Source organism: Dendrobates tinctorius, unplaced genomic scaffold (assembly GCF_039654945.1).
Source record: "Dendrobates tinctorius isolate UK_male_01 unplaced genomic scaffold, ASM3965494v1 ptg000130l, whole genome shotgun sequence".
Taxonomy (NCBI): Eukaryota; Metazoa; Chordata; class Amphibia; order Anura; family Dendrobatidae; genus Dendrobates; species Dendrobates tinctorius.
Window position 1 is genome coordinate 556,531 of NW_027361798.1, and position 576,716 is coordinate 1,133,246.

A 576,716-nucleotide genomic window follows, 5' to 3' on the forward strand; every position below is an offset into this window, starting at 1 on the left:
TCTTGGCGGGTGCGCCGCTCTTTGCAGTACTCCACTGGAAGGGATATGGACCAGAGGAGCGCTCATGGGTCCCTGCTCGCTCTGTACATGCAGATCGCCTCGTTTGGGCTTTCCATGCCAAGTACCCAGGGAAGCCATGGGGGTCCAGAAGCCCCCTGTTGAGAGGGGGTACTGTCATGATACCAGTGCAGGTTTTTGAGCTGCATGTCAGGGGTTAATGTCTGGAGCTCAGTGCAGGTTTTGACCTGCACACCTGGGGTTAATGATTGTGGCCTCTTTCTGGTTCTGGGAGAGCTTCTTAAACCCCTGGGAATCTCCAATCCCTGACAGTTATACTTTTGCCTTTGGCCAAGTGTGCTGACCTCTGTGTGCCTGTGCCTGTTCATTGTTATAGCTTGTTTATATGGTTCTGACCCGGTTCTGTTTCCCGTTGTGAGTTTGCCTGTTGATTCTGTACTGTGATATCCTCTGTGTATAACTCATTACCTGTGATCTGATTACTCTCTGCTCGCCCCTCTTGTACCTTGCAGCTATCTCTGTGTATGACTCATTGGCTACGTCCTGACTATCCTCCCTGTCTATGCCCCTTGGTAACTTTGTCTCGCAGTTACTCTGCTAGGAGTTCTCTTGCAGCTCCTAGCTCTGTGGAGTTTAGGTCACGCCTCTAGCAGTCACGTGCTTCAGGTACTGCGGCTCTGAAGTACGCATCTACTCGGTTGCTGCCCGCTCCACAGGTATCTTTGAGCACAGTTCGCTTTACTCAGGACACGCGCACTGGCTCATTGAGCAAGTTCAGTGCGGTGTTTCTGACATCAATGAGTGGAACAGGCTGCCATGAGAAGTGGTGAGTTCTCCTTCAATGGAAGTCTTCAAACAGAGGCTGGACAGACATCTGACTGGGATGATTTAGTGAATCCTGCTTTGAGCAGGGGGTTGGACCAGATGGCCCAGGAGGTCCCTTCCAACTCTACGATTCTATGATTCTATGAATGCGGGGACCTGGTTGGTCCAGTGTGGAAGGTCCTGTCTGATTGAGATGGGAAAATAGGGGGGGAAGCCAGCACTGCTTAAGGTTAGAACGCATAAATTGGAGTGCATATGCACATAATGTCTAGCTGTATTCAAAAATGAGATTTTTAGCAAAAAAATTGATCAATTCAATTGAGCCACCCCGCCGCGCCAAGGCAATCTCATATGGGGGGTCCTACTCTATATATTTTTAATAAATGCTGTGCCATTACGGCCTCCTAAATACATTTAGAGCATGACCACATCAAGTGCAATCTGTACCTGAACATTACTGGATCGCTCCCATGAAGCCAGATGAAGCAAGTGCAGATGAAGGCCAACCAGGTCTGGACACAGACATATCAGGACTGGCCTCCACACATTGCCTGACCAGCAAACATAGATGAAGGGCGATGTTGGTCCAGACACAGGTGCACAATTAAATAAAGCTTGGGGCAGGGTGGGGCTGCCGTGTGTGTGCACAGCAGCCTAATCCATCACAATGAACACAGAAAAATTATGGCGGACATAACCAAGCGTGCACGGCAACAGTGGTGGTTTCTTTTTCTGATTGAGATGGGGCTGCCTTCTGACAGCAAGTGAACGCTGTGTTAATGGCTACACGTGCCTGGTAATTCCCTGGAGGGAATGGACATCTGCAGTATGCTAAAGGAACCATGAATGACCCTGACGTGGGTGAGATAACTGAGGCTAGAAAGCCTGTGTATGTTTAACCTTTGTGATCACAGGGAATACAGAGCTGAACTCTGTCATGGACGCTATGCTGTTATAAGAACTTTATGTTGATTCTATGGGTTTATGCTGCTGAATAAACCGCATGGACTATGCTTGTTTTATGGAAAATCTGTGCCGGATCTGATTTTGTGGCTGCTGAGCGAGTATCCCCAACCCGAAGTACAGCGCTACCTCACAAAATATATATATATATATATATATATATCAGCGCTAGCAGGCAGGCATTGTATGTGGCATACTTCATTGCATTCAGTAAAAGGGTCCATTCCATTACTGTCTGAAATTGCTGCCTATTACAGATATTTACCTTATGTACATAGCCCTAGGTATCAGTGGCCAGGAAAAATTTTTTTTGCATCTTAATCCTGATTATTTTCTTAAGCAATCCACAGCACATGGTTTATTTTCTCCATTTGCTTGTTGGCACTGCAGAATACAGCCAAATGCTTTCCATAGTAAAACGTGAAAATCCAGCTATTTTAAACGGGTTTGGCCGTCACAGTGATCACATCTGAGTTTGCAGAAAATTCTGCCTTTTCTGTGCTACTGTAAAATTTTGTTCGATTGTGTGACACAATTTATTGACACCAGTTTGCTGAAAAAAAAATAGTTATCTACAGGCCAGCTATTTTTACACTGGGTTTTGTCCGCCACACGGGTCGCATATCAGTGCGCTCAAAATTGTGCCATTTCAGGCCTCCATTGCATTTTTTTTGCTGTGTCTTATCCTAGTTATTGACACCCATTTGCTGCAAAAAAAAAATACAGGCCAGATATTTGAAAGTTGGGTATCTCCATCACAGGTCTCACATATTAGTGCGCTCAAAAGTGTGCCATTTCAGGCCTCCATTGCATTTTTTTGCTGTGTCCTAGCCTAGTTATTGACACCTGTTTGCTGCAAAAAAAATATAGGCCAGATATTTGAAAGTTGGGTATCTCTGTCACAGGCATCACATATCAGTGCGCTCAAAATTGTGCCATTTCAGGCCTCCATTGCATTCTTTTTTCTTTGTCTTAGCCTAGTTATTAGCACCAGTTTGCTGGAAATAAAGCAAAACTACAGGACAGATATTAGAAAGTGGGGCATCTCCGTCACAGGAATCACATATCAGTGTGCTAAAAATTGTGCCATTTCAAGGTCTCCATTGATTTTTTTTTTTGCTGTGGCTTACCCTAATTATTGACACCAGTTTGCTGCAAAAAACTTGTTACTTACAGGCCAGATATTTTAAACTGTGGTTTTCTGTTAGCGTGGGTGGTCTGGAGCAGGAAACCCCGGGAGTGGACCCTCTGGACCGTGGCACCGAGGGGCCCCGGGCGAGCTGCCAGGTGGAACCAACCCCTATACAGGGACCGTTAGGAGCAGACCCAGGGATTCGAGTACCACGGTAGCCGGTTCCGAGAGGGGCGGCTCAGGGTGGACCGGAGTAAGACTGTGAGACTGGAGTAAAGAATGACAGAACAAGACTGGAACCAGGAGGCCGGAAAGAAGTGGGATAGAAGACTGGAACGAGAAGGAATGACAGGAGTAGGAACACTCGAGACAGGACTGGAGTAGGATGGCAGGAACACTGGAGACAGGACTGGAGTAGGACGGCATGAACACTGGAGACTGGACTGGGGTAGGACGGCAGGAACATTGGAGACAAGACTGGAGTAGGACGGCAGGAACACTGGAGACAGGACTGGAGTAGGACGGCAGGAACGCTGAAGGCAGGACTGGAGTAGGATGGCAGGAACGCTGAAGGCAGGACTGGAGTAGGATGGCAGGAACACTGGAGACAGGACCGGAGTAGGACGACAGGAACCCTGGAGATAGGACTGGAGTAGGATGGCAGGAATGCTGAAGGCAGGACTGGAGTAGGTCGGCAGGAACACTGGAGACAGGACTGCGGAAGAGAACAAGGAACACGGGTAGCAGGACTGAGAGATATCTCCATCAGTGCAGATCTTCTCCGTCATCTCCATCAGTGCAGATCATCTCCATCAATGCAGATCAACATCTCCATCAGTGCAGATCATCTCCATCAGTGCAGATCATCATCATCTCCATCAGTGCAGATCATCTCCATTAGTGCAGATCATCTCCATCATCTCCATCAGTGCAGATCATCTTCATCATCTCCATCAGTGCAGATCATCTTCATCAGTGCAGATCAACTCCACCATCTCCATCATCTCCATCAGTGCAGACCATCTCCATCAGTGCAGATCATCTCCATTATCTCCATCAGTGCAGATCATCTCCATAATCTCCATCAGTGCAGATCATCTCCATCAGTGCAGATCATCATCTCCATCAGTGCAGATCATCTCCATCATTTCCATCAGTGCAGATCATCATCATCTCCATCAGTGCAGATCATCTCCATCAGTGCAGACCATCTCCATAATCTCCATCAGTGCAGATCATCTTCATGATTTCCATCAGTGCAGATCATCTGCATCAGTGCAGACCATCTTCATCATCTCCATCAGTGCAGATCATCTCCATCAGTACAGATCATCTCCATCAGTGCACATCATCTCCATCAGTGCACATCATCTCCATCAGTGCACATCATCTCCATCAATGCAGATCATCTCCATCATCTCCATCAGTACAGATTATCTCCATCAGTGCAGATGATCTCCATCAGTGCAGAATTTCTCCATCAGAGCAGATCATCTCCATCAGTGCAGATCATCTCAATCATCTCCATCAGTGCAGATCATCTCCATCAGTGCAGATCATCTTCATCATCTCCATCAGTGCAAATCATCTTCATCAGTGCAGATCAACTCCACCATCTACATCATCTCCATCAGTGCAGACCATCTCCATCAGTGCAGATCATCTCCATTATCTCCATCAGTGGAGATCATCTCCATCATCTCCATCAGTGCAGATCATCTCCATCAGTGCAGATCATGTCCATCTCCATCAGTGCAGATCATCTCCATTAGTGCAGATCATCTCCACCATCTCCATCAGTGCAGATCATCTTCATCACTGCCGATCAACTCCACCATCTCCATCAGTGCAGACTATCTCCATCACTGCAGATCATCTCCATCATCTCCATCAGTGCAGATCATTTCCATCAGTGCATATCATCTCCATCAGTGCAGATCATCTCCATCAATGCAGATCATCTCCATCAGTGCAGACCTTCTCCATCATCTCCATCAGTGCAGATCATCTCCATCAATGCAGATCATCTCAATCATCTCCATCAGTGCAGATCATCTCCATCATCCCCATAAGTGCAGATCATGTCCATCAGTGCACATCATCTCCATCATCTCCATCAGTGCAGATCATCTCCATCAGTACAGATCATCTTCATCAGTGCAGATCATCTCCATCAGTGCAGATCATCGCCATCATCTCCATCAGCTTCATCAGTGCAGATCATCTCCATCAGTGCAGATCATCGCCATCATCTCCATCAGTGCAGATCATCTTCATCAGTGCATATCATCTCCATCAATGAAGATCATCTCCATCAGTGCAGACCTTCTCCATCATCTCCATCAGTGCAGATCATCGCCATCATCTCCATCAGTGCAGATCATCTCCATCAGTGCAGATCATCTCCATCAGTGCAGATCATCTCCATCAATGCAGATCATCTCCATCAGTGCAGACCATCTCCATCATCTCCATCAGTGCAGATCATCTCCATCAATGCAGATCATCTCAATCATCTCCATCAGTGCAGATCATCTCCATCATCTCCATAAGTGCAGATCATGTCCATCAGTGCACATCATCTCCATCAGTGCAGATCATCTCCATCAGTACAGATCATCTTCATCAGTGCAGATCATCTCCATCAGTGCAGATCATCGCCATCATCTCCATCAGCTTCATCAGTGCAGATCATCTCAATCAGTGCAGATCAACTCCACCATCTCCATCAGTGCAGACTATCTCCATCATCTCCATCAGTGCAGATCATCTCTATCAGTGCAGATCGTCTCCATTAGTGCAGACCATCTTCATCAGTGCAGATCAACTCCACCATCTCCATCAGTGCAGACCATCTCCATAATCTCCATCAGTGCAGACCATCTCCATCAGTGCAGACCATCTCCATCAGTGCAGACCATCTCCATCAGTGCAGATCATCTCCATCAGTGCAGATTATCTCCATCAACTCCATCAGTTCAGATCATCTCCATCAGTTCAGATCATCTCCATCTGTGCAGATCATCTCCATCAGTGCAGATCATCATCTCCATCAGTGCAGATGATCTTCATCAGTGCAGATCAACTCCCCCGTGTCCATCAGTGCAGACCATCGCCATCAGTGCAGATCATCTACATCAGTGCAGACCATCTCCATAATCTCCATCAGTGCAGACTATCTCCATCATCTCCATCAGTGCAGATCATCTCTATCAGTGCAGATCATCTCCATTAGTGCAGACCATCTTCATCAGTGCAGATCAACTCCACCATCTCCATCAGTGCAGACCATCTCCATAATCTCCATCAGTGCAGACAATCTCCATCAGTGCAGATCATCTCCATCAGTGCAGATCATCTTCATCATCTCCATCAGTGCAAATCATCTTCATCAGTGCAGATCAACTCCACCATCTACATCATCTCCATCAGTGCAGACCATCTCCATCAGTGCAGATCATCTCCATTATCTCCATCAGTGGAGATCATCTCCATCATCTCCATCAGTGCAGATCATCTCCATCAGTGCAGATCATCTCCATCTCCATCAGTGCAGATCATCTCCATTAGTGCAGATCATCTCCATTAGTGCAGATCATCTCCACCATCTCCATCAGTGCAGATCATCTTCATCACTGCCGATCAACTCCACCATCTCCATCAGTGCAGACTATCTCCATCACTGCAGATCATCTCCATCATCTCCATCAGTGCAGATCATTTCCATCAGTGCATATCATCTCCATCAGTGCAGATCATCTCCATCAATGCAGATCATCTCCATCAGTGCAGACCTTCTCCATCATCTCCATCAGTGCAGATCATCTCCATCAATGCAGATCATCTCAATCATCTCCATCAGTGCAGATCATCTCCATCATCCCCATAAGTGCAGATCATGTCCATCAGTGCACATCATCTCCATCATCTCCATCAGTGCAGATCATCTCCATCAGTACAGATCATCTTCATCAGTGCAGATCATCTCCATCAGTGCAGATCATCGCCATCATCTCCATCAGCTTCATCAGTGCAGATCATCTCCATCAGTGCAGATCATCGCCATCATCTCCATCAGTGCAGATCATCTTCATCAGTGCATATCATCTCCATCAATGAAGATCATCTCCATCAGTGCAGACCTTCTCCATCATCTCCATCAGTGCAGATCATTTCCATCAGTGCAGATCATCTCCATCAGTGCAGATCATCTCCATCAGTGCAGATCATCTCCATCAGTGCAGACCTTCTCCATCATCTCCATCAGCGCAGATCATCTCCATCAGTGCAGATCATTTCCATCAGTGCAGATCATCTCCATCAGTGCAGATCATCTCCATCAGTGCAGATCATCTCCATCAGTGCAGATCATCGCCATCATCTCCATCAGTGCAGATCATCTCCATCAGTGCAGATCATCTCCATCAGTGCAGACCATCTCCATCAGTGCAGATCATCTCCATCAATGCAGATCATCTCCATCAGTGCAGACCATCTCCATCATCTCCATCAGTGCAGATCATCTCCATCAATGCAGATCATCTCAATCATCTCCATCAGTGCAGATCATCTCCATCATCTCCATACGTGCAGATCATGTCCATCAGTGCACATCATCTCCATCAGTGCAGATCATCTCCATCAGTACAGATCATCTTCATCAGTGCAGATCATCTCCATCAGTGCAGATCATCGCCATCATCTCCATCAGCTTCATCAGTGCAGATCATCTCCATCAGTGCAGATCAACTCCACCATCTCCATCAGTGCAGACTATCTCCATCATCTCCATCAGTGCAGATCATCTCTATCAGTGCAGATCATCTCCATTAGTGCAGACCATCTTCATCAGTGCAGATCAACTCCACCATCTCCATCAGTGCAGACCATCTCCATAATCTCCATCAGTGCAGACCATCTCCATCAGTGCAGACCATCTCCATCAGTGCAGACCATCTCCATCAGTGCAGATCATCTCCATCAGTGCAGATTATCTCCATCAACTCCATCAGTTCAGATCATCTCCATCAGTGCAGATCATCTCCATCAGTGCAGATCATCTCCATCAGTGCAGATCATCATCTCCATCAGTGCAGATGATCTTCATCAGTGCAGATCAACTCCCCCGTGTCCATCAGTGCAGACCATCGCCATCAGTGCAGATAATCTACATCAGTGCAGACCATCTCCATAATCTCCATCAGTGCAGATCATCTTCATGATTTCCATCAGTGCAGATCATCTCCATCAGTGCAGACCATCTTCATCATCTCCATCAGTGCAGATCATCTCCATCAGTACAGATCATCTCCATCAGTGCACATCATCTCCATCATCTCCATAAGGGCAGATGATCTTCATCAGTGCAGCCCATCTCCATCACTTCCATCAGTGCAGATCATCTCCATCAGTACAGATTATCTCCATCATCTCCATCAGTGCAGATGATCTTCATCAGTGCAGCCCATCTCCATCACTTCCATCAGTGCAGATCATCTCCATCATCTCCATCAGTGCAGATCATCTCCATCAGTGCAGATCATCTCCATCATTGCAGATTTTCTCCATCATCTCCATCAGTGGAGATTATCTCCATCATCTCCATCAGTGCAGATCATCTCCATCAGTGCAGATCTTTTTCATCAGTGCAGATCAACTCCAAGATCTCCATCAGTGCAGACCTTCTCCATCATCTCCATCAGTGCAGATCATCTCCATCATCTCCATCAGTGCAGATCATCTTCATCGTCTCCATCAGTGCAGATCATCTTCATCAGTGCAGATCAACTCCACCATCTCCATCAGTGCAGACCATCTCCATCATCTCCATCAGTGCAGATCATCTCTATCAGTGCAGATCATCTCCATCAGTGCAGATTATCTCCATCATCTCCTTCAGTGCAGATCATCTCCATCAGTGCAGATCATCTTTATCAGTGCAGATCAACTCCATCAGTGCAGATTACCTTCATCAGTGCAGATCATCTCCATCAGTGCAGATTATCTCCATCATCTCCATCAGTGCAGATCATCTCCATCATCTCCATCAGTGCAGATCAACTCCACTATCTCCATCAGTGCAGACCATCTCCGTCATCTCCATCAGCGCAGATCATCTCCATCAGTGCAGATCATTTCCATCAGTGCAGATCATCTCCATCAGTGCAGATCATCTCCATCAGTGCAGATCATCTCGATCATCTCCATCAGTGCAGATCATCTCCATCATCTCCATCAGTGCAGATCATCTCCATCAACTCCATCAGTGCAGATCATCTCCATCATCTTCATCAGTGCAGATCAACTCCACCATCTCCATCAGTGCAGATCATCTCCGTAAGTGCAGATCATCTCCATTAGTGCAGATCATCTCCTTCAGTGCAAACCATCTCCATCAGTGCAGATCATCTCCATCAGTGCAGATCATCTCCATCAGTGCAGATCATCTCAATCATCTCCATCAGTACAGATTATCTCCATCATCTCCATCAGTGCAGATCATCTCCATCAGTGCAGACCTTCTCTATCATCTCCATCAGTGCTAATCATCTCCATCATCTCCATCAGTGCAGATCATCTCCATCAGTGCAGATAATCTCCATCATCTCCATCAGTGCAGATCATCTCCATCATCTCCATCAGTGCAGATCATCTCCTTCAGTGCAGATCATCTCCATCAGTGCAGATCATCTCCATCTCCATCAGTGCAGATCATCTCCATCATCTCCATCAGTACAGATTATCTCCATCAGTGCAGATCATCTCCATCAGTGCAGACCTTCTCCGTCATCTCCATCAGTGCTAATCATCTCCATCAGTGCAGATCATCTCCATCAGTGCAGATAATCTCCATCATCTCCATCAGTGCAGATCATCTCTATCATCTCCATCAGTGCAGATCATCTCCTTCAGTGCAGACCATCTCCATCAGTGCAGATCATCTCCATCAGTGCAGATCATCTCCATCTCCATCAGTGCAGATCATCTCCATCAGTACAGATTATCTCCATCATCTCCATCAGTGCAGATCATCTCCATCAGTGCAGACCTTCTCCATCATCTCCATCAGTGCTAATCATCTCCATCAGTGCAGATCATCTCCATCAGTGCAGATAATCTCCATCATCTCCATCAGTGCAGATCATCTCCATCATCTCCATCAGTGCAGATCATCTCCTTCAGTGAAGATCATCTCCATCATCTCTGTCAATACAGATCATCTCCATCAGTGCAGATCATCTCCATCAGTGCTGAACCAGACTTACCTGACTAAACTGCTCTAATTTGACATAACTGAGCAACCTCCCTCTAAACCTTTGCTTTTATTGATAGGATAGATTCCATGGCATAACATTAGTGCCAGCACCTGGGACAAGGCAGGTAGTTTGTATCCCCAACCTTTGAACCCTTAGTTACAACATTTAAAAAAAATAAAGTTATACTGTAGATTGTTTTCACTTTTTTAATATTTATGATTTTTTTATGTAACTATTTTATTACCTAACCGTAGCCCTAGTGCTCCCACTTTCCCTGACCCTAGCTCTAGTCCTAGTCATGACCTTAACCCCTTTCTGCCATGTGACGTACTATCCCGTCCATGTGCCCTGGGACTTAATTCCCAAGGACGGGATAGTACGTCTAATGCGATCAGCGGCGCCCACGTGGTGAGCGCCCCTGATCGCGGCTGGGTGTCAGCTGATTATCACAGCTGACACCCGGCACAATGTGTCAGGGGCGGTCACGGACCGCCCCCGACACGTTAACCCCTTGTACACCGCGATCAAACACGATCGCGGTGTACCGGGGGTTAAAGGGAAGCATCGGCAGGGAGGGGCTCCCTCCGTGCTTCCCTAAGCCCCCCACGGCAGCGCAATGTGCAGCGCTGCTGCGGGGGACTCTTTCCCTACAGGCCCCCGGATCCAAGATGGCGACAGGGGCCTGTAGGGAGCTGACTTCCTCACTGCCTGCAAAGCGCAGGCATGAGGAAGCCTTCAGCAGTGCCTGTGTCAGATCGCTGATCTGTCACAGTGATCTGTGATGTGACAGATCAGCGATCTGTCACAGGACAGTGATGTCCCACCTGGGACTATGTAATAAAGTAAAAAAAAAAAAAAAAAAAAGTGTAAAAATAATTTAAAAAAAATCGCTAAATAAATTAGTAAAAAAAAAAAAATATTCCCCAATAAATTCATTTTTTGAAAATAAAAAAAAAACAATAAAAGTACACATGTTTGGTATCGCCGCGTCCGTAGTGACCCGCCCTATAAACTGTCCCATTAGTTAACCCCTTTAGCGAACCCCTTAAAAAATAAAAATAAAAAACGAAGCAAAAAATAATGATTTATTATCATACCACCGAACAAAAAGTGTAATAACGCGCGATCAAAAAGACACATATAAATATCCATGGTACCGCTGAAAACATCATCTTGTCCCGCAAAAAACGAGCCGCCATACAGCATCATCCACCAAAAAACAAAAAAGTTATAGCTCGCAGAATAAAGCGATGCAAAAATAATTATTTTTTATATAAAATTGTTTTCATTGCAAAAAACCGACAAAACATAAAAAAACGACCTAAATGAGGTATCGCTGTAACCGTACTGACCCGAAGAATAAAACCGCTTTATCAATTTTACCGCATGCGGAACGGTGTAAACGCACCACCCCCCCAAAAGAAATTCATGAAACGCTGGTTTTTGTTCATTCTGCGTCCCAAAAATCGGAATAAAAAGCGATCAAAAAATGTCACATGCCCAAAAATGGTACCAATAAAAACATCAACTCGTCCCGCAAAGAATAAGACCTCACATGACTCGGTGGGTCAAAATACGGAAAAATTATAGCTCTCAATATGTGGTGATGCAAAAACTATTTTTACAATAAAAAAGCGTCTTTTAGCGTGTGACAGCTGCCAAACATAAAAACCGCCATAAATAGTAAATCAAACCCCCCGTTATCACCCCCTTAGTTAGGGAAAAATAATAAAATTACAAAAAAATGTATTTATTTCCATTTTCCCATTAGGGTTAGGGCTAGGGTTAGGGCTAGGGTTAGGGCTAGGGTTAGGGCTGAGATTAGGGTTAGGGGTGTGTTGGGGTTCGGGTTGGAGTTAGAATTGGGGGTTTCCACTGTTTGGGCACATCAGGGGCTCTCCAAATGCAACATGGCGTCTGATCTCAATTGCAGCCAATTCTGCGTTGAAAAAGTCAAATGGTGCTCCTTCCCTTCCAAGCTCTGCCATGCGCCCAAACAGTGTTTTACCCCCACATATAGGGTATCAGCATACTCAGGACAAATTGCAAAACAACTTTTGGGGTCCAATTTCTCCTGTCACCCTTAGGAAAATAAAAAATTGGGGCAAAAATATCATTTTTGTGGAAAAAAATGATTTTTTTATTTTCACGCCCAGGCGTTATAAACTTCTGTGAAGCACTTGGGGGTTCAAAGTGCTCACCACACATCTAGATAAGTTCCTTAGGGGGTCTAGTTTCCAAAATGGTGTCATTTGTGCTGGGTTTCCACTGTTTAGGTACATTAGGGGCTCTCCAAAGGCAACATGACACCCACAGACCATTCCATCAAAGTCTGCATTCCAAAACGTCAATACTTCCCTTCCGAGCCCCGACGTGTGCCCATACAGTAGTTTTCTCCCACATATGGGGTGTCAGCGTACTCAGGACAAATTGGACAACAACTTTTGGGGTCCAATTTCTCCTTGTACCCTTGGGAAAATGAAAAAAATTGGTGACTAAAAGCAGGGCTGTGGAGTCGGTAAGCCAAACCTGCGACTCCGACTCCGACTCCTCAATTTCCCTTACACCGACTCCGACTCCACGACTCCGACTCCGACTCCCACATATATTGCTTATATTTAAGTGAAAAATGTATTGTAGTACAATGTGAACATCAGACATTTAATCATTTCTATGATACAATAATCAAGATATTTAGATAGAACATAATATCTATTTATCTATTTGGAATCTATTGACAGATTTGCAGTGCAGTGTTTCTTTATTCAACCATTAAAGGTCACACAATAAAGGACGGGCAGATAACATGAGGCATGCGGGGAAAAAAGACGGACCACAGCCTGGACCTGTTGAAGCGTCTGTGTACGCGAAACGGCTGTCGTCCATCTTTTTCCCTGCATGCCTCATGTTATCTGCCCGTCCTTTATTGTGTGACCTTTAATGGTTGAATAAAGAAACACTGCACTGCAAATCTGGGTGCGTGCCGCATCTTTTTCCTTCTTTTACAAATATATATATCTATTATACAGTATATATAGTGTGTGTGTGTGTGTGTGTGTGTATATATATATATATATATATATATATATATACATATATATATATATACACACACACTCACACTATGACTTATCTCGGCTAAGATAAAGCCTAGATCCTCAGGCTACAGTCACACTATGGGCGTAGCCAGGATCAAACCTGGGGGGGGGCAGAACCTCATACTGTTCTGCAGAATTTCATACTGTACACCAGCTGCTGCAGAACCTCATACTGCACACCCCTACACTTGAAATAAAAAGCCTGCACCTTAACATGTGAATGTAGTCTATTTATTCCAACTATCAATTGATGTTGATGTGTTACTGAAGACGAGCAATGCCTGTCCTGGGCGTCCTTTTGGGCAGCTATGAGGTGTACCTGACTGGTGCTAAAAAAAAAGGAGTGTTAGTCTGTGTGCTACCCGGCTTTCATTCTTTTTGGTACAGATATGATATGGATAGACAGATATGGATAAATGGATATATACAGTAGATAGAGCCGATTTCTAATCTGCTTTTGCTATTGAAAACATTATCTATGAGCTCAAAAACCTTTCAGGTGATGCGGTTTTTTAAACAGCTGATCTGCTTTTGCAACTGAAAAACGTATCCTCAAAAAACGCAGGAAAAACGCTGTGTGTGAATGTGGCCTTAGATCAGGAATAGAACAGCCATTTATAGGACATTTCATAACTTTCCCAAATTCCTATGAAAAAATATTCAGCACATTCTGCATTGAACTACTGTACCCAATTTATTATATATTTTAGGAGTCGGAGTCGCTCCATTTTATACTGACTCCAACTCCGACTCCGACTCCACCAAAATGAGCACCGACTCCGACTCCACGACTCCGACTCCACAGCCCTGACTAAAAGATCATGTTTGTGGAAAAAATACGATTTTTGTATTTTCACGCACGGGCGTTATAAACTTCTGTGAAGCACTGGGGGGTTCAAAGTGCTCAATAAGTTCCTTGGGGGGTCTAGTTTCCAAAATGGTGTCACTTGTGGGGGGTTTCTACTGTTTTGGTACATCAGGGGCTTTCCAAACGCGACATGGTGTCTGATCTCAATTCCAGCCAAAAACGTCAAATGGCGCTGCTTCCCTTCCGAGCTCTGCCATGCGCCCAAATAGTCATTTACACCCAATATGGGGTATCAGTGTACTCAGGACAAATTGCACAATAACTTTTAGGGACCTATTACCCTTGGAAAAATAAAAATTGGGGGTGAAAAGATCATTTTTGTGGAAAAAATATGATTTTTTTAATTGTGCCGCTGTACGTTATAAACTTCTGTGAAGCCCTTGTGGGTTCAAAGTTCTCACCACATATCTAGATAAGTTCCTTGGGGGGTCTAGTTTCCAAAATGGGGTCACTTGGGGGGGTTTCCACTGTTTAGGTACATCAGGGGCTCTCCAAACACGACATGGCGTCCGATCTGAATTCCAGCCAATTTTGCATTGAAAAAGTCAAATGGCGCTCTTTCCCTGCTGAGGTCTGCCATGCGCCGAAACAGTGGTTCCCCCCCACATATCAGGTATCGGCGTACTCAGGACAAATTGTACAATAACTTTTGCAGTCCAATTTCTCTTGTTATCCTTGGTAAATTAAAAAAAATTGAACCTGAAGTATTTTTTTAGTGAAAAAAAGTTAAATGTTCATTTTTTTTTAAATATTCAAAAAATTCCTGTGACGCACCTAAAGGGTTAATAAACTTCTTGAATGTGGTTTTCAGCCCCTTGAGGGTTGCAGTTTTTAGAATGGTGTCACTTTTGGGTATTTCTTATCCCCTTAACCCCTCAAAGTGGCTTCAAATGTGATGTGGTCCGTAAAAATAAAATGGTGTTGCAAAAATGAAAAATCGCTGGTCAAATTTTAACCCTTATAACTTCCTAACAAAAAAAAAATTTTGGTTTCAAAATTGTGCTGATGTAAAGTAAACATGTGGGAAATGTTACTTAAGTTTTTTGTGTGCCGTATCTCTGTGATTTAAGGGCATAAAAATTCAAAGTTGGAAAATTGCGAAATTTTCAAAATTTTCGCCAAATTTCCATTTTTTTCACAAATAAACGCAAGTTATATGAATGAAATTTTACCACTAACATGAAGGACAATATGTCACGAGAAAACAATGTCAGAATCACCGGGATCCATGGAAGCGTTTCAGAGTTATGACCTCATAAAAGGACAGTGGTCAGAATTGTAAAAATCGGCCTGGTCATTAACGTGCAAACCACCCTTGGGGCTTAAGGGGTTAAGGCTATGTGCACACGCTGTGGATTGGGCTGCGGATTTTTCCGTGCGGATTTTGCAAAATACACAGGTAAATCCGCAGGTCTTAATACCTGCGGTTTATCTGTGGATTAGTCTGCGGTTTTGCCCTGCGGTTTTTCATCTCTACAATGGAGGAGATGGCAAACCGCAGCGGAATCCACAGAAAAGAATGACATGTCAATTCTTTCTGCGGATTGGAAACCGCAGCAAAAACTGTGCTGAAAATTCTGCACCGTCTGCACTGCGGTTTCCATGTTCCATATGATATAATTGTACTGTACACAGCAGCAGAATCCGCAGCGTATGCACATACCCTAAGACTAGTCCTAACCCTAAACTTAGTTAAAAGGGACCAATCGCCGGGTAAAACGTGGCCCGATTTTCCTCTCATCAGAGTTCAGGTGCAGCATCAGCCATGAAGTGAAAACAGCCGCCGGTTGCTTGAGATGGAACCCGAGGATAGATGCAAGCTGCTTGGACCATGCATCATAGTCCGGTTGCATGAATGCAGCCAGGTTTGTTTTACTCTTATATGTCGCTGCATTTCAGACTAAAAGTACTGGACGGGGATTATAGGAAGAGAACTGTGTGGTCCCTGGCTGGTCTCTCCCTGCACAGATCCAGTTGATTGACAGTTCTATCCCATACTTGTACACTAAGAGAAGCCCATGAATCATCTTGCAAGGTACATGGAGAGAAGCAGGACAGGAACCACTCCGGACTAGTCAGGTCTCTTCCTATAGTCCCTGGCCGTTATTTTCAATATATATTTGCCCCAAAATGCAGCAGCATTTCAGAGTAAGAATTACCTGTGTGGACTCGCATGGCCAGGCTCGGAGTCATGCCGCTAATGGGTTGGAGCAGCATGCCTCTGCCTCCTCTTAATAAGAAACAGCCTAGGTGCATATGTGAATTCTTGCACCCCCCCATATAGACTTGCCCCTGCTTCCCCCACTACCCTACTGTATAGATTTCACACTACTGGTGAGGGATTCTACTGGAATTGTCGTGTGGGCCTGGATCCATGATGACTTCTCATGATTATCATCAGATCAAACATCACACAGTCATCACATGCTCAGTAAGTATACAGAATCACACAGTCTGTCATCACTGATCCCATGCCCCCAGTCACCGGGCTCATTACTGCCGATATCATTAGGAGAAATGTGTCGCACATCACCCCATAAATGTGTACGGACTCTGGCTGCAGCAGTGGTGACCATACCTCCTAACTATGCCGAATCCAACGAGACAGGCCTGAATTTGGGGAATTGTCCTGGAAAGGAATTATAGTTCTGTGTCTTCTAGAACCAATTGTGGAGCAGGGAGCCGTCAGATAGGCCCTGAGGGGCCAGCATTGTTCCTCTTGTCGTGGCTGTCTCCTTGTAGTCATGACAAAGGGATATTCAAGACTCTTCAGAGCTTCTAGTTCTCTTTACCCCCCTTCAAAACAAAAGGCCCCTCTTTTTCCAGCCCTTATTCCACCATAGATCAAATAATGACAAATACACATATAAACAAACATTTTAAAGTAAGTAACAACCCGAAGGGACAGTCCTCGAAGCCCCGAAACCAAAATGCAAGATGTTAATAAACCAACATGGCCCCAGGTCGAGTCTTGCCTCCAGCCATAAAGCACGAGCTCAGAGGCACCAAAAACAACCTGCCTGGCCAGAAACCATTACCATATATCCGAGTCCCATTTATCTCTTTTTCTCTTTTTATCTCTTTTTCGGGATACCAAAAATAACCGTCCACTTGATTCCACACTTGAGGGAGTCCAGGACCTCTTCCGATCTCGCACCGGAGCCACCAGCCTCACCAACTTCGAGGACCACCCCCTTGCCCTACTGCCGTGACAAAGAACAATACAAATGTAGGAGGAGGAGTCCCCACTGTGTGACGGAACCAAGGGGACTGTCACCAAGGTTCCTAGGGGAAGTGTTTCCGGGGGACATAATTAAGGGATGGACCACAGAGAGTTGCAGAAAGGTTGGGGGAGGAGCTAGTATAAAAGGGGCTGAGGACACCAGCAGAGGGCAGTCGACGGAGCAGTAGAGAAGGAGCAAGGAAGCTATAGCGCGCCAGAGAGCCAGAGCCAAGACAGGAGAGCAGCGACTGGAGAGACTGAAAGGTGACTCACTGCGGACAAAAGGGAGATCGCACTGAGCCATCCAGCAGAGAAACACCGTCTGTCCATGCTTCTCGCAGACGCCACCGCCTGACTCCAGCCTGCAGCTGCGGCCTGTCCGCTGCCGCCTGCGGCCGTCGCCGCTCCACTCCAGCCCGTGGCTGCCGACTACGGCCGCTCCACTCCAGCCTGCGGCTGCGGCCTGTCCGCTGCCGCCCGCAGCCCCCGCAGGCCCGTTCGCCACTACCTGTGGCCGCCGCTGCTCATCCCCATCTTGTGGCTGCGGCCTCCATTGTCCGATCGCCGGGCAACGATGTACCGCCTCCGCTGGGAGGCGCAGCGCAGAGGACCTCTCCAGGGGTCTGTTGTGCCCCCACTTCGCCTGATCCTCTTCAGATGGGCCCAGCGGCTGAAACGCTGAAGCATTGCTGATCAGGACTCTGCCGGACGTCAGAGAGGATAAGTGACACGTTGTAGTTAACATTCAGGACCCGTAGTCGGCCATACCACGGCCCTACAGTGACCGGTCTTTGCCGGGTTAGTCGTGTTTGTGTCACCAGTATATTCTTGTTTTGATCTCTGCGAGGACAACTGCTGTTAGCTTGTTTGGTTGCTCGAGATAGCCCTTATAGGCATCTACATGTATATATATAAAAGTTACATTTTAAAGTTCATCCCGACTCCCGTCTCATCACTGCATCCCGCGTACCTGTGATTACTACACAAATAAATAGCATTGTACCATAAATTTTATGTTTTATATACCCACATCACTCGAACAGTTCTACAAAAACAAATGAATTAAAAAACACCCATATGCCCACAGCCCAAATATATAAGGGAGAGGTGGGTGGGAGATTCCTACAGCTACTAAGGGGTACCAAAAATGGTTGTCACTCTAAGATGGCTCCCCCTATTTATACAACAGCCCCTCACCCCCCTTTTTTGACCCTCCTACCAAACCCAACCCACTCAACTCTGCACAACTAATTAACCCCTTACAATCCCTCACCCTAACCACCGTGCACAGCTTCTTCTATCCCTCTCAACCCTGTTATGACGGACTCCCTTTTATGGCTTGCGGCCTAGTACGGCCTCGCTGCCCTGGTGTAGTCAGCCCTGTCCTCCCTTTTCCTAGCTTCAATCTTGTCCAATTCTCATTTTTTCAGTCATCTCTTTTTGATTGTGGGTGTTATTTTATTAGCTATGTTGTGAACATTTATTAGTATTTCTGTCTGATGTCGGCCTCACATTTGCCATCACCGTGTCATTATTGAGTCAGAATAATGAAAAGATGATGATGCCCTATACAGCTGTAAAGCCGGTGTGCAGCCTCAGCGTGGATGTTATCCCGTATAATAGTGAGATTTATTAGTGTCAAAAGATACAGAGTTAAAGGGAATCTGTCAGCCCTTTTTTGAGATATCATATAATGATATCATTCAATTATGTGTCACATGAGGATTCTCTTAGTACTTTTGCTTCCCCCTGACCCGGCACCTTTCATGCATAAATACGTTTTTTATATCGGTTCAGATGTATGAAAACCGCCGCTGTCCGGTCCGATGGGCGGGGCTTGTTCACCTGCTCCCCCTCCCTGTCTTGCGCTACGCATTTCTTATTGTGTAGAGCATGACAGGGAGGGGGGGAGAGCAGATGAATAAGCCCCGCCCAGCGGACCGTAGAGCGGTCATGCTTCCCCATCCAATACATGGTCTCGCTTCTGACGGCAACGGGCGGTCACCGGTTTTGCCCGTTGACTCCCTAGTCCATTAAACTGCAGAGCCGAAGTGTGAAGCTCTGCACAAGTCTCTACTCGGCGTGTGCTATTGACTCACCCCCAGAGGCCGTGGGGTACTTGGTGCCGGGCCTGTTGATTTCAATGGGAGATGTCACAGTGGCAGTGACCTGGTCCGTGGCCTCAGGCGGTCAATGTAAAAGGGGGTAGAGTGATGGGGATAAAGTTGTTGAGATGAGTCGTGACGCCACCTGTGGTTTCTGGTCAGTTTGACCAGCGCTGCAGGGTTGCTTCTGTGGGACAGATGGTGTGGTGCAGCAATGATGGTGAAGCTCCCCACAGGTGGAGCTGTTGTTCCAGGGCAGTGTAGAAGAGGTTGGCAAGTGAGGAGATAGTGTAAAGAAGTAGACGTAGCAGAGCCGGGTGTAAGGCGCAAGAATAAGTGGAGGACACAAGGGCATGTAGTTCCAAGGCTTTACTCACAGTCTGGTGCACACAGATGCCCACTTCGCTGCCATGTCTTCCAGGTCAGGGGCTCAGCCAACTCCCAGGCAAGGTAAAGTACACCTTTCCAGCACTCCTCCAACATGTGCCTTCTCTGAACGTCTCCACACTAGTGCCTAATCTGAAGTACTTGTAGTTGCGTATTAAACTCAAGTTCCTCCTTCTTGATTTTTGTCATGCCGCCTCCGCATACTCACCCGGCCTCCGCTCCCACGCCGCAGCCCCCCGCCGCCCGACAGCCACGGCGGTCCGTTCTGACAGGCTCGTGGCCGACGGGGTCTCTGCGCCTCCCTCCTTTTACTTGTGCTCCAGCAATGCCCTGACCCGGAAGCACCAACGGACCAATGGCAGACCTGACGGCCATATCAGGCCACTCCCCCCTGAGGAGGCGCCTGATCGCTGTGTTTGCTAGCACACTGGGCCCTGTTTCCTCGTGTGCTCTCTGCAGTCTCGCAGTCCTGCCTTCCGTGGTCCCTGAAGTAGCCCCGCAGTCCGGTGCTCCATTCGTCCAGCTATCTACACTCCAGTCCTGCCTCCGGTGTTCCTGCTCCACCCTGCTATCCTCACACCAGTCCTTCAGTCCTACTCCAGTCCTGCCTCTGGTGTTCCTGCTCCATCCTGCTATCCACACTCCAGTCCTTCAGTCCTACTCCAGTCCTGCCTCCGGTGTTCCTGCTCCATCCTGCTATCCACACTCCAGTCCTACAGTCCTCCAGTCCTGCCTCCCGTGTTCCTGCTCCATACTGTTGTCTATGCTCCAGTCCTGCAGTCCTACTCCGGTCTAGTCTCCAGTGATCCCGCTCTGTTGTCTACGCTACAGTCCCGCACTCCTACTCCAGGCCGTCCTGAGCCGCCCCTCTCGGTACCGGCTATGGTGGTACCCGAACCCCTGGGCCTGCTTTTAACGATCCCTGTATAGGGGCCGGCTACACCTGGCAGCTCGCCCGGGGGCCCCTCAGTGCCACAGTCCAGAGGGTCCACTCCTGGAGATTTGTCTCCTGACCAGCCGTGGTAACAGTACGATCAGGCCATGAACTCCGCCGGTACTACTGCTGCTACCCAGAAGGAGTTGCTCTTTTTGCGGGAGAATCAGGGATGCATCATGTCCGTCATGAAGTCTATGGACACCCGTTTGTCAGCCCTGCAGGTGGCTGATCCTGGAAATGCCACTCAACTTGCCAGTCTTCAACAGGAGCTGGGTCAGCAACGAGATACTCAAGCCCATATTCTGAGTTACATGGCCTCCTTTGATAGCCACTTGTCGGTCCTCCAGTCTGCCGACTCCTCCCCCCGTGTCTACAGCTCTCCCGATGCCCCGCCTCGCCAAGCCGCCGCGGTTTACTGGTAATCCCAAACTCTGCATGGGGTTCTTAAATCAGTGTAGCCTCCATTTTGAATGGTTGCCTCAGCAAAATCCCTCTGACCGGGCCAAAGTGACCTTTATTATGTCCCATCTGGAGGGAGAGGCCCTGTCTTGGCTGAATCCTCTCTGGGAACGTGATGATCCTGTTGTCTCGAGTCTTCCGGTCTTCTTGGATACTTTTCGCAGGATTTTCGACGGGCCGGGTCGGTTAGCCTCTCTCACCGAGTCTCTTTTTAACCTACATCAGGGTTCTCTCATGGTCGGGCATTACGCGATCCGCTTTCACACTCTCGCCTCTGAGCTCGGCTGGAACAACACGGCTTTGGTAGGGGCATTCTGGCGTGGCCTTTCAAGCAGAATAAAGGATGAACTCGCGGGTCAGGATACCCCGACCACCTTGGAGAACCTTATCTCGCTGGCCACCTGCATTGACCTACGCTTCCAGGAGCGTGCCCGGGAGTCAGCGAGAGACAGGAGGTCCACCAGGCCAGCGTCCTTTTCCATCCGGTCTGTCAGTCCCCGTCCTGCCGGGTCCTCGTTTCCCTCCTCGGTTGAATCCATGCAGGTAGATCGCCTCAACTTGGCCGAGTTGCGTCGGAGAGAGAGAGGCGGGCACAAGGTCTATGCCTCTATTGCGGAGGCTCATCACAAATTGTCCGTACCTGTCCTGAAAAACAGGGAAACTCCTCCACCTAGGTCAGGTACGACAGGCCTCCCTAGGTGCTAATGATTCCTTTCAACCTCTTGCTATATCTGTTATTTTGGTTTCAGGGGAGAGATGTGGGTCCGAGGTGGCCTATGTAGATTTCTGGCTTGGCAGGTAACTTCATCCGGCGTGAAGAGGTGGACAAATACCAGATTCCCGTGGTTACCCTATGTAATCCTCGCCTGATTGCCACAGTGGATGGCAAACCACTACAGGAGACCGTCACCTTGGTCACTGAGGAAGTGGCGTTGCAAGTCGGAGCCTTACATTGAGAGAAGATAGCCTTTTACGTTCTGTCCAAGCTCTCCCATGCGATTCTACTCGGTCTTCCATTTTTAAGGACTCAGGCTGTACTCGACTGGTCTTCAGGGGAGATACTCCGCTGGGGGCACCTGTGCCAAGCTCGCTGTCTCACTCCTGTCCATCTAGCGGACACTCCTCAGCCACCCACAGACCTTCCGGGCCTTCCTTCAGCTTACAGTTCCTATGCTGATGTCTTTGATTAGAAGGAAGCAGAGGTTCTTCCTCCACACCGGCCTTTTGTCTGCCCAATTGAACTAGTCCCCGGTTCAACCCCCCAAGAGGCAGAATCTACCCCCTGTCTCCCGCAGAGACCGTAGCCATGTCCGAGTACGTCCGGGAGAACCTCGCCAAAGGCTTTATACGGAAGTCCTCCTCGCTCACGGGAGTCGGGTTTTTCTTTGTCAAGAAAAAGGATGGATCTCTACAGCCGTGCATTGACTATAGGGGCTTGAACTAGATTACCATCAAGAACAGGTACCCTCTTCCACTCATTCAAGAGCTGTTTGACCGCCTCAGAGGGGCTCAGGTCTTCTCCAAGCTAGACCTCAGGGGAGCCTATAATCTGGTCCGTATCCGCGCAGGTGACAAGTGGAAGACTGCTTTCAACACTCGAGACGGCCATTACGAGTTCCTGGTCATGCCCTTTGGTCTCTGCAATGCTCCTGCGGTGTTTCAAGAGTTCGTCAATGAGATCTTCCGGGACCTCTTGTACTCCTGTGTGGTCGTGTACTTGGACGACATCCTCATGTTTTCTCCGGATCTCTCGTCCCACAGAAAGAGTGTCCGTCTGGTGTTACAGCGTCTTCGGGAGAATCGCCTGTATGCTAAGATAGAGAAATGTCTCTTTGAACAGACCTCTCTGCCGTTTCTGGGATAGATTATCTCTGACGCTGGATTAAGGATGGATCTCGAGAAGCTGACTGCTATTCTCAAATGGCCTCGCCCCATCGGAGTAAGGGCGATACAACGGTTTCTCGGATTCGCCAATTATTGCCGGCAATTCATCTCTCACTTTTCCGTAATAACCAGACCTATTTCTGCTCTCACCCGTAAAGGGACTACTCCCAACGATTGGTCTCCTGAGGAGGAGGAGGCCTTTCAGACCCTAAAATGGGCTTTCTCCATGGCCCCGATGCTGCATCGTCCCGAGAGCAATCGACCCTTTGTACTCGAAATGGATGCTTCCTCGACAGGTGTCGGGGCAGTATTGTCCCAGAGATCCGCCTCCGATCGTCTGCACCCCTGTGGCTTCTTCTCTAAGGCCTTCTCTCCTTCCGAGTGTAACTACTCGATCGGCGACCAGGAACTCCTGGCCTTAAAGTTGGCCTTAGAAGAATGGCATCATCTCCTGGAGGGGGCTGTCCATCCCTTTGTAATCTCGGATCACAAGAATCTGGCCTATCTTCAGTCTGCCCAGAGACTCAACCCTCGTCAGGCCAGATGGTCCTTATTTTTTGCCCGATTTGACTTCGAGCTCTGTTTTTGCCCCGGCAACAAGAATACCAAAGCCGACGCTCTGTCCAGGGTCTTCCAGCCACACGAAACAGTGGAGGAACCTTCACATATCATTGACCCCACTAGAATCATCACAGTGGCTCCAGTGAACTTGCTTCCTCCACCTCCTGGCAAGACTCTTGTGCCCGAAAACCTCAAGCTAAAGGTCCTTCTACGGGGGTACTCCTCCAGACTGGCCGGCTATGCTGGAACTAAGAAGACCCTTGCCCTTATCACGCGTCACTACTGGTGGCCCACGCTTCGCCAAGATGTGCTCGATTTCGTGGCCTCTTGTCCCTCTTGTGCAAAAAACAAAGTGCCACGACAACCTCCGTCCGGCTTGTTGCTTCCGTTGCCCGTCCCTTCGGTTCCTTGGGAAAACATTGCCATGGATTTCATCACCGACCTACCCCGTTCTTCTGGCTGTACAGTCATCTTGGTGGTGGTGGATCGTTTCTCCAAGATGGCCCACTTCGTCCCTCTGCCCGGTCTCCCCTCGGCTCCTGAGTTGGCCAAAGTTTTCATTCATCAGATCTTCAGACTCCATGGACTACCCCAACGCATTGCGTCTGACCGAGGGGTTCAGTTCACCTCCAAGTTCTGGCAGGCACTTTGCAAGCTCATGAACATTTCCCTCGACTTCTTCTCTGCCTACCATCCACAGTCCAACGGGCAGGTGGAGCGTACCAACCAGACGTTGACTGGGTACCTACGTCATTTCTCCAACGCCCACCAGAACGACTGGGTGGACTTACTCCCCTGAGCAGAATTTGCCTATAACAACCATGCTGGCGAGTCCTCGGCCAAGTCTCCGTTTTTCATTGTGTTTGGCAGACATCCTTGTGTTCCCCTTCCGATAACCCCTGCCTCCGAGGTACCCGTAGCCAACGCCTTGTCCTCTGAATTCTACAAGATCCGGGCTGAGACCAACACGTCACTCAAGAGGGCCGCTGATCGGATGAAGAATTATGCCGACAAGAAGAGATTGGATTTCCCACCGTATCGTGTCGGGGACAAAGTCTGGCTCTTGTCCAAATTTATCCGGTTGAAACTGCCTTAGTTGGGTCCACGCTACATCGGTCCATTTGAAATTCTTGGACGTATCAATGAAGTCACCTACAAATTGAGGTTGCATGCTTCGCTCTGGGTCCCGAACACCTTCCACGTTTCTCTCCTGAAACCTGTGGTACTGAATTGCTTCCATTCCGTGTCTGATCCTGGTTCTCAGCCGGTTGGTGCCGATGATGTCTTTGAGGTGGAGTACATCATCGCCATGAAGAAGGTTAGAGGTAGGACTCTTTTTCTTATTGACTGGAAGGGCTTTGGTCCTGAGGAGAGATCCTGGGAACCTTGGGAGAATATCAATGCTCCCCGTTTCCTCAAGAGATTTTTTGCTAATCTCACGGGAAGGCGGCTTAGGGGAGGGGGTACTGTCACACCGCCTCCGCATACTCACCCGGCCTCCGCTCCCACGCCGCAGCCGCCCGACAGCCACGGCGGTCCCTTCTGACAGGCTCGCAAACTTTTCCTAATATTCTCCCACTCTCTTGTGCAGTCTAAGCGCCACCCACCTCCCAGCACTCTTCGTGTTCCAAGCAGGGAGCCACAAAGGTTGCTCTGCTACACTATTGGTGTGCGTGTGGGATGTGAGTGTTGGAGTGTGGTCAGGTATCTCCACCTTACCTGGATAGTGGGGTACCACACCTCAGGAGCTGGTGGAGTACCTCTGTGGCAACTGAGTCCTCAGGGGCGCCACATACCCCCTGTTAAACACAGCACGTCCGCGGGCTGCAAGTGAAACAAAGGTTACATAAGGAACATACATTTTTAAAATGCATTTTAACAGTTGAACAATTTTTAAGCTAAACTTCCCAATATAGGAGGCACTGATTCTTAAACGTTGCAGAACAAGTTAACAGACTACCTATAATTTAACATTTTACCTAATTTAAAGTGCTATTGGCAGTAACCGTTGCTAAGAAGTTCACTACCAGATCAGGGCCTACTATCCCTGCTGCAACATATTTTCCTTTATCGTTCACATTTCCACATTCTGCTGTTTCTTCTAGACCCATAGGTGACAACTGCTGACTCCTGGTTCGTCACCTGGATTCAAAATTTTTATTCAAAGCTTCACATTTTTATTAAAGATTACTTCTAAACTATTTTCTGTAAAACATCCATTTCTATTACTGCAGCTAAACATTGTTACCAACTTTTTCAAAAGGCACATTGTATAATACTTCACAGTAAGACAGCAATAATTCTTGCAAGGCTGGGCACCGCTCCCAGCCGGGATTTCTTGCAGTGTCTCTGTAGCTGAAGTAGAACTTGGGTCTGAGGTAGTCCTTGTTGAAGACTGTTCATGTAAAACCAAGAGAGAGCACCTTAAGAGGCGCAAACTATTTACAATGACAGTTTTTGGATCACTCCAAGTTCATGATCGCTCGGTTCTGATTTTAGTGCAACAAATGCCAAACTGAGGCAAAATGGGGAAAACACAGAAAATGAGGGCACAACGGTGCTCATACCCTCCTGGGTAACAGTTCAGTTAGAAATGTACTTACTGTAGTGGTTTTGTCGCTTACATGATGAAATGCGAGGATACCGAATCTCTGGTAGGGGAAATCCGTGATGCATGGTACCACACATCAGCTGCTCAGGCTCCTCCGCCGAGATCAGAAGATGCCGGATGGGACGCGTCTGCTCCAGCTTTGCTCTTTTCAGCAGGGACTTCTTCCACTTCTCCATCGCAGTCAGCTTAGCTTCTTGGAATTGAGAATACAACTCCTCTATTTGCTCCATGCGGAATACCGGCCTGTCGCACGCGGGTGATGGGAACTCAGGGGTCAACCCGATTGCAGGGGCGGTGGTCATACCTGATGCTTCCTGATGGTGTTCCGGCTCCGGTGCAGGCACTGGACGGCAGTCGGTGGCAGCGGTGGTTGCTGGAGCTGCCTGGTCAGCGGGCGGCGACTGGAGTGGAGCAGATGCTGCTTCAGGGTCTGCTGAGGCCTCCGGTGGGACCTGCGTGGCCGCGCCAGGTCCAGGCAAGATCACAGTCTCTGCCTCACATTCAACTCCCGAGTCCTCAGGTTACTCCTCCTGGCAGGCAGCGTCCAGAGGCAGCAGCAGCGGGGAGGTGGTGACAGATGCTGCCGATGGCATAGCAGTGGCCGCGGCCTACAAAGGTGCTGCCTGGGGGAGAACTGGTGCAGCGGCGGTAAGTACCGGTGGTGGAGGTACCGTTTCTGCAGGCCCCTCCTGAGTGCACTGCTGATCCAAGGCCTGCAGAGCCTCCTGCTTCAGCCGCAGACTGCGGTTCAGCATAGAGATTTCTTCCTCCAGCTGCTGACGGTCCATCACAGAAGCAGGGCCAGAGCCTTTGACTACTGCGCCGGGGAATGCAAGCTCCTCTTCCTCGCGCTCTTCAGGCCTCCGTCCTTCTTCCATTATGGTGTCCTGGCATTCTTGCTTCTCTCTGGGCTCCCTTCCCGCTACAGGGCTTTGCTCCTCCTTCCTTGGGCTGCGTCTTCTTCCTCTGCCTCCATACTAAGACAGTATACGAACCCCTCTGGGGGTGGGCCATGTTGCTGTTGCATAGAAGTTCAGGCAGGGGAGGCCCAGCACAGTTCGCACTCTTTTCTTAGGGCCACCCATGTTGTCACGCCCTTCTTCACCGTTCCGGCGGCCATTTTGAGAGTCCATTTTAAAGTCTATCATTTTGGTTGTTTTGCACATTTTCAGCAATTTTAAGTCCAATAAATTTTGAGCACACAGGACCCGGTGGTACCGGGCTTCGTCATTCTGTTCGTGACGCCAAAATTGACTCTCCCCAGAGGCCGTGGGGTACTCGGTGCCGGGCCCGTTGATTTCAATGGGAGATGTCACAGTGGCAGTGACCCAGACCGTGGCCTCAGGCGGTCAATATAAAAGGGGGTAGAGTGATGGGGATAAAGTTGTTGAGATGATTCGTGACACCACCTGTGGTTTCTGGTCAGTTTGACCAGCGCTGCAGGGTTGCTTCTCTGGGACAGATGGTGTGGTGCAGCAATGATGTTGAAGCTCCCCACAGGTGGAGCTGTAGTCCCAGGGCAGTGTAGATGAGGTTGGCAAGCGGGGAGATGATGTAAATAAGTAGATGTAGCAGAGCCGGGTGTAAGGTGCAAGAATAAGTGGAGGACACAAGGGCATGTAGTTCCAAGGCTTTACTCACAGTCTGGTGCACACAGATGCCCGCTTCGGTGCCATGTCCTCCAGGCCAGGGGCTCAGCCAACTCCCAGGCAAGGTAAAGTACAACTTTCCAGCACTCCTCCAACATGTGCCTTCTCTGAACGTCTCCACACTAGTGCCTAATCTGAAATACTTGTAGTTGCGTATTAAATTCAAGTTCCTCCTTCTTGATGTTACTTAGAACTCTACTTGTATGGCATACATCTGTAGCCTGCTTCGAGGACTTCTTGCTATCATGTCCTGGCTCACCCACATTGCTGTTGTGCCCCCAAGTCTTAGATGGGAATAAAGTGGTGACAACTTCTATTCCTCCGGTTTCTGCTGCAGGAACATCAGTATCCATACAACCTCGGGGACCGGACCCCGGCCATGCGCTTCAAACTTGAGGAAGGACTCTGCTCTGACCCTAGTCCTTAGTTCTCTTCTTCTCCTTACGTTCCATACTAAACTATCTTCCTTCTGAAGAATCAGGCTTTCTATGGCTCTTTCCTGTGCCTGCAGCTCCAGGTCACAGGAGTCTGCTGCAGCACTTCCTTCACTCCATCCCTCTCAGGGGATCTTCTCTCACAGACTGACCTTTTCCTAATATTCTCCCGCTCTCTTGTGCAGTCTAAGCTCCACCCACCTCCCAGCACTCTTCGTGTTCCAAGCAGGGAGCCACAAAGGTTGCTCTGCTACACTACTGGTGTGCGTGTGGGATGTGAGTGTTGGAGTGTGGTGAGGTGTCTCCACCTTACCTGGATAGTCGGGTACCATGCCTCAGGAGGAGGTGCAGTGCCTCTGTGGCGACTGAACCCTCAGAGGCGCCACACTATAGCTAGATACAAACCCCACGATATTGCTCGTGATCGCTTCTCAGTGCATCCAGGCCACGCTGATTTGCTCAGCGCCCGTCTCTCTGCACGCTCACTGCAGCTCGGGAGCCCTCACTTGGTCTCTGCTCCATGCTTCACCTTATTTTGCGGAGTGCAGTCGACCCCTGCCTTCTCCTTTCTCTGGCGGGAACTCTCTGGCTTTTCCCTCACTACACTCTCTCTCATTCCCCTGCTTACCACGCCCCTTCTCTTCAGATCATGGGTCCTGTCCGGTTCCCATTTCCTTCACCCCTTCAATACTGGGCGCAGCCTCGGCAGTGCCGGACCCGCTATTGCACAGGTACCAACAGCCTGGTCTTCCTCCTTACAAGAAGACTAGGCTACAGAGCAGATACAAGTGTCATTGTGTGGTATCTCGCTACCCCTTCTACTGCTTAGTGAAACAGTTGTTGTGTGACAGTAGATCTGTTCCTGTGTGCCAGAATCACTTTGGGCCCTGTGAGTTAGGAAATGTGTAATGCATGGTATGTGCATCCACTGAGGACTGATAAATGTGCATTGTGCTTGGTACTTGTGTGCGTTAAAGAAGTCCTCCTCCTCCCCATACAGTGTTTATCCTCTTAATGTATTGCACTTATCATATTATCACATTTAAAAGCCTCCCCAGGCTGGTGTCCTTTGGTTGGGACCTGGTTCTTTTGTCTGCCATTATTCACACATAGAGGTCGACTTTGACACATGGTAAGGTTTTAATATTAGACAGTGTAGTAGCGTCTTGATCAGGGTTACCTTGGCGATTGTGAGATGGCTTTCATGCAATTTTTGATCAAAAACCGTATTACTAAAAACCCTGTGTTATTTAAACTTACTTTTTGTTTTTACTTATTAGTTATAGCAGAGTTTTTGTTTATTTCGTTTCTTGTAGATTTTTTTCAATGTTATATAGCCGGGGTGAGCCTGTGTTTATATACCTATCATATTATATAGTATTGTGCACTTACATTTGCTCATTTTGACTTTCTACTCAGGTAATTCTTCTCTCTTCTCTGCTCTATGTATAAACAGGAATTCTCTTGTTCATGCATTTATCTTTCCCCTCTTCACCTCCTTACGCAGGTGCTCGCCCCTCCCACTGACAGGGACTTTTACAGTGACTGATGACTCATACAGGGAAAATTGACCTCCTGTTTCTACATGGAGCTTAGAAGGATTCAGCTTGTTCGTTATTAATCACGTGATGTCATAGACATAATGGAAAAGAGAAGAATTAGCGGGGTAGAAAAGTAAAATGAGCAATTGTAAGTGTACAGGGCTGTATAATATAATGGGTGCAATATACTTAAAGGATAAATGCTGTGATGGGAGGAGGATGATGATGAGGATGAGTGTGAGGAGCGCTGCTTTGAGTATTCAATCTCCTCACCACCAGCTGGGAGGATGCTCAGCGCTGAGACTTCCGGTAAGCTGGAGCAAACCAGTCCTTTCCAGTCTAGTCTAGTGAGAGGATGGAAGCACTACATATTCAGTCCACGCTGAGGGGACATCATTCTATCTCCACAAGCAAGTGAAGCTTCATGAGAGAAAGCTGAACAAGTGCTGTCCTTCATACTGGTCTCTGTATGGTCATACAACAAGGTGCTACATGACTTCCACACCTCCAATTTTGTCTGCCCTACCCCTCTACAATAGGTCACGGTAGCACAACAAAATGTGCCTAATGCCACACTTCTGTTGCGTCGCCACGGGGATCCATCCCATGAAGGTTCCTCAGGAAAGCATGGCCTGGGGTGTGCATTCTTATAACAATTCCTCCATAGCCAGTGCACTGAACTGTGCTCCTGCCACCCAGAGAGGCTCTAAACCTGCTGCTTCACAAGGAGACAAAACCTCCTCTCATGTGCAAATACTGAGTGTATTCTAATCTGTGAACTACCGGCACTGTGCCTTTAATAATCCTCTTATCCTTCGTCAGGGGGATAGGCAAGGATTATTCCTAAACGCGCGTCGGAGCGTGTTCCTGCAGTCTCCCATCTGACCCTGCACAGGTAATTCACTTTCCTTCTATGACGGTATCACTGATTGGGTGGATCAAGGAAATGCTGTAGATATAGTATATCTTGACTTCAGCAAAGCATTTGACAAAGTCTCTCATACAATCCTTATTGAAAAAATGATGGAATGGACAAGGCAACTGTTAGGTGGATTCATAACTGGCTTAGTGATCGGACCCAAAGAGTGGTCGTAAATGGCTGCACATCCAGTTGGAAGAATGTCTCAAGTGGGGTACCACAGTGCTCTGTCCTGGGCCCTGTATTGTTCAACATCTTTATCAACGATTTAGATGAAGGAATTGAGGGTAAACTGATTAAATTTGCTGATGACACAAAGCTAGGAGGGATAGATAATACTAGAGAAGAGAGAGAGAGGATTCAAAAAGATTTAAATAAACTGGAGGAGTGGGCAGCAACTAACAGAATGGTTTTTAACAGGGAGAAATGCAAAGTACTACATCTGGGCAATAAAAATGAAAAAAGCAAATACAGAATGGGAGGAATAGGGCTAAGTGACAGCACATGTGAAAAAGACTTGGGTATACTAATAGATCACAGACTGAATATGAGTCAACAGTGTGATGCAGCAGCAAAAAAGGCAGATGCAATTCTAGGATGTATTAACAGAAGCATACAGTCTAGATCACGTGAAGTCATTATTTCCCTCTACTCCTCTTTGGTCAGACCTCATCTGGAATATTGTGTCCAGTTTTGGGCACCACATTTTAAAAAAGACATCAACAAACTGGAGCAAGTTCAGAAAAGAGCGACCAGAATGGTGACCGGTCTGCAAACCCTGTCTTATGAGGAAAGGTTGCAGGATTTGGGAATGTTTAGTTTGCAAAAGAGAAGACTGAGAGGAGACTTAATAGCTGTCTACAAATATCTAAAGGGCTGTCACATTGTAGAAGGATCAACTTTATTCTCATTTGCGCAAGGAAAGACTAGAAGCAATGGGATGAAACTGAATGGGAGGAGACACAGATTAGATATTAGAAAAAACTTTTTGACAGTTAGAGTGATCAATGAGTGGAACAGGTTGCCACGAGAAGTGGTGAGTTCTCCTTCAATGGAAGTCTTCAAACAGAGGCTGGACAGACATCTGACTGGGATGATTTAGCGAATCCTGCTTTGAGCAGGGGGTTGGACCAGATGGCCCAGGAGGTCCCTTCCAACTCTACGATTCTATGATTCTATGATTCTATGACTTACTGGCCATATTGGGTTTATGTCTCTTTCACCTGCACTACCTCTCCACACATGTGGATATTTTTAGCCATAAAGAGCAATGTGTGTTTTTACACTTTCTTTCAGCACAGTTTAACTACACTGTCTATTTTGGCATTTTATATTTTGTGTTTTTTTATACCACATACTGCTGGCATTTCTTTTAATTCACTTGCCACATCACTATTTACATTGTGTTTCTTGGGGCATTTATTTATATGTCTTTACTTTTTTGTGGCTATTCCTGTGACTGTGGATACAGTATACCCATATATACACTCCAACACATACCTTTTAATTTTCTACACAACAATGATTATCTGCAGTTCTAATATCTGAAATTATTTTTGATTTTGAGTACTATTGTAATTATATAACTGAGTACATTATCATTTTTTATGTTGTTTTTTATTTTGTGCTCATTACATTGTTCGTCTTAGCTATTTTTTATGTGTTTTCTCTGCATGTTTTTATGTGGCTGCAGGTATTGGTCATATGCCACCAGTGCCATTCCTTTTTAATTTTATGAATATTTGTATAGTCTCAATAAACATTACCTTTTGTACTTTCCCAATTTTTTTGTCCCCATATTTTAAATATTTTTATTATTGTTTTTATTATTTTCTTATGACCTTTACGCTTGGTGTTCTCCTCTTTTATAATCAGCTATAATTTAGCTGAGTGGTCTGCCATTCAAATTTTTAAGCTTATACAATACACCTACATGGTAAACGATCCTGACATTGTTTTGTGTGTTGTGTATACGTTTGCTTTCTCCCAGTGTGCTTTCTCAATACCACTGTATAGATGTCAAAATACCCCTGAGAGATCTTATTGGAATCATCGTGTGAGTCTGGATCCTTGTTGGCTTCTCATAATTCTCATCACATGTGGAGGAACAATCAGCTGTGGTAAAGGTACAAACAAACATCACACAGTCAACACATGCTCGGTAAGCACAACACATACATACAAGCTGTCAGCATTGTTCCCATGCCCTCATTCACTGGGGTCATCACTGCTGATGTCACTGGAAACAATTTGCCGTACATCACCCCATAATAAATGTGTGCAGACACTGGCTGCAGCAGTGGTGACCATACCTTGTAACCATGCTGCAGCCAGCAGGACATGCTTGAATTTGGGGAGTTTTCCCATGAGGATGGGGTTATGTCTGAAGTGCACCCCATCAGGCAGGAAGAATCGGTGTGGGGTCTGTAGGCAGAAGGCGGACAACTGTTCCCCGTAACACCAACACGCCGGAAGTTGCCAGTCCAACTCTTAGGTCTTCCCGAGTCTGGTTGTTTTTTAAAGACTCTGCCGATAACCCCAAAAAGATCATTTGCTCCACCTGCCTGGCCAGCATCAGCAGGGGTAGCAAAACTACCAGCCTGACCACCACCAACATGATCAGGCACATGGCAGCAAAGCACCCGACTTTGTGGACAGAACCCTAGGGTCCATGAACAGTGTCTGCGGGTGACACCACTGCTTCTTCCACTGTTGTGGGTGAAAGCTAATCCCTTGTCCATGGTGCATGTGAAGATGTCTCCTGTCCTGCATCTGTTGTTGCACACACTCAACTAGCACTATCATCAAGCACGTCCACGTCCTTGTCCCAGCACAGCGTTCAGTTGTTCATACCCTAGTCCTTGCTACGCAAGTGCAAATACACAGCCAACGCCCCACATGCCACACTACTAAATTCACACATTTCACAATGTTGTCTTTTAGGCTCGTGGAGACGGAAGCTTTCCACAACCTGATGGCGGTGGCCGTCCCTCGGTACTCGGTCCCCAGCCGCAACTATTTCTGCCGGTGTGCTGTTCCCGCATTACACAAGCACGTGTCCCACAACATTAGCCGTGCCCTCAACAATCCAGTAACTGGGAAAGTCCACCTATCCACGTACACGTGGACAAGTGCTTGTGGGCAAGAATGGTCCATCTCGCTGACAGCACACTAGGTTAACATAGTGGAAGCCAGGACCCAGTCAGGCCTTGGGATGGAACACTTCCTCCTGACGCTGAGGATTGCGGGCCCTGCATCAATCAGGGTTGCCCCCACAGTCTACAGCTCCTGCACCTCCTCCTCCTCCTCTTCAGCCTCTATCTCTAAAATGATCACATCAGTCACAAGCTGGAAGCACTGCAGCACTGCTTCAACCAAGCGGCAACAGACTGTGCTGAAGCTTATATGCTTAGGTGACAAACCGCACAATGCTGAAGAGTTGTGGACAGCTCTGAAAGAGCAGGCAGATCTGTGGCTGACATCGTTGAACCTACAGCCAGGCATGGTTGTGTGTGACAATGGCCCGAACCTGGTGGTGCTCTGAGGTGAGGCGAGCTCACACACATACCATGCCTGGCTCATGTGCTTAACCTCGTGGTTCAGCAATTTCTCAAAATCTACCATTTCAGAAAGTCAGCTACAGCTTCCGCCGCCCTTGCCTTGCTTCAGCAGCGTTTGCAGCTTCTGGCTCACTGACTGGTGTGTGATGTCCCCATGCATTGGACCTCTACACTGCAGATGTTGGAAAGGATTTGTGAGCAGAAGAGAGCAGTTGTTGACTACCAGCATCAACAAGGCCGTCGGCATTCAGTTCAGACTCCACGCATAAGACCTCAGGAGTGGACATGGATGTCAGACATATGTACCATCCTTCAAAACTTTGAGGACTCCACCAAGATGTTGAGCAGTGATGACGTCATAATTAGTGTCACCATCCCACTTCTATAGGTTCTGAAACGCTCTCTGCTCACAATCAAAGAGGATGCATTGCAGGCGTAGCATGATGAGATGGAGCAAGGAACCATACAGGGTAATTAATATGCAAAAAAGAAGAAAGAAGCCAGCACTGCTTGTGGTTAGAACGCATAACATGAGATGCATATGCACATATTAACATCTATCTGTATTCAAAATGAGACATTTGGCAAAATATTGATCAATAAATTGAGCCACCCCGCCGCGCCAATGCAACCTCATGTGGGGGGTCCTACTCTACATTATTATTCACTGTGCCATTACGGCCTCCTAAATATTTTAAAAGCGTTCTAACCACAAGCAGCGCTGGCTTCTCTCTTTTTTTGTTGCATATTGGTTTGTGGTTGACCACCACTGTTGCCATGCGCGCTGGGTTATGTTCGCCATTTTTGCTGTGTTCATTGTGTTGGATCTAGGCTGCTGTGCACACACACAGGAGCCCAGCCCTGCCCCAGGCTTTATTTAATTTGTGCACCTGTGTCTGAGCCTGCATCGCCCTTCATCTGTGTTTGCTGGTCAGGCAATGTGTGGAGGTCAAACCTGAGATGTCTATGTTCAGACCTGGTTGGCCTTTTTCTGCTCTTGCTTCATCTGGCTGCATGGGAGTGATGCAGATATGCTTCAGGTACGGATTGCATTTGATATGGTCTTGCTTTTAAAATATCTAGGAGGCCGTAATGACACAGTGAATAATAAAAATGTAGAGAAGGACCCCCCACATGAGATTGCCTTGGCGCGGCGGGGTGGCTCAATTTATTGATCAATATTTTGCCAAATGTCTCATCTTGAATACAGTTAGATGTTAATATGTGCATATGCACCTCATGTTATGCGTTCTAACCACAAGCAGCGCTGGCTTCTCTCTTTTTTTGATACAGGGTAATTACACATAGCCTAGCCTCATCTCATCCCAACGTGACTTGGGTGACTATAAGGAAGAGGAGGAGGAAGAACAGGAGCTAGTTTTATGCGCTATAGCTGGTACTACCTGCACAACTATCATACCAATTTAATACAGCCGACATAATGGGTAATAGAAAACCTCCATATTCCACCAAGGGAATGGGCAACTCCCAACATAATCAGAACCTACACAGTTTCAGAGCTTCCAGCCCTACTATGGCTACTTTCACACATCAGTTTTTTGCCGTCAGGCAGGATCCGGCTATTTTTAGAAAAAACGGATCCGGCATAAATTTTGAAGAACTGTAGAAACGGATCCGTTTTTTTGCTGGATCCGTCTAGCAGGTTATATCTGTTCCTGGGGGCTGGCCAATTGGATCTGAGCATGCGCAGACTTAAAAAAACGGATCCGGTGGCTGGATCCGTCTTTTTCTGGATCCGGCGCATTCCGGCGCCCATAGACTTTCATTGTAGCAAAAAGCTGGAAGCGCCGGATCCGGCGCTTCCGGCTTTTTCGCCGGAGACAAAAAACGTTACAGTAGCCGTTTTTTCCAGATGCCGGAATGAGACAAGTTGCCGGATCCGGCAAAAAACGGATGAAACGCAATGCCATCCGGCACGATCCGGCGCTAATGCAAGTCAATGGGGAAAAACTGGATCCGGCATTGCATTTTGCCGGATCCGGTTTTACAAAAAAAAGCCGGATCGCGCCTGAAGGCAAAAAACTGATGTGTGAAAGAGGCCTTAATCCAAAATCCACAAAAGTATAATATAAAATATATCTTTTATTGGTAATCATATAAAAAACACAATAATCGCAGTAATTACAGATGCAATGGTTGGTAAAAGGAGACAAAAAATGACACCCGGAACCAGTCAAAATGGACACTAGAAAATACACAGCATTAATCCTAAAAACACAGTCCAGGGGAAAATAAGTAAACTGCAAGGTGAACCTCACTCAATAAGTGTACCATTTCCACAAGGGAAATAATTCAACATGAAATCCAACTAATTATTTCTAGTGCCAATAAATTGATATCAAAACCCGTCTGTCCCACCGGTAGTATAAATTACCAGAAACAGCACTATGCACATGCCAAATAAAACATATATTTTATTGAAACATATTAAAACAGAAAACTGATGAAAACCTCTGTTGTAAGACACGAGATGCTAAATACATCCAAGAGCATAGACAAGTATGAAAAAATGGAGAGACAAGATAATACTTGACAATAAACATGTAATATCAACCATTAAATTACTATGAGAGAGCTCTGGAGAGCGAGTGAGCCGGAGCTTTTCATGCCATTAGTTCTATGGGGAGCCTTTCTTCATTTTGCATTTTGCTATGATATTTTTTCGGGCTAAATGCAATAAATTTGTTAGTCTGTCTTACCTCATGGTAATTTAATTTTTACATATCATGTAGCACTTGCTACGTGATTTATTTAGCCACATGTCTGTGTGGACTTAGCTATGTAGGTTTGACTTCACGCGAATTCCGTATTCGCGTTAGAGAACACATTCGAGACGTAAGTGCCGCTGAGGAGGCTACGGATTTCGCTGCTTTGAAGACAATCCCTCGACATTTTAGGCTGCGCCACAAGTGCAATTCTACAGGATTGAAATTTATTGGCATTGACCGTGTGCGTGGGGGCATCAGAGGTGGTGATGTCAAACGTACACTTGTGCAGCTGGAATGTCGCTGGATCGTCACTTTGGGTACTATGGTACCCAATGGCTTAAATGAAAAACTATCCTTTGCCTGTTTCTTGTAATATGGTACTCTGGTACTCCTCCCTTTTTCCTTCATTTTATGGTGTGCTGTTTTTAATTTTTTTCTTTTTTGCATTTATTGTAGTAATTATGAATGGGTGACGTGATCTATCCAGATAGGTGATTGACAGCAGTGATGGGCATCAGCTCCTGTGTTATGGACTTTGTATACTTCCATGTAGATGACCCATTGGATTGAACCAACCTTGGGACCAATTGGATCTGGACTTACCATTAATATTATGTTTTGGGAATTACTATGGACTGATATTGTATGAAATGTCTAATATTCAAACTCTGCTCCTTTTCCAATTATTGCTAATGGATGATTTTCTTATCATCAACACCAGTCTTCATAACGGGTCACATGTCCCAATTACAAGAGGGAATTACGATTTCTTTACAATGCTGTCACGATCCATGCTGGATTGTGACAGATAAAAGCACATGTAACCTTTTATTCCTTTAAGCTGTTTGCTTAAAGTTAGTTTTGCCCCCAGTGGCCATTAGGGTCATTACACAGTGGTGTCTTTAGTTCTAGTTTTGTCCCCGGTGGTGGCTAGTATTATTACACGGGAATCACTAGCAGGTGTGATGGCTCTGGATCTTGCCTATAAAGGAGAGTCAGGTGGTCTCACTTGCTGTTGGTGATATTGGTCATTTCCAAACATCCTTGGTGGAGGAAGGAGCTAGAGAAGAGTTTCTTGCAGCTCAGTCAGAGCTTTGGTGAAGTAGCAGCTATTCAGGAGGAAAGCTGCACTCAGGAGCAGTACTCTGTTGCTGGGAGCAATAGCACCAGAGCAAAGCTAAGTGTTTTTTCCCTGTTTGTAACTTTCCTTATGTGTGTTTTAGTGCAGTGGTGGGATTAGTTTCTACACCGTCCAATTCATTAGAAAGGGATAGGTGCAGGGTGAGCTAGGGTTTTTAGGTATCCTGCTCATCGCCAGGTGCGGAACCTGCCTAGGGACCGTCAGGAGTGTAGAGAGACACTGACTCAGGGGAGTGCAGGAGGTCTCCACATCCCCGTTCCCTATTGCAGGGCCCTCCATTGTATCGGTTTCCCTGGTGTTTCCCTTATCTCTGTAAATTTGCCCTGCTGGAGGCGGTGTATCCAGATACACGTGTAACTATTGAAATTCGCCTGCTAGAGGCGGTGTATCCGGCTGCTCGTTTCATTGCTTAAATTCGCCCTGCTGGAGGCGGTGTATCCAGGGTCACGGGTGTCATAGAAATTTGCCCTGCTGGAGGCGGAGTATCCAGTCACTCTTGACATCACAACTGCCATGCATTGGGACTTTTGCCCATTCCCCTGCCAGTTATAGACATGGCTGTTGCAAAGGGATGATTTTCTTATTATCAATACCAGTCTTCATATTTGTGCAACACAATGGGTCACATGCCCCTATTATAAGAGGGAATTACGATTTCTTTACACTGCCATGCATTGGGACTTTTGCCCACTCCTCTGCCAGTTATAGACATGGCCGCCGCGGGTGTGCGCATGCCGAAGGCCTACTTGTAATGGCGGCGCGAGTCACTGACGTCACAGGTGTCGGAGAAGGGATTTCTATGTCTCCTCGGGTATAGCTCAGGAGGAGCTTTTGTCTAGGTACCTAGGATTGGCAGAAATAAAACGAGAGACACAGGTTGCTTGTCTATCAAGTAAATCTCATCCTTTATTAAGGTGGGGGCTTGATCTTTTATAGCAAACCAGAAGAGGAAATGAACAAATATGGACAATTTCGTAACATTGTGTAACAATTGACAAAAATGGAGGAGAGCTTACACAATAATTGGCAAGAATGATAGTTATATAACGATATGTCAACTATATCATGAGTTATGAGATATTATTTAATTGGAGGTGACGAGAACATATGTGGGGTTTTGGCATTTCCCTCATGTCAATTTAACAATTCGTGGAACCATATCCTGTTAGCACATTTTGGCCAGAAAGATATTTGGCCTTGACATATTTAGACATTATTCAAGGGAAGAAGAGGGGAATTTGGAACTGACCACTGGCAGAATTATCCAACCACGTAGACAGATGATAACAAATAAAATGGTGTCATGGGTTACAAGTTGTTTTTCAGTTATTTTTCTAGACTTTAGAGAACTAAGATTAACCATTTCTTTGACAACTCCCCTCTTTTTATTATCGTCTACCTACCTCTATCTATCTCTATCTGCCCTTGCCTTTATCCGAGGCCTGCAACATAACCCTACTTCACAAAATACACGGCTTGTCCTATGTTTATCATGGGATACCTGTCCTGCTGTGTATCCATTCAGATTATACCTGTAAATCAGACCTCCTTTCCCTACTTCTCTCTTTTACTTATTGCCCTATCTTAGAGGAATACAGATTTTATTTAGGGGAGTTATGTCTGTTTTGTGTGTAATGTGTTAATAAGATATAGTAAATTCATAATTACTGTAATACATTGTAACATATATTTTGATATATTAGTATATATGTATTTTTATATCTTTATTCATTAGTAAGTGTTAATCATTTAAAGTCCATAATGCATGTAAATCTTCATTGTTGTAGTTCTTTGTAAAGTTCTTGTCTTTGGCTTTGTTCAAACCAGTGGTTTTCCACAATGCATACAATCAGCCAGGTCCACTGAAGTTTGCTTGTTGCAGAATATACATTCACGCTGAACAGTGGTTATGAAGGTAGTCATTACTTGAGTTTGTTCGATCTCTGAATCAGTATCAATTTTAGCACTACGTTTATCTGGAAAACATTTACAATTAGAGCCAAGAATTTTCTTGATGAGTAAAACAAATATTCTTTTCATTACTGCAATAACCAATATCACAAAAACTGCTTGAATTAGAAAATGAATTATTCCTGATATCCATCCGCCTATCCCTTTAAATAGATTCAAAGGATTTAACCATGCGAGCCATTCAGGGAGGGGCAGGTCCTCCAGGGAATTAACCTTCCGTATTCCTTCCTTTATCAGCCTAGCTTGTTCTATGTCATGAGTGACTCTCATCAGTCCGGATGGATCTCTATAGTGGCAGCAGGCAGGTCCCACTACTTGACAGAATCCCCCTTGAGATGCTGTGAGATAGTCAAGTACCATAGAGTGCTGGATAGGACTAGAGTTGAGCGAAACGGGTCAAAAAAATACAAAAGTCGCCGACTTTCGCCAAAGTCGGGTTTCATGAAACGAAACCTGACCTTAGCGTGAGGTCGGCCACGAGGTCGGCGACCATCGCGCCAAAGTCGCGTTTCAAAAGATGCTTTAGCGCCCTTTTTCAGCCAATCAGGAAGAACGGACACTGTGGGCAATGTGATGACATAGGCAGGGGTCACCACCATCTTTGAGAAGGGCATGCAAGTGATTGGCTTGCTTTGTGTGGCGTCAAAGGGGGTATAAAAGGGTGTGCACGCCGACCGCCATGTTACTTATGCTGATCTCACAATAGGGAGAGCTGCTGCTGCTGCTGATTCTGTAGGGAGAGTGTTAGGAAGGCCAAAAGAAAAAAAAAATGCTTCTGCTGATAGCGCTTTTCACTGTAGTTAGTGTGCAGTGAAAGGTGAAGATTTTTGCTTTTGTGCAGCAGCGCAGGTGGTGATTAGGCTGCCTTTTAAGGCTACCTGCATTGCTGTGTGCACACTGGTGTTAAAACTGCTTTTTAAAAGCAATCCAAATTTTATTGTTTTGTCCTGGTGAGGTACTGAGCGTTCATTTTTTCACACACCGTACAGCGGTGTACGCTCCTCACACAGTACCGTGTACCGGCTGTTATCACGGCCAAATTGAAGCTATCTGTGTGTGACTCTGTAAGGAAAAGCCGAGGAGTTTGTCCATTCTTACAGACCTACACCTTAGAGTTTTGTCCGTTTTCAAACAGTTTAGTATATTTGCTGTTTGATTACATTCAAAACTAGAGAGAGCGTGTGTCAGTCCGTATACAAAAACACGAAGCTTGACAATTTTACATACACACACCGTACAGCGGTGTACGTGTACGCTCCTCACACAGTACCGTGTACCGGCTGGTATCACGGCCAAATTGACGCAATCTGGGTGTGACTCTGTAAGAAAAAGCCTACACTCTAGGGAGATTCCAATTCTGCCCAATTCTATATACACCTTGTAGTTTGTCTTACACTAGGCAATTTCTGCCTGTTACATTGCGGTGTAATATACACAGGGCCTGACAGAATCCAACTGTGTCCTGAAGTCTGTAGAGAGATTCCATTTCTCCCCAGTCCTCTATACACCTCTTTTACACCATCCAGAATCAGCCTGTTACTTTGAGGTGTAATATACCCATTGCCTGACAGAATCCAACTGTGTCCTGAAGTCTGTAGAGATTCCATTTCTCCCCAGTCCTCTATACACCTTTTTTACACCATTCAGAATCAGCCTGTTAATTTGAGGTGTAATATACCCAGGGCCTGACAGAATCCAACTGTGTCCAGAAGTGTGTAAGGAGATTCAAATTCTCCCCAGTCCTCTATACATATTTTTTACACCATCCAAAATCAGCCTGTTACATTGAAGTGTAATATACACAGGGCCTGAGAGAATCCTTCAGTATCCAGAAGTGTGTAAGGAGATTCAAATTCTCCCAAGTCCTCTATACACATTTTTTACACCATCCAAAATCAGCCTGTTACATTGAGGTGTAACATACACAGGGCCTGAGAGAATACTTGAGTATCCAGAAATGTGTAAGGAGATTCCAATTCGCCCCAGTCCTCTATACACATTTTTTACACCATCCAAAATCAGCCTGTTACATTGAGGTGTAATATACACTGGGCCTGAGAGAATCCTTCAGTGTCCTCAAGTCTGTAGAGAGATTCAAATTCTCCCCAGTCCTCTATACACATTTTTTACACCATCCAAAATCAGCCTGTTACATTGAGGTGTAACATACACAGGGCCTGAGAGAATGCTTCAGTATCCAGAAGTGTGTAAGGAGATTCCAATTCTCCCCAGTCCTCTATACACATTTTTTACACCATCCAAAATCAGCCTGTTACACTGCGGTGTAATATACACTGGGCCTGAGAGAATCCTTCAGTGTCCTCAAATCTGTAGAGAGATTCAAATTCTCCCCAGTCCTCTATACACATTTTTTACACCATCCAAAATCAGCCTGTTACATTGAGGTGTAACATACACAGGGTCTGAGCGAATACTTCAGTATCCAGAAGTGTGTAAGGAGATTCAAATTCTCCCCACTACTATATACATCTTGTACCTCGTTTTACAGTACTATATAGTTGGTGGAATTTTGGGTACATTTTCCCCAAAAATGAGGAAGTGTGGTGGAAGAGGCCGTGGAAGTGGCCGGGGGTTGCCAGCTGGTAATGATGGTGTTGGTGGTGGTGGATCTGCTGGTAGTGGCAAAAGCAAAATAGCACCTAATGCTGGAGGTGTTGAGCCTGCATCATTGTCTGGCTCCACAAGGCCTCGAAGGCTCCCTTTTCTAGGAGTAGGTAAACCGCTTTTAAAGCCGGTTCAGGAATAAGTTTTGGCTTACATTGCTGACTCAGCCTCCAGCTCTATCGCCTCCTCTTCTGAAGTTTGAAAAAATAAAAGCACTGAGTCGTCATTGGCGGCTCATGGTCATGAACCACACCTTTCCTTGTGTCCTTCACCCGTACCAAAATTGAAGGATGCGGCAGGCCGCACTACAGATTACTCAATGGAGCTGTTTTCACATACCATGCATGGGCTATCAAGTCAAATCTGGAATTACCCAGGCCAAGATGAATCTGACATGGAGTGCACTGATGCACAGCCACTGCTAGATGATTCTGCTGGTACATTCACTCAGAGCACTACATTGTCCTCGCAGTGTACTGAGCCAGAATCTGACCCAGATGAAACTCAGGTGCCCCTTCCTGCATTCTATACCACCATACACGGTGACACAGAGGAAGGTGCACATGACATTGAAGAGGAGGTGATGGATGACCCAGTTGTTGACCCAGATTGGCATCCATTGGGGGAAATGGGTGCCGCTGCCAATAGCTCAGAAGAGGAGGAGGAGCATCCGCAGCAGGCATCGACATCGCAAGAGCTGTTATCTGGCAGGCCCGGAGCAGTCCAAAAACAGGTTACAAAAACCAAAAGAGTTGCAGTACAGCTTGGCCAAATGGTCAAATCAGCACAGCGTGCAAGGCCTCAAAATGTCTTCCCTAGTAGTAAGGGTGCAGTGTGGCACTTTTTTGAACAAAATCCTAATGATCAGGCAAAGGTTATCAGTAAGAAGTGCGCAAAGACCTTTAGCCGAGGGGAAAACTGAGAAATTTGAATACCAATTGCATGCTTAGACATTTAACCACCATGCACTTGCAAGCATGGACGGACTACCAAACCTCACGTACCACATGTGCAACTGCTCCCAATGAAGGTAGTCAGCAACGCTACATTGTTTCCCCCACTGTAAGCCCACCAGTTAGCACACCACCAGCAGCAATGTTGAGGTGTCATCGCAAGGCCAAAGCAGTCAGGGTATCACAATGTTATTGCTACGAAAGACTGAATCTAGGCCATCAGAAAGAACACCAACTCCATCACCATCATCAACCCTCTCTCAGTCCGCCATGTCCACCACTAGCTCCACCATATGCAGCTCTCAAGTCCAGCTCACCCTACCAGAGACTATGAGTAGGACAAGAAAGTACTCATCCGCGTACACTGGGTTTGAACGCCCACATTGCCAAACTAATCTCGTTAGAGATGATGCCCTACCGGTTGGTTGAAAGCGCAGCTTTCCGCGAACTCATGGCCTACGCAATACCACACTATGACCTACCCAGTCGGCACTTCTTTTCTCGCAAAGCCATCCCAGCCTTCCACCTTCATGTGAAAGATTGCATTGTCGATGCACTCAAGCAATCAGTGAGTGGAAAGGTACACCTCACCACAGATGCATGGTCCAGTAGGCATGGCCAGGGCCGTTACGTGTCCATCACTGCGCACTGGGTTAATGTGGTGGATGCAGGGTCCACAGGAGACAGCGGTGGTGGGACAGTGCTGCCTAGCCCACGGTATAGGAAACAGTTGGCTGTAGGCGTTCGACCCTCCTCCTCCTCCAGAAGCAAAAGGTCGTCCACAGAGCGCAGTCGCACGAGCACTCCATCCGCAGCTGCCAGTGTTGCACAAGAGGTGTCCCACTATCGATAAACTAGTGGAAAGCGTCAGCAGGCTGTGTTGAAGATGATGTGTTTGGGTGACAGACACACCGCGGAGGTACTGGCCGACTACTTTCAGCGACAAACTGAGTCATGGCTGGGCAGTCTACATCTTGAGGCAGGCAAGGTAGTTAGTGATAACGGCCGGAATTTTGTGGCAGCCATAGCCCTTTCAAAACTCAGACACATACCTTGCTTGGCTCACACCTTGAATCTGGTGGTGCAGTGCTTCCTCAATAGTTATCCGGAGTTAACAGGGCTGCTCCAGAAGGTTCGAAGACTGCTCGCACATCCGCCGGTCGCCCGTACACTCCAGTCGTATGCAGAAGCTGCAGCGATTGCTCCACCTTCCCAAGCACCGCCTAATTATCGATGTTGCAACAAGGTGGAACTCCACCCTGCACATGGTTGAGCGGCTGTGCGAACAGAGGCAGGCTGTAATGCATTTGTGGGAGGATACACGGGCAGCCACTTTGAGGGCAGACATGGAGTTGCCAAGTCCTTCAGTGTTTTGAGGAATGCACATGGCTGGTAAGCGCAGACGACGCCATCCTAAGCATGAGCATCCCACTTATGCGTCTGCTCATGCAAACTTTGACGCACCTTAAGGAGCAGGCGTCTGCAGCCGAGGATGATGAGGAAGAGGAGGGGGGAAGCCTTGATGACAGTCAGCCATTTTCTGCTCCGGGACCTCTCCTGGATGAGGTGGAGGAAGAAGAGGAGGAGGATGATGATGGGGATGATTATTTAGGGGATGAGGATGCTTCTCGTGGGGCAAGAGAAAATGTTGGCGTGGCAAGGTCTGGTAAAGGCTTTGTGCGTGACTGGAGGGATGTGGATTTTCCAGAAAGTGCTCCTGCACCCAGCACTCGCAGTGCAGCATTGACACCGTGAACATTGGCCCACATGTCAGATTATGCCTTGCAGATCCTAAAAAGGGACCCCCGCATTGCCAAAATGATGAACGATGACGACTACTGGTTGGCCAGCATCCTGAATCCACGCTATAAAGGCATATTCCAAAACATCATGCCACAGGAGAACCTTGACCTAATATTGGCTAAGAAACAAGCAACTCTGGTAAACCGGTTGGTTGAGGCATTCCCAGCACACAGTTGCGGTGATGGTTGTCACACGAGCCGTAGGGTCCGGGAGCAGCTTGGAAGAGGTGTTCGTGGTGCACACATCAGAAGTGGAGTTGGAGACAGGGGTTTCATGACCATGTTGTGGACTGATTTTTCAAGTCCCGCTCACACGACTGGTAATACTACATCGATTGAAAGTGACAGGAGACAGCAGTTGTCAACTATGGTTGCAAACTACTTTTCCTCCCATATCGATGTTCTCCCTCACAGGCCATTCCCCTTTGACTATTGGGCCGCTAAACTGGACACCTGGCCTGAATTGGCACAATATGCCTTACAGGAGCTCGCTTGCCCAGCTGCAAGTGTGCTATCGGAAAGAGTCTTCAGTGCTGCTGGATCAATCCTGACAGAAAAAAGGACCCGTCTGTCGACCTAAAATGTGGATGATCTAACCTTCATTAAAATGAACCATGCATGGGTTTCCAAGGATTTTGTCCCACCTTCCCCTGATGACACCTAGGTTGCCAGAAAAATGACTTGCATTGGTCCTCCTCTTCCTCGCACTTGCCCAATTTCACCTTTTGCAGCAGCTGAATGTCCAACATCAACATATGCCATTTTGTAAACATCCCTAACTGGGCTGCCTCCACCCCCATGGCCGGGGTCACCACGTAGCGCACCCAACCGTGCGAGTGCCGTTGCCCTGGACAGGTGGGTGGGCCGACTCTTGGGCGCGGGCACTGGCACAGGGTCCCTCATAGTGCAATCAAGTGTCTCTGACGGTGGGGGTGCACACCCGCCGTCAGACACACCGCCATACTATGAGGGGCCCAGTGCCAGTACCGATGCCCACAAGTGGGCCCCCCTTGCTTGGGCAGGGCCCCAGCATTTGCAATGTTTACTTCTCCCTGCTCCTCCGCTGTGTAGTCTGGCCTGTCAAATCCTTCACTGGGACTGCCACTACATATTTGTTGAACTGATACATGATGGTTAAGACGTAGCTATGCCTTGTCCTGCTGGCCGGGCTCTAGCTTCAGATGATCAATGGCTTCCATTTCTTATGGACGTCGACTCACAATGAGATGCAGTGGTGGTTTATCATCAGCTTTCACAGTTTTCCTACTCACAGACGTGTGACATTCCTGTGCACATTTTTAAATGTGCCCTCTCATGCCAATCCACTAGAATCGCCTACGGCCTGTGGCTTCTGTCTTTTGCACTCCAAAGTTATGTGACAGATCATGATAGGCAGTGAGCACCATGTCTACATCTCTCCCTGTGATCAAAATTTGATGGAGATGAGTAACGGTGATGGGATCAACGGTACTGCGATACAGCAACCCTTTCTTCACAAATAATAAAACAATTCTCCAAATCATAATTTAATCAGTGATAGGCGGCATAATTACCGCATTCCTAATAAAAAGGATGAATAGCAACAACGACTCATAAATAGATCATGAGAAACCGGAGAAACTGGAGTCAAAGCTAATTAGCAAAAGAATTATCAAAATTTTTTATTGATCATAAAAAATGACATAATATGTCAATATAGGCAAAAAACACATTGAACACAGTATACACTCACTGGCCACTTTATTAGGTACACCTGTCCAACTGTGTGTTAAGACTTAATTTCTAATCAGCCAATCACATGGCGGCAACTCAGTGCATTTAGGCATGTAGACATGGTCAAGACAATCTCCTGCAGTTCAAACCGAGCATCAGTATGGGGAAGAAAGGTGATTTGAGTGCCTTTGAACGTGGCATGATTGTTGGTGCCAGAAGGGCTGGTCTGAGTATTTCAGAAACTGCTGATCTACTGGGATTTTCACGCACAACCATCTCTAGGGTTTACAGAGAATGGTCCGAAAAAGAAAAAAAATCCAGTGAGCGGCAGTTCTGTGGCCGGAAATGCCTTGTTGATGCCAGAGGTCAGAGGAGAATGGGCAGACTGGTTCGAGCTGATAGAAAGGCAACAGTGACTCAAATTGCCACCCGTTACAACCAAGGTAGGCAGAAGAGCATCTCTGAACGCACAGTGCGTCGAACTTTGAGGCAGATGGGCTACAGCAGCAGAAGACCACACCAGGTACCACTCCTCTCAGCTAAGAACAGGAAACTGAGGCTACAATTTGCACAAACTCATCGAAATTGGACAGTAGAAGATTGGAAAAACGTTGCCTGGTCTGATGAGTCTTGATCCATGGATCCATCCTGCCTTGTATCAACGGTTCAAGCTGGTGGTGGTGGTGTCATGGTGTGGGGAATTTTTTCTTGGCACTCTTTGGGCCCCTTGGTACCAATTGAGCATCGTTGCAACGCCACAGCCTACCTGAGTATTGTTGCTGACCATGTCCATCCCTTTATGACCACAATGTACCCAACATCTGATGGCTACTTTCAGCAGGATAATGCGCCATGTCATAAAGCTCGAATCATCTCAGATTGGTTTCTTGAACATGACAATGAGTTTACTGTACTCAAATGGCCTCCTCAGTCACCAGGTCTCAATCCAATAGAGCATCTTTGGGATGTGGTGGAACGGGAGATTCGCATCAGGGATGTGCAGCCGACAAATCTGCGCCAACTGTGTGATGCCATCATGTCAATATGGTCCAAAATCTCTGAGGAATGCTTCCAGCACCTTGTTGAATCTCTGCCACGAAGAATTGAGGCAGTTCTGAAGGCAAAAGGGGGTCCAACCCCTTACTAGCATGGTGTACCTAATAAAGTGGCCAGTGAGTGTATAAGCGAGCAGACAATATGGGAAAGAGGAAGATTCATACATCGAAACGTGCATTGGGGTTTTTTCTCCTGCCTTCACGCCTGGAAGCATGATGGGTAACTACACGCTAGCAATGTAATTTGTCTGGTCTAATTGTTCCATCTGTTCTGCCTCATATACTTTCCATCTGTTATGGACTTGTAGTCCCTGCAAATACCGCAGTGCTCGGTGCCCTCCTTTATTACACTAGTATATTGGATTTGTCTATTTAAGACAATGTCTATAATTTTTAGGAATTCCGGCACCTAGGATGCAGCATTTTGTCTCTTATATTTGGGGCTATTTTGTCCATTAAGACTACTGTGATTAGTGGCAGCACATATATACCTGTGTTATCCCATATGCACTAAGCGTGACTCCAGGATATCTTTGCCACGCTCTAGGGTTTTGAAGTCACTCTCTACTATATAATTACTCTCTTTCCCATATTGTCTGCTCGCTTATATACTGTGTTCAATGTGTTTTTTGCCTATATTGACATATTATGTCATTTTTTATGATCAATAAAAAATTTTGATAATTCTTTTGCTAATTAGCTTTGACTCCAGTTTCTCATCATCCTTTCTTCACAAAGAACTGTTTTCGCTGTCTCCACACACAAAAAGAAATTGAGGGTCAGCATCGCCTCTGAGAATTCTCCCTGAAGTTTTTCCCGTGATTAGTAATTCCTACATTTCTGCAATCACTAGACTTTATGTCTGTACTTTTATGCATCTCATTTTCCTATTGCGGAGAGTCTGGACTGTCTTACTGAGACAGAAATATATATGAAGATTTAAAAATACCACTAAAAGTGTATACTGGTGTACGCTTCAAATACATTTCCTTTTTCCTACTGTTTAGATTGTTGTCTAATCCATACTGAGAACATGGAGATTTTAAATGTTTAAACTATGCTACATATATATGTTATCCAGTGATAATGTACCCTTTCTCAACTTTGTACTATCTGGTCAAATCCATACTGGGCCTGAGAACATCTGAGTCTGCCTCCTGATCTATAGACATATATTTGTAATGTGTAAACTATGCTATATATACCTGTAATCCGGTGATACTGTACCCTTTTTCTACTTTCTGCAATCTTGTCGAATCCATACTGTGCCTGAGCCATCTGAGTCTACCTCCTGATTACAGCTGACTGGTGTTTGAGTGGAACTGTTAGCCAAGTTCAAATTCTAGCTGTTTTGGGCGGTGTTAGATCCGTTTGTCAAACAACAAAACTTTGGTTACGATTCCGCTATTTGAGTTTCCGTTCCAGAAAGTTTCATCAATCAAACGCGTAACTATATTTTCACATTAATAATGGTTTTCAAAGATAATAGACAGTTTCAGGCCATAGTAGCGGTGTCTGGTAGCCAGCGGTGTAGTACACCTGTGAAGGAGCTACACCGTGTGTGTTCCTAATAATTTTATAGCGCATATTGTCATGAAAATCCTTTTTGGCCTAGTAACTGTGTCTGCTACTCAGCAGAAGAGCCCACCCATGAACCGTGCTATGCCACCTGTTTATAAAAGAACCAGTTTTTGACTGCATTTACACCACTTAATACTTTGGGCCTAGTAACTGTGTATGCTACTCAGCAGAGTTGGCCACAAAGCTATGCCGCCTGTTTAGGTAAGAACTGTGTGCTACCCAGCAAAAGAGCCAAGCTGTTAAGCAAGCTACAGCACCTCTGGTTTGGACACTTAATTTTTTCCTTTTATCTGGAATTCCGGTTGACTTGCACTTACTGGGAAATCCTCGTTCGCGGGGAAGAATTGTAATCACAGATCCCCATCACTAACGGTGTTCAGCGGGTTATCTGCACCTGTAAGCGACACACACTGGTCCTTTCAGTGTAGCGCGCATGCAGCCACGGACAGGTAAGGGCATGACAGACCTGTTATTGGCCGATCTCGCGTGCCAGAGCCTCGCGTGTCCCTCTAGTAAACTGTACGCGGACCGCGGGGGCATGACGGAGTCTCGTTCGTTAATGGAATTAAGCTTCCAATGTGGGCATCTTTTCTGTGGTTGGATGGTTGAGGTTGCCCGTGTTGAGTCAAGTTAAGCCGCAGGATCCACTCCTGATGGTGCCCTTCTGGACATTCCTTTAAAGTTCAGCTTTGCAACCATACTGCCCCCGGGAAAACAAACACTTTGCCTTCATGGACGCTGTTTGGAGGTTCGTGACTCGTGGGAATAACGCCGCCCTATCGTTTACCTGCTAGAGAGATCCTTCGTTGCTCACAAGCATGACATCACACTCCCTAGGGGAAAGCTAATGCCACTGTGGCGAACGTACTCCTTGGGGCGCCACAAGTGCACAGATGCCCAGCCAATGCTAGATGATTCTGCTGGAACATTGACCCAGACCACTACATTCCCCTCGCACGCTACACGGCCTGAATCTGACCCTGATGAAACTCAGGTTACCCTTCCCATATACAGTTCCATCTTACACGGTGACAAAGAGGAAGGTGCAGATGAAAGTGCAGGTTCGGCCCACCTGCCATCAGACACACCACCGTACTATTAGGGGCCCTGTGCCAGTGCCGTTGCCAAAGAGTGGGCCCCCCCTGCTTGGTAAGGATCACAGCACTTACAAAGTTGAAATACCTCTCCATGCTCCTCCGCCGTGATGTCTTGCGCATTTCCTGACAGTGACATTCTGGTCAAAGAGCGCGATGACATCACATCTGTACACCCTCTGCCTAAACAGTCCAAGTGCAGAGAGAGGGAAGATGTCATGCCCTCAGCCGCAGGCACGGTCTCTGCTGCGCAGGGAGACCGGCGCCTGTCTCGCAGCTCCACTGCTACTACCCACCCTGTCCATGGCTCCAGACAATCAGCGGCTCCTTTCTCTGCTAAGAACCTGCATCCTCTTGGCAGGTCTCCTGGTTATGCTCTTAGGAGGCGCGCCCTGCTTCCTGCACATACTTAAAACAGCAGGGCACCTGTTGTCTATTAGGGCTGTCTGTGCTGTGATGCTCTGTGCATAAAAGGCATCCTCCCTCAAGAGGGAGTTGCCTGAACAATGTGTTCATTCTGTGGGATCGCTGCCTCCCACTCAGGCCACACGCTGCTTTGCTCTGCGTTCTAAAGGCTATTGCAATATTCTAATATCTCTGTCTCCTCAGAATCCTTTGCTGGCAGTTCCCGCTCCTGGATCCCTCTGGACACTCTGGTTCCTACCCCAGACTGACCAAGGCTCTCCTCTTGGAATCATCCTGTGACCATCGCAGGCTAGATCAGCCTTTCTGTGTTTACTCAGACCTTCCAGGACTCTCACCACCTCCTCTATACGGTCTGTATGGGTCGTCCCTCTGGTCCGGGCATCGCGGCATTAAGGTCATCTGGTGTTGCGACGGGGGAGCCCCTGTATAGGGGTACACCTTGCCCAGTGCTCAACTACGTGGTTCTGTGTCGTGGTCCAGAGGGTTCTTACCTCAGGCACCTTGTCCATTTGTTTGCTATATTTAATAAACATCTTTAGTTGATTTGAAGCTCTTCTCCTGTCTCTTGTGTATCGGGTATACAGCTACCACTGCACCATCAGTGGTCTAGTGGGTCCACTATACATCTTCACTCCCTGTGGGCGTAACAGAAGATGGGGACGGCGAGGAGTCCAGACTAGTACAGGGATTCCCTAGCGAGGAGACTTATTTTATTGTTTTAAAGGTTGGGAGCAATTTTTGGGGAGAATGATACTCTGGAGAATGATATCTGGGGCCCAACATACACTGGAGCATTCCAAAGGTGGACATCAGACACTGGAGCAGCATTTACAGGGCCCATTATACACTGGAGCATTAGAAATGGGGCCCATTATATATGGAGCATTATTTGGGCCCATAAGACAGTGGAGCTTCATCCATGGTGACCAACATATACTGTAGCATTATGTGGAGCTCATCATATACTGTATCAAACATAATATGAGACCAATGATTCTGTATGGAGAAATATATGGGCCTCATTACTCTGTATGGCGCACTATGCGGTGCCCATAATACTGTATGGAGGAATATACTGTCTGTTTTTGGAGCTAATCGAGAATTTAAAATGGATATCAGTCATGAGATGTAAGAAGTGAAGTATTTTTCATTTTACTATACCGCTAATTCTATGCCGTATCAGAGGGTCATGAATTGTGGCATGTGTTAAAGGAGCCCATTGACACTCTTTGGCCCAGGGCCCATGAAAATCTGGAGCCAGCCCTACCCCCCCACAACTTTAGCCAAATAACCCCCCAGTTTTCAATGCCTAACTATTATTAGGAAGTAAATTAAGGTTGCCAAGCTTAAGTAATAAGAATTGATGTTTTTGGCATTAAAATGGGCTCTGTAGGTGTGTTTCCTGTCCTCCTCTCACTGCCGACTTTTATTCCCAATTGACTTGCATTGGGTATTGTGTTTCAGTCGGCCTTCGACTTTTCACGATAATCGGCCGATTTCGTTCGACCCGACTTTTGTGAAATTCTGGTTTCACGAAACCCGACTCGACCCGAAAAAAGGCAAAGTCGCTCATCTCTAGTTAGGACTATGAGCTGTCTCATATATGCAGATTCTACATTGATACTCAGTCACATTATCGAAAATATCACCCAATTCTTCTATCATCTGAGCTTTTCTTAGAGTTCCGAACATAACTCCCAGAGGTCCAGTGAGGACCATCCCAGTTTTAAGATACCATGGAGTGTGCATTAAATGTTTGGGTGGCTGTGGAGAGGGTGCACTATGTTTTGCTGTCGTGTGGCTATGGAAATTTTTATAAGGAAAGTTATTCTCATTCCATACCCAGGTGGCCGGCTCTAATCTAGCTAGTGTACATGCACCTTCAGCTCCTTTAGGAATCCACCTATATGCTTTGCTCCCACATACTATGTTTATAAACTGAAATTCATTAAGAACAGCTATTGTCATTGAAACTAACCGGGTAGTGGCAGTGTAAAGACACCAAGAGTCGTCTAAATCTGTAGTGACTGCCCTATAATATCGTAATGACTGACATTCTGGGTCAGTATTTATACTTATAGACATCTCAGCAGCTCCATCTCCATACTGACCATCTCTGGTTTCTTCATCTATATGAACTGGCTCTCTCTCTGTCAATGGAGTTACAAAATATTGCATAGTTTTTGTGGAATGTGAACAAATCCAACAATTGGATAGATTTCGGGCCTGGGCAATACAGTTATGGTACGGGACAAATTTATTAGCCCATTGTTTAGACAAGTCACTATCCCATGGCCCAAAGACATCATTATCATTTTTTACATTGAATAGATACAATCACAGTGAGAAGCAAGAATGGATAGTACTTCCCAAATTCCATTCTCCTTTAGTTCTTGTAAAATCTCTTGCAGTGAGATCCGTGAATCCAGGCAGACTTTCCTTCCAGCTTAACAGATGTGGGCGTGATCAGCTGGACTTGGTAGGGTCCTTCTAAGTGAGGATCTAGACTTTTCCTCAGGTGTTTTTGCGTTACCACCCAGTCTCCAGGCTTAAGGTCATGCGAGCCTGATAAGGAGGTCGGATCTGGATGGGAACTGAAAACACGCGTATGAATTTGCTGCAACACCTGTTGCAATGCACCCACATAGGCCGTCATATTTGAATGAGAGGCCTGCATCTGCTGAGGAAAGTACAATCCTGTCCTGGGAGGGCTCCCAAACAAAACTTCATATGGATTCAAACTTGTCTTTTTGTTGGGAGTTACCCTAACAGTGTATAATGCAATGGGAAGACACTCAGTCCATGGTTTACCTGTTTCTGCCATTGCTTTTTAAATTTTCAATTTCAGTGTACCATTTAACCTTTCCACCCTGCCACTGCTCTGAGGATGATAGGGAGTGTGAAATGATTGCTCCATCCCTAAGGCTCGGGTGATTCCTTGGCACACCTGTGACATGAAATGACTACCTCGGTCACTTTCAATTACCTCTGGCACTCCAAATCTGCAAACAACTTCTGACATTAGCTTTTTAACCACAATGCGTGCATTTGCATGAGCGCAGGGCCATGCCTCTGGCCAATTGGAGAAAAGATCCACACATACCAGCGCACATTCATAGTTGCCTACTCTTGGAAGCTGAATGAAATCAATCTGCAGTCGCTGAAAAGGGTACAATGGCCTGGGGGTGCACTTTGGTGGCACCTTCACTGTTTTTCCCACATTATGGCATGCGCAGATTACACATCCCTGTACAAATTTTGCAGCAGCATAATGGAACCCTGGTGCGACCCAACTTGCTTTTACCTGGCTTACCATTCCATCCTTGGATTGGTGTGTTAGTCCGTGGGAGAGGGAGCACACCATAGGGAACAATGCCCTGGGCAAGCAGTACCTACCGTCCGCTCTCCACAATCCATCTTCTTCCTTCGCACCTGCGTGCCTTTGCCACTCTTCCTTTTCTGGTGCAGAGGCCTGTTCTTGCACGCTCTGGAGTAATTGAAAATCCATCTCCCCCGACACTTGTACAGTGTATGTTCCTGCGGGAAGAGGGAACAAAGCAGCAACCTTGGCTGCAATATCAGCTCGGTTATTACCTTCGGCATCCTTTGTGCGCTCTTTAGTGTGAGCCTGCACTTTCACTATAGCAACCTTTTTTAAAGACAGCTCCAAAGCTTTGAGAATCTGAGCCACCAAATCTGCACTTTTAATGGGCTTACCAGAGGAACCAACAAACTTTCTGCTCTTCCATAAGGGACTGCAATCATGGAAAATGCCGAATTCGTGGCGCTATCAGTAAATGCTCCTCCATTATACATGCCTCAGCGAGTGCTTTCAATTCAGCTTCCCCGAGCAGACATCCCAGAAGGTAAAGCTTTAATTTGTACCACCTTATGTTGATCAACCACTGAATAACCTGTATAAGGTACTTCATCTTGGTAAATCCTGTGACACATCTACATAAAACTCTGGATCTACATTAGGGATTGGTGTCTCTTGCACATCGGCAAGTAGCCATGTTAAAAATACAGTATACCCTTAGGCCTCTTTCACACATCAGGTTTTCGCCTTCAGGCGCGATCCGGCGCTTTTGACAGAAACCGGATCCGGCGAAATGCAATGCCGGATCCAGTTTCCCCCCCATTGACTTGCATTTGCGCCGGATCGCGCCGGATGGCCATGCGTTTCATCCGGTTTTCGCCGGATCCGGCAATGTGTCCGGATCCGGCGTCTGGAAAAAACGTCTACTGTAACGTTTTTTGTCTCCGGCGAAAAAGCCGGACACGCCGGATCCGGCGCGTCCGGCTTTTTCACACAATGGAAGCCTATGAGCGCCGCAATGCGCCGGTAACTTTCATGAAACGAAACCCGACCCTAGGATGAGGTCGGCCATGAGGTCGGCGACTTACGCGCCAAAATCGCATTTCAAAAGTTTGTTTTGCGCTCTTTTTCAGCCAATCAGGATCCACGGACACTGTGGGCAACGTGATGACATAGGCACGGGTCACCACCATCTTTCAGAAGGGCATGCAAGTGATTGGCTTGCTTTGGTGGGCGTCACAGGGGGTATAAAAGGGCGTGCATGCCGACCGCCATCTTACTTCTGCCGATCTTAGCATAGGGAGAGGTTGCTGTTGATTCTGTAGGGAGAGTGTTAGGCAGGGAATAAGAAAAAAAAACTGCTTCTGCTGCTAGCGATTTTGCCTGTACAACACACCAGTCACTGTGTGTGCAGTGCAAGGGGAGGCTATATTGTGGTGTATCAGTGGTGTTGGTTGTTAGGCTGCCTTCTAAGGCTTCCTGACAGCTGCATTGCTGTTTACCCACTGCTCTGCAAACTGCTTTTTTAAAAGCAATCCCAATTTTTTTTTTGTCCTGCTGAGGTACTGAGCATGCATTTTTTCACACCATACAGCGGTGTACGCTCCTCACACAGTACCGTGTAACGGCTGTTATCACAGCCACAGTGAAGCTATCTGTGTGTCACTCTGTGAGAATAAGTCGAGGACATGTTCCGTTCTTACAGACCTGCACCTACTAGTTTTGTCTAGCTTTCAAACAGGTAAATATATTTGCTGTTTGATCGCATTCAAAACTATAGAGAGACAGCGTGTGTCAGTCCGTATACTTAAAAAACACAGAGCTTGACAATTTAACGTACACCGGACAGCCGTGTACGTGCACGCTCCTCTCAGTACTGTGTAACGGCTGTTATCACGGCCACAGTGAAGCTATCTGTGTGTCACTCTGTGAGAATAAGTCGAGGACATGTTCCGTTCTTACAGACCTGCACCTACTAGTTTTGTCTAGCTTTCAAACAGTTAAATATATTTGCTGTTTGATCGCATTCAAAACTATAGAGAGACAGCGTGTCAGTCCATATACTTAAAAAACACGGAGCTTGACAATTTAACGTACACCGGACAGCCGTGTACGTGCACGCTCCTCTCAGTACCGTGTAACGGCTGTTATCACGGCCACAGTGAAGCTATCTGTGTGTCACTGTGGAAGAATAAGTGGAGGACTTGTTCCGTTCTTACATACCTACACTCTAGGGAGATTCCTATTCTGCCCAATTCTACATACACCTTGTAGTTTGTGATACACTAGCCAATTTCTGCCTGTGACATAGCGCTGTAATATTCAGTGGGCCTCACACAATCCAAAAGTGTCCAGTGTCCACAAGTGTGTGCAGAAATTCAAAATCTCCCTTATCCTCTAGTCACTTTTTCACACCTGTGCCATCGAGCCTGTGACAGAGCGCTCAGATATTCAGTGGGCCTCACACAATCCAAAAGTGTCCAGTGTCCACAAGTGTGTGCAGAAATTCAAAATCTCCCTTATCCTCTAGTCACTTTTTTCACACCTGTGCCATCGAGCCTGTGACAGAGCGCTCAGATATTCAGTGGGCCTCACACAATCCAAAAGTGTCCAGTGTCCACAAGTGTGTGCAGAAAATCATAATCTCCCCTGTCCTATAGACACCTTGTACCTTGTTTTACATTACTATATAGTTTGTTGGATTTTGTCTACATTTCTACCAAAAATGAGGAAGGCTGGTGGAAGAGGCCGTGGAATTGGGCGGGGGTTGTCAGCTGGTAATGATGGTGTTGGTGGTGGATCTGATAGTAGTGGCAAGAGTAAAATAGGACAGAATGCAGGAGGTGTTGAGCCTGCGTCATCGTCTGGCTCCATAAGGCTTCGAAGGCTTAGTTTTCTAGGAGTTGGCAAACCGCTTTTAAAGCCAGAGCATCAGGAAAAAGTTTTGTCTTACATTGCTGACTCAGCCTCCAGCTCTATCGCCTCCTCTTCTGAAGTTGTAAAAAGTAAAAGCACTGAGTCGTCATTGGAGGCTCATGTTCATGAACCACACCTTTCCTTGTGTCCTTCACCCCAACCAAGATTGAAGGATGACACAGGCCATACTACTGATTACTCCATGGAGCTGTTTTCACATACCATGCCTGGATTATCAAGTGAAATGGTGAATTACCCAGGCCAAGATGAATCTGACATGGAGTGCACTGATGCACAGCCGCTGATAGATGATTCTGCTGGTACATTCACTCAGAGCACTACATTGTCCTCGCAGTATACAGAGCCAGATTCTGACCCTGATGAGACTCAGGTGCTTCTTCCCGCACACTATACCACCATACACGGTGACACAGAGGAAGGTGCACATGACATTGAAGAGGAGGTGATGGATGACCCAGTTGTTGACCCAGATTGGCATCCATTGGGGGAAGAGGGTGCTGCTCCCAATAGCTCAGATGAGGAGCATCCACAGCAGACATCAACATCGCAACAGCTGTTATCTGGCAGGCCCGGAGCACTCCAAAGACAGGTTCCAAAAATCAAAAGAGTTGCTGGACAGCTTGTCCAGAGGGTCAAAAGATCACAGCGTGCTAGACCGCAAAATGTCTGCCAAAGTAGGAAGAGTGCAGTGTGGCACTTTTTTGAACAAAATCCTCATGATCAGGCCAAGGTTATCTGTAAGAAGTGCGCAAAGACCTTTAGCTGAGGGAAAAATCTGAAAAATTTGAATACCAGTTGCATGCTTAGACATTTAACCACCATGCACTTGCAAGCGTGGACACAACACCAAACCTCAAGTGCCACATGTGCAACTGATCACAACGAAAGTAGTCAGCAACGCTACATTGTTTCCCCCACTGTAAGCCCACCGGTTAGCACAGCAGCAAATGTTGAGGTGTCGTTGCAAGGCCACAGCAGTCAGGGAATTCCACTGTTATATCAACGAAAGACTGATTCTAGGCCATCAGAAAGGACAACAACTCCATCACCATCATCAACCCTCTCTCAGTCCGCCCTGTCCACCGCTACTTCCACCATATGCAGCTCTCAAGTCCAGCTCACCCTCCCAGACACTATGAGTAGGTCAAGAAAGTACTCAGTCTCTCATCTGCGTACACTGGGTTTGAACACCCACATTGCCAAACTAATCTAGTTTGAGATGATGCCCTTTCGGTTGGTGGAAAGCGCAGCTTTCCGCGAACTCATGGCCTATGCAGTACCACGCTATGACCTACCCAGTCGCCACTTCTTCTCTCGCAAAGCCATCCCAGCCCTCCACCATCATGTGAAAGACCGCATTGTCCATGCACTCAAGCAGTCAGTGAGTGGAAAGGTGCACCTCACAACTGATGCATGGTCCAGTCGGCATGGCCAGGGCCGTTACGTGTCCATCACTGCGCACTGGGTTAATGTGGTGGATGCAGGGTCCACAGGGGACAGCGGTGGTGGGACAGTGCTGCCTAGCCCACGGTATAGGAAACAGTTGGCTGTAGGCGTTCGACCCTCCTCCTCCTCCTCCAGAAGCGAAAGCTCGTCCACAGAGCGCAGTCGTACGAGCACTCCATCTGCAGCTGCCACTGTTGCACACGAGGTGTCCCCCTATCGAGCAGCTAGAGGAAAGCGTCAGCAGGCTGTGTTGCAGATGATGTGTTTGGGCGACAGACACACCGCCGAGGTGCTGGCCGAGTACTTGAAGCGACAAACTGAGTCATGGCTGGGCAGTGTACATCTTGAGGCAGGCAAGGTAGTTAGTGATAACGGCCGTAATTTTGTGGCAGCCATAGCCCTTTCAAAACTCAGCCACATACCTTGCTTGGCTCACACCTTGAACCTGGTGGTGCAGTGCTTCCTCAATAATTATCCGGAGTTAACAGCCCTGCTCCAGAAGGTGCGAAGACTGTGCGTGCACATCCGCCAGTCGCCTGTACACTCCATTCGTATGCAGAAGCTGCAGATATTGCTCCACCTTCACAACCACCGCCTCATTATCGACATTGCAACAAGGTGGAACTCCACCCTGCACATGGTTGAGCGGCTGTGCGAGCAGAGGCAGGCCATAATGCATTTGTGGGAGGATACACGGCCAGGCACTTTGAGAGCAGACATGGAGTTGACAGGTGTGCAGTGGTCGAAGCTGAAAGACCTCTGTAAAGTCCTTCAGTGTTTTGAGGAATGCACACGGCTGGTAAGCGCAGACGACGCCATCCTAAGCATGAGCATCCCACTTATGCGTCTGCTCATGCAAACTTTGACGCACCTTAAGGAGCAGGCGTCTGCAGCCAATGTTGATGAGGAGGAAGAGGAGGAGGGAATCCTTGATGACATTCAGCCATTGTCTGCTCAGGGACCTCTCCTGGACGAGGTGGAGGAAGAAGAGGAGGAGGAGGATGATGGGGATGATTACTTAGGGGAGGAGGATGCATCTCGTGGGGCAAGTGAAAATGTTGGCGTGGCAAGGTCTGGTACAGGGTTTGTGCGTGACTGGAGGGATGTGGATTTTCCAGAAAGTGCTCCTCCAACCAGCACTCGCAGTGCATCATTGACACCGGGAACATTGGCCCACATGTCAGATTATGCCTTGCAGATCCTAAAAAGGGACCCACGCATTGCCAAAATGATGAACGATGACGACTACTGGTTGGCCAGCATCCTGGATCCACGCTATAAAGGCAAATTACAAAACATCATGCCACAGGAGAACCTTGACCTGATATTGGCTAATAAACAAGCAACTCTGGTAAATCGGTTGCTTGAGGTATTCCCAGCACACAGCAGCGGTGATGGTTCTCACACGAGCCGTGCGGGCCGGGGGCAGCTTGGCAGAGGTGTTCGTGGTGCACACAGCAGAAGTGGCGTTGGAGACAGGGGTTTCATGACAATGTTGTGGACTGATTTTTCAAGTACCGCTCACACAACTGGTAATACTGCATCGATGGAAAGTGACAGCAGTTGTCAACTATGGTTACAAACTACTTTTCCTCCCATATCGATGTTCTCCCACACAGGTCATTCCCCTTTGACTATTGGGCCGCTAAACTGGACACCTGGCCTGAATTGGCACAATATGCCTTACAGGAGCTTGCTTGCCCAGCTGCAAGTGTGCTATCGGAAAGAGTCTTCAGTGCAGCTGGATCAATCCTGACAGAAAAAAGGACCCGTCTGTCAACCCAAAATGTGGATGATCTAACCTTCATTAAAATGAACCATGCATGGGTTTCCAAGGATTTTGTCCCACCTTCCCCTGATGACACATAGGGTGACAGAAAAATGGCTTGCTTTGGTCCACCTCTTCCTGGGACTTGACCTATTTCGCCTTTTTGCATCAGCTGAATGTCCAACATCAACATATACCACTTTCAAAAACTCCCTAACTGTGCTGCCTCCCCCCCAATGCCGTGGTCACCACCTAGCGCACGACAACGTGCGAGTGCCGTTGCCCTGGACAGGTGGGTAGGCCGACTCTTGGGCGCGGGCACTGGCACAGTGTCCCTCATAGTGCAATCAAGTGTCTCTGACGGTGGTGGTGCACACCCGCCGTCAGACACACCGCCGTACTATGAGGGGCCCAGTGCCAGTACCGACGCCCACGAGTGGGCCCCCCTTGCTTGGGCAGGGCCCCAGCATTTGCAATCTTTACCTCTCCCTGCTCCTCCGCTGTGTAGTCTGGGCCGTCAAATCCATACTGTGCCTGACACCGTCTGAGCCTGTGAGCATGTGTTGTGCAGTCTAGCCTGCTAGCGCCCAGGCTTAGGTGTAGGTAGGTCAGAGTCTGAGTCAGACTTTAGGCATCATCAGTGACTTGGCACCCCTCAGTGCAGTGCTCCACACTCCATTGCCAGCGTCTATAGCGGCGTTCGTGGCAGCAACGGCGCGCGTTCAGAGTGCCTAGAGGGACTCTAACCCCGTGTCCTTGGGGTAGAGTTCTGTGGCCACTTTCTGTGCGCGCTTTAGCCGGGCTCTGTGAGCTAAACAGGCCCCGGCATTTATGTTCAGCGGTAGTGCGGCTCTGTGAGTTAACAGAGTTCGCTCCTGTTCACACGGGGTGACGTAACCCACGTGTGACCTTTCCACACCGCTTTATACTTCCGCCATTACCTAGCAGCAGTATACCATCTCTGCACGGTGGACCCCGGGCTACGAATGCAGCACCTACTATTATTTTATAATTTGGTGCGTTCCACCAGCCTTAACATTATCCTAGCGCCAGAGTCTGGCTAGTAATGGCGGACGAACAGCGACTGCTGCAGTACATCCGGCAGCTGCAGGGCAGGTTGGCGGCTCTCGAGCGTTCAGCCTCAGCTGCAGATGTTACTGCGGTCGCTGTTCAGGCAACCACAGAGGCTGTCTCCTGTGTGACCACTGCCATCCCTTCCCCGACTTTGTCCCGCATTCCGCTGCCCAAGAAGTTCTCGGGTGATAGTGCCTCTTGTTGGGGTTTCGTGAGCCAGTGCTCGATATAGCTGGAGCTGCTGGTAGCACGATTCCCCTCCAAGCAGGCCAAAGTGGGATTTATTATTTCCCTCTTGTCAGGCAGGGCTTTGGAGAGGGCCACACCGCTGTGGGAGCATTGGTGATCATTTGGTGCGGATTGCCTCTGAAGCATGTCTTCCTGGGACCGCGAGTCACCCATGACACCACGCTCCGGCTGCTGGCATTGTCATAGGGCTCGTCCATGGTCAGTCACTTTGCCATCCAGTTCCGGACGCTGGCCTCAGAGTTAGAGTGGCCAGATAAGGTCCTCATTCCGGCATTCTGGAGAGGTTTGGCTGGCCATGTGAAGGACGCTCTGGCCACCAGGGAGATTCCTGCTACACTGGTGGAGCTTATCACCGTCTCCACCCGTATAGACCTTCGCTTTGCCGAGCGAAGGTTGGAGCGGTCCCAGTGTAGGCAGAGGTTTAGGTTGGCACCCAGTTTTGCTAAACCTCTAGAATCTCCCGATCGGGCGTCCGAGCGTCGGGGGGCTTCCCGCGAGGGATCCAGGCCCCGGCCCGCTCGAGCCCCTGTGATCTGTCGTGGTTGCCGGCAGTCCGGTCACTTTGCCAACCAGTGCCCACAGCGGCTGGGAAGACGCTCCGCTCGCCCCTAGTGGCCGTAGGAGGCGGCTCACTAGAATCCGCGGCGTTTTCCTCCAAGTTGTCCTTTAAGGTGACACTTGGGTTTGGTTCTTCCACTCTGGCGGTGGAGGTTTGCGTGGATTCCGGAGCAGAAGGCAATTTTATGTCATCTGCCTTCGCTCAACGACACACGATACCACTGCTTATGATGTCCAAGCCAGTCACCGTCAGAGTAGTGGATGGCGCGACTCTGCCCTCACAGATTACCCACTAAACCACTTCACTGTCACTCTCGGTGTCTCCATCTCATCAGGAGACGATATCCCTCCTCGTCATGCCCGAGGGTATCGACCAAGTCCTTCTAGGGGTCCCCTGGTTGCGGTATCACTCTCCCCATATAGAGTGGTCCTCGGGGAGAATTCTTGGTTGGAGCAAGTCATGTGAGGGTAGATGTCTGAGGGAATGTGTCCAGGTTGCCTCCACTGAGGTCCCCGCAGATCTTTCCTCGCTTCCCAAACACTATCGACAGTATGCGGACGTGTTCTCCAAAAAGGCGGCGGAGACACTTCCACCGCATCGCCCCTATGACTGTCCTATTGACCTCTTGCCTGGTGCTGAGCCTAACCGGGGTCGAGTCTATCACCTATCTCTCCCGGAGACAGAGGCCATGTCTCAATACATCAGGGAGAATCTGGAAAGAGGATTCATTAGGAAGTCAGTGTCACCAGCGGGGGCGGGATTCTTCTTTGTCCAGAAGACGAGTGGGGAACTACGTCCTTGCATCGGTTACAGGGGTCTTAACGCCATCACCGTTAAGAATAAGTATCCTCTACCCCTGATATCGGAGCTGTTTGATAGGCTATGGGGAGTGAGAGTGTTTACCAAACTTGATCTGCGGGGGGCTTACAACCTGATTCGCATCCGTGATGGGGACGAATGGAAGACGGCATTTAACACCAGAGACGGGCACTATGAATATCTGGTGATGCCCTTCGGGCTCTGTAATGCCCCAGCCGTCTTCCAAGATTTTGTGAACGATATCTTCCGGGATATGCTTACCACCTCGGTAGTATATCTGGATGATATTCTCATCTACTCTCCAGATATTGACTCCCACTGGAGAGATGTTTGCAAAGTTTTCGACCTCCTGCGGGCAAACTCCCTCTATGCCAAGTTGGAGAAGTGTGTGTTTGAGCAGGAGTCCTTGCCTTTCTTGGGCTATATCATCTCTGCCCAGGGTTTGGCCATGGATCCTGCCAAGCTACAGGCGGTGATGGATTGGCTGGAACCCCATTCTCTCAAAGCGGTGCAGCGCTTTATGGGGTTCATAAAATACTATCGCCAATTCACTCCCCACTTCTCAACTTTGGTAGCGCCCTTGGTAGCCCTCACCAAGAAGGGTGCAAACCCCAAGTTGTGGTCAGAACCTGTCTCCAAGGCCTTCTCTATTAAATCCCATTTCGCTAGTGCTCACATTGTACATCGCCCCGATGTGGATAAACCCTTCATTCTGGCTGGAGGTGGATTCCTCTTCCGTCGGTGCTGGAGCGGTCCTGTTCTTGAAGGACTCGCAAGGTTGGAAGCACCCATACTTCTTCTCCAAGACCTTCACTTCAGCGGAGAGGAATTATTCCATAGGGGACAGGGAGTTGCTAGCAATGAAGTTGGCCTTTTCAGAGTGGAGACACCTCCTGGAGAGGGCCCGCCACCCTTTCCAGGTGTTCACAGACCACAAGAATTTGGTCTATTTACAAACAGCCCAGCGGCTGAATTCTTGCCAGGCCAGATGGTCCTTGTTCTTCTCCCGATTCCATTTCACCCTGCATTTTCTTTCCAGGGAGAACGTCCGGGTCGATGCTCTCTCCCGCTTCGTGGTGTCATCGGAGGAGGAGCCTCGGCTGATAGTCCCATCTGAGAGCCTGAGGACCGTGGCTCCGGTCGCCCTCGAGTCTGTACCTCCGGGCAAGACTTTTGTCCTTGCTCATCTGCAACCGGAGGTCCTCTCTTGGGCTCATTCGTCCAGGGTGGATGGACATTTTGGGACCAAACGGACCTCTGAGCTTCTGGCGAGGACGTACTGGTGGCCGCATATGGCCTGTGATGTCAGGGACTATATTCAGGCGTGTGTCTCTTGCGCCTCGAATTGGTCCCCTCGGCAGCGGCCGCTGGGTTACTCTATCCCCTGCCGGTAGCGGACAGGCCCTGGGAGATGGTCGGTATGGACTTTGTGGTGAGTCTGCCCAAGTCCAGTGGCAGCACCGTCATTTGCGTGGTCACCGATCATTTCTCCAAGATGGTGCATCTGGTGCCACTCTTGCGGCTACCTTCTGCACGGGGCCTGGCAACGTTGTTTATTAAACATGTCTTCCGCCTGCACAGCATGCCGGATAAGATTGTCAGCGACCGGGGTCCTCAGTTTGCGTCTCGGTTCTGGAGAGAGCTCTGTTCTCTGCTCAGTATCGAGCTAAATCTCTCCTCGGCCTATCATCCCGAGACGAACGGGTTGGTTGAGAGAGCCAACCAGACCCTGGTGACATATCTGCGACGTTTTGTCTCGGCCGGGCAGGATCACTGGGCATCTTTGCTGCCGTGGGCGGAGTTCGCTTTGAACAACGCTGTGGCCGACTCCACCGGTCAGACCCCATTCCTCTTAAATTACGGCAAGCATCCGCGCATCCCCGTGCCCGTGTCATCCACCGACTCTAGGGTGGCAGACAGGGCGGTGGAGGCACGTGACATTTGGGATCGCACGCATGATGCTATCCGGGCCTCCAAGGAGAGAATGAGGGCCTCCGCTGACGCACACAGGTGTCCTGCTCTGATCTTCGCCCCTGGCGACTTAGTGTGGCTTTCTGCCCGAAACATCAGGCTGCGGGCTGAATCCGCTAAGTTCGCACCGTGCTATATTGGCCCTTTCAAGGTCCTCGAGCAGATCAATCCTGTGGTCTACCGCCTGGCCCTTCCGCCACACTTGGCTATTTCTGACACGTTTCATGTGTCCCTCCTTAAGCCGGTTCACATGTCCCGGTTTTCTGAGCCATCTGCCGGGACATCAGACCTGTCATCTGATGAGTTTGAGGTCAATGCCATTGTGGGATGCAAGATGATGCGGGGCAAAAAGTTTTATTTGGTGGAATGGAAGGGTCATGGTCCAGAGGCTCGGTCCTGGGAGCCGGTGGAGAACATCCATGCTCCACTTCTCTTTGTGGAATTTGAGCGGAGCGAGGCGGCCCTAGGAGGGGGGGTAATGTTAGGCGTCGGGTTCCTGTTGCTGCACAGCGGGAATCCCGAGCCCTGCTCCCAGCGGTCTCCCATTCCTCCCCAGCCGCAGAGGAGGTTGCTCAGCAAACTCGTCGGTCCCGGCACTCTGCCCAGACCAGCTCTGTGGGTTTGCTTGCTGCTGCCACCTCTGGCACAGCTATGGCAATGCATGCTGCTCAGCAGTGAGATTCTCCAGGGACTAAGTCCTCATATTGGGCCACTGAGCATGCCCGTGGAGTGATCTCCCATTGGAGATCGAAGGTCACGTGCTCAGGTCCTGCGCGTGTTCGGATTGGCCCATCCGAGAAGCCAGGAGGGTCCCGGACGCGTGCGGCTATAAAAGGTTTGCATGGCCGCTCGGCCATGCGCTAGGATAGACTGTAATTTCAGACTATGAGGAGTGAGTGGTGTATGCACGTATAAATGTCTCTGGTGACTGACTCATTATGAAACCCCTACCCTTGGTACGCATGTGTTGTGCAGCCTAGCCTGCTAGAGCCCAGGCTTAGGTGTAGGCAGGTCAGAGTCTGAGTCAGACTTTAGGCATCATCAGTGACTTGGCACACCTCAGTGCACGTGCTCCACACTCCATTGCCAGCATCTAGCGGCGTTCGTGGCAGCGATGGCGCGCGCTCAGAGTGCCTAGAGGGACTCTAACCCCGTGTCCTTGGGGTAGAGTTCTGTGGCCGCTTTCTGTGTGCACTTTAGCCAGGCTCTGTGAGCTAAACAGGCCCCAGTATTTATGTTCAGCGGTAATGCGGCTCTGTGAGTTAACAGAGTTCGCTCCTGTTCACACGGGGTGACGTAACCCACGTGTGACCTTTCCACACTGCTTTATACTTCCGCCATTACCTAGCTGCAGTATAGCACCTCTGCACCGTGGACCCCGGGCTGCGAACGCACCTACTATTATTTTATAATTTGGTGCGTTCTGCCAGCCTTAACATATATCTATAGATATTTCCATAGATATATCCATAGATATTTCGATAGATATATTTATAGATATTTGCATAGATATATATGTAGAAATTTTCATAGATTTATCCATATACATATTGTAAGGTAGCACTGTCATTTGGGTAGGGGATACTCGCTTGGCAGCCAATAAATCACATCCGGCACAGGTTTCTTAACATAATTCCAACAGTCCATGTGGTTTATTAGGCATCATAAACCAAAGCAACATCAGCAGAAAGTTCATATAAACAGTATAGCGTCCATGACAGAGCTTCACTCTGCTTATCCTGTGGTCACACAGGTTGTGCAATGTCCAGTACACAGGCTCTCTAGCCTCAGAGTTATGTCCCCTGTCCGGGTTTACCTCATGGCTGCTTCTCAGTGCAGACATTCATTCCCTCCAGGGAACTCTCACACACACGTCTCATGTGTACAGGAAGGCAGACACATCTTCCTCATTCGGTCTCACGTCAGCCCAGAGACCTTCCATACGGACCAACCGGGTCCAAGGGTTCCCTCATGTGACCTACCCTGGCCACCTTATATGGTCCGTAGCCACGCCCACCGGGTCACATGGCTATGACCTCATCACAGGTCCTTCAATCATTCACACACATATACTTTACTATGGGCATTTTTAAACACACACCCCTGGGTGGATCTGTAGATGATTAATCCCGCCCGTCTCATCAATCATCTGAAGGCTTCTCGCTGACACATTGGAACGAAAGATCAGCTCTGCTGATCAGCACATAATCAAGCCTCCATCCTAAGGCCACTCACCTTGAGATACATAATGATCTTTTAGCACCCTGCTCCTGTTAACACTCTGGACAAGGCTATCCATCCTGGGAAACCCACACAGCACCCCCTAGCGGACACAGTGGTCACTACACCACAATGTTTTTAACCCCTTCACTACCAAGGGTGGTTTGCACGTTAACTCCCGGGCCAATTTTTACAATTCTGACCACTGTCCTTTTATGAGGCCATAACTCTGGAACGCTTCCATGGATACCGGTGATTCTGACATTGTTTTCTCGTGACATATTGTCCTTCATGTTAGTGGTAAAATTTCATTCATATAACTTGCGTTTATTTGTGAAAAAACAGAAATTTGGTGAAAATTTTGAAAATTTCGCAATTTTCCAACTTTGAATTTTTATGCCCTAAAATCACAGAGATATGGCACACAAAAAACGTAATAAGTAACATTTCCCACATGTTTACTTTACATCAGCACAATTTTGGAACCAAAATTTTTTTTGTTAGGAAGTTATAAGGGTTAAAATTTGACCAGCGATTTCTCATTTTTGCAACACCATTTTATTTTTACGGACCACATCACATTTGAAGTCACTTTGAAGGGTCTATATGATAGAAAATACCCAAAAGTGACACCATTCTAAAAACTGCACCCTTTAAGGTGCTCAAAACCACATTCAAGGAGTTTATTAACCCTTCAGGTGCTTCACAGAAATTTTTTGAATATTTAAAAAAAAATGAACATTTAACTTTTTTTCACAAAAAAAAATTTCAGGTTCAATTTTTTTTATTTTACCAAGGGTAACAGGAGAAATTGGACTGCAAATTTTATTGTGCAATTTGTCCTGAGTACGCTGATACCTGATATGTGGGGGGAACCACTGTTTGGACGCATGGCAGAGCTCAGATGGGAATGAGCGCCGTTTGACTTTTACAATGCAAAATTGGCTGGAATTCAGATCGGACGCAATGTCACGTTTGGAGAGCCCCTGATGTACCTAAACAGTGGAAACCCCCCCAAGTGACCCCATTTTGGAAACTAGACCCCGCAAGGAACTTATCTAGATATGTGGTGAGAACTTTGAACCCACAAGGGCTTCACAGAAGTTTATAACGTACAGCGGTACAATTAAAAAATCATATTTTTTCCACAAAATGATCTTTTCACCCCCAATTTTTATTTTCCCAGGGGTAACAGGACCCTAAAAGGTTATTGTGCAATTTGTCCTGAGTACGCTGATACCCCATGTGTGAGTGTAAACGACTATTTGGGCCCATGGCAGAGCTCGGAAGGGAAGCAGCGCCATTTGACTTTTTTGGCTGGAATTGAGATCGGACACCATGTCGCGTTTGGAAAGCCCCTGATGTACCAAAACAGTGGAATCCCCCCACAAATGACACCATTTTGGAAAATAGACCCCCCAAGGAACTTATCTAGATGTGTGGTGAGAACTTTGAACCCACAAGTGCTTCACAGAAGTTTATAACGCCTAGGCGTGAAAATAAAAAAATAATTTTTTTTCCACAAAAATGATATTTTAGCCCCCAATTTTTTATTTTCCTAAGGGCAACAGGAGAAATAGGACCCCAAAAGTTGTTTTGCAAATTGTCCTGATTATGCTGATACCCCATATGAGGGGGTAAAACACTGTTTGGGTGCATGGCAGAGCTTGGAAGGGAAGGAGCACCATTTGACATTTCAACGCAGAATTGGCTGGAATTGAGATCAGACGCCATGTTGCGTTTGGAGAGCACCTGATGTGCGCAAATAGTGGAAACCCCCAATTCTAACTCCAACCCTAACCCCAACACACCCCTAACCCTAATCTCAGCCCTAACCCTAGCCCTAACCCTAATGGGAAAATGGAAATAAATACATTTTCTTTTAAGTTTATTATTTTTCCCTAACTAAGGGGGTGATAATGGGGGGTTTGATTTACTATTTATGGCGGTTTTTATGTTTGGCGGCTGTCACACGCTAAAAGACACATTTTATTGTAAAAATAATTTTTGTATCACCACATATTGAGAGCTATAATTTTTCCAAATTTTGACCCACCGAGTCATGTGAGGTCTTATTTTTTGCGGGACGAGTTGACGTTTTTATTGGTTCCATGTTCGGGCATGTGACATCTTTTGATCGCTTTTTATTCCGATTTTTGGGACGCAGAATGAACAAAAACCAGCGTTTCATGAATTTCTTTTGGGGGGTGCGTTTACGCCGTTCCGCGTGCAGTAAAATTGATAAAGTGGTTTTCTTCTTTGGGTCAGTATGGTTACAGCGATACATAATTTGTCTTTTTTTATGTTTTGGCGCTTTTATGCAATGAAAACTATTTTATATAAAAAATAATTATTTTTGCATCGCTTTATTCTGCGAGCTATAACTTTTTTATTTTTTCGCTGATGACGCTGTTTGATGGCTCGTTTTTTGCGGGACAAGATGACGTTTTCAGTGGTTCCATGATTTTTTATATGCGTCTTTTTGATTGCGCGTTATTGCACTTTTTGTTCGGCGGTATGATAATAAATAATTATTTTTTGCTTCGTTTTTTATTTTTAGTTTTTAAGGGGTTCGCTTAAGGGGTTAACTAATGGGACAGTTTTATAGGGCGGGTCGTTACGGACGCGGCGATACCAAATATGTGTACTTTTATTGTTTTTGGTTTTTTTTATTTTATTTTTTTTATTTCTAAAAAATGAATTTTTTTAAAATTATTTTTACACTTTTTTTTTTACACTTTTTTTTTTACATTATTACAATGTCCCAGGGGGGACATAACTGTCATGTGACAGATCGCTGATATGTCACATCACAGATCGCTGTGACAGATCAGCGATCTGTCACAGGCACTGCTGCAGGCTTCCTCATGCCTGCGCTCTGCGGGCAGTGAGGAAGCCAGCTTCCTGCAGGCCCCCGGAGGTCCCCGCCGCCATATTGGATCCGGGGACCTGCAGGAAAGGAGCCCCCCGCAGCAGCGCTGCACATTGCACTGCCGTGGGGGGCTCAGGGAAGCACGGAGGGAGCCCCCTCCCTGCTGATGCTTCCCTTTAACCCCCGGTACACCGCGATCGTGTTTGATCGCGGTGTACAAGGGGTTAACGTGTCGGGGGCAGTCCGTGACCGCCCCTGACACATTGTGCCAGGTGTCAGCTATGATAATCAGCTGACACCCGGCCGCGATAAGCGGCGCTCACCACGTGGGCTCCGCTTATCGCTATGACGTAATATTCCGTCCATGGTAATTAGGGCCCAGGGCACATGGACGGAATATTACGTCCAATGAAGGAAAGGGGTTAATGAACAATGTTTCAATTAAAAAAAATGAAAAAAATGGCGTGGGCTCCTGCTCAATTTTATGCGCCAGAGGGGGAAAGCCGACGACAGGGGGCCAATATTTGTAGCCTGGGAAGGGGGTAATACCCATGGCCCCTTCCCAGGTTATGAATATCAACCTGTAGCTGTCTGCATAGCCTTTACTGGCTATTAAAATAGGGGGACTCAAAAAAAACAATGACGTGTGGTCCCCCTCTATTTTATAGCCAGAAAGGCTATGCAGACAGCTGCGGGCTGATATTCACAGCCTAGGAAAGGGCCAAGGATATTGCCCCCCCCCGGCTACAAATAACAGCCTGCAGCTGCCCCAGAAATGGCGCATCTATATGATGCGCCAATTCTGGCACTTAGCCCCTCTTTTCCCACTCCCGTGTAGCGGTGGGATATGGGGTAATAAAGGGGTTAATGTCACCTTGCTATTGGAAGGTGACATTAAACCCAGTTAATAATGGAGAGGCGTCATTAAGACACTGATCCATTATTAATCTTATATTAATAAAGGGTTAAAAAAACACACACATAAGAATAAAGTATTTTAATGAAATAAAACACGGACGGTTTTTCATCATTTTTATTGTATGCCCAGATCCAAGCGACGCCATCGATCGTCTGCAAAAAGTTTAAAAAAGCAAACCAACCTATATTTACCTTCCGACGCAGTCCCTCTTTAATAACGAGTGTCCCACGATGATCTCTCCTATAGAGCAGTCACATCAGCGGATGTGACTGCTCTATATATATATAATAAAGTAACTTGGCACTCAACTGAATGATCCTTTTTGAAAATAAGTTTTTATTGTGGCAGTCACAAAGACGTTTCGGCCTACAATTGGCCTTCGTCAGTCTGCTGTAATTCATACAAAACAACATACAGAAGACAAAATAAAAATTATATCCTCAAATTGGTACCATAGAGTAACATATGTGTTTACAATTCATATATACAGACTTAAAAAATAGTGAAACACAATAACCTGTGGAGGCATACACAGAAAACCAGGTGGGGGGAGAAAGAAAAAATAGAAAATGGCGGCCTACCCGACTGCTGCAGATGATGAAGTTAAAAGTGGAGAATTATATAAGATCCTATAGTGAAAGAAAGTGCTTTGAGATTGTGTAATTGAGTGAGCATGGCAATAGAGTGCAGTACTGGAGAAGTCATACCTATTACAAGGCAGTGATTTTGGAGGTTACTGCAATGACCAACTGTCTATAACACGTGTAGTGCTCTATCAAATATAAAGAGATGAGTGAATAATTAGTAGTAGCTCATTATGGAAAGAGAGAAAGATAAAGAGATGAAAAAAAAATAAAAAAAAGTTTTTTGAATATACACCTGGTGAATCCGGAAGCAATTGGAACAGGCAATGGAGCTTAAGTCTCTAGGGGCTTTATGCCTGTAAGAGTTTATGCCTAAAAATGGAAATGTACTGAGGTAAAGTATAAGTATTAAAAATAAAAAAATAAATAAATTGTCATGATCTGAAGTGGATCTGACAGTTTTAAAAGCACAGAGTGAACTTTTTTTCCTTTTGGCAAGTTGCCAAAGTGACTTGACTGGTTAGTGGTATCGCACTTTAGGTTTAATGTGCACGTAATTATGAATCAGGTGTGGGGCTCTATAAGTGAGTCTCAGGGTGTGCAATCACTGCTGGTGATATTCATTCATTGATTGATTCTGAGTTTGTGAGAGCCTGGTGGAAGGATGGAGCTGAAGAGGAGTCCTGCGCAGTCAGCCAGAGGGGACGAGTGGCAGCTAATGGTGTCTGCAGGAATTGCTGGCATGGCATGGAGGAGTCGCAGTTTGTGGTGTTGGCGGGAAGTGCGTGCATGGCTTGGTGGAGTGGTAACTATGGAGAGGGTTGCACTCGGCATGCTCGACTTGGTTGCCGAGAGCTGGACTCAAGCATGCTTAGATTCTTGGCAGAGGCTGACTCATCCTTGGGACTCTGTGACTGGACTGTTGCAACTGGTGATGGACTCTGCTACAAGGCTGCACTATGGTGAAGGATCCGGTTATGGTGATGGATCCGGGTGGAGGAGAAGACGCACACAGGTGGTGGGCTCTGTTGCTAGGAGCGTACGCAACAGAGCAAAGCTTAGTGGTGTTTCCCCTGTATTGTCTTCTTTCCTTATGTGCTGTTAGTGCAGTGGTGGGATTAGTCTCCGCACTGACCTACTCCCTAGTGAGGGTTTAGGGTCAGGACGAGCAAGGGTTTAAGGTTCGCGTGCGGCGACAGGTGCGGAGCCTGTATAGCGAATGTGAGGAGTGCAGGGACACTGGCTCAGGGGAGTTCAGGAGGTCTCCACCTCCCCATTCCCTATTGCAGGGCCCCCGTTGTTAATGTTACCCAGGTTCCCCCTTATTATTTAAATTCGCCACTGGAGGTGCTGTATCCAGGGTCACGTGTGTTATGGGTTCGCCTTGCGGTAACATCTGCGTCCAGACACACGTTGACCGTGACATAAATAAATACATAAGAGAGTGTCATATGAAAATTAGTACTTGGTGGGTATGGGTTAATATCTTTTGATACTTGAACCAATTAATGTTAGAGAAAAATAAATTTCTTATAATCCTGTAAACGAGAATGTGACACATATAAAAACTAAGCAGAAAAAAAAAAAAAAAAGGTTGCTGACTAAATAGAGTAAATACAAGCACAGAGGGTTGTGAATATGTGAAGTCACCTAAGAGGTTAATGCCTGAGAAGCTTTAACAGTCTTGTATCCAGGGGTGGATTAAGGGTAGCCAGGGCCCGGGGCAGTTCAGACTCTGTGGGCCCCCCTCGTCACGTGACGGGGTCACGAATCGTAGAGCCACACTCTACATAGAGAATAATGGGGCCTCCAGCACCGACCTCCACCCGCAGAGCCGCACTCCACATAGAGAATAATGGGGCCTCCAGCACCGACCTCCACCCGCAGAGCCGCACTCTACATAGAGAATAATGGGGCCTCCAGCACCGACCTCCACCCGCAGAGCCGCACTCCACATACAGAATAATGGAGCCTCCAGCACCGACCTCCACCCGCAGAGCCGCACTCCACATACAGAATAATGGAGCCTCCAGCACCGACCTCCACCCGCAGAGCCACACTCCACATAGAGAATAATGGGGCCTCCAGCACCGACCTCCACCCGCAGAGCCCCACTCTACATAGAGAAGAATGGGGCCTCCAGCACCGACCTCCACCTGCAGAGCCCCACTCTACATAGAGAATAATGGGGCCTCCAGCACCGACCTCCACCCGCAGAGCCACACTCTACATAGAGAATAATGGGGCCTCCAGCACCGACCTCCACCCGCAGAGCCACACTCCACATAGAGAATAATGGAGCCTCCAGCACCGACCTCCACCCGCAGAGCCACACTCCACATAGAGAATAATGGAGCCTCCAGCACCGACCTCCACCCGCAGAGCCACACTCCACATAGAGAATAATGGGGCCTCCAGCACCGACCTCCACCCGCAGAGCCGCACTCCACATAGAGAATAATGGAGCCTCCAGCACCGACCTCCACCTTCAGAGCCACACTCCACAGAGAATAATGGAGCCTCCGGCACCGACCTCCACCCGCAGAGCCACACTCCACATAGAGAATAATGGGGCCTCCAGCACCGACCTCCACCCGCAGAGCCACACTCCACATAGAGAATAATGGAGCCTCCGGCACCGACCTCCACCCGCAGAGCCACACTCCACATAGAGAATAATGGAGCCTCCAGCACTGACCTCCACCCGCAGAGCCGCACTCCACATAGAGAATAATGGAGCCTCCAGCACCGACCTCCACCCGCAGAGCCGCACTCCACATAGAGAATAATGGAGCCTCCAGCACCGACCTCCACCTGCAGAGCCACACTCCACATAGAGAATAATGGAGCCTCCAGCACCAACCTCCACCCACAGAGCCCCACTCCACATAGAGAATAATGGAGCCTCCAGCACCGACCTCCACCTGCAGAGCCGCACTCCACATAGAGAATAATGGAGCCTCCAGCACCGACCTCCACCCACAGAGCCGCACTCCACATAGAGAATAATGGAGCCTCCAGCACCGACCTCCACCCGCAGAGCCGCACTCCACATAGAGAATAATGGAGCCTCCAGCACCAACCTCCACCCACAGAGCCCCACTCCACATAGAGAATAATGGAGCCTCCAGCACCGACCTCCACCTGCAGAGCCACACTCCACATAGAGAATAATGGAGCCTCCAGCACCAACCTCCACCCACAGAGCCCCACTCCACATAGAGAATAATGGAGCCTCCAGCACCGACATCCACCTGCAGAGCCACACTCCACATAGAGAATAATGGAGCCTCCAGCACCAACCTCCACCCGCAGAGCCACACTCCACATAGAGAATAATGGAGCCTCCAGCACCGACCTCCACCTGCAGAGCCACACTCCACATAGAGAATAATGGAGCCTCCAGCACCGACCTCCACCCGCAGAGCCACACTCCACATAGAGAATAATGGAGCCTCCAGCACCGACCTCCACCCGCAGAGCCACACTCCACATAGAGAATAATGGGGCCTCCAGCACCGACCTCCACCCGCAGAGCCGCACTCCACATAGAGAATAATGGAGCCTCCAGCACCGACCTCCACCTTCAGAGCCACACTCCACAGAGAATAATGGAGCCTCCGGCACCGACCTCCACCCTCAGAGCCACACTCCACATAGAGAATAATGGGGCCTCCAGCACCGACCTCCACCCGCAGAGCCACACTCCACATAGAGAATAATGGAGCCTCCGGCACCGACCTCCACCCGCAGAGCCACACTCCACATAGAGAATAATGGAGCCTCCAGCACTGACCTCCACCCGCAGAGCCGCACTCCACATAGAGAATAATGGAGCCTCCAGCACCGACCTCCACCCGCAGAGCCGCACTCCACATAGAGAATAATGGAGCCTCCAGCACCAACCTCCACCCACAGAGCCCCACTCCACATAGAGAATAATGGAGCCTCCAGCACCGACCTCCACCTGCAGAGCCGCACTCCACATAGAGAATAATGGAGCCTCCAGCACCGACCTCCACCCACAGAGCCGCACTCCACATAGAGAATAATGGAGCCTCCAGCACCGACCTCCACCCGCAGAGCCGCACTCCACATAGAGAATAATGGAGCCTCCAGCACCAACCTCCACCCGCAGAGCCACACTCCACATAGAGAATAATGGAGCCTCCAGCACCGACCTCCACCTGCAGAGCCGCACTCCACATAGAGAATAATGGGGCCTCTAGCACCGACCTCCACCTGCAGAGCCACACTCCACATAGAGAATAATGGAGCCTCCAGCACCAACCTCCACCCGCAGAGCCCCACTCCACATAGAGAATATTGGAGCCTCCAGCACCGACCTCCACCTGCAGAGCCGCACTCCACATAGAGAATAATGGAGCCTCCAGCACCGACCTCCACCTGCAGAGCCACACTCCACATAGAGAATAATGGAGCCTCCAGCACCAACCTCCACCCACAGAGCCCCACTCCACATAGAGAATAATGGAGCCTCCAGCACCGACCTCCACCTGCAGAGCCGCACTCCACATAGAGAATAATGGGGCCTCTAGCACCGACCTCCACCTGCAGAGCCACACTCCACATAGAGAATAATGGAGCCTCCAGCACCAACCTCCACCCGCAGAGCCCCACTCCACATAGAGAATATTGGAGCCTCCAGCACCGACCTCCACCTGCAGAGCCGCACTCCACATAGAGAATAATGGAGCCTCCAGCACCAACCTCCACCCGCAGAGCCGCACTCCACATAGAGAATAATGGAGCCTCCAGCACCGACCTCCACCCGCAGAGCCGCACTCCACATAGAGAATAATTGAGCCTCCAGCACCGACCTCCACCCGCAGAGCAGCACTCCACATAGAGAATAATGGAGCCTCCAGCACCGACCTCCACCCGCAGAGCCGCACTCCACATAGAGAATAATGGAGCCTCCAGCACCGACCTCCACCCGCAGAGCCGCACTCCACATAGAGAATAATGGAGCCTCCAGCACCGACCTCCACCCGCAGAGCCTCACTCCACATAGAGAATAATGGGGCCTCCAGCACCGACCTCCACCCGCACTCCACATAGAGAATAATGGAGCCTCCGGCACCGACCTCCACCCGCAGAGCCGCACTCCACATAGAGAATAATGGAGCCTCCAGCACCGACCTCCACCCGCAGAGCCGCACTCCACATAGAGAATAATGGGGCCTCCAGCACCGACCTCCACCTGCAGAGCCGCACTCCACATAGAGAATAATGGGGCCTCCAGTACTGACCTCCACCCGCAGAGCCGCACTCCACATAGAGAATAATGGAGCCTCCAGCACCGACCTCCACCCGCAGAGCCCCACTCCACATAGAGAATAATGGAGCCTCCAGCACCGACCTCCACCCGCAGAGCCGCACTCCACATAGAGAATAATGGAGCCTCCAGCACCGACCTCCACCCGCAGAGCCCCACTCCACATAGAGAATAATGGAGCCTCCAGCACTGACCTCCACCCGCAGAGCCGCACTCCACATGGAGAATAATGGAGCCTCCAGCACCGACCTCCACCCGCAGAGCCGCACTCCACATAGAGAATAATGGGGCCTCCAGTACTGACCTCCACCCGCAGAGCCCCACTCCACATAGAGAATAATGAGGCCTCCAGCACCGACCTCCACCCGCAGAGCCGCACTCCACATAGAGAATAATGGAGCCTCCAGCACCGACCTCCACCCGCAGAGCCCCACTCCACATAGAGAATAATGGAGCTTCCAGCACTGACCTCCACCCGCAGAGCCGCACTCCACATAGAGAATAATGGAGCCTCCAGCACCGACCTCCACCCGCAGAGCCGCACTCCACATGGAGAATAATGGAGCCTCCAGCACCGACCTCCACCCGCAGAGCCCCACTCCACATAGAGAATAATGGAGCCTCCAGCACTGACCTCCACCCGCAGAGCCGCACTCCACATGGAGAATAATGGGGCCTCCAGCACCGACCTCCACCCGCAGAGCCGCACTCCACATAGAGAATAATGGGGCCTCCAGTACTGACCTCCACCCGCAGAGCCGCACTCCACATAGAGAATAATGGAGCCTCCAGCACCGACCTCCACCCGCAGAGCCGCACTCCACATAGAGAATAATGGAGCCTCCAGCACCGACCTCCACCCGCAGAGCCGCACTCCACATAGAGAATAATGGGGCCTCCAGCACCGACCTCCACCCGCAGAGCCCCACTCCACATAGAGAATAATGGGGCCTCCAGCACCGACCTCCACCCGCAGAGCCGCACTCCACATAGAGAATAATGGAGCCTCCGGCACCGACCTCCACCCGCAGAGCCTCACTCCACATAGAGAATAATGGAGCCTCCGGCACCGACCTCCACCCGCAGAGCCGCACTCCACATAGAGAATAATGGAGCCTCCAGCACCGACCTCCACCCGCAGAGCCTCACTCCACATAGAGAATAATGGAGCCTCCGGCACCGACCTCCACCCGCAGAGCCGCACTCCACATAGAGAATAATGGGGCCTCCAGCACCGACCTCCACCCGCAGAGCCGCACTCCACATAGAGAATAATGGAGGCTCCAGCACCGACCTCCACCCGCAGAGCCACACTCCACATAGAGAATAATGGAGCCTCCAGCACCGACCTCCACCCGCAGAGCCTCACTCCACATAGAGAATAATGGAGCCTCCAGCACCGACCTCCACCCGCAGAGCCTCACTCCACATAGAGAATAATGGAGCCTCCAGCACCGACCTCCACCCGCAGAGCCGCACTCCACATAGAGAATAATGGAGCCTCCGGCACCGACCTCCACCCGCACTCCACATAGAGAATAATGGAGCCTCCAGCACCGACCTCCACCCGCAGAGCCGCACTCCACATAGAGAATAATGGAGCCTCCAGCACCGACCTCCACCCGCAGAGCCTCACTCCACATAGAGAATAATGGAGCCTCCGGCACCGACCTCCACCCGCAGAGCCGCACTCCACATAGAGAATAATGGGGCCTCCAGCACCGACCTCCACCCGCAGAGCCGCACTCCACATAGAGAATAATGGAGGCTCCAGCACCGACCTCCACCCGCAGAGCCGCACTCCACATAGAGAATAATGGAGCCTCCAGCACCGACCTCCACCCGCACTCCACATAGAGAATAATGGAGCCTCCAGCACCGACCTCCACCCGCAGAGCCGCACTCCACATAGAGAATAATGGAGCCTCCAGCACCGACCTCCACCCGCAGAGCCCCACTCCACATAGAGAATAATGGGGCCTCCAGCACCGACCTCCACCCGCAGAGCCGCACTCCACATAGAGAATAATGGGGCCTCCAGCACCGACCTCCACCCGCAGAGCCGCACTCCACATAGAGAATAATGGAGCCTCCAGCACCGACCTCCACCCGCAGAGCCGCACTCCACATAGAGAATAATGGAGCCTCCAGCACCGACCTCCACCCGCAGAGCCACACTCCACATAGAGAATAATGGAGCCTCCAGCACCGACCTCCACCCGCAGAGCCGCACTCCACATAGAGAATATTGGAGCCTCCAGCACCGACCTCCACCTGCAGAGCCGCACTCCACATAGAGAATAATGGGGCCTCCAGCACCGACCTCCACCCGCAGAGCCGCACTGCACATACATGGCTGCTCTCAGTGCTGTGCGCACAGGACCTGTGATGAGATCACAGGAGGGGAGGAGACAGGGGTCACATGATCGGGGGCCCTGACACCTTCCCTCCTGTGATCTCATCACAAGCCTTTGCACGCTACTTGTAGATGCTGCTGGTAGCAGAGCACATAATGCCGCCCCCACGGTCACTCACTTTTAGGTGGGGAGAAGATGGAGTGCCATTGCAGCAGCCAGCAGGAATGTGGTGGGGGCCCCGGGGCTGAAGCCCCGCCTGCCCTGCCTATAATCCGGCCCTGCCTATAATCTGGCGGATTATAATGGGGCAATTTACTGGCCTGGGCTGTGGGCCCCTTAACCCCACTGGGCCCGGGGCAACTGCCCAAATTGACCTCATTATAATCCGCCACTGCTTGTATCAGTAGATCAGGTTACATGAACACTGTGAAAAAAATGCCAGATAATGAGCCAGCGATTCAAAGTGTACATGGGACTGCATAGTCAGAAGCTTACCGTGCAGGTGTAGTGCCTAGGCGTATGGACCTGGACACAGTATCCGCTGCTCGCCCCGGACGCCTAATGTGCTGTAACCAGACAAACTAAATAGGGGAGGGGCGGGACTTGGTCCGTGCATACCGGTAATTAAGGACCAGAAGTCACTGGCTGTGTCTGTCTGAATGTAAAACAGATGGGAGCCATGACGCTCCTGAATGTAAATGAACAGTGCCATGTGCTGCCTGTGTCCATAGGAGCTATTGTGCTCCAACAAAGCGGAGAGAAATAGATTATATATAGGTCAAAGTTATCGCGTCTTTCGATAATTATGATGCTTGTATGCATGAGAGAAGATAAAAATGGATATCAAATACTAAGATTCCTCAGGGCTAAAGGTGCATTCCATTCATGTATTATAATATAGCAGTATAGCAATTAACCACATTGTGATGCAGTAAATGAAGGTATACAGATGTATAATGTTATCACGAAAAGATTATAACTGTATCATGTCTATGACAAAAATGACTCACCAGGGTATTAAGGGTAATAAAAGAGGGAGACAAATTCACACAATGCGTGTCATAGAGGTGGTGGAAATAAAAGTGCAAAATGTGGAATATATTTCCCGAAGGAAAGAAATGATGATTAATATCATCCTGGAAAATTGCAGTCGAGTGGGAGTGATAGTGAGGTCCAGATGGACGTGATACGTGAGGGCAGCCAATCAAAATCAATAGAGACGACTCTGGAATAAAGAGAAACAATATATTAATATCTTATGGCCATATTATCATTAATATTTAACTGTACCTACATATTGATATATCCTCTTTTGTAATAACACAAAATTACCAATATTATTATTATGTCTATGATGGCGATATCACAGACATTAATTATTGTGTAATATTTCACATAATGGACAATAAATCGCAGTCCCTGTTAAGTCCCTTGGGAGCCAGAGTTTGTAGCTCATGGATCCAATAGGATTCTCGTCGTTTCAATATCCTGATACGGTCTCCACCACGTCTGGGGACTGGGACATGTTCAATGACTTGGAATTTTAATTGGGAGATGCTATGTCCTTTACTGTGAAAATGGTGAGGTAACGGAAGGAGTAGGTTCTTACATCTAATGGTAGATTTATGTTTACTTATTCTGTCACGGATGGCCTGGGTCGTTTCACCTACATAAAAGGAGCCCGCAGGGACATTTAATGAGATAAACGACATAACTGGTGTCGCATGTGGAATAATCTTTGATAGCGTATTTTCTACCTGAATGTGGGTGAAAGAATGCATCGCCTTTCTGTATATTATTGCATTGATGACAATGCAGGCAAGGGTACGTGCCCATACGGGGATTTTGTAGGAATCTGTGTGGAAATCCTCTGTCTAGGGCCAATGTCAGCTCTAATAAGAGAGTCTCGTATATTATTGGGTCTTTTGTAGCAGGGAAGAAATGGATTACGAAATTCTGGAATATCCGGGTGAGCAGTGGACAATAAATTCCAGTGTCTCCTTATGGTTTTGTGTAATATGTTAACATATGGGTGGTAAGTGTGGACGAATGGTACCCGTGAGACGACATTAGTACGAGTGATACCCCGTGGATTCAGTGCCTCTGTCAGTATGGTTTGAGGATAGCCACGCTCCTTGAATTTAGACTCCATTCATTGTAAACATAGTTGGCATTTCCCAGGGTCAGAGACAATCCTCTGGACCCTTTTAAATTGAGATCTTGGAATAGCTCGCTTAATGGCCGGTGGATGTAAGCTAGAGAAATGGAGGAGGCTGTTGCGGTCAGTGGCCTTAGTATAAAGATCAGAGCTGAGATTGCCCTCATCATCTTTCATGATCATCGTATCTAGAAAACTGACCTGTTGCTAACTACTAGTAATGGTGAAAGTGAGGCCTGTCCAAGATGTGTTAAGACTATTGAAAAATTCGTCCAAGGTGTCATGGGAACCCGTCCAAATGCAAAATATGTCATCAATATAACGTTTCCATAAGAGGCAATGTGTTTGAAAAAGTATGTTCGTGTAAACTACTTCTTCCTCAAATTTAGCCATATAACCATTGGCGTAGGGAGGCGCCATGTTGGATCCCATGGCCGTACCCCTTGTCTGTAGATAAAAATTTTCCTCAAACATAAAGTAATTACGTGTCAGGACAATTCTAAGGAGGCGTAAAATTAAATCTGTTATCCCTCTGTGTGTTAGCATCAGTTAGTAAGCTATGGACACACTCTATGCCTTTATCGTGTGGAATGGTGGTGTAAAGGTCCTTCACATCAAAAGAAACCAATATTGCCTCAGTTGGTATAGGACCCAATTCACGAATTATCCGGAGAAAATCTCCTGTATCAAGGATAAAGGAGGGCGTATCTTTAATAAGAGGAGTCAGGACTTTTTCAATGAAAATTGATAAAGGGGACAAAATGGAATCCATGGACGCGACTATTGGGCGTCCTGGGGGGTTCTCTAAACTCTTGTGGACCTTTGGTAAAATGTAAAAAAACAGGGATGGTAGGGTGTACATTCGTTAGAAAATCTACTGTTTGGGCATCGATTATTTTGCGGTAGCAAAATTCAGTTAGAACTCCCTTGATCATTTCCCTTGTTTCTTGTAAGGGGTCTTTCTCTAACTTAGTGTAGACCGTGGTGTCGTTAAGTTGGCGGTAAACCTCTTTCATGTAGTCAGACCTATTCATAACTATTGTGGCTCCACCCTTATTGGCAGGTTTAATTATAATATTCTGATCACATTGTAAAGTTTGTAGGGCCTGGAAATCAGTAGAGTCTAAATTGGAAGGGTAATGGAGTTTGTTATTACTCATATCCTGTCTCAGTTTGTCAAAAGATTTGTTCACGAAATCTATAAACGTCTCCAGTGCATGTGAACCGTGTGGAGGAACATATGAACTTTTGCAACGTAAACCCAAACTGTTGGCAGACAAGAGACAATGATCTACGTTGGATGGTGAACATACAGGTTTCAATGCATCACTTTTAGAAAAGTGTACCTTCAATCTTAACGAACGATAAAACCTCTGTAATTTCATGTCCATTTTGAACGTATCCAGTTTGTATGACGGACAAAAGGACAAACTAAACGTAATGTCCTCGAATACATTTTTATATAACAATGATGAAACATCTAATATTTTGTCCAAGTTGAATCTCCCCAGCGACTTCCTAAAGCTACCACCTAAGGAGACCAGAGGGAGGGATCTCGAACGTGAGCTACGCCGTCAAATTGACTATGAACTACATTACGCTACCCTGAGTGAATACCTACGCGTACAAAGGATCACGAGGGGACTAAGAGTTCCTCTTCGCCCAACCTTATTCCGGGAGTCTACAGAATTTTGCCAGAAATTCAAGTATATACTAAACAAATCCTCGTTTGATCTAATGACATTGACTATTGAACATTTGCAGCAGGCTATAACCACATCAAAAGAATCCATAAGTAATATCGAATCGCAATTAAGTACAATAGGGACTGTGGAAGAGCTCTCTGAGTTAAAAACCCGCATAAAGACAGTAACTGATCAACATAGAAGGGATACAGAGAGCAGGAAAAGGGCTACATTTCAGAGAAATATGGATGACTACGAACAAGGTTGTGTTTACCGGTGGCAGTTTAACCCTAATCCCCGTCCTTTTTACAATAGGTCTGAATTTAGGTCCTCAACTGAGTTATCATCATCTGGATCGGAGGTCGAACAACGTGAATATTTCGGTAACCAGAACCGTTTTTTAGGACAAAGGCGGAGAAAGCCACGGGGAAGAGGATTCGCAGGGGCAGAGGAAAGAAGAAATCCCGACTCGAACAGAGTGACTCGTTCTCAGGTACGAGTCAATTGGTGATAAACATTTCTTCCAGGGTGTTAAGTATAGCTGAACTTCGTTTGTTACAGAAGGGTTTGTCCTTTTGTCCGTCATACAAACTGGATACATTCAAAATGGACATGGAATTACAGAGGTTTTATCGTTCGTTAAGATTGAAGGTACGCTGTTGTGAGTTCATTTTTTCCCTTCACCATTGAGGTCTGATGAACTTCCTCCTCTAGTGAAGGAAGGTAGTGAGACTGATTACCAAACACCTGGGCAGCTAGATCATGACTGGGTGGCTGGAATTGAGGACTGGATATAAGGCTGCCGATGCCCGTCTTCCTGGCTGGTGATTTTTCCTGCTGGATTCTTGGAGACCAGTCTGATTCCTGCATCTTAAAGCTAAGTTTTTCTGCTCTGCTTTGTACTCTTCAGTTTTGTTCTTGTTTTGCCTTGTTTTTTGGGAGTTCTGCCATCCCCGGCCGGGGGTGAGCTGAATTCCATTTTTGTCTCTGATCTTTTGATATTTTGCTCTGTCTTCAGAATATACCTGAGTGCTGATATAGTCTTTTTGAAGCCTAGCAACTTCAGGGCCTGTTTTTCCTATCAGTCGGTTGGCTCATTTTGATATGGTTTTTGCTGATGGCAGACAGCAGCTTTCCTATCCTGTCCTAGTAGTTAGCTTGAGCCCCATCATTTGCTCAACCTATCTTTCTATCTGTGTTAGTGTTTTCATCTTGCTTCACCGTCATTATATGTTGGGGGCTGCCTATTGCTTTGGGGTCTGCTCTGGGGCAGTTTAGTTTTTCCCCTTTCTGTCTTTAGGCTATATAGTTCTCCGGCTGTGATCGAGGGGTCTAGGGCACCGTAGGAACCCCCCATGGCTACTGCTAGTTGTTGTGGATAGGTTCAGGGGTCTGCAATCCGATAGCTGCCAACTTCTCTGGTTTTTCTGGACTTAGCTGGTATTTTGTTTTTTCCTCCTGTGGTGACTCATCATAACAGTACACTTTTCTAAAAGTGATGCATTGAAACCTGTATGTTCACCATCCAACGTAGATCATTGTCTCTTGTCTGCCAACAGTTTGGGTTTACGTTGCAAAAGTTCATATGTTCCTCCACACGGTTCACATGCACTGGAGACATTTATAGATTTCGTGAACAAATCTTTTGACAAACTGAGACAGGATATGAGTAATAACAAACTCCATTACCCTTCCAATTTAGACTCTACTGATTTCCAGGCCCTACAAACTTTACAATGTGATCAGAATATTATAATTAAACCTGCCAATAAGGGTGGAGCCACAGTAGTTATGAATAGGTCTGACTACATGAAAGAGGTTTACCGCCAACTTAACGACACCACGGTCTACACTAAGTTAGAGAAAGACCCCTTACAAGAAACAAGGGAAATGATCTATGGAGTTCTAACTGAATTTTGCTACCGCAAAATAATCGATGCCCAAACAGTAGATTTTCTAACGAATGTACACCCTACCATCCCTGCTTTTTTACATTTTACCAAAGGTCCACAAGAGTTTAGAGAACCCCCCCAGGACGCCCAATAGTCGCATCCACGGATTCCATTTTGTCCCCTTTATCAATTTTCATTGAGAAAGTCCTGACTCCTCTTATTAAAGATACGCCCTCCTTTATCCTTGATACAGGAGATTTTCTCCGGATAATTCGTGAATTGGGTCCTATACCAACTGAGGCAATATTGGTTTCTTTTGATGTGAAGGACCTTTACACCACCATTCCACACGATAAAGGCATAGAGTGTGTCCATAGCTTACTAACTGATGCTAACACACATAGAGGGATAACGGATTTAATTTTACGCCTCCTTAGAATTGTCCTGACACGTAATTACTTTATGTTTGAGGAAAATTTTTATCTACAGACAAGGGGTACGGCCATGGGATCCAACATGGCGCCTCCCTACGCCAATGGTTATATGGCTAAATTTGAGGAAGAAGTAGTTTACACGAACATACTTTTTCAAACACATTGCCTCTTATGGAAACGTTATATTGATGACGTATTTTGCATTTGGACGGGTTCCCATGACACCTTGGAAGAATTTTTCAATAGCCTTAACACATCTTGGACAGGCCTCACTTTCACCATTACTAGTAGTCAGCAACAGGTCAGTTTTCTAGATACGATGATCATGAAAGATGATGAGGGCAATCTCAGCTCTGATCTTTATACTAAGGCCACTGACCGCAACAGCCTCCTCCATTTCTCTAGCTTACATCCACCGGCCATTAAGCAAGCTATTCCAAGATCTCAATTTAAAAGGGTCCAGAGGATTGTCTCTGACCCTGGGAAACGCCATTTATGTTTACAACGAATGGAGTCTAAATTCAAGGAGCGTGGCTATCCTCAAACCATAGTGACAGAGGCACTGAATCCACGGGGTATCACTCGTACTAATGTCGTCTCACGGGTACCATTCGTCCACACTTACCATCCATATGTTAACATATTACACAAAACCATAAGGCTGAGTTCACACGTGACGTTTTTTTCGCGTTTCCGCGGCGGTTATAACTGCACGATTTTGCCGCGAAAACACGAAAAATAAGCATCCCGTGCATTCCTATGGGATTCCGCAATGCTGTGCTAATGCTGCGGTTTTTACCGCGGCGGAATCGCTTCGCAGTAAAAACCGCAGCATGCTCATTAATTTGCGGAATCGCGGCGATCCCGCACCCATAGGAATGCATTGTTCCGCTTATTTCCCGCATGTGGCTGTGCACACCATGCGGAAAGTAAGCAGAACAATTGCGGATGGTACCCACGGTCCGGAGGAGAGGAGACTGTCCTCCGGGGTTTGGGCACCATATCCCTGTAAAAAATAGAATTTAAAATAAAAAATATTGTTATTCTTACCTTCCGACGTCCCGCGCAGCCTTCCCGCTTCTCTTCACGCTCTCGTTCCCAGTAGTCCTTTGCGAAAATGCTCGCGATGACGTCCCTTCTCGCGGGATCGCGAAGTCTCGCGGTCATTCGCGCGACGTCATCGCGAATGACCGCGAGACGTCGCGATCCCGCGAGAACTGACGTAATCGCGGGCATTTTCGCAAAGGATTACTGGGAACGGATGCGCGGGACGTCGGAGGGTGAGAATAACACCGTTTTTTATTTTTTTTTTTTACATTTTATCTTTTACTATTGATGCTGCATAGGCGGTCTCAGTAGTAAAAAGTTGGTCACACTCGTCAAACACTATGTTTGACGAGTGTGACCAACCTGTCAGTCAGTTTTCCAAGCGATGCTACAGATCGCTTGGAGAACGCTAGCATTTTGCAAGCTAATTACGCTTGCAAAATGCTAGTTTTTCCGCGGGAAAATCGCGGGAATTTAAAATGCGATTTTCCCGCGGACTGGAATTCCGGAATTCTCGCGGTAATTTCCGCGAGAGTTCCGGTACGTGTGCACTTAGCCTAAGGAGACACTGGAATTTATTGTCCACTGCTCACCCGGATATTCCAGAATTTCGTAATCCATTTCTTCCCTGCTACAAAAGACCCAATAATATACGAGACTCTCTTATTAGAGCTGACATTGGCCCTAGACAGAGGATTTCCACACAGATTCCTACAAAATCCCCGTATGGGCACGTACCCTTGCCTGCATTGTCATCAATGCAATAATATACAGAAAGGCGATGCATTCTTTCACCCACATTCAGGTAGAAAATACGCTATCAAAGATTATTCCACATGCGACACCAGTTATGTCGTTTATCTCATTAAATGTCCCTGCGGGCTCCTTTTATGTAGGTGAAACGACCCAGGCCATCCGTGACAGAATAAGTAAACATAAATCTACCATTAGATGTAAGAACCTACTCCTTCCGTTACCTCACCATTTTCACAGTAAAGGACATAGCATCTCCCAATTAAAATTCCAAGTCATTGAACATGTCCCAGTCCCCAGACGTGGTGGAGACCGTATCAGGATATTGAAACGACGAGAATCCTATTGGATCCATGAGCTACAAACTCTGGCTCCCAAGGGACTTAACAGGGACTGCGATTTATTGTCCATTATGTGAAATATTACACAATAATTAATGTCTGTGATATCGCCATCATAGACATAATAATAATATTGGTAATTTTGTGTTATTACAAAAGAGGATATATCAATATGTAGGTACAGTTAAATATTAATGATAATATGGCCATAAGATATTAATATATTGTTTCTCTTTATTCCAGAGTCGTCTCTATTGATTTTGATTGGCTGCCCTCACGTATCACGTCCATCTGGACCTCACTATCACTCCCACTCGACTGCAATTTTCCAGGATGATATTAATCATCATTTCTTTCCTTCGGGAAATATATTCCACATTTTGCACTTTTATTTCCACCACCTCTATGACACGCATTGTGTGAATTTGTCTCCCTCTTTTATTACCCTTAATACCCTGGTGAGTCATTTTTGTCATAGACATGATACAGTTATAATCTTTTCGTGATAACATTATACATCTGTATACCTTCATTTACTGCATCACAATGTGGTTAATTGCTATACTGCTATATTATAATACATGAATGGAATGCACCTTTAGCCCTGAGGAATCTTAGTATTTGATATCCATTTTTATCTTCTCTCATGCATACAAGCATCATAATTATCGAAAGACGCGATAACTTTGACCTATATATAATCTATTTCTCTCCGCTTTGTTGGAGCACAATAGCTCCTATGGACACAGGCAGCACATGGCACTGTTCATTTACATTCAGGAGCGTCATGGCTCCCATCTGTGTTACATTCAGACAGACACAGCCAGTGACTTCTGGTCCTTAATTACCGGTATGCACGGACCAAGTCCCGCCCCTCCCCTATTTAGTTTGTCTGGTTACAGCACATTAGGCGTCCGGGGCGAGCAGCGGATACTGTGTCCAGGTCCATACGCCTAGGCACTACACCTGCACGGTAAGCTTCTGACTATGCAGTCCCATGTACACTTTGAATCGCTGGCTCATTATCTGGCATTTTTTTCACAGTGTTCATGTAACCTGATCTACTGATACATACAAGACTGTTAAAGCGTCTCAGGCATTAACCTCTTAGGTGACTTCACATATTCACAACCCTCTGTGCTTGTATTTACTCTATTTAGTCAGCAACCTTTTTTTTTTTTTTTCTGCTTAGTTTTTATATGTGTCACATTCTCGTTTACAGGATTATAAGAAATTTATTTTTCTCTAACATTAATTGGTTCAAGTATCAAAAGATATTGACCCATACCCACCAAGTACTAATTTTCATATGACACTCTCTTATGTATTTATTTATGTCACGGTCAACGTGTGTCTGGACGCAGATGTTACCGCAAGGCGAACCCATAACACACGTGACCCTGGATACAGCACCTCCAGTGGCGAATTTAAATAATAAGGGGGAACCTGGGTAACATTAACAACGGGGGCCCTGCAATAGGGAATGGGGACGTGGAGACCTCCTGAACTCCCCTGAGCCAGTGTCCCTGCACTCCTCACATTCCCTATACAGGCTCCGCACCTGTCGCCGCACGCGAACCTTAAACCCTTGCTCGCCCTGACCCTAAACCCTCACTAGGGAGTAGGTCAGTGCGGAGACTAATCCCACCACTGCACTAACAGCACATAAGGAAAGAAGACAATACAGGGGAAACACCACTAAGCTTTGCTCTGTTGCGTACGCTCCTAGCAACAGAGCCCACCACCTGTGTGCGTCTTCTCCTCCACCCGGATCCATCACCATAACCGGATCCTTCACCATAGTGCAGCCTTGGAGCAGAGTCCATCACCAGTTGCAACAGTCCAGTCACAGAGTCCCAAGGATGAGTCAGCCTCTGCCAAGAATCTAAGCATGCTTGAGTCCAGCTCTCGGCAACCAAGTCGAGCATGCCGAGTGCAACTCTCTCCATAGTCACCACTCCACCAAGCCATGCACGCACTTCCCGCCAACACCACAAACTGCGACTCCTCCATGCCATGCCAGCAATTCCTGCAGACACCATTAGCTGCCACTCGTCCCCTCTGGCTGACTGCGCAGGACTCCTCTTCAGCTCCATCCTTCCACCAGGCTCTCACAAACTCAGAATCAATCAATGAATGAATATCACCAGCAGTGATTGCACACCCTGAGACTCACTTATAGAGCCCCACACCTGATTCATAATTACGTGCACATTAAACCTAAAGTGCGATACCACTAACCAGTCAAGTCACTTTGGCAACTTACCAAAAGGAAAAAAAGTTCACTCTGTGCTTTTAAAACTGTCAGATCCACTTCAGATCATGACAATTTATTTATTTTTTTATTTTTAATACTTATACTTTATATCAGTACATTTCCATTTTTAGGCATAAACTCTTACAGGCATAAAGCCCCTAGAGACTTAAGCTCCATTGCCTGTTCCAATTGCTTCCGGATTCACCAGGTGTATATTCAAAAAACTTTTTTTTATTTTTTTTTCATCTCTTTATCTTTCTCTCTTTCCATAATGAGCTACTACTAATTATTCACTCATCTCTTTATATTTGATAGAGCACTACACGTGTTATAGACAGTTGGTCATTGCAGTAACCTCCAAAATCACTGCCTTGTAATAGGTATGACTTCTCCAGTACTGCACTCTATTGCCATGCTCACTCAATTACACAATCTCAAAGCACTTTCTTTCACTATAGGATCTTATATAATTCTCCACTTTTAACTTCATCATCTGCAGCAGTCGGGTAGGCCGCCATTTTCTATTTTTTCTTTCTCCCCCCACCTGGTTTTCTGTGTATGCCTCCACAGGTTATTGTGTTTCACTATTTTTTAAGTCTGTATATATGAATTGTAAACACATATGTTACTCTATGGTACCAATTTGAGGATATAATTTTTATTTTGTCTTCTGTATGTTGTTTTGTATGAATTACAGCAGACTGACGAAGGCCAATTGTAGGCCGAAACGTCTTTGTGACTGCCACAATAAAAACTTATTTTCAAAAAGGATCATTCAGTTGAGTGCCAAGTTACTTTATTATTCACTTGGGTCTGGGTAACCTACTTGTGCACCTTGTAGTAGTGCCACACTATACTTTACACGTGACTGCTCTATAGACCTCCAATGACACACTGACCAGAGATAACCCTCCATCTGTGTGTCATTGGAGTTGCTTTATGGCAGCACTGCTGCGTGAGAAAATTCTCACGCTGTAGTGCTGCCGTAAGTCACAGGTGAACGCCTGTGACCTCCGGTGGAGTGATACAGCACGGAGGGTTTTCTCCATCACTATCGCTGGAGCCCCTGGAGAGCGGTCGCACCAGCTAATGTGGCTGTTCTCCAAGGTAAATCAACGTGGGACACTCGTTATTAATGGTCTACGGCGGAGAGGTGAGTAGAGGTTGCTTTATTATTTTATGTTTATTACAGGTGATCGATGGATTCAGGGAATTAGGTGTGTGCGGTGAGTGTGTACTCTGATGTGTTGTATGTCATGTGTATGTACTGTATGTTATATGTTGTATGTTCTGTTTGTGTTTGTTTGTTTTTTTTTACATTCTCCACATTAGCCGGATGATGGGAATACTACTTTCCCATCATTCATTAATGCTGCCACTGTAGCAGGCATAGCCGTATGGGACAAGTAGTCCCATCGGACCATGCCGGTAAAGAGCCGCACAGAGCCCCACAGAGCCCGCACAAAGCCCCACAGAGCCCGCACAGGCCCCACAGAGCCTGCAAAGGCCCCGCAGAGCCCCACAAAGCTCGCACAGAGCCCGCACAGGTTCCACAGGCCCAGCACAGAGCCCGCACAGGCCCCACAGAGCCCTGATCGGCCTGGCAGAGCCCGCACAGAGCCCCACAGAACCCGCACAGGCTCCACAGAGCCCGCACAGACCCCCGATTGGCCCGGCAGAGCCCGCACAGACCCCCGATTGGCCCGGCAGAGCCCGCACAGACCCCCGTTCGGCCCGGCAGAGCCCGCACAGACCCTCGATCGGCCAGGCAGAGCCCGCACAGACCCCCGTACACACATATGATGCTGCGCGGCCAGCCAATCACAGTAATGCCACAGCAAAGAAGGCGGTGGCTTTAATGTGATTGGCTGACACATGCCAGCGGGAGATCTGAATATTGCGAGGCGAGTAGTGAAATTTACTCGCTAGGATTCGAGTACCGCATTACTCGCTGAGTACCGAATCCTAACGAGTAAGTATACTCGCTAATCCCTTAGTTTCATCTCTACGCCGATGACATGCAGATCTTCCTATCTGGGCCTGACATCACCTCCTTGCTGAAGAAAATCCCACAATATCTGTCTGCTACTTCATCTTTCTTTTCTGTTCACTTTCTAAAACGTAACTTAGAAAAAACAGAATTCATCATCTTTCCCCCATCTTACTCCACCCCACCACCGGACCTAACCATCAATGTCAATGGCTGCTCACTTTCCCCAGTCCCGTATGCTCGGAGCCTCGGGGTGATCCTCGACTCTGCCCCCTCTTTCAAGCCATATATCCAAGCCCTTGCCTCCTTCTGCCGACTCCAACTCAAAAATATTTCCCAGATCCGTACATTCCTTGACCAAGAAACTGCAAAAACGCTCATGCATTCCCCCATCATCTCCGGCCTCGACTATTGCAACCTCCTACTCTCTGGCCTCCCCTCTAGCACTCTTGCACCACTCCAATCTATCCTAAACTCTGCTGCCTGACTAATTCACCTGTCTCCTAAGTATTCCCCAGCCTCTCCTTTCTGCCAAGCCCTTCACTAGCTTCCTATTGTCCAGAGGCTCCAGTTCAAAACCCTAACTATGACATACAAAGCCATCCACAACCTGTCTCCTCCATACATCTGTGATATGATCTCGTTATCCACTCCCCTCTTAGCTCTTCTTTCCACAACCACATACAAGACTTCTCCTGTGCTTCCCCTATACTCTGGAGCGCTCTACCCCAACACATCAGATTTTCACCTACCATGTAAACTTTCAATGGGAACCTGAAGACCCACCCCTTCTGACAAGCCTACAATCTTCAGTCTAATGAACTGCCGCTCAACCAGCTTTACCCTCTCCTAGTGTATCCTCACCCTTCCCCTGTAGACTGTGAGCCCTCGCGGGCAGGGTTCTCTCTCCCTCTGTACTTGTGTGTGTCTTGTATTGCTCATGTTTATTGAACTTGTCTATGTATGCCCCTTTTTCACATGTAAAGCACAATGAAATAAATGGCGCTATAAAAATGAAAAATAATAATAATTTGCCGGTGGCTATCACTATATAGTGCATGGTAAAACAATTGGAGAAATAGATGTACTTCCCTTAATAGGTGTACATATTCATGGTCCTGACCCATTTCCCCTCCAAGTTAAGAATCATCAGGAGGCAGGGAAAGATAGTCCAGCAGAACCCCCTAACATACTTGTGGTAGAATCTGTGCTCTCAAGGTAAAACACCTATCTGGGGCAAAATAAAAATTGAGGGTGAAAAGATCATTTTTGTGGAAAAAATATGATTTTTTTTTTAATTTTACTGCTCTATGTTATAACCTTCTGTGAAGCCCTTGGGGGTTCAAAGTGCTCACTACACATTTAGATAAGTTCCTTGGGGGGTCTAGTTTCCAAAATGGGGTCACTTATTGGGGGGTTTCCACTGTTTAGGCACATCAGGGGCTCTCCAAACGTGACATGGCATCCGCTCTCGATTCCAGCCAATTTGGCATTCAAAATCTCAAATTATGCTCCTTCCCTTCTGAGCACTGCCGTGCGCCTAAAGATTGGTCTTCCTCCACACATTGGGTATCGGTGTACTCAGGAGAAATTGCACAGCAAATATTGTGGTTCAAAATAAAAAAATTGTGTCCAAAGAAAAATTTTAGGGAAAAAAAGTTAAATGTTCATTTTTTCCTTCCACATTGCTTCAATTCTTGTGACGTACCTAAAGGGTTAATAATCTTCTTGAATGTAGTTTTGAGCACCTTGAGGGGTGCAGTTTTTAGAATGTTGTCACTTTTGGGTATTTTCAGTCATATTGACCCCTCAAAGTGACTTCAGATGTGATGTGGTCCCTAAAAAAAAAAATGGTTTTGTAAATTTTTTGGGAAAAATGAGAAATCACTGGTCAACTTTTAACCCTTATAACTTCCTAACAAAAAAAAAAATTTGGTTCCAAAATTGTGCTGATGTAAAGTAAACATGTGGGAAATGTTATTTAGTAACTATTTTTTGTGACATATCTCTCTGATTTAAGGGCATAAAAATGAAAAGTTTGAAAATTGCAAAATTTTAAAAATTTTCATCATATCGAAGAAATTTTACAACTAACATGAAGTACAATATGTCATGAAAAAACAATGTCAAAATCAGCGGGATCCGTTGAAGCATTCCAGAGTTATAACCTCATAAAGTGACAGTGGTCTGATTTCAAAATTAAGGCCTGGTCATTAACCTACATAGTGGCTTGGTCCTTAAGGGGTTAACAGTTATTGTAATAACAGCAATAATAGATACAGAAGGAGAGATAGCTGGAGCATGTCATACAGTATAAACAAGTTTCACAAACTACTGTCTTCTGGCTTCCGACAATCCGGCCACGCAGCTACAGTGTCCTAGCTAAGGAATCCTGCTCTACGCCTTAACACAGTTCTACACCGGTGTCACACAGTTCTTCAGATTAGAAGGAAGTCTGATAGCTGCTGCTTGAGTTTGTTGTGTTGAGCTCTTCCTTCAGGTTAACTGATCTCCTTTCTTCCAGATCTGGGCAAGTCTTGTTCCCACTTTCAATGTTGAGAGATGACTGGTACCACAACGTTCTTTTCTCTCTCAGGTTATAGGTTTTCGAAGAGAACTACCTGGCTGTGCAATGCAAATTTTTCCTTTGGTACACAGTCCTGGTGATCAATCCTGCAGTAGCCGGGCACTATCTTCTTCATTGAAGCAATTCGTTCATTTGTCAGTCACTCTTTGTTAGGACACAGAAAACAGTCCAACCAGCCTCCCTCAGAAGAGCCTTCTCTCATTGCCTGCTTCTTGTCCAAAAGCAACACACAGCAAACTGCAGGGGAGAAAGGACTAGTCCAAGCACAGTGCACACAAATCAGAGGGGAGCATGGTTTCTTAAAGTCACAGTGTCATTCAGTGCCTAGCAAGGGCTGACCCTCAACATAAACACAGGCACAAGTGGTGTATATGAACTCTACATTTTAAACTTTTTATTTTAGGAATTTGTTTGTGTGTGGTTTCTATTTATTTATTTATTTTTTTGCTTGAATCACATGTTCAGCCACACATTTTACTTTTCATTAGCTTTTTTAAATAAAAATTATGCTTTTATGGCCCAAATAACACAGTTAAATATTGAAATTACTCCCAATTTAGCACTTTTATCTCTAGACATGGAAATGATTCTACCAAAACATAAATCACTAATTTTAAACATTTTTTTGTGGGTAATTAAAAACTTAATTCTTCCTGACAAACTCTGATATAAATGAAAAACTGATAATTTTATCTGAACATATTCATTCAGGAATTAATAGGTCAGTACCTAATGACCGTAATAAATGGTTTTGTTGTAATGAACAATTCCCCCTCCAAACAGAATTAATATAAAATAAACACATGTCCACTTTTTCTTTTGTATGAATAAAACACAAGAAACTTAAGCTATGATTCGTCTTTAATGAATATCCATTATACTTTGCTAGGGTATGGACATGCTACTCAGTTTGACCTTATTCTCTTCATGTAAAATAGACTTCCCTCTAGTTCCCATTTTTCTTATTACCTTTATAAGTTATATATTATTAATATTTCAAAAATTTCAATAAAAATAATTCAAAGAAAAAGAAAAGAAAATTAGACTTTTCAGCTGCTTGTAAAAAGGACATGGGACATTTTGGACAATTTGCCAGGAGTCATTTTTCAAAAAATGTATAGGTGTGGGGTTAGGTATGATTTTTTTTTTTAAATTTAGGATCAAAAGTGTGAAAAAAGCGTGTAGCCACCAAAACGATGGCATTTTACTGTGTTTCCCAGCTTTATCCGCCCTGTCCCCATGATAGATTCTGCACACATTTACACTCAATTCAGCTCCGTATATTCTGACACATAACATCCCAGAAGTCGTCACAAAGGGAGAACTCATATTTTACCCAATTTTCTTACTTTCGACTCTATAAACAGTTCAACATTTTTTTATCAGTGTCTTTTATGTTACATTTTCTAGGATATTAACATTTCTCATTATCTCCTCCATGTGGGGGGACTGGACGGTGATCACTTGGATGAGGAACGAGGCACAGCACATATCTGGGAAGATCCTAAGATTTCCTCCTTGTGCAGGGTCAGATATCTCGAGTCCTGACGCTCTGTCCCTGGTGGGAGGGTGAGGGTGAATTTCTGAAGTAGGGCAGTGAGGAACAGGAAGAATTGACTTCGTACTAAGCTTTCCCCAAGGCAAACTCGCTTCCCTAGAAAGAAATCACAAATATATGTTACAATTCGGTCCAACCGGGTCACTTTATGCTTTTTTTACCACTGCATTAAAACTTTGGCTTGCTGTCAATGAATTTAACCCTCCTTGCTAGATGTACGAAATAGGTCTGCTACAATATTGATAAATTGTATTTCCAGTTCACCAATCCTGACAGCACCATGGAGGACGTTCTTCTTATCCTCATTGGGACAGGAAACAACGAGAGCTTTAAAAGGATCCTCCCATCTCCACCCTTCAGTGTTTTTCCTGTCCCACTGAGGATAGGAACGACGAGAGGAAGCTTCGATACCCGGCCGTACTGGGCAGATTGGCATGGATTGGGGGCACAGCCTTTCCCTTCCTGCCACCAACAAATCTGTGGCCGACACCCTCTGATGGGGGGTCCATCAGCCTACCTCTGCAGCGCTGTTCCGGAGTTGAGAGCCGCTTCCCCTATCTGGGGGATCTCGGCTCGGACATCTGCCTCCGGCATGCTGCAAGCCCTGCGGGCGCGCTACTTGCCGCGTCATCTCTGCATGCTGGCCGGGCCACTTCAGGGTCGCAGCTGGCATGCATTCCAGCGTGCGTTCCACGGCAGCGTTATCTCTGCAGGCCGGGCAGGGAACTTCCGGGTCACGGCTGGGGGGTGCGTTCCAGCATGCGTTCCACTGTGGAATGCAGGAAGAGGACCTACACCAAGCAGGGGTGTCATATAAATAGGTCCCTGTGTATGTGTGGGCTGCCCTACTGTAAGCTGGGACTGCATACCAGTAATCTGACATGGAGGATCCCATTAAAACAGATATTGGCATGGCGCAAAGCCAGGGGCATGTGAGTAAGCTACAAAAGCAACAACCACTTTAACCCTTACCCTACACTTAGAGACTCATGGCATGTACTCTGTGTATTCTAGGGGGGACACCTGTCTCCGCAACCACAAAGAAGGATAACAAGAAGTCATGGAAAATTAAAAAGTGTGCTATGTGTAACGCTAAACTATCAGAGACCTGGCAAAGCACCTATGTGAACCTTGCACCTCAAAAATCCTTAGATAAGAACAGACTTCTTTGCTGTCTGACATGAGGTCCATTATAAGAGAGGAGGTCCAGGCATCCATCTCCGGGATAGTGTACTCTCATACCTCACAGTCCGAATCCCAGGGAGCATCCAAGAGACCAAGGGAGACTGAAGAGTCCTCTGAAGCCGAGATGTTGGATGATTCTGACCAGGAGGAAGGGGAAGTCTTTACTGACCCCCCAGAAGAAGGGAAGAGGTACCTTTGTTCCTCTGAGGATACTGATGAACTTCTCTGTGCGGTACGAGATACCATACAGGTGGAGGAAACTCCAAAACCCCTCTCTGTACAGGACGAGATGTTTGGGGGTTGCCATCCCAGAGAAGTAGGGTTTTTCCAGTTATACCCACATTCGTTCCATGATCTTTCTGCCATTGGACGGAATAGAACGTCCGATGGCAGCACCCCCGCTTTGATGTGGGCTCCAGCGGTGAGCCTGCATCAAAGCTGGAACATGTCAGCTGTTTTAAACAGCTGACATGTGCCTGCAATAGCTGCGGGCAGAATCGTGATTTACTAGTTAAATGCCGCAGTCAAACGCTGACAGCGGCATTTAACAAGTGCTCCCGGTCATTCTGCCAGAAATGTGCTCATCGGTTACCCCCGTCATGTGATCAGGGGTCATCGGTTCATCGGCATGACTACCAGAGGTCTCCTTGAGACTTCTACAGTTGTTGATGCTGGATTGCTGTGATCACCACCCTGTGGTCGGCGCTCATAGCAATGCAGTTAATCTGCTACATAGAGGTGTGGTAGCTTCTAGTCTCCCATGGAGACTATTGAAACATGCCAAAAGTAAAGAAAAATGTTTTTAAAAATATAAAAAAATTAAAAAAGCATAAAAGTTTAAATCACCCCCCTTTCGCCCCATTTAAAATAAAACCACAAAAAAAATCAAACATAGACATATTTGCTACCGCCACGATCAGAATCGCCCGATCTATAAAAAAAAAGGATTAACCTGATCGCTAAAAGGGTGTAGCGAGAAAAAAATCAAAATACCAGAATTATGTTTTTTAGTTGCCACGACATTGCATTAAAATGTCTGCACAAAAATAGTATCATTAAAAACATCAGCTTGGCACGCAAAAACTAAGCCCTCACAAGACCCAAGATCACGAAAAATGGAGACGCTACTGGTCTCGGAAAATGGCGCAATTTATTTATTTTTATTTTTTTATGCAAATGTTGGAATTTTTTTTCACCACTTAGATAAAAAGGAACCTAGACATGTTTGCTGTCTATGAACTCGTAATGACCTTGAGAACCATAATGGCAGGTCAGTTTTAGCACTTAGTGAATCTAGCAAAAAAAGCCAAACAAAAAAACAGTGTGGGATTGCACTTTTCTTTGCAATTTCGCAGCACTTGGAATTTTTTTTCCTGTTTTCTAGTGCGCGACATGGTAAAACCAATGGTGTCTTTCAAAAATACAACTCGTCCCACAAAAAATAAGCCCTCACATGGCCATATTGATGGAAAAATAAAAAAGTTATGGCTCTAGGAAGAAGAAAAAAGCTCCGGTCTTTAAGGGGTTAAGCTTCGCCTGCCCTACGAGCCAGAGGACGTAAAAGCCTGGGAAGACATCCCCAAGATAGATGTTCCAGCGCCAAATTGGCAAAGATAACTTCTATCCCCTGTGAAGATTCCTCCAGCCTGAAAGAACCCATGGACCGGAAGGCGGACGGTCTCCTAAAGAGGACCTGGGAAGCCTCCGCAGCAATAATTCATGCCAACGTTGCGGCAACCTCGGTGTCTCGGTCCATGCATGAACATTTAAGATCTAAGACCCCCAGGGACACCATCCTAAAATCCCTTCCCGACCTAAAACTGACGACCGGCTTCATGGCAGATGCATCCGCAGAATCAGTACAATTCGCAGCCAGGAATGGGTCTTTGTCCAATGCTGCCTAAAGGGCTATCTCTTTAAAGACTTGGTCGGATGACACTCAGTGAAAAAATAAACTCTGTTCCATTCCCTTCTCGGGTAATAAGGTGTTTGGGCCTGTTTTTGATGATATTCTGGAAAAGGCTTCTGACAAACTGAAAGGGTTCCAAAGAAATACCAGCCCTTTTATAGGCCCCAACCTAGCCAGAAGTCAGGCTATAAGGGGAAAGGGAAAACGGGCAGATGGAGTTGCCCCAAGGGATGGAGGAGTAAGAACTGCATTTTTGGTACAGACTCAGGCAGAAAATGATGCCTTGAGAGTACGGGGACGGCTAGAACGGTTCCTGGGGATCTGGCAGGAGATCTCACAGAATCTATGGATCTTACAGATAGTCTCTGAGGGCTACAAGATAGAGTTCTCCCCATCTACCCTCAGAGAGGTTCATAATAACGAACTCCTGCCTTTACTCAGCCACTTCCCCCATGTGAACAGACATCCAGAACTTACTAAAGATTGGAGCAATAGTCCAGATCCATGAGCAAGAAAAGTGCAGAGGCCATTATTCCAACCTCTTCTCAGTAAAGAAACCCTCAGGAGAAAGCAGGACAATAATAAACCTCAAGCCCTTGAACAAATGGATAATGTACAAGAAATTCAAGATGGAATTTATCAAATCTACGATTCCTATTTTAGAGAGAAATACGGTAATGTGTACCCTAAATTTGGAAAATGCGTACTATCACACTCTGGTCCAAGCTTATTACCAGGGATTCCTAAGATTTGCTCTGAGAGTGCAGGGGAGGGTCCGTCATTATCAGTTCCGGTATCATCCCTTTGGTCTAGCCTCAGCACCCAGGGTATTCACCAAACTGGTGGCAGAAGTAGTCGCCTACCTAAGGAAATGTGACATCATCATAGTACCCTGTCTAGACAACTGCCTGATAATGGCTGGCTCCGAGGAACAGCTCAGGGACCATTGCCAGATCTTGATCTCCACACTTCAAAAGCTAGAATGGATCATAAATTGGGGAAAGTCAGACCTGGTCCCAGAGACCACGAAAAAATTATTAGGGGTCCTACTAGACTACCGATTGAGAACATCTTTCTTGCCAGAAGAAAAACAACATGCCATGGTAGAAAGAATTCACCAGTTTACATTAAGCTGCTGCTCCATCAGGGAAGCAATGAGGATCTTGGGAATAATGACATCTTGTATCCCCTGTGATATAGAAGGGGTTTTTTGTTGTGGGTGAGAGGCAAGGGCAAGTAGCCTTCTGGATACACCTTGGCAGGCTCACTCTGGCTTGCTATGTGTGGGCTGTAAGACAAAGGTCCAGACACACACAAGGGCATTTCAGAAGAAAGATGAGCTGTCTAAGTTGAAGCAGCCTTCACACAATCCATGGAGCTGGGCTGGAAGGAAAAAGGCCTATTCCTATTCTAGCCAGCTGATCTAACGGGTGAGAGGCAGAGAGCCTTCTCGTTACATCCTGTAGGTCTACCGGGTGAGAGGCAAGGAGCCTTCCCGCTACACCTTGTCAGGCTCTCTCTGACTTGTTAAGTGTGGCCTGTGAGACAAAGTCAGGCACACTGAGAGGGCATTTCATAGGAAAGGTGAGCTGTCGGCAGAAAAAGGTTGAAGCCATGGGCAACTTTTTCTGTGTACGGTCGGTGCCCCCAATGGGATCCAAGACAGCTATGCAGATTGTAAAAGACAGAGAAGGAAAGGAAGCAGTGAAAGATGTGGGACCAATATTGAAAAAGGCAAAAATGCCAGAGTGTGAATGTTTGGATGTACAGAAATGGCACAGTTTCAGAGAGGAGAATAGGGGGTGGATAAAAGACAAAAAGAAAGAGAAACAAGTGAATAAATGGTGTCATGTGGCAGAGGAAATACAACAGTATGGATGTAAAGAGACTATAGTGGGAAGTAAGGTATATTATGACTGTTTTGATACACAAAGATCTATGACTGCTAGCGCCCCACCTCTGCATAATCAGAGACCAAGACAAGACAGTTGGACTTGTAAACACTGTGGTCAACCAAACTTATGCTGGAGAAACACTTGTATGACCTGTACTGCAACCCGACCTAAGCAAATTGCGCTAAATCCTGTCCGGACAACATCACATGTAGTGACAGAGGAAGCTGACTCACTAGAGAGAGAATTAACTTTTGGGGAAGAAGCTAGCAGTGGTCCTGAGGAAGAGGAAGCTGGGGAACAGCATGTCACCCCCATCGATCATCCAGTCACCTCCACAACCAGACCCATGGCCAGAGAAGCATCCACATAGAGACCGAAAAGGGTGACTAGAATAAGACAGATACATGAGTATTATCCCTGGAGCCCCTCTGATCAGCTGGCTATGTTAAAGCAGTTGCCTAACCCTGAAAACCAACCATTCCCATTTTATAGACAAATAAAGGAAATACAGAGGGCATATAAGTGTCCCTGGGCAGACCTAGAGAGCCTGGTGAGTTCAAAGGCAGGTGACGTACTAGGACACATAATTAAGACACATACAGATGTGGCAAAGGATCAAGCTCGGGGCATAGATGATAAATCTGCACGGTCTGGGGAGACATACTGTGAATCACTAAAACAATGGGCTATAGTGAAACAATCAGAGCAGTCCGTACTCCTGACTGACGTGACACAGCAAAAAGGAGAGAGTGTAGAGATGTACTTTGGACGGTTACAGCTGAAATGGGCAGACATGGTACAGTCCCATAAGCCCACTCGACATTAAAATACTGGTGAATGCATTCATTGACGGTATGAGCAAAGGCTTGCGAGACGCAGTACAGACAGCCAGACCTGAATGGAGAAATGTAGATCCAACAGATCTCCTGAAGGTGGCTAAAGGAGTTGAACAAACAAGAACAATAAGACGACCTGTCATGTATGCTGGAACACAAGGAAAACAGTGGAGACGTAGCAAGGGATCTAGGGACATAGAAACAGTGAGGTGCTGGAATTGTGGTGAGAATGGGCACTACACCAACCTTTGCAAAAACCCCATAAAGGAGAGTAAGCAGACCAATCTTCTACCTCCTCCACATACAGACTAGGAAACTGGCAACCAAGTGACAAATGTGTGCCCTGTTCTTGTCCCCTCCGGACCTGGTCCTGCCTTGATGACTACCATAACAATGCCGGGAGGGAAAGAGGCAGAATTTTTGATTGACACTGGGGCAGCCGGGACTGTGGTACACAAAGATTTGATAATGCCAGACATGATTACTAATGAGATTGTGGAATGTGGGGGTAGAGGGGCAAGTGACAGAAGCCCTTATGACTAAACAAATAAAACTAAAATTACGAGATAGCCAAGAGGTGCTTACAAAACTTATTGTTAGTGACAATATCCCTATGAATTTACTGGGAGAAGATGTGCTGAGTGCGATCCCGGCCACCATACAGTACTCTCCTGAGGGTATTACAGTCACAAGTCCCCTCTCAGATAAACATTTGAGTAAGATGGCAGCAATGATGTATATGACAAAAGCGGTGAAACTAACACCTGACACCAAAATGCCTGAGGATGAGGAAATGGGACAGGTGCCAGACACTGTTTGGGCAAGGGGAAAAACTGATGTGGGTCGGCTGCCCATTCCCCCTGTCATGATTAAATTGAAAAAAGCAACCACTCCTCCTTGTTTAAAGCAATACCCCTTGAGCCTAGCCAAATCAATGGCCCTGAGCAGAGATATTGAAGAGTATGTTAAGGCAGGGGTTCTGGTGCAAAGATCTTCCCCCTGCAACACCCCTTTGTATCCCATTAAGAAAAAAGGATCAAAGGGTTCCCCTGACACTTACAGAATGGTTCATGACTTGAGGGCTATTAATGATGTTACAGAAAGTGTGACCTCCATTGTCCCTGACCCACACACAATACTGTCACAGATCCCAGCAACGGTAACATGTTTCACAGTCATTGATTTGGCAAATGCATTTTTCTCTGTACCCCTGCACCCTGACTGTCAGTATCTTTTTTCCTTTACTCATGAAGTTAAACAATATTGTTGGACAGTCCTCCCACAAGGAGGAAAGAACTCCCCTACCATCTATTCAACAGCAATGGCAGGGGTCCTTGAGCAATGGCAACCACCTCATCCACAGGTAGTACTTTTGCAGTACGTGGATGACTTTTTGCTCTGCTGCCCGGACCAGAGGTCCTGCAAGGAAGCTACAGTTTCCTTGCTATGTTTTTTAGCAGAAAAGGGCTGCAAGGTCTCACGTGACAAATTACAGTATTACAAACAAAAGGTGACATTTTTGGGACATTGTATTGCCGAAGGTACGAGACACCTGACTGAAGACAGGAAACAGGCAATTCAAAATCTCCCTCTACCCAGGTCACATCAGCATCTACGCACCTTCCTAGGTTTAGTGACCTACTGCAGGCCTTGGATAAGGTCCGCTTCACAAATGATGCAACCACTTTATGACGGGCTTGTCATCAGACCCATATGATCTCACTCAAGAAGCAATTGATTCCTTCCATTCTCTCAAACTGCTCATTGTGTCAGCCCCAGCCTTAGGCATTCCAAATTATGACCAGCCATTTTTCTTGTTTTGCACAGAGCAGGGAGGACATGCTACCGCAATACTGACACAGCAACATGGGGGGAAACAGAGACCAATAGCTTACTACTCAGCACAATTAGACCCAGTGATCAGAGGGTCACCTACGTGTGTCCGTGCAGTAGGAGCAGCTGCACTACTACTAGGAAAGGCATGTAAGATCACACTGACGTTTCCTTTGACAATTTATTCCCCACATGACATCCATTCCATACTCGTACAAGTTCAACCAAAACATCTGTCTATGGCCAGACAGCTCCGACTTGAGTGTGCTCTACTAATTCCTGAGTATGTCACCCTCAAAAGGTGTAACGTTCTGAATCCAGCCACCCTCCTGCCTGTGGATTCAGAAAAGGGGGCATTGGTGACCGTATTAGCGAGTGAGGAAGAATACTTTGACATGACGCATGAACATGTCTGCATAGAACTAATGAGTCAGGAGACAGTCGGGTTTGCACACGTTCATGAAAAACCTGTTCCTAATGCAGATTTTGAGTTTTTTGTAGATGGCTGCAGATACCACCAGGATGGGTGATTCTACACTGGATATGCAGTAGTATCCTCACATGAGGTAATCCGAGCGGAACCACTCTCTCCTCACATGTCGGCACAGGAGGCAGAGTTGAAGGCACTCATTGAGGCGTGTAGAGCCGCTGCAGGTAAAGTCGCTAATATTTACACTGATTCGAACTATGCATGGGGAATACCCCATGATTATGGCCCTATCTGGAGAAGCAGAGCGTTCCTTACATCAGCCGGTAAGCCCATTAAAAATGCAGAGCTGGTGAAACAATTGATGGAGGCATTGATGTTACCAGTCCAGGTTGGCATTGTCAAGGTAAAAGCACACACAAAAGGTGACTCCGTGGAGGTAGAGGGCAACAGAAGGGCGGATGAGGCTGCTAAAGTAGCAGCAAGGCGGCCTAGGGAGCAGTGGACGGTGGCGGGGAGTCAGTGTATACCAGCCACACTGAGCCTAGATGTCCTGAAATCTCTCCAGCAACAGGCTGCCCAAACAGAGAAGGAACACTGGGGGGAGACTGGGAGCTGAGCCGAACTCGGAGTATGGGAGAATAAGGATAAGTTGTGCCTACTGAAGTCCCTATTCCCGATCATGGCGCAAGCAACACATGGCCCCACTCACGCCTCAAAAAGTCACATGTGTGCCATGGTAGATGCCTTCTGGATTGCTCCTGGTTTCAGTTACGCAGCCGCGAAACTTTTACAATCATGCCTCATCTGTGCACAGCACAACCCAGGTAACACAGTAAAAGTCCGTAAGAAAGCGACATCTAGGCCTCTCTACCCATTTCAGAAGCTGCAGATTGACTACATACAGCTACCTAAGGTAGGAGTGTATGAATATGTCCTAGTATAAAAAAAAAGAAAAAACCCTCAAAATACATTTTTATTCATGCTGTGCAAGTGCACGAAAAGACCCCAAGTAACAAAGAGAGACGTAGGAATGACTCACAGAACTGAAAGAAAAAAGGAGAAAAAGAGTCCAAAGCTACATTGAAGTAACAATTTTTATTGTAAAGACAAAATGAGAGCAAGACACAAACAGGCATTAAAAAGTCAGATGAAAAAATAATCTCAGAGTCACCGGATACAAGAAGCACCCTAGGCAGTGGGCTTAGTGGTAAATGAGGGTAGGAATAATAATGGAATCCATCATAATGAGCAAGGAGAGTTAGTATACACAAAACATAATGGACCTTCTACATCCCCCTTCATTAACCATAACCTGGGAATACAATCCTCAAAAGTAATGGAATGGGGTGAAGGAAACTAAATAAATCTATTTCACTTAGCCCATTCAAGTAATGAGAAGGTTAAAACATACCCATCATTGTGACCACCAAAGACCCGCGGACCAGGAGAGCCCCGACGCATGTTTCATGGTATAACCGCTTCCTCGGGGGGCGTCCTAGTATGTGTAGCTCTCTTGTCTGGTTGGCCGGAAGCCTATCCGGTAAAATGTGCAAATGCTAAAACAACTGCAGACAAACTAATGAAAGAACTGATCTGCAGGTATGGTGTCCCAGAAGCCACAGAAACAGATAGGGGTACACACTTCACGGGAGAAATAATGAGGGAAGTCATGCAGGCCCCGGGTGTACAGCAAACATTTCATACACCATATAGGCCACAAAGTAGTTGGAAAGTGGAAAGACTAAATGGGACACTTAAACTGAAAATTCATAAGGCCATGGCAGACACAGGAAAGAGCTGGGTAGAGTGCTTGCCTCTTGCACTCTTTTCAGTCAGACACACTCCAAATAGAAAGACAGGCTTGTCTCCCTTTGAAGTCCTGTTTGGTAGTGCACCAAAGACTGGTCTGTACTTCCCACAGGTGCTCCAAATGCAACACGGTTGTATGTCCAGGCCTAGCAGGAAAGACTTAATGTGGTGCATAAACATGTGTTCTCATCCATTCCAGATCCTAATGCCAGTGCAGATGTGCATCAGCTGAATCCAGGTGATTGGGTGGTTATACGCAGACACGTAAGAAGGAGCCTGGACCCACGATTTGACAGCCTCTTCCAAGTCCAGCTGACCACATCCACCTCAGTAAAACTTGAGGGAAAGCCCACCTGGATCCACGCCAGTCACTGCAAGAAGGTCCTTTCACCAGTAGAATGACTGTTCTCCTCATCACCTTGCTGGCAGTGACAGGGTTACTGCACTCTACAGAGACACAGGATAAACTCTTAAATGCTGACTGGGACAACAAACTTATTTGGCATCATGCTCTACTTATAAAGGACATGGAAGGACAGAAACCGAAGGACTGTTGGATCTGTAAACACAGCCCAGTATCTGCGAGGACTATGCCGTACTTAGCCTTACCTCTGGAGCCATGGGAGGTATTAACCCCACACTGCATACATAATAAGACTTGGACTCAATCTAGGTTTTGGGGAAAAGATGTGCCCCGTGATATATCTGCCTCATTGGCTATAATCGGATGGGCCGCTAATCCCTGGTTTCAGTTTAATATAACGCGGCCTAAGGTACAAATGTGGTGGCGGGAATATGATTCAGATGTCGGAAATATGGTCGCCAGGAGGAGGACTGAGATCCCTCACTCAGACCCCATTCCCAATGATGGACTGTGGTTCAGTCTTCAACACACTGGAGCAAATACCTGTGGTGAGGACAATAATTGCTTCCACATATACATTCATGATCAAACAATTGGTGCAGAATCCAACCAGAGGAGCAGCACTTTTAGACCTAATACTATCTAACAGACCTGACAGAATAACAGATCTGCAGGTTGTTGGGCATCTAGGAAATAGTGACCACAATATTGTACAGTGTCACTTGTCTTTCGCTAGGGGGACATGTCAGGGAGTCACAAAAACACTGAACTTTAGGAAGGCAAAGTGTGACCAGCTTAGAGATGCCCTCAATCTGGTTGACTGGGACAATGTCCTCAGAAATAAGAATACAGAAAATAAATGGGAAATGTTTAAGAACATCCTAAATAGGCGCTGTAAGCGGTTTATACCTTGTGGGAATAAAAGGACAAGAAATAGGAAAAACCCAATGTGGCTAAACAAAAAAGTAAGAGGGGCGATTACAGTAAAAAGAAAGCATTTAAACTACTAAAGAAGGATGGCCCCGCTGAAGATCTAAAAAGCTATAAGGAGAAAAATTCTTTATCTAAAAAAATAATTAAAGCTGCCAAAAAGGAAACAGAGAAGCACATTGCTAAGGAGAGTAACACTAATCCCAAGCTGTTCTTCAACTATATCAATAGTAAAAGAATCAAAAGTGAAAGTGTAGGCCCATTAAAAAATTGTGAGGAAAGTATGGTTGTAGATGATGAGGAAAAAGCTAATATATTAAACACCTTCTTCTCCACAGTATTCACAGTGGAAAATGAAATGCCGAGAGACAAAGAAAACCCTATATTAAGGGTCACCAATCTAACCCAAGAAGAGGTGCAAAACCGGCTAAATAAGATTAAAATAGATAAATCTCCGGGTCCGGATGGCATACACCCACGAGTATTAAGAGAACTAAGTAATGTAATAGACAAACCATTATTTCTTATATTTAGAGACTCTATATCGACGGGGTCTGTTCCACAGGACTGGCGCATAGCAAATGTGGTACCAATATTCAAAAAAGGGCTCTAAAAGTGACCTGGAAATTATAGGCCAGTAAGTCTAACCTCTATTGTTGGTGAGATATGTGAAGGGTTTCTGAGGGATGTTATTCTGGATTATCTCAATGAGAGTAACTGTGTAACTCCATATCAGCATGGGTTTATGAGGAATCGCTCCTGTCACACCAATCTAATCAGTTTTTATGAAGAGGTAAGCTATAGACTGGACCAAGGTGAGTCATTGGATGTGGTATATCTTGATTTTTCCAAAGTGTTCGATACCGAGCAACACAAGAGGTTGGTACACAAAATGAGAATGCCGGGACTGAGGAAAAATGTGTGTAAATGGGTAAATAACTGGCTTAGTGATAGAAAGCAGAGGGTGGTTATAAATGGTATATTCTCTAACTGGGCCGCTGTGACCAGCAGGGGTCGGTGTTGGGACCTATTCTCTTCAACATATTTATTAACGATCTGGTAGAAGGTTTACACAGTAAAATATCGATATTTGCAGATGATACAAAACTGTAAAGCAGTCAATACAAGAGAAGATAGTATTCTGCTACAGATGGATCTGGATAAGTTGGGAACTTGGGCCAAAAGGTGGCAGATGCAGTTTAACAATAAATGTAAGGTTATACAGATGGGAAGAAGGAATCAATATCCCCATTACACACTGAACGGGAAACCACTGGGTAAATCTGACATGGAGAAGGACTTGGGGATCCTAGTTAATGATAAACTTACCTGGAGCAGCCAGTGCCAGGCAGCGGCTGCCAAGGCAAACAGGATCATGGGGTGCATTAAAAGAGGTCTGGACACACATGATGAGAGCATTATACTGCCTCTGTACAAATCTCTGGTTAGACCGCACATGGAGTACTGTGTACAGTTTTGGGCACCGGTGCTCAGGAAGGATATAATAGAACTAGAGCGGGTACAAAGCAGGGCAACAAAAATAATAAAGGGGATGGGGGGAACTACAATACCCAGAGAGATTAGCAAAATTAGGATTATTTAGTCTAGAAAAAAGACGACTGAGGGGCGATCTAATAACCATGTATAAGTATATAAGGGGACAATACAAATATCTTTCCGAGCATCTGTTTATACCAAGGAAGGTGTCGGTCACAAGGGGGCATTCTCTGCGTCTGGAGGAGAAAAGGTTTCTCCACCAACATAGAAGAGGATTCTTTACTGTTAGGGCAGTGAGAATCTGGAATTACCTGCCTGAGGAGGTGGTGATGGCGAACTCAGTCGAAGGGTTCAGGAGAGGCCTGGATGTTTTCCTGGAGCGTAACAATATTGTATCTTACAGTTATTGTTAGGTTCTTTAGAAGGACATAGATCTGGGGATTTATTCTGACGGAATTTTATAGGCTGAACTGGATGGACTAATGTCTTTTTTCGGCCTTACTAACTATGTTACTATGTAAACACAGGTTAATGAGACGGTGTACCAGGATGGTGTTGAAGGCTGTAAAGCATCTACAGGTAAAATAATAAGGAAAGAAAGTGGTAAGTGTACATCTGGTATAATGAATAATACTCGGTGCGCCCATAAGCCTATGTCAGGACTTTTGAGTTTATACCAATGTATACAGACTCCTAGTCATGTTTGTGTTCTCCCTGAAGGAGTATTCTTAGTGTGCGGACATCGTGCCTACAGGTGGGTGAGCCCAGACATAAGAGGGGTTTGCACTCTTGCCAAACTGACACCAGCCACTTTCATAGTTCCTCATAGTAAAATAGACACAGCAGCAGTCCCAATTCATGCTCTGTATAGAAGGGCTGCAGACAATAAGCCCTGGCCAAATGGTAGGCTGCATCTAGTAGAAATGGGGATAACAAATAAAATATTCAGTAGTATGCTAATATACCCCTTCATAACACAAATGTTAGATAAATTAGTGGAAGCTTCCGACTACCTGGACGATCAGATTTTCCAGATTCTTGAAGTTCTTAATTAAACTGAGACAATTAATCATAGTTACTAACCAACATGCTATAGTACTAGATTACCTGACAGCAAAAAAAGGAGGAATGTGTCAGATAATTGGTCCCACCTGTTGTAATTATATCGACCCTGCTGGCAATCTCCAGATCAGGGCCAGTATAGACAAAATAGGTGAACTTAGAGACCAATGGTTAAAACAACACAATGCAAACAGAGACCCCTGGTGGGGTAACACATTCTCTTTCCTAAATCCAGCAAATTGGTTTAATGGCCTTGCAGGATGGATTTTTGGCATTGTACAGACTTGTATGCAAATTTTGTTGCTTCGCTTATTGTTTTATGCAGCCGTAAAAGTGCTAATATATGTATTACTTAAGCTACTGAATAATGTATGCATAAAAAAGAATATATGGCTGAACCTTCTGTAGTGTATCATAGACCCCAGGTAGCCATTGCTGATGGGGAAAGTGAGTATCCACACTGAGGGTGGATGGGCGAAGCCGGTAGGAAGCCCCCTTATGCGTACTAGTCCCATGAGACAGTAGCTCCTTTGTGGACATCAGCTGACCCTGTGGAAAAGGTTATACCATTTACAAAAGGGGGAAATTGATATAGAAGAGTTAATGGTTTGCTTTTATATCCCTTTAATTGCCTTTAAGACTTCAATTGCCTTTTGCCTATTATTGCTAGAATTATTCTTATGTAGACTATTAGTCTCTGTTTTCAAGGAGACTATACTTGTTATCATATTTGTTCTCAATAGTCAGTAAAAACATGTTCTGGGTACATTGTAAACATGGTATAACCCTGAAGGTGATAGTGAGGGCTACATGAGCTCCATAAAATTACATATTGTTGTAAATGGTATAAAAGATTGCCTTGTATTTCATTACGTCAGATAAAGTGATTTGACCATGGCTCATGTGTGTTGAGTCTCTTGTCTCCAAGCGCTTGTGAACAGAAGGGCGAAAACTCCTAATCCGGCCTCACTGGTGATCTTTCATATCTGACTCTTGGTCAGAACAAAAAGCAGCTACAACACCTGCATACGGTGGAGTCACTTCCACTCTCGGGAACTACAAGGTGTGGTTCTGTCTACCTGAGACAAAATTCAACGGTCGCTGGACAAAGTGATGCCCCTAACTCTCCTGGTAAGTAGATCCTTACGTTGGTGGACCATTCCAAAAAACCTCCGAGCAGGGGTTCCGTGGATTTTCTCCCCGTGTGTCGTGGTCCCCACTGACGCAAGTCAGATAGGCTGGGGCAGCCAAGTAGAAGGGAACTATCTCCAAGGAGAATGGAGTCCAAAGAGGTGGGGGGGTCCCCATGCCAGGTAACACAGAGTACATGTCAATTCCTGCTCCAGGCCAGAAAGAGGAGCTTCCAGCAGGTGGGATTAGTGAGTCAGAAAGAAGTTAGCTGACAGAGTTGTCATGGAAACGGGAGCCAGTTGGAGCTTGTGACAGTACAGTGAGAGAGGAAAGTTGGCAGTTGGTCTGTGGAGAAGGAACGGACAGGAGCAGAGACAAGGGGCTCTGGGGAACTAAAATTGTGTATAGCTGACCCCAGAGCGGAGAGCTGATAAAAAGAGATGCTAGGCCCTGACAGCCGAATCTGGAGGGCAGGGGACTGCAAGCTCCCTGGCCATACTGAACACCTGAAGGCACGGCAGCAGACCAAGAGCCCGGGACTGACAGTGAAAAGGACAGTATCCGTGATATAGGCTCACGCTGTCGCCATACAGGTTAGAAACCATCACGCAGGAGAGGGCCGCAGATTAGCTACAAGCAGCAGGGACCCGAAAAGAGAGCGCAGAAGGAAGGTCCCCAACTCCACCTGGCAGGGTGGATCCCCTGAATGCCTCCTGGCAAGCCAGACTCAATCCGTCATCTGTAATTGATACCCCAGATTGCATCTATTATTATTATTATTATTACACAGGTCTGCGACTAAAAAGCTGTTTGATTATTTTCATCTAATTTCCATGTATTTTGGTGTGCTGAAAACGAAAAAGATATTGAAAAAAATCCTGGATGTCAGGATTTGCCACAAAATGCAAAATTCTCTTCAAATTTAGTAAATTTATCTCAATTTTTGTTTTTTTTTCTATCTTAGGGTTTTGAAAGTCAAAATTACTATTAATTAATTCACATCAATGCATTGAAGATATACAATGCCAAAAAAATATAACTTTCAAAGAAAAGAACTTGCAGAGGGAGCTAATGAAACCAGCATCAACATATTGCAAGCTGAACGAGCGGGCTCTGACATGCCCGGGCTTGTTTCAACTGTTTTATCTTGGTTCTCGCCTGTTCACACTTTTTAATCTCAGTTCTTGTTAGCTCGTCATATTCAACGGTGTTTCCCAAAATTAGCATTATGGCTCAGCGGAAGTGTATTAATTCGCCTGATAGTTTCTGTTACATTTGTGGTGAATATACAGTGTTGAAGCAACAGCTGAATATTACAGACTTTGTGAAAAAAGTATACTTCGCATATTTCGGACTAAAGCTTGGAGATCAAGATAAAGCTTGGGCGCCTCATAAAGTGTGCAAACGGTGTGTTGAGGACCTCCAAAATTGGTTCAAGGGTAAGAAAAAAGCTTTCCGTTATGGGATTCCTATGGTATGGCGAGAGCAAAAGAATCATAGTGACGATTGTTACTTTTGTTCATGCGATGTGAACGGGTATAATTCAAAATGGAAGCATTCCATTTGATACCCCAATATTCACTCAGCAATTCGTCCCATCCCCCATGGCACAGATATACCAGTACCCAAGGTCCCTGCTACCTTGGAAGAGATAACTAGCTTCGATGAAGGTGGAGTCATACCTGAACCAGATGATGAATCAAGTTCTGACTTTGAAGATGATACAAGACCAAAATTGTTTTCCCAGGAGGAGATGAATGATTTGGTAAGAGACTTGAATCTTCCCAAAGATGCCGCTGAGTTACTCGGATCAAGGCTCAAAAGTAAGAATTTATTGTTGCCAGGAGTGTCTTTTTGATGGTTCAGACATCGTGAAGACGAGTTCGTTCCTTACTTTGCCCAGGAAGATAAGTTGGTTAATTGCATCGATGTCAAAGGTTTGATGGGTCAATTCAAAATCCAATATGATACAGCGCAATGGCGTCTTTTTATAGATTCTTCAAAAAGAAGTCTCAAAGCAGTTTTACTCCACAACATCGGTTTTTATGCTTCCATCCCTGTACACCTCAAGGAAACCTACGAGAACTTGGAATTGGTTCTTCGTAAACTTAAATATGAAGACCACGGTTGGCAAGTGTGCGGGGTTTTTAAAGTCTTGTGCATGCTGCTCGGGAAACAAGCTGGGTATACCAAATACCCTTGTTTTCTGTGTCTATGGGACAGTTGAGACCGACAAAATCACTGGACCAAGAAGAATTGGCAGCCGAGGGTGCTCACAATTGGTGAAAAAAATGTCCTCCGAGAAACTTTGATTCCTCCCCATAAAGTTCTTCTACCTCCTCTCCACATCAAATTGGGATTGATGAAGCAATTCGTAAAATCACTTCCAAAAGATGGAGAATGCTTCAAATACTTGGTCACCAAGTTTCCTGGCCTCTCGGAGGCAAAATTGAAGGAAGGTGTGTTCGTCCAACCAGACATTAGAAGGCTTATAGCTGATCAAGAGTTTATCAATACCATGACGCATCCTCAAAAAGAAGGGTGGATTGCATTTAAAGAGGTCGTAGATAAATTTTTAGGCAATAACAAAGACCCTGACTACAAAAAAATCGTCGGGCGAATGCTGAAAGCATTTTAAGCTTTTGGTTGCCTGATGAGTTTGAAAGTGTATTTCCTCCATTCCCACCTTGACAACTTTCCTGAAAAGTTTGGGAGCTGTGAGTGAAGAGCAAGGTGAATGATTCCACCAGGACATTAAAGAGATGGAAAGAAGATGCCAGGGAAGATGGAGCATTACAATGATGGCAGACTACTGTTGGACGCTTCAGAGAGACATTACAGATGCTAGTTACAAGCGTAAATGTACCAAGAAAAGCCTCACAGGGAAGGAGAATCGATTTTATTGTGTGTTAGTGAGCTCATTGCAGTTAAAAAAATGGTAATCATGAAACATTTGTAATAAAAAATTAATTTTATGAGTCTATTTTCATTTATTTTGAGGTATTGTCTTATTTAACATAGTTACTTAAATTGTCAAAATACGTGATGTCCTATGACAAAACGGAGGTCATTTTCGGATTCAGCGCACTCAAAAACATAAAGATTACGTGGAATAACCAAAACAGCTCTTGAAAAAATTTTTTTTGCAGACCTGTGTTATTTATTAATATAGCGCCATAAATTCCATGGTGCTGTACATGAGAAGGGGGGGTTACATACAAAGTTATAGATATCGTTAACAGTAAACAAGTTTACAATGACAGACTGGTACAGAGGGGAGAGGACCCTGTCCTTGCGGACTTACATTCTATGGGATAGTGGGGAAGAGACAGAAGGTCGGGGGTGCAGCAGCTCTGGTGGTTTTGAGGCAGCAGCTCAGGCGGTGGTGAGGCGGCAGAATGGTTATTGCAGGCTGTAAGCTTTCCTGAAAAGATAGGTTTTCAGGTTCCGTTTGAAGGATCTGAGGGTGGTGGATAATCGGACGTGTTGAGGCATGGCATTCCAGAGGATAGGGGATATTCGGGAGAAATCTTGGAGGCGGTTGTGTGAGGAACAAATAAGTGTGGAGGAGAGTAGGAGGTCTTGAGAAGATCGAAGATTACGTGAGGAAAGATATTGGGAGATTAGTTCAGAGATATAGGCAGGGGATAGGTTGTGGATTGCTTTGTAGGACAATGTTAGTAGTTTGAACTGGATGCGTTGGTGAATTGGGAGCCAGTGGAGGGATTTGCAGAGGGGACAGACAGGGAGTATCGAGGAGAGAGGTGGATTAGTCGGGCAGCAGAGTAGAGGACAGACTTGAATGGTGCAAGAGAGTTAGCAGGGAGGCTTCAGAGGAGAGTGTTGCAGTAGTCAAGGGGGGAGATAATGAGGGCATGTACAAGGGTTTTAGTAGATTGAGGGGTGAGGAAGGGACGGATTCTGGAAAAAATTTTGAGTTGGAGGCGACAGGAGGTGGCAATAGTTTGGACGTGTGGTTTGAAGGACAGGGCAGAGTCGAGAGTTACTCCGAAACAGCAGATTTTAGGTGCGGGAGAGAGCGTTATGCCGTTTACCATAATAGATAGATTGGGTAGGGAAGATACGTGAGATGGAGGAAAGATAATGAGTTCAGTTTTGTCTACATTGAGTTTTAGGAAGCGAGAGGTGAAAAAGGAGGATATGGCTGATAGACACTCCGGGATTCTGGACAGCAGAGAGGTGACATCTGGGCCAGAGAGGTAGATCTGAGTGTCGCCTGCATACAGGTGGTACTGGAAGTAAAACTGCACCTCTCTGTGTCCTACACTTATTCTCTGCACTCCAATGTTCACCACCATCTGAACAATCAACTATATTTGCCCTGGGGCCCCGCTCTACCTGTGGGGAGCTGAACCATCTTTGCTGTGTCACCATCAGCCCCAGTGGAATTAAACAGCAACCTATTGCCGAACACCACGATTAAACACTACATACTGTAACTATCCTCTATTTTATGACACAGCCAGGGCCACAGAAATGGATCACGGCCCCGTGACCTCCCCCATAGGACTGTCCGGTCCGATTCCGGGTACCCCACGGCCCTGGTGATCGCGTCACATGCACATTAGATAGATGGTGGCTGGAGGAGTTTACATCTGAGCAGGAGCTGGCTTTCAAATTTTGGCCTGGGGGGGCAATTGACAGCAGTGGCCCATCTTTATGCTTATATGAAAATCACCATTGAGCGGGCTATATAGAAGCAGTGAAAGACCCAAACCTACTACACAGATATGGTATCAACACCAAACTTAGGGTCGATGCAGAATATCTTTTTAGGTGGATTCCACCTAGACACCACAAACAAAATGTACATAATGCAGAGTAATGCACAAATGACATTGCTCTGCACATTTCAGGGTTTTGTTACCTCTTTTAACCCCTTCACTCCGCAGCCAATTTCCATTTTTGCATTTCCCTTTTTTTCTCCCCTTCTTCCCAGAGCCATAATTCATTTGTTTTTCTGTCCACATAGACATTTGAGGACTTGCTTTTTGTGGGACGAGTTGTAATTTTGAATGACACCATTCATTTTACCACATAGTGTAAAGGAAGATGGGGAAAAAAATTCCAAGTGCGGTAAAATTGTGAAAAAAAAAACCCAATTCTGACATTTTTTGGGGGGGGAATTGTGCTCACTGTGTACATTTTATGGTACAAATGACCATGCAATATGATTCTCCTTATTAGCATGAATATGGTGATTCCCACCCGCGATCATGTCACGGACGCGCCGATGGGCGGAAGCATTGACATGCTGCGTTTGTTAAATGCTGTTGTCAGATATTGATAGCGGCATTTACCAGGTTAAGAGTGGCGGCAGAGCTCTGCTCCACCTGCGATTGTTAGCGGCAGGTCCTGGCTGTAATACGCAGTCATCGCCTACCCGGTATGGGGCGGGTTCGCTGTGTGACCCCGCTACATACACCCTCTTCTGACATACACCGTACATATATGGCAGATGTTGTGTAGGGATTAACCACTTAACAAAGAAGCGACATGTCCATTCTTTGCCGAAGCCACTGTCCATTATTGCTTAATATGAAGAGAAAAGACTCCGCAGAGGACAACGGCAAAGCCACCCTTCTGGAAAAAGAGTGTTGGTGTTCTCCTCAAGCGTCTTTGACTAGAAAAACTTTGATGACCAGATGTTGTGTGCACATACCCATAAAGGGGTTAACGGAAACACTGGCAATGATTCATACACTGTCAGGATTCCCCTCTATTCCCAGCATAAGCGGACAGCTTCTCTCAATGTTCTCCTGAGAGCAGCAGCTGAGACTCCAGTCGGCACATGATGGCAACTATGAGGGTTGTACATTTGCGTTCACTACGCTTGGTAATAGACAGCAATGACAATGTGTGCACAGCGCACTATCACGATACAGCAATTAGCAGGGACAGAGCGACTACCAAGTTTACTACCAGTACTTTCTCTACTACATATAGATACTGAAAAAAATGAGTCGAAGTATAAGTTGTTAAGCATGAAACGTTTACACATGTTCACATTGTCCATTAAATAGACAAAACCTAAGCAACAACCTAACCAAATTGGGATGGTCCTATATGGTCTCTAATATTGTAACTGAACCAACAATACTACAAAGTAATTTGCAAAGTGTTGGATAAAAAGTTTGTGCCTTGGACATTGCATGTTGTCATTATAGAATTCATTCCTATGTAACATTTCATTATCCATTGATGTAAAATAGACAAAACGATCCACCTTAAGAAGCCGCACATTAACTTTTATTTTCCATTATCTGTGTATATAGTGTAGTGTCAGTATATTAATATCCTCACCAACTGCTGCTCTCGCCAATATCACCCACTCTAGGGAAGATACCAATGCCCTAGGATACAGCATACCCCCATGATAAAGGCGGGGGGCAGCACCGCTGCAAAATATTGATGGAGCAATCACAAACCTACTAACTCATGGAGGGGGAGGCTGCCTAGTATTAAACATGCACCCAGATGAGGCTGGTATTGGACACCAGTCACACAGGTACGAGCACTGTACACTGTCTGACAGAGCCTATTGATGACTCCCATACTATTAGATCTGGTGGGCTGCCCAGCATTATATAAGTGCACCCCACAAGGACAGACACCTCAAATCACCCAACCAACACTAAAGGGTCTGGCTGCATCCTGCAAAAAAAAATTGAAAAATGTGCAATAAAAGGATGAAGAATGATGTATAAAATTAATGAGGTGTTAGTCAATATATTGGCCCATACACAAGGTCACAACCCATGTCAGGGGTTCTCATACTTGCGAGTACCTATACTAAATTAAAAAACGGCTCACATAGGACATAGATTCAACAAAAATCATGGAAAGAAACAGCCTTACCAACTCCATGGCAGATTACCAATGCACTAGCAGGATGCAGCACATTTTTCCATTTTTTGCAGAATGCAGCCAGGCCCTTTAGTATCAGTTGGGTGTACTGGGGTCTCTGTCTTGTGGGGTGCACTTATATAATACTGGGCAGCCCCCTGATCTAATAGTATAATAATAATAATAAATTTTATTTCTATAGCGCCGACATATTCCGCAGCACTTTACATTTTGGAGGGGATTTGTACAGTCAATAGACATTACAGCATTACAATAATCACATAGGTCATAACAGATAACAAGAGGAGTGAGGGCCCTGCTCGCAAGCTTACAGTCTACGAGGAAAGAGGGAGACACGAAAGGTGGGTGGTAACAGTTGCCCTGATTGTATGGACCAGCCATAATGTTAAGTGTGTAACAGTACAGACACAGAGGGTTAATGGATGTATAAAGCATGTGGGAACATGATGCGGGGAACCTGGTTATGGTAAAACTTTTGGCTGTGCCACACAGGGATAGATTAGGTTAATATGTTGAGGCGATAGGCCAGTCTGAATAAATGCATTTTCAGGGCACACTTAAAATTGTGGGGATTGGGGACTAATCGTATTGACCTGGGAAGTGCATTCCAAAGAATTGGCGCAGCACGTATAAAGTCTTGGAGACGGGATTGGGAGGTTCTGATTATTGAGGATGCTAACCTCAGGTCATCAGCAGAACGGAGGGCACGGGTAGGGTGGTATACTGAAACAAGGGAGGAGATGTAGGGTGGTGCTGAGCCATGGAGGGCTTTGTGGGTGAGGGCAATAAGTTTATACTGAATTCTGGAGTGGATGGGTAGTCAGTGTAATGACTGACACAAGGTAGAGGCATCGGTGTAACGATTGGTGAGGAATATGATCCTGGCTTCAGCATTCAAGACAGATTGGAGTTTGGTAAGTATAGGTGTCATCAGTAACCTGTAAGCCAGACACTGTACATCACATGTATCTGTGTGCATTATTAATACTGGGCAGCCATCCTTTCTATCATTTGGTAGGTGAGTTAGTGGCTATTTTCTTCAGTATTTTACACCTGTGCTACCCCCGCCTTTATCATGGGGGTCTGCTGCATCCGTCCGGTGCATTGGTATCTGACCTTGCTGTGAAATTTTCTCTCCAGTACCCAGCGCTGTTCTGCTGCTCTTCTGAGTGACATCACCGCTCTGCAGACATCTGTGATTCAGGTCATCATCCACAGGTCAAAGGGGGAAGGTGGGACGAGAATAACTCTCATTATTTGAATATTTAATCAATCTGCATAGTTCGTCGTTCATTGTTTTGAACATCAACAAGCTATTGTCTTATACAATGAGTAATTACCATATTAGCAAACATTGATTGTTCAATGACCCTGCCTCCTGTCCTCCAAAGATAGTAGACAATGATCTGTAGGAGCTGATATAAGAGGTAAATGGCGGACATTCAACAATTCAAAAACATCAATTCAAGAGTCAACGTTCAGACTATTGTTCATATACCGTATGTCTATTGGCCGACTGAAAACATACATCTGGCATAATTAGAATAAAATGCTATGTTGTCACATTGCGCCCCATCTTTTATTAGCCAGACTTGATAGGATGCCGATCATCCTTCTGGTCCTCGGCTTGACCTGGATAATTCCTCAGAATGAGGACCAACTCATCCATTATGTCCACAGATGGCGTCTTCCACATCCTGTGATTCCTGGATCAAATCCCCTCAAGTGTCAGTGGCCTGGTATTCATTCTGTCAAAGCTGGCACAGACCTTGCAGTTGCCCTTTCTTATTGCGGCTGTACCTCCACTCCATTTCTCTTCCCCAGGCCAAGCTGATGGGGTTGGCCATATTGGCATCCAAAACCTGCTGTGTATGCCACACCAATGATCTTCTGGGTCTGTCTATATGCCTTCCTGGTTGTGGAGCCCTTGGACGGTGTCTGCAAACTCCAATCCCCTGCAGCTCCCACTGATCTGTTGGGCTGAATAGTATCCCACTGGTGACCGACCGATTGTTGGGTCGCATCACACAGGGCCAGTCACTTTGTGACACTGTCTCTTCTGTAATAAAGAATGCCAGCAAGAGAGGTTGGGGAGAAGCTACATTTCGAGTGGTCTTTCCAGGGCTCTGGCTAAACAGGTCGTCTGTCTTTGAATTTCAATGAATTGAGAGCAGCAGATGAAGCCCTGAGAGCAACAAAGTCTATACTTCAAGGAACCCATATTTGAATTTACTCAGACAATATGACCACTGTGGCTCACTTAATCATCAGGGCAGCACAAGATTTGAGAGACTACAACAAGTCTCGGCAAGTATTTTCTTTTGGGCAGATCTTCATCTCCTATCCTTGTCGGCCCTTCACCTAAATGAATCAGACAATATCAAAGCAGACTTCCTGAGCAAGATGGATCTAAATCCGAGGGAATGGAGCCTCACTACAAAAATGTTCCAGATAATAACCAAGAAATTGGGTCGCCCAGATGTGGACTTGTTTGCGAATCGGCAAAACGCAAAAGTAGATTGTTATTTTTCCATAGGTCCAAATGAAACCCAATCAAGGGTGGATGCCTTCTCTCACCTGTAGAACTTCAGATTGGCCTATGCGTTCTCTCTATTGCTGTTTTTGCCAAGGACTTTGCAGAAGGTCAGAACGAACAGGGTCAAAACCATTCTCATCACTTCTCTCTTTTCAAAAAGGAGCTGCTTGGGGGCTATGAAACTTCTGAACTCAGGAACCTCTTACCCTCCCGCAAGACCACGACCTTCTTTATCAAGGTCCGCTTTGTCATCTGGCCCCACACAGCTTGCGCTTGGCAGCCTGGCTTCTGAAGCCTCAGTCCTGAAAGCCAGAGGTCTCTCAGATACTGTCATAAGTACCCTGCAAAAAAGCTGGAAACAGGTCACTAATGCCATCTATTCTAAGATATGGAAGACCATCTTTGTGTGGTATGGATCCACTCACATTGGTCCATTTCATCATGATATGGCCAGAATATTAGACTTAATGCAGGACGGCTTATCAAAAGGACTAAAACCTAGTTTTCTGAAAGTCGAGGTGATGGCCCTGAGCGCCTTCTTTGACCAAAGCTTGGCAGACCACCGATGTATATAGAGGTTCCTGACAGCTGCCTCTAGAATCTGTCCAGGGAGGTCCAAAGTAGTTCTATCTTGGGATCTGAATATAGTATTGAGGGGTCTGACTATCCTACCCTTTGAACCTATGGACCAAGTTCAAATGGACAAACTATCAAGGAGGGTGGGCGAGATACAGGCCATATCCATTAGGGAACTGTATTTTAAAATCCTGGACGACAGAATAATCTTTTGCCTAGACCCTTCCTTCCTTCCAAAGGTAACATCTGACTTTCACATGTCCCAGGAAATAATTCTTCATATTGTGAAAACCCAAAGGATGATGGAGAAAGAGAATTTCATTATCTAGATGTTCGGAGAACCATCCTCTTTAACTTATGTCAAACAGGACGTTGGAGAAAAGATCAAAACCTTTTTGTCCAATACTGTGGACCAAATAAAGGTAAGAAAGCCTCCAAGAGCTCCCTGGCTAACTGGATTCAAAAAGCGATCACAAGAACATATAAAAAATCAAGATTTATCTCTAGAATCGCTAAGGGCTCAATAGGGCTAAGGGCTCTTAACCGCCAAGAGCAAGCGACACTACTCTGTCCTCCTCCTCCTGGACCTGTCGGCTGCCTTTGACACAGTGGACCATTCCCTATTATTACAGACCCTCTCATCCCTTGGCATCACAGACTTGGCCCTATCCTGGATCTCATCATACCTAACAGCCTGGACATTCCGCGTCTCCCACTCACACACCACCTCCTCACCTCACCCCCTATCTGTCGGAGTCCCACAAGGTTCAGATCTAGGACCCCTGCTCTTCTCCATTTACACCTTTGACCTGGGACAGCTCATAGAATCTCATGGCTTTCAGTATCATCTCTATGCTGATGACACACAGATCTACATCTCTGGACCAGATATCACCTCCCTACTAACCAGAATCCCTCAATGTCTGTCCACTATTTCATCCTTCTCCGCTAGATTTCTGAAACTTAACATGGACAAAACAGAATTCATCATCTTTCCCCCATCTCACGTGACCCCCCCAACAAACCTATCCATTACAGTAAATGGCTGCCCACTCTCCCCAGTCCCACAAGCTCGCTGCCTCGGGGTAATCCTTGACGCTGAACTCTCCTTCAAACCACATATCCAAGCCCTTTCCACTTCCTGCCGAGTTCAACTCAAAAATATTTCACGAATCCATTCATTCCTCAACCAAAAATCTGCAAAAACCCTAGTCCATGCCCTTATCATCTCTCGCCTTGACTACTGCAACCTCCTGCTCAGTGGTCTCCCCTCGAACACTCTCGCACCCCTCCAATCTATTCTAAACTCTGCTGCCCGACTAATCCACCTGTCCCCCTGCTATTCCCCAACTTCTCCCCTCTGTCAATCCCTTCACTGGCTCCCCATTGCCCAGAGACTCCAGTACAAAACCCTAACCATGACATACAAAGCCATCCACAACCTGGCTCCTCCATACATCTGTGACCTCGTCTCCTGGTACTTTCCTGCACGCAACCTCCGATCCTCACAAGATCTCCTTCTCTACTCCCCTCTTATCTCCTCTTCCCACAATCGCATACAAGATTTCTCTCGCGCATCACCCTACTCTGGAACTCTCTACCACAACATATCAGACTCTCACCTACCATCGAAACCTTCAAAAAGAGCCTGAAGACCCACCTCTTCCGACAAGCCTATAACCTGCAGTAACCACCGATCGACCAAACCGCTGCATGACCAGCTCTACCCTCGCCTACTGTATTCTCACCCATCCCTTGTAGATTGTGAGCCTTCGCGGGCAGGGTCCTCTCTCCTCCTGTACCAGTTATGACTTGCATTGTTTAACATTATTGTACTTGTTTTTATTATGTGTACCCCTCCTTACATGTAAAGCGCCATGGAATAAATGGCGCTATAACAAATAATAATAATAATAATCCACTAGAGCTGTCTTGGTCTCCTGGGATGAAAGGCCAGTGCTTCCATCGAGTACATCTGCAGAGATGCTACCTGGTCCTCAGTCTATACCTTTACTAAGCATTACAGATTTGATCTAATGTCTATAAGAGATCTAGACTTTGGCTAGAAATTCCTCCAGGCGATTGTCCCTCCCTAACCATTATTCTTTGGCATTTCTCCCATGGTGCTGTCGTGGAGGGGATTAGAGAAAATAAAATTACACATACTGGTATTCTATTGCGTGACATATAGAAGAGGCCTCCATCCCATGTCATATAGAAGAAACCTCTATCCCATGTAATATTGGAGAGGCCTCCGTCCCGTGTAATATAGGAGAAGTCTCCATCCCATGTAATGGGGGCGTCTCTACATTACATGCAAGCAAGGGATGTTAACATATAGATTAACCACAAAATCTAGGGTCTCTATCAATGTCCACAAAAAACTGCCTGCACCATTATCAGCTAATTCTAAATAAGAGAAAAGTATTAATAATTGCTCTTACCCATCATTCCTCATTACGACACCCCGAACACGCAGCCCCAACGCGCATTTCGTGTTGGCTTCTTCGGGGGGGCCGTCCCTTGCTTGCACTGAGGCACATGCACTTAATGATGGGAAGGATTTTTTATATTGATTGCTCCCCCAACTCTGGATATTATATTAAGACCCAGACTATATACCTGTTTTGTTTATCCGTCCCCTTTGTTGGTTCATTAAATTTCTTGGTGTTTTTGTGATATATTTACTTGTATCTTTACATGCCTTTTTTGATATAATAAAATATTTGTTTTTATATGGAATTTTGGACGTGTACGCTATGTTTCTCCGTCCCATGTCATGTAGGAGAGGCCTCTGTCCCGTATCATGTAGGAGAGGCCTCCAGCCCATGTAATGTAGAGAGGCCTCTGTCCTGTGTAATATAGATGAGGACTCAGTCCCATGTAATATAGGAGAGGTCTCCATCCCGTGTAATGTAGAGAGGCCTCATTCCCTTGTAATGTAGGACAGGCCTCCATCCCATGCAGAAAAGAAACAGCCAACAGCACACGAATTGAATAGGATGCACGTTCAGAGGGTCCCAGGACCCAAAGGGACCAACATGTGGCCAAAAATCAAAAAGGGGAACAGCATCCACTCCAGGTGAAGAGGTTAATGTATTTTTATTCTGCCAAAAAATAGATACTATCTATTTTTTGTCAGAATAAAAAGACATTAACCTCTTCACCTGGAGTGGATGCTGTTCCCCTTTTTGATTTTAGGACTCCATCCCATGTCATGTAGGAGATGCCTCTGTCCCATATCATATAAGAGAGGCCTCCATCCCATGTAATGTAGAGAGGCCTCCGTTCCGTGTCATATAGGAGAGGCTGCCATCCCATGTAATGTAGGTGAGGCCCCATCCCGTGTAATGTAGGAGAGGCATCCATCCCTTTTTATAATTGAGTTGCCGCCTTTGATCTGACACTAACTTCTGAATATCCTTTTTTAATTGTGGGGCTCAAAACTGGATCCCATATTCTAGATGTGGCCTCACCAGAGATTTATAAAGGGGTAACAATTCATTGGGATCAAAGGATTTTAGCTCTCTTTTTATATACCCTAAAATATTTTTTGCTTTTGCGGCTGCTGCCTGACATTGAGTACTGCTGCTCAGCTTACTTGTAACCAGAATCCCTGTCTTTCTCCTGTTCTGTAGTCTCGAGTACACTCCCCTCTAATGTACAGTATATGCAGCTATAGGATTACTCCGTCCTCGCTGCCTCACTCTACATTTATCTAGATTAAACCTCATTTGCCAAGTGTTTGCCCATCAGTCATCTTATCCAGCCTACACCCCTTTGATAAAACAGGTACATGAAATGCACATCAGAGAACTGTGTGGTAGGGGCCCGGGATTGGGGGGTGGACCACTGCTTACCCTGTCCGGATGACACAGACACCAGGCGATGCAAGGACGAGGCGGAGACAGATTTCAGTTGTAACAGTTCCGGATTTATTCGTCGTCCTCCTGACGACCACAACCACGCACCGCAGCCTCTTTACAGTTCTCTGTCTCCAGGCCCGGGTACCTGCACCTTTGCTCCAGTCGAAGTAACGTCCCTCGTGGATCTTTCACTGGGGCTGTCCTAGACCAATCTACCACCAGTGCTTCACCTGCCCAAGGTCGTCATCCAAGCGGTACCCCCGGGCCTCGTCTGTCCTGCGGTCCGTCGGGTCAGGGCCACCCCCTGTCTCTTCTCTGTCAGTCACGTCTGTCCGTCAAGTCACCTTCCCCACACTCTCCCTCCCTTTGTCCATTGTCATCCTGACAATCATTCTCCCTACCTACGTCGTTCTGAAGCTTGTACACAGTCTGTTGTCGGACCGGTCGTTGGGCCAAAACCCGCTGCCTACAGGGCCGTACTAAACCGGGAGCACCATGCTCCGAGCAGCCTACTGCTACTCGCCAGTGCGCATGCCACGTGACAACTTCTTTCAGGTTGGCGAGGTCCACCCGGACTACTCAACGGCGTGAACCTCCGACTACTCTCCCCTTCCACTACCTTCAGCTGTCCGGAACGCCAGGACCGAGGCCTGTTGCCTACCAGGTCATCACTGGCGCCCGCCCGTCCTTTTGGGGTGTCCGTGGTGTCGGGGACCTGACTGACGGACCACTGTCTGGTTCAATGTTCTTCGTCTCTCCGTCTTTCACCTACAAGATTCATGGTTGGTGTATTCGTCACTTCTACCTCGTACCCGGAACCTGTTACACACATTTTTCCTTTTAACATATTACTCACCAAATCAACTCTTAGCATACTGTTACTCTTACTTTAATAACATGAGGAGTTACTCGACTGGAGTAACCCCTTTTCCTCTTTTTTTTTTCTTTTTTTTTTTTTCCTTTTTTCCAAAACACGTTAACATTCTTTTTCACAATATTTTCCGTACAGCATCTTTAAAATAAAGACTCCCCCTCCCTTTAACACTAATACTCCCTTTTCGCATCCCCACTATGTCAGGAAAACAAATCAAACAACATAAAAACATTCTTTGTAACCTGGATGGAAAACTGTCCTTGTGGCCTGCACAACAGTGCAGCGAAATCCTGACAGTCTGGGCCATCTCCTGATAGCCGGCAGCAAGGGGCCCCACAGCCGTGGAGCTCCCGGGATGCAGAGAATGTCTCTAGGGGTCCTTTCTACGGGGGCTCGTGACCTTCTGGTTCAGCAATTACGGCTACTGCGTAGTAGCCGCGGGGACAGTACTCTTTGTAGTACGATACCAAATCCCCCTCTCGCAAGGCCCGGCCGTGACGGATGGAGGTCATGTTGATGTACACTTTCTGGCCGGTTGCGAGGTCCCGGATGAACCCATATCCTTTCTCCAAGTTAGTATACACAAGCCGCCCCATAGATCGTGCAGCCACCATGCCAGCCTCCCCTTTCATGAAGCAGGTTCCAGACCTCTTGCTCCCTGGCCTTTTTCTTCCGGATGACCTCCGCGACCCAGACGGAGGGTCCGGTGTAGACCCCGGAGTCCGGTGGGCGGGACACAGCCAGGGTTGAGAGCGGGGCAGAGGCGGCCATAGATGTCGGTGGCCCAGCAGCTGCTGGGGCTGGGCGGCGGGTAGGGGCAGCCATAGTTCCTGAACGATAGGCCGCAGAGCCCGACAAGCAGGCCGCGGCCGACTCCGGTGGTGGCGCAGATGTGGCCGCGGGGCAGGCCGCAACCAGAGTTGCAGACGGGGATGGAGTGGCGGCCGGCTTCGAAGAAGGGGCCGCTGCTGGCAGGTGGAATGCAGCAGCGACGGCAGCAGGCTGGCTCCGCACCGGCGACACCGGACGTGGCGCCGCTGGGCGGGGTGGCTCAGGGACGGGAGCGGGGGCATCACACAGCCCGGCAGAGGCCGCAGAGCTCTCCACAGCCGGGCTTACAGGGGCGCAGGAGGCCGCACGGTGCGGCCGGGTGGTGAGGGCCGCTTGCGGAGCCGCCGGCAGAGCCGAGGGAACTCTCACCTTCCCTGGTGCCGCGGCCTCCGACACGTCATCCCGCGGCTCCTCCCGCAGCCTCTGCTCTTCACCCCGCCGTCCGGCAGGGCTAGCCTCCAGGCTTGGGGATCCTGTGGGGAGGCTCCCCGATGCCGTCTTCGGTGGCCGCTCCCGCAGGGCCCGCAGTCGCTCCTCTTCTCCGCCCGAAGTCTGGAGGACTGTCCGTGACTCCAAGAAGCAGGTCTCCCAGCGAGACTCGATCTCCTGATGCCATTGCCACTCCAAGCATCCGAGGCCACGGCATCTGCAGCGTCGCATCCCGTCCGGTGGGCAGCAGTCGAATGGTGCCAAGCAGCCACAGCCGGCCTTCTCTCCCGGGCCACTCCCGCTCCTGGGTGGGCCGATGGCCGACTTCTCCACCCAGCTGCCCGGGTCCAGTATGAGGGGGCGGCGGTCTCCATACAAACACCGCTTCCCCCAGGGGTATGTTGGAGGGGGCCCCAGTCGGTCCAGGACGACTGCAGACGCCCGGACCTCTTCCCGGCGTTGGAGTACCACCGCCATATTAGACAGAATATGGTGCCGCCCGGATCCTCTGATGGTAGCGATGATCCGGAACAACGTCCCCAATTTATAATCCACAGGTGTTTGTAATTCACAGGTATTTGTAATCCACAGGTACTTGCAATCCACAGGGGAACAGTCCAAGTCCTTCTAGCTTCTCCAGATGCAGGCCTGCCGTGGAAGGTGTTGTATTAGTGCCGGAGATCCTGCCGACTACGCCAAATGTGGTAGGGGCCGAGATTGGGGGGTGGACCACTGCTTACCCTGTCCGGATGACACAGACACCAGGCGATGCAAGGCGATGCAAGGATGAGGCGGAGACAGATTTCAGTTGTAACAGTTCCGAATTTATTCGTTGTCCTCCTGACGACCACAACCACGCACCGCAGCCTCTTTACAATTCTCTGCCTCCAGGCCCGGGTACCTGCACCTTTGCTCTAGTCGAAGTAACGTCCCTCGCGGATCTTTCGCTGGGGCTGTCCTAGACCAATCTACCGCCAGCGCTTCACCTGCCCAAGGTCGTCGTCCAATCGGTACCCCCGGGGCCTCGTCTGTCCTGCGGTCTGTCGGGTCAGGGCCACCCCCCTTACTGTCTCTTCTCTGTCAGTCCCCTGGTTGAGCTCTTTCACTGTCTCCGGTCTTCTGTCTTGAGTCTTCCTTTCCTGAGCTCCTCCCGGGACTAGACCCAGTCTGGAACGCCAGCCAGTTCTATTTATCCCCTCTCACTGGGGAATTCCCCTCCTGGGTTCCTATCTCCCCGCCCCCCATGACTAAGCGTTTCTTGAGCCATAAGCTGATGTTCAGTCCTCAATTACTCTCTCCTGCCATCTTGTGGTCATTTCTCGGTACTACACCCTCCTATCTACCCTTCCCAGCTGTCACCCTTCTATCCTGTCAATCTCCGTCTCTTGGTGCACAAACCGTCCCCTCCTACTACCAGTCACGTCTATCCGTCAAGTCACCTTCCCCACCCCTGTGCAAGGAGGGCAGTAGCGGTCTAGACTCACTATGGATAAGCAGGCTTTATTTTTTATGGCAGCATACATTATTGGTATACAGGTTATACACTCTGTTTAATTGCATTGTCTACCATTTTGATGAGGTCTATATTAATGCTGTAGTGATCTTTTTGGTCCTGCCCCCCCAAGTCTTAATTTGACTTCTACCCTCTCATTTGCCTACCTTCATGTCTCCTCCACAGTTATCTAATTGTTATCATGTACTTTTTGTCTGACACGGTTTTAATGTGATGACCTAATAAAATTTATCTGATTTATATTATCTTTTGGTGGATCTCGGTTTACTCCGTTTTCCTTCTAGTTTGCTATATTTATAGTACCCCACTACAGTAAGTATATCCTTGCCATATTCTGGGACAGCTGCACTTTAATATGCTCTCGGCCCAATACAAAAATTGTGTCTCTGACATCTTGCAGAGATGTCTGGTCGGCGCCTCAGCCGCAGGGTCCAGCCAAAGACCAGTTGTCACAGGCTTCGGGCTTTCCTACGCCCTGGTGCTGGGGGATTGATACAGGCCCCTGGCTGGTTCCCCTCCGCCAGGGTTGCCTTGTTGGGAGGCGAGGCAGAGGCGACCGCGGGTCTCACTGTACAAGCCACAGCCACGGTATGGAGCGGGGCAGTTGTGGCCGCGGGTCTCGGTGTACAGGCCGCAGCCGCGGTATGGAGCGGGGCAGTGGCGGCCGTGGGTCTCGCTGGATCTCCTCGTGCTGCTCAGCACCGTCCTCTCCCCTGGTCAGGTGAGCCCTTGCCTCTCTTGTGTCGAATGCGCTGACTCACTCTCGCTCTGGGACACCACTTAGACTCGTCCCTCCTGGCTCTCGTCTCCCACGTCTCTCTCCCTGCCGAGTGTCCTCTGCTGGTCTCCACCGCTCGTTTTATAGTCGCCCTGCCCCCTTTCTTTGTCCCGCCCCCACGTTTCCTGATCGACTGTCGGTCCTGGCCTGCAACCCTTTCCCCTGGGAATGTACCCCCTGGGAACCCCGGTGTCAGCCCCCTTAGTTCCGGCCTGGATACACAGCGGGCCCTTTTTCTGGGGCTCTCTCTCCTACAATGTCAGGGACAGATTTTATTCTCCTACTTAGTTTGGTGTCATCAGCAAAGAATAAGACTGATACTTTACTCTCAATCCATCCACAAGGTCATTAAAAAAGATTTTTAAAAGAATTGATCCTAACACAGAACCATGAGGTCCCTACTGCTCCCAGTACAGATCCTTGAAGTCCCCACTGCTCCCAGAGAAGATCCCTGCGGTCTACACTGCTCCCAATACAGATCCATGCGGACCCCACTGCTGACTATATCTCATCACATGAGTTTGTCTGCAGACAAATGGAACAATTATAGCTCTCATACTATGGCACTACAAAAAATATTTGGTAAAAAAAGGATTGTAGTTGTACTGACCTGATGAACAACGTCATTTTATCACTTATACCTCATGAGCAATGGTGGAAAAAAATTTTCACCTTCTGTTGATTTGTTCATTCTGCCTCCCAAAGATCACGGCAAGGCTCGGCTCACATTTATCCTGCGCGCCATGCTGAGCACTTACACCTGGGTTTCCATGTATATCTCTGAAATAGATGATTTAGATGGAACCTCTGGCAGAAAATTCAGGATAATGAGACAGATGGAGGCACTATGGACGCAGTCTAGATTATGATCCAGTGGTGTCCGTCTTTTTGGAGGAGTACAAATGTGCAATTGGCCACAGTTTTGTGCACCTCAGAAAAGAGGGACCCCGAATATAAGGGTCAGCAATAAGTGCAGGATAAATATTAACCAAGCTTTAAAAGTGATCTAAGATGTTCTGTACCCCAAAATGGTACCAATAAAAACTTCAACTCAATCCACAAAAAACAAGTCACCACTCAAGGCCGTCATCTGTTAATGGAAGTATAGGATTTTTCCACATAACTGGTAGCACAAAGGCTCTGGAAAAGCAATAAGGCTCCTCTCCCCCAAAAGAAATCCATAAAAATCTCTAAATTGCCACTAACTTCTGAGCCCCACAGTAGCCTAAACCACAGTTAGCATCCACATATTTGCCATTAATGTAGCGAGGAGAGCCACATAATTAGTGGGTGTGTGTCTCCAGAAGCACAGGATGTGCACAGTGTACTGGACACTACAATGTACTGGACACCACAATGTACTAGGCTCCACAATGTACTATCCACCACAATGTACTGGACACTACAATTTACTGGACATCACAATGTAATGTACTGGGCACTACAATGTACTGGGCAAAACAATGCACTGGGCACTGCAATGTACTGGGTGCCACAATGTACTGAGCACTACAATGTATGGGCACCACAATGTACTGGGAACCACAATGCACTGGGCACTACAATGTATGGGTACTACAATGTATTGGCACTACAATGGAAAATTTGCAATTTTTCACTCTGCAATGTCCACCGCGTGCTTATTTCTGAAAAACATCCATGGAGTCAAAATTACCACAATACTCATAGATTAAATCTCAGAGGGCTGTAATTTCCAAAATGGGTTCACATGAGGGCGTTCCTGCTGTTCTGGCACTTAGGCTGGTTTCACACTTGCGTTTTTTTGCGCTGTTTTTTAGCGCAAAAAAAGCATGTGTTTTTTTCCCCATACTTTAACATGGGTGCACATACACGCATTTGTACGCGTTTGTATGCGCATGCGTTTTTTGTAGTGTGCGCTCGAGCGCACAAAATGCATCCTGTTGCATTTTTTGTGCGTCCGACTTGCCCCCAAAAAACGCATGCGCACGCAATGCGGTTTTTTTTTACAGCAAAACACCCATTATAGTCTATGGGTGCGCATAGGTGCACATTGTAATGCGCATGTATGCGCAAAAAAAGCATGCGTTCTTTTAAAAAAATGCACCAAAACCCGCAAAAAATGCACACAATCGCATGATGCATTTTTTCATGTGTTTGTGTGCGCAAAAAACGCGCAGCAAAAAAACGCAAGTGTGAAAGTAGCCTTAGAGGTTCTTCAAATGAAATCCGCAAACTACTCTAGGAAAATCTGTGCTCCAAAAGTCAAGTAGAATGTTTGAGGCTCAGAGATAAACTTGCAGGATATTGCAGGCTCTGCCAGTGGATGACGGATGTCCAAAGTCAGGTAGATGAAGATTTTTTAATTGTATTACTCATTTCAGAGTTTATCCAACTCCTTCCTCAGATACATAAAAACAATCATGTTTGGTCGCAGTGTGCCAGGGGTTAAAGTGCCGGGAGCGGTCCGAGACTGCTCCTGGCACTTAGTACCGGGTGTCAGCTGTGATAATCAGCTGACACCCAGTCGCAATCAGCCATGCTCCCCCCGTGAGCGCGGCTGATCGCGTATGACGTACTATTCCGTTCATGGGAATTAAGTCCCAGGTCACATGGACGGAATAGTATGTCATATGTCAGAAAGGGGTTAAAGTCAATATCGGGTCAGGAGCCAACCCACACAGTAGCGTAATTATTAGTGCAGAGGTCGTGGCGGTAAGTTATAGAGCAAGAAAATCGAAACTTGCAAATTTATAGATTTACTCCAGAAAGGATAGGCAGTGTTTACAAAAATATAAAAGATGTTACAAAAAGAGACAAAATACAGTATATATAGAAAATTTCAAAATAAAGGGGATTAAAATAAGAACTTATACTTATGAGTCCATGGCATGCCGTGTGGAGGAGGGGTGCCTTCATCACGAGAAAATGGTCTATCAGCACAGCTTCATAGCTGGCACTGCGGGCAAATGCCCCACTGAGTCAGCATCTGAGCTTTATAGCTTTCCTTCGCTGACCTCACTGGGGGAGGCTGAGCTGTAGGATATACACCCCCTTTTGAACAGTTATCAAAACTACTATTTGCTAAAACTCTGGATAGAAGCCTTGCAATGAGACAACAGGGGTATCATTTTTATTATTAAAAAATTACCTTTCTTTTGATACCAAACATCATATATCTATGTGGTACTGGTAAGCATAAACCCTTTACTCGATTTGCAGTGGGCGCCGAAGCTTCAAAACCCACCTATGGATAGCTCTAACCAGGGCTGCCACTAGGAATTTCGGGGCCCCATACTGGCAAAATTTTCAGGGCCCCATTGAGACTCCGCCCAGGCTCCACCCAGCCCCGCCTCCACCCCTCAAACTGTCCACAGTCTCACTGCTCTCTGTTGGAAAAACTCCACTTCTCACCAATCACACATTAACAGTTCCCATCACCAGATCACACATATAGCCGGCAGCTTTTGCTTTGGACAAAAGATTTTTTTAAGCCGCCACCATAACAGAATACACACTTTTGACCGAGCTCTACTCTACTGTAACTTATTAAATATTTGTTAAAATATGCAATACAATTTAGGTATATTTTTTTATTTTTCAATTTTTAAAATGACCAATAATATCACCTACAAGGAACAAATACTGCTACACCATGTCCAGACCACATATTACCACCACATAGTGGCCTATAATACCACATACAAGGAGCAAATACAACCACACCATGATCAGACCACATATTAATACCATAGTGACCGAATAATATCACATACAAGGAACAAATACCACCACACCATAACCAGACCACATATTACCACCACAAAGTGACCAATTAATAGCACATACAAGGGACAAATACGACCGCACCATAATAATAATCTTTATTTATATAGTGCCAACATATTCCGCAGCACTTTACAGTTTAACAGTTTCAAAACACAAGTCATAAATAACAACGTTAACAATACAATAATTAAAGCAAAATAAGACGAAATAAACCGCCCCTGCTGGTGAGAGCTTACAATCTACAATGAGGTGGGGGAGATACAAAGTACAGGTGTGTATTTACAGCACCATGCCCAGACCACATATTACCACCACATGGTGACTGAATACTACAATACTGATCATTAATGAAAAAACATAATACTATCAACATAAGTGGCATTATACACAGGAGATCTGTACTTAGTATGCAATGTCTGTGTACAGGTAATATAGTGATCAATGACAGTATACACAAGAGCTCTGTATATAATGTACAGGTAACACAGTGATCATTGGTGACTAGAGTTGAGCGATACCAGCCGATACTTGAAAATATCGGATCGGAATGGATCGGCCGATCTTTAAAAAAAGTATCGGTATCGCCGATTCCGATACCGGGAACCAATGCAAGTCAATGGGGCCAAAATATCGGAATTAAAAAAAACCCTTTCTTTCCTTGTAGGTTAATTCTACATGAAGAAAAACAACTAAGAATAATGTAGAATGTATTGTGGGAGGTGGAGGAGACATTAAAGCCATAGAGGTTTAGCCCAATCAAATGGAATAGCAGGAATTAAACTTTTTTTTTTAAAGATGTTAGGAGTTACAAAGATATTGACTATGTTAGCCTCATTTATATTTTGCCAGACATGTATGTCTTCTTCTTCTACTTCCTTTTTTTACATTCTTCTTCTTCTTCTTCTTCTATTTCCTTTTTTTACATTCTTCTTCTTCTTCTTCTACTTCCTTTTTTTACATTCTTCTTCTTCTTCTTCTACTTCCTTTTTTTACATTCTTCTTCTTATTCCTTTTTTTACATTCTTCTTCTTCTTCTTCTACTTCCTTTTTTTACATTCTTCTTCTTCTTCTTCTTCTACTTCCTTTTTTTACATTCTTCTTCTTCTTCTTCTACTTCCTTTTTTTACATTCTTCTTCTTCTTCTTCTACTTCCTTTTTTTACATTCTTCTTCTTATTCCTTTTTTTACATTCTTCTTCTTCTTCTTCTACTTCCTTTTTTTACATTCTTCTTCTTCTTCTTCTTCTTCTTCCTTTTCTTACATTCTTCATATTCTTCTTATTCAACAATTATTATTCTACATATTCAGCTTCTTCATCTTCTTCCTATTCTTCTTCATCATATTCTTGTTTGTGTCAGGCATTCCTGTAGTTGTTATCTAGAAAAGTTAGAAGTTTACACCTTCCGTTCTGCCTGTCACAAAAGATTTACAACAGGATTTGTCCGCGTTCAGTTTGGCCTGCAGAATCAGGCCTTTTCCAGGGGCACCACGAGGAGGAACGGACTCACCCCCATACACTGCTTAGTCTTCTTCTGCTTATAAATAAGATAATATCATTTGCTCAGAGTATTAGTCTTATGCTTAATGTTCTTCTGCTTTGTTTTTTTTATGCTTCTTTGTCTTCTCTCTCTTGTTGTTCTGCATCTTGGTGGTTGTCTTCCTGTTCTTTGTCCTCTTGAACCAGCTGACGGTACTGGCACCCGGAGGGGCAGCAGAAGGAACAAGAGCCAATGGCACTACCGAGGACCAGCTGACGGTGCTGGAACCCGGTTACTAAGCAGGAGGTACCTGTGCTACAAAGCACTACCAAGGACCAGCAGACGTTGCCGGAACTCGGATACCGAGATGGAGGCACCTAGGCCAAAGGCTCTGACGAGAACCAGCTGACGGTGCTGGAACCCGGAGGGGTAGCATAAGCTGCAAGAGCAAATGGAAATAGCGAGGACCAGCTGACAGTGCTGGCACCCGGAGGGGCAGCAGAAGGAATAAGAGCCAATGGCACAACCGAGGACCAGCTGACGGTGCTGGAACCCGGTTACTAAGCAGGAGGTACCTGTGCTACAAAGCACTACCAAGGACCAGCAGACGTTGCCGGAACTCGGATACCGAGATGGAGGCACCTAGGCCAAAGGCTCTGACGAGAACCAGCTGACGGTGCTGGAACCCGGAGGGGTAGCATAAGCTGCAAGAGCAAATGGAAATAGCGAGGACCAGCTGACAGTGCTGGCACCCGGAGGGGCAGCAGAAGGAATAAGAGCCAATGGCACAACCGAGGACCAGCTGACGGTGCTGGAACCCGGTTACTAAGCAGGAGGTACCTGTGCTACAAAGCACTACCAAGGACCAGCAGACGTTGCCGGAACTCGGATACCGAGATGGAGGCACCTAGGCCAAAGGCTCTGATGAGAACCAGCTGACGGTGCTGGAACCCGGAGGGGTATCAGAAGTTACCCCTGAAAAGCAAAGTTGGCATGCCGCAAGCTGGCCGCAGTTACCGAATCACACAGTCCTACAGGGGGTGCTTGTCCTACTGGCACTATGGAACAAACCTTTCTTACCAGAACCCGCAGTCCACATAGGAAGCACCTAAACTGCTGGCACCCTAGCCTCGGCTAACCCAACCGCAACACGACATGGCAACTTGGGGTGGCAAACTGACATTGACACTTCCCGGAAACAGCAGGCAGGGCTGGAACCAAGCTGGGCAGGAGGGAGTACCCGTGCCAAAGTCAGTTATGAGCAGCAACTGGCGATGTTGGAGCCCAGGACAAGCACTTAGCAGGCTGAGGCCTGATGTGCTGTCAATTGGGAGGCAGCAGGACAGATTGCCATCAAAACAGCAGGGGAACAGCTGACGTTACTGAACCCCACAAACACAGGAGCTAGTGTTTTACTCTGTGAAGACGGCACTTCCGAGCAACAACTGGCTGTGTTGAAGCCCAGGGACAAGCACGGAGCAGGCTTAGGCTGCATTGAAGAAATTTTAAGATCGGTTGTAGACTACTAATTTGAACCAAGCTCCACTTAGGCCTGTGGCTTCACTGATTTTCGTATTTCCCCTGTCCTCCAACCCCGCCAGTTACAGCTCCGAAGTGGCGTCTGCACAATCCACACTTGTTCCTGTGTTACAGGTGTTCAGTCCGGTCAGTTAATCCCCTGATGTGTGTCCGGCAATGTCGCCTGCTCTGTCCACATTCCGATAATGGGAATGTGGACAGAGCAGGCGACATTGCCGGACACACATCAGGGGATTAACTGACCGGACTGAACACCTGTAACACAGGAACAAGTGTGGATTGTGCAGACGCCACTTCGGAGCTGTAACTGGCGGGGTTAGAGGACAGGGGAAATACGAGAGACAGTGTAGCCACAGGCCTAATTGGAGCACGGTTAAAAATCAGTAGTGGTACGACTGTGTAGGCAGCAGGAGACTTTGCCATCCACACAGCAGGGGATCAGCTGACATTACTGAACCCCACTGAGACACGGGAGCAAGTGTCTCTTTCCGTGTGGACGGCACTTCCGAACTACAACTGGCTGTGTTGAAGCCCAGGAAATAGGAGGGTGTAGGCAGAGGCCTACTGTATTTTTAATGAGTTTACAGCAGGAGAGACTGCCATCCACACAGCAGGGGATCAGCTGACGTTACTGAACCCCACTGAGACACGGGAGCAAGTATCTCTTTCCGTGTGGACGGCACTTCCGAACTACAACTGGCTGTGTTGAAGCCCAGGAAATAGGAGGGTGTAGGCAGAGGCCTACTGTATTTTGAATGAGTTTACAGCAGGAGAGACTGCCATCCACACAGCAGGGGATCAGCTGACGTTACTGAACCCCACTGAGACACGGGAGCAAGTGTCTCTTTCCGTGTGGACGGCACTTCCGAACTACAACTGGCTGTGTTGAAGCCCAGGAAATAGGAGGGTGTAGGCAGAGGCCTACTGTATTTTGAATGAGGTGATAGCAGGAGAGACTGCCATCCACACAGCAGGGGATCAGCTGACATTACTGAACCCCACTGAGACACGGGAGCAAGTATCTCTTTCCGTGTGGACGGCACTTCCGAACTACAACTGGCTGTGTTGAAGCCCAGGAAATAGGAGGGTGTAGGCAGAGGCCTACTGAATTTTGAATGAGTTTACAGCAGGAGAGACTGCCATCCACACAGCAGGGGATCAGCTGACGTTACTGAACCCCACTGAGACACGGGAGCAAGTGTCTCTTTCCGTGTGGACGGCACTTCCGAACTACAACTGGCTGTGTTGAAGCCCAGGAAATAGGAGGGTGTAGGCAGAGGCCTACTGTATTTTGAATGAGTTTACAGCAGGAGAGACTGCCATCCACACAGCAGGGGATCAGCTGACGTTACTGAACCCCACTGAGACACGGGAGCAAGTATCTCTTTCCGTGTGGACGGCACTTCCGAACTACAACTGGCTGTGTTGAAGCCCAGGAAATAGGAGGGTGTAGGCAGAGGCCTACTGTATTTTGAATGAGTTTACAGCAGGAGAGACTGCCATCCACACAGCAGGGGATCAGCTGACGTTACTGAACCCCACTGAGACACGGGAGCAAGTGTCTCTTTCCGTGTGGACGGCACTTCCGAACTACAACTGGCTGTGTTGAAGCCCAGGAAATAGGAGGGTGTAGGCAGAGGCCTACTGTATTTTGAATGAGGTGACAGCAGGAGAGACTGCCATCCACACAGCAGGGGATCAGCTGACATTACTGAACCCCACTGAGACACGGGAGCAAGTATCTCTTTCCGTGTGGACGGCACTTCCGAACTACAACTGGCTGTGTTGAAGCCCAGGAAATAGGAGGGTGTAGGCAGAGGCCTACTGAATTTTGAATGAGTTTACAGCAGGAGAGACTGCCATCCACACAGCAGGGGATCAGCTGACGTTACTGAACCCCACTGAGACACGGGAGCAAGTGTCTCTTTCCGTGTGGACGGCACTTCCGAACTACAACTGGCTGTGTTGAAGCCCAGGAAATAGGAGGGTGTAGGCAGAGGCCTACTGAATTTTGAATGAGGTGACAGCAGGAGAGACTGCCATCCACACAGCAGGGGATCAGCTGACGTTACTGAACCCCACTGAGACACGGGAGCAAGTATCTCTTTCCGTGTGGACGGCACTTCCGAACTACAACTGGCTGTGTTGAAGCCCAGGAAATAGGAGGGTGTAGGCAGAGGCCTACTGAATTTTGAATGAGGTGACAGCAGGAGAGACTGCCATCCACACAGCAGGGGATCAGCTGACGTTACTGAACCCCACTGAGACACGGGAGCAAGTATCTCTTTCCGTGTGGACGGCACTTCCGAACTACAACTGGCTGTGTTGAAGCCCAGGAAATAGGAGGGTGTAGGCAGAGGCCTACTGTATTTTGAATGAGTTTACAGCAGGAGAGACTGCCATCCACACAGCAGGGGATCAGCTGACGTTACTGAACCCCACTGAGACACGGGAGCAAGTATCTCTTTCCGTGTGGACGGCACTTCCGAACTACAACTGGCTGTGTTGAAGCCCAGGAAATAGGAGGGTGTAGGCAGAGGCCTACTGTATTTTGAATGAGTTTACAGCAGGAGAGACTGCCATCCACACAGCAGGGGATCAGCTGACGTTACTGAACCCCACTGAGACACGGGAGCAAGTGTCTCTTTCCGTGTGGACGGCACTTCCGAACTACAACTGGCTGTGTTGAAGCCCAGGAAATAGGAGGGTGTAGGCAGAGGCCTACTGTATTTTGAATGAGGTGACAGCAGGAGAGACTGCCATCCACACAGCAGGGGATCAGCTGACGTTACTGAACCCCACTGAGACACGGGAGCAAGTGTCTCTTTCCGTGTGGACGGCACTTCCGAACTACAACTGGCTGTGTTGAAGCCCAGGAAATAGGAGGGTGTAGGCAGAGGCCTACTGTATTTTGAATGAGTTTACAGCAGGAGAGACTGCCATCCACACAGCAGGGGATCAGCTGACGTTACTGAACCCCACTGAGACACGGGAGCAAGTGTCTCTTTCCGTGTGGACGGCACTTCCGAACTACAACTGGCTGTGTTGAAGCCCAGGAAATAGGAGGGTGTAGGCAGAGGCCTACTGTATTTTGAATGAGTTTACAGCAGGAGAGACTGCCATCCACACAGCAGGGGATCAGCTGACGTTACTGAACCCCACTGAGACACGGGAGCAAGTATCTCTTTCCGTGTGGACGGCACTTCCGAACTACAACTGGCTGTGTTGAAGCCCAGGAAATAGGAGGGTGTAGGCAGAGGCCTACTGTATTTTGAATGAGTTTACAGCAGGAGAGACTGCCATCCACACAGCAGGGGATCAGCTGACGTTACTGAACCCCACTGAGACACGGGAGCAAGTGTCTCTTTCCGTGTGGACGGCACTTCCGAACTACAACTGGCTGTGTTGAAGCCCAGGAAATAGGAGGGTGTAGGCAGAGGCCTACTGTATTTTGAATGAGTTTACAGCAGGAGAGACTGCCATCCACACAGCAGGGGATCAGCTGACGTTACTGAACCCCACTGAGACACGGGAGCAAGTATCTCTTTCCGTGTGGACGGCACTTCCGAACTACAACTGGCTGTGTTGAAGCCCAGGAAATAGGAGGGTGTAGGCAGAGGCCTACTGTCTTTGTAATGCGGAGACAGCAGGAGAGACTGCCATCTCCACAGCAGGGGAACAGCTGGCAGTGCTGAACCCCACTAACACTTGAACGAATGTGTTTGGCTCTGTGGAGACGACACTTCTGAACACCAACTGACGTTGTTGGAGCCCAGGATTAGGCGAGGAGCAGGCTGGGGCCTACTGGATTTTGGCAGGTGAATGCAGCAGGAGACTTGCCATCTCCACAGCAGGGGAACAGCTGGCAGTGCTGAACCCCACTAACACTTGAACGAATGTGTTTGGCTCTGTGGAGACGACACTTCTGAACACCAACTGACGTTGTTGGAGCCCAGGATTAGGCGAGGAGCAGGCTGGGGCCTACTGGATTTTGGCAGGTGAATGCAGCAGGAGACTTGCCATCTCCACAGCAGGGGAACAGCTGGCAGTGCTGAACCCCACTAACACTTGAACGAATGTGTTTGGCTCTGTGGAGACGACACTTCTGAACACCAACTGACGCTGTTGGAGCCCAGGATTAGACGAGGAGCAGGCTGGGGCCTACTGGATTTTGGCAGGTGAATGCAGCAGGAGACTTGCCATCTCCACAGCAGGGGAACAGCTGGCAGTGCTGAACCCCACTAACACTTGAACGAATGTGTTTGGCTCTGTGGAGACGACACTTCTGAACACCAACTGACGCTGTTGGAGCCCAGGATTAGGCGAGGAGCAGGCTGGGGCCTACTGGATTTTGGCAGGTGAATGCAGCAGTAGACTTGCCATCTCCACAGCAGGGGAACAGCTGGCAGTGCTGAACCCCACTAACACTTGAACGAATGTGTTTGGCTCTGTGGAGACGACACTTCTGAACACCAACTGACGCTGTTGGAGCCCAGGATTAGGCGAGGAGCAGGCTGGGGCCTACTGGATTTTGGCAGGTGAATGCAGCAGGAGACTTGCCATCTCCACAGCAGGGGAACAGCTGGCAGTGCTGAACCCCACTAACACTTGAACGAATGTGTTTGGCTCTGTGGAGACGACACTTCTGAACACCAACTGACGCTGTTGGAGCCCAGGATTAGGCGAGGAGCAGGCTGGGGCCTACTGGATTTTGGCAGGTGAATGCAGCAGGAGACTTGCCATCTCCACAGCAGGGGAACAGCTGGCAGTGCTGAACCCCACTAACACTTGAACGAAGGTGTTTGGCTCTGTGGAGACGACACTTCTGAACACCAACTGACGCTGTTGGAGCCCAGGATTAGGCGAGGAGCAGGCTGGGGCCTACTGGATTTTGGCAGGTGAATGCAGCAGGAGACTTGCCATCTCCACAGCAGGGGAACAGCTGGCAGTGCTGAACCCCACTAACACTTGAACGAATGTGTTTGGCTCTGTGGAGACGACACTTCTGAACACCAACTGACGCTGTTGGAGCCCAGGATTAGGCGAGGAGCAGGCTGGGGCCTACTGGATTTTGGCAGGTGAATGCAGCAGGAGACTTGCCATCTCCACAGCAGGGGAACAGCTGGCAGTGCTGAACCCCACTAACACTTGAACGAATGTGTTTGGCTCTGTGGAGACGACACTTCTGAACACCAACTGACGCTGTTGGAGCCCAGGATTACGCATGCCGCATGCAGAGGCCAATGGGCATCGGTTTTTATGGAGGTTGTGGACTACTACTGATTCTAACCATGCTCCACTTAGGTCTCTGGCTCCACTGTCTCTACTATTTACCCTGGCCTCCAACCCCGCCAGCTACGTCTCTGAAGTGGCGTCAGCACAATCTACACTTGTTCCTGTGTTACTGGTGCTCAGTCCCATCAGTTGATCCCCTGATGTTTGTCCGGCAAGTTCGCCAGCTCTGTCCTCATTCCCACTACTGGTTATGGGAATGTGGACAGAGCAGGAGACCTTGCCGGACACACATCAGGGGATAAACTGATGGGACTGAGCCACAGGAACAAGTGTAGATTGTGCTGACGCCACTTCAGAGATGTAGATGGCGGGGTTGGAGGTCAGGGGAAATAGTAGAGACAGTGGAGCCAGAGACCTAAGTTGGGCACGGTTAAAAATCAGTAGTGGTTTGAATGTTGATGGAGCTGGTGACTCTGCCGTCCACACAGCAGGGGATCAGCTGGCATTACTGAACCCCAGTAACACAGGAGCTAGTGTGTTTCTCTGTGCAGACGACACATCTGAGCGACAACTGGCTGTGTTGAAGCACAGGGATTATAGTTCAGGTGGTAGAAAAATGAACACACCAGCAGACCTGGATACAGTTGCCAACCACTAAATTAGTCTGTAAGAGGAATGGCAAAGTCTTTGGAGATCCAGGCCTTGTTCATTTTCAGAAAAGTCAGCCGGTCAACATTATCGGAAGATAGTCGCGTGCGACGGTCTGTTAGTACACCACCTGCGGCACTAAAGACACGTTCCGATAATACACTGGCAGCAGGGCAAGCCAGCACCTCCAATGCATACTGGCTAAGCTCTGGCCATGTATCCAGCTTAGAGACCCAAAACTTGAAGGGGGAAGAGCCATCTGGGAGTACAGCGACAGGGCAAGACATGTAGTCTGACACCATCTGACGGAAGCGTTGCCTCCTGCTGACTCGAGGCGTCGCTGATGGTGTAGACAATTGTGGTGGACACACAAAACTTTGCCACATTTGGGCCATAGTGGTCTTGCCTTGTGCTGCGGCACTGCCTCTGCTCCCTCTTTGTGCAGAGTTTCCTCCACTGCCTCGACGCACAGAGCTGCTTTGTAAAGCACTAGCAACAATGCTGTCGGGTGGAATGGAAAACATTATGGACTGCACCAGTGACTCTTCGTACTCCCGCATTTTACGCTCCCGGTTCAACGTTGGTATATGCCTTTGTACGCTGTCCCGGTAGCGAGGATCTAGGAGGGTGTACACCCAATAATCAGCCGAGACGAGAATGTGGGCGATGCGGCGGTCGTTTCTCAGGCACTGCAGCATGAAATCAACCATGTGCTGCAGACTCCCAACTGCCAAAGAACCGCTGTCCCCTGTTTGAGGCGTGACCTCGACCTGCTCTGCATCACCCCACCCTCGCTGTACATACTGAGTAGAGGTTTGTGTACCTCCCTCCTCTGGAGAGATGTCTTCCTCCTCCATCGACTCCTCCTCATCCTCCTCACAAAGTGTCCCCTGCCTAGGCCTTTGTGAGGAAACACGTAGCGCAGACTGTCCAGAAGCAGATGGCATTTGGGACTCCTCATCCTCCACCTCTTCTGAAACCTCATCCCTTAGTGCTTGCAGTGTTTGTTGAAGCAGGCAGATAAGGGGGACAGTCATGCTGACTAGTGCATCGTCTGCACTCGCCATCCGCGTGGATTCATCGAAGGCACGCAAAACGAGGCAGATGTCCTTCGTAGAGGCCCACTCAATGGTGCTGAAGTGTGAACGGCGCACAGTGCGACTTGTTTGCGCCTGATGCAGCTGGTACTCCATGACTGCTGCCTGCTGCTCACACAACCGCTCCAACATATGTAACGTTGAATTCCACCGGGTGGGTAGGTCACATATGATGCGATGTTCCGGAAGGCCAAATCGTCGCTGCAGAGCAGCGAGGCGCGATCTTGCCGTGCTGGAACGTCGCAAGTGAGCGCACTCTATGCGGACCTTGTGCAACAGTGCAGCAAGATCCGGATAGTCCCTCAGAAAGCTCTGCACGACCAAGTTAAGAACATGTGCCAGACATGGGATGTGTGTGAGGTTGCCTAGGCCAAGAGCTGCCACCAGATTTCGGCCATTGTCACACACTACCAAGCCCGGCTGGAGATTCGCTGGCCCAAACCACACATCGCTCTCCAGCTTGATAGCATTCCAGAGCTCCTGCGCTGTGTGGCTTCGATTCCCCAAAGAAATTAATTTGAGTACAGCCTGTTGACGTTTGGCCACGGCTGTGCTCATATCGGTCGTAACAGGCTCCTGCTCTGCTGTTTCTGAGGAACTTGAGTAGGAGGAGGAGTCTATGTGTACAGACTGGAGTCCTGCAATCCGTGGCGTTGGAAGAACACGTACAGCGCCACTCTCCAGATCCGTACCCGGCTCCACAACATTGACCCAGTGGGCAGTGAGGGAAAGGTATCGTCCCTGTCCATGGTTACTGGTCCACGCATCGGTGGTCAGGTGGACCTTGCTACTAACGGCGTTTAGTAGCGCATGTTTTATTTTGCCCTCAACATGTTTCTGCAGGGCAGGGACGGCTCGCCTGCTGAAATAAAAGCGGCTGGGCACGTTGTATTGGGGGACTGCCAATGCCATTAAGTCCCGGAAGGTGTCAGTGTCCACCAGCCTGAATGACAGCATTTCAACTGCCAGAAGTTTGGCAATGCCAGCATTCAGAGACTGTGCTCGGGGATGGTTTGCCGAGTAAGGGCGCCTTTTATCCCATGCCTGTGCTACCGATGGCTGTGATGGATGGGAACGTGCTGTTATGGGTGGAATCTGATAGGGTCTCCGGACAACAGTGGCAGAGGTTCTTCCTTGGCGATCCTGTGAGGAAGCCGAACCAGCAGTGTGTGAGCTGGAGGAAGAGGGCCCAACACGAACTGAAGAGGTGGTAGGTGGTGCTGTACGTTGGCCTACGTCTTCAGGGTGTCTCTGCAACTCCAACTCGTGCTTGGTGCGCACATGTTTCCACATATTTGTGGTATTGAGGTTGCTGACATTTCTCCCTCTTTTGACTCTCTGATGACACAGCTTGCATTTGACAAAGCAAATGTCATCTGCAACTGTGTCAAAAAAGGACCACGCACTGCAACTCTTGTGAGCGCCCGGTTTGCCTTTGGAAGGAGGAATGCTCCTAACGGGTGCCGAAGTGGAGGGTACAGGCAACCAAGTCTTCCCCCTCCCTCTGCCTCCTGTTTTGGCCGGAAGGGGAATCTCTTCCTCCGAGCTGCTCCCACCACCTTCCTGTTGCTCACGCCATGATGGGTCAAGGACCTCATCATCTTCCCTCCCCTCTTCAAACAGCTGCTTCTCCGGGGTTGTCTCGCCAGCACCGTACGCACCAGAAAGTGGCAACTGAGTCTCGTCATCATCTGATGCGTACTGAGGTGTGCTGACCATAGGCACTGGCCCACTCGCCTCTTCAGATTCAGAGGGACAAAGAAGTTGCGCATCACTGCATACTCCCTCTTCTTCACATTCAGGAATGCTGCTTGGCTGGCCCCCTCTTTCCAAGCCAACAGATTCCGAGAACAGAAGTAGAGACTGTGATGGCTCCTGTCCATGTCTCTCTGACTGCCTGGGCACTTTGGCAGGTGGTGAAGAGACAGATGGTTGCTCTTCGGTGCTCTGACCCTGAGAGGATGCGGAAGTAATTGAAGTCGATGCGTTAGCTGCCATCCATCCGACAACGGCTTCAATTTGTTCCTCCCGCAGCAGTGGGGTACGTTGAGGTCCTACAAAGCTGCGCATAAAGGACTGTTGCCTGCTAAAACTGGGGGATGCTGATCCACTGGTGCCCGCAGCAGGCCCAGAATCCCCACGTCCTCTACCTGTAGAATCCCCACGTCCTCTCCCTGCAGAATCCCCACGTCCTCTCCCTGCTGAAACTCCACGCCCACGCCCACGCCCCCGCGCCTTACTCCCTGCCTTCTTCATCTTGCAAGACTGCTTAAGATAGGCAAAAAAGTACAAAGGGGGGCCTTAGTGTGCTTATTCCTGAACAGCTGGTTACAGGTACAAGAAACACTAATTTTATGAAGTGTGTGTGTGTGGACTAGACTTTAATAGGAGCTGATGTGGCCTACACAAGTTCAAAATGTAGTGTTTGGTGAACTTTTTATGTGGTTTCTTTGTTTGAAACAAACTCAAAGTATGAGAACAAAGAATTGAAACTGATAGTATCACCAACTTTTTGGAGCTATTACAATGCAGGCAGGTAACCTACAATGCAAAAGATGAGGCTCCAAAAAAATTGGGTAATACTAATCTGGCTGCGCCGGCAGGGCACAAGCCAGAAAAAAAGGCTCCTCTATCTACTCCTATATAGTGTTTGCAACCAACCAATGTTGATGGATACGGATGGATGCACACTAATAGGAGAAGAAAAAATGAGCTGCACTCAGAGACAAATATGTGTGAGGCAGTGACGCACGTTGAGCGTCCTACAACCAGACGTAGCTGCAGGACACTCTACTCAGCGTGAGCTGCACTCACACACAGTCAGAGACCTCTCAGACAGCCGTCAACAGTGCAGCTAAGTGGGCACTGGCACTGACAGGCTGCAGAAAGGCTCCGCTGTGTACTCCTATATAGTGTTTGCAACCACCGTAGATGGAGACGGATGGATGCACACTAATAGAAGAAAAAATGAGCTGCACTCAAATAAAAATATGTGTGAGGCAGTGACGCACGCTGAGCGTCCTACAGCCAGACGTAGCTGCAGGACACACTACTCAGCGTGAGCTGCACTCACACACAGTCAGAGACCTCTCAGACAGCCGTGAACAGTGCAGCAAAGTGGACACTAGCACTGAAAGGCTGCAGAAAGGCTCCGCTGTCTACTACTAGTGTTTGCAACCAACGTATATGGATACGGATGGAAGCACACTAGATTGAAATTATTTAAAAAATGCAGCTCAAAAAATAAAAGATGTATGAGGCAGCAGTGATCACACTGGGTGGCCTACAGCCTGACGTGGCTGCAGGACCCACTCCACAGCGTGAGCTGCACTCACACAGCCCTTGCAGACAGCTGTGAACACTGCTGCTAGGGCAAAGAAGGCTACAGTGGTGGTTTATGTAGCCTGGGTAAAGCACTAGATGTTTGGTGGAATCGCTATTTCTAACTGTCCCTCACAGTCTTCTACAGCAGCCTGTCCCTAACTGAATTCACAGCAGAGTGACCAGAAATGGCGGCTGCGGTGGCTTTTATAGTGCATCATGACATCATTTCGGCAGCCAATCACAGCCATGCCAATAGTTAACATGCCTACATGCCTAACAGGATGTGCCCACACTTCGGAGGATTCCCATTGGCTTAATCAAAGCAAGCAGGCTCATAGCATGATGGGAACTTCCTATTCCGATTCCGATCCCGGAATCCGATATGAAAAAAGTATCGGAATTAAGTATTGGAATTCCGATACCGCTAATATCGGCCGATACCCGATACTTGCGGTATCGGAATGCTCAACACTATTGGTGACATTATACACAGGACCTCTGTATATAGTATACAATGTATAGTGTCAATGTATAGGCAACACAATAACTCACCAGTGATGTCTCTACGTGAAGTCCTTCATCCTTGCTTTTCATTCATCCAGCACAGACCGCCATCACGTCTTCCAGCCAGGACTCATCTCTGCAGGAAATAACAGTTATCTAGAGCTCTGCTTGCAGAACACATTACTTATTTTTTTCCAACTTCTACATTACACCACATGAAGAAAAAAAGGCGACATAATGTCGCTCTGCACAGTAACAGGACCGCCCCCCATTTAAAACAGTATCCTCAAAAAATTAAATACATCACAGCAGTAATAATATCCCTTAATTAGGCCCTATGGTAATAATATCCCCCATCCTCCATCCTGACCCCCGTGTGTCTCATTCCTGGCTTCAGCCATATGTTCTCCCATCCCACCCTCATGAGTATCCATTCTTCCCCATATGATCTCCCCATCCTGCCCCATCTGTCTCCATCGTATCCATCCTGCCCCATGATCCTTTGCGATCTGTCTCCAGCCCTACCCCATCTGTCTCCAATCATGCCCCGTATCTCCATTCTGCCCAGTGTCTCGCATTCTGCCCCATGTCCAGCATTCTGCCCCCATGTCCAGCATTCTGCCCCAGTCTCCAGCATTCTGCCCCATGTCCAGCATTCTGCCCCAGTCGCCAGCATTATGCCCCAGTCTCCAGCATTCTGCCACATGTCCAGCATTCTGCCCCATGTCCAGCATTCTGCCCCAGTTTCTAGCATTATGCCCCAATCTCCAGCATTCTGCCACATGTCCAGCATTCTGCCCCATGTCCAGCATTATGCCCCAGTCTCCAGGATTCTGCCCCATGTCCAGCCTTCTGCCCCAGTCTCCAGCATTCTGACCCATGTCCAGCATTCTGCCCCAGTCTCCAGCATTCTGCCCCATGTCCAGCATTCTGCCCCAGTCTGCAGCATTCTGCCCCCATGTCCAGGATTCTGCCCCAGTCTCCAGCATTTTGCCCCATGTCCAGCATTTTGCCCCAGTCTCCAGCATTATGCCCCAGTCGCCAACATTCTGCCCCAGTCTCCAACATTCTGCCCCAGTCTCCAGCATTCTGCCCCAGTCTCCAGCATTCTGCCCCATGCCCAGCATTCTGACCCAGTCCAGCATTCTGCCCCATGTCCAGCATTCTGCCCCAGTCTCCAGCATTATGCCCCAGTCTCCAGCATTCTGCCACATGTCCAGCATTCTGCCCCATGTCCAGCATTATGCCCCAGTCTCCAGCATTCTGCCCCATGTCCAGCCTTCTGCCCCTGTCTCCAGCATTCTGACCCATGTCCAGCATTCTGCCCCAGTCTCCAGCATTCTGCCCCATGTCCAGCATTTTGCCCCAGTCTCCAGCATTATGCCCCAGTCTCCAACATTCTGCCCCAGTCTCCAGCATTCTGCCCCAGTCTCCAGCATTCTGCCCCATGTCCAGCTTTCTGCCCCAGTCCAGCATTCTGCCCCAGTCCAGCATTCTGCCCCCGGCCCCCCGGATCGCCGCTGTCAAAAAGAAGCAAAGAAACAAAAAAAAAAAAACAAGTTCTTCTTACCTGGCCGCGTTCCAGCGGCGGGCGAGGCTCAGGCTCCGTCCCTCCACGCTGCAGTGCTGAAGCGCGCTCTAGCCCGCGACTGACAGTGACGTCAAACGCCGGCGATGTGTGTGCTGCGGCTGACGTCAGCTGCCAGCTTCCAATTGGCTGGCGGCTGTTAACTATTGACATCCGGGCCCGCATTTAGCTGCCGCCCGCAGCACTGCGCTAAGGGCCTGGTTTACCTGCCGGTAGGGGCCCGGTGAGGAGACCGGGCCCGATGCGGACCCCCTCTGCCCACCGGGCCCCATATGACAGTCAGGGCAGTAATGCCTTGATGGCGGCCCTGGCTCTAACCATGCAGTTTCCAAAAATATAAGTTTCCTGCCTCTGTGAATATTCTGTGTTATTATATTCGTTGCTGAATGAGCAAATGAACTTTCAAATCCATGTGCTACAAAACTGCCCTTAACCAGTTAGGTTCATAAACGGATCCTGTGTTGCCGGGCATACCATGGTCTCACATTACACCAGCGACGAGCCTGCACATGAGCTCAGTGTGACACTGCACAATCTAATGGGGAAGGGGCAGTGTGTCATTCAAAAACCAAGGGGCTACAGCCGATAGCTCTGAATGTCTAATTGAAATAATGGAAAATGTACATATTTTCCTGACAGTGGTGATTACTGTTTGTCATTTTTTAGATATATTTTAAATGAACTAATTGCTGTTAAATTTATTTATTGTTGTTAATCATGTGTGATGCTGACTTTAATGTCATCACTGACCCTTTTAAAGTATTTTAAAGTGATATCCTGTTTTAATGTATCTGACAAAGGAGTTCCATAAACTCCGAAACGAGTAATACAATAAATGAAATCTTCATCTTCCTGACTTTGGACATCCGTCATCCACTGACAGTGTCTGGAATATCCCACAGGATTTATCTGATTCTTAAACGTTCATTCCAGTTCCAGCATTATACGCCCAGGAACCAGCGGTCGGAGCTGCAGCCCTCTATTGTGGACTCACACGCCCTCTCTAGTGTTGAGCCTGCCACGCACAGCCTCCCCAGGTGAACATTCACAGATCTCTAATAGAACACTTGGTCCTCATCTGCATGTGTAACAAAAACCTTAATTTGATTTCCTTGGCCTGTCTATAGCTAGCATCATCTCATGTCCTGTTGTAATTCCTATTTAAATGTTGCCATCTTTTCTCAGTAATTCACTTGTAATCCAGCCTGATGAAGGGGCCTTTTGAGCCCTGAAAGCTTGCTTGCAAATATAATTTTTCTGGTTAGCCAATAAAGGTATCACACCTTGAATACTTTTCTCAATTTTTTGGGGGGACATAAGTATTTACAACGATCTGGAATTGAAACTAGATCCACAGATTTACATAAGGGGCGCTTTTCCTATTTTTATATTCAAAAAGTCAAATAAGGCATTTTCCCTTCTGAGCCCTCCTGTGTGTCGCATGCAGTACTGTACAACCAAATATGGGGTATTGCCACATTCATTAGAAATTATGTCACAAATTATGGGGCCAGTCTTACCTATTTCAACTTGTGTATATGTAAAACTTGGGCCTAAAACAACATGATTGTGGTAAGAATGTAATACTTTTTTCTTCATCTCCCAATGGTATATAATTCAGCAAAATCTGTGCTGTAATCTGGCCCCTTCCCTTCAGAGTTGTGCACTGTGGTGGAAAGGTATTGGTAAATGCAGGAGAAAAGTGACACGCTTTCGAAATTTGTCAAATATTCTATATTTCCATCAATAAACACAAATGTCAATCTAACGATACCACTATAATGAAGTGCAATGTGTCACGAAAAAACAGTCTCAGAATCACCTCGATATGTTGAAGCTGCAGAGTCACTACCACATAAAGTGACACTGGTCAGAATGTAAGATTGTGGCCTGGTCAGGAAGATGAAAACAGACTTTGGCAGGGACAGTATCCATATTTTTTTTGATGGTGGAATAGATTGAACAGTCTGAAAAGCTGCTTCTTCTGTTATCTCCTACCGATAACTACAATTCTTCCCTTTCTGCACAATATAAGATTCCTCGTTTCACTTTTCCTTATCCTCGGTTTCACCTTTTTATCTTTGGTTCTTACCTGCTGAGAACGCCATGAACGCCAACCTGTTGCGGAACTGCCCTTCTTCATCCAGGAAATGATCGGGGTTGAAATCTTCAGGAGTTTCCCACTGAGACGGGTCTTGTAGGACTGATGTGAGGAAGGGGATCACGGTTGTTCCCTGATAACAGGAAGGATAAGAAGTTGTGTAAGGAGGTGGCAGAGACCCTCATTTGCCCCTCCCCCACACAATACCTATGCGACCCTTGTTGACGGTATTATACTGTATGTGTTTTTTTTACTGTATATGACAAAGTCTGTAATAAATGTTACCTATTCCTGTTATTGTATTAATGTGTTATTAATGTCATGTTCCTATATGGTGTATACTGTATTCTAGAGTCAAGGATAGCAAGAGTTTACCTGGTGGGTGGGCTTAACAGCCCCAAGAAGGAGCAGGAAGTTCCTGCTCCTCGGTAAATAGATGAACAGTCGCACTCAAGTGTGGATTAATCTTGCCAAACAATCTTCAAGATTTTCAAAATTTTTGAATTTTTATTTTATTTTCAATAAATCAAATAGTGTAACACCACAGACAAAGGAAGTATCCAAAATGTGGGTATAATATGGTTATCCAGGATGTGAGTATAATATGGTTACGTTTCAACCTACTAAGAGGCCTTTCTCAAACCATACTCAAGAAGTGTCAAGGTGAAAGGTTAATGAGAATATTTTCAGAAGTCCCAAACAGGGGCTGGTGACATGGGAGCAGCCTGGACCTGCGGTGTTGTGTGTTCCTGCTCCTCAGACAGTAGCCCGGGCACGTTTGCCGCGGGCAGGTGTGCGACAACAGCCGGGACATTGCCAGACCCCAGGAGGGGACAGAATCTGTTGCCCCAGACTAAAATATCGCAAAACTGGCAGTGCCAGACCCCAGGAGGGGATAAAATCTCTTGCCTGGGACTTAAGGACAGCAACGCGGGCACCACACCAGGACCTTGTGGGGGTGCCTCCGAAGGGACTTCAAGCGTCCAGATTCCGGCGTGGGGACTGCCGACTCTTTCGGCGGTCGTGGATGTTGTGGGTACCCCACGGTACACTCCCTCACACTCAATGTATCATGTCCTTTTGGTACACTCCCCCACACACAGTATGATGTCCACACAGTACATTCCTCCACACACAGTATGTTGTACACACAGTACATTCCCCCACACACAGCATGATGTCCCCACAGTACATTCCCTCCACACACAGTATGATGTCCCCACAGTACATTCCCCCACACACAGTATGATGTCCGCATAGTATATTCCCCCACACACAGTATGATGTTCACACAGTACATTCCCCCCACACCCTGTATGATGCCCCCACAGTACATTCCCCCACACAGAGTATGATGTCCCCACAGTACATTCCCCCACACACAGTATGAAGAATATAATGCTGTCTGCTGAACCTGCAGGGCATGAATCAGATTACTAAAGCAGACAATGAATTGAGGCTTGCAAGAGGCATCAAAAGCAATAATAAAGGATTTTGGGGTTATGTCAAAAGTAAAAGAAAAGTCAAAAATGCTATAGGATTTTTGCAGGATGAAAATGATGACATGGTAAGACAGGATGTTGAGAAGGCTGAACTTTTAAATTCCTATTTTGCTTCTGTTTTCTCTCAGAAAGGAAATGTAACATCAACTATTCTTCACTGTCCTATTAAGGGAAAAGAAGAATCCAGGATAACTATAAACAGAAAGATAGTGCAGAAACACTTACCTAACATAAATGAAGCAGAAGAAATTTTTGAACCCCTCTCCATAATCTTTGAAAATTTGTGGAGAACAGGAGAAGTTCCAGAAGACTGGAGAAGAGCAAATGATGTTCCTATCTTCAAAAAGGGGAAGAAGGTGGACCCAGGCAACTATAGGCTGGTGAGTCTGACTTCTATACCAGGAAAGATCTTTGAACAAATTTTTAAGCAACATGAATGTCAGTACCTGGATAAGAATGCAGTGATTAAACAGAGTCAGCATGGGTTTGTAACTAATAAGTCATGTCAGACTAATTTAATTTCCTTCCATGACAGAATCACTGACTGGGTGGAGCAGGGAAAAGCTGTAGATATAGTATATCTTGACTTCAGCAAAGCATTTGACAAAGTATCTGTTAGGTGTCGGGTTTCTGTGGCTGCACAGCAGGAATCCCGAGCCTTGCATTCGTCAGTCTCCCATTCCTCTCCGGCCCGCAGAGGAGGCTGCTCAGCAGACTTGTCGATCCAGGCGCTCTGCTTAGACCAGCTCTGTAGGTTTGGGTGCTGCTGCCACCTCTGGTCCAGCTATAGCAACGCATGCTGGTCAGTAGAGCTGAGCGACTTTGCCTTTTTTCGGGTCAAGTCGGGTTTCATGAAACCCGACTTTCTCAAAAGTCGGGTCGAACGAAATCGGCCGATTATCGTGAAAAGTCGAAGGCCGACTGAAACACTAAACCCAATGCAAGTCAATGGGGAAGCAAAGTCGGCAGGGAGTGGAGGACAGTAAACACTCCTACAGTGCCCATTTGAATGCCAAAAACATCAATTTTTATTACTGAAGCTTGTTCACCTTAATTTACTTCATAATAATAGTTACGCACTGAAAACTGGGGGTTATTTGGCTAAAGTTGTGGGGGGGTAGGGCTGGCTCCAGGTTTTCATGTGCGCTGGGCCAAAGAGCGCCCCTTTAACACATACCACAACTCATGATGCTCCGATACGGCAGAGAAATAGCGGTATAGTTCAATGAAAAATACTTCACTTTTTACATCTCTTGACTGATATTGATTTTAAATTCTCCAATAGCTCCAAAAAAGGACAGTATATAACTCCATACAGTATTAAGGGCACTGCATAGTGCGCTATACAGAGTAATGAGGCCCATATATTTCTCCATACAGAATCATTGGTATATATAATGTTTGAAACAGTATATGATGAGCTCCACATAATGCTACAGTATATGTTGGTCCCCATGGATGAAGCTCCACTGTCTTATGGGACCAAATAATGCTCCATATATAATGGGCCCCATTTCTAATGCTCTAGTGTATGATGGGCCCTGTAAATGCTGCTCCAGTGTCTGATGTCCACCTTTGGAATGCTCCAGTGTATGGTGGGCCTCATATATCATTCACCAGAGTATAGTGCTCCCCAAAAATTGCTGTCCCAACATTGAAAACAATTAAATAAGTCTCCTCGCTAGGGAATCCCTGTACTAGTCTGGACTCCTCGCTGTCCCCATCTTCCATCTCACTACACTTGGCTGTTTAGGCAGAGGGCGTACAGACATGATGTCATTGCGCTGTCTGATCAGAATATCACTGTCAGGACACGCGGAAGACGTCATGGCGGTGGAGCAGGGAGAGGTAAGTATTTCAACTTTGCAAGTGCTGTGATCCAGAGAAAGCAGTGGGGGCCCACTCGTTGGGGATGGCACTGGCACAGGGCCCCTCATAGTACGGCGGTGTGTGGCGGTGTGTCTGATGGCGGGTGGGCCCTCCCCATCGGCAGAGACACTTTTCCGTACTATGAGGGGCCCTGTGCCAGTGCCGTCGCCCATGAGTATGCCCCCCACCTGCTCAAGGAACCTGCACTTTCATCTGCACCTTCCTCTTTGTCACCGTGTAAGATGGTACACTATACGTGATGGGGAGCCTGAGTTTCCTCAGCGTCAGATTCTGGCTGTGTAGAGTGTGAGGGGAATGTAGTGGTCTGGGTCAATGTACCAGCAGAATCATCTAGCAGTGGCTGGGCATCAGTGCACTTGTGGCGTCCCCAGGAGTACGGTCGCCACAGTGGCATTACCTTCCTCCTAGGGAGTGTGATGTCATGCTTGGGAGCAACAAAGGATCTCTCTAGCAGTTCAACCAACACACAACACATTTCCCACTCCAGGCCAGCAGGGAGACCTCTGAACCTGACTGCTGAGGAGCTGCTCTCTGTGGTCGGAAGGAGGTAAGTTAGGGCACTCTGTGCAGGGAAGGGGAAGTGTGTGGACGTGAGAAGGGAGCTGGAGGATGAGCAGAGTTAAGGCTCACTCCTAGCTGGAGCGCATGGTCCGGATTCCGGTCTCCGAGTTTGTAGGGACACTGACGTTCCTGCAGCAGAAACCGGAGGAAGTAGCAGCTGTAAATGCTCTGTACCCAACTAAGGCTCGGAGGCCCCAGCATCGACGTGTGGGAGCCAGAAGGAAAAGGCTATGGCTGCCTGACATACGAGAAAGTTCCAAAAGAGAGTCAACAGGGGGAACTTCATTGAACTCAGCACTGTGAGTACCTCAGATAAGCGCTAGAACGGAGACCACACTACCTATCTGCAGAGAGAGAATTCGAAATTGGCTTCCAGGCTGACCAACTCCTTCTCCATCTGTACTCTGGGTCCTGGACGGCACTTACCAAGTACAGGTAAAGGAACTGCACGACTGTGTCTGTCATCTTTCTCCTGCGCCTGGCGCACGGCTCTGCTACTGTCATGATCCAGGACGGGGTTTCGCTTTGGCCCGTCCTGGTCTGATTGGGGTATAATTATTCCGCCTCTCCCTGGCAGAGGGCAGCTATTTAATGCTCACTGGACCTAGGTCCGGTGTCAGTTATACTCCTGCCCTCGGCTGAGTTAGTTGACTTTGTGCTTACGTGTGTCTTGTGCCTGATATCTTGCTTGCTTGTTTGGTTTTGATTCGGTTCTGTCCCTGTTACGAGTTCTGCCTGTCCCTCTTGTACTGCGCTACCTCTCGTGTCTGACTCTCTGCTTGTGACCTGACTTCTCTCTGCTCGTCCCCTTGGTACCGCGTCGCCCTCTTGTGTATGACCATTGGCTTTGTCTGACCTCCCGTCTGTTTACCCCTTCTGTACCTCGCTGTCCGTACTGTGAATGACCTCCGTTTTGCCTGACTCTGAGTTTGCTGTCTTCTGTGAAAGCAGGACACTAAGCCCCGCCCCCTTGCAATCACATGACCGTAGGTCCCGTGCTTGCTAAACTTCATCACTAAGGTCCTGTGCACCTATACTTTCTGGCTATTCTGGTCCCCAGGGGTCCCTACAGTGCGGGTGAGTCCCTGCTCAGTGGAGGCTGTACGTCGGCGCTGTCAGGATCCTGATAACTACATCCTGCACTGCACACCATCTACCAACTCTTTCATCTGCCCTGCGACTGTGGCCCTACCTGTGCAGGGCTTCTACATCTTAGCTGCACCACAACATCTGTCCCAGAGAAGCGACACTAGCGCTGGTCAATCTAATCAGAAGCCACAGGTTGCGTCACGTATCATTCATCTATAAACGTAATTCACCCCTTTGCATGGACGCCCAGGGCCACAGAACGGGTCACCACCACCGTGACACATCCCTCTGAGACATCAGCCTGGTACCGATTAACCCCACTGCCCTGGCTGGCCACCCACACTCCATGTCAGATTCATCTTGGACTGGGGAATTCACGATTTGACTTGATAAACCAGGCATGGTATGATAGAAAGAGCTACATGAACTAATGTGAAGTGTAGCCTGCTGCATCATTCACTTTTGGTGGGGGTGAAGGACACAAGGAAAGGGGTTCCTCCTGACCAGGAGCCAGCACTTGACGACTCAGTGCTTGCATTTTTTGAAACTTCAGAAGAGGAGGGCATATTTGCTGGAGTCTGTTTCGGCAATGTAAGCCAAAACCAGTTCCTCATGCTCCGCCTTTAAAAGCGGTTAACCTACTCCCAGAAAAGGTAGCCTTCCAGGCGTTCCGGAGCCAGACCATGACGCAGGCTCAACACCTCCTGCCTTAGCTGCTATTGTGCTTTTGCCACTACCAGCAGATGCACCACCACCATCAGCACCAGCTGGTCCCTCCTCGCTCACGTCGGCGGCCTCTTCCACCAAACTTCAAAATTTTGCCGAAAATAGACCCAAAATAACATCAGATATATGGCACTGTATCAGAAGCGTATATTACATCAGTCACACAGAGACGCTCACAGGCTCAGTATGGATTAGACAAGAATATAAAAATTAGACAAAGTGTACAGTATCATCAGATAGCAGGTATATACAGTATAGTTTAAACATTCTAAATCTCCATAGATATTTGAGGAGGCACACACAGACACTCTCAGGCTCAGTATTGGATTACAACACAATCTAAAAAGCTGTAAAATGGTAATGGATCTCAAGAATACAGCTGTACACAGTGTAGGTGTCATTGTTGTCAATCTCAGTATTTATTTCCACAGTCAGAAAATAACTCTCACTTGGTCAGTTTGGATTAGACCAGAATATAACAAGCAGTAAATGGGAAATGTATCACAAGCGTAGAGCTGTATACAGTGTTGGGGTAATTTTTAAATCTACATCTAAATTGCAGGAGGTTCCCATAGACACTCACACGCTCAGGATGGATCACACCACAATATAACAAGAAGATCCGCAAGAAATAATCACACATGTGGGACAATGTTACAGGTGTCAATGAAACACTTAGAGTGTTGGTTGGAGGAGGACTTCCTGGCAGAAAGGGTACAGTATCACCAGATACCAGGTATATATGGCATACTTTAAACATTAACAATGTACGTCTATATATCAGGAGTAGTGTTGAGCCACCCCGCTAGTGTTTTGGTTCGTCGCACAGGAGGCAAGTTTGTCGAATGTTCGTCGAACGTTCGAAGAACACCGTCGAACCCCATTGAAAACAATGGCAGGCAAACACAAACACATAGAAAACAATGACAAAACACCTTTAAAGGTGTCCCAAAGCAGACAAAATGCTCCGAAGACAAAAATATCATAAGGAAAAGGGCAACTACATTTAGAAAAGAGGTGGAGGAGTAAAAGCAGGAGGTGGAGGAGACACAGATATAGGCGTGTCATGCCCTTATGAAGTCAAGAAAGGCTGGAATAAAAATGTAAAATACAAACCAAAACAAAAAATTCTGAAATCGAGCACGATCATATACCGTCGGACTTCCCACCAATAAATTATGCCAACTGCCGATGGGGCGGTGTTATTCCCACGAACCTCCAAACTGCGTCCATGAAGGCAAAGTGTTTGGTTTCCGGTGGCTGTATGATTGCAAAGCTGAACCTTAAAGGAATGTCCAAAAGGGCACCACCAGGAGTGGAGCCTGTGGCTTAATTGGACTCCACCCGGGAAACCACAACCATACAAGCTACAGAAAAGATGGACAGAATGCAAGCTTTGTCGATTCTGTGTGTGGTGTGGTATGTCCATTTGTAGTTGTGCTAGCGATTTCTCAGCTTTATTCCGTTAACGACCGAGACTCCGGCATGCCCCCGCGGTAAGCGTCAAGCTTCCTAGAGGGATACGCGAGGCTCTGGTACACGAGATCGAGCAATAACAGGTCTATCATGCCCTTACATGTCCGGGGCTGCATGCGCGCTACACTGAAAGGACCAGCTTTTCTCACTAACAGGGGCTGATAACCCGCTGAACACTGTTAGTGATGGGGATCTGGGATTGCAATTATTCCCCGCGAACGATGATTTCCCAGTAAGTGCAGGTCAACCGCAATTACGGAATTTGGCCTAACCGGCATTCCTGACAAAATTAAAAAATTACGTGTCCAAACCATAGGTGCTGTAGCTTGCTTAACAGCTCTGTAGCCGTTCTCAGGCCCAGTATGGATTCTACAAGATTCGAGAAAGTTGATAAAGGGTAACGTATCACTGGATTACAGGTATGTATAGCATAGTTTACACATTAAAAACCTATGTCTATAGATCAGGAGGCAGGCTCAGACGGTCTCAGGCCCAGTATGGATTAGACGTGATTGGACAAAGGTGAGAAAGGGTAACGTATCACCGGATTACAGGTATGTATAGCATAGTTTACACATTAAAAACCTATGTCTATAGATAAGGAGGCAGGCTCAGATGGTCTCAGGCCCAGTATGGATTAGACCAGATTGTACAAAGTTGAGAAAGGGTACATTATCACTGGATAGCAGGTATATATAGCATAGTTTAAACATTTAAAATCTCCGTGTTCTCAGTATGGATTAGACAAAAATCTAAAAAGTAGGAAAAAGGAAATGTATTTGAAGTGTACACCAGTATACACTTTTGGTGGTATTTTTAAATCTTCATATATATTTCTGTCTCAGTAAGACAGTCCAGCCTCTCCGCAATAGGAAATGAGATGCATTCAATTACTGACATAAAGTCTAGTGATTGAAGAAATCTAGGAATTAATAATCACGGGAAAAACTTCCATCACAATTCTCAGTGGCGATGCTGACCCTCAATTAATTTGTGTGTGGAGACAGCGAAAACAGTTCTTTGTGAAGAAAGTGTTGCTGTATCGCAGTACCGTTGATCCCATCAGCGTTACTCATCTCCATCAAATTTTTATCACAGGGAGAGATGTAAACATGTTGCTCACTGCCTATCATGATCTGTCAAGTAACTTTGGAGTGAAAAAGACAGAAGCCACAGGCCGTAGGCGATTCTATGGGATTGGCATGAGAGGGCACATTTAAAAATGGGCACCGGAATGTCACATGTCTGTGAGTAATAATAATAATAATAATATAATAAATTTTATTTCTATAGCGCCGACATATTCCGCAGCACTTTACATTTCAGAGGGGATTTGCACAGACAATAGACATTACAGCATAACAATAATCACATACAGTAGATTATAACAAAATACCAAGAGGAATGAGGGCCCTGCTCGCAAGCTTACAGTCTATGAGGGAAAAAGGGAGACACGAAAGGTGGGTGGTAACAGTTGCCCTCATTGCTTGGACCAGCCATAATGTTAAGTGTGTAACAGTACAGACACAGAGGGCTGATGGATGCATAAAGCATGTGGGAACATGATGCGGGGAACCTGGTTATGGTAAAACTTTTGGCTGTGCCACACAGGGATAGATTAGGTTAATGTGTTGAGGCGATAGGCCAGTCTGAATAAATGCGTTTTCAGGGCACGCTTAAAATTGTGGGGATTGGGGACTAATCGTATTGACCTGGGAAGTGCATTCCAAAGAATTGGCGCAGCACGTGTAAAGTCTTGGAGACGGGAGTGGGAGGTTCTGACTATTGAGGATGCTAACCTCAGGTCATCAGCAGAACGGAGGGTGCGGGTAGGGTGGTATACTGAAACAAGGGAGGAGATGTAAGGTGGTGCTGAGCTATGGAGGGCTTTGTGGGTGAGGGCAATAAGTTTGTACTGGATTCTGGAGTGGATGGGTAGCCAGTGTAATGACTGGCACAAGGTAGAGGCATCGGTGTAACGATTGGTGAGGAATATGATCCTGGCTGCAGCATTCAAGACAGATTGGAGAGGGGAGAGTTTGGTAAGAGGGAGACCGATTAGAAGAGAGTTACAATAGTCGAGACGAGAGTGAATAAGAGAAACAGTAAGAGTTTTTGCAGAGTCAAAGGTAAGAAAAGGTCGGATTCTAGAAATGTTTTTGAGGTGCAGATGACATGAGCGAGCCAGTGATCGAATGTGGGGGGCAAAGGAAAGCTCGGAATCAAGTATGACCCCAAGACAGCGGGCCTGTTGCTGGGGAGTAATAGTAGAACCACACACAGAAATGGCAATGTCGGGTATAGGTACATTAGTAGAGGGAGGAAACACCAGGAGTTCAGTCTTTGACAGGTTCAGTTTCAGATATAGTGAGGACATGATATTAGACACAGCGTTTAGACAATCGCCGGTGTTTTCTAGAAAGGCTGGCGTGATGTCAGGAGAAGGAACCCCAACAGTAAGGGGAAGGTTAGAGGAGGAGGAACCGGCAAAAGATACCGTAAAGGAGCGGTCGGAGAGATAGGAGGAGAACCATGAGAGAACGGTGTCCTTGAGGCCAATGGAACGGAGCATAGTGAGGAGGAGTTGATGATCCACAGTGTCGAATGCTGCAGAGAGATCCAAGAGAATTAGCATGGAGTAATGACTAGTGTTGAGCATTCCGATACCGCAAGTATCGGGTATCGGCCGATATTAGCTGTATCGGAATTCCGATACTTAGTTCCGATACTTTTTTCATATCGAATACCGGAATCGGAAGTTCCCATAATGCTAGGAGCCCGCTCGATTTGATTCAGCCAATGGGGATCCTCAGAAGTGTGGGCATATCCTGTTAGGCATGTAGACATGTTAACTACTGGCATGGCTGTGATTGGCTGCTGAAATGATGTCATGATGCACTATAAAAAGCGCTGCAGCCGCCATTTCTGGTCACTCTGCTGTGAATTCAGTTAGGGACAGGCTGCTGTTGAAGACTGTGAGGGACAGTTAGAAATAGCGATTCCACAAAACATATAGTGCTTAACCCAGGCTACATAAACCACCACTGTAGCTTGCTTTTCCCTAGCAGCGCTGTTTTCACAGCTGTCTGCAAGGGCTGTGTGAGTGCAGACCCACGCTGTGTAGTGTGTCCTGCAGGCACGTCTGCTTGTAGGCCGGCCAGCATGTGTCTCTGCCTCATACACATTTTTCTTTTATTGCTGCTTTTTTTTTCTCCTGTATAGTGTGCTTCCATACGTATCCATATACGTTGGTTGCAAACACTAAAGGAGTGGACAGCGGAGCCTTTCAGCAGCCTTTCAGTGCTATAGCCCATTTTTCTGCACTGTTTTTGGCTGTCTGATAGGTCTCTCTGTGTGTGAGTGCAGCTCACGTTGCAGTGTGTTCTACAGCCACCGCTGGTTGTAGTCCGCTCAGCGTGCGTCACTGCCTCATACATAGTCCTTTTTTTGCAGCAAATTTAGCCAGATTTTTGCTCCTATATTAGTGTGCTTCCAACCGCATCCATTGTCATTGATTGGTTGCAAACACTATATAGGATTAGATAGAGGAGCCTTTTTGCTGGCTTGTGCCCTTCAGGGCCAGCCAGGCTAGTATCACCCTATTTTTTGGAGCCTCATCAATTGCATTGTAGGTTAGCTTCCTGCATTGTAATCGCTCCAAAAAGTTTGTGATACTATAGCTTTCAAACTTTGGTCACATCCTTTCCTTTCCCCCCACCCAAAAAAAAAAAAGGAAATAAAGTTCACCAAACACTCCACTTTACAGTTGTCTAGGCCACATTAGATCATATTAAAGTGTAGTACACACACTCTTAGCCAAATTAGTGTTTCTTATACTGGTTAGCAGGTGTTCAGGAATAAGAACACTAAGCCCCCCCTTTTTTACTTTTCTGCCTATCTTTATCAGTCTACCAAGATGAAGAAGGCAGGGAGTAAGGCACGTGGTCGTGGCCGTGGAGTTTCAGCAGGGAGAGGACGGGGGGATTCAGCAGGGAGAGGACGTGGGGATTCGGTATCTGCTGCGGCCACCAGTGACCCGGCATCCCCAACTTTTACCAGGCAACAGTCCTTCATGCGCAGCTTTGTAGGACCTCGCCGTACCCCACTGCTGCGTGACGAACAAATTGAAGCCGTTGTCGGATGGATGGCAGCTAACGCATCCACTTCAATGACTTCCGCATCCTCCCAAGGCCAGAGCACTGAAGAGCAACCATCTGTCTCTTCACCACCTGCCAAATTGCCCAGGCAGTCTGAGAGCCCTGGACAGGAGCCATCTCAATCTTTACTTCTGTTCTCAGAATCTGTTGGCTTGGAAAGAGGTGGCCAGCCAAGCAGCATTCTAGAGCGTGAAGAAGAGGGAGTATGCAGTGATGCGCAACTGCTTTGTCCCTCTGAATCTGAAGAGGCGGGTGGGCCAGTGCCTATGGTCAGCACACCTCAGTATGCATCAGATGATGATGAGACTCAGTTGCCAATTTCTGGTGCGTACGGTGCTGGCGAGACAACCCAGGACCAGCCGGTGCTTGAAGAGGGGAGTGGAGATGATGAGGTCCTTGACCCATCATGGCGTCAGCCACAGGAAGGTGGTGGGAGCAGCTCTGAGGAAGAGATTCCCCGAACGGCCAAAAGAGGAGGGAGAGGGCGGGGGCAGACTTGGTTGCCTGTAGCCTCCACTTTGGCACCCGTGAGGAGCAATCCTCTTCCAAAACACAAAACGGGCGCTCCCAGGACTTGCAGTGCGTGGTCTTTTTTTTACACAGTTGCAGATGACATTTGCTTTGTCAAATGCAAGCTGTGTCATCAGAAAGTGAAACGAGGGAAAAATGTGAGCAACCTCAATACCACAAATATGTGGAAACATGTGCGTACCAAGCACGAGGTGGAGTTACACAGACACACTGAAGATGTAGGCCAACCTTCAGCAGCACCTACCACCTCTTCAGCTCGTGTTGGGGCCTCTTCCTCCAGCTCACACACAGCTGGTTCGGCTTCCTCACTGGAACGCCATGGAAGAACCACTGCCACTGTTGTCCACAGACCCAGTGAAATTCCACCCACTGAACCACGTTCGCAGTCATCAGCACCCTCCCAGGCCACTCACCAGCAATCGGTAGCACAGGCATGGGAGAAAAAGCGGCCATACTCGGCAAACCATCCCCGAGCACTGTCTCTGAATGCCGGCATTGCCAAACTACTGGCCCTTGAGATGCTGTCATTCAGGCTGGTGGAGACTGACACCTTCCGGAACTTTATGTCATTGGCAGTTCCACAATACAATGTGCCCAGCCGCTTTTATTTCAGCAGGCAAGCTGTCCCTGCCCTGCAAAAGCATGTGGAGGGAAAAATTAAAAATGCGCTACTAAATGCCGTCAGTTGCAAGGTCCACCTGACCACCGATGCGTGGACCAGTAGCCATGGACAGGGACGATACCTTTCCCTCACTGCCCATTGGGTCAATGTTGTGGAGCCGGGTACAGATCTGGAGAGTGGCTCTGTACATATTCTGCCAACTCCAAGCATTGCAGGAATGCAGTCTGTACATATTGAGTCCTCCTCCTACTCTAGTTCCTCGGAATCAGCACTGCGTGAGCCTGTTAGGCCAGATATGAGCACAGGTGTGGCCAAACGTCAACAGGCCGTCCTTAAATTAATTTCTTTGGGGAATCGGAGCCACACAGCACAGGAGCTCTGGAATGCCATCAAGCAGGAGAGCGATGTGTGGTTTGTGCCAGCGAATCTCCAGCCAGGTTTGGTAGTGAGTGACAATGGCCGAAATCTAGTGGCAGCTCTGGGCCTAGGCAACCTCACTCACATACCATGTCTGGCACACGTGCTCAATTTGGTCGTGCAGAGCTTTCTGAGGGACTATCCGGATCTTGATGCACTGCTGCACAAGGTTCGCCTAGAGTGTGCTCACTTGCGGCGTTCCAGCATGGCAAGATCGCGCATTGCATCTCTGCAACGCCGATTCCGCCTGCCAGAACATCGCATCATATGTGACCTCCCCACCAGGTGGAATTCAACGTTACATATGTTGGAGCTGTTGTGTGAGCAGCAGGCAGCAGTAATGGAGTACCAGCTGCATCAGGCGCAAACAAGTCGCACTGTGCGCCGGACACACTTCACCACCACTGAGTGGGCCACTATGAGGGACATCTGCCAAGTTTTGCGTGCCTTCGATGACTCCAGGCGGATGGCCAGTGCAGATGATGCACTAATCAGCATGACTGTCCCCCTCATCTGTCTGCTTCAAAAAACCTTACAAGCACTAAGTGAGGAGGTTTTTGAAGAGGTTGAGGATGAGCAGTCAGAAATGCCATCTGCTTCTGGCAAGTCTGCGCAACGTGCTTCCACACAAAGGCCCAGGCAGGGGACACTTAGTGAGGAGGATGACGAGGAGTCAATGGAGGAGGAGGAACACATCTCTCCAGAGGAGGGAGGTACACAAGGCTCTAGTAGTCAGTGTGTACAGCGAGGGTGGGGTGATGCTGAGCAGGCAGAGATGCTGCCTCAAGCTGGGGACAGCGTTTCCGGTCCAGTTGGCAGTCTGCAGCACATGGTTGATTTCATGCTGCAGTGCTTGTTAAATGACCGCCGCATCGCCAACATTCTCCACACGGCTGATTATTGGGTGTACACCCTCCTAGATCCTCGCTACCGGGACAACTTACAAAGCCTCATACCACAGTTGAACCGGGAGCGAAAAATGCGGGAGTACCAAGAAACACTTGTGCAGGCCATCATGTTCTCCATTCCCCCCACAAGTGTTGCTGGTAGTGCTTTTCAAAGCAGCCATGTGGGTAGAGGCAGTGGAGGAAGCTCTGCACAAAAAGGTAGCAGAGGCAGTGCCGCAGGACAAGGCAAGGCCAGTATGGCCTAAATGTGGAAAAGTTTTGTGGGACCGCCACAAACGGCTACACCATCACAGACGGCTCCAGTCAGCAGGAGGCAACGTTTCCGTCAGATGTTGACAGACTACTTGTCGTGCCCTGTTAGTGTTCTCCCAGACGGCTCTTCCCCGTTCAAGTATTGGGTCTCTAAGCTGGATACATGGCCAGAGCTTAGCCAGTATGCATTGGAGGTGCTGGCTTGCCCTGCTGCCAGTGTATTATCGGAACGTGTCTTTAGTGCTGCAGGTGGTGTGGTAACAGACCGTCGCACGCGACTATCCGCCGATAATGTTGACCGGCTTACTTTTGTGAAAATGAACAAGGCCTGGATCTCACCTGAATTTGCCAGTCCTCTTCCAGAATAAATAATTGGCTGGCAACAGGATCCAGGTCTCCTGTTGTGTTCATGTTTCTATGACCTGAACTTTATTTCCTGGGCTACAGCAACGCCCGTTGTTGCTCAGAAGTGCTGTCCGCACAGACAAAACACTCGCTCATGTGTAAGTGGGGTTCGGTAACGTCAGCTGATCCCCTGCTGTGTGTATGGCAAACTCTCCTGCTGCCTACAACTTCTGACTACCTCTGATTTAATATGTTCTCTGATTTGCCCTCTGTCTCCACTCTGTTTTGAGTATTTCCTCCGGCCTACAACACCGCCTGTTTCTGCTCTCAAGTGCTGGCTGCACAATCCACACTTGTTCCTGTGGTACCTGGGTCCTGTAACATCTGCTCATCTCCAGAGTTGAGCACGGCAATGTCTCCTGCTTTGTCTACATTCCCACTACTTGTAGTGGAAATGTGGACAGAGCAGGAGACATTGCCTGACTCACCTCTAGGGAGAAGCTGCTGTTACAGAACCCCAGTAACACAGGAACAAGTGTGGGTTGTGCAGATGGCATTTCAGAGCAGCAACTGGCGTGGTTGGAAACCAGCGGAAATACTCGAAACAGAGTGAAGACAGAGGCCTAATTGGAGTACGTTGACAGTTAGTAGTAGTCTAGAAACAATCGCAAACTGCCACCAAGTAGGCCTCGGCCTACTACCTGATTTTCCCTGGGCTCCGACACCGCCAGTTGGTGCTCAGAAGTGCTGTCCGCACAGACAAAACACTCGCTCATGTGTAAGTGGGGTTCGGTAACGTCAGCTGATCCCCTGCTGTGTGTATGGCAAAGTGTCCTGCTCCCTCCACAGTCAAACAACCTCAGATTTACACCTGGCTCCAAGTTGGCCTCGGCCTACTACCTCATTTTCCCTGGGCTCCGACAACGCCAGTTGGTGCTCGGAAGTGCTGTCCGCACAGACAAAACACTCGCTCATGTGTAAGTGGGGTTCGGTAACGTCAGCTGATCCCCTGCTGTGTGTACGGCAAACTCTCCTGCTTCTTACAACTTCTGACTATCTCTGATTTAATATGTTCTCTGATTTGCCCTCTGTCTCCACTCTGTTTTGAGTATTTCCTCCGGCCTACAACACCGCCTGTTTCTGCTCTCAAGTGCCGTCTGCACAATCCACACTTGATCCTGTGGTACCTGGGTCCTGTAACATCTGCTCATCTCCAGAGTTGAGCACGGCAATGTCTCCTGCTTTGTCTACATTCCCACTACTTGTAGTGGAAATGTGGACAGAGCAGGAGACATTGCCTGACTCACCTCTAGGGAGAAGCTGCTGTTACAGAACCCCAATAACACAGGAACAAGTGTGGGTTGTGCAGACGGCATTTCAGAGCAGCAACTGGCGTGGTTGGAAGCCAGCGGAAATACTCGTAACAGAGTGAAGACAGAGGCCTAATTGGAGTACGTTGACAGTTAGTAGTAGTCTAGAAACAATAACAAACTGCCACCAAGTAGGCCTCGGCCTACTACCTGATTTTCCCTGGGCTCCGACACCGCCAGTTGGTGCTCAGAAGTGCTGTCCGCACAGACAAAACACTCGCTCATGTGTAAGTGGGGTTCGGTAACGTCAGCTGATCCCCTGCTGTATGTATGGCAAAGTGTCCTGCTCCCTCCACAGTCAAACAACCTCAGATTTACACCTGGCTCCAAGTAGGCCTCGGCCTACTACCTGATTTTCCCTGGGCTCCGACAACGCCAGTTGGTGCTCGGAAGTGCTGTCCACACAGAAAAACACACTCGTTCATGTGAAAGTGGGGTTCGGTAGCGTCAGTTGTCCCCTGCTGTGTGGCGGGCAAACTGCTGCTGCCTCCAAATTTTAGCTACTTCAGATTTAAACATTCTCTGATTTGGCCTCTGTCTCCACTCTGTCTCTAGTATTTCCCCTGACCTCCAACACCGCCAGTTCCTGCTCACAGTTGCCGTCCACGCATTCCACACGTGTTCCTGTGTTACTGGGGTTCTGTTACGTCAGCAGATCCCCCAATGTGTGTCCGCCACTGTCTCCTGCGCTGTCCACCTTCCCACTGCAAGTGGTGGGAATGTGGACAGAGCAGGAGACATTGGCAGACAAACATCAGGGGATCTGCTGACATTACAGAACACCAGTAACACAGGAACACGTGTGGATTGGGCAGACGGCTACTGTACGCATAAACTGGCGGTGTTGGTAGTCACGTGAAATCCTGGAAACAGAGTGGAGACAGATGCCTAATTGGAGCACGTTGACAGCCTGTTGTAGCCTACAAACAATGTAAAACTGCCACCAAGTAGGCCTCGGCCTGCACCCTGGTTCTCCCTGGGCTCCAACAATGCTAGTTGGTGCTCAGAAGTGCTGTCCACACAGAAAAACACACTCGTTCATGTGAAAGTGGGGGTCAGTAACGTCAGCTGATCCCCTGCTGTGTGGAGGGCAAAGTGTCCTGCTCTCTCCAAAGTCAAAATACCTCAGCTTTACACCTGGCTCCTAGTAGGCCTCGGCCTGCACCATGATTGTCCCTGGGTTCCAACAACGCTAGTTGGTGCTCGGAAGTGCTGTCCACACAGAAAAACACACTCGTTCATGTGAAAGTGGGGTTCGGTAACGTCAGCTGATCCCCTGCTGTGTGGAGGGCAAAGTGTCCTGCTCCCTCCAAAGTCAAAATACCTCACCTTTACACCTGGCTCCTAGTAGGCCTCGGCCTGCACCATGATTGTCCCTGGGCTCCAACACCGCCAGTTGGTGCTCGGAAGTGCTGTCCACACAGAAAAACACACTCGTTCATGTGAAAGTGGGGTTCAGTAACGTCAGCTGATCCCCTGCTGTGTGGAGGGCAAACTGCTGCTGCCTCCAAATTGTAACTACTTCAGATTTAAACATTCTCTGATTTGGCCTCTGTCTCCACTCTGTCTCTAGTATTTCCCCTGACCTCCAACACCGCCAGTTCCTGCTCACAGTTGCCGTCCACGCATTCCACACGTGTTCCTGTGTTACTGGGGTTCTGTAACGTCAGCAGATCCCCCAATATGTGTCCGCCACTGTCTCCTGCGCTGTCCACCTTCCCACTGCAAGCGGTGGGAAGGTGGACAGAGCAGGAGACAGTGGCAGACACACATCAGGGGATCTGCTGACATTACAGAATCCCAGTAACACAGGAACACGTGTGGATTGGGCTAACGGCTACTGTACGCATAAACTGGCGGTGTTGGTGGTCACGTGAAATCCTGGAAACAGAGTGGAGACAGATGCCTAATTGGAGCACGTTAACAGTCTGTTGTAGCCTACAAACAATCTAAAACTACCACCAAGTAGGCCTCGGCCTACACCATGATTGTCCCTGGGCTCCAACAACGCCAGTTGGTGCTCGGCAGTGTCTTTGGCACGGGTACTCCCTGTTGCCCAGCCTGGTTCCAGCACACCTGCTGTTTCCGGGTAGTGTCAAGGTCACTATGCCACCAGTCCGTTGTCCTGTCGTCTTGCGGCCGGGTTAGCCGACTCTACAGTGCCTGCAGTTTAGGTGACTCCTATGTGGGCTGCGTGAACTGGCACTGAAGGCTGGATCCGTAGTGCCAATGGGACATGGACCCCCTGTAGGACTGTGGGTTTCGGTAACTGCGGCCGGCTTGCGGCCTGGCTACTTTGCTTTGAATGGGTACCTTCTGCTACCCACCCGGGTTCCAGCACTGTCTGCTGGTTCTCGCCAGAGCCTTTGGCCTAGGTGCCTCCATCTCGGTATCCGAGGTCCAGCACCGTCAGCTGTTCCTTGGTAGTGCTTTCTAGCACAGGTACCTCCTGCCTAGTAACCGTGGTCCAGCACCGTCAGCTGTTCCTCGGTAGTGCCATTGGCTCTTGTAGCTTTTGCTACCCATCTGGGTTCCAGCACCGTCAGCTGGTTCTCGGCAGTGTCTTTGGCACGGGTACTCCCTGTTGCCCAGCCTGTTTTCAGCACGCCTGCTGTTTCCGGGTAGTGTCAAGGTCACTATGCCACCAATCCGTTGTCCTGTCGTCTTGCGGCCGGGTTAGCCGACTCTACGGTGCCTGCAGTTTAGGTGACTCCTATGTGGGCTGCGTGAACTGGCACTGAAGGCTGGATCCGTAGTGCCAATGGGACATGGACCCCCTGTAGGACTGTGGGTTTCGGTAACTGCGGCCGGCTTGCGGCCTGGCTATTTTGCTTTGAATGGGTACCTTCTGCTACCCACCCGGGTTCCAGCACTGTCTGCTGGTTCTCGCCAGAGCCTTTGGCCTAGGTGCCTCCATCTCGGTATCCGAGATCCAGCACCGTCAGCTGTTCCTTGGTAGTGCTTTCTAGCACAGGTACCTCCTGCCTAGTAACCGTGGTCCAGCACCATCAGCTGTTCCTCGGTAGTGCCATTGGCTCTTGTAGCTTTTGCTACCCATCTGGGTTCTAGCACCGTCAGCTGGTTCTCGGCAGTGTCTTTGGCACGGGTACTCCCTGTTGCCCAGCCTGTTTTCAGCACGCCTGCTGTTTCCGGGTAGTGTCAAGGTCACTATGCCACCAATCCGTTGTCCTGTCGTCTTGCGGCCGGGTTAGCCGACTCTACGGTGCCTGCAGTTTAGGTGACTCCTATGTGGGCTGCGTGAACTGGCACTGAAGGCTGGATCCGTAGTGCCAATGGGACATGGACCCCCTGTAGGACTGTGGGTTTCGGTATCTGCGGCCGGCTTGCGGCCTGGCTACTTTGCTTTGAATGGGTACCTTCTGCTACCCACCCGGGTTCCAGCACTGTCTGCTGGTTCTCGCCAGAGCCTTTGGCCTAGGTGCCTCCATCTCGGTATCCGAGGTCCAGCACCGTCAGCTGGTCCTTGGTAGTGCTTTCTAGCACAGGTACCTCCTGCCTAGTAACCGTGGTCCAGCACCGTCAGCTGTTCCTCGGTAGTGCCATTGGCTCTTGTAGCTTTTGCTACCCATCTGGGTTCCAGCACCGTCAGCTGGTTCTCGGCAGTGTCTTTGGCACGGGTACTCCCTGTTGCCCAGCCTGGTTCCAGCACGCCTGCTGTTTCCGGGTAGTGTCAAGGTCACTATGCCACCAATCCGTTGTCCTGTCGTCTTGCGGCCGGGTTAGCCGACTCTACGGTGCCTGCAGTTTAGGTGACTCCTATGTGGGCTGCGTGAACTGGCACTGAAGGCTGGATCCGTAGTGCCAATGGGACATGGACCCCCTGTAGGACTGTGGGTTTCGGTAACTGCGGCCGGCTTGCGGCCTGGCTACTTTGCTTTGAATGGGTACCTTCTGCTACCCACCCGGGTTCCAGCACTGTCTGCTGGTTCTCGCCAGAGCCTTTGGCCTAGGTGCCTCCATCTCGGTATCCGAGGTCCAGCTCCGTCAGCTGGTCCTTGGTAGTGCTTTTTAGCACAGGTACCTTCTGCTTAGTAACCGTGGTCCAGCACCGTCAGTTGGTCCTCAGAAGTGCCATTGGCTCTTGTTCCTTCTGCTACCCATCCGGGTGCCAGCACTGTCTGCTGGTTCTCGCCACAGCCTTTGGCCTAGGTGCCTCCATCTCGGTATCCGAGGTCCAGCTCCGTCAGCTGGTCCTTGGTAGTGCTTTTTAGCACAGGTACCTACTGCTTAGTAACCGTGGTCCAGCACCGTCAGTTGGTCCTCGGTAGTGCCATTGGCTCTTGTTCCTTCTGCTACCCATCCGGGTGCCAGCACTGTCTGCTGGTTCTCGCCAGTTTCTCAGCCTTCTTGTACCTTCTGCTACATTTCCAAGATCAAGCTTTTTGAAATTGTCTTTGGTAATCCTTATTGATCTCCATGACGACGACCCTGATGACGACGACCCTGAAGACCACACCAAAGAAGACCAGAAATATGACCCTAAATAATAAGACCAAGAGGACAAAGAACATGAAGACAACCACCAAGATACAGAACAAAAGACAGAAGAACAAGAAGCAGAAGAAGCAAAAGCAGAAGAACAGAAAGCAGAAGAACATTAAGCATAAGACTAAAAATCAGCATAGAAGAAATCAAAATTATAAGCAGAAGAAGACTAAGCAGTAAATGGGGGTGAGTCCGTTCCTCCTCGTGGTGCCCCTGGAAAATGCCTGCTGCTGCAGGCCAAACTGAACGCGGACAAATCCTGTTGTAAATCTTTTGTGACAGGCAGAACGTAAGGTGTAATCTTATAACTTTTATAGATAAGTACTACAGGAATGCCTGTCACCATAAGAAAATGAAGAAAAAGAAGAATAGGAAGAAGATGAAGAAATATCATATGAAAATTAATAATAGCTGAATAAGAAGAATATGAAGAATGGAAAAAAAAAATTAATGGGAAGAAGATGAAGAAGAAGAAGATGAATAAGGTGAAGAAAAAGTTGATGAAAAAAATGCTACTGCTGCGGATCATGAAGGAGAAAGAGTGGGAGAAGTACAAAAGAACGTGAAGAGCATGGAAGTTGTGAAACATACATATCTGACAAAATATAACAAAGGTTAACATAGTCAATATCTTTTTAACTCCGAACGTACTGAAAAAAAAAATTGGAATTAATGCTATGCCATGTGATTTGAATAAACCACTATGCTTTTAATGTCTCCTCCACCTCCCACAATACATTCTACATGATTCTTTTTTGTTTTCAATTATGTAGAATTAGCCAACAAGGAAATAAAGGGCTTTTTTTAATTCTGATACCGGAAGTCCCATTGACTTGAATGGGACTTCCGGTATCGGAATCGGCGATACCCGATATTTTTTTCGTATCGGGCGATACCATCCGATACGATATTTTGGGGTATCGAACGGTATCGCTCAACACTAGTAATGACCAATTGATTTAACTGTTAGTAGATCATTAGAGACTTTAGTGAGGGCAGTTTCAGTAGAGTGTAAAGAGCGGAAACCAGATTGGAGAGGGTCGAGAAGAGAGTTATCAGAGAGATAGCGGATCAGACGGGAGTGGACCAGGCGTTCCAGGAGTTTAGAGATGAAGGGAAGATTAGAGACAGGTCTATAGTTAGCGGCACAGTTTTGGTCGAGAGATGGTTTTTTAAGTAGTGGATGTATGATAGCATGCTTAAATGATGAGGGAAAAATACCAGAAGAGAGAGAGAGGTTAAATATTTTAGTTAGGTGAGGGGTGACAGCAGGGGAAAGGGACTGGAGCAGATGTGATGGAAATGGGTCACTGGTGCAAGTGGTTGGGCGAGAAGATGCAAGGAGCCTGCTTACTTCTTCTTCTGTGACTGGTTCAAAATCAGAGAGTGAGTTAGATGCAGTGGGGGAGGGAGGACAGTGCATGGTATGAGGTGATTGGGAGATAATTTCCTGTCGAATCTGGTCAATTTTTTCTTTGAAGTAATTGGCCAGATCGTCAGCTCGGAGCTCCGTGGTTGGGGCCTGCACTCTTGGATTGAGTAGAGAATGAAAAGTGTCAAAGAGACGTTTCGGGTTATTGGACAGTGAGGTGATGAGGGTGTTGAAATAGGCTTGTTTGGAGAGGTGAAGGGCAGTGTTGTATGTTCTAAGCATAAACTTAAAATGGATGAAATCTTCGTTTAGATTGGATTTTCTCCACAGACGTTCAGCGCACCTGGAGCAGCGCTGCAGGAAACGTGCTTGCACCGTGTGCCAGGGTTGTCGCCGTCTGCATTGTGGTGTTCTATTTATAGGGGGTGCAAATTCATCCAGGGCACTTTGAAGTGTTTCATTGTAATGCTTCAATGCAGAATCAGGACATGAGAGGGAGGAGATAGGGGCCAATGAAGACTGCAAGTTCTTCATAAGTTTCTGGGTGTTAATGGCCTGTATGTTTCTATAAGTCTGGACAGTGGGGGTGACCTGAGCAGCCTGGCAGTTCTTGATAGAGAATGAAAGAAGGTTGTGGTCAGAGAGCGGGAGCGGGGAGTTTGCAAAATCATCCACTGCACAAAGCCGAGAGAAGACCAAATCAAGGGAATTTCCGTCTTCATGCGTTGGAGAATTAGTAAGCTGCGAAAGGCCAAATGAGGAGGTTAGAGATAAAAGGTGAGTAGCAGATGATGAGAGGGGAAGATCAATGGGGATGTTGAAATCGCCCATGATGAGGGTAGGGATGTCACAGGAGAGAAAATGTGGAAGCCAAGTGGCAAAATGATCCAGGAACTGATGGGAGGGGCCGGGAGGACGATACACCACCGCCACTCGCATGTAGAAGGGGGTGTAGAGTCTGACGGCATGGACCTCAAAAGAAGGGAAGACTAGTGAGGGTAGTTGAGGGATAACTTGAAATGTACATTTTGGTGATAGGAGCAGACCAACGCCTCCACCTGCTCTATTGTCTGATCTTGGGGTATGAGAGAAGTGTAGTCCCCCGTATGAAAGAGCAGCAGCAGCAGTAGTGTCTGACTGCTGGATCCAGGTTTCAGTAAGAGCCAGGAGGTTAAGAGAATTAGAAAGGAAAAAGTCATGAGTGAAGGAGTTTGTTACACACTGAGCGAGAATTCCAAAGTGCACAATTAAGAGAGACAGATGGCAGGCAGGGAATATTGATAAGATTAGAGGGGTTTCTGAGTGTAGCAGATGGGGGGTTTGACTTTCTATAACATGGGGGGCCAGGGTTGGGAGCAATGTCTCCTGCGACTAGGAGAAGGAGGATAGAAAGAGTGAGCAGATGGTTAAGTGATTTGTGAGAGCGTCTCTGATGTTGAATGGTGGGACTGACTGGATCTGTGCTGTGTAGCAATGTGAACAGAGCGTGAGTGCTATACATAGGAGAGGAAAGGAGCGAGGGGCTGATCTGGATGGAGTGTAGAGAGTTAATGGCAGGACGGTGGATGTGTGTGAATGCAGCAGCCAGGATATAAATTACACAAATGCATATGGTATATATTTGTTGTACTCCAAATGTACAGGGAGTAGATGTATATAAATGTCTTACCTGTCTCCTGCCCTGTCTAACTGCCATGTTATAACTGCCATGTTATAACTGCCATGTTATAACTGCCAGTAATACTTTGATACATGTACTTAGATTACATGTGCATAAATGCCCCCTGCATAAATGCCCTCCCCAAGCTATGTCTGAATATATAGGAGGTTAAGGCTAAGATTTTGTTTTTTTGTTTTTTTTTTTGCTCTCTCCCTTCTCGTTAAACAATCACACTAAATTGAGACACCAGGACCCAATAAAATGTTGTGGTCAAATAAACACATGTCCAGCACTACATGGATCATAAAGCACTTTGAAAAGTTTCTTGACCTCACAACATAAGGGGACAAGCAGAGTAAGTTGAAAAAAACTATATACCAGATATAAGCTTGCATAGTTGAAAACACATAGATAGCATTCAGGATTAACTGCTTGCTGACATTGAATGGAGAAACACAGGAGTGGATTCAGAGCAGAGATTGAAAAAGCTGATTACCTCTGGGGTATCCTAGTCCTTAGTAGCAGGACACAGACAGTGGTACAGAAGTGACCAGACCAGAGTCTGCACAGTCTTGCACAGTAGGAAAACTGTGAAAGTTGATGATAAACCACCACTGCATGTCACTGTGAGTCGACGTCCATAAGAAATGGAAGCCATTGATCATCTGAAGCTAGAGCCCGGCCAGCGGGACAGGGCATAGCTACGTCTTAACCAACATCTATCAGTTCAACAAATTTGTAGTTGCAGTCCCAGTGAAGGATTTGACAGCCCAGACTACACAGCGGAGGAGCAGGGAGAGGTAAACATTGCAAATGCTGTGGCCCTGCCCAAGCAAGGGGGGCACACGAGTGTGCGTCGGTACTGGCATTGGGCCCCTCATAGTACGGAGGTGTGTCTGACAGCGGGTGTGCACCCCCACCGTCAGAGACACTTGATTGCACTATGAGGGACCCTGTGCCAGTGCCCACGCCCAAGAGTCGGCCTACCCACCTGTCCAGGGCAACGGCACTCGCACGGTTGCGTACGCCAGCTGGTGACCACGGCCCTGGGGGAGGAGGCAGCCCAGTTAGGGAGGTTTACAAAATGGCATATGCTGATGTGGGACATTCAGCTGCTGCTAAAGGCGAAATTGGTCAAGTCCGGGGAAGAGGAGGACCAAAGCAAGCCATTTTTCTGACAACCTATGTGTCATCAGGGTAAGGTGGGACAAAATCCTTGGAAACCCATGCATGGTTCATTTTAATGAAGGTTAGATCATCCACATTTTTGGCTGACAGGCGGGTCCTTTTTTCTGTCAGGATTGATCCAGCTGCACTGAAGACTCTTTCCGATAGCACACTTGCAGCTGGGCAAGCGAGCTCCTGTAAGGCATATTGTGCCAATTCAAGCCAGGTGTCCAGTTTAGCGGCCCAATAGTCAAATGGGAATGACCTGTGAGGGAGAACATTGATATGGGACGAGAAGTAGTTTGTAACCATAGTTGACAACTGATGTCTCCTGTCACTTTCAATCGATGCAGTATTACCAGTCGTGTGAGCGGGACTTGAAAAATCAGTCCACAACATGGTCATGAAACCCCTGTCTCCATCGCCACTTCTGATGTGTGCACCATGAACACCTCTTCCAAGCTGCCCCCCGGCCCCTATGGCTCGTGTGAGAACCATCACCGCTGCTGTGTGCTGGGAATGCCTCAACCAACCGGTTTACCAGAGTTGCTTGTCTGTTAGCCAATATTAGGTCAAGGTTCTCCTGTGGCATTATGTTTTGGAATTTGCCTTTATACCGTGGATCCAGGATGCTGGCCGACCAGTAGTCATCATCGTTCATCATTTTGGCAATGCGGGGGTCCCTTTTTAGGATCTGAAAGGCATAATCTGACATGTGGGCCAATGTTCCCGGTGTCAATGATGCACTGCGAGTGCTGGGTGGGGGAGCACTTTCTGGCAAATCCACATCCCTCCAGTCACGCACAAAGCCTGTACCAGACCTTGCCACGCCAGCATTTTCTCTTGCCCCACGAGAAGCATCCTCCTCCCCTAAATAATCATATCCATCATCATCCTCCTCCTCTTCCTCCTCCACCTCGTCCAGGAGAGGTCCCGGAGCAGACAATGGCTGACTGTCATCAAGGCTTCCCTCCTCCTCTTCCTCCTCATCAACCTTAGCTGCAGACGCCTGCTCCTTAATGTGCGTCAAAGTTTGCATGAGCAGACGCATAAGTGGGATGCTCATGCTTAGGATGGCGTCGTCTGCGCTTACCAGCCGTGTGCATTCCTCAAAACACTGAAGGACTTTACAGAGGTCTTTCAGCTTCGACCACTGTACACCTGTCAACTCCATGTCTGCCCTCAAAGTGCCTGCCCGTGTATCCTCCCACAAATGCATTACGGCCTGCCTCTGTTCGCACAGCCGCTCAACCATTTGCAGGGTGGAGTTCCACCTTGTTGCAACGTCGATAGTTAGGCGATGCTTGGGAAGGTGGAGCAATCGCTGCAGCTTCTGCATACGACTGGAGTGTACGGGCGATCGGCGGATGTGCGAGCACAGTCTTCGAACCTTATGGAGCAGGCCTGATAACTCTGGATAATTATTGAGGAAGCACTGCACCACCAGGTTCAAGGTGTGAGCCAAGCAAGGTATGTGTCCGAGTTTTGAAAGGGCTATGGCTGCCACAAAATTCCGGCCGTTATCACTAACTACCTTGCCTGCCTCAAGATGTAGACTGCCCAGCCATGACTCAGTTTGTCGCTGACCGTAGTCGGCCAGTACCTCCGCGGTGTGTCTGTCGCCCAAACACATCATCTTCAACACAGCCTGCTGACGCTTTGCACTAGCTGATCGATAGGGGAACACCTCATGTGCAACACTGGCAGCTGCGGATGGAGTGCTCGTGCGACTGCGCTCTGTGGATGAGCTTTCGCTTCTGGAGGAGGAGGAGGAGGAAGGTCGAACGCCTACAGCCAACTGTTTCCTATACCATGGGCTAGGCAGCACTGTCCCACCACTGCTGTCCCCTGTGGACCCTGTATCCACCACATTAACCCAGTGTGCAGTGATGGACACATAACGGCCCTGGCCATGCCTACTGGACCATGCATCAGTTGTGAGGTGCACCTTTCTACTCACTGATTGCTTGAGTGCATGGACAATGTGGTCTTTCACATGAAGGTGGAGGGCTGGGATGGCTTTGTGAGAAAAGAAGTGGTGACTGGGTAAGTCATAGCGTGGTACTGCGTAGGCCCTGAGTTCGCGGAAAGCTGCGCTTTCAACCAAGCGATAGGGCATCATCTCTAACGAGATTAGTTTGGGAATGTGGGCGTTCAAACCAAGTGTACGCGGATGAGAGGATGAGTACTTTCTTGTCCTACTCATAGTCTCTGGTAGGGTGAGCTGGACTTGAGAGCTGCATATGGTGGAACTAGCGGTGGACATGGCGGACTGAGAGAGGGTTGATGATGGTGATGGAGTTGGTGTTCTTTCTGATGGCCTAGATTCAGTCTTTCGTTGATATAACATTGCAATTCCCTGACTGCTTTGGCCTTGTGACGACACCTCAACATTTGCTGCTGGTGGTGTGCTAACCGGTGGGCTTACAGTGGGGGAAACAATGTAGCGTTGCTGACTAACTTCTTTGGGAGCAGTTGCACATGTGGTACGTGAGGTTTGGTAGTCCGTCCACGCTTGCAAGTGCATGGTGGTTAAATGTCTAAGCATGCAACTGGTATTCAAATTTCTCTTTTGGTTTTTGTAACCCGTTTTTGGACTGCTCCGGGCCTGCCAGTAACAGCTGTTGCGATGTCGATGCCTGCTGCGGATGCTCCTCCTCCTCTTCTGAGCTATTGACAGCGGCACCCTCTTCCCCTAATGGATGCCAATCTGGGTCAACAACTGGGTCATCCATCACCTCCTCTTCAATGTCATGTGCACCTTCCTCTGTGTCACCGTGTCTGGTGGTATAGTATGCGGGAAGGGGCACCTGAGTTTCATCAGGGTCAGATTCTTGCTCAGTACACTGCGAGGTCAATGTAGTGCTCTGAGCGAATGTACCAGCAGATAAATCTAGCAGTGGCTGTGCATCAGTGCACTCCATGTCAGATTCATCTTGGCCTGGGTAATTCATGATTTGACTTGATAACCCAGGCATGGTATGTGAAAACAGCTCCATTGAGTAATCTGTAGTGTGGCCTGCCGCATCCTTTAATTTTTGTTGGGGTGAAGGACACAAGGAAAGGTGTTGTTCATGACCATGAGCCTCCAATGACGATTCAGTGCTTTTATTTTTTAAAACTACAGAAGAGGAGGCGATAGAGCTGGAGGCTGAGTCAGCAATGTAAGCCAAAATTTGTTCCTGAAGCCCCGACTTTAAAAGCGGTTTACCAACTCCCAGAAAAGGGAGCCTTCGAGGCCTTGTGGAGCCAGACGATGACGCAGGCTCAACACCTCCTGCATTTGGTGCTATTTTGCTTTTGCCACTACCAGCAGATCCACCACCAACACCATCATTACCAGCTGCCAACCCCCGCCCACTTCCACGGACTCTTCCACCACACTTCCTCATTTTTGGGGAAAATGTACCCAAAATACCACCAACTATATGGTACTGTAAAACAAGGTGCAAGGTGTATAGAGGACTGGGGAGAAATGGAATCTCTCTACAGACTTCAGGACACAGTTGGATTCTGTCAGGCCCTGGGTATATTACACCTCAAAGTAACAGGCTGATTCTGGATGGTGTAAAAAAGGTGTATAGAGGACTGGGGAGAAATGGAATCTCTCTATAGACTTCAGGACACAGTTGGATTCTGTCAGGCCCTGTGTATTTTACACCTCAAAGTAACAGGCTGATTCTTGATGGTGTAAAAAAGGAGTATAGAGGACTGGGAAGAAATGGAATCTCTCTACAGACTTCAGGACACAGTTGGATTCTGTCAGGCCCCGGGTATATTACACCTCAAATTAACAGGCTGATTCTGGATGGTGTAAAAAAGGTATATAGAGGACTGGGGAGAAATGGAATCTCTCTACAGACTTCAGGACACAGTTGTATTGTGTCAGGCCCTGTGCATTTTACACCTCAAAGTAACAGGCTGATTCTGGATGGTGTAAAAAAGGTGTATAGAGGACTGGGGAGAAATGGAATCTCTCTACAGACTTCAGGACACAGTTGGATTCTGTCAGGCCCTGGGTATATTACACCTCAAAGTAACAGGCTGATTCTGGATGGTGTAAAAAAGGTACATAGAGGACTGGGGAGAAATAGAATCTCTCTACAGACTTCAGGACACAGTTGGATTCTGTCAGGCCCTGGGTATATTACACCTCAAAGTAACAGGATGATTCTGGATGGTGTAAAAAAAGGTGTATAGAGGACTGGGGAGAAATGGAATCTCTCTATAGACTTCAGGACACAGTTGGATTCTGTCAGGCCCTGTGTATTTTACACCTCAAAGTAACAGGCTGATTCTGGATGGTGTAAAAAAATGGTGTATAGGGGACTGGGGAGAAATGGAATCTCTCTACAGACTTCAGGACACAGTTGGATTCTGTCAGGCCCTGTGTATTTTATACCTCAAAGTAACAGGCTGATTCTGGATGGTGTAAAAAAGGTGTATAGAGGACTGGGGAGAAATGGAATCTCTCTACAGACTTCAGGACACAGTTGGATTCTGTCAGGCCCTGTGTATTTTACACCGTAACAGGCTGATTCTGGATGGTGTAAAAAGGTGTATAGAGGACTGGGGAGAAATGGAATCTCTCTACAGACTTCAGGACACAGTTGGATTCTGTCAGGCCCTGTGTATATTACACCGCAATGTAACAGGCAGAAATTGCCTAGTGTATGACAAACTACAAGTTGTATATAGAACTGGGCAGAATTGGAATCTCCCTAGAGTGTAGGTCTGTAAGAACGGACAAACTCCTCGGCTTTTTCTTACAGAGTCACACCCAGATAGCTCCAATTTGGCTGTGATACCAGCCGGTACACGGTACTGTGTGAGGAGCGTACACATACACCTCTGTACGGTATGTGTATGTAAAATTGTCAAGCTCTGTGTTTTTGTATACGGACTGACACACGCTCTCTCTAGTTTTGAATGTAATCAAACAGCAAATATGCAAAACTGTTTGAAAAATGGACAAAACTCTAAGGTGTAGGTCTGTGAGAACGGACAAACTCCTCGGCTTTTCCTTACAGAGTCACACACAGATTGTCAAGCTCCGTGTTTTTGTATACGGACTGACACACACTGTCTCTCTCTAGTTTTGAATGTAATCAAACAGCAGATATACGAAACTGTTTGAAAAACGGACAAAACTCTAAGGTGTAGGTCTGTAAGAACGGACAAACTCCTCGGCTTTTCCTTACAGAGTCACACACAGATAACTTCAATTTGGCCGTGATAACAGCCGGTACACGGTACTGTGTGAGGAGCGTACACCGCTGTACGGTGTGTGAAAAAATGAACGCTCAGTACCTCACCAGGACAAAACAATAAAATTTGGATTGCTTTTAAAAAAGCAGTTTGAACACCAGTGTGCACACAGCAATGCAGGTAGCCTTAAAAGGCAGCCTAATGACCACCAGCGCTGCTGCACAAAAGCAAAAATCTTCACCTTTCACTGCACACTAACTACAGTGAAAAGCGCTATCAGCAGAAGCAGTTTTTTTTTCTTTTGGCCTTCCTAACGCTCTCCCTACAGAATTAGCAGCAGCAGCTCTCCCTATTCTGAGATCAGCATAAGTAAGATGGCGGTCGGCGCGCACGCCCTTTTATACCCCCTGTGACGCCACACAAAGCAAGCCAATCACTTGCATGCCCTTCTCAAAGATGGTGGTGACCGCTGCCTATGTCATCACGTTGCCCACAGAGTCCGTTCTTCCTGATTGGATGAAAAAGGGTGCTAAAGCATCTTTTGAAATGCGACTTTGGCGCTAAAGTCGCCGACTTTGGCGAAAGTCGGGGACTTTTGAATTTTTTCGACCCGTTTCGCTCAACTCTACTGGTCAGCAGAGAGCTACTCCAGGGACCAGGAAAGTCCTCCTTCCGGTCCACTGAGCATGCCCGTGGGATGATCTCTCATTGGAGATCAGAGGTCACATGCTCAGGTCCTTCTCCAGCTCGGACTGGACCATCAGGAAGGTCAGGAAGGTCCCGGAAGGACGCTGCTATAAAAGAGTCCATTGGCCACACGGCCATGCGCTAGTATAGACTCTAATGTTCATGTGTGTATGATGATGGATGCATGTATCTGGTGACTGACTCATTTGAAACCCCTACCCTTGGTTGCATCTGTGGTTATAGGGATTCAGAGTTAGAGTCAGCACCACGGGGTGGCTGTCCTCACGCCACTGTGCTCCAGCTACGCTGCACACACTAGCGTCCAATGGTGTCACTCAATGCAGGGCACTATCGTACCACGTCCATTTATAGCCACCGCCTGTGCGGCACCATGCGCAAGGTTAGCGCTTTCCTCCCTAGTCCGGGTGGCTAGTGGCGTTCGCCAGAGCGGTGCTGTGTGCATAGAGTGCGCTTTATCTATTTATTTTCTTCCTCCTGGCACCGCAGCTCCAGTGCCGAGCACTAGTGTGTCTAGAAGGACTCTCACCCAATGTCTCAGGGGTAGAGTCCTGTGACTATACACTAGTGTTCACACTGCCGTGCTCGGAAAGCATCAACAGGCAACGGCATTTATATTTGGCGGCCGTGCGACTCTGTGAGGTAACAGAGTCCACCTCGTTACACACAGGGCGGAGTTAACCCTGTGTGTTCCTCTATTGTACCACCATATAACGTCTGCCATTACCGAGCAGCAGTTACCATCTCTGCACGGTGGAACCCGGGCTGCGAACGCACCTAAACCCCTTCTTTATTATTTGGTGCGTTCCGCCAGCCCGTAACAGTATCTCACAAATCCTTATTGAAAAAATGACTAAGTATGGAATGCATAAGGCAACCGTTAGATGGATTCATAACTGGCTTAGTAATCGGACCCAAAGAGTGGTTGTAAATAGCTGCACATCCAGTTGGAAGAATGTCTCAAGTGGGGTACCACAGAGCTCTGTCCTGGGCCCTGTATTGTTCAACATCTTTATCAGCGATTTAGATGAAGGAATTGAGGGTAAACTGATTAAATTTCCTGATGACACAAAGCTAGGAGGGATAGCTAATACTAGAGAAGAGGGAGAGAGGATTCAAAAAGGTATAAATAAACTGGAGCAGTGGGCAGCAACTAACAGAATGGTTTTTAACAGGGAAAAATGCAAAGTATTACATCTGGGCAATAAAAATGAAAAAAGCATATACAGAATGGGAGGAAAAGGGCTAAGCAACAGCACATGTGAAAAAGACTTGGGTATACTAATAGATCACAGACTGAATATGAGTCAACAGTGTGATGCAGCAGCAAAAAAGGCAAATGCAATTCTAGGCTGCATTAACAGAAGCATACAGTCTAGATCACGTGAAGTCATTATTGCCCTCTACTCCTCTTTGGTCAGACCTCATCTGGAATACTGTGTCCAGTTTTGGGCACCACATTTTAAAAAAGAAATCATCAAATTGGAGCAAGTTCAGAAAAGAGCGACCAGAATGGTGACCTGTCTGCAAACAGTACATTCCCTCCACACACAGTATGATGTCTCCAAAGTACATTCTCCCACACACAGTATGATGTCTCCATAGCACATTCCCCCCACACACAGTATGATGCCCCCACAGTACATTCCCCCACACACAGTATGATGTCACCACAGTACATTCCCCCCACACAGTATGATGTCCCCACAGTACATTCCTGCCCACACAGTATGATGTCCTCACAGTACATTCCTCCACACACAGTATGATGTCCTCAGAGTACATTCTCCCCACATATAGTATGATGTCCCTACAGTATATTCCCCCACACACAGAATGATGTCCCCAAAGTACATTCCCCCACACACAGTATGATGTCCTCACAGTACATTCCGCAACACACAGTATGACGTCCTCACAGTACATTCCCTACACACAGTGCGATGTCCTCACAGTACATTCCCCCCACACACAGTATGATTTCCCCACAGTACATTCCCCCACACACAGAATGATGTCTCCATGGTACATTCCCCCCACACACAGTATGGTGTCCCCACAGTACATTCCCCACACACAGTGCGATGTCCCCACAGTACGTTTCCCCCACACACAGTATGATGTCCCCACAGTACGTTTCCCCCACACACAGTATGATATCCCCACAGTACATTCCCCCAGACGCATTATGACGAGCCCACAGTACATTCCTCCACACACAGTATGATGTCTCCACTATACATTCCCCCACACACAGTATAATGTCCCCACAGTACATTCCCTCCACACACAGTATATTCCCCCAGACGCATTATGATGAGCCCACAGCACATTCCCCACACACAGTATGATGTCCACACAGTACATTTCCCCACACACAGTATGATGTCTCCACGGTACATTCCCCCAGATGCATTACGATGAGCCCACAGTACATTCCCCACACACAGTATGATGTTCCCACAGTACATTCCCCCCACAGTATGATGTCCCCATGGTACATTCCCCCCTCACGCAGTACGATGTCCCCACAGTACATTCCCCCACACACAGTATGATGTCCCCACAGTACATTACCCCACACACAGTATGATGTCGCCACAGTACATTCCCCCACACACAGTATGATGTCCTCACAGTACATTCCCCCACACACAGTACGATCTCCTCACAGTACAATCCCCCACACACAATATGATGTCCCCACAGTATATTCCCCCACACACAGTATGATGTCCTCACAGTACATTTCCCCACACACAGTACAATCTCCTCACAGTACAATCCCCCACACACACAGTATGATGTCTCCACAGTACATTCCCACCACACACAGTATGATGTCCTCACAGTACATTCCCCCCCACACACAGTATGGTGTCCCCACAGTACATTCCCCCACATACAGTATGATGTCCCCACAGTATATTCCCCCACACACAGTATGATGTCCCCACAGTACATTCCCCCACACACAGTATGATGTCCTCACAGTACATTCCCACACACAGTATGATGTCTCCACAGTACATTCCCCCACACACAGTATGATGTCCTCACAGTACATTCCCCCACATACAATATGATGTCCCCACAGTATATTCCCCCACACACAGTATGATGTCCTCACAGTACAATCCCCACGCACAGTGCGATGTCCCCACAGTACATTCCCTCCACACACAGTATGATGTCCTCACAGTACATTCCCACACACAGTATGAAGAGCCCACAGTACATTCCCCCACATACAATATGATGTCCCCACAGTATATTCCCCCACACACAGTGCGATGTCCCCACAGTACATTCCCTCCACACACAGTATGATGTCCCCACAGTACAATACCCCACACACAGTATGTTGTCCTCACAGTACATTGCCCCCACACACAGTATGATGTCTCCACGGTACATTCCCCCACACACAGTACGATGTCCCCACAGTACATTCCCCCACACACAGTATGATGTCTCCAAGGTACATTCCCCCACACACAGTATGATGTCCTCACAGTACATTCCCCCCACACACTGTATGATGTCCTCACAGTACATCCCCCCCAACAGTATGATGTCTCCACGGTACATTCCCCCACACATAGTATGATGTCCTCCCAGTACATTCACCGACACACAGTATGATGTCCTCCCAGTACATTCCCCCACACACAGTATGATGTCCTCCCAGTACATGCCCCCACACACAGTATGATGTCTCCATGGTACATTCCCCCACACACAGTATGATGTCTCCACAGTACATTCCCCCACACACAGTATGATGTCCCCATAGTACATTCTCCCCACACACAGTATGATGTCTCCACGGTACATTCCCCCACACACAGTATGATGTCCTCACAGTACATTCCCCCCACACACAGTATGAAGTATCCATGGTACATTCCACCACACACATTATGATGTCCTCACAGTACATTCCCCCACACACACAATCATGTCTTCACAGTACATTCCCCCCACACACGGTATGATGTCTCCACGGTCTATTCCCCCACACACAGTATGTGTCACGACGGCGGCTGTGACCGCCGCCATCCCAGCAGCGGCGGGTCCCGCCGCCGTCCGCACTCACCAGCCCTCAGCTCACCGTCCTGTGCCCACCTCCTTCTCTTCCCCATCCTCCCGGCGCGTGGTGGTCACGTGCGCTCGCTCTGCAGGTTCCTTAACCCTGCAGTGCCTGCCCACAGGTCTGGCTGCCCAATCAATCTGCGGCGCATGCTATATCAGGCGTCTCCAAGATGATGGAGACGCCTGATTATCGTGTGTTGTTCCTTGCGGTACTCTGGCCAAGTTGTAGGGGTTCTTCCCTGCAACCCTCTCTGTATTTCTGCCTTGCCTCAGTCCTGTTCTATTGTTCAGTTCTATACACCGTCTTGTACTCCTTGTTCAGTCCTGTACTCCGTCCGGTACTCCGTCCTCCACTGCCTACTCAGTCCTGCACTCCACACTCAGTCCTGTACTCCTGTACTCCGTCCTGTACTCCGTTCTCGGTCCAGCACCCCATGTTCAGTCCTGTACTCCGTCCTCCATCCTGCACTGCCTACTCAGTCATGCACTTCGCACTCAGTCCCATATTCCTGTACTCCGTCCTGTACTCCGTTCTCTTGTGCCTGGCCAGTCCTGTATCTCTGATTCGTCTTGCGCTCTGGATCCCCCATTTCCTCTCTGGTCCTTTGAGCCGCCCCTCTTGGTTCTAGCTGTCGCGGTATCTGTGTTCCGAGGGTCTGCCCCTAACGGTCACTGTATAGGGGTCGGCTCCACCTGGCGCGCTCGCCCCTGGGAGCTCCAGGTCCACGACCCAGAGGGTCCACTCTTGGACGTCACCTGTCTGGTCGTCACAGCATAATCAAGCCATGGACCCTGCTAGCGCCTCGGCAGCCACGCAGAAAGAATTGCTCTTTTTGCGTGAGAACCAGACCAGAATAATGTCCTTTATGAAATCTATGGACACCCGCCTCTCTGCCTTACAAACTGCTGATCCAGGGAGCGCCCCGTTGCTAGCCGGACTCCAGCAGGAGCTCGCGCAGCAGTATGACGCCCAGTCCCACATTCTGAGCTACATGGCGTCCGTGAACGACCGACTTCTGTCCCTACAGTCCTCTGCTGAAGCTTCAGCTCTACCTCGGGATCCTGTATCCCGCCACCACGCTTTGGGAAACCTCCCAGGTTTATCGGCGACCCCAAGTTGTGTCGAGGGTTTCTAAACCAGTGCCGGTTGCACTTTGAGCTCCTGCCTCAACAATACCCCTCTGATCGAGCCAAAGTAGCCTTTATTGTTTCCCATCTTGAGGGGGAGGCCTTAGCCTGGGTAAATCCCCTGTGGGAGAGAGATGACCCGGTGGTATCTAGCATACAGAACTTCCTAGATACTTTCCTCAGGGTCTTTGACGAGCCTGGACGTGTGGCCTCCACCACTGAGGCTCTTTTCAATCTTCGCCAGGGTTCTCTCACCGAAGGACAGTATGCCATCCGCTTCCGGACACTGTCCTCTGAAGTAGGGTGGAATAATGAGGCCTTGGTCGGGGCCTTTTGGAGGGGACTCTCCGGCAAAATAAAAGTTGAGCTTGCCGGCCGAGACACTCCAACCACCCTGGAGGATCTGATATCTCTAGCCACCCGTATAGATTTACGGTTTCAGGAACGCTCCCGGGAGTCACTTAGGGAGAAGAGATCTTTTAGGCTATATCAAGCGCCTATTCCCCGAACCCCAGCATCTTCTAGTAGTTCCACTCCCGAGCCCATGCAAGTGGACCGAGTAAAGTTGTCCGAGCAGGAACACAGGGAGAGAAGATCGCAGGGGCTATGCCTTTATTGTGGCAGGGCCATTCATTTTGTGCGCACTTGCCCAGTGAGGCCGGGAAACGCCTTCACCTAGGCCAGGTAAGAGAGGCCTTCCTAAGTGACACTGAATCCTCTCTGCCCCTTACCATTTTGGCTGTAATTGTTTTAGGTCGGGAGCGTAGATCTGTGGAGGTGTATGTGGACTCAGGTGCGGCTGGTAACTTCATCCAGCTCAAGGAAGTGGACCAGTTCCGGATTCCAGTGGTTACTCTAGAGAATCCACGCATCATTGCATCTATGGATGGCAAACCGCTACCTGAACCCATCACCATGGTCACTGTCGAGGTGGAGATACAAGTTGGAGCTCTTCACCAAGAAAAGATCGCCTTTTATGTTCTTCCTAATCTGTCCCACGCCGTGCTCTTCAGCCTACCATGGCTACGCCTACATGAGCCCGTTCTGGACTGGCGTTCTGGGGAGATCCTCCGCTGGGGACACTCGTGCCATGAACATTGTCTGTTGTCAGTATCTCGCCCTGGTCCGCAGCACACTCCTACCGATCTTCCTGGGCTTCCTACGGCTTATCACTTGTACGCCGATTGTCTTCAGCAAAAAAGAGGCTGAGACCCTGCCGCCACATCGATCCTATGATTGAGCTGAGTCCAGGAGCTATTCCCCCCAGGGGAAGAACTTATCCGCTGTCTCCGGCAGAGACCATGGCTATGTCTGAATACATCCGGGAAAACTTGGCTCGGGGCTTTATTCGGAAGTCATCCTCCCCTGCTGGAGCAGTGTTCTTTTTCGTCCTGAAGAAAGACAGTATCACTGTCAAAAACAGATATCCTCTCCCTCTAATCCCGGAACTCTTTGACCGCATGAGAGGGGCTCGGAACTTTACCAAATTGGATCTGCGGGGAGCCTATAACTTGATCCGAATCCGTGCCGGGTTTGAGTGGAAGACAGCCTTCAATACTCGGGACGGCCATTACGAGTATTTGGTTATGCCATTTGGCCTCTGCAAAGCCCGGTGGTTTTCCAGAAGTTTGTTAATAAGATCTTTCAAGACCTGCTGTACTCATGTGTCGTCGTATTTCTAGATGACATTATCGTCTTTTCGCCTGCCTTATCCACCCACAGGAGGAGTGTTCGGCTGGTTCTGCAACGCCTACGGGAAAAAACGACTCTATGCTAAACTAGAGAAATGCCTGTTCGAGCAAACCTCATTGCCCTTCCTTGGGTATATTATCACAGACTCCGGGGTGAAGATGGACCCCGAAAAGTTGTCTGCTGTACTCAAATGGCCACGCCCGGTTGGAGTAAAAGCCATCCAACGGTTCCTGGATTTCGCAAACTATTACAGGCAGTTCGTTCCCCACTTCTCTTCTGTGACTAAGCTCATCTCTGCTCTGACCCGAAAAGGGACCAAAGCAAATGTCTGGACTCCAGAGGCTGAAGAGGCCTTTCTTGCCTTGAAACGGTCCTTTGCTACCGCCCCGATTTTACACCGGCCGTTAGTCAAAAGGCCCTTCATCCTGGAGGTGGATGCGTCCTCTACTGGAGCGGGAGCAGTCCTTTCCCAGCGGACATCTTCTGGCCATTTGGTGCCTTGTGGGTTCTTCTCTAAATCATTCTCCCCCGCAGAATGCTACTATTCAATTGGAGATCGGGAATTACTGGCCATTAAGATGGCTCTGGAGGAGTGGCGGTATCTTCTGGAGGGGGCGGTCCATCCATTCATAATCTTCACGGACCACAAGAATTTGGCGTACCTTCAGTCTGCACAGAGGCTCAACTCCAGGCAGGCTAGGTGGTCGCTATATTTCTCCCATTTCTACTTCAAACTCCATTTTCGACCTGGGGACAGAAACATCAAGGCGGATGCCCTATCCAGGTCTTTGCAGTCACCTGAGACTGAAGAGGTTTCTTCTTATATCATTGAGCCTGCCAAAGTTGTCACCGTGGCACCCGTGATGCTCTCCCCCATTCCGCCGGGCAAGACATTCGTCCCACAGAATAAGAGGTCGGAAGTCCTAGACTGGGGGCATTCCTCCAAGATTGCGGGCCACGTTGGGGTCAAGAAAACCCTCTGCCTCCTCTCACGTTACTATTTGTGGCCTTCTCTTCGCCAAGATGTGACAGATTTTGTAGCTTCCTGCACAACCTGTGCTCTGAACAAAGTACCAAGAAGTCTACCGTCCGGCCTGCTTCACCCTCTGCCTCCTCCTGAGGCCCCTTGGCGACAGATCGGTATGGACTTCATTACCGATCTACCTCGCTCTTCCGGGTGTACTACTATCCTAGTAGTGGTCGATCGCTTCTCCAAAATGGCCCATTTTATCCCGCTGCCCGGATTACCCACGGCCACTGAATTGGCCAAGGTCTTCATCCACCAGATCTTCAGGCTTCATGGACTCCCTCAACGAATTGTCTCTGATCGAGGGGTCCAGTTCACCTCCCGATTCTGGAGGGCTCTCAGCAAACTCATGGGTATATCTCTGGACTACTCCTCTGCCTATCACCCTCAGTCCAATGGGCAAGTGGAACGGGTTAACCAGGTATTGGCAGCCTACCTGCGTCACTTTTCTAACGCCCATCAAGACAACTGGGTGTCTCTCCTGCCATGGGTGGAGTTCGCCCTTAACAACCACCCTAATGAGTCCACCACTAAAACGCCGTTCTTCGTGGTTTCTGGCCAGAATCCTGGTGTTCCGCTGCCTCTCTCTACGCCTTCTGGTGTTCCCGCAGCAGATGCGATTTCTTCCGAGTTTTCTCAAGTCTGGAGGGAGACCAGAGAGGCACTCGAAAAATCCAGTATCTGGATTAAGAGACATGCTGACAAGAGACGCAAGGATCTTCCGCCATACCAACCTGGCGACAAAGTTTGTCTGTCAACTAAGCATATCCATCTAAAGATGCCCTCTTACAAACTGGGTCCACGGTACATCGGTCCGTTTGAGGTTCTTGGACGGATTAACAACGTGGCTTATAAATTGAGGTTGCTGGCTTCACTCCAGGTCCCTAACACCTTCCATGTCTCGCTCCTTAAACCTGTTGTTCTTAATCGGTATCGCCCGGTACCACCTCCTTTGAAAGGTTTTGGTCCTGAGGAGAGGTCTTGGGAACCTAGAGAAAATGTTAATGCTCCTCTTCTTTTAAGAAAGTTTTTGTCCAACCTCAGGAGGGGGAGACGTAAAGGGCGGGGGGGGTACTGTCACGACGGCTGTACATTCCCCCCACACACAGTATGATGTCTCCACGGTACATTTCACCACACACAGTATGATGTCCTCCCAGTACATTCCCCCCACACACAGTATGATGGATCCATGGTACATTCCCCCACATACAGTATGATGTCCTCACAGTACATTCCCCCCACACACAGTATGATGTCTCCACGGTACATTCCCCCACACACAGTATGTGTCATGACGCCGGCTGTGACCGCCGCCGTCCCAGCAGCGGTGGCTCCCGCCGCCGTCCGTACTCATCGGCCCTCAGCTCGTTGTCCTGTGCCCGCCTCCTCCTCTTCCCCGTCCTCCCGGTGCGCGGTGGTCACGTGCGCTCGCTCTAGGTCGCGGGTGCGCGCTCTGCAGGTTCCTTAACCCTGCAGCAACTGCCCACAGGTCTGGCCGCCCAATCAGTCTGCAGCGCATGCTATATCAGGCATCTCCAAGATGGTGGAGACGCCTGATTATCATGTGTTGTACCTTGCGGTACTCTGGCCAAGTTGTAGGGTTTCTTCCCTGCGACTCTCTCTGTATTTCTGCCTTGCCTCAGTCCTGTACTCTTGTTCAGTTCTATACTCCGTCTTGTACTCCTTGTTCAGTTCTGTACTCTGTCCGGTACTCTGTCCTGCACTGCCTATTCAGTCCTGCACTTCACACTCAGTCCTGTACTCCTGTACTCCGTCCTGTACTCCGTTCTCGGTCCAGCACCCCATCCTCAGTCCTGTACTCCCTCCTCCGTCCTGCACTTCGCACTCAGTCCTGTATTCCTGTACTCCGTCCTGTACTCCGATCTCATGTGCCTGACCCGTCCTGTATCTCTGATTCGTCTTGTGCTCTGGATCCGCCATTTCCTCTCTGGTCCTTTGAGCCGCCCCTCTTGGTTCTAGCTGTCGCGGTATTTGTGTTCTGAGGGTCTGCCCCTAACGGTCCCTGTATAGGGGTCGGCTCCACCTGGCGCGCTCGCCCCCGGGAGCTCCAGGTCCGCGACCCAGAGGGTCCACTCTTGGACGTCACCTGTCTGGTTGTCACAGTATGATGTCTCCACAGTACATTCCCCTACACACAGTACAATGTCCCCACAGTACATTCCCTCCACACACAGTATGATGTCCCCACAGTACATTCCCCCACACACAGTATGATGTCCCCACAGTACATTCCCCCACACACAATATGATGTCCCCACAGTACATTCCTCCACACACAGTATAATGTCCCCACAGTACATTCCACACACAGTATGATGTCCTCACAGTACATTCTTCCACACACAGTATGATGTCCTCACAGTACATTCCTCCACACACAGTATGATGTCCTCACAGTACATTCCTCCACACACAGTATGATGTCTCCATGGTGCATTCCCCCACACACAGTATGATGTCCACACAGTATATTTCCCTCCACATACAGTATGAAGTCCCCACAGTACATTCCCCCACACACAGTATGATGTCTCCACAGTACATTCCCCCACACACAGTATGATGTCTCCACAGTACATTCCCCACACACAGTATGATGGCCTCACAGTACATTCCTCCACACACAGAAAGATGTCTCCACAGTACATTCCCCCCACACACAGTATGATGTCGTCACAGTACATTCCCCCCACACACAGTATGATGTCCTCACAGTACATTCCCCCACACACAGTATGATGTCCCTACAGTACATTCCCCCACACACAGTATGATTTCCCCACAGTACATTCCCCCACACACAGTATGATGTCCCCACAGTACATTCCCCCACACACAGTATGATGTCCCCACAGTACATTCCCCCACACACAGTATGATGTCCCCACAGTACATTCCTCCACACACAGTATGATGTCCACACAGTATATTCCCCCACACACAGTATGATGTCCTCACAGTACATTCCCTCCACACACAGTATGATGTCCTCACAGTACATTCCCCCACACACAGTATGATGTCCCCACAGTACATTCCTCCACACATAGTATGATGTCCTCACAGTAAATTCCCTCACACACAGTATGATGTCCCCACAGTACATTCCCCCCACGCACAGTATGATGTCTCCACAGTACATTCCCCCCATGTTGATGTGGGGTTTTACAGGGGGACTGCACATGATGATGTGGGGGGTTAAAGGGGGACTTCACTTGATGATGTGAGGAGGGGGGTTAAAGGGGGACTGCACATGATGTGGGGAGGGGGAGTTAAAGGGGAACTGCACATGATATGGGGAGGGGGTTAAAGGGGACTGCACATGATGGTGTGGAGGGGGTTAGAGGGGGACTGCACATGGTAATATGGGGAGGGGGAGTTAAAGGGGGACTGCACATGATGATGTGGGGTAGTTAAAGTGGGACTTCAAATGATGATATGCGGAGGGGGGTTAAAGGGGGACTGCACATGATGATGGGGAAGGAGTAAAGGGGACTGCACATGATGAAGTGGGGGAGGGGATGGGAGACTGCAAATGATGAATTGAGAGTGAGGGATAGCAATTGAAATGAAGGTGGGGGTGGGGAGAGGGTAAACTGATTAAATTTGCTGATGACACAAAGCTAGGATGGATAGCTAATACTAGAGAAGAGACAGAGAGGATTCAAAAAGATATAAATAAACTGGAGCAGCGGGCAGCAAGTAACGGAATGGTTTTTAACAGGGAAAAATGCAAAGTGTACATCAGGGTAATAAAAATGAAAAAAGCATATACAGAATGGGAGGAATAGGGTATACTAATAGATCACAGACTGAATATGAGTCACCAGTATGATGCAGCAGCAAAAAAGGCAAATGCAATTCTAGGATGTATTAACAGAAGCATACAGTCTAGATCACGTGAAGTCATTATTTCCCTCTACTCCTCTTTGGTCAGACCTCATCTGGAATATTGTGTTCAGTTTTGAACGCCACATTTTAAAAAAGACATCAACAAACTGGAGCAAGATCAGAAAAGAGTGACCAGAATGGTGACCTGTCTGCAAACCCTGTTTTATGAGGAAAGGATGCAGGATTTGGGAATGTTTAGCTTGCAGAAGAGAAGACTGCGAGGAGACTTAATAGCTGTCTACAAATATCTCAAGGGCTGTCACATTGTAGAAGGATCATCTTTATTCTCATTTGCACAAGGAAAGACTAGAAGCAATGGGACGAAACTGAATGGGAGGAGACACAGATTAGATATTAGAAAAAACTTTTTGACAGAGTGATCAATGAGTGGAACAGGCTGCTACGAGAGGTGGTGAGTTCTCCTTCAATAGAAGTCTTCAAACAGAGGCTGGACAGACATCTGTCTGGGATGATTTAGCGAATCCTGCTTTGAGCAGGGGGTTGGACCAGATGGAACAGGAGGTCCCTTCCAACTCTACGATTCTATGATTCTATGAGAGGAAATGATGATCTGGGGAGATAGCAAATAATGAATTTTGAGGGTGGAGGAGTAAATGATGTATTGAATGTGGGGGTAGAGCTGTTGATAATGAATAGAGAGTGGGAGAGAGAAAACATGACAATGAATTGGGGCGGAAGGGGCATGTAAATATAATGAGTCAGGGGAGCAGGAGGTACATAGTGGGGGGCATTGAGTATGCAGTGACTGGTAATAAATTGGGGGAAAGAGTACAGGTGCTAATTAATTAATATATTTATTAGATAGGGAAAGTGGCTATGTATAGCTAGAAGGGGTTCAGTGGCATATTATAATTTATATTTGATATGGTGGGTGCATGTCTGTATTCAGATGTGTAGTGTAGAAAAAAGGGAAAAAGAAGGGAATGTGCTCTGGAAGCCGTGCTCTAGGTAACTGTTATCTTATGCAGAGTTGAGTCCTGACTGGAAGAAGTGACGGTGGTCTGTGCTGCATGAAAAAGAAAAGCAAAGATGAAGGACCTCAGCTAGAGAAGTCACTGGTGAGTCAGTGTGTTACCTGTACACTGACACTATACACTATATACTCTGTATAAAGCTCCTGTGTATAATGTCACCTGTGATCACTATATTACCTGTACACTGACACTATATACAGAGCTCCTGTGTATAATGTCACTGGTGATCCCTGTATTACCTGTACACTGACACTGTATACAGAGCTCTTGTGTACAATGTCAACTGTGATCACTGTATTACCTGTACACTGACACTATATACAGAGTTCCTGTGTATAATGTCACTTAGTATTGTGTTTTTTTTTTATTAATGATCAGTTTTGTAGTATTCAGTCACTTTGTGGTGGTAATATGTGGTCTGGTCATGGTGTGGTGGTATTTGTTCCTTGTATGTGGTATTATTTGATCACTATGTGGTGGTAATATGTGGTCTAATCATGGTGTGATGGCATTTGTCCCTTGTATGTGGTATTATAGGTCACTATGTGGTGGTAATATGTGGTCTGGTCATAGTGTGACAGTATTTGTCCCTTGTGTGTTGTGTTAATGGTCATTTAACTGCCTCATTCCCTTAAAGAAAAATGTATAAAAATATATTTATATTTAATAGGTTAGAGTAGAGTAGGGTCCGGCCAAAAGAGTCTATCGTGTCATGGTGGCGGCTTAAAAATTCTTTTGGCTGAATAAAAGCTGCTGGGTATGTATGTGATCTGGTGTTTGATGGGATCTGTTAATATCTGATAATAATAATAATTTTATTTCTATAGCGCCAACATATTCCGCAGCACTTTACATTATAGAGGGGACTTGTACAGACAATAGACATTACAGCATGACAATATACACAGATCAAAGTAGATACCAAGAGGAATGAGGCCCTGCTCACAAGCTTACAATCTATGAATGATGAGGATCTGGTGGTGAAGTTGAGTTTTTCCAAGATTGAGTGGTGGGACTGTGGAAGGATCAAAGAGTGGAGGCGGAGCTGGGGTAGAGCCTGGGTGGAGTCTCAAAGGGGCCTGTGTTACACCAAAGGCGGCGAGTACTAAGAGTGGACCCTCTGGGCCGTGGTACTGAACCTCACCTGAGTGAGCGAACCAGATGGGACCAACTCCTATACAGGGATCATTAGGGGCAGGCTCAGGGACCTCAGGTACCATGACAACTGGAGCCAGGGGTCGGCTCAATAGAAAGGTACACCAATGTAGATGAGACAGAAGGAGCTGGGAGAAGGGACGGGTAAGGCAGGAGCGGGTGTAGGAGGATTGAGAGGAAGGAGACACGGAGAGGAGTGGGCCCGGAAGCTGAAGGTACTTGGAGATGGAGGAAGGACATTACAGCATAACAATAAACACAGATCAAAGTAGATTGTACCAAGAGGAATGAGGCCCTGCTCACAAGCTTACAATCTATGAATGATGAGGATATGGTGGTGAAGTTGAGTTTTTCCAAGATTGAGTGGTGGGACTGTGGAAGGTTCAAAGAGTAGAGGCGGAGCTGGGGTAGAGCCTGGGTGGAGTCTCAAAGGGGCCTGTGTTACGCCAAAGGTTGCGAGTACTAAGAGTGGACCCTCTGGGCCGTGGTTCTGAACCTCACCTGAGTGAGCGAACCAGATGGGACCAACTCCTATACAGGGATCATTAGGGGCAGGCTCAGGGACATCAGGTACCACAGCAACCGGAGCCAGGGGTCGGCTCAATAGAAAGGTACACCAATGTAGACGAGACAGAAGGAGCTGGGAGAAGGGACGGGTAAGGCAGGAGCGGGTGTAGGAGGATTGAGAGGAAGGAGACACGGAGAGGAGTGGGCCCGGAAGCTGAAGGTACTTGGAGATGGAGGAAGGACGGAGGACCAACAGGACTGAGGGTAGGAGCAGGCACTGCAAAGACAAGGAGAGACACAGAGTCAGAGAAGGGACACAGCAAAAGTAAACCAGAAGAGTAGCAAAAGGAGCCCGAGTACAGGTACATAGCAAACACAATAATCAGGCGCCTCCACTAAGGGAGGGTGGCCTGAAATACCTTGTGCCTGTCCCCCATTGGACATTCAGTGCATCCGGTTCAGGTCACCCTGCCGGCTAAAGTACCCAGAAATTCGCGCAGCCAGCGCATGTGTGAGGAGACCGTGCACGCTGCCGACGGCACATGAGCGTGCCGAGATGCTCGCGCAGCGGACCGCCGGAGGGAGAAGGCGAGGAGAAGGAGGCCAAACAAGAGTAGCGGTGGACGCGACCCCAGCAGCGGAAGACAGAGTAAGTATAGAGTCAACAGCCTGAAAATTTTGCCAGTATGGGGCCCTGAAATTCCTAATGCAGCCCTGCTGCTCAGTACCTCTTTTTCTCTCCTGTATATATACACTGCTCAGTACCCCTTTCCTGCCCTGTATATATACACTGCACAGTACCATTCCTGTCCTGTTGGTGGAGAGGCAACATTGGTCTTTGAGAGGGTTAATATTGGTTTATTATTTTCAGGAATACTATGGGAAAATCAAAATACTATATTTTTCGGACTCACTTTTTTAAATCCAAAATGTGGAGGAAAATGGGGGTGCATCTTATAGTCCGGATGAACCGGCACTGGCTGTGGTGGTGAGGTGGGGGAGCGGCATCAGCGGAGCAGTGGGTCACTGAGGCAGGAGTCGGCGGCTGTGGCTAACTCCCGTGCCCTCTCATAAAGAGAAATGAATTTTCACTGCATTCCACCCCCATGGGTGTGGAAGGCAATGAATATAAATTTCTTTTTAGCATCCTGGTATGATTGGTCCCATCCTTATTCTGGTCTGATTGGCCCCCATCCTCATACTGGTATGCATGGCCCCATCCTTATCCTGATATGATTGGTCCCATCCTTTTCTTATCCTGATATGCATGGCACCAGTATTCATTGCTCTTCAGTAGCGCGCAGTGTCAGTCAGAGCCTTCCTGCTGCAGCCGGCGGTCATGTGTGCCGATACTTAAGAGAAATGAATATTCACTGCTCTCTGCGATGAACAGTCCCGGCGTGCAGAGAGCACTGAGTATTCCGGCAGCTGCCCTTTGGCTTGAAAGCAGCGCATGACATCCCTGCTATGTGCCGCTTACAAGCATAAAGTAGATGCTGGCATCGGAACAAGATGCTGCGAGGGAGTGGCGGGAAGGTAAGTGTAATGGTTTGTTTTTTTTATTCTTTTCTGATCGGGCCATGCATACCAGTACTGGGATGGGGGCCAATCATAACAGGTAAAGGATGGAGCCCTGCATACCAGGATAGGGATGAGGGTGATCATTCCTGCCAGGATAGGGATGAGGAGGCCATGCATACTGGGACAGGGTTGAGGAGGCATGCATACCAAGATGAGGATGAGGAAGCCATGCATACAAGGATAGGGATGAGGGGACCATATTTACCAGGATAGGGGATATTAAGTACAGAATTGACCACATTTTTTGCTTCAGTTTTTTCCCCTAATTTCCTCCTCTAAAACCTAGGTGCATCTTATAGTCTGAAAAATACGGTGTATATGTTGGAAAACCCATTTAAATGGATTATGCCATGGCATCCCCTATCCCGAGACCTATGTATTCGCTGAGGTCCGACCGCTGGGACCCCCATGATCCCGAGAACTGGCGCTCTAAAGAAGAGGTCGATCATGCGCACTACAGCGGCATTCACATATGGCTCTTCAAATAACGCCTTTAAGAGGAGTGTTGAAGGGCACAACAAAATATAGCAAAATCCACTGATCGGGTGTGGGGGGGAGTGTTATAGTATGTGGGATGCTGGGGTTTGTGTGGCAGGGCTGCTTTTTTGTCCCAGTCCGGCCCTGGTATGGACTGAGGGAAGTGGACCAGCAAGAGGGACGGGTGCAAAGGATTCGGATGGAATCAATTACATAAAGCACAGAATCAAAGGACTCAGTCATCTTTAGTAGATTCTTTACCCATATATGCCCTCTGCTGGATGGCGCCAGCCTCAACGCGCATGTCTGCTCAAGCCTTTATCACCAGAAACACTTAGATACAGCGCCCAACTCTGGAGAAATGATTGTTTGCTTGAGATTTCTGAAATCTCATAGTATTGTAAAATGCATACAAAACCAGCAAATAAAACAAAAATGCTGCGTGTGAACATAGCCATTCATCATTCTTCCAGAAAGGACGAAATGTTGGTGTGTGATTGGGGCTTAATAATTATGTAGTGAGGAAAATTTCCGGTACCTTTGGGATGGTGTAACCTCGGAACATGATGTCTTCAGTAACGGCATGGAGAAAAGAGGTGGGCGCCAAGTCAAAAACTCTCTGGATTTCATGGATGACGGCATTTGTATACGGCATATGGGCTTTGTCCATGAACTCGGGAAGACGCAGGGACTTGGTTGTCTTCTCTATCTCCTGCTGAATCCTAGCTGTGAGACAGAGCACATTCACTCAGCACATTTCTATAAAACACATTTTGGCTCATTAAGTTGGTTGGGAAATTAATGCTGCGATTGTGAACACATCACTAGAGAGACTCTCGATGTCAACTGGTGAACATCCTTTACGTAGCAGTGTGTGCCCACCTGGAGGCCAAAAACTGGTTTGTTGAAGCAGCTAGGGGTCCCTTTGACATCTGGGTTGGTGCCACAGGTTCCTATGCAGAGCTCAGTAGTCGAGATGAGTTTGTCATCATCTGCTGGGATCTGCATAGGCATCAATCGAGATAGCAACGCTCTCAGTGAGTTCTATCATCTCATCTGCTGTCTACACAGAGTATAAAAGACATTAACAAACTCATCTACGCAACTTATAGGCTGAGGCTGCACTGTGCTCTTCCAGAGCTCCCAATTCTCCTCTCCCCCCTGATATTTTGTGATAGCAGAGACGGAGACCTGGTGGGGATCTGCAACATTTCCACACTCCCTCCGCGGGTACAACGCATGCGAATTCGCATACATTTTTCCCGCAAAAAACAAGCGTTTTGCAAGCATTTTGCATCGCTTGGAAATGTGATAGATAGGATGTTAAAATAATAAAAAAATAAAAAGTATTGTTATTCTCACCTTCCGACAGCCCCCTTCTGATAGCCCCTGAGCAAGTGGCTCTCCCGTCAGATTCTGGCCCTTCAAAGGGCAGCAGGAGTGAGAGGGAGGATGAGGATGGTGGTAGTAGTAGCAGTGAGGGGGGCTGCCTCGTCATGCAGCAGATCGAGTCCCCAATCCGTTTTAACCAGCTGAGGTTCGGGGATGAGATCTGCAAAGATGAGGCAACCAGGAGGGGGACGAAGAGAAAAGCTAAGAAGAAGGTAAAGAAGAAAACATCTGTTGTGCAAAAATTTGTGTATGTCCCCCTCTCTGGGGCCCCCTGGTCCCACTGTGCAGCACCCGCTACCCACCCCGGCTCGGGCTCTGTTGTGGGTCCGCAGCAAGGGAGCGGGGAGATTACAGGAAATGACACGCAGGGCGCTGCCTCTGTTTGTGGTAACGGAGGGGGTAGTGGTGTGTCTGATATGGAGCATGGTGCGGAGCAGGGCCGGCATCAGCACCCGGCGTACCCGGGCAAGTGTCGGGGCCCTGGTGAGATGGGGGGGGCCCACTAGGCACCTGAACAAGTTTTTTCTATTTATGAGTCCGGGGTCAGTCCCCCGCCCTCCGCAAAACATCATACTCACTACTATCTTTTTTCCTGTTTTAGTGCCTACGGTCCACATGTTACCGCTCATTAAGGTCATGAATATGGACGCCACTCCCATAGGCTTGGCACCCATATTCATGACCTTAATGAGCGGTACCATGTGACCGCGTGCTTTCACAGGAAAAAGTTACCGGCGCCTGGACTGAGGTGAGCGGCGTTGAGAATGAGCGGGGGGGCCCAGGGGGAATGAGCCCAGCCCCCGGGGGAGATGAGAGTGAGCCGGGGGGAATGAGCCCAGCCCCCGAGGGAGATGACAGTGAGCCAGGGGGAAATGAGCCCAGCCCGCAGGGGAGATGAGAGTGAGCTGGGGGGGTAAATGAGCACAGCGGGGGGGAATGAGCCCAGCGGGGGAGATGAGAGTGGGTGGGGGGAGGGAAATGAGCCCAGGGGGAATGAGAATGAGCCCAGCGGAGATGAGAATGAGCCCAGCAGGGGAGATGAGCCCATTATTCTCTATGGGGCATTACATGGGGCCCATTCTATATGTATGGAGCATTATATGAGGCCCATTATCCTGTTTGGAGCATTATATGGTGCCCATTATCCTGTTTGGAGCATTATATGGGGCCCATTATCCTGTATGGGGCATTAAATGGGGCCCATTATCCTGTATGGAGCATTATATGGGACCCATTATCCTGTTTGGAGCATTATATGGGACTCGTTATCCTGTTTGGAGCATTATATGGGGCCCATTATCCTGTTTGGAGCATTATATGGTTTCCATTATTCTGTATGAAGCATTGTATGAGGCCCAGTAATTGTGGTACATGTTAAAGGGGCCCACTGAGACACTTTCGCCCGGGGCCCACAAAAACCTGGAGCCGGCCCTGGTGCGGAGGGTGGCCCAGTGGGCAAGAGAGTGACAGCCAGGACCGCATCTCCGGCGGTGAGCGCTGGGGTGTCTGGATCCATTAAAGCAAAGGGGCCTGCGGCTCCGGCAGAGCAGACTCAGAAAAAGAAAATGGTGGAGTCGGCTCCCCTGGGGGGGTCTGTGGTAAAGTCAGGGCTGGGGGCTCCGCCGCCAGTGGACGCTGAGGCGGAGTGGCCGCTGGAGTTGCTGTGGCCAGGCGTGGCTTTCCAAGCAAAAGAAAAAAAATGGCTTTGGTTAGCAATGGAGCAGAGACTGCAGCTGCAGCAGACAGCAGCAACGGCGCTTGCCTGGCGGGGTCCCCTGAGTCTGGGGGCTTACCTGAGGTAGGGGCGCTGGCAACGACGCAGGACGGAGCTAGAGGCGGGACTACTCCTGGCTTCCTCCCTACCAGTGATGGAGGAAGTTCTGTGCATGCTGTGGGTGCAGAGCCTCTAGCAAGTCAGACAGTGCTGCTAAAACCATAAGGCAGCATGACTGGGACAGCAGCACTGTGTGTGCAGAACCCCCCCAGCAGGGAAGATGCCACCAGTAGGTGGCGGTAGCAGTGGAGAAACGGCAAAACCTGGAAATACCCAAAAAGTGAGGCAAAATGATAGTGACCCCAGTGTGCATGTGAGTGAGAGTGGGGTGACTGATGAGTGGATGAGGAGGGTGTGGGTATGGAAGTGTCTGTGGTTGACGATGCGAGTGGCAGTGTGACTAAGGGGCAGTGTGTCTAAGGTGGCAAGTGTGAATGGGGTGGCAAGTGTGAGTGCGGTGTATGATGTTAGTGAGAGGAGGGGGGAGGGGGCTGGTCCATCTGCCCCCCTCAACCACCGGTCCTCTGAGATATTCGTGGGTGGTGGCTGGAGCCTCAGGGTCTAGTCAGGGGGTTTCCTCGCCTCTGGACCTCAGGGATAGCATCTTGCGGCGCCGTTTCCTGGAGGCCCTCAAAAAGGGAGAATGGACGATCGAAGTAGAGGGTAGAGAGGTGGACTTGGCCTTTTGGCTGGATACGTATGGCCTGGCTGCCTTCCAAGATAAAAGGGAGGGGGAAACGGTATGGTCCCTCCCGACAGCCGGACAGAGGGTGGCCAGGTGGAATGTGGTCCGTCTTCGGTGGAGGGGCAGTGAACGTGCCCGCCAAGCGCGAGGGTTGTGGAGCTCCTTCTGAAGATGGACTTCAGGGCGACGGACATCTTTGCCCTGATTCATCCGTTTGGCACCTCCTTCTTCGATGTCACTTTTGTTCGGCCAGAGGGCTTAGAGCTTTTCTGGTCGAATTTTGAACTGGCAAAGGGGAAGCCCGGCTGGCGAGACTTTGCCGTACTGGCGGTGTCTCGCCAAAATAGTGTAAAGAGGGTGACCGTTCTGACAAGTAACGAGTCACTCTCTGGGGTCGACATCATGACGTGGCTTTCCCGTTATGGGGAAGTCACGGACGTCCCTAAGACAAAGAGGGACGAGTTTGGCATTTGGTCAGGGGGCTGGACCTTCATAGTAAAGTTGAAGGTTTCAGGAGGTACGGTCCAGGGCCGGACTGGGACTAAAATTCAGCCCTGGCATTTGAAGTTACACAGGCCCACTAGTCACATGGTGACTATATAATATATTTGTACACTTGTAGGTTACAAGAAGTGAGAGGAGATTAACACGATTATATAACATGTAGTCACAGCTGTGCCCAGTATTTCAGCTCAGTCCTATTTATTGCTTTTAGGTACAGTACTCCTCCCAAAGCTCTGTCCCCTTTCGTACGCACGGTGACAGAATTCCTGGCAGAACTGCTATGCATTGGGCAACCAGACCCCCTGGTCATAGCTGCCCTATCATACCTCCCAACTTTTAAAGAAGGGAAAGAGGGACAAAGACTGCGGCGCATGCAGCGCGCCACTTCAAATTTTAGGCCACATCCATTTTGCAACTAGTCACACCCATGTCCACGCCCAACCGCACCCATTTAGCACTGCTGATCACACTGACTGGTATTGAGGGCACAGTGGCTGGCATTAGGGGCACATTAGCTGGTACTGTGAGCACACTGACTGGTACTAAGGAAGAGAGAAAACAGAGAGAGAAAAAAAAGAAAACAGAGAGAGAGAAGGAAAGAAAGGAGAGCGAGAGAGAAAGAAAGAACAGAGAGAGAAAGAAAGAAGTAAAGAAAAGAAAGAACAGAGAGAAAGAAAGAGAGGAAAGAAAAAGAAAGAAAGGGGAAAGAAAGAACAGAGAGAGAGAAAGAAAATGAGGGAAAGACAGAACAGAGAATGAGAAAGAAAGATTCTATAAAGATACTATAGCAGCCCGGCTCCCATTGTAGTGCCCACCTGAGCCTCCCGATGCAGGTCATATCATGATCCGCTCACATGGCCGGCATCCCCGATTCCAAGGCGATCCCGCTGTCCGCGCTGTCGGAGGAGGACATGGTGATGGATCAGAAGCAATCCTAGTTCCGTTACAATTTCCTCATGAAATTATCTAATTTCCGGTCAGCTTCCAGCACATCACTTCCAGTGGAACGTCATGTGTGAGTTTTAAAATGCTCCTCGGGGCTCCGCCGTGTACTCCTGTGTCCGTGGGAAAAGCCCGCTTTGTATGCTTCGTACACACTTGGCTCCGCTCCGTACATCCCGTACACATATGGCTCCACTCCGTACACACACGGCTCTGCTCCATATACCTAGTACACACGCGGCTCCTCTCCGTACACCTCGTACACACACGGCTCCGTTCCGTACACCTCGTGCACACACGGCTCCGCTCCGTACACCTCGTACACACACGGCTCCTCTCCGTACACCTCGTACACATCCGGCTCCGCTCCGTACACCTCGTACAGGCGGCTCCGCTCCGTACACCTCATACACACACGGCTCCTCTCCGTAAACCTCGCACACATCCGGCTTCGCTCCGTACACCTCGTACACACACGGCTCCATTCCGTACACCTCGTACACACACGGCTCCGCTCCGTACACCTCGTACACGTAGCTCCGCTCCGTACACCTCGTACACACACGGCTCCGCTCCGTACACCTCGTACACGCAGCTCCACTCCGTACACCTCGTACACATCCGGCTCCGCTCCATACACCTCGTACACACACGGCTCCGCTCCGTACACCTCGTACATGCGCGGCACCGCTCCGTACACCTCGTACACGCGGCACCGCTCCGTACACCTCGTACACACACGGCTCCTCTCCATACACCTCGTACACTCACGGCTCCGCTCCGTACACCTCATACACACACGGCTCCGCTCCGTACACCTCGCACACGCAGCTCCACTCCGTACACCTTGTACACATCCGGCTCCGCTCCATACACCTCGTACACACACGGCTCCGCTCCGTACACCTCGTACACGCGCGGCACCGCTCTGTACACCTCGTGCACGCGGCACCGCTCCGTACACCTCGTACACACACGGCTCTGCTCCGTACACCTCGTACACACACGGCTCCTCTCCGTACACCTCGTACACACACGGCTCCTCTCCGTACACCTCGTACACACACGGCTCCTCTCCGTACACCTCGTACACGCAGCTCCCCTCCGTACACCTCGTACACATCCGGCTCCGCTCCATACATCTCGTACACACACAGCTCCTCTCCGTACACCTCGTACACATCCGGCACCACTCCGTACACCTCGTACACACACGGCTCCGCTCCGTACACCTCATACACACACAGCTCTGCTACATCTACCCTGTAAACCCCTCCTGACCCCACACATACTTACCTCATCCAGCACCATGACAACCAGCACAGCAGAGTCTTGCAGACACCAAGATCCAGGGCTGTGCGCACAGGACCTGTGATGAGGTCACAGGAGGGGTAGAGTCAGGGGTCTGGACAAAGACTCCTGATCATGTGACCCCTGACTCCTCCCCTCCTGTGACCTCATCACAGGTCCTATGTACAGAGAAGAGAGCAGGCAAGTGACGCTGTGAGTGGCTGAGGGGGGTCTCATGCTAGGGCAAGGATGGGGTGTGTTGGAGGGGGGCGTGGTGGCTTATCTCCCTGCAGTGAGGGATAGAAAAATCCCAGGGGTGTTGGAAGCTATAACTGCCGTGCCCGCAGAGAGGGCCGGCAGCAGGAACAACAGCCAGGCCAGTGGCCGCATCAGCTGGCAAGCGGCCAGGGCGGCGGCCCACATGACAGCGGCCCAGCGGGAAAATGCCCGGTTGGGCATATTACCAATCCGGGCCTGGTACGGTCACTCACATCCCCTCCTCAGCATTTCTGGGGAGGGAAAGAATCCAGATCTACCAGTGGCAACCGAAGGCCTGCCACAGGTGTGCGGATCCCCGCCACTTCAGTGCAGGCTGCAAGGTGCAGAAGTGTGCCTTGTGTGGTGGGGTAGGTCATCTTGCCTCGGCCTGTGGTGACATTAGGTGTCACCTGTGTGGTGACCTAGGTCACCCGTATGGCCACTGCCCCTGTTCCTTTTCCAGCACCATCTCTGGCCCGGCAGGGGGGAGCAAAGGGTGGGACCCCGGTGATGCAACTTCTGCTGGGGCTGCGGGTGGAGGCGTGAGGGGAACTGAGGGGTCGGTGAGGAAAGGTGAGGCTAGTACATCTGCCCACCAGTGGCAACAGGTGAGGCGCTGTAAGGACAGGGGGCAGGATAAGACTCAGGCAACTGGGGTGATGACTGCCCCCACCGTGGAGGCGGCAGCCGAAGCCTCTGAGGTCCTGGGGGAGAAGGCGGTGAGCAAGAAGATCTGGAGGATGGAGAGGGAGGAGTTGGCTGCTTCTGATAACTCTTCCCAGTATGAAAGTCTGGATGAAGAAGTGGTGGAGCAGCCTAAAAAAACGGGTGACAATCGTATCGGTAAGAGTTGGAAGAAAAGGAAGAACAAGGCAAAAAAATCTAAGGCCCCCTCCAATCGGTTCCAAGCCCTCGATGACTCTGCTATGTCGGAGTTCGGGGGTGAGGGACCGGACGCAACATCTGGGGTGCCTTCAGGGAGTGGCGAGGTCCATCCTCTGGGGGATTCACACTCTTCTGGAGGGGGGACTACTTCGGGGTTCAGGGGCGAGGAAACTAGTTCTAGGAAGGAGGTGTCCAGTGTTGTGATGGAGTATATGGACACCTCGGTGTCTTTAAAGAGGAGGGGTGAGTCGGGATCCTCCTCAGAGGGGGAGAGGAAATTGGGGGGTACGGTTAAAAAACAGGCCATCTAAATCACCCTCGATGGTGGAACCTACCCGTTGACTCTTGCGTTGATTAATGTCGCCAGCATAAAGTCGGATACGGCTAGATTTATGGCCTTTGATTTTTTCACCCAGGTTGAGGCTGATATTTTATTTTTACAGGAGACCAGACTAATGGAACTAGGGTCCATCCACAATGCAAAGAGGGAGAGGAGGAGTCGGCCCTCATACTGGTCTTTTGCGGCCGAGCCGTATAGCGGGGTAGCGGTCCTTTTTAAGACCGCGGAGGTGGAATGCAGACGGGTGATCGAGGTAGTAATGGGGAGATGTTTGGTCCTTGACGTCTTCATGAGGGGACAGGAGCTTCGGCTCATCAATATCTATGGCCCGCAATCTACGTGGGAACGTAAATGTCTCTTCCTGAGTATCAAGCCCTATCTTTTTATGGGCCGGCAGGTGGTCTTCGGTGGGGATTTTAATACTATAATCAGACTCCGTGATAGGGGAGGCCCCGGAGACCGGCTGGCTTATGATAGCATAGCCCTGAATAGCATAGTAAGCGAAGCTCGCCTGGTGGATGTCCACATCCAGCACACCCCAGGTAATGGGGGTTTCACCTTGTATAGGGGAAGCAGCAGGTCTAGGATAGATAGTTTTTTTTAAAGGAGGAAGCCATCTCTTCTGCAGTGTCCGCTGTTGAGGTAGAGTTCTCCGATCACTGTTTTATTTTCTTTACTTTGAATGTTACAGAGACTCCCCACATGGGGAGAAGCCTATGGAAGCTGAATTCGTCCCTTCTGGAAGAAGTGGAAGTAAGACAGTCCTTTGAGGAATTTCTTCAGAGCCAGGCACCTCTCTTGGGTCCTTGTAGCAGTAAATCTGAGTGGTGGGAGATCTTCAAAAGAAGGGTGGCAAGGTTCTTCCATCAGCTCTCGAGCCTCAGGGGCCTGAACAGGTACCACCTGTATCGGCAGCTGGGGAGGAAACTCGAGCAGCTCGTCTCGACTGGAGGGAACCGAGAGGAAATCTCCAGGGTGAAGACCTTGCTCAAGGGGTGCCAGTATGATAGGCACACATCCTTGGTTTTTGAGAGGGATTTCAGGAGGTACCGCTCGCCCGACCCTTACAGAAACTGCAGGTTGTCAGTGAATTGTAAGATGGTGACAGGACTGATCGACAGTACAGGATCCCTGAACAGATCCAAATCAGGGATCCTGGAGGTGGTCAGATCCTTCTACTCGCACCTCTTGAGGAGGAGGGATCCTGATCGGGATGAGATGTCGGCTTTCCTGGCTGTAACGATCCCTGAGCCGGGGGATGACCCCTCTCTTCATGATTTGGCAGAAGCAATCAGGGAAGAGGAAGTGAGACAGGTGATTGATGGGGTCCGGCCCAAAAAGTTGCCCGGTCCGGATGGCTTAACATCCGAGTTCTATAAGACTGTTAGGGACTCTTTGGTCCCCCTCTTGACTGAGGTGTTTAATGAGTGCCTCTCCTTGGACATTCTGCCCAGTTCAATGAGGAAGTCAGCCCTGATTATCCTGTCAAAGGGTAAAGACTCGTCCCGTATTGAGAATTGGCATCCCATAGCGCTTCTCAATACGGACCGAAAGGTTCTGGCAAAGGTGCTATTTAATCGGTTGATGAAGTTTGCGCCCCGGCTTCTTTCGGGGGCCCAGCACTGCTCGGTTCCAGGCCGCAGTACATTTAGTGCTGTGCTCGGTGTCCGAGAGACAGTGGAGCATGGCAGGTCACTGGAAGGGGTACTTGCTGTCCTTAGACCAGGCGAAGGCCTTTGACTGGGCTAACCATGAGTACCTCTGGTCCGTCCTTCTGAGGTATGGTCTGCCTGGGAGGTTTGTTGATTGGTTGAGAGCTTTATACAATGGGGCAGAGATTTTTCCGCTCGTGAACGGTTGGGTCGGACACCCTTTTGAGGTGAGGTCTGGTGTCCGCCAGGGCTGTCCTCTAAGCCCACTGTTATACGTGTTTGCGATCGACCCCCTTTTAAGGAGGGTGGAGCGCGGACCGTTGGTGGGAGTCGGGATGGACCTGGCGGAGCCAGAGGCCACCTTGAGGGTAGCGGTGTACGCTGACGACATTTCCCTTTTTGTATCCTCGAGAGAGGAGGCAGATTGGATGATGCCTGAGGTTGAACGCTACTCGGTGGCATCCGGGTCCATGATCAACCGGGACAAGTGTGAGAGTCTCTGACTGGGAGGGGGAGATCCAAGTTTTGATCTCCCGGACACCCTTCCAGGGCCTCAGGCCACAGCAAAAATATTAGGCATCAGTTTCGGCCCGGGGGAAAATCCCCAGCAAAACTGGGAGGGCAGACTTAAGATTGCCGCCCAGAAGGTGGATCAGTGGAAGGGTTGGTCTTTGACCCTAAGGGAAAGGGATAGTCTTCCCAAGGGCTATTTGCTTCCTTTGCTAATATATCTGGCCAGCACCTGCATCTTGCCAGAGCCTCTTTGGACACGGGTCTACAGCCTGCTTTTCCAATTATTATGGGGAAATAGGCTGAATCTAATCAAGAGGGAGGTCGCGTACCGCACTAGGAGACTAGGAGGGTTGGGTATGGTCAATCCAGTGGTGTTTCTAGTAAACACCTTTCTTAAGGCAAACATTGCCAACCTCTGGTTACAGTGGGCTCCTCCGTGGATATTCTCCTGTAGGGGGTGGTTTCGGCCTTTCTTCCAGGAATGGGAGACAGGATTGCAGGTGAAGGACCTTCGTACACCTCATGGGCATCTTCCGGCTTATGTTACCCCGGTTCTGAAGGTGATCTGTCGGTGGGGTCTGGGAGTGTGGGAGATCAGGATCATGTCAAGAAGGTTTCTTAGCAATAGGGTCCTGTTGACCCACTTTCAGAAGCCCCTGGCGCTCAGGGATTGACCAATCCGGGATCTGGAGGTGGGGCTCGGGTTATTGAACTCTAACTAGATACCCTTGAAGTTTTGGGACTTGGCTTGGCGCTGCTTCCATGGGAAGCTGTATGTGAGGGACAACCTGAAGTGCAGGAGCTCTGATGACCGGGATTGTCCCCGCGAGGAGTGTGGCGGTATGCTTGAAAGCATGGAGCACTTCCTGCTTCGGTGTCCCTTTAATACAGAGGTCTACAGCAGGGTGGGTGCTTCCAATGGCTGGCCCAGGCTGGCAGGCCTCTCCTATGCGGAGTAGGCCTATGGGGCATTCAGGTCCCTTGGTGGCCGAAATCGGGGGACTGTTTTCTTAGTTAGTTTAGTAACTAGATTCTACACGTGGAACGCACTGTGTCTAGTGTCTACTCAGCAGAAAGTCCTCCCCAGGGAAGAGGTGATTAGGAACATCCTGGGTGACCTAGCAAAAGTGTGCTCGCTGGAGTTTGAGAGGCTGGGTGCAGGGAGGGCCTCTCTTCTATGGAGGGGTTTCTCCTTTAATGTGCCCTAGGGAGAGTTAGGTTCTGTGTGCCTGTGATAGGGTTGAGTTAAGCCCCGTCACACACAGCGATCTCGCTAGCGAGATCGCTGCTGAGTCACAAGTTTCGTGACGCAACTGCGATCTCACCAGCAAGATCGCTGTGTGTGACACCAGCGACCGGCCCCTCTGCTGGGTATCGCTGATCGTCCTGGAATGGCCAGGACATTTTTTTGAACGCTGGTCTCCCGCTGGCCAGCACGCATCGCTGTGTGTGGCAGGCGGGAGACCAGCGATCAGCGAGTGGGAGCTGGTAACCAAGGTAAACATCGGGTTTCTAAGTGCCGCGCAGCGCTTAGAAACCCGATGTGTACCTTGGTTACCAGCTCCCTGCACCAGCGCTCTGGTAACTAAGGTACACAGTGGGTAACTAAGCGACATGCGTCGCTTGTTACCCTGGTGTCGCTGTCCTTATCGCTAGTGAAGCAGCTCACCAGCGATCATGTAGCGACACACCAGTGATCCTGACACGTTCACATCGTTGTCGGGATCGCTGGTGAGTCGCTATGTGTGACGGGGCCCTTAGTCTTTTTTATCATTTTATCTTTATTTTGTAGGGTCAGATAGATGTGTAGGGACAGGGAGGGACAGCTAGGGACAGTCTATAGGGACAGGTAGTTAGTATTAGGTTGGTAGTGAGGGACAGGTAGGGAGAGACTGGTAGGGCTATAGGGACAGGTTTTTCTCTTTTTTTTTGTTAGGGAGGGTCAGGGTGATGTGCGGTAGATTAGGGTGAGAGCCTCTATGGTCTCCAGTTCCTGGTGGTGGGCTGTAACCCTCACGTATAGATTTTTGTTCTGTAATTGGTAACCTGGGTATAGGGCTTGCAAGCATTGAACTTGGGCCTGTTTTTTGGTCATGGTTAAGGTGTGTAGTGGTTATTATTGATATGTGTTATTATTGATATATGTTATTATTAGGCTGTATATATATATATGTTGTAGGTGTACTATGATGCATGTAGGGGAGATTTAGTTTAGGTGGGGTGGGGGGTTTCTTGGGTGGGAGGGGGGATGGGTTTTGGAGAATGGACGTCCGGGGGGATGCCAAGAAGATGGGAAAAAAGGCCATAAATTTGTATGGACCTTGCTGTGTGATAGGCCACAAACTTTCGTGGGACCTTTGGGGGAATGGTGGTGGTTTAGTTTAGGAGGGAAAAAAAAAAAATATATATATATATATAAAAATATTTAAATAAATAAGTTTTGGCAAGGTGGCCTATTTACTTTCTTTAGGGCAGTTGGCCGAATTTTGTTTTTTTTTTGTGTGGGGGTGAATGCGTGGGTATGAGTGTGAGGGGAAAAAAAGGTACATAGGAAGGGAAAAATGGATATAGGTTGAGGTCTCTTCCCTTGCTGGGGGGTATTAATGAAATGGAGGAACATTTTTTCTGCTGGATATTGGACATTTGGGGTTTATGAATAATGGGTTTTTATTGAGTTTGTCTGTAAGTTTTGTCTATAAGTCAGCCTGTGTTTTGTTTTGTACTTTTATAATAAAAAAGAGATACAGGATGTAATGTAAGAGGGTTTCTCCCTTGTTTTAAAGGAAACTGCTTATAAACTGTGCTTAAGGCTAGTTTCACACTTGCGTTTTTTTGCACTGTTTTAGCGCAAAAAAAGCATGCGTTTTTTCCCTATACTTTAACATGGCTGCGCATACACATGCGTTTGTACGCGCATGCGTTTTTTTGTAGTGTGTGCTCGGGCGCACAAAATGCATCCAGTTGCATTTTTTGTGCGTCCGACTTGCCCCCCAAAAACGCATGCGCGCGCAATGCGTTTTTTTTTACAGCAAAACACCCATTAAAGTCTATGGGTGCGCATTTTTAAAAAAATGCATCAAAACCCGCAAAAACGCGCACTCAAACGCATGATGCGTTTTTTCATGCGTTTGTATGCGCAAATAACGAGCAGCAAAAAAACGCAAGTCTGAAAGTAGCCTAACTGATGTAAATGTTATAATTAATGTAAATGTGTAATCTTGATGAATCTGGCATAGGGAAATGCAGGAACAGCATTTGGTATGATTAGGTGTTTGGGCAGTCCAGTGGGGGCTTTCACAGTTGGGAGGGAGAGCAGTGAGTTTGTCAGTGGGAGCAGTGTACAGAAGTGTATCATAGTTATAACGTGAAGAAAGTGCTGGAGAGAGATTCAGGAGAAGGCAGAACAGGCCAGAGGGCCACACAGTACGGAAAGGCACAGAACGCTTGGGAAAAGCAGAATGCGGTCGGCCGCCACTTGGTACAGCGGTATTCCTTAGAGAATCTAGGGCCTACGACTCAAATCAGGTTTGGACACGGGAACCTTTATAATCTTGCAGCAAATGGAGCTGTAGGGGAAACCAGTCCAGGAAAGTGGGCGCAGGAATATGGGGACAGGGTTTATCTGAAACTGAAAATTCCCTTTCATTTTGATGAATCTCCTCACTCTGTATTATTGATCTGCAAAGTCAAAGTTCTGATTGCTTTCGCCTTTGCCTATTAGTTTACATTTCTTTATTTAATACATACTCTAAAAAGCGGACTGTTATTCATACCTTGGACTTCTGGATAATGGGCTACTAGTACCATGCTGAACTTTATGGTAGAAGCCATAGCCACAGGTCCTGTTCCTAAAACTGCATTAATCATCTCGATGAGACTCATGTAGCAGAAATCTGGATCCACCTCATTTTCCACCTAAGAATGAGCAGAACATCAGTCACATATTCTATTTGATGTTAGCAACAGATTGGGTAGATTTTACACAAGGTGGCTGATAACCTCCAGAATAGTGAGGGCAGCTCTGGAGTATAATACAGACAGTTTGATGGAACAGTGTATGATGTAAAGATGATACTTCCTACTGTTAGGCTCAACTGGAGAGGTGGATTCTCTAAGCCTCTTGCCCAGCTCAGCACATGGACCCCAGGCATTGATGCAACAAGCAGGAAGGCACATGGGCAGCGAGAACTTGGCACACGGAGCATTGAATGAATGCAGCAGGAATGGATGTAAGCACATACAAAAAGCACAGATGCTGGAGCACACCAAACAGGACTAGAGTCTCAATTCCAAGACACATGTATACTGTATGTCTAAAGCTGGCTTCACATTTGCGGATGTCAGAGCTGCAGTGGGCTGCGTAGTTCCTCCGTGAAGCTTTTCAACAATTTCAATTCTCTACTTCGTCCCCCAGCACCTCCTCCCTCTCATCTCATTAACACTGAAGACTTGGCCTCCTTTAAGCAGAAGATTGATGCGATCAGAGAAAGCGTTGTCCCACAGCCCCCAATGCCCCTATTAGCTGCTCAGCCCTGATCCTCAAAAAACAACTTCTTCACCATGACAGAAGATCAGCTCTCCACCCTCATTTCAAGATCACACCTCACCACTTGCACGCTTGACCCGCTCCCGTCACACCTCATCCCTAACCTTGCCACAGTCTTCATCCCCACTCTAACACACTTCTTCAACCTCTCACTTACAAATGGTGTGTTCCCCTCATCCTTCAAACATGCCTCGATCACACCCATCCTCAAAAAGACCTCTCTTGACCCATCCTCTTTGTCTAGCTATCGCCCGATAATTCTTCTCCCTTATGCCTCAAAACTACTGGAACAGCATGTCCATCTTGAACTGTCCTCCTCCCACCTCTCCTCATGCCCTCTCTTTGACCGTTGACAATCAGGCGTCTGACTGCATCACTCAACTGAAACTGCCCTAACTAAAGTCACCAACGACCTACTAACCGCCAAGAGCAAGCGACACTACTCTGGCCTCCTTCTCCTGGACCTGTCTTCTGCCTTTGACAGTGTGGACTATTCCCTCCTGCTCAGATTCTCTCATCTCTGGACTTCACAGGCTTGGCCCTATCCTGTATCTCATCATATCTAACAGACCGAACATTCAGTGTCTCCCTCTCCCACACCACCTAATCACCTCGCCCCCTTTCTGTCGGTGTTCCCCAAGGCTCTGTCCTAGGACCCCTACTCTTTTCCATCTATACCTTCGGCCTGGGACAGCTCATAGAATCCCACGGTTTCCAGTATCATCTCTATGCCGATGACACGCAGATCTACCTATCTGGACCTGACCTCACCTGCTTACTGACCAAAATCCCACAATGTCTGTCCGCTATTTCAGCTTTCTTCTCAAACTTAAAAACCATTCCCGGATCTGCGCATTCCTTGACCATGAAACCACAAAAACACTAGTGCATGCCCTTATCTCCCGCCTTCACTACTGCAACCTCCTACTCTCTGGCCTCCCCTCTAGCACTCTGGCACCACTCCAATCCATCCTACATTCTGCTGTCCAACTAATCCTCTTGTCTCCCCTTTATTCCCCAGCCTCTCCCCTATGCTAAGCCCTTCATTGGCTTCCTATCATCCAGAGGCTCCAGTTCAAAACCCTAACTATTACATACAAAGCCATCCACAAACTGTCTCCTGCATACATCTGTGACATGGTCTCCTGCTACTTACCCACACGCAACCTTCGATCCTCCCAAGATCTCCTCTACTCTCCAATTATCTCTTCTTCCCACAACCGCATACAAGACTTCTCCCGTGCTTCCCCCCATACTCTGGAATTCTCTACCCCAACACATCAGACTCTCGTCTACCATGGAAACCTTCAAAAATAACCACCTCTTCCGACAAGCCTATAACCTGCAGTGATCCTCAGTCTACTGAACCGCCGCACGACCAACTCTACCCACTCCTAGTGTATCCTCATCCATCCCCTGTAGACTGTGAGCCCTTGCGGGCAGGGACCTCTCTCCTCCTGTACTTGTGTGTGTATTGTATTGCTCATGTTTATTGTACTTGTCCATATTTGCCCCTTTTCACATGTAAAGCACCATGGAATAAATGGCGCTATAAAAATGCATAATAATAATAGTTGGGTAGATTTTACACAAGGTGGCTGACAACCTACAGAATAATGAGGGCAGCTTTGATTGCACAGTGCATGATGTAAATATGATACCTTCTACCGTTAGGCTCAACTGGAGAGGTGGATTCTCTAAGCCTCTTGCCCAGCTGAGTACATGGACCCCAGGTATGGATGCAACAAGCAGGAAGGCAGATGGGCAGCGAGAACTTAGCACACGGAGCATTGAATGAATGCAGCAGGAATAAATATAAGCACATACAAAGAGCACAGATGCTGGAGCACACGCACCAAACAGGAGTAGAGTCTCAATCCCAAGACACATGTATATGTCTTAATGGGCCTGAAATAATGTCAATGATCCACGCTGGACAACTTTCAAAACCAAATATGGAACACAACACATGGCAGTGGACTCAAGGGAAAGAAGATGAGACCTGGATATCTGAGACAGAGGAGTAACAGGAACTCTCTCTAAGGCTGTGTTCACACACAGCCCTATTTTAGCGGTATTTTTAGCGGTTTTGCCAATAAAACCGCTATAAAACCGCTAAAAATAGGCTTCCCGTTCATTTCTATGCATTTTGCACTTTTTGTGCATATTGATGCGTTTTTTACCGCGAAAAAACCGCATCGCGGTAAAAAACGCAGCATGCTCATTAATTTCGCGGATTTTTCCGTGTTTCTGGCTAGTTCTAAGCATTTTGAAAACGCGCGGGAAAAAAAGCATAAAACCCGCGCGTTTTCTGCGCAAAAACCGTGCAGAAAACGCGCAGAAAAAAAACACGCGGTTTCTGGGAAGGGAGTCAGGTTTTTAAGCAGAAATTTTCTGCTACGTGTGCACTTAGCCTTAGAGCTCTCCCAGATAAGAGTCTAGCTCAGGCGAGACAAAAACAGAAGACCTATAATCAACATGCACCTGCAGTTCCCTTGTCACCAGGAGAACAAGTCCTAAAAAGGAAGAGAAGGATGCATAAATTAGATGACCAATGGGAAGCTGAACCCTACACCATCTTACCCTCAAACTTCGATAACACCAAGGTGTGCCTTATCAGTAAGGATGGGGGAGAAACCTCAGCAGCAGTATCAAGGGATCATTTGAAATTGTGCCCTGACCAGTTAAAAGAAAGAATGGAAGAGCAAAACAACATCCAACCCATAGAGGAAGAAGAAGGAAAGGTCAGCACTGTACTTCCCTGCACATTGGACTCGAGCAAATAATGCCATAGCGGTGCAAGTTTTGACCTTTCCCCAGCTGGTAGTACAAGAAGAAGTGACTCAAGAGAACTCTGAAAATCAGGAAGTTCAGGTAGCAGATGCCACACCAGCAGTGGAGCCAGAGAATCCTCGCCTTGCCAGTGGTGAATCTGTCATTCCCATGGTGAGTCTAAGAGTCCGTAGACGGCTACTACCCAGTTTACCCAGTTTACCCACACCAGAGCTACGTAGGTCTGTCCGTAGTACCCTAGGTATTCCACCCCTCAGATATTGTGTATAAATTAGTTCATGGTCCGTGGTTTGGGCCAAATTTGATGGGTTGAGCAGTGGGTTGCCTGGTGGACACTGGCTGACAGGTGACTACGTTGCCAGAAGCTTATTTCCAATGACATTTCCCTGAGGCCAGGCGGCCTGAGTGGGGCCCAGTGATAAAGTTGACAGCTGCCAATCAACTGCCCATCCCAGTTGCAGGTGTGGTGTGGATGCAAATATCTATTTGTGGAAAGGATATGGAATGGAAAGGTGTGGTGTTAACCCTGGGAGAAGTGAACAGCGGACACAGTCACTCTGGGAATGAACATATTAACGTAGTTTGAGAGTCTCCTCATCAATGAACCCTCTAGTGAGACTCTGAAGCAGTGGAGCCCACATACACCCCAGAGGAGTGTATTCCAACAGTTAATTCATGTAGCTCAAGCTCCAGAGCCCTTCAGTGACGGAAGGGCTCTAGGAAAAAAGTGTTAGTCCCTTCCTCTTCCAAACTCACGCTGCCATCCGGGCAGACGGTACTCACTCTGTCCGTCCGAGCTCGCACCCCAATAGAAGGGGTAGAGGTCCAAATTGAGCCTTCTGTTTCAGAGCGGCTTCTTCTGGGACTCCTGGTGGCGCGTACGTTAGCCGTTGTGCGTGATGGAACAGTTCTTGTGCGTTGTGTCAGCTTAGAAGATCAGGCATCATGATTTCTCCCAAAAGTGAAATAGCTCGGGTTATGGGCATGCTTGAGGAAGTAATACCACCTCAGGCTCTGCAGCTGAGAGTACAGCAAGGAGACCCCTGGACCGTAATGGCAAACTCCTCTTCAACGCTGGAGTCCCAGCATATCCAGGAAGGACGGTATATTTTGGAGCAGATGCGGGCCAAGATGACCAAACTCACTCAGGCGCAGGTGCTGCAGGTAGAAACTCTGTTGGGACGCTATGCCGACATATTTGCCCGTCATGAGGACAATTTCGGCTGTACTATGGCATCACACACAAAATACCGACTAGAAATACCGCACCCATAAGAAAACATTATTGGCAAATTCCCCCACAGTTGTACCAAGAAGTGAAGAGTATGCTAAGTCACAGTCAGATGTTACAGAAAGGCGTAATTAGAGAGAGTCAGAGTCCATTGGCAGCCCCTATAGTCCTAGTGCAAAAGAAGGACGGCTCTCTGCGTTTTTGTGTGGACTGTTGTAAACTCAATGCCTGTACCTTGAGAGATTCATACCCATTGCCCAGAATTGAAGAATCCTTGTCTGCATTAGGAAACGCTAAATTTTTCTCCACTTTAGACCTCGCTAGTGGCTATTGGCAAGTACCAATGTCGGAACAGGACCAAGCAAATACTGCCCATGGGCTTGTTTGAATTCAATCGAATGCTGTTTGGTCTAGCCAATGCTTCTGGAACTTTTCAGCGTCTTATGGAAAAATGTTTAGGTGATTTGAACTTTGAAGCTACGCTCATTTATTTAGATGATATCATAGTCTATGCTGCTTCATTTGAGGATCATCGCCACACCCAGATTGAGTACTTGGGTCATGTGGTCTCTGCTGAGGGAGTGTAACCATCACGAGAGAAAATTTCTGCGATACAGGATTGGCCCACTCCAGAAACAATGAAAGATGTCTGAGCTTTTCTAGGCCTGACCGGGTATTACTGCCGTTTTGTGAAGAATTTTGCACGGATAGTGAAGCTGCTGCTAGACCTGCTGAAGGGAGTGCCCTCGGGTGCAAAGAACTGGACTCGGTGGAAGGAATATCAGGAAAAAGCTTTTCGGGACCTGAAGAAGGCCTTGACAGAAGCTCCGGTGTTGGCTTATGCAGACTTTTCTCCACTGTTTATTCTCCACACTGATGGTAGTTTGCATAGACTTGGGGCTGTGTTGTCGCAGATACAGGACGGGAGTGAGAAGGTGATCACTTATGCAAGTCAGTCTCTTCATGATTCCGAACATAATCTGGACAATTACAGTTCATTCAAGTTAGAGCTGCTGGCATTAGTGTGGGCTATGACGGAGAGGTTCGCTGAATATTTATCTGGGTCCGAAGTATTAGTACGCACTGACAACAATCCGTTGGCTCACCTGGAGAATGCGAAGCTAGGAGCTTTGGAACAACGATGGGTAGCCAGAATGGCAAAGTTTTGGTATAAGATTGCTTACAAAAGACGGGCGGAAAACACTCATGCTGATGCTTTCTCCAGGGTGAAACATGCTAAACCTGGAAGAAATAGAGATGAAGAATTGGAAGATGAGGAGATCCCCAGATTCCTAGACCCGCGCCAGGATGGTTGTCGCTACACAGGACCAGGTGCAAACTTTTACTTGGGAAGGCATCTTGGGGCGATCCCGGGATGAGTGGGTCTGGGTGCAACAAGAAGATAGTGAGGCAGTGGGTGACTTCGAAGAGACTACCTAGTTCGAGAGAGAGAAACTCTAACTCTGGAGACTGTGCGGATTCTTTAACACTAGGAACGCCTTCAGATGAAGAATGGACTACTGTACCAGAATGTGCAGCTTCAGAAAGAACTGGGTGCCTCCTGGCAGATGTTAGTTCCAGAATCGCTATTGCTCGAAATAGCCACTGAGGCGCACAAAAAAGAGCTCACTTTGTTCAGGAAAAGACTTTTCAGTGGTTATAGCGGTTTGTCTTTCACCCCCGCCTGAAGGCTGTGGTGGAGGAGGCTTGTAGGCTATGCCGGACATTCAAATTAACTAAACCACAGGAGGAGAGAGCCCCTACACAAACTATTGTGACGTCTGCCCCCCTAGAACTGTTAATGAAAGATTATATGTCCATTGGGCCGGCCCATCGGGGGTATGAATATTGTTTAGTAATGGTGGATCACTTCACGAAGTTTACCGTCGTGACTCCAACCCGAAATCAAACCGCGGAGTCGGCTGCACATGCCATCTGTAAAATTTTTATTCAAGTCTATGGCTTTCCTAAGCGAATCCATTCTGACCAGGGGGTCTGTCTTTTAGGAAAAGTGATGGAGGAGATGCATCGTATGTACCAAAATGAGAAGTTCCGCACCACACCGTATCACCCTCAGGTTAACGTTGTCTGTGAATGATTCAAGCGGACACTAATTCAAATGCTGAGGACCCTGGAGGAAGACCGGAAAGCCCGCTGGCCTGAGTATGTCTCAGAACTAGTATGGGTATACAACAATCAAGTGCACCAAACCATTGGCTATACTCCCTATACTCTTTGATTCGGCCAAGCAGAAAATGGTATCACAGAGCTGGAGTTGGATTCATAAGAGGACAACCCATGGACGGGGGTGTCCTCCTGGGTTCGAGAACATCGCTATCGTCTAACTGGCTTAGTGATCGGACCCAAAGAGTGGTCGTAAATGGCTGCACATCCAGTTGGAAGAATGTCTCAAGTGGTGTACCACAGGGCTCTGTCCTGGGCCCTGTATTGTTCAACATCTTTATCAACGATTTAGATGAAGGAATTGAGGGTAAACTGATTAAATTTGCTGATGACACAAAGCTAGGAGGGATAGCTAATACTAGAGAAGAGAGAGAGAGGATTCAAAAAGATTTAAATAAACTGGAGAAGTGGGCAGCAACTAACAGAATGGTTTTTAACAGGGAGAAATGCAAAGTACTACATCTGGGCAATAAAAATGGAAAAAGCATATATAGAATGGGAGGAATAGGGCTAAGTGACAGCACATGTGAAAAAGACTTGGGTATACTAATAGATCACAGACTGAATATGAGTCAACAGTGTGATGCAGCAGCAAAAAAGGCAAATGCAATTCTAGGATGTATTAACAGAAGCATACAGTCTAGATCACGTGAAGTCATTATTTCCCTCTACTCCTCTTTGGTCAGACCTCATCTGGAATATTGTGTCCAGTTTTGGGCACCACATTTTAAAAAAGACATCAACAAACTGGAGCAAGTTCAGAAAAGAGCGACCAGAATGGTGACCGGTCTGCAAACCCTGTCTTATGAGGAAAGGTTGCAGGATTTGGGAATGTTTAGTTTGCAAAAGAGAAGACTGAGAGGAGACTTAATAGCTGTCTACAAATATCTAAAGGGCTGTCACATTGTAGAAGGATCAACTTTATTCTCATTTGCACAAGGAAAGACTAGAAGCAATGGGATGAAACTGAATGGGAGGAGACACAGATTAGATATTAGAAAAAACTTTTTGACAGTTAGAGTGATCAATGAGTGGAACAGGCTGCCACGAGAAGTGGTGAGTTCTCCTTCAATGGAAGTCTTCAAACAGAGGCTGGACAGACATCTGACTGGGATGATTTAGCGAATCCTGCTTTGAGCAGGGGGTTGGACCAGATGGCCCAGGAGGTCCCTTCCGACTCTACGATTCTATGATTCTATGATTCTATGATTCTATGATTCTATGATTCTATGATTCAGACTTTACATCGCCTAGTACAGACCAGAATTCGGGAGTTGGAGCACGCAGAGAAAACTCCGATGTGGGGGACAGATCTCCAGGATGGGGATCACATCTTAGTTTGGGAAATGCGTCCTTGGGACAAATTGGAAAACCGATGGGAATAAAACCCGTATCGAGTAAAGCGATGAGTCAGCTCTGAAGGGCCTGTGTATGAGATTCAACCAGAAGAGGGAGGAAGCTCTCCTATTTGGATAGTTCACCAGAATATGCTTTGGCCTTGTCTGTCACAGGATCCCGTTCAAGTGAGAGAGACACCAGAAACTCTTGAGAAAACTCCCACAGTAGTAGTAGAGGAAAAGGACGAAGAAGAAGATTCTGAATGACCACCCGAGGATGCTGTCATGATTTGTAGTCTTGCCCTGTCCTGTATTTTGTATAATAGGTCATTTAACTTTCCTCTGATTCATTTGCTGTAAATTAACCATGTCTCCTTCCCCCAATACTTTGCAATGTCTTGTGATGTACCTGGACCATAATCTAATTTAGGCTTGTGTCAACAGCTAGTGGAACTTTGGCTATTGTTTTCCTAAGCAGAAGATAACCTACAATACACATCCTGTAGACTAAGTGGAGCCCTTACATTTCTAGAATCTTCTGATGGACCAAACCATTGAATAGTAGGTGTGACCCCTACCCCCCTTCAGATGGACTGATCCCAGGAGCCCTGACAATACATTCTTGCTTTAAGATCAGATGTGAGTTGGATGCTAAAAGAGAAGGATGAGGCTGTCTGAGGAAGCTTCGGCCTCTGTGTGATCGTGGTGGATTTCTGGGACTCTTAAAGGACTATGGTTTTGTGATCTGGCACAAGGATTGTCGGGAGGTGCCCCCGAATCAGTTTCCTGTGGACTTATTTTGGGACTCTGCAAATTACCTTCGTGTTGTTCCTGTTTTTTGGTCAATAAATCTGTTGGATTATTCCCAGGCCTGTTGTCCCTCCTTGCTCTGGAGAATACTCCCGTCACAAACTGGTTGGCAGCGGTGGGATCAGAGCAGAAGAAATGGAGGACAACGGCCCATCAACTTCTGGAACCAGAGCCTCAGAGTACAAGAACTGGACTGCAAAGAACCTACAAACAAAGGCCCGTGAACTGGGAGTCAGCTGCAAGGGACTCTCCAAGGAGCAGCTGATTGAAGCTTTGGAAGCAGTTCGCCTGCAAGATGATGCTGAGGAAGGATCCTCACAGCAAAGAGAGGAAAGGCGGCAGTCGGAGGTAAATACCCAAAAAAGTCAGTGGGTTGTGTGGTACGAGGAGGAGATGGCCTTACTGGGAGAAGAGGCTACCATAGAAGATAAGAGGGAGGTCATGCGCACAGCCAAGGAGAGGCAGCGCAGGATGGAGGAGAGGGCAATGCTGGAGAGGGAGATCGCTTTGGAGGCAGCGAGAAGCTCCAGACAGACTGTACCCACAGCATCCCCCATGAGGGAACTCCCCAGAGTGTCCCGCAAAGACTTCAAGCCGTTTAATGAGGCTTCCGGTGACATTGAGGGCTTCTTCCTGGACTTTGAGCATCAGTGTCGATTAATGGAAGTCCCGGAAAGGGAGCGCGTCCGACATCTTGTGGGGCTCTTAGAGGGTGGAGCTGCCGCAGCCTATAGAGCTATGGACCCTCGGTGGAACTGTGAGTATGCAGAGATTAAACGGACTGTTCTAGAACATTATGCTGTGACCCCAGACACTTACAGGACCCAGTTTCGTACTTTAGCCTGTAATGAGGAAGTGTCTTTCAAGATGTATGCCCACAGACTCAAACAAATATGTAATCGCTGGCTGGAGGCAGAGGAGGCCTTAACCTGGAACACCTGTCTCCAGGTTATCCTAAAAGAACAATTTTTTGCCCAGTGCCCCGCTGAGATCAGGGAATGGGTGCGTGAGAGGAAACCTGCTACAGTGGAAGAAGCTGCATCTCTCGCTGATGAGGCTCTCACCATCAAGCCTCGGTGGAGAGTTCTGTTGGAGGATGGAGAGAGGCCTACCAGCTCCACAACACCGGTGGCCCCCAGTTCTTCTGTCCCCATTGTTCCCCGTTCCTCTGAGCCACCACCTCGTGTTGATACCTGTGTTAATGTGCCTCCTGTTGCTTCCACTGCGTTTTCTGGAATACGACGAGGAGAGGAAGTAGCAGAGCGCAGGTGTTATGGTTGTGGGCATCCGGGGCATCTGCAGGCCTCATGTCCAGCCAGCTCATGGAGGAATCGTCCTCAAACCCCTACAGCACCTTCAGGTGGGAGCCGACCGGCAGGTTCCCTTACTCCTCGCCCAAGAGGACGCATTGGATGGAGTGAGACACAGCACAGATGCTATCGATGTGGGCAGCCTGGGCATCTGCAAGCCTCCTGCCCAGCTGTTCAAATGAGGATTGATCCTGTACCCAATCATATTATTAATTATGTACAGCCAAGTGCCATGGAGGAAGACGTGTCACCACTAAGTGAGGACTGGCCTAGTGCCTCACCCACCCATGTTGCACCACTAGGAGTTTATGGTGTGCGACCCGCAGCTATGACGACTTCAGCTCATCGAGGTAAGCACTTGCAGGAGGTCGTGCTGGATGGACAAAGACTTGTTGGATTTTGTGACTCAGGGGCTTTCCTCACGCTGGCTGATCCCCGAGTGGTTCGGCCTGAGGCAATCCATAGAGGACCTGGAATTGTCATTGAACTGGCTGGTGGACAATGGAGGACTATTCCCACAGCCACTGTGGATCTGAACTTTGGTTTTGGGGTCAGGCGATGTTTGGTTGGGGTGATGGGTGGTCTGCCTGCAGCTGTTCTCCTGGGCAATGATGTGGGAAAGCTACGATGCCAATTCGTGGCTGCATGAAGCCACATGTAAGTTACGCCATGCCTGTGTGTACTTAACCAGTGACCTGTAGAGGTCCCTAGTACGTACACAAATTAGGAGGGGAAGGGATTGTCATGATTTGTAGTCTTGCCCTGTCCTGTATTTTGTATAATAGGTCATTTAACTTTCCTCTGATTCATTTGCTGTAAATTAACCATGTCTCCTTCCCCCAATACTTTGCAATGTCTTGTGATGTACCTGGACCATAATCTAATTTAGGCTTGTGTCAACAGCTAGTGGAACTTTGGCTATTGTTTTCCTAAGCAGAAGATAACCTACAATACACATCCTGTAGACTAAGTGGAGCCCTTACATTTCTAGAATCTTCTGATGGACCAAACCATTGAATAGTAGGTGTGACCCCTACCCCCCTTCAGATGGACTGATCCCAGGAGCCCTGACAATACATTCTTGCTTTAAGATCAGATGTGAGTTGGATGCTAAAAGAGAAGGATGAGGCTGTCTGAGGAAGCTTCGGCCTCTGTGTGATCGTGGTGGATTTCTGGGACTCTTAAAGGACTATGGTTTTGTGATCTGGCACAAGGATTGTCGGGAGGTGCCCCCGAATCAGTTTCCTGTGGACTTATTTTGGGACTCTGCAAATTACCTTCGTGTTGTTCCTGTTTTTTGGTCAATAAATCTGTTGGATTATTCCCAGGCCTGTTGTCCCTCCTTGCTCTGGAGAATACTCCCGTCACAGATGCACAAATAGAACAAAGACCCGAGGTCCCTGAAGAGTCTGCCCCAGAAGGAAATGATACATCGTCGCTCTCCCCCATGCAACCTGACTCGACCACTCAAGGGGACGTCACTACTCCTTCCAATTTAAGACGCTCCGAAAGAACAACAGCTTGCAAGCGCCCCAATCAATATAACCAGGTCCAGTACATTTTGCAGCAAACTGTCCAAGAAAATGGAAGACGGCCGTATGTTTTACAAAAATCCTCGATCATGGAATGGCATGCAAAACGGGTGAGGGAATGTAGGGGGAGATGTACCAAGCTGGTGGTGTTCCTCTTGTATCAGGGCCGGAACTGTCGGGATTGTCACCATTGTTGCTGGGGAAAGGACTTTGTGACTGGAAGAAAACTTTGAACCTGACTTCAGGGGGCAGGTCTGAGATAAAAGGGACGGGGCACGGGAGTACAAGGCTTTTAGCGGGAAGACAGCATGTGTGACAGGAGGAGGTTGACTCCCTCTCAGCAGACCTACACCAGCATTCAAGCCTGCTTTCCATTTTGCATTCCGCTGTGCATACAGACTGTGTAGTTCCAGAGACCACTTCTCCTGTCGTCCCTGACGTGTGACGTGACTAATCCAAACCATTCCTCACCGCTGACCTTTTTGGACTCAACAGACAGTGCATGCTGAAGGCGTTAGCGTGACCATGACCTCCATTCCGGGACTGAGCTAACCAACCGCGGGGCCGCAGATTACCACTCGGGCAGCACCTTGTTTCAGGACCACAAGACTATGCGTGAGGAGACCGGAATTCGTTGCTACTGTTGTGGATGGTAACAATTGCTTTTATTGTTTGGACCAGCCATAGTGTAAGAATCGGGTGTTCCTGTTGCTGCATGAACCAGTTAACAGTCTAAATATGTAACAGTACAGACACAGAGGGCTATTAAATGCATAAAGCATGTGAGAACATGATGCGAGTGTGGTAATCGCAGGTGCACAGGATGCAGTGACGAGCCAGAGATGGAGCAAATGTGGCGCCCCCAGGAGTACGGTCGCCACACTGGCTTTGCCTTCCTCCAGGGGAGGGTAATGGAGGAAGGCAATGGAGGCAATGATGGGACTCTCTCACAGTCAATCCATGCATACAACACAGTTCCCCTCCTGACCAGCAGGGGGAGCTCTGACCCAGGATTGAGGGGAGGAGTGATCCCTGAGGGCCAGGAGGAAGAAAGTTCAGTTAGTCTGCGGAGGGTGAAGTGTGCAGACGGGGAATGCGAAGCTGGAGGTTGAGCTGCAGCAGGCGAGCTCCCTCAGCTTGAGAGCGCACAGAACTGGAGTCGGGTCTCCACGGTGGTACGGGTACTAACGGCCCTGCCACAGATACCCGAGGAGTAGGAGGCTGTAGATGCCCTGCTCCCCTAGAAGACTTGAGGCACAACAGCAAAACGGATAGAGAGCCGGGGATTCGGAGAGTGAGAGGAGTCCCAGAGAGAGAGGCTACAGCTGTCTGCCGTACAAGTGGAAGTCTAGGAACATTTGACAGGAGGAACTTCAGAGTAGCTAAGGACTGGAGTGCTTCACACACACAGCGCTATTAGGGAGACTGCACAGCCCATCTGAGAGAGAATCCCTGAGTTTCTTCCAGGCTAGCCTGCTCCAATACCATCTGGGATCAGGACCCTGGACTGCAGTTATCAAGTAAAGGTTCAGAAATTGCACCCCGCTGTGTTGTGTCTGCTTCCTAACCTGTCGGCACTGCTATATCCCTGTGCCCATCACTTATACACTGCCCTGGGGTTACAGCTTCACCTGTGGGGAGCTACACCATCTAAGCTGTGACACACCATCAGCCCCAGAGGATCTGCACGCAGCGTTGGCTAACACCTCACTTGCCAAATACCACAGGTGGCGTCACAAACTTTATATTACAACCAAACACCGCCGCCATTGATATTGGGGCCCAGGGCCACGGACCGGGTCACCGCTGCTGTGACACATCATCCCCCTGGGTGAAGCCAGCGGGGGCGACCCACAAGCTCAGACTCAAACTTTATATATGGATAACCGGTAAAGCTGACAATCGTTTTCCACGCAGGGAAGCTAGACACTATTACACCAATAACACGAAATTAGACAACTCGGCATATGCCGGCAACTATATGGCCGCGATATGGCCAATTACGGGTCCTTAGACTATAATTAACGATCAATGAAGTGTCACTTATCCATCTATGACGTCCTGCAGAGTTGTTGTCCAGGAGATGTCTGTTCAGAGTCTCAGCCGCTGGGCCCAGCCGACAGGGAGTTGTCGCAGGCTTCGGGCGTTCTTACGCCCAGGGGCAGAAGGGGCGCAGCAGGCCCCAGAAGGGTCCGGCACCGTTGGGGCCGCCCCTGTAGGAGGTGAGGTAGGGGCAGCCGCGGGTCTAGATGTACAGGCCGCAGCCGTGATCTGGTGTGAGGCAGTGGCAGCCGCAAGTCTCGGCGTACAGGCCACAGCCGCAGAATGGAGCGGGGCAGTGGCGGCTGCGGGACTCAGCGTACAGGTCGCAGCCGCGGTATGGATCTGAGCAGTGGCGGCCGCAGGTCTCAGTGTGCAGGCCGCAGCCGCGGTATGGAGTGGGGCAGTGGTGGCCGCGGGTCTCGCTGTATCTCTTCCTCGCATTGCTCAGTACCATCCTCTCCCCGGGTTAGGTGAGCCCCCGTCCTTTCTCTCTGGAAGACGCTGGCTCCCTCCTGCACTCCAGCGCCACCTAGGCTTCTCCTTCCTGCCTCTCGTCTCTCCTCGTCGAGTGCCCCCTACTGGTCTCCTGTGCTCCTTTTATAGTCGCCCCGCCCCCACACTTTCTAGAAGAGTCTCCGTCCCGGCCTGTAATTCCTTCCCCCGGGAACATACCCTCTGGGAACCTAGGTGACAGCCCCCATAGTTCCGGCCCATTTATACATCGGGTCCTTATTCCCGGGCTCTCTCTCCTACACGAGGAACCTGGTAAAAAAAAAGTTCCAGTCATTCTGATACCCGAACCAAACTTTGGACTATAGATAGGGTGAACTTGACAAACCTGAACATCCATGGGTCCACTCATCCCCCACTGCGGGTGTTGAATGCCGTTTTCTATTCATTGTCCTCTTTGATGCAGATGAGCTTATAAGAGCCATACAGGTCAAAGTTAGTGATGACGGCAGCACCTTTAATACTGTAAAATAACTATGAGGTGTGGAGCAATGGATGATGGTCCTTAGAGTGATTTTATTCAGACCCCATAGTCTATACACAATGTCAGACATCCATTTTTCTTTTCAACGAAGAAGAAACCTGCTATGGCTGGGAAGATATTTGAATGAATCCCTTCTCTAGGTTATCTTTAATGTAGGCAGACATTGCCTCTGTCTCTGGGACAGACAGAGGATAAACCCTCCCTCTGTGTGGTTCTGTTCTTGGAAGAAGGGGAATGATGCAGTCATACATCTGATGAGGAGGTAGTGTCTCAGTCAGCTACTTGGAGAAAACATCAGCAGACTCAGACTCCTTGTTAGGCGTCGGGTTCCTGCCGCTGCACAGGAGGAATCCCGAGCCTTGCCTTCTGCGATATCCCATTCCTCTCCGGCTGCAGAGGAGGCTGCTCGGTAGGACCATCGATCCCGGCGCCCTGCTTAAACTAGCACTGTGGGTTTGGTTGCTGCTGCCACCTCTGGTCCAGCTATAGCAACGCATGCTGGTCAGCAGTGAGCAACTCCAGGGACGAAGTCCTTCTTTTGGTCTGCTGAGCATGCCCGTGGGACGATCTCTCATTGGAGATTGGAGGTCACATGCTCAGGTCCTGCTCCTGCTCTGATTGGATCATCAGGAAGGTCCCAGAAGGTCATGGCTATAAAAGCCTCGCATGGCCGCCCCGCCATGCGCTATGATAGAGATTAATGCTTATTGTTATAGTGGTGTGTGTGATGATGGTGGATGTATGAGACTGAGGAATGACTCATTATGACTGCCCTCCCTCGGTTGTGTACGAGTTAGGGTCGCAGATTCAGCACCTAGTACTTGTACTGCTTAGCGCCGCAGTGCAGTCAGCTCTCTCATCCGTTAGCACCAGTGGGCGCCAGTCAGCACAGGCATCACAGTACCGCATGTGTCGCAGCATCCGTCTGTACGGCGCCGTGAACAGATTGTGTGCTTTCCAACACTAAGCTCAGGCTGGTTAGTGGCGACCGCAAGTGCAGACGCAGTACATGCTCAGAGCGGTAGATTAATGTTTGCTGGCCGTGTGATGGTTAACAGGGCACAGCGTTCCAGAAGGAACTTTCCTTGGCTCCGCAGTAGTGGTTCCGGACGCCAGTGGGTCTAGAAGGGCACTGTTCTCGTGTCTAGGCAGCAGAGTCCTGTGATCTCACGCTAGCACTCCTCTAGCAGCAGCCTGTGAGGTTTAACAGGCTCCGGCATCGGTTCTGCGGACTCTGTGCAGTAACAGAGCCCGCTTCCTATCACACCGGTTCAGTGGTTACCCGCCAGTGTCCAGCGAGCATCTTACTATACGCTGTCCATTGTTGTATAGCAGCGGTATACCATCTCTGCACAGTGGACCCCGGGATGCGTTCACACTTGCCTATATTTTATATTCAGTGCGATCCGCATCCCTAACATCTAACATTATCATAGCACCAGGGTCTGGCTAGCAATGATGGGCTATCAGCGTCTCCAGAGAAATATATAGAGGCTGGAGGGCAGGTTGGCAGCTCTCAATCGGTCAATCTCAGCGGCGGATGTCACTGCAATCGCTGTTCAGGCAGCTGCAGAGGCAGTCTCCCGCGCCTCAACGTCCATTCCTGCCCCAACGTTGTCCCGTCTCCCGCTGCCCGAAAAGTTCTCGGGTGATAGCGCTTCCTGCAGGGGTTTCGTGAGCCAGTGCTCTATTCAGCTTGAGCTGCTGGCTACGCAATTCCCCTCAGAGCGGGCTAAGGTGGGATTTATTATTTCCCTTCTGTCGGTCAGAGCTCTGGAGTGGGCCACTCCACTGTGGGAGCGTGGTGACCCCGTGATACAGAGTGCCTCCCCTTTCCTGGTCTCCCTGAAACAGGTCTTTCTGGGGCCACGGGTCAAACACGATACCACGCTCCTGTTGTTGGCACTGGCGCAGGGACCTTCCACAGTCAGCCATTATGACGTATGGTTCCGGACACTGGCTTCTGAGCCTCTTCTCCCCAGATATGGACTCCCACCGGAGAGAGGTTTGCAAGGTCTTCGACCGCTTATGGGCGAACTCCCTCTACGCCAAGTTGGAGAAGTGCCTGTTTGAGCAGGAGTCCTTGTCTTTCCTGGGCTATATCATCTCGGCCCAGGGTTTGGCTATGGATCCTTACAGACGGTAATGGATTGGCAGGAACCCCATTTTCTAAAAGCGGTGCATCGCTTTTTGGGGTTCGTTTACTATCGCTAGTTCACGCCCCACTTCTCCACCTTGATGGCTGCCTTGATCGCCCTCACCAAGAAGGGAGCCAACCCCAGGGTGTGGTCGGAGCAGGTCTCCAAGGCCTTCTCCATCAAGACTCATTTTGCTGGCGCTCCTATCCCTCACCGTCACAATGTGGATAAACCCTTTATCCTGGAAGTGGATGCCTCTTCCGTCAGTGCCGGAGCGGTCCTTTTTCAGAAGGACGCTCAAGGTCGGAAGCATCCATGTTTTTTCTTCTCTAAGACCTTCTCACCGGCGGAGAGGAACTATTCCATCGGGGACAGGGAGTTGCTGGCAATGAAGTTGGCCTTCTCGGAGTGGAGACATCTCCTGGAGGGGACCCGGTTTCCCTTCCAGGTGTTCACCGACCATAAAAACCTGGTATACCTGCAAACGGCCCAGCTGTTAAATTTTAGCCAGGCCAGATGGTCGCTATTTTTCTCCTGATTCCATTTCACCCTTCATTATCTGTCCGGTGAGAGGAACGTCCGGGCCGATGCTCTCTCTCGCTCCGTGGTGTCGTTGGACGAGGAGGAGACTGAGCCTCGGCTGATTGTCCCATCCGAGAGCTTGAGAACCGTGGCTCCTGCGACCGGAGTTCCTCTCTTGGGCTCACCCATCCAGGGTGGGCAGTCATTTTGGGACGAAGCGGACAACTGAATTCCTGGCGAGAACATATTGGTGGCGGCATATGGCCCGCGACGTTGGAGACTACATTCGGGCATGCGTCTCCTGCGCCCATAACAGGCCGTCTCGACAAAGGATGGCTGGGCTACTTTACCCCCTGCCAGTGGCGGACAGGCCCTGGGAAATGGTTGGCATGGACTTTGTGGTGGGTCTGCCCAAGTCAAGTAGCAGCATGGTTATCTGGGTTGTCACTGACCATTTCTCCAAGATGGTGCACCTGGTGCCACTCTCTCGGCTACCTTCTGCATGGGACCTGGCTGCGTTGTTCGTTAAGCATGTCTTTCGCCTGCATGGCAAACTAGACAAGATAGTCAGTGACCGGGGTCCCCAATTTGAGTCTCGGTTCTAGAGAGAGCTTTGTAGTCTGCTCAGTATTGAGCTGAATCTCTCCTCGGCCTATCATCATGAGACGAATGGGTTGGTAGAGAGAGCCAACCAGACTCTGGTCACATACCTACGGCATTTTGTCTCGGCCAGGCAGGATGACGGGGCATCCTTTCTACTGTGGGCGGAGTTTGCTTTGAACAACGCTGTGGCCGACTCCACCGGCCAGACCTCATTCCTCAATTACGGCCAGCATCCGTGTGTCCCTGTCCCTATGCCTGTGTCGTCCACCGAATCCAGGGTGGCAGACTGGGCGGTGGAGGCTCGTGACATTTGGGACCGCACTCAGGATGCCATCCTGGCCTCCAAGGAGAGAATGAGGGTCTCCACCGGCATGCACCGGCGCCTCGCTCCGACCTTTGCTCCTGGCGACTTAGTGTGGCTCTCCGCCCGTAACATCAGGTTGCAGGTCGGGTCCACTAAGTTCACACCTCGCTACATTGGCCCCTTCAAGGTCCTTGAGCAGATCAATCCTGTTGTCTACCGCCTGGCCCTTCCGCCACACTTGGCTATCGCTGACACTTTCCACGTGTCCCTCCTTAAGCCCGTCCAGATGTCCCGGTTCTCCGATTCATCTTCCGGGACACCAAGTTTGTCCTTGGACGAGTTTGAGGTAAATGTCATCATGGCATGCAAGGTGGTATGTGGAAAAAAGTTTTATCTGGTGGACTGGAAGGGTCATGGCCCAGAGGATCGGACCTGTGGCCAGTAGAGAAGATCCGCACTCTACTTCTTATTGCGGCATTTGAGCGTAGCGAGGCTCAGGGAGGAGGGGGTCCTAGGAAGGGGGGTAATGTTAGGCTTCGGGTTCCTGCCACTGCACAGGAGTAATCCCGAGCCTTGCCTTCTGCGGTCTCCCATTCCTCTCCGGCCGCAGAGGAGGCTGCTCAGCAGGGCCATCGATCTCGGCGCCCTGCTCAGACTAGCACTGTGGGTTTGATTGCTGCTGTCACCTCTGGTCCAGCTATAGCAGAGCATGCTGGTCAGCAGCGAGCAACTCCAGGGACTGTCCTTCTTTCGGTCCACTCAGCATGCCCGTGGGACGATCTCTCATTGGAGATTGGAGGTCACATGCTCAGGTCCTGCTCTAATTGGATCATCAGGAAGGTCCCACAACCCTAACACTCCTAACAGGAAGCAGGCACATTGGATGCAGCATATGCAGAACAGAGTTTCAGTGGAGGTGCTGGGGTACAGCTTTGAGGCAATTATGAAAACAATATTGACTCAAGCGGGTAATCTGGTCAGTTGACCAGTCACTAACCAGATCATGAAGGTGTAGCCATGGAAGTCTCAAAAGCACTAGTGCAGCAGAAAATGGCAAAATTAAAAAATAAATGTCCTCAGTGTGTAGTGCACCTATTGGAAGAGTTACCTGTCTGGAAATGGTTACAACTACTAGGAATTGCAGAGCCATTTGTGGAGATGAGCTTTAGAGGCATCCTCAAGGAAATAAAAGCAATTTTCAGCTTTTTGGCTAAAGAGTAGTCCAAAAAATTCTTCTACTCCAGAATCAATGTCCTGTGAACACTAAGGGTCCAAAGGAAATAGAGATAGACACAAGTAATTTATCTTTCGTTGAGGGCAGAGTTGCTGCCAGGTTGATACCTGCCTCCTCGCCTAAAAGCTGGAATTTCCCTGTTTGGGTTTCAGTTTGGAGCAATTTGTGTAGAAGAGAGCCCGTTCACAAGAACAGAGTCCTTGTGAGACTTTACAGGATTTTTTGACCAGTGATAACATCTTCTGACCTACTTATATAAGTTCCAGTGCAGCTGGTCTGGGAGGTGATTTGGAAGATGCTCTTGGAGGTGAGACATGAGAATCTCAAGTTTTTTCCCCTGGATAGTTCTTTAAGCGCAAGTCCACACGAGTAGGAAGGGAAATGAAATCATCATGCAAAGAAGGAAAATTTCTACCTGCAAGTCTATCTTTGACACAACTGGACTGGCCAGAGTAGAAGACAGCTGGGACATTGTTCCAGGCAAGTCAGCAGACAGGGTACTGAACTGGATGGCATAATGTCCCACTGACTTACTCCTGTCTTTTAGCCATAGTATGGGTTCAGCAGCTGAGTGAACAAGACCTGGTTCATCAAACACTCGATGGAATACAATCAGGAAGGATGGTAGAGAATGCATAACAGGGTCATCCCATTACCACAATGGCGCAGCCCACGCCAAGACATCCCTGGACAATAAAGGAAAAAAATTATACTACTTTGGACTGGTCAGAAAAAAACTAACTTCTGATGACACAACTCAAAGTGTAGGGTGCATTAGTTCACAAAACCCAGTCAGGCCTTTGGATTACCTTTGGATTTGCCAGGACTGGGTAAATGTGGAGATGTTTCCCAAGCTGAGTGTTTTTGGCAAGTATTGGCCTTTGGCAGGTATGGAGGAGCTGGTGGTGAAACTGTAGGAGTTTGAGGTACAGCATCCATGCAAGCTGAGAGGTTTTGCACAGCTTGGACATGTTGATGTTGGTTGTTAGCAAGTTGCACCATCAGTCCAGGGAAATCATCTGTATCCCATGGCAAGAGTTATGTGCCTGCTGCAGCTTTGGAATTCATGGTCTTAGAATTCTGTTAGGATAACCGGGTGTTGTGGATTCTCTAAGCCTCTGGTCCGGGTAGGAACATGGACTGTGGGAGATGATGCAGCCGCAGGAAGGCATGTAGGCAGCGAAAACTTGGCACACACAGCAATCTCAGGAGCAGCAGGACAGATGAAGTGAAACATAGCAGGAATGCATTCAAGCACAAAAGGACAGATGGCGGAGCAAACCAAACATAGGACTAGAGTCTTAATCCCAAGAAGAATATTCAGAATTGAGAGTCCTCAGTGATTGATACCTTTTAATGGCTAACTGAAAAGATGGTAACAAATTGCAAGCTTTCGAGACTACTCAGATCTCTTCATCAGGCATTGACTAATACAAAATCTGAAGAATCACATATTTATGCAATATACACTGCGTTCCAAATTATTATGCAAATTGGATTTAAGTGTCATAAAGATGTAATTTTTTGTTTTTCAAATAAACTCATAGATGGTATTGTGTATCAGGGCTCTTTGCATCACTGAAATCAATCTCTAATTCCTGTGATAATTAGTTTACCAGGTGAGCCCAATTAAAGGAAAACTACTTAAGAATGATGTTCCACATTATTAAGCAGGGCACAGGTTTCAAGGAATTTAGGAAAGAAAAAGGACCTCTCTGCTGCTGAAAAGCATCAAATAGTGCAATGCCTTGGTCAAGAGATGAAAACATTAGATATTTCCCAAAAATGTAAACGTGACCATCGTACTGTTAAGAGATTTGTGGTTGATTCGGAGCACAGACATGTTTGTGCTGATAAAGGCAGAATGAGGAAGGTTTCTGCCAGGCAAGTTCATCGGATTAAGAGAGCAGCTGCTAAAAAGCCATTACAAACCAACAAACAGATATTTAAAGCTGCTGGTGCCTCTGGAGTCCCTCGAACCTCATGGTGTAGGATCCTTCAAAGGCTGCAGTGGTGCATAAACCTACTATTCGCCCACCCCTAAAAAGTGTTCACAAGCAGAAATTGTAGCAGTGGGTCCAGACATACATGAAGACTATTTTTCATACAGTCTTGTTTACTGATGAGTGTCGAGCAACCCTGGATGGTCCAGATGGATGGTTGGTGGATGGCCACTATGTCCCAACAAGGCTGCGACTTCAGCAAGGAGGAGGAGGAGTCATGTTTTGGGCCGGAATCATGGGGAAACAGCTGGTAGTGCTCTTTAAGGTTCCAGAAGGAGTGAAAATGACCTCTGCAAAGTACTGTATATAGAGTTTCTGACTGACAGCTGTCTTCCATGGTATAAAAAGCAGAAATGTGCCTTCAGGAGCAAAATCCTCTTCATGCATGACAATGCACCATCTCATGCTGCAAAGAATACCTCTGAGTCATTGACTGCTATAGGCATAAAAGGAGATAAACTGATGGTGTGGCCACCATCTTCCCCTGACCTCAACCCTGTAGAGAACCTTTGGAGTATCATCAAGCAAAAGATCTATGAGGGAGGCAGTTCACATCAAAACAGCAACTCTGGGAGGCTATTCTGACTTCATGCAAAGAAATCCAAGCAGAAACTCTCCGAAAACTCCCAAGTTCAATGGATGCGAGAATTGTGAAGGTGATGTCACAGAAGGGTTCCTATGATAACATGTAACTTGGCCTGTTAGGATGTTTTGGAGTTAAATAGCTTTTTTGTTCAGTGAATGTGACCTCCTAATGCTGCAAATTCCACAAATGAACATTTTCAGTTCTTTAAAGCAGATCAAATGTTTAGAAATTCTACTGTGCCTAATAATTTGGAACAGTGCAATTTGAGTTTTTATTCATTTTGGAGATTATACTGTTATCATTGGGAGGTTTCTTCAATAAAATTTGATGTATACTCTAACCGGTGATGACTTTTATTAGACTGACTGTCATTTGTACTGACTATTTAGGAAAATCAGAGAAAAATATCATTTGCATAATAATTTGGAACACAGTGTATATTAAACCCAAGACACACTTGTGTGCCTTAAATAGGCCTAGGGAATGATGTCACTGATCCAAGCCAGGCATCTTGCAAAACCCAATGTGAAAGCCAGTGGGGAAGGAAGCAGAACCTGGGATACCAGGGACAGGTATGTAACACCTACACTATAAAAGCAGGGAATGCTTAAATATAGGTTATGTCTATATCAATCTTGTTACCTCCTTTATCTTCAGCAGAAAATAGTCTAGAAAATCCCGCGGTGACTCCGGATTAAGGGTCTCTTTGTGGTGATCTATGTAATTGGTATAAATATTCTTGAGAAAGAAACGTGTTTTGCAGACTTTCTGCTGTATGATTTCAAACTTCAGAAGAACCGGGAACATATTGCAGAGCTGTAAAGGATAGAACATAAGAATGAAGAGTCCAAGGATGCAAGAAGAAGACATAAAACATTGCAGAAGGGTTAAGTCATAGAGTGCAGTAAAGGTCTCATGTGGGGGCAGAATTAATGGTCATTCTGATATATAAAAACTGAGCTTTTAAAATCATCCACCTGATGAAGAAGGATCCTCCGTCGAAACGCGTTGTGGTTTAACCACATATCTCGTCTGAGTCTCTTTCCTGCGCCTCCTAAGACCGTTTTCAATTTTCTCATCTATTTTCACAGAAGCTCAGACTGGTCCTTTGTGTTTCCATGTTCTGGACTCTTGTCTAATAGCTACAGTTATCTACAACCCCTGGCAAAAATTATGGAATCACCGGCCTTGGAGGATGTTCATTCAGTTGTTTAATTTTGTAGAAAAAAAGCAGATCACAGACATGGCACAAAACTAACATCAATTCAAATGGCAACTTTCTGGCTTTAAGAAACACTAGAAGAAATCAAGAACAAAAAATGTAGTCAGTAATGGTTACTTTTTTAAACCAAGCATAGGGGAAAATTATGAAATCACTCAATTCTAGGGGAAAAAATTATGGAATCATGAAAAAACAAACCAAAAAAAAAACCACTAGTATTTTGTTGCACCACCTCGGGTTTTTCTAACAGCTTGCAGTCTCTGAGACATGGACTTAATGAGTGTCACACAGCGCTCTTCATCAATCTGGCTCCAACTTTCTCTGATTGCTGTTGCCAGATCAGCTTTTCAGGTTGGAGCCTTGTCATGGACCATTTTCCTCAACTTCCACCAAAGATTTTCAATTGGATTGAGATCCGGACTATTTGCAGGCCATGACATTGATCTTATGTGTCTTTTTTCAAGGAATGTTTTCATAGTTTTTGCTCTATGGCAGGATGCATTATCATCTTGAAAAATTATTTCATCATCCCCAAACATCCTTTCAATTGATGGAATAAGAAAAGTGTCCAAAATGTCAACATAAACTTGTGCATTTATTGAAGATGTAATGACAGCCATCTCCCCAGTGCCTTTACTGACATGCAGCCCCATATCATCAATTACTGTGGAAATTTGCATGTTCTCTTCAGGCAGTCATCTTTATAAATCTCATTGGAATGGCACCAAACAAAAGTTCCTGCATCATCACCTTGCCCAATGCAGATTTGTGATTCATTACTGAATATGACTTTCATCCAGTCATCCACAGTCCACGATTGCTTTTCCTTAGCCCATTGTAACCTTGTTTTTTTTCTGATTAGGTGTTAATGATGGCTTTCGTTTAGCTTTTCTGTATGTAAATCCCATTTCCTTTAGGCGGTTTCTTACAGTTTGTTGACTCCAGTTTCCTCCCATTCGTTCCTCATTTGTTTTGTTGTGCATTTCCTGTTTTGGAGACATATTGCTTTAAGTTTCTGGTCTTGACGCTTTGATGTCTTCCTTGGTCTACCAGTATGTTTGCCTATAATGCTGTCTGCAGAACTTGCAGGACACAAATCAGATTACTAAAGCTGACAATGAATTGAGGCTTGCAAGAGATGTCAAAAGCAATAATAAAGGATTTTGGGGATATGTCAAAAGTAAAAGAAAAGTCAAAGATGCTATAGGATTTTTACAGGATGAAAATGATGAAATGGTAAGACAGGATGTTGAGTAGGCTGAACGTTTAAATTCCTATTTTGCATCTGTTTTCTCTGAGAAAGGAAATGTAACATCAACTGTTCTTCACTGCCCTATTAAGGGAATAGAAGAATCCAGGATATCTATAAACAGAAAGATAGTGAGGAAACACTTAGCTAACCTAAATGAATTCAAGTCTCCAGGTCTAGATGAATTACACCCCAGAGTACTGAAGGAGATAGCAGAAGAAATTTTTGAACCTCTCTCCATAATCTTTGAAAATTCTTGGAGAACAGGAGAAGTCCCAGAAGACTGGAGAAGAGCAAATGTTGTTCCTATCTTCAAAAAGGGGAAGAAGGTGGACCCAGGCAACTAGAGGCCGGTGAGTCTGACTTCTATACCAGGAAAGATCTTTGAACAAATTATTAAACAACATGTATGTCAGTACTTGGATAAGAATGAAGTGATTAATCAGAGTCAGCATGGGTTTGTAACTGATAAGTCATGTCAGACTAACTTAATTTCCTTCTATGACAGAATTACGGATTGGGTGGATCTGGGAAATGCTGAAGATATAGTATATCTTGACTTCAGCAAAGCATGTGACAAAGTATCTCACACAATCCTTATTGAAAAAATGACTAGGTATGGAATGGACAAGTCAACTGTTAGGTGGATTCATAACTGGCTAAGTGATCGGACCCAAAGAGTGGTCGTAAATGACTGCACATCTAGTTGGAAGAATGTCTCAAGTTGGTTACCACAGGGCTCTGTCCTGGGCCCTGTATTGTTCAACATCTTTATCAACGATTTAGATGAGGGAATTGAGGGTAAACTGATTAAATTTGCTGATGACACAAAGCTAGGAGGGATAGCTAATACTAGAGAAGAGAGAGAGAGGATTTAAAAAGATATAAATAAACTGGAGCAGTGGGCAGCAACTAACAGAATTGTTTTTAACAGGGAAAAATGCAAAGTACTACATCTGGGCAATAAAAATGAAAAAAGCATATACGGAATGGGAGGAATAGGGCTAAGCAACAGCACATGTGAAAAAGACTTGGGTATACTAATAGATCACAGACTGAATATGAGTCAACAGTGTGATGCAGCAGCAAAAAAGGCAAATGCATTTCTAGGATGTATTAACAGAAGCATACAGTCTAGATCACATGAATACAAAAAGGGTGGGGGAACAAGAGGCGCAATAGTGCCCTATCACTAGTGACACTACGATGTGAGTGGTGTAATGCAGTTCCACTCACCTATTCCAGTTGTGTGACCCACAACTGGCTTGAAGACATAACACAGTATCAGCTGCTGCACGACCTCCACCGACCACTCCAAAGTGGAAAAACTGCCAGAGAATATGGGAAGCAAGATGTGCCACAGTCCGCGCTGCTGAATCCACAAAATCACCTGGGATGCAAGATGTAGTAACAAAGTACTTCTTTATTCCTTCCTACGCGTTTCGGCGCCCTTCCTGAGGAAGGTGCCAGGAAGGGCGCCGAAACGCGTAGGAAGGAATAAAGAAGTACTTTGTTACTACATCTTGCATCCCAGGTGATTTTGTGGATTCAGCAGCGCGGACTGTGGCACATCTTGCTTCCCATATTCTCTGGTAGATCACATGAAGTCATTATTGCCCTCTACTCCTCTTTGGTCAGACCTCATCTGGAATACTGTGTCCAGTTTTGGGTGCCACATTTTAAAAAAGACATCAACAAACTGGAGCAAGTTCAGAAAAGAGCGACCAGAATGGTGACCGGTCTGCAAACCCTGTCTTATGAGGAAAGGTTGCAGGATTTGGGAATGTTTAGCTTGCAGAAGAGAAGACTTAATAGCTGTCTACAAATATCTCAAGGGCTGTCACATTGTAGAAGGATCATCTTTATTCTCATTTGCACAAGGAAACACTAGAAGCAATGGGATGAAACTGAATGGGAGGAGACACAGATTAGATATTAGAAAAAACTTTTTGAGAGTTAGCGTGATCAATGAGTGGAACAGGCTGCCACAAGAGTTGGTGAGTTCTCCTTCAATAGAAGTCTTCAAACAGTGGCTGGACAGACATCTGTCTGGGATGATTTAGCGAATCCTGCTTTGAGCAGGGGGTTGGACCAGATGGCACAGGAGGTCCCTTCCAACGCTACGATTGTATGATTCTTCCCATGTTGTTTGTATTTGGTCCAGAGTTTAGACACAGCTGACTCTGAACAACCAACATTTTTGCAACATTGCGTGATGATTTACCCTCTTTTAAGAGTTTGATATGTTGTGCCCCTGAGGCTCAGTCGCCACAGAGGTACTGCACCTTCTCCTAAGGTGTAGTGCCCCACCATCCAGGTAAGGTGGGAACTCCTTTCCACGTTCCAACACTCGCACCCCACACACCAGGGTAGTTCTGCACAACCACATTGCGGCTCAGTGCTTAGAGAGTAGCAGAGCACCTTTGGTGGTTCCCTGCTTGGAACACTGGATGTGCTGGGAGGTGGGTGGAGTTAGAATACATAAAAGACTGGGAAGGTTTAGAATTAGAGGTCAGTCAGTCAGTCGGGGAGACTAAGGGAGGAAGCCACTCGGAGAGGAGTGGGGATCCCTGGAAGAAGGGATGGAGGAAGGAGTGCTGCAGCTGCCTCAGTGACCTGAGCAAGCTGGCAAGGGAAAGGAAGGAAGGAAGAAGGACACTGATCTGTAACCTAAGCATCCATAAGAAAGAGAGAGAATAGTACGGAACGAAGGAGAATAGAACAGAGAGGACATGGGTTGGAAGGAAGCACCCTGCATATAGGTTCTAAGCGCAAGGCTGGGGTCTGGTCCCCGAGGTTGTATGGACACTTATGGTTCTGCAGCAGACACCGGTGGAGTAGTTGGCTGTAAATGCACTACTCCCATCTAAGGCTAGTTTCACACTTTTCCCGCAAAAAAACGCATTGAAAAAACGCATACAAAAGCATACAACTGCTGCGTTTTTTCAAGCATTTTTATGAGCATGCATGAAAAAAACGCAGCGTTTTTATGCGTTTGTATGCGTTTTTAGTGCGTTTTTACCGCGTTTGCGTTTTTTTCCAACATTAGGTGGCCCCTCACACTAACCCAAACCATGACTTTACTAACCCTAACCCTAACCCTGACCCTAACCCTGACCCTAACCCTTAACCAAACCATACTTAACCCTAACCCAAACCCTAACTAACCCTAACCCTGACCCTAACCCTAACCCTGACCCTAACCCTAACCCTGACCCTAACCCTTAACCAAACCATACTTAACCCTAACCCAAACCCTAAACCCTAACTAACCCTAACCCTGACCCTAACCCTAACCCTGACCCTGACCCTAACCCTTAACCAAACCATACTTAACCCTAACCCAAACCCTAAACCCTAACTAACCCTGACCCTGACCCTAACCCCAACCCTAACCCTGACCCTAACCCTAACCCTAAACCCCCTTAACTAACCCTAACTCTAACCCAAACCCCTAAATTCCATGGTTAACAAAAAAAAACGCATGTGCAAAAAAACGCATACATAAGCATGCCAATGCGCACCCATAGACTTATATTGGGTGTCTTGCTGTAAAAAAACGCATTGCGCACGCATGCGTTTTTTTGAGGCAAGTTGGACGCACAAAAAATGCAACAGGTTGCATTTTGTGCGCCCGAGCGCATACCGCAAAAAAACGCATGCGCGGAAAAACGCGTACAAACGCATGTGTATGCGCACATAAGCGCATCCCATGCAAAGTATAGGAAAAAAAACGCATGCGCTATTTAGCGCTAAAATACCGTGAAAAAAAACGCAAGTGTGAAACCAGCCTAAGACTTGGGGCACAACAGCATTTGGATAGAGAGCCGGGACTCAGGAGAAGGGAGGCTACAGCTGTCTGCCGTAAAAGGAGAGTTTTGGGAACATCTGATGAGAGGAACTCCAGTGTAACTCAGTACTAGGAGATCTTCATACTTAAGGCGCTATAGAGGAGACGTTCAGGAAGGTACATGTTGGCGGAGTGTTGGAGAGGAGCCTACCATCTTGCCTGGAGGTTGACTGAGTCTCTGACCCGGAGGACATGGCCCGGAGGCAGGCACCTGTGTGCACTACAGACTGTGAGTAAAGCTTTGGAACTACAAGCCCTGGTGTCCTCCATTCATTATCGCGCCTACACCCTCAGCACTACTACATCTGAGGACCAGCTCCAACACTGCCTGCGTTTCTCCTCATCCATTACATCTACATTGCCCTGGGGCTACTGCTCCACCTGTGGGGAGCTTCACCATCTTGGCTGCCACACACCACCAGCCCCAGAGGATCTGCATGCAGCGTCGGCTTAACACCTCGCTTGCCGGACACCACAGGTGGAGTCACGAACTATTCATTCAAACTAACTACAATACGAATTTTCCCCATTACTTGGGCGCCCAGGGCCACGGACCGGGTCACCGCCACTGTGACACATCCCGCTGACCCCGGCCCGGTACCGAGTACCCCACAGCCCTGGGAGGGTGACCCAGATAATCCTCTCCTTTGTTTTAATTGACATCTCTCGTGTTGGAGCTATGATTCATGTCAGTCCACTTGGTGCAACAACTCTCCAAGGTGTGATCACTCCTTTTCAGATGCAGAATAACGAGCAGATCTAATTTGATGCAGGTGTTAGTTTTGGGAATGAAAATTTACAGGGTGATTCCATAATTTTTTTCCCTCAGAATTGAGTGATTCCATAATTTTTCCTCTCTGCTTGGTTTAAAAAAGTAACCATTACTAACTACCACATTTTTTGTTCTTGATTTCTTTTAGTGTTTCATAAAGCCAGAAAGTTGCCGTTTGAATTGACGTTAGGTTTGTGCCATGTCTGTTATCTGCTTTTTTTCTACAAAATTAAACAACTGAATGAACATCCTCCAAGGACGATGATTCCATAATTTTTGCCAGGGGTTGTACAAGCATAAAGAAGTTTTATGATAAGATTACATGGCATAAACACTTGCAGCTACAGGGTCTAGGACTATGGAGTAGCCCGATATTCTGTTGGAAATGAAAACAAAAGCCCATGAGATAATGATGATTTACAACCATGTGTAATGTAGACGATATCTCTTTAAATGTTTCAAACATCGCCAGAAGAAGTTTCTGCAGATTCTCATCCTGGTAATCAAAGCGCTCCCGAAAAAGCAAAGAACTGATGATGTTTACTGTAGCATAGCCCAGGAGCATAATCGGGTTGAACGGTTTGCCTGCGGAAAGAACGTAAGAACATCATGATATGTCCTGTAGCAGTGCCAATTCTAGCTTCCCTGCTTCCTGAGGCAAAATTTGAAATGGTGCCCCCACCCCTCAAAAAAATCATTACTAAGAAATAAAAAAAAAATTAAATTAGAAACACATACATATATACATACTAGAACATACATAAATACATACCAACAGCGAATGAGACATATATAGTAGATGTAATATGTCTACACGCACCTGGTAAAATGCCAAGTTTTTGTCATGTAAAAAAAAAAAAATTCTATCAAGTATAATACTTTTAGAAGTTTTTGTACCTTTTAATGTCACCTGTAATCTGTACAAATCAAATGGGAAAAAACTGAAATCATTTTCAGGGAGAAAAAAAATGACTAATCTAAACTATTGCTGGATAAACATTAACACCCTCTAATAATTGGAGATAATAATAATAATGTGGTGGTGTTCAGAATCAGCCAATCACAGTTACTTTCATGTTACATAGTAGCTTATGCATGGTGCCATAACATGCTGTACAGCGATTCTGATTAACCCCAGAGAAAGTGTTGCTGTTCTAAGAGGATTTTCCTGACATTTTCTGGTCTGTAAACAGCTGACAACACAGCAAATGATCTCATTTTGCAGACATTAGATCTGTCATGGAGCTCTGTGAAGACTCCATCAAGAAGTGGTTGAAATTTGGCACAACCGTGACATTACCTAATACTGGAAGCCCCTCAAAAACATATGAAAAGAATAAAATATTGGAGGCTATCAATAGGTCGAAAGCAATTGTAAAGGAGCTGCAGGAATTTCAGGCCAGTACTGGTTATGTCCTACATGTAATAACAATTTCCTATATTCTTCATATATGCAGCCTGTGGGTAGGGGACAATACAGAAGCCATTTCTTACAATGAAAAACATCCAAGTCTGGCTGTGGTGCAACATTTATCAAATCTGCCAAAAGCATGTGGGAAGAAGTGTTGTGTCTGATGAGACCAAGGTGGAACTTTTTGGCCATAATTCCAAAAGTTATGTTTGGCGCAAATCCCACACTGTGCATTACCTGAAGATCAACATACCCACAACCATGGTGGAGGCAGATTTAAAGGCGATCTGTCACCCCATTTTTGGACTATCAGCTGCGGCCATCGCCATCAGGGGCTTATCTACAGCATTCTGTAATGCTGTAGATAAGCCCCCAATGAAATCTTAAAGATAAGAAAAAAGAGTTACTCACCCCGGCGTTCGGTCCAGTCCGATGGGTATTGCCGTCCAGTCCGGCGCCTACCATCTTCGTACGATGATGTGCTCCTCCTTGCGTCTCCCTCGGCTCCTCCCCAGGTGTACTTTATCTGCCCTATTGAGGACAGAGTACTGCAGTGCACAGGCACCGGAGCTCTCTGACCTTTCCCGGCGCCTGCGCACTGTAGTAATTTACTCTGCCCTCAACAGGGCAGATAAAGTACGCCTGCATAGGAGCCGATGGAGAAGCAAGAAGGAAGACGTCATTGTATGACGATGGGAGGCGCCGGACTTGACCGCGACACCCATCGCACCCGACTCCGCCCCCCGGTGAGTATAATGTGAAGTGCTTTTCTTATCTTTCAGGTTTCATCGGGGGCTTATCTACAGCATTACAGAATGCTGTAGATAAGCCCCTGATGGCTGTAGCCGCAGGTTATAGAGCTAAAATGGGGTGACAGATTTCCTTTAAGATGAATTTCAACTTTCAGCAAGACAACAACCCTAAGTGACCTCCTCATCTTCAAAAGTATGGCTTCATCAGAAGAAAATGAAAGTTCTGGAAAGGCTAAGCCCAAACCAAGACCTAAATCCTTAGAAAATCTGTGGTGACCTGAAGAGGGCACCGTACACAGGAGATGTCCCCGCAATCTGTGGTCACCTGAAGAGGGTGCTGTAAACAGGAGATGTCCCCGCAATCTGTGGTGTCTTGAAGAGGGCACCATACACAGGAGATGTCCCCGCAATCTGTGGCCACCTGAAGAGGGCGTTGTACACAGGCGATGTCCCTGCAATCTGTGGTAACTTGAAGAGGGCACCGTACACAGGAGATGTCCCCGCAATCTGTGGTCACCTGTAGAGGGCGTTGGACACAGGAGATGTCCCTGCAATCTGTGGTGTCCTCAAGAGAATGCTGTACACAGGAGATGTCCCCGCAATCTGTGGTGACCTGAAGAGGGCGCCGTACACAGAAGATGTCCCCGCTATCTGTGGTGTCCTGAAGAGGGCGCCGTACAAAGGAGATGTCCCCGCAATCTGTGGTGACCTAAAGAGGGTGCTGTAACACAGGAGATGTCCCCGCAATCTGTGGTGTCCTGAAGAGGGCGCTGTACACAGGAGATGTCCCCGCAATCTGTGGTGTCCTGAAGAGGATGCCGTACACAGATGTCCTCGCAATCTGTGGTGACCTGAAGAGGGCGCTGTACACAGATGTCCCCGCCATCTGTGGTGACCTGAAGAGGGTGCCGTACAAAGGAGATGTCCCCGCAATCTGTGGTGACCTAAAGAGGGCGCTGTAACACAGGAGATGTCCCCGCAATCTGTGGTGTCCTGAAGAGGGCGCTGTACACAGGAGATGTCCCCGCAATCTGTGGTGTCCTGAAGAGGATGCCGTACACAGATGTCCTCGCAATCTGTGGTGACCTGAAGAGGGCGCTGTACACAGATGTCCTCGCCATCTGTGGTGACCTGAAGAGGGTGCCGTACAAAGGAGATGTCCCCGCAATCTGTGGTGACCTAAAGAGGGCGCTGTAACACAGGAGATGTCCCCGCAATCTGTGGTGTCCTGAAGAGGGCGCTGTACACAGGAGATGTCCCCGCAATCTGTGGTGTCCTGAAGATGATGCCGTACACAGATGTCCTCGCAATCTGTGGTGACCTGAAGAGGGCGCTGTACACAGATGTCCCCGCAATCTGTGGTGTCCTGAAGAGGACGCTGTACACAGGAGATGTCCCCGCAATCTGTGGTGACCTGAAGAGGGCGCCGTACACAGGAGATGTCCCCGCTATCTGTGGTGTCCTGAAGAGGGCGCCGTACACAGGAGATGTCCCCGCAATCTGTGGTTACCTAAAGAGGGCGCTGTAAAACAGGAGATGTCCCCGCAATCCAGGAGACTCATACGACCCCTGAAAGTGCACAAACTCTCAGTAAATATTGGAGAGGGTCGTCCTCTCATTCTTCATATAGCTCATACGCCAGGGGCGTTAGTATTTTTATCGACCGCAATCTTTCTTTTACATGTGTAAAAGTCACAATAGATCCCGGGGCAGATTTTTCAGCTTGGTATGCCTGCTTTATGGCGTACGGGTGTGCATAGTAGCACTATATATTCCTCCACCATTCTTAATGGAAACTGTACAGCTGACAATCCAGTTGCTGATGGAGCACCCAGATATACCAGCTATTATTAGTGAGGATTTCAATATGTATCACAATGTGGATCTAGATAAATACAGGGGAGACTTGTTGCTTGGTGGGAGTGTGGACACAGTGTTGGCCAAGGTATTATGGGAGATGCAGTGGTATGATATCTGGAGGACTAAATTCCCATCAACACGACGGTTGTTAGCGTGGCTGGTCTGGAGCCGGAATCTCCAGGAGAGGACCCTCAGGGCTGTAGCACCGAGGGGCCCTGGGCGAGCTGCCAGGTGGAACCGACCCATATACAGGGACCGTTAGGAGCAGGCCCAGGGGTTCGAGTACCACGGTAGCCGGTACCGAGAGGGGCGGCTCAGGATGGACTGGAGTAGGAGTGTGGGACTGAAGTGTAGATGACAGAACAGAGCTGGAACACAGGAGACAGGAGTGGAGTAAGACTGTAGACTGGAACGTGGAGGGATGGCTGGAGCAGGAACACAGGAGACAGGATTAGAGGAGGATGGAAGGACTGGAGCAGGATGGAACTGGAACACCGGAGGCAGGACTGGAGTAGGACAGAAGGACTGGAGCAGGATGGAACAGGAAGACCAGAGGCAGGACTGGAGTAGGACGGAAGGACTGGAGCAGGAAGGAACAGGAACACCGCAGGCAGGACTGGAGTACGACGGCAGGACTGGAGCAGGATGGAACAGGAACACCGGAGGCAGGACTGGATTAGGACGGCAGGACTGGAGCAGGATGGAACAGGAACACTGGAGGCAGGACTGGAGTAGGACGGCAGGACTGGAGCAGGATGGAACAGGAACACCGGAGGCAGGACTGGAGTAGGGCAGCAAGACTGGAGCAGGATGGAACAGGAACACCGGAGGCAGGACTGCGGAATACAGCAGGGAACACGGATAGCAGGACTGAGAGGCTGCTGCAGGAAGTAGACGAGAACGAGACTGCAGGACTGCAGCGAGCACACGATGAAGCGAGGCCCAGTGTGCTAGGAAAAACAACGATAAGGCGCCTCCCTCAGGGGGAAGCGGCCTGATATTCCCCTGTCTGGTCTGCCATTGGTCAGGAGGGTGCTTCCGGGTCAGGGCATAGCCGGAGCACAAGAAACAGGAGGGAGGCGTGGCCGCGGCCTATGGTGCATGCGCATTGCATGCAGAGAAGCCACCAGCCGCCAGTCTGTCAGAGGTGACCTCCGTGGATGTCAGGCGGCGGGGGGCTGCGGCATGGGAGCGGTGGCTGGGTGAGTATGCAGAGACAGCGTGACAGTACCCCCTCCCCTAAGCCGCCCTCCGAAGGAGATTAGCAAGAAATCTCTTGAGGATGCGGGGAGCATTGATATTCTCCCGAGGTTCCCAGGATCTCTTCTCAGGACCAAAGCCCCTCCAGTCAACAAGGAAAAATGTCCTACCTCTTACCTTCTTCATGGCGATAATGTCCTCCACTTCCAAGACATCATCGGCACCCACCGGCTGAGGACTGGAATCAGGTAAGGAATGGAAGCGATTCAGCACCACAGGTTTCAGGAGAGAGACATGGAAGGTGTTCGGGACCTGGAGCGAAGCAGGCAACCTCAATTTGTAGGCGACTTTGTTGATACGTCCAAGAATTTCAAACGGACTGATGTAGTGTGGCCTCAACTTGTAGGAGGGCAGTTTCAGCCAGATGAATTTGGACGAGAGCCAGACTTTGTCCCCGACACGATAGGATGGAGGATCCAATCTCCTCTTGTCGGCATAATTCTTCATCCGATCCGCGGACCTCTTGAGTGACGTGTTTGTCTCGGCCCAAATCTTGGAAAATTCGGAGGACAAAGCGTTGGCCGCGGGTAACTCGGAGGCAGGTGTTATCGGAAGGGGAACACCAGGATGTCTGCCAAACACAATGAAAAACGGAGACTTGGCCGAGGACTCGCCAGCATGATTGTTGTAAGCGAACTCGGCCCAGGGAAGTAAGTCAACCCAATCGTTCTGGTGGGCATTGGAGAAATGACGTAAGTACCCAGTCAACGTCTGGTTGGTACGCTCCACCTGCCCGTTGGACTGTGGATGATAGGCAGAGGAGAAGTCGAGGGAAACGTTCATGAGCTTACAAAGTGATCGCCAGAACTTGGAGGTGAACTGAACCCCTCGGTCAGACACCATGCGTTGAAGTAGTCCATGGAGTCTGAAGATTTGCTGGATGAAGACTTTGGCCAGCTCCGGAGCCGAGGGGAGACCGGGCATAGGGACGAAGTGGGCCATCTTGGAAAACGATCCACCACCACCAAGATGACTGTGCAGCTGGAAGAACAGGGTAGGTCAGTGATGAAATCCATGGCAATGTTTTCCCAAGGAACCGCAGGGACGGGCAATGGAAGCAACATGCCAGACTGAGGTCTTTGTGGCTCTTTGTTCTTTGCACAGGATGGACAAGAAGCCAGAAAATCGAGTACATCTTGGCGAAGCGTGGGCCACCAGTAGTGACATGCGATAAGATCCAGGATCTTCTTATTTCTGGCATGGCCGGCCAGTTTGGAGGAGTGCCCCCATAGGAGGACTTTTCGCTTGAGGTTCTCAGGCACAAGCGTTTTGCCAGGAGGAGGAGCCAGCCAGTTCACTGGAGCCACTGTGATGATCCTAGTGGGGTCAATGATATGCGAGGGTTCCTCCGTGGTTTCGTGTGGCTGGAAGACCCTGGACAGAGCGTCGGCTTTAGTATTTTTGTTGCCGGGACTGAAATGGAGCCCGAAGTCAAATCGGGTGAAAAATAAGGACCATCTGGCCTGACGAGGGTTGAGTCTCTGGGCAGACTGGAGATAGGCCAGATTCTTGTGATCCGAGAAGATCCGACAAAGGGATGGACAGCTCCCTCCAGGAGGTGACGCCACTCCTCCAAGGCCAACTTGATGGACAGAAGTTCCCGGTCGTTGATCGAGTAGTTACACTCAGATGGAGGAAAGGCCTTCGAGAAGAAGCCACAAGGGTGCAGACGACCGGAGGCAGATCTCTGGGACAATACTGCCCCGGCACCTGTCGAGGAGGCGTCCACCTTGAGTACAAAAGGTCGGTTGCTCTCCGGGCGATGCAGGACCGGAGCCGTGGAGAAAGCCCGTTTTAGAGTCAGAAAGGCCTCTTCCGCCTCAGGAGGCCAATCTTTGGGAGTAGTCCCTTTTGCGGGTGAGAGCAGAGATAGGTCTTGTTATTGCAGAAAAGTGAGAAATGAATTGCCGGTAATAATTGGCGAATCCGAGAAATCGTTGTATCGCCCTTACCCCGACGGGGCAAGGCCATTTCAGAATGGCAGACAACTTTTCGGGGTCCATCCTTAGTCCAGCGTCGGAGATAATGTATCCCAGAAACGGCAGGGAGGTCTCTTCGAAGAGACATTTCTCACAGGCGGTTCTCCCAAAGACGCTGTAACACCAAGCGGACACTCTTTCTATGGGACGAGAGAGTCGGCGAGAAGACGAGGATGTCGTCCAAGTACCCGACCACACAGGAGTACAAGAAGTCCCGGAAGATCTCGTTGAAACACCGCAGGAGCATTGCAGAGACCAAAGGGCATGACCAGGTACTCGTAATGGCCGTCTCGAGTGTTGAACGCTGTCTTCCACTCGTATCCAGCACGGATACAGACCAGATTATAGGCTCCTCTGAGGTCCAGCTTGGAGAAGACCCGGGCTCCTCTGAGACGGTCAAACAGCTCCGGAATGAGTGGAAGAGGGTACCTGTTCTTGTTGGTAATTTCATTCAAGCCCCTATAGTCAATGCATGGCCGTAGAGTTCCGTCCTTTTTGACGAAGAAAAATCCGGCTCCCGCGGGCGACAAGGATTTCCGTATAACACCTTTGGCAAGGTTCTCCCGGACATATTCGTACATGGCCGTGGTCTCAGCGGAAGACAGGGGGTAGATTTTGCCCCTTGGGGGCGTTGAACCAGGAACAAGTTAATCTGGGCAGTCAAAAGGCCAGTGTGGAGGAAGGACCTCCGCTTCCTTCTTATCAAAGACATCGGCGTAGGAACTGTAGGCTGGAGGGAGACCCGGAAGGTCTGGGGGGTGGCCGAGGAGTGGCCGCTAGGCGGACATAAGTCAGACAGCGAGCTTGGCACAGGTGCCCCAGCGGAGTATCTCCCCAGAAGACCAGTCGAGAACAGACTGATGAGTCCTTAACCATTGGAGACTGAGTAGAATGGCGTGGGAGAGCTTAGGCAAAACGAAAAAGGCTATCTTCTCTCGATGTAAGGCACAGACTTGCAACTCCACTTCTTCAATGACCAAGGTGACGGTCACCTGTAGCGGTTTGCCATCCACCGCGGCAATCTGGAGAGGGTTAGATAGAGCAACCACAGGAATTTGGTATTTGTCCACTTCTTCTGGCCGAATGAAGTTACCTGCCGAGCCCGAATCCACGTAGGCCACCTCGGACCCACGTCTCTCCCCTGAAACCAGAAGCACAGAAATAGTAAGAAGTTGAGAGGGATCATCGACACCTAGGGAGGTCTCTCTTACCTGACCTAGGCGGAGGAGTTTCCCTGTCACTTATAACAGGTGCGGATATAGTGCGATGAAGCTCCGCAATAAAGGCACAGACCTTGTGCCCACCTCTCTTGCTGACGCAACTCGGCCAAGTTGAGATGGTCTATCTGCATGGGCTCGACCGAGGAGGAAGAACAAGACCCGGCCGAACGAGGGCTGGCAGAACGGGTGAAAAAGGGAGCTGGCCTGGTGGATCTCCTGTCTCTCGCTGACTCCCGAGCACGCTCCTGGAAGCGTAGGTCAATGCGGGTAGCCAGCGAGATAAGGTCCTCTAAGGTGGTCGAGGTATCTCGACCTGCGAGTTCATCTTTTATTCTGCCTGAAAGACCGCGCCAGAACGCCCCTACCAAAGCCATGTTAGTCCAGCCGAGCTGGGATGAGATAGTGCGAAAGCGGATAGCATACTGTCCGACCGTGAGAGAACCCTGATTTAGGTTAAAGAGTGATTCGGTGAGGGCAGCTAACCGACCCGGCTTATCGAAGACCCTGTGGAAGGTATCCAAGAAGGTATCCAAGAAAATTGGAAGACTTGAGACAACGGGATCGTCACGTTCCCAGAGGGGATTCAACCAGGACAGGGCCTCTCCCTCCAGATGGGACATAATGAAGGCTACTTTTGCCCGGTCAGAGGGATATTGCTGCAGCAACCATTCAAAGTGGAGGCTACACTGATTTAAGAACCCCCTGCAGAGCTTAGGATCCCCAGCGAAGCGAGGCGGTTTGGTGAGGCGGGGTGTTGGGAGAGCTGTAGGAGCGGAGGGAGGAGTCAGAGCTGTGGTGGCAGAGTGTAGAGCCGACAAGCGGCTATCAAAGGAGGCCATGTGAGACAAAATATGGGCTTGAGTATCTTGTTGCTGGCTCAGCTCCTGTTGAAGACTGGCCAGTAAAGTGGCAGTTCCAGCATCGGCCACCTGCAGGGCCGACAAACGGGTGTCCATAGACTTCATGACAGACATAATACGTCCCTGATTCTCCCGCAGGAAGAGTAACTCTTTAGGGGTGGCAGCAGTGGTACCGGTGGGGTCCATGGCCTGATCGTACTGTTAGCATGGCTGGTCTGGAGCCGGAATCTTCTGGAGTGGACCCTCAGGGCCGTGGCACCGAGGGGCCCGGGCGAGCTGCCAGGTGGAACCGATCCCTATACAGGGACCTCTAGGAGCAGGCCCAGGGGTTCGAGTACCACAGTAGCCGGTACCGAGAGGGGCGGCTCAGGATGGACTGGAGTAGGAGTGTGGGACTGAAGTGTAGATGACAGAACAGAGCTGGAACACAGGAGACAGGAGTGGAGTAAGACTGTAGACTGGAACATGGAGGGATGGCTGGAGCAGGAACACAGGAGACAGAATTAGAGGAGGACGGAAGGACTGGAGCAGGATGGAACTGGAACACCGGAGGCAGGACTGGAGTAGTATGGAAGGACTAGAGCAGGAAGGAACAGGAACACCGCAGGCAGAACTGGAGTAGGACAGCAGGACTGGAGCAGGATGGAACAGGAAGACCGGAGGCAGGACTGGGGTAGGATGGCAGGACTGGAGCAGGATGGAACAGGAACACTGGAGGCAGGACTGGATTAGGACGGCAGGACTGGAGCAGGATAGAACAGGAACACCGGAGGCAGGACTGCGGAATACAGCAGGGAACACGGATAGCAGGACAGAGAGGCTGCTGCAGGAAGCAGACGAGAACGGGACTGCAGGACTGCAGAGAACACACGATGAAGCGAGGTCCAGTGTGCTAGGAAACACGATGATCAGGCGCCTCCCTCAGGGGGAAGCGGCCTGATATGCCCCTGTTTGGTCTGCCTTGGTCAGGAGGGTGCTTCCGGATCAGGGCATAGCTGGAGCACAAGAAGCAGGAGGGAGGCGCGGCCGTGGCCTATGGCGCATGCGCATTGCATGCAGAGACGCCGCCGGCCGCGAGCCTGTCAGAGGTGACCTCCGTGGATGTCGGGCGGCGGGGGGCTGCGGCATGGGAGCGGTGGCCAGGTGAGTATGCAGAGACGGCGTGACAACGGTATTCTTGTTTTTCAGCATCATACTCCTCCTTATCTAGGGTAGACCTGGCCATAAGTAATCAATTCTTATTGCCGATGGTGGACAAGGTGGAATATCTCACGAGACGGTTGTCAGACCACTCCCCATTAAGGCACAAACAAAAAGCATTTAGTCTATACGTTTTTTTGCAAAAAAATGTATACCAAGCTGCCTCACCAACGTCAAGGTAACCCGTATTGAAGCAGTCCCTATCTAATGTATTTAATACCTGAACATATGAACTGTGTCTAAATGGCAGCTTGGTATACATTTTTTTGCAAAAAAAACGTATAGACTAAATACCCTGTGTTTGTTATTACCTTTTATCAGCACTTGCTGTCTACTGTTATATGTCTTATTGCAAGGTATTTTTGCACATTTGTCATTCTGTGCTTTTTGTTTGTGTTTCAGTCAGGGTGGAGTGAACATGGTCCAACAGACTTGTTCACATTGTGCATGTCACATGTGTGTTTTTAATCCAGTTTTTTTCATGCTTATGCATGATTTGAGAGACCCCACCCCTCTCTTGTGTGACATGCACATAAGGAGCTGTCTTGCATCACGTGCCCATACCAGAAAGCGCCTGTCTTAATCCTGCTCATTTAGACACAGTTCATATGTTCAGGTATTAAATACATTAGATAGGGACTGCTTCAATACGGGTTACCTTGACGTTGGTGAGGCAGCTTGGTATACATTTTTTTGCAAAAAAACGTATAGACTAAATACCCTGTGTTTGTTATTACCTTTTATCAGCACTTGCTGTCTACTGTTATATGTCTTATTGCAAGGTATTTTTGCACATTTGTCATTCTGTGCTTTTTGTTTGTGTTTCAGTCAGGGTGGAGTGAACATGGTCCAACAGACTTGTTCACATTGTGCATGTCACATGTGTGTTTTTAATCCAGTTTTTTTCATGCTTATGCATGATTTGAGAGACCCCACCCCTCTCTTGTGTGACATGCACATAAGGAGCTGTCTTGCATCACGTGCCCATACCAGAAAGCGCCTGTCTTAATCCTGCTCATTTAGACACAGTTCATATGTTCAGGTATTAAATACATTAGATAGGGACTGCTTCAATACGGGTTACCTTGACGTTGGTGAGGCAGCTTGGTATACATTTTTTTGCAAAAAAACGTATAGACTAAATACCCTGTGTTTGTTATTACCTTTCATCAGCACTTGCTGACTACTGTTATATGTCTTATTGCAAGGTATTTTTGCACATTTGTCATTCTGTGCTTTTTGTTTGTGTTTCAGTCAGGGTGGAGTGAACATGGTCCAACAGACTTGTTCACATTGTGCATGTCACATGTGTGTGTTTTTCACTCCCCATTAAGGGTTGTTCCTAATATTCTTTCCCTAGCTACTGCATTGAGAGGATTATGACAGCTCAACCCATACTGGCTGGCAATATTGAAGGACAGAGAAGGATTAGCTGGGAATTTGAAGTCCTTTTTTCAAGATAATATTGGCCCGGCATCGCCCCTGACTGTTTGGGATACAATGAAGGCCTTTTTAAGGGGAGTTCTGATTTAAGAAATCTCTAGAATTTAGAGTAAGAGTAGAGCCCGTACTATTGATCTTCAGCGATGTGTGGATGAGGCAGAACGGCGGTTTGTAAATTCCTCAACTCAGCTTCATAGAGATGAATGGGTGGGAGCACAAAAACTGCTAAATAATCACCTTCTGGAACAGGCGGAACATAAAAGGTTCTTTATCACAATTTCTATACAGAGGGGGAGGGTACGGGGAATCTGTTGGCCATGGTTGCTAGAGCTCTGCAGGGACCTCCTGTCATCCCGGCATTTAAGAAATTGGATGGGTCCACGGATACCGGGTCGGAAGAAATTCTTAATGAATGTAAGCCCGCAAGGGCGGGGTCCTCTCTCCCCTCTGTATCAGTCTGTGATTGTTAGTTTACTGTAAGTGATATCTGTAATTTGTATGTAACCTCTTCTCATGTACAGCACCATGGAACCAATGGGGCTATAGAAATAAATAACAATAATAATGAGTTTCTCCTTTTCTATAAACAATTTTATTCTTCCAAACTCTGTATGACATCAGAGGTGATTGATCGCTATCTTGGCTCATTACCTCTGCCACAGTTATTGGGGGGAACAAAGGTTGGCATTGGACGCGCCTCTTACAGTGGAGGAACTGGAGGAAACTCTAACCTCATTTCAAACTAATAAGACTTCGAGGACAGACGGGCTGCCGACTGAATTGTATAAAGAGGTGGGTTCAGTGTTGTTGCCTAACTTGCTGGATGTATTCTGGGAATCCCTTAGAGTGGGTGGTGTTCCTAAATCTATGTCTGAAGCGGTGATAGTCATGCTGCCTAAGCAGGGGAAAGATCCGACCCCTACGGATTCCTATAGACCCATTTCCCTTTTGCAGGTTGATGTCAAGATTTTGGCCCAAGTGCTTGCCATGAGACTCACAAAGGTCATTACTCACTTAGTACGTGGTGACCAGACTGGCTTCATGCCTGCCAAATCTACTGCCATAAATTTGTAAGGTCTCTTTTTCAATCTACAGGCACAGTCACAGAATGTACGGGGAGGACAGTACTCTTGCTCAATGCCTCGAAAGCTTTTGATAGCGTTGAGTGGAAGTATTTGTGATCAGTCATGAGGGGCATGGCTTTCGGGCCCGTTTTCCTGTTCTGGGTCAAGCTTTTATACTGCAATCCATGTGCCAAAATTAAAATAAATGGTTGTACATCAGAGGCTTTTGAGCCATGTAGGAGAACTAGGCAGTTCTGTCCCCTGTCATCTCTGCTGTTCGCTTTGGCAATAGAGCCCCTGGCTATTAAACTCTGAACTAATGGGGAGATAAAGGGCTTTGTGAATCGGTCTGTGGAAGAAAGGGTGGCATTGTATGCAGGTGACCTTTTGGTATTTCTTGGGGATACAGAGGATTCATTGTGAAACACTATATCTATGATTAACCAGTTTGGAGATTTTTCGGGGCTTCATAGTAATTGGAAGAAATCTATGTTAATGCCAGTGGATGAACTTTCTCAAGCATCCAAAGTGAGTCTAGAGCGCTCGCCAGGGCAGTGGGGATACTCGGTACCGGGCCGCCTCTTAAAGGGATGTGTCACAGTGGCAGCAACCTGGTCCGTGGCCCTGGGCATCTAATAAAAGGGGATATTTACAGGGGAAAAGTAAAGAGTTTGTAAAGAGTTCATGATGCCACCTGTGGTTTCTGGTCAAAGGTTACCAGTGCTGCATTGCAGATCCCCTGGGACTGATGATGGGATGCAGCAGAGTTGGAATAGCTCTCCACAGGCAGAGCTTTAGTCCCAGGGCAGATGAAAAATGTAGAAGGTGATGGTGATGTAGCATTTAGCAAAAGATGTAGCAGAGTTGGATAGGTGATGCAGGAATGATCAGAGGACACAACAGAGTGAAGTTTCCTTTACCTTTTACTGAGTTGTGTAGGTACAGTCCAGGGCTTAGGTTACAGATGGTTCTGGAGTTGGTCAGCCGGGAAGAAATTTAGGAATCTCCTTATTCAGGTGAGTTGTGAGGCCTTCTCTCTAGCGTTATTTCCTGAGGTACTTGCTGCGGTGAACTCCATTCAAGTTCCTCTCTCTGTCTGCTACTTAGGTAGAACTCCACTCCCATGACAGGCAGCTGGAGCCTGTTTCAGGGATCATTCCTCTATGGCGTCTCCGGCTCACACGTGCTGCTGTGTCATCGAGTCTCAGTTGGGGACAGAGGATCTGCGGCCTCCTGACCTCCGGATTCTGGTGTGGGAACTTTAGTACCCACACAGCCTCGGACTCAGTGGTTCGGTCTCTGGCGCTTAAGTCTGGGGATGAGCTCTGCTATGGCTCCCATCCCCAGCTTCTCTCTCCGCACGTCCTCCCTCTACCCTGTTCAGGCATTAACTCTCACTAACTTCCTGCTTCTGACCAGAGAGCAGCTCCCCAGAAGTCGGGTTTAGAGCTCCCGCTGCTGGCTTGGAGCAGGAACTGTGTTGTATGCTGGAACCACCTGATAAAGGGATAACTTCCTTGCATCCAGGCATGATATCACTCACCCCTGGAGGGAGACAAGGTCATTGTGGCAACTGAACTCCTGGGGTGCCACGAGTCAAACAAGACTTAATGTGGGGAAGGAGTTTAAATATTTGGGCATTCAAGTTTCAACAGATGTTACTGTATTAATCCAGTTTAATCCAGTTACTCCTATATAGCAAAACTCAAAGTTGCCAGAAATATTAAGGTCAGAGGGCTTTAGCTCCTGGTGACAAGTGGAGATCCTATAGATCAACTTCAGTTAGATGGAGTCTTTAAAAGTTTTCAGTAGTTAGATGAATTCCATGGCTCAGATGTTGTATTAGTCTATGCCTGATGAAGAGACCTGAGTAGTCTCGAAAGCTGCAATGTGTTACTATCTTTTCAGTTAGCCATTAAAAGGCATCAACCACTGAGGACTCTCAATCCTGAATATTTTTCATTGCTCCGTCTAGGACTTCTGGATTTCCATATGCTTTGGTTTGAGCCCCACTTAAATTCAAGGAATGGGTTTGGCAATTTTCATTTGCTTCCATATTTCATGCAGTTTACATTACTTTGAGGAATAACTCGTGCTTCAGTGTGGTGCTCTACATTTGAATCATTTTACTTATGCGCCATTGCATGGTTTTTCAGCCCATATGGTACTGTGAATAATTTTTAGTCCCATAAGATAATTATTCTCATGTTGGACTAAGCATTTGTCCGGGGCCATACTGTATTTGCTTTATGCTCTGAGGGAACTCTGTGTGGGTTGTCGTTGCTTCTATATTAAGGCATGGCTTAATATAGAAGCCTCTATCTGTTTTTGTCTTTTGTGTATTTTGATACTTGATAATAAAGCACAATGCTTTTACACAACTCAGGTGTTCCCTTCTATTTTGGCATAAACAGTAGTCCCTTACTCTGCTTAGAACCCATAATCATTTATTGTTTTCTATGGTTGAGAATGAGGATTGTGTCGCTGGTGAAAGGTCACATTACAAGACTCGTTAAAGGGTTGATTGTGACTTGTAGGATCGCTACTACCAATAGGTGGCGCTGTAGAGTAAAAGTCCTCTTTCTTTCTCGAGGCAATTTGCATATAGATTTTATCAACTACTCCTCGCCCAGGTTAGGCCTCTTTCACACATCAGGTTTTCGCCGTCAGGCGCGATCCGGCGCTTTTGACAGAAACCGGATCCGGTTTCCCCCCCATTGACTTGCATTTGCGCCGGATCGCGCCGGATGGCCATGCGTTTCATCCGGTTTTCGCCGGATCCGGCAATGTGTCGCGATCCGGCGTCTGGAAAAAACGGTGACTGTAACGTTTTTTGTCTCCGGCGAAAAAGCCGGACACGCCGGATCCGGCGCGTCCGGCTTTTTCACACAATGAAAGCCTATGAGCGCCGCAATGCGCCGGATCCGGCGAAAGCCGGATTCGGCGGCCGGATCCGGTTTTTTGGTCTGAGCATGCTCAGTAGCTCTGCCCACAAGACATATATAAAAGCAAGACAGTGGGACCCACAGCCACACCCAACATGCCACCCAAGACAGCAACCAGGCGCAGGAGAAGGCAGGAGACCACTGCAGCACCATCCGCACCACCACCACCCCAAATGGAGCAGCAAATAGAACATGCTGAGGAGGGGAGGCCAGCAGCAGATGAGAGACGGTAATTATCAAATAACCCATTCCTCCAAACTAGGGCTATTGAAGATCAAGATATTCAATGGCCCTTTGTTTCTCTTTATTCAACAGCCGCCCAATAGATGCAGCAGCAGCAGCAATGGCAGCAGCTGGAACACCACCCACAGGCATGGAGTGTGGCCACCAGGAAGACAGCACATCTTCTTCTGGGAGCCCTCCCTCGCATCGTCAGCGTTTGACGGTAAGTTTTTATTTCCAAAATCCATCTTCTCTGTAATATATGTCTATTCATTGCCTTTTATTTCAAAACAGGAATCACAAGATGAAGAGGAGCTCCCAGAAGAAGAAGGAAGGGGTGGACAGACACCTGGAGTGGGCTCACAATTGGTAAGTTTTTTGCATCAAACGCAGAAACACAACATCACACTACACACAACACATAGAAAACAATATTCTGCAGACCACACACAGCAAACAAATGCCTACATCCAAAGACATAACATTTTTTGTTTTCTTCTCTAGTCTTCCCAATCTGGTGCTTGGCCAAGAGGTCCTCGCAGTGCCTCCCAGGGTCGTCGGCGACAGCAACGCGGCGGTCACCAGCGTGTAAGTATAAATATTTTTGCTTTGTTTTTTTGCACTTTTTATTTCATTTCTTTTGTGGAGGCTAATTATGTTATTTTTGTCTTTTTCTTTAACAGCCTTCACAGCGTGCTCCCGACTCTGACGGTGAGGATGGAGGGATTGATGTGGACCGCCTCATCGATCTCGTCAGAGAAAGGGAGCCGCTCTGGAATATGGCTGACCGCCGCCACGCTGACCTGATCGTTACCCGACGACTCTGGGAGGAAATCTGTTCGCTCCTTGTTGGCCGCTGGGAGGACCTCGAAGCTCGGGCCCAGATTAAAGAGCGTAAGTATATACAGTACCGGTTGCTTGATGTAAACCAGTGTTTCCCGAACTCCAGTCCTCGTGGTCCCCACGGATCATGTGTTCAGGATTTCTATTTACTATAGAAATCCTGAAAACATGACCCCTGGGGACCATGAGGACTGGAGTTTGGGAAACACTGATGTTGTATACTAACCACTTTGTCCTTTCTCGTTTCAGGGAACAGAATTGTGAATCGGTGGCGGTCTGTGAGGGATCGTTTCAAGAAGGAGTTCAATAAAGAGATGCGGGCCCCGAGTGGATCTGGAGGACGCAGGAGCAAGTACAAGTCTGCAGAATCCCTGTCGTTCCTCCGGGAAACAATGGTCACCAGAAGGTAAATATTACACACCACATGTGAAAAAAAATGTTATATGTAAATTTTTTTTTCAGCCAGGGCCATACCATGTCAGTATTTTAATTGTTTTTTTTTCTCTTTATTCCACAGCACGGTGAGCAGCACTCGGGAGCCGGCACGATTGGACCCTTCTGAGGCGATCCCTGAGGAGACCGGCACCGAGGGACACTTCGACCTCCCAGGTACATCTGCCCCTTCCCAGCCTTCCCACACATTCGACCCATCTGTCCCATCCACCAGCACAGGAGCATCGTGGCCGCCTACATTACATGAAGCTGCTGGTGAGGAGATCGCTTTCCCTTTACCCCACCCTTCTGCCCCTGCCACCTCTAGTACACCTGCGGGTACTGGGCGGCAGCGGCAGAGGGGTCAGGAAAAGACTTATGCGCCAGAGTTCTTGCATCTGAATGCATCTTTCCAGAACTGTCTAAAAGTCTTGTCAGAGCAAATCTCCGCAGGCTATCAGCAGATCAACTCCAGCATTCTGGAGGTGAAGACACTTCTGCAAACCATGCATTCAGAATCAAGATCTTCGCCAAACCACACCTTTTTCAGGTCTGTTGTGGAGCGCATGGAAACACTCTCTCCTGCCCAGCAGATGCATGTAATGCATTCATGCCACGCTGCTCTCCAGCAAGTTACCTCCCAACCTCCTCCTCCTCCCACCACAGTAGTTCCTCCACCTGCACCCCCTCCAGCCACTTTCCATCCTCCCCCTCCTATTACATCTACACCCCCTCCAGCCACTTTCCATCCTCCCCCTCCTATTACATACCATCCACCTCCAGCCACTTTCCATCCTCCCCCTCCTATTACATACCATCCACCTCCCCAGCACCATCCACCTCCCCAGCACCATCCACCTCCCCAGCAACCTCCCCAGCACCAGCAACCTCACCAGTACCAGCAACCTCCACAGTACCTGCAAACTCCCCAGTACCAGCAACCTCCCCAGTACCAGACATCTCCCCACTTCCAGCAACCTGCCCCGTACCAGACATCTCCCCACTTCCAGCAACCTGCCCCGTACCAAACTCCTTCCCCATACAACTTGCCATCAACATCATCTGCTCCTACAGTCCCTGCCCAACCCTCCACTCCACCACCCACCACCTCTTCTGCTTCCCACATGTCCACCCATTCTGTAGTTTTTTCCACACCTTCACCTCTAACTGTTCCTTCCCCACCACGATCCCAGTCCTCTCTCCACACTCCCAGTGTCGAAGTGTCCCGCAGCCCCTACAGCAGTATTTCCACCACACACTACACAGAATTATAATGTGTGTATTTAAATAAAAATGACCAGTTTTATGGTTTCAGTTTTATAGTTTCAAAGTTTTATTAAACAAGTTTATTAAAATTTTAAAAAAGTTTACTAAAAAAAACATTTTTCAATAAAAGTTAAATTATTTTACACTGGTTGTCTGTCATTTCTTTCTGCGGCGAAAAAGGTTAAATACAGGGTATTTAAAAGGTGAAATGGTATTCAAAACTAGGTATATAACTGTGGGTAAATTTTAGCTTTTTGCCACAGTTGTGTTCCTGGTTGTGTTTGAAGCAAAGTATTTCACCTAAAAAGTTGTGTTTATTGTTGGTGATTTCCTAACAATGTACACAACTTTTGTTAAAAGGTGAAATACGTTGCATAAAACACAACCAGGTACACACCTGTGGCCTAAAGGTAAAAATAGTAAGACCATGACAAGATAGCCAACTTTGGTTGGCAAAGGTATATACTGTTGGTACAGAAGGTACACAAGTTTGGTTAGGGCACAAATCTTTCACACTCTGTCATCCTGCCAGTGTACTCTGCCTTGAGGTGACATAAAGTATAGTGCAAAATTGTCCCTCATTACTGAAACCGTCACAGAACTTCTAGTGGTAATTAGTGTTGAGCATTCCGATACCGCAAGTATCGGGTATCGGCCGATATCAGCGGTATCGGAATTCCGATACTTAATTCCGATACTTTTTTCATATCGGATTCCGGGATCGGAATCGGAATAGGAAGTTCCCATCATGCTATGAGCCTGCTTGCTTTGATTAAGCCAATGGGAATCCTCCGAAGTGTGGGCACATCCTGTTAGGCATGTAGGCATGTTAACTATTGGCATGGCTGTGATTGGCTGCCGAAATGATGTCATGATGCACTATAAAAGCCACCGCAGCCGCCATTTCTGGTCACTCTGCTGTGAATTCAGTTAGGGACAGGCTGCTGTAGAAGACTGTGAGGGACAGTTAGAAATAGCGATTCTAAAAACAATATTGTGCTTTATCCAGGCTACATAAACCACCACTGTAGCTTGCTTTTCCCTAGCAGCGCTGTTTTCACAGCTGTCTGCAAGGGCTGTGTGAGTGCAGCTCACGCTGTGGAGTGGGTCCTGCAGCCACGTCAGGCTGTAGGCCACCCAGTGTGATCACTGCTGCCTCATACATCTTTTATTTTTTGAGCTGCATTTTTTAAATAATTTCAATCTAGTGTGCTTCCATCCGTATCCATATACGTTGGTTGCAAACACTAGTAGTAGACAGCGGAGCCTTTCTGCAGCCTTTCAGTGCTAGTGTCCACTTTGCTGCACTGTTCACGGCTGTCTGAGAGGTCTCTGACTGTGTGTGAGTGCAGCTCACGCTGAGTAGTGTGTCCTGCAGCTACGTCTGGCTGTAGGACGCTCAGCGTGCGTCACTGCCTCACACATATTTTTATTTGAGTGCAGCTCATTTTTTCTTCTATTAGTGTGCATCCATCCGTCTCCATCTACGGTGGTTGCAAACACTATATAGGAGTACACAGCGGAGCCTTTCTGCAGCCTGTCAGTGCCAGTGCCCACTTAGCTGCACTGTTGACGGCTGTCTGAGAGGTCTCTGACTGTGTGTGAGTGCAGCTCACGCTGAGTAGAGTGTCCTGCAGCTACGTCTGGTTGTAGGACGCTCAACGTGCGTCACTGCCTCACACATATTTGTCTCTGAGTGCAGCTCATTTTTTCTTCTCCTATTAGTGTGCATCCATCCGTATCCATCAACATTGGTTGGTTGCAAACACTATATAGGAGTAGATAGAGGAGCCTTTTTTTCTGGCTTGTGCCCTGCCGGCGCAGCCAGATTAGTATTACCCAATTTTTTTGGAGCCTCATCTTTTGCATTGTAGGTTACCTGCCTGCATTGTAATAGCTCCAAAAAGTTGGTGATACTATCAGTTTCAATTCTTTGTTCTCATACTTTGAGTTTGTTTCAAACAAAGAAACCACATAAAAAGTTCACCAAACACTACATTTTGAACTTGTGTAGGCCACATCAGCTCCTATTAAAGTCTAGTCCACACACACACACTTCATAAAATTAGTGTTTCTTGTACCTGTAACCAGCTGTTCAGGAATAAGCACACTAAGGCCCCCCTTTGTCCTTTTTTGCCTATCTTAAGCAGTCTTGCAAGATGAAGAAGGCAGGGAGTAAGGCGCGGGGGCGTGGGCGTGGGCGTGGAGTTTCAGCAGGGAGAGGACGTGGGGATTCTGCAGGGAGAGGACGTGGGGATTCTACAGGTAGAGGACGTGGGGATTCTGGGCCTGCTGCGGGCACCAGTGGATCAGCATCCCCCAGTTTTAGCAGGCAACAGTCCTTTATGCGCAGCTTTGTAGGACCTCAACGTACCCCACTGCTGCGGGAGGAACAAATTGAAGCCGTTGTCGGATGGATGGCAGCTAACGCATCGACTTCAATTACTTCCGCATCCTCTCAGGGTCAGAGCACCGAAGAGCAACCATCTGTCTCTTCACCACCTGCCAAAGTGCCCAGGCAGTCAGAGAGACATGGACAGGAGCCATCACAATCTCTACTTCTGTTCTCGGAATCTGTTGGCTTGGAAAGAGGGGGCCAGCCAAGCAGCATTCCTGAATGTGAAGAAGAGGGAGTATGCAGTGATGCGCAACTTCTTTGTCCCTCTGAATCTGAAGAGGCGAGTGGGCCAGTGCCTATGGTCAGCACACCTCAGTACGCATCAGATGATGACGAGACTCAGTTGCCACTTTCTGGTGCGTACGGTGCTGGCGAGACAACCCCGGAGAAGCAGCTGTTTGAAGAGGGGAGGGAAGATGATGAGGTCCTTGACCCATCATGGCGTGAGCAACAGGAAGGTGGTGGGAGCAGCTCGGAGGAAGAGATTCCCCTACCGGCCAAAACAGGAGGCAGAGGGAGGGGGAAGACTTGGTTGCCTGTACCCTCCACTTCGGCACCCGTTAGGAGCATTCCTCCTTCCAAAGGCAAACCGGGCGCTCACAAGAGTTGCAGTGCGTGGTCCTTTTTTGACACAGTTGCAGATGACATTTGCTTTGTCAAATGCAAGCTGTGTCATCAGAGAGTCAAAAGAGGGAGAAATGTCAGCAACCTCAATACCACAAATATGTGGAAACATGTGCGCACCAAGCACGAGTTGGAGTTGCAGAGACACCCTCAAGACGTAGGCCAACGTACAGCACCACCTACCACCTCTTCAGTTCGTGTTGGGCCCTCTTCCTCCAGCTCACACACTGCTGGTTCGGCTTCCTCACAGGATCGCCAAGGAAGAACCTCTGCCACTGTTGTCCGGAGACCCTGTCAGATTCCACCCATAACAGCACGTTCCCATCCATCACAGCCATCGGTAGCACAGGCATGGGATAAAAGGCGCCCTTACTCGGCAAACCATCCCCGAGCACAGTCTCTGAATGCTGGCATTGCCAAACTTCTGGCAGTTGAAATGCTGTCATTCAGGCTGGTGGACACTGACACCTTCCGGGACTTAATGGCATTGGCAGTCCCCCAATACAACGTGCCCAGCCGCTTTTATTTCAGCAGGCGAGCCGTCCCTGCCCTGCAGAAACATGTTGAGGGCAAAATAAAACATGCGCTACTAAACGCCGTTAGTAGCAAGGTCCACCTGACCACCGATGCGTGGACCAGTAACCATGGACAGGGACGATACCTTTCCCTCACTGCCCACTGGGTCAATGTTGTGGAGCCGGGTACGGATCTGGAGAGTGGCGCTGTACGTGTTCTTCCAACGCCACGGATTGCAGGACTCCAGTCTGTACACATAGACTCCTCCTCCTACTCAAGTTCCTCAGAAACAGCAGAGCAGGAGCCTGTTACGACCGATATGAGCACAGCCGTGGCCAAACGTCAACAGGCTGTACTCAAATTAATTTCTTTGGGGAATCGAAGCCACACAGCGCAGGAGCTCTGGAATGCTATCAAGCTGGAGAGCGATGTGTGGTTTGGGCCAGCGAATCTCCAGCCGGGCTTGGTAGTGTGTGACAATGGCCGAAATCTGGTGGCAGCTCTTGGCCTAGGCAACCTCACACACATCCCATGTCTGGCACATGTTCTTAACTTGGTCGTGCAGAGCTTTCTGAGGGACTATCCGGATCTTGATGCACTGTTGCACAAGGTCCGCATAGAGTGCGCTCACTTGCGACGTTCCAGCACGGCAAGATCGCGCCTCGCTGCTCTGCAGCGACGATTTGGCCTTCCAGAACATCGCATCATATGTGACCTACCCACCCGGTGGAATTCAACGTTACATATGTTGGAGCGGTTGTGTGAGCAGCAGGCAGCAGTCATGGAGTACCAGCTGCATCAGGCGCAAACAAGTCGCACTGTGCGCCGTTCACACTTCAGCACCATTGAGTGGGCCTCTATGAAGGACATCTGCCTCGTTTTGCGTGCCTTCGATGAATCCACGCGGATGGCGAGTGCAGATGATGCACTAGTCAGCATGACTGTCCCCCTTATCTGCCTGCTTCAACAAACACTGCAAGCACTAAGGGATGAGGTTTCAGAAGAGGTGGAGGATGAGGAGTCCCAAATGCCATCTGCTTCTGGACAGTCTGCGCTACGTGTTTCCTCACAAAGGCCTAGGCAGGGGACACTTTGTGAGGAGGATGAGGAGGAGTCGATGGAGGAGGAAGACATCTCTCCAGAGGAGGGAGGTACACAAACCTCTACTCAGTATGTACAGCGAGGGTGGGGTGATGCAGAGCAGGTCGAGGTCACGCCTCAAACAGGGGACAGCGGTTCTTTGGCAGTTGGGAGTCTGCAGCACATGGTTGATTTCATGCTGCAGTGCCTGAGAAACGACCGCCGCATCGCCCACATTCTCGTCTCGGCTGATTATTGGGTGTACACCCTCCTAGATCCTCGCTACCGGGACAGCGTACAAAGGCTCATACCAACGTTGAACCGGGAGCGTAAAATGCGGGAGTACGAAGAGTCACTGGTGCAGTCCATAATGTTTTCCATTCCACCCGACAGCATTGTTGCAAGTGCTTTACAAAGCAGCTCTGTGCGTCGAGGCAGTGGAGGAAACTCTGCACAAAGAGGGAGCAGAGGCAGTGCCGCAGCACAAGGCAAGACCACTATGGCCCAAATGTGGCAAAGTTTTGTGTGTCCACCACAATTGTCTACACCATCAGCGACGCCTCGAGTCAGCAGGAGGCAACGCTTCCGTCAGATGGTGTCAGACTACATGTCTTGCCCTGTCGCTGTACTCCCAGATGGCTCTTCCCCCTTCAAGTTTTGGGTCTCTAAGCTGGATACATGGCCAGAGCTTAGCCAGTATGCATTGGAGGTGCTGGCTTGCCCTGCTGCCAGTGTATTATCGGAACGTGTCTTTAGTGCCGCAGGTGGTGTACTAACAGACCGTCGCACGCGACTATCTTCCGATAATGTTGACCGGCTGACTTTTCTGAAAATGAACAAGGCCTGGATCTCCAAAGACTTTGCCATTCCTCTTACAGACTAAATTAGTGGTTGGCAACTGTATCCAGGTCTGCTGGTGTGTTCATTTTTCTACCACCTGAACTATAATCCCTGTGCTTCAACACAGCCAGTTGTCGCTCAGATGTGTCGTCTGCACAGAGAAACACACTAGCTCCTGTGTTACTGGGGTTCAGTAATGCCAGCTGATCCCCTGCTGTGTGGACGGCAGAGTCACCAGCTCCATCAACATTCAAACCACTACTGATTTTTAACCGTGCCCAACTTAGGTCTCTGGCTCCACTGTCTCTACTATTTCCCCTGACCTCCAACCCCGCCATCTACATCTCTGAAGTGGCGTCAGCACAATCTACACTTGTTCCTGTGTTCCTGTGGCTCAGTCCCATCAGTTTATCCCCTGATGTGTGTCCGGCAAGGTCTCCTGCTCTGTCCACATTCCCATAACCAGTAGTGGGAATGAGGACAGAGCTGGCGAACTTGCCGGACAAACATCAGGGGATCAACTGATGGGACTGAGCACCAGTAACACAGGAACAAGTGTAGATTGTGCTGACGCCACTTCAGAGATGTAGCTGGCGGGGTTGGAGGCCAGGGTAAATAGTAGAGACAGTGGAGCCAGAGGCCTAAGTGGAGCATGGTTAGAATCAGTAGTAGTCCACAACCTCCATAAAAACCGCTGCCCATTGGCCTCTGCATGCGGCATGCGTAATCCTGGGCACCAACAGCGTCAGTTGGTGTTCAGAAGTGTCGTCTCCACAGAGCCAAACACATTCGTTCAAGTGTTAGTGGGGTTCAGCACTGCCAGCTGTTCCCCTGCTGTGGAGATGGCAAGTCTCCTGCTGCCTTCACCTGCCCAAATCCAGTAGGCCCCAGCCTGCTCCTCGCCTAATCCTGGGCTCCAACAGCGTCAGTTGGTGTTCAGAAGTGTCGTCTCCACAGAGCCAAACACATTCGTTCAAGTGTTAGTGGGGTTCAGCACTGCCAGCTGTTCCCCTGCTGTGGAGATGGCAAGTCTCCTGCTGCATTCACCTGCCAAAATCCAGTAGGCCCCAGCCTGCTCCTCGCCTAATCCTGGGCTCCAACAGCGTCAGTTGGTGTTCAGAAGTGTCGTCTCCACAGAGCCAAACACATTCGTTCAAGTGTTAGTGGGGTTCAGCACTGCCAGCTGTTCCCCTGCTGTGGAGATGGCAAGTCTCCTGCTGCCTTCACCTGCCAAAATCCAGTAGGCCCCAGCCTGCTCCTCGCCTAATCCTGGGCTCCAACAGCGTCAGTTGGTGTTCAGAAGTGTCGTCTCCACAGAGCCAAACACGTTCGTTCAAGTGTTAGTGGGGTTCAGCACTGCCAGCTGTTCCCCTGCTGTGGAGATGGCAAGTCTCCTGCTGCCTTCACCTGCCCAAATCCAGTAGGCCCCAGCCTGCTCCTCGCCTAATCCTGGGCTCCAACAGCGTCAGTTGGTGTTCAGAAGTGTCGTCTCCACAGAGCCAAACACATTCGTTCAAGTGTTAGTGGGGTTCAGCACTGCCAGCTGTTCCCCTGCTGTGGAGATGGCAAGTCTCCTGCTGCCTTCACCTGCCAAAATCCAGTAGGCCCCAGCCTGCTCCTCGCCTAATCCTGGGCTCCAACAGCGTCAGTTGGTGTTCAGAAGTGTCGTCTCCACAGAGCCAAACACGTTCGTTCAAGTGTTAGTGGGGTTCAGCACTGCCAGCTGTTCCCCTGCTGTGGAGATGGCAAGTCTCCTGCTGCATTCACCTGCCAAAATCCAGTAGGCCCCAGCCTGCTCCTCGCCTAATCCTGGGCTCCAACAGCGTCAGTTGGTGTTCAGAAGTGTCGTCTCCACAGAGCCAAACACATTCGTTCAAGTGTTAGTGGGGTTCAGCACTGCCAGCTGTTCCTCTGCTGTGGAGATGGCAAGTCTCCTGCTGCCTTCACCTGCCAAAATCCAGTAGGCCCCAGCCTGCTCCTCGCCTAATCCTGGGCTCCAACAGCGTCAGTTGGTGTTCAGAAGTGTCGTCTCCACAGAACCAAACACATTCGTTCAAGTGTTAGTGGGGTTCAGCACTGCCAGCTGTTCCCCTGCTGTGGAGATGGCAAGTCTCCTGCTGCCTTCACCTGCCAAAATCCAGTAGGCCCCAGCCTGCTCCTCGCCTAATCCTGGGCTCCAACAGCGTCAGTTGGTGTTCAGAAGTGTCGTCTCCACAGAACCAAACACGTTCGTTCAAGTGTTAGTGGGGTTCAGCACTGCCAGCTGTTCCCCTGCTGTGGAGATGGCAAGTCTCCTGCTGCCTTCACCTGCCCAAATCCAGTAGGCCCCAGCCTGCTCCTCGCCTAATCCTGGGCTCCAACAGCGTCAGTTGGTGTTCAGAAGTGTCGTCTCCACAGAGCCAAACACATTCGTTCAAGTGTTAGTGGGGTTCAGCACTGCCAGCTGTTCCCCTGCTGTGGAGATGGCAAGTCTCCTGCTGCCTTCACCTGCCAAAATCCAGTAGGCCCCAGCCTGCTCCTCGCCTAATCCTGGGCTCCAACAGCGTCAGTTGGTGTTCAGAAGTGTCGTCTCCACAGAACCAAACACGTTCGTTCAAGTGTTAGTGGGGTTCAGAACTGCCAGCTGTTCCCCTGCTGTGGAGATGGCAAGTCTCCTGCTGCCTTCACCTGCCCAAATCCAGTAGGCCCCAGCCTGCTCCTCGCCTAATCCTGGGCTCCAACAGCGTCAGTTGGTGTTCAGAAGTGTCGTCTCCACAGAGCCAAACACATTCGTTCAAGTGTTAGTGGGGTTCAGCACTGCCAGCTGTTCCCCTGCTGTGGAGATGGCAGTCTCTCCTGCTGTCTCCGCATTACAAAGACAGTAGGCCTCTGCCTACACCCTCCTATTTCCTGGGCTTCAACACAGCCAGTTGTAGTTCGGAAGTGCCGTCCACACGGAAAGAGATACTTGCTCCCGTGTCTCAGTGGGGTTCAGTAACGTCAGCTGATCCCCTGCTGTGTGGATGGCAGTCTCTCCTGCTGTAAACTCATTCAAAATACAGTAGGCCTCTGCCTACACCCTCCTATTTCCTGGGCTTCAACACAGCCAGTTGTAGTTCGGAAGTGCCGTCCACACGGAAAGAGATACTTGCTCCCGTGTCTCAGTGGGGTTCAGTAACGTCAGCTGATCCCCTGCTGTGTGGATGGCAGTCTCTCCTGCTGTAAACTCATTCAAAATACAGTAGGCCTCTGCCTACACCCTCCTATTTCCTGGGCTTCAACACAGCCAGTTGTAGTTCGGAAGTGCCGTCCACACGGAAAGAGACACTTGCTCCCGTGTCTCAGTGGGGTTCAGTAACGTCAGCTGATCCCCTGCTGTGTGGATGGCAGTCTCTCCTGCTGTAAACTCATTCAAAATACAGTAGGCCTCTGCCTACACCCTCCTATTTCCTGGGCTTCAACACAGCCAGTTGTAGTTCGGAAGTGCCGTCCACACGGAAAGAGATACTTGCTCCCGTGTCTCAGTGGGGTTCAGTAACGTCAGCTGATCCCCTGCTGTGTGGATGGCAGTCTCTCCTGCTGTAAACTCATTCAAAATACAGTAGGCCTCTGCCTACACCCTCCTATTTCCTGGGCTTCAACACAGCCAGTTGTAGTTCGGAAGTGCCGTCCACACGGAAAGAGACACTTGCTCCCGTGTCTCAGTGGGGTTCAGTAACGTCAGCTGATCCCCTGCTGTGTGGATGGCAGTCTCTCCTGCTGTAAACTCATTCAAAATACAGTAGGCCTCTGCCTACACCCTCCTATTTCCTGGGCTTCAACACAGCCAGTTGTAGTTCGGAAGTGCCGTCCACACGGAAAGAGATACTTGCTCCCGTGTCTCAGTGGGGTTCAGTAACGTCAGCTGATCCCCTGCTGTGTGGATGGCAGTCTCTCCTGCTGTCACCTCATTCAAAATTCAGTAGGCCTCTGCCTACACCCTCCTATTTCCTGGGCTTCAACACAGCCAGTTGTAGTTCGGAAGTGCCGTCCACACGGAAAGAGACACTTGCTCCCGTGTCTCAGTGGGGTTCAGTAACGTCAGCTGATCCCCTGCTGTGTGGATGGCAGTCTCTCCTGCTGTAAACTCATTCAAAATACAGTAGGCCTCTGCCTACACCCTCCTATTTCCTGGGCTTCAACACAGCCAGTTGTAGTTCGGAAGTGCCGTCCACACGGAAAGAGATACTTGCTCCCGTGTCTCAGTGGGGTTCAGTAACGTCAGCTGATCCCCTGCTGTGTGGATGGCAGTCTCTCCTGCTGTAAACTCATTCAAAATACAGTAGGCCTCTGCCTACACCCTCCTATTTCCTGGGCTTCAACACAGCCAGTTGTAGTTCGGAAGTGCCGTCCACACGGAAAGAGACACTTGCTCCCGTGTCTCAGTGGGGTTCAGTAACGTCAGCTGATCCCCTGCTGTGTGGATGGCAGTCTCTCCTGCTGTCACCTCATTCAAAATTCAGTAGGCCTCTGCCTACACCCTCCTATTTCCTGGGCTTCAACACAGCCAGTTGTAGTTCGGAAGTGCCGTCCACACGGAAAGAGATACTTGCTCCCGTGTCTCAGTGGGGTTCAGTAACGTCAGCTGATCCCCTGCTGTGTGGATGGCAGTCTCTCCTGCTGTAAACTCATTCAAAATACAGTAGGCCTCTGCCTACACCCTCCTATTTCCTGGGCTTCAACACAGCCAGTTGTAGTTCGGAAGTGCCGTCCACACGGAAAGAGACACTTGCTCCCGTGTCTCAGTGGGGTTCAGTAACGTCAGCTGATCCCCTGCTGTGTGGATGGCAGTCTCTCCTGCTGTCACCTCATTCAAAATTCAGTAGGCCTCTGCCTACACCCTCCTATTTCCTGGGCTTCAACACAGCCAGTTGTAGTTCGGAAGTGCCGTCCACACGGAAAGAGATACTTGCTCCCGTGTCTCAGTGGGGTTCAGTAACGTCAGCTGATCCCCTGCTGTGTGGATGGCAGTCTCTCCTGCTGTAAACTCATTCAAAATACAGTAGGCCTCTGCCTACACCCTCCTATTTCCTGGGCTTCAACACAGCCAGTTGTAGTTCGGAAGTGCCGTCCACACGGAAAGAGACACTTGCTCCCGTGTCTCAGTGGGGTTCAGTAACGTCAGCTGATCCCCTGCTGTGTGGATGGCAGTCTCTCCTGCTGTAAACTCATTCAAAATACAGTAGGCCTCTGCCTACACCCTCCTATTTCCTGGGCTTCAACACAGCCAGTTGTAGTTCGGAAGTGCCGTCCACACGGAAAGAGATACTTGCTCCCGTGTCTCAGTGGGGTTCAGTAACGTCAGCTGATCCCCTGCTGTGTGGATGGCAGTCTCTCCTGCTGTAAACTCATTCAAAATACAGTAGGCCTCTGCCTACACCCTCCTATTTCCTGGGCTTCAACACAGCCAGTTGTAGTTCGGAAGTGCCGTCCACACGGAAAGAGACACTTGCTCCCGTGTCTCAGTGGGGTTCAGTAACGTCAGCTGATCCCCTGCTGTGTGGATGGCAGTCTCTCCTGCTGTAAACTCATTCAAAATACAGTAGGCCTCTGCCTACACCCTCCTATTTCCTGGGCTTCAACACAGCCAGTTGTAGTTCGGAAGTGCCGTCCACACGGAAAGAGATACTTGCTCCCGTGTCTCAGTGGGGTTCAGTAACGTCAGCTGATCCCCTGCTGTGTGGATGGCAGTCTCTCCTGCTGTAAACTCATTCAAAATACAGTAGGCCTCTGCCTACACCCTCCTATTTCCTGGGCTTCAACACAGCCAGTTGTAGTTCGGAAGTGCCGTCCACACGGAAAGAGACACTTGCTCCCGTGTCTCAGTGGGGTTCAGTAACGTCAGCTGATCCCCTGCTGTGTGGATGGCAGTCTCTCCTGCTGTAAACTCATTCAAAATACAGTAGGCCTCTGCCTACACCCTCCTATTTCCTGGGCTTCAACACAGCCAGTTGTAGTTCGGAAGTGCCGTCCACACGGAAAGAGATACTTGCTCCCGTGTCTCAGTGGGGTTCAGTAACGTCAGCTGATCCCCTGCTGTGTGGATGGCAGTCTCTCCTGCTGTCACCTCATTCAAAATTCAGTAGGCCTCTGCCTACACCCTCCTATTTCCTGGGCTTCAACACAGCCAGTTGTAGTTCGGAAGTGCCGTCCACACGGAAAGAGATACTTGCTCCCGTGTCTCAGTGGGGTTCAGTAACGTCAGCTGATCCCCTGCTGTGTGGATGGCAAAGTCTCCTGCTGCCTACACAGTCGTACCACTACTGATTTTTAACCGTGCTCCAATTAGGCCTGTGGCTCCACTGTCTCTCGTATTTCCCCTGTCCTCCAACCCTGCCAGTTACAGCTCCGAAGTGGCGTCTGCACAATCCACACTTGTTCCTGTGTTACAGGTGTTCAGTCCGATCAGTTAATCCCCTGATGTGTGTCCGGCAATGTCGCCTGCTCTGTCCACATTCCCATTATCGGAATGTGGACAGAGCAGGCGACATTGCCGGACACACATCAGGGGATTAACTGACCGGACTGAACACCTGTAACACAGGAACAAGTGTGGATTGTGCAGACGCCACTTCGGAGCTGTAACTGGCGGGGTTGGAGGACAGGGGAAATACGAAAATCAGTGAATCCACAGGCCTAAGTGGAGCTTGGTTCAAATTAGTAGTCTACAACCGATCTTAAAATTTCTTCAATGCAGCCTAAGCCTGCTCCGTGCTTGTCCCTGGGCTTCAACACAGCCAGTTGTTGCTCGGAAGTGCCGTCTTCACAGAGTAAAACACTAGCTCCTGTGTTTGTGGGGTTCAGTAACGTCAGCTGTTCCCCTGCTGTTTTGATGGCAATCTGTCCTGCTGCCTCCCAATTGACAGCACATCAGGCCTCAGCCTGCTAAGTGCTTGTCCTGGGCTCCAACATCGCCAGTTGCTGCTCATAACTGACTTTGGCACGGGTACTCCCTCCTGCCCAGCTTGGTTCCAGCCCTGCCTGCTGTTTCCGGGAAGTGTCAATGTCAGTTTGCCACCCCAAGTTGCCATGTCGTGTTGCGGTTGGGTTAGCCGAGGCTAGGGTGCCAGCAGTTTAGGTGCTTCCTATGTGGACTGCGGGTTCTGGTAAGAAAGGTTTGTTCCATAGTGCCAGTAGGACAAGCACCCCCTGTAGGACTGTGTGATTCGGTAACTGCGGCCAGCTTGCGGCATGCCAACTTTGCTTTTCAGGGGTAACTTCTGATACCCCTCCGGGTTCCAGCACCGTCAGCTGGTTCTCATCAGAGCCTTTGGCCTAGGTGCCTCCATCTCGGTATCCGAGTTCCAGCAACGTCTGCTGGTCCTTGGTAGTGCTTTGTAGCACAGGTACCTCCTGCTTAGTAACCGGGTTCCAGCACCGTCAGCTGGTCCTCGGTTGTGCCATTGGCTCTTATTCCTTCTGCTGCCCCTCCGGGTGCCAGCACTGTCAGCTGGTCCTCGCTATTTCCATTTGCTCTTGCAGCTTATGCTACCCCTCCGGGTTCCAGCACCGTCAGCTGGTTCTCGTCAGAGCCTTTGGCCTAGGTGCCTCCATCTCGGTATCCGAGTTCCGGCAACGTCTGCTGGTCCTTGGTAGTGCTTTGTAGCACAGGTACCTCCTGCTTAGTAACCGGGTTCCAGCACCGTCAGCTGGTCCTCGGTTGTGCCATTGGCTCTTATTCCTTCTGCTGCCCCTCCGGGTGCCAGCACTGTCAGCTGGTCCTCGCTATTTCCATTTGCTCTTGCAGCTTATGCTACCCCTCCGGGTTCCAGCACCGTCAGCTGGTTCTCGTCAGAGCCTTTGGCCTAGGTGCCTCCATCTCGGTATCCGAGTTCCGGCAACGTCTGCTGGTCCTTGGTAGTGCTTTGTAGCACAGGTACCTCCTGCTTAGTAACCGGGTTCCAGCACCGTCAGCTGGTCCTCGGTTGTGCCATTGGCTCTTATTCCTTCTGCTGCCCCTCCGGGTGCCAGCACTGTCAGCTGGTCCTCGCTATTTCCATTTGCTCTTGCAGCTTATGCTACCCCTCCGGGTTCCAGCACCGTCAGCTGGTTCTCGTCAGAGCGTTTGGCCTAGGTGCCTCCATCTCGGTATCCGAGTTCCGGCAACGTCTGCTGGTCCTTGGTAGTGCTTTGTAGCACAGGTACCTCCTGCTTAGTAACCGGGTTCCAGCACCGTCAGCTGGTCCTCGGTAGTGCCATTGGCTCTTGTTCCTTCTGCTGCCCCTCCGGGTGCCAGTACCGTCAGCTGGTTCAAGAGGACAAAGAACAGGAAGACAACCACCAAGATGCAGAACAACAAGAGAGAGAAGACAAAGAAGCATAAAAAAAACAAAGCAGAAGAACATTAAGCATAAGACTAATACTCTGAGCAAATGATATTATCTTATTTATAAGCAGAAGAAGACTAAGCAGTGTATGGGGGTGAGTCCGTTCCTCCTCGTGGTGCCCCTGGAAAAGGCCTGCTTCTGCAGGCCAAACTGAACGCGGACAAATCCTGTTGTAAATCTTTTGTGACAGGCAGAACGGAAGGTGTAAACTTCTAACTTTTCTAGATAACAACTACAGGAATGCCTGACACAAACAAGAATATGATGAAGAAGAATAGGAAGAAGATGAAGAAGCTGAATATGTAGAATAATAATTGTTGAATAAGAAGAATATGAAGAATGTAAGAAAAGGAAGAAGAAGAAGAAGAAGAAGAAGAAGAAGAAGAAGAAGAAGAAGAAGAAGAAGAATGTAAAAAAAGGAAGTAGAAGAAGAAGAAGAAGAATGTAAAAAAAGGAATAAGAAGAAGAATGTAAAAAAAGGAAGTAGAAGAAGAAGAAGAAGAATGTAAAAAAAGGAAGTAGAAGAAGAAGAAGAAGAATGTAAAAAAAGGAAGTAGAAGAAGAAGACATACATGTCTGGCAAAATATAAATGAGGCTAACATAGTCAATATCTTTGTAACTCCTAACATCTTTAAAAAAAAAAGTTTAATTCCTGCTATTCCATTTGATTGGGCTAAACCTCTATGGCTTTAATGTCTCCTCCACCTCCCACAATACATTCTACATTATTCTTAGTTGTTTTTCTTCATGTAGAATTAACCTACAAGGAAAGAAAGGTTTTTTTTTAATTCCGATATTTTGGCCCCATTGACTTGCATTGGTTCCCGGTATCGGAATCGGCGATACCGATACTTTTTTTTAAGATCGGCCGATCCATTCCGATCCGATATTTTCAAGTATCGGCTGGTATCGCTCAACTCTAGTGGTAATGTCATGGTAATCTTGCAAGGTGGTTTCTTCAGAGGTGTCCTCAATGGAAATGGGTTCCTTGCAGATAACAAAATTGTGGAGTACCACGCACGCTTTGATCACCTCGTCCACAGTTTCTGTCTTGAGGTTGATCGCAGTCAATAGGACCCGCCATTTGGCTGTCAGAATACCAAAGGTACATTCAACCATTCTTCTTGCTCTTGTGAGGCGGTAATTAAAAATGCGTTTTGGTCTTGTCAATCCTCTGCTAGAGTACGGTTTCAAAAGGTGTTCTGACAGCTGGAAGGCTTCATCCCCTACACAGACAAATGGCATAGGTGGACCAGATGTTTGCGGCAGCGGTCTAGGTGGTGGGAACTGGAAGGTGTTTCCATACAGTTTACGCCCCATGGCAGACAGTTTGAAAACTTGAGAGTCATTGGAGCGGCCATAGGCCCCAATATCAACCGCAATAAATTTGTATTCCGCGTCAGCGATGGCCATGAGGACAATTGAAAAATATTTCTTGTAATTGAAATATTCCGATCCAGATCCAGCTGGCTTTACAATGCGGATATGTTTCCCGTCCACAGCGCCCAAGCAGTTTGGAAACTGACATATCTGTTGAAACTTGTCAGCAATTTCAATCCACCTCTCTGTTGTGGGCTCTGGTAAAAACTCTTCAGCTAAGGAGTCCCACAGTGCACGGCATGTGTACTTCACAATTCCAGATATGGTGGAAATCCCGAGTCTGTACTGGAAATGCAGTGACGAAAGGGATTCTCCAGTTGCAAGAAATCTGTGGGGAATTAAAAAACAATAAATTAGTTTTAAATCACAGCATTACATACCAAAACTGAGCTATAACACTTGGAGATACAAACTACCACCAACAAGATTGCAGTGAAAGTGTGCTCTGATGCGATCATATCCAATAAATGTGGCTTACCTTAAAGTCACCATCAGACGCTCTGCGGGTGAAACAGAGAAGCGGCAATAGGTGTCCGCTTTTCTTATGAGGTGTGCAATGCGCTCCACCAAGTAATCAAAATTCTCCATTTTCATCCTAACATATCCAAAAAATTTATCCGGGTTTCGTCGAAGGTCCATGCATAGTGTAGAATAGACCCCACGCGTCATTCTCTTGGCTGTGATGGGGTGGATCCACAAACGTCGTCTACGATGCCTGATGCGCTGCTGTCTCGCTCTCTCCTTCTCCAGAACAATCACCCTCAAACGATTTGCCTCCGCTGTAAAATCCGCCAAATTCTTCAAAATATTTCCAATGACAACATCCATCTTCGCCAGTAACTTGCTCTTCTCTCCAACCTGCACTTTCTCCTCTACAACCTGTCAAAGAAGGGCTGTAGGAACATGCTATATATAGTTTTCCAGTAGCCAATCCCGTTCGGAAGGCCACAAGGGTCAATTTTAAAAACCGGATCCGGCGTAATCCGTCGAAAAACGGATAGAAAAACGGATGAACCGGATGAGACGGATCCGGTTTTGTCTGTCAAGAAAAAGACGGATCCGGCAGAAAACCGGATCCGTCACATCCGGTTTTACGAAACATTTGCCGGATCCGGCGTTCCGGCACGACGCCGGATCGCGCCTGACGCCGAAAACCTGATGTGTGAAAGTAGCCTTATAGTTAAGCATCAGTAGAAGCTTAAAGAGAAATGGGAGCAGGATGTTGGGGTAATTGACGATGAGCAGTGGGATGACATATCCTCGATTCCCCAGCTGTCCACTAGTGAGGCACAAAGGCTGCATCGGGTATACAGGACTCCAGGGCCGGACTGGGACTAAAATTCAGCCCTGGCATTTGAAGTTACACAGGCCCACTGGTCACATGATGACTATATAATATTTTTGTACACTTGTAGGTTACAAGCAATGAGAGGAGATTAACACGACTATATAAGATGTAGTCACAGCTGTGTCCAGTATTTCAGCTCAGTCCTATTTATTGCTTTTAGGTACAGTACTCCTCCCAAAGCTCTGTCCCCTTTTGTACACACGGTGACAGAATTCCTGGCAGAACTGCTATCCATTGGGCAACCAGACCCCCTGGTCATAGCTGCCCCTATCATACCTCCCAACTTTGAGGAAGGGTAAGAGGGACAAAGACTGTGGCGCGCGCAGCGCACCGCTGCAAATTTTAGGCCACGCCCGGCCACACCCTTTCCGCAACTAGTCACACCCATGTCCACGCCTAATCGCACCCATTTAGCACTGCTGATCACACTGACTTGTACTGAGGGCACAGTGGCTGGCATTATGGGCACACTGACTGGCACTAAGGAAGAGAGAAAACAGAGAGAGGAAAAAAGAAAAAAGAGAAAGAAAGAAAGAAAGGGGAAAAAAGAAAGAAAGAACAGAGAGAGACAGTGAAAGAACAGAGAGAGAAAGAAAGAGGGGAAAGAAAGAACAGAGAGAGACAGAGAAAGAATAGAGAAAAAAGAGGGGAAAGAAAGAACAGAGAGAGACAGAAAAAGAATAGAGAGAGAAAGAAGTAAAGAAAAGAAAGAAAGAACAGAAAGAAAGAAAGAAAGAGAGGAAAGAAAAAGAAAGAAAGAGGGGAAAGAAAGAACAGAGAGAGAGAGAAAGAAAAAAGAAAGATTAGAGAGAGAAAGAAAGAACAGAGAGAGAGAGAAAGAAAATGAGGGAAAGACAGAACAGAGAATGAGAAAGAACAGAGAAAGAAAGAAAAAGAGAGAAAGAAATAAAGAAAGCTTCTATAAAGATACTATAGCAGCCCGGCTCCCATTGTAGTGCCCACCTGAGCCTCCCGATGCAGGACATATCATGATCCGCTCACATGGCCGGCATCCCCGATTTCAAGGCGATCCTGCTGTCTGCGCTGTCGGAGGAGGACACGGTGATGGATCTGAAGCATTCCTGGTTCTGTTACAATCTCCTCAAGAAATTATCTCATTTCCGGTCAGCTTCAAGCACATCACTTCAGGTGGAACATCACGTGTGTGTTTTAAAATGCTACTCGGGGGTCCGCCGTGTACTCCTGTGTCCGTGGGAAAAGCCCGCTTTGTATGCTTCGTACACACTTGGCTCCGCTCCGTTCATCCCGTACACATATGGCTCCGCTCCGTATACCCCAAACACACGCGGCTCCGCTCCGTACACCAAGTACACACGCGGCTCCGCTCCGTACACCTGGTACACACGGCTCTGTTCCGTACACCTCATACACACACGGCTCCTCTCCATACACTTCGTACACACGCGGCTCCGCTCCGTACACCTCGTACACACGGCTCCGCTCCGTACACCTCGTGCTTGCGGCTCCGCTCCATACACCTCGTGCACGCGGCTCTGTTCCGTACACCTCGTACACACGGCTCTGTTCCGTACACCTCGTACACGCGGCTCTGTTCCGTACACCTCGTACACACGGCTCCACTCCATACACCTCGTACACACACGGCTCCGCTCCACACACCTCGAACACACACGGCTCCGCTCCATACACCTCGTACACGCGGCTGTTCCGTACACCTCGTACACGCGGCTCTGTTCCGTACACCTCGTGCACGCGGCTCTGCTCCGTACACCTCGTACACGCGGCTCTGTTCCGTACACCTCATACGCACACGGCTCTGCTCCGTACACCTCGTACACGCGGCTCCGCTCCATACACTTCGTGCATGCGGCTCCGCTCCATACACCTTGTGCACGCGGCACCGCTTCATACACCTCGTGCACGCGGCTCTGTTCCGTACACCTCGTACACACGGCTCTGTTCCGTACACCTCGTACACGCGGCTCTGTTCCGTACACCTCGTACACACACGGCTCCGCTCCATACACCTCGTACACACACGGCTCCGCTCCATACACCTCGTACACACACGGCTCCGCTCCGTACACCTCGTACACGCGGCTGTTCCGTACACGTCGTACACGCGGCTCTGTTCCGTACACCTCGTGCACGCGGCTCTGCTCCGTACACCTCGTGCACGCGGCTCTGTTCCGTACACCTCGTGCACGCGGCTCTATTCCATACACCTCATACGCACACGGCTCTGCTCCGTACACCTCGTACACGCGGCTCCGCTCCATACACTTTGTGCACGCGGCTCCGCTCCATACACCTCGTACACGCGGCTCCGCTCCATACACCTCGTGCACGCGGCTCCGCTCCATACACCTCATGCACGCGGCACCGCTTCATACACCTCGTGCACGTGGCTCTGTTCCGTACACCTCATACACACACGGCTCCGCTCCGTACACCTCGTACACGCGGCTCTGTTCCGTACGCCTCGTACACACAAGGCTCCGCTCCATACACCTCGTACACACACGGCTCCGCTCCATACACCTCGTACACACACGGCTCCGCTCCGTACACCTCGTACACGCGGCTGTTCCGTACACCTCGTACACGCGGCTCTGTTCTGTACACCTCGTGCACGCGGCTCTGCTCCGTACACCTCGTACACGCGGCTCTGTTCCATACACCTCGTGCACGCGGCTCTATTCCATACACCTCATACGCACACGGCTCTGCTCCGTACACCTCGTACACGCGGCTCCGCTCCATACACTTCGTGCACGCGGCTCCGCTCCATACACTTCGTGCACGCGGCTCCGCTCCATACACCTCGTGCACGCGGCTCCGCTCCATACACCTCGTGCACGCGGCACCGCTTCATACACCTCGTGCACGCGGCTCTGTTCCGTACACCTCATACACACACGGCTCCGCTTTGTACACCTTGTACACGCGGCTCTGTTCCATACACCTCGTGCACGCGGCTCTGTTCCGTACACCTCATACACACACGGCTCCGCTCCATACACCTCGTACACACACGGCTCTGCTCCGTACACCTCGTGCACGTGGCTCCGCTCCATACACCTCGTGCACGCGGCTCCGCTCCATACACCTCGTGCACGCGGCTCTGCTCCATACACCTCGTGCACGCGGCTCCGCTCCATACACCTCGTGCACGCGGCTCCGCTCCATACACCTCGTGCACGCGGCACCGCTTCATACACCTCGTGCACGCGGCTCTGTTCCGTACACCTCATACACACACGGCTCCGCTCCGTACACCTCGTACACGCGGCTCTGCTCCGTACACCTCGCACACACACGGCTCCGCTCCGCACACCTTGGTGAGTTGCACTTCATAGAGTTGTAGAGTTGCACTTCACCTCGCACACACACGGCTCTGTTCCGTACACCTCGCACACACGCGGCTCCGCTCCGTACACCTCGCACACACACGGCTCCGCTCCGTACACCTCGTACACACACGGCTCGGCTCCGTACACCTCGTACACACACGGCTCGGCTCCGTACACCTCGTACACACACGGCTCGGCTCCGTACACCTCGTACACACACGGCTCGGCTCCGTACACCTCGTACACGCGGCTCCGCTCCATACACCTCGTGAACGCGGCACCGCTTCATACACCTCGTGCACGCGGCTCTGTTCCGTACACCTCATACACACACGGCTCCGCTCCGTACACCTCGTACACGCGGCTCTGCTCCGTACACCTCATGCACGCGGCTCTGTTCCATACACCTCATACACACACGGCTCCGCTCCGTACACCTCGTACACACGGCTCCGCTCCGTACACCTCGTACACACGGCTCTGTTCCATACACCTCATACGCACACGGCTCTGCTCCGTACTCCTCGTACACGCGGCTGCGCTCCGTACACCTCGTACATGCGGCTCTGTTCCGTACACCTCGTACACACACGGCTCCGCTACGTACACCTTGTACACACACGGCTCCGCTACGTACACCTCGTACACCTCGTACACACACGGCTACGCTCCGTACACCCCATACACATACTGCTACGCTCAGTACACCCCATACACATACAGCCCTGCTACATCTACCCTGTAAACCCCTCCTGACCCCACACATACTTATCTCATCCAGCACCATGACAACAGCCAACAGCACAGCAGAGTCTTGCAGACACCAAGAGGCAAGGCTGTGCGCACAGGACCTGTGATGAGGTCACAGGAGGGGCGGAGTCAGGGGTCACATGATCAGGGGTCTGGACAAAGGCTCCTGATCATGTGACCCCCTGACTCCTCCCCTCCAGTGACCTCATCACAGGTCCTGCGAACAGAGAAGGCAAGCGACACTGTGAGTGGCTGCGGGGGCGGGGGGTCTCATGCTACGGCGAGGATGGGGTGCGTGGGGGGAGGCGTGGTGGCTTATTTCCCTGCAGTGCGGGAGGAACTTGGAAACTATCACGCAGGAGCCACAGTGGCCGCAGCCGCTGGCAAGCGGCCAGATGTTCGGGCGCTGCCGCCTGCGGCCCACATGACAGCGGCCCAGCGGGAAAATGCCCGGTTGGTTATATTGCCAATCCGGGCCTGCAGGACTCCCAAATTTCTGCATTAAATTGGGGTAAGGGAGGATGACTTGTGTTCAAGATGCGGTTTGGTCCCTGATGATTTGCCACATATGTTTTGGTCATGTGGTTCCATTGGGAATTTCTGGACCCTAGTCATAGACCACATAAACACAGTGTTTAGGGTTGGGATTCTTACGCGTCCTCTGGTTTGTTTCTGGGGTTTTGCTGACGCAGTTGCTGAAGATGCAAACATAAGGTTGGCGCTTAAAAGAAAGTTATATCAAGCCAGGAAAATTATAGCAGCTCACTGGTTGGACAGGGCGTCACCTACGTTTAGGGAATTTAGGAAAAAATGAATCTACTGATACGTCTGGAAGAAGGAGTATATCAAAAGAGGAGACCCCTGCATGAATTCTGTAAAATATGGGAGGACTGGAAATCTCACCAAGGCTTGGATATTGTGTCCTTACTTCAGTTTGCTGAGTAATATTATTACTTGTGTTCAACGAGATATGTCCGATTAAGGTCCTTGGAGTGATGCATATAAAATCTGTTTCCATAATGTCCTTCCTGTTTCTGATGAAAGCTAAAGAACTTGGAGAACTGGGATTCATTTTTCATAATGTTTATTTGCTCTTGAGTATACGGATTGCCGTATTCTGTTTAAATATGTTGATTAATATAAAAAGATAATTGCTAATTGCTATGTGGACCGGAACAAGGACAGGGGGAGGGTGTGTGGATGGGTGCTGTCTTTTTTGTATGTTGCAAAACTCATTAAAAATTTATCTGATTAAAAAAAAAAAATCTTTCTCCATAGCCACCTGCTTAGCATTGAACTGCAAGATAAGGACAGGCTATTTATTAAACCAATAGAAAATTAGTATTTTGTTATATCGCCTTGCTGACACACTGCAACAGCAGACTAATGAAAATGATTGCCACTGGTAAATTGTGAGGTTTGCTTATCTCTGCTAGATAAACACAAGCTATTTATTTCACCAACATAATTTTTATTTTTAATATCACCATTATGAGACATTCCAACTGCAGACTCTCTGAAATTACTGGTAAATAGTGACGTTTCCATAGCTCAGCAGGTTTTGTGCCAGTCGCACAACTGCTAGATAACTATTAGCTATTTAAGCAATAGAACACAAATATTATTTAGCAATTAGCTTTTAAAAAGGATTTTACTATATGCTGGCACTGAAGAATATTGTTTAGCTGTAAAAAAAAATGATATGCTGCTACACAGGAATATTATGTAGCTACAAAAAAATGGTTTTGTATATGCTGGTACTGAGTAATATTACTAGCCTCTAAAAAGAGCAGATTTGTAGATTGTGGTAGTGGAAGAAAGCCTGCCTATCTCTCCCAAAGCCCACAGTCTGTTCCTAATCCTAAAATGTTCAACACAATGCAAAATAGCAGAGATCTGCAGCATGTAGTTGCAATGATGATGTGAACTGATAACACTCTGGTGACTGTCTTTCACTCTCCCTCATATTAAATTTCTCCCTAAGCTATCTCCACCTAACAAAGAACTTATCTTCACCCTCAGTAGCTCTTAAAAGAGCTTTTTGGAATCAATAAATCTATCTATACATTTCTTTCGCTCTCCCTACACCAGGGTTTCCCAACTCCAGTCCTCAAGGCACACCAACAGATCATGTTTTCAGGATTTCCTTAGTATTGCTCAGGTGATAATTGCTTCACCTGTGCAATACAAAGGAAATCCTGAAAACATGATCTGTTGGTGTGCCTTGAGGACTGGAGTTGGGAAACCCTGCCCTACACTACACTCTCCCCACTCTGTTTTGGCTGAAATATGCGCAAGATGGTGCCAGCCCAGCATATCCTTGGCTGAAATTAAAGCGCCAGGGGTGTGGCCTAGCTCACTAGCATGTGAGACTTAGGAATAGGGAGCTCCTGAGAAAAACCTCCTAACCCGACTCTCAACTCGACTATTTCATGCCATTCTGCCTGGATACCTTTTAGGAAGGACCCCTGACCCTATAAGGAACATTTTTACACCAAAACTGACGTTTTTGGACCTCCTGGAGCATAGAAACCATCTGAGGCCTTCCACACCACTGGGCCGCAAAGCCTCGGACTAAATTACCACTGTGCAGCCACCCGGACTTCCAGGGCTGCAGCCTCCCTGCTTCCAAGAGCCTCAATCAACACTCTACAACCCTTCAGGACCTGCTTCCAGCTCAATCACACTAGCGACACTAGTCAGGACCCTCAACCTGCAAGTGGGAATCAGCATTTTATTGTAAGGCTTACCCAGCCTTCCCCTCTGGTTCCATAATCAGGGACGCAGCTGCGTCTCCCTTGAGACCCCGGTCCAGACGCTGCAGCCTGCAAAAAGAAGCTCACCACGGGAGATCGTAGGGGCTGTGAGTATTACATGACAGATCGCCCCGACCTCCTCCCCTTAGCTTATATAGACTTTCTGGAGAGCCATAACTCTGCCTAGAGTCGGCGCTCTTTATCAGCAGAGACGCGAGATCACAGCTGCGTTATAAACGGTGACGCTGCAAAGTCTCAGAACGCATCTCAGTCTCCAATTCCACCACACCTGCGACCTCTCCTGAGCGTCTTCCATTAGGATCGCAGCTGTGATCCCGGCAGAACCCATCCTGAGATAAATAATATCGCCCACTGCGACCCCTCTGCGCATCCTCGTTTGCAGTCACAACAGAGATCTCGACCAACTTTATTATCCCTCTGAGATCGCTGGTGAAGTTTTTGCGGTTCAGCATCTAAGTGGATCCTCTTACAGCATCATGAGCGGCATTAAAACCAGGGGGAAAAATTTAACCTCGCCCTTAAATAAAGCTCAAAACCCTCTGAAATCTGACAAATCATTTAACAACCGACATCATTCAAGGGACCAAGTCAATGCTCGGAGCCCCATTAGATCTAGATCTCCTCCGAGAGACCTCTATCACCAAGCGGATTGTGGTAGAAAAGTTACATTTGTACCAGAAGTCCAATTACAAGAAAGCATGGACTCCTCCATAAAACGCCAAGCGGAGAATGCCGGGAACCTATGGTGAAAAATACTCAAATACGGCAGGGATATCTGAGTCTGAGGAGGAATCTAGTGACTACTCCCCAAACACAACTCCAGCCAAAAGCAGGTCCAAGATGGAAACACTTGGGTCTAATTTGCATCTCGACATTCCTCCTCCGAAATCACAAACCTCGGATAACATGGAGGTCCTATTCAATAAGTTAAGTGCCCTACTTGACAAAAAACTCGACATTCAAAGTCAAAGACTTGACCTGCAGTTTCAAGAATTCCACGAGACGGTGGAGAAAAAATTAGTAAACCAGGAGGAGAGGATACATAAGCTCGAGCAGAGATCGTCAGAATACTCAGTGGACCTGGAATACCTATCTTCGGAAATACATAAGCTCAGGACCAAGATGGCGGATCTCGAAGATAGAGGCCGCAGAAATAATCTAAAGATTAGAGGAATCCCGGAGAGCATTTCCCAAGATGAACTTTCGGGCCATATTCAGGATATCTTTAAGCAGGCCATCCCTGATCTAACACCATCTGACCTTATCATCGACAGAGCCCATAGGCTACCCCGTCCTCCTAAGCTCCCTATAGAGGTCCCTAGAGATACCATTCTCAGGGTGCACTTTTAGCAAACTAAAGAGAAGATTCTGAACTATTTGAAATCCAACAAAACTTTCCTGGATCCACACAAGGATCTTAAAGTGTTTCCTGACCTTTCCAAGGAGACTCTGGATCTACGGCGATCATTCAAAAGCATAACATCAGCACTGAAGGAGAAAGGCATCCTTTACAAATGGGGATTCCCCGTGAAGCTGCTGGTTTTCTACAGAGGGAGGACAATACCTCTGTTCTCACCGGAAGAAGGAGCAGACTTCCTCAGGTCTATTAAAGAAGCTCAACCTAACCACGGCAAATGACTTAGGCCTTCGCCATGGAAGATTACCTTGTTTTAACAGGCAGCTTTGGCCTAATTAACCTCGTATTGGAGGTTTTCTCTTTTTTTTCCCGTCCACATTCTGGACCCCGTTGTAAGGAGGTAGTTTCGTAATTGAACTACTTGAACAATTTCTTTATTGTGTTAACCCTTTTGTTGCAGCTAAATTCAAAGTTGACGACAAGTTAACTAAAGGTTTGGTAGTTAGCGAAGTTCTATAAGTTTTGGTGTTGCTAGTTCAACCTTCTCCTTGAGCATCCAGCGTAACTCCGCTGTGTGAGCTAGATACATGATTGTGTCCCCTCTGTGTGAGCTAGATACATGATTGTGTCCCCTCTGTGTGAGCTAGATACATGAGTGTGTCCCCTCTATGTGAGCTAGATACATAAGTGTGTCCGCTTTGTGTGAGCTAGATACATGAGTGTGTCCCCTCTATGTGAGTGAGATACATGAGTGTGCATCTTCTTTGTGAGCTAGACACATGATTGTGTCCCCTCTGTGTGAGTTAGATACATGAATGTGTCCCCTTTGTGTGTTAGATACATGAGTGTGTCTCCTGTGTGTGAGCTAGATACATGAGTGGTATACAGCCCACCATGGTATAGCTCTCTCTCTCTCCCTCTCCTCCCCGGGCTGCGGCTCCTTTAATATTCTTCATTCAACGGATCCATCAAAAAAAACGGTCCGGTGGCATCCATTCACATCAGTTAGGAACGGATCCGCTTTTCGCCTTTTTGACGGATTTTAACTGAGACAAAAAAACTGAAGTGTGAAACAGGCCTAATTTGAATTTTGTAAAAGAACAGAATAATCCAGCTCACCGCACTGCCTTGCTGGTAGGATCCAAATCCTGCGCACGGATTTGACTAGGCAGTCAATCAATAGTAGAAAAAAGGGAAGAAAGTTCCAGCGCCAGGAATGGAAAATTAAAAATCCATTTTATTGTGCCAATGCATATTAAAATTCCAGCAGGTACAGCATATCAGTCGGATGACTGCAGAACTGATATGCTGTACCTGCTGGAATTTTAATATGCATTGGCACAATAAAATGGATTTTTAATTTTCCATTCCTGGCGCTGGAACTTTCTTCCCTTTTTTCTAATTTGAATTTTGACATAATTAGCCATGCAGTGCTGGAGTCTGGAGGGGCCCCCTCTCCCCTGGGCCTGTGCAATGCACGGTCTGCACCGACGGTAGGTCTGCCCCTGCTCCTCTGTGTGAGCAAGATACATGAGTGTGTCTCCTGTGTGTGAGCTAAATACATGAGTGTGTCTCTTCTTTGTGAGCTAGATACATGAGTGTGTCTCTTCTTTGTGAGCTAGATACATGAGTGTGTCTCTTCTTTGTGAGCTAGATACATGAGTGTGTCTCCTGTGTGTGAGCTAGATACATGAGTGTGTCTCTTCTTTGTGAGCTAGATACATGAGTGTGTCTCTTCTTTGTGATCTAGATACATGAGTGTGTCTCCTGTGTGTGAGCTAGATATATGAGTGTGTCTCTTCTTTGTGAGCTAGATACATGAGTGTGTCTCCTGTGTGTGAGCTAGATACATGAGTGTGTCTCTTCTTTGTGAGCTAGATACATGAGTGTGTCTCTTCTTTGTGAGCTAGATACATGAGTGTGTCTCTTCTTTGTGAGCTAGATACATGAGTGTGTCTCTTCTTTGTGAACTAGATACATGAGTGTCTCTTCTTTCTGAGCTAGATACATGAGTGTGTCTCTTCTTTGTGAGGTAGATACTGTACATGAGTGTGTCTCTTCTATGTGAGCTAGATACATTTTGTGTGTCCGCTCTGTGTGAGCTAGATACGAGTGTGTCCGCTGTGTGAGCTAGATACATAATTGTGTCCCCTCTGTGTGAGCTAGCTACATGATTGTGTCCCCTCTGTGTCAGGTAGACACATGAGTGTGTCCCCTCTATGTGAGCTAGATACATGAGTGTGTCTCTTCTTTGTGAGCTACATGCATGAGTGTGTCCCCTCTGTGTGAGCTAGATACATGAGTGTATCCCCTCTATGTGAGCTAGATACATGAGTGTGTCTCCTCTGTGTGAGCTAGATACATGACTGTGTCCCCTCTGTGTGAGCTAGATACATGATTGTGTCCCCTCTGTGTGATTTAGACACATGAGTGTGTCCCCTCTGTGTGAGCTAGATACATAAGTGTGTCCGCTTTGTGTGAGCTAGATACATGAGTGTGTCCCCTCTATGTGAGCTAGATACATGAGTGTGCATCTTCTTTGTGAGCTAGATGCATGAGTGTGTCCCCTCTGTGTGAGCTAGATACATGAGTGTGCATCTTCTTTGTGAGCTGATACGTGAATGTGTCCCCTCTGTGTGAGTTAGATATATGAGTGTGTCCCCTCTAAGTGAGTGAGATACATAAGTGTGCATCTTCTTTGTGAGATAGATACATGAATGTGTCCCCTCTGTGTGTTAGATACATGAGCTTGTCTCCTGTGTGTGAGCTAGATACGAGTGTGTCTCCTCTGTGTTAGCTAGATACATGAGTGTGTCTCCTCTGTGTGGTGAGCTAGATACATGAGTGGTATACAGCCCACCATGGTATAGCTCTCTCTCTCTCTCCCTCTCTCTCTCTCTCTCTACTCCCCGGGCTGCGGCTCCTTTAAAATTCTTCATTCAACGGATCCGTAAAAAAAAACGGTCCGGTGGCATCCGTTCACATCAGTTAGGAACGGATCCGCTTTTCACCTTTTTGACGGATTTTAACTGAGACAAAAAAACTGAAGTGTGAAACAGGCCTAATTTGAATTTTGACATAATTAGCCATACGGTGCTGGAGTCTGGAGGGGCCCCCTCTCCCCTGGGCCTGTGCAATGCACGGTCTGCACCGGCGGTAGGTCTGCCCCTGCTCCTTTGTGTGAGCTAGATACATGAGTGTGTCTCCTGTGTGTGAGCTAAACACATGAGTGTGTCTCTTCTTTGTGAGCTAGATACATGAGTGTGTCTCCTGTGTGTGAGCTAAATACATGAGGGTGTCTTTTCTTTGTGATCTAGATACATGAGTGTGTCTCCTGTGTGTGAGCTAAATACATGAGGGTGTCTTTTCTTTGTGAGCTAGATACATGAGTGTGTCTCCTGTGTGTGAGCTAGATACATGAGTGTGTCTCTTTGTGAGCTAGATACATGAGTGTGTTTCCTCTATGTGAGCTAGATACATGAGTGTGTCTCTTTGTGAGCTAGATACACGAGTGTGTCTCTTCTGTGTGAGCTAGATACATGAGTGTGTCTCCTGCGTGTGAGCTAGATACATGAGTGTCAATTCTTTGTGAACTAGATACATGTGAGCTACATAGATGTGTGAGCTAGATAGATGAATGTGTTTCCTCTGTGTGAACTAGATACATGAGTGTGTCCCCACTGTTTGAGCTAGATACATGAATGTGTTTCCTCTGTGTGAACTAGATACATGAGTGTGTCCCCACTGTTTGAGCTAGATACATGAATGCGTTTCCTCTGTGTGAACTAGATACAAGAGTTTGTCTCCTCTGTGTGAGCTAGATACATGAGTGTCTCTTCTTTGTGAACTAGATACATGTGAGCTAGATAGATGAATGTGTTTCCTCTGTGTGAGCTAGATATGTGAATGTGTTTCCTCTGTGTGAGCTAGATACATGAGTGTGTCTCTTCTTTGTGAGCTAGATACATGAGTGTGTCTCCTGTGTGTGAGCTATATACATGAGTGTGTCTCTTTTTTGTGAGCGAGATACATGAGTGTGTCTCCTCTGTGTGAGCTATATACATGAGTGTGTCTCCTCTATGTGAGCTAGATACATGAGTGTGTCTCTTTGTGAACTAGATACATGAGTGTGTCTCTTCTTTGTGAGCTAGATACATGAGTGTGTCTCTTCTTTGTGAGCTAGATACATGAGTAAGTCTCTTCTTTGTGAGCTAGATACATGAGTGAGTCTCTTCTTTGTGATCTAGATACATGAGTGTCTCCTGTGTGTGAGCTAGATACATGAGTGTGTCTCTTCTTTGTGAGCTAGATACATGAGTGTGTCTACTGTGTGTGAGCTAGATACATGAGTGTGTCTCTTCTATGTGAGCTAGATACATGAGTGTGTCTCCTGTGTGTGAGCTAGATACATGAGTGTGTCTCTTCTTTGTGAGCTAGATACATGAGTGTCTCTTCTTTGTGAGCTAGATACATGAGAGTGTCTCTTCTTTCTGAGCTAGATACATGAGTGTGTCTCTTCTTTCTGAGCTAGATACTGTACATGAGTGTGTCTCTTTGTGAACTAGATACATGAGTGTTTCTCTTCTTTGTGAACCAGATACATGAGTGTGTCTCTTCTTTGTGAGCTAGATACATGAGTGTGTCTCTTCTTTGTGAGCTAGATACATGAGTGTGTCTCCTGTGTGTGAGCTAGATACATGAGTATGTCTCTTCTTTGTGAGCTAGATACATGAGTGTGTCTCCTGTGTGTGAGCTAGATACATGAGTGTGTCTCTTCTTTGTGAGCTAGATACATGAGTGTGTCTCCTGTGTGTGAGTTGGATACATGAGTGTGTCTCTTCTTTGTGAGCTAGATACATGAGTGTGTCTCTTCTTTGGGAGCTAGATACATGAGAGTGTCTCTTCTTTGGGAGCTAGATACATGAGAGTGTCTCTTCTTTGGGAGCTAGATACTGTACATGAGTGTGTCTCTTCTATGTGAGCTAGATACATTTTGTGTGTCCGCTCTGTGTGAGCTAGATACATGAGTGTGGCTCCTCTGTGTGAGCTAGATACATAATTGTGTCCCCTCTGTGTGAGCTAGCTACATGATTGTGTCCCCTCTGTGTGAGCTAGACACATGAGTGTGTCCCCTCTATGTAAGCTAGATACATGAGTGTGTCTCTTCTTTGTGAGCTACATGCATGAGTGTGTCCCCTCTGTGTGAGCTAGATACATGAGTGTGTCCCCTCTATGTGAGCTAGAAACATTAGTGTGCATCTTCTTTGTGAGCTAGATACATGAGTGTGTCTCCTGTGTGTGAGTTGGATACATGAGTGTGTCTCTTCTTTGTGAGCTAGATACATGAGTGTGTCTCTTCTTTGTGAGCTAGATACATGAGTGTCTCTTCTTTCTGAGCTAGATACATGAGTGTGTCTCTTCTTTGTGAGCTAGATACTGTACATGAGTGTGTCTCTTCTATGTGAGCTAGATACATTTTGTGTGTCCGCTCTGTGTGAGCTAGATACATGAGTGTGTCCGCTGTGTGAGCTAGATACATAATTGTGTCCCCTCTGTGTGAGCTAGCTACATGATTGTGTCCCCTCTGTGTGAGCTAGACACATGAGTGTGTCCCCTCTATGTGAGCTAGATACATGAGTGTGTCTCTTCTTTGTGAGCTACATGCATGAGTGTGTCCCCTCTGTCTGAGCTAGATGCATGAGTGTGTCCCCTCTATGTGAGCTAGATACATTAGTGTGCATCTTCTTTGTGAGCTAGATATATGAGTGTATCCCCTCTATGTGAGCTATATACATGAGTGTGTCCCCTCTGTGTGAGCTAGATACATGAGTATGTCCGCTCTGTGTGAGCTAGATACATGAGTGTGTCCCCTCTGTGTGAGCTAGACACATGAGTGTGTCCCCTCTATGTGAGCTAGATACATGAGTGTGCATCTTCTTTGTGAGCTAGATGCATGAGTGTGTCCCCTCTGTGTGAGGTAGATACATGAGTGTGCATCTTCTTTGTGAGCTAGATGCATGAGTGTGTCCCCTCTGTGTGAGCTAGATACATGAGTGTGCATCTTCTTTGTGAGCTAGATACGTGAATGTGTCCCCTCTGTGTGAGTTAGATACATGAGTGTGTCCCCTCTATGTGAGTGAGATACATGAGTGTGCATCTTTTTTGTGAGCTAGATACATGATTGTGTCCCCTCTGTGTGTTAGATACATAAGTGTGTCTCCTGTGTGTGAGCTAGATACGAGTGTGTCTCCTCTGTGTCAGCTAGATACATGAGTGTGTCTCCTCTGTGTGGTGAGCTAGATACATGAGTGGTATACAGCCCACCATGGTATAGCTCTCTCTCTCTCTCCCTCTCTCTCTCCTCCCCGGGCTGCAGCTCCTTTAAAATTCTTCATTCAACGGATCCGTAAAAAAAAACGGTCCGGTGGCATCCGTTCACATCAGTTAGGAACGGATCTGCTTTTCGCCTTTTTGACGGATTTTAACTGAGACAAAAAAACTGAAGTGTGAAACAGGCCTAATTTGAATTTTGACATAATTAGCCATGTGGTGCTGGAGTCTGGAGGGGCCCCCTCTCCCCTGGGCCTGTGCAATGCACGGTCTGCACCGGCGGTAGGTCTGCCTCTGCTCCTCTGTGTGAGCTAGATACATGAGTGTGTCTCCTGTGTGTGAGCTAAATACATGAGGGTGTCTCTTCTTTGTGAGCTAGATACATGAGTGTGTCTCTTCTTTGTGAGCTAGATACATGAGTGTGTCTCTTTGTGAGCTAGATACATGAGTGTGTCTCCTGTGTGTGAGCTAGATACATGAGTGTGTCTCTTCTTTGTGAGCTACATGCATGAGTATGTCCCCTCTGTGTGAGCTAGATACATGTGTGTCCCCTCTATGTGAGCTAGATACATGATTGTGTCCCCTCTGTGTGAGCTAGATACATGATTGTGCATCTTCTTTGTGAGCTAGATACGTGAATGTGTCCCCTCTGTGTGAGTTAGATACATGTGTGTCCCCTCTATGTGAGCTAGATACATGTGTGTCCCCTCTATGTGAGCTAGATGCATGAGTGTGTCCCCTCTGTGTGAGCTAGATACATGATTGTGCATCTTCTTTGTGAGCTAGATACGTGAATGTGTCCCCTCTGTGTGAGTTAGATACATGAGTGTGTCCCCTCTATGTGAGCTAGATACATGTGTGTCCCCTCTATGTGAGCTAGATACATGATTGTGTCCCCTCTGTGTGAGCTAGATACATGAGTGTGCATCTTCTTTGTGAGCTAGATACGTGAATGTGTCCCCTCTGTGTGTGTTAGATACATGAGTGTGTCCCCTCTATGTGAGTGAGATACATGAGTGTGCATCTTCTTTGTGAGCTAGATACATGATTGTGTCCCCTCTGTGTGTGTTAGATACATGATTTTGTCTCCTGTGTGTGAGCTAGATACGAGTGTGTCTCCTCTGTGTCAGCTAGATACATGAGTGTGACTCCTCTGTGTGGTGAGCTAGATACATGAGTGGTATACAGCCCACCATGGTATAGCTCTCTCTCTCTCTCCCTCTCTCTCTCTCTCCTCCCCGGGCTGCGGCTCCTTTAAAATTCTTCATTCAACGGATCCGTCAAAAAAAAAAACGGTCCGGTGGCATCCGTTCACATCAGTTAGGAACGGATCCGCTTTTCGCCTTTTTGACGGATTTTAACTGAGACAAAAAAACTGAAGTGTGAAACAGGCCTAATTTGAATTTTGACATAATTAGCCATGCGGTGCTGGAGTCTGGAGGGGCCCCCTCTCCCCTGGGCCTGTGCAATGCACGGTCGGCACCGGCGGTAGGTCTGCCCCTGCTCCTCTGTGTGAGCTAGATACATGAGTGTGTCTCCTGTGTGTGAGCTAAATACATGAGTGTGTCTCTTCTTTGTGATCTAGATACATGAGTGTGTCTCTTCTTTGTGATCTAGATACATGAGTGTGTTTCTTCTTTGTGAGCTAGATACATGAGTGTGTCTCTTCTTTGTGAGCTAGATACATGAGTGTGTCTCCTGTGTGTGAGCTAGATACATGAGTGTGTCTCTTCTTTGTGAGCTAGATACATGAGTGTGTCTCCTGTGTGTGAGCTAGATACATGAGAGTGTCTCTTCTTTGTGAGCTAGATACATGAGTGTGTCTCTTCTTTGTGAGCTAGATACTGTACATGAGTGTGTCTCTTCTTTGTGAGCTAGATACACAAGTGTTTCTCTTCTTTGTGAGCTAGATACATGAGTGTGTCTCTTCTTTGTGATCTAGATACATGAGAGTGTCTCTTCTTTCTGAGCTAGATACATGAGTGTGTCTCTTCTTTGTGAGCTAGATACTGTACATGAGTGTGTCTCTTCTTTGTGAGCTAGATACTGTACATGAGTGTGTCTCTTCTTTGTGAGCTGGATACATGAGTGTGTCTCTTCTTTGTGAGCTAAATACATGAGTGTGTCTCTTCTTTGTGAGCTAGATACATGAGTGTGTCTCTTCTTTGTGAGCTAGATATATGTGTGTGTCTCTTCTTTGTGAGCTAGATATATGAGTGTGTCTCCTGTGTGTGAGCTAGATACATGAGTGTCTCTTCTTTGTGAGCTAGATACATGAGTGTGTCTCTTCTTTGCGAGCTAGATACTGTACATGAGTGTGTCTCTTCTTTGTGAGCTAGATACTGTACATGAGTGTGTCTCTTCTTTGTGAGCTAGATACTGTACATGAGTGTGTCTCTTCTTTGTGAGCTGGATACATGAGTGTGTCTCTTCTTTGTGAGCTAAATACATGAGTGTGTCTCTTCTTTGTGAGCTAGATACTGTACATGAGTGTGTCTCTTCTTTGTGAGCTAGATACTGTACATGAGTGTGTCTCTTCTTTGTGAGCTGGATACATGAGTGTGTCTCTTCTTTGTGATCTAAATACATGAGTGTGTCTCTTCTTTGTGAGCTAGATACATGAGTGTGTCTCTTCTTTGTGAGCTAGATATATGTGTGTGTCTCTTCTTTGTGAGCTAGATATATGAGTGTGTCTCCTGTGTGTGAGCTAGATACATGAGTGTCTCTTCTTTGTGAGCTAGATACATGAGTGTGTCTCTTCTTTGCGAGCTAGATACTGTACATGAGTGTGTCTCTTCTTTGTGAGCTAGATACTGTACATGAGTGTGTCTCTTCTTTGTGAGCTAGATACTGTACATGAGTGTGTCTCTTCTTTGTGAGCTGGATACATGAGTGTGTCTCTACTTTGTGAGCTAAATACATGAGTGTGTCTCTTCTTTGTGAGCTAGATACATGAGTGTGTCTCTTCTTTGTGAGCTAGATACATGAGTGTGTCTCTTCTTTGTGAGCTAGATACATGAGTGTGTCTCTTCTTTGTGAGCTAGATACATGAGTGTGTCTCCTCTGTGTGAGCTGGATACATGTGTGTGTCTCTTCTTTGTGAGCTAGATATATGAGTGTGTCTCCTGTGTGTGAGCTAGATACATGAGTGTCTCTTCTTTGTGAGCTAGATATATGAGTGTGTCTCCTGTGTGTGAGCTAGATACATGAGTGTGTCTCTTCTTTGTGAGCTAGATACATGAGTGTCTCTTCTTTGTGATCTAGATACATGAGTGTGTCTCTTCTTTGTGAGCTAGATACATGAGTGTGTCTCTTCTTTGTGAGCTAGATACATGAGTGTGTCTCTTCTTTGTTAACTAGATACATGAGTGTGTCTCCTCTGTGTGAGCTAGATACATGAGTGTGTCTCCTGTGTGTGAGCTAGATACATGAGTGTGTCTCTTCTTTGTGAGCCAGATACATGAGTGTGTCTCTTCTTTGTGAGCTAGATACATGAGTGTGTCTCTTCTTTGTGAGCTAGATACATGATTGTGTCTCCTGTGTGTGAGCTAGATGAATGAGTGTGTCTCTCATTTGTGAGCTAGAAACATGAGTGTGTCTCCTGTGTGTGAGCTAGATACATGAGTGTGTCTCTTCTTTGTGAGCTAGATACATTAGTGTGTCTCCTGTGTGTGAGCTAGATACATGAGTGTGTCTCTTCTTTGTGAGCTAGATACATGAGTGTGTCTCCTGTGTGTGAGCTAGATACATGAGTGTGTCTCTTCTTTGTGAGCTAGATACATGAGTGTGTCTCTTCTTTGTGAGCTAGATACATGAGAGTGTCTCTTCTTTGTGAGCTAGATACTGTACATGAGTGTGTCTCTTCTTTGTGAGCTAGATACATGAGTGTGTCTCTTCTTTGTGAGCTAGATACATGAGTGTGTCTCTTCTTTGTGAGCTAAATACATTAGTGTGTCTCTTCTTTGTGAGCGAGATACATGAGTGTGTCCCCTCTGTGTGAGCTAGATACATGATTGTGTCCCCTCTGTGTGAGCTAGATACATGATTGTGTCCCCTCTGTGTGATCTAGACACATGAGTGTGTCCCCTCTATGTGAGCTAGATACATAAGTGTGTCCGCTTTGTGTGAGCTAGATACATGAGTGTGTCCCCTCTATGTGAGCTAGATACATGAGTGTGCATCTTCTTTGTGAGCTAGATGCATGAGTGTGTCCCCTCTGTGTGAGCTAGATACATGAGTGTGCATCTTCTTTGTGAGCTAGATACGTGAATGTGTCCCCTCTGTGTGAGTTAGATATATGATTGTGTCCCCTCTATGTGAGTGAGATACATGAGTGTGCATCTTCTTTGTGAGCTAGATACGTGAATGTGTCCCCTCTGTGTGAGTTAGATATATGAGTGTGTCCCCTCTATGTGTGTGAGATACATGAGTGTGCATCTTCTTTGTGAGCTAGATACATGATTGTGTCCCCTCTGTGTGAGTTAGATACATGAATGTGTCCCCTCTGTGTGTTAGATACATGAGCTTGTCTCCTGTGTGTGAGCTAGATACGAGTGTGTCTCCTCTGTGTCAGCTAGATACATGAGTGTGTCTCCTTTGTGTGGTGAGCTAGATACATGAGTGGTATACAGCCCACCATGGTATAGCTCTCTCTCTCCCTCTCTCTCTCTCTCTCTCTCTCCTCCCCGGGCTGCGGCTCCTTTAAAATTCTTCATTCAACGGATCCGTCAAAAAAAACGGTCCGGAGGCATCCGTTCACATCAGTTAGGAACGGATCCGCTTTTCGCCTTTTTGACGGATTTTAACTGAGACAAAAAAACTGAAGTGTGAAACAGGCCTAATTTGAATTTTGACATAATTAGCCATGCGGTGCTGGAGTCTGGAGGGGCCCCCTCTCCCCTGGGCCTGTGCAATGCACGGTCTGCACCGGCGGTAGGTCTGCCCCTGCTCCTCTGTGTGAGCTAGATACATGAGTGTGTCTCCTGTGTGTGAGCTAAACACATGAGTGTGTCTCTTCTTTGTGAGCTAGATACATGAGTGTGTCTCTTCTTTGTGATCTAGATACATGAGTGTGTCTCCTGTGTGTGAGCTAGATACATGAGTGTGTCTCTTCTTTGTGAGCTAGATACATGAGTGTGTCTCCTGTGTGTGAGCTAGATACATGAGTGTGTCTCTTCTTTGTGAGCTAGATACATGAGTGTGTCTCCTGTGTGTGAGCTAGATACATGAGTGTGTCTCTTCTTTGTGAGCTAGATACATGAGTGTGTCTCCTGTGTGTGAGCTAGATACATGAGTGTGTCTCTTCTTTGTGAGCTAGATACATGAGTGTGTCTCTTCTTTGTGAGCTAGATACATGAGTGTCTCTTCTTTGTGAGCTAGATACTGTACATGAGTGTGTCTCTTCTTTGTGAGCTAGATACATGAGTGTGTCTCTTCTTTGTGAGCTAGATACATGAGTGTGTCTCTTCTTTGTGAGCTAAATACATTAGTGTGTCTCTTCTTTGTGAGCTACATACATGAGTGTGTCTCCTGTGTGTGAGCTAGATACATGAGTGTGTCTCCTCTGTGTGAGCTAGATACATGAGTGTGTCTCTTGTGTGTGAGCTAGATACATGAGTGTGTCTCTTCTTTGTGAGCCAGATACATGAGTGTGTCTCTTCTTTGTGAGCTAGATACATGAGTGTGTCTCTTCTTTGTGAGCTAGATACATGATTGTGTCTCCTGTGTGTGAGCTAGATAAATGAGTGTGTCTCTCCTTTGTGAGCTAGATACATGAGTGTGTCTCCTGTGTGTGAGCTAGATACATGAGTGTGTCTCTTCTTTGTGAGCTAGATACATGAGTGTGTCTCCTGTGTGTGAGCTAGATACATGAGTGTGTCTCTTCTTTGTGAGCTAGATACATGAGTGTGTCTCCTGTGTGTGAGCTAGATACATGAGTGTGTCTCTTCTTTGTGAGCTAGATACATGAGTGTGTCTCCTGTGTGTGAGCTAGATACATGAGTGTGTCTCCTGTGTGTGAGCTAGATACATGAGTGTGTCTCTTCTTTGTGAGCTAGATACATGAGTGTGTCTCTTCTTTGTGAGCTAGATACATGAGAGTGTCTCTTCTTTGTGAGCTAGATACTGTACATGAGTGTGTCTCTTCTTTGTGAGCTAGATACATGAGTGTGTCTCTTCTTTGTGAGCTAGATACATGAGTGTGTCTCTTCTTTGTGAGCTAAATACATTAGTGTGTCTCTTCTTTGTGAGCGAGATACATGAGTGTGTCCCTCTGTGTGAGCTAGATACATGATTGTGTCCCCTCTGTGTGAGCTAGATACATGAGTGTGTCTCCTGTGTGTGAGTTGGATACATGAGTGTGTCTCTTCTTTGTGAGCTAGATACATGAGTGTGTCTCTTCTTTGGGAGCTAGATACATGAGAGTGTCTCTTCTTTGGGAGCTAGATACATGAGAGTGTCTGTCTCTTCTTTGTGAGCTAGATACTGTACATGAGTGTGTCTCTTCTATGTGAGCTAGATACATTTTGTGTGTCCGCTCTGTGTGAGCTAGATACATGAGTGTGTCCGCTGTGTGAGCTAGATACATGAGTGTGGCTCCTCTGTGTGAGCTAGATACATAATTGTGTCCCCTCTGTGTGAGCTAGCTACATGATTGTGTCCCCTCTGTGTGAGCTAGACACATGAGTGTGTCCCCTTTATGTGAGCTAGATACATGAGTGTGTCTCTTCTTTGTGAGCTACATGCATGAGTGTGTCCCCTCTGTGTGAGCTAGATACATGAGTGTGTCCCCTCTATGTGAGCTAGAAACATTAGTGTGCATCTTCTTTGTGAGCTAGATACATGAGTGTGTCTCCTGTGTGTGAGTTGGATACATGAGTGTGTCTCTTCTTTGTGAGCTAGATACATGAGTGTGTCTCTTCTTTGTGAGCTAGATACATGAGTGTCTCTTCTTTCTGAGCTAGATACATGAGTGTGTCTCTTCTTTGTGAGCTAGATACTGTACATGAGTGTGTCTCTTCTATGTGAGCTAGATACATTTTGTGTGTCCGCTCTGTGTGAGCTAGATACATGAGTGTGTCCGCTGTGTGAGCTAGATACATAATTGTGTCCCCTCTGTGTGAGCTAGCTACATGATTGTGTCCCCTCTGTGTGAGCTAGACACATGAGTGTGTCCCCTCTATGTGAGCTAGATACATGAGTGTGTCTCTTCTTTGTGAGCTACATGCATGAGTGTGTCCCCTCTGTCTGAGCTAGATGCATGAGTGTGTCCCCTCTATGTGAGCTAGATACATTAGTGTGCATCTTCTTTGTGAGCTAGATACATGAGTGTTTCCCCTCTATGTGAGCTATATACATGAGTGTGTCCCCTCTGTGTGAGCTAGATACATGAGTGTGTCCGCTCTGTGTGAGCTAGATACATGAGTGTGTCCCCTCTGTGTGAGCTAGACACATGAGTGTGTCCCCTATATGTGAGCTAGATACATGAGGGTGCATCTTCTTTGTGAGCTAGATGCATGAGTGTGTCCCCTCTGTGTGAGCTAGATACATGAGTGTGCATCTTCTTTGTGAGTTAGATGCATGAGTGTGTCCCCTCTGTGTGAGCTAGCTACATGAGTGTGTCCGCTCTTTGTGAGCTAGAAACATGAGTGTGTCCCCTCTGTGTGAGCTAGATACATGATTGTGTCCCCTCTGTGTGATCTAGACACATGAGTTTGTCCCCTCTATGTGAGCTAGATACATAAGTGTGTCCGCTTTGTGTGAGCTAGATACATGAGTGTGTCCCCTCTATGTGAGCTAGATACATGAGTGTGCATCTTCTTTGTGAGCTAGATGCATGAGTGTGTCCCCTCTGTGTGAGGTAGATACATGAGTGTGCATCTTCTTTGTGAGCTAGATGCATGAGTGTGTCCCCTCTGTGTGAGCTAGATACATGAGTGTGCATCTTCTTTGTGAGCTAGATACGTGAATGTGTCCCCTCTGTGTGAGTTAGATACATGAGTGTGTCCCCTCTATGTGAGTGAGATACATGAGTGTGCATCTTTTTTGTGAGCTAGATACATGATTGTGTCCCCTCTGTGTGAGCTAGATACGAGTGTGTCTCCTCTGTGTCAGCTAGATACATGAGTGTGTCTCCTCTGTGTGGTGAGCTAGATACATGAGTGGTATACAGCCCACCATGGTATAGCTCTCTCTCTCTCTCCCTCTCTCTCTCCTCCCCGGGCTGCAGCTCCTTTAAAATTCTTCATTCAACGGATCCGTAAAAAAAAACGGTCCGGTGGCATCCGTTCACATCAGTTAGGAACGGATCTGCTTTTCGCCTTTTTGACGGATTTTAACTGAGACAAAAAAACTGAAGTGTGAAACAGGCCTAATTTGAATTTTGACATAATTAGCCATGTGGTGCTGGAGTCTGGAGGGGCCCCCTCTCCCCTGGGCCTGTGCAATGCACGGTCTGCACCAGCGGTAGGTCTGCCCCTGCTCCTCTGTGTGAGCTAGATACATGAGTGTGTCTCCTGTGTGTGAGCTAAATACATGAGTGTGTCTCTTCTTTGTGAGCTAGATACATGAGTGTGTCTCTTCTTTGTGAGCTAGATACATGAGTGTGTCTCCTGTGTGTGAGCTAGATACATGAGTGTGTCTCTTTGTGAGCTAGATACATGAGTGTGTCTCTTCTTTGTGAGCTACATGCATGAGTATGTCCCCTCTGTGTGAGCTAGATACATGTGTGTCCCCTCTATGTGAGCTAGATACATGATTGTGTCCCCTCTGTGTGAGCTAGATACATGATTGTGCATCTTCTTTGTCAGCTAGATACGTGAATGTGTCCCCTCTGTGTGAGTTAGATACATGAGTGTGTCCCCTCTATGTGAGCTAGATACATGTGTGTCCCCTCTATGTGAGCTAGATGCATGAGTGTGTCCCCTCTGTGTGAGCTAGATACATGATTGTGCATCTTCTTTGTGAGCTAGATACGTGAATGTGTCCCCTCTGTGTGAGTTAGATACATGAGTGTGTCCCCTCTATGTGAGCTAGATACATGTGTGTCCCCTCTATGTGAGCTAGATACATGAGTGTGTCCCCTCTATGTGAGCTAGATACATGTGTGTCCCCTCTGTGTGAGCTAGATACATGAGTGTGCATCTTCTTTGTGAGCTAGATACGTGAATGTGTCCCCTCTGTGTGAGTTAGATACATGAGTGTGTCCCCTCTATGTGAGTGAGATACATGAGTGTGCATCTTCTTTGTGAGCTAGATACATGATTGTGTCCCCTCTGTGTGTGTTAGATACATGATTTTGTCTCCTGTGTGTGAGCTAGATACGAGTGTGTCTCCTCTGTGTCAGCTAGATACATGAGTGTGACTCCTCTGTGTGGTGAGCTAGATACATGAGTGGTATACAGCCCACCATGGTATAGCTCTCTCTCTCCCTCTCTCTCTCTCTCCTCCCCGGGCTGCGGCTCCTTTAAAATTCTTCATTCAACGGATCCGTCAAAAAAAAAAACGGTCCGGTGGCATCCGTTCACATCAGTTAGGAACGGATCCGCTTTTCGCCTTTTAACTGAGACAAAAAAACTGAAGTGTGAAACAGGCCTAATTTGAATTTTGACATAATTAGCCATGCGGTGCTGGAGTCTGGAGGGGCCCCCTCTCCCCTGGGCCTGTGCAATGCACGGTCTGCACCGGCGGTAGGTCTGCCCCTGCTCCTCTGTGTGAGCTAGATACATGAGTGTGTCTCCTGTGTGTGAGCTAAACACATGAGTGTGTCTCTTCTTTGTGAGCTAGATACATGAGTGTGTCTCTTCTTTGTGATCTAGATACATGAGTGTGTCTCCTGTGTGTGAGCTAGATACATGAGTGTGTCTCTTCTTTGTGAGCTAGATACATGAGTGTGTCTCCTGTGTGTGAGCTAGATACATGAGTGTGTCTCTTCTTTGTGAGCTAGATACATGAGTGTGTCTCCTGTGTGTGAGCTAAATACATGAGTGTGTCTCTTCTTTGTGATCTAGACACATGAGTGTGTCTCTTCTTTGTGAGCTAGATACATGAGTGTGTCTCCTCTTTGTGAGCTAGATACATGAGTGTGTCTCCTGTGTCTGAGCTAGATATATGAGTGTGTTTCTTCTTTGTGAGCTAGATACATGAGTGTGTCTCTTCTTTGTGAGCTAGATACATGAGTGTGTCTCCTGTGTGTGAGCTAGATACATGAGTGTGTCTCTTCTTTGTGAGCTAGATACATGAGTGTGTCTCCTGTGTGTGAGCTAGATACATGAGTGTGTCTCTTCTTTGTGAGCTAGATACATGAGTGTGTCTCCTGTGTGTGAGCTAGATACATGAGAGTGTCTCTTCTTTGTGAGCTAGATACATGAGTGTGTCTCTTCTTTGTGAGCTAGATACTGTACATGAGTGTGTCTCTTCTTTGTGAGCTAGATACACGAGTGTTTCTCTTCTTTGTGAGCTAGATACATGAGTGTGTCTCTTCTTTGTGATCTAGATACATGAGAGTGTCTCTTCTTTCTGAGCTAGATACATGAGTGTGTCTCTTCTTTGTGAGCTAGATACTGTACATGAGTGTGTCTCTTCTTCGTGAGCTAGATACTGTACATGAGTGTGTCTCTTCTTTGTGAGCTGGATACATGAGTGTGTCTCTTCTTTGTGAGCTAAATACATGAGTGTGTCTCTTCTTTGTGAGCTAGATACATGAGTGTGTCTCTTCTTTGTGAGCTAGATATATGTGTGTGTCTCTTCTTTGTGAGCTAGATATATGAGTGTGTCTCCTGTATGTGAGCTAGATACATGAGTGTCTCTTCTTTGTGAGCTAGATACATGAGTGTGTCTCTTCTTTGCGAGCTAGATACTGTACATGAGTGTGTCTCTTCTTTGTGAGCTAGATACTGTACATGAGTGTGTCTCTTCTTTGTGAGCTAGATACTGTACATGAGTGTGTCTCTTCTTTGTGAGCTGGATACATGAGTGTGTCTCTTCTTTGTGAGCTAAATACATGAGTGTGTCTCTTCTTTGTGAGCTAGATACATGAGTGTGTCTCTTCTTTGTGAGCTAGATATATGTGTGTGTCTCTTCTTTGTGAGCTAGATATATGAGTGTGTCTCCTGTGTGTGAGCTAGATACATGAGTGTCTCTTCTTTGTGAGCTAGATATATGAGTGTGTCTCCTGTGTGTGAGCAAGATACATGAGTGTCTCTTCTTTGTGAGCTAGATACATGAGTGTGTCTCTTCTTTGTGAGCTAGATACATGAGTGTGTCTCTTCTTTGTGAGCTAGATACATGAGTGTGTCTCTTCTTTGTGAGCTAGATACATGAGTGTGTCTCCTCTGTGTGAGCTAGATACATGAGTGTGTCTCCTGTGTGTGAGCTAGATACATGAGTGTGTCTCTTCTTTGTGAGCCAGATACATGAGTGTGTCTCTTCTTTGTGAGCTAGATACATGAGTGTGTCTCTTCTTTGTGAGCTAGATACATGATTGTGTCTCCTGTGTGTGAGCTAGATAAATGAGTGTGTCTCTCCTTTGTGAGCTAGAAACATGAGTGTGTCTCCTGTGTGTGAGCTAGATACATGAGTGTGTCTCTTCTTTGTGAGCTAGATACATGAGTGTGTCTCCTGTGTGTGAGCTAGATACATGAGTGTGTCTCTTTTTTGTGAGCTAGATACATGAGTGTGTCTCCTGTGTGTGAGCTAGATACATGAGTGTGTCTCTTCTTTGTGAGCTAGATACATGAGTGTGTCTCTTCTTTGTGAGCTAGATACATGAGTGTGTCTCTTCTTTGTGAGCTAGATACATGAGTGTGTCTCTTCTTTGTGAGCTAGATACATGAGAGTGTCTCTTCTTTGTGAGCTAGATACTGTACATGAGTGTGTCTCTTCTTTGTGAGCTAGATACATGAGTGTGTCTCTTCTTTGTGAGCTAGATACATGAGTGTGTCTCTTCTTTGTGAGCTAGATACATTAGTGTGTCTCTTCTTTGTGAGCGAGATACATGAGTGTGTCCCCTCTGTGTGAGCTAGATACATGATTGTGTCCCCTCTGTGTGAGCTAGATACATGATTGTGTCCGCTCTGTGTGATCTAGACACATGAGTGTGTCCCCTCTATGTGAGCTAGATACATAAGTGTGTCCGCTTTGTGTGAGCTAGATACATGAGTGTGTCCCCTCTATGTGAGCTAGATACATGAGTGTGCATCTTCTTTGTGAGCTAGATGCATGAGTGTGTCCCCTCTGTGTGAGCTAGATACATGAGTGTGCATCTTCTTTGTGAGCTAGATACGTGAATGTGTCCCCTCTGTGTGAGTTAGATATATGATTGTGTCCCCTCTATGTGAGTGAGATACATGAGTGTGCATCTTCTTTGTGAGCTAGATACATGATTGTGTCCCCTCTGTGTGAGTTAGATACATGAATGTGTCCCCTCTGTGTGTTAGATACATGAGCTTGTCTCCTGTGTGTGAGCTAGATACGAGTGTGTCTCCTCTGTGTCAGCTAGATACATGAGTGTGTCTCCTTTGTGTGGTGAGCTAGATACATGAGTGGTATACAGCCCACCATGGTATAGCTCTCTCTCTCCCTCTCTCTCTCTATCCTCCCCGGGCTGCGGCTCCTTTAAAATTCTTCATTCAACGGATCCGTCAAAAAAAACGGTCCGGTGGCATCCGTTCACATCAGTTAGGAACGGATCCGCTTTTCGCCTTTTTGACGGATTTTAACTGAGACAAAAAAACTGAAGTGTGAAACAGGCCTAATTTGAATTTTGACATAATTAGCCATGCGGTGCTGGAGTCTGGAGGGGCCCCCTCTCCCCTGGGCCTGTGCAATGCACGGTCTGCACCGGCGGTAGGTCTGCCCCTGCTCCTCTGTGTGAGCTAGATACATGAGTGTGTCTCCTGTGTGTGAGCTAAACACATGAGTGTGTCTCTTCTTTGTGAGCTAGATACATGAGTGTGTCTCTTCTTTGTGATCTAGATACATGAGTGTGTCTCCTGTGTGTGAGCTAGATACATGAGTGTGTCTCTTCTTTGTGAGCTAGATACATGAGTGTGTCTCCTGTGTGTGAGCTAGATACATGAGTGTGTCTCTTCTTTGTGAGCTAGATACATGAGTGTGTCTCCTGTGTGTGAGCTAGATACATGAGTGTGTCTCTTCTTTGTGAGCTAGATACATGAGTGTGTCTCCTGTGTGTGAGCTAGATACATGAGTGTGTCTCTTCTTTGTGAGCTAGATACATGAGTGTGTCTCTTCTTTGTGAGCTAGATACATGAGTGTGTCTCTTCTTTGTGAGCTAGATACATGAGTGTGTCTCTTCTTTGTGAGCTAAATACATTAGTGTGTCTCTTCTTTGTGAGCTACATACATGAGTGTGTCTCCTGTGTGTGAGCTAGATACATGAGTGTGTCTCTTCTTTGTGAGCTAGATACATGAGTGTGTCTCTTCTTTGTTAACTAGATACATGAGTGTGTCTCCTCTGTGTGAGCTAGATACATGAGTGTGTCTCCTGTGTGTGAGCTAGATACATGAGTGTGTCTCTTCTTTGTGAGCCAGATACATGAGTTGCTCTCTTCTTTGTGAGCTAGATACATGAGTGTGTCTCTTCTTTGTGAGCTAGATACATGATTGTGTCTCCTGTGTGTGAGCTAGATAAATGAGTGTGTCTCTCCTTTGTGAGCTAGATACATGAGTGTGTCTCCTGTGTGTGAGCTAGATACATGAGTGTGTCTCTTCTTTGTGAGTTAGATACATGAGTGTGTCTCCTGTGTGTGAGCTAGATACATGAGTGTGTCTCCTGTGTGTGAGCTAGATACGTGAGTGTGTCTCTTCTTTGTGAGCTAGATACATGAGTGTGTCTCTTCTTTGTGAGCTAGATACATGAGAGTGTCTCTTCTTTGTGAGCTAGATACTGTACATGAGTGTGTCTCTTCTTTGTGAGCTAGATACATGAGTGTGTCTCTTCTTTGTGAGCTAGATACATGAGTGTGTCTCTTCTTTGTGAGCTAAATACATTAGTGTGTCTCTTCTTTGTGAGCGAGATACATGAGTGTGTCCCCTCTGTGTGAGCTAGATACATGATTGTGTCCCCTCTGTGTGAGCTAGATACATGATTGTGTCCACTCTGTGTGATCTAGACACATGAGTGTGTCCCCTCTATGTGAGCTAGATACATAAGTGTGTCCGCTTTGTGTGAGCTAGATACATGAGTGTGTCCCCTCTATGTGAGCTAGATACATGAGTGTGCATCTTCTTTGTGAGCTAGATGCATGAGTGTGTCCCCTCTGTGTGAGCTAGATACATGAGTGTGCATCTTCTTTGTGAGCTAGATACGTGAATGTGTCCCCTCTGTGTGAGTTAGATATATGAGTGTGTCCCCTCTATGTGAGTGAGATACATGAGTGTGCATCTTCTTTGTGAGCTAGATACATGATTGTGTTCCCTCTGTGTGAGTTAGATACATGAATGTGTCCCCTCTGTGTGTTAGATACATGAGTTTGTCTCCTGTGTGTGAGCTAGATACGAGTGTGTCTCCTCTGTGTCAGCTAGATACATGAGTGTGTCTCCTTTGTGTGGTGAGCTAGATACATGAGTGGTATACAGCCCACCATGGTATAGCTCTCTCTCTCCCTCTCTCTCTCTCTCTCTCCTCCCCGGGCTGCGGCTCCTTTAAAATTCTTCATTCAACGGATCCATCAAAAAAAACGGTCCGGTGGCATCCGTTCACATCAGTTAGGAACGGATCCGCTTTTCGCCTTTTTGACGGATTTTAACTGAGACAAAAAAACTGAAGTGTGAAACAGGCCTAATTTGAATTTTGACATAATTAGCCATGCGGTGCTGGAGTCTGGAGGGGCCCCCTCTCCCCTGGGCCTGTGCAATGCACGGTCTGCACTGGCGGTAGGTCTGCCCCTGCTCCTCTGTGTGAGCTAGATACATGAGTGTGTCTCCTGTGTGTGAGCTAAATACATTAGGGTGTCTTTTCTTTGTGAGCTAGATACATGAGTGTGTCTCTTCTTTGTGATCTAGATACATGAGTGTGTCTCCTGTGTGTGAGCTAGATACATGAGTGTGTCTCTTCTTTGTGAGCTAGATACATGAGTGTGTCTCCTGTGTGTGAGCTAGATACATGAGTGTGTCTCTTCTTTGTGAGCTAGATACATGAGTGTGTCTCTTCTTTGTGAGCTAGATACATGAGAGTGTCTCTTCTTTGTGAGCTAGATACTGTACATGAGTGTGTCTCTTCTTTGTGAGCTAGATACATGAGTGTGTCTCTTCTTTGTGAGCTAAATACATTAGTGTGTCTCTTCTTTGTGAGCTAAATACATGAGTGTTTCTCCTGTATGTGAGCTAGATACATGAGTGTGTCTCTTCTTTGTGAGCTAGATACATGAGTGTGTCTCTTCTTTGTGAGCTAGATACATGAGTGTGTCTCTTCTTTGTGAGCTAGATACACGAGAGTGTCTCTTCTTTCTGAGTTAGATACATGAGTGTGTCTCTTCTTTCTGAGCTAGATACATGAGTGTGTCTCTTCTTTGTGAGCTAGATACATGAGTGTGTCTCTTCTTTGTGAGCTAGATACATGAGTGTGTCTCTTCTTTGTGAGCTAGATACATGAGAGTGTCTCTTCTTTCTGAGCTAGATACATGAGTGTGTCTCTTCTTTCTGAGCTAGATACTGTACATGAGTGTGTCTCTTTTTTGTGAGCTAGATACATGGGTGTGTCTCTTCTTTGTGAGCTAGATACATGAGTGTGTCTCTTCTTTGTGAACTAGATACATGAGTGTGTCTCTTCTTTGTGAGCTAGATACTGTACATGAGTGTGTCTCTTCTTTCTGAGCTAGATACATGAGTGTGTCTCTTCTTTGTGAGCTAGATACATGAGTGTGTCTCTTCTTTGTGAGCTAGATACATGAGTGTGTCTCCTGTGTGTGAACTAGATACATGAGTGTGTCTCTTCTTTGTGAGCTAGATACACGAGTGTGTCTCTTCTTTGTGAGCTAGATACATGAGAGTGTCTCTTCTTTGTGAGCTAGATACATGAGTGTGTCTCTTCTTTGTGAGCTAGATACTGTACATGAGTATGTCTCTTCTTTGTGAGCTAGATACATGAGTGTGTCTCTTCTTTGTGAGCTAGATACATGAGTGTGTCTCTTTGTGAGCTAGATACATGAGTGTGTCTCTTTGTGAGCTAGATACATGAGTGTGTCTCTTCTTTGTGAGCTAGATACATGAGTGTGTCTCTTCTTTGTGAGCTAGATACATGAGTGTGACTCTTCTTTGTGAGCTAGATACGTGAGTGTGACTCTTCTTTGTGAGCTAGATACGCGAGTGTGACTCTTCTTTGTGAGCTAGATACGCGAGTGTGTCTCCTCTGTGTGAGCTAGATACATGAGTGTGTCTCCTGCGTGTGAGCTAGATACATGAGTGTCTCTTCTTTGTGAACTAGATACATTAGTGTGTCTCCTGCGTGTGAGCTAGATACATGAGTGTCTCTTCTTTGTGAACTAGATACATGTGAGCTAGATAGATGTGTGAGCTAGATAGATGAATGTGTTTCCTCTGTGTGAACTAGATACATGAGTGTGTCTCCTCTGTGTGAGCTAGATACATGAGTGTGTCTCCTCTGTGTGAGCTAGATACATGAGTGTGTCCCCACTGTTTGAGCTAGATACATGAATGTGTTTCCTCTGTGTGAACTAAAAACATGAGTGTGTCTCCTCTGTGTGAGCTAGATACATGAGTGTGTCTCCTGCGTGTGAGCTAGATACATGATTGTCTCTTCTTTGTGAACTAGATACATGTGAGCTAGATAGATGAATTTGTTTCCTCTGTGTGAGCTAGATACATGAGTGTGTCCCTTCTGTGTGAGCTAGATATGTGAATGTGTTTCCTCTGTGTGAGCTATATACACGAGTGTGTCTCTTCTTTGTGAGCTAGATACATGAGTGTGTCTCTGTGTGAGCTATATACATGAGTGTGTCTCTTCGTCATGGTCACGTGTGTCTGGACGCAGATGATGTCGCAAGGCGAACCCATAACACACGTGACCCTGGATACACCGCCTCCAGTGGGGCGAATTTAAATAATAAAGCGTGCAGGTGGATACGCCGCCTCCACCTGGCGGATTTAGGTATTACACGCCATGCATACATATATCTGGAAACACCGCCTCCAGTAAGGCGCATTTACATAATAAGGGGGGAACCTGGGTAACTTTAACAATGGTGGGCCCTGCGATAGGGAATGGGGAAATGGAGACCTCCTGCACTCCCCTGAGCCAGTGTCCCTACACTCCTCACATTCCCTAAACAGGCTCCGCACCTGTCGCCGCATGCGTACCTTAACGCCCTTGCTCACCCTGACCCTAAACCCTCACTAGGGAATAGGTCGGTGCAGAGACTAATCCCACCACTGCACTAACAACACACATGAGGAAAGAGACAATACAGGGGAAACACCACTTATCTTTCCTCTGTTGCGTACGCTCCTAGCAACAGAGCCCACCACCTGTGTGCATCTTCTCCTCCACCCTGATCCATCACATAACTGGATCCGTCACCATCGTGCAGCCTGGGAGCAGAGTCCATCACCACTTGCAGCAGTCCAGTACAGAGTCCCAAGATGAGTCCAGCCTCTGCCAAGAATCCAAGCATGCTCGAGTCCAGTTCTCAGCAACCAAGTCGAACATGCTGAGTGCAACTCTCTTCCTAGTCGCCACTCCTCTAAGCCATGCCCGCACTTCCCGCCGACACCATAAACTGCGACTCCACCAAGCCATGCCAGTCCTTCCTGCAGACACCATTAGCTGGCACTCATCCTCTCTGGCTGACTGCGCAGGACTCCTATCCCGCTCCATCCTTCCACCAGGCTCTCCAACAACTCAGAAAGAAATATCACCAGCGGTGAGTGAACCCCCTAAGCACACCTTTATAGGGAGTCACACCTGATCCATAATTAAGTGAACATTAACCTAAACCTAAGGTGCGATACCGCTAACTACCACCGGGGACAGTCAAAACACCTTTGAACTCAACCAAAGTAAAAAAAGTTCACTTTGTGCTTTTAATACCGCCAGATCCAACACTGGATCATGACACTCTTTTTTGTGAGCTAGATACATGAGTGTGTCTCCTCTATGTGAACTAGATACATGAGTGTTTCTCTTCTTTGTGAACTAGATACATGAGTGTGTCTCTTCTTTGTGAGCTAGATACATGAGTGTGACTCTTCTTTGTGAGCTAGATACAGTACATGAGTGTGTCTCCTGTGTGTGAGCTATATACATGAGTGTGTCTCTTTTTTGTGAGCTAGATACATGAGTGTGTCTCCTCTGTGTGAGCTATATACATGAGTGTGTCTCTTCTTTGTGAGCTAGATACATGAGTGTGTCTCTTCTTTGTGAGCTAGATACATGAGTGTGTCTCTTCTTTGTGAGCTAGATACATGAGTGTGTCTCCTCTGTGTGAGATATATACATGAGTGTCTCTTCTTTGTGAGCTAGATACAGTACATGAGTGTGTCTCCTGTGTGTGAGCTATATACATGAGTGTGTCTCTTCTTTGTGAGCTAGATACATGAGTGTGTCTCTTCTTTGTGAACTAGATACATGAGTGTGTCTCTTCTTTGTGAGCTATATACATGAGTGTGCCTCTTCTTTGTGAGCTAGATACATGAGTGTGTCTCCTCTATGTGAGCTAGATACATGAGTATGTCTCTTTGTGAACTAGATACATGACTGTGTCTCTTCTTTGTGAACTAGATACATGAGTGTGTCTCTTCTTTGTGAGCTAGATACATGAGTGTGACTCTTCTTTGTGAGCTAAATACATGAGTGTGTCTCCTGTGTGTGAGCTAGATACATGAGTGTGTCTCCTGCATGTGAGCTAGATACATGATTGTCTCTTCTTTGTGAACTAGATGCATGTGAGCTAGATAGATGTGTGAGCTAGATAGATGAATGTGTTTCCTCTGTGTGAACTAGATACATGAGTGTGTCCCCACTGTTTGAGCTAGATACATGAATGTGTTTCCTCTGTGTGAACTAGATACATGAGTTTGTCTCCTCTGTCTGAGCTAGATACATGAGTGTGTCCCTTCTGTGTGAGCTAGATATGTGAATGTGTTTCCTCTGTGTTTGATAGATACATGAGTGTCTCTTCTTTGTGAGCTAGATACATGAGTGTGTCTCCTGTGTGTGAGCTATATACATGAGTGTGTCTCTTTTATTTTGAGCTAGATACATGAGTGTGTCTCCTCTGTGTGAGCTATATACATGAGTGTGTCTCTTCTTTGTGAGCTAGATACATGAGTGTGTCTCTTTGTGAGCTAGATACATGAGTGTGTCTCCTCTATATGAGCTAGATACATGAGTGTGTCTCTTTGTGAACTAGATACATGACTGTGTCTCTTCTTTGTGAACTAGATACATGAGTGTGTCTCTTCTTTGTGAGCTAGATACATGAGTGTGACTCTTCTTTGTGAGCTAGATACATGAGTGTGTCTCCTGTGTGTGAGCTAGATACATGAGTGTGTCTCTTCTTTGTGAGCTAGATACATGAGTGTGTCTCCTGTGTGTGAGCTAGATACATGAGTGTGTCTCTTTGTGAGCTAGATACATGAGTGTGTCTCCTCTATGTGAGCTAGATACATGAGTGTGTCTCTTCTTTGTGAGCTAGATACATGAGTGTGTCTCCTCTGTGTGAGCTAGATAAATGAGTGTGTCTCCTGCGTGTGAGCTAGATACATGAGTGTCTCTTCTTTGTGAACTAGAAACATGTGAGCTAGATAGATGTGTGAGCTAGATAGATGAATTTGTTTCCTCTGTGTGAACTAGATACATGAGTGTGTCCCCACTGTTTGAGCTAGATACATGAATGTGTTTCCTCTGTGTGAACTAGATACATGAGTTTGTCTCCTCTGTGTTAGCTTGAAACATGAGTGTCTCTTCTTTGTGAACTAGATACATGTGAGCTAGATAGATGAATCTGTTTCCTCTGTGTGAGCTAGATACATGAGTGTGTCTCTTCTGTGTGAGCTAGATATGTGAATGTGTTTCCTCTGTGTGAGCTAGATACGTGAGTGTGTCTCTTATTTGTGAGCTAGATACATGTGTGTGTCTCCTGTGTGTGAGCTATATAAATGAGTGTGTCTCTTTTTTGTGAGCTAGATACATGAGTGTGTCTCCTCTGTGTGAGCTATATACATGAGTGTGTCTCTTCTTTGTGAGCTAGATACATGAGTGTGTCTCTTCTTTGTGAGCTAGATACCTGAATGTGTCTCCTGTATGTGAGCTAGATACATGAGTGTGTCTCTTTGTGAACTAGATACATGAGTGTGTCTCTTCTTTGTGAACTAGATACATGAGTGTGTCTCTTCTTTGTGAGATAGATACATGAGTGTGTCTCTTTGTGAACTAGATACTCGAGTGTGTCTCCTCTATGTGAGCTAGATACATGAGTGTGTCTCTTCTTTGTGAGCTAGATACTTGAGTGTGTCTCCTCTGTGTGAGCTAGATACATGAGTGTGTCTCCTGCGTGTGAGCTAGATACATGAGTGTCTCTTCTTTGTGAACTAGATACATTAGTGTGTCTCCTGCGTGTGAGCTAGATACATGAGTGTCTCTTCTTTGTGAACTAGATACATGTGAGCTAGATAGATGTGTGAGCTAGATAGATGAATGTGTTTCCTCTGTGTGAACTAGATACATGAGTGTGTCTCCTCTGTGTGAGCTAGATACATGAGTGTGTCTCCTCTGTGTGAGCTAGATACATGAGTGTGTCCCCACTGTTTGAGCTAGATACATGAATGTGTTTCCTCTGTGTGAACTAAAAACATGAGTGTGTCTCCTCTGTGTGAGCTAGATACATGAGTGTGTCTCCTGCGTGTGAGCTAGATACATGATTGTCTCTTCTTTGTGAACTAGATACATGTGAGCTAGATAGATGAATTTGTTTCCTCTGTGTGAGCTAGATACATGAGTGTGTCCCTTCTGTGTGAGCTAGATATGTGAATGTGTTTCCTCTGTGTGAGCTATATACACGAGTGTGTCTCTTCTTTGTGAGCTAGATACATGAGTGTGTCTCTGTGTGAGCTATATACATGAGTGTGTCTCTTCGTCATGGTCACGTGTGTCTGGACGCAAATGATGTCGCAAGGCGAACCCATAACACACGTGACCCTGGATACACCGCCTCCAGTGGGGCGAATTTAAATAATAAAGCGTGCAGGTGGATACGCCGCCTCCACCTGGCGGATTTAGGTATTACACGCCATGCATACATATATCTGGAAACACCGCCTCCAGTAAGGCGCATTTACATAATAAGGGGGGAACCTGGGTAACTTTAACAATGGTGGGCCCTGCGATAGGGAATGGGGAAATGGAGACCTCCTGCACTCCCCTGAGCCAGTGTCCCTACACTCCTCACATTCCCTAAACAGGCTCCGCACCTGTCGCCGCATGCGTACCTTAACGCCCTTGCTCACCCTGACCCTAAACCCTCACTAGGGAATAGGTCGGTGCAGAGACTAATCCCACCACTGCACTAACAACACACATGAGGAAAGAGACAATACAGGGGAAACACCACTTATCTTTCCTCTGTTGCGTACGCTCCTAGCAACAGAGCCCACCACCTGTGTGCATCTTCTCCTCCACCCTGATCCATCACATAACTGGATCCGTCACCATCGTGCAGCCTGGGAGCAGAGTCCATCACCACTTGCAGCAGTCCAGTACAGAGTCCCAAGATGAGTCCAGCCTCTGCCAAGAATCCAAGCATGCTCGAGTCCAGTTCTCAGCAACCAAGTCGAACATGCTGAGTGCAACTCTCTTCCTAGTCGCCACTCCTCTAAGCCATGCCCGCACTTCCCGCCGACACCATAAACTGCGACTCCACCAAGCCATGCCAGTCCTTCCTGCAGACACCATTAGCTGGCACTCATCCTCTCTGGCTGACTGCGCAGGACTCCTATCCCGCTCCATCCTTCCACCAGGCTCTCCAACAACTCAGAAAGAAATATCACCAGCGGTGAGTGAACCCCCTAAGCACACCTTTATAGGGAGTCACACCTGATCCATAATTAAGTGAACATTAACCTAAACCTAAGGTGCGATACCGCTAACTACCACCGGGGACAGTCAAAACACCTTTGAACTCAACCAAAGTAAAAAAAGTTCACTTTGTGCTTTTAATACCGCCAGATCCAACACTGGATCATGACACTCTTTTTTGTGAGCTAGATACATGAGTGTGTCTCCTCTATGTGAGCTAGATACATGAGTGTGTCTCTTTGTGAACTAGATACATGAGTGTTTCTCTTCTTTGTGAACTAGATACATGAGTGTGTCTCTTCTTTGTGAGCTAGATACATGAGTGTGACTCTTCTTTGTGAGCTAGATACAGTACATGAGTGTGTCTCCTGTGTGTGAGCTATATACATGAGTGTGTCTCTTTTTTGTGAGCTAGATACATGAGTGTGTCTCCTCTGTGTGAGCTATATACATGAGTGTGTCTCTTCTTTGTGAGCTAGATACATGAGTGTGTCTCTTCTTTGTGAGCTAGATACATGAGTGTGTCTCTTCTTTGTGAGCTAGATACATGAGTGTGTCTCCTCTGTGTGAGATATATACATGAGTGTCTCTTCTTTGTGAGCTAGATACAGTACATGAGTGTGTCTCCTGTGTGTGAGCTATATACATGAGTGTGTCTCTTCTTTGTGAGCTAGATACATGAGTGTGTCTCTTCTTTGTGAACTAGATACATGAGTGTGTCTCTTCTTTGTGAACTAGATACATGAGTGTGTCTCCTGTGTGTGAGCTAGATACATGAGTGTGTCTCTTCTTTGTGAGCTATATACATGAGTGTGCCTCTTCTTTGTGAGCTAGATACATGAGTGTGTCTCCTCTATGTGAGCTAGATACATGAGTGTGTCTCTTTGTGAACTAGATACATGACTGTGTCTCTTCTTTGTGAACTAGATACATGAGTGTGTCTCTTCTTTGTGAGCTAGATACATGAGTGTGACTCTTCTTTGTGAGCTAAATACATGAGTGTGTCTCCTGTGTGTGAGCTAGATACATGAGTGTGTCTCCTGCATGTGAGCTAGATACATGATTGTCTCTTCTTTGTGAACTAGATGCATGTGAGCTAGATAGATGTGTGAGCTAGATAGATGAATGTGTTTCCTCTGTGTGAACTAGATACATGAGTGTGTCCCCACTGTTTGAGCTAGATACATGAATGTGTTTCCTCTGTGTGAACTAGATACATGAGTTTGTCTCCTCTGTCTGAGCTAGATACATGAGTGTGTCCCTTCTGTGTGAGCTAGATATGTGAATGTGTTTCCTCTGTGTTTGATAGATACATGAGTGTCTCTTCTTTGTGAGCTAGATACATGAGTGTGTCTCCTGTGTGTGAGCTATATACATGAGTGTGTCTCTTTTATTTTGAGCTAGATACATGAGTGTGTCTCCTCTGTGTGAGCTATATACATGAGTGTGTCTCTTCTTTGTGAGCTAGATACATGAGTGTGTCTCTTTGTGAGCTAGATACATGATTGTGTCTCCTCTATATGAGCTAGATACATGAGTGTGTCTCTTTGTGAACTAGATACATGACTGTGTCTCTTCTTTGTGAACTAGATACATGAGTGTGTCTCTTCTTTGTGAGCTAGATACATGAGTGTGACTCTTCTTTGTGAGCTAGATACATGAGTGTGTCTCCTGTGTGTGAGCTAGATACATGAGTGTGTCTCTTCTTTGTGAGCTAGATACATGAGTGTGTCTCCTGTGTGTGAGCTAGATACATGAGTGTGTCTCTTTGTGAGCTAGATACATGAGTGTGTCTCCTCTATGTGAGCTAGATACATGAGTGTGTCTCTTCTTTGTGAGCTAGATACATGAGTGTGTCTCCTCTGTGTGAGCTAGATAAATGAGTGTGTCTCCTGCGTGTGAGCTAGATACATGAGTGTCTCTTCTTTGTGAACTAGAAACATGTGAGCTAGATAGATGTGTGAGCTAGATAGATGAATTTGTTTCCTCTGTGTGAACTAGATACATGAGTGTGTCCCCACTGTTTGAGCTAGATACATGAATGTGTTTCCTCTGTGTGAACTAGATACATGAGTTTGTCTCCTCTGTGTTAGCTAGAAACATGAGTGTCTCTTCTTTGTGAACTAGATACATGTGAGCTAGATAGATGAATCTGTTTCCTCTGTGTGAGCTAGATACATGAGTGTGTCTCTTCTGTGTGAGCTAGATATGTGAATGTGTTTCCTCTGTGTGAGCTAGATACGTGAGTGTGTCTCTTATTTGTGAGCTAGATACATGTGTGTGTCTCCTGTGTGTGAGCTATATAAATGAGTGTGTCTCTTTTTTGTGAGCTAGATACATGAGTGTGTCTCCTCTGTGTGAGCTATATACATGAGTGTGTCTCTTCTTTGTGAGCTAGATACATGAGTGTGTCTCTTCTTTGTGAGCTAGATACCTGAATGTGTCTCCTGTATGTGAGCTAGATACATGAGTGTGTCTCTTTGTGAACTAGATACATGAGTGTGTCTCTTCTTTGTGAACTAGATACATGAGTGTGTCTCTTCTTTGTGAGATAGATACATGAGTGTGTCTCTTTGTGAACTAGATACTCGAGTGTGTCTCCTCTATGTGAGCTAGATACATGAGTGTGTCTCTTCTTTGTGAGCTAGATACTTGAGTGTGTCTCCTCTGTGTGAGCTAGATACATGAGTGTGTCTCCTGCGTGTGAGCTAGATACATGAGTGTCTCTTCTTTGTGAACTAGATACATTAGTGTGTCTCCTGCGTGTGAGCTAGATACATGAGTGTCTCTTCTTTGTGAACTAGATACATGTGAGCTAGATAGATGAATTTGTTTCCTCTGTGTGAGCTAGATACATGAGTGTGTCCCTTCTGTGTGAGCTAGATATGTGAATGTGTTTCCTCTGTGTGAGCTAGATACATGAGTGTGTCTCTTCTTTGTGAGCTAGATACATGAGTGTGTCTCCTGTGTGTGAGCTATATACATGAGTGTGTCTCTTTTTTGTGAGCTAGATACATGAGTGTGTCTCCTCTATGTGAGCTAGATACATGAGTGTGTCTCTTTGTGAACTAGATACATGAGTGTTTCTCTTCTTTGTGAACTAGATACATGAGTGTGTCTCTTCTTTGTGAGCTAGATACATGAGTGTGACTCTTCTTTGTGAGCTAGATACATGAGTGTGTCTCCTGTGTGTGAGCTATATACATGAGTGTGTCTCTTTTTTGTGAGCTAGATACATGAGTGTGTCTCCTCTGTGTGAGCTATATACATGAGTGTGTCTCTTCTTTGTGAGCTAGATACATGAGTGTGTCTCTTCTTTGTGAGCTAGATACATGAGTGTGTCTCCTCTATGTGAGCTAGATACATGAGTGTGTCTCTTTGTGAACTAGATACATGACTGTGTCTCTTCTTTGTGAACTAGATACATGAGTGTGTCTCTTCTTTGTGAGCTATATACATGAGTGTGTCTCTTCTTTGTGAGCTAGATACATGAGTGTGTCTCCTCTATGTGAGCTAGATACATGAGTGTGTCTCTTTGTGAACTAGATACATGACTGTGTCTCTTCTTTGTGAACTAGATACATGAGTGTGTCTCTTCTTTGTGAGCTAGATACATGAGTGTGACTCTTCTTTGTGAGCTAGATACATGAGTGTGTCTCCTGTGTGTGAGCAGGATACATGAGTGTGTCTCTTCTTTGTGAGCTAGATACATGAGTGTGTTTCCTGTGTGTGAGCTAAATACATGAGTGTGTCTCCTGTGTGTGAGCTAGATACATGAGTGTGTCTCTTTGTGAGCTAGATACATGAGTGTGTCTCTTTGTGAGCTAGATACATGAGTGTGTCTCCTCTGTGTGAGCTAGATACATGAGTGTGTCTCCTCTGTATGAGCTAGATACATGAGTGTGTCTCCTGCGTGTGAGCTAGATACATGAATGTCTCTTCTTTGTGAACTAGATACATGAGTGTGTCTCCTGTGTGTGAGCTAGATACATGATTGTCTCTTCTTTGTGAACTAGATACATGTGAGCTAGATAAATGTGTGAGCTAGATAGATGAATGTGTTTCCTCTGTGTGAACTAGATACGTGAGTGTGTCCCCACTGTTTGAGCTAGATACATGAATGTGTTTCCTCTGTGTGAACTAGATACATGAGTTTGTCTCCTCTGTGTGAGCTAGATACATGAGTGTGTCCCTTCTGTGTGAGCTAGATATGTGAATGTGTTTCCTCTGTGTTTGCTAGATACATGAGTGTCTCTTCTTTGTGAGCTAGATACATGAGTGTGTCTCCTGTGTGTGAGCTATATACATGAGTGTGTCTCTTTTTTGTGAGCTAGATACATGAGTCTCTCTCCTCTGTGTGAGTTATATACATGAGTGTGTCTCTTCTTTGTGAGCTAGATACATGAGTTTGTCTCTTCTTTGTGAGCTAGATACATGAGTGTGTCTCCTCTATGTGAGCTAGATACATGAGTGTGTCTCTTTGTGAACTAGATACATGACTGTGTCTCTTCTTTGTGAACTAGATACACGAGTGTGTCTCTTCTTTGTGAGCTAGATACATGAGTGTGTCTCCTGTGTGTGAGCTAGATACATGAGTGTGTCTCTTCTTTGTGAGCTAGATACATGAGTGTGTCTCCTGTGTGTGAGCTAGATACATGAGTGTGTCTCTTTGTTAGCTAGATACATGAGTGTGTCTCCTCTATGTGAGCTAGATACATGAGTGTGTCTCTTCTTTGTGAGCTAGATACATGAGTGTGTCTCCTCTGTGTGAGCTAGATACATGAGTGTGTCTCCTGCGTGTGAGCTAGATACATGAGTGTCTCTTCTTTGTGAACTAGATACTTGTGAGCTAGATAGATGTGTGAGCTAGATAGATGAATTTGTTTCCTCTGTGTGAACTAGATACATGAGTGTGTCCCCACTGTTTGAGCTAGATACATGAATGTGTTTCCTCTGTGTGAACTAGATACATGAGTTTGTCTCCTCTGTGTGAGCTAGAAACATGAGTGTCTCTTCTTTGTGAACTAGATACATGTGAGCTAGATAGATGAATCTGTTTCCTCTGTGTGAGCTAGATACATGAGTGTGTCCCTTCTGTGTGAGCTAGATATGTGAATGTGTTTCCTCTGTGTGAGCTAGATACATGAGTGTGTCTCTTCTTTGTGAGCTAGATACATGAGTGTGTCTCCTGTGTGTGAGCTATATAAATGAGTGTGTCTCTTTTTTGTGAGCTAGATACATGAGTGTGTCTCCTCTGTGTGAGCTATTTACATGAGTGTGTCTCTTCTTTGTGTGCTAGATACATGAGTGTGTCTCTTCTTTGTGAGCTAGATACCTGAATGTGTCTCCTGTATGTGAGCTAGATACATGAGTGTGTCTCTTTGTGAACTAGATACATGAGTGTGTCTCTTCTTTGTGAACTAGATACATGAGTGTGTCTCTTCTTTGTGAGATAGATACATGAGTGTTTCTCTTCTTTGTGAGCTAGATACATGATTGTGTCTCTTCTTTGTGAGCTAGATACATGAGTGTGTCTTCTGTGTGTGAGCTAGATACATGAGTGTGTCTCTTCTTTGTAAGCTAGATACATGAGTGTGTCTCCTCTGTGTGAGCTAGATACATGAGTGTGTCTCTTCTTTGTGAGCTAGATACATGAGTGTGTCTCCTGTGTGTGAGCTATATACATGAGTGTGTCTCCTCTGTGTGAGCTAGATACATGAGTGTGTCTCCTGTATGTGATCTAGATACATGAGTGTCTCTTCTTTGTGAACTAGATACATGTGAGCTAGATAGATGTGTGAGCTAGATAGATGAATGTGTCCCCTCTGTGTGAGCTAGATACATGAATGTGTCACCTCTGTGTAAGCTAGATACATGAGTGTCTCTTCTTTGTCAACTAGATACATGTGAACTAGATAGATGTGTGAGCTAGATACATGAGTGTGTCTCCTGTGTGAGCTAGATACATGAGTGTGTCTCCTGTGTGAGCTAGATACATGAGTGTGTCCCCTCTGTGTGAGCTAGATACATGAGTGTGTCCCCTCTGTGTGAGCTAGATACATGAGTGTGTCCCCTCTGTGTGAGCTAGATACATGAATGTGTCACCTCTGTGTAAGCTAGATACATGAGTGTCTCTTCTTTGTCAACTAGAGACATGTGAGCTAGATAGATGTGTGAGCTAGATAGGTGAATATGTTTTCTCTGTGTGAACTAGATACATGAGTGTTTCTCCTCTGTGTGAGCTTAATACCCAAATTGTGTCCCCTCTGTGTGAGCTAGATGAATGTTTCTCCTCTGGTTTCATGTGGTGCTCTGATTAGCTAGTCATCTGTATGGCTTCTGACAGGTCACTGATCCCTCACTGACCCGCCCCCCTAATTTACATAATGAATGTTATATGTACATACTTAAAAAAAAAAGCCTTCTGTAGGCGGGAGTCGGCCGTGGCTCCTGCGCTGCAGCATACTCCTATGTTTACTGTGTTTATATTTAACTAGATGGTGGCCAGATTCTAACGCATCGGGTATTCTAGAATATATATGCAGTTTATTTTTGAAGATTTATTAATAATACAGTAATGCACCCCCCAATCCTGGTATGTATGGTTCCCTCACCCCCAATCCTGAATAGTATGGTTCTCTCACCCCCAATCCTGATATGCATGCTACCCCTCAACCCCCTATTCTGGTATGCATGGTCCCATGACCCCCCCAATCCTGGTATGCATGGTCCTCTCACCTCTCTTTCCTGGTATGCATGGTCTTCTTACTCCCCTTTCGGGGTATGCATGGTCCCCTCACCCCCCAATCCTGGTATGCATGGTCCTCTCACCTCTCTTTCCTGGTATGCATGATCTTCTTACTCCCCTTTCGGGGTATGCATGGTCCCCTCACCCCCCAATCCTGGAATGCATGGTCCTCTCACCCCCCAATCCTGGTATGCATGGTCCTCTCACCCCCCCAATCCATGTATGCATGGTCACCTCACCCCCCAATCCTGGTATGCATGGTTCCCTCACCCCCCAATCCATGTATGCATGGTCCCCTCACCCCCCAATCCTGGTATGCATGGTTCCCTCACCCCCCCTTTCCTGGTATGCATGGTCCTCTTACCCCCCAATCCTGGTATGCATGGTTCCCTCACCCCCCAATCCATGTATGCATGGTCCCCTCACCCCCCAATCCTGGTATGCATGGTTCCCTCACCCCCCTTTCCTGGTATGCATGGTCCTCTCACCCCCCAATCCTGGTATGCATGGTCCCCTCACCCCCCAATCCTGGTATGCATGGTATCCTCACCCCCCTTTCCTGGTATGCATGGTCCCCTCACCCCCCAATCCTGGTATGCATGGTTCCCTCACCCCCCAATCCTGGTATGCATAGTCCCCTCACCCCCCAATCCTGGTATGCATGGTTCCCTCACCCCCCTTTCCTGGTATGCATGGTCCTCTCACCCCCCAATCCTGGTATGCATGGTCCCCTCACCCCCCAATCCTGGTATGCATGGTATCCTCACCCCCCTTTCCTGGTATGCATGGTCCCCTCACCCCCCAATCCTGGTATGCATGGTTCCCTCACCCCCCAATCCTGGTATGCATGGTCCCCTCACCCCCCTTTCCTGGTATGCATGGTCCCCTCACCCCCCAATCCTGGTATGAATGGTCCCCTCACCCCCTAATCCTGGTATGCATGGTCCCCTCACCCCTCTTTCCTGGTATGCATGGTCCCCTCAACCCCCTATCCGTGTAGCCGCGACCAATCAATGCTTTCCTCTCCCCCCGCTCTCCTCCCCCCCCCCGCTCTCCTGTCCACGTGGCTGGCATCGCGGTGTCAGTAATGCTTAGCGCTAAAGACCATAGATGACGTAACTCTTGCGAGAGGGGACGTCATCAGCGGTATAAGCCGCAAAGCATTACTGGGACCGCGATGCCGGGTGCGTTGGAGAGAGAAGGAAAATAGTCTGAGGGCTGCCGGAAGGGCCGCGTTCCCAGTAATGCTTTGCGGCTTATACCGCTGATAACGTCGCGCTCTTGCGAGAGTGACGTCATCGTGGGTCTAAGTCGCAAAGCCTTACTGGGACCGCGAGGCCGGGCGGGTGGAAAGGACATTGGAGGCCGTCGGTGATAATAATTTTTTTTTAATCTTTTTAATGGAATAATCTCTGCGGCTGATTGAGCGCTGTCCCCACCTGGCGGCCGCGACCAATCAGCGGCAGGCGCAGCTTACCGTTACAAACAGCTGCACCTGTCGCTGATTGGTTGCGGCCTGGCGGGGGCCTGGCGGCTGCGACCAATCAGCGGCCCGCGATTTCGGTTACAGACAGACACGATAAGGCGTTTATATATATATATAGATGTGGTTGAGGTTATCCTGATATTAAAAGAAAAAAAAATCTTTTTGAAAATGGCATAGGCACCATCTTGGAGGAGGAATTTTTTTACTCCAGCAAGTTGGCGCCTGCACAGCAGCAGCTATCGGGTCACCTCTATCTACACCTATAGCTGCTACTGCGCAGGCGCGGCGGGAGCCATTTTCAAATAGTTTATTTTTCTTTTTAATATCAGGATAACCTCAACCATAATAACTATAATCACAGTAAACATACAATTATGCTGCAGCGCCAGAGCCACGGCTGGCGCCTGCCTGCAGAAAGGAGTTTTTTTTCAGTACACTGTGTTCCAAATTATTATGTAAATGATATTTTTCTATGATTTTCCTAAATAGTCAGTACAAATGACAGTCAGTCTAATAAAAGTCATCACCTGTTAGAGTATACATCAAATTTTATTGAAGAAACCTCCCAATGATAACAGTATAATCTCCAAAATGAATAAAAACTCAAATTGCACTGTTCCAAATTATTAGGCACAGTAGAATTTCTAAACATTTGATCTGTTTTAAAGAACTGAAAATGTTCATTTGTGGAATTTGCAGCATTAGGAGGTCACATTCACTGAACAAAAAAGCTATTTAACTCCAAAACATCCTAACAGGCCAAGTTACATGCTATCATAGGAACCCTTCTGTGACATCACCTTCACAATTCTTGCATCCATTGAACTTGGGAGTTTTTGGAGAGTTTCTGCTTGTATTTCTTTGCATGAAGTCGGAATAGCCTCCCAGAGCTGCTGTTCTGATTTGAGCTGCCTCCCACCCTCACAGATCTTTGGCTTGATGATACTCCAAAGGTTCTCTATAGGGTTGAGGTCAGGGGAAGATGGTGGCCACACCATGAGTTTATCTCCTTTTATGCCTATAGCAGTCAATGACTCAGAGGTATTCTTTGCAGCATGAGATGGTGCATTGTCGTGCATGAAGAGGATTTTGCTCCTGAATGCACATTTCTGCTTTTTATACCATGGAAGACAGCTGTCAGTCAGAAACTCTATATACAGTACTTTGCAGAGGTAATTTTCACACCTTCAGGAACCTTAAAGAGCCCTACCATCTGTTTCCCCATGATTCCGGCCCAAAACATGACTCCTCCTCCTCCTTGCTGAAGTCGCAGCCTTGTTGGGACATAGTGGCCATCCACCAACCATCCATCTGGACCATCCAGGGTTGCTGGACACTCATCAGTAAACAAGACTGTATGAAAAATAGTCTTCATGTATGTCTGGACCCACTGCTACAATTTCTGCTTGTGAACACTTTTTAGGGGTGGCCGAATAGTAGGTTTATGCACCACAGCAAGCCTTTGAAGGATCCTACACCATGAGGTTCGAGGGACTCCAGAGGCACCAGCAGCTTTAAATATCTGTTTGCTGGTTTGTAATGACTTTTTAGCAGCTGCTCTCTTAATCCGATGAACTTGCCTGGCAGAAACCTTCCTCATTCTGCCTTTATCAGCACAAACATGTCTGTGCTCAGAATCAACCACAAATCTCTTAACAGTACGATGGTCACATTTACATTTTTGGGAAATATCTAATGTTTTCATCTCTTGACCAAGGCATTGCACTATTTGATGCTTTTCAGCAGCAGAGAGATCCTTTTTCTTTCCTAAATTCCTTGAAACCTGTGCCCTGCTTAATAATGTGGAACATCATTCTTAAGTAGTTTTCCTTTAATTGAGCTCACCTGGTAAACTAATTATCACAGGAATTTGAGATTGATTTCAGTGATCCAAAGAGCCCTGATACACAATACCATCTATGAGTTTATTTGAAAAACAAAAGATTACATCTTTATGACACTTAAATCTAATTTGCATAATAATTTGGAACGCAGTGTATATACATATAATATTCATTATGTAAAATAGGGGGCAAGTCAGTGTCCTGTCAGAAGCCATACAGATGAATAGCTAATCAGAGCACCACATGAAGACCCCGCACAGCTCGCCCTGGAGCACGAGCATATCTTAAACTCAAAACATAGCTTCCACAAAAAACGATTTTATCACCCGGTATGTTAGGTGTCGGGAATCTCCTGCTGCACAGGATGGATCACAAGCCTTGTCTGCCTCCCATTCGGACTTGGCCGCTGTGGGTCCTGCTCAGCATAGTCAGTCTCTGCGACTAGCTCAGGCTCGTGCTCTGTGCTTGCTTACTGCTGGCTTTCTAGACAAGTCTTTAGTAACCAGTGATATTCGGGGACAGTTCAGCGCTGTGGAGTCCGGAGACCACCGTACTGAGCATGTCCGTGAGGTGGCACCTTCTCATTGGTGGCCGGTCATCAGGTGCTCTGGTGATGTGGCAGCTCTGGATTGGTCCACAGCAAGGTCCTGTCTGACTGAACTTGAGCCTACTGTATAAAAGGCTCTCCGAGCCGGTGCACTAGTATCATTTGTAATTGTGTGTGAGTGGATGCACTACAACTCTGTTTGCACATGTGCCGCTCTTATAGTGGTGACTGTGCATCTAGGCAGGCAGTGTAGAGTGGGAACTCCTGCTTGGCTTAGCATCTGCCTCTGGTCGTGTGTGTGTGGCACCTTCAGGAGTATAGTCGCCACAGTGGCATTACCTTCCTCCTAGGGAGTGTGATGTTCTGCTTGGAAGCAATAAAGGGTCTCTCTCAGATAAATTGAACACACAGCACGGTTCCCTCTCCAGGCCAGCAGAGGGAGCTCTGAACCAAAGCTGGGGAGGAGCTGCTCTCTGGGGGCCGGGAAGGGGAAGTTAGTAGTTCCTGTGAGGAGGGCGAAGTGTGTGGATGGGAGAAGAGGAGCTGGAGGATTGAGCGGAGTTCAGGCTCACTTCTAGCGTAGCTCATGGTCCGGAGTCCGGTCTCCGAGGTTGTATGGATGCTTGTGTTCCTGCAGCAGAAACCGGAGGAGAAAGAGGCTGTAAATGCTCTGTTCCCACATAAGACTCGGAGGCACAACAGCAACGTGTGAGCCAGAAGAAGGGGGCTACAGCTGTCTGCCATAGGAGGGGGTTCTAAAAGAGAGCAAGCAAGGGGAACTTCAGTGTAACTCAGTACTGCAAGTACCTCAGATAAGCGCTAGAAAGGAGACTACACAACCCATCTGCATAGAGAGATACCTGAGTTGCTCCCAGGCTGGCCAACTCCTGTTCCATCTGTAATCTGGGTCCTGGACTTCACTTGCAAAGCAAAGTAAAGGTAAAGGAAACTGCACCCTGTTGTGTCATTGCCTTCTTCCTGCAACCCCTTCAGCACTGCTATATTTCTGTGCCTAACACTGCACCCTCTTCCTCGACACCTATTCCCACTGCCCTGGGACTACAGCTCTACCTGTGGGGAGCTATTACATCTTGCTGCCTTATACCATCTGTCCCAGAGGATCTGCCTGCAGCGTCGGCTTAACTTCTTCATTGCCGTGCACCATAGGTGGCGTCACATATCATCCACTTATAAACTTTAATCAGCCATGCTTAACCCCTTTTACATAGATGCCCAGGGCCACGGACCGGGTCACTGCTACTGTGACACTTCGCTCTGAGATACCGGCCCGGTACCGAGTACCTCACTGCCCTGGCGGGCGATCCATTTTGGCATCACGAACAGGATTTAGGAAGCCCGGTGTCCCCGGGTCCTGTGTGCCCGAGACTGTGTTGTATGCCATAGGCCTATTGCGCCATTGCCGCCATTACCCCGCCACTTGGCGTGCGCGGGAAGCCAAAGGGGCGGGCCGTCATGGGCGGAGCCAGCCAGAGAACGCGGAAAGAGAAGTGCTGCGTGGGAGGGGACCAGCACGCGGGAAGTGAGAAGCAGAGGCCTGCAGTCCCGGCATCCCCCTATCATCCAGCCTGCGGAGCGGCAACCGGTAAGCCAGCGCAACGCCGGGGCCTGGTCAACGTTAAATAGGGGGGAGGAGAATGTCTGAGGCAAGAGAAGATGCAGCGGTAAACGCCACCGCACCCCCCACAGCACCGCAAGATGCAGGGGCCAGCACAGCTGCGGCCCCAATGGCACCGCAGAATCCAGTAGCCAGCACCGCTTCCAAAATGCAGCAGGAACAAGCGCCCATCACAGCAGTCCCCAAAATGCCGCTGTCCATGCCCTTTATACCGGGAGCAGCCTGGTTACCGCAGTACTCAGGGGAGTCACATACCCTGAGTGAATTTAAAGAGAGACTGTGCAGTTTGAGGTGTATCCTCTGAAAACCAAAAAGTGAACATCCTTATTGAGCAGCTAACTGTTGCAGCACAAAGAGAAGTAAAAGCCTGGCAGGACACTGAAAAAGAGACTTTTAAAATGATTCTGGCTAAGCTAAGAAGCACCTTTGACACACGCCCTGCAGCTGAAATAAAAATGAGATTCTTTGGGCGTAAGCAGAGAGCGCAGGACAGTATACGGGACTATGCTCTTAACCTGCAGGAGGCGCTGCGAGCCATAAAGCAGATTGACCCAGACAGTGTGAAAAATGGAGACAGACTGTTAAAGGAGCAATTTATTGAGGGACTCCTATCCAGTACCCACAGAGCACAGCTGCGCATCATAGCCCTACAAAACCCTGACCTAGACTTTGCAGACTTCAAAGACAGGGCTATCCAGGTGCTGCATGAACCAAATATCAGCCGTCCACGCCCCCTAGGCGCCCAGCGATCATATACCACCAAGAAGCAGCATCTTTCCCTCCCAGCCCTGTGGGGGCTGATGCACAGACTCTGGATAATGATCCATCTACAGAACTGCGCCTTCAGGTCCAAGAGCTGACCAAAAGTATGGCTGCACATGCCAAAACTGTGCAGTTCATGCAGGTGTCCTCAAAGGAGAAGATCCAGCTGGCCTCCAGTCCAGAGGATGTCCCGCGGCTATGGAAGAAGAGGATCCCGCCACTCCGAGGGAGAAACATTGATTGCTATGACCAGGACGGATGTCCCATCTGTCGTGACTGCCACAAGGCAGGCCACATCGCAAGATTCTGTTATTTAAACGAGCAACCCCTAGGGCAGAGGGCCAACCCCTAGGAGTAGGACCACAAGGCCCAAAGAACTGGCGAGCCAAGTATGTTGGAGGGCGACCGGTCCTCCCAGTGGTGATTGACAGCATCCCCATGAACGCTTTGCTGGACACTGGCTCCCAGGTGAGAACTATGCCATATATCCTTTACAAGTGGTATTGGGCTGACTCTTAACTTACTTGTGGCCCAAGTGATGAACTGACAATAGTTGCCAGCAATGGTCAGTCTTTGCCGCAAGTAGGATGTGAAGAGATTACCGTTAAGGTGGGGCGAGTAGAGTTAAAATCTCAAGGTCTGATAGCTGTAGACATTGATCGATGAGAATGTAACCCAATGATGACCTTAGGTATTAATGTGATTGAAAATTGTCTTGCCGAGGTTATTGTTTTGCTGCATCAGGTGGCCGAGACTGCTGGTTCCAGTAAACAACGAGTCCTGCAGAAGGAGATCAAGGCCCTGATGCAAAGACAGCAGGTAGAACTGTCTGGCGGAGAAATTGGCAGCGTCAGAGTGAGTGATTCTTTTCCCATTGCAATACCCCCCAGATGTGAAATGTTAATTTGGTGTCGGGCAGCCATAGGCCTCAGAGGAAAAGATTACCAAGCATTGGTAGAGCCAGTGTACTCTGATAGCTGGCCCACTGTCCTGACAGCCAGAGGGGTAGTTGATGTTCGCAAAGGGAGAGTACCTGTACGGCTCTTGAATTGTGGGGAAGAGGAGGCCACAATACCTCGGTATGCCACAGTTGCTAAGCTGTTTACTGTCAGTAACAAAGCAATACAGGTAGCAGAGCCCTTGGTCTCATCCGACCCGGTGGAGGACAATGGCTCTGTAAAGCAGCTGGAGGAGTGGTGTCAGCAGCTGCATGTGGAAACTGATTCCACCCCTTCATACCAAAAGAATGGGATTTACCGAGTGGCTCAGAAGTATGATCGGGTATTCAGTAAACACCCTCTAGACTTTGGGAAGGTAAAAGGGGTTCAACACCATATCCCCACTGGAGACCATCCACCCATTAAAGAAAGGTACCGGCCTATACTCCCAACACAATATCAATGTGCCAAAAGTATGTTGAGGGAAATGAAGGAGGCTGGGGTGCTCAGAGCCAGTTGTAGCCCCTGGGCAGGCTCCAATAGTCTTTGTGAAAAAGAAAGATGATACCATGAGAATGTGTGTGGATTACAGAAAAATTAACAGCATTACACATAAGGATGCCTACCCATTACTCAGAATTGAAGAGTCATTAGCTGCACTTAAAACTGCTAACTATTTTTCCACCTTAGATCTCACTAGTGAGTATTGGCAGGTTCCCGTGGCAGAGGCAGACAAGGAGAAAACAACGTTTACCACACCAATGGGCCTCTACGAGTTCAACTACATGCCGTTCTGGCTCTGCATCACCCCAGGGACATTTCAATGGCTAATGGAGTGCTGTCTTGGACACAAGAACTTCGAGACAGTTCTGTTGTACCTTAATGATGTCATTGTTTTCTCCAAGACTTATGAAGACCATCTGGAGCACCTGGCTGAGGTGTTCGAAGCCCTGTCCAACTTTGGCCTGAAAGTGAAGCCATCCAAATGCCACCTCCTGAAGCCCAAGGTACAGTACCTCGGTCATGTAGTGAGTGCAGAAGGTGTGGCACCGGATCCTGACAAAGTCACTGTCATCCGGGAATGGCAGAAGCCCAGCAACCTCCATGAGGTAAGCCAATTCCTCGGGTTGGTAGGCTACTACTGAAGGTTCATCAAAGGCTTCACTGAGATAGGCACGCCTATGCAAAATCTTCAGGTGGGCCAGCCCAAGAAAGCCAGGAAGAAGAATCCTACATTTGAATGGAATGAGGGACTGGAGAGGTCCTTCACTCGACTGAAAATGGCTCTCACAGGAAATGAAGTTCTGGCCTACCCAGATTATGACAAACCATTTGTTCTGTATACTGATGCCAGCAACGTGGGATTGGGAGCAGTACTGTCACAGGTACAGAATGGCAAAGAAAGTGTGATCTCCTATGCCAGCAGGTAGCTTCATCCCACTGAAAAGAACCATGACAACTACAGTTCCTTCAAACTGGAGTTCCTCGCCATAGTCTGGGCTGTGACTGAACGATTCAAGCATTACCTAGCTTCAGCCAAGGTTACCATCTTCACGGACAACAACCTGTTGACTCACTTGGAAACTGCAAAACTACGCACACTGGAGCAGAGATGGATGGCCCGGGTGTCTAACTATGAATTCACCATCAAGTACCGAGCGGGGCACAAGAATGCCAATGCCGATGCGCTGTCCAGAATGCCCAATCTGCCAGATGCAGGTGAAGACCCTGAGGCACTCGAAGAAATAGAGTTACCTGCCTTCCACCGGCCAATTGTGGCCCAACATGCCCAAGGAGTGATAAACAGACAATCTATCGTGAAAGAGGCCACCCTAAATCCATTGCCTCATTATGACTGGGCAGAAATGCAGGATAGCGACCCCGCAGTCCGCCTGGTAATGGAGCTACTGTCACAAGCTGACTCACGCCCAGGTCCAGATGCTCCTGAAGAAACCCAGTAGTTGTGGAAGGAAAGAGGCAGGCTGTTCGTCTATGAGGGAAAGCTGTGTCGGAGGAGTATCAATGCCCGCACTAATGAGTTGGTCTGGTAGGTGGTAGTTCCAAAGAGGGAGGCATCGATGGTCTTGGAAGCGTACCACAATGGAGCAGGACACTTTGGATGGAAGAAGTTGGAGGCCTTGCTCCGAGAGAGATTCTACTGGACTGGTATGAGGAAGGCCATTGAAAATTGGTGCCGGGAGTGTGGACAATGCAACCTGCGCAGGAAGGACTGTAACAGCCAGCGAGCTCCTTTGCAGCCAATAATAACTAAACAGCCACTCGAATTGGTAGCCCTGGACCATGTGAAGCTGGTCCCAAGCCGTTTAGGCTACGTTTATGCTCTTACCATCGTTGACCACTACTCGAGATTCCTGGTAGTCGTGCCTGTCAAGGATCAAACAGCCAGGACAGCAGCCAGCGCATTCCAACAGCACTTTTGTCGACCACACGGATATCCCGAGCGAGTACTTACAGATCAAGGTCCAGCCTTTGAGGAATTCTGTAACTTGTATGGTTGCAAGAAGATCAGGACAACACAGTACCATCCACAGACCAATGGCATGTGTGAAAAGATGAATCAGTTGGTGATCGATCTACTGAATACCTTGCCTTTGGAAGAGAGGAATCTGTGGCCAGAGAAGTTGCCAGATCTGGTAGACCTCTACAATCACATTCCTGTGAATTCCACCAACTGCACTCCAGCCTACCTAATGAGAGCGAGGCCTGGCAAGTTACCTATTGATTTGGATATGGGAGTCCTTACACCTGAGGTGACATCACCAGATGCTGACTGGGATACAGAGCGGCAGCAGCAATACCAGAGTACAAGAGTGCGTAGAAAAGAGTCTAGCTCAGGCGAGGCAAAAACAGGAAAAGAACTACAATCAACATGCACCTGCAGTTCCCCTGTCACCAGGAGAACAGGTCCTAAAGAGGAAAAGGAGGATGCATAAATTGGATGACCAATGGGAAGCTGAACCCTACACCGTCCTACTATCAAACTTTGACAACACAAAAGTGTGCCTTATCAGTAAGGATGGAGGAGAAACCTTATCAGCAGTGTCGAGGGATCATCTGAAACTGTGCCCTGACCAACTAAAGGACAGGATGGAAGAGCAAAACAACCTTCAGCCCATAGAGGAAGAAGAAGAAAAGGTCAACACTGTACTCGGAGAATTCCCTGCAAATTGGACTAGAGTGAATCAAGCCATAGTGGTGCCAGTTTTGACCTTTCCCCAACTGGTAGTGCAAGAAGAAGTGACTCAAGACCAGCCTGAAAACCAGCAAGTACAGGCAGCGGATGCCACACCAGCAGTGGAACAAGATAATTCTCACCCTGCCAGTGGTGAAACTGTCATGCCCACAGTGAGTAGAAGTGGTGCTAGGAAATCTAGTATCCCTGTGCTATGTAGAACCACCAGTAGCATAGCCAGTACAACACACACTACACCAGTAGTTAACACAAGGCATCCAGTAAGGTCCCCAACAACACCAGTGCTACGTAGGTCTGTCCGTAGTACCCAAGGTATACCACCCCTAAGGTTTCATATGTAAATAAGTTATGTGAATGGTAAACTGTAAATATGCAACTTTTCAAGCTTATGTGCCTACAGAGACTCTGTAAGAACCTTTTGGAAATATCATTTGTTTTTGATGGACAATTGGGCCATAGGAATATGTGTGGCCAAAACTATACTCGTACATAGTTTGCCAACTGCTCAGGAAATGGACCATGGACATTGACGCATGGACTAATCGTCATCAGGACTATTTTTGCGCTTTGGTTCTTGTAATTTTTCATTTTTGAAATCTTGTTACATTTACAATTGTTCATTTGTTAATATGTTTTACATGTTTTCTTCAGTCCGGGAGTACTGAATTGCACTAGGGGGAATATGGCAGTCCCAGGAGTATGGTCGCCACAGTGGCATTACCTTCCTCCTAGGGAGTGTGATGTCATGCTTGGAAGCAATAAAGGGTCTCTGTCAGGTAAATTGAACACACAGCACGGTTCCCACTCCAGGCCAGCAGAGGGAGCTCTGAACCAAAGCTGGGGAGGAGCTGCTCTCTGGGGGCCGGGAAGGTGAAGTTAGTAGTTCGTGTGAGGAGGGCGAAGTGTGTGGATGGGAGAAGAAGAGCTGGAGGATTGAGCGGAGTTCAGGCTCACGTCTAACATAGCGCATGGTCCGGAGTCCGGTCTCCGAGGTTGTTTGGATGCTGACGTTCCTGCAGCAGAAACCAGAGGAGCAGAAGGCTGTAAATGCTCTGTTCCCACATAAGACTCGGAGGCACAACAGAAACATGTGAGCCAGAAGAAGGAGGCTACAGCTGTCTGCCATATGAGGGGGTTCTAAAAGAGAGCAAGCAAGGGGAACTTCAGTGTAACTCAGTACTGCCAGTACCTCAGATAAGCGCTAGAAAGGAGACAACACAACCCATCTGCATAGAGAGATCCCTGAGTTGCTCCCAGGCTGGCCAACTCCTGTTCCATCTGTAATCTGGATCCTGGACTGCACTTGCAAAGCAAAGTAAAGGTAAAGGAAACTGCACCCTGTTGTGTCATTGCCTTCTTCCTGCAACCCCTTCAGCACTGCTACATCTCTGTGCCTAACACTGCACCCTCTTCCTCAACACCTATTCCCACTGCCCTGGGATTACAGCTCCACCTGTGGGGAGCTCTTACATCTTGCTGCCTTATACCATCTGTCCCAGAGGATCTGCCTGCAGCGTCGGCTTAACCCCTTCATTGCTGAGCACCACAGGTGGCGTCATGTATCATCCACTTATAAACTTTAATCAGCCACACTTAACCCCTTTTACATGGACGCCCAGGGCCACGGACAGGGTCATCGCTACTGTGACACTTCCCTCTGAGATACTGGCCCGGTACCAAGTACCCCACTGCCCTGGCGGGCGATCCATGTGCAGTTAGCACAGCTGAGTTTCAGAGCAAGCACAACCACCAGCCTAGACTTAGGGACCCCACCTTGAGTCATATTTGCTTTATCCCTGTGAAGTTTAACTGTTATGAATGGGTCACAGAGGAGGATGGCAGGAACAGGCTAAGCCACCAGAAGACCAGAAAGGTTGGTAACTAAGCGGATTGCAGACCCTTGATCCTAACAACACAACTAGCAGTAGCTGTGGAGCGCTCCTATGAAGCCCTAGATGCTTCGTCACAGCCGGAGAACTAACTAAGCCTAAAGACAGAAAAGTGAAATCTAAACTGCCCCGGAGCAGATCCCCAAAGGAATAGACAGCTCCCAAACATATATTGTCGGTGAGACAAGATGAGACAAAACACAGGCAGAGAACAGACTGAGCAAACGGGGCCAAAGTTGTCTAGACAGGACAGGACAGAAAAGATACCGTCTGCAATCAAGCACAAAACCCTAAAAAAAGTCCAACACTTCTGATATACAAAAAACCTGAGGTCACACAACCTCACCCCCGCTAGATCAGCACTCTGGTATAAACTGGCAGCAAAGCAAAAAGATACTAACATAACAGGGGACTGAACAAGCTGCAACATATGAAGCAGGGCCCAGCGCTGCCCCCAGAAGGGAGCACGCTGAACCCTAGCAGCAAAACAGAAAGCAAAAAACGACACAACCAGATTAGATGCAATGGATTAGCAAAAGAATCAGTTAGCTGAACAATACAGATCAGGCAGGGGACAAAAGAACTACAAATGCACACAGAGGAAACCACCAGCAACCTCCAAGAGCAGCCAGCTCAAATATATGCTCCCAGCCAGCAATCCCAGGTTCCCAATTATTGTCGTCAGGTGGAGGACTTCCATCCACCTGGCCAGCTCCATTACTCTCAGTAACCACCAGAGGGAGCTTCGGCTCAGAACTTCGAGCAAGGGAATTCACAACATTAACAGGGTATTGCACTCAGTACTCTTTTGTTCATTACCACTCGGTGAAGTAACGGAGCTGGGTATTCTGTGCATCGTTCACATGGTGTGGCATCTAACACCGTGTGATCTAGCAATCGCTGGCCGTCTTGCTTCCGTCATTGCTCTGTAGCAGCAGTTTTACATCTCTGCACGCTGGATCCCAGGTTGCGATTGCATTTTATTATACGTCTTTATTTAGTGCAATCCGCATACCCTAACAGTGTATCAATGTAATCAGTATAATGGCGCCGACCTGACACTTTCTGAAGGTTACTGAAGAAAATCCTCATCACAGGTCATTTTAAATCTTGTAATTATAGATGTTTTGAGGAATGAATAGACTAGAGGGGCACACCTGCTGTACATACACTGCACTCTTAGTAAAACCCTCTGCAAAATCTGGGAAGATATTCTGCTCTGCCCTCAACAGAACAGAGCAGTGCGCCTGCGCCGGAGCCACGACAGGCAGCAAAGAAGAGGATGTCACCGTTACAAGATGGGAGGCACCGGACTGCAACACCCATCGGACCAAGACCACCCCCTGGGTGAGTATAATATAACTCTTTTTTCTTATCTTTCAGGTTACATCAGCGGCTTATCTACAGCATTACAGAATGCATTACAGAATGCTGTAGACAAGCACCTGATGGCGGTGCCGGCAGCTGATAGTCAAAAAAAGGGGTGACAGATTCCCTGTAAATAGATACAGCATTCAAAAACTGGCGCAAAACAGATCACATGTCATACTGAAGGACAGCACTACAGCCCTGGAGTCCTGGGTTTAAATCCCACCAAGGACAACATCTGCAAGGAGTTTTATGTTCTCCCCGTGTTAGTGTGGGTTTCCTCCGGGTTCTCCGGTTTCCTCCCACATTCCAAAGACATACTGTTAGGGAATTTAGATTGTGAGCCCCATCGGGGACAGCGATGATAATGTATATAAAGCGCTGCGGAGTATGTTAGCACTACCTAAAAATAAAGATTATTATTATTATACTGTGTCAAAGTTCAAAAAGCCGGCACATAGTACAGCACATGACAGTTACAGCTTAGAAAAAAAGAGATCTGGTTTAAAACGTTATTATATTGTTATGTTTATATATTCTTATTAATAGGTGCAGAATAACAGAAGAAGAAGCAAAAAATAAAAAAGAAAAAGGACTAAAAACTGGGAACGAACCCAGAGAAAAAAAGGAAAAAGAGGAAAACCTCATAGAGGCACCAAACCTATGAGCCAAAGTACCAGGTGAAAAAACTGGTACAGAGAAAAAAAATATATACATATATATGAAGATGAAGGTGTATAAAAAGTTGAGATTACCAACATATAGTAATATATACTATTTTATTTATTAAAAATCAATAGAAGTCTAAATAAAGAATATTTAAATATGGTAAATTTATTTTGATAAACTACATTTATTTTGCGTGTGATTATTTCATAAAATATATTTTATATAAGTGCAAACTAAAGAATTTATTAAGGGGATATTCAACATCTGCTTTTTAGAGGTTAAAAAATAAAAATCGCATTCATTAAAAAACATTCAAAGAGAAGACTGCGGAAAAAGGGGTTAAAGTAAAAGTGGGTTAAAAGCAGAACGAACCCCACATCAAATTCTATATGAATTACTTCCTTTTTTTTTCTGCGGGTTGGTTCCAAATTTTTAGCACTTTTTCTTCATTTTTTTGGTTTCTTCTGTTATTCTGCACCTATTAATAAGAATATATAAACATAATAATATAATACTATTTTAACCCAGATCTCTTTTTTTCTAAGCTGTAACCATCATGTGCTGTACCATGTGCCGGCTTTTTGAACTCTGACACGGTATGACATGTGATCTGTTTGGCGCCAGTTTTTGAATGCTTTATCTATTTAAACTGTCAGTGATATTGTATACCTATATGTCTTCTGAAGAAGAAGCCATAATGACTTTGAAACGCGTTGAGTGAATAAACCATCAATTCTTTATTACAATCGTGTGGATCGTACTTTGAACAGCAGCGCGGGTGACATCCACAAATTTCTCCATTTTGATATTACTGTAAGAGCAGTGAGATCACCATACACCTGACAAATGCTATTGAGAACTCTGCTATTAGAAGTGGAAAGGAAGAATAAAGACAAAAGAATCTAAATAATAAAAACATTGGAGAAAGAGAAGCCAATCACAAACTAAAATGTTTCTATACTAATGCACAAAGCATGGGCAACAAACAAGGAGAATTGGAACTACTAACGCAGGAAAAGAAATATGATGTCATTGGAATCACTGAAACTTGGTGGGACGATACACATGATTGGAATACAAGACTAGAAGGACACAACTTATTTGCAAGAAACAGACTTGATAAACGAGGAGGAGGTGTCGCATTGTATGTTAGAAACGCATATGTCTGCACAGAGATCCAAGCTTCAGAGACTGGGAGTTCTGTGGAAAGTGTTAGGGTAAGAATACAAGGACAGAACAATGGAAAGGACACCATTGTAGGCCTTTACTACAGGCCGCCTGTGCAAGCTGAAGATATGGATGAACTCTTTATGCATCAAATGGCCAAGTTCTCCAAAAAATATGACTTAGTTGTCATGGGAGATTTCAACTATCCAGACATTTGTTGGGAATTTCTCTCAGGCAAAACTAACAGGTAAAGGAAATTCTTATCCTCTCTTGCTGACAACTTTATCTTCCAAAAGGTAGTGGAGAAAACAAGGGGAACTGCTACCTTGGATCTAATCCTTATAAACAGGGAGGAAATGGTTGAGGAGGTAAAAGTGGCTGGGACCCTAGGAGGTAGCGACCATGCTATTTTAGAATTTTGGATAACTAGAGGAGGAAGACCTGTGAAGACTCAGACGTCAAGGTTAGATTTCAGAAAGGCAGATTTTAGGGGATTCAGAAAGAGAATTGGAGGGATCCAATGGCTGGATATCCGTAAAGACAAAAATGTCCAGGAAGGATGGGAAATCTTGAAAAATGAAATTCTCAAAGCACAATTGTTAACAATTAATAAAAGAGGGAAGAATAGGAAGCATTTAAGGAAACCAGGATGGATGAACACAGAACCTAAGCACATGCTAAAAAGGAAGAAAAAAAATGTTTATAAAATGGAAAGAGGGAGGCATATCTAAAGAAGAATATAATGCTGTCTGCAGAACCTGCAGGGCACAAATCAGATTATCTAAAGCTGACAATGAATTGAGGCTTGCAAGAGGTGTCAAAAGCAATAATAAAGGATTTTTGGGGATATGTCAAAAGTAAAAGAAAAGTCAAAGATGCTATAGGATTTTTACAGGATGAAAATGATGAAATGGTAAGACAGGATGTTGAGAAGGCCGAACTTTTAAATTCCTATTTTGCATCTGTTTTCTCTCAGAAAGGAAATGTAACATCAACTGTTCTTCACTGTCCTAATAAGGGAATAGAAGAATCCAGGATATCTATAAACAGAAAGATAGTGAGGAAACACTTAGCTAACCTAAATGAATTCAAGTCTCCAGGTCCAGATGAATTACACCCCAGAGTAATGCAGGAGATAGCAGAAGAAATTTTTGAACCTCTCTCCATAATCTTTGAAAATTCTTGGAGAACAGGAGAAGTCCCAGAAGACTGGAGAAGAGCAAATGTTGTTCCTATCTTCAAAAAGGGGAAGAAGGTGGACCCAGGCAACTATAGGCCGGTGAGTCTGACTTCTATACCAGGAAAGATCTTTGAACAAATTATTAAACAACATGCATGTCAGTACCTGGATAAGAATGAAGTGATTAAACAGAGTCAGCATGGGTTTGTAACTAATAAGTCATGTCAGACTAACTTAATTTCCTTCTATGATGGAATCACTGATTGGGTGGATCAAGGAAATGCTGTAGATATAGTATATCTTGACTTCAGCAAAGCATTTGACAAAGTATCTCATACAATCCTTATTGAAAAAATGACTAAGTATGGAATGGACAAGGCAACTGTTAGGTGGATTCATAACTGGCTTAGTGATCGGACCCAGAGAGTGGTCGTAAATGGCTGCACATCCAGTTGTTTGAAGTGGGGTACCACAGGGCTCTGTCCTGGGCCCTGTATTGTTCAACATCTTTATCAATGATTTAGATGAAGGAATTGAGGGTAAACTGATTAAATTTGCTGATGACACAAAGCTAGGAGGGATAGCTAATACTAGAGAAGAGAGAGAAAGGATTCAAAAAGATATAAATAAACTGGAGCAGTGGGCAGCAACTAACAGAATGGTTTTTAACAGGGAGAAATGCAAAGTACTACATCTGGGCAATAAAAATGAAAAAAGCATATACAGAATGGGAGGAATAGGGCTAAGCAACAGCACATGTGAAAAATACTTGGGTATACTAATAGATCACAGACTGAATGTGAGTCAACAGTGTGATGCAGCAGCAAAATGGCAAATGCAATTCTAAGATGTATTAACAGAAGCTTACAGTCTAGATCACGTGAAGTCATTATTTCCCTCTACTCCTCTTTGGTCAGACCTCATCTGGAATATTGTGTCCAGTTTTGGGCACCACATTTTAAAAAAAGACATCAACAAACTGGAGCAAGTTCAGAAAAGAGCGACCAGAATGGTGACCGGTCTGCAAACCCTGTCTTATGAAGAAAGGTTGCAGGATTTGTGAATGTTTAGTTTGCAAAAAAGAAGACTGAGAGGAGACTTAATAGCTGTCTACAACTATCTAAAGGGCTGTCACATTGTAGAAGGATCAACTTTATTCTCATTTGCACAAGGAAAGACTAGAAGCAATGGGATGAAACTGAATGGGAGGAGACACAGATTAGATATTAGAAAAAACTTTTTGACAGTGAGAGTGATCAATGAGTGGAACAGGCTGCCACGAGAGGTGGTGAGTTCTCCTTCAATAGAAGTCTTCAAACAGAGGCTGGACAGACATCTGACTGGGATGATTTAGTGAATCCTGCATTGAGCAGGGGGTTGGACACAATGACCCTGGAGGTCCCTTCCAACCACTATTAGAAGTGGAAATAAAGAACAAAAACAACTAAGAGAGAGAGATATGATGTCATAGCCATCACTGAAACTTGATGGAATAATGCACAGGATTAGAATACAAACCTTGATGGCTACAACTTATTTATAAGAAACTGGCTTAAGAAGAGGTGGTGCCTTTGTATGTTAGGAAAATGTATATCTCAAAAGATATCCAAGCTTCTGAGAATGATAGATCTGCAGAAACTGTTTGTGTAAGAATTCAAGGAGATAAGAACAGAAAGGACACTATTGTAGGTGCTTACTATATGCCACCTGGAGAGACTGAAGATATGGATGAACTCTTTTCACATCAGATGTGCTTGTTCTCAAAAAAGTATGACATAGTTATCAAGGTACAAAAGTAAAAAAGCAAAAGTAATGAGTTCAGAAAATTCTTATCTTCTCTTACTGACAACTTTATCTTTCAAAAGGTAGAACAGAGAACAAGAGGGTGGCAATACTTGAACCAATAAAGCACAAGACCATCCCCCATGTCATGAACCAGGTCTTCACTTCCAGGGCTGTCCAGCAGGGCCCTTAATCTCTCCTCTCTTCTTCTTTTGTCCCAAATTACATTTGCTAATTACCATGCCTTGATGAAAGCGGGTGCTTGTCCAGGGGTGAGGACCAGTTCCAGCGTTGGCGGAGGACTCACCAGAGTCTGGGCCTATAGAGCACCTACAAGCACTTGGCCTTTCTGCAGGCCATCAACCAGGCCATCATCAGAGCCTAAGGCTCCAGCTAGTGTCCAGTCTCTGACTCCTCCATCAGGCCTCCCAGCCTCACCTCTTTTTTCATTAGCGCCATTAATTGGTGCAACCGTCCACACCCGATCCTCTTCTCGGACAGTTGGCTGTGCTTCATACCTCCCATCGCCAACAAAAAAACTCCCACTGTGTCCTTTATTACTGCTGTCTCTGTTACTGTATCACACTGCACTCTCCTTGACTTCCAACCAACAAATAGCGCCGCTTGTCTTGCCTCTCAGTGCCTGTCGTCACGACCCTGCCTCTTGCTGTGTGGAGTTTTCTTCAGCTCACCACCCCATTTCTCTATCTCCTTTGCCCATTTTACGGGGAGGTTCTTACATTTTTTGTTTTACTGCAGCGACCACTCCTCACTGTGGACTGGCACTTCCAGTCTCAATACTCCGTCTGGAAGGCATAACCTCTGAAGGGCTGGACAACTCTTCCCACCCTTTCGTTCCCTCTACGCCCATGACAGGTGGGATCTTCTCATTGTTTTGCTCCACTAACCGCCATTGTGAAGTTCATGCTCAGCGCCATTTTAGACCATGTAACGGTTGCCATCTTTCACATAACTCGAGGCATCCCTGCATCACTTTTCTCTTCTAGCTGCAAGACTCGATCGTCACGACTATCCCAAGTGTAAAGTGGCATGGATCAGTAGCCGCAGGCAAGGTACTCGTCTCCTATGCCCCGGCATGTTACATGAAGGTGGAGATCCCATCTGGGTGTAGACTCATGCTGTGGAGGTGCTACGTCCTTGCAGACTACATGTAATCAATAAGGTGAGTGGGCCAGTACAAGATGTTTGACAGTTCAATGAGGAAGATCACTATTCAAAAATAAACTTTTTACCCCATGGTAACTTGTGAATGATTAAATACAGTAAATAGCGGGTACACCACTTGATGAACGTTCCCTTTACAATGCGAATCATTTAGCACCCACAGTTTCAATTCCTTCCTCTTTTCTCACTTTTCCTCCATCTTCAACATTCTTTTCTACTTCACCACCACCCAGCTCAATACTACAGTCCAGTCAGCAAGAGTCCTATCCTCAACCCACAGTTCCGCATCTTCTTTCCCCTATATCTTCAGGAGAAAGAAGATTGGAGTATATTGGTTTAAAAAGCTAATTTTTATTAATAGGCAACATAGACCAAAAATTGTAAAATTGCATGCGTGGACTAGACTTGACGATCAGGCCGCGCTGGTGTAACATTGGCGATGTGGTGCGCACTTGCTGCTGGAGCAGCATCAGTGGGTAATTGGTGATCACATGGTTCTCCATGTGACCGGTCACCATGGTTACTTAAAGGTCCTTTGGGGCACCATTTCCACACACTACCACTTGAAAAATCAAGAACAATATCCACGCGAAACGCGCGTTGGGGATGCACCCTATATTTTCGTCTCCTGATCTCTTCTCTTGTCTTTCTGGGTAAGATGTGGTGACTCTCATATATATTTCTTGACTATAGGGGGCACTTGCATACATATTAGTAGCATTTTGCCGACACAATTGGATTATAGTGCTATCTGATTGGTCTCTATAAATTGACATCACCCCCTTGGTTAATGGTTTAGTGTTCTGTACCAGAATGTTTTAATATTCACTGTGGAGTCCTACATTTGTCTGTATGTCTTTTTTACACAATTTTACAATTTGTTGGCTATGTTGCCTATTAATAAAAATTAGCTTTTTAAGCTAATATGCTCTGATCTTTTTTTTTCCTGGATATATAGTGTGCTTTGGAGCGTTTTTTGTATGTATTGCATTAATTGGTGTCTAGTCCCACAACTTAATATGCTTCTGGGCTGTGTATTGTTAATAATCTTCTTTCCCCTGTAGAGAACTATATTACCAGTCCTTATCATCTTTGCTTCTGATCCTCTGGAACTCCCTCCCGGGACATGCTCTTTGTGTTGCGTACTTTATCCTGTTCAGTCCCGTTACCTTTACGAGTTATAAGTTGTGGGCATACTGCTAGGCGTCCTGTCACGGGACCCGTCTTTGATCTAGCACGATATCCCTTTGGTCACTTCTCTTCCTCTTTCAGAATCTCGCTATCTCTTTGCTTGGTCTCCTCTCACATTAGGGACACCCACACATACGACAGCACTGCTCACATTAGACCTTAGCTCTGCTTTCTACTCACCCTGGTCCCTTCCTGAAGTTCTGACAGGAAACCGTCTCTGTCCTTGTCACACAAAGCTAACATTATTAATGCAAATTACAAATCACATTACACAGTATAACATTACACTTGTTTTTCAAAGGAAAACCAAAGGAAAAAAACAATGTATGCATATACCCTAATAAAAATAAATAAGTAAAAAAGCAAGTGCATTAAATAACATAGGGTACTTAGTAAACACTATTTTGATCAAAAAAGTATAAAGCTGTCCCACCACGACAAGGTGTACCCATTTGAGACAGTAACTACACTAACGGTTAAAACCTACCTAGTGTGAATAGTAGCAGAGTCTCTGGGTCCCAAACGGACACCCAGCTTCAGAGGGACTAAATAAACTACACAGCTCAGTAGAATGGAGGCCACACCCTATTTGTACTGAATACAAAAATGCTGAAGAAAAAACAATTGCTTTTATGGCCAATGTGAACATGCTTTTACATCATGCATGTCATTCTATTCTACTTCAGTTCAGTTTTTTTGTTTTTTCTTCAGCATTTTTGGGACCCAGAGACTCTGCTACTATTCACACTAGGTAGATTATAACCGTTAGTGTAGTTACTGTTTCAAATGGGTACACCTTGTCGTGGTGGGACAGCTTTATACTTTTTTGATCAAAATAGTGTTTACTAAGTACCCTATGTTATTTAATGCACTTGCTTTTTTACTTATTTATTTTTATTAGGGTATATGCATACATTGTTTTTTTCCTTTGGTTTTGCTTGCTTTTATGGCTAATGTGAACATGCTTTTACATCATGCATGTCATTCTATTCTACTTCAGTTCAGTTTTTTTGTTTTTTCTTCAGCATTTTTGTATTCAGTACAAATAGGGTTTGGCCTCCATTCTACTGAGCTGTGTAGTTTATTTAGTCCCTCTGAAGCTGGGTGTCCGTTTGGGACCCAGAGACTCTGCTACTATTCACACTAGGTAGATTTTAACCGTTGGTGTAGTTACTGTCTCAAATGGGTACACCTTGTCGTGGTGGGACAGCTTTATACTTTTTTGATCAAAATAGTGTTTACTAAGTACCCTATGTTATTTAATGCACTTGCTTTTTTACTTATTTATTTTTATTAGGGTATATGCATACATTGTTTTTTTCCTTTGGTTTTGCTTGCTTTTATGGCCAATGTGAACATGCTTTTACATCATGCATGTCATTCTATTCTACTTCAGTTCAGTTTTTTTGTTTTTTGTTTTTCAAAGGGTAAATGTGGGCACCATGTCCATCTCCTTACAACTGCTCGCTATAAATATATAGTAACTAGGAAGAGTGTCTAAGTCACTGATGAAGCAACCCAGGACTCCTGTAGTGTTTCTTCAGTATTTTATGATTTTCTCTGTCAACCTCTATGATTGAGCTGTGATGTTCCCTCGCTATTCAGATTAAACCTAAAATGTTTGCTCCATTCCCTCCCTCAGCTTTCATACTGGCTATGGTATCTCCAGACTGGCTTTGCTTTACAATGTGATGTGACAGCTGCTAGACATTGTGGGGAAGCCCATTTAAAAATGAGGAACAAAGGAGTCTTTTATTATGGGGAAGCCCGACTGGCAACGCCTGAGGTAATGTGACCCTTTACTGGATGATGCTGTCTTCTGTAGTGTGGTAAATGGGGGCAGTTTATGCAAAGTGATCATATTATAGTAATTCACCAGGTTCAGTAAACATCAACAGAAATTTGATTTGCCTCGAGTCGGTTCTCTCACCTCTTCCCATATAGATATTGCATCAGAGAACCAACATCCATGTTTCTTATGAATCCAAAGACCCAAACAAATATGATTAAGTGGAGTCCACCCACCTTCTGTATCTGACATAGCCTGCATGAGGTGCTTGGACTCTTCCAATATAGTAATCTCCATGGACTTCTTCCCCATTCCAAGATTCCTGAGATATTTGAGAGAGAAGCGTCGGAGTGTGCGCCATCGTGATCCAACTAGACCTAAGAGCAAAAGAACTTGGTGGCATTAATGGCTGCATATATAAGACTATTTGTGGTCTAACACTTCAACTTTCTTCATGGGATAATTAGAAAATTGGATGAAAGCATATACAGCACTCCTGCATGTGGGTTCTTCCCCAAAGACAAATAATAGAGAGAACTTGGTACTTCTTTTATAGGATGCAACATCAGATCTTTATTCTGACAGCATAATATGATAGTAATCTGATAATTTGTGGATTGATGTCACAATATAGTTCTATATTTGCATCTTACAAAAGGAGTGGCAAATTCTCTAAATAATTAGAAGATCGGTCCAGTCACAACTGAGGGTCACTTCTCCCATTTATATTTTCTTAGATGGGTTAAGTTCTTTCAGATGCTAAACCTTATCATATACAGTAATAGACTTACTGATGGTCCATCATATTGGCAAGTGATGGTCTTGTTCAGATACCAGTGTTCAGTTACGGTACAATACAACTATAGTGTTGAGCTAAGATTTACAAATGTTTGGTTCTGGGGTCTCACCATAATCAAGAACAGTATGGCGTCTCAACAGGGAGGAAACATGGTGCTATGGTCTCCCAGCTAACACCCTCGCACCTCTCCAGTCCATCCTTAACTCTGCCGCCCGACTAATCCATCTCTCTCCTCGCTACTCCTCTGCTTCTCCCCTCTGCAAATCTCTTCACTGGCTCCCATTCCCTCAGCGTATCCAGTTCAAATTACTAATACTGACCTACAAGGCCATCTATAACCTTTCTCCCCCAGGTGTCTCTGAATTAATCTCCCGATACCTTCCCTCACGTAATCTCCGGTCATCCCAAGACCTCCTTCTCTCCTCCACACTTATTCGCTCCTCACCCAACCGCCTGCAAGACTTCTCCCGAATATCCCTCATCCTCTGTAATTCTTTGCCCCAACACGTCCGTCTAACAACCACATTCGGATCCTTCAGACGGAACCTGAAAACCTACCTCTTCAAGAAAGCCTACAGCCTGCAATGATCCCCACTGCCCCCCCCACTACTGGAGCTACCGCCTCACCAACACTGCTGCAACCCCCCAACCTACTGTCTCCTTCCCCACCATCCTGTAGAATGTAAGCCCGCAAGGGCAGGGTCCTCTCTCCCCTCTGTATCAGTCTGTGATTGTTTACTGTAAGTGATATCTGTAATTTGTATGTAACCCCTTCTCATGTACAGCACCATGGAACCAATGGTGCTATATAAATAAATAAATAATAATAATAATAATAATAATAATAATGTAGGGCTGAGTGGAGAGAACTGCGGGGGAAACATGAAAGAAGACTATTCATGCTATGGATCATTGGAGATCGTTCTGATCATGCACACTTCATCATTTACAGAACACATGTATAAGGCATTATAGACAGGGGAATAGTATAGAAGGGAGCACAGAACACACAGGGGGCATAGTTTAGATGGGAGGTAATATAGATGAAAAAGGGGCCATAGTATAGATAGGGGTCAGCATAGATAAGGGAAGAGTGAGGGACACACACTGAAGATGGGCATAAACTGAAGGGGGCAGTGTGGAGATAGGGACAGTGTGGGGGGAACAATGGAGAGGGGGCAGAATGGACTGGAGACTTTGTGGAAGTTATAGTTCATTAAAGGGGATGGAGGTGGGGCACGGCATTACAAACTTCACCTGAGACAGTAGAAAAGCTACAATCAACCCTGCTCCCCCAATCCTGTTCCTTTTCTCTCACCATAAAACTATGGTCCCATGTTCAGAATTTGGGCAGTAGACTGACGCGTTTCAGGTGTGCACAGACCCCCTTACTCATAGGACATGAGAGGTAGAAGGAACAAGGAACATATAAAGCCAAATCGAAGCGGTTGGACCAATTAACATAAATGAAAACTAGACGGCTGTGAAAAAAATAAAGGGCTAAACTAATCACCACACATGAACAAACCATGAAGAAAAACAAGTGAGAGGATCACTGGATATTAGATACTGAAGCAAAATAACGTAGCAAATAAATAAAGCACAATGACATTCATACAATTCAATAATTATAAAATAAATTGTTTCTATGATTCATTCCAGAAGGAAATTTTTTATTTAGCTGCAAAATCCAATCCGCCGCGCATAATGCACTTTGTTTTTGCCAATTTCCTCCTCTGACCGGACAGTCCACCCGTTCAGTACCAAGGAACGAGAGCTGAGAATTGTCACCTCTATGCGTGGCGCAAAAATGCCTGACCACACCGGAATAACCAGCATTGCTGCTATTAATAGTGATGAGCGAGAATGCTCACCACCACTCGGTACTCACCCGACCATCTCACTGCTCGAGATGCTCGGAACTCGACGAGTAATTCCGAGGTTGCTCAGCAGGAGCTCGGGTCCCCGCCCTGCATGTTTGGCGCTCTTTAGAGAGCCAATGAACATGCAGGTATTGTGTGCCACACACTGTAATGCAAAAAAGATGCCCATGAGAAATTGGATGCCAAAGATGCACATAATCGAGAAAATAGGCTCCATTAGTAACAGAAGAATTTTTTGGAGCCTGTCAATAAGGCCTGTATAACAATGACTAGATGCTCCAAACAATTTCAAAGTTACCAGTTGCTGCTGGTAAGGTGCAGGTTTGCTGGAGAAATATGGCCACCGTGTTGTTACCTGAACTGATCAGGAAAAGGGCCATGACGAATGGGAATGTACAACAGGATCAATAACAGGACGGCTATGGGAAGAACGAGATCCAGGATCCAGCCTAGAACGATTAATCATTTACCCAACACTAGTGATGAGTGAGCATGCTCGCCACTACTCGGTACTCACCCGAGCATCTTACTGCTCGAGATGCTCAAAGCTCTCCGAGTATTTCCGGGGTTGCTCGGCGGGAGCCCTGAATGTTTGGCGCTCTTTAGAGAGACAATGAACATGCAGGGTGTCACGGTCACGTGTGTCTGGACGCAGCGAGTACCGCAAGGCGAACCCATAAGACACCCATGACCCTGGATACACCGCCTCCAGTTGGGCGAATTTAAATAATAGGACGTGCAGCTGGATACACCGCCTCCAACTGGCGAATTTAGATATTACACGTATATATAAAGTAGTCTGGAAACCCCGCCTCCAGTAAGGCGAATTTAAATAATAAAGGGGAACCTGGGTAACATTAACAATGGTGGGCCCTGCAATAGGGAATAGGGAAGTGGAGACCTCCTGAACTCCCCTGAGCCAGTGTCCCTGCACTCCTAACGTTCCCTATGCCGGTTCCGCATCGGGTGATGCACAGGAACCTAAAAACCCTAGCTCGCCCTAAACCTAAACCCTCACTAGGGAATTGGTCGGTGCGGAAACTAATCCCACCACTGCACCAAACACTCATGAGGGAAAATGACAATACAGGGGAAACACCACTTAGCTTTGCTCTGTTGCGTATGCTCCTAGCAACAGAGCCCACCACCTGTATCTTCTCCTCCACCCGGATCCATCACCATAACTGGATCCTTCACCATAGTGCAGTGTTATGATTGAGTCACCGTAGGAGGCAAAAACAGAAATGCTAGCTAAGTCCAGAAAACCAGAGAGGTTGGCAGCTATCGGATTGCAGACCCCTGAACCTATCAACACAACTAGCAGTAGCCGTGGGGGGTTCCTAGGATGCCTTAGACCCCTCGATCACAGCCGGAGAATTAAATAGCCTAAAGACAGAAAGGGAAATCTAAACTGCCCCAGAGCAGACCCCAAAGCAAAAGGCAGCCCCCCACATATAATGACGGTGAAGCAAGAAGAAAGAACACAACACAGACAGAAAGATAGACTGAGCAAAGACGGGGCCCAAGCTAACTAGATAGGAAAGGACAGGAAGGCTGCTGTCTGCAATCCGTGAAAAACCCTATGAAAATAAGAGCCAACAGACTGACAGTAAAAAAGGCCTTGAAGACGCTAGGCTTCAAAAAGACTATGTCAGTACTCAGGAATATTCTGAAGACAGAGCAACAGGCAAAAGAAGAATCAGCTCACCAGAGCAGGGAATGGCAGAATCCAGAAAAGCAACGCAAACAAAAACAAAACACAAATGCTAAAAGGCAAAGCAGAAAACTTAGCTTTAGAGGAGCAGGAATCAGACTGGTTTCCTAGAAGTCCACAGAGAATTCACCCGCAGGGCAGAAGGGTGTCGGCAGCCTTATATCCAGTCCGTGACTGCACTCAGCCTGTCATCATCATTAGACTCAGGTGCCTGATAATCAGGCTCATTACCTTCCTTTACCAGAATAGGGAGTTCACCAGACCTCAGTGACGAAGGGGAAAATGAACTCACAACAGTGCAGCCTTGGAGCAGAGTCCACCACCAGTTGCAGCTGCCCAGTAACCAGAGTCCCAAAGATGAGTCCAGCTTCTGCCAAAAAGTCCAGCATGCTTGAGTCCAGTTTTCAGCAACCAAGTCCAGCATGCTGAGTGCAACTCTCACCATCGTCGCCACTCCACCAAGCCATGCAAGCACCTCCTGCTGACACCGTAAACTGCGACTCCACCACGCCATGCCAGCCCTTCCTGCAGACCACATAGCTGCCACTCATCCCCTCTGGCTGGGCTGCGCAGGACTCATGTTCAGCTCCTTCTTTAACCCAGGCTTCCTTGTGAATGACTAACACACAATATCACCAACAGTGATTGAACACACCTGGCTCTCTTTTATTGAGCCTCACACCTGATTTATAATTACGTGCACTAAACCAAAGAAACTAAAGTGCACTACCACTCACCACCACCGGGGCAACTTAGAATGAACAACACCACATGTAATAATTCTAATGGCCACCGGGGGCAATCACACCACTTTGGCACCAAGCCAAAGGAAAAGAAAAAGTTCACTTATCCATTTAATCTGTCAGATCCACGCTGGATCATGACACAGGGATTGTCTGCCACACACTGTAATGCCGGAGCCATGTTGGTTGTGGCATTACAGTGATTGGCTGCCCACACAGCATCATCAGGTCTATATCAGACCTGCCATCGCCATGCTCATCACAGTCTGCTCTTGTATTAGGCAGTGTTGGGAGAGTTGCTACTGAACTAGGGTGAGATTTGCTTGGTTCTTACTTATTGTGGGCAGAGTTGGACTGGCCCACCAGAGAACCAGAAGAATCCTCCGGTGGGCCCTGGCTTCTTCTTCAGGAGATTTCATAGTGCAAACCTTGAGTGGGCCCTCAGAATCAAAGGTGGGCCCTCAGAATCAAATTCTCTGGTGGGCCCAATGTTCTTCAGTCTGACACTGATTGTGGGTATACCGAATATTATACACATACTGTGGGGAAAAAAGTATTTAGTCAGCCACCAATTGTGCAAGTTCTGCCACTTACAAAGATGAGAGAGGCTTGTAATTGACATCATAGGTAGACCTATTTTGTTATGTATCCTTTGTTGGCAATGACAGAGGTGAAACGTTTTCTGTAAGTCTTCACAAGGTTGCCACACACTGTTGGTGGTATGTTGGCCCATTCCTCCATGCAGATCTCCTCTAGAGCAGTGATGTTTTGGGCCTGTCGCTGGGCAACACGGACTTTCAATTGGAAAGAGGTTTGCACTCAAAATCTCACGATACATGGCCCCATTCATTCATTCATTCATGTACACGGATTAGTCGTCAATTGGGAATTGGTGTGAGTTGCTGAAATGTGGATTGCTGAGTGCTTTATTACCTGTTCAATTTTTGGGGGGCTTTTTTAACCTATTTTTTCTCTCTACAGGATTAATCTCTTATTTTACTATCTGTGTGTTTAAGGGTTAACTATATTGCATTTAAGTCTTGAGGTGTAGCTATATTCACAAGGGGTTAATTAAGGGTGGGGGTTCCTAAATAAAGGTTTATAAGAGGCGGCTTGTTGGGGTGTGGGGAGGAGGACTCCCAGACAGTGAAAGGACAGGTACCCAGGGGACCGCCATCAGGGTTCCTGAGGGAACCATACTAGGAGGACAGTAAAAGGGAAAAACTTGACTGAAGTTGTCAGGGAAACAGGGGGCGGGGCAAACTTAAAAGGAGCAGGGGGCGCGCTGAAGTGGCAGTTGACAGAGAGCAGGACAACAGACAGGAAGCCGTGTGAGACAGAGAGGACCGAGAGAGCAGACGGTGTGTTGTGGAGAGACCGACAGGGGCCTGTGAAAGGAAAGCTGCGGACTCACTGACTAGTGACATGTGAGAGACTTGCACCGGCGGCCGCTCCCCTCATACGGTCCCATACAGCGACTCCCGCTGCTTCCCACCCTGTTGTGACAAGGCAGCTACCTCGGGCGACAGCTGCGACGACAGACCATTCCTTTACAGCGGTCAGGACACTGCCCCCCTGCCTTCTCCCACAGCTGCGGCCCTGTCATCACCGGCCCCAGAGGGCGCCACCTCGCTACAGGCGATAGTAGAGGCCCCCGTCCAGTTTGCTAAGGGACCCTGAGCTGAGGTTGGTGAACGGTTATATTTAGAGACTGCGTCATCACCGCACCCCAACAGCACCATTTCTTCAGGGCCTGTTGCGCCCCACCGGCATCGCTTCTTCAGGGCCTTTTGCGCCCCACGACACCATTTCTTCAGGGCCTGTTGCGCCCCACCAGCATCGCTTATTTAGGGCCTGTTGAGCCCCACCGACACCGTTTCTTCAGGGCCTGTTGCGCCCCACCGGCACAGTTTCTTCAGGGCCTGTTGAGCCCCACCGTCATCGTTTCTTCAGGGCCTGTTGCACCCCACCGGCATCGTTTCTTCAGGGCCTGTTGCGCCCCACCGGCATCGTTTCTTCAGGGCCTGTTGCACCCCACCGGCATCGTTTCTTCAGGGCCTGTTGCGCCCCACCGGCATCGTTTCTTCAAGGGCCTGTCGAGCCCAGTTTCATCCCAGAGTATCGAGGCGTCAAGGCAGCCGCATCAGCGACCTCTACGCGGCCACGCCTGTGATCTTGACAGACCCCTGGAAGGATAAGTGTACTATAGGAGGTAAGGACCCCCAATTTGGTCATACGTGGCCTATAGCACCCGGGCCAACCGGGTTAGTCGCATTTACCACAAGAAAGTATTGTTAGGTTTGTTGAGTCCCTGCGTGGACTGATGTTTTGTTCATACTTTTTGTTTGCTCAATATAGCCCCAGCGGCTACAGTATATAAAAGTTATTTTCACAAACCACACCCAGTCTCGTGTCTCATCACTGCATCCTGCAAACCTGCTAGAACCTTACAGGGGCTCAAGTCCTTTTGGAAGTGCATTGAGCAGCAGGGTGGTGTGCTGGTGAAGGGAAAAAAAATCTCTTTAAAGAGGATTTGTCACCCTATTTTTCGACTATCAGCTGCCAGCACCGCCATCAGGGGCTTATCTACAGCATTCTGTAATGCATTCTGTAATGCTGTAGATAAGCCCCCAATGTAGCCTGAAAGATAAGAAAAAAGAGTTACTCACCCCAGCGTTCGGTCCAGTCCAATGGGTGTCGCCATCCAGTCCGGCGCCTACCATCTTCGTACGATAATGTGCTCCTCCTTGCTTCTCCCTCGGCTCCTCCCCAGGTGTACTTTATCTGCCCTATTGAGGACAGAGCAGAGTACTGCATTGCGCAAGCACCAGAGCTCTCTGACCTTTCCTGGCTTCTGCGCACTGTAGTAATTTACACTGCCCTCAACAGGGCAGATAAAGTACGCCTGCGCAGAAGCCGATGGAGAAGCAAGAAGGAAGACGTCATTGTATGACGATGGGAGGCGCCGGACTTGACCGCGACACCCACCGCACCCGACTCCGCCCCCCCCCGGTGAGTATAATGTAACGTGTTTTTCTTATCTTTCAGGTTTAGATTATATTTACTGGGAGGTGGTCTGGTCTTGGTCCAATGGGTGTTGCGGTCTGGCGCCTCCCCTCTTCTAATGGTGATGTCTTCTTTTTTGCTGCCTGTCGCAGGCGCCAGACTTCTCCTGGCGCTTGTGCACTACAGGACTCTGCTCTGCCCACAACAGAGCAGAGCAGTGCGCCTGAGCAGGAGCCACGACAAGCAGCAAAGAAGAGGACGTCTCCGTTAGAAGATGGGAGGCGCCGGACAGGACGGCGACACCCATAGAACTGGACCGCCCCTGGGTGAGTATAATCTAACTCTTTTTTCTTATCTTTCAGGTTACATCGGGGGCTTAGCTACAACATTACAGAATGCTGTAGATAAGCCCCTGATGTCAGTGCCGGCAGCTGATAGGCGAAAAATAGGGTGACAAATTCCCTTTAAATCTTCTGCCTGAGAGAGTGTGAGCAAGCTGACTGTGCCCGGAGTGTAAGTGCGAACGGTGGTAAGTATGTGACTTGTGATTCAGTGACTTTGGATTCAGGGAGTTTCCAAGGGAGAAATTACTGAATTTCTGTTATATTTTATTAATACTTTTTATTTATTTTTACTTATCTTTTCTGTCTGGTGCAATCCCCATTAGGAATGTGCTCCACTATTGCCAATGCCATCCAGTGTACATCCTGCCGCATGTATGCAATCCTTGACGTGCTGGTCAAGGGTGCATACTGCTGTGCGAGATGTGAGCACATTGTGCATTTGGAAGCCCAGATACTGGATCTAAATGTGCAGCTGGCAACACTGAGATCCATAGACAATATGGAAAGGAGTCTTCTGCTCACTGAGCAGACGCTCAATGGGATAGATGAGGGGGGGGATGCTAGGTTGGAGCTGCAGGACAATGGAGCAGCTAGCTGGGTGACAGTTAGAAGGCGGGGTAGAGGGAAAAGCACCAGGGAGGCTAGTCCTGATCTGGCACACCCCAATAAGTTTGCTAAGTTGGCGGATGAGGGGAGTGTTAGTGCAGGAGTAGCACTGCTGCAGCAAGGCATGTCCTCTGAATGCCGGAGGAGTGTCTGCTCCAGTAAGGGGGGAAATAGGAGCGCAGGGCAGGCCAGACAGGTGCTGGTAGTGGGGGACTCAATTATTAGGGGAACAGATAGGGCAATCTATCATAAGGACAGGGATCGTCGGACAGTGTGCTGCCTACCTGGCGCTCGAGTCCGACACATCGCTGATCGGGCTGACAGATTACTGGGAGGGGCTGGTGAGGATCCAGCGGTCATGGTGCACATTGGCACAAATGACAAAGTTAGAGGTACAGCCTGGATGCCTTTCTTGAAAAGTATAATATTACAGGTTATATACACTAGTTTCCTTGATAGGGCGTTGATCAAGGGAGCTAGTCTGATTGCCGTATGTGGAGTCGAGAAGGAAATTTTTCCCCAATGTGAAGTTTACTGTTTGCCACATGGGTTTTTTTTGCCTTCCTCTGGATCAACATGTTAGGGCAAGTTAGGATAGGATATGGGTTGAACTAGATGGACTTAAAGTCTTCCTTCAACCTTAATTACTATGTAGTTCTCTACCTGTTCCCTCACACCATTTATATCTGTCTATGTTCCATCCTTCCCAAACCAGTTCCTGCACCTCCAGTGACAACAGCCCCTACCTGTTCACATATCCTACTCGCCCCAGTACGTGTCTCTGTCCTGTCACTACCGAGTCAGTTCCTACCTGCCAGTGCCTCAGCCGTGCCCGATAGAGTACCCATCGTGTCAGTTTGTACTAGACCAGACCGCACCTGCTTGCAGTATCCAGTCCCTCAGTGTGATCAGCAGCCACAGCCAGACACCACCCTGGAGTGGCACCTGGCAGCTACCTGCCGCACAAGCCTAACCACACCATCAGAGGCTCCAGTGAACACCGAGGTAGCTACTTAGTTACGCCCCTTCCAGGGTAGTCTGGTTTGTGGTCCAGTGGGGATACACCCCCATGCTCACGCCAACCAGTCATGGCGTGAGTGTAACAACCACTTTGGCATTTTTCATCACTCCTGGTTTTGGCTTATAAATACTGATGTGAAATATTGACCAAATACTTAACATCTGAACGTGGCCTAAAGCTGTTTTACTAAAAGAGAAACTGCAGCTTCATCCCCCTCCTTCCCATCTCATATTTATTTACTGACTAAAGAGGTTAAAAGAGAATCTGATAGACTTGTTCTAAAATATATAATGTATAAATCTCACTGTATCCTTCGGATGAGACTTGCAGCACCGGGATGTAGGGGCGTGCACTGAACTCCTCTGCATGATTTACCAGGGCGTCTTTCATCGCCTCATAACCGCACAAGACGATGACAGGTTCTGACATTTTCCAAATGGTGAACACTGAGCCGTATTTCTGGATAAGCTGATGGAGAAAAAAAATTGAGAAAGCATCAGATCTGAAAAGTTAATTTTCTAAATCTCTTTACCATAAAACAAATCATTTGAAATATAGTCACATCCTGATATGCAGTCATACATGAATGTAGGTAGGGCAGGTCTTAGGAGCGGCTCTATAACCACCATACATGGCGTCACACACAATAGTGGTGTCCGGAAAAGAGACGTTATCATCTATCCATAACATACCGTAGGTGACAACTTACCACCATACATGGCTTCACACACTATAGTGGTGTCCGGAAAAGAGAAGTTATCATCTATCCATAACATACCGTAGGTGATAACTTACCACCATACATGGCGTCACACACAATAGTGGTGTCCGGAAAAGAGAAGTTATCATCTATCCATAACATACCGTAGGTGATAACTTAGTGCTCAGTAGTGATGAGCAAATTTGTTTGGAAAACGATGGCCAAACATAAATTCGGCATGAATATGGCACATTAGGGTTTGTGATTGGAAACATAAGCAAAATTTTACAAAATCGGGAAAAATAGGTAACATTTGGTAAAAGTGCGGGAAAATATTTGCGCTGCCACAAAAGTATTTTCAGCACTTTAGCAATGATAATGGTGGTGTATCCTGTGCATTTGACACATGTTTGACGAGGGGAAGGGGGTTTGCAGAGCGCTGAGGCGTGGCGTTCTTGTTCATTTTTTTCTTAAGTTTATGTGTGCACATTGCAGCTAGCCAATCAGGGCGCAGGAAACATCTGCAATGTCCTGACACTACAGCTTGTAGGACAAATACCACTGCACCATGACCAGACACCATATTACCACCATATAGTAACCTATAATACCACATACACGGAACAAATACCACCATACCATGTCCAGACCACATATTACCACCATAGTGATCGAATAATATCACATATAAGGGACAAATACCACCGCACTATGACCAGACCACATATTAACACCAAATGATGACCAATAATTCCACATTCAAGGAACAAATACCACCACACCATAACCAGACCACATATTACCACCACATAGTGACCAAACAATAGCCCATACAAGAAACAAATACCATGGCCGGACAACATATTACTACCACATAGCGACTGAATTCTACAATACTGATCAGTAATAAAAAAAACACAATACTAATATCACCATGAGTGCCATTATACACAGGAGATCTGTAAGTAGTATGCAGTGTCTGTGTACAAGTAATACAGTGAATACCAGTGACATTATACACAAGAGCTCTGTATATAGTATATAGTGTAAAGGTAATACAGTGATCACTGTGACATTGTACACAGGACCATTGTATATAGTATACAGTGTATGGTGTCAGTGTACAGGCAACACACTGACTCACCAGTGATGTCTATAGGTGAAGTCCTTCGTCTTCGATTTTCATCTTCATCCAGAACAGACCGCAATCACTTCTTCCAGCCAGGGCTCATCTCTGCAGGAAATAGCACAGTTATCTAGAGCTCCACTTGCAGAACACATTACTTATTTTTTTCCCAAATTCTAAACTACACCAGATGAAGAAAAAAAGGCAGCAGTGTTTCTCTGCAAAGTAACAGAAAAGCCTCCCCCATTTAAAAGAGTATCATCAAAAAATAAAATAAATACATCACTGCAGTAATAATATCCCCCATCCTGGCCCCCCCGTGTGTCTCATTCTTGGCTCCAGCCATATGTTCTCCCATCCTGCCTCCATGTGATGTCCCATCATGCCCCATATGATCTCCCCATCCTGCCCCATCTGTCCCATGATCCTGCCCCATCTGTCCCATGATCCTGCCTGATCTGTCTCCATCCTTCCCCATGATCCTGCACAATCTGTCTCCATCCTGCCCCATATTCCTGGTCCATCTGTCTCCATTCTGCCCTCTGTGTCTCTAATCCTGCCTCCATGTCTCCATTCTGCCCCGTTTCTCCCATCCTGCCCCATCTCCATCCTGCCTCTGTGTCTCCATCCTGCCTCTGTGTCTCCATCCTGCCTCTGTGTCTCTATCCTGCCCCGTGTCTCCAATCCTGCTCCCTTGTCTCCATTCTGCCCCCATGTCTCCCATGTCTCCCATCCTGCCTTCGTGTCTCCATTCTTCTCCTTATCTCCATCCTGGCCCCGTGTCTCCATCCTGCCCCCATGTCTCCAATACTGCCCCTGTGTCTCCCATCCCGCCCCTGTGTCTCCATTCTGCCCCAGGCAACATACTTATTGTGGCTTACCGCTTTCAATAAAAATAATTAAAAAAAAACTTTCTCCTTACCTGGCTATGCTCCTGCGGCGATGATCTCTCCAAGAGTTTCAAGAGTGCACTCATCGGCGAATGACAATGATGTTATACGCTGGCGACGTGCGTGTTGATGTCAGCTGCCAGCCTTCGATTGGCTGACAGCTTTAACTATTGCTGTGTGGGCCTGCACGGGCCCGCAAGGCAATAGAGTAACTGAACCTGCGTCTCGGACGCACGTTCAGTTACTGCACTGGCAGAATCCTGCGGCTGGGGCCCGATGCGGGCCCCCTCTGCTGATCCAGCCCCATATGCCAGTCAGGGCAGTAATGCCCTTATGGCGGCCCTGCATAAAGGCCTCATTCACACTAAAACAATTATTTTTTCTGTGAATAATACAATATAGCATGGCATATTTTAACTTTGAATATACTGTCGCTGAAATTCAACTGTTTGCAGAGGTGGTGCAGAGTTTAAAATCTAATTTTTTTGTTGCTAATACTGTGCTACTACCACACTATCTAAGCAACATGAATGGGAAAAAGCAAGGCCATGGTGGAAGGGGAATTAGGCTTGGTGTTCAAGTTGTACGTGGGGTAGGTGGTAATGTTTGTGAAAGCACTGGTGAAGCAACGTCATGTCCTATGCAAAGACAACTGACAGCTTATATTACTGGACAGTCTACACCGCTACCTTTCTTTGGCAGACGGACAGAGGTATGCCTTGTCGATTATGCCCAGAAAGAGCATGTACTTGAGTGGATGGCAAGTGCAGCTTCTAGTGACCTCTCCTCCTTTTCCTCCACCTCAACATAACACCCAGTACAGTCCACAGAGGTGGCACCAATATTCCCCTTGCTTCCCCCCACATCCCAACTATCCAACTGTTCAACTGTATGGAACCACAAATGGGTAAGTCTGAAGAGCTGTTCACACATTCTATGCCATGTTCTTCAGAAGTGTACTCAAAAGCTTTGCAGAGTCAAGAGGAGGAAATCTGCACCGATGCCCACATTTTTTTTAGCTTGGATCCAGGACAGGACGAAGTATGGTCCAAATAGTGTCCTGACCCTTGTCATCAGACGTTAACCCCTGGGGGGAGGTGATCCTTATGAGACTCAGATATTTGAGGCTCACACGGACTGTACTGTGCTGTCAGGGCAAGAAGAGGAGGAGTGTGACTCCAAGGGCGAGGAATGTGATAACACAGATGATGATGAGGTGTTAGATCCCAGTTGGCATGAACATAGAGGCAAACAGCTAAGTAGATCATCTGAGAAGGTAGATGAGAATAATTATTTGGTATGGAGAAATATATGGGGCTCATTATTCTGTATGGCACACTATGTGGTGGCCATAACACTGTATGTATTAATATACTGTCCTGTTTTTGAGCTATTGTACAATTTAAAATAGATCAGTCATGTCTAGTGTTGAGCGATACAATCTGATATCGTGAAATATCGGATCGGATTGGATCGGACCGATACCCAAAAAGTATCGGGTATCGCCGATTCTGATACCGGAAGCCAATGCAAGTCAATGGGACAGCAATATCGGAATTTAAAACCCTTTCTGTCCTTGTAAGTTAATTCTACATGAAGAAAAACAACTAAGAATAATGTAGAATGTATTGAATGTATTGGGGGAGGTGGAGGAGACATTAAAGGCATAGAGGTTTAGCCCAATCAAATGGAATAGCAGGAATAAATTATTTTATTTTTTAAAGACGTTCGGAGTTACAAAGATATTGACTATGTTAACCTTTTTTATATTTTGTCAGATATGTATGTTTCACTACTTCCATGCTCTTTACCTTCTTTTTCTCTTCTCCCACACTTTCTCCTTCATGATCCGCAGCAGCAGCATCTTTTTCATTAACTTCTTCTTCACCTTATTCATCTTCTTCTTCTTCACCTTCTTCCTATTATTCTTTTTTTACATTCTTCATATTCTTCTTATTCAACTACTATTCTTCTTCATATTCTACTTCTTCATCTTCTTCCTATTCTTCTTCTTCTTCATCATATTCTTATTTGTGACAGTCATTCCTGTAGTTGTTATCTATAAAAGTTGAAAATTACACCTTCCGTTTTGCCTGTCACAAAAGATTTACAACAGGATTTGTCCGCGTTCAGTTTGGCCTGCAGCAGCAGGCCTTTTCCAGGGGCACCATGAGGAGGAACGGACTCACCCCCATACACTGCTTAGTCTTCTTCTGCTTATAAATTAGATAATATCTTTTGCTCTGATTTTTAGTCTTATGGTTAATGTTCTTCTGCTTTTTGTTCTTCTGCTTCTTGGTCTTCTGCTTCTTGGTCTTCTGTCTCTTGTTGTTCTGTATCTTGGTGGTTGTCTTCATGTTCTTTGTCCTCTTGGTCATCTTCTTCAGGGTCATCTTTTTGGTTTTCTTCGGGGTGGTCTTCAGGGTCATCATTTTCGTGGTCGTCGTCTTCTTCGGGGTGGTCTTCAGGGTCGTCGTCTTCAGGGTCGTCGTCAGGGAGATCCAGAGTGATAACGAAAAACCATTTCCAAAAGCTTGACTTCGAAATGTAGCAGAAAGTACAAGAAGGCTGAGGAACTGCCGAGAACCAGCTGACGGTGCTGGAACCCGGATGGGTAGCAGAAGCTGCAAGAGCCAATGGAACTAGCGAGGACCAGCTGACGGTGCTGGAACCCGGAGGGGCAGCAGAAGGAACAAGAGCCAATGGCACTACCGAGGACCAGCTGACGGTGCTGGAATCTGTTTACTAAGCAGGAGGTACCTGTGCTAGAAAGCACTACCAAGGACCAGCAGACGTTGCTGGAACTCGGATACCGAGAAGGGGGCACCTAAGTCAAAGGCACTGCCGAGAACCAGCTGACGGTGCTGGAACCCGGATGGGTAGCAGAAGGTACCCATGAAAAACAAAGTTGCATGGCCGCGAGCCGGCCGCAGTTACCGAAACCCACAGTCCTACAGGGGGTGCTTGTCCTATTGGCACTACGGAACCACCCTTTGTTGCCAGATCCCGCAGCCCACATAGGAAACCCATAAACTGCAGGCACCATAGACTCGGCTAACCCGACCGCAACACGACAGGACAACGTATTGGTGGCAAAGTGACATTGACACTACCCGGAAACAGCAGGCGTGCTGGAACCAGACTGGTCAGGAGGGAGTACCCATGCCAAAGACACTGCCGAGAACTAGTAGTGGGAATGTGGACAGAGCAGGAGACATTGCCGGACACACATCAGGGGATCAGCTGACGTTACTGAACCCCAGTAACACAGGAACAAGAGTTGATTGTGCGGACGGCACTTCTTAGCAGAAAATGGCGGTGTTGGAGGCCAGGGTAAATACTAGAGACAGAGTGGAGACAGAGGCCTAATTGGAGCAAGTTTTATATCTGATGTAGTGTGAATGTGGACAGAGCAGGAGACATTGCCGGACACACAGCAGGGGAGCAGCTGGCATTACTGAACCCCACTAACACTGGAGCATGCGTTTTTCTCTGTGCAGACAGCACTTCTGAGCAACAACTGGCGGTGTTGAAGCCCAGGGTCAATCAGGGTTTAGGCTTAGGCCTAATTGGAGCAAGTTTTATATCTGATGTAGTTTGAATGTGGAGGCAGCAGGAGACATTGCCGGACACACAGCATGGGACCAGCTGACGTTACTGAACCCCACTAACACAGGAGCCAGTGTTTTTCTCTGTGCAGACAGCACTTCTGAGCAATAACTGGCGATGTTGGAGCCCAGGGTCAATCAGGGTTTACATAACAACAAACAAGAAAAAAGGTCCTCCAATTAAGATAAAAGATCATATTTTTATTAGGACACATTACATGGAATAAAACAGAGTTGGCAGACCATACATGAAATGACAGTGAAACACACAGCCTCTGGGTGAAAAAACATTTGCTCATAAATGAAGTAAAATACGGTTTTACATATAACTGTATAATCTGGCAACAAACAGTAATAAGTATCTCTCACAGAGCACATGAAAATTACATGTACACAAATATGTTGTTGGAAAAAAGTTTTTTATATAGCATATATTAATCTTCGGACATTGCTGGTTTCTCACATTTAATTCTCCTTTTATGAGGAAACTAATCCATAATAGAAAGTTATAAAAAAAATTAATTGATTTTATAAGAAGAAGACAAATGTGAGAAATACATCTCATGCATCAAAAAGCTACATACATAAGTACTCTTGATGACATTAGTTTCTCACATTAAATCCCTCTTCCATAAGGATGCAAAATGCTAATCAAAATATATATATAAATGCATTAGGAGAGGGGTAAATGTGAAAAAAATATATATACCTCATGGCTCCAATAATGGCACATTAATGAAAATTGTTACCAGAAAAAGGATCACCCAGGGTCCCCCTGACACGCGTTTCGATGAGATATCTTCCTCAGAAGGGGTGCTGAACCTCCCATTTCAGTTGGTCACCTTTTTATAATCATACAAACAAGTAATGCCAATCACCTGTGAAAGGATCCACCCCCAAGCGTCATCACGGAACCATTATGTACTGGAAGTGTGCTCCCATAAATAGTCATCGTCGCGCCGTCAGCGTGACTACCAGGAGTGCACCTTCATAATAGTCCCGGTGTCCGCGCTCTCATGTCAAAAGACACCGGAAGTACCCACGCCATCTTAGTTCCCTGAGATCGGGAAGTGTATTTTGTTGACTTGGGGATGCGACGTCACCAAACACGTCACTCTCTCCACCCTGACGAGTGTCTTTTGACATGAGAGCGCGGACACCGGGACTATTATGAAGGTGCACTCCTGGTAGTCACGCTGACGGCGCGACGATGACTATTTATGGGAGCACACTTCCGGTACATAATGGTTCCGTGATGACGCTTGGGGGTGGATCCTTTCACAGGTGATTGGCATTACTTGTTTGTATGATTATAAAAAGGTGACCAACTGAAATGGGAGGTTCAGCACCCCTTCTGAGGAAGATATCTCATCGAAACGCGTGTCAGGGGGACCCTGGGTGATCCTTTTTCTGGTAACAATTTTCATTAATGTGCCATTATTGGAGCCATGAGTTATATACATTTTTTCACATTTACCCCTCTCCTAATGCATTTATATATATATTTTGATTAGCATTTTGCATCCCTATGGAAGAGGGATTTAATGTGAGAAACTAATGTCATCTAGAGTACTTATGTATGTAGCTTTTTGATGCATGAGATGTATTTCTCACATTTGTCTTCTTCTTATAAAATCAATTAATATTTTTTTATAACTTTCTATTATGGATTAGTTTCCTCATAAAAGGAAAATTAAATGTGAGAAACCAGCAATGTCTGAAGATTAATATATGCTATATAAAAAACTTTTTTCCAACAACATATTTGTGTACATGTAATTTTCATGTGCTCTGTGAGAGATACTTATTACTGTTTGTTGCCAGATTATACATTTATATGTAAAACCGTATTTTACTTCATTTATGAGCAAATGTTTTTTCACCCAGAGGCTGTGTGTTTCACTGTCATTTCATGTATGGTCTGCCAACTCTGTTTTAATCCATGTAATGTGTCCTAATAAAAATATGATATTTTATCTTAATTGGAGGACCTTTTTTCTTGTTTGTTATGTAATTTCACGGTCCTCCGTGTTATAATTTTTCATTTGTGAGTGGCTATTCAATCAGGGTTTAGGCTGAGGCCTAATTGGAGCAAGTTTTATATCTGATGTAGTTTGAATGTGGAGGCAGCAGGAGACTTTGCCGGACACACAGCATGGGAGTAGCTGGCATTACTGAACCCCACTAACACAGGAGCTAGTGTTTTTCTCTGTGCAGACGGCACTTCTCAGCAACAGCTGGCGGTGTTGGAGCCCAGGTTCAATCAGGGTTTAGGCTGAGGCCTAATTGGAGCAAGTTTTATATCTGATGTAGTTTGAATGTGGATGGAGCAGGAGACTTTGCCGTCCACACAGCAGGGGAGCAGCTGGCGTTACTGAACCCCACTTACACAGGACCTAGTGTTTTTCTCTGTGCAGACGGCACTTCTGAGCAACAACTGGCGATGTTGGAGCCCAGGGTCAATCAGGGTTTAGGCTGAGGCCTAATTGGAGCAAGTTTTATATCTGATGTAGTTAGAATGTGGAGGCAGCAGGAGACTTTGCCGGACACACAGCAAGGGAGCAGCTGGCGTTACTGAACCCCACAAACACAGGAGCTAGTGTTTTTCTCTGTGCAGACGGCACTTCTGAGCAACAACTGTGGGTGTTGGAGCCCAGGGATTACAGTTCAGGTGGTAGAAACATGAACACAACAGGAGACCTGGATACTGTTGCCAAGCAATTATTTAATCTGGAAGAGGACTGGCAAATTCCGGCGAGATCCAGACCTTGTTAATTTTCAGAAAAGTAAGCCGGTCAACGTTATCGGAGGATAGTCGTGTGCGCCGGTCTGTTAGTACACCGCCTGCGGCACTAAAGACGCGTTCCGATAATACACTAGCAGCAGGGCAAGCCAGAACCTCCAATGCATACTGGCTAAGCTCTGGCCATGTATCCAGCTTAGAGACCCAAAACTTGAAGGGGGAAGAGCCATCTGGGAGTACACTGAGAGGGCAAGACATGTAGTCTGTCACCATCTGACGGAAACGTTGCCTCCTGCTGACTGGAGCCGTCTGTGATGGTGTAGACATTTGTGGCGCGCGCACAAAACTTTGCCACATTTGGGCCATACTGGTCTTGCCTTGTGCTGAGGCGCTGCCTCTGCTCCCTCCTTGTGCAGAGCTTCCTCCACTGCCTCGACGCACAGAGCTGCTTTGTAAAGCACTAGCAGCACTGCTGTCGGGTGGAATGGAGAACATGATGGAATGCACCAGTGTGTCTTGGTTCTCCCACATTTTACGCTCCTGGTTCAACGGTGTTATGAGGCTTTGTAAGTTGTCCCGGTAGTGAGTATCTAGGAGGGTGTACATCCAATAATCAGCCGTGTTGAGAATGTGGGCAATGCGGCGGTCATTTTTCAGGCACTGCAGCATGAAATCAACCATGTGCTGCAGACTCCCAACTGCCAAGAAACGCTGTCCCCTGCTTGAGGCGTCATCTCTGCCTGCTCTGCATCACCCCACCGTCCGCTCTACATACTGACTACTAGAGCATTGTGTACCTCCCTCCTGTGGAGAGATGTCTTCCTCCTCCATTGACTCCTCCTCATCCTCCTCACAAAGTGTCCTATGCCTAGGCCTTTGTGAGGAACCACACTGCGCAGACTGTCCAGAAGCAGATGGCATTTGGGACTCCTCATCCTCCACCTCTTCCAAAACCTCCTCCCTTAGTGCTTGCAGTGTTTTTTGAAGCAGGCAGATAAGGGGGACAGTCATGCTGACTATTGCATCATCTGCACTCGCCATCCGTGTGGAATCATTGAAGGCACGCAAAACGAGGCAGATGTCCTTCATAGAGGCCCACTTAGTGGTGCTGAAGTGTGACCGGCGCACAGTGTGACTTGTTTGCGCCTGATGCAGCTGGTACTCCATTACTGCTGCCTGCTGCTCACACAACCGCTCCAACATATGTAACGTTGAATTCCACCTGGTGGGTAGGTCACATATGATGTGATGTTCCGGAAGGCAGAATCGGCGCTGCAGAGCTGCAATGCGCGATCTTGCCATGATGGAATGCCGCAAGTGAGCGCACTCTATGCGGACCTTGTGCAGCAGTGCATCAAGATCCGGATAGTCCCTCAGAAATCTCTGCACGATCAAGTTGAGCACATGTGCCAGACATGGGATGTGAGTGAGGTTGCCTAGGCCCAGAGCTGCCACCAGATTTCGGCCATTGTCACACACTAACAAGCCCTCCTGGAGATTCGCTGGCACAAACCACACGTTGCTCTCCTGCTTGATGGCATTCCAGAGCTCCTGCGCTGTGTGGCTTCGATTCCCCAAAGAAATTAATTTCAGTACGGCCTGTTGACGTTTGGCCACGGCTGTGCTCATATCGGTCGTAACAGGCTCCTTCAGCGCTGATTCTGAGGAACTGGAGTATGAGGAGGAGTCAATGTGTACAGACTGGATTCCTGCAATCCTTGGAGTTGGCAGAACACGTACAGCGCCACTCTCAAGATCTGTACCCGGCTCCACAACATTGACCCAATGGGCAGTGAGGGAAAGGTATCGTCCCTGTCCATGGTGGCTGGTCCACGCATCGGTGGTCAGGTGGACCTTGCTACTGACGGCGTTTAGAAGCGCATGTTTAATTTTTCCCTCCACATGCTTTTGCGGGGCAGGGACGGCTTGCCTGCTGAAATAAAAGCGGCTGGGCACGGTGTATTGTGGGACTGCCAATGCCATGAAGTTACGGAAGGTGTCAATCTCCACCAGCCTGAATGAGAGCATTTCAAGGGCCAGTAGTTTTGCAATGCCAGCATTCAGAGCCTGTGCTCGGTGATGGTTTGCTGAGTATTGCCACCTTTTCTCCCATGCCTGTGCTACCGATGGCTGTAGAGTGGCCTGGGAGTGTGAGGATGACAGGGAACGTGGTGCTGTGGGTGGAATGTCACTGAGTCTCTGGACAACAGTGCCAGAGGTTCTTCCATGGCGATCCTGTGAGGAAGTGAAACTAGCTGTGTGTGAGCTGGAGGAAGAGGCTACAACACGAGCTGAAGAGGTGGTAGGTGGTGCTGTAGGTTGGCCTACGTCTTCAGTGTGTCTTTGTAACTCCACCACATGCTTGGTCCGCACATGTTTCCACATATTTGTGGTATTCAGGTTGCTGACACTTTTCCCTCTTTTGACTTTATGATTACACAGCTTGCATTTGACAAATCAAATGTCATCTGCAACTGTGTCAAAAAAGGACCACACACTGCAAGTCCTGGGAGCGCCCGCTTTGGGTTTTGGAAGAGGAATGCTCCTAATGGGTGCCGAAGTGGAGGCTACAGGCAACCAAGTCTGCCCCCTCCCTCTCCCTCCTGTTTTGGCCGTTCGGGGAATCTCTTCCTCAGAGCTGCTACCACCGCCTTCCTGTTCCTCACGCCATGATGGGCCAAGGACCTCATCATCTACACTCCCCTCTTCAAACACCTGCTTCTCCTGGGTAGTCTCGCCAGCACCGTACGCACCAGAAAGTGGCACCTGAGTATCATCATCTGATGCGCACTGAGGTGTGCTGACCATAGGCACTGGCCCACCCGCCTCTTCAGATTCAGAGGGACAAAGCAGTTGTGCATCACTGCATACTCCCTCTTCTTAACATTCTAGAATGCTGCTTGGCTGGCCCCCTGTTTCCAAGCCAAGAGATTCAGAGAACAGAAGTAGAGATGGCTCCTGTCCAGGGCTCTCTGACGGCCTGGGCAATTTGGCAGGTGGTGAAGAGACAGATGGGTGCTCTTCAGTGCTCTGGCCCTGAGAGGATGTGGAAGTCATTGAAGTCAATGCATTAGCTGCCATCCATCCGACAACGGCTTCAATTTGTTCGTCCCGCAGCAGTGGCGTATGGCGAGGTCCTACAAAGCTGCGCATAAAGGACTGTTGCCTGTTAAAACTGGGGGATGCTGAGTCACTAGTGCCCACAGCAGGCACAGAATCCCCATGTCCTCTCCCTGCTGAAACTCCATGCCCACGACCACGTGCCTTACTCCCTGCCTTCTTCATCTTGGTAGACTGATAAAGATAGGCAGAAAAGTACAAAGAGGGGCTTAGTGTGCTTATTCCTGAACAGCTGCTAACAGGTATAAGAAACACTAATTTTATAAAGTGTGTGGACTACACTTTAATATGAGCTAATGTGGCCTACACAACTGTCAAGTGGAGTGTTCGGTGAACTTTATTTACATGTTTTTTTTAAAAAAAACAGAAAGGATGTGACCAAAGATGTGAAAGCGATAGTATCACAAACTTTTTGGAGCTATTACAATGCAGGAAGGTAACCTACAATTCAATAGATGAGGCTCCAAAAAAATAGGCTAATACTAATCTGGCTGCAGCTGCAGGGCCCAAGTCAGAAAAAAGGCTCCTCTATCTACTCCTATATAGTGTTTGCAACCAACCAATGTAGATGGATACGGATGGAAGCACACTAATAGGAGAAAAAAAATCAGGAAAAATGAGCTGCAATAAAACAAAAAAAGGACTATGTATGAGGCAGTGATGCACACTGAGCGGACTACAACCAGAGGTGGCTGCAGAGCACACTACAACGTGAGCTGCACTCACACACAGAGACCTCACAGACAGCCGTGAACAGTGCAGAGAACTGGGCACTAGCACTGAAAGGCTGCAGAAAGGCTCCGCTGTCTACTCCTATAGTGTTTGCAACCAATGTATATGGATACAGATGGATGCACACAAATAGGAGAATTAATGAAAAATGATCAGCAGTAAAACAAAAATATGTATGAGGCAGTGACGCACGCTGAGCGGCCTACAACCAGAGGTGGCTGCAGGACACACTACAGCGTGAGCTGCACTCACACAGACCTTGCAGACAGCTGTGAACAGCACTGCAAGGCAAAAGAAAGCTACAGTGATTGATAATGTAGCCTGGGTAAAGCACAATATTATACAGCAAATCGCTATCTCTAACTGTCTTGAACAGCAGCCTGTCCCTAACTGAATTCACAGCAGAGTGACCAGAAATGGCGGCGGTGGCTTTTATAGGGCATCATGACATCATTTCAGCAGCCAATCACAGCCATGCCATTAGTTAACATGCCTACATGCCTAACAGGATGTGCCCACACTTCAGAGGATTGTCATTGGCTGAATCAAATCAAACTGGCTCATAGCATTATGGGAACTTCCGATTCCGGTATTCGATATGCTAAAAGTAATAATAAATAAACCTGATAGAAACTTGCGCTAATTAAATGTGTCTTGGTTAAATAAAGATGTCTTACGAAGAAATCTATTACCTTTACTGAAGCTAAAAACTGGCGAGGCAGGGAAAAAGGTCTTCAGAATGCAGGGTGGATTTCCAGGTCCTTTCCCAATGATACTCCCCGACACAGGTATATACAAAGTAATTGGAGCTAAAGGGTACTACCTCCTAGCATGCCGCCGTCCCGGCCGGTGACTGGCGTGCAGCTGGAGGTGTATATCGGCAGGCTGTAAGAGTACCAGCCGCCGCTTGCAAAAGCAGGCCTGCAAGGTCCGATACGGGACGGCGGCATGCTAGGAGGTAGTACCCTTTAGCTCCAGTTACTTTGTATATACCTGTGTCGGGGAGTATCATTGGGAAAGGACCTGGAAATCCACCCTGCATTCTGAAGACCTTTTTCCCTGCCTCGCCAGTTTTTAGCTTCAGTAAAGGTAATAGATTTCTTCGTAAAAGACATCTTTATTTAAACAAGACACATTTAATTAGCGCAAGTTTCTATCAGGTTTATTTATTATTATTATTTTATGGAGACAACTTGAGTGGTGTGTTGTCTTATTACTTGCTGCTTTGTGTTCTGTGGGTGTACGCTTTAGCGCCATTGGTATATACAGATATGCTAAAAGTATCAGAACTCAGTATCGGAATTCCGATACTGCGAATATCGGCCGATACCCGATATTTGCGGTACCGGAATGCTCAACACTAGTCATGTCATGTAAGCAGTGAAGCATGTGTCATTGTACTACACATATATTTCTGTACCGTATCGGAGCATCATGAGTTGTGGTATGTGTTAAAGGGGCGCACTGACACTCTTTGGCCCAGGGCCCATGAAAACCTGGAGCCAGCCCTCCCCTCCCACAACTGTCGCCAAATAACCCCCAGTTTTCAATGCGTAAGTATTATTATGAAGTAAATTAAGGTTGACAAGCTTAAGTAATAAGAATTGATGTTTTTGGCATTGAAATGGGCACTGTAGGTGTGTTTCCTGTCCTCCACTCACTGCCGACTTTGCTTCCACATTGACTTGCATTGGGTTTCGTGCTTCAGTCGGCCTCTGACTTTTCCCTGTAGTCGGCCAGTTCGACTCGACTTTTGCGAAAGTCGGGTTTCATGAAGCCCGACTTGATATGAAAAAAGGCAAAGTCACTCATCTCTAGTTTAGACATAAGCAGCCTCAGGACTTCTCAGCCAGAGAATGTATTGCCTCCCAACATTTAGGCACACAAAATGCACATAAAATATGCCTAAAATACATATTAAGCTCCTCATCATGGCAATGCATATAACTGCAATGCATATATTAAGTCACTCCCCATGCACGTCAGATCAGGAATAGTATAATGGTTGTGTACTGCTCACACTGAGCAGCCTGATAAACGATGGCATGTATCTACTATATCCATGATGTATGAACAACGGTACACATAATATCTGCACTTACCGTTTGGAAGTTCTTGGTAACTGGATAAAGGTTTATGTACTTGGGGGTTCCCAGAAGAGGAATTGGGGTAGGTCCAGGAGGCAGTGACTGGTGTCTATGCTGTTTCAACCAGGAGAGGAGAATATGGACAATGAGGAGAAGAACGAGAGTAAGAGTGATGAAGGAGGACGGCTCCATGGCTTCTGTGGTTAGAAAAATACAGAGGATTTGATTAATAATACCAGATCTTTGCTCAATAAACTCTGAAATCAATGATTATAATTAGTTTAGCCCTATCCTGATTACACCATTAATAGATCTTAATCAGTCATCGAGAAAGCAATCCCCAACATAAAAGTCCTCGATACAAGAACCACAGACACAAAAGTCTCTGATACAAGATTCACTTATACAAAAGTCCCTGATACAAGAGTTCCCAGTAGAAGAGTCCCTCATATAAGAAACCCCAATATAAGAGTCCTCTGTACAAGAGTCACTGATCAAAGAGTCTTTAATTCTAAAGCCACAGACAAGAGTCCTCAGTACAAAAGTCCTTGACACAAAAGTCATTGATCTAAGAGTCAATGATACAAGAATCACTTATAAGAGACTACAGGGACAGTGTGAGAGTTGACTGTAAGGCCGGCTTATAGGAGGAGAATTAGGAATCTGAGTAGTGAGAGAAGTGAGTGTGCAAAGATCTGAGGAGGACCAGAGCTGGCTTGGAGCTGAGAGGGACAATGCAGCAAGAATCCTGGTAGCCTCCAGGTGCCACTCCTAGGTAGTCCATGGTACTGCAGCTGCTGACTCCAAAGGTCAGGTTCACCATCATAGACTAAACTCAGGCTCTGTTCAGACGACACAGCTCCAGGAACCTAACAGAACAGACACTGACACAGGCTCCATTCCCACTACTCCTAAGACATCCAGCCACACGACTATGGAATGGGCGGACATTACCCCACATGATACTATAGAGGCACATGATCACTGTCAGATGACATTCAGCCACATGACTATGGAATGGGCGATCATTACTCCACATGATACTATAGAGGCACATGAAATTGTCCCATAAATAGTTTTTCAACACAACAATCCCTGGCTGTGGGCTCCTTGTAATACAGTTGTGAGAACTGGTGGACTTCCAAGGGTGGACCCGCTGGACCGTAGCAACGAACCCCCTCGGGTGAGCTGACCATGTGGAACACCCCCTATACGGGAGCGTTAGGGGCAGGTCCGAGGGAGACTATCACCATAGCAGTTGGTACCCAGGGGAGAACAACGGGAGGACAAGGCGGACTGGTGGCAGACTGGCACGGCTGTGACTCGGACGGGAAGGAGACACTAGCAGACAAGCACGGCAGAGACACGGGAACATGGGCAGGTTGAGGACACTGGTTGCAGGACAAGGCAGTGACACGGGAACACGGGCAGGTTGAAGACACTGGCTGGAGGACATGACTGAGACACGAGAACACGGGCACTAGGAGAGAGCAAAACGGAGGGCGTAAGGTCAAAGGCTAGGCGGCAAGAGCTAGAGGCAGAGAAGGCAAGGAGAACAGAGAGACATGGGCCCAGAATCACTTGTGGAACACAAATGACAGTCAGGCACAGCCAGGAGGAAGAGGCGGCCTGATAAGCAGAGTGCGAGGTGGACTTCCGGGTCAGAGTTCTCCAGACCATAGAGGAGACCGGAGGGAGCGGCCCGGATTACAAGGGACAGTGAGTGCGCCGCTGAACTCCGTGCGCGTGCGCACCCGAAGGGGGACAGTAGCCGGAGCAGGAGTCTGAGCGGGTGTGCGCCGGGACGCTGAGGACCGGTAAGTATGCCGGGGCCCAGGGGGAGCGGCGGCATGACAGGGAGAGGCGGCGGCAGCTTGACAGGGACAGAAGGCGGCAGAGGCAGCGTGACAACAGTTATTATGTATCAATGGCTAATTAAGCACTGAGGGATGAACAATACACACACCTGAGGAAGCGGCCTGTCCACGAAGCATTACATCAAGATAGTGTGTTCACAGACTTATGGAATCATTGATGATCTTCGAACCTCTGCGTTCGCTGCTTTTTTCGGGTGAATATGACATTTTGCTTTACCTTTATGCATGTTAAGTCATGTTTTCACTTGGAAAAATGATATGAAATAATCTAAAATAATATTAAAGAAAAAATCTCTACCTCTTTATGCTCTTTTTTGGGTTTGATGTATAACACAGGATTTGGAGATATCCTTGTATACACTGAGCAGTTCCCTGGAAAGTGCAGTGAAGATCTGAAGATATATTTTTGGGACTTTCAATGATTTTGTTTCCATTTTCCCATTATTTGCAGATCATTAACCTATTCTCTGTTCATCTTGTGATTTCCATCATTCCACGACTTTTCCTTCTTGGTATTGAGGGGTGTGTATAACTAATGTAATCAGCATTACGATCTGCAGAACAAGTATCTACCACTACATGGTCACTGTATGGTGGAAATATCAGTCTTGGTTTTATTATCTGCTGAGGTTCCCCATATACACTGTGATTAGTCTGTGCCACCTACGTATAAATGTACCCGGGTTGGGAACCCCGCTGTGCTGAACCCTTAGCTACACCTTTAAGCTGGCAAGGGCATCAATAAAGTGGGCATAATGAGAGAGGGCATAGCGAGAGAGGGCATAGCGAGAGAGGGCATAACGAGAGAGGGCATAATGAGAGAGGCCATAACGAGAGAGTGCATAAAGAGAGAGGGTATAATGAGAGAGGGCATAACGAGAGAGTGCATAACGAGAGAGGGCATAATGAGAGAAGGCATAATGAGAGAGGGAATAATGAGAGAGGGCATAACGAGAGAGGCCATAACGAGAGAGTGCATAAAGAGAGAGGGTATAATGAGAGAGGGCATAACGAGAGAGTGCATAACGAGAGAGGGCATAATGAGAGAAGGCATAATGAGAGAGGGAATAACAGAGAGGGCAGAACGAGAGAGGGCATAATGAGAGAGGGCAGAACAGAGAGGGCATAACGAGAGAGGGAATAATGAGAGAGGCCATAACGAGAGAGTGCATAAAGAGAGAGGGCATAACGAGAGAGGGCATAACGAGAGAGGGCATAACGAGAGAGGGCATAATGAGAGAGGGAATAACAGAGAGGGCAGAACGAGAGAGGGCATAACGAGAGAGGGCAGAACAGAGAGGGCATAATGAGAGAGTGCATAACGAGAGAGTGCATAACGAGAGAGGGCATAACAGAGAGGGCAGAACGAGAGAGGGCATAATGAGAGAGGGCATAACAGAGAGGGCATAATGAGAGAGGGTATAAGGAGGGAGGGCATAACGAGAGAGGGCATAATGAGAGAGGGCATAACGAGAGAGGGTATAATGAGAGAGGGAATAACAGAGAGGGCATAATGAGAAAGGGCATAGCGAGAGAGGGCATAGCGAGAGAGGGCATAGCGAGAGAGGGCATAATGAGAGAGGGCATAACGAGAGAGGGCATAACGAGAGAGGGCATAATGAGAATGGGCATAATGAGAGAGGGCATAACAGAGAGGGCATAACTAGTATTGTGAGGAAAGAGGGAGACACAAACGCAATATAGGGTCTTATCCCACAAATAAAGTAAGCGGTTTGACAAAAAACTGCTCACCTGGTAGTAGGTATTCAAAGCATGTATAGATAAGGGCTGCTGCAGATCCACAAGTCGGTCACTGACTATGTGAAATAGAGCTCTGCAAAGGAATACGTGGATTTCGTCCGCGCTGCCCAAATGATGAAATTCCAGAAGGTTAATAAGGTTTGACAGTGGTTTATTCTACGCGTTTCAAGGTTTTTTGCACCCTCTTCTTCAGGAAATACCACATGAAGCATACATCTGGAATTTCATCATTTGGGCAGCGTGGACGAAATCCACGTATTCCTTTGCAGAGCTCAGAGAGGGCATAATGAGAGAGGGCATAATGAGAGAGCGCATAATGAGAGAGGGCATAATGAGAGAGGGCACAACAGAGAGGGAATAACGAGAGAGGGCATAACGAGAGAGGGCATATTGAGAGAGGGCATAATGAGAGAGGGCACAACAGAGAGGGCGTAACGAGAGAGGGCATAACGAGAGAGATCATAGTGAGAGAGGGCATAACGAGAGAGGGCATAACGAGAGAGGGCATCGGTGAATAGGGGTCCTGAATGCATAAGGAGTGCAAGTGTTAAACGATACATTGTTAGTTGAAGTATGATAAAATATAATTGATATGTGAAGGAGTTACTTCTGCGGAGCGTGAAGAACTAAGATGGAGACTTATTGGACCCTTTCTATATCACATTTTTATAATCAGTCATAAAACAATATGAGAAAAACAGTAAAGTAAAAAGAGTGGAAGATGACACTGTCATACAGGACAGGAGTGCTTCATGTAAAGACCGTAGCAATGTCACACAATGTCTAGAAGCACCTGGAGTCCGGTATATCCATGATGAGTACTGGTAAACTGATCCTTCATGTCGGATATACCAGTCATTCTGATCAAGGGCTATTGCTTCTGTACCCGTGCACCCAGCTGCAAGAACCCAACTGATACACATTAATGAAACTTGCTGGAATCTTCGAGACCCGGGTCAACAACCTTCAGCCATCCAGACCCTGCTGTAGTGTCTATGAAGAGCCAGTAAGTGATAGATGGTGATTGGTGACATCTCTATTTGCTCTTCATTCACTGCTCCAACTCTTCCTTATGCTGCTAAGAAGACTGATCAACTCACCAGGAAGTGTCCAAGATCCTTGTCCAAATCCAATGGTGTAAAAGGAGAAGCAGTGTCTGGCACTTCACAGTATTAATAATCCAAAATATTACTTGTCATGAATAAAACATCTCGTCTTTCCCCAGTGTGACACCTTATATACGGTAAGTCTCATCACATGAGGAGAACAGTAAACTGGAAGACTCACGCAAGCATCACATGAACCATCAGTATTCAGACACAATGCATATAGATGTACAGTTCAGGATTACTGTCATGATCCATTTTTGGATCTGTGTCAGTTTGGGCTTCTCAGATATAAACTTTTTTCCTTTCTGGCCATCGGGGGTTAATGTCAGTTTTTCCCCCCGGTGGCCGCTGATGTTACTTCATGTTTAGCTAGTCTGCTGGTGGTGACCACTAACACCTTCCTATATAAGGTCACCTGGTGCATTTGACTCGCCCCCAGAGGCCGTGGGGTACTCGGTGCCGGGCCCATTGATTTCAATGGGAGATGCACAGTGGAAGTGACCGGTCCGTGGCATCAGGCAGGCAATGTAGGGGTAGAGTGATGGGGATAAAGTTGTTGAGATGATTCGTGACGCCACCTGTGGTTTCTGGTCAGTTTGACCAGCGCTGCAGGGTTGCTTCTCTGGGACAGATGGTGTGGTGCAGCAATGATGTTGAAGCTCCCCACAGGTGGAGCTGTAGTCCCAGGGCAGTGTAGATGAGGTTGGCAAGTGGGGAGATGGTGTAAAGAAGTAGATGTAGCAGAGCCGGGTGTAAGGCGCAAGAATAAGTGGAGGACACAAGAGCATGTAGTTCCAAGGCTTTAGTCACAGTCTGGTGCACACAGATGCCCACTTCGGTGCCGTGTCCTCCAGGTCAGGGGCTCAGCCAACTCCCAGGCAAGGTAAAGTACACCTTTCCAGCACTCCTCCAACATGTGCCTTCTCTGAACATCTCCTCACTAGCGCTTAAACTGAAGTACTTGTAGTTGTGTATTAAACTCAAGTGCCTCCTTCTTGATGTTACTTAGAACTCTACTTGTACGGCAGGCAGCTGTGGCCTGCTTCGGGGACTCCTTGCTATCATGTCCCGGCTCACCCACGTTGCTGTTGTGCCCCCAAGTCTTGTGTGGGAATAAAGTGGTGACAACTTCTATTCCTCCGGTTTCTGCTGCAGGAACATCAGTATCCATACAACCTCAGGGACCGGACCCCGGCCATGCGTTTCAAACTTGAGGAAGGGCTCTGCTCTGACCCTAGTCCTTAGTTCTCTTCTCCTTACGTTCCGTACTAAACTATCTTCCTTCTGAAGAATCAGGCTTTCTATGGCTCTTTCCTGTGCCAGCAGCTCCAGGTCACAGGAGTCTGCCGCAGCACTTCCTTCACTCCATCCCTCTCAGGGGATCTTCTCTCACAGACTGACCTTTTCCTAATATTCTCCCACTATCTTGTGCAGTCTAAGCTCCACCCACCTCCCAGCACTCTTCGTGTTCCAAGCAGGGAGCCACAAAGGTTGCTCTGCTACACTACTGGTGTGCATGTGGGATGCGAGTGTTGGAGTGTGGTCAGATGTCTCCACCTTACCTGGATAGTAGGATACCACACCTCAGGAGGAGGTACAGTACCTCTGTGGTGACTTAACCCTCAGGGGAGCCACATATTAGCTGACTGTTGGTTATGACAGGTCCTTTTTGGATACCAACCATGGTGAAGACTAGAGCTACCTCGTGCAGTGGTGGTTCAGCTTGTCGGAAGCAGTGGTGGTTCTGCTGAAGAGAGGAGCTTTCTGGAGCAGAGGTGATTCTGCTGAAAGCTGAGTTCAGGAGCCTTACTCTGCTGCACGGTGCATTCATTGGCATCAGAGAAAGCTAAGTGTTGTTTTGTTTAACCCTGTCTGTCGTATCTCCCCTTGGTGTTTTATTAGTGCAGCGGTGAGACAATTGTCCGCACTTACCAATTCCCTAGTGAGGGATAGGTGGAGGGTAAGTGAGGGACAAGGCATCCTGCTCGGCGATGGTTTGAAAGAAGCCGTATAGGGACGTCAGGTTTGTCCAGGACTCAGCAGCAGCAGTGTGCAGGAGGTGTCCCTTTCCCCGTTCCCTATAGTAGGGCCCACCGTTGTAACTGTGTCCCCGCTGTCCCCTTGTGTGTCTTGTTGTTCGGTGACCAACCGGTCGTCGCGTCGCGTCACGCAGGACCAGTCACATATAGTGACAATTACCTTGTGAATTTTTTTCAACCCCATTTCTTGCTAACTTGTAACATTATCCCCTTTACTCTACTTTTCGGCTATATCAATCATGAGTGTTGGTAAAAGAACATTCCATGATGGACACACCAGTTGTGTTGATCAAGTAGGTATTGTCTCTGCACCCATGTGCACATCTGATACAATATGCCCCTGAGATTGGTGAGAGCATCGATCCCCACAGTGTAACTTTCTAGATGCTGCAATCATTAGAGACCACAACTTCTATTTGGTTAGATAGACAGAGCTTCGTCTGTTGGTCCATTGCCTGATATATTGTAATGGAAGTTGTGGGCATTATAATGGACCCAATGGCTTCCTTATTGGTCCTTTTATTAGACTTAGGCAAAGGCATTATGCTGACATGTATAATACATAGAAATACAGAAGTATTGCAGTGCATTATATGATAAATTAGGAGCAATCAGGTTAAGACCCCAAGTGAGTAAAAAAAGGTTGAAAATGCTAAAAGTAAAAACATAAGTAATGTTTAAACTAAAAAAATCACCTTTTTCTCCCTTGCCCATTTCTTTATTATGTAAATAAATAAAATAATTAAAAAAGCACATTCAGTCGGGAAAATAAGTATTTGATCCACTGTCGACTTTGCTAGTTTTCACACCTACAAAGAATGGAGAGATCTCTAATTTTTATCTTCAACTGTGAGAGACAGAATCTAAAGCTAAAACCATAAAATCACATTGTAGGATTGTTACATAATTAATTTGCATTTTATTACATGAAATAAGTATTTGATACAATAGAAAAACAGAACTTGATATTTGGTGCATAAACTTTTGTTTGCAGTTACAACTGTCAGATGTTTCCTGTAGTTCCTGGCCAGGTTGGCACACACTGCAGCTGGGATTTTGGCCCCATCCTCCATACAGATCTTCTCCAGATCTTTCATGTTTCGTGGCTGTTGCTAGACAACATTGCGTTTCCCTCCAAAGATTTTCTATTGGGTTCAGGTCTGGAGACTGACTCCTTGAAATGCTTCTTATGATGCCACTCCTTAGTTACCCTGGCTGTGTGTTTTAGGTCATTGTCATGCTGGAAGACCCAGCCATAACCCATCTGCAATGCATTTACTGAGGGACGAACGTTGTTGGCCAAAATCTCACAATACATGACCCCATCCATCCTCCCTTCAATACAGTGCAGTCGTATTGTACTCTTTGCAAAAAAGCACCTCCAGAGTGTGATTCCCTCACCATGCTTCGCGGTTGCGACCATGTTATTGGGATTGTACTCATCCTTCTTTTTCCTCCAAACACGGCACGCGGAGTTGATAAAAAATAAATTCTATTTTGGTCTCATCTGTCCATATGATCTTCGCCCATGCCTCCTCTGGATCATCCAAATGTTCATTGCTGAATTTCAAACGGGTCTGGACATGTGCTGGCGTGAGGGTGTAATTAAGCTGTGAGATCGCCATGTTGTGTCATTACGCTGTGAATGTCCTGTACCACACATAAGGGTCCCGTCACACTTAGCGATGCACCAGCGATCCCAACAACGATACGACCCGGTCAGGATCGCTGGTGCATCGCTAAATGGTCGCTAGTGAGCTGCCAAACAGGCAGATCTCACAGCGATGCAGCAGCGGTCGGCGGTCATTACTTACCTGTCAGACGCGGCGATGAAGACATCCTCTCAATAAAAGTTGTAAAGGACCCCCTGCGTCTACCTCAATGCATCGATAGGAAAGAGTTTAGCTGTCCGTCAACTCGCTTTTCTTAAGCACAAAGTTGAGGGTCCCTGAACACCCCCCATTACTCTGAACTATTTAAAACGATTGGCTGGCCGAATCTAAACATCCACGGGAGCGCACTTCACTAATAATGAGTGCAGAGTAGGAGGCTTCTGTGAGAATACTTATTTCATGCAATAAAATGCAAATTAATTATATAAAAATCCTACAATGTGATTTTCTGGATTTTATTCTTAAGATCCTGCCTCTCACAGGTGAAGTCTACCAACGATAGAAATTACAGATCTCTCCATTCCTTGTAGGTGCAAAGACTTGCAAAATCTCCAGCTTAAAAATATGGTGTTAGTTAAAATGTGCGATAAATGTTATAAAAAGACAAACAGAACAAAACCATGGCAAAATAGATTTTTTTCCCCTCATTTATGTCCTTAAATGGTGTTGATGAACACACCAACTGAACCCACAATAAAAGCCTTCATGCAGCTCTTTTGATGGAAACAATTCATAAAATTGTAGGATTTTTTTTTAATTTTTTTTTATTTTGAATTTTTATAGAGATTTTATTGCAGAAAAGTAGGAAAGTTAAAAAAAAACTAAATAAATTTGGTATAGCTATAATAATACCGATCAATAGAATAATGGTAAGATTTATCCTCAATGATGAATGCTGAAAATAAACAATTAAAATATACAAATGGAAAAAAATTGCCTTTTTTTCCCCATTCCCTTACATTTCAAAGATAAATGTTTTTCTATACATATGTACCCCAAAATAATACTTTTTAAAAATACAACTTGTCCCACAAAGCACAAGTCCTCATAGATTTTTGTTGTCCGAAGAGTTAAACCAATGAGGGACTTGAAACACAGTGGTACAATAGCACAAACCTAAAATCGTTTGGCCTCTAAGGCCGGGGTCACGCTTGCGAGAAACTCGCACGAGTCTCGCGTCTCAATACCTGGTACTGCCGCCGGCACTCGGGACCGGAGCGTGCGGCTGCATGGATCTCTATGTATTTCTAAGCAGCTGAGCGCTCCGGTCCGAGTGCCGGCGGCAGTGCCGGGTATTGAGACGCGAGACTCGTGCGAGTTTCTCGCAAGTGTGACCCCGGCCTAAAGGAGTTGTCTGGGATTAACTTATTGATGACTCATTAACCCCTTTACCCCCAAGGGTGGTTTGCACATTAATGACCAGGCCAATTTTTACTATTCTGACCACTGATAGTTTTATCGTGACATATTGTACTTCATGATAGTGGCAAAATTTCTTCGGTATGACTTGCGTTTATTTGTGAAAAAAAAAAAAAAATTGGCAATAATTTGGAAAATTTCACTATTTTCCAACTTTGAATTTCCATGCCATTAAATCACAGAGATATGTCACACGAAACCATTTTTTTAGGGACCACATCACATTTGAAGTCATTTTGAGCATTCTAAAACCTGCACCCCTCATGGTGCTCAAAATCAGTTTCAAGAATGATTTATTAACCCTTCAGGTGCTTCACAGGAATTTTTGGAATGTGGGGAAAAAAATTAACATTAACATCTAACTTTTTTTCACAAAAAATTTACTTCAAATGCAATTTTTTTCTATTTTGACAAGGGTAACAGGTAAAAATAGACCCCGACATTTGTTGTGTAATTTCTCTTGAGCATGACAATACCCCATTTGAGGGAGAAGACCACTGTTTAGGGCACGGCAGGGCTTGGAAGGGAAGGAGCGCCATTTGACTTTTTGAATGTAAAATTTCCTGGAATTATTAGCGGACGTCATGTCGCGTTTGGAGAGCCCCTGATGTGCCTAAACAGTGGAAACCCCACAAGTGACACCATTTTGGAAACTAGACAAGGAATTTATTTAGATGTGTATTGAGCACCTTGAACCCCCAGGTGCTTCACAGAAGTTTATAACGTTGAGCCGTGAAAATAATAAAATCATATTTTCCCCACAAAAATGTTATTTTAGTCCCAAATGTTGCATTTTCATAAAGGTAACAGGAGAATTTGCACCATGCAGTTTGTTGTATAATTTCTCCTGACTATGATAATGCCTCATGTACAGTGGGTACGGAAAGTATTCAGACCCCTTTACATTTTTCACTCTTTGTTTCATTGCAGCCATTTGGTAAATTCAAAAAAGTTCATTTCTTCTCATTAATGTGCACTCTGCACCCCATCTCACTGAAAAAAAACAAATGTAGACATTTTTGCAAATTTATAAAAAAAAGAAAAACTGAAATATCCCATGGTCATAAGTATTCAGCCCCTTTGCTCAGTATTGAGTAGACGCACCTTTTGAGCTAGTACAGCCATGAGTCTTCTTGGGAATGATGCCACAAGTTTTTCACCCCTGGATTTGGGGATCCTCGGCCATTCTTCCTTGCAGATCCTCTCCAGTTCCGTCAGGTTGGATGGTGAACGTTGGTGGACAGCCATTTTCGGGTCTCTCCAGAGAGGCTCAAGTTGGGTTTAGGCAGAGGCGTAGCTAGGGGTTCAGCTCTGAGTGGGCCCCTAACATGCGGACATATCATTGGTTCAACCTGTGCGGCCACACATGGGCCCAAGAGGTAAGGGGGCCCATTTCTACATTTCTACCTCCATAAAAGGTGGAATTTTGCATGTTTAGGAACTCTTGGGCTGCAAAGGGCCCATATACTGTTCTTGCACATGGGCCCTTTTCTGTCTGTGTCAGTCTGTGGCCCCTAACCAGGTAATCATGATTATAACTACGGTGGTATCGGGGAGCCTCAGGAAATGACCACACTGTTATTAAAAGTAAACCTCTTACTCAGATGACAGGCAACCGCAGGACGCCCAATGCTGGAGGCTCTCTGTTACGCTGCAATACTACATGTGAGATTCCTTCCTGAATGGGTGAGATCTAACAATGCTGGCTGTGTTTGAGAACTCTCTTATATGTGTTTAATCAAGTTATTACATTGTGCATCACTAGATCCACAGGGAATGCTCATTAATAGATGAGGAGGCATCATTCCATTATGTGTTGATATGTATGTGATGAGTTTTTCCATATGATTGTTGCCTATGCCATTGCTGCTCATTATACATTCATTTAATGGCTTCTTATTTCTTGTCCTTATGGAATTGTTTAACATAGAATCATAGAATCATAGAATCATAGGATCATGTGCTATATAACACCATAAGTTTCCCACTATGGTATATGTCGGTGACTAAGGACAGCTTTTATGATTCATGCTGTATCACACTAGTCGACAGATTTTGTACTATAATATCATCATAATATATTTGGACAGCGAATTATCAATGTTGGATGGATACAGATTGTTGATGTGGTAAAACCCTACACCTGTTGTTGATCACCATCAAGCACTGTCCCTTTAAGAGGCTCTACACTCCTTTCAGCAGGTTAATGGACCTGGGAGTCTTTGTCATGTCCTTTTATTTTTAATAGTTTTCCCCGATATGTGGTTTAGGGTCCCTAGTTTGCACTTGGGTTGGTTTGTGTATCATTTATTTCATTAGTTTTTAACATTTTAATTTAAAGTTAAATTGTATCCATACGCTATTTCTACTGATCACATAGCTCCCCTATACACAGGATGGTAGGCCCATAACTCCCCTATACGCCGTATCATGATCCCACAGCTCCCCTATACATAGTATGATGGTCACACAGCTCCCATATACACCATATGATGATCCCACAGCTCCCCTATACACAGTATAGTAAGCCCATAGCTCCCCTATACACCGTATTATGATCCCATAGCCCCCCTATACACAGGATGGTAGGCCCACAGCTCCCCTATACACCGTATTATGATTCCACAGCTCCCCTATACACAGTATAGCAGGCCCAAAGCTCCCTTATACACCATATTATGATCCCATAGCCCCCCTATACACAGTATGATGATCCCACAGCTCCCATATACACAGTATAGTAAGCCCATAGCTCCCCTATACACCGTATTATGATCCCATAGCTCCCCTATACACAGGATGGTAGGCCCACAGCTCCCCTATACACCGTATGATGATTCCACAGCTCCCCTATACACAGTATAGCAGGCCCAAAGCTCCCTTATACACAGTATTATGATCCCATAGCCCCCCCTATACACAGGATGGTAGGCCCACAGCTAACCTATACACCGTATGATGAGCCCACAGCACCCTTATACACAGTATGATGATCCCACAGGTCCCCTATACACAGGATGGTAGGCCCACAGTTAACCTATACACTGTATGATGAGCCCACAGCTAACCTATACACCGTATGATGAGCCCACAGCTCCCCTATACACAGCATGATGATCCCACAGTTCCCCTATACACAGCATGATGATCCCACAGTTCCCCTATACACAGTATGATGATCCCACAGCCACTGATTGACTAACCAGACAAACAGGGCAAAATAACTACCGACTGTTTAAAACATAAAACATGATGATCCCACAACTCCCTTATACACACAAAGATGGGCCCACAGCTCCCTTATACAAAGTATGATGATCCCACAGCTCCCCTATACACAGTATGATGATCCCACAGCTCCCATATGCACAGTATGATGATCCCACAGCTCCCCTATACACAGTATGATGATCCCACAGCTCCCTTGTATACAGTATGATGTCCTCCAGAGTTCCCCTATACATATAATGATGTCCCCACTGCTCATCCAATACACAGTATAATAGTTAATAGTGTAATAGTTAATAGTGTTCTGACACAATGCGGCGCCTGCACTGAGAGTCACACTGCCGGGTGGAAACTAACTTTATTCCTCCCGGCAGCCTTGCTCTTCCAGTCATAGTGGTTGCGCTGGCACGGTTTCAGTCACCGCTCTGGGTATAGAGAGTGGCGGCTGTAACAGCACCACGGCACTGACTGACAGCCGCCTCAGCACTGTCTGCCACCCAATAGTCACCCTACTGGTGCCCCTATAAATAATGATGCTTCTTAAGTGCCCTCTTAATATTTAACTGACTTCCCCTATGTACATTAGTAATGGCCCCAGCATCGCTGATGTGAGCAGGGGGTCATGTGATGACTATTTTGGCTTCTTCCAATTATTTTCTATTGAGTGAAGTCAAACTTATCTAGTCGACGCGTGTAAATAGCAAACGTAGTCGCATGACCACTTGATCGTACCAGTGGTTTTGGGGTCTCATGATGGCAGGCGCACCCCATCATGATTTTGCAGTCTGTAGTCCCAGAGTCACTGCAGACAATTATCCCAAACCTTTAATAGCTTTATAATAATAAATTGCTTATTATTACATTATAAAATAGGGTGCAGCTCGTGGTAACGGTATTGTTATACTTGTTAGGGGGCAGAAAGACGGACGTATTTCTTGTGCGAGGAGCGCATCGCAATCTTCGGACTGACCGTCAGCTCTCCACACCTGAGTGTGACAGCTGCTTAGTAATATATCATGCTATCATGTCAGGAGCGGTACCAGCCAGTCCCAGGATTGCAATGTGATCCTCGCATGAGTTATACGGCCGTCTGTCTGCGCACTTATGTTAGTACTTATCCTTGTTATACTAATACTTAAGCATTAATATATTATTAAAGTATTAACGCTGTTAACCTGTATTGTTATGCTTGTTATACTAATACTTGTAAAAGAACTAGCTCACGAGTATAAAAAAACCCTATCTCTCCCGTCCCCCTCCCACATCCCATCCTCTCACATGCCCCCCCAATGCTTTGTCTCCAGTCCCCCGCAATACCCCCATACTCTCACATTCACCCCTGTGCCCTGTCTCCCATGCCTCACAATACCCCATCCTCTCACATTCAACCCTGTACCCTGTTCCCTCTCCCCCACTATACCCCCATCTTCTCACATTCACCCCCAGTGCCCTGTTCCCTTTCCCCCACAATACCCTGGAGTGCCCCGCGGGGCCTGGGGGTACTCGGTACCGGGCCCGTCGACTTCCATGGGGGACGGTGTCGCGGCAGCGACCCGGTCCGTGGCCCAGAGGCGTCCAGTAATAAAAATAGGGGAAAGTTGTGTGGCATTTATGTGTTAAAAATGAAGATTAAAGTTATTAGATGGTGAAATACGTGACGCCACCTGTGGTATTCTAGTCAGAGGTGACAAGCGCTGCGGTGTTGCTTCTCTGGGATGGATGTTGGGCGCAGCTATGATGTTGTAGCCCTCCACAGGTAGAGCAATAGTCCCAGGGCAAAGATATTAAATAAATAGTAAAAATGGCTGTGAACGTTGGGGTGCAGAGAAATGAGAGAAAGACACAGAGAGGTGAAGTTTCTTTACCTTTTACTGGTAATTGGTTGTAGTCCGGAGTACCACATACAGGTGATGGAAAGAGTCCGGCTCGCCTGGAGGCATTCAGGGGATCCACCTTGCCAGGTGGGGATTTAGGACCTTCCTTTCTGCGCTATGTGTGTGGGTCTCCATTGTATATAACTATGCTGCGACCCTGTATTCATGATGGTTTCACTAACCTAACCTGTACGGCTGTCAGCGTGAGCCTATTCCACGGGTACCTTTCTCTTCACCGCCGGCCCCGGGCTCTTTATCTGCTGCCGTGCCCTCAGGTGTTCAATGTGCACAGGAATTTACAATCCCCTGTACTTTCAGATTCGGCTATCAGGGCGTACAGCTCCTGTCAGCCTAGGACTCTGATGTCCCTTTTCTCTTTATTAGCGCTTCACTCAGGGGTCTGCTATATGCAGTATTTTAGCTTCCCTAGAGTCTCTCAGTCTCTGCTCTTGTCCTTTCCCTCTTCACAGATCAGCTCTTCCTATTGAGCTCCTCACCGACCAGCTCCCTGTCATGAAATGACAGGATCATCCAGAAAGATCCTTTTACCTTACGTCCTCACTTTTAACTGTCATCATTAGAGTTGAGCGACTTTGGTCGGATCGGGTTTCATGAAACAAAATTTGTTTCAGATGAAACTGGTCCGACTAGGGCAAAAAAAGTCGGAGTTTTGTCCGAAACCCGACCCCAATGCAAGTCAATGGGGAATAAAAGTCGGCATTGAGTGGATGAATGTCATCCGCCCATTGACTACTTTTATTTCCCATTGACTTGCATTGGGGTCGGGTTTCGGACGAAACTCCGACTTTTTTTGCCCTAGTCGGACCAGTTTCATCTGAAACAAATTTTGTTTCATTCGGGTTTCACGAAACCCGATCCGACCAAAGTCGCTCAACTCTAGTCATCATTTCTCCTCACTGCTCACAGCTTCTTCATTTCCATGACAACTCCCTCAGCTCACCTCTAGCTGACTCACCAACCCCCTCTGCTGGCCAGAATTTATAAGGCATCTCCCTTTTCTGACCTGCAGAATTGTGATTAAATCTATGATGCCTGGCATGGGGGTCCCTTTCTGCCTCCAAGCATGACTTTACCCATTAGAAGGAGGTAATGTCACTGTGACAACTGGACTATGGAGTGTCACATTCCCCCCCAGTTAAGTTCAGTACTCCTGGACTGAGGAAACATAGCAAGAATTGTTAACAACAACAATTAATGAAAATCTACAAAGCCTTAAAAATTGTAAAAATTATCAAAAACCAGACAAGAAAAAGAAAACAATAGCACAGTTACTGAAGCAACCAGTCCTTAAGCTGCTATCCAGGAATTGTCTTTGTGCTTGTACCTGGAGTTTGGTTGGTGGGAACCACCTTAGACCACTTTGTGTGTCATCCCTGGGCGTGGCTACAGGGCGCTCTGTAGATGGACCTGTTTTTCGGCCACGCCGGCGGCTTATTTCAAAGGCCTTTTTGGAGTAACTATTTACAAATACAGTTCTGACCACACATAGTCCTGTGGCCCAATTGTCCTTTAACTGGTTATTATGAATACTTTAAAAAAAGGTTCATACAGTAAGTCTGTGTAGGCTCTCATGCTTAACGGTTACTACTATACATTCTTATTACTTTATTTACATTACGTAATCTCTGTAACGGGCAGGGATTTGACCTCTAGTACCACGAGTGGATCCAGTATAGGTATTTCTGATGACCTGACCTGTTCTCTGATTTCTACTGTTGGTGCATTAGTTACTACGTTATTAGTAGACTTGTGTAAGATAGGTATTCTAGAATGCCTTCTCTCTACTCCTAGACTCATCATGAGATTGTCAGATTCGCTGTTAGCAGGGGACAGATTTCCACATTCCTCTGCAGATATGGTATTTGTTACTGGAGCCATTTCATTTAGAGTCTCTTCTTCATCTGGTGCAGTAGGCTGATGAAAGGGTTAGTACTGGTACTACTATTGCCTGATTTACTTGTGTCCACGTTCGAGGAAATTCTCCAAGTATAGTTTGAATCTTTTCTTCCACCTCTACTATGGGTTGTGGAGTGTCTTGGACTTCTTTCTTGTCCTTCAGTTGATCAGAGCGCATCATTAAATGATCTCTTGAGACTGCTTCGAAGGTTTCTCCTCCATCTTTGCTGATGATACATACTTTGCTGTTATTAGAGTCTGAAGTTATCTCGGTGTATGGCTCTGCTTCCCACTGGTCATCTAGTTTGTGAACATGTCTCTTTCTTTTAAGTACTTGCTCTCCTGGTGTCAAGGGAACTGCAGGGGCATGTTGGTTGTAATTTCTTTCCTGTCTCTGTCTTGGTTGGGACAAACTTTTCTCCACACATTCTTGCACTTTGCGGTATTGTTGCTGCCGCTCTGTATCCCAGTCTGCATCTGGTGATGTCGTCTCTGGTGTTAAGACTCCCATCTCTAAATCAATAGGTAACTTGCCAGGTCTTGCTCTCATCAAGTGGGCCGGAGTGAAATTTGTGGAGTTTACCGGTATATGATTATATAGATCTACCAGATCTGGCAACTTCTCTGGCCACTGGTTCCGTTCTTCTTGAAGTAAGATCTTCAATAAGTCAATGACCACTTGGTTCATCTTCTCACACATGCCATTTATCTGTGGATGGTATGGCGTCGTTCTGATTTTCTTGCTACCGTACATGTTACAAAACTCCTGAAACACTTCTGCCTCAAAGGCTGGACCTTGGTCGGTGAGCACTTGTTCAGGGTATCCGTGCGGTTGACAAAAGTGCTGCTGAAATGCCTTGGCTGCTGTCTTTGCTGTTTGGTCTTTAACAGGTACGACTACCAAGAACCTTGAGTAATGGTCCACGATGGTCAAAGCATAGGTGTAGCCATTCCTACTCGGAGTTAACTTCACGTAATCCAAGGCTACCAGTTCAAGCGGCTGTTTTGTGATGATTGGCTGTAATGGGGCTCGCTGGCTGCTTCAGTCTTTTCTGCACAGGTTTCATGGGCCACATTCTCGGCACCACTTCTCAATGGAACTCCTCGTGCCAACCAAGTAGAATCTTTCACGAAGTGGAAATTCCAACTTCTTCCAACCGAAGTGTCCTGCTTCATTGTGGTACGCCTCTAAGACCATTGGTGCATCCCTCTTCGGGACTACCACCTGGCAGACCAGTTCGTGTGTGCGCGAGTTGATGTTCCTCTGACACAGTTTACCCTCGTAGATGAACAGCTTGCCTCTCTCCTTCCATAGTTGCTGTGCTTCCTGTGGGTCATCTGGACCAGGGTGTGCATCAGCTTCTGCCAGGCACTCCTTTACTTGGCGAACAGCTGGATCACTATCTTGTGTCTCTGCCCACTCATGATGGGGTAATGGGTTCAACGTTACCTCTCATACGACAAAGCGCTTATTCCTCACTCCTTGAGAGCGCTGGGCTGCAATTGGACGGTGGAAGGCTGGTAACTCAATTTCTTCGAGTTCTTTTGGATCTTTTCCCCCGTCTGGTGAATTAGGCATCCTGGATAACGCATCTGCATTAGCGTTCTTATGTCCTGCTCTGTACTGGATGGTGAACTCGTAGTTGGACAGTCAGGCCATCCATCGCTGCTCAAGTGCCCCGAGCTTTGCCGTTTCAAGGTGGGTTAGCGGGTTATTGTCCAAGTAGATGGTGAACTTTGCTGAAGCCAAATAGTGCTTGAAGCGCTCTGTTACTGCCCTGACTATGGCGAGGAACTCCAGTTTAAAGGAACTGTAGTTGTCGGGGTTCCTCTCAGTGGGACGAAGCTTCCTGCTGGCGTAGGCAATCACTCTCTCTCTGCCTTTCTGTACTTGTGACAGCACTGCTCCCAATCCCACATTGCTGGCGTCAGTGTAAAGTACAAATGGTTGGTCATAGTCAGGGTAGGGCAGGACCTCATCTCCTGTGAGGGCCAATTTCAACTTGGTGAAGGACTCTTCTATCCTTTTGTTCCACTCGAATGGAAGATTTTTGTTCTTGGCCTTCTTGGATTGGCATACTAGAAGATCTTGCAGCGGTGCTGCTATCTCGGTGAAGTCCTTGATATATCTTCGGTACTAGCCTACTAACCGAAGAAATTGCCTCACTTCATGGATAGTGCTGGGTCTTTTCCAGTCCTAGATAATGGTGACTTTGTCAGGATCGGGTGCCACACCTTCCGCGCTCACCACATGGCCTAGGTACTGCACTTTGGGTTTCAAAAGGTGACATTTGGACGGTTTTATTCTCAGGCCAAAGTTTGACAGGGCTTCGAATACCTCGGCTAGGTGCTTCAATGGTCATAGGTTTTGGAGAAGACGATGATGTCATCCAGGTACAGCAGAACAGTTTCAAAGTTTTTATGTCCAAGGCAGCATTCCATTAACCGCTGAAATGTTCCTGGTGCATTGCTGAGCCCGAACGGCATGTAGTTAAACTCACAGAGGCCCATTGGTTTTGTAAATGCTGTCTTCTCTTTGTCTGCCTCTGCCACAGGAACCTGCCAATACCCACTGGTGAGATCTAAGGTAGAGAAATAATTAGCAGTTCTCAGTGCAGCTAGTGATTCCTCAATTCTAGGCAATGGGTACGCGTCTTTATGTGTAATGCTGTTAATCCGCCTGTAGTCTACACACATTCTCATAGTACCATCTTTCTTCTTAACGAGGACTAATGGAGCTGCCTAGAGGCTACAACTATCTCTGATTACCCCAGCCTCCTTCATCTCTCGTAACATACTCTTGGCACATTGGTAGTGTGCTGGGGGTACAGGCCGGTGTCTCTCTTTAATGGGTGGATGATCTCCAGTGGGGATATTAGGTTGAACCCCTTTTGCCTGCCCAAAATCTAGAGGATGCTTGCTGAAGACCCGTTCAAATTCTCGAGCCACCCGGTAAGCCCCATGCTTTTGGTGTGAAGGGGTGGAGTCAGTGCCTACGTGTAGCTGCTGACACCAATCCTCCTGTTGCCCTTCAGAGCCATTCTATTCCACTTTGTCAGATGGAAGCAAGGGTTCTAGTGCCTCTATTGCATTGTTACTGACGGTGAACAATTTAGAAAGGGTGGCATACCGGGGTAACTGGATCTCTCTCTCCTCACAATTTAAGATTCGTATTGGTACTCTCCCCTTGCCGACATCAACTTCCCCTCTGGCTGTCAGGATAGTGGGCCTACTATCAGAGTACATGGGTTCTACCAGGGCTTGGTAATCTTGACCCCTTAGGCCTATTGCTGCCCGACACCAAATTAACATTTCACTTCTGGGAGGTACTGCAATGGGGAAAGGATCACTTACTCTGACACTGCTGACTTCTCCACCAGACAGATCTACCTGTTGTCTCTGCATCAGGGCTCTGATCTCCTTTTGCAGAAACCGTTGCTGACTGGAGCTGGCAGTCTCGGCTACCTGTTGTAACAAAACAATAATTTCTCCAAGACAATTTTCAATTACATTAGTGCCTAAAGTGATCATAGGATGGCATTCTCGTTTGTCAATATCATCTATTATCAAACCTTGCGATTGCAATTCTACTCAGCCAATCTTGATGGTCACCTCTTTATATCCCATCTGAGGCAAAGGCTGACCATTGCTGGCAAAAATGGTAAGGTCTTTATCTGGGCTATGAGTAATGTCTGAATCTGCCCAGTACTGCTTAAAAAGAACATATGGCATCGTTATCACCTGGGAGCCGGTGTCGAGTAAAGCGTTCATCGGAAAACCGTCAATCACAACAGGCAAGACTGGTCGTCCTCCTACGTACTTGTCTCGCCAATTTGGTGGGCCTGGTCGTCTTACTCCTGGGGGTTGGCCCTTTGCCCCAGGGGTTGCTTGTTTAAATGACAGTATCTTGCTAGGTGTCCTGCCTTGTTGCAGCGGCGACAGATGGGCTGTCCGTCCTTATCGTTAAGATCGCTGTCTCTCCCTCTGGTTGGCGGGATCCTCTTCTGGTGTCGCCACGGGACGTCTTCTGGACAGGAGGCCAGCTGGATCTTCTTCTTTGGAATCACTTGCAGGGACTGCACAGTTTTTGTGAGTGTAGCCACACTTTTAGTTAGTTTCTTGACTTGGAGACGTAAGTCTGCAGCAGAGTCATCGTCTTGGGACGGCTTGTCAGTCTCAATAGGTGTCTTTGGAAAGGATGCTGTCTCCTGCTGGTATGTAATTGCAGGATGCTTAGAGGGCTCTGTGCTGCTAGGGTTCGGTTCACGCAGCACTCTGATGGCTCTATCCTTAAAGTGTGCAAAGTCCAATTCAGGATTTTGTAGAGCCAATATGCGCAGCTGTGTCCTTTGATTGTTAGACTGGCGTCCCTCTATAAACTGCTCCGTTAGTAATCTATTTTCATCTTGCACGCTCTCAGGATCAACCTGCTTTACGGCCCATAGTGCCTCCTGAAGATTAAGGGCATAGTCTCGTATACTGTCCTGCACTCTCTGTTTGTACCCAAAGAATCTCATTTTTATCTCTGTTGCAGTGCGGGTATCAAAAGTGTCTTTCAGTCTGGCCAAGAAATGTTTGACAGTTCTTTTATCAGTGTCCGGCCAGGAGTTTACTTCCCTCTGGGCCGCACCAGTTAACTGGCCAAAGAGGATGCTACTTTTTGGCTCTCTGACAGGGGGTACACTTTGAACAAACTACATAGTCTTTTTTTAAAATCGCTCAGGGTGAGCGACTCCCCTAAATACTGTGGTAAGTAGGCTGCTCCTGGTATATATGGCATTGATAGCGGCATTATGGAGGCTGCGGCTGCGACCGCCGCTGAATCTTCAGCCGAGTTGGGCATTTTCTTTTTCACTTGCTCACAATAGAGCGCAGCTCCAGCTTCACTGGCACGCCACTCTCTGCTCGCACGCACTGTGTGATGCAGTTATGGCGGTTATTTGAAAGCGCATTAAAGTCTCTAGCACTCAGTTTAATAAAGTCTATGGAGTACAGTACCCAGCTTTGCCAGGCTCCTTGTACCCAACTTTGCTAGGCTCGCTAAATCCTGTTCGTGACGCCAGTTGGAGCGCCCCTCGGGGCCTGGGGGTACTCTGTACCGGGCTCGTCAACTTCCATGGGGGACGGTGTCACGGCGGCGGCGACCCGCTCCGTGGCCCAGAGGCATCCAGTAATAAAAATAGGGGAAAGTTGTGTGGTATTTATGTGGTAAAAATGAAGATTCAAGTTATTAGATGGTGAAATACGTGACGCCACCTGTGGTATTCTGGTCAGAGGTGACCAGCGCTGCGGTGTTGCCTCTCTGGGATGGATGTTGGGCGCAGCTATGATGTTGTAGCCCTCCACAGGTAGAGCAATAGTCCCAGGGCAAAGATGTTAAATAAATAGTAAAAATGGCTGTGAACGTTGGGGTGCAGAGAAATGAAAGACACAGAGAGGAGCAGTTTCTTTACCTTATACTGGTAATAGGTTGCAGTCCGGAGTACCACATACAGATGATGGAATTAGTCCGGCTCGCCTGGAGGCATTCAGGGGATCCACCTTGCCAGGTGGGGATTTAGGACCTTCCTTTCTGCATTATGTGTGTGGGTCTCCGCTGTTTATAACTATGCTGCGACCCTCTATTCATGATGGTTTCACTAACCTGTATGGCTGTCAGCGTGAGCCTATTCCACGGGTACCGTTCTCTTCACCGTCGGCCCCGGGCACCTTATCCGCTGCAGTGCCCTCAGGTGTTCAATGTGCACAGGAATTTACAATCCCCTGTACTTTCAGATTCGGCTATCAGGGCGTACAGCTCCTGTCAGCCTAGGACTCTGATGTCCCTTTTCTCTTTATTAGCGCTTCACTCAGGGGTCTGCTATATGCAGTATATTAGCTTCCCTAGAGTATCTCAGTCTCTGCTCTTGTCCTTTCCCTCTTCACAGATCAGCTCTTCCTATTGAGCTCCTCACCGACCAGCTCCCTGTCATGAACTGACAGGATCTTCCAGAAAGATCCTTTTACCTCATGTCCTCACGTTTAACTGTCATCATTTCGCCTCACAGCTCACAGCTGCTTCGTTTCCATGACCAATCCCTCAGCTCACCTCTAGCTGACTCACCAACCCCCTCTGCTGGCCAGAATGTATAAGGCATCTACCTTTTCTGACCTGCTGCAGGAATTTGTGATTAAATCTATGCTGCCTGGCATGGGGGTCCCATTCTGCCTCCAAGCATGACTTTACCCATTAGAGGGCGGTAATGTCACTGTGACAACCGGACTCTGGGGTGTTACAACCTCATCCTCTCACATTCACCCCCGTGCCTCGTTCCCTCTCCCAACAATACCCCCATCCTCTTATATTCACCCCATGCCCTGTTCCCTCTCTCCCACAATACCCTCATCCTCCCACAATCACCCCCATGCCTTGTTCCCTCTCCCCCACAATACCCCCATCCTCTCAAATTCACCCCCTGTTCCCTGTTCCCTCTCCCCCACAATACCCCATTCTCTCACATTCACCTCATGTGCTCTGTTCCCTCTTCCCAACAATACCCCCTGTTATGAATGAGTCACCGTAGGAGGCAAAAACATAAATGCTAGCTAAGTCCAGAAAACCAGAGAAGTTGGCAACTATCAGATTGCAGACCCCTGAACCTATCAACACAACTAGCAGTAGCCGTGGGGGGTTCCTACGATGACCTAGACCCCTCGATCACAGCCGGAGAGATACATAGGCCTAAAGAAGGAAAGGGGAAAACTAACTGCCCCAGAGCAGACCCCAAAGCAATAGGCAACCCCCACATATAATGACGGTGAAGCAAGATGAAAACACTTACACAGACAGACAGACTGAGCAAAGACGGGGCCCAAAAACTACCTAGATAGGAACGGATAGGAAGGCTGCTGTCTGCAATCTGCCAAAACCCTATCAGAGACAAAAGCCAACAAGCTGATATAAAAATGGCCCTGAAGCAACTAAGCTTCAAAAACTAAATCAGCACTCAGGTACTTTCAGAAGACAGAGCTCACGGAACACTGCACACTCCAGCAGGGAATGGCAGAATCCAAAAAGCAAGAAAAACAAAAACAAATCTTAGATGCAAAAAGGCAAAACAGCAAACTTAGCTTTAGGAGAGCAGGAATCAGACTGGTGTCCAAGAGTCCACAGAGAAATCACCCGCAGGGCAGAAAGGGCGTAGGCTGCCTTAAATCCAGTCAGTGACTCCACTCAGCCAATCGTCTTCATTAGTCCCAGGTGCCTGATAATCAGGCTCACTACCTTCCTTCACTAGAATAGGGAGTTCACCAGGCCTCAGTGACGGAGGGGAAAATGAACTCACAACAACCCCCATCCTCTCACATTCAACTCCCATGCCTTGTCTCACCTGCCTCACAATACCCCCATCCTCTCACATTCACTGCCCCGTGCCCTGTCCCACCTCCCCCACCATTCCCCCATCCTCTCACATTCACCCCCTGCCCTCTCCGCCTCTCCCACAATACTCCCATCCTCTCACATTCACCCCCATGCCCTGTCCCCCACAATACTCCCATCATCTCACATTCCCCCCAGTGCTCTGTCCCCATCCCAACAATACCCCCATCCTCTCACATTCACCCCCATGCCCTGTCCCCCTGCCACATAACAACCCCATCCGCTCACATTCATCCCCCAGTGCCCTCCCTCACTTCAGCCCCCACAATAACCCCATCCTCTCACATTCATCCCACAGTGACCATGACATGCCAAAACTGAATGAATTTAATAAACTCCATCCCCACTTACTGATGAGGTTTGCACTGCAAGCAATGAGACAGGACCAGGAAGTTTCCAGTTTAATGGGGGGATGGTGTGCGGCAGCAAAACTAGCCGGTGTGGGCACAGGGGGAGGGAGTAAGCCCGAAGGTCCCGATGGACGGTACCTCTGCTGTTTAAATCACCGGCCTTGGTCCGCAGCTCTTTGTGGTATCCAAATGGCATCTGTCCTTTCCCGGCTGGATCTGCGGTCCTAGCTTTGCCTCCAAAAGATGCAGGATAAGTTTTGTTTGAGTCTGAGGGCCTGCTTTTAACAAGGCACTCACTTTTCCTTTAGCTTAATACAAGTTTTGCAGGAGCTCTGGCCAGTCACGTCTTATCCCCAGAGCAGCCAAGCCAGAACTTCAAGTGAGAATTCACCTGGTTTCCCAAGACTGGACACACCACTAACAAGTGCTGAGAGACTTTCTAGCTTATTTATAACCTGATCTAATGCTCTATATTGTTGAATTGCATATTTAATAACCCTAATTGTTTAAAAGTTGTCTTTGTATAAAAATATATCAACCCCTGGGTGTTTCCGCCTCGTGATTTCTGTAGGTTGCATCCAGGCACCTGCATTACACATTTGGGAAAAGCAAGGTGGTCAGCATCAGAGCAAGCCTCGAGTTGTCCTCTTCCACTTTCATCTCACACTCGTCTTGTCAGCAAGACCTCATCCTCAACTAGTTCTTGGTTCTTGTCATCATCACTATCACTGTTATCTACGACCGCTGTTCTTAACTCTGTATCTTTTGACACTAATAAATCTCACTATTATACGGGATAACATCCACGCTGAGGCTGCACTCCGGCTCTACAGCTGTATAGGGCATCATCATCTTTTCATTATTCTGACTCAATAATGACACGGTGACGGCAAATGTGAGGCCGACATCAGACAGAAATACTAATAAATGTTCACAACATAGCTAATAAAATAACACCCACAATCAAAAAGAGATGACTGAAAAAATGAGAATTGGACAAGATTGAAGCTAGGAAAAGGGAGGACAGGGCTGACTACACCAGGGCTGACTACAAGGAGACAGCCAAAACAAGAGGAACAATGCTGGCCCCCCAGGGCCTGTCTGACGGCTCCCTGCTCCACAATTGCTTCTGGAAGACACAGAAATGTAATTCCTTTCCAGGACAATTCCCCAGCTTCAGGCCTGTCTCGTTGGATCTGGCATAGTTAGGAGGTTTGATCAGACAGAGTCCGTACACATTTATGAGGTGATGTGCGGCACATTTCTCCTAATGATATCGGCAGTAATGAGCCCGGTGACTGGGGGCATGGGATCAGTGATGACAGACTGTGTGGCTCTGTATACTTACCGAGCATGTGATGACTGTGTGATGTTTGATCTGTATGTTTACAGAAGTTTATTGTTCCTCAACATGATGAGAATTATGAGAAGTCATCATGAATCCAAACCCACACGACAATTCCAGCAAGATTCCTCATCAGTGGTTTCAAATCTATACAGTGGTGAAGTGTGGGGAACAGGTGCACAGCACTTTAACCCCCTAAATGCTGTGATTGAACGCGATCTCAGCATTCCGGGAGCCAGCAGAGGGATACTAGCCCCTCTGCCTTTGGACCGGTGACTCGGGGTCTCGGTCATTGTCATGGTGACCCGATGTCGTCATGTCATCAGTCACTAGAGTTACGAAAGTTGCTTGATCATGCGTAGTGCATGATCAGCAAATTTCTCTGTTAGTGTAGAGCTGACAGTTTGCATAGTATGGGGATGCTATAGAAGCGATCAGCCTGCAAAAAATGATAGTCCGGTGGCTCAGTGTTTAACATTGCAGCCTTGCAGTGGTGGAGTCCTCCACCGAGGACAACATCTGCAAGAAGTTTGTATGTTCTCCCCGTGTTTGCGTAAGTTTCCTCCGGGTTCTCCGGTTTCCTCCCACATTCCAAAGACATACTGGTCGGGAATTTAAATTGTCAGCCCCATCGGGGACAGTGCTGATAATATCTGTAAAGCGCTGTGGAATATGTTGGCGCTATATAAATAAAAAGATTATTAATATAGTTCCACAGTGGGACAAAGTAAAACTTTTTTTAAAAATAATTGTAAAAATATTTTTAAAAAAATCAAAAGATATTGTACCCATAAATACATTTTTTCAGGAAAAAAATATAAACAATAAAAGTACATATATTTGGTATCATCACGTCTGCAATGACCAAACCTATAAAACTGTCCCACTACTTAACCCATTAAATGAACACCATAAAAAATAAATAAAAAACAAGGAAAAAAACCCACATTGCTTTATCATTGTACTGCCAAATAGAAAGTGGAATTAAATGCGATCAAAAAGACGGATATAAATAAACATGGTACCACTGAAAACTTCATCTTGTTCTGCAAAAAGTAAGCCACGACACAGCTCCATGAGCAGAAAAATAAAAAAGTTCTAGCCCTCAGAATAAAGTGATGCAAAAATAATTTTTTTCTATAAAAATAGTTTTTATTGTGTAAAAGTGGCAAAACATAAAAAAGATATAAAGAAGGTATCGCTGTCATCATACTGACCTGAAGAGTAAAACTGCCTTATCAATTTTACTACACACACAACGGCATAAAAAACCCTCCAAAAAAACACCGGAATTGCTGGTTCTTGTTCATGCTGCCCCCCACAAATCGGAATAGAAAGCGATCAAAAAATGTAATAAAACCATATATAAATCTGGTATTGCTGTAATCGCACCAACCCAAAGAGCAAAAGTCACTTAAGCACTTATGTTCTACGAGGAACGACATAAAAAATAAATAAAACCAATTCTTCACCTGCTGTTGATTTTTTCATTCTGCCTCCCACAGACCACAGTAAGGCTCGGCACACATTTATCCTGCGCTCTGCGCTAAACACTTATACCGGGATTTCCATGTAAATCTCGGAAATATGAGTGTTCAGAGGGAACCCCCGGCGGATGATCCCCTATAATGAGGCAGATGGAGGCACTGTGGATGCCGTCTGGCCTGTGATCGGGCCTTGTCCGTCTTTTAAGAATTGAATAAAAGAGTCGTCAGCCACAGTTTTGTGAACTTCTGAAAAGGACACCACTGAACAGAGGTCAGATGGAGTCCAGAGTAACTCTGCTGCCTTATTATAGTGAATGGAGCTCTTATGGGTTTCATCTGAATCACGTCACTCAGAGTTTTAGATGGAAACCCCAAAGTAAATGCTCAGGGTAGAATACCGGATAATTGTGATCCCAAACATTATGTAAAATGTTCACAATAAAAGCTTCAAATCAATCGATGAAAAAAAGCAAGTCCCTACTCAGGTCTGTCATCTGGTAACGGAAATTAAGGGGACATCAACGTTACTGGTAGTACAAAGGCTCTGGAAAAAAGAAATGGCTCCTCATCCACCAAAAGAAATTCAGCAAATTCTCCACTCCCAAATCCAAAAGCCCCCCAAATTTATTAAGAAAGAAAAACTGAAATATCACATGGTCATGCGTATTTAGACCCTTTGCTCACATGCTCATATTTAAGTCCCATGCTGTCCATTTCCTTGTGATCCTCCTTGAGATTATTCTATTACTTCATTGGAGTCCAGCTGTGTGTAATTACACTGATAGGACTTGATTTGTAAAGGCGCACACTTGTCTATATAAGACCTCACAACTCACAATGCATGTCAGACCAAATGAGAATCATGAGGTCAAAGGAACTGGCCAAGGAGCTCAGAGACAGAATTGTGGCAAGGCACAGATCTGGCCAAGGTTACAAAAGAATTTCTGCAGTACTCAAGGTTCCTAAGAGCACAGTGGCCTCCATAATCCTTAAAATGGAAGAAGTTTGGGACCACCAGAAGTCTTCCTAGACCTGGCTGTCCTGCCAAACTCAGCAATTGTGGGAGAAGAGCCTTGTTGACAGAGGTAAAGAAGAACCCCAAGATCACTGTGGCTGAGCTCCACAGATGCAGTAGTGACAAGGGAGAAAGTTCCACAAAGTCACCTATCCCTGCAGCCCTCCACCAGTCATGCCTTTATGGCAAAGTGGCCCGACTGAAGCCTCTCCTCAGTGCAAGACATATAAAAGCCCGCATAAAGTTTGCTAAAAAACACATGAAGGACTCCCAGACTATGAGAAATAAGATTCTCTGGTCTGATGAGACGAAGATAGAACTTTTTGGTGATAATTCTAAGCGGTATGTGTGGAGAAAACCAGGCACTGGCTCATCACCTGCCCAATACAATCCCAACAGTGAAACATGGTGGTGGCAGCATCATGCTATGGGGGTGTCTTTCAGCTGCAGGGACAGGACGACTGGTTGCCATTGAAGGAAGCATAAATGCAGCCAAGTACAGAGATATCCTGGCTGAAAACCTCTTCCAGAGTACTCTGGACCTCAGACTTGGCCAAAGGTTCACCATCCAACAAGACAATGACCCTAAGCACACAGCTAAAATAACAAAGGCGTGGCTTTAGAACAACTCTGTGACCATTCTTGACTGGCCCAGCCAGAGCCCTAAGTTAAACTCAGTAGCATAGCTATTGGGGGATAGACGGGGCTGTTGTCCCGGACACCATCACATACAAGGACCCACTGGGAGACATAGCCACTTTTGTCATTTGGCCGTATCTGAGGTGTCAGGGAGAGAGCAGCACAATGCCGACTCCACTGTCTGACAGATTCTGCACAGTAGCAAGTTGCATAGCCTCAGTCCGTGCAGTGTACAGTGCTGCTGTCTCACAGGAGGAGCTGCTTCCTGGCCGGCAGCGGCTGCAGTTGGGTTTTGCTGTGCAGGCTGATTGTCTCAGGCACACTGGGTCCTAGTGCCCTCTGTGCATTAACTCCCGCTGCTGATACCCTGATCATAGTGAGACTTCCCCTGCACACCTCCGGGGCTTCTCTCCTCTCCCCTGCTCCATTGCACAGGTGGGAGGCATCTGCCAATGAGCATTCTGCAGCTTGTACTCACCGTTGCGGAGCGCGGAGCTCCCTCTTCAATCCCCATGCTGCTTGTCACCAAGGACTGAGGGCTCAGATTACTGTTCTGAAAAGCGTAAACCGCACTCGGGGGAATTTTCCGGGGGATCTGGACCCTGCCAGCTGGTGACTGACACCCAGGTAGCACAGCCTCCCTGCTGAGGCCTGTCACGTTGGTCTAATTGGAATATCTGGAGCACATCTGCTCCGCTTTCTTTCCTGGTGCCAAATACACCTGTGGTCCGTGGCCCTGGGTGCCCAATATCAATGGCGGTGATGTTAATGGTGTTAAAGTTTATTAGAATAGTTCGTGACGCCACCCGTGGTGTTTGGCAAGTAAGATGTTGAGCCAACGCTGCATGCAGATCCGCTGGGACTGATGGTGTGGTTCAGCAAAGATGGTGTAGCTCCCCACAGGTGGAGCTGTAGTCCCAGGGCAGTGTAGGTGCAATGGATGAGGAGAGGCGCAGAATGGTATAGATGTTGTTACCCAGGTGTAGCGGTGCTGGAATAACTGGAGGACACCAGGGTGTGCGGTTCCAAGGCTTTACTCACTGTTTGCAGGTTCACACACACGCCTGCCTCCGTACTGTGTTCTCCAGGTCAGGGCTCCAGCCAACCTCCAGGCCTGATAGGGTTCTCCCTTCCACACTCCGCCAATATGTACCTTCACTGAACGACTCCTCCAATGCGCCTTTAGGTGCAAAGCACTCCAGTACTTAGTTACCCTGGAATGCCTCTCTCTAGGTGTTCCTAGTCTCTACTTGTATGACAGACAGCTGTAGCCTGCTTCGGGGACTCCTCACTGCGTCCTGGCTCTCTATTCAGTTGCTGTTGTGTCCCAAGTCTATGAGCAAGGCGTTAGCGGCTCACTACTCCTCCGGTGTCTGTTGCCCGACATAAAGATCCAATCAACCTCGGGGACCGGGCCCCGGCCTTTGCGCTCTGGACTGGAAGGGTTCTCTATCTTTCTTCAACCAGCTTCCCACCGTCCTTCTATTCTCCTTCATTCCGATCTGTTCTATCTCTCTTATGGAAGGTTAGGTTATCAATCTTATCAGTCTCTTTGTCTGGTCTTTCTCGTGCCAGCAGCCCAGATCACTGGGACCTGCTGCAGCACGTCCTTCAGACACCCATCTTCACTCTTCTCTCTCTCTCTCCAACTAACCAACTAACTGTCACTCTTCCCACTCTTTTGTATCATCTCACTCCACCCGCCTCCCAGCACATCTCATGTTACGAAGCAGGGTTCCACGAGGGGTGCTCTGCTAACCCCCAGCCTGAAGCTGTTAGGTGGCCCCACAGAACTATCCTGTGTGTGGAATGCAGGTGTGGAGCATGGTCAGGAGGTCCCACCTTACCTGGATAGTGGGGCACTACACCTTAGGAGAAGGTGCAGTACCTCTGTGGCGACTGAAGCCTCAGGGGCGCCACACCAACACCAGCACATAAGACTCGCCTCCACAGCGATCAGAACATTTAGGCATGAATGAGCCTCCTTCACCAACAACATGTGTGGTGTCACTTTCTCAGAGCCAACTGTAGACCAAGCATATTTAGCTACCGATGATTTTGTAGCTGCACATCACCTCTGCTCTCTATTGCCAAGGCCAAAGCACCCAAGCCTGCTTCATAGGTCTTGTTCACCACTTCATGATCATCATCATCATCATCGGTTGCCTTGGTGTGGAAAATGTCTTGAGTTCATTGACCTCTGCTTGATTCTCATCTTGAGATTTGTCCTAGCTCTGAGTGCTGCTAACATCACCTCAGCGCACAAGGTCAGCAATACAGCTTCTGATTTCAACGATGTTCTCCATCTTATCCTTCCCATGTCATCTGTATCCAAAGGCTGACTGTTCATTTCTTCTAATATATCAACTGATAGAAATTGTACTGGTGAAGTATCTTCCTTCATACCTGTAACGTCCGTCTGTTGCGAGTCTGAGCTGCAAGTTGGACAGCACCCCGAGACCCTTTACCCCCATACAGGGATCTGGAATTACAGCAGAGCCCAAGAGGTAGCTGCCTATGATAGCAGCGGACCGGAGCAGGACGGTCGCCAGGAAGGGACTATTAAATGGGACCGAAAGCGTAGTCAGGAGTCAAAGTCAAAACCGGGCAAGCAGCAGAGGTACAAAATCGGCAGGCTGTAGAGGGGTCAAAAATCCAGGCTAAGGTCAGAGTCAAAATAGAAATTAAACTCTAGATCACTGGAGAAACCAAGACTATATCTGGCGACCTGCAGGACAGGCTCCAAAGTATTTGAAGGAGACGGCTACCCCTCACAGGCTCACAGCCTGATGACCTAATCTGGACCGCCTCCAGAACCAGGCCAGATGGCGATGCATGGCTGGCAACAACCACTTCACCTCTGACAGAAGAGCGATGCCTGCGCCCACCAGGAACCTGCGCAGGGACCCGTTCTCTGTCACCAACATCACCCACAGGAGAAACACGGCGATGCCCAACGACAGGCATGCGTCAAAGGAGCGGGACCATATGAGGATATAGCCCTCCTATCACCGGCACCACCAGTCGAAGGAGTCCGGTGTCTCCCAGCAGCCGAGGCAGGAGCACCAGCCACCGATTCCAATGGCAACCTGACACCAGTTGGAGGAGTCTGGCGCCTCCCGGTGGTCAAGGCAGGAGCACCAGCCACCAAGTCCAACGGGAGCCCTGCTCTGTGGGTCAGAATATGGAAAAATCATAGCTGTCAAAATGTGGTGATGCAACAACTTTTTTGCAATAAAAACCATCTTTTAGCGTGTGGCAGCTGCCAAACATAAAAACCCGCTATAAAAACCCACAATAAATAGTCATTCACATCCCCCTTTATCACTCCCTTAATTAGGGAAAAATAATAAGATAAAAAAATGTATTTATTTCCATTTTCTCATTAGGGTTAGGGTTGGGGCTAAAGTTAGGGTTAGGGTTAGGGCTAAAGTTAGGGTTAGGGTTGGGGCTAAAGTTAGGAATAAGGTTAGGGTTGGGATTAGGGTTAGTGTTGGGATTAGGGTTAGGGGTGTGTTTTGGGGTTAGGATTGGAGTTAGAATTGGGGGGGTTTCCAATGTTTAGGCACATCAGGGGCTTTCCAAACATGACATGGCATCTGATGTCAATTCCAGCCAATTTTCCACTGAAAAGTCAAACGGCGCTCCTTCCCTTCTGAGCTCTGCCAGGCGCCCAAACAGTGGTTTATCCCCACAAATAGGGTATCAGCCTACTCAGGACAAATTGGACAACAACTTTTGGGGTCCAATTTCTCCTGTTACCCTTGGGAAAATAAAAAATTGGGGAAAAAAATAATTTTTGTGCAAAAAATATGATTTTTAATTTTTACGTCTCTACATTAAAAACTTCTGTGAAGCACTTGGGGGTTCAAAGTGCTCACCACATATCTAGATAAGTTCCCTGGGGGGTCTACTTTCCAAAATGGTGTCACTTTAGGCACATCAGGGGCTCTCCAAACACAACATTGCGTCCGATCTCAATTCCAGCCAATTTTGCGTTGAAAAGTCAAACGGTGCTCCTTCCCTTCCGAGTTCTGCCATGCGCCGAAACAGTGATTTACCTGCATATATGGGGTATCAGCGAATTTAGGACAAATTGTACAACAAATTTCCGGGTTCCAATTTCTTCTGTTACCCTTGGTAAAATAAAACAAATTGGATCTGAAGTAATTTTTTTGTGAAAAAAGTTAAATGTTCATTTTTTTTAAACATTCCAAAAATTCCTGTGAAGCACCTGAAGGGTTAATAAACTTCTTGAATGTGGTTTTGAGCACCTTGAGGGGTGCAGTTTTTAGAATGGTTTCACTTTTGGGTATTTTCTGCCATATAGACCCCCTCAAAGTGACTTCAAATATGATGTGGTCCCTAAAAAAAAAATTGGTTTTGTAAATTTTGTTGTAAAAATGAGAAATCGCTGGTCAAATTTTAACCCTTACAACTTCCTAACAAAAAAAATTTGGTACTAAAATTGTGCTGATGTAAAATAGACATGTGGGAAATTATTTTGTGTGACATATTGTAAGGAGGTTGACCGAACCGCAGGTACCTGCATGCCGGGTCCAGAACTAAAAGGGCGTCATCCTCTGTTTCCAGAGGGGAAGCATGAGAGAGGCGGATAAAAGAGAGAAGCACGGCAGAAAGGTCAGTCTGGCGCCAGCGCAGAGCAGTGCGGATGATAGCGTAGAGAGCAGCACGCAGAGCAGAGAACAGCGCGCTCTGCTTTCCCCACCAGACAGTACCGGTGTGGTGATGGGCTGTATAGAAAGAGCCCCGTCGCCTGCAGAGCAGAGCCTTGCCAGCAGAGTGGAGCCATGCAGAGCCGTGCAGGCAGAGTGGAACAGAGCAGAGCCATGCAGAGCCATGTCAGCAGAGAAGAGTTAAGTGGAGTGCTGTACCCAGCATGATAGTGGGTACCGCACACGCTCTGCCCAAGAGTGACCACATACTTGACAGACTGTCAGCTCCCCGCTACCCTCCACACTAGGAGGTGACCCTAGTGAAGCCAGAGACTGCACTATGAGTGCGACGCAGAGAGAGAGACAGACGGCTAGGACAGAGCCTCACTACCAAGGACTTGTGTACACCTCGGAGCGAAGTCCCATTCCGGCAGTTCCCGCTGGAGGCAATTTTGAGTAATCTCCCCAAGTTCACAAGGAGCTGGACTGAGAGGGTCAGGGGATGATGAGGAATTTCATCAAGCTAAAACCTCCCCAGACGCATGGAGACCCCACGGTCATAGAAGGATTGCGCCTGCATTTATTTAAGCGTATTCAAAGAGACGGGGGACTGTGACGCAGTACATGAACGCGCTACAGGAGCTACACACTGCAATTCTTAAGAAAGATGAGAAAACAACTCAACAAAAATACCAGCATCATGATTAGAAAGTAAAAATAAAATAACAAAATAATGATACTGCAATACCGGGCACAAATGTGGACTGATCGCAAATTACCAAGAGACCAAAAAGACGATTGTATAGTCCATGTTATATTCAAAAATTATTAGAAAAACACTTTATTGATGAATAAATATACAGAAGTTGCCCTACTGGAGATAGACAATGGGGAATGTTTGCTCATCCCTCCAAAGGTCCTGTCAATTGGAGAGAAAGTTGTCCCTGGGAGAAGTAGTACATCGAAAAGAGAGGTGCTGCACCCAGTCAGAGCCATGACGACGGACGCTGAGAATATGGCCATGTGAGGGCTTTTTTTTTTGCGGGACGAGTTGTGCTTTTGAACGACACCATTGGTTTTACCATGTCGTGTACTACAAAACGGGAAAAAAATTCTAAGTGCGGTGAAATTAAAAAAAAAAAGTGCAATCCCACACTTGTTTTTTTCTTTTGGCTTTTTTGCTAGGTTCACTAAATGCTAAAACTGACCTGCCATGATGATTCTCCAGGTCATTATGAGCTCACAGACACCAAACATGTCTAAGGGTCTCTTTTAAGTGGTGAAAAAAAATTCCAAAGTTTGTTAAAAAAAAATAATAATTGCGCCATCTTCCGAGACCTGTAACGTCTCCATTTTTCGTGATCTGGGGTCAGGTGAGGGCTTATTTTTTGCATGCCAGGCTGACGTTTTTTATGATTCCACTTTTGGTCAGATACAATCTTTTGATCGCCTGTTATTGCATTTTAATGTAATGTTGTGGCAACCAAAAAAATGTAATTCCGGCATTTTAGCGATCGGGTTAATCCTTTTTTTATTGATAGATCGGGCGATTCTGAAGGCGGCGATACCTAATATGTGTATGTGGGATTTTTTTTTTGCTGTTTTATTTTGAATGGGGCTATAGGGGAGTGATTTAAACTTTTTTTTTCATATTTTTTTTTTTCATTTTTTTTTTTTTCATTTTGGCATGCTTCAATAGCCTTCATGGGAGACTAGAAGCATGCAAAAAGAAAAATATCCAGCTCAACGATATAGTGAAACCAATATTTTATTCACCATGCAAAGTGACAAGTTGAGCATAAAAGTTGAGGTCACAAGTCTTGCCCATTGTGACACCACACTTACAAAATCCTTAAGGGTCCACAGAAGAATCGGCAGCGTGTGAACACACCCTAAGTGTTTAACCAGTTAGACATTTGGTTTTGGGGTGGTTTTTAGTAGCTTGGTGTTTGGCTGGAAGCTGGTGATGGTGCCTTCCTGTAAACTATGCGGCATCCATCTTTAATGGCTATAGCTATGTCCGGGTCTTTAAGAATATAGAAATTATTATGACTAATGTTTTTCATCATTTTTCAGCTCTCTGTAGGGACCACTGACTATACCCTCTTTTACTAAGTCGTTCTTTAATTTCCATTACTTCTCTGGTATAATCCTTTTCCATAGTGTAGTTTCGCTTCGCTCTAATCATTTCGCCTACTGGTATATTTTTTTATTGTGTATTGTGGATGATGACTAGCAGCATGGAGAATGGTGTTTCCAGCTGTTCTCTTGAGAAATGTGGAAGTGACAATTATTTCTTCTGGTAGACCCCTGAGTTTGAGATCCAGAAACTCAATGTTTGTAAATTCATAACGTACAGTAAACCCAAGGTGGAAAGGGTTGCAATTAAGATAGAAGGTGAGATCGGGTATGGCAGACACATCGAGATCCATGATCATGATCAGGTCATCGATGTATCTGCCGTACCACCACAACACTATACATATAAAGCTGCTCCCACCAACTCATTACGAGGTTTTCTACGGATGGCGAGTATTTTGCCCCCATGGAAACACCATTGGTTTGTAAATAAAAAATTTGATTGAAATGGAAATAATTATTGGTGATAAGACATTCACCTATCTCCAAAATGTATAGCTGAAAATCAGCTGGAAAATCACTATACTTTTTTCGATGGAAATTCAATGCATATAAAGCCACCTTATGTGTATGGAGGTGTATAGTGAGATGACATCTGAAGTTATCCACGCAAAATTGCTCTGCCATTTCACACCCTTCATAGCATACAAAACATCTGCGCTATCACTCAGATAACCCGGCGTCCTCTGTACGGAGGAGCGGCAGGAGGAGCAGGTCAATCCACTCTCCCAGCCTCTGGCTTAGGGCTCATACTCACTTGCGAGATACTCTCACAATTCTCATCCGAGTCTCTTGCATGAAAACCTGGCACTGCCACCAGCACTCAGACCAGAGCGTGCGGCTACATGTATTTCTATGCAGCTGCACCCTCCGGTCCAGGTGCCGGCGGCAGTGCCAGGGTTTCATGCAAGAGACTCTCACGAGAATCGTGCTAGTCTCTCGCAAGTGAGTATGAGCCTATAGAGATCCTATGCCTGAGACTATTGGTCTCATTGGTGGTGGAAATTGACCCTTGTGTGTTTTAGGCAGCGCATACAATATTGGGGTTACCGGATTGTTAATTTTGAAATATTCACTTTCTTTTTTATTAAAGTATCCCATACTGAGACCTTCGTCCACAATTTTAAATTTTTTTTCTTGAACCTTAGATGTAGGATCACAAGGCAAGCATTTATAAACAGTAGAATCAAGTAGCATGGTTTCCATCCATGTGATGTAATCAGTTTTGTTCATAATAACCACTGAGCCTCCCTTGTCGGAGATTTTTTATAGTGATATCATCATTTTTCTTACATTTTATATTTGGTTTTAAGTTGCTATTCAATGAACACCTGCCACATAAATGATCAGAAAGTGTCTTTCATGGTTTGGACAGTGTTCTTGCCCTGCACTCACAGGGTTAAGTGTACGTGGCCTCTTTCTGGATCTGGGAGGGGTATTTATACTCACTCTTTACCAGGGTTCTCTCTCAGCTATACTGTTGTTCCGGTGTGTCTGACCCCCCTGGTGTGCGTGTATTCTGCGTTGCTTGTTTGCTTCCCGTGTATGACCTTGTCTGTTCCCACACTCTGTACTCCGTCTCTCGTTTTGGTATTATTGTCTTTTCCGGTTCTGACCTCCTGACTTGGCTATCGTTACTCCGTTACAGTTTGTCCCTATTGTACCGTCTATTGCCCGTTCTGGTTTTCTGATCTATTGCTACGTCCTGACTATCCATTCTGCCTAACTTTGGTTCTGTCGTGCTATCTTGTGCTTTGACCCTGGCTTGATCTGGTTTCTGTCTCTGTCTATGCCCCTTGGTAACATTGTCCTGTAGTTACCTTTCTAGGAGTTTTCCTCAGCTCCTAGCTCTCTGGAGTTTAGACCATGCCCCCAGCAGTGCTTCAGGTCCTGTGAGCCTGGAGCATGTATCGTCACCACTGCTGCCCCATTCCACAGGTATCTTTGTGCACAGTTTTGTACTCAGGACACGCGTACTGGCTCAGTGAGCAGGTGCAGTGTGGTGTCCCTGACATTATAGCTGACCTAACATTTAAACGAGGTTTGCACTTTTTTTTTCTTGAATCATGGATCTGCTGCATGCTCTCTGAGCAAGTGAATAGCCTCACAAAACCTGTCTGTGGAGCAGCAAACCCTGGCTCAGTTGCAGCAACAGGTTCAGAGGGAGGTTGCTGATGCCATGCAGGGTTCTTTTCCTTCAAGGACCCGGGGTGAGGGTACCACAGATGTTTCCTTAACTTCTCCTGAATCACCTGTTAAATTGCCTGACTTTTTCTCTGGGGATAAAAAAACATTTAAGGTTTTTAAGGAGGGGTGCAAACTCTTCTTCTCCCTAAGGCCACGCTCCTCTGGGGATGAGAGTCAGAGGGTTGGGGTCATTATGTCTTTGTTAAGGGGTTCCCCTCAGGCTTGGGCTTTTTCCTTTCCCCCTACCTCCCCTGAGAGAATGTCACTGAGTGCATTCTTTGAGGCACTCGGGCACATCTATGATGAACCCGATCGTGTGAGGCTAGCCAAGGATATGGTGATGAGTGTGTACCAGGGAAAACACTTGGCCGAGTGGTTCTGCTCTGAGTTCAGACGCTGGGCAGCGGAGATCTCCTGGGATGATGCTGCCCTCCGGGGTTTGTTCTGTAGAGGCCTGTCCGAACGTTTGAAAGATGCCCTGGCCCTTCATCCTCCGCCGGATTCTTTGGAGGACGCTATGATCCAGGCTGTCCGCATGGACCGTAGGCTGCGGGCGAGAGGGGTCATGTTGCAGGAGACCCCTTTTTTCTCCAACCTAAGAGACTCTGCATCTAGTCCCGAGGCCATGGAGGTTGGTGCCACGTCCTTGAAGGAAAAAGAGAGGAGACGCCGTAGAAACAACCAACTGTGCTTTTACTGTGGATCCTCTGGACATTGAACAAGGAACTGTCCTTCTTGCCCTTCTTCAGTGAAGCCGTCAGGAAAACGACTGAGTCTGGGTAACAATTAAGGAGGTTGCACAGACTCCTAGGTACCTTTTTCCTCGCTTACTAAAATTCTGCTTCTAGTGGAACTAGAACTTGCAGGCGGTCCGGTTGTGACTACCGCCTTTGTTGACTGTGGTTCTTCTATTAATCTGATCGATGCCAAAGTTGTGACTTTTCATAAGATAGGGACAGTCAGGCTAAATGATCCTATTAAAATTGTGGCAATTGATTCTTCTCCTATCACCCAGGAGGGAATTTGTTTCATGACTGATACCTTTTCTCTGAAAGTGGGTTCCTCTCACGTGGAAAAATTAAGGTGTTTTGTTCTAAATAATCTGCCGGCTGGACTGGTACTGGGTATGCCTTGGCTTCAACGCCACAATCCTACTATTGACTGGGTCACGGGGGAGGTCATTCAGTGGGGATGTATGGCTAACGTTCTATGTTGTAACTTGACAACTCTTGTCACCCCAGTAAAATCTGTGTCAGTGTAGTCTGTCGGTCTGGAAGGTATTCCGGAGTACCTGAAAGATTTTGATGATGTATTTTCCGAAAGTGAGGCTGAGGCGCTACCACCACATAGACCCTTTGATTGTGCTATTAATCTAGTCCCTGGAGCCAAGTTACCCAAGGCTCGCCTGTTCAATTTGTCCGGGCCCGAAAGTCTAGCCATGAAGGAGTACATTACCGAGAGTCTCCGCAAAGGGCATATTAGGCCTTCTGTTTCACCTGTGGCGGCGGGCTTCTTTTTTGTTAAGAAAAAAGATGGTGGTTTGCGGCCATGCCTCAACTTTCGGGAATGAAACAAAATTACTGTGAAAAATACATACCCTCTCCCCCTAATTCCTGATCTATGTAACCAACTCACCGGGCCAAGTGGTTGTCTAAACTGGATTTACGTGCGGCATATAACCTTATAAGAGTCCGGGAAGGGGACGAATGGAAAACAGCATTCCTGACGACTGAAGGGCTGTTCGAAAACTTGGTTATGCCCTTTGGTCTCACCAATGCTCCTGCTGTTTTTCAGAATTTTATTAATGTAATTTTCTCTGATTTGATTGGTCGTTTTGTGATTATCTATTTGGATGACATTTTGGTGTACTTGGTGGACAGTCAATCTCACTTGCACCATTTGCGGATGGTTCTCATGAGACTGAGGGAGAATCATTTGTATGCCAAGTTGGAAAAATGTTCATTTTTCATTCAAGAATTATCCTTTCTGGGTTTGATTGTGTCAGGGGAGGGGTTCCGCAGGGATCCTAAGAAGGTCCAGGCTGTTACGGACTGGGTGCAGCTTCATGACTTGAAAGGGTTGCAGCGATTTTTGGGCTTTGCCAACTTCTATGGGAAATTTATTAAGGGCTTCTCGCAAGTAGTAAAGCCTCTAACGGACCTCACTCTCAAGGGAGCTGATGTAAAAAATTGGTCTGTAGCTGCAAAAAATTCTTTCATGACATTAAAAAAATGCTTTTCTTCAGCCCCTGTATTGGGACAACCCGACCCGTCAAGACCTTTTGTCGTGGAGGTTGACGCCTCGGAAGTAGGGGTGGGGGCAGTATTGTCTCAGGGCCCTCCTACCCTTACTAATCTGAGACCTTGCGCCTTCTTCTCTGAAAAATTTTCCTCTACCGAGAGAAATTACGATGTCAGCAATAGAGAGTTGTTTGCGGTAAAGTTGGCTTTTGAAGAATGGAGGCATTTCCTGGAGGGGGCCGTTCATCCCATTACAGTCATCGCTGATCATAAAAATTTGGCTTATATCGAGTCTGCCAAGAGATTGACCCCCAGACAGGCTCGGTGGGCGCTTTTTTTTTTTCTCGATTTCAGTTTACCATCACATTCCGCCCGGGATCTAAAATCATCAAGGCTGATGCCTTATCCCGAAGCTTTGATTCCGTGTCCCCTCCAGAACCTCCATTCTTCAGCCAGGAGTAGTGGTGTCCGAAATCTCATCTGAGTTACAGAGAGGGATTTTGGAAGCCCATGCTCGGGCTCCGGGTGGTAAACCCCCTGGTAAATTGTTTGTACCGGAACGTTTTCGTCTCGGACTTATGCAGGAATTTCACGATTCTATGTTGAGTGTTCATCCTGGGATTGCAGCTACCTGGGGGGCAATTGCGAGGAGTTTCTGGTGGTATGGTAACAGACATTAAAAAGTTTGTGACTACATGTGGGGTGTGCACTCGTTCTAAAAGTTCTCAGGTCCGTCCGGCCGGGGAGTTGGTGCCTTTGCCAATTCCGGATAGACCATGGACACATTTGTCCATGGATTTTATCACAAATCTTCCTCCTTCCAGGGGCAACTCGGTGATATGGGTGGTGGTGGATAGGTTTTCAAAACAAGCCCACTTTGTACCTCTCCCTGCGTTACCATCTGCTGAAACCCTGGCCCATTTATTTATTCAGCATATAATTCGGTTGCATGGAGTGCCTATGAATGTGGTGTCAGACAGAGGGGTACAGTTTGTGGCCAGGTTCTGGAGGGCTTTTTGCAAAAAGCTGAGGATTTCGTTGTCCTTCTCCTCTGACTATCACCCAGAGTCTAATGGACAGACTGAGCGCACGAATCAATCATTGGAGCAGATTCAGAGATGCTTGGCCTCTTACAGGCAGGAGGACTGGTGTGAGGTATTGCCCATTGCAGAGTTTGCGTTCAACGGTCGTGTGAGCCAATCCACTGGGAAATCTCCCTTTCAGATCAACTATGGGTTTAACCCACATTTTGGAGAGTTTTCCCGCATGGATTCAGGTTGCCCTGGTGCTGAGGATATGACACAACGTCTTAGAATTCTTTGGAGGGAGGTTCAGAGGAATATTTCCAAGGCCCAGGAAAACTATAAGCGGTTTGCTGACAGGAGGAGGGGGCTAGGTCCAGCATTTGCAGTAGGGGAGAAGGTGTGGCTATCCACCCGCAATATCAAGCTTAAGAAATCATCTATAAAGCTGGGCCCCAAGTTTATTGGCCCATACAAAGTTGTGGAGGTTGTTAACCCAGTAGCCTACCGACTGCATCTGCCCACCTACTTTAAAATTTCTGATGTCTTCCACAGGTCCCTGTTAAAGCCTGTGGGGACTGTGAGAGAGGATTCCTCATCCAATGCTCCGCCAGTGCTGGTAGAGGGGCAGCTGGAGTATGAAGTAAGGCATGTCGTTGACTCCCGGTGGGTGCGCCGGAGACTCCAGTATCTGATACACTGAAAGGGGTACTCTCTGGAGGATCGGTCATGGGTTCCGGCCAGTTCGGTGCATGCCGATCGTCTGGTGCGGGCTTTCCATGCCAGATACCCAGACAAGCCTGGGGGTCCAGCGGCCCCCCGTTAAGAGGGGGGTACTGTCATGGTTTGGACAGTGTTCTTGCCCTGCACTCACAGGGTTAAGTGTACATGGCCTCTTTCTGGATCCGGGAGGGTTATTTATACTCACTCTTTACCAGGGTTCTCTGTCAGCTATACTGTTGTTCTGGCTGTGTGTCTGACCCCTGGTGTGCGTGTGCACTGCATTGCTTGTTTGCTTCACGTGTATGACCCTGTCTGTCCCCTCACTCTGTACTCCGTCTCTCGTTTTGGTAGTATTGTCTTCTCTGGTTCTGACCTCCTGGCTTGGCTATCGTTACTCCATTACAGTTTGTCCCTATTGTACCGTCTATTGCCCGTTCTGGTTTTCTGATCTATTGCTACGTCCTGACTATCCATTCTGCCTAACCCTTTGGTACTGTCATGCTATCTTGTGCTTTGACCCTGGCTTGATCTGGTTCCTGTCTCTGTCTATGCCCCTTGTTAACATTGTCCTGTAGTTACCTTTCTAGGAGTTTTCCTCAGCTCCTAGCTCTCTGGAGTTTAGACCATGCCCTCAGCAGTCACATGCTTCAGGTCCTGTGAGCATGTATCATCACCACTGCTGCCCCATTCCACAGGTATCTTTGTGCACAGTTTTGTACTCAGGACACGTGTACTGGCTCAGTGAGCAGGTGCAGTGCGGTGTTCCTAACTGTGTTTCCACCACACTCTGAAATGTATCCATAGCTGCTTTACGTGCCTGTACAGGATAAAATCTGGTGTTACATTTTACCGCATGAGTATTTTCATCCAAGTTTTCCAAATTACTATTTTGTAGGTCCTGCAGGCACATTAATGAAAGTTGTTCTGCAAAGTGAAGTGACCTGAATACATTGTCAGGGGCACAGTCCTTCTCATGTTCTGCCCGTTCTTCATGTACTCTGAGGGTTATGTCCCTGACAAATTTATTCACGCTACAAATGGTTGTAAAAAGATCAAAATCACATCTGGGTACAAAATTTAAGCCAAAACATAATAACTATTCATTTTGTTAGACCGTAGGAATGAAAGAAGACAAATTTACAAGATCAAATTGTCCTAATGAAGGTTTCTCAAGTGGTATCTCGGCATGATTTTTGTTCTGCTGGTGTTTCCTTCCCTTTCTTCGGTGACCTTTTTTCGATTGTGTCCTAAAGGGAATTTATTTTTCTTGTAGTAAGAATTTTTCAGCTCCTAAAGTGGCTCTGAGTCAGAATCTTATGTTATACCAACAGAGGTGTCTAGGTCCGAAGAGCTGAAAGTAACGTGATTCACATTAGTGCGGCTTTTGGATTTTCTGAGGATGGATCTGGGGGATTCGTGTCGCTTTTCCCACCTACCCCATTCATTCACTTGCTCAGTTGTGTAGTCATGTAGATCACGCTCCAATTTACGTTTTTTTATTTCAATGATTTTATCTTCAGCTTTAGACTTTTATTTAAAAATTCATCAAACTGTTCTGCTGATATTGTATGGAAAAGAACAAAAGGACCCGTTGAAGCGCAGTTGGCGTGAAATGGCCATTGTCCACAGTTCACACATCTCTCCCGAGCCTATGCTTTTTATCTGAAAATAAATTCACTTCTTCAGAATGGTGAGTGCCATCCCTTTTGTTCTTTTCCATACAACATAGCCATGCATGTTTTTCTTTGGATTGAGCACCCGTTCTGTTGGTAGCAGGCATGCAGCCCAGGTGTGTGAGTTTGTACCGCACTATAGTGCACATCAAGGTGGCGGCAGTGGTGCCGAATTTTCTTCTTTCTTCTTAAACATCTGTTCTGCTGATATTGTTTTGTGGCGCCCTATGTCTTTACCGCCACAAAAGGGTTAACTATGTAATGTTTTGCATGTGTTTTGTGAGCAATGGGAGTTATGCTTTCTCTACTAGAGATCACAACACACACACACAATTTACCTCACTCCCTTACTTGTCTGAAGCTTAGAGCTTTGCAGACATACCCTAACTGGGAGGGGGAGGAGTCGAGTTGTTGTTTTCAATGAAGAAGAAGGTGAAGGAAAGATGGAGAAAACTCCTGGAAGCCATGCCATGTGCTCGCTCCAGGAGTAAAGCTAAGAAGAATCAGGTAGTCAGCCCCTAGGCCATCCATGCTTTCAGAGCAGGGTGATAAGCTGAGAGACTGTGTGGGTTTTTACAACCAACAGCAGAGTGTTCTCCCCAGGAAGACTGCAGCAAGCTAGGATCAGTGAAGGATTGTGCAAGAAGGAACTTGAGCTTCACACAGGATCCAAGCTGCAAGTTGCCAGAGGAGGAATACACAGTGAGTAGTGGCTGTACTGAAACTTACTAACTCCGGGAAGCTTTGGTCCTTGAAGGGATAAGAATAGCAGGAAGCGTACACCGAGTCACAGCAGAGTGAAGGATAACTTCCATTAGCAGACTGTAACCTGGTGAGAGTTGTAATATCTCCTCTGAACTGCACCTGAACTACAGTAAATGATAAAGTGACGTTCCTTGTCTCCTGCCTTATTACTCCGTGCCTTCTACTTCCATCACAATCTCTGGGGGTCAGCCCTGGTTGGAGGGGGTTAAACATCTGCACTGCCATCACCATCTACCCCCCCAGGGATCATCTGCAGTGCCGGCTATACTACAGTCAAACACTCTAACTGGCGTCACGAATTTCCTACATATAAACTTTATTCCCATTCATTTCTACTAGAGTTGAGCGAAACGGGTCGAACAATTTCAAAAGTCGCCGACTTTTGGCAAAGTCGGGTTTCATGAAACGAAACCTGACCCTAGGATGAGGTCGGCCACGAGGTCGGCGACTTACGTGCCAAAGTCGCGTTTCAAAAGTTTGTTTAGCGCTCTTTTTCAGCCAATCAGGATCCACGGACACTGTGGGCAATGTGATGATATAGGCAGGGGTCGCCACCATCTTTCAGAAGGGCATGCAAGTGATTGGCTTGCTTTGGTGGGCGTCACAGGGGTTATAAAAGGGCATGCACGCCGACCGCCATCTTACTTCTGCCGATCTTAGCATAGGGAGAGGTTGCTGATTCTGTAGGGAGAGCGTTAGGCAGGGAAGAAGACAAAAAAACTGCTTCTGCTGCTAGCGATTTTGCCTGTGCAACACACCAGTCACTGTGTGTGCAGTGCAAGGGGAGGCTATATTGTGGTGGATCAGCGGTGTTGGTTGTTAGGCTGCCTTCTAAGGCTTCCTGACAGCTGCATTGCTGTTTCCCCACTGCTCTGCAAACTGCTTTTTTAAAAGCAATCCCAATTTTTTTTTTGTCCTGCTAAGGTACTGAGCGTGCATTTATTCACACCATACAGCGGTGTACGCTCCTCACACAGTAACGTGTAACGGCTGTTATCACAGCCACAGTGAAGCTATCTGTGTGTCACTGTGGAAGGATAAGTGGAGGACTTGTTCCGTTCTTACAGACCTACACTCTAGGGAGATTCCTATTCTGCCCAATTCTACAATTCACTTTTTTCACACCTGTGCCATCGAGCCTGTGACATAGCGCTCTGATATTCAGTGGGCCTCACACAATCCAAAAGTGTCCAGTGTCCACAAGTGTCTGCAGAAATTAAAAATCTCCCTTATCCTGTAGTCACTTTTTTCACACCTGCTGCATCGAGCCTGTGACATAGCGCTCTGATATTCATTGGGCCTCACACAATCCAAAAGTGTCCAGTGTCTGCAGAAATTCAAAATCTCCCTTATCCTGTAGTCACTTTTTTCACACCTGCTGCATCGAGCCTGTGACATAGCGCTCTGATATTCATTGGGCCTCACACAATCCAAAAGTGTCCAGTGTCCACAAGTGTCTGCAGAAATTCAAAATCTCCCTTATCCTGTAGTCACTTTTTTCACACCTGTGCCATCGAGCCTGTGACATAGCGCTGTGATATTCAGTGGGCCTCACACAATCCAAGTGTCCAGTGTCCACAAGTGTCTGCAGAAATTCAAAATCTCCCTTATCCTGTAGTCACTTTTTTCACACCTGTGCCATCGAGCCTGTGACATAGCGCTGTGATATTCAGTGGGCCTCACACAATCCAAGTGTCCAGTGTCCACAAGTGTCTGCAGAAATTCAAAATCTCCCTTATCCTGTAGTCACTTTTTTCACACCTGTGCCATCGAGCCTGTGACATAGCGCTGTGATATTCAGTGGGCCTCACACAATCCAAGTGTCCAGTGTCCACAAGTGTCTGCAGAAATTGAAAATCTCCCAGAAATTCAAAATCTCCCTTATCCTGTAGTCACTTTTTTCACACCTGTGCCATCGAGCCTGTGACATAGCACTGTGATATTCAGTGGGCCTCACACAATCCAAGTGTCCAGTGTCCACAAGTGTCTGCAGAAATTCAAAATCTCCCTTATCCTGTAGTCACTTTTTTCACACCTGTGCCATCGAGCCTGTGACATAGCGCTGTGATATTCAGTGGGCCTCACACAATCCAAGTGTCCAGTGTCCACAAGTGTCTGCAGAAATTCAAAATCTCCCTTATCCTGTAGTCACTTTTTTCACACCTGTGCCATCGAGCCTGTGACATAGCGCTGTGATATTTAGTGGGCCTCACACAATCCAAGTGTCCAGTGTCCACAAGTGTCTGCAGAAATTCAAAATCTCCCAGAAATTCAAAATCTCCCTTATCCTGTAGTCACTTTTTTCACACCTGTGCCATCGAGCCTGTGACATAGCGCTGTGATATTCAGTGGGCCTCACACAATCCAAGTGTCCAGTGTCCACAAGTGTCTGCAGAAATTCAAAATCTCCCAGAAATTCAAAATCTCCCTTATCCTGTAGTCACTTTTTTCACACCTGTGCCATCGAGCCTGTGACATAGCACTGTGATATTCAGTGGGCCTCACATAATCCAAGTGTCCAGTGTCCACAAGTGTCTGCAGAAAATCTAAATCTCCCTTATCCTGTAGTCACTTTTTTCACACCTGTGCCATCGAGCCTGTGACATAGCGCTGTGATATTCAGTGGGCCTCACACAATCCAAGTGTCCAGTGTCCACAAGTGTCTGCAGAAATTTAAAATCTCCCTTATCCTGTAGTCACTTTTTTCACACCTGTGCCACCGAGCCTGTGACATAGCGCTGTGATATTCAGTGGGCCTCACACAATCCAAGTGTCCAGTGTCCACAAGTGTCTGCAGAAATTTAAAATCTCCCTTATCCTGTAGTCACTTTTTTCACACCTGTGCCACCGAGCCTGTGACATAGCGCTGTGATATTCAGTGGGCCTCACACAATCCAAGTGTCCAGTGTCCATAAGTGTCTGCAGAAATTCAAAATCTCCCTTATTCTGTAGTCACTTTTTTCACACCTGTGCCATCGAGCCTGTGACAAAGCGCTGTGATATTCAGTGGGCCTCACACAACCCAAGTGTCCAGTGTCCACAAGTGTCTGCAGAAATTCAAAATCTCCCTTATCCTGTAGTCACTTTTTTCACACCTGCTGCATCGAGCCTGTGACATAGCGCTGTGATATTCAGTGGGCCTCACACAATCCAAGTGTCCAGTGTCCACAAGTGTCTGCAGAAAATCTAAATCTCCCTTATCCTGTAGTCACTTTTTTCACACCTGTGCCATCGAGCCTGTGACATAGCACTGTGATATTCAGTGGGCCTCACACAATCCAAGTGTCCAGTGTCCACAAGTGTCTGCAGAAATTCAAAATCTCCCAGAAATTCAAAATCTCCCTTATCCTGTAGTCACTTTTTTCACACCTGTGCCATCGAGCCTGTGACATAGCGCTGTGATATTCAGTGGGCCTCACACAATCCAAGTGTCCAGTGTCCACAAGTGTCTGCAGAAATTCAAAATCTCCCAGAAATTCAAAATCTCCCTTATCCTGTAGTCACTTTTTTCACACCTGTGCCATCGAGCCTGTGACATAGCGCTGTGATATTCAGTGGGCCTCACACAATCCAAGTGTCCAGTGTCCACAAGTGTCTGCAGAAATTCAAAATCTCCCAGAAATTCAAAATCTCCCTTATCCTGTAGTCACTTTTTTCACACCTGTGCCATCGAGCCTGTGACATAGCACTGTGATATTCAGTGGGCCTCACACAATCCAAGTGTCCAGTGTCCACAAGTGTCTGCAGAAAATCTAAATCTCCCCTGTCCTATAGACACCTTGTACCTTGTTTTACATTACTATATAGTTTGTAGGATTTTGTCTACATTTCTACCAAAAATGAGGAAGGCTGGTGGAAGAGGCCGTGGAATTGGGCGGGGGTTGGCAGCTGGTAATGATGGTGTTGGTGGTGGATCTGATGGTAGTGGCAAAAGCACCGAAAGGACCGAATGCAGGAGGTGTTGAGCCTGCGTCATCGTCTGGCTCCATAAGGCTTCGAAGGCTTAGTTTTCTAGGAGTTGGCAAACCGCTTTTAACGCCAGAGCATCAGGAAAAAGTTTTGTCTTACATTGCTGACTCAGCCTCCAGCTCTATCGCCTCCTCTTCTGAGGTTGTAAAAAGTAAAAGCACTGAGTCGTCATTGGAGGCTCATGTTCATGAACCACACCTTTCCTTGTGTCCTTCACCACAACCAAGATTGAAGGATGACGCAGGCCATACTACTGATTACGCCATGGAGCTGTTTTCACATACCATGCCTGGATTATCAAGTGAAATGGTGAATTACCCAGGCCAAGATGAATCTGACATGGAGTGCACTGATGCACAGCCGCTGATAGATGATTCTGCTGGTACATTCACTCAGAGCACTACATTGTCCTCGCAGTGTACAGAGCCAGTTTCTGACCCTGATGAGACTCAGGTGCCCCTTCCCGCACACTATACCACCATACACGGTGACACAGAGGAAAGTGCACATGACATTGAAGAGGAGGTGATGGATGACCCAGTTGTTGACCCAGATTGGCATCCATTGGGGGAAGAGGGTGCTGCTTCCAATAGCTCAGATGAGGAGCATCCACAGCAGACATCAACATCGCAACAGCTGTTATCTGGCAGGCCCGGAGCACTCCAAAGACAGGTTCCAAAAATCAAAAGAGTTGCTGGATAGCTTGTCCAGAGGGTCAAAACATCACAGCGTGCTAGGCCGCAAAATGTCTGCCAAAGTAGGAAGAGTGCAGTGTGGCACTTTTTTGAACAAAATCCTCATGATCAGGCCAAGGTTATCTGTAAGAAGTGCGCAAAGACCTTTAGCCGAGGGAAAAATCTGAAAAATTTGAATACCAGTTGCATGCTTAGACATTTAACCAGCATGCACTTGCAAGCGTGGACACAACACCAAACCTCAAGTGCCACATGTGCAACTGATCACAAAGAAGGTAGTCAGCAACGCTACATTGTTTCCCCCACTGTAAGCCCACCGGTTAGCACAGCAGCAAATGTTGAGGTGTCGTTGCAAGGCCACAGCTGTCAGGGAATCCCACTGTTATATCAACGAAATACTGAATCTAGGCCATCAGGAAGAACACCAACTCCATCACCATCATCAACCCTCTCTCAGTCCGCCCTGTCCACCGCTACTTCCACCATATGCAGCTCTCAAGTCCAGCTCACCCTCCCAGACACTATGAGTAGGTCAAGAAAGTACTCAGTCTCTCATCCGCGTACACTGGGTTTGAACGCCCACATTGCCAAACTAATCTCGTTTGAGATGATGCCCTATCGGTTGGTGGAAAGTGCAGCTTTCCGCGAACTCATGGCCTATGCAGTACCACGCTATGACCTACCCAGTCGCCACTTCTTCTATCGCAAAGCCATCCCAGCCCTCCACCATCATGTGAAAGACCGCATTGTCCATGCACTCAAGCAGTCAGTGAGTGGAAAGGTGCACCTCACAACTGATGCATGGTCCAGTCGGCATGGCCAGGGCCGTTACGTGTCCATCACTGTGCACTGGGTTAATGTGGTGGATGCAGGGTCCACAGGGGACAGCGGTGGTGGGACAGTGCTGCCTAGCCCACGGTATAGGAAACAGTTGGCTGTAGGCGTTCCACCCTCCTCCTCCTCCTCCAGAAGCGAAAGCTCGTCCACAGAGCGCAGTCGTACGAGCACTCCATCTGCAAGCTGCCACTGTTGCACACGAGGTGTCCCCCAATTGAGCAGCTAGTGGAAAGCGTCAGCAGGCTGTGTTGCAGATGATGTGTTTGGGCGACAGACACACCGCCGAGGTGCTGGCCGAGTACTTGAAGCGACAAACTGAGTCATGGCTGGGCAGTGTACATCTTGAGGCAGGCAAGGTAGTTAGTGATAACGGCCGTAATTTTGTGGCAGCCATAGCCCTTTCAAAACTCAGCCACATACCTTGCTTGGCTCACACCTTGAACCTGGTGGTGCAGTGCTTCCTCAAAAATTATCCGGAGTTAACAGCCCTGCTCCATAAGGTGCGAAGACTGTGCGCGCACATCCGCCGGTCGCCTGTACACTCCGTTCGTATGCAGAAGCTGCAGCGATTGCTCCACCTTCCCAACCACCGCCTCATTATCGACATTGCAACAAGGTGGAACTCCACCCTGCACATGGTGGAGCGGCTGTGCGAGCAGAGGCAGGCCATAATGCATTTGTGGGAGGATACACGGCCAAGCACTTTGAGAGCAGACATGGAGTTGACAGGTGTGCAGTGGTCGAAGCTGAAAGACCTCTGTAAAGTCCTTCAGTGTTTTGAGGAATGCACACGGCTGGTAAGCGCAGACGACGCCATCCTAAGCATGAGCATCCCACTTATGCGTCTGCTCATGCAAACTTTGACGCACCTTAAGGAGCAGGCGTCTGCAGCCAATGTTGACGAGGAGGAAGAGGTGGAGGGAATCCTTGATGACATTCAGCCTTTGTCTGCTCAGGGACCTCTCCTGGACGAGTTGGAGGAAGAAGAGGAGGAGGAGGATGATGATGGGGATGATTACTTAGGGGAGGAGGATGCATCTCGTGGGGCAAGTGAAAATGTTGGCGTGGCAAGGTCTGGTACAGGGTTTGTGCGTGACTGGAGGGATGTGGATTTGCCAGAAAGTGCTCCTCCAACCAGCACTCGCAGTGCATCATTGACACCGGGAACATTGGCCCACATGTCAGATTATGCCTTGCGGATCCTAAAAAGGTACCCCCGCATTGCCAAAATGATGAACGATGACGACTACTGGTTGGCCAGCATCCTGGATCCACGCTATAAAGGCAAATTACAAAACATCATGCCACAGGAGAACTTTGACCTAATATTGGCTAATAAACAAGCAACTCTGGTAAATCGGTTGCTTGAGGCATTCCCAGCACACAGCAGCGGTGATGGTTCTCACACGAGCCGTACAGGCCGGGGGCAGCTTGGCAGAGGTGTTCATGGTGCACACAGCAGAAGTGGCGTTGGAGACAGGGGTTTCATGACAATGTTGTGGACTGATTTTTCAAGTACCGCTCACACAACTGGTAATACAGCATCGATGGAAAGTGACAGGAGACAGCAGTTGTCAACTATGGTTACAAACTACTTTTCCTCCCATATCGATGTTCTCCCACACAGGTCATTCCGCTTTGACTATTGGGCTGCTAAACTGGACACCTGGCCGGAATTGGCACAATATGCCTTACAGGAGCTCGCTTGCCCAGCTGCAAGTGTGCTATCGGAAAGAGTCTTCAGTGCAGCTGGATCAATCCTGACAGAAAAAAGGACCCGTCTGTCAACCCAAAATGTGGATGATCTAACCTTCATTAAAATGAACCATGCATGGGTTTCCAAGGATTTTGTCCCACCTTCCCCTGATGACACATAGGGTGACAGAAAAATGGCTTGCTTTGGTCCACCTCTTCCTGGGACTTGACCTATTTCGCCTTTTGCATCAGCTGAATGTCCAACATCAACATATGCCACTTTCTAAAACTCCCTAACTGTGCTGCCTCCCCCCCCCATGGCCGGGGTCACCACCTAGCGCACGACACCGTGCGAGTGCCGTTGCCCTGGACAGGTGGGTAGGCCGACTCTTGGGCGCAGGCACTGGCACAGGGTCTCTCATAGTGCAATCAAGTGTCTCTGACGGTGGTGGTGCACACCCGCCATCAGACACACCGCCGTACTATGAGGGGCCCAGTGCCAGTACCGACGCCCACGACTGGGCCCCCCTTGCTTGGGCAGGGCCCCAGCATTTGCAATCTTTACCTCTCCCTGCTCCTCCGCTGTGTAGTCTGGGCCGTCAAATCCATACTGTGCCTGACACCGTCTGAGCCTGCCTCCTGATGTATAGACATATCTTTTGAATGTGTACGCTATCCATACATGTTATCTGGGGATACGGTACCCTTTCTCACCTTTGTGCAATCACTTGCAAGCCATACTGGGCCTTACACCGTCTGAGCCTGCCTCCTGATGTATAGACATATCTTTTGAATGTGTACGCTATCCATACATGTTATCCGGGGATACGGTACCCTTTCTCACCTTTGTGCAATCACTTGCAAGCCATACTGGGCCTTACACCGTCTGAGCCTGCCTCCTGATGTATAGACATATCTTTTGAATGTGTATGCTATCCATACATGTTATCCGGGGATACGGTACCCTTTCTCACCTTTGTGCAATCACTTGCAAGCCATACTGGGCCTAACATCGTCTGAGCCTGCCTCCTGATGTATAGACATATCTTTTGAATGTGTACGCTATCCATACATGTTTTCCGGGGATACGGTACCCTTTCTCACCTTTGTGCAATCACGTGCAAGCTATACTGGGCCTAACACCGTCTGAGCCTGCCTCCTGATGTATAGACATATATTTTGAATGTGTACACTATCCATACATGTTATCCGGGGATACGGTACCCTTTCTCACCTTTGTGCAATCACGTGTAATCCATACTGGGCCTGACACCGTCTGAGCTTGCCTCCTGATGTATAGACATATCTTTTGAATGTGTACGCTATCCATACATGTTATCCGGGGATACGGTACCCTTTCTCACCTTTGTGCAATCACGTGTAATCCATACTGGGCCTGACACCGTCTGAGCCTGCCTCCTGATGTATTGACATATATTTTGAATGTGTACGCTATCCATACATGTTATCCGGGGATACGGTACCCTTTCTCACCTTTGTGCAATCACGTGTAACCCATACTGGGCGTGAGAACGGCTGGCGAGCTGTTAAGCAAGCTACAGCACCTGTGGTTTGCACACGTAAGTTTTTCATTTTTTTCAGGAATGACGGTTAGGCCTAATTCCGGAACTGCGGTTGACCTGCACTTACTGGGAAATCATCGTTTGCGAGTAATAATTGTAATCAGTAATCCCCATCACTAACGTTGTTCAGCGGGTTATCTGCACCTGTAAGCGACAAACGCTGGCCTTTTCAGTGTAGCGCACATGCAGCCACGGACATGTAAGGGCATGACACACCAGTTATTGGCCAATCTCATGTGCCAGAGCCTCACGTGTCCCTCTAGTAAGCCGGACTCGGACCGCGGGGCATGACGGAGTCTCGTTCGTTAACGGAATTAAGCTTGCAATGTGTGCATCTGTTCTGTAGCTGGCATGGTTGAGGTTGCCCGTGTTGAGTCAAATTACGCCGTAGGCTCCACTCCTGGTGGTGCCCTTCTGGACATTCCTTTAAGGTTCAGCTTTGCAACCATACTGCCCACGTAAAACAAACACTTTGCCTTCATGAACGCTGTTTGGAGGGTCATGACTCGTGGGAATAACGCCGCCCAATCAGTTAACCTGCTAGAGAGATCCTTCGTTGCTCCCAAGCATGACATCACACTCCCTAGGAGGAAGGTAATGTCACTGTGGCGACCGTACTCCTGGGAGCGACACAAGTGCACTGATGCCCAGCCACTGCTCGATGAATCTGCTGGTACATTGACCCAGACCACTACATTCCCCTCGCACGCTACATGGCCTGAACCTGACCCTGATGAAACTCAGGTTACCCTTCCCATATACAGTTCGATCTTACACGGTGACAAAGAGGAAGCTGCAGATGAAAGTGCAGGTTCGGCCCACCCGCCATCAGACACACCACCGTACTATCAGGGGCCCTGTGCCAGTGCCGTCGCCAACGAGTGGGCCCCCCCTGCTTGCTCAGGATCACAGCACTTGCAAGGTTGAAATACTGTGCAGTGAGATGGAAGATGGGGACGACGAGGAATCCAGACTAGTACAGGGATTCCCTAGCGAGGAGACTTATTTCATTGTTTTCAATGTTGGGACAGCAATTTTTGGGGAGCACTATACTCTGGAGAATGATAGATGGGGCCCACCATACACTGGAACATTCCAAAGGTGGACATCAGACACTGGAGCAGCATTTACAGGGCCCATTATACACTAGAGCATTAGAAATGGGGCCCATTATGTTTGGAGCATTATTTGGGCCCATAAGACAGTGGAGCTTCATCCATGGGGACCAACATATACTGTAGCATTATGTGGACCTCATCATATACTGTTTCAAACATTATATGGGACCAATGATTCTGTATGGAGAAATAGATGGGCCTCGTCATGAGATGTAAAAAGTGAGGTATTTTTCATTGTACTATACCGCTATTTCTCTGCCGTATCGGAGCATGATGAGTTGTGGTATGTGTTAAAGGGGTGCTCTTTCGCCCAGGGCACATGAAAACCTGCAGCCAGCCCTACCCCCCCAAAACTTTAGCCAAATAACCCCCATTTTTCTGTGTGTAACTTGTATTATGAAGTTAATTAAGGTTGACAAGCTTAAGTAAGAAGAATTGATGCTTTTGGCATTCAAATGGGCACTGTAGGTGTGTTTCCTGTCCTCCTCTCACTGCCGACTTTTATTCCCCATTGACTTACATTGGGTTTCGTGTTTCGGGACGACCCCGACTTTTCCCTATAATCGGCCGATCTTGCTCGACCCGACTTTTGGAAAAGTCGGGTTTCACGAAACGAAACTCGACCATAAAAAACCAAAAGTTGCTCAACTCTAATTTCTACCCCTTTTACATGAACGCCTGGGGCCTCGGACTGGGTCACTACCACTGTGACACATCCCTTTAAGATGACCGGCCAGGTACCGAATATCCCACGGCCTCTGGGGCGCGTCAGTTTCTTTTACCTCCTTAGTAACAGTTTCTATGTCCTTTTGGAGGTTTTGCAAGACAGTTTCTTCGTGCTGTATGATGAGAGATATTAGTTTGAAGGAGCATTCTGACAGTATTGCATTCCATTGCTGAACAAACAGATCTGAATAGTCCAGGCTTGGGATCTGTTTCAGTCTGAGACCGCTTGGTATGACATTTTTGTCTTTATAATTTTTTAAAAAGCCTAAGTCCCAACAAATACGGTTCTCTTTTAGCATCAAAGACAATAATTTGTCCGATTGATTGTCCACATTTGGAGACAAGGACACAAATGCTATGATGGCCTATGTTCGTCATTGTTCGTTAAGGGGTTAAGATAAGAGAATATTACAAAAAAAGGTTTTTCAATCCTAGCAGACTTTTTATTTCCTTTCCTTTTATTTTTAGTTGCAGAAAAATCTTACATTTTAATGTCATATATAAGTTTTATGCATTTGCATTTTTAATCACTGTTGTACAGATATGCAACAAATTTATATTTGTATTTTAAATAGAACTGCAGCGTTCAGGGCGCCAGGTGTGTTTGACGCCCATTTTTCCTATGTCCAGCCCACCCTATATATGTGAGTAATACCATGTGGTTAGTATTGGCTATGTACCGGAGGAAGTGGACAGGACGTCCACGAAGAGCCTAGTTTTATAGCCTTGAATAAAGTATGCAACTCTTCTGAACTTGAGGGGGGTTTCCTCTGTTTAGGAACATCAGGGGCTCTGCAAACACGATATGACACCAGCACACAACTCCAACAGTCTGTGTTCCAGATCATCATTCCTTTCGTTTTTAGTCCTGCCGTGCTTCCCATCAGTAGTTTTCCCCCGCATATGAGGTATAAGCACTCAGGAGAAAACGCGCAACAATTTTTATGGTGCAGATTCTCCTTTCATTATCTCCTACCTGAGTGTCAGTGTCATTATCCTGTACCCCGAGTGTCAGTGTCATTATCCTGTACCCCGAGTGTCAGTGTCATTATCCTGTACCCCCAGTGTCAGTGTCATTATCCTGTACCCCCAGTGTCAGTGTCATTATCCTGTACCCCAAGTGTCAGCGTCATTATTCTGCACCCCGAGTGTCAGCGTCATTATCCTGCACCTCGAGTGTCAGCGTCATTATCTTGCACCCCGAATGTCGGCGTCATTATCCTGTACTGTTGTGAGTTCATTTTCCCCTTCACCGTCGATGTCTGATGAACTCCCTCTTCTGGTGAAGGAAGGTAGTGAGGCTGATTACCAAACACCTGATCTGGTAGATGATGACTGGGTAACAGGAAATTCTGACTGGATATAGGGCAGCCGACGCCCTTCTGAGTAGCTGGTGATTTCTCTGCTGGATTCTTGGAGACCAGTCTGATTCCTACTTTCCAAAGATAAGTTTTTGCTCTGCTATTGAACTTATTAGTTTTGTTTTGTTTACCTTGTTTTTTGGAGTTCAGCCATCCCCGGTCGGGGGTGTGCTGGGTTCCATTTTTGTCTCTGATCAGTTTGTCTCTTTGCTCTGTCTTCAGAATTTACCTGATTGCTGATATAGTCTTTTTGAAGTCCTAGCGACTTCAGGGCCTGTTTTTCCTATCGGACGGTTGGGACATTTTTTGCTAGGGTTTTTTACGGATTGCAGACAGCAGCTTTTCTGTCCTTTCCTTTTTAGTTAGCTTGGGCCCCATCATTTGCTCAACCTATCTTTCTATCTGTGTTAGTGTTTTCATCTTGCTTCACCGTCATTATTTGTTGGGGCTGCTTATTGCTTTGGGGTCTGCTCTGGGGCAGTTTAGATTTCCCCTTTCTTTCTTTAGGCCTATTTAGTTCTCCGGCTGTGATCGAGGGGTCTAGGGCATCGTAGGAACCCCCCATGGCTACTGTTAGTTGTTGTGGATAGGATCAGGGGTCTGCAATCCGATAGCTACCAACCTCTCCGGTTTTCTGGACTTAGCTTGTATTTTTGTTTTTTCCTCCTTCGGTGACTCATTCATAACACTGTACCCCTTGTGTCGGCGTCATTATCCTGTACCCTGAGTGTCAGCGTCATTATCCTGTACCCAGAGTATCAGCGTCATTATCGTGTACCTCGAGTGTCAGCGTCATTATCCTGTACCCCGAGTGTCAGTGTCATTATCCTGCACCCCGAGTGTCAGTGTCATTATCCTGTACCCCCAGTGTCAGCATCATAATTCTGTACCCCGAGTGTCAGCGTCATTATCCTGTACCCCCAGTGTCAGTGTCATTATCCTGCACCCCGAGTGTCAGTGTCAATATCCTGTACCCCCAGTGTCAGTGTCATTATCCTGTACCCACAGTGTCAGTGCCATTATCCTGCACCCTTAGTGTCAGTGTCATTATCCTGCACCCCAAGTGTCAGTGTCAATGTCCTGACCCCGAGTGTTAGCGTCATTATCGTGTACCCCGAGTAACATAGTAACATAGTTATTAAGGTTGAAGGGAGACTTTAAGTCCATCTAGTTCAACCCATATCCTATCCTAACTTGCCCTAACATGTTGATCCAGAGGAAGGCAAAAAAAACCCATGTGGCAACAGTAAGCTTCACATTGGGGAAAAAAATTCCTTCCCGACTCCACATACGGCAATCAGACTAGCTCCCTGGATCAACGCAATATTAAGGAGACTAGTGTATATACCCTGTAATATTATACTTTTCAAGAAAGGCATCCAGTCCCTTCTTAAATTTTAGTAGTGAATCACTCATTACAACATCATATGGCAGAGAGTTCCATAGTCTCACTGCTCTTACAGTAAAGAATCCGCGTCTGTGAGTATGCTTAAACCTTCTTTCCTCCAGACGTAGAGGATGCCCCCTTGTCCCCGTCACAGGTCTAAGAGTAAAAAGATCATTAGAAAGGTCTTTGTATTGTCCCCACATATATTTATACATTGTAATAAGATCACCCCTAAGAATAACCCCAAGTGTAATAACCTGTCTTGGTATTGCAGACCCCCTAGTTGCCTAATAACCTTGGTCGCTCTTCTCTGCACCCGCTCCAGTTCAGCTATGTCTTTCTTATACACCGGAGACCAGAACTGTACACAGTATTCTAAGTGTGGTCGCACTAGTGACTTATATAGAGGTAAAATTATGTTCTCCTCATGAGCATCTATGCCTCTTTTAATGCATCCCATTATTTTATTTGCCTTTGCAGCAGCTGCTTGACTCTGGCCACTAAATGTGAGTTTGTCGTCCACCCATACACCCAGGTCTTTTTCAGTGACAGTTTTGCCCAGTGTTTTACAATTAAGCACATAATTATACAACTTGTTCGTTCTACCCAAGTGCATGACCTTACATTTATCCCCATTAAAGCTCTTTTGCCATTTATCAGCCCAAGCTTCTAGTTTACATAAATCCTCCTGTAATATAAAATTGTCCTCCTCTGTATTAATTACCCTGCAGAGTTTAGTGTCATCTGCAAATATTGAAATTCTACTCTCTATGCCCCCTACAAGGTCATTAATAAATATGTTAAAAAGAAGCGGGCCCAAAACTGACCCCTGTGGTACCCCACTGCTAACCGTGACCCAGTCCGAGTGTGCTCCATTAATAACCACCCTTTGTTTCCTATCCCTGAGCCAGCTCTTAACCCACCTACACATATTTTCCCCTATCCCCATTGTTCTCATTTTATGTATCAACCTTTTGTGTGGCACCGTATCAAAAGCTTTTGAAAAGTCCATGTACACCTCGTCCACTGCATTCCCTTGGTCCAGTCCGGAACTTACCTCTTCATAAAAGCTTATCAGATTAGTCTGACAGGAACGGTCTCTTGTAAACCCATGTTGATATTGGGTCATAAGGTTATTCTTCTCCAGATACTCCAGTATAGTATCTCTTAGAAAACCCTCCAGGATTTTACCCACAGTTGAGGTTAAACTTACAGGCCTATAATTTCCAAGTTCAGTTTTTGTCCCCTTTTTGAATATTGGCACCACATTTGCTATACGCCAGTCCTGTGGTACAGACCCTGTTATTATGGAATCTTTAAAGATTAAAAATAGTGGTCTATCAATGACTGTGCTTAATTCCTGCAGTACTCGGGGGTGTATCCCATCCGGGCCCGGGGATTTGTCAATTTTAGTGATTTGTAGACGCCGCCGTACTTCCTGCTGGGTTAAGCAGGTGACATTTAATGGAGAATTTTTATCCCTGATCATGTTATCCGTCATGGGATTTTCTTGTGTAAATACTGTTGAAAAAAAGTCATTTAGCATATTGGCTTTTTCCTCATCCTCATCCACCATTTCACCCAGACTATTTTTAAGGGGACCAACACTATCATTTTTTAGCTTCTTACTATTTATGTAGTTAAAGAATATTTTGGGATTATTTTTACTTTCTCTGGCAATGAGTCTCTCTGTCTCAATCTTTGCTGTCTTGATTTGCTTTTTACAGAATTTATTTAATCTTCTGTATTTAGTTAATGCCTCATCACTACCTATTTGCTTTATTTCTCTAAATGCTTTATTTTTATCTCTTATTGCGCCCCTTACAGCTCTATTTAGCCATAGTGGTTTCTTCCTATTTCTCGCATGTTTATTCCCATACGGTATATATTGTGCACAGATCCTATTCAGGATGCTAATAAACGTCTCCCATTTTCTTTGTGTATTTTTATGTCTCAGGATATCGTCCCAGTTATTGCACCAAGATCATCTCTCATCCGTTGGAAATTTGCTTTCCTGAAGTTTAGTGTCCTTGTAACCCCTCTACTACACATCTTATTAAAGGATACATGAAAACTTATTAATTTGTGTCTAAGAAGTAAGGTTTCTCCTTGCAGAGAGTGACATGCCAGCTGTGGCTTGTCAAGGTAAGGAGGCTTATTCGCCGTGCAATGCTCCTCTGGGAAAATAATATGCAAATTGCCTCTTACCTAGCCAAATCAGATCTCATACTTTGCACTGACGAGAGCCAACAGCTCGAAACACCGTGTCTGCAAATTGAGATTCTGATTTGGCTTGTATCCTAAGTCATACTACAAGACTCGTTAAAGGGTTGATTGTGACTTGTAGGATCACTACTACCAATAGGTGGCGCTGTAGAGTAAAAGTCCTCTTTCTTTCTGAAGAGGCAATTTGCATATTAATTTGTGATCACTATTCCCCCAGTGACCCCCAACCCTTACATTTGATATGCGGTCTGGCCTGTTGGATAATATTAGGTCTAGCAGTGCCCCCCCTCTTGTTGGGTCCTGAACCAGTTGTGAAAGGTAATTGTCTCTCATAGTTGTCAGACACCTATCACCTTTGCTGGAACTGCAGGTTTCGGTTCCCCAATGTATTTCGGGTAGTTGAAGTCCCCCATAATAATGACTTCTCCTTGAGTCGCAGCTTCATCTATTTGCTTTATGAGGATATTCTCTGTTGCTTCCATTATTTTTGGAGATTTATAACAAACCCCTATCAGTAATTTATTATTTTTCCCCCCTCCCCTTATCTCCACCCACAGGGACTCTACATTCTCATTAGATTCATATATATTATCACGAAGGATGGGTTTTAAGGATGATTTTACATATAAGCACACGCCTCCCCCTCGCTTATTTGTTCGGTCATTTCTGAACAGACTATAGCCCTGTAAATTATCCCCCGGTCACGGCTCTCGTCCGGCCATGTCTCAGATATCCCCACCATGGCAGAATTATGTTCCAACAACATTAACTCCAATTCCTCCATCTTGTTGGGAGGCTTCTGGTTCTGGCATTAGTATACATGCACTTTATGTATCTCTCTGTACCTCTATTCTTTCTGAAATTATTAACTGTTCTAACCCCACCCCCCATGCCACCCCCACCCCCAATGTCATTATTTGTGCCCAGGTCTCTATCTGCACTGTCTTCCCCTCCTATAAAAGGAATACCCTCCCCCCGTCCCTAGGTTAAACACTCCTCCAACCTTCTAGCCATTTTCTCCCCCAGCACAGCTGCTCCCTCCCCATTGAGGTGCAGTCCGTCCCTAGCGTAGAACCTGTAGCCAACTGAGAAGTCGGCCCAGTTCTGCAGGAACCCAAACCCTCCTTCCTACACCAATTCCTGAGCCACTTATTAACCTCCCTAATCTCCCGCTGCCTCTCTGGCGTGGCACGTGGTACAGGAAGTATTTCCGAAAATACCACCTTGGAGGTCCTTGCTTTAAGCTTACAGCCTAATTCCCTGAAATCATCTTTAAGGACCTTCCACCTACCTCTAACTTTGTCATTTGTGCCAATGTGCACCATGACCGCTGGATCCTCACCAGCCCCTCCCAGTAATCTGTCAACCCGATCAGCGATGTGTCGGACTCGAGCGCCAGGTAGGCAGCACACCGTTCGACGATCCCTGTCTTTGTGACAGATTGCCCTATCTGTTCCCCTAATAATTGAGTCTCCCACTACCAGCACCTGTCTGGCCTGCCCTGCTCTCCTATTTCCCCCCTTACTGGAGCAGACACTCCTCCGGCTGTCAGAGGACATGCCTTGCTGCAGCAGTGCTACTCCTGCACTAACACTCCCCTCATCTGCCAACTTAGCAAACTTATTGGGGTGTGCCAGATCAGGACTAGCCTCCCTGGCGCTCTTCCCTCTACCCCGCCTTCTAACTGTCACCCAGCTAGCTGCTTCATTGTCCTGCAGCTCCAACCTAGCATCCCCCCCCTCATCTATCCCATTGAGCGTCTGCTCAGTGAGCAGAAGACTCCTTTCCATATTGTCTATGGATCTCAGTGTTGCCAGCTGCACATTTAGATCCAGTATCTGGGCTTCCAAATGCACAACGTGCTCACATCTTGCACAGCAGTATGCACCCTCGACCGGCTGTTCAAGGATTTCATACATGCGGCAAGACGTGCACTGGATGGCATTGGCAATAGTGGAGCACATCCTAATGGGGATTGCACCAGACAATAAGATAAGCAAAAATAAATAAAAAGTATTACTATAACAGCAATTCAGTAAGACCTCCCTTGGAAACTCCCTGAATCTAAAGTCACTGAATTTCAAGTCACACACTTACCACAGTTCGCACTTACGCTCAGGTCACACTCAGCTCGTTCACACTCGCTCAGGAAGAAGATTTAAAAGAGTTTTTTTTTTTTTTCCCCTTTTACCAGCACATCACCTTGCTGCTCAATGCACTTCCAAAAAGTGTCAGCGTCATTATCCTGTACCCCGAGTGTCAGTGTCATTATCCTGCACCCCGATTGTCAGTGTCATTATCCTGCACCCCAAATGTCAGTGTCATTATCCTGCACCCCGAGTGTCAGTGTCATTATCCTGTACCCCGAGTGTCAGTGTCATTATCCTGCACCCCAAATGTCAGTGTCATTATCCTGCACCCCGAGTGTCAGTGTCATTATCCTGCACCCCGAGTGTCAGTGTCATTATCCTGCACCCCAAATGTCAGTGTCATTATCCTGCACCCCGAGTGTCAGTGTCATTATCCTGCACCCCGAGTGTCAGTGTCATTATCCTGTACCCCGAGTGTCAGCGTCATTATCCTGCACCCCGAGTGTCAGTGTCATTATCCTGTACCCCGAGTGTCAGTGTCATTATCCTGCACCCCAAATGTCAGTGTCATTATCCTGCACCCCGAGTGTCAGTGTCATTATCCTGCACCCCGAGTGTCAGTGTCATTATCCTGTACCCCGAGTGTCAGTGTCATTATCCTGCACCCCGAGTGTCAGTGTCATTATCCTGCACCCTGAGTGCCAGTGTCATTATCCTGCACCCCGAGTGTCAGTGTCATTATCCTGCACCCCGAGTGTCAGTGTCATTATCCTGTACCCCGAGTGTCAGTGTCATTATCCTGCACCCCGAGTGTCAGTGTCATTATCCTGCACCCTGAGTGCCAGTGTCATTATCCTGCACCCCGAGTGTCAGTGTCATTATCCTGCACCCCGAGTGTCAGTGTCATTATCCTGTACCCCGAGTGTCAGTGTCATTATCCTGCACCCCAAATGTCAGTGTCATTATCCTGCACCCCGAGTGTCAGTGTCATTATCCTGCACCCCGAGTGTCAGTGTCATTATCCTGCACCCCAAATGTCAGTGTCATTATCCTGCACCCCGAGTGTCAGTGTCATTATCCTGCACCCCGAGTGTCAGTGTCATTATCCTGTACCCCGAGTGTCAGCGTCATTATCCTGCACCCCGAGTGTCAGTGTCATTATCCTGTACCCCGAGTGTCAGTGTCATTATCCTGCACCCCAAATGTCAGTGTCATTATCCTGCACCCCGAGTGTCAGTGTCATTATCCTGCACCCCGAGTGTCAGTGTCATTATCCTGTACCCCGAGTGTCAGTGTCATTATCCTGCACCCCGAGTGTCAGTGTCATTATCCTGCACCCTGAGTGCCAGTGTCATTATCCTGCACCCCGAGTGTCAGTGTCATTATCCTGCACCCCGAGTGTCAGTGTCATTATCCTGTACCCCGAGTGTCAGTGTCATTATCCTGCACCCCGAGTGTCAGTGTCATTATCCTGCACCCCAAATGTCAGTGTCATTATCCTGCACCCCGAGTGTCAGTGTCATTATCCTGCACCCCGAGTGTCAGTGTCATTGTCCTGACCCCGAGTGTTAGCGTCATTATCGTGTACCCCGAATGTCAGCGACATTATCCTGTACCCCGAGTGTCAGCGACATTATCCTGTACCCCGAGTGTCAGTGTCATTATCCTGTACCCCGAGTGTCAGTGTCATTATCCTGTACCCCGAGTGTCAGCGTCATTATCCTGTACTCCGAGTGTCAGCGTCATTATCCTGTACTCCGAGTGTCAGCGTCATTATACTGTACCCCGAGTGTCAGCGTCATTATCCTGTACCCCGAGTGTCAGCGACATTATCCTGTACCCCGAGTGTCAGCGACATTATCCTGTACTCCGAGTGTCAGCGTCATTATCCTGTACTCCGAGTGTCAGCGTCATTATACTGTACCCCGAGTGTCAGCGTCATTATCCTGTACCCCGAGTGTCAGCGACATTATCCTGTACCCCGAGTGTCAGCGACATTATCCTGTACCCCGAGTGTCAGCGTCATTATCCTGTACTCCGAGTGTCAGCGACATTATCCTGTACCCCGAGTGTCAGCGACATTATCCTGTACCCCGAGTGTCAGTGTCATTATCCTGTACTCCGAGTGTCAGCGTCATTATACTGTACCCCGAGTGTCAGCGTCATTATCCTGTACCCCGAGTGTCAGCGACATTATCCTGTACCCCGAGTGTCAGTGTCATTATCCTGTACTCCGAGTGTCAGTGTCATTATCCTGTACCCCGAGTGTCAGCGTCATTATCCTGTACCCCGAGTGTCAGCGACATTATCCTGTACCCCGAGTGTCAGTGTCATTATCCTGTACCCCGAGTGTCAGTGTCATTATCCTGTACTCCGAGTGTCAGTGTCATTATCCTGCACCCCGAGTGTCAGTGTCATTATCCTGTACCCCGAGTGTCAGTGTCATTATCCTGTACCCCGAGTGTCAGTGTCATTATCCTGTACCCCGAGTGTCAGTGTCATTATCCTGTACCCCGAGTGTCAGTGTCATTATCCTGTACCCCGAGTGTCAGCGTCATTATCCTGCACCCCGAGTGTCAGTGTCATTATCCTGTACCCCGAGTGTCAATGTCATTATCCTGTACTCCGAGTGTCAGCGTCATTATCCTGTACCCCGAGTGTCAGCGTCATTATCCTGTACCCCGAGTGTCAGCGACATTATCCTGTACCCCGAGTGTCAGCGACATTATCCTGTACTCCGAGTGTCAGTGTCATTATCCTGTACCCCGAGTGTCAGTGTCATTATCCTGCACCCCGAGTGTCAGTGTCATTATCCTGTACCCCGAGTGTCAGTGTCATTATCCTGTACTCCGAGTGTCAGTGTCATTATCCTGTACCCCGAGTGTCAGTGTCATTATCCTGCACCCCGAGTGTCAGCGTCATTATCCTGTACCCCGAGTGTCAGCGTCATTATCCTGTACCCCGAGTGTCAGTGTCATTATCCTGTACCCCGAGTGTCAGTGTCATTATCCTGTACCCCGAGTGTCAGTGTCATTATCCTGTACCCCGAGTGTCAGTGTCATTATCCTGCACCCCGAGTGTCAGTGTCATTATCCTGTACCCCGAGTGTCAGTGTCATTATCCTGCACCCCGAGTGTCAGCGTCATTATCCTGTACCCCGAGTGTCAGTGTCATTATCCTGCACCCCGAGTGTCAGCGTCATTATCCTGTACCCCGAGTGTCAGTGTCATTATCCTGTACCCCGAGTGTCAGTGTCATTATCCTGTACCCCGAGTGTCAGTGTCATTATCCTGCACCCCGAGTGTCAGTGTCATTATCCTGTACCCCGAGTGTCAGTGTCATTATCCTGGACCCCGAGTGTCAGCGTCATTATCCTGCACCCCGAGTGTCAGTGTCATTATCCTGCACCCCGAGTGTCAGCGTCATTATCCTGTACCCTGAGTGTCAGTGTCATTATCCTGTACCCCGAGTGTCAGTGTCATTATCCTGCACCCCGAGTGTCAGCGTCATTATCCTGTACCCCGAGTGTCAGTGTCATTATCCTGTACCCCGTGTCATCCTCCTTATTGTCTTTGTGATCTGCACAGAATATAACACATTGACACGCCATGTCCAGCTGTGGTAAGTGGGGGTGCCGCGTCTTCCATGAATAGATTGGGTGTAGGCTGTGACCTATACAATGACAATGATGATGGTTTCTGTCATTCAGGACAAATGGCAGAGAGCATTGTGTCCACCATGTTCTTGATGATAACCTCCTTGGGGTGGATGCTTTTGGGCAGATAGTGGCAGGAGGTCATCTGCCAGGCATCGATAATTGTAACCGGCAGACCCGAGAAGACGCCCCTCATCAGGGTGTCCAGCTGCAAGGACAGCCAGTCACTGCCGTGTTCATACAGGAAGCCGGTGTTGCCTGATTTGATGATGACCTTGGTCTGGGGACTTCGCTCCAATAACCGGACAACAGCATTACGGATATTTCGAATCCTTTGTAGATAAAATCTCACTGGGAACGGCACAAAGTGGGCCATGCAGTTTATGACAATTACCAGTCCGTCGTCTCCCCCTCCAATTTTATCCAGCTCGTTGGCGATGTACTGCAGCTCCTGGACACGTGTGCGCTTCATGCTAAGTGGCCTCTCGTGTGCCCGCCATTGCACTAGATAGCCATTCTCCGCATCTGTGGCCAGCAGAGGTCCGGGGGCAAAGCTGACATGAAGGTCCACCCTCTGTAGAGCTGCCAACACAAAATTCACTACAGGTGAATTCTAGAAAGCGCGAGATCACTCTTTCTCTTTGTTTCCTATCACTTACACGACGTATTGAGCCCCTATCCTCCTCCTTTGTCTTCCTGCTCTAGTTCTCTAAAGTCTTTCCATCAACCATGCTCCATGGATGTTCATCCGAGTAAAAACAAGCAAAAAGTTTGCCCGAGCACACACTTACATTAAACTAAGGATGGGGGGTCCCTTATTAGACATGAATTAGGACATCAGTGTCTCCTGGACAGTCTGTGTACATCATATAGGAGACAATGCGACTGCTATATATACAGTGGGGAAAATAAGTATTTGATCCTCTGCCGATTTTGCAATTTTTCCACCTACAAAGAATGGAGAGGTCTGTAATTTTTATTGCAGGTACACTTCACCTGTGAGAGACAGAATCTAAAAATAAGAAACATAAATCACATTGTAGGATTTTTTATATAATTAATTTGCATTTTATTCCATGAAATAAGTATTTGATCACCGGCCAACCATCAAGAATTCTGCCTCACACAGACCTATTAGTTTTTCTGTAAGAAGCCTCCTACTCTGCCCTCAGTATCTGTATTAATTGCACCTGTTTGAACTCGTAACTAGTGTTGAGCATTCCGGTACAGCAAATATCAGGTATCGGCCAATATTCGCGGTATCGGAATTCCGATACTGAGTTACGATACTTTTTGCATATCGAATACCGGAATCGGAAGTTCCCATAATGCTATGAGCCAGTTTGATTTGTTTCAGCCAATGAGGAATCCTAAGAAGTGTGGGCACATCCTGTTAGGAATGTAGGCATGTTAGCTAATGGCATGGCTATGATTGGCTGCTGAAATGATGTCATGATGCCCTATAAAAGCCGCCGCCGCCATTTAGGGTTCACTCTGCTGTGAATTCAGTTAGGGACAGGCTGCTGTTCAAGACTGTGAGGGACAGTTAGAGATAGCGATTTGCTATATAATATTGTGCTTTGCCCAGGCTACATTATCAATCACTGTAGCTTTCTTTTGCCTTGCAGCTCTGTTCACAGCTGTCTACAAGGTCTGTGTGATTGCAGCTCACGCTGTAGTGTGTCCTGCAGCCACCTCTGGTTGTAGGCCGCTCAGCGTGCGTCACTGCCTCATACATATTTATTTTTGTTTTATTGCTGCTCATTTTTCATTCTCCTATTAGTGTGCATCCATCCGTATCCATCTACATTGGTTGTAAACACTATAGGAGTAGACAGCGGAGCCTTTCTGCAGCCTTTCAGTGCTAGTGCCCAGTTCTCTGCACTGTTCACGGCTGTCTGTGAGGTCTCTGTGTGTGAGTTCAGCTCATGTTGTAGTGTGTTCTGCAGCCACCTCTGGTTGTAGTCCGCTCAGTGTGCGTCACTGCCTCATACATAGTCCTTTTTTTGTTTTATTGCAGCTCATTTTTCCTGATTTTTTTCTCCTATTAGTGTGCTTCCATCTGTATTCATCTACATTGGTTGGTTGCAAACACTATATAGGAGTAGACAGAGGAGCCTTTTTGCTGGCTTGTGCCCTGCAGCTGCAGCCAGATTAGTATTAGCCTATTTTTTGGAGCCTCATCTATTGCATTGTAGGTTACCTTCCTACATTGTAATAGCTCCAAAAAGTTTGTGATACTATCACTTTCACATCTTTGGTCATATCCTTTTTGTTTTTTTGAAAAAAAAACATGTAAATAAAGTTCACCAAACACTCCACTTGACAGTTGTGTAGGCCACTGTTATGAATGAGTCACCGGAGGAGGAAAAAACAAAAACACAGCTTAAGTCCAGAAAACCAGAGAGGTTGGTAGCTAGCGGATTGCAGACCCCTGATCCTATTCACCACAACTAACAGTAGCCGTGGGAGTTTCCTACGGTGCCCTAGACCCCTCGATCACAGCCGGAGAGCTAAATAAGCCTAAAGAAAGAAAGGGGAAATCTAAACTGCCCCAGAGCAGACCCCAAAGCAATAGACAGGCCCCAACATGTATTGTCGGTGAAAAACAGATGAAAACACAAACACAGACAGAAAGACAGGCTGAGCAAATGATGGGGCCCAACTAACTAGATAGGAAAGGACAGAAAAGATGCTGGCTGCAATCACGCAAAAAACCCTGAAAAAAATAATGTCCAACACATCTGATAGAAAAGGCCCTGAAGTCACTAGACTTCAAAATCACTATATCAGCACTCAGGTATATTCAGAAGACAGAGCAAAGAGATCAACTGATCAGAGACAAAAATGGAGTTCAGCCCATCCCAACCAGGGCAGGCTGAACACAAACACTAAGTAAACAGACAAAATCTCATGGAAAAATAGCAGAGCATAAACTTAGCTTTTAGTAGACAGGAACTAAACTGGATGCCAGAGCTCAGAGCAGAAAGGATCACCAGCAACCCTGCAGGGCGTCAGCTGCCTTATATCCACTCAGAAATTCCGGATGTCCAATCACACTCCACCTGTTCAGATGACAGGTTCTTCCCATCCAGATCAATTTCACTACCTCCTTTCACCAGCAGAGGGAGTTCATCAGACATCAGAGGTGAAGGAGAAAATGAACTCATAACAGGCCACATTAGCTCATATTAAAGTGTATTCCACACACTTTATAAAATTAGTGTTTCTTATACCTGTTAGCAGCTGTTCAGGAATAAGCACACTAAGCCCCCCCTTTGAACTTTTCTGCCTAGCTTTATCAGTCTACCAAGATGAAGAAGGCACGTGGTTGTGGGCGTGAAGTTTCAGCAGGGAGAGGACGTGGGGATTCTGTGCCTGCTGCGGGCATCAGTGACTCAGCATCCCCCAGTTTTACCAGGCAACAGTCCTTTATGCGCAGCTTTGTAGGACCTCGCCGTACCCCACTGCTACGTGAGGAACAAATTGAAGCCGTTGTCGGATGGATGGCAGCAAACGCATCGACTTCAATGACTTCCACATCCTCTCAGGGCCAGAGCACTGAAGAGCAAACATCTGTCTCTTCACCACCTGCCAAATTCCCCTGGCAGTCAGAGAGCCCTGGACAGGAGCCATCTCTACTTCTGTTCTCTGAATCTCTTGGCTTGGAAACAGGGGGCAAGCCAAGCAGCATTCTAGAATGTGAAGAAGAGGGAGTATGCAGTGATGCGCAACTGCTTTGTCCCTCTGAATCTGAAGAGGCGGGTGGGCCAGTGCCTATGGTCAGCACACCTCTGTACGCATCAGATGATGAGACTCAGGTGCCACTTTCTGGTGCGCACTGTGCTGGCGAGACTACCCAGGATAAGCAGGTGGTGGAAGAGGGGAGTGTAGATGATGAGGTCCTTGACCCAACATGGCGTGAGGAACAGGAAGGTGGTGGTGGGTCGCCCCCTCGTTGGCTTCACCCAGGGCTGTGGGGTACTCGGTAGCAGGCCGGTGTCAGGGGGATGATGTGTCACAGCAGCGGTGACCCGGTCCGTGGCCCTGGGTACCCAATATCAATGGCGGTGATGTTTGTAGTGTAATTTATATGGAAAGTTCGTGACGCCACCTGTGGTGTTTGGCAAGTAAGATGGTAAGCCAACGCTGCTTGCAGATCCACTGGGACTGATGGTGTGATGCAGTAAAGGTGGTATAGCTCCCCACAGGTAGAGCTGTAGTCCCAGGGCAGTGTATAGGTGCGATGGATGAGTAGAGGCACCGAACGGTGTAGATGTTAATACCCCAATGTGGCGGTGCTGATGCAGGAAGGAATGGAGGACACCAGAGCTTGCCGTTTCAAAGCTTTCCTCACAGTTTGTAGTGCACACAGGTGCCTGCTTCGGTACCGTGTCCTCTAGGGCAGAGGCCCAGCCAACCTCCAGGCAAGATAGGACTCTCTCCGCCAGCACCCCGCCAACATGTGCCTTCCTAAACGACTCCTCTATTGTGCGTTTTAGTATGAAGAGCTCCAGTACAGTGGTTCTCTGAAGTTCCTCCTGTCAGATGTTCCTAACAACTCTCACTTGAATGACAGACAGCTGTAGCCTGCTTCGGGGACTCCCTTCTCCTGAATCCCGGCTCTCTATCAGTTTGCTGTTGTGTCCCAAGTCTTTGATGGGAGTAGTGCATTTACAGCCAACTACTCCACCGGTGTCTGCTGCAGAACCATAAGTGTCCGTACAACCTCGGGGACTGGGCCACGGCCTTGCGCTGAGAACCTATAGGCAGGGTTCCTATCCAACCCACTCCTCCTCTCTGTTCTCTCTCTCCTTCGTTCCGTACTTGTCTTTCTCTCTCTTATGGAAATGCAGGTTACAGTTCTACGTCTCTCCTTCTCTTTCCTTTCCAGTACCAGCTGGCTCAGGTCACTGAGGCAGTTGCAGCACTCTTTCCTCCATCCCTTCTTCCAGGGACTTCCACTCCTCACTCAGTGCCTTCCTTCCCGACTCACCTTCTGTCAGACTGTCCCCCTAAGGGACTAACTTCCAGTCCGACTGTCCCCCTAAGGGACTGACCTGTAATTCTATCTTCCCCTTCTTTTTATACTAACTCCACCCACCTCCCAGCACATCTCGTGTTACGAAGCAGGATCCCACGAAAGGTGCTCTGCTACAACCTGAGCCTAAAGCTACAATGTGGTTCTGCTGAACTATCCTGTGTGCGGGATGCAGGTGTTGGAGTGTGGCAAGGATTTCCCACCTTAACTGGATGGTGGGGCACTACACCTTAGGAGAAGGTGCAGTACCTCTGTGGCGACTGAGCTTCAGGGGCACCACAGTGGGAGCAGCTCTGAGGAAGAGATTCCCCGAATGGCCAAAACAGGAGGGAGAGGGAGGGGACAGACTTGGTTGCCTGTAGCCTCCACTTCGGCACCCGTTAGGATCATTCCTCTTCCAAAGCCCAAAATGGGCGCTCCCAGGACTTGCAGTGCGTGGTCCTTTTTTGACACAGTTGCAAATGACATTTGCTTTGTCAAATGCAAGCTGTGTAATCAGAAAGTCAAAAGAGGGAAAAGTGTCAGCAACCTGAATACCACAAATATGTGGAAACATGTGCGGACCAAGCACATGGTGGAGTTACAAAGACACACTGAAGACGTAGGCCAACCTACAGCACCACCTACCACCTCTTCAGCTCGTGTTGTAGCCTCTTCCTCCAGCTCACACACAGCTGGTTCGGCTTCCTCACAGGATCGCCATGGAAGAACCTCTGGCACTGTTGTCCTGAGACCCAGTGACATTCCACCCACAGCACCACGTTCCCTGTCATCCTCACACTCCCTGGCCACTCTACAGCCATCGGTAGCACAGGAATGGGAGAAAAGGCGGCCATACTCGGCAAACCATCCCCGAGCACAGGCTCTGAATGCTGGCATTGCAAAACATTCAGCATTCAGGCTGGTGGAGACTGACACCTTCCGTCACTTCATGGCATTGGCAGTCCCACAATACACCATGCCCAGCCGCTTTTATTTCAGCAGGCAAGCCGTCCCTGCCCTGCAAAAGCATGTGGAGGGAAAAATTAAACATGCGCTACTAAACGCCGTCAGTAGCAAGGTCCACCTGACCACCGATGCGTGGACCAGTAACCATGGACAGGGACGATACCTTTCCCTCACTGCCCATTGGGTCAATGTTGTGGAGCCGGGTACAGATCTTGAGAGTGGCGCTGTACGTGGTCTGCCAACTCCAAGGATTGCAGGAATCCCGTCTGTACACATTGACTCCTCCTCATACTCCAGTTCCTCAGAATCAGCGCTGCAGGAGCCTGTTGCGACCGATATGAGCACAGCCGTGGCCAAATGTCAACAGGCCGTACTGAAATTAATTTCTTTGGGGAATCGAAGCCACACAACGCAGGAGCTCTGGAATGCCATCAAGCAGGAGAGAGATGTGTGGTTTGTGCCAGTGAATCTCCAGCCAAGCTTGGTAGTGTGTGACAATGGCCGAAATCTGGTGGCAGCTCTGGGCCTAGGCAACCTCACTCACATCCAATGTCTGACACATGTGCTCAACTTGGTTGTGCACAGCTTTCTGAGGGACTGCTGCACAAGGTCCGCATAGAGTGCGCTCACTTGCGGCGTTCCAGCATGGCAAGATCGCGCATTGCAGCTCTGCAGCGCCGATTCCGCCTTCCGGAACATTGATCATATGTGACCTACCCACCAGGTGGAATTCAACGTTACATATGTTGGAGCGGTTGTGTGAGCAGCAGGCAGCAGTAATGGAGTACCAGCTGCATCAGGCGCAAACAAGTCGCACTGTGCGCCGGTCACACTTCAGCACCACTGAGTGGGCCTCTATGAAGGACATCTGCCATGTTTTGCGTGCCTTCAATGATTCCACGCGGATGGCGAGTGCAGATGATGCACTAGTCAGCATGACTGTCCCCCTTATCTGCCTGCTTCAAAAAACACTGCAAGGACTAAGGGAGGAGGTTTTGGAAGAGGTGGAGGATGAGGAGTCACAAATGCCATCTGCTTCTGGACAGTCTGCGCAACGTGGTTCCTCACAAAGGCCTAGGCAGGGGACATTTTGTGAGGAGGATGAGGAGGAGTCAATGGAGGAGGAAGACATCTCTCCAGAGGAGGGAGGTACACAATGCTCTAGTAGTCAGTATGTAGAGCGACGGTGGGGTGATGCAGAGCAGTCAGAGATGATGCCTCAGGCAGGGGACCGCGTTTCTTGGGCAGTTGGGAGTCTGCAGCACATGGTTGATTTCATGCTGCAGTGCCTGAGAAACGACCGCCGCATCGCCCACATTCTCAACACGCCTGATTATTGGGTGTACACCCTCCTAGACCCTCGCTACCGGGACAACTTACAAAGCCTCATAACACCGTTGAACCGGGAGTGTAAAATGCGTGAGTAGCAAGACACACTGGTGCATTCCATCATGTTTTCCATTCCACCCGACAGCAGTGCTGCTAGTGCTTTACAAAGCAACTCTGTACGTCGAGGCAGTGGAGGAAGCTCTGCACAAAGAAGGAACAAAGGCAGTGCCTCAGCACAAGGCAAGACCAGTATGGCCCAAATGTGGCAAAATTTTGTGTGCCCGCCACAAATGTCTACACCATCACAGACGGTTCCAGTCAGCAGGAGGCAACGTTTTCGTCAGATGGTGACAGACTTCATGTCTTGCCCTGTCAGTGTACTCCCAGATGGCTCTTCCCCCTTCAAGTTTTGGGTCTTGTGAGCTGGATACATGGCCAGAGCTTAGCAAGTATGCATTGGAGGTGCTGGCTTGCCCTGCTGCTAGTGTATTATCGGAACGCGTCTTTAGTGCCGCAGGTGGTGTACTAACAGACCGTCGCACGCGACTATCCTCCGATAATGTTGACCGGCTTACTTTTCTGAAAATGAACAAGGCCTGGATCTCGCTGGAATTTGCCAGTCCTCTTCCAGAATAAATAATTGGTTGGCAACAGTATCCAGGTCTCCTGTTGTGTTCATGTTTCTACCACCTGAACTGTAATCCCTGGGCTCCAACACCGCCAGTTGTTGCTCAGAAGTGCCGTCTGCACAGAGAAAAACACATGCTCCAGTGTTAGTGGGGTTCAGTAACACCAGCTGCTCCCCTGCTGTGTGTCCGGCAAAGTCTCCTGCTGCCTCCACATTCAAACTACATCAGATTTTACATTTGCTCCAATTAGGTCTCAGCCTAAACCCTGATTGAACCTGGGCTCCAACAATGCCAGCTGTTGCTCAGAAGTGCCGTCTGCACAGAGAAAAACACATGCTCCAGTGTTAGTGGGGTTCAGTAATGCCAGCTGCTCCCCAGCTGTGTGTCCGGCTAAGTCTCCTGTTGCCTCCACATTCAAACTACATCAGATATAAAACTTGCTCCAAATTGGCCTCAGCCTACTCCATGTTTGACCCTGGGCTCCAACACTGCTAGTTGCTGCTCAGAAGTGCTGTCTGCACAGAGAAAAACACTAGCTCCTGTGTTAGTGGGGTTCAGTAATGCCAGCTGCTCTCCGGCTGTGTGTCCGGCAATATCTCCTGCTCCCTCCACATTCAAACTACATCAGATTTTACACTTGTTCCAAGTAGGCCTCAGCCTATTCCTTTTGGAAGTGCATTGAGCAGCAAGGTGGTGTGCTGGTAAAAGGGAAAAAAAAAAAAATCTTTTAAATCTTCTGCCTGAGCGAGTGTGAACGAGCTGAGTGTGACCTGAGCGTAAGTGCGAACTGTGGTAAGTGTGTGACTTGAGATTCAGTGACTTTGGATTCAGGGAGTTTCCAAGGGAGGTCTTACTGAATTGCTGTTATAGTAATACTTTTTTTTTTTTTTTTAATTTATTTTTTTAATTTATTTTTGCTTATCTTATTGTCTGGTGCAGTCACCATTAGGATGTGCTCCACTATTGCCAATGCCATCCAGTGCACGTCTTGCCGCATGTATGAAATCCTTGAACAGCCGGTCGAGGGTGCATACTGCTGTGCAAGATGTGAGCACATTGTGCATTTGGAAGCCCAGATACTGGATCTAAAGGTGCAGCTGGCAACACTGAGCTCCATAGACAATATGGAAAGGAGTCTTCTGCTCACTGAGCAGACGCTCAATGGGATAGATGAGGGGGGGGATGCTAGGTTGCAGCTGCAGGACAATGAAGCAGCTAGCTGGGTGACAGTTAGAAGGCGGCGTAGAGGGAAGAGCACCAGGGAGGCTAGTCCTGATCTGGCACACCCCAATAAGTTTGCTAAGTTGTCAGATGAGGGGAGTGTTAGTGCAGGAGTAGCACTGCTGCAGCAAGGCATGTCCTCTGAAAGCCGGAGGAGTGTCTGCTCCAGTAAGGGGGGAAATAGGAGAGCAGGGCAGGCCAGACAGGTTCTGGTAGTGGGAGACTCAATTATTAGGGGAACAGATAGGGCAATCTGTCACAAAGACAGGGATCGTCGAACGGTGTGCTGCCTACCTGGCGCTCGAGTCCGACACATCGCTGATCGGGTTGACAGATTACTGGGAGGGGCTGGAGAGGATCCAGCAGTCATGGTGCATATTGGCACAAATGACAAAGTTAGAGGTAGGTGGAAGGTCCTTAAAGATGATTTCAGGGAATTAGGCTGTAAGCTTAAAGCAAGGACCTCCAAGGTGGTATTTTCGGAAATACTTCCTGTACCACGTGCCACGCCAGAGAGGCAACGGGAGATTAGGGAGATTAATAAGTGGCTCAGGAATTGGTGTAGGAAGGAGGGGTTTGGGTTCCTGCAGAACTGGGCCGACTTCTCAGTTGGCTACAGGTTCTAAGCTAGGGACGGGCTGCACCTCAATGGGGAGGGTGCAGCTGTGCTGGGGGAGAAAATGGCTAGAAGGTTGGAGGAGTGTTTAAACTAGGGATGGGGGGGGTATTTCTTTTATAGGAGGGGAAGACAGTGCTGATAGAGACCTGGGCACAAATAATGACATTGGGGGTGGGGGTGGCATGGGGGGTGGGGTTAGAACAGTTAATAATTTAAGAAAGAATAGAGGTACAGAGAGATACATAAAGTGCATGTATACTAATGCCAGAAGCCTCGCCAACAAAATGGAGGAATTGGAGTTAATGTTGTTGGAACATAATTCTGACATGGTGGGGATATCTGAGACATGGCCGGACGAGAGTCACGACTGGGCGGATAATTTACAGGGCTATAGTCTGTTCAGAAATGACCGAACAAATAAGCGAGGGGGAGGCGTGTGTTTATATGTAAAATCATCCTTAAAACCCATCCTTCGTGATAATATATATGAATCTAATGAAAATGTAGAGTCCCTGTGGGTAGAGATAAGGGGAGGGGGGAAAATAATAAATTACTGATAGGGGTTTGCTATAAGTCTCCAAAGATAATGGAAGCAACAGAGAATATCCTCATAAAGCAAATAGATGAAGCAGCGACTCAAGGAGAAGTCATTATTATGGGGGACTTCAACTACCCTGAAATACATTGGGGAACCGAAACCTGCAGTTCCAGCAAAGGTGATAGGTGTCTGACCACTATGAGAGACAATTACCTTTCACAACTGGTTCAGGACCCAACAAGAGGGGGGGGCACTGCTAGACCTAATATTAATCAACAGGCCAGACCGCATATCAAATGTAAGGGTTGGGGGTCACTTGGGTAATAGTGATCACAAATTAATAAGTTTTCATGTATCCTTTAATAAGATGTGTAGTAGAGGGGTTACAAGGACACTAAACTTCAGGAAGGCAAATTTCCAACGGATGAGAGATGATCTTGGTGCAATAACTGGGACGATATCCTGAGACATAAAAATACACAAAGAAAATGGGAGACGTTTATTAGCATCCTGAATAGGATCTGTGCACAATATATACCGTATGGGAATAAACATGCGAGAAATAGGAGGAAACCACTATGGCTAAATAGAGCTGTAAGGGGCGCAATAAGGGACAAAAATAAAGCATTTAGAGAATTAAAGCAAATAGGTAGTGATGAGGCATTAACTAAATACAGAAGATTAAATAAATTCTATAAAAAGCAAATCAAGACAGCAAAGATTGAGACAGAGAGACTCATTGCCAGAGAAAGTAAAAATAATCCCAAAATATTCTTTAACTACATAAATAGTAAGAAGCTAAAAAATGATAGTGTTGGTCCCCTTAAAAATAGTCTGGGTGAAATGGTGGATGAGGATGAGGAAAAAGCTAAATGACTTTTTTCAACAGTATTTACACAAGAAAATCCCATGACGGATAACATGATCAGGGATAAAAATTCTCCGTTAAATGTCACCTGCTTAACCCAGCAGGAAGTACGGCAGCGTCTACAAATCACTAAAATTGACAAATCCCCGGGCCCGGATGGGATACACCCCCGAGTACTGCAGGAATTAAGCACAGTCATAGATAGACCATTATTTTTAATCTTTAAAGATTCCATAATAACAGGGTCTGTACCACAGGACTGGCGTATAGCAAATGTGGTGCCAATATTCAAAAAGGGGACAAAAACTGAACTTGGAAATTATAGGCCAGTAAGTTTAATCTCAACTGTGGGTAAAATCCTGGAGGGTTTTCTAAGAGATACTATACTGGAGTATCTGGAGAAGAATAACCTTATGACCCAATAGCAACATGGGTTTACAAGAGACCGTTCCTGTCAGACTAATCTGATAAGCTTTTATGAAGAGGTAAGTTCCGGACTGGACCAAGGGAATGCAGTGGACGTGGTGTACATGGACTTTTCAAAAGCTTTTGATATGGTGCCACACAAAAGGTTGATACATAAAATGAGAACAATGGGGATAGGGGAAAATATGTGTAGGTGGGTGAAGAGCTGGCTCAGGGATAGAAAACAAAGGGTGGTTATTAATGGAGCACACTCGGACTGGGTCACGGTTAGCAGTGGGGTACCACAGGGGTCAGTTTTGGGCCCGCTTCTTTTTAACATATTTATTAATGACCTTGTAGGGGGCATAGAGAGTAGAATTTCAATATTTGCAGATGACACTAAACTCTGCAGGGTAATTAATACAGAGGAGGACAATTTTATATTACAGGAGGATTTATGTAAACTAGAAGCTTGGGCTGATAAATGGCAAATGAGCTTTAATGGGGATAAATGTAAGGTCATGCACTTGGGTAGAACGAACAAGTTGTATAATTATGTGCTTAATTGTAAAACACTGGGCAAAACTGTCACGGAAAAAGACCTGGGTGTATGGGTGGACGACAAACTCACATTTAGTGGTCAGTGTCAGGCAGCTGTTGCAAAGGCAAATAAAATAATGGGATGCATTAAAAGAGGCATAGATGCTCATGAGGAGAACATAGTTTTACCTCTATATAAGTCACTAGTGTGACCACACTTAGAATACTGTGTACAGTTCTGGTCTCCGATGTATAAGAAAGACATAGCTGAACTGGAGCGGGTGCAGAGAAGAGCGACCAAGGTTATTAGGGAACTAGGGGGTCTGCAATACCAAGACAGGTTATTACACTTGGGGTTATTTAGTTTTGAGAATCGAAGGCTTAGGGGTGATCTTATTACAATGTATAAATATATGCGGGGACAATACAAAGACCTTTCTAATGATCTTTTTACTCTTAGACCTGTGACGGGGACAAGGGGGCATCCTCTACGTCTGGAGGAAAGAAGGTTTAAGCATACTCACAGATGCGGATTCTTTACTGTAAGAGCAGTGAGACTATGGAACTCTCTGCCATATGATGTTGTAATGAGTGATTCCCTACTAAAATTTAAGAAGGGACTGGATGCCTTTCTTGAAAAGTATAATTTTACAGGGTATATACACTAGTTTCCTTAATATTGCGTTGATCCAGGGAGCTACTCTGATTGCTGTATGTGGAGTCGGGAAGGAATTTTTTTCCCCAATGTGAAGCTTACTGTTTGCCACATGGGGTTTTTTTGCCTTCCTCTGGATCAACATGTTAGGGCAAGTTAGGATAGGATATGGGTTGAACTAGATGGACTTAAAGTCTCCCTTCAACCTTAATAACTATGTTACTATGTTACTATGTTACTATGATTGACCCTGGGCTCCAACACTGCCAGTTGCTGCTCAGAAGTGCCATCTGCACAGAGAAAAACACATGCTCCAGTGTTAGTGGGGTTCAGTAACGCCAGCTGCTCCCCTGCTGTGTGTCCGACAAAGTCTCCTGCTGCCGCCACATTCAAACTACATCAGATAAAAAACTTGCTCCAAGTAGGCCTCAGCTTACTCCATGTTTGACCATGGGCTCCAACACTGCTAGTTGCTGCTCAGAAGTGCCGTCTGCACAGAGAAAAACAATCGCTCCTGTGTTGGTGGGGTTTAGTAACGCCAGCTGCTCCCCTGCTGTGTGTCCAGCAATATCTCCTGCTCCCTCCACATTCAAACTACATCAGATTTTACTCTTACTCCAAGTAGGCCTCAGCCTACTCCATGATTGAACCTGGGCACCAACACTGCCAGTTGTTGCTCAGAAGTGCCATCTGCACAGAGAAAAACACTGGCTCCTGTGTTGGTGGGGTTCAGTAACGCCAGCTGCTCCCCAGCTGTGTGTCCGGCACTATCTCCTGCTCCCTCCACATTCAAACTACATCAGATTTTACACTTGCTCCAAGTAGGCCTCAGCCTAAACCCTGATTGAACCTGGGCTCCAACAATGCCAGTTGTTGCTCAGAAGTGCCGTCTGCACAGAGAAAAACACATGCTCCAGTGTTAGTGGGGTTCAGTAATGCCAGCTGCTCCCCAGCTGTGTGTCCGGCTAAGTCTCCTGCTGCCTCCACATTCAAACTACATCAGATATAAAACTTGCTCCAAATAGGCCTCAGCCTACTCCATGTTTGACCATGTTTGGCATCGGTGGTTTCCTTCATTGGAGACTGCCCTTCCCGTGGTTGTTCCTTCCCAGTGAAAGACCTGGCTAGTCATTGCTTGCGTTGAGAAACATGTGATGGTGTCTCCGCGGCTTCTGTTTTGCATGCTTCTGCATATTTCCCATAAGGGATGGGGGCAGTGCTCTAGAATCACTGCGTTGAGAAACACGTGATGGTGTCTCCGCAGTGTCGGATGTTGATCTCCATGAGGTCAATCATCGTCATTTTTCATAGTCTTCTACTAGGCATTGCTCCTACTAGCCAGTTTCCTACTCCACACTGATGAGGGGCAAATACCCCGAAACAGCTGTCTGTGGATGGATACCATGTTTTGGCATAGGTGGTTTCCTTCATTGGAGACTGCCCTTCCCGTGGTTGTTCCTTCCCAGTGAAAGACCTGGCTAGTCATTGCTTGCGTTGAGAAACATGTGATGGTGTCTCCGCGGTTTCTGTTTTGCATGCTTCTGCATATTTCCCATAAGGGATGGGGGCAGTGCTCTAGAATCACTCCGTTGAGAAACACGTGATGGTGTCTCCGCAGTGTTGGATGTTGATCTCCATGAGGTCAATCATCGTCATTTTTCTCAGCCTACTCCATGACTGACCCTGGGCTCCAACACTGCCAGTTGCTGCTCAGAAGTGTCGCCTGCACAGAGAAAAACACATGCTCCAGTGTTAGTTGGGTTCAGTAATGCCAGCTGCTCCCCTGCTGTGTGTCCGGCAAAGTCTCCTGCTGCCTCCACATTCAAATTACATCAGATATAAAACTTGCTCCAATTAGGCCTCAGCCTAAACCCTGATTGAACCTGGGCTCCAGCAATGCCAGTTGTTGCTCAGAAGTGCCGTCTGCACAGAGAAAAACACATGCTCCAGTGTTAGTGGGGTTCAGTAACGCCAGCTGCTCCCCTGCTGTGTGTCCGGCAAAGTCTCCTGCTGCCTCCACATTCAAATTACATCAGATATAAAACTTGCTCCAATTAGGCCTCAGCCTAAACCCTGATTGAACCTGGGCTCCAGCAATGCCAGTTGTTGCTCAGAAGTGCCGTCTGCACAGAGAAAAACACATGCTCCAGTGTTAGTGGGGTTCAGTAACGCCAGCTGCTCCCCTGCTGTGTGTCCGGCAAAGTCTCCTGCTGCCTCCACATTCAAATTACATCAGATATAAAACTTGCTCCAATTAGGCCTCAGCCTAAACCCTGATTGAACCTGGGCTCCAGCAATGCCAGTTGTTGCTCAGAAGTGCCGTCTGCACAGAGAAAAACACATGCTCCAGTGTTAGTGGGGTTCAGTAACGCCAGCTGCTCCCCTGCTGTGTGTCCGGCAAAGTCTCCTGCTGCCTCCACATTCAAACTACATCAGATATAAAACTTGCTCCAATTAGGCCTCAGCCTAAACCCTGATTGACCCTGGGCTCCAACATCTCCAGTTGCTGCTCAGAAGTGCCGTCTGCACAGTCAACATATGCTCCAGTGTTATTGGGGTTCAGAAATGTCATCTGATCCCCAGCTGTGTGTCCAGCAATTTCTCCTGCTCTGTCCACACTCACACAACTGCAGATTTTAAACTTGCTCCAATTAGGCCTCTGTCTCCACTCTGTTTGTAGTCTTTTCCCTGGGTTCCAGCACCGCCAGCTGTTACCCGACATTGTTTTTGGCACAGGTACTCCCTCTTGCCCAGCCTGGTTCCAGCACGCCTGCTGTTTCCGGGTAGTGTCAATGTCACTTTGCCACCAATACGTTGTCCTGTTGTGTTGCGGTCGGGTTAGCCGAGTCTATGGTGCCTGCAGTTTATGGGCTTCCTATGTGGGCTGCGGGATCTGGCAACAAAGGCTGGTTCCGTAGTGCCAATAGGACAAGCACCCCCTGTAGGACTGTGGGTTTCGGTAACTGCGGCCAGCTCGCGGCCTTGCAGCGTTGTTTTTCATGGGTACCTTCTGCTTCCCATCCGGGTTCCAGGACCGTCAGCTGATTCTCAGCAGTGACTTTGGCTTAGGTGCCTCCTTCTCGGTATCCGAGTTCCAGCAACGTCTGCTGGTCCTTGGTAGTGCTTTCTAGCACAGGTACCTCCTGCTTAGTAACCGGGTTCCAGCACCGTCAGCTGGTCCTCGGTAGTGCCATTGGCTCTTGTTCCTTCTGCTGCCCCTCCGGGTTCCAGCACCGTCAGCTGGTCCTCGGTAGTTCCATTGACTCTTGTAGCTTCTGCTACCCATCCGGGATCCAGCACCATCAGCTGGTTCTCAGCAGTGCCTTTGGCTTAGGTGCCTCCTTCTCGGTATCCGAGTTCCAGCAACGTCTGCTGGTCCTTGGTAGTGCTTTCTAGAACAGGTACCTCCTACTTAGTAACCGGGTTCCAGCACCGTCAGCTGGTCCTCAGTAGTGCCATTGGCTCTTGTTCCTTCTGCTGCCCCTCCGGGTTCCAGCAATGTCAGCTGGTCCTCGGTAGTTCCATTGACTCTTGTAGCTTCTGCTACCCATCCGGGTTCCAGCACCGTCAGCTGGTTCTCAGCAGTGCCTTTGGCTTAGGTGCCTCCTTCTCGGTATCCGAGTTCCAGCAACGTCTGCTGGTCCTTGGTAGTGCTTTCTAGAACAGGTACCTCCTACTTAGTAACCGGGTTCCAGCACCGTCATCTGGTCCTCGGTAGTGCCATTGGCTCTTGTTCCTTCTGCTGCCCCTCCGGATTCCAGCACCGTCAGCTGGTCCTCGGTAGTTCCATTGACTCCTGTAGCTTCTGCTACCCATCCGGGTTCCAGCACCGTCAGCCGGTTCTCAGCAGTGCCTTTGGCTTAGGTGCCTCCTTCTTGGTATCTGAGTTCCAGCAACGTCTGCTGGTCCTTGGTATTGCTTTCTAGCACAGGTACCTCCTGCTTAGTAACCGGGTTCCAGCACCGTCAGCTGGTCCTTGGTAGTGCCATTGGCTCTTGTTCCTTCTGCTGCCCCTCCTGGTTCAAGCACCGTCAGCTGGTCCTCGGTAGTTCCATTGACTCTTGTAACTTCTGCTACCCATCCGGGTTCCAGCACCGTCAGCTGGTTCTCAGCAGTGCCTTTGGCTTAGGTGCCTCCTTCTCGGTATCCGAGTTCCAGCAACGTCTGCTGGTCCTTTTTAGTGCTTTCTAGCACAGGTACCTCCTGCTTAGTAACCGGGTTTCAGTACCATCAGCTGGTCCTCGGTAGTGCCATTGGCTCTTGTTCCTTCTGCTACCCATCCAGGTTCCAGTACCGTCAGCTGGTTCTCAGCAGTTTCTCAGCCTTCTTGTACCTTCTGCTACATTTCCAAGTTCAAGCTTTGGAAATGGTTTTTGGTTATCACTCTGGATCTCCCTGACGACGACCCTGAAGACCACCCCGAAGAAGACGACGACCACGAAAACGATGACCCTGAAGACGAAGACCCAGAAGACCACCCCGAAGAAGACCAAACAGATGACCCTGAAGAAGATGACCAAGAGGACAAAGAACATGAAGACAACCACCAAGATTACAGAACAACAAGAGACAGAAGACGAAGAAGCAGAAGACGAAGAAGCAGAAGACCAAGCAGCAGAAGACCAAGCAGCAGAAGACCAAGAAGCAGAAGACCAAGAAGCAGAAGAACAAAAAGCAGAAGAACAAAAAGCAGAAGAACATTAAGCATAAGACTAAAAATCAGAGCAAAAGATATTATCTAAATTATAAGCAGAAGAAGACTAAGCAGTGTATGGGGGTGAGTCCGTTCCTCCTCGTGGTGCCCATGGAAAGAATATGAAGAATGTAAAAAAAAAAGAATAATAGGAAGAAGGTGAAGAAGAAGAAGATGAATAAGGTGAAGAAGTTGATGAAAAAGATGCTGCTGCTGAGGATGATGAAGGAGAAAGTGTGGGAGAAGTAAAAAAGAAGGTGAAGAGCATGGAAGTAGTGAAACATACATATCTGACAAAATATAAAAAAGGTTAACAGTCAATATCTTTGTAACTCCGAACGTCTTTAAAAAAAAAAAAATTATTCCTGCTATTCCATTTGATTGGGCTAAACCTCTATGCCTTTAATGTCTCCTCCACCTCCCCCAATACATTCTACATTATTATTAGTTGTTTTTCTTCATGTAGAATTACCCTACAAGGAAAGAAAGGGTTTATTTTAATTCGATATTTCTGTCCCACTGACTTGCATTGGTTTCCGGTATCGGAATCGGCGATATCCGATACTTTTTGGGTATCGGTTCGATCCAATCAGATTCGATATTTCACAATATCGGATGGTATCGCTCAACACTACTCGTAACCTGTATAAAAGACACCTGTCCACACAATCAATCACACTCCAACCTCTCCACCTTGGCCAAGACTAAAGAGCTGTCTAAGGAGACCAGGGACTAAATTGTAGAACTGCACAACGCTGGGATGGGCTACCGGACAATAGGCAAGCAACTTGGTGAGAAGGCAACAACTGTTGACACAATTATTAGAAAATGGAAGAAACGCAGAGCTGGGACCACAGTCTCAAACATTACTGTTAGTAACACAGTGTGCCTTCATGGATTGAAATTCTACAGGGTAAGCAAGGTCCCCCTGCTCAAGCCAGCACATGTCAAGGCCAGTTTAAAGTTTGCCAGTGACCATATGGAAGATCCAGAAAAGGCATGGGAGAAGGTCATATGGTTATATGAGACCAAAATAGAACTTTTGGTATCACCTGCACGCACCGTGTTTGGAGGAAAAATAAGGATGAGTGCAGCCCCAAAAACACCATCCCAATCATGAAGCAAAGTGGAGGAAACATCATACTTTGGGGGTACTTTTCTGCAATGGTGACAGGATGACTGTACCATATTGAAGGGAGGATGGATGGGGTCATGAATCGTGAGATTTTGGTCAACAACCTCCTTCACTCAATAAGAGCATTAAAGATGGGTCGTGGCTGAGTCTTCCAACATGACAATGACGTTAAACACACAGCCAGAGTAACTAAGTAGTGGCTCTGTAAGAAGCATATCATTTAGCCAGTCTCCAGACCTGAACCCAATATAAAATCATTGAATGGAGCTGAAGCTCAATGTTGCCCAACAACAGCCCCAAAACCTGAAAGATCTGCAGAAGATCTGTATGGAAGAGTGGGCCAAAGTCCCTGCTGCAATATGTGAAAACTTGATCAAGAGCTACAGGAAACATCTGACCTTTGTAACTGCAAACAAAGGTTTCTGTACCAAATATTAAGTTCTGTTTTTCTATTGTATCATACATTGAGACTTCTGTTTATTCATCACATATGATACACTGAAACTACTTTATACATTGCATTGGGTACACTTAAATTGCTGTATACATATGAGATACTTTGACTACTGTACACATCATAGGATATACTGGGACTACTGTATACATCAGAAAGGATACACTGAGATTGCCCTGTGCCTCCTGTATAACTCATGCATCTGGCTAGAAGAAGACGGAAGTGGCACATTGGAGAATCATCTGGAGAGGTAAGTGAAGCACAGCAATGGAACCACAATCAGCACAGAAATACAGCACATGAATACATCATAAGAACTAGCATCAGGAAATGAATACATTACCAGCACCACTATACTATCAAAACATGAACACAGCACTAGAACCACCATCAGTGCATGAATACAGCAACAGAGCCATAATGAGTACAAGAGTACAGCACTAGAACCAACATCAGTACATGAATGTCATCAGAATCATGTGTGCATAAATACAGCACCAGAAATACCATCAGTACATGAATACAGCACCACAAACATCATTAGCACATGAAGACAGCACTAGAAATACCATCAGTATAGAAATATAGCATCAAAACCACCATTAGCATATGAATTGACCACTAGGACCACCATCAGTACAGAAACACAGCATCAAAACCACAATCAACACAGAAGTACAGCACCAGAACCACTATTAACACATTAATACAGCAATAGAGCCTCCATCAGTACAGGAATACAGCACCAGGACCACTATCAGTAAAAATACAGCACCAGAACCACAATCAGCATATGAATACAGCACCAGAACCATTATCAATACAAGAATACAGCACTAGTACCATCATCAATATATGAATACATTACCAGCACCACCATCAGTACCTGACTACAGCAACAGAACCATGATGAGTACAGGAATACAACACCAGAACCAACATCAGTACAAGAATACAGCACCAGAACCATCATGAGTACAGGTATATAACACCAGAACCAACATCCGTAGAAGAATACAGCATCTCGCTTAGTACAGCGATCAATTGCAATGTCATGCCAGCCCCTATATTCTCTTGAACCCGCAACTCCTAGTGTGTCCTTATCAACTCTAATGGCAACTTCTAATTGTTTTTGGTTAGAGGCCTTTTATCTCTTTTAATTAGCCCCCTTGGCTTTACACTGCAGCTCTGTTTAGATTGGCTTCCATGTATAAGCACAAGCTGAGCCTTAGATCAGGACATGATTTGTATCATAGTAAAGACACAGTATTATAATGAAGTATGTGAACCTCAAGATGAGCCAGTGAAACACACATGTTGGTAACTTAGACAGGAAGACTGGTGGCTGGAGAAAACATCACAGGTTGAAGTTCATAAGAGTAAGTCCAAGTTTATTGAGCCATAGCTATGAGACTGTTGACTGATCCTAATGAAATCTGCTGATGGTCAAAGTGCAAAGCAATAAAAATGAAGGATTGTTTGAGAAATGTTGTTACGCAGGTAAATCTCATCATCCAATGTGCCTATAGAATAACGGGTATTCCAGCATAGGGCATTTGCCAACTAGCAGGTGAATGGGTAATAAATGCAAGATTAACAGGGGCTGTACAGTCCTTAAATTGCTAAAACATAGTTCCCGATTGCTGAAAAATGATTCTGGAGATTTTGATATTGTGGTGATCGAGGAATCTGGTATATTAATCCAGGCTCAGACATATGATTGGAGCAACCAGTGCAGCCTCAGCCTCACAGGAGCCTAAGAGGTATGAGAGCGACTACCACCTTCACAGCACACAGCAGGTGGAATTGTGCATGATGAAGAGGTATTGGATTGCAGAAGGCCCAAATATTGTTCTTGCGCAGGGGACACTTCTGTGTCCAGTATATTTCAGATATGTCGTAAACTATAATAATAGTAAGCTTTTACTCACATGGGACAAACTTTACAAGGTATTCCCACCATTGCCGAAGTGTTGAATCTCCGAACATGTAGACAACTTTACCCTTCAGACAGGAAGTGACATTGGAAGGCATAGGAAAGAGTCTGTTCCTGCAGACACGGGACTGCCACACATCTTTATAATAATAGCCCGACGGGTCCGGAATGGGGAGTCCTGGTCTACAAATACTTCTGTCATCTGCAACAATTTACAATGTGACTAATGTGATCAGAAGTAGAATATCCATGATCGTCCTCACTCCTGAATGTTCTCACCCATGCTGGAGGTCTGGGGAAGTATGGTCAATTTTTTAAGAGTTGAGGAAATCATCTTGTCGGTGACTGGCCTGTAAGGACAAAAGGACATATGGTAATAATCTTTGAGACCTATTAGATGATGTTCCTGAGGCTATGGACGTTCAGTTCTTCCTAGTCTGGATGCATAATGATGTTCTTGACTCAACCTATTACTATTATATATGAGAAGGCAGACAGATGTTTCCATCACTGACTAAAAAAAATTAAAGGAGTTGTTCACTACTCTGTCAACCCCTTTTCAATTGCTATATTCCAATACATAAAATTATAACCACCTGTGTTTACCTCCAGTGCCAGCGCATTCTTCAGTTTTGGGTCTCCTACGCTCCCTTGACATTGTTTTGACACGTGACCTTTGCAGCCAATCAGATTTCTGCTTCTCATGGGCCACTTCACTCTCACTTCATTTTGATGAAACTGACATCTGGAAGAAGGGAGAATTGCTGCTGCTTTATGTCTGTTACGCCTGAAGGAAGTGAAAGTGAAGTGGTCGGTGATTGGCTGCAGAGGTCAAGTGACATAACAATATGATGCAACCCCGGGAGACTCGGTGATGACATTACTGGAACAGCGCCAGCACTGGACGTGAGTACATGGGGAAATATAGTAAATGGGAAGGCATTGTTCAAGTAGTGGACGAACCCTATAAACAACTGAGCTCTCTCAATTTCTGATCTTCACGCCACTTGTTTGTGCATGTGCGTCATGGAAAGAGCAAAGGACATTTCTGAGAACTTCAGAAGAAGAATTGTCGATGGTCATCAGACTGGAAAAGTTTTCAAAACCACCTTTAATAAGCTTTGACTCCATAAGTTCAAAGTCATACAGATTGTGTACAAATGGGGAAAATTCAAGACCATTAACATCCTCCCAAAGAGTGATCAACCAACATCGATTATTTGAAAAGCAAGCTGTATAATAGTCGACGAGGTCACAAAGGAACACAAGGTAACCGCTAAGTAACTAAAGGCCTCTATCTCATTAGCTAATGTTAATGTTCATGAGTCCATCATCAGAAAGCCACTGAACAACAATACTGTAGTGTGCTTGGAATTAAGCCAGTGCTTCCAAAAGAACATTGATGCAATTTGCAAAAGTTCACATGCAGAAGTCTACTGGAACAATTTTTTATGGACTGTTTAGACCCAAATAAATTTTATCAATTGAATAAGAAGCATTATGTTTGGAGGAAGAACCTTACATTATGGCATGAAAAAGTCATACTATCTGAGACACACGGTGGTGGTAATATTATATAGTATAATAGTCTGGATCTTTTCTGATGCATCTGGGCCCAGATGGCCGCCATCATTGATGGAGCAATGAATTCTGGATTTTATCAGAAAATCCTAAAGGAAAATGTATGAATATACAGAATGTGGGTTATGCAGCAAGACAACGACCGAAAACCACAAGTTGGTCAACAAAAAAATGGCTGCAGAAGAATAACAGTAAAGTTTTGGGTCGACCGAGTCACGGTCCTGACCTTCCTCCTGTGGAAATGTTGTGGATGAACCTGAAGTAAGGAGTCTATAGAAGAAAACCACCAACATCTCAGTTGAAGCTGTTTTATTGGGAGGAACAGGCTAAAATTCCTCCATCCGATGTGTAGGACAAATCAGCAATTGCTGAAGAAATTTAGATAAAATTATTGCTGCAAAAGTGGTCACACAAGAGGCTCAGGGCAAAGGATCACATAATTTTAGTTCTCACAGACATGGGATATTGGCTCATTTCCTTAGTAAAAAAAATGACAAAATCTAAAATTTTGGACTATTTGATTGATTTGGTTCTTTATTTACTTTAAGGATTTGTGTGAAAATCTGATGTAGTTTTAGGACAAATTTTGCAGAAATATGAAAAAAATTCTGAAGCCACAAACCTTCAACCACCGCAGTATGTTCAGCATGAACCAAGAGCTTTCATATTCCTTATATTGGTTTGGACTTATGAGTAGTTAGTAACAAACATTTAGTAGTGTCTGATGCTCGTTCCTACTAGTAGTCATGCAGGATGTGGCCGGTTTGTGCGCTGGGTCCTTTAGTTTTATCGGTATAGTCTATATGACATTAACTTTGCCATATAGACAAAGACTCTTTGCCACACATTTTTGTTGCTGCTCTCTCTGGTGTGAATATATTGCAGCCACAGCAGCTTGCACATGTTCACACCTGTTTAATTCCTTGTGTTATGAGCTGCTGGTCATTCTTTTATTTTTAATAGAATTTACCGTTGCAAAAACTGCTGCTCGGTGGCATTGAGTATTGGGGACCTGTCCCCGGCTGAATGCTCCCGGTAGGCTTTGCAGGGAAAGCCTTCTGGCCGGATGCAGAACCACTCCTCGTTGGATTGTCTGGAGTCACGGTATGTGCACACATCCAGTCCTGGAGGCAGCACGTTACACTCCACCATCGCGCTGCTCCCATTATGGCTGAAATACCCGTGGTAGTGAATCTGACAAGAAAAACAAACCAAAGTTATTTATTTTGAAATTCATTGTTTAAAATCCTTCTTTCGAAATGTTGATCTGCCATGTTGGATTTATTTCCAATATTCTTGAATCCCAGAGAGGAGAATTTATTCATGTCAACGGAAAGATCTACACCCCACCAATGGAAGTCCACAACAAGCCACCGACCATGGCAGAAAGAGTCTGTTTGGTAATAAACAGATATGGCACTCTCATCCTAGATGGCGACTTGCAAGCACCAAGAGTGAATGTCAAGCTATTCAGATGAAATCCTGAAAAGTGACTATCCACTCCTTACCATGTGTAACGTGGCCCATCATGGTCCTAAAAATAAAAAGTACTTAGGCTACTTTCACACATCAGGTTTTCGGCGTCAGGCGCGATCCGGCGTCGTGCCGGAATGCCGGATCCGGCAAATGTTTTGTAAAACCTGATGTGCCAGATCCGGTTTTCTGCCGGATCCGTCTTGTTCTTGACAGACAAAACCGGATCCGTCTCATCCGGTTCATCCGTTTTTCTATCCGTTTTTCGACGGATTACGCCGGATCCGGTTTTTAAAATTGACCCTTGTGGCCTTCCGAACGGGATTGGCTACTGGAAAACTAGATATAGCATGTTCCTACAGCCCTTCTTTGACAGGTTGTAGAGAAGAAAGTGCAGGTTGGAGAGAAGAGCAAGTTACTGGCGAAGATGGATGTTGTCATTGGAAATATTACCACTAGAAGTTCTGTGACGGTTTCAGGGACAATTTTCCACTATACTTTATGTCACCTCAAGGCAGAGTACACTGGGATGACAGAGTGTGAAAGATTTGTGCCCTAACCAAACTTGTGTACCTTCTGGACCAACAGTATATACCTTTGCCAACCAAAGTTGGCTATCTTGTCATGGTCTTACTATTTTTACCTTTAGGCCACAGGTGTGTACCTGGTTGTGTTTTATGCAAAGTATTTCACCTTTTAACAAAAGTTGTGTACATTGGTAGGAAATCACCAACAATAAACACAACTTTTTAGGTGAAATACTTTGCTTCAAACACAACCAGGAACACAACTGTGGCAAAAAGCTAAAATTTACCCACAGTTATATACCTGGTTTTGAATACCTTTTTACCTTTGAAATACCCTGTATTTAACCTTTTTTTTAAACATAGTTCGCCGCAGAAAGAAATGACAGACAACCATTGTGAAACGATAATTTAACTTTTATTTAAATTTTTTTTTTTTTTTTGTAAAATGTTTTTAAAGTGCAAAAAACTTTTTTAATAAAGGTTTTAAACCCAATGGGCATTTTTATTACAAAAAACACACATTACAAATCTGTGTACTGTGGGGTGGAAATACTGCTGGAGGGGCTGCGGGACACTTCGACACTGGGTGTGTGGAGAGAGGACTGGGATCGTGGTGGGGAAGGAACAGTTAGAGGTGAAGGTGTGGAAAAAGCTACAGAATGGGTGGACATGTGGGAGGCAGAAGAGGTGGTGGGCGGTGGAGTGGAGGGTTGGGCAGGGACTGTAGGAGCAGATGATGTTGATGGAAAGTTGTATGGGGAAGGAGTTTGGTACGGGGAAGGAGTTTGGTACGGGGCAGGTTGCTGGAAGTGGGGAGATGTCTGGTACTGGGGAGGTTGCTGGTACTGGTGAGGTTGCTGGTATGTAATAGGAGGGGGAGGATGGAAAGTGGCTGGAGGGGGTGCAGATGTAATAGGAGGGGGAGGATGGAAAGTGGCTGGAGGGGGTGCAGATGTAATAGGAGGGGGAGGATGGAAAGTGGCTGGAGGGGGTGCAGGTGGAGGAACTACAGTGGTGGGAGGTGGAGGTTGGGAGGTAACCTGCTGTAGAGCACCGTGGCACGAATGCATTACATGCATCTGCTGGGCAGGAGAGAGCGTTTCCATGCGCTCCACAACAGACCTGAAAAAGGTGTGGTTTGGCGAAGATCTTGCTTCTGAATGCATGGTTTGCAGAAGTGTCTTCACCTCCAGAATGCTGGAGTTGATCTGCTGAAAGCCTGCAGAGATTTGCTCTGACAAGACTTTTAGACAGTTCTGGAAAGATGCATTCAGATGCGAGAACTCTTGCGCATAACTCTTTTCCTGACCCCTCTGCCGCTGCCGCCCAGTACCCGCAGGTGTACTAGAGGTGGCAGGGGCAGAAGGGTGGGGTAAAGGGAAAGCGATCTCCTCACCAGCAGCTTCATGTAATGTAGGCGGCCACGATGCTCCTGTGCTGGTGGATGGGACAGATGGGTCGAATGTGTGGGAAGGCTGGGAAGGTGCAGATGTACCGGGGCGGTCGAAGTGTCCCTCGGTGCCGGTCTCCTCAGGGATCGCCTCAGAAGGGTCTAATCGTGCAGGCTCCCGAGTGCTGCTCACCGTGCTGTGGAATAAAGAGAAAAAAAAACAATTAAAATACTGACATGGTATGGCCCTGGCTGAAAAAAAAAAGTTACATCTAACATTTTTTTCACATGTGGTGTGTAATATTTACCTTCTGGTGAGCATTGTTTCCCTGAGGAACGACAGGGCTTGTGCGTACTTGTACTTGCTCCTGCGTCCTCCAGATCCACTCGGGGCCCGCATCTCTTTATTGAACTCCTTCTTGAAACGATCCCTCACAGACCGCCACCGATTCACAATTCTGTTCCCTGAAACGAGAAAGGAGTGGTTAGTATACAACATCAGTGTTTCACAAACTCTAGTCCTCATGGTCCCCAGGGGTCATGTTTTCAGGATTTCCATAGTAAATAGAAATCCTGAACACATGATCCGTGGGGACCACGAGGACTGGAGTTCGGGAAACACTGGTTTACATCAAACAACCGGTACTGTATATACTTACGCTCTTTAATCTGGGCCCGAACATCGAGGTCCTCCCAGCGGCCCACAAGGAGTGAACAGATTTCCTCCCAGAGTCGTCGGGTAACGATCAGGTCAGCGTGGCGGCGGTCAGCCATATTCCAGAGCGGCTCCCTTTCTCTGACGAGATCGATGAGGCGGTCCACATCAATCCCTCCATCCTCACCGTCAGAGTCGGGAGCACGCTGTGAAGGCTGTTAAAGAAAAAGACAAAAATAACATAATTAGCCTCCACAAAAGAAATGAAATAAAAAGTGCAAAAAAACAAAGCAAAAATATTTATACTTACACGCTGGTGACCGCCGCGTTGCTGTCGCCGACGACCCTGGGAGGCACTGCGAGGACCTCTTGGCCGAGCACCAGATTGGGAAGACTAGAGAAGAAAACAAAAAATGTTATGTCTTTGGATGTAGGCATTTGTTTGCTGTGTGTGGTCTGCAGAACATTGTTTTCTATGTGTTGTGTGTAGTGTGATGTTGTGTTTCTGCGTTTGATGCAAAAAACTTACCAATTGTGAGCCCACTCCAAGTGTCTGTCCACCCCTCCTTCTTCTTCTGGGAGCTCCTCTTCATCTTGTGATTCCTGTTTTGAAATAAAAGGCAATGAATAGACATATATTACAGAGATGATGGATTTTGGAAATAAAAACTTACCGTCAAACGCTGACGATGCGAGGGAGGGCTCCCAGAAGAAGATGTGCTGTCCTGTTGATGGCCAGACTCCATGGCTGTGGGTATTGCTGCTGCTGTTGCTGCTGCCAGTGATGCCATTTCTGCTGCTGCTGCTGCATCTCTTTGGCGGCTGTTGAATAAAGAGAAACAAAGGGCCAATGAATATCTTGATATTCCATGGCCCTAGTTTGGAGGAATGGGGGATTTGATAATTACCGTCTCTCATCTGCTGCTGGACTCCCCTCCTCAGCATGTTCCATTTGCTGCTCCATTTGGGGTGGTGCTGATGGTGCTGCTGCTGCAGATGTCTGCTGCCTTCTCCTGCTCCTGGTTCTTGGCTTGGGTGGCATGTTGGGTGTGGCTGAGGGTCCCATTGTCTTGCTTTTATATATCTCCTGTGGGCAGAGCTACTGAGCATGCTCAGACCAAAAAACCGGATCCGGCCGCCGGATCCGGCTTTCGCCGGATCCGGCGCATTGCGGCGCTCATAGGCTTTCATTGTGTGAAAAAGCCGGACGCGCCGGATCCGGCGTGTCCGGCTTTTTCGCCGGAGACAAAAAACGTTACAGTAGCCGTAAGTATCCCTGAAGAAGGTGCCAGGAAGGGTGCCGAAACGCATAGGAAGGAATAAAGAAGTACTTTGTTACAACATCTTGCATCCCAGGTGATTTTGTGGACTCAGTAGCGCGGACTGTGGCACACCTTGCTTCCCATATTCTCTGCCTTACGGACTAGAATCAATATAAATGGACACTCCAATCAAATTTTGATCTTACATGAGCTCAAGAAGATATTGGTCAACAAAAGAATGTACTTGTTGTTTTAGAGGCCCGAGTGTCCACCTTGTACCTTTTACCGAAGGTGCACAAAGATTGCAAGATACCCCCCGGGAGACCTATTGTTTCCGGGGTTGGTAATTTCCAAGAAAAGGTCTGTAAATATGTCGATTCCTAGTTGAAGCCTCTGGTGGAAACATTACCTTCATACATTCGAGATACGGGCGATTTTTTGAAGAAAATTGATTCTCTTAATGTAGAGGAAGGGACTATACTTGTGATGTCGAGGCTTTATATACGAGCATTCGACATGTAGATGGGCTAAAGGCGGCAGAACATTATTTTAATCTAACGGATTTGACAAAAAAAGAGATCCAATTTATTTTATCTTTGTTGGAGTTTGCACTTGAACATAATTTTTTCTTTTTTGGGGGGTCCCTCTACCTGCAGCTCCAGGGGACAGCAATGGGGGCGGCTTTTGCGCCTATTTATGCTAATTTGTTCCTGGGGCTGTGGGAGAGGGACCTCTTCCTGTCAGATCGACACACATCAATGGACCGCGTCTCATTCTGGGCGCGGTGCATTGATGATGTCTTTATGATCTGGCAGGGTACTTTAGACCAATTAGTTTCTTTTTTTGAGGATCTCAATGTAAACAATTATAATTTAATGTTGACATATCGGTACCATATGGAGTCTATTGACTTCTTGGATGTCACAGTTAAACATGACAATAAGGGTTTCTTGCAGACGGATTTATTTAGAAAAGAAACCTCTACAAATTTGTTACTGCATGCACAATCGGCCCATCCTACACAAGTCATTAAGTCAGTACCTACTGGACAATTTCTAAGAGTCAGACGCATCTGTTCGTCGGATGGGGATTTCCATTAAAGAGCGGTGGAGTTAGAACAAAGATTTATGGCAAGGGGTTATAGTAGGAGACAGGTCAAACTGGCACAAGCTCGTGCCAGGGGTCGGAGAAGACATGATTTGATATATACACAAGGGGGCAGTACTATGAGTAATGAAAAGAATAAGGTCCGTATGATTACCACTTACCATTCACAATGGAACCTTATGAGGAACATTATGGCCAAATATTGCAAATATTGGCCGGTATTGCTTGCAGATAAACACTCAGTAATTATTTGTCACCAGTCCCGAGTATCACTGCACGGCGTAGTAAGAACCTGAAGGACATATTGGTACATAGTCACTATGATAAAAGTGACCAGAGACAACTCTCGTTCGCCCAGCCCCAAAAACCAAGTTGAGGTTGTACCCCATGCGGTAAATGTGTGGCTTGTCCAAATATAGAGTGTGCAACCACCTTCTCCTCTTCTGATGAAAGCATTGTGTATAAAATAACTCAGTCCATTACATGCTCCACTAAGGCAGTTGTATATTACGCTCACTGTCCTTGCAATAAGATTTATATAGGCCTTACTACCAGGGCTTTAAAAATACGTGTAAGGGAGCATGTATGGGACATCCTGGCTGCCAGAGTGGAGACATGTGTGGATCATTTGCGTACAATACCGAGACACTTTAAATTGGAACATCAATGTGATCCTAAGGGATTGAAAGTTAGGGGTATTGATAGAATTCTTGACGTGAGGGGAGGTGAAATAAGTCGCCCTCTATTAAGGCTTGAGACAAAATGGATCTGGACTCTGAGAACCATATATCCAGATGGTCTTAATGAAACCTGTAGCTTAGCTCCATTCCTCTGAGCAATTTTGGCCAATTTTTATCTCACCTTGTTTTTTATGTTACTAATTTATTTTATTTTGTCTACAGAGCGTATCTTTATGTTCTCCATGGGATCGTCTTTAATCCGAATGTTGCAATGCGCCCTTAAATTGAGGACATATATACGGGATTGGACTTTGCAGCATGGACTTTATCTGATTCTTGGAAACTGACATGTGTATTTTGGAGATGTTCTATCTGTCTCGCTCTCATTTCAGCATTCTGCTTTTTAAGAACGTGATTTATAGTGCCATATATGTTTCTTTATATGATGTCATCGAGATAGTAGATAATTTTGTAAATATGGCTCTATATATAGAGGAGATAGTTGCATTACTGGCATTAATATCTATGATTGGACCACCTACATGTATTATATGCCTGGAGCTTGTTCTGTTGGTTAATATTAGACCTTTGATTAGTTGTATGTCTACATCCATATTTTTATATGGTCTATGTCAATGGCTCCTTACCTAAAGAAAATGTATACATGATTGGCTATTTGCCTTAAGAATATGTATTATTGATGTCTATTTCTTAGATTTATGATAGACTCTTCTTTGAGTGACAGGCGCCTGCTATTATATACCGTGTGGCCCTATATATACAGTCATATGTAAAAGTTTGGGCACCCCTATTAATGTTAACCTTTTTTCTTTATAACAATTTTGGTTTTTGCAACAGCTATTTCAGTTTCATATATCTAATAACTGATGGACTCAGTTATATTTCTGGATTCAAATGAGGTTTATTGTACTAACAGAAAATGTGCAATCTGCATTTAAACAAAATTTGACCGGTGCAAAAGTATGGGCACCCTTATCATTTTCTTGATTTGAACACTCCTAACTACTTTTTACTGACTTCCTGAAGCACTAAATTGGTTTTGTAACCTCATTGAGCTTTGAACTTCATAGCCAGGTGTATCAAATCATGAGAAAAGGTATTTCAAGTGGCCACTTGCAAGTAGTTCTCCTATTTGATTCTCCTATGAAGAGTGGCATCATGGGCTCCTCATAACAACTCTCAAATGATCTGAAAACAACATAGCTTTTCAGGGGAAGGATACAAAAAGTTGTCTCAGAGATTTAACCTGTCAGTTTCCACTGTGAGGAACATAGTAAGGAAATGGAAGAACACAGGTACAGTTCTTGTTAAGCCCAGAAGTGGCAGGCCAAGAAAAATATCAGAAAGACAGAGAAGAAGAATGGTGGGAACAGTCAAGGACAATCCACAGACCACCTCCAAAGACCTGCAGCATCATCTTGCTGCAGATGGTGTCACTGTGCATCGGCCAACAATACAGCGCACTTTGCACAAGGAGAAGCTGTATGGGAGAGTGATGCGAAAGAAGCCGTTTCTGCAAGCACACCACAAACAGAGTCGCCTGAGGTCTGCAAAAGCATATTTGGACAAGCCAGTTACATTTTGGAAGAAGGTCCTGTGGACTGATGAAACAAAGATTGAGTTGTTTGGTCATACAAAAAGGCGTTATGCATGCGCTGTATTGTTGACCGATGCACAGTGACACCATCTGCAGCAAGATGATGCTGCAGGTCTTTGGAGGTGGTCTGTGGATTGTCCTTGACTGTTCCCACCATTCTTCTTCTCTGCCTTTCTGATATTTTTCTTGGCCTGCCACTTCTGGGCTTAACAAGAACTGTACCTGTGTTCTTCCATTTCCTTACTATGTTCCTCACAGTGGAAACTGACAGGTTAAATCTCTGAGACAACTTTTTGTATCCTTCCCCTGAAAAGCTATGTTGAATAATCTTTGTTTTCAGATCATTTGAGAGTTGTTTTGAGGAGCCCATGATGCCACTCTTCATAGGAGAATCAAATAGGAGAACTACTTGCAAGTGGCCACTTGAAATACCTTTTCTCATGATTTGATACACCTGGCTATGAAGTTCAAAGCTCAATGAGGTTACAAAACCAATTTAGTGCTTCAGGAAGTCAGTAAAAAATAGTTGGGAGTGTTCAAGTCAAGAAAATGATAAGGGTGCCCATACTTTTGCACTGGTCAAATTTTGTTTAAATGCAGATTGCACATTTTCTGTTAGCACAATAAACCTCATTTGAATCCAGAAATATAACTGAGTCCATCAGTTATTAGATATATGAAACTGAAATAGCTGTTGCAAAAACCAAAATTGTTATAAAGAAAAAAGGTTAACATTAATAGGGGTGCCCAAACTTTTACATATGACTGTATATATATATATATATATATATATATATTTGCTTTGGTACATGTATAGTCACTATGCACCATGTTTTTCCTATTTTTTGCTATAGTTTCCTTGCATTACTCCCTAAGTGTCCCACTATTTTACGGTTATTTACAATTATGTGTTGTGCCATTGTCCACCATTCAGTATAAATGCCCGTTGGTATTGTTACTGTTGCTATTGTGAGATCCTAGTTAGGATACAGTCAGCATCGCTGTTTTCTTAGGGTTGATGGCAGCATTCGGCTGCCCGGGATGCACACTGTGCGCATGCGCCCGCCGGGCGGTCTGGGGGCATCGCCTGATGCGGCCTCCGACTCCGTGTCCTGGTCACGTGGGCCGTCCCGCGGCCCGGGGCTCGGCGTTTTGTCGCGCCGCGCGGTTCTTCAGGGCCGTTTGTCAGTGTGACATGCGCCGCTATAGTGGGGCACCCGTTACATTAGTGATAGGTGGATATATCTAGTGCATGGGCAGTGGTGGATGCACGGTGGGACGGCTGATGGTGGGAGGTCCTTTCCTGATTGGTTTGCACCAATAATTTATGCCGCCTCTTTAGATTTAACACGTCCCTCTAGTGGGTCTTACGAATTAAGAGAAGCTACGTACTTGTCTGACTGAACTAGGTGACCTATGGAATTACAGCATAGTAAACAATGATTTGTTAGGGGATCTCTGATTGGATGAATATCTATATAAAGATATGCTCCTGTTGGTGTGATCTTAACCCCCGGAAGAAGGCTGATTGCCGAAACGTGCGTAGGGGCAGATATCACCATCCACAGGAGGTAAAAGTTTGTTTTGCATTTAGATAATATTTATGTGACTAACGTTTTTATTAGCACTACTCTGCTTTGTAGTTAATGCTTGTCACCCTCTACCATTTGCTATTGATAAGCGATTAGTGTTTTTTTTTTGATATGTGCAACCTCCTAGTAGCAGGTATGTGGGGGGTGGTATCTTCACTTGGGTTTCCCACCTTTTAATTTTAATGTAATGTGTGTATTTTTTACCAAATAAAGATTATCTATTTTGCTTAAATGGGTTCATATGTGCTTTTTTCGGATATATTTAAGTTTTGTGAACCCTGCAATGAGCTAATTAATTGGATTTGATATAGGAGGTGCTTTAAAATGCTCTGTTGCTGGACTTCAACGCTTTTGCTAATGAGCTCTAGAAGTCATTGTCCAAGCCACCAAGATTAAAAATTAACAAATTTTATTGAAGAGTAAATGCACAAATGCAACACATGTAATAAACAGCTAAAGATAGATAGATACATAGGCGGCTCATGTGTGAAGGACAAACAACCGGTGGTTAAATCACAGGGACGGAGCAAGAGGAAAAGCTGAGTGAACTACACCACAATTAGTCAAAAGGTATAAATCTGTTCAAAAAGTGCATAGTGCTTTGTAAGGTGCAGTATTGCAAAATATCTGAAGATACCCTAGGTTAAAGATGCTAAATAGTAAGATGGATTACAAGAAGAGAATATATAAAAGGTGACAATTTCAAGCGTCTTAGTAACCAGAGAAAACAAAAAGCAAAAAACACAAATATCCTGAACTAAAAAGTAAAAAATATACTGCAAATAATGCATAAAGGTAATAATAATAATAATAATAAGGGTATTTAGTAAACATAATTTTGATCAAAATAATGTACAAGCCATCCCGCCACGTCACGGCAACCCTTGTGGGACAGTCCTACTCTAGTATTTAAAACCTTTTCACTTGCCAAGTGGCGTGAATGTAAAATTATGTTTACTAAATACCCTTATTATTATTATTACCTTTATGCATTATTTGCAGTATATTTTTAACTTTTTAGTTCAGGATATTTGTGTTTTTTGCTTTTTGTTTTCTCTGGTTAATGGTCATGTGTTAATATGCACTTACATTGTGCATACACATTAACTTACTTTTCTCAGTTCAGATTTTTTTTTTATTTTTTTTTAATTTTTTTGTCTTAGTAACCAGGGGTAGTGTTGTCACTACAGTAACACAGCTTACCCATTGTACTGCCTGCCAACGTGTGTCTGGTGCAGCCCTGATGCGCGTTTCGCGTGGGCTTCCTCGAGGGGCTGTTACTGTGTGTGTCCCTTGGTTGCTTATGAATGGATATGACAGGTGTTCACAATAATCAGCGCCGTATACACCCCTATCATTTTATACCTACTTTATACAGTTTTACACAACACAGAGCTTCTTAATTGGTTTTCAAGATAAGTAATATGTGAACTATCAACCAAATCTCATGGTTCTCCTGACAGGTTCCCTTTCAATAAAATAATAAAGAAAACTGTTTCAAATTAGAAAAAAATTGAAAATAGATTTACTCGGTCTACAACACTCCTGCATAAACTGTTTATAGTACAGGAATCTGTGCTCCATTATCAGCTGTCACTGCAATAATTTATGATCCACACAAAGGGAACAAAAACTTCTGCTTTTCTGTTTATGGGTGGAGGATCTATTTCTCATCTTGGTCATCAATATTAGATTGTTGGGGTTCGACACCAGGCATTCCACCTATCAGATTTTTTGGGCGTTCAATATTCATACACATACTGATGACAGTACCGCTGCCATCTCTCCATCACCGGCTGCATCCAGTGTCATTTATGATCCAGACACAACAAGAGCAAAAACTTCTGCTTTTACCTTGTGGGGCCGAGAATCTCTCTTTTTGCTCCTCTATATCAGACTGGTGGAGCCTGGCACCCAGCACCCCCACGATTGGCTTTCCCAGATGTGCAATATTCATACATATACTCACTACAGCATGGCTATCGGCTATCCATCACCAGCTGCCACACAGCATGAACAAAACCTTCTGCTTTTACCTTGTCGGGTCGTGAATGTCTCTTCTTCCTCAGAATGGAAATGGCTTCACTGGAATGTACTAGGGAAATGTAAACCTGAGCGTCCCCCGGCCAGAGCAGAAGGAACGTCACGGAATAGCTGCCATTTCTGTTGTCGGTGACTGCGCCCGTCACTCCAGCTTTTAATTTCGGTGAGTGCAGCTTGGCCTGGAAATAATCTCCTCCATAGGTTTTCGGTTGACCATAATGATCCAGAGCAAAAATGAGCACAGTTATCTGATCTCCAACTTGGTAGGATTCTTGTGGATGCAAAAATTCATAATACGTGGTGTTTGGACTTGTAGAAGACATGAAGTCGACTCCGTTGGGGGCCTCAGGCCATTCAATGAGTTTCATCAGTCTCTGCAGCTCCTCGTGACCTGGATCGGGAGAGGCTTTCAATCCTTGTGCTGTATATAAAGACATCTTGGAGGTTGTTTGACATCGAACTTGGAATATATTCACGGGCAAATGGAATATAACCTGCAAAGAAACAAGAAGCGGCTGGTAAATGGTTAAGGAAAACATAATCTGTTATTATATATATTAATATATATATATATATATATAACTATTGTAATCTAAGTGGTGTAAAAGAAAAATCATAGGTTGGGAAAATAAATCTGGACTGTGTCGCCATTTTCTGCAATCTCTATCTCAGCTACTTCATCTTGCTGTCTCAGCCTTCTTTTCTGCTCGATTTCTCAAACGGAACATGGACAAAACAGAATTCATCATCTTTCCCCCATCTCACTGTACCCCTCCACCAGACCTAACCATCAATGTCATTGGCTGATTCTTTCCCCAGTCCTGCATGCTCGGTGCCTTGGGGTGATCCTCGACTCTGCGCTCTCTTTCAAGCCACATATCCAAGCCCTCGCCTCCTCCTGCCGCCTCAAACTCATTATTTCCCGGAAACCAGAAAAACACTAGTGCACAGCCTTATCATCTCCCGCCTCAACTACTGCAATCTCCTACTCTCTGGCCTCCCCTCTAGCACTCTGGCACCACTCCAGTCCATCCTACACTCTAGAAGAAAAGAAAAAAATTATCCAGCTCCACACGATATTCAATTTAGGAATTTATTCCAATGAATCATAGAATCATAGAATCATAGAATCGTAGAGTTGGAAGGGACCTCCTGGGCCATCTGGTCCAACCCCCTGCTCAAAGCAGGATTCGCTAAATCATCCCAGTCAGATGTCTGTCCAGCCTCTGTTTGAAGACTTCCATTGAAGGAGAACTCACCACTTCTCGTGGCAGCCTGTTCCACTCATTGATCACTCTAACTGTCAAAAAGTTTTTTCTAATATCTAATCTGTGTCTCTTCCCATTCAGTTTCATCCCATTGCTTCTAGTCTTTCCTTGTGCAAATGAGAATAAAGTTGATCCTTCTACAATGTGACAGCCCTTTAGATATTTGTAGACAGCTATTAAGTCTCCTCTCAGTCTTCTCTTTTGCAAACTAAACATTCCCAAATCCTGCAACCTTTCCTCATAAGACAGGGTTTGCAGACCGGTCACCATTCTGGTCGCTCTTTTCTGAACTTGCTCCAGTTTGTTGATGTCTTTTTTAAAATGTGCCCAAAACTGGACACAATATTCCAGATGAGGTCTGACCAAAGAGGAGTAGAGGGAAATAATGACTTCACGTGATCTAGACTGTATGCTTCTGTTAATACATCCTAGAATTGCATTTGCCTTTTTTGCTGCTGCATCACACTGTTGACTCATATTCAGTCTGTGATCTATTAGTATACCCAAGTCTTTTTCACATGTGCTGTCACTTAGCCCTATTCCTCCCATTCTATATATGCTTTTTTCATTTTTATTGCCCAGATGTAGTACTTTGCATTTCTCCCTGTTAAAAACCATTCTGTTAGTTACTGCCCACTTCTCCAGTTTATTTAAATCTTTTTGAATCCTCTCTCTCTCTTCTCTAGTATTAGCTATCCCTCCTAGCTTTGTGTCATCAGCAAATTTAATCAGTTTACCCTCAATTCCTTCATCTAAATCGTTGATAAAGATGTTGAACAATACAGGGCCCAGGACAGAGCCCTGTGGTACCCCACTTGAGACATTCTTCCAACTGGATGTGCAGCCATTTACGACCACTCTTTGGGTCCGATCACTAAGCCAGTTATGAATCCACCTAACAGTTGCCTTGTCCATTCCATACTTAGTCATTTTTTCAATAAGGATTGTATGAGAGACTTTGTCAAATGCTTCAATGAAGACAATGTTCAAGTCAGCTCCAGGGTTGCATAGCTCACACAGGAGTGGCATTTAGCGACGCGTTTCGATCGCTGAGTGCGATCTTTATCAAAGCTACTACATCAAAATCACACACAGGTTAAAAAGGAGCAAAGACCAATCCAAAATCCGATACAAATCACATGATTGGAAGGTCCTGTTCCATTGATACAATACAGACAAACAACGAATTTGTGAAATATATCTCAAAAATACATATGAAATATACAAAAAAGACACTATATGAATGTAAAAAACACCATCAATAGAAAAAATTCACGAATTTATCAAGGACAATAAAACTACAAGTATAAATTTATAAATCATGTGACCGCAAAAGCTGACATAGTCAGCGCAAAAATCAATTAGCGGTGTCACATATATTTATCACAAAACATGAAAAATATCATGCACAAAATATATACATACAAAAATAAATGTAAAAAACATCAGGAAATCTCGTCCCCAGGTTAAAAATCCAGAAAGATATTTCTTCTGCAGCCAAACATTTTATTAATTTCCATTCTCGTAATGTTGCTTCTTTGCAGGTGACAGGTATTGAAAAAATCAGGAAATCTTCTAGGGGTGGTGACATTAGAAGAACTCTGCTCACCCGGGAGGCTTTCTGGATTTTTAACCTGGGGACGAGATTTCCTGATGGATTAAACAAAAAGAATGAAATCATGTTTCATTATTAGTATTTCAGAGCATGTTCACAATATGGTGCTTTTTACATTTATTTTTGTATGTATATATTTTGTGCATGATATTTTTCATGTTTTGTGATAAATATATGTGACACCGCTAATTGATTTTTGCGCTGATTATGTCAGCTTTTGCGGTCACATGATTTATAAATTTATACTTGTAGTTTTATTGTCCTTGATAAATTCGTCAATTTTTTCTATTGATGGTGTTTTTTACATTCATATAGTGTCTTTTTTGTATATTTCATATGTATTTTTGAGATATATTTCACTAATTCGTTGTTTGTCTGTATTGTATCAATGGAACAGGACCTTCCAATCATGTGATTTGTATCGGACTTTGGATTGGTCTTTGCTCCTTTTTAACCTGTGTGTGATTTTGATGTAGTAGCTTTGATAAAGATCGCACTCAGCGATCGAAACGCGTCGCTAAATGCCGCTCCTGTGTGAGCTATGCAACCCTGGAGCTGACTTGAACATTGTCTTCATTGGAATAAATTCCTAAATTGAATATCGTGTGGAGCTGGATAATTTTTTCCTTTTCTTCGTTGAATCAACCATTGTGGGATGGTGATCCGTGCTCCTATGAAAGTCGGTGAGCTGGCTTATATACCTCTTGAATGACTGTCATCCTACACTCTGCTGCCCGACTAATCCACCTGTCTCCCCGCTATTCCCCAGCCTCCCCCCTATGGCAGGCCCTTCACTGGCTTCCTATTGCCCAGAGACTCCAGTTCAAAGCCCTAACCATGACATACAAAGCCATCCACAACCTGTCTCCATACATCTGTGACATGGTCTCCCGGTTCCTACCCGCACACAACCTTCGATCATCTCACGATCTCCTTCTCTACTCCCCCCTCATCTCTTCTTCCCACAACCGCATACAAGACTCCTCCCGTGCTTCCCCCATACTCTGGAACTCTCTGCCGCAACACATCAGACTCTCACCATCAACGGAAACCTTCAAGAAGAACATGAAGACCCACCTGTTCCATCACACCTACAGCCTGCAATGATCCTCGGTCTACTGAACCACCGCACGACCTGCTCTACCCTCTCCTACTGTATCCTCACCCTGTAGACTGTGAGCCCTCGCGGGCAGGGTCCCCTCTCCTTATGTACTTGTGTGTCCCTTGTCTTACACGTGTTTATTGTCTATATTTCCCCTTTTCACATGTAAAGCGCCATGGAATAAATGGCGCTATATAAATGTATAATAATAATAACAATAATCTCTAACTTTTCTTTTTCTCCACTAACTTGTTTTTTTGTGTGACTATCTGACTGCTTCAGTGGCATCATTCTAGGGTAACCACAGCAAGCAAAATTGTCAATTCAAAGGTTATTTTCTTATGGCATATAATGCATGGGTTGCATCATTTTATATTTGCATAATGCGGACTTTTACAGATGAAGATGGATCAAATTTTTTTTTTTTTTAGTTTTCTTCATTTTTAAATTTGGGAAAATGGTGATGCAATTAGTAATATTTTTTATTTATTTAATATTATTAAAAAGTGTAAGGAAATCATTTTTTCCTTTGCCACTGGGGAGTTGAACCTTTGATCACTTGTTTGCTATATTGCAGTACTTCTGTATTGCAGCTTATAGTGAAAAACATAGGTCTCCTATGAAACTCAAGAGTACAAAGAGCCCAGCCATGCAGGCGTTCATGATCAGTCATTTAGGCTATGTGCACACGTAATCCCAACACAAATCATCACGTAAGGTACCGTGAGGATCAAAGAAGTGAAAAACAATGAGATTAATAAAATTATAAATGTTTATTAATTGCAAGTTAAAAATGACATAAATTGTATTAAAAAGACAGGACTGAGGTCTCCAACATGGGGGGTAGGAAAAAACCAGCAAAAGATATATAGTCTCTCCAGAGGGTGCCAATTAGCTATTTAGTGTATATTCGAATTTCAAAATGAATCGGAAATAATCCCACCAAAATGTTAAAGGCCTGTGTTCCAACAGCAATTACAAAGAACTTGCAACAGTGGGTACTATGAGTACTACAAAAGGAAAAAATGGCCTAGTATGCCAATTGGCTGGGGAGGGAAATAATATACAGAGGTTATATCTAGAATAAGAAGGCACAGCAAAAAAATAACAAAAATACGGTTAGTGCAATGTAAGGGGTAAGATGTTACCTGTCACTGACCGATGTGAAATGAGGCCAATGGAAAGGCTGTATGCTGGTGAACCTAGTTCCCCCACCGCCGCCCGACAGCACTGTTTCGCATAAGTTGCTTCTTCCCGGGGCGTTCTGACAGGTAAGGGTGTTCCTGCAATTTTTTTAGCTACCGTGGATCCGTGTAACCGGTCACGTGACCGGAGTTGTGTGCACAGGACCTGCCATTAGATATTTTGATTCCGGTAAGATACCGGAAATGGAATAGGACCTGTGGATAGCGCGCGCGACCAGTTCCGCCCTCTTAAGCAAAAGGGACTTTCCAGGACCGCGCTCTGTGCTCCACAGTGGAATACACTGCGGTCACGTGTATGAGCGCTCCCGGAAGTCGGGGAAGGCCGTCAAACCGGGCGCGTGCGCATAGGTCACCAAGGAATACATGAGGGGCCAGTGTGGCAGTATTTACGTGTATAAAGATCATGACATGGAAAAGGAAAGGGGGCAGAAAAGGAAGAGGAAGAGGAACCAGGAAAAAAAGGAAAGAGTGAAAACAGTGTCTCAGTGAAATGATGTATGAAAATAGGAGGATCGTGTAGTCAATAAAACATTATCCAGTTTAAGCAATATGCAGAAAAAACCTAATGGCTAAATTAAATGAAAATGAGGTTAACATTAAATTAACATACCAATTTGGAAGAGAATTGGAATTCTTAGATCTTAAAATTTCAGCATCCATAGAGGGAATTATCAGCACCAATTTATACAGAAAATCTACGGCAACGAATTCTTTATTACATGCCACATCATCCCACCCTTCTGCAACCATCAAGGGGATACCTACCGGTCAATTTCTGAGGGCGAGACGCATTTGCTCTAATGATGCTGACTTTGAGTGGCAAGCGGCGGATTTGACTAAAAGGTTTTTAAATCGAGGTTACAGTAAACGGAGCATAAAAAATGGTTATAGGAGGGCTAAAAACACATCCAGAGAAAAATTATTGTACTCGGCTCATAAAAAACGGCATGAAATGCCTGATCAAATCAGATTTATTTCAACATTTAATAACCAATGGGAAGATCTGAAATTTCTTTTTAACAAACATTGGCATATCTTAAAAACAGATCCCATTTTACAAAAAATTCTTCCCTCTACTCCATCCTTAGTGGCTAGGAGGAGTCGTAATCTGAAGGATCTATTGGTCCATAGCCACTATGATTCTACTACTAAACCTGGATGCAATCCTTTAAAATCTGGCTTTTTCCCCTGTGGCCTTTGCAAAGCATGCATCAATACAAAAAAAGCACATCTATTTACTAACCATGATGGATCTCGGACCTTTGAAATTCGCAAACATTTAACCTGTTCCTCTCAGGGCATCATATATCATGCAACTTGTCCCTGCAACCTTGTCTATATAGGACTAACAACCCGGGAATTTAAAATCCGTATACGGGAACATATCCGGGACATTCAAAAAGCCCAAACCATTGAGGATATTTCCCTTTTAAAAACGCTTCCACGCCATTTTAAATTTCATCACAATTGTAATTCCAAGGGTCTCCTATTCAAAGCCATCGATCAAATTGAATTAGGCATACGTGGAGGAGATTTGAGTAAAATCCTAGCACAACTCGAAAGTAAATGGATTTAGGGACCATTACCCCTTACGGTCTCAATGAAAATTTTGGTTTCAACTCCTTCCTTTAACTGCATATCCTGAGTCAGGTTGTTTTAGGTGTTCGTTGTATTATAATTGTCTTTTTTAATGTCTTTTATTCTTAGTTTTTTATATTAAGGCTCCAAATTTCCCTTTTCTTAAATCAATATTCTTATTTTTAGATAAATTCAACGCTACCTGATGTTATCCGTGGTTCACAAGCAGTACATGGAAAATTCGTATTATTTGATCACATGACGGCCTGATTATTTCCCTCGGTCTGACAGAATATGTGGCGAGGATGAAGAGGATCAGGAATTTTCTCCATTCACCTGGCTGGGACTTTTTGAATATTTATATTCACATTAATATTCCTTTATTATATGACCCTTGTTCCTTGGGTCCCCTTTGGTTAATATTCCATTTCACTTAAGTTATCCTCCACTCCTCCCCCCCCCTTCTCCCCCCTTCCCTCCCCCCCCCCTTCTTCCCTTCCAGGATCAATTATGTTTACTTTTAGGCCCGTCATCCTCCCTCATCCTCACACATTTTCTTGCTTGGTTTGACTGAGACTTTGTCTACCATCACCACAATTACCTTTCCGCCCCCCTTCACATATCATCAGACTCCCTTTTTTTTTTTTTTTTTTTTTTTTTTCCCCCCTCCCCACATTTCCTTCACATACACAATTCACAATTTTTCACACATTCACTTTATTATCATTCATTTTTTCTGCATATTGCTTAAACTGGATAATGTTTTATTGACTACACGATCCTCCTATTTTCATACATCATTTCACTGAGACACTGTTTTCACTCTTTCCTTTTTTTCCTGGTTCCTCTTCCTCTTCCTTTTCTGCCCCCTTTCCTTTTCCATGTCATGATCTTTATACACGTAAATACTGCCACACTGGCCCCTCATGTATTCCTTGGTGACCTATGCGCACGCGCCCGGTTTGACGGCCTTCCCCGACTTCCGGGAGCGCTCATACACGTGACCGCAGTGTATTCCACTGTGGAGCACAGAGCGCGGTCCTGGAAAGTCCCTTTTGCTTAAGAGGGCGGAACTGGTCGCGCGCGCTATCCACAGGTCCTATCCATTTCCGGTATCTTACCGGAATCAAAATATCTAATGGCAGGTCCTGTGCACACAACTCCGGTCACGTGACCGGTTATACGGATCCACGGTAGCTAAAAAAATTGCAGGAACACCCTTACCTGTCAGAACGCCCCGGGAAGAAGCAACTTATCCGAAACAGTGCTGTCGGGCGGCGGTGGGGGAACTAGGTTCACCAGCATACAGCCTTTCCATTGGCCTCATTTCACATCGGTCAGTGACAGGTAACATCTTACCCCTTACATTGCACTAACCGTATTTTTGTTATTTTTTTGCTGTGCCTTCTTATTCTAGATATAACCTCTGTATATTATTTCCCTCCCCAGCCAATTGGCATACTAGGCCATTTTTTCCTTTTGTAGTACTCATAGTACCCACTGTTGCAAGTTCTTTGTAATTGCTGTTGGAACACAGGCCTTTAACATTTTGGTGGGATTATTTCCGATTCATTTTGAAATTCGAATATACTCTAAATAGCTAATTGGCACCCTCTGGAGAGACTATATATCTTTTGCTGGTTTTTTCCTACCCCCCATGTTGGAGACCTCAGTCCTGTCTTTTTAATACAATTTATGTCATTTTTAACTTGCAATTAATAAACATTTATAATTTTATTAATCTCATTGTTTTTCACTTCTTTGATCCTCGCGGTACCTTACGTGATGATTTTTGTTGGGAATATATTTATTGAAGTGATTATTGCCTTTTTGATTTAGGATCATGGGTATATGTGCACACGTAAGCAGATTTTTCCTGAGCAAAACCTGACTACTTCCCAGGAAATCCACATTTTTATTTTTCGCGTTTTTGTTGAGTTTTTGTTGCGCGTTTTTTGCACGTTTTTTTCCGGAGCATCAACCTTCTCATTGAAATATGTATTTTTCTGCAAAATTAATGAACATGCTGAGTTTTTTTTCCGCGATGCGTTTTTTTGCGGAAAAAAATGCATCATGTGCACAAAAATTACGGAATACATTCTAAGAATGGGATGCTTACTGTATGCAATTTATAAGCGTTTTTGCAGGGAAACCCCCCCCAAAAAAAAAAACACGAAAAAAAGCTAACGTGTGAACACAGCCTTACACTCACTGATTGGGACAATCTGCATCTGAAGGGTCACCTCACCAACCTCGCCATACTACCAGTCAAAGATCAGTAGCTCATCACCTGCAGCTCATCAATATTCCATCAGAGCAGATGTTTGGTCTAATGCAATCATAAAGGCTGCGGCTGACGACAAACTGATCATAGACTGCAGCCGGCACATGACCCGACAATGTCTCGTCATCGCTAGCACGACACCGCTGCAGGAGAGGAGTACACACTGCCATTATTTTAATTGCAGTCCTGCAACAGGACATTGGTGCCAAGCACACCCGCAAAATCCACATCAGAATGGTTGAGAAAGAAATGACTCGCGGTGTAGCAATGACCCAGGCACAATGCAAACCTCAAACCAACTGAACATCTGTGATGGGACCTCCAGCAACGTTGTAAAGATCAGTGGTCCTGAATTCCTCCAGAGAGAAGTGAGAGACACATAATTGTATATAGAAAGATATTAAAGTTTGCGAGTCCTCAGTGGTTGATGCATTTTGACCACTTCACCCCAGGCGATTTTCTGTTTTTCAGTTTTTGCTCCCCTCCTTCCCAGAGCCATATTTTTTTTTATTTTTCCATCAATATGCCATGTGAGGGCTTGTTTCTTGCAGGACGAGTTGTACTTTTGAACCACACCATTGATTTTGCCATCTAGCATAGTGAAAAACGGGAAAAAAATTCGAAGTGTGGCAAGAATGCAAAACAATTCCAAAACAGTCTTTTTTTCATTTACCATGTTCACTAAATGCTAAAACCGAGCTGCCATTATGATTCTCCAGGTCATTATGAGTTCATAGACACCAAACGTGTCCGGGGTCCTTTTAATTTAAGTGGTGAAAAAAAATTCCAAAGTTTGTAAAAAATAAGAAAAGTCTCCATTTCCTGTGAACCGTAGTGTCTCCATAATTTTTTGTGTTCTGAGCTGATGCTTTCATTGATATCATTTTGGGGCAGATTCGATGTTCTGATCGCCTGTTATTGCATTTTGTTGTAATGTTGCCACAGCAAAAAAATGCAATTCTCATTACGCCATTTACGAATATGATTTACAATTGTGAACGCGAAGATACCAAATATGTGTATTTTTTTTTCATAGTTTAAATAGTTTTATTTTGAATAGGGAAAAAGGGGCTGATTTGAAGCTTTAGATATTTTTAATTTTATTAATGTTTTTAAAAAATTTTTTTTTTTACTTTTTGCTTACTCCAATAGTATCTTTAGAAGGCTAGAAGCTGTGATCATTCGATTTATTGTGCTACACATAGGGCTCCTGACTGCTATGTGTCTCATAAATCATGATGTGCTATGAACGCCAGTCATGTGCTGGCATTCATAGGAGATTCCCTTGGAAGTGCATTGAGCTGTAAGTTGGGTTGCTGCTAAAGGGAAAAAAAATCTCTTTAAATCTTCTTCCTTAGCGAGTGTGAACGAGCTGAGTGTGACCGGAGTGTAAGTGCGAACGGTGGTAAGTGTGTGACTTGTGATTCTGTGACTTTGGATTCAGGGAGTTTCCAAGGGAGGTATTACTGAATTACTGTTATATTTTATTAATACTTTTAATTTATTTTTGCTTATCATTTTGTCTAGTGCAATCCCCATTAGGATGTGCTCCACTATTGCCAATGCCATCCAGTGCACGTCTTGCCACGTGTATGCAATCCTTGAACAGCCAGTTGAGGGTGCATACTGCTGTGCGAGACGTGAGCACATTGTGCATTTGGAAGCCCAGATACTGGATCTAAATGTGCAGCTGGCAACACTGAGATCCATAGACAATATGGAAAGGAGTCTGCTGCTCACTGAGCAGATGCTCAATGGGATAGCTGAGGGGGGAATGGTAGTAACAAAATGCAAGGCAGTGAAGCAGCTAGCTGGATGACAGTTAGAAGGCAGGGTAGAGGGAAGAGCGCCAGGGAGGCTAGTCCTGATCTGGCACACCCCAATATGTTTCGCAAGTTGGCGGATGAGGGGAGTGTCAGTGCAGGGGTGGCACTGCTGCAACAAGGCATGTCCTCTGAAAGCCGGAGGAGTGTGTGGCGCCCCTGAGGGTTCAGTTGCCACAGAGGTACTGCACCTCCTCCTGAGGTGTAGTACCCCACCATCCAGGTGAGTTGGAGGCTCCTAACCACGCTCCAACACTCGCATCCCACACAACACGGTAGATCAGCAAAGCCACATTGTGGCTCCCTGCTTGGAGTGTAGCAGAGCACCTTTGGTGGCTCCCTACTTGGAACACGAAATGTGCTGGGAGGCAGGTGGAGTTGAGAATACATAAAAGAGCGGGAAGGTGTGGGATTTCAGGTCAGTCAGTCGGAGAGTCACTCAGAGAGGAGTGAGGGAAGAAGATCCCTGAGAGAGGGATGGAGGAAGGAGTGCTGCATCTGCCTCAGTGATCTGAACCAGCTGGCACAGGAAAGGAAAGAAGGAGAAAGACGTTGAGCAGAAACCTGATCTTCCATAAGAAGGAAAGACTAGTACGGAACGTAGGAGTAAAAGGGAACAGGGGACGTGGGTTAGAGGAAGAACCCTGCCTAGAAGTTCTGAGCGCAAGGCCGGGGCCCGGTCCCCGAGGTTGTATGGACAATAATGGTTCTGCAGCAGACGCCAGTGGAGTAGTGGGCTGTAAATGCACTAATCCCATCTAAGACTTGGGGGCAAAACAGCAACATTGATAGTGAACCGGGATTCAGGAGTAAGGAGTCCCCAAAGCAGGCTACAGCTATCTGCCGTACAAGTAGAGTTCTTGGGAACATCTGTCAGGAGGAACTCCAGTGTAACTCAGTACTAGGAGATCTTCACACTTAAAGGCGCTATAAGAGGAGGCGTTCAGAAAGGTACATGTTGCCGGAGCGTTGGAAGGGAGCATTCCATCTGGCCTGGAGGTTGATTGAGCCTCTGACCCAGAGGACACGGCACGGAGGCAGGCACCGGTGTGTACAACAGACTATGAGTAAAGCTTTGGAACTACAAGCCCCGGTGTCCTCCATTCCTGCGCCAACACACCTGGTACCGCTACATCTGGGTACCAGCTTCTACACTGCCGGCGCCTCTCAGCTACCCCTACATCCACGCTGCCCTCAGACTACAGCTTCACCATCTTGGCTGCAGCACACCACCAGTCCCAGAGGATCTGAATGCAGTGTCGGCTTAACATCTCCCTTGCCGAGCACCACAGGTGGCGTCACAAACTATTCATCAATTCTACTTCATTGTTCTTGTACACCCTTTTTCCATGGAGCCCAAGAGCCACGGACCAGGTCACAGCTTCCGTGACAACTCCTATTGAGATCAACGGGCCCGGTGCCGAGTACCCCGATAGCCCTGGCCGGGGCGCTCCATTCTGGTGTCACGAACAGGATGACGAGACCTGATGCCATCGGATTCTGTGTGCCTAAGATTTGTTGGACTTAAAACTTTTGAGAATGTGCAGAAGACCCAATTTGATAGACTGTGAAATGAATACTAAAAATGGCCGACAGCCTGGAGAAGAAGGGCGTGATCATAAGGGTGGTCCTAAGAAAAGACCGCGAACTGTCCTGGGCCTCCCTTGCCTGAATTACTATGCCATAGCGACATGGCCCACCCCCCAAGGGGTTCGTATACTGGCTTGGTATGGAGGAGCTGGAAGAAGACACCACCCCAAGAAGGAGGAGCGGAAGCCAGTGGCGGGAAAAGAGTCGAGACAGGAAGAACACCAGAACGCCATGATGGAAGAAGAGGGAAGGAGGCCTGCGCAGCACGGGGAGGTTGAGCTGGATCTCCCCGACGCCATGGCTGAAGACTCTGACCCTGCATCTAGGCTGGATCAACGGCAACTGGAGGAGGAGATTGCCCGGCTGACCCAATGTTTGCGGCTGAGGCAGGAGGCCTTGTGGAGGCTGAACTGGCAGCGTGCCCGGGAGGGGCCTACACCTGTGGTACCTGCCGCTGCTGCACCGGAGCTTCCCCAGGCAGACTCCATGGAGCCTGCAGCCGCCATCACATCACCGGCAGCATCCGGAGCCCCTTCGCTGCCACCACAGGAGGAATTGTATGAGGCCCCGGGAGCCGAAGCGGAGGAAGAGGAGCTCCCGCCCGGACCTGACGCGGCTGCGCCGGTCACACCAGAGGCCGCCATGGGCCCGAAGCCACCATCCGCTCCACTGCGGCCTGCTGCCACCGGCCAGCTCCCACCGGCACCGGAGTAGAACCCACTCCGCCAGGAGGCTCCCGGTATGTTTGATGTCCCTGCACCTGGGAAGGCCTTGGGGTGTACCGCGGTCGCAGCGGCTGGCCAGGTCGTGTTAGATATGGTCTGGGACCGGGATACCAGCCCCCGAGGGGGAACACCAGAACCCCTGACAGTGGCGCCGCGGTACAAAACTAGTTTGGATCGGTCTCGGGAGGAATGGGAGGACGAGGAGAACTGGGCTAGCTGCCAAGCGACTATCCGGCAACTGGCTACCGAACACCGAGACAGAGAGCAGCGGAGGTTAGCTGTACTGGGCCCTGATTTGTACCGGAAGAAGCAGGTTCGTGCCGGTCACTACGGTCCCAGGGACGCGGCAGGTTGGGGCCGCGTCCTGAATGTAAATCCTGAGAGGGGGTTTGGCTTCATCCATGACCCTAGCCGAACCTCCGATCTGTTTTTCAACCGGAGAGATGTAGAACCTCGCTTGAGAAAAGGGCACCCTGCCAGAAACCTAGCCCGGGAGATTATGTGACCTTCACTAGACACGAAGGACTGAGGGGATGGTATGCAATGAACGTTAGACGGATCCTGGAGGATCTCATAAAGACCTACAGGCAGCAGCCACCTGCTACCTCTGCAGCAACAGTTATTGAGAAGACTGTGTTTGTACTTACCCCCAGGCCCGGATTGGCCACTTACCCAACCGGGCATTTTCCCGCTGGGCCGCCATTTTCAAGAGGTGATGGGCCGCTGGTGGCGGCGACTCGGCCTCTTCTTTCCTGCGGCCGGCCCTTTAAATTTTCTGGCAAGGCGGCAGGCAGCGGGAGTTAAAAACGTGACATGACGTGGTGATGCTGCACAAGGCCCCGCCCCCGGACCGCAGCAGGAGCAGGCAGAAACCTGGCGGCCGCGGCCATTTGTGATTTGAGCGCATGGCGTGGGTGAGCGAGTCGGACTCGGCGAGTGGCGGGCCTGGGGCCTGGGCTGGCGCTGGGCCATGATATGAGTGAGTGACTCTGACTCATAAAAAATACTGCTACAAAAAGGCTGCATTACTCTGCTCTACCAGGACTGAGTCCTGGTAGAGCAGAGTAATGCAGCCTTTTTGTAGCAGTATTTTTTATGAGTCACTCACATCAGGGTCTCTTCTCTGTGACGTGTTCCTCCACAGCAGCACCATCATTAGGGTCTCTGTTCACCATGGTGAGTATATGGCTTCACAGCGGGGGAAATGTTTTAGGAAGTTTCACACATCCTGTCAGGGATATGGGGGTAACCTTTTCCTGGGTAGTCCTTGTGGCTGGTTTTGTGTTGTATAGCTGCATCTTTAATACTCTGCAGCAAACTTTGAGTATTTGGGCAGGCAAATGGGATCTCTGCGAAATTACGGCGTTGTTCTGTGGTCTACAACCTGCTCTTTTGCAAAACTACAACTCCCAGCATGTTCCAGCAGCCTCACAATATCATCTTTTATTTTTAATCATCTCAATATGATGTACATGGATTATGTGCACTGTTACGTCATCATATCGTGTCTGATGTCATATGATTCATGTGATGTCATTAGTCAGCTCCGTGATGTAATCACACAGCCTCATTCAGGGGTCCTTCCGTCTCCTCTGATCTCAGCTGCTGTTATCGGTCATGGCTTCCACTGTTATCTGTCTTTGTGTACAATGGCGGGGAGGGGTGTGACTTCTAACGGTCACTATGGAATAATAATGCTAGTAGCGCTGTGCGGTGGGGCCGTTGATAACCTCTGGGTCATGTCTTTGTTACTGGAGATAATATTTATTAGGGTCAAGTTATAAACAGTTTACTTAAATTATGTACTTTTGCTTGTGATCGTACAAGGGAATGAAGTCTATTGTCCCCTGTTATCAGCTATGCTAGATGACGTAGTGCCCACTATGCAGAAGAATCCATGTGTTGCAATATTGTAATCTTTGGGTTACTGGCCCTGTAATGCCCGGTTGTGCAGTATCTCAGAGGAACGGCCTAAAAATATCTCCTTTTTTTGATTTTCAAAGGAATATTTACTGGTTGTCATAGCGACACTTCCTGTGACTAATCCTTAGTAATCGCTCAAAACCGACAGTGATCAAGTAATTTCTGCATCACCATAAAGTTACTGATGGATCTGTAATTGTCCCAACACTGGGCCAAGTGCCGTAATAATAATTGTGGTTGTTCTTTTCTGGGGTTAATCGACGGAGATGATCCTAAGCTGAGACCATCTCAATAATCATATGGGACTCTTCTTGAGATCAAGTAAGGGTTTGGTCATCAGGTTCATCACCTGGGTAGGGCACAATACTCTTATAGGACTATTCTTGTGAACTTGTGGTCATCATTTTCATCACTGCAATCCTTATCAGCCACTGTGAGCCCAAGACTATTCTATCGGTAGTTATCTTGGTCGAAGCCTCAATGGAAATTTCACTGGTCTCCGGGAGTGAGATATTGGTCATTGGCCTGTGGACGAGTCTCTTAGTTGAAGGATGAGGAACTTCTGGGGCCATATCTCCAGGCCTCTGTAAGCTGTAGTGAGCTTTTTCCAGTACATGGGGGCCTTCTACGTCAAATCCGGGCAGGGGACGGAGCACTCTGTTTTTTAGACGGAGACTTCGCCCCTCCATGAATCTACTCTCTTCACTGGATGAAAGCCTGAGGTACAGAAGAGCCCCTGTTGAGTACAATACTTTTATGGGACTCTTAAGAGCTAGTGAGGTTATGGTCATCAGGGTTATCACTGTAACCCTATCACACCAAGACTTCAGAGTTAACTGAGCTGAGAGCTCTGAAGAGATCTTAGGGGGCCTACTAGAGTGAAATTTTGGTCACTGGCCTCGGCAGGACCTTCTAGGTTGAAAGATTAGGGAAAGTCTAGGACCACATTTTCAGGGTGCTTTAGCGCTGTAGTGACTAGTGAAAATTGTCCAGTTTGTTCAGGCCTGATATGGTGAGCCAGGCAGAGGGTCAGAACACACTGGTATTTAAAAAAAAAAAAAAAAAAGACTTTGCTCCTTCATGTCTGTCAAGTATGAGGCTGGGCGTGTGTCTGCATGTCCCCGGTAGTCCTGACATTCCTGTGATTCACAGATCGTCAGTATGGAAGAAAATGGGATGTAGCCACCACCCCATGGAACATGTACAAGATCAGACGGAAACAGCTAGTTGTCTCTATAGACTGACACCACCTAAAACTGAAATTTCCAGTTTCAGAAGGTCGAGCAGCAAAATGACCGCTGCCGCCTCTTAACGTGCAAACCTTCACACTAAGGGCAGAGACATAGATCTAGTAGTGGGTGTGCAGTTGTCAAACGTTAGTCCTGGGTAGATATGTCCAGGAGCTTGGGCTATTCATCTTTCTTTCTCTCCCCTCTTTCTTTCTTTCTCTCCCTCAGTACCAGTCAGTGTGCCCACAGTACCAGTAGAATAAGAGCGGTAGGAAACTAGGTGGCACTGGTCACTTTGAGCCTCTCATACTTTTTACTGGTGTATAATCATATGCCCTGAGCACCCCCATAAAGTGGGCCAGCGCCAGACAACAGGGTACAAACAAATCGCTATTACTATCAGTCCAAGTGGACAATTATATACATAAAGTTAATGATCTCCCTGTGCCAAGCAGTTCGGAGGATCAGAATACACTGAGGAGACCAGAGCAGCGGGGTAGGGGGAGAAGAATTATATGGGGCCCATTATGCTATATGAAGTAATATATGGGGCCTATAATGCTGTATGAAGTAATATATGGTTCCCATTATGCTGTATGCAGTAATATATGGGGCCCATTATGCTGTATGCAGTAATATAAGTAATATATGTGGCCCATTATACTGTATGAAGTAATATATGGGGCCCATTATACTGTATGAAGTCATATATGGGGCCCATTATACTGTATGAAGTCATATATGGGGCCCATTATACTGTATGCAGTAATATATGGGGCCCATTATACTGTATGAAGTAATATATGGGGCCTATAATGCTTTATGAAGTAATATATGGTGCCCATTATGCTGTATGAAGTAATATATGGTGCCCATTATACTGTATGCAGTAATATATGGGGCCCATAATACTGTATGAAGTAATATATGGGGCCCATTATACTGCATGAAGTCATATATGGGGCCTATTATACTGTATGCAGTAATATATGGGGCCCATAATACTGTATGAAGTAATATATGGGGCCTATAATGCTGTATGAAGTAATATATGGTGCCCATTATACTGTATGAAGTAATATATGGTGCCCATTATACTGTATGAAGTAATATATGGTGCCCATTATACTGTATGAAGTAATATATGGGGCCCATTATACTGTATGAAGTCATATATGGGGCCCATTATACTGTATGCAGTAATATATGGGGCCCATAATACTGTATGAAGTAATATATGGGGCCTATAATGCTGTATGAAGTAATATATGGTGCCCATTATACTGTATGAAGTAATATATGGGGCCCATTATACTGTATGAAGTCATATATGGGGCCCATAATACTGTATGAAGTAATATATGGGGCCCATAATACTGTATGAAGTAATATATGGGGCCTATAATGCTGTATGAAGTAATATATGGTGCCCATTATACTGTATGAAGTAATATATGGTGCCCATTATACTGTATGAAGTAATATATGGGGCCCATTATACTGTATGAAGTAATATATGGGGCCCATTATACTGTATGCAGTAATATATGGGGCCCATAATACTGTATGAAGTAATATATGGGGCCCATTATACTGTATGCAGTAATATATGTGGCCCATAATACTGTATGCAGTAATATATGGGGCCCATAATACTGTATGGCGCATTATGTGGGGATAGGGGATGACTTTCTGTTTGTTGTGGATCTGACCGCTGGCACCCCCATGATCCTGGGAAACGTAGCTTTGAAGAGCACCATGTAAATGGAGCTGTGGTCAGTCATACGCACTGTGGTGCCCTTCACATGTGGCTCTTCAAATAACTCCTTAAAGAGAGTGATGAGGGGACGACAAAGTATAGCAAAAATTCACTGATCGGGGTGAGGAGTGTTATAGTTTGTGGGATGTGTGTGGCAGGGCTGCTTTTTTGTCCCAGTCCGGCCCTGCCTACCCCTATGTGCAACGTAACTTCAGTACCAGTCCCACAGCAAAAAGTACGGAAAGCTGCAAGTTTCACCCCAATGGAGGAAGAATACCTTAGGACTGCCAATGCGTTTCTCACATCCGGTAGTAGTTCTAGTCCAGAAACCCCAGGAGGGGACAATCACTAGTTAAAACACTCTTCACTTTAACTCTCGTTACCCATGAGGGTATTTGCACAGTTGTGCTTTGTTTCCTATTTTTGTACCAGTTTCTATTTTTTGGCTATCATGCTTTAGTTCTGTTTTTTCCAGTGTTGCTCAGTTGTATTAGCAGCCTTCACATTTGAACTGTGGAGATCATGAACGTTGAATGGTCCAGAACTGTCATTGTACATAGTTTGCACCTCTTTAGGTGCTCTCTCTTGGTTTTACATACTGTAGGACTCTTCGTAAAAGAAGACCTACCTCGTTATAGGGACATTTCCAGACACGATGGCCGGACCAGTGTTTACTTTTGCACTTAATGATAATGCTTAATGTTATTTCCTGAATAGAAACTAGAAAGTATTAGTATATGATGAAAACCCTGATGACAGATTTTATGGAAGTATCTTGAGAAAAAAGACATAGTGAATGTTTACAGAACTTTGAATAAAGATGTTGAGGATGTGAATATAGAAATGAAAAGTACAGGTGACACCAGGTATCCACGGTTGTCATCCTACGTCTAGAAGAGACAGTGGAAAGAGGAAAATTTGAAAGATAGTGGAAAAGAGATGTGTTGCTAGCAGATGTGAATTGGTATTGAGTTTGCTTTTATAGTACTTTAAATTAGGTAGCATAATTTAAAATTTAGACAGATAATTTGTTTGTAATGTTCAAGAAACATTGAACAGTGATCTGAGCCAGCTGGCACAGGAAAGGAAAGAAGGAGAAAGACGTTGAGCAGAAACCTGATCTTCCATAAGAAGGAAAGTCTAGTACGGAACATAGGAGTAAAAGGGAAAAGAGGACGTGGGTTAGAGGAAGAACCCTGCCTAGAAGTTCTAAGCGCAAGGCCGGGGCCCGGTCCCCGAGGTTGTATGGACACTAATGGTTCTGCAGCAGACACCGGTGGAGTAGTGGGCTGTAAATGCACTACTCCCATCTAAGAATTGGGGGCACAACAGCAACATTGATAGTGAGCAGCGATTCAGGAGTAAGGAGTCCCCGAAGCAGGCTACAGCTGTCTGCCGTACAAGTAGAGTTCTTGGGAACATCTGTCAGGAGGAACTCCAGTGTAACTCAGTACTATGAGGTCTTCACACTTAAAAGCGCTATAGAGGAGACGATCAGAAAGGCACATGTTGGCGGAGCGTTGGAAGGGAGCATTCCATCTGGCCTGGAGGTAGATTGAGCCTCTGACCAGGAGGAAACGGCACGGAGGCAGGCACCGGTGTGTACAACAGACTGTGAGTAAAGCTTTGGAACTACCAGCCCCGGTGTCCTCCATTCATTCCTGCGCCAACACACCTGGTACCGCTACATCTGGATACCAGTTTCTACACTGCCCATGCCTCTCAGCTACCCCTACATCCACACTACCCTGGGACTACAGCTCCACCTGTGGGGAGCTTCACCATCTTGGCTGCAGCACACCACCAGTCCCAGAGGATCTGAATGCAGCGTCGGCTTAACATCTCCCTTGCCGAGCACCACAGGTGGCATCACGAACTATTCATCAATTCTACTTCATTGTTCTTGCACCCCCTTTTGCCATGGAGCCCCACGGCAACGGACCGGGTCACAGCTTCCGTGACAATTCCCATTGAGATCAACGGGTCCGGTGCCGAGTACCCCAATAGCCCTGGCCGGGGCGCTCCAAGTGTCTGCTCCAGTAAGGGGGGAAATAGAGCAGGGCAGGCCAGACATGTGCTGGTAGTGGGGGACTCAATTATTAGGGGAACAGATAGAGAAATCTGTCACAAAGTCAGGGATCGTCGAACGGTGTGCTGCCTACCTGGCGCTCAAGTCCGACACATCGCTGATCGGGCTGACAGATAACTGGGAGGGGCTGGTGAGGACCCAGCGGTCATGGTACACATTGGCACAAATGACAAAGTTAGAGGTAGGTGAAAGGTCCTTAAAGATGATTTCAGGGAATTAGGCTGCAAGCTTAAAGCGAGGACCTCCATGGTGGTATTCTCTGAAATACTTCCTGTACCACGTGCCACGCCAGAGAGGCAACGGAAGATTAGGGAGGCTAATAATTGGCTCAGGAATTGGTGTAGGAAGGAGGGTTTGGGTTCCTGCAGAACTGGGCCGACTTCTCAGCTGGCTACAGGTTCTACGCTAGGGACGGGCTGCACCTCAATGGGGAGGGTGCAGCTGTGCTGGGGGAGAAAATGGCTAGAAGGTTGGAGGAGTGTTTAAACTAGGGACTGGGGGGGGGAGGGTATTCCTTTTATAGGAGGGGAAGACAGTGCAGATAGAGACCGGGGCACAAATAATGACATTGGGGGTGGGGTTAGAACAGTTAATAATTTAAGAAAGAATAGAGGTACAGAGAGATACATAAAGTGCATGTATACTAATGCCAGAAGCCTCGCCAACAACATGGAGGAATTAGAATTAATTTTGTTGGAGCATAATTCTGACATGGTGGGGATATCTGAGACATGGCCGGACGAGGGCCGTGACTGGGCTATGGTCTGTTTACAAATGACCGAGGGGGTGTGTGTGTCTATATGCAGGGGCAGGCTGGGCCGGGTGGCAGGGATTCAAATGCCCCCCGTGCCACTCAGAGCAGCTCTACAGGGCCAGCCGCCTGATGGCCGCTCACAGCAAACTATGTGCGGCCGTGTCTGCTGTGCTGCACAGTACTGTGATGATGCAACTGGCAGCAGGGTTCATGTCTAGATTGGAGTTGATTTCTTGAGGTAATGATGTCACCGGAAGGGGCAGGGCCTCCTTCAGTCCAGTGAAGAACCAATAGCAGGAAGCTGTGTTTTGCCAAGGCTGCTGGAGAAGGAAGCTGAGGGGCTGCACCAGGGAGCCCTGTGAGGAGAGGACTGAGGGGCTGCAAATGGGAGTGAGGATGCAGTACTCGGTGGAAGGACTCTGGGGATGTACTTTGGACAGGGGTTGATGCTACTTGTGTGAGCCTGCAAAGGGAAGATTATGATGAGGTGCTGTGTGGGGAATGGGGAGATGATGAGGGGCTTTGTGGGGAGAAAGGGGGGTGATGAGGGGCTGTGTGGGGAATGGTGTGGGGAATATTACATTTTCCCCTGTGTATATGTAAAATCATCCTTACAACCCATCCTTCGTGATAATATATATGAATCTAATGAAAATGTAGAGTCCCTGTGGGTAGAGATAAGGGGAGGGGGGAAAACTAATAAATTACTGATGGGGTGTGTTATAAGTCTCCAAAAATAATGGAAGCAACAGGGAATATCCTCATCAAGCAAATAGATGAAGCTGCGACTCAAGGAGAAGTCATTATTATGGGGGACTTCAACTACCCTGAAATACATTGGGGAACCGAAACCTGCAGCTCCAGCAAAGGTGATAGGTGTCTGACAACTATGAGAGACAATTACCTTTCACCACTGGTTCAGGACCCAACAAGAGGGGGGACACTGCTAGACCTAATATTTCATAAACCAAAGGAGGCAGATTTCAACTGACACCGAATGAAGAGAACCATAAATGATAGCAAAAATTGTATTTATTCAACTATTAAAAATCCATTAAAATGCTACTTTTATTCAATTCAAACAACATACCCCAAAGGGACAGCGTCAGCTATGGCTCAAAAAACCTCATAACATATCTTAATAAAAAAGTCTTATTATTAAGCCCAATGGCATCAATTATACAAAGACACAAAATTCCTGTAAGCATACCCTATATTATATAAATACAAAGGGAAATATATATATATATATATATATCATCTAAGAGTGACACCAAGGAATCCTATTATACTATGCCAAAAAAGCATTTTTCTTAAATTACCATGGTGTCCATAAAATCTCCGGTTATATTGTCCCCTTATAGTATATATTGTCCACATAATACATTAAGTGCAAATCGCATAGGCACCAGTTATCCAAAAGGGTGTACTTACTAAAAAGAGAGGTAATTGCAGCCTGTGATGCTATCCCCACACCCCGACGCGCGTTTCACCCTTTGTATTTATATAATATAGGGTATGCTTACAGGAATTTTGTGTCTTTGTATAATTGATGCCATTGGGCTTAATAATAAGACTTTTTTATTAAGATATGTTATGAGGTTTTTTGAGCCATAGCTGACGCTATCCCTTTGGGGTATGTTGTTTGTACTGAATAAAAGTAGCATTTTAATGGATTTTTAATAGTTGAATAAATACAATTTTTGCTATCATTTATGGTTCTCTTCATTCGGTGTCAGTTGAAATACTGCCTCCTTTGGTTTATGTACATTGTTAGGGAAGTGCCATTTGCAGTATTAGTGGACTTAAGTGGATTAGACCTAATATTACCCAACAGGCCAGACCGCAGATCAGATATAAGGGTTTGGGGTCACTGGGGGAATAGTGATCACAAAATAATAAGTTTTCAGTTGTCCTGTAATAAGATGTGTAGCAGAGGGGTTACAAGGACACTAAACTTTAGGAAGATAAATTTCCAACGGATGAAAGATGATCTTGGTACAATTAACTGGGACGATATCTTGATACATAAAAATACACAAAGAAAATGGGAGACATTTATTATCCTCCTGAATAGGAGCTGTGCACAATATATACCGCATGGGAATAAACCTGCAAGAAATAGGAGGAGACCACTATGGCTAAATAGAGCTGTAAGGGGTGCAATAAGGGACAAAAATAAAGCATGTAGAGAATTACAGCAAGTAGGTAGTGAGGAGGCATTAAATACAGAAGATTACATCAATTCTGTAAAAAGCAAATCAAGGCAGCAAAGACTGAGACAGAGAGACTCATTGCCAGAGAGAGTAAAAATAATCCCAAAATATTCTATAACTACATAAATAGTAAGAAGCTAAAAATGATAGTGTTGGCCCCCTTATAAATAGTCTGGGTGAAATGGTGGAGGAGGATGAGGAAAAAGCCAATATGCTAAATGACTTTATCAATAATAAATAATAATAATAATAATCTTTATTTTTATATAGCGCTAACATATTCCGCAGCGCTTTACAGTTTGCACACATTTTTTCATCACTGTCCTCGATGGGGGCTCACAATCTAAATTCCCTATCAGTATGTCTTTGGAAGTGTGGGAGGAAACCGGAGTACCCGGAGGAAACCCACGCAAACACGGGGAGAACATACAAACTCCTTGCAGATGTTGTCCTTGGTGGGATTCGAACCCAGGACCCCAGCGCTGCAAGGCTGCAGCGCTAACCACTGAGCCACCATGCTGCCCGGTTATTAATAGTATTTACACAGGAAAATCCCATGACGGATAACATGATCAGGGATTAAAAATTCTCCATTAAATGTCACCTGCTTAACCCAGCAGGAAGTACGGCGGCGTCTAAAAATCACTAAAGTGGACAACTCCCCGGGCCCGGATGGGATATACCCCCGAGGACTGCAGGAATTAAGTACAGTCATAGATAGACCATTATTCTTAATCTTTAAAGATTCCATAATAACAGGGTCTGTACCACAGGACTGGTGTATGGTAAATGTAGGGCCAATATTCAAAAAGGGGACAAAAACTGAACCAGGAAATGATAGGCCAGTAAGGTTAACCTCAACTGTGGGTAAAATCCTGGAGGGTTTTCTAATAGATGCTATAATGGAGTATCTGAAGAAGAAGAACCTCATGACCTAATATGAACATGGGTTTACGAGGGACCGTTGCTGTCAGACTTATCTGATAAACTTTTATGAAGAGGTAAGTTCAGGACTGGACCAAGGGAATGCAGTAGATGTGGTGTACATGGACTTTTCAAAAGCTTTTGATACGATGCCACACAAAAGGTTGATACATAAAATGAGAACAATGGGGATAGGGGAAAATATGTGTAGGTGGGTTAAGAGCTGGCTCAGGGATAGGAAACAAAGGGTGGTTATTAATGGAGCACACTCGGACTGGGTCATGGTTAGCAGTGGGAAACCACAGGTGTCAGTATTGGGCCCGCTTCTTTTTAACATATTTATTAATGACCTTGTAGGGGGCATAGAGAGTAGAATTTCAATAATTGCAGATGACACTAAACTCTGCAGGGTAATCAATACAGAGGAGGACAATTTTATATTACAGGAGGATTTATGTAAACTAGAAGCTTGGGCTGATAAATGGCAAATGAGCTTTAATGGGGATAAATGTAAGGTCATGCACTTGGTTAGAGCAAACAAGATGTATAATTATGTGCTTAATTGTAAAACACTGGGCAAAACTGTCACTGAAAGCGACCTGGGTGTATGGGTGGACGACAAACTCACATTTAGTGGCCAGTGTCAGGCAGCTGCTGCAAAGGCCAATAAAATAATGGGATGCATTAAAAGAGGCATAGATGCTCATGAGGAATTTTACCTCTATATAAGTCACTAGTGCGACCACACTTAGAATACTGTGTACAGTTCTGGTCTCCGGTGTATAAGAAAGACATAGCTGAACTGGAGCGGGTGCAGAGAAGAGCGACCAAGGTTATTAGGGAACTGGGGGGGTCTGCAATACCAAGACAGGTTATTACACCTGCGGTTATTTAGTTTGGAGAATCGAAGGCTTAGGGGTGATCTTATTACAATGTATAAATATATGCGGGGACAATACAAAGACCTTTCTAATGATCTTTTTACTTTTAGACCTGTGACGGAGACAAGGGGGCATCCTCTACGTCTGGAGGAAAGAAGGCTTAAGCATACTCACAGACGCGGATTCTTTACTGTAAGAGCAGTGAGACTATGGAACTCTCTGCCATATGATGTTGTAATGAGTGATTCCCTAATAAAATGTAAGAAGGGACTGGATGCCTTTCTTGGAAAGTATAATATTACGGGGTATATACACTAGTTTCCTTAATATTGCGTTGATCCAGGGAGCTAGTCTGATTGCCGTATGTGGAGTCGGGAAGGAATTTTTTTCCCCAATGTGAAGTTTACTGTTTGCTACATGGGTTTTTTTGCCTTCCTCTGGATCAACATGTTAGGGCAAGTTAGGATAGGATATGGGGTGAACTAGATGGACTTAAAGTCTCCCTTCAACCTTAATAACTATGTAACTATCTTACTATGTCACAATGACAGGCACGAGGGTCTTCACCAGACCCCTGACTGTCATGACAACCCATCAGCGCCCTGCAGTCACGTGACACGGGCGCGGATGGTCATGTCTTGTGACGCGCTTCTGTCTGATGTGATTTAAATGCCGCTGTCCAAGATTGACTTCGCCATTTAACTTGTTAACAGCCGTGAATCCACCGGTGGTTGTTAATGCACCTGACAGCTGATCAGATCTTACAATTACTAATATATTTCTTTACTTTGCTCTTACCAGTGTGTTTCCTCTATAATACATACAAACGCCCGATCTATAGATCTGTGTCCACACACGGCACCAAGCACAATGCAGACTCGGCAGGATCACAAACACTTCAATTCATGGTTTGAATGATGGAAATTTAATCAAATATTTTATTTAAAACCTAAAAATGTTTCTTTCATTCATTAGAGTGTATGTTCATTGTTATAAATGGCGACCCTTGGGCCACAACTATAGCCGTGTCGTTACCATCGTAGGGTCGGCTGCAGGATTGTGGGCTCTTCAGCGATATTAGGGGCACTACATAGCAATCAATGCTTCTTACCACAATGATGATGGATGTGAAGAGGACGCACAGGGCGCGGTGGAGCCTCCGGCTCATGGTCATATCCTCAGCTCTTAAGTTTTGGTGAGAACCAAGAGAATCCCAAGCGGATCAGTGCATTATTCCTTCTGCTGCTGCGTTTCCACTCCCTGCTCAGCCGTATATACCGTATACTCTTAGCTATTGACTGACGTTTATTACTGAGACATTGGACTCACTGTGGGGTATTAATCAGTGACTGGACAGCTCGCTCCTCCTGCAGCTTTGTAACAAAATACAATGATGGTAATAATAAAGAAAGTAAATCTGACATTTTACAATCATGTTACAGAAGAAAGCACCAAAATTTAAAGAAATAGTAATACAAATAATCTATTCCTGCTCCTATAAATTGGATTTACGGAGAACATAACATCTCTTTCTTTCTTTTTCTCTCTCACTCTCTCAAAGTAGGAGACTGTAGGAGTGCTGCCCTACAAAGAAGGGTTAATAGTTTATTTTTATAAATTAAAATGCAAGTGAATAATGAAAAGAGAAATGTGAATCCCATCAGTATCTGGTGACCTCCCGTCCCCTCCATCATCACTATCTGGTGACCTCCTGTCCCCTCCATCATCAGTATCTGGTGACCGCCTGTCCCCTCAATCATCAGTATCTGGTGGCCGCCCGTCCCCTCCATCATCAGTATCTGGTGACCCGCATCCCCTCCATCATCAGTATCTGGTGACCCCGTCCCCTCCATCATCAGTATCTGGTGACCTCCCGTCCCCTCCATCATCACTATCTGGTGACCTCCTGTCCCCTCCATCATCAGTATCTGGTGACCGCCTGTCCCCTCAATCATCAGTATCTGGTGGCCGCCCGTCCCCTCCATCATCAGTATCTGGTGACCCGCATCCCCTCCATCATCAGTATCTGGTGACCCCGTCCCCTCCATCATCAGTATCTGGTGACCTCCGTCCCCTCCATCATCAGTATCTGGTGGCCGCCCGTCCCCTCCATCATCAGTATCTGGTGACCCGCATCCCCTCCATCATCAGTATCTGGTGACCTCCCGTCCCCTCCATCATCAGTATCTGGTGACCTCCCGTCCCCTCCATCATCACTATTATTATTATTATTTATTTATTGTTATAGCGCCATTTATTCCATGGCGCTTTACAAGTAAGGAGGGGTATACATAAAAACAAGTACAATAATCTTAAGCAATACAAATCATAACTGGTACAGGAGGAGAGAGGACCCTGCCCGCGAGGGCTCACAATCTACAAGGGATGAGTGATAATACAGTAGGCGAGGGTAGAGCTGGTCGTGCAGCGGTTTGGTCGATCGGTGGTTACTGCAGGTTATAGGCTTGTCGGAAGAGGTGGGTCTTCAGGCTCTTTTTGAAGGTTTCGATGGTAGGTGAGAGTCTGATATGTTGTGGTAGAGAGTTCCAGAGTAGGGGTGATGCGCGAGAGAAATCTTGTATGCGATTGTGGGAAGAGGAGATAAGAGGGGAGTAGAGAAGGAGATCTTGTGAGGATCGGAGGTTGCGTGCAGGAAAGTACCGGGAGACGAGGTCACAGATGTATGGAGGAGCCAGGTTGTGGATGGCTTTGTATGTCATGGTTAGGGTTTTGTAATGGAGTCTCTGGGCAATTGGGAGCCAGTGAAGGGATTGACAGAGAGGAGAAGCTGGGGAATAGCGGGGGGACAGGTGGATTAGTCGGGCAGCAGAGTTTAGAATAGATTGGAGGGGTGCGAGAGTGTTTGAGGGGAGGCCACATAGCAGGAGGTTGCAGTAGTCAAGGCGAGAGATGATGAGGGCATGGACTAGGGTTTTTGCAGATTCTTGGGTGAGGAATGAACGGATTCGTGAAATATTTTTGAGTTGAAGTCGGCAGGAAGTGGAAAGGGCTTGGATATGTGGTTTGAAGGAGAGATTAGCGTCAAGGATTACTCCGAGGCAGCGAGATTGTGGGACTGGGGAGAGTGGGCAGTCATTTACTGTAATTGATAGGTTCGTAGGGGGGGTCACGTGAGATGGGGGAAAGATGATGAATTCTGTTTTGTCCATGTTGAGTTTCAGAAATCTAGCGGAGAAGAAGGATGAAATAGTGGACAGACATTGAGGGATTCTGGTTAGTAGGGAGGTGATATCTGGTCCAGAGATGTAGATCTGTGTGTCATCAGCGTAGAGATGATACTGAAAGCCATGAGATTCTATGAGCTGTCCCAGGCCAAAGGTGTAAATAGAGAACAGCAGGGGCCCAAGGGCTGAACCTTGTGGGACTCCGACAGATAGGGGGCGAGGTGAGAAGGTGGTGTGTGAGTGGGAGACGCTGAATGTCCGGTCTGTTAGGTATGATGAGATCCAGGATAGGGCCAAGTCTGTGATGCCGAGGAATGAGAGGGTCTGTAATAATAGGGAATGGTCCACTGTGTCAAAGGCAGCCGACAGGTCCAGGAGGAGGAGGACAGAGTAGTGTCGCTTGCTCTTGGCGGTTAAGAGGTCATTGGTGACCTTAGTAAGGGCAGTTTCAGTGGAGTGGTGTGACCGGAAGCCAGATTGTAAGCGGTCGAAGAGGGAGCAAGAAGAGAGATGGGAGGACAGTTCAAGGTAGACGTGTTGTTCCAGTAGCTTGGAGGCGTAGGGGAGAAGTGATATAGGGCGATAGCTAGATACAGAGGATGGGTCAAGAGAGGGCTTTTTGAGGATAGGTGTGATGGAGGCATGTTTAAAGCTTGAGGGGAAAACACCAGTTGTTAGTGATAGGTTGAAGAGATGGGTTAGGGTTGGGATGAAGACTGTGGTGAGGTTTGGTATGAAGTGGGATGGGATCGGGTCGAGTGCACAGGTGGTAAGATGTGATCTTGAGAGTAGAGTGGAGAGTCGATCTTCTGTAATGGTGGAGAAGTTGGTTTTGAAGGTGGAGGGCTGGGAAGTCGGGAGGAAGGGTTCTGGGGGCTGTTGACCAAAACTTTCTCTGGTGACATCCCGTCCCCTCCATCATCAGTATCTGGTGACCCGCATCCCCTCCATCATCAGTATCTGGTGGCCGCCCGTCTCCTCCATCATCAGTATCTGGTGACCCGCAATCCCTCCATCATCAGTATCTGGTGGCCACCTGTCCCCTCCATCATCAGTATCTGGTGACCTCTGTCTCCTCCATCATCAGTATCTGGTGACCCCCGTCCCCTCCATCATCAGTATCTGGTGAAAACCCGTCCCCTCCATCATCAGTATCTGGTGACCGCCTGTCACCTCCATCATCAGTATCTGGTGACCGCCTGTCCCCTCAATCATCAGTATCTGGTGACCACCTGTCACCTCCATCATCAATATCTGGTGACATCCGTCCCCTCCATCATCAGTATCTGGTGACCCGCATCCCCTCCATCATCAGTATCTGGTGGCCGCCCGTCTCCTCCATCATCAGTATCTGGTGACCCGCAATCCCTCCATCATCAGTATCTGGTGGCCACCTGTCCCCTCCATCATCAGTATCTGGTGACCTCTGTCTCCTCCATCATCAATATCTGGTGACATCCGTCCCCTCCATCATCAGTATCTGGTGACCGCCCGTCACCTCCATCATCATTATCTGGTGACCTCCGTCTCCTCCGTCATCAGTATCTGGTGACCACCCGTCCCCTCCATCATCTGTATCTTGTGACCCCCGTCTCCTCCATCATCAGTATCTGGTGACCTCCATCCCCTCCATCATCAGTATCTGGTGACTGCCCGTCCCCTCCATCATCAGTATCTGGTGACCCCCGTCTCCTCCATCATCAGTATCTGATGACCTCCGTCCCCTCCATCATCAGGATCTGGTGACCGCCCGTCTCCTCCATCAGTATCTCGTCACCTCCATCATCAGTATCTGGTGACCGCCCGCCACCTTGGATCGCCCGCCAGGGCAGTGAGGTACTCTGTACTGGGCCGCTGTCTCAGAGGGATGTGTCACAGTGGCGGTGACCCGGTCTGTGGCGCTGGGTGTCCATGCAAAAGGGGTAGAACGTGGCTGAATAAAGTTTATAGATGGATGATATTTGACGCCACCTGTGGTGCTCGGCAATGAAGGGGTTAAGCCAACGCTGCAGACAGATCCTCTGGGACAGATGGTATAAGGCGGCAAGATGTAATAGCTCCCCACAGGTAGAGCTGTAGTCCCAGGGCAGTAGTAATAGGTGTTGAGGAAGAGGGTGTAGTGTTAGGCACAGAGATGTAGGTTAGTTAAGGAAGATCTGTGAGATGGAGGAAAGACGATGAGTTCAGATTTGTCCACATTGAGTATGAGGAAGCGAGAGGAGAAGAAGGAGGATATGGCTGATAGACACTCCGGGATTCTGGATGTTACATATTACAGAACCACTTAGCACCCAAAATATGTTGTGCAGTTATATGTATGGATAATAGGTTCTACGTGAGATGCATGTCCCTAATGCATCAGCATTCCCCTTTTGTCCGCCCTCTCCCCACCTTTGTAATTTCCACAGTAAACATCGGCAGGCTCCGGCCACCTGCGGCTTTTGTAATGCATGTCTGGCCTGCCGCTTTTCTATGGCCTGCCCTCTGTATCTGTGTGATATATTCTGTGTCCTGTGAGTAAAGTGTTGTCAGACTGGAAATACGTGGAGAAGCAGTGATCTTTTATATGCGCCCATGTAACCCAGGGATTCCAGCCAGCGTCATTCATTCAGACTCCAGCCAAAGCAGAATGGACCTCCGAAAACACGGGGTGGTACTGAAAGAGGTACCCCAGCTTGGTAGACCCCGTTACACTGGTGGCAGCAGTGGGATTTGATACCCCTTCTACAGGAGGAAAGGAATGAATGGAAAATAACTACCAGAAGTTAAAGAGGACTACATTAAAAGATCTGGTGGAAGCCCGAGGGTTGATCACCAGCAACAAAACAAAAGCGGATTTGATAGCAGCCATCATGGAACACGACAGTGCAGCGCCCCCCAATGTGAACGTGGAGGAGAACGAATTCCAGAGGGAGGTAAAGAACAGACTGGCGTTCTATGGCCTAAACCCTGCAGTAGAGATCATACGAGAGGTGATGGCTGATGTGCGTACTGATCTGAAGGAAAAGATGGCCGAGCGGACCAGAATAGAGCTAGCCAAGATGGAGATGGCAGAGCGGACCAAAGTGGAGCTGGCCAAGATGGAGATGGCAGAGCGGAGAGAGGAGAGCCAGCGAGCAGGGGGAGCTCTGGCCTTCGACCAGGTACCTTCAACAGTAAGCCACAAAAAGATCCAGTATAATGCCTTCCGACAGTTGGGGGAGGCAGAGGAAGACATTGATGGCTTTCTGCAGGACTTTGAGCAGCAGTGTGCCCTTCATCAAGTGAAGCCAGAGGAACGGGTTCAGATTTTGGCCAGCAAGCTGACAGGCCGAGCAGCGGACGCCTATCGCACGGTACCTGATGAGGACTGTATGGACTATGAGCGGATCAAAGAAGTGATCTTGGCCCGGTATGCGCTGACACCAAAGGCCTATCGCCAAAAGTTCTGCGGACTTATAAAACGCGTAACCGATACCCACGCTGAATGGGCCTGTAAATTACGGCGATCACTGCTACAAGTGGGTACAGGGGAGCTAAGCAACCACTAAGGAGGATGTCCTCCAGGTCTTCCTGTTAGAATGATTCTTTAATGGACTAAACCCCGAGACACAGGAATGGCTTCGGGACAGGCAGCCAACGACTCTTGAGGAAGCCGCTTGTCTGGCCGATGAACATCATGATGCCAGGAGGCCGCAATTCTCCGGATCAAAGGTGGTCACTAGGGGCCCGCCCATGGACCTGGAGGGCCCCAAACCACCGAAGATTGTAGGGGGACCAGCTAGAAACCCGGCCTACCACAGTCCCCCTGGGGCGTGATGCCACACCTGCCGTCAGCTGGGCCACCTGCAAAGACAATGCCCCAACCGGACTCAGCATACCCAGTGGCCAAAGGCGGGAACAGCTACCTTCAGCCGGGCTGCTATACACTGCTACCAAGGCGAAGCTGACCCGGCATTGGGGGCTACGACTAACCAAGGGGTGGAAGAGATGGAGGAAGTGCTGCATGAAGTAGACCCCGTGCAGGCAGCCCGGGCAGATAATCGACAACAGCATCGACAGGTCGTGTTGGTTAATGGGAAACGTATGCAGGGACTAAGAGATTCCGGAGCAACTTTGATCCTTGTGAAGCCTCATCTCGTCCGGGACCAAGAGAAGACAGACCGGACAGTGGCAGTCCGTGTAGCAGGGGGAGCTATACATCGACTATCCACTGCCAGGATTCACCTGAACTGGGGAGTCGGGGATGGCCTTGTTGAGGTCGGCTTGATGGAGGATTTGCCTGCAGACGTCTTGCTGGGAAATGACTTGGGGCCCATGTTGTCTGCATTCTCGGTGGCCCCTCTAGCTGAGACCTATCCTGTGACCACCTGGAGACAAGCTCGAGCTGCGGAGGCGGAATCACACTCAGAGGAGGCTCAGGTAAGACATCCCAGCCCTACATGTATTCCCATAGCCAGACACATTTCTTGGGCCACCCCAGATGAATTTAAGAGGGAGTTACTTGAGGATCCTTCATAAGAGGGATATCATGGGAAGGCACAGGAGGGGAGAGGAGTACTGAAATGGGAACAGTTTGTATGGAACCAGGGACTCCTCTACCGGATCACAGAGCAGCACCACACAGGGACGAGCCCCACTATAAAACAACAGCTGGTAGTTCCCAAGAAGTATAGGCAGGAGCTACGGCGAATCTCTCATGATATACCCTTGGCCAAGCACTTCGGCGTCAGTCGCACCAGGCATCGTCTGTCACAAATCTTCTTTTGGCCGGGGGTAACCTATGATGTTCGTCAGTACTGCCAGACCTGTGACAGTTGTCAGCGCATTGGCAAGAGGGGGGATCGATGCAAGGCCAAATTATGCCCCCTCCCCATTGTGGAGGAACCATTTAGCCGAGTAGCGGTCGATCTGATAGGGCCGTTAACCAAACCCAGTCCGTCCGGGAAAAAGTATATATTGACAGTGGTAGATTATGCCACACGGTATCCAGAGGCGGTTGCGTTACCTAACATACTGGCAGAGACGGTGGCGGCCGCTCTGCTCCAGGTTTTCTCACGGGTTGGATTTCCCCGGGAGATTATCTCGGACCAGGGTGCCCAGTTTACAGCAGAGGTGATCAACCAACTGTGGAAGCTGTGCGGCGTAAAGTCCATTAGAAGCGCCCGGTACCACCTGCAAACCAATGGGTTGTGTGAATGCTTTAACGGGACATTAAAACAGCTCATTGGGACTTTTACCAGGACATACAGGGACTGGGAGAAATTCTTGCCACACCTCCTGTTTGCCTATCGGGAGGTGCCCCAAGAATCCATGGGGTTCTCCCCGTTTGAGCTGGTATACGGGAGACGGGTAAGGGGACCCCTAGACTCAGTGCTGGAACACTGGGAAGGGGAGGGCCTCATAGAAGGGGTACCTATTGTACCCTATGTGCTGGAATTCCGGGACCGCCTACAGGAGCTGACTCAGGCTGTACGTGAGAACATGCAGGCGACCCAGCGGCGCCAGCGCATATGGTACGATCGGAGGGCCAGAGAGCGCACTTTGGAAATAGGACAGAAGGTCCTGGTGTTAGAGCCCACTAAGCAGAATAAGTTTCAAGCTGCATGGCAGGGGCCCTACCAGGTAGTGGGGAAAATAGCCGACACAACCTATAATGTCGCCGATTGTGACGACCCCGGGGTTATCCGCATGTTCCATGTGAATATGCTGAAGCCCTACCGGGAGCGCCCTGAAGAGGTATTGGCCATCTGTGCACCTGAAGCAGAGGATTTAGCTGGACTTCCCTTGCCAGATGTCTTAGGGGAAAGGACTCAGTCTAAAACATGGGACCAGGTACACTTGGGTGAAGACCTAGGCCCCCGGGAGAGACAGTAGGTGGAGGCGTTGTTGAGGCTGCGACAGAGGATGTTTTCAGAGAGACCGGGGTACACTCGCCTGGCACAACACAAGGTTGAGACCCAGGATCAGACCCCCCTGCGACAAAACCCCTTCCGCATCCCTAAGTCTGTACGAGAGGGGATGCGACAAGAGATACAAGAGATGTTGCGTTTAGGGGTCATTGAAGAATCAGTCCCTGGGCATCCCCCGTAGTGTTAGTGCCCAAGAAGGATGGGACTACACGGTTTTGTGTAGACTATCGTAAGCTCAATGAGAAAACAGTGACAGATGCATATCCCATGCCGCGTGTGGATGAGTTGTTAGACCGGCTGGCAGGGGCATCGATCTATGCAAAGGTTACTGGCAGATTCCCCTTAGTCCTGACGCTATTCCCAAGTCAGCATTTGTCACCCCGTTCGGCTTATTCCAGTTTCGAGTTATGCCATTCGGGATGAAGAATGCCCCGGCGACCTTCCAAAGGCTGGCTGACCGGCTTCTGGATGGTCTCCAGGACTATGCTTGTGCCTACCTGGACGACATCGCCATCTACAGTGCGACATGGGAAGAGCATCTAAATTACCTAGAGACAGTATTGGACAGGATCCACCAGGCCGGAATCACCCTGAACCCAAACAAGTGTCACGTGGGAAAGCAGAGGTTCAGTATTTAGGGCATTGGGTGGGAAGTGGGAAACAGTGACCAGAACCAGCCAAGAATGAGGCCATAGCCAAATGGCCCATCCCATGCACTAAAACCCAGGTCATGGCGTTTCTAGGAACAGCGGGGTATTACAGGAAATTCGCTCCCAATTACAGCAGCGTAGAAAGCCCCTCACTGATTTGACCCGTAAGAACCAACCCCGCCAGGTAACCTGGACCTCAGAGTGTGAGGAAGCCTTCCGCCAACTAATGGACGCCCTCACCAATACCCCTGTATTGGCCGCACGCGATCCAACTAAACGTTTCCTTGTTCATACAGACGCTTCTATGTTTGGATTGGGGGCAGTACTGAGCCAAGTCGGGCCGGACGGCCAAGAACACCCGGTAGCTTATCTGAATCGGAAACTACTGCCTCGTGAAGTAAGCTATGCGGCCATCGAGAAGGAGTGCCTGGCGGTAGTATGGGCACTCAAGAAGTTGCAACCATATTTGTATGGATGACAGTTTCCCCTCCTAACGGACCATAATCCCATAATGCCGATGGACTAAGTCGACAAACGGAACTTGCACCAACCCCATAAACTTCGGTCATCCCCAAACCGATCCGTTGAGGATCAGACTGTGTATGCCGATTGCATCGCTGAAAATGGGAGCCGTGTTACGTATTACAGAACCACTTAGCACCCAGAATATGTTGTGCAGTTATATGTATGGATAATAGGTTCTATGTGAGATGCATGTCCCTAATGCATCAGCATTCCCCTTTTGTCCGCTCTCCCCCCCACCTTTGTAATTTCCACAGTAAACATCGGCAGGCTCCGGCCACCTGCGGCTTTTGTAATGCATGTCTGGCCTGCCCCTTTTCTATGGCCTGCCCTCTGTATCTGTGTGATATATTCTGTGTCCTGTGAGTAAAGTGTTGTCAGACTAGAAATACATGGAGAAGCAGTGATCTGTTATATGCGCCCATGTAACCCAGGGATTCCAGCCAGCGTCATTCATTCAGACTCCAGCCAACGCAGAGCGGACCTCCAAAAACACGGGGTGGTACTGAAAGAGGTACCCCAGCTTTGTAGACCCCGTTACACTGGACAGCAGAGAGGTGATATCTGGGCCAGAGAGACAGATCTGGGTGTCATCAGCATAAGGTTGGTACTGAAATCCATGGGACGTTTTGAGTTGCCCCAAGCAAAGTGTATAGATTGAGAAGAGTAAGAGTCCTAGAACAGAGCCTTGGGGGACTCCAGCAGAGAGAGGGTGGGATGAGGAGGTAGTGTAGGAGTGGGAGACACTGAATGTGCGTTTGGAAAGGTATGAGGAGATCCAGGATACGGAGAGGTGTTTGATGCCAAAGGAGGAGAGGATCTGCAGTAGGAGGCAGTGGTCAGCTGTGTCGAAAGCAGAGGACAGGTCTAGAACGAGGAGTATTGAGTATTGTCCATTAGCTTTGGCTGTAAGTAGGTCATTAGTAATTTTGGTCAGGGCTGTCTCAGTGGAGTGATGGGGGCGGAAACCAGATTGTAAATTGTCAAAGAGCAGGTTAGATGAGAGGTGGGAGGAAAGTTCAGCGTGGACATGCTGCTCCAGGAGTTTGGAAGTGAATGGGAACAGCGATATTGGGCGATAGCTGGACATAGCGGTTGAGTTGAGGGTTGGCTTTTTAAGGATAGGCGTGATTGTGGCCTGTTTAAAAGAAGAAGGGAAGATAACGGACGTTAGTGATAGGTTGAAGAGGTGGATTAGGGATGGGATTAGAGTGGTGATGAGGTTGGGGAGGAGGTGGTATGGGATGTGGTCGAGTGCACAGGTGATGAAGTGTGATTTGGAGAGGAGACAATTAAGCTCCCCTTCAGTGATGTTGGAGAGGGAGGTTATGGTGTTTTGGGCATTGGTCTGGTATACAAAGGGGTTGTGGTGATTGAACAATGAAGACTTGCCGTATATGGTCGATCTTATTTTTGAAGTTGTGGCAAAGTCCTCAGCAGAGATGAGGGAGGTTGGAGGGGGCAGTGGTGGGCAGAGGAGGCCTATAAAAGTTTTGAATGACTGTTTGAGGTTGTGGATAGGGAAGGTACGAGGGTTGTGAAGTAGGCCTGTTTAGCAGAGGTAAGGGCAGATTTGAAAGCGAGTGTTGCCTGTTTGAATGCAGTGAAGTCGTCTTGCAAATTTGTTTCCTTCCAGCGCCGCTCTGCAATCCTGGACACTTGCTGGAGCTTTTTAGTGGTGTTATTGTGCCAGGGTTGTCTGTTAATATGTCAAGAAGTGCCACACCATGAGGCTGTGTTGGTTCTTCTAGGAGCATTCAATCACTGCAGACAGCATGTGCGCTATATTGTATTTTGGGTCTACAGCAATATATTTATTTTTGCCTGACTATTGTAGGCAAAAATAATTATATTACAGTAGACCCAAAATACAAACACAATTTTTTGTACATCCAGGCTATCACAGGGTTTCTCTGGTTTAGACCCTCTTCCTATTATGGGCATATATATGAATGTTCTAGCACATGTTGTTTTCTCGCCGGTTGCTGGTCCACACAGGACTGTTGCATATTATGTGTATTATCTATTGTATATAGGAGCAAGGCACATGCGGTTTGTTCTTTATCATTGTTTTTAGATGTTTTTATGCGGTGTTCTCAACAAAGCTTTTTCTATCCTTAAATTAAGATTGTGGTGTGCATTCATCATAGTGGTCTTCTCTTTCTTTGTCCTGTTTAAAAATATTTTTTCATGTACAACAGCCCAAATCACAAAACAATGTCACTACAGCACTAAATGGCAAGATTGGATCTAGCGAGCTGTTTCACATTTAGCAAGTGAACAAATAAAATTTAAAACGGTATACTCGTGCATGGAGCACACTAGAAGCAGTGCACAACACACTTGTATGACGTGTGATCTGCTGTCTTTCTCTGTGGGCTTCAGTAATTGCAAAAAAATAAAATAAATATATCTGGAAGGTCGATTTCACAGCCACACAGGACACTAGCTATCCAAACTCCCTGAGTAAGAAACAACTGCCTAGCTAACTAGCTAAAATCTATCAGAAAATCAGGAGCAGCCTCTCTGTGCTGTTACAGTGTCAAAGTGGCACTAAAACCAGATGTCCGCTATTTATATGGGGAGGGACATGTGATTTCAGCATTGTGTCAGGACATTGTGGGTGTTTCATGCTCCCTGATTGGCTAGCCACAATGTGTACACATAAAGTTAGGAAAAAAAAATGACTGTTTACAAGAACGCGGCGCCTCTGCGCTCTGCGACCCCCCACCCCTAATCAAACACGCTCCAAACGCTCATCTTACATCACCATTATCGCTGCTAAAGTGCTGAAAATACGTTAGTGACAACGCAAATATTTTCCCGCACTTTTACAGAATGTTGCCGATTTTTACCGATTTTATAACATTTTGCTCATGTTTCCAATCACAAATCCCAATGTGCCATATTCATGCCGAATTTATGTTTGGCGATCGTTTTTAGAACAAATTCGCTCATCACTACTTACAAATCAACTGGGTGAAGAGACAGCGTTGTGTTGTGTCTGCTATCTGATGTTATACTTCTCACCAAGTTGTTTAGTGAAGAAAAGTTTATTTTTGGCCTCTGGTCATTTCTATTCCATCTGACACTGATCTGCCATGTCAAGCTGCAGCATATGGTCTGCACAGGTGTGCCACCAGGATAACAGGAGCACACATACACAGCCAGCAAAGATATCCATTTTCCTATGATGCGCTATTCAACCATGGCTGCCGCCCCACACATTGCAGGTGCCCATCCCTGCATCATCCATATCTGGCGACCACCTGTCACCTCCATCATCAGTATTTGCTTACCACCCATCTCTTTCATAATCAGTATCTGGTGATCGCCCATCAATTTTTCTCGTCACTTGTACACAGGTTATGGAGGAAATCAGCAGAAGATTATTCCAAACATCTCGGAGAATTGATCCCAGATCTTTTGTGTATGAAGTTTGTGCAGATCCTTCTGTCTGTTCATGTGATCCCAGACAGACGGGATGATGGGAGATGAGCGCATTGTGTGGCCATAATACCAGTTCCAGGATTCCGCATTATTAATGGCATGGGTTGGGTGTGGGGGGCATTGCTGGGCTGCAGAATAAATTTGGAGCCAAACACCTCCTTGATGGCATTACTTGATGGGTAAATGTATTTCTCAGCACTGACTCCACCAATAAATGAGCATTGTTGAGGACAGTATACGCAGGGTTTGGCCAAGGAAAGTTAGTGCAGCAGATGAAACACATCATATTACTTTCCTTTTATATCAGAAGATGCCCAGGTGTGCCCTCAGCTCAGAACTGGCAGCAACAATTGGGACCAGCTATGTAAGGAGGAAAACCAGGCTGCGGGTACCTGCATCAGGCCGGGTCCGGAACTGTTGAGGCTGCGTCCCATGTTGTCCGGGAGAAGGAATGGGGGACTGGACAGGTCCCATGACTCGGGGAGAAGGGGCGTGACTAAGCCGGGCAGAGAGCAGAAAGTGCGCGAATGAGCAGTCAGCGAGAGTGCAGGAGGGTGTACAGCGTGCTCCGCACCCCGAGCAGCAGCGCCCAGATGTACTGTAGCTGAGCTTGCCTGAGCACTACAGTGAGACATTGAGAGTGGAAAGCGCTGCGCGCCTGGCTAAGGACATGACAGCGCTCGTGTGGAGAATCATTGGCCGGTCACAGGAGTCTGAGGTGTGTTCTGCTTTGCTGACACGTGTGTATCAGCCCACGCTCTGTACAGGGCCTCCGGCAGCGTCCCTGACTTTGGCTGCCCAGATTTATGGACTAGAGGCTCAGTGGGCAAAAACCGGTGACCGCTGTTGCCGCCAGAAGTTGGACCAATCCCCGTTAGACGACATCTGAGTACACCACGACGGCCGTTGCCAGTACTACAACCCCCATCTGACTGGATACGGATGAGGACCAGTGGAAACTACGATAAGTGCTGCTTAAACCTCAGACTGTTGCATTAGCCTTTGTTCTTCATGTAATTCTTGTTTATTGTTTTGCAGCTCCCTGCGAGATTACTTGCATTCTTACTGTTAATATTAAACAATATTATTATACCGCATTGCTCTGCGACCCCTGCGTACTGCACTTCTGCACCTGCTTACACTTACACCAAGCTACTGATTGGAGATGTCTTATTAAAAGTGATCTTTATGGGCGAATTGTTGCCCGATGACAGACCTTCCACTTGGAATCTAGGCTAAAAACTAACTCCGCTACGAATACAATATATAGGAACTGGGATCCGGAAAAATGTCAGCAGGTCTCCGGACTGAGGAGTAGAGATGAGCGAACTTGTTTGGAAAACATTCGCCAATCTCAAATTTGTTTACTACTTTTATTTTGTAGTTTAGTTTTATTTGCACTTGTCAAAACTAGGAGAATTGTCTTGTTTATCAGAGGCGCTAACAGGCCAAAAACATCAGTAAGTGAATGTGTTACTTTATTTATTATATTCCTAAATTTTTATGATTTTTACAGAATTTGACTAAAATTCTGCCAATAAATTTGACACAATGTGAAAGAATTGTTTTCCCAAATTTTCAATGCAAATTCTAAATCTTTTATTTTTTTTTCTCATCATTGTCTTTTTGTCACAAGTTCTGGATTATTTTCTTATATTCTCATCCGTATAGAGCAGCTGGATGGCAGTCGGTCACTTGGCCAAGGCACGAGGCACGGCACATATCTGGGCTGATGCCATGATTTTCTCCTTGTTAAGGGTCAGATATTTCAAGTCCTGACGTTCTGTCCCTGGGGGGAGGGTGAAGGTGAATTTCTGGAGCAAAGCAGAGAAGAGTAAGAAGAGCTCCATGCGGGCCAGGCTCTCTCCAAGACAAACTCGCTTCCCTAGAAGACAAGGCAAAACATATGTGATAATTATCTTATTCCCGGTGTCGCTCTATGCTTTAGTTCCCACCATCTATAGACCTCTGCTCGCTGTCGGTTTATATTTACCAATGTATAATATCGGTGGAGATTCATTGTCTCATTCTTGAGGTTGCCATCTGTGGTTTGGGTAGTAGAATGCTAAGATATAATATTTTAAATGGAACCTGTCACATCCCCAAATGTTATTAACTTGCAGTTATAGGGTTAATCTCAGGTTATTAGTGTTCCAAAGCTGTCCAACTGCCGTACTAAAAGCGTCACAACCAGGAGGAAATTCATTAAATTCCTCCCAGCAGCCTCCAGCTTTCAGTCCTAGAGCTGTGCTGTTATGGCTTTTGTCACTGCTCCTTACTAAGTGAGCTGCAGTAAGCATGCCGAGGCACCACTGACTACAGCTGTGTCTGTAGTTGTCATGTGTGTGTTGTGATGTACAATGTCTGCAAGATATGTTTTCTGTTGCAATGTGCTAACAAACCCTCCATTTTCTTTGAGAAGCTGCCTGCCAGTGTCTCAGTTACATTGCACACTACAGCAGCTTCCCTTCCCCCGAGTGCCATAAACCAATTTCCTGTCACCCCATTTGGCTTCTCTCAGCCTCAGATGAAAGAGGAAAAAAAAGTGCGGGAAAGGAAAACTCTTTGTTTGAAATAAAGGTTAGAGGTAACCCTTTAAGAGCCTGCCCTGCGAAAACCGTACCAAGTAGAGATATGGAAATCATATTTTTGTAACCTGAGCGGTCCCAGCTTCGATACCGCGTATCTTTCGAAGTTCTACCCTGTCCAGAACCTGAGATAGGATTTCCGCCCAAATGGACGGTCATATCGCATAGATGTTTGATGTTTTCTTGATAGGCTCATTACGCTGGGAAACATGATACCACTGATGAGTCCATACCAGCTTCTCCCATAAAGTTATAGCTAATCTAAGTTTTGTAGCCAAAACATAACTTGGATAAGAGAGGTGGGATCAACCCAGAATGCACCTCTCTGTGATGTCACATAGGAAAGTCTATAAGGCATTCCCTGGCAGAACCAGCTCAGAACAGCTGCAGAGTCCGTGCTGACGAGAACTCAGATGAGTGGAGATGCGCAGCTCCGCCTCCACCCCCCTTAAAACCACATGGGATGCCTAACAACAATATGGAACTGTGAGTGTAATCTCTTTGTTTTCTCCACTTTTATTTTATACCTGTACTGTACATATTTTATGTCTCAATTTTATAGCAACTTTTATCTGTAATCACTGTCCTCTTTCGGAAAATAAAGGAAATAATTATTTAGATCTGTCTCCATGCTCTAAGAATCGAACTATACGCCTTTGTTAGATAATCGCTACTAATTCAAGGGGTTTGCCACGGACCCTCTTAATTTAACACTGTGAATTAAGTAACCGTGACTGGTGGCAGCGCGTTGTGCACGGCTATTGCGGCTTGCTGGCAGTCCAGAAGGGTCTTATATTGCTGAATAAGGGTCTGCGGCCACAGCATTGATAATTCCCTTACTGCAGAAGCCTATTTGCCGGTTCACAACAGGCAGCCCGTCCGGCGACCAATTATCCTAGGTGCAGTTCCCTGACTGACCTGAGGGTAAGGGGGGCGCCGGAGAGCTGCGAGTTCCAAAGTGGAACTGAGAAAGTGGGATATACATAAATCCCCGCAGTACTTGGAAGATTGATAGCAGTGGTGGGGCATCCAAATTAAACTCCCCCTGCGGCAAATTGTAGAGCGAGATTAGCTTGCTGGATATTTTTGGTCACATGGTGCCAGTGGTGGGATAACTAAGATAAGCCCCAACGGTGCCTGTGATAGCCGTGTGCCGGCAGTGTGTCTCGTCCCTCCGTCCGCTGATACACCCGTGTCAGTGGTGGGACTGTGACATAGTGGTGACACAGGGTCCGCTGTCCGTCGCGTTTTGGTGGCAGCGGGACCCCCGTTAGTCGCCTCCGTAAGTAGACGAACGGCCGTGGGCTGTTCGTCACATATTGGTGGCAGAGCGGTGGGATAATCCTAGAGCATTAGTGATTTGGTTTGAGCAATCATTCCTCTCACTAAAAACCTGCACGGTTCCTGCGGGAATCCTGCATCATAGGTTTTGGAGAACAGACTCAGTGGTTACTAGTTCTGAGACATTTGTGTGTACGTACAAGTATTCCCTCCCATTTCTTCGTTTTTCTTTTCTATCTTTTATTTGGCAACCATGGCTACGTGGGGAGAATCTTATTATAAGCAGCTTAATAAGGACATCCTGAGGTCCCTGTGCACGTCAAAGCAGATTGATGTCGCCGACAAGACCAAAGCCCAGTTGGTCATGGCTCTAGTGCAATGGGAAGAGAGCCAGGGCACAGAAGGCAGCACCAATGCCGATGGTGCAGCCGCAGGGGTCCAGATGGTGCAGACCGCCAGCCGGGAAGTCCTGGACCCCTATCTGCAATTGGCTCTACAGCAACTCCGTGCCGAAGACCATGTTGGACGTCTGCAGCTGATCCAGCAAGCTCAGGAGAGAGCCGAGCGCCAAGCAGAAGCTCAGAGAGCCCATGAGCTGGAGATGCTCCGGGGGGGGTGGAATGCCCCCACAGCTCGACGCAGTGAGCCCATCAGCGTCCAGACTCCTAAACCCCGGCCAGAGCATTTTCCCGTGATGGAAAAGGATGGGGACTTGGACACGTTTCTGCGAGCCTTTGAGAAAGCCTGCAGACAGTACCGACTGCCCGAAGACCAATGGGCCAGGTACTTGACCCCAGGGCTAAAAGGCAAAGCTCTGGAGGCGTTTGCTTCTCTTCCGCAAGCGCATGATGATGACTATCACGCCATAAAGGAGGCGCTGATCGCCAAATATCGTCTGACACCTGAGGTATACCGAAAGAAGTTCCGGCACCTCCAACGTGGCCCACACGATAGCTACAGTGATGTGGTGCAAGGACTCAGGACCCACTTTGACCAGTGGATCCATGGACTGTCCGTTGAAACCTTTGAGCAGCTACGGGACCTGATGATCAAAGACCAGTTCCTGCATCTCTGCCCAGCTGAGGTCCGACAGTTCATCCTGGACCGCGAACCAACGAACGCGGACAAAGCGGCGCAGATCGCCGACAACTACAAGGCCAACCGGAAGCCCGAGACGCGGAGGCCAGTCGCCACCAGCTGGAAAGGGGGTAAGCCAGCAACCAACCCCAATGCCCCAGCTAGCCGTCCCTCCGGAGGCCCTGTCCCTGTTGCCAACAACAGGCCGGCTACTGAAAGTCGCCTGTGTCACCACTGCCAGCGGCCTGGTCACTTCTTTTATGCCTGTTCGAATTGGCCGAAGAACCCCCCAGCCAAGGCCACCTGGCCCAACGCCTCTGTTCTTTTGGTGGGAGGTGTGGTTGGGAGGGCTGACGACAACGTTCAACCTGTTCAGGTGGGGGCCCGTCTTGCTACAGGCCTCAAGGACACCGGGGCTGAACGAACCCTCATCCGTCCTGGACTGGCGGCCCCTGAAGAGTTTGTTGAGGGGAAAACCCTGACTGTCACCGGGATTGGAGACACCCGTTGTCCCTTGCCAGTGGCACGAGTTTTTCTTGACTGGGGTGCTGGGAGCGGGTTGAGGGAGGTGGGAGTGTCTGAAAACCTGCCCACTGATGTTTTATTGGGGACTGACTTGGGGCGGATGGTTGCATACTACGTCCCTGACACCCTTCCCCAAACTGATAATAAGGGTAACGTTAACCCTGATGATGATGATGAGGGGAAACTGAATGTGTTACCTGCTAATGCCTTGATGAGTAATGATGCAACTAACAACCATTCTTTCCCCAGGTATGATGCTGGTGCTGATGTGAATGTACCAAAGCAAACTGATAACCATTCTTCTCCTAGGAAGGATGATGATGATGTTGATGTATCTGTGCTGACTGAACCCGTTAACCCTTTCTTTGAAGCGGTAGATGTGTCCACAGGTACCGAAGTGCTCAGCCCCGTCACTCTGCGGAGTGAGATGGCTGAGGAACCCCTGGCAGGAGTAAGCAACGGTGCTCAAGGAAATGGGGAGGTGCATGGGGACCATGAGGAAGGTAATGCCATGCAGCTGACCAGTGCCACCGAGGAAGGTAACTGGCCCATCAGTAGCACTGCTCCTGAAGTGTTGGGGGTGGATGGGGAGGTAGAGCCCAAGCCAGCACCGGCTGGTGGGTCTGTAGAAATCCCCAGGGAGACAGCATACATAGCAGCTGTCACACGCAGTCAGAGTGCCCAGATCGCAGGTAACGCACTGTCTTCTGGACCCTCTGCTGCTACAGGAGAGACTGAACCAGAGGTGAACCCAGAGCCGGTTCCAGAGGGTCCCAGTAAAGAGGGGACCCTGACGTCACTTCTGGCAGCCTCCAGCATGGAGTTCCAGGCTGCTCTGCAGACGTCCACCTCCAAGTCTGATAAGGAGAGGGTGTTCTGGGAACGAGGAAGGTTGTACCGGGAGACAGTACCCGGAGATCCTAAAAAGGAGTGGTTGAGGGAAAGACAGCTGGTCGTCCCCTATCAGTTCAGAACCGAGTTGTTGCGGATTGCCCATGAGATTCCACTCGCTGGACACTTGGGGATCAGCAAAACAAAGGCACGGCTGTCTCAACACTTCTATTGGCCCAAGATGGGGACAGATGTAACACACTACTGCCGCTCCTGTGCCACCTGTCAAAAAGTGGGTAAGGCGGGGCCTGCTCTTAAGGCTCCCCTTATTCCTTTGCCGGTGATAGAGGAGCCTTTCCAGAGAATCGCGGTGGACATTGTAGGACCGCTGTCCGTCCCCAGCAGCTCCGGAAAGCGATACATTCTCACCGTGGTAGACTACGCTACCCGGTACCCAGAGGCAGTAGCTCTGTCTTCAACCAGGGCAGATAAGGTGGCTGACGCACTGGTGACCATCTTTTTGAGAGTAGGATTTCCCAGGGAGATGCTTACCGATCAAGGGCCCCAATTCATGTCTCGCCTAATGGAGGCTTTCTGTGAAAAAATGCAGGTGACGCAGCTGGTGTCGAGTCCGTATCACCCACAGACTAATGGTTTGTGTGAACGTTTCAACGGTACCCTCAAACAGATGCTCCGCATACTGGTTGAGACCCAAGGGCGCGACTGGGAGCGGTACCTCCCACACCTGCTGTTCGCTTACAGAGAAGTTCCGCAGGCCTCGACCGGGTTCTCCCCCTTCGAGCTCCTGTATGGCAGGCGAGTCCGGGGACCCCTTGGGTTGATAAGAGAATCCTGGGAAGATGAGCCAAACCCCACAGAAGTGTCCATCGTGGATTATGTCATGCGCTTCCGTGACAAGATGCAGACCTTGACGCAGTTGGTGCATGACAACATGACGCAGGCTCAGGCTGACCAGAAGCGCTGGTACGACCAGAACGCCCGGGAGCGGACCTACCAGGTGGGTCAAAAGGTGTGGGCGCTGGTCCCTGTACCAACGGATAAGCTTCAGGCAGCCTGGGAAGGCCCATACGTCGTCCACCAACAGCTCAACCCGGTCACCTACGTGGTCACGCTTGACCATGCTCGGGGTAGGCGTAAGGCCTTTCACGTCAACATGCTGAAGGTGCACTACGAACGTGAAGCTTGCGTCCTACCGGTCTGCAATCTGCCAGAGGATGGGGAGGAAGATCCCCTCCTGGACATGCTGGCCCAGGCCAAGGCCAATGGGTCCATTGAGGACATGGAGATAAGTGGTTCGCTCACCGTGTCCCAGCGGTTGCAGTTGATGGCCACCCTGGAACTCTTCCGGCCCATGTTCACCAACCGTCCTGGGAGGACGGAGTTAGCGGTTCATGAGGTGGACACCGGGAATCACGCCCCATTACGGCGAACACCTTATTGGATCTCTGAAACGGTGCAACAAGTCATGCGCCAAGAGATCGATGAGATGTTAAGGCTGGGGGTGATTCGACGGTCAAAAAGCACGTGGGCTTCATCTGTAGTCCTCGTGCCTAAAAAGGATCGAACCACCAGGTTCTGCGTGGACTACAGGGGGCTCAACGCCATCACAACCTCTGATGCCCACCCGATGCCGCGCATCGAGGATCTGCTCGAGCGGTTGACAAACGCCAACTGGCAGATTCCCCTGAGCCCTGAGGCGCAGGAGAAATCCGCCTTTATCACCCCCTTTGGACTGTACGAGTCCACGGTCATGCCCTTCGGCATGAAGAATGCCCCTGCCACTTTTCAGCGGATGGTCAACCACCTGCTTCGGGGACTGGAGGAGTACGCGGTGGCGTACTTAGACGATATTGCCGTCTTCAGTTCCACCTGGGAGGAACACCTTCAGCACCTCCAGGAGGTGCTCAAGCGTCTTCACCAGGCAGGCCTGACCATCAAGCCGGGGAAGTGCCAGATAGGCATGCGCAAGGTCCACTACCTGGGGCACCGGGTAGGCGGGGGTTCCATGAGTCCAGAGCCAGAAAAAGTGGACGCAATCGTGTCCTGGCCCACCCCCAGGACCAAGAAGCAGGTGAAGTCCTTCTTGGGCACTGCAGGGTACTATAGGCGGTTCGTACAGGACTATAGCACCCTTGCCAAACCCTTGACTGACCTCACCAAGCAGAGGCTACCCCAAACAGTCAACTGGACAGATGACTGTGAGGTGGCTTTCCAAGCTTTGAAAGCAGCCCTGTGCAACTCTCCAGTGTTGAGAGCAGTCGACAGCAGTCGCCCGTTTCTGGTACAGACCGACGCCAGCGAGTTTGGCCTCGGTGCTGTGCTTAGCCAGGTCGATTCGGGGGACCAAGAGCACCCCGTGTTGTATCTGAGCCGGAAACTTTTGCCGAGGGAAGTGGCATACTCGACCATCGAGAAGGAGTGTCTGGCCATGGTGTGGGCACTGCAGCGTTTGCAGCCCTACCTGTACGGGCGTGCCTTCACGGTGGTAACTGACCACAACCCTCTGAGCTGGTTGCACACAGTGTCCGGAACCAATGGAAGATTGCTCCGCTGGAGCCTTGCCCTTCAACAGTATGATTTTACTGTAAAACACAGGAAGGGCAGTGAAAACGGCAATGCCGATGGGTTGTCCCGCCGGGGTGAACCCGCTGAGGTGCGCATGGCCGATTACCGAGAGGTAATGCCTCCTTAGCGCCCTCTTAAGGGGGGAGGTGTGATGTACAATGTCTGCAAGATATGTTTTCTGTTGCAATGTGCTAACAAACCCTCCATTTTCTTTGAGAAGCTGCCTGCCAGTGTCTCAGTTACATTGCACACTACAGCAGCTTCCCTTCCCCCGAGTGCCATAAACCAATTTCCTGTCACCCCATTTGGCTTCTCTCAGCCTCAGATGAAAGAGGAAAAAAAAGTGCGGGAAAGGAAAACTCTTTGTTTGAAATAAAGGTTAGAGGTAACCCTTTAAGAGCCTGCCCTGCGAAAACCGTACCAAGTAGAGATATGGAAATCATATTTTTGTAACCTGAGCGGTCCCAGCTTCGATACCGCGTATCTTTCGAAGTTCTACCCTGTCCAGAACCTGAGATAGGATTTCCGCCCAAATGGACGGTCATATCGCATAGATGTTTGATGTTTTCTTGATAGGCTCATTACGCTGGGAAACATGATACCACTGATGAGTCCATACCAGCTTCTCCCATAAAGTTATAGCTAATCTAAGTTTTGTAGCCAAAACATAACTTGGATAAGAGAGGTGGGATCAACCCAGAATGCACCTCTCTGTGATGTCACATAGGAAAGTCTATAAGGCATTCCCTGGCAGAACCAGCTCAGAACAGCTGCAGAGTCCGTGCTGACGAGAACTCAGATGAGTGGAGATGCGCAGCTCCGCCTCCACCCCCCTTAAAACCACATGGGATGCCTAACAACAATATGGAACTGTGAGTGTAATCTCTTTGTTTTCTCCACTTTTATTTTATACCTGTACTGTACATATTTTATGTCTCAATTTTATAGCAACTTTTATCTGTAATCACTGTCCTCTTTCGGAAAATAAAGGAAATAATTATTTAGATCTGTCTCCATGCTCTAAGAATCGAACTATACGCCTTTGTTAGATAATCGCTACTAATTCAAGGGGTTTGCCACGGACCCTCTTAATTTAACACTGTGAATTAAGTAACCGTGACTGGTGGCAGCGCGTTGTGCACGGCTATTGCGGCTTGCTGGCAGTCCAGAAGTGTCTTATATTGCTGAATAAGGGTCTGCGGCCACAGCATTGATAATTCCCTTACTGCAGAAGCCTATTTGCCGGTTCACAACAGGCAGCCCGTCCGGTGACCAATTATCCTGGGTGCAGTTCCCTGACTGACCTGAGGGTAAGGGGGGCGCCGGAGAGCTGCGAGTTCTAAAGTGGAACTGAGAAAGTGGGATATACATAAATCCCCGCAGTACTTTGAAGTTTGATAGCAGTGGCGGGGCATCCAAATTAAACTACCCCTGCGGCAAATTGTAGAGCGAGATTAGCTTGCTGGATATTTTTGGTCACATGGTGCCAGTGGTGGGATAACTAAGATAAGCCCCAACGGTGCCTGTGATAGCCGTGTGCCGGCAGTGTGTCTCGTCCCTCCGTCCGCTGATACACCCGTGTCAGTGGTGGGACTGTGACATAGTGGTGACACAGGGTCCGCTGTCCGTCGCATTTTGGTGGCAGCGGGACCCCCGTTAGTCGCCTCCGTAAGTGGACGAACGGCCGTGGGCTGTTCGTCACATGTGTCACATTCTTCTTGGAGATATAGTGTTAAAAGATCACTATGTACTGTGATCACAGATCTTCCATTTTTCCTGCCTGTCATATATTAATTAGATTTGGTTTCCTTTGGTGCTGAAGAGGTTAATGACCCTTTTTATGCTAGTCAGAAACTTGCAGCTCCATTTTCAGCTGCTTCTGATCTGGTCATTACCTCTCCATATAAAACCTGGCCAGACCTTCTGTGACTTTGTAAGGAGGTGACAGAAGCCGTCATATGTCTCCCCCTCTTTGGACATAATTCACATTTAATACGTGCAGTTCCATAGCGTTTACAAATGTTAATGTATTCATTTACTGTAATGTAATGTATATGTACTTGAAATATATTGTGCATAAGATAGAAGATAGAAGAGAAAGGTAGCAGTAGCATAGGACAATAGGTGAAATAGAAAAGTGGGGCATACTAGAGATAGAGATTGAGAGTGTTAGAATAGCATAGTTAGTATAAGGGGTTTTCCAGGTTGGGAGGAGTTATAGATGGGTGTAGTACAGAACAGTGGGATATAGCAATGGGATTTCCAGGTTTGGGGCAGTTGTGATGCAGAAGTGAAAGAGCACAGTCAGATAGCCGTGTGGGTAAGGTTGCTTTGGCAAGAAGGGACTCCAAGCTGAGGAGTGTGCAAGCAGTCACCATCTTAAACGGTAACCATTTCAAGGAGGATCCGGGGCCTACGACCAGGACTAGGCAGAGATGAGATGGCGAGACTTTTTATCTTTTCCTATTGAGACCAGACAAGGGGAATTGGAGGAAGCTGGTGGACCTAAAGGCATGGACGTTGCAGACAGGACAGCAAAGCAGAGATTGCCAGGAGAGACAGAGATTGTCAGATGGGACAGGGATTGTCCAGCAGAGCAGAGATTGCCAGGAGAGACAGGGATCATCTGATGGGACAGGGATTGTCCAGCGGGGCAGAGATTGCAAGGAGGAGCAAAGATTGACAGGGAAAGCTCCAGGAATGTCATTGCATGAGAACTCTGCTGCATCTGTAATAAGAACTCTGTTACTAAGTAAAGTTGAACTGTTAAGCATGGATATGGATTCTGGACTCCTTTGTGAGAACCAAGAATCTGGGGCCAGGATGGCTGAAGCAGAAGGAACCCTAGAATCTAAAGGGAGTATTCCACTTTATGTTTCCTTTGTGGGGAGCCAGGGTGTGACGATGCAGCAGTTCCTTGCTTGGACTACCTTACAAAATTGGTGTAGATGGCAGGATTGCGTTTACTGGTGTGCAGAGTTGAGGAGCCCTGAAAACCGGCCATTAGAGTTTTAAGATGGCGTCGAACGCTGACATGAAGATGGCCGTCAGTGGCACGAAAGATGTGAATGTTGCCACCCATTGTGAGTGCCCTAAGAAGAAAAGGGCACAAAGTTCAGCTTGGCAGAAGCAGTGGCTTGAGCTAAGGCCACGTCCCATGGTGACTGATGCCTGGCGGTGAAGAAATAAGAAGGCCCGACCCTTGCAGCAGATTTCTGAGGAACAGGAGGAGTCTGAAGCCGAATGGGTGGAGCAGACGGAAGTAGCTGCACCCACGAACGAGCAGGGTCCGGACAAGAAGGACGTTGTATTTGGAATAGAGACGCCATTGCCGAACGAGTTACTGGTCCCCATGCAGTGGCGCAGCATGTCCTTCCATGGAGGTATCGGGCAGCAGGACTGAGAGTGGTCCGTGACCCAGTCGAAGTCAGACTCGCACCCTGGAGGATGGTGGATGGCGGAATGGGAAGATATGGTGCCCCGGAAGGATCGCTCATCGCTTCTGGGAGATTGGTTCCTGTTTGGTCAGCTGGTGAGAAAGATTGTCACGGATATAGAGAACCCTGAGCTGCAGCAGCTTGAAGCGATCGAGAAAGCGGAAGTAGTGGAAAGAGGGACTGTCGTGGCTGTTATCCTGAGTTTGTGCAGCCGCAGAGGAGGACTGTCACAGCCGGATGCAGCCACAGTGAGTGCAACACCTACCCTCACCACAGCCCCCCCACCTACTCCTGTCCAGGCACCTTCTTTGGTCTCCGCATTTTCCCATGGCAGCTACCGGGATGAACCTCTGGTTCCCACAGCTGAAGAGGCCCGGTGGGTGGCGGGAGTAATCTAGGAGAAAAAACGGTGGGAGTGCCAAATTTTAAAGGAGCTGCAGCACCGAGGGGGAGGAAACATGTCTGGCCGGAAGATGTGTGGCCTTATAAAATATTTTAACCCTACCAAAGGGTATGGGTTTATCCAAGAGGCCGAAACCGGTGACAAGATTTATGTAAATACCGGGTCCATCACGTTCGAGTGTCCTTTGCAAAAATGGAACAGGGTGACCCTTACCAGAAAAGCGGGTCCCCGGGAACCATATGCTTCAGCTGTTAATGTGGCCTCCAGTATTGAGGAGAAACAGTCGCCGAAGGCGCGGTATGCTAGGAGGCTGCCTGCAACGGTCGCAACCCCTACAGTAAGACAGAGGGCAGAGGCACCCTTAATGGAATCGGTGGACACAGTCAGGTCACTGGAGCTGAAGGCTCCAAGTTCTCCAAGCCAGCCACCAGTTGAAGGAAAGAGCTGGAGAGATAGTGGGTAGTCCTCCTCCAAGTTGGTCTTTGGGCCACACATTCATTATTATTTAGGGCCAAAATGCGGCCCACTATTCCGGTCGCAAGGACAGTGTGGAGTAAAGGCGACACTTTTAAGTGGAGAGTGTTGTGTTAGCTGCACCAAGTGAAAAAAAATGAATGAGAGACTGTTCCGCTTCCCCACAAGGGCAAGGATCCCTGTACGGCATTAGGACTAGGTGTTAGTACTAACCCACACAGTCAGTGTTGAAGGATTTTGTCTTTTTCCATTCCTCCAAGTTTCTCTGCTCATGTTTGCGCACCACCTGCCGGAGTGCGAGGCTAAAAACCTGAAAGCCTGAAAGGGTTAATCACCCTTGGTAACAAGAATGGACTGTGTGCAGCTGCTATAAGTACGGTGCTGTTTTAACCTTGAACTATTGTTGTTTTAACACTGAACTGCTCCTGAGAGCATAAAAGCAGCACACTTGTCTTATAGGGACTGTACTCCATTAAAGGAGAGAGAGGAAAACCTGAACAGGAAGACCCGAGGAGCGAGCCGGGTCAAGACTATATGGACTGTTGCTGGGTTGGCCACTGGGCCAGTGTGTTTGTTTATATGGACTTCCTTTGTTTGGATACCCGAAGCAGAAAAGGAATGGACCACAGGCCTGAAATGTTGCAAGTAAGCTCATTGTGTGTACGGGTCATAGGAGCAAAGGGATCGGGGTCAGTAAGACCTGGGTTTAATGGAAAATTAACTTGAACTTTATGTTCTAGGGTTCCAACTGAGTGGAACCGGGGTCACAGTTGAACAACTGATACAGAGTTTATTAACTGTATAAACGTTTTAGATATGCCAACTGTTTTAAGTTCACAGGTGCCGCCATGGTGGAGGACGACCATATTTTAGAAGGGAGGAGTGTAAGGAGGTGGCATCATATGTCTCCCCCTCTTTGGACATTGTTCACATTTATTACATGCGGTTCCATGGGACTTCCTGGTTTGGGGCAGTTGTGATGCAGCAGTGAAAGAGGATAGTCAGATAGCCATGGGGGTAAGGTTGTTTCAGCAAGAAGGAACCCCAGGATGAGGAGCGTGCAAATGGTCACCACCTTAAATGGTAACCATTCCAAGGAGGATCATGGGCCTACGGCTGGGACTAGGCATAGCTGAGATGGTGAGCCTTTTACCTTTTCCTATTGTGACCGGACAAGGGGAATGGGAGGTAGCTGGTGGACCTAAAGCCATGGACGTCACAGACGGGACAGGGATTGTCCAGAAGGGCAGAGATTGCCAGGAGAGATAGAGATCATCTGATGGGACAGGGATTGTCCAGCAGGGCCGAGATTGCCAGGAGGACCAGAGATTGACAGGGAAAGCTCCAGGAATGTCATTGCATGAGAACTGTGCTGCATCTGTAATAAGAACCCTATTACTAAGTAAAGTTGAACTGTTAAGCATGGATATGGATTTTGGAGTCCTTTGTGAGAACCGGGAATCTGGGGCCAGGATGGCTGAAGCAGAAGGAACCCTAGAATCTAAAGTGAGTGTTCTACTTCATGTTTCCTTTGTGGGGTGTCAGGGTGTGGCGATACAGCAGCTCCTTGCCATGACTACCACCCTGACCTCCTTACATCTTGCCTTTGAAAGCTTTACTTCCTAGCTCCATGGAGACATTGTGCTGAACAGGAGATCATTGGAGCTGCTGTTGATTGTTGTGGGCTGTTTTTGGGTGTACGCTTTCCTCATTGTCCTATTCCCATTTGGTTGGTACATTCCTTTGTTTTCCTATATACTTCTCTACCTTTGGTGATTGATTGTATGTTTGCTGCCTTCTGTTATACCTGTTTTGTCTTTGAATCTTGTTTATTACCTTATATTTCTGTCTCATGCCTCATGAGATGGGGGAGGTGACAGATCAGGGTTTATCAAGAGCATTATAAGGTCCGAGAGTCAAGACTACTCTCTACCTTCAAGACTACCCCTGGGACAGAGTTAATTAGGATCCCAGTTCCAGGGACAGTTTGAGGCCCCCCTTCCTTATTGTAGACCATCACAGTGTGACAGTAATGTATCAGTGCAAACATAGCTGTCAGTCAATAGGCCAGGGCACAAACACAGCTGCTCAAGTCACTAGGTAAGAAGCAGTGACTGAAGCCGCATCAGAACAACTCTGAAATCCGGAGGCTGCCAGAAGGAATAAATTTAAATTCCTCCTGGTAGCCTGGCTTTAGAGCTGCGGCCGCCTGACTTCAGAACGCTATAAACCATCCCACCCCTAACACGTATAATTAATTATATCCAAAAATATTTTGAATAGGGCAGACATAATAACCAAAATAAAATAAAACTATTTTAGCAATATTATTAGTGATAGTTACCAAAAAATTGCTCAAATCACTTCATATATTTAGACCTAAGGGACCCGATGCCTCAGCTTTAATTAGAGATGAGCGGATCAGGTAAAATTCAAATTCACCTGTTCACTGGATTTTTCCAGAGTAATATGATTCATGGATAAGTTATTCTCTGAAAATTTAATTTTTGTTAACATGGTCTGGTCTCTCTAGACCCCAATTCTGCACTTTGCCCAGAATCCCAGATGCTCCATTTGTCTTCTCTCTGATATTTCCATCTTTGGTTCTCACCTGCTGAAAATGCCATGAACGCCATCCTGGGTCGAAACTGCCCATCCTCGTTCAGAAAATGCTGAGGGTTGAACTCTTCTGGAGTTTCCCACTGAGATGGGTCTTGTAGGACTGATGTGAGGAAGGGGATCACAGCCGTTCCCTGATACCAAGAAAGATCAAGTGTTACATGAATGTACCGTATATAGTTCATGAGGATCAGAGAAGACCCAGAATTTCCTAACTATGTACCAATCGTCAGATACGGAGATGGGCGGATCTGTTCGTAGGACTTTCGTCCATTGGCCAGATCAGTAGTCGTGCCTGGCTAATCAAAAGCTGTGCCTGGAAGGTCCAGGAAGGTAAGAGGTTCTAGAGCATCCCGTCCAGCAACTGGAGTCTTCTGACCTGGCCGATGGAGCAGAGTCTCACAAATCGATCTGCCCATCTCTAGTCAGTTTTTATATATGAACTATATAGCTGTATCTCACTAGAATACAACACAACTTATATACTTCCGATAGAGATATGGTACCATAAACATGTTTTCCAATGGGTTTTCTACAAAAACGTTGCAATTCAAAGCAAAATTGCATGAAGGCGCCCATGATTGGGGAAAGCTGAGTGGCATCAGCTGTTTATAATGTCATCTTTTTACAAGACTGAGGGGTGCAAAATACTTTTTTTAATATTTCCATTTGCTTGTTTCAAAAAATTGTCCAATAACTTCTTCAGTATTGTGTAAGAAAATCTAGAAAACGCACATTGTAAGAATTGCTGCGTACCTTCGGGATGGTATAACCTCTAAACTTGATGTCTTCAGTGACGGCATGTAAAAGAGCAGTTGGTGCCAGGTCAAAAACTCGCTGTGCTTCATGGATGACGGCGTTTGTATAAGCCAGCTGGGGCTTGTCCATGATCTCAGGGGATCGCAGGGACTTGGTCACCTGATCTATCTCCTGCTGAACTTTAGCTGTGAGACAAAGATCAGAATATTATGATTTATTTTGGAGCACCAATGATTCCAGAGTGCTGAATATACGGAGAGGGATTACAGGCATATAATACAAATAAAAAGCACACACAAGTACAAAAAACAGGGGAAGAGGACCGTGCCCTCATGGGCTTAACATCTGCAGGGTATTGGGGAAGGACACAGAAGAACAGAGAAGGACAGTGTTGTTACTGTGGATGGGATAGGGCAGCGCTGTTACTACAGGATGTAATGAGGTGACAGTGGGGTCATTGCAGGCCGCCGACCTTCCTGATAAGATGAGTCTCCAGGTTGTGTCTGAAGGTTTCAACGCTGGGAAAAAAATCAGTTGTCTTTGGGCTCTGGACTCCAGAGGACGAGAGAGGTTCAGGAGGAGTCTTGGAAGTAATTAGATAAGGAACATAGGAGAGCAGAGGAGATGAGGTGGTCTTGTGAGGAGTAAGGATAACATATGGGAATATATCAGAAGATTAGTTCATAGATATATTAAGATGACAGATTATGGATGACTTTTTCGGTCAGTATTAGCAGTTTATTTTGGATATGTTAGAGAATTGTGAGCCAATGAAGGGATTTGCAGAGGGGAAAAGCAGAGGAGAAATGAGTAAAAAGGTGGGTTAGTCGAGCAGCAGAATTAAGGCCAGACTGGAAAGGTGCAAGTGTGTTAGCAGGGAGGTCACAGAGGAAGATGTTTCAGAAGTCAAGGCGGGAGATGATGAGGGCATTCACTTTTATTGACTGAAGGGAGTTTAATGCAGGGTTCACTAAACCCTCAGACAGATGTCTGTCCAGCCTCTGTTTGAAGACTTCCAATGAAGGAGAATTCATCACCACCTCTCGTGGCAGCCTGTTCCACTCATTGATCACCCTAACTGTCAAAAAGTCTTTTCTAATATCTAATCTGTACCTTCTCCCTTTCAGCTTCATTCCATTGCTTCTCATGTTTTCATGTTCAAATGAGAATAAGGATGATCCCTCTACACTGTAACAGCCCAACAGATATTTGTAACAGTCAGATAGGTTGCGGTCACTGGGGAGTGCAGAGAAAGCAGACTAGCCGGGTTAGTAAAGCAAGCAGGTCAAACACAGCTCCACCCATCTGCCTCCAATGGAGGTAGGTGCAGTAGTAGAGTTTAAAGAACAGTCAACGGAGCGCTAGGAACTACAGGACATGGGTGTATTTGATAAGTCCACAACGTGTTTCGACGGTAACCCATCATCATTAGATGACAGTTGTTTATACTCTATTACAGGGGTGAGGAATCTTTTTTCTGCCAAAGGCCATTTGGATATTTATACCATCCTTCGGGGGCCGTACAAACTCCACCCACAAAGTACATCCTGACTCTGGCACTGGTTTCATGACTTAATCTTTCATTGCATGCCCTTCAATGTTCAGTAGTGAACACTGCGTGTGTGTACTCACAGAGCAAGAAGAAATTAATGAGATTGTTGCAATCAAAATACAGCTCCCTGGCCAAGAATACAGTCCCTGAGAATCTGCTCGGTGGCCTGATAAAAGGTCATCGTGGGCCGTAAATGGCCCTGGGGCCTGAGGTACCCCACCCCTGCTCTACTACAACAGATATTTGTAGGCAGCTATTAAGTGTCCTCTTAGCCTTCCTTTTTGCAAGCTAAATATTCCCAGATCCTTTAACTGTTCCTCGTAGGACACATTTTGCAGTTCGCTCGCCATTCTGGTAGCGCTTCTCTGAATTATCTACAGTTTTTCAATGTCTTTTTTAAAATGTGGTGCCCAGAACTGGCACAGTATTCCAGATGAGGGCCGACCAAGGAGAGAGTAGAGGGGGATAATTACTTCACGTGATGTAGACTCTATGCTTCTCTTATACATCCTAGAAATGGACAAAGTATTCCAGATGAGGCCTGACCAAGGAGGAGTAAAGGGGGTTATTTACTTCATGTGATCTAGACTCTATGCTTCTCTTAACATATCCTAGAACTGTGTTTGCCTTTTTTGCTGCTGCATCACACTGTTGACTCATGTGCAGTCTGTGATCTATTAGTATACCTAAGTCTTTTTTACATATGCTGTTGCTTAGTTCTATTCCTTCCATTTTGTAGATGTCGTTTTCATTGTTCATTGCCTTGTCAGTCCCATACTTGGTCATTTTTTCATTAAGGATAGTATGAGATACTTTATCTAATGTTTTGCTGAAGTCGAGATATACTATATCTACCGCATTTCCCTGATCCACCCAGTCAGTGATTCCATCATAGAAGGAAATTAGTCTGGCATGGCTTCTTTGCTACAAACCCATGCTGGCTCTGTTTAATTACTGTATTCTTATCCAAGTACTTACATACATGCTGTTTAATATTTTTTTCAAAGATCTTTCCTGGTATAGCAGTAAGGCTCACTGGCCTGTAATTTCCTGGCTCCATTTTCTTTCCTATTTTTGAACAAAGGGACAACATTTGCCCTTTTCCTGTATTTTTCAAATATTGTTGCTAGGGTTCTGCAATTTACCGTGCTAACTCTTTCAGTACCCTAAAATGCAAATCATCTGGACTAGGAGATGTAAATTCATGTAAAATAGCTAATTGTTCCCTCACCATCTCTCTGTTTATAGATAGTATGACAGCTGCTGTGACCTGTCTGTCACCTGTCTCAGAACTGTGTGTGACTGCTCTGCATGTCCTCACACTAGCTGAGGATTCCTGCAGAGCGGTCACACTGTCAGATCTCCTATGCTGGGCTTTGTGGTGCTACAGAAGCTTGTAACACCATAATCCCTGCTGAAGAATGAAGACAGAAGAAAGAAGAGGGACTACAATCATAAGTGTTGATCCCTGATCCCTGCCAGATCTGTCTTCATCTACTTCAATCCCACCATCCCCCTCCCCCCCCCTCTTTTCCCCCCTCCACTCCCCTTTGCACCGCCTCCGTGCGCATATTTAGCAGCCGCCGAGAGTTGATTGGTGATGCAGTTGACCGATCAACTCGTGCACACTTTTTATTCTCAGCCCCCTTTACGCCACCTCCGTGTGCACATCCAGCACCTGCCAAACGTTGATAAGTGACGCAGTTCACTTACCAGAGCTCGTGCCCTCTGTTTTCCATTTTTTTCATCCCCCATTGCGCCACCTCCGTGCACACAACCAGCAGCTGCCAAACTTTGATAAGTGATGCAATTGATTTATCAGAGCTGGTGCCTGCTATTTTACACTTTGTTTCACAGGCATTTTTATCTCCCTATTTGCTTTTTTTCTTTTAGCTTGTTCAGACAAGTTTGCACCAATCACTATACCCCCACACATACACATACAGTTATAAATAAAGTACACACAAGCACCATGTCCCGCCTGTCACGCTCATCCCAACAGCGCTATTCATTGGAGGAGGCATATGTTTTCCGTGCCTCCGACGCTGATAGTGAGAGAGAGAGGATCCCATATTTCTTGACTTTTTGGATTCTTCATCCTCATGCTTATCCTCTTCCTCCTCCTCCTCATCTTCCTCCTCGGGTCCTGCGGAACCGCCACGCAGACATCCCAGGACAAATGATGAGGCATCACCAACCATTCCCGAAGATGAAGCTGAACCAGCGCACCCCATTGTGGATCCCGTATGGACCTTGCCCTCGAAAATAACGCTGATTCCTGATTTTGTGGCAGAATCAGGAATCAAGTTTGATACCACCAGCCTCACAGAAATAGACTTTTTCAATGTCTTTTTCTCTTAGGATTTTGTTAACCTCATGATGGACCAAACTAATTTGTACGCTCATCAATTTTTGGCAAAAAACCCCGGTTCATCATATTCTAACTGGTCTACTGTAGACGCAGTTGAAATGATGCAGTTTGGGGCCTGGTCCTTCACATGGGGATTCTGAAGAAGCCAGAACTTCTGCAATATTGGAGTGTTGATATTTTATAGAACACTCCAGTGTTCTGAATGGTCATGGCCCGGACGCGCTTTGAGGCCATCCAGAAATCCTGAATTATACCGATAATGCACAGTGTCCCCCACGAGAAGACTCCAACTTTGACCGTCTGTTCAGAACCCCCTGAATGTCCTCCTGTCCTGGGAGTGAGTAGGAAAATTGTGTGGGATTTGGTGCACCCACTGCTGGATAAAGGTTATCACCTCTAAACCGATAACTTTTATACTAGCATCCCACTCTACAAATCCCTTTCTGTACGAGGTACCGCAGCCTCCGGCACTGTCTGCAAAAATCAGATAGGCCTCTCGAAAACGCTACTTAGGCAGATGCTCAGAAGGGGTGACAGCAGAGACCACCTGCTGGTGGTCAAATACAAGGACAAGAGGGATGTCCTTCTCTTGACCACCATGCATGTTGATGGCAGTGCCCTCAGTACTGTACGAGGTAACTCTACACAGGTCAGCAAACCGGACTGTGTACTGGGCTAGAACAAAAACATGGGGGGCATTGATCTCTCCGATCAACTCCTCCAACCGTATAGTGCTTTGAGAAAGTCATGGCGTGGTACAAAAAGCTGGCCGTGCACATCGTACAAATGGCAATGCTCAACGCTTTCCTGCTGTCATGATGTGCAAGCCACACCGATACATCGTACCTTTAGTTCCAGGAGGCAGTGGTTAAGGCCCTGATATTTGGCGCTCCGGAAGGAGTGGGCCCCAGTATTTCCGGAACAGAAGGTACTCGTATTGTACCAGGTCAGCTTTTCCTGGGGGTGGTCCCGCTAACTGAAAGAAAAGGTAAGCCGCAAAAAAGGTGCTGAGTGTGTTACAAAACAGGAATAGGTTAGTTATTTGCTGCTCATGGGGATGCCCTTGATGGCTATATGCTCATTTGGATTAAACTAGGGGTACTTGCTTTTACATATTCTTGAGGTTTTTGACTTATCTTGTATGTATTTCTAGACTAGTAACTTAGCCTTTTCTCATTCCCCATTATTGGGGTGCATTATATTATAGGTGTTACTCTGTTTAATCATTATCAGCAGTCAAGTTACCTCATGATGCTTACCCATTATTATATTCATGTTGATGCACGTGTGACACTTTGTGGTTGTCCCTAGTGGGACACGGGCACGGACAGTTTGTTTTTACTTGTTTTTAACTTCATGTGTGTTGTCATGTTAATAAAGGACTATTTACATTTTGTACTTTCAAGTGTGCGCTAGTCATATGTTATGGCCCTTTTTTTCTTGCATTGATTGCGGTTTCTTCCATACATGTAGTAGTACCTTGCTATTCAAGTGATTGTATTATCCCATTGTGGTGCACCCAGCGTTTTTTGTCTTACAAAAGAGGAATACACAAGGACTCCACTTATCAATGCAACACCTGCCCCGAAAAACCTGGCCTGTGTATGAAAGATTGCTTCAAATTGTACCACACCTCAATGCACTACTAATTTGCTTAGATTTATAGGTAACAGTAGATTAGTTCCAAAAAGGGGGCACATCTAGATAAGTTCCTTGGGGGTCTAGTTTCCAAAATGATGTCACTTGTGTTTTTTTTTTACTGTTTAGGCACATCAGGGGCTCTGCAAACGGAACATGATGTCGGCAGACCATTCCATCAAAGTCTGCATTCCAAAATGTCACTACTTCCCTTCCAAGCCCCGACATGTGCCCAAAGAGATTTTTCCCACATATGGGGTACCAGCGTACTCAGGACAAATTGGACAACAACTATTGGGGTCCAATTTCCCTTGGAAAATTTTTATGTGGGGAAAAAATAGGATTTTTTTATTTTCACGCCCGGGCATTATAAATTTAGTGAACCACTTGGGGGTTCAAAATTCTCACCACATCTCTAGATAAGTTCCTTAGGGGGTCTAGTTTCCATAATGGGGTCACATGTGGGAGGTTTCTACTGTTTAGGCAAATCAGGGGCTCGCCAAACGCGACATGGCGTCTGATCTCAATTCCAGACAATTTTAGGTTGAAAAAGTCAAACGGCGTTCCTTCCACTCCCTTCTGAGCCCTGCCATGTGTCCAAACAGTGGTTCCCCCCACACATGGGGTATCAGCATACTCAGGACAAATTGGACAACTTTTTGGGTCCAATTTCTCCTTTTACCCCTGTGAAAATAAAAAGATTGTTGCTAAAAGATAATTTTTGTGACTAAAAAGTTAAATGTTCATTTTTTACTTCCATATTGCTTCTGCACCTGTGAAACACCTAAAGGATTAATAAACTTCTTAAATGTGGTTTTGATCAGCTTGAGGGTTGAAATTTTTAGAGTGATTTCACTTTTGGGTATTTTCTGCCATATAGACCCCTCAAAGTGACTTCAGATGTGATGTGGTCCCTAAAAAAATGGTTTTGTAAATTTTGTTGTAAAAATGAGAAATCGCTGGTCAACTTTTAACCCTTATAACTTCCTAACAAAAAAAAAATGGTTTCCAAAAATGTGCTGATGTAAAGTAGACATGTGGGAAATGTTATTACGACAACTATTTTGTGTGACATACAGTATTTCTCTGATTTAAGGGCATAAAAATTCAAGTTTGAAAATTGCAAAATTTTCAAAATTTTTGCCATATTTCCATTTTTTTCATAAATAAACGTAAGTTATATCGAAGAAATTTTACCACTAACGTGAAGTACAATATGTCATGAAAAAGCAGTCTTAGAATCGCCAAGATCTGCCTCCCGAAGAAGCTGTGCGAAACGCGCATCAGGGCAGAGGGACGTCCAGGCATCTCCACAAGCTGATACTGGTATGTATCAGACATCATTGGCCACATGCTTCCATACCATACATAGGGATTGCGTTATTAAGAGGACACTTAGGGAGATGACTGTACACCATACAATTTCTAATTGGGTATACCCGTGGGGGCAATTGTATCATTAAGGGATATTGTGGGTGCTTGCTTCTCTATCTCGAGCGCAGTTATGTTAATGCGTATTATATTGTGTGGATGTCTTTGACATTAGTTATATTGCTGTAGTGGTATTTCCTATGGATTGTTAGTCCCTCCTTTCTTTCCAGCATCTTTCTTTTGTACTTGTTTTAAATGTCATAATAAAGGATGAAATTTTATTATTGATATACCATTGTCTGGTACCAATTATTTATTTTACCTTTTGACTACCACAAAAGTGATATGGTTGGTCTGTGGTATATCACCCGGTAGGGGATAAAGTAAAAAAAAGTTTGGGCAAATTTTTGTGATTATAGATAAACAGAAGTTATATCGAAGAAATTTTACCACTATCATGAAGTACAATATGTCATGAAAAAAACAGTCTTAGAATCGCCAAGATCCATTGAAGCGTTCCAGAGTTATCTACTATATAATCTTCTAATTCTGTCTGTCTGGCACGGAAATCCTGCGGCGCAGACTGGTCGCGCCCGGCCGGCCGCGACCAATCAGCCCATTCGAATGACGCACACCTCCGTCTGGAGATTTGCGGCGCAGGGAGAGAGAGAGAATGAATACCCAATGCGTTAGAATCGGGCCACCATCTAGTTACCTCATAAATGTCTAACTGGGGGTCTGTATGTGGGGGAGACTGGGCAAAAACTAAGAACAAGGAGGAATTCTCATCATCACACAATAAGAGAAAAAAGAATGGATCTACCTGTGGCAAAACATTTTTGTATCCCCGGTCATAGCATGATGGACATTAAATTACTTGTATTAAAAGGTAACTTCAAGTCTCAGAGAGACAGAAGAGTTTGGGAGTATAAATTTATGATGACCTTTGACAAAGTCTGTGCAGGAATGAATGTGTCGCATGGATTTATGTCTTTTTACATCAATTAAGGAATTTGCTCCACAGACCTTGTGGGGGCTTCACAACACAGAACCAGACCCCAATCAGAGGACAATAAAACTTTCACACTCCTTATCTATGAACTGTTCCAATATTTATGTCTATCCCTCTTCCATATTGACAATTCTGCTTCACATCACTTGTCTTATCTATTGCATTATTTCTGTGCTGTTTTGTGTATAAATATGTGATTCTTCAGATGATGTATTAGTCTAGCCTGATGAAGAGACCTGAGTAGTCTCAAAAGCTTGCAATGTGTTGCCATCTTTTCAGTTAGCCATTAAAAGGTATCAACCACTGAGGATTCTCAATTCTAAATATTCTTCTATGTCATAAAGGGACTGTGGCAGGCTCAGTCTGGCCTGGCGGGGTACCGGGTAAATGCCCGGTGGGCCCCGAGGGTCGCGGGGGGCCCTTTATATTTCTTGCCCCATTAAATGTTTTGGCCCTTTAAGAGCAGCAGGGACGCGCCGCGCGCGTGCACGTACCTTTGCGCCACACGCGATCGGGCGGCGACCCCCTGGCTGGCTAGCTCCGGCGGCTCCTGAGAGTCTGAAGAGAGCGATGAGTCACTCACCCGCTCTCACCCTGGCCGCCGCATGACCTTGCTGCAGTGGTTTGCGCGGCCTGTTCTTGATGGGCGGTGACAACCGCCCCGTGCTCTTATTTCCTCTTCTGTAGCTGGCTGCTGCCTGGCTAATAGCAGCGCCAGCATTCAGACAAGAAAAGGATGCTGCCGGCCTGCCATGCTCTGCATCGCTCACCCTGCTGCTCCAGCTCCCTCAGTGTGTACACAGGCAGCCCTGAACCCTCTGGTCCGGTGAGTAGAAAATAACAGGGGAAGGGGAGAGTCAGGGTCTGTGCATCCAGTGTCCTCGGCTGTGTGGTGGTGGGTGGTGGACTCTCTGACGGGCTCCCTGTCTGACTCCTGCAGCCCTGCGGCCTGCCCAGTGCGTCCAGTGTCCTCCTCCTCGGTCATGCAGCTCTGCCGGCTCCCGACTACCGCTGCCCTGCTGTGCTGGCCCAGCTGTGTGGTGGTGTTGTGGGCTCTCTGTCGGGCTCCTGGATCGCCCGTCAGGGCCGTGGGGTGCCCGCTTCTGGGCCGGTATCTCAGAGGGGAGTGTCACAGTAGCAGTGACCTGGTCTGTGGCCCTGGGCATCCATGTAAAAGGGAATATGCAAATAAAGTCCTTGGAGCCTCATTTAAGAGTCTCAAACATGGGACTAGCCAGATCTTCCTCCAGGGAAGAACCCAGCCAAGGGGTGGCTCCTTTCGGAAACCACTATTACCACCATATTAAGTGGCCCTTTAAGTCAATATCCAGCTCTCTACGAGTTTACAGATATGACAAGGGAAATACCAAGTGTCACGGTCACGCGTGTCTGGACGCAGATGTTACCGCAAGGCGAACCCATAACACACGTGACCCTGGATACAGCGCCTCCAGTGGGGCGAATTTAAATAATAAAACGTGCAGATGGATACACCGCCTCCACCTGGCGAATTTAGGTATTACACGTTAATATAAATTCTGGAAACCCCGCCGCCTCCAGTACGGCAAATTTAAATAATAAGGGGGACCTGGGAAACATTAACAATGGTGGGCCCTGCGATAGGGAAAAGGGAATTGGAGACCTCCTGAGCTCCCCTGAGCCAGTGTCCCTGCACTCCTAACGTTCCCTATGCCGGTTCCGCACTGGGCGCCGCACGCGTACCTCAACGCCCTTGCTCGCCCTGACCCTAAACCCTCACTAGGGAATTGGTCGGTGCGGAAACTAATCCCACCACTGCACTAACAACACACATGAGGGAAAGAGACAATACAGGGGGACACCACTTAGCTTTATGCTCTGTGCTTATGCTCCTGCAACAGAGCCCTCCACCTGCGTGCGTCTTCTCCTCCACCCGGATCCATCACCATAACAGGATCCTTCACCATAGTGCAGCCTTGGAGCAGAGTCCACCACCAGTTGTTGCTGCTTAGTAACAGAGTCCCAAAGATGAGTTCAGCTTCTGACACGAAGTCAAGCATGCTTGAGTCCAGCTCAGCAGCCAAGTCCCACATGGTGAGTGCCACTCTCCATAGTCGCCACTCCACCAGTCCATGCAGACACTTCTTGCTGACACCATCACTGCGTCCCCACCACGCCATGCCAGCCCTTCGTCCAGACACCATAGCTGACACACTTCCCCCCTGGCTAAGCTGCACAGGACTCCTCCTCAGCTCCATCCTTCCACCAGGCTCTCACCAACTCAAAATCCATGAAAGAATGAATATCACCAGCAGTGATTACACACCCTGAGACTCATTTATAGAGCCCCACACCTGAATCATAATTACAGAGAACTTTAAACTGAAAATCTAAGGTGCGATACCACTAACCACCACCGGGGACAGTCAAGTCACCTTGGCAACTTGCCAAAAGGAAAAAAAGTTCACTTCAGATCATGACACCAAGGCCAGGTATCTATCCACAGACAGCTATTTCGGGGTGTTGCCCCTCATCAGTGTGGAGTAGGATTCTGGCTAGGTGGGAGCAATGCTTAGTAGACCAACATCACGAAACAATCACTGACCTCAGGGCGACCAGTCAAAGAAAACACTGCGGAAGCCGGTAAAGGCGCTCAATCAGTGAATTCCTAGGTGCAATGCTCCCTGGGAAATACGAATATGCAAATAAAGTCCGTGGAGCCTCATTTAAGTCTCAAACACGGGACTAGCCAGATCTTCCTCCAGGGAAGGACCCAGCCAAGGGGTGGCTGCTTTCGGAAACCACCATTACCACCATATAAGTGGCCCTTTAAGTCAATATCCAGCTCTTTACGAGTTTACAGATATGACAAGGGAAATACCAAGGCCAGGTATCCATCCACAGACAGCTGTTTCGGGGTGTTGCCCCTCATCAGTGTGGAGTAGGATTCTGGCTAGGTGGGAGCAATGCCTAGTAGACCAACATCACGAAACAATCACTGACCTCAGGGAGACCAGTCAAAGAAAACACTGCGGCAGCCGGCAAAGGCGCTCAAACACAGTGAAATCCATGTAAAAGGGGTAGAGTGATGGGGATAAAGTCATTGAGATGATTCGTGACGCCACCTGTGGTTTCTGGTCAGTTTGACCAGCGCTGCAGGGTTGCTTCTCTGGGACAGATGGTGTGGTGCAGCAATGATGTTGTTGCCCTCCACAGGTAGGGCTCTAGTCTCAGGGCAGAGTAGATGAGGTTGGCAAATGAGGAGATAGTGAGAAGTAGATGGTGCAGTGTTAGGCACAGAGATGTAGCAGTTGCTGAGTGGGTTGGCGCAGGAAGAAGGCAAGGAGACAGATGAATGCAGTTCCAGTTCTTTTACTCACGTTCTTGGCACAGACAGGTGCCCGCTTCAATGCTGCGGTCTCCAGATCAGGGGCGCAGCCAACTCCCAGGCAGATGGAATTAACCTTTCCAGCTCTCCCTTTCGTGTGCCTGTTCTGAACATCTCCACACTAGTGCTTATACTGAGGTACTTGTAGTTGTGTGTTAAACCCAAGTTCCTCCTTTCAGATGTTCCTTTGAACTCCACTTGTACGGCAGACAGCTGTAGCCTGCTTCGGGGACTCCTTGCTATCAAGTCCCGGCTCACTCACGTGGCTGTTGTGCCCCCAAGTCTTAGGTGGGAATAAAGTTGTGACAACTTCAATTCCTCCGGTGTCTGCTGCAGGACCATCAGTGCGTCCAGTGTCCTCCTCATCGATCATGCAGCTCTGCCGGCTCCCGACTACCGCTGTCCTGCAGCGCCGACCCGGCTGTGTGGTGGTGGACTCTCTGCCGGGCTTCCTGTCTGACTCCTGCAGCCCTGCGGCCTGCCCAGAGTGTCCAGTGTCCTCCTCCTCAGAGTCATGCAGCTCTGCCGGCTCCCAACTACCGCTGTCCTGCAGTGCCGGCCCGGCTGTGTGGTGGTATTGTGGACTCTCTGCTGGGCTTCCTGTCTGACTCCTGCAGCCCTGCGGCCTGCCCAGTGCGTTCAGTGTCATCCTGCTCGGAGTCATGCAGCTCTGCTCTGCCGGCTCCTGACTACCGCTGTCCTGCAGTGCTTGCCCGGCTGTGTGATGGTGGTGGTGTGTGCTCTCCGCCAGGCTCCCTGACTCCTGCCGACCGCGTGGCCCCCAGAGACCTATTTTTCCTCTCTTTGTGGCCCCATCAGGTAGCCGGCACAGCTTCCAGGGAGGGTGGTGAGATATACTATTACACTGCGTAGGCGACCAGTCTGGGGGCCCCACGGTGGTCGCCTATGCAGTGTGTAATAGTATATATAATCTCAGCACACTCCCTGGAAGCTGTGCCGGCTACCTGATGGGGCCACACTGAGAGGAAAAATAGGTTTCTGGGGGCCACACGGTTGTCGCCTACGCAGTTTAATAGTATATCATTCTTGTCACCATGCTCCCTGGAAGCTGTGCCGGCTACCTGATGGGCAGCAGAGGAGGCCATAGTATGCTGCATGGAGGAGCAGGGGGGCCATAATGTGCTGCATGGAGGAGCAGGGGGCCCATAATACTGTATGAAGAAGCAAGTGCCCCATAATACTGTATGGAGGAGCATTATATGAGGCCCATAATACAGTATGGCGGACTATAAGGTGCCCATAATACTGTATGGCAGACTATATGGTTGCCATAATATGTATGGCGGACTATGTGGTGCCCATAATACTGTATGCCAGACTATGAGGTGCCCATAATACTGTATGGTGGACTATGTGGGTGCTCAAAATACTATATGGCGGACTATGTGGTCTCCCATAATACTGTATGGTGGACTATTTGGGTGCTCATAATACTGTATGGAGGACTATGTGGTTGCCCATAATACTGTATGGCGGACTATGTGGTTGCCCATAATACTGTATGGCGGACTATGTGGTTGCCCATAATACTGTATGACAGACTATGTGGTTGCCCATAATACAGTATGGCGGACTATGAGGTGCCCATAATACTGTATGGCGGAATATGTGGTTGCCCATAATATTTTATGGCGGACTATGTGGACCCAATCGGTAGAATGCGGAGCTTTTATCCCCATTTGACTGGAGTGGCATGTCTGACTTGATCACTGATCCATTCATTCCTCAGTGGCTGAACTTGTTTTTTTATAGAAGCCCCAAAGAGAATGAATGGAGCTTCGGTCAGATATCCCACCTGCCACTCCATTTTAAAATGGGGACAAGTGTCCTATCAGGGATAAAACTTCCTCATTATTCCAATCAGTGCAGTTTCTAATGGTCGGACCTAAGTGATGACCTATCCTGTGGAGCCCATGGATCAGTGATAACTTGTTTTAACCAAAGAACCCCATTAATGTAAGCTACTGCAATTATACATCCCAGTTATGGCAGCGCAGAGTAGATGTGCAGGAGCCGCCTGTGCTTTACAGCCGATGCTCCACTATAATGGGGATAACGACTGACAGATATTTGCATATAACCGTAGAGTGGGCCCCTAGAGTCCATTCCCCTGGTGGGCCCCAGACACCCCAGTCCGACCCTGGACTGAGATCAGAATTGAAAAAATTGGCCTGGTCATTAACATGCAAACCACCCTCAGAAGTAAAGAGGTTACAATTTTGAAGGGCTTTTTGCACTTGTTTGGAGATCCATTTGTCGTTCTCGATAGCATTTCACCCACAGTCTCATGAGCAAACTGAACGGGTTAATCAGAATCCTGAGACTTATGTTTGGTGTTTTGTGTCTGGGAATCAGGAGGACTGGGTTACCTACTTACCTCCAGCTGAATTTGCTGCAAATAATCATTGTCATGGGTCTACTGGTAAGACTCGGGCCTTCGGGGCATACGGGTTTCATCCTCAGTTTAGCAAATTTAATGGAATTGTTCTTCTGGAATACCTGAAGAAGAACGGTTTTCATCATCAATTATGTTTGTGTGGCAGGGTGTTCTTGAGGAAGATGAGTGTGGCTGATCGGAGACGTTTGGTGGGTGAGGACCTGTGTGTTGGTGACTTGGTATGGTTGTCCTCAGGGAACATTCAGTTGAAGGTTCCCTCTTTGAAACTGGGTCCCAGGTTCATCAGTCCTTATAAGATTTTGGCCATCGACAATCCCATAGCATTCCGTCTTGCTTTGTCGCCCACTTTTAGGATTCATAATGTGTTCTATCGATCTATACTTAAAAAATATGTTGCGTCAACTGCAGCATCACCGCTACCACCATCTCCGCTCAGTGTGGATGGAAATTTGGAATTTCAAACAGCTAAGATCGCTGTTTCTCGCTTAGTTCGATGGTTGCTTCAGTATCTGTTACACTGGAAGACATACATTCCTGAAGAGAAGATGTGGATACCAGGATCTGACGGTCATGCGACCAGGCTGATCAAGTCTTTATATGTAGCACATCCTGATAAACCAGATTCTGAGGTTCCGGAGGTCTCTCGTAGAAAGGGAGGTACTGTCATGGGGTTACTGCAACAGAGAGGAGCCAGAATACTGCAGCATCTGATTTCTCCTGCACTGATTAGATGGACTTCTCCTTCATATTAAACGGTGCAGGTTTCTTTTAGCAGTGCAGGAGTTAATATGCTCACTTGAGAACTCCTGGAAGCTTCATGCTGCATGGCTGGAAGTTGTTGGTTGGTGGTTGATATTTAAGAAAGCGTTTAGTGGATTTATCTGAGACTGTTGTTAGGTGTTGGGTGCATGTTAATTTCCCCTCCTTCTCCTACTATGATTTAACCCCATTCTCCACTCCCCAATGCATTCCTCTGGTTTGTGTGAGTATATTTGTATGATTGGTATTTTCTTTATCCCTGTTTGTATTTTCCTGGTTAGTCTAGTTGGTGTATTATAGTACACCACTACTCCCCTTTTCCCTGGGTGATGGAAGGGTACAAACTGAAATCAGGTTTAGAATCTAAGGCAAGGTATGTGGCCCCGGCGTCTTCACCATCAGAAGTAGTCTGAGGAGCAGGGTGATCTAGGACACCCCTAGCAATAAGGATAGGAAATGAGTCCTTGGTCCCGGGACGCTTAATAACAGCCGATACAATGTGACTGCACCAGCAGAATAGTGAGTGCAGCTCTGGAGTATAATACAGGATGTAACTCAGGATCAGTAATGTAATGTATGTACACAGTGACTGCACCAGTAGAATAGTGAGTGCAGCTCTGGGTATAATACAGGATGTAACGCAGGATCAGTAATGTAATGTATGTACACAGTGACTGCACCAGCAGAATAGTGAGTGCAGCTCTGGGGTATAATACAGTAGGTAACTCAGGGTCAGTAATGTAATGTATGTACACAGAGACTGCATCAGCAGAATAGTGAGTGCAGCTCTGGAGTATAATACAGGATGTAACTCGGGATCAGTAATGTATGTACAGAGTGACTGCACCGGCAGAATCGTGAGTGCAGCTCTGGAGTATAATACAGGATGTAACTCAGGATCAGTAATGTATATATACAGAGACTGCACCAGCAGAATAGTGAGTGCAGCTCTGGGGTATAATACAGGATGTAACTCAGGATCAGTAATGTAATGTATGTACACAGTGACTGCACCAGCAGAATAGTGAGTGCAGCTCTGGGGTATAATACAGGATGTAACTCAGAATCAATAATGTAATGTATGTACACAGTGACTGCACCAGCAGAATAGTGAGTGCAGCTCTGAAGTATAATACAGGATGTAACTCAGGATCAGTAATGTAATGTATGTACACAGTGACTGCACCAGCAGAATAGTGAGTGCAGCTCTGGAGTATAATACAGGATGTAACTCAGGATCAGTAATGTATGTACACAGTGGCAGCACCAGCAGAATAGTGAGTGCAGCTCTGGAGTATAATACAGGATGTAACTCAGGATCAGTAATGTATGTACACAGAGACTGCACCAGCAGAATAGTGAGTGCAGCTCTGGGGTATAATACAGGATGTAACTTAGGATCAGTAATGTAATGTATGTACACAGTGACTGCACCAGCAGAATAGTGAGTGCAGCTCTGGGGCATAATACAGGATGTAACACAGGATCAGTAATGTAATGTATGTACACAGTGACTGCACCAGCAGAATAGTGAGTGCAGCTCTGGAGTATAATACAGGAGTAGAGTTGAGCGAAACGGGTCGGTCAAATTCATAAGTCGCTGAATGAAACGAAACCTGACCATAGCGTGAGGTCGGCGACCAGAGCGCTAAAGTCGCGTTTGAAATGATGCTTCCGGCGCCCTTTTTCAGCCAATGATGGAGGATGCACACTGTGGGCAACGCGATGACGTGGGCATCGGTCACCACCATCTTTGAGAAGGGCATGCAAGTGATTGGCTGGCTTTGTGTGGCGTCACGGGGGCTATAAAAGGGCGTGAACGCCGACCGCCATCTTACTTCTGCCGATATTAGCATTAGGGAGAGGTTGCAGCTGCTGATTCTGAATAAGGGAGAGCGTTAGGCAGGGAAGAAGAACCAAAAAAACTGCTTCTGCTGGTAGCGATTTCCACTGTACAACACAACACTTTGTGTGCAGTGACAGGGGAGGATATTTTTGTGCACCAGCTCTGTTGGTTATTAGGCTGCCTTATAAGGCTCCCTGATAACGACATTGCTGTTTGCACACTGCTCTGCAAACTGCTTTTTTAAAAGCAAAAATACTTTTCTTCCTCTTTTCTGTACAGTTACCAAGCGTTCATTTTTCCATTTTTTTTTGTGTGCAGCAGTCCTGCTTATTAGGCTGCCTGCTGCCATACTTGGACAGAGAGCATCATTGTCAGCCTCCTCAAATCTCTAGTGAGATCCAAATTCTCCCCAATCCTATAGACACCCTTCACCTTGTCATACACCATCCAATTTCAGCCTGTTACATTAAGGTGTAATCTATAGTGGGCCTGAGACAATAGTTCAGCCTCCTAAAATCTCTAGGGAGTTTCAAATTCTCCACAATACTATATACACCTTGTACCTTGTTTTACAGTACCATATAGCTGGTGGTATTTTGGGTACATTTTTCCAAAAATGAGGAAGTATGGTGGAAGAGGCCGTGGAAGTGGGCGGGGGTTGCCATCTGGTACGGATGGTGGGGGGGGTGGAGGTGCATCTGCTGGTAGAGGCAAAAGCACAATAGCACCTAAGGCAGGAGGTGTTGAGCCTGCGTCATCGTCTGGCTCCACAAGGCCTCGAAGGCTCCCTTTTCTGGGAGTAGGTAAACTGCTTTTAAAGCTGGAGCTTCAGGAACAAGTTTGGCTACCATTGATGACACAGCCTCCAGCTCTATCGCCTCCTCTTCTGAAGTTTCAAAAAATAAAAGCACTGAGTCGTCAGTGGAGGCTCCTGGTCAGGAACAACACCTTTCCTTGTGTCCTTCACCCCCACCAAAAGTGAATGATGCAGCAGGCCACACTTCACATTAGTCCATGTAACTCTTTCCCACATACCATGCCTGGGTTATCAAGTCAAATCGTGAATTCCCCAGTCAAAGATGAATCTGACATCGAGTGTGGGTGACCAGCCAGGGCAGTGGGGTTAATCGGTACCGGGTCGGTGTATCAGAGGGTTGTGTCACGGTGGTGGTGAACCGGTCCATGGGCATGGGCATCCATGCAAAGGGGTGAATAATGATTATAGGTGAATGATACGTGACGCCACCTGTGGTTTCTGATCAGATTGACCAGCGCTGCAGTGTCGCTTCTCTGGGACAGATGTTGTGGTGCAGCTAAGATGTAGAAGCCCTGCACAGGTAGGGCCGTAGTCGCAGGGCGGATGAAAGAGTTGGTAGATGGTGTGCAGTGCAGGATGTAGCAGAGCCGTGCGCCAGGCGCAGGAGAAAGATGACAGACACAATCGTGCAGTTGCTTTACCTGTACTTGGTAAGTGCCATCCAGGACCCAGAGTACAGATGGAGGAGTTGGTCAGCCTGGAAGCAAATTAGGAATTCTTTCTCTGCAGATAGGTAGTGTGGCCTCTGTTCTAGCGCTTATCTGAGGTACTCGCAGTACTGAGTTGGACTGGAATTTGCCTGCAAGGTAACAGTCTATAACACCACAACAATGTTTCGCCTTCTTTTTACTATCACCCCCATACTACTCTATTTCTCCCTAACTCCTGCAATCCCCCTCCTAGTAAGGAACTATTCATCTCCCCCTCCATTCTCCCCAGCCACCTAACCTTCTCCTCACAACTGTTCCTCCACATACAATCCTTTTTCTCCAGACACACACGGCCACATCATGTCCTATCCTGCTCCCACCTTTTAATGCTCTATCTACTACTCCTTATTGCTGGCGACGTATCCCCAAATCCTGGCCCTCCTCAACACATCCCTACACTCACTTCTACCACCCTGCCACGATCCTCTACACGTCCTCGCAACCATGATAACCTCATACCCATTCATCCAGCCCCCACTCCCCCAACCCCCCTACCTGGAGCCCTATGGAACGCACGCTCTGTCTGCAACAAGCCATCATTTATCCATGACCTCTTTATCACCAACAAACTCTCCTTCCTCGCCATCACTGAAACCTGGCTCACTCCCTCTGACACAGCCTCTCCAGCAGTGCTTTCCTATGGCGGATTCCATCTCTCTCACACCCCTCGTCCCAGCAACAAATGTGGTGGAGGAGTTGGCCTGCTCCTGTCTGATACCTGCTCCTTTACCCCAATTCCTCTGCCACCCTCCGCTACTCTTCCCTCGTTCGAGTTGCACTCCGTCCACATCTATTCCCCCTCCAACTGGCTGTCATCTACCGCCCCCCCAGAACAAGCCATCTTCACCTTTCTCAACCACTTCACCACCTGGCTACTCCATTTCCTTTCTGCTGACATCCCCACCATCATCATGGGCGACTTCAACATCCCCATTGACACTTCCACCCAGGCTCCCTCTAAACTTCTATCGCTCATGGCTTCCCTCGGCCTCACTCAATGGTCCTCTGCGTCCACTCACAAAGATGGTCACACACAGAACCTTATCTTCACCTGTCTCTGTTCCCTCACTAATCTCAATAACTCACCCCTCCCCCTGTCTGACCACAACCTACTGACATTCTCCTCCCTCTCCTCTCCTACTGCGCAACCCCCGCTCCATAAACTCGCTCACCATCGCAGGAATATCAATCACCTCAATTTACAATCACTCTCTGAGTCCCTTCTCCCTCTTACAGACATAGCTTCCCTTCATGGCACAGATGCTGCTGCCACTTTTTATAACACCACAATAACAGCAACGCTTGATTCGGCCGCCCCCCTCATGCAGAGCAAAACTCGAACAATCAACAGGCAACCCTGGCTGACCAGCCTGACCAAAGAACTGAGACGGGTTTCCAGGGCCACTGAGCAGAGATGGAAGAGAACCCATTCTACTGAGCACTTCAGCGCATACAAGCAGTCCCTTGTCAGCTTTAAGTCCACGCTCTCTGCCGCAAAACAAACTTACTTCGCATCTCTCATATCATCCCTGTCTCACAACGCTAAACAGCTCTTCAACACTTTCAATTCTCTACTCTGTCCCACAACACCTCCTCCCCCTCCTCTCATTTCTGCTGAAGACTTGGCCTCCTTTTTTAAGCAGAAGATCGACACGATCAGACAAAACTTTGGCCCGCTGCCCCCAATGCCCCTCTTAGCCGCTCAGCCCTGTTCTGCAAAAGCCAGCTTCTCCACCATGACAGAAGATCAGCTCTCCACCCTTCTGTCAAGATCACACCTCACCACTTGTGCCCTCGACCCACTCCCGTCTCACCTCATCCCTAACTTGGCCACAATCCTCATCCCATCTCTAACACACCTTTTCAACCTTTCACTTACAAATGGTGTCTTTCCCTCATCCTTCAAACATGCCTCAATCACACCCATCCTCAAAAAGCTCTCCCTTGACCAATCCTCTGTGTATAACTATCGCCCGATATCTCTTCTCCCTTACGCCTCAAAACTACTGGAACAGCATGTGCGTATATCTTGAACTGTCCTCACACCTCTCCTCCTGTTCCCTCTTTGACCGGTTACAATCTGGCTTCCGACCGCATTACTCAACTGAAACTGCCCTAACTAAAGTCACTAACGACCTACTAACCGCCAAGAGCAAGCAACACTACTCTGTCCTCCTCCTGGACCTGTCCTCTGCCTTTGACACCGTAGACCATTCCCTCCTGCTACGGACTCTCTCATCTCTTGGCATCACAGACCTGGCCCTATCCTGGATCTCATCATACCTAACAGACCGAACATTTAGTGTCTCCCTCTCACACACCACCTCCTCACCTCGCCCCCTGTCTGTCGGTGTTCCCCAAGGCTCTGTCCTAGGACCCCTACTATTCTCTATCTATACCTTCGGCTTGGGACAGCTCATAGAATCCCACGGTTTGCAGTATCACCTCTATGCCGATGACACGCAGATCTACCTATCTGGACCCGACCTCGCCTCCTTACTGACTGACATCCCACAATGTCTGTCTGCTATCTCAGCCTTCTTCTCTGCTCGCTTTCTCAAACTGAACATGGACAAAACAGAATTCATCATCTTTCCCCCATCTCACTCTACTCCTCCACCAGCCCTATCCATCAATGTCAATGGCTGCTCTCTTTCCCCAGTCCCGCACGCTTGGTCCCTTGGGGTGATCCTCGACTCTGCGCTCTCTTTCAAACCACATATCCAAGCCCTCGCCTCCTCCTGCCGCCTCAAACTCAAAAATATTTCCCAGATCCGCTCATTCCTCAACCACGAAACCACAAAAACACTAGTGCATGCTCTTGTCATCTCCCGCCTCGACTACTGCAAACTCCTACTCTCCGGCCTCCCCTCTAGCACTCTGGCTCCGCTCCAGTCCATCCTACACTCTGCTGCCTGACTAATCCACCTGTCTCCCCGCTATTCCCCAGCCTCCCCCCTATGCCAGGCCCTTCACTGGCTTCCTATTGCCCAGAGGCTACAATTCAAAACCCTAACCATGACATACAAAGCCATCCACAACCTGTCTCCTCTATACATCTGTGACCTGGTCTCTAGGTACCTACCCGCACGCAACCTTCGATCATCTCAAGATCTCCTTCTCTACTCCCCCCTTATCTCTTCTTCCCACAACCGCATACAAGACTTCTCCCGTGCTTCACCCATACTTTGGAACTCCCTGCTGCAACACATCAGACTATCACCATCAACGGAAACCTTCAAGAAGAACCTGAAGACCCACCTGTTCCGACAAGCCTACAGTCTGCAATTATCCTCAGTCTACTGAACCACAGCAAGAGCTGCGCTACCCTCTCCTACTGTATCCTCACCCATCCCTGTAGACTGTGAGCCCTCGTGGGCAGGGTCCCCTCTCCTTATGTATTTGTGTGTCCCTTGTCTTACACATGTTTATTATACTTGTCTATATTTCCCCTTTTCACATGTAAAGCACCATGGAATAAATGGCGCTATATAAATGCATAATCATAATAATAATAATACTGAGTTCACTGAAGTTCCCCCTGTTGACTCTCTTTTGAAACTTTCTCGTATGGCAGGCAGCCGTAGCCTTTTCCTTCTGGCTCCCACACGCCGCTGCTGGGGCCTCCGAGCCTTAGTTGGGTACAGAGCATTTACAGCTGCTACTTCCTCCGGTTTCTGCTGCAGGACTGTCAGTGTCCCTACAAACTCGGAGACCGGAATACGGACCATGCGCTCCAGCTAGGAGTGAGCCTTAACTCTGCTCATCCTCCAGCTCCCCTTCTCACATCCACACACTTCCCCTTCCCTTCACAGACACTTACCCTTCCCTCCTCCCAACCACAGAGAGCAGCTCCTCAACAGTCAGGTTCAGAGGTCTCCCTGCTGGCCTGGAGTGGGGAATGTGTTGTGTGTTGGTTTAACTGCTAGAGAGATCCTTCGTTGCTCCCAAGCATGACATCACACTCCCTAGGAGGAAGGTAATGCCACTGTGGCGACTGTACTCCTGGGGGCGACACAAGTGCACTGATGCCCAGCCACTGCTCGATGAATCTGCTGGTACATTGACCCAGACCACTACATTCCCCTCGCACGCTACACGGCCAGAATCTGACCCTGATGAAACTCAGGTTACCCTTCCCATATACAGTTCCATCTTACACGGTGACAAAGAGGAAGCTGCAGATGAAAGTGCAGGTTCCTTGAGCAGGTGGGGGGGCATACTCATGGGTGAAGGCATTGGCACAGGGCCCCTCATAGTACACAAAAGTGTCTCTGCCGGTGGGAGGGCCCACCCGCCGTCAGACACACCGCCGTCAGACACACCGCCGTACTATTAGAGGGGCCCTGTGCCGTCGCCGAGTGGCCCCCCTGCTTGCTCAGGATCACAGCACTTGCAAAGTTGAAATACTTACCTCTCCCTGCTCCACCGCCGTGACGTCTTCCGCGTTTCCTGACAGTGACATTCTGGTCAGAGAGTGCGATGACATCACATCTGTACACCCTCTGCCTAAACAGTCCAAGTCCGTTTTTGGAGCTATTGGAGAATTTAAAATGGATATCAGTCATGAGATGTAAGAAGTGAAGTATTTTTCATTGTACTATACCACTATTTCTCTGCCGTATCGGAGCATCATGAGTTGTGGTATGTGTTATAGGAGCCCAGTGACACTCTTTGGCCCTGGGCCCACGAAAATCTGGAGCCAGCCCTACCCCCCCACAACTTTAGCCAAATAACCCCCAGTTCTCAATGCCTAACTATTATTATAAAGTAAATTAAGGTTGACAAGCTTAAGTAATAAGAATTGATGTTTTTGGCATTCAAATGGGCACTGTAGGTGTGTTTCCTGTCCTCCTCTCACTGCCGACTTTTCTTCCCCATTGACTTACATTGGGTTTCATGTTTCAGTCGGTCTCCGACTTTTCACGATAATCGGCCGATTTCGTTCGACCCGACTTTTGCGAAACTCGGGTTTCATGAAACCCGACTCAACCCGAAAAAAGGCAAAGTCGCTCATCTCTATACAGGAGGTAACTCAGGATCAGTAATGTAATCTATGTACACAGTGACTGCACCAGCAGAATAGTGAGTGCAGCTCTGGGGTATAATACAGGAGGTAACTCAGGATCAGTAATGTAATCTATGTACACAGTGACTGCACCAGCAGAATAGTGAGTGCAGCTCTGGGGTATAATACAGGAGGTAACTCAGGATCAGTAATGTAATCTATGTACACAGTGACTGCACCAGCAGAATAGTGATTGCAGCTCTGGGGTATAATACAGGAGGTAACTCAGGATCAGTAATGTAATCTATGTACACAGTGACTGCACCAGCAGAATAGTGAGTGCAGCTCTGGGGTATAATACAGGAGATAACTCAGGATCAGTAATGTATGTACACAGTGACTGCATCAGTAGTATAGTGAGTGCAGCTCTGGGGTATAATACAGGATGTAACGCAGGATCAGTAATGTATGTACACAGTGACTGCACCAGCAGAATAGTGAGTGCAGCTGTGGAGTACAACAGATTCATACCTTGTACATCTGGATAATGGACCATCATCATCAGGGTGAACTTTAGTGTGGTAGCTGTGGTTTCAGTTCCTGCTGCTAAAAGTCCTACAACCATCATGAGAAGGCTGGTGTCACATATATCAGGATCAATTTCATGTTCAACCTGAGGGAGAGCAGAAATATGATTATTATGAAGGACTTGATTTTATTATGTTTTTGGGTTTAACCACGCTCTGGGTACACAAGCTCGTCTGCATAGTAAGTGGGGTAAGTTATTAGCGTCATCTGTGCATAAGCCTGTTGACAGCTAGCAGAATAGTGAGTGCAGCTCTGGGCCATCATATAAGCAGTTAGTTTGATTGTACAGTGTCAAGTATAAGGATTAGAGATGAGCGGACTTGTTTGGAAATCGTTTGCCAATGTCAAATTTATCACGAACCTAGCACATTCGGATTTGTGTTCGGTTTGATGAGAATTTTTACTCAAAGTTGGCAAAATTCAGTCACAGTTCAGTAAATCATCGCGTTTCCAGTAATACTTTCATTCTGACTTTGGCTAGGATAGTAGTAGATATGATGAGCAGGAGGAATGTGTTTGATGAGGGGAAGGGTTGTGTCTAGGTCAGAGGAGCTGCGGAGTGGTCTTTTTTTTCATTCTTCTTTCTTTAATAACTTAATGTGTACATTCCGGCAGCCAATCAGGGCACAGAAACCATCCATGTCATGACACAAGGTCTTCTGTGATTGGCTGCCGAAGTATCATGTCCCTAGCCGTATGAAAAGCAGACATCTTGTTTTGCTGCCACCGTTTTCTCGGTGTAACAGTGCAGAGAAGACGCTCCTGATAGTGCTGCAAATGAACTTGTCAGTTGGCTAGATCGGATCCTGTCCTGTGTGAAATCCATCTTCCAGCATGTAACTAGATTGTGCTAGACTGTGTGGCAGTCTCCGGAGCCCCATTTGCTAGTCCAAATTTTTTGTGATAAAATGTATTGCAGTGATAAATCAGAAAGACAGATTCCCTTTTAAAAATCTCTAGGCATAACAGTGATGTTCAGTCACACTAGTTAAGAAAATAAATTGTGACACAACAGCGATCTCACCAGCGAGATCTCTGTGTGTGACAGCGATCACAAAAATTGCAATAAATTGACAACTGCATGCATGAACCGGCCCATTCGTGATCCACATGCCTTAGTATGGGAATCTCAATGCGCTAAAAATGCTGACTGGTGGGTCGCACCAACCACAGGCCATCCCATCAACCACATCTGCTGCTTCTTACTCCTCCATCACCATTCCAAGTCTTCTCACGCACATCTCCAGCTGCAGAAAGTCCACTTGTTTACCCCCTACAGTCGGGGTAAGTGATAGCCCATCAGCTGTTATGGAAGGGGAAATGTCTGCTGTTTCTGTGTCACCTAGCACAACACATCTTTCTCAATCCACCATAACATATCAGCAAAAACCTGTTCTCCAAACTCCACCCTTTCTCAGCATAGCAGCCAGCATTCGGTTCTGCAGTTATGGTCGCAAAAAAGAATGTGTTCTCCCACACATGGCAAAGCTAACAGCTTGAACTCCAACATCTCCAAATGTGTTGGCCATGGAAATGCTGCCTTTCCGCCTGGTGGATACAGATGGTTTCAGAAAGTTGATGGCCGTCGCAGTTCACCACTGACATCTGGAAGAGTAAACATGGGCAAGGGCATTACATCTCGCTGATTGGATACTGGGTGACTCTGATGGCTGTGGGAGTAGTCGGTCAAGGGGATGCTCCACAAGTCTTTGAATCCCCAAGGCTGGAGGGACAAACCATTGTATCTAACACTTTATCCACTGCTTCTGGCTCCTCCACCTCCTCTAAGGCCTCCACCTGTGCTCTTAACCTCTCCCTTTATCAGACATGCGTTCTAACAATTTCAGATAGAATCCACCCCACCTCCATACTGTGCAGCCATTGCTCACCGCAATCAGGCAGTGTTAAAATTAATATGCATTGGAGATCGCAGTCACACAGCTCAGGAGTAGAGATGGGAAAGCCCAAGCAGTAAAGTTCAGCGTCAGTACCGAACACCTACTGTTTGGGCATGGACACCGAACATGGACTTCAACAGAAGGTTCATGTTACTGTTCGAGTTTGCCCCCCCGAACGCCAAGTGTTTATTGCGATGTCATCTGCATGACAGCGCAGCAAACACGGCCTCTGATCAGCGGTAAAATCATTACCGCCGGTCAGACAGCCATGGTTCTCACTCTGTCAAATGACATTCAATGACATTTATAATGTTTATGTAAAATGTAACTATAGGATTAGTAATGGATAGGTGTTTTATAGCTGCCTGTCCTTTACTAAGCCATGAGCTTGATTAAAAATGATGGAATGATTAAAAAAAAAGCATGGAGACACCTCTATTCTTGAGTCAATCTTGCTAAAGCTGACAGCTGAGAATTGTAGCCCCCAGCTGTCAGTTGTGCCTGGCTGGTTATGAAAAATACAAGGGAACTCATGACTTTCTTTTAATTTATTTATTTATAGCGCAGACGCCAGCTGGTGGATACACCCATCAGTCGCTCCTGCTCTCGCTGTCATTAGCGACAGCAGGCATAGGCTGATGTGAGCAGTAATTCCATCACCTGATGCCAGTGACCAAAGGTAAACTTTTTACCTCTGATCACAGCTGTGGGCTTATGCTGTCTTTTGACAGCGTGGGAACTGCAGCTGACTGAACGGCGATAATGATTTTACGGCCGATCAGCGTGGCAAACACTAGATGTTCAGGCCCCCCATTCAAGTGAATGGGGTCCAGGTTTGGGTTTGGGTCCAGGGACTGTTCTGGTATCCAAACTCGAACTATAACAGTTTGGCTAAACCTGCTGGACCCAAACATCCAGGTGTCCGCCCATCTCTACTCAAGAGTTGTGGACAGCTAGAGAAATGGCTGTCTCCACTGAACCTGGAGCCAGGGAAGACCATGTGCAATAATAGTGCAAACCTGGTGGAGACACTATGCCGGGGCAACTTCACATATGTTCCTTGCATGGCTCACATCTTAAACATGGTAGTACAGCAATTTCTCTTCCACTATCCCGGCCTGGATGCGCTGCTGCAGAAAGCACGATCACTGTGTGCTCACTTCCGCCTATCGCACCCTGTAAGTCATCGACTTGCATCGCTACAGAGGATTTTTGACCTACGGGTTACCCATTTGATTTGCGATGTTCCGACATGGTGGAATTCCACTCTGCACATGTTGCAGCAACTGTGGCAGCAGCGATGAGCCTTGATGCAGTATGTTCTTTTGCATAGCTTGGGCTGTTATGAATGAGTCACCGTAGGAGGCAAAAGCAGAAATACAAGCTAAGTCCAGAAAACCAGAGAAGTTGGCAACTATCAGATTGCAGACCCCTGAACCTATCAACACAACTAGCAGTAGCCGTGGGGGGTTCCTACGATGCCCTAGACCCCTCGATCACAGCCGGAGAATTACATAGGCCTAAAGAAAGAAAGGGGATATCTAAACTGCCCCAGAGCAGACCCCAAAGCAATAGGCAGCCCCCAACATATAATGACGGTGAAGCAAGATGAAAATACTAACACAGACAGAAAGATAGACTGAGCAAAGATGGGGCCCAAAACTACCTAGATAGGAAAGGACAGGAAGGCTGCTGTCTGAAATCTGCCAAAACCCTATCAAAGACATAAGCCAACAAGCTGATATGAAAAAGGCCCTGAAGCAGCTAGGCTTCAAAAACTAAATCAGCACTCAGGTATTTTCAGAAGACAGAGCTAAATGGATTCAGCACACCCCAGCAGGGAATGGCAGAAATCCAGAAAAACAAAGCAAAACAAAGTCAAAGCACCAAAGCAAAAGGCCGAGCAGCAAACTTAGCTTTAGAGGAGCAGGAATTCAGACTGGTCTCCAAGGATCCCACAGAGAAATCACCCGCAGGGCAGAAGGGCGTCGGCAGCCTTATATCCAGTCAGTAACTCCACTCAGCAAGTCATCATCATCAGCCTCAGGTGTTTGATAATCAGGCTCACTACCTTTCTTTACCAGAAGAGGGAGTTCCTCGGGCCTCAGTAATGAAGGGGAAAATGAACTCACAACAGTACCTCCCCCTTGAGGAGGGGTCACCGAACCCTCAACTACGCCACCAGGGCGATCAGGGTGAGCCCGATGAAAGGCACGCACCAATCTTTTGGCATGAATATCAGAGGCAGAGACCCAGGAATTATCCTCCTGACCATAACCCTTCCACTTAACCAAATACTGGAGTCTCCGTCTAGCCAGACGGGAATACAGCACTTTCTCTACCTCATATTCCATGTTACCTTCAACCAATACAGGGTCTGGAGGTGCCACCCCCAGAACAACAGGTTCAACAAACCTCTTCAACAAAGATTTATGGAACACATTATGGATTTTAAATGTGACAGGAAGAGCCAAACGAAAAGAGACCGGATTAATAATCTCCACAATCTTGTAAGGTCCAATAAATCTAGGCTTAAACTTAGGAGAAGCCACCTTCATAGCAATATTTTTTGATGATAACCACACCATATCACTAACCTTAAACTGGGGACCAATGGTCCTAAGTCGGTTGGAAAACCGCTGGGCCTTTTCCTGGGAGAGAGATAACTTATCCACCACTTGGTCCCAGATCTGGTGCATTCTCTCCACCACAGTGTCAACACCTGGGCAGGCAGAGGACTCCACCTGCCCTGAAGAAAATCGAGGATGAAACCCAAAGTTACAAAAAAAAGGTGACATCAAAGTGGCAGAACTAGCTCTATTATTTAAAGCAAATTCGGCCAAGGGCAAAAATGAAACCCAATCATCCTGATCAGCAGAAATAAAACATCTCAAATATGACTCCAAGGTCTGGTTTGTTCTCTCTGTCTGCCCATTGGTCTGAGGGTGAAAAGCAGAGGAGAAGGACAACTGAATTCCCAGCCTGGAACAGAAAGTTCTCCAAAATCTAGACACAAACTGGACTCCTCTGTCAGATACAATGTTCTCAGGAATCCCGTGCAAACGAACCACCTGTTGTAAAAACAGGGGCACCAACTCAGAGGAAGACGGCAACTTAGGGAGTGGTACAAGATGAACCATCTTAGAGAACTTATCACAAATCACCCAAATAACAGTCATCCTCTGAGAGACAGGCATATCAGAGATGAAATCCATTGAAATATGGGTCCATGGCCTCTTGGGGACAGGCAAAGGCATCAACAACCCACTAGAGCGAGAACACGATTTAGACCGGGAGCACGTCCCACAGGACTGCACAAAATTCCTGACATCACGAGACAAGGAGGGCCACCAAAAAAACCGACTCACCAGATCTCTAGTACCAAAAATACCTGGATGACCAGCCAAAGCAGAGCAATGAACTTCAGACATCACTCTCTTCTTCCACTGGTCAGGAACATACAACTTTCCACTGGGACAACGCTCAGGTTTGTCCTCCTGGAACTCTTCCAGAGCACGTCTCAAATCGGGCGAGATGGCAGAAAGAACTACCCCTTCGCCTAAGATGGTAGCAGGCTTGGTCACCACAGGAGAATCAGCAAAGAAGCTCCTAGAGAGGGCGTCTGCCTTGACATTCTTTGTTCCAGGAAGAAAAGAAACCACAAAATCAAAACGTGTAAAAAACAAGGCCCACCTAGCCTGTCTAGGGTTCAAGCGCTTAGCCGACTCTAGGTAAATCAAATTCTTGTGGTCAGTGAGGACCACGACTTGATGCTTAGCTCCCTCCAACCAATGTCTCCACTCCTCAAATGCCCATTTCATGGCCAACAGTTCCCTATTCCCCACATCATAGTTACGTTCAGATGGATACAACTTTCGGGAGAAGAAAGCACAGGGATTCATTTTAGAAGTTACAGGATCCTTTTGGGACAAAACAGCTCCTGCACCAATCTCAGAAGCATCCACCTCTACCTGGAATGGAAGTGAGACATCAGGTTGCCGCAAAACCGGGGCGGAGGTGAATCTTCGCTTCAGCTCCTGAAAGGAAGAAACAGCCTCCGGAGACCAATTTAACACATCAGCACCCTTTTTAGTCAAATCAGTCAATGGCTTGGCAATACTAGAAAATTTTGCTATAAATTTCCGATAAAAATTAGCAAAACCCAAAAACTTCTGGAGGGCCTTCAAAGAAGTGGGCTGAACCCAATCGTGAATGGCCTGTACCTTGGCCGGGTCCATTTCAATAGTTGATGGGGACAAAATAAATCCCAAAAAAGAAATCCTCTGTACTCCAAAAAGGCGTTTAGATCCTTTGACACACAGGGAATTCTCCCTCAAGATCCGGAACACAGTCCGAACATGTTCCACATGAGAATCCCAATCCTGGGAGAAGATCAAAATATCATCCAGATAGATAATCAAAAATTTATCGACAAAATCTCGGAAAATATCGTTCATGAAGCACTGGAAGACAGAAGGGGTATTAGTGAGCCCAAAAGGCATCACCAGGTACTCAAAATGTCCCTCCGGAGTATTAAACGCCGTCTTCCATTCATCCCCATGCTTAATGCGAATAAGATTATACGCCCCCCTGAGGTCAAGCTTGGTAAACCAGCAAGCACCTTTAATTCTGGAAAATAGATCAGAAATCAGGGGTAACGGATACTGATATTTAACAGTAATTTTGTTGAGGGCACAATAATCAATACAAGGTCTTAATGATCCATCCTTTTTGGCTACAAAAAAAAAACCGGCACCTAAGGGTGACGAGGATGGTCTAATATGACCCTTCTCCAACGCCTCCTTAATATAGGATCGCATAGCCTCGTACTCGGGTACAGATAAATTGAAGAGCCGACCCTTGGGAAATTTACACCCCGGGCTCAGTTCAATTGCACAGTCATAACTCCTATGAGGAGGCAGAGACGCAGACTCATTCTCACTAAATACATCATAAAAGTCCGCCAAATAATCAGGAACATCATGCGACTGAGGAGAGGTGGAAAACACCGGAGCCTCACTAAAGGCACACCGACAACCCCAACTCACCACAGACACAGATTTCCAATTCAACACTGGATTATGAATCTGTAGCCAGGGAAACCCCAGAACAATAGTATCATGCAGATTATGCAACACCAAAAATCTGCAATTTTCTTGATGGTCTGGGGCGACCCGCATTACCACCTGGGTCCAAAGCTGGGGTTTATTTTTAGCCAAAGGAGTAGCATCAATCCCCCTCAAAGGGATAGGCGTCTGCAGAGGTGTCATCGGAAATCCACAACGTTTAGCAACATCCAAGTCCATTAGTTTTAGGGCTGCTCCCGAATCCACAAAAGCCTTGGCGGAAAATGTGGACAGGGAGCAGATCAGAGTAATAGCCAGAAGAAACTTAGGTTGAACACCCCCAACAGAAAACGTGTGTGCAAAGCGTTTCTCTCGTTTAGGACAGACAGAAATAATATGCGAGGCATCTCCACAGAAAAAACACAACTTATTACGCCTTCTGAACTCCTGGCGCTGCTCTCTGGAAAAAACTCTATCACATTGCATAGGTTCAGACATTTGTTCAACAGGTGGCAACTCCTCTCGTGCAGCTTTGCGTTCGCGCAAATGCCGATCAACCTGAATGGCTAATGACATAGAATCGTCAAGACCAGAGGGAACAGGAAATCCCACCATAGTATCTTTTACGGCTTCTGACAACCCCTTCCGAAAGAGAGCAGCCAAGGCATTATCATTCCAGGTAGTAAGTACTGCCCACTTTCGGAATTTTTGACAGTACAATTCTGCAGAATCACGACCCTGGCTCAATGCCAGCAGGGTCTTTTCAGCCTGATCAATGGCATTAGGTTCGTCATACAACAACCCCAAAGCTTGAAAGAATGCGTTCACATTAGTCAGAATAGGATCATCTGGTTTCAAAGAAAACGCCCAATCCTGGGGATCGCCACGCAGCAAAGAGATGACAATTTTAACCTGCTGCGCGGAGCTCCCTGACGAGTTAGGCTTCAAGGCAAAAAATAATTTACAATTATTTTTGAAATTCAAAAATTTAGACCGATCCCCAAAAAATACATCAGGTGTAGGAATCTTTGGTTCAGCAGCATGTGAATGAGCAAGGTAGGCGGAAATTCCCCGCACTTCTGCAGCGAGCTGCTCCACACGATCAGACAATTGCTTTATGTCCATTGAGAGAAAAAAAATTCCCCCTACGGCCTCAGAGATATAGAGGAAAAAATATACACACTTTTTTTTTTTTTTTTTTTTTTACAATTCTTTCCTGCTATTGAGTACCCTAGGATCTGCGGTATGGCGGGTGATTCTGTTATGAATGAGTCACCATAGGAGGCAAAAGCAGAAATACAAGCTAAGTCCAGAAAACCAGAGAAGTTGGCAACTATCAGATTGCAGACCCCTGAACCTATCAACACAACTAGCAGTAGCCGTGGGGGGTTCCTACGATGCCCTAGACCCCTCGATCACAGCCGGAGAATTACATAGGCCTAAAGAAAGAAAGGGGAAATCTAAACTGCCCCAGAGCAGACCCCAAAGCAATAGGCAGCCCCCAACATATAATGACGGTGAAGCAAGATGAAAATACTAACACAGACAGAAAGATAGACTGAGCAAAGACGGGGCCCAAAACTACCTAGATAGGAAAGGACAGGAAGGCTGCTGTCTGCAATCTGCCAAAACCCTATCAAAGACATAAGCCAACAAGCTGATATGAAAAAGGCCCTGAAGCAGCTAGGCTTCAAAAACTAAATCAGCACTCAGGTATTTTCAGAAGACAGAGCTAAATGGATTCAGCACACCCCAGCAGGGAATGGCAGAAATCCAGAAAAACAAAGCAAAACAAAGTCAAAGCACCAAAGCAAAAGGCCGAGCAGCAAACTTAGCTTTAGAGGAGCAGGAATTCAGACTGGTCTCCAAGGATCCCACAGAGAAATCACCTGCAGGGCAGAAGGGCGTCGGCAGCCTTATATCCAGTCAGTAACTCCACTCAGCAAGTCATCATCATCAGCCTCAGGTGTTTGATAATCAGGCTCACTACCTTTCTTTACCAGAAGAGGGAGTTCCTCGGGCTTCAGTATTGAAGGGGAAAATGAACTCACAACATTGGGACAACACAATGCAGATGTGGTGCAAATCATGCTTGCAGAGTGGGCACATGTGAAGGACCTCTGCACCCTTCTGCACAGTTTTGAAATGGCTACAAAGATGGTTAGCGCTGATGATGCAGTCATCAGCTTCACTATTCTGGTCATCTACCTGCTGGAGGACACTTTGAATAGTCTGTGTGAGGAGGTGATGGTCTCAGAGGAAGAGATAGAAGCAGAGGAGAATGTGGTAGGGATAACAATATCTCAAATTCCCGTTCTCGTTGCATAGGCTGGTACCGTGTGAAGATGCTCATGGTACCAGACAAAGTAGACAGAATAATAATATTTTTAATTTCTATAGTGCCAGCATATTCAGCAGCACTTTACACTACAGAACTGTCTTGTACTGACATTAAAGACATCAAAGAGTAACACATAACTCAGATACAGGAGTCAGGGTCCCGATCACAAGCTACAATCTATGAATAATTTGGGGAGATATGAAAGATAAATGGTAAAAATTGCTTGCTTGTATTGTAGGGCCCGAACATCAATATAATAAATATGGTGTTCACATAATGCTGCATGAACTGGTCACCAGCCAATATGTGTACAGTACAGACCCAGATAGTGCATGGAGCATGTGAATGGATGCAACGAGGATGATTTTGAAGAAAATGTTGTATGGGCAAAACAGGGATAGTTATATGCATGAGCTTAGGTGATAGGCCAGTCCAAAGAATTGCGTTTTTAAGCCATGCTTAAAATTGTGGGTATTGGGAACTAACCAGTCGAATTGTCCTGGGTAGTGCATTCCAGAGAATTGGCACAGCATGTGAGGAGTGTTTGTTCTGCCCATTCTGTGCAGCAAGATATTTTTAAGTGCTGTTCCAGCTATCGCCAGTAGGTGTCATAAGTTGCCCTTCTCTTTCTTATTCATGTGTTTGGAATATTCTGTTTTCCTAAATGGATAACTGTTCAGAACTGCCCTTTTTCCATCCCTGGTCAACGACATGGAACCATTTTCAGCCAGTCTTCTGAGTAGCTCACACCTGCTTGCTCAGCACTCTGCAAAACCACTGCTTATAACAAGCGGATTCCAGTAAGGCTAATGCAATTATGAGTTATATATCTGTGTTAGCAGCCATAAAGCAGCCCCCCCATGATGTTTGCAATGCATGTTCAGCTCCTGTAATGCTATTACACTGCATGATAGTTACATGCATCCTCTGGCCAGGGAATACAAAGCTGGCAGCCATTAGTTATTTTAGATATCTTTCTCTTTTACTGCTGTGTATGTTGTATTGCTCAGCCTCTGTATAATGCGTGCTACTGATATAACAGCATCCTGTATCATTGCTACTGTTGTGATAGTACCTTGTATTGCTGTGATTACATGCCAGTATTTGTGTATTGTATATTATCTACCAGTACTGACATGCTGCATTATCTGTTTCTTATAGTTTTTACCTGAATCATCCACATTGTGTACAACAGTATCTGAATCATCCATAACTGTGTTCAACAATCTCTATCATCTACAACTGTGTACAACACCCCCCGATCTCATCTACTACTGTGTTCTACTATACCATCTGTTATCATCTTCCATTGTTGTCCATATCATCCCAATGAATATAGACTTAAGCACCCATACAGTCTTGTTTCTGGGAGTGGATGAAAGGTTTAGCCATATGCGGGAATCCACACAGCGTCATACGTGGAAGAAGGCAGAACAGTGTTGAAGTGAAAAGTTTAGATTATTGAGGATGTTAGTCTTAGGTTATTAGAGGAAGGGAGGACATGGGTAGGGTGGTAGACAGAGACAAGGTGGTAAATGTAGGGTAGTGCTGAACCATGAACAGTTTTGTGAGTGAGAATGAAAAGTTTTTATTGGACCCTGTAGTGGATGTGCAACCAGTGTAGTGACTGGCACAGGGAAGAGGCATTGGTGTAGCAGTTGGAGAGTTTAGTAAGAGGAGAGCTACAATAGTCCAGACGAGAATGAATAAACGCAACAGTAAGAGTCTTTACAGGTAAAGTAAGAAAAGAATGAATTCTAGATATGTTTTTGAGGTGTAGGTGACATGAGCAAGTGAATGATTGGATATGGGGAGTGAAAGAAATATCAGAGTCAAATATGATCCAAAGACAGGGAGCATTGTACGATGGAGTAATAGTAGAACCACACACGGAATGTCAATATCGGGCATCGGTCGGTTAGTGGAGGGAGGAGACTCAAGAAGTTCAGATTTTGCCAGAATCAGTTTTAGATAGAGGCAGCGGACAAACAATCACTGGTATTTTAGAGTAATGCATGGCTGACGTCAGGAGATGATGTTTATAATTGGGTGTCTTCAGCATAGAGGAGGTACAGAAAACTGAATCTACTGTTGGTTTGTCCAAAAGGGCCAGTGTATAAGGAGAAGAGGAGCGGGCTTAAGATTGACCCTTGAGGAATCCCGAAAGTAAGGGGAAAAGGAAAGGTAGAAAATCCAGTAAAAGATACAGTAAGGGAGTGGTCAGACAAGTAGGAGGAGAACCAGGAGACATTAGTATCCTTGAGGCCAAAAGAGTGGAGCATAGTGAGGAGGAGCTGGTGATCCATAGAGTCGAATGCTGCAGAGAGATCCAAGAGAATTAGCATGGAGTAGTGACCATTAGATTTAGCTGTTGGTAGATCGTTAGAGACTTTAGTGAGGTCATTTCAGTAGAATGTAAAGAGCGGAAACGTGAGAGTTAGCTGAGAGAGTTATCCGAGAGATAGTGGATTATATGGGAGTGGACCAGGCGTTCCAGGAGTTTAGAGATGAAGGGAATGTTAGAAACAGGTCTATAGTTAGCAGCAAAAAAAAGTAGAAAAGAGCGGCACTCACCGGGTGGTGTAGTCAAGGCTTTATTATAAAAGCATATCAGCGGGAGAATGAGTGCAAAAAGGAGATGGCAACGACGATCGTTTCGCGCTGCAAAGGCGCTTCCACAGGTTACATGGTGAGCTGCAGCCGGCCAAGGAGGAAATACCCACAACCAGAAGTCAGGACCTCTCCCACCGCTGCCGCTCACCTGCTGAGCAATCAACAAAACAGCAAGAAAATATATATACACATAGTTCACATAAGTGAAAACAAAAATATATAATACAAATAATAGTACCATAAATACAAAAGGAAAAAGAGAGAAAAAACCACAAGCAAGAAAGAGGCGAAAAAATAATGATTTTTCACAAAAAACCTTTTTAACAAAAAATTTTTTTACAAAAAATTTTTTTGCATTTCAGAAAAAAACAGACCTATCAATCCTCTCATTGAGTCCCGTACGCTCTAAAGCACGGGTTTGCATAATCCACCTGGCCTCTCGTTTCAGTAAATTCCTATTCAGATCACCTCCCCGTGAGGGTAGAGTAACCCTTTCTATGCCAGGAAATGTTAATGCATCGGGATTGCCACCGTGTGCTTCTCTCATATGGTTAATAAGTCTAGGGACCCCTTTGCCTGTCAAAATAGAATTGAAGTGCTCCCTGAACCTGACATAAAGAGGACGTATCGTTTTCCCTATGTAAAAAATCTTGCAAGGACAAAATAAAACATAAACAGCATGGGTGGTTTTGCATGAAATAAAATCAGTGACATAATGACTTACGGCACTTATACGTAAACAACGGTCAAGAATGTGATGAGAGCAAAACGGGCACTGCCCACAGCGATAATTACCTTTCGGAGGCATCAAATTGAGCCAATTACTCTGTGGGTCTTCCATGCAATTATGTACAAGAATATCCTTTAAACTGACACTTTTCCTACAAGCAAAAAGGGTCCTCTCTCCACCACTCCTGATAAATCAGAACCGTGACTTAGAATCTGCCAATTTTTATGGATTGCAGACCTGACTGCCCCGTCCATAGGACCAAAATCAAACAAAAAACAAACCTCTTTTCATCCTTCCTGCAATTAACCCTTTTATTCGCCTCCCCACTTGAGTTCTGATTAAACCTGGTCTGTGTGTTTTTTAGCAGGTTTTCAGGGTGACCCTTCTTCAAAAATCTGTTATATAATTCTCGCGATTAGTCAACAAAGCCTTTCTGGGTATTATTTATACGTTTTAGTCTAAGAAACTGACTGTACGGTAAAGAATTTTTCATGTAAGAAGGGTGATAACTGTCATAGTGAAGCATGGAAGTGGATGATGGTTTACGAAAAACTGAAGTAAAGCGAGAACCCTCTCTATCCTCTAAAAAAAAGTCCAAAAATTCAATTGAGGTGCCCCCAAATTTGGAAGTAAATGACATATTCATGTCACCTAAATTGTTAAGATACTCCACAAAATTGTCAAATACATCTGGGGGGCCGTCCCACACAATGAATACATCGTCCACATATCTAATATACATCTTGATGGGTTTCAAGAAGACATTAGAAAGTGAATAGATATGCCTGTTCTCAAAAACAGCCAAAAAAAGATTGGCGAAAGTGCACGCCACCGGAGTCCCCATCGCGGTCTCGACCTGCTGTAGGTACCAAGTATTCTGAAATTTAAATGCATTGTGTCTCAAAACAAAATGCATCCCCTCACATACAAAGTCAATGAATGCAGCGTCTTTGTCCGTTGTGGCTAAAAATTTCCCTTATCACATGTACCCCTAGATCCTGGGGAATCTTAGTATAGAGACATTCCACATCAATGGACACAAGAGAAAAACCAGGCTGTCATTCAAAATCATTGACAACTTTCAAAAAATCTTTAGTGTCCTTTATATATGAGGGAATGTCGCCAAGAAGAGGACGAAGCAGCAAATCCATATACTGGGAGAGAAGCTCAGAGAGAGACCCTATCCCGCAGCAGTGACCCGGTCCGTGGCCCTGGGCGCCCAATATCAATGGCAGTGATGTCAATAGTGTTATAGCTTTGTTGAATAGTTCGTGACGCCACCTGTGATGTTTGGCAAGTAAGATGTTGAGCCAACGCTGCATGCAGATCCACTGAGACTGATGGTGTGGTGCAGCAAGGATGGTGTAGGTCCCCACAGGTGGAGCTGTAGTCCCAGGGCAGTGTGGGTGCAATGGATGAGGAGAGGCGCAGAATGGTATAGATGCTGGTACCCAGATGTAGCGGTGCTGAAGGTGTTAGCTGCGAATGAATGGAGGACACCAGGGCTTGCAGTTTCAAAGCTTTACTCACAGTTCGTGGTACCCACTGGTGCCTGCCTCTGTGCCGTGTCCTCCGGGGTAGAGACTCAATCAACCTCCCGGGCAAGTCAGGGTTCTCCTCTCCAACACTCCGCCAACATGTGCCTTCCTGAACAACTCCTCTATTGCGCCTTTTAGTGTGAAGAACTCCAGTACCGTAGTTCTCTGGTATTCCTCCTGTCAGATGTTCCTAGATCCTTACTTGTATGACAGACAGCTGTAGCCTCTATCGGGGACTCCTCTCAGAGTCCTGGCTCGCAAATCGGTTGCTGTTGTGTCCCAAGTCTTGGATGGGAGTAGTGCATTTACAGCCAACTACTCCACCGGTGTCTGTGGCAGAACCATAAGTGTCCATACAGCCTCAGGGACCGGGCCCCAGCCTTGCGCTGAGAACATATAGGCAGGGTTCCTCTTCCAACCCACAACTCCTCTCTATTCTCCTACTCCTTCGTTCCGCGCTGTTCCTTCTCTCTCTTATGGAAGCTTAGGTTGTAGGTCTACGTCTTTCCCTTTCTCTTCTCTTTCCCGTGCCAGCTGGCTCAGATCACTGAGGCAGCTGCAGCACTCTTTCTAAACTGAACTCAAACTGAACTCAAAACTGAACTTCAGAACTGAACTTCTCTGGGACTCACCCCAGACTGACCTTCTGTCAGACTGACCTACTATCAGCCTGCCCTCCTGTCAGACTAACCTACTATCCTCAACTTTCCCCTTCTTTTATACTAACTCCACCCACCTCCCAGCACATCTCGTGTTACGAAGCAGGGTTCCACGAAGGGTGCTCTGCTACCCCCAGCCTGAAGCTGCTAGGCGGACCTACTGAACTATCCTGTGTGTGGGATGCAGGTGTTGGAGTGTGGAAAGAAGTTCCCAACTTACCTAGTTGGTGGGGCACTACACCTTAGGAGAAGGTGCAGTACTTCTGTGGCGACTGAGCCTCAGGGGCGCCACACTAGCGTTCTGCTAATTTCTTGGGGATGACCCCTAATTCGACATATCTCCTGAGAAAAGAACGAAGGTCATTTTTTAATTTTCCCGTGGGATCATTTTAAAGCCTCATGTAAGTATTAACGTCAGAAAGTTGTCTGGTGGCTTCATTCAAATAAAGTGACCTTGGTAACAGCACCGTGTTGCCACCTTTATCTGTGGTTCTTACCACAACATCAGACCACAAAGGTCGCTTTTCCTCAGGAGATAAGGAGATTAGAGGGAGCCCTCTTGTAAACCATAGCCTCCACATCCTTCAATACCTGACTTTCAAACAAATCAATCACAGTGCCTGGAGAAATCGGAGGCATAAATGTGGATTTTACACTCTGCGTAAACTGTTTAACAGATTCAAAATCCCCTACATCATTGTGTTCTGTGGAAGCATTTACGTCACATAAACTGTTTAATAAAGCAGCATCTTCCCTGATGGTTGCAAATGCACTGGAGTCCGCAAGAAAACCCAATGGACCCACAGTGCATGGGTTAACCACATCAGGTGCGGCGAGGTCAGATTTTTTCAAAAAAGATTTGTTCAGATGTATTTTTCTGACTGCCTTAAAAAGGTCGATCTTAAAGTCCACAAAATCAAAGTCCCTAGGAAGGCAAAAATTCAAGCCTTTGGATAATAAAGAACGGTGAGCCGGTGTTAAACGATGGTCGGTTAAATTGATCACCATGTCATCTGGAAGGGTTCTCTCTCCTTCCTGTTCCAAGTCACCCCCTCGTCTCGTTCTCCGCCTAAAGGGACCTGTATTGCGGAAGTATGCGGAAGGGACCTGATTGCGGAGGGACACGTGTGCAGACGTGTAGAGAAGCACGGAGATTGAGCAGAGAGGAAAGGCTCATCTCCAGTGAGAGCGCATGAACTGGAGCCTGGTCTCCATGGTTGTACGGATACTAACGGTCCTGCAACAGACACCAGAGGAGTAGGAGGCTGTAAATGCCCTACCCCCATCTAAGATTTGAGGGCACAACAGCTGCTTTGATAGTGAGCCAGGACTCAGGAGAGAGGAGTCCCCGAGATAGGCTGCAGCTGTCTGCCGTGCAAGTAAGGCCCTTGAGAACATCTGTCAGCAGGAACTCCAGTATAACTCAGTACTGGGAGTACTTCATTCGAATAAGCGCTAGGAAGGAGACTGCACAGCCCGTCTGCTGAGCGAGAATCCCTGAGTTGCTTCCAGGCTAGCCTGCTCCGGTACCATCTGTAATCAGGACCCTGGACTGCATTTATCAAGTAAAGGTACAGAAATTGCACCCCGCTGTGTCTTTGTCTGCTTCCTACCCTTCCGGCACTGCTACATCCCCATGCCAACCACATCTACATTGCCCTGGGACTACAGCTTCACCTGTGGGGAGCTTTTACATCTTTGCTGCACCATACCATCAGTCCCAGTGGATCTGCATGCAGTGTCGGCTTAACATCTCACTTGCCGAACACCACAGGTGGCGTCATGAACTATTCCATTAACTACATTCCACCATTCAAACTTCCCCTATTAATTGGGTGCCCAGGGCCACGGACCGGGTCACCGCTGTTGTGACACATCCCGCTGACACCGGCCCGGTACCGAGTACCCCACAGCCCTGGGAGGGCGACCCAACTTGGCGTCACGAACAGGATTACGGAGCCCGGTACCTCCGGGTCCTGTGTGCCATAGACTGTGTTGGTGTAAAAGACTGTGTGTGAAATTGGCGCCAATTGCCGCCATTGCCGCACTGCTTGGCGCGCGCGGGAAGAAAAAGGGGCAGGCCTTAGTGGGCGGAGCCTGTCGCAGAGCGCGAAGAAGTGAAGTGCCGCGTGGGAAGAGAGGACAGTGCATGAGAAGGGGAGGAGCTGAGGCCTACAGCCCGGAGCATCGGGCCTGCGAAGCGGCCGCCGGTAAGCTCACACAACCCCTGGCCCTGGCTAACGTTAACTAGGGGGGGAAGAGAATGTCTGTGCCAAGCAGCAATGCAGCGGCGGACGCCGCCGCCAACCCCTCAGCGCCGCAAGGAGTAGCGCCCGCCGCAGCGGTCCCCATAATGCCGCTGTCTATGCCCTACCTCCCGGGAAGGGCCTGGCTACCGCAGTACTCGGGTGAGTCACATACCCTGAGTGAATTTAATGAGAGACTGTGCAGTTTGTTTAAAGTATACCCTCTGTCTGAGAGCCAGAAAGTGAACATCCTTATTGGACAGCTAACGGGTGCAGCACAGAGAGAGGTGAAAGCCTGGCAGGACACTGACAAAGTGACTGTTAACAAGATTCTAGCCAAGCTGAGAAGCACCTTTGACACCCGGATGCAGCAGAGATCAAGATGAGGTTTTTTGGATGTAAACAGAAAGCACAGGACAGTATAAGGGACTATGCTCTTAACCTGCAGGAGGCGCTGCGAGCAGTTAAACAAGTTGATCCTGACAGTGTGAAGGCGGAAGATAAACTGTTAAAGGAGTAGTTCATTGAAGGACTCCTATCCAGTACCCACAGAGGACAGTTGCGCATAATAACCCTGCAAAACCATGATCTGAACTTTGCTGATTTTAAGGACAGGGCTATTCGGGTCCTGCAGGAATCAACTGACAGCCGTCCAGCGCCCCCTAGGCGCCCAGCGATCACCTACCACCAGGAAGCAACATCTTTCCCTTCCATCCCTGTGGAGGCTGATGCAGAGACTCTGGATAAAGATCCTACAGAAGAGCTCCATCTTCAGGTCCAGGAGTTGACCAAAGGGATGGCTGCACTTACTAAAACCGTGCAGTCCCTGCAGGTGTCCTCCAAAGAAAAGATTCAGCTTGCTTCCAATCCAGAGGTTGTCCCGTGGCTCCGGAGGAGGAGAACCCCACCACTCCGAGGAAGGAGCAATGACCGCTTTGACCAGGACAGACGTCCCATCTGTCGTTGCTGCTACAAGGCAGGTCATCTTGCAAGATTTTGTCCTTTTAAACGAGCAACCCCTGGGGCGGAGGGCCAACCCCCAGGAGTAGGACCACAAGGCCCAAGGAACTGGTGAGCCAAGTATGTTGGAGGGAGACCAATCCTTCCTGTGGTAATTGATGGTATCCCCATGAATGCTTTTCTGGACATTGGCTCCCAGGTGACCACTATGCCGTACATTCTTTACAAGAGGTATTGGGCTGATTCTGAACTTACCCGTGGCCCAACTGATGAAATGACAGTAGTTGCCAGTAATGGTCAGTCTTTGCCACAGATTGGATGTAAAGAGATTACTGTTAAAGTGGGTGGCGTAGAACTAAAATCTCTGGGTCTGATAGTTGTGGATATTGATCGACGTGAATGTAATCCCATGATGACTCTTGGTACAAATGTAATTGAAAATTGTCTTTCCGAGGTTATTGTCTTGTTGCAACAGGTGGCTGAGACTGCTGGTTCCAGTGAACAACGAGTCCTACAGAAGGAGATCAAGGCCTTGATGCAAAGACAACAGGTAGAACTCTCTGGCGGAGAAATTGGTAGTGTCAGAGTGAGTGATGCTTTCCCCATTGCAATACCCCCCAGATGTGAAATGTTGGTTTGGTGTCGGGCAGCCATAGGCGTCAGAGGGAAAGATTACCAGGCATTGGTAGAGCCAGTATACTCTGATAGCAGACCCACTGTCCTGACAGCCAGAGGGGTGGTTGATGTACGTAAAGGGAGAGTACCTGTACGCCTTTTGAATTGTGGGGAGGAGGAGGCCAAAATACCTCGGTATGCCACAGTTGCTAAGCTGCTCACTGTTAATAACAACTCTTTGCAGGCAGCAGAGTTCTTGGTCTCATCCGATCAGGTGGAGGACAATGGCCCTGTAAAGCAGCTAGAGGAGTGGTGCCAGCAACTGCAGGTGGGGACTGAATCTACACCTTCATACCAGAAAAATGGGGTTTACAGAGTGACACAAGAGTATGAGTGGGTATTCAGTAAACACCCACTAGATTTTGGGCAGGCAAAAGGGGTTCAACATCATATCCCCACTGGAGATCATCCACCCATTAAAGAAAGGTACCGGCCTATACCCCCAACACAATACCAATGTGCTAAAGGTATGTTGAGAGAGATGAAGGAAGCTGGGGTCATCAGAGACAGTTGTAGCCCATGGGCAGCTCCAATAGTTTTTGTAAAGAAATGGATGGTACCATGAGAATGTTTGTTGATTACAGGAAAATTAACAGTATCACACATAAAGATGTCTACCCATTGCCTAGAATTGAAGAGTCATTAGCTGCACTTAAGACTGCTAACTACTTTTCCATCTTGGATCTCACTAGTGGGTATTGGCAGGTTCCTGTGGCAGAGGCAGACAAGGAGAAAACAGCTTTTACCACTCCAATGGGTCTCTGTGAGTTCAACTATATGCCATTCGGGCTCTGCACTGCTCCAGGAACATTTCAACAGCTGATGGAGGGCTGCCTGGGACACATGATCTTTGAGAAAATCCTGTTGTACCTTGATGATGTCATTGTTTTCTCCAAGACTTATGAAGACCATTTGGAGCACCTGGCTGAGGTGTTTGAAGCTTTGTCCAACTTTGGCCTGAAGGTGAAGCCTTCCAAATGCCACCTCCTAAAGCCCAAGGTACAGTACCTCTGTCATGTAGTGAGTGCAGAAAGTGTGGCACCAGATCCTGACAAAGTCACAGTCATCCGGGACTGGCCAAGGCCCAGCAACCTCCATGAAGTACGCCAATTCCTTGGGTTGGTAGGCTACTACCGAAGGTTCATCAAAGGCTTCACTGAAATAGCCACTCCTATGCAAAATCTTCTGGTGGGGCAGTCCAAGAAAGCCAAACAGAAGAATTTCACATTTGAATGGACTGAGGAGTTGGAAAGGACCTTCACCAGATTGAATATGGCTCTCACAGGAGATGAAGTTCTGGCCTACCCAGATTATGACAAACCCTTCGTGTTGTACACTGATGCCAGCAACGTGGGACTTGGAGTAGTACTGTCGCAGGTACAGAATGACAAAGAAAGAGTGATCTCCTACGCCAGCAGGAAGTTTCGTCCCACTGAAAGGAACCCAGACAACTACAGTTCCTTCATGCTGGAGTTCCTCGCCATAGTCTGGGCTGTGACTGAAAGATTCAAGCCTTACCTAGCTTCAGCCAAGTTTACCATCTTCACGGACAACAATCCGTTGACTCACTTGGACACTGCAAAACTAGGTGCATTGGAGCAGCGATGGATGGCTCGGCTGTCTAACTGTGAGTTTACCATCAAGTACCGAGCAGGGCACAGAAATGCCAATGCTGGTGCGCTGTCCAGGATGCCTAATCTGCCAGATGCAGGAGAAGACCCTGAGGCTCTTGAAGAAATAGAGTTACCTCCCTTCCACCGGCTACTTGCGGCCCAGCATGCTCAAGGAGTGAGAAACAGACGGTCTGGCTTGAAAGAGGTCACCCTAAATCCATTGCCCCATCATGACTGGGCAGAAACTCAGGATAATGACCTCACAGTCCGCCTGGTGAAGGAGCTACTGTCACAAGCTGACTCACGCCCAGAGTCGAATGCTCCTGAAGAAACCCAGCAGTTGTGGAAGGAAAGAGGTCGGCTGTTCATTTATGAAGGAAAGCTGTGTCGGAGGAGTATCAATGCCCGCACTCATTAGCTGGTTTGGCAGGTGATAGTCCCAAAGAGAGAGGTATCAATGGTCCTGGAAGCATACCACAATGGAGCTGGACACTTCGGATGGAAGAAGTTGGAAGCATTGCTCCGGGAGAGGTTCTACTGGGCTGGTATGAGGAAAGCCATTGAGAGGTGGTGCCGGGAGTGTGGACAATGTAACCTGCGCAGAAAGGACCGTAACAGCCAGTGAGCTCCTCTACAGCCAATCATCACCAAACAGCCACTTGAGTTGGTAGCCCTGGACCATGTGAAGCTGGTTTCAAGCCGGCCAGGCTACACCTATGCTCTTACCATTGTGGACCACTACTCAAGATTCCTGGTAGTTGTGCCTGTCAAAGATCAAACAGCCAGGACAGCAGCCAGAGCATTCCAACAGCACTTCTGTAGACCACATGGATATCCTGAGCAAGTACTGACAGATCAAGGTCCCGCCTTTGAGGCAGAAGTGTTCCAGGAATTCTGTAACTTGTATGGTTGTAAGAAGATCCGGACAACACCGTATCACCCACAGACCAATGGCATGTGTGAGAAGATGAACCAGGTAGTGATTGACCTGCTGAAGACCTTGCCTGTTATGAATGAGTCACCGGAGGAGGAGAAAACAAAAATGCAAGCTAAGTCCAGAAAACCGGAGAGGTTGGAAGCTATCGGATTGCAGACCCCTGATCCTATACACCACAACTAACAGTAGCCGTGGGGGGTTCCTACGGTGCCCTAGACCCCTCGTCACAGCCGGAGAACTACATAAGCCTAAAGAAGGAAAGGGAAAATGTAAACTGCCCCAGAGCAGACCCCAAAGCAATAGACAGCCCCCAACATGTATTGTCGGTGAAATACAGATGAAAACACAAACACAGACAGAAAGACAGGCTGAGCAAACGATGGGGCCCAACTAACTAGATAGGACAGGACAGAAAAGATGCTGGCTGCAATCCGCAAAAAACCCTACCAAAAATGTCCCAACCGTCTGATAGGGAAAAAGGCCCTGAAGTCGCTAGACTTCAAAATCACTATATCAGCACTCAGGTATATTCTGAAAACAGAGCAAAGAGATCAACTGATCAGAGACAAAAATGCAATTCAGCCAGTCCCAACCAGGACTGGCTGAATACAAACACTAAGGAAATCAAACAAAATCTCATGGAATAATAGCAGGGCAAAAACTTAGCTTTTAGTAGACAGGAACTAAACTGGAAGCAAGAGCTGAGAGCAGAAAGGATCACCAGCAGCCCTGCAGTGCGTCGGCTGCCTTATATCCACTCAGAAATTCCAGATGTCCAATCACACTCCGCCTGTTCAGATGACAAGTTCTTCCCATCCCAATCAATTTCACTACCTCTCTTCACCAGCAGAGGGAGTTCATCAGACATCAAAGGTGATGGGGAGAATGAACTCACAACACTTGCCTTTGGAGGAGAGGAATCTGTGGCCAGAAAAGTTGCCAGATCTGGTAGACCTCTACAACCACATTCCTGTGAATTCCACCACTGCACTCCAGCCTACCTGATGAGAGCAAGGCCTGGTAAGCTGCCTATTGATTTGGACATGGGAGTCCTGAACCCTGAAGTAACATCACCATATGCTGACTGGGATACAGAGAGGTAGCAACAGTACAGATGAGTACAAGAATGTGTGGAAAAGAGTTTAGCTCAGGCAAGACAAAAGCAAGAAAGGCACTACAATCAGCATGCACCTGCAGTTCCCTTGTCACCAGGAGAACAAGTCCTCAAGAGGAAAAGAAGATTGCATAAGCTGGATGATCAATGGGAAGCTGAGCCTTACACCATTCTACCGTCAAATTTTGATAATACCAAGGTGTGCCTTGTTAGTAAAGATGGAGGACAAACCTCAGCAGCGGTATCGAGGGATCATTTGAAATTATGCCCTGACCAGTTAAAAGAAAGAATAGAAGAACCAAATAACATCCAACCCATAGAAGAAGAAAAAGTCAACTCTATACTTGGAGAATTCCCTGCCTATTGGACAGAAGTAAATGATGCTATAGTGGTGGCAGTGTTGATATTTCCCCAAGAGGTAGCACAGGATGACGTGACTCAAGGAAATCCTGAAGATCAGGAAAATCAGACAGCAGATGCCACACCAGCAGTGGAGTCCAGAGAACCCTCGCCCTGCCAGTGGTGAACCTGTTATGCCCATGGTGAGTCTAAGAGTTCCTAGACAGTCTAGTATCCCCGTGCTACACAGAACTACCAGTAGTGTATCCAGTACATTACACACTACACCAGAGTTACGCTGGTCTACCCGTACCACACAAGGTATACCGCCCATCAGATATCGCATATAAATAAGTTAAAGTAATGTTAATCGGAACCTGTAAATATGTAACTGTTTTCAAGTTTGTGCCTACAGGTAACCTGTAAGAAGCCTTTTCGAAGTTCTTGTTTCATGTTGTGATGGACATTGAACCACAGGACTTGTGTGGTCAAAAACTTTCCTGTATATAGTTCACCTTTTGCCCAGGAATGGACCATGGACATTGATGCTGGACTCATCATCATAGGCCCCATTTTGAGCATTTGGTTTTTATAAATTTTTCCCTTTTTACAAATCTTGTACAATTATAATTGTTCACATTGTCTAACTGTTTATATGTTTTTCATGTTTTGTTCAGCCCAGGAGTGCTGACTTGCACTAGGGGGGAATGTGGCGCCCCCAGGAGTATGGCCGCCACAGTGGCTTTGCCTTCCTCCAGGGAGGGTAATGCCAGGCTTGGAAGCAGTGAAGGGTCTCTATCCAGTTAACTTATACATGCAACATAGTTCCACTCCAGGCCAGCAGGGGGGGACTCTGAACCGGAATTGAAGGGAGGAGTGCTCTCTGAGGGCCAAGAGGAAAGAGTGGTCAGTTAGTGTGAGGAGGGACACATGTACAGACGTGTAGAGAAGCACGGAGATTGAGCAGAGAGGAAAGGCTCATCTCCAGTGAGAGCGCATGAACTGGAGCCTGGTCTCCACGGTTGTACGGATACTAACGGTCCTGCAACAGACACCAGAGGAGTAGGAGGCTGTAAATGCCCTACTCCATCTAAGACTTGAGGGCACAACAGCAGCTTGGATAGTGAGCCGGGATTCTGGAGAGAGGAGTCCCCGAAGTAGGCTACAGCTGTCTGCCGTGCAAGTAAGGTTCTTGAGAACATCTGTCAGGAGGAACTCCAGTGTAACTCAGTACTGGGAGTACTTCATTCGAATAAGCGCTAGGAAGGAGACTGCACAGCCCGTCTGCTGAGACAGAATCCCTGAGTTGCTTCCAGGCTAGCCTGCTCCGGTACCATCTGTAATCAGGACCCTGGACTGCATTTATCAAGTAAAGGTACAGAAATTGCACCCCATTGTGTCTTTGTCTGCTTCCTACCCTTCCGGCACTGCTACATCCCCGTGCCAACCACATCTACACTGCCCTGGGACTATAGCTTCACCTGTGGGAAGCTTTTACACCTTTGCTAGACCATACCATCAGTCCCAGTGGATCTGCATGCAGCATCGGCTTAACATCTCACTTGCCGAACACCACAGGTGGCGTCACAAACTATTCAATTAACTACCTTCCACCATTCAAACTTCCCCTATTAATTGGGCGCCCAGGGCCACGGACCGGGTCACCGCTGCTGTGACACATCCCGCCGACACTGGCCCGGTACTGAGTACCCCACAGCCCTGGGAGGGCGACCCAGTTGTCAATGATTTTGAATGGCAGCCTGGTTTTTCTCTTGTGTCCATTGATGTGGAATGTCTCTATACTAAGATTCCCCAGGATCTAGGGGTAGATGTGATAAGGGAAATTTTAGCCACAACGGACAAAGACGCTGCATTCATTGACTTTGTATGTGAGGGGATGCATTTTGTTTTGAGACACAATGCATTTAAATTTCAGAATACTTGGTACCTACAGCAGGTCGGGACCGTGATGGGGACTCCGGTGGCGTGCACTTTCGCCAATCTTTTTTTGGCTGTTTTTGAGAACAGGCATATCTATTCACTTTCTAACGTGTTCTTGAAACCCCTTTAAGATGTATATTAGATATGTGGACGATGTATTCATTGTGTGGGACGGCCCCCCAGATGTATTTGACAATTTTGTGGAGTATCTTAACAATTTAGGTGACATGAATATGTCATTTACTTCCAAATTTGGGGGCACCTCAATTGAATGTTTGGACTTTTTTTTAGAGGATAGAGAGGGTTCTCGCTTTACTTCAGTTTTTCGTAAACCATCATCCACTTCCATGCTTCACTATGACAGTTATCACCCTTCTTACATGAAAAATTCTTTACGTACAGTCAGTTTCTTAGACTAAAACGCATAAATAATACCCAGAAAGGCTTTGTTGACTAATCGCGAGAATTATATAACAGATTTTTGAAGAAGGGTCACCCTGAAAACCTGCTAAAAAACACACAGACCAGGTTTAATCAGAACTCAAGTGGGGAGGCGAATAAAAGGGTTAATTGCAGGAAGGATGAAAAGAGGTTTGTTTTTTCGTTTGATTTTGGTCCTATGGACGGGGCAGTCAGGTCTGCAATCCATAAAAATTGGCAGATTCTAAGTCACGGTTCTGATTTATCAGGAGTGGTGGAGAGAGGACCCTTTTTGTTTGAGGGAAAAGTTCAGTTTAAAGGATATTCTTGTACATAATTGCATGGAAGACCCACAGAGTAATTGGCTCAATTTGATGCCGCCGAAAGGTAATTATCGCTGTGGGCAGTGCCCGTTTTGCTCTCATCACATTCTTGACCGTTGCATACGTATAGGTGCGGTAACTCATTATGTCACTGATTTCATTTCATGCAAAACCACTCATGTTGTCAGGGGTGAACCTAGCCTCTCTGCTGCCTTAGGCGAACAGTAAAATGACCACCCCCACCCCCCCCCCCCCGCACACAAAGTAAATTCTCAAATCTAGAAAAAAAAGGTGTCCAAACACAAGGATGTCAGCGCCATCACACGCACATACAAGAACAACAAACAAGGGTCAATAATGGCAATGGTAGGCCTGGCACAGGGCTGGACTGGGACAAAAATGCAGCCCGGCCACACAAACCCCACCAGCCCACAAACTATAGCACTCATCACCCCGATCAGTGAATTTTTGCTATACTTTGTCGTCCCCTCATCACTCTCTTTAAGGAGTTATTTGAAAAGCCACATGTGAATGGCACCACAGTGCGTATGACTGACCACAGCTCCATTTACATGGTGCTCTTCAAAGCTATGTTTCCCAGGATCATGAGGGTCCCAGCGGTCAGATCCACAAAAAACAGAAAGTCATCCCCTATCCCCACATAATGCGCCATACAGTATAATGGGCCCCAAATATGACTTCATACAGTATAATGGGCCCCATATATGACATCATACAGTATAATGGGCCCCATATATTACTGCATACAGTATAATGGGCACCATATATTACTTCATAAAGTATAATGGGCACCATATATTACTTCATAAAGTATAATGGGCACCATATATTACTTCATATAGCATAATTGGCACCATATATTACTTGATACAGCATAATGGGCACCATATATTACTGCATACAGTATAATGGGCACCATATATTACTTCATATAGCATAATTGGCACCATATATTACTTAATACAGTATAATGGACCCCATATATTACTTCATACAGCATAATGGGCACCATATATTACTTCATACAGTATAATGGGCCCCATATATTACTTGATACAGCATAATGGGCACCATATATGACATCATACAGTATAATGGGCCCCATATATTACTGCATACAGTATAATGGGCACCATATATTACTTCATATAGCATAATTGGCACCATATATTACTTAATACAGTATAATGGACCCCATATATTACTTCATACAGTATAATGGGCCCCATATATGACATCATACAGTATAATGGGCCCCATATATGACATCATACAGTATAATGGGCCCCATATATTACTGCATACAGTATAATGGGCACCATATATTACTTCATAAAGTATAATGGGCACCATATATTACTTGATACAGCATAATGGGCACCATATATTACTGCATACAGTATAATGGGCACCATATATTACTTCATATAGCATAATTGGCACCATATATTACTTAATACAGTATAATGGACCCCATATATTACTTCATACAGCATAATGGGCACCATATATTACTTCATACAGCATAATGGGCACCATATATTACTTGATACAGCATAATGGGCACCATATATTACTGCATACAGTATAATGGGCACCATATATTACTTCATATAGCATAATTGGCACCATATAGTACTTAATACAGTATAATGGACCCCATATATTACTTCATACAGCATAATGGGCACCATATATTACTTCATACAGTATAATGGGCCCCATATATTACTTCATACAGCATAATGGGCACCATATATTACTTCATATAGTATAATTGGCACCATATAGTACTTAATACAGTATAATGGACCCCATATATTACTTCATACAGCATAATGGGCACCATATATTACTTCGTACAGTATAATGGGCACCATATATTACTTCATACAGTATAATAGACACCATATATTATTTCATACAGCATAATGGGCACCATATATTTCTTTGTACAGCATAATGGGCACCATATACTACTGCATACAGTATAATGGGCACCATATATTACTTCATACAGCATAATGGGCCCCAAATATTACTTCATACAATATAATGGGCCCCATATATTACTGCATACATCATAATGGGCACCATATATTACTTCATACAGTATAATAAGCCCTATGTATTACTGTGTACAGTATAATGGGCCCCAAATATTATTTTTACGGCATAATGGGTCCCATATATTACTTCTTACAGTATAATGGGCACCATATATTACTTCATACAGCATATTGGGCACCATATATTACTTCGTACAGTATAATGGGCACCATATATTACTTCATACAGTATAATGTGCACCATATATTACTTCATACAGCATAATGGGCACCATATATTACTTCATACAGCATAATGGGCACCATATATTACTTCATACAGTATAATGAGCCCCATATATTACTGAATACAGTATAATGAGCCCCAAATATTATTTCTTACAGCATAATGGGCCCCATATATTACTTCTTACAGTATAATGGGCCCCATATATTACTTCATACAGTATAATAGACACCATATATTATTTCATACAGCATAATGGGCACCATATATTACTTTGTACAGCATAATGGGCACCATATACTACTGCATACAGTATAATGGGCACCATATATTACTTCATACAGCATAATGGGCCCCAAATATTACTTCATACAATATAATGGGCCCCATATATTACTGCATACATCATAATGGGCACCATATATTACTTCATACAGTATAATAAGCCCTATGTATTACTGTGTACAGTATAATGGGCCCCAAATATTATTTTTACGGCATAATGGGTCCCATATATTACTTCTTACAGTATAATGGGCACCATATATTACTTCATACAGCATATTGGGCACCATATATTACTTCGTACAGTATAATGGGCACCATATATTACTTCATACAGTATAATGCGCACCATATATTACTTCATACAGCATAATGGGCACCATATATTACTTCATACAGCATAATGGGCACCATATATTACTTCATACAGTATAATGAGCCCCATATATTACTGAATACAGTATAATGAGCCCCAAATATTATTTCTTACAGCATAATGGGCCCCATATATTACTTCTTACAGTATAATGGGCCCCATATATTAATTCATACAGTATAATGGGCCCCATATATTACTTCATACAGTATAATGGGCCCCATATATTACTTCATACAGTATAATGGGCCCCATATATTACTTCATACAGTATTATGAGCAGCATATATTACTTCATACAGTATAATGGGCCACAGATATTATTTCATACAGCATAATGGGCCCTATATATTACTTCATACAGTATAATGGGCACCATATATTACTTCATACAGTGTAATGGGCACCATATAATTCTTCTACCCAAACCCCACTGTTCTGGTCTCCTCAGTGTATTCTGATCCTCCGCAGTGCTTGGCACAGGGACATCATTAACTTTACCTATATAATTGTCCACTTGGACTGATAGTAATAGCGATTTTATTTCTACCCTGTTGTCTGGCGCTGGCCCACTTTATGGGGGTGCTCAGGGCATATGATTATACACCAGTAAAAAGTATGAGATGCTCAATGTGACCAGTGCCACCTAGTTTCCTACCCCTCTTATTCGACTGGTACTGTGGGCACACTGACTGGTACTGAGGAAAAGAAAGAAAGAACAGAGAGAAAAAGAAAACGGAGAGAGAAAGAAAGAGGGGAA

At 47.1% G+C, this 576,716-nt stretch overlaps 3 protein-coding genes across 4 annotated transcripts in view; all 3 read right to left on the bottom strand.

The window, feature by feature from the left end:
• Positions 1 to 95,425: 95,425 nt before the first annotated feature.
• On the bottom strand, positions 95,426 to 372,852 carry LOC141047908 (cytochrome P450 2C20-like). Of its 2 annotated transcripts, none has more exons than XM_073543228.1 (10): positions 372,745 to 372,852; positions 368,022 to 368,203; positions 353,306 to 353,468; positions 343,121 to 343,261; positions 242,028 to 242,188; positions 235,153 to 235,326; positions 212,114 to 212,255; positions 198,644 to 198,831; positions 151,061 to 151,202; positions 95,426 to 96,711 (listed from the first exon to the last, which is right to left on the bottom strand). In XM_073543228.1, the coding sequence occupies exons 2-10, from the start codon at positions 368,196 to 368,198 to the stop codon at positions 96,518 to 96,520; spliced, it is 1,482 nt and encodes a 493-aa protein (XP_073399329.1). In that variant the 5' UTR covers positions 368,199 to 368,203; positions 372,745 to 372,852; the 3' UTR covers positions 95,426 to 96,517. The 2 variants fall into 2 exon arrangements, with proteins under 2 accessions (XP_073399329.1, XP_073399330.1); XM_073543229.1 differs by lacking the exon at positions 95,426 to 96,711 and adding an exon at positions 150,503 to 150,634.
• Positions 372,853 to 433,698: 60,846 nt separating this feature from the next.
• Positions 433,699 to 495,080, bottom strand: LOC141047910 (NXPE family member 3-like). The gene is made up of 6 exons (XM_073543230.1): positions 494,942 to 495,080; positions 468,859 to 469,359; positions 457,489 to 457,712; positions 455,217 to 455,287; positions 454,933 to 455,139; positions 433,699 to 434,508 (listed from the first exon to the last, which is right to left on the bottom strand). Exons 1-6 carry the CDS (start codon positions 495,002 to 495,004, stop codon positions 433,973 to 433,975), a joined length of 1,602 nt encoding a protein of 533 aa, XP_073399331.1. The 5' UTR covers positions 495,005 to 495,080; the 3' UTR covers positions 433,699 to 433,972.
• A 13,909-nt stretch (positions 495,081 to 508,989) lies between these two features.
• The window catches only part of LOC141047911 (cytochrome P450 2B19-like), a 310,299-nt gene continuing 242,572 nt past the window's right edge, over positions 508,990 to 576,716 (bottom strand). The window contains exons 7-10 of the mRNA XM_073543231.1: positions 547,510 to 547,651; positions 524,106 to 524,293; positions 523,342 to 523,483; positions 508,990 to 509,413 (exon numbers count right to left, since the gene is read on the bottom strand). Coding sequence (XP_073399332.1) covers positions 509,220 to 509,413; positions 523,342 to 523,483; positions 524,106 to 524,293; positions 547,510 to 547,651 — 666 coding nt within the window. The 3' untranslated portion in view covers positions 508,990 to 509,219. The remainder of the gene's footprint in view (positions 509,414 to 523,341; positions 523,484 to 524,105; positions 524,294 to 547,509; positions 547,652 to 576,716) is intronic.

Coding starts and splice junctions, on each gene's coding strand:
- LOC141047908 (XM_073543228.1), bottom strand. CDS start 368,198: ATGGAGCCGTCCTCCTTCATCACTCTTACTCTCGTTCTTCTCCTCATT. Junction 242,189..343,120: donor GGCTATGTCAGATACAGAAG/GTGGGTGGACTC, acceptor TTCTTTCCGCAG/GCAAACCGTTCAACCCGATT. Junction 212,256..235,152: donor TTCTGCTGAAGATAAAGGAG/GTAACAAGATTG, acceptor GCTCATTCTTAG/GTGGAAAATGAGGTGGATCC.
- LOC141047910 (XM_073543230.1), bottom strand. CDS start 495,004: ATGACCATGAGCCGGAGGCTCCACCGCGCCCTGTGCGTCCTCTTCACA. Junction 469,360..494,941: donor TCACATCCATCATCATTGTG/GTAAGAAGCATT, acceptor GTTTCTTTGCAG/GTTATATTCCATTTGCCCGT. Junction 455,140..455,216: donor TCCCCAGACCTCCAGCATGG/GTGAGAACATTC, acceptor AAATTGTTGCAG/ATGACAGAAGTATTTGTAGA.